Below are 559,703 nucleotides of genomic sequence, written 5' to 3'. Positions count from 1 at the left end.
CTAGGGTATGTGTGGCTCCTGCTGGGCTTTCTCAGTCACAGGCAATGTGGAGGGCCAGTGGTTCCTGAACCACGGGACCCTGCTGTCCCTCTCTGAGCAGGGTGAGTATCTCACTTGCTCCCCTTGTCCCCACCCCAGCCCCTCTGGAGGGCTTCTTGGGACTGGCCTTCTGTCTCCTAGAGCTCTTGGACTGTGACAAGATGGACAAAGCCTGCCTGGGTGGCTTACCCTCCAACGCCTACTCAGCCATAAAGAATTTGGGTATGCATCAGTGGGGTGAGGCAGGGCAACAGGAGCCCCCTCTCCCTCTGAAGGAGGTCAGTGTATGAGGAGGAGACATGAGCGTGGGAGTCACACAGAAATGGGTTCTAGTGTTAATTGCTCACCCTTATTGGCTGAAGACCTTGGACAAGTCAGCTCTTTCAGAGCCTCAGTTGTCTCATCTGTGACATGGGTCTCACCATGCCCACCTTGTAGGACTACTTTGAATATCAAGTGAGGAAGGCTCATAGCAGGGACTTGGTGAGCAGGGGGTCTTGGTATATTTGATGCTTGGGGGGGGGGGTCTGTATTTCCCTAATGCTGCTAAGTCAGGTAGCAACACACCTTACTCCCGAGTGGCGGTATTGACCTAAATTGGCGATTCAGTTCAGTGGTGGGCTGCAATGGTGGAAGGCTGAATGTCTGAGGGACTGAGGTGGTTATACAGAGACTGGTGCAGGAACCTGACATGGGTCTAGGTTAGACTAGGAGTGGACAGTCAGTGGAACAAGAAAAACAAGGTCAGGAGTGCCAGGAATGCTGGGAGGAGTCATTGGGAAGGAATCAGAAGTTGTGAGTTGAGTTCTGTCCCTGCCACTTTTCTTGCTGGTTATTGCTCTTTCCTCCTCACCTGTCCCATCCCTGGTTGTGTCATTTCTAGAATGGGGGTGCTTCCCAGAGGGGATGGACTGTGGCGTATGAGGAACATGAGACCTCATGTCTAAGAGGCTTAGCTTAGTCTTAGCTTAGACATCCTACCCACCCCCTGACCCACTCCCTCCATCCCCAGGAGGGCTGGAGACAGAAGAGGACTACAGCTACCAGGGCCAAATGCAAGCCTGCAACTTCTCAGCAGAGAAGGCCAAGGTCTACATCAATGATTCGGTGGAGCTGAGCCGTAATGAACAAAGTGAGTGAGGGGTGGAATAAGGCCAGGCCGGGTGGGGCTGGGGTACGGGTGCTCCCTGACACCGTCTCTCCCACCTCAGAACTGGCAGCCTGGCTGGCCAAGAAAGGCCCGATCTCCGTTGCCATCAATGCCTTTGGCATGCAGGTAGGGCCTTCACCTGCTGCCCCTGCTCCCTCTCTTGCTGATTCCCCTACTTCACCTTAGAGCTGGCCCCCCACTCCTTCCTTTCTCCCCAGTTCTACCGCCACGGGATATCACGCCCACTCCGGCCTCTCTGCACCCCTTGGCTCATCGACCACGCTGTACTGATAGTGGGCTATGGCAACCGTGAGTTCCACTGACTGCCTGTACAGCCACCCCAGCCACAGGGGGTCAAACCACAGCATCTCAGGACCTTTAGAGGGGGAAATCAGGGGAATGCCTGGCAGCCCTGTCCTTACTACTGCTGGCTGTGGGCAAGACAGGAGTTAGCTATCCCCTCCATGGAGGCTGAGGCTGTGGAAGGTTGGGTCAGTGACCTGCTAGGAGTAGTGCTCTCCCCTGCCCCTGAGCTGGGCCAGGTCTCCGTGAGGGGAGCAGGTGGGCCTTGTTTGTTTTTTGCTCTTTCCCCAGTACCTGTCATACAGTAGGTCCCCCGCAGATATCTGAAGGGTGCAATGTGCTTGAGACTCTGGAGAATTGGGGGCCCCTGACTCCTTGCACCCAACACTGCTCCCCAGGCTCTGACATTCCCTTCTGGGCCATCAAGAACAGTTGGGGCACCGACTGGGGCGAACAGGTGAGTCTTGCCTACTTGGCCGCATCTCTTAAGTGCCATCCTACCTTGGTGTCCTCACCAGCCCCCTCTCCCCACTCCCTCAGGGCTACTACTACTTGCACCGTGGGTCCGGGGCTTGTGGAGTGAACACTATGGCTAGCTCAGCGGTGGTGGAATGAGGAGCCTGCTGGCTCGGGACCTGGTGCCAACAGGAGCAGCCCCTCCCCCAGCCTGACCTGCATGTCCAGGCCCCTCCCCAAGAGGGCCAGCTGGCTGAGGGACTTGGGGTGAGCAAAGGGCACCCAGCTAGCACAGCCCCTACTCCCTGCCACCCACTCCCACCCCACAGCCCCCCACCTGCGCCTGTTGGTTTGTAGTAGCTAGGAGGTTCTGGGGCTAAGCATTTCTTGGTGGCTGACACTGGAGCATGAGCTTTGGACTCGGGTAACAGGCAAGAAGAAGATATTCTGATCTTAAACCCAGCTCTGTCCTCAGCAGACTCTGGTTTCCTGCCCCAGCTTTCCTCTGTTTCATGCTAGAAATTTTCTAGTCCCCCCCCCCCCCCCCGGGTTTGGGGACAGATTCCCTTTCCAGACCCAGGATACTTGTAACTGCTCCTTCTAACAGCAATAAAGAGGTGTTCTGGTCCCCAAAGTGGTGTGAGTGCTCAGTCCTTGAGGGCACAGAGGGTTGGTCAGAATCCCTGGTGGTCAAGGTGGCATGGCTGGTCCTGCCCAAGAGCCCCAGGGCCCAGCTTCTATTTAAGGAACTAAAGGAGATGGAGAGAGGCCCATGGATGGAGCTTTATTCAGAAAAACTTGGCTGGCTGAGCTCTGCGGCCCTTACTCTGAGGGATGGATGGGCTCAGCCCCAGGGAGTTCCCTCCCTCCATCTTTTGTGGAGAGTCTCAGTGGTGGAGGTCAGAGGTCACTCTCCCCATAGAGGGCATTGGAGAAGGCCACGTAGTCCAGGGCTCCAGGCGGGGCCCCAGATCCCTTGTAGGGCACCATACGGAGGATACAGTACTCAGCCTGCTCAGCCGGCAGCTCCCGCCGTAGTTCCTCAGGAGTGATGTAGCTCTGCAGAAGAGGAGGTGTTAAGGGCCTCCAAGCCTTGTTCCTTGCCCCTGCCCCCACCTGTCCGCTCCTCCACTGCCTGGGGCTCACCTTGTCTCCTGCCAGGATCTTGAAAGAGGCCACCACTTGCTCAGTCGTGTCGGTCTCTGCTGTCTCTCGGGTCATGAAGTCAATAAAGGCCTGGAAGGTCACGACCCCAGCTGCATTTGGGTCCACCATGGTCATGATGCGAGCAAACTCCACTTCCCCCTGCAGAATAGGAGCCAGGCGCTGTGCCTGTGAATGCTGACACTCGGGAGCCAGCCTCACCTGTACAACCCCTGTGACAGGGTGTCCCCTTCCAAAGACCTCAGCCCTTTATGCTAGGCTGAAGTCTGCTTCCTGCCCACCGCGGCACCTTGGGTTGCTGCTTAGTCCTGATATCCTTTCTGGAGCTACACATCTCTCTGTAGTGCTGTTATTTTGAGGTAAAAATGCTTCAAACTCAGACTTTGGGGGACACACAGAACTAGGTCCAAGTTAATTTACTTCTCTGAGCTCTTGCTAGTCCCTTAAAGTGTGGGTGTGAGGGAGTCAGTACATAGCAGGGGCACTGATGGGACTCCTGGGAGGTTGTCCAGACCACTTACCAGGTCGTAGCCCATGGAGATGAGGCAAGCACGGAAGTCATCGGGCTCCATCATCCCATTCCGCTTCTATAAGGGTGTGAGTGGACATTAGGCTTGGTCCCCAAACTCCCCAAACCCTCAAGTCTCTTACCCTACAGAGCTGGGCCACTGCTGACCCGGTCAAAATGGTTGAAGGATGCCCGGAACTCATTGAGCTGCTCCTGACTGAGGCCCTTGGCATCTCGGGTCAGTACCTGGTTTTCCACCTCATTGATGGTGCGGGCAATAGAGGTGAGCAGCTGCTCCCAGCCCACGCGGATGTGCTGGGGAGCAGGAGACAGTCACAGTTAGTGGGTGGTGAACACCTGGCCACTGACTCTAGCTCCACCCCCAATCCACTGAGGGACCCTGGGCAAGTACTCCCCCTCACTGGGCCCCATCTCCATCTGGGAGTTCTACTGAGTGACCCCCACCCCTTCTTCCTGCCTCAAAGTTTGATGATTTATTATGTATTAAATATTGATCAACTAGGTACAGCCAATCCTGGCCTTGCTTTACACTGCTTTGTGACTCTGGACAGGTCACTTTACATTGCTGGGTCTCAGCATCCCCAGGGGTACATTGGGGGGCCTAGCCAAACTGAACTGGGGACCCCCAGAGACACACACGGCATGTCCTGCTGTGATAGCCCCAGCTTCCCCCTGTGCTGCAAGCTGTGCCCCACCTCCATGCTGTAGACCGTGTGCTTGTTGTCAAACACCAGGTTCTCCTGCAGCAGCTGGTGGTCACCCTCCAGCCGGTCAATATTGCTCTTGTAGTTGATAATGTTCTGTTCCTGCTGCCGCAGCCCAGCCATCTGGTCCTCCAGAGAGCCAATCAGTCCTGCTGCCAGCCGCCCCACTTCCTGCAGGGATACCCAGATAGCATGAGGGTTCCCAGCTCCACGCAGCTCAGCCCTGGTCGCGCTTCCCCAGCCTTGGCCCCACTATCCAAGCTCTCACCTCCACCTTTGCCTGGATCCATGGTCCAATGGCATTGGCCTGGGCTGCAAACTGTTGCCGGAGCCTCTCATTCACCTGCTGCCGTGCCAACTCCTCCTGCAGTGTCTGGTCACGGCTGGGCACCAGCTTTCGGATCTGCAAGGAGAGTGGTTGTGGTAGGGCCAGCTCTGGGGGCTGGAAGGTGGCTCTGGGATTGAGATGGGCCCACAGGTCCTTTTCCTTGCCCCTCCAACCTCAGCCCTGTTGCTATGAGCCTTATTGGGCTTCTGGGCAAGCCCTTGGGCAAGACAGTGATCTCTGTAGGCTTCTTACCTCACCTGTAACATGGGAGCTGATGACAACATTTATAACTAACATTGGTTGTTTTGTCCAAACGTAAGACTCAATTCTACTTTACATCAGTCCTGACAGGAAAATGCTGCTGTTACAGCCATTATACAGACGAGGCTGAAATAGGCAAGGTGACTTATCCAGTGCCACGTGGAGCCCGTGGCAGACCCCCATTCCGTATCTTGGGACACCCAGGGTTTCAGGGTGGTCAGGGTGCACAGGGGTTGGCAGGAAAAGGCTACAAGTGGCACTGACCTTGTCCCACTTGGCGTTGATGTCCTGCGGGCTAAGGCTGATGTAGGGGTTGGAGGAGCCGGGCCGCAGCCCATACGTTTGGCAGATCTTCTGGATCTCACCCTGGATGCCCATGATGGCACCTCGCTCTCGGTCAGCCTCAGGCAGAGTAGCCTTGAACTGCTCGTGGGCTGTCACCAGGCTCTGGGGTAATAGGCAGGAGCCATCAGCCAGCGCTCCCTGCCCTAGGGGCAGCAACATGCTTCAGGACACCAGTGGTCCAACACCAGTGGAGACCAAGGAATCCTTGGGAACTGGAATTTTCCTCCTGCCTCCATTCCCCAGGAGCACAGGCAGTGACCAACAGGATATTGGGTCAGCTTCCCTGTCATCCCATTGCCATCAAGCCTCCCCCAACCCTGGAGCCCACCTGGGTCTCCTCCACCGAGTGCACGAGCCATACGTCCTGCAAGTCTTCCACAGCACCATCCAGCCAGTTGTTGAAGGGTGCGGCCCGCCGGGCAAACTCCAGCTGCAGCTGGTCAATGGTCTCCAGGAGCTTTTCCATCCGCTAGGGAGGGGATGGGAGCTCAGCCTGCCCAGCAGGGCTGCCTCACCCACCTCTGCCCCTCAGCTCCCTGTCCCCAGCCTCACCTCTAGCGCGTCCCGTCTCTTCTGGGTCAGCGTGCCCAGGTTGTCCCACTGGTCACAGATGGCCTGGCAGCGGCTGTTCACGGAGGTTGCCTCGTGGTAGTCCAGCTCGCTAGAAGCGAGGGAGTGTGGGGTGAGACGGCAGTCGCCTTCTGTCTGCCCTCCCTGGGCTGGAACCGGAGGATAAGGAAGCCAGGGCAGGTCGCGGGGGTAAAACAGGGCTTTCCTAGGGTCCCTACCAGAAGGGCGGCACCCATTTGGTGCTTGGATGGAGGGCGGGGCCTGGGGCCTGGGGGCGGGGTTATGCGAGAAAGGGCGGTCTTATTAGGAGGCGGCGGCAGCCCAAGGCTGAAGAAGAGGGTATGGGTAGCAGTCCAGCACCCGGGGTGAAGGGAGCGGCCAGGTTAGGCGGCAGGCCATGGAGTGGACAGGCTGGGAGCCGTGGGGAAAAGTGTGGGCAGTAGAGTGGGGTCAGGAAATAGGGGGGATCCAGGAGGGGCAGAGCTAGTGGTGATGGGAAAGGACACTGGTACCACGCTGGGGTCATCGGGCCAGGTCTAGGCTGGAGGGCAATGGGGAGGAGAGCAGCGGGAAAGAGTGCGGGACTTGCCACCAAAGGGCGGGGCCCTACTTGAGCTCCTGGGCTAGCGCGGCAATATGCTCCACGCGGTCCTGGTGTGCCGCCAGGTCGCTCTCAAAGGCCTCGTGGCGCCGCAGCAGCGCCCGCACCTCCTGCAGCGAGGCCGACTCATAGTCGCGCTGGCTCAGCATGTCCTCCTTGCCTGCTCGGAAAAAGGCCCGGCTGCAGTCACCCAGCAGCGGCCACGGCAGGAGCAGGTTCGGCCTGCTATGTGACCTTGGAGCATTCCCATCTGTGACTGGAGGTGATCACACCTGCCCACCCTGCCCTAGGGGTTTGCTCTGAGGCGCCAATGTCGTTTCTGTTCCCCGGTGTGACCCATAAATGATGTAAGCGTCTCCTAACCCAGCAAGGTCCAGGCTGGCCCTTGATACAGCTTTGGAATTATTTGAGCTCTCCATGACTTGGTGAGCCCCATGAACCCCAACTGTTTCCCCAGCACCTGGAACAGTGCCTGGCGCTTCGTAGACCCTTCATGAATATTTGTTGGATGAATAAATAATGATGATTATCATAATTACACAAATAAAACCCAAAATAATAATAATAACAGTAGCAACCATTTATTGAGTGCTTTTCATTTTGTAGAGGAAGCAACTGAGGGTTAGAGGTTCAGAGACCTCCCCAGGATCACATAACTAGCTGCAAATTAAAGGATTTAAGGAATTAAGCAAATTTAAGGTATTAAGCTGCAAATTCTTATTATACCAAAACACTGTTACTCATTATGTCCGCAATGTCCATAATTCTTTTTTTTTTTTTTGAGACAGAGTCTCACTTTGTCACCCTTGGTGGAGTGCCGTAGCATCATAGCTCACAGCAACCTCCAACTCTTGGGTTTAAGCAATTCTCTTGCCTCAGCCTCCGAGTAGCTGGGACTACTGGATAACCGGCTTTTTTTTTCTGTTGTTGTTGTTGTTTTCCCGGGCTGGGTTCAAAACCACCAGCCCCGGTTATGTGGCCAGTGCCTTAACAACTGAGCTATGGGCACTGAGCCCATAATTTATTATTAGTGGGTTTTTTGTTTTTGGTTTGTTTTTACTATTTTCAGGCAGGACTTATTATTGATTTGTATAATTAAAATCCTTGGCAGGTGACTGAGAGAATGTTTTTATACAGACTTATACTTGTATTTGACTCATGCAATATTTTAGCATCAATATACTTTGAGTACGACAGGTGATATTAGGGTTAATGATAGACTTACCTTTCAACACCAGCTATATGTACAAATAAAATGCTAAATGACAAATTAATCATAACAGATTTACAGAGCAAGGGTGCTAAGTTTACAGATAAAGAAACTGGTCCAGGGTGGTGCCTGTGGCTCAGGGAGTAGGGCACCAGTCCCATATACCAAGGGTGGCAGGTTTGAACCAGACCCTGGCCAAAACTGCAACAAAAAAAATTAATTAATTAAAATAAAGGAAACTGGTCCACAGAGGGATAATGGCCGAAAGAGAGTCCCAGCCTACATCACAGTAAGTCAGGGGAGTCTAGAAATCCAGTTTTCAGCTTCCCTGATGAGTACCTATTCTGTCCTGCCCATTTTACCAGGACCTCCCCCACACACACACAAGCCCTCAGCCCACCTGCCTCCACTCAGAAGCAAGTCCAGCCTCATGAGGAGCACCTACCCTGGGTCCAGGCTTTGTGCAGAGAGGCCTTCTGCCGGAATTTCTCAGCCAGGTGCTGGAGCCGCTGTAGGCGCCGGATCTCCGAGAGCAACCAGTCCTCATAGCCCTTTTCCACCTGCTCCAGACCCCTCCACGCATTGGCAATGTCCTGTGGGGCAGGCCAAGGTGCTCTGCATCATGGTTTGCCCATCGTACAGATGGGGACACAAAGCCCAAGGTCACCCAGGGGATGTGAGCGGAGCTGAGGCCACCTCCACGCCCTCCTGGCTCACCGAGACCAGCTTGCCCTCAGAGGGCATGAAGGCGGGCCGGTGGCTCAGCCGCAACTTAGTCTGCAGAGTGTTGAAGTTGATCTCCAGCTGGCACTTCTCCTGCACGCGGGGTGGCTTGTGCAGGCGCCGGTAGTCCCGAAAGTCCTCCAGCTTGCGCTGCATGGCACTCATGCTGGGCTCGCCCACGCGGTTCTCCAACCATGGGACAGTGCGGTGGATCCACTCCAGCAGCTGCCAGGGCCAGGCAGGGGTAAGGCCGAGAGCTGACCCGGCCACCTCACCCACCCTCCACCCACACCCCAGCTCTGGCCAGAAGGCCAGCCTCTGGTACATAGGGGGTGCCCTGCACAACGATGGAGGGCAGAATGGGGTCGTCCTCACAGGTCAGTAGAGGAGAGCAATGGGTAATTTCTGAGTCCAGGGGCTAATGTAGATTGGTGCAGAGCAAAGGGCCACATGATTGCCTAAATATGAATGGATGGATCAATGAATTAGTAATGAATGAGTGTTGAGTGAATCAGTGAATGACTGGGAAGTTGGATAGACAGAAGGGCTGGTGATGGGTGGGGACTGGCAGGAGGGGACTGGGAGGAGGCCCGAGCTCCTCAAAGCAGGAGGATCTGCAGTCCCAGACATGGGGTCAGCAGGCCTAGAAGGTTCAGGAGGGCCAGGCTGGGAGAGAGTGGGGGGGTGGGTCTCTCTGGGCCCTACCTCACTGGCGAGCTTCTCATACTCCTCCATCAGCTTTTCATTTTCCTGGTTCACAGCCAGCACCTTGCAGATCCTGTTGGCAGCTGTCTCTGCCTGTGGTAGGGGTGGGTGGAGGGTTGGAATTAAAACAGGTTGCCTCTGTAAAGCCCTCAAAACCCAGACCCCTGGCAAAGAGGGGAGGGGATAGGGTAGCACATCTCTTAGGTGGGGAGGCAGCTTCCAGGCCAGGGGCTTCTGTTCCTGAGGCCTCTGAGTGTGTAAAGCTGGGACAATGGCATTCCCACCCACATGGTCCCTGCCTCCAAATACTGGATTGCTACCACATTTGGGCCCCTGTGTGCAATAGTCCAGCCTAGGCAGTAGCAACAAGGCCCCCTCACCTGCTCAGCCCCAGCAAAGGCATGGTAGAAGCAGGAAACGTAGGTCATGACAGCCTTCTCATCTGGCTTTGGGGTGTTCACAATGTCTGGGGGAGAGTAGTGAAGTGTGTATCAGCCAAGGCCAGGGTGGAGAATGGGCTCAGGCACCACCCAAGCAGAGAACTCCCCCAGTGTGGGAAGGCATGGAGACATCTAGTTGTGGCCACTAGCTGCCAGCTACACCAAGCCCAGCACCTTCCTCTTCCCTGAAACCCTCTCTAATCACCCCGGGGCCCAATAACCTCCCCTGTGGCAGGCGAGTGGGTGAGTGGGCAGCCACTTTGGCCCTCATGGGGGACAAGTCCACCTTGTCTCGTGCCTCTAACCATCCTGTAACTCCATTTGTCCCTCTGTGTTTTCCCCAAGTCCACAAGCTCTTCAGAGCCAGAACTGGTCTCACATCAGTACCCGCACAGCCAGGATACCTTGCTGGCATGGTGCTCAGAGAGGACTTGCTGGTTCAGTCGCCTAAACACATTCCTCAGGACCCAGAGGAGCTGCCAGTCTTGGGGGGACCAACATTATCCCAGGCAACCCAGGTAACTAGGTTGTGAGGTGGTGGTGGGGGGGGGGGTGGGAGAAGCAGGAGAGGGCAGGGCAGGGGACAAGATAGAGGCCTCTTGGAGAAAGGGACCGCAGGAGGAGGGATGCTGACCAGGGAGCAGGGTGGGGGCAGAGTGCTCAGTAGGAGGGATGAAGAGAGCAAAGGTGTGGCAGGTGCACCATGCCCACTGGTGAGAAAGCAGTTGTCGCCGACGGCAGTCTCACTCTCTCACCTTCTGCATCCAACATCTTGGGGATATCCAGGTATTTCTCTGCCACCTCAAAGGCAGTGTTCAGGTTGCCAACTGGATCATCCTAGATGGGTGTGGGGGGGTGAAAGGTCAGCTGAGGGCAGAGGTCATGGAATTGGGGGTGGGAGTGAGGCACAAGGTGGCAGAGACCCACCTTACGCAGTTTGGCATAGTCGATGAGGTCAGGGCGGTGTCGGTGGATGAGAGCACAGAGGGCCAGGCCGTCCTTCCAGCTGGGCAAAGAGAAGGAGGGGTGAGGCCTGAGTTCTAGCTGAGGCCCTGTCCTCCCCTCAGCCCAGGACCCCCCGCAGGACAGCTTCATCTGTAATGGAGTGAAGCACATTAGCTTAGCTAGGCATGTGAGACCTTCATTACCAACTTGGACCATCTCCTGCAAGCTCGTCAGGGCTCCCTCACACACCTGTGCTTACAACAGCTAAATTTCTAAATGTTTTTGCCCTCTAGGCTGCCTCTGGCTGGAATGCCCTTCCAGGAATGTCTCTTTTTTTTTTTTTGAGACAGAGTCTCACTGTGTCACCTCGGAAGAGTGCTCACAGCAACCTCCAACTCTTGGAATGAAGCGATTCTCTTGCCTCAGCCTCCCAAATAGCTGGGACTACTGGCTCCTGCCACAATACCTGGCTATTTTTTATTGCAGTTGTCATTGTTGTTTAGCCAGCCTGGGCCTGGTTTGAACCCACCATCTTTGGTGTATGTGGCTGGCACCGTAACAACTGTGCTACAGGCACCAAGCCTCCAGGGATGTCTCAAACACTCCTTCTTCCAGAATCTCTGTAACCCTCTGGATTCAATTCTGTTCAGTTCCACAATTACTGACTCCCCTATTTTCAGACACTGTTCCAAGAACTTGACTGTAACCTTTCCCTCCCCACTTGTCTTGTGACAGGCACCATCTCTGTGCCCCTCATTGACCAGAGGGTTCCTTTCTGAGTCTAGCACCCAACAGAGGCCTGGCACATTTGGTGACCAGGGACGGACCTGGTGTGGAAGTTCTGTACGTTGACATTGCGGTATGGTGCTGTCTTCCGCTGGCACCACAAGAGCAAGCCTTCCTTGGCCGAGGTTTCTGGGTAGGGTGGGATGGGACCATTAGTTGGGAAGGGGTGGGGGCCACCTTCTCACTCCACCTCATTCCCCACTGCTCACCCTCCACTGAGATGTCCTGGATGGCAAAGCGAAGGATGATGGTCCAGATCATACCCAGGGTCATCTTCAGGTTCCCGTCAACAATCTCTGCAGGGCGGGGATGACAGGACAGATTCTGCCTGGCATTCAAGGCCAGTGCTCTCAGCCTCAGCTCACCTTCTCCCCTACTCAGCTCTCTGGCCCTTGTCCCAAGCCCAGCACTGGCACCCAGCATCTGTTGTTATGGTAAATGACACATTGACCACCTTGCAGGTGTGGTGGGTGCTGTGCTGGCACTTTGGGCACATTCACTCTTTGCAGTCTCTCCTGCCAGGCAGAGATGATTAGCTCCATCACTGAGATGAAGAAACAGAGGCTCACAGAGGTGACATGCTGATGTCAGGCGAGCCCCCCACTCCCTGCCTCAGGCCCCCTCTAGCCATCTCCTCACCTTCAGCACCAATGGATACCAGCTTAACCCCCTTGCTGGCAATGAAGTCCAGAGCTTTGTTGACGTTGGCAATTTTATGGAAGCGCATCTTGCCTTTGTCTGGCCTGGGCAGCCTCTCTCCTGTGTATAAGAGTAGAGGTCAAAGGTCATGAGAGGCAGCCAAAGACATTGTCCCCAATCTCTCTCCTTCCCCCCAAGTCACCTCCAGCTCTCTGCTGCCCTACTCCCCCAGCTCTCTAGATTCCCCTGAGTCTAGGGCCCATGAACACTGGATTGACCCTCACCTGAAATGACCTCCAGGAGAAGCATGAGCTTGAGGCCATTGCGGAAATCTTCCTCGATGTTCTCAATCTGGGTGCCTGCCTTGCGCAGGTGTGAGTTGCACCAGGCAGTAAAGGTCTGGGGGCAGAGGACAGCACTCAGACCCTGGGACTGCGTCTGGGAGATGTGGAGCACAGTCCTGGTTCCTTGGGCAGGGTAAGTCTTAGAGTAATAGTTCTCAACCTTCCTAATGCCGCAACCCTTTAATACAGTTCCTCATGTTGTGGTGAACCCCAACCATAAAATTATTTTCATTGCTACTTCATCACTGTAATTTTTGCTACTGTTATGAATCATGATGTAAATATCTGATATTAGGCAACCCCTGTGAAAGGGTCATTCGGGTCGTGACCCATAGGTTGAGAACTGCTATCTTAGAGCCTGAGGATATGGATTCAAGTCCCAGGCCAGCCACTGACTTGCTGTGCATCCTGGGCCAGTCCTTTTCCCTCTCTGAGATTTAGTTCTCCTGAGAAGGGAGAAATGGGCTCCAGAACCCATGCATGTCCCACTTTAGACTTGGGGCTCTCTGCCACCAGTACTCCAGCCTTGGTTGGTCTTGAGCACTGGAGGAGGACTTAGAAAATTTTAACATATTCCAAAATATGGGGCTCTCTGAGGTATAGGGGCTAGTGCCGGGTGATCTAAAAAATTCTGGATTAAAGTTCACCTGGCCCTAAGAGTTTTTTGCCTGAGGAACTGTGAACCTGCCTCATTATTCTCTCAGCCCCACTCCTCTTCCAGGGCTGCTGTAAATTGACCTCCAAATTCATAGACCCGGTGTGAATGCGCTTTCCAGGCTATAGAGGACCAGCCGGCCAGACCCTTAGAGTAAGCCTCAGCCTCGGCCTCCTTCTAAGAGGGGCAGGGTAGTAGAGAGCTGGGTCTGCTGGGGAAGGGGGTGACCGAAAACCTGGTGCACAAGTTTCTGCCAACCTACCAAGCCAACAGCCCTGAATTCGCCATTAGTTGTGGAATCCTTGGGAGAATCCATAGGTGGGCTTCAAGCCTAGCTGAACTGCCCACTCTCCACTTGGTCTCCTCATTTGCACAGTGAAGGGGTCACCATGCTGTTTCAGGTCCTTCTTCCTTGAACCTGGCAGGATTCTAGAATTCAGAGCATTCCCCCACCACAAATAGATACTAATGGGGAGGTGACCCTGAAAGCCATTTAGAATTCTTTCTCTCAACAGCTTTCCTTCTTTAGGCCAGCTTGCCAGATGTGCAGGATCTGGACATGAGAGATGATCCTTTAAATACTTGAGGGGCTGTCATTACTAAGGGGAGGGAGTGAGCTTCCTGCCACTGAGGCACGTAAGTGAGTACTTTTTTTTTTTTTTTTTTTTTTGTAGAGACATAGTCTCACTGTACCGCCCTCAGTAGAGTGCCATGGCGTCACACGTCTCACAGCAACCTCTAACTCTTGGGCTTACGCGATTCTCTTGCCTCAGCCTCCCGAGCAGCTGGGACTACAGGCGTCCGCCACAACGCCCGGCTATTTTTTGTTGTTGTTGTTGTTGCAGTTTGGCCGGGGCTGGGCTTGAACCTGCCACCCTCGGCATATGGGGCCAGCGCCCTACTCACTGAGCCACAGGTGCCGCCCAAGTGAGTACTTCTTGATGGGGATACAAGCAGTGGAGAGGGCAGTGGGATTTTCTGCAGTTCTTTCCAATCCTGGAGTCTGAGATGCTCTGGGTCTGCAAAGGGCAGGTCTGGATTGGGCCAAACATGACTCAGTGAGATGTGGTCTCTGCCCCAAAGTTAGCTCACAGTTAATCAGAGAGTCATGTTTGTCTGGGATGTGCTAGGAGCAACCTGCTGAGGGATCTGTGAGAGGGGTTCTCCAGATCGGGTGGGGCTAATATTTAATGGGAGCTATGAAAGAGGAGCAGGAGGCATTCAGGCAGGGAAGGGCAGACAAGGGCACTGCAGGCAGGAGCAGCCACTCAGGCAAGTGCCTGGCAGTGAGAACAGCTGCTACGTTTGTGGGACTTCAGCTCTCTGGGTACTGCTGGAATAAAGTTGGGAAGTGTTGGGGTGTAAGTGGTGAGAGGCGGGCCGGAGGGGCAGCAGGAGCCAGGTCATGCACGATGTTGGGTGCTAAGCCTGAGAGTTTGAACTTGATCCTTACTGCAACAGGGAGTCAGGGAAGCCTCAGGCAGGAGGGGGGTGGAAAGAACTATGTTTTAGACATTTTGATCTGGTTGCAGAGTGGAGATGAACGGCTAGGCAGAGCAGAAGGGAAAAGTGAGGAGGCGGTGACTGAACCAGGGCAAGAGAGGAAGGGTGCAGTGAGGGGAACTAGGGGGAGGAGACAGAAACAATCGTCCTTGCTGGAATGTAAGCTTCCAGAGGCAGGGGCTTTACTTTGTCTCCTTCTGAATCCCAGCACGGAAAACAGTGCTGAGATTCAGATCTCCTTTTTTTTTTTTTTTAATTTATGTTTTGTAGAGATGGGGTCTTACTGTGTTCCTCGGCTGGTCTTACACTATAAAAATAGTGTAAGACTGAGAGACCTCAGTCTTTCAAAGCGCAGGGATTACAGATGTGAGCCACTGCGCCTGGTCAGCGGGAACGCCTTAAGAAATATTTATTAGGCTCAGCACCTGTGGCCCACGCGGCTAAGGCGCCAGCCACATACCCCTGAGCTGGCCGGTTTGAATACAGCCCGGGCCCGCCAAACAACTATGACAACTACAACCAAAAAATAGCCGGGCGTTGTGGTGGGCGCCTGTAGTCCCAGCTACTTGGGAGGCAGAGGCAAGAGAATTGCTTGAGCCCATGAGTTTGAGGCTGCTGTGAGCTATGATGCCATAGCACTCTACCCAGGGTGACAGCTTGAGGCTCTGTCTCAAAAAAAAAAAAAAAAAGAAATATTTATTTAATGAATGCTTTGGTGTGAGGTTGAATGAAGAGGACTCAGGCATCTGGTAGTAGGAGACAAGAGTGCTCCAAGACTGAACGAAGAAAGCTCCTGGATGGAGGAGTCACTGGCAAGACAGAGAGCATCAAGAAGCAGGGAAGGGGTAGAGCTAAAGCTGAGGACAAGGATGTTTATTACCACCTTGTGGTAAACAACACCAGGTGAGAAAAAATGACCTAAATATCCAAATATCCAACTACGGGGTACGCTGATTGATTCATAGATTATCTATACTGTGCAGCCTTAGAATGAATGGATGTGCTGGATGCCATAAGTCGGAATGAAAGGATGTTTTCAATACTTAGTTAAGTGAAAAATGCCAGTCACAGACTGGCATGTGTCATAGGAGGGGCATGCAGACCTGGATCTGGGAGAGGTCTGGGTGGGTGGGTGGGGAATGGGAGTTATTGGAGAACAGGTGGCAGCTGCAGCCAGGGACAGAGATGACATCACCAGGAAATTGCCAAACCTGGGACTGCAGCAGAGACAGGTGCAGGGGGAGCCCGGGGGGAGGTGCGTCATCCAGGGCACCCCAGCAGACTCAGCTGAGCCTCCCAGTCCTTAGAGTCATCTCCTGTCATCTAATCTAGCAGAAGAGAAGTGCTCTGATTCTCAATTCTGGAATTCTCAGATCCTGCAGATTTCACCAAGTACCTAAGTACTGTCTTTTCCTGGCATCATACACTGTTGGTGAATGCTGAGGAGGGTCAAATGACCTCATGGTACCCTCCCTATCCCCTACCCCTGGCCTTCCACTCCCCAAACTGGCCTGGATTATTTTCTCTTTGGGAACCCAGGTGTCCTTCTCCCTCCACTTGGGAAAGTCTGGGAGTGAAAATAGCTCAGGGAAGGAGGTTGCCTGGATGCCCAACAGGCTGGGTCTGGGCAGCAGCTGCCCATGTGCCCCTCTCTAGCTCTCCCAAGGTGCAGCCTCAGCATGAAGTGTCCATCTGGCTGGAGAGTCAGGTTACTCTGTAAGGGGACCCAAGGCTCCCCTCCTCCCTGACCTGTGGCCTTTTCAGCAGACTCAGGGCCCCTGAGACAGGGAGATCTTGAGAAAGAATGGCGGTAGGGCCAGGGACAAAGATCAGGTTGGGGAGGTCCTGTTTTCTGACAGTATATGATTTGAGGTCTATGTCTGCTCCTTTCTGGACCTCAGTTTCCTCATCTGTTAAATGAGGGAGAGTGACTATGGACCCCACCCTGGAGAGACAGAGGGTGGGATGGTATCTGAGATGGTTTCCTGTTCCTCACACTCCCGAGTTCACTAATTGCCTGGCTGCAAGCCCTCAGAGTGGGTTCTGGGAATATTTAGCTAGAGAGTAAAGGGGAGAAAGATTCTGCTTCCTGAACCTCCCAAACTTGGATTTCCTGGGCTTTGCCCAACACGTTTTTCACCAGAAGTGGGACAGTGGGCCCCAGGGAATGAATCCTGGAGGGTTCATTCTAAACCCCTTGTCATTGTAAACCTCTCATGAGGGCTTCCAGCCCTCCCTTCCATTCCTGGGGGACAGCAGAGGACTGATGGGCAGAGCCTGGGCTGGGATTGGCAATCTAGGTCGAACACAGGGCTCTGCCCTTGTCCTGCTGAGCTGCCCAGGACAAATCGCCTGGCCTCTCAGGCCTCAGTTTTGCTGTCAAGAAATGGGTGAGCACTCACTTTCCGCTGCTGCTTCTCCCAGGCTGGATCCAGCAGCAGGTCGCGGTCCCAGTCTTCCTCCTGTTCCATGTACTCGCCGCCGCCGGCGAAGGACCTCTCCCCCACCCCCAGACCCTCGGGCTGCATAACCATCATCATCTTGCTCTGGCTCCCGGCTCCGCTCCACTCGGCGCGTTTCTGGACACCCAGGCCCCGTTAAGTAGGGCCTGGCCCAGCCCCGGATCGAATTCCCACTAAATATGGGGAAGGAGGGAGGAGCCGGATAGGGTGTGGGAGACTGGGTCCGGACCCAGCAAGAGGTTTCCATGGGGCCAGAGACTGCAGAAATGAGGGGTCCTGGAGGTAGATCTCGTGGCAGAGATCAAGGGTTGGCCTTCTGGCTCAGCCCCTTGGGCGCTGTGTGACCTTAGGAAAACCAACAGGCCCTCTCTGAGTCTGTTTCCTCCTCTGTACAATGGAGATGACGATAATGAGTGCAGGCCGCCCTAAAGGCTGTGCCTGGGTTCTCTCGACGCTCTCCCAGTGCCTTGCTGGTGGGAAACCGAGCCCCATCCCCATTTCGCAGTCAGAAACACGGAGGCGCCGAGCTGTTTTGAATGTTTCCTGGGGTGATGAAGAAAGACACCCGAGCATGGGGAGCGGCTCTGAGTCAGCCGGATGGGCCAAGAAGGGCTATAAATATCGGGGCGGCGGCGGGGAGCCGGGGAGAATGTGCTGAGCCGGGAAACCCCGACGCCGCTGCGGGTGCAACTCAATCCACGGAGCGCGCCAGCCAGCGACACGGGCCAGATGGGCTTCCGCGGGAGGGGCGGAGCCTACGAGGGAGAGCGAGGCGATAACTTAGCGGTGTCACCCGGCTCTGGCCTCAACGGGATTTCAAGCCCCGCCCAGCTCGGTCGCTGTCCAATCGCCTCTCCGCATCTGCCGGCCCCTCCCTCGGAGCCTGAGCGCAGGCCTCACCCTTTCAGAGCTTCTATTGGTCGTGGCAGACGTCCGTCGCCCTCTATCCCCGCCCTAACACGGAAGCGGTGGGGTCCTGGGATTCCGACAGCCGGTGGGTCCAGGCCATGGGGCAGCCCTGGGCGGCTTCGAGCGCAGAGGGGGCGCCCGCGCGGCTACCTCTCGTGCTCACGTTGCTGTGGGCTGTGGCCGTGGGCCTGGAGCTGGCTTACGTGCTGGTGCTGGGTCCTGGGCCGCCCCCGCTGGGACCCCTGGCCCGGGCTTTGCAGCTCGCGCTGGCCGCCTTCCAGCTGCTTAACCTGTTGGGCAACGTGGGGCTCTTTCTGCGCTCGGACCCCAGCATCCGGGGCGTGATGCTGGCCGGTCGCAGCCTGGGCCAGGGCTGGGCGTGAGTGGAGCGTGGGATCTGGCGGGGAGAAGCGGGTGCCTCGGACGGGGGGGGAGGGCCTCAAGACCTGAGATGTTAGAACCGGGTTATATTAGGATCCGGGTTATTAGAGCCAGAAACTCCTTTAGAACTTGGGATAGTGAATGACTATGATTTATTCACTCACAGGTACTTATCAAGTATCTACCGTGTGCAAGGTAATGTTCCAGGGACTGGGGGTACAATAATAAAACAGATTCCTGACCCTCTAGAGCTGATTTCAGTGGGAGAGGGGGCAGACAATAAACTGTAGGAATAATAAATTATATAGCATATTACAAAGGGATGTTGGTTTGGAAACAAAAGTAAAGCAGGACTCTTCGGGGGTGCAAGTTTCAGTGTTTTTTTTTTTGTTTGTTTGTTTGTTTTTGAGACAGTTTCACTTTGTCGCCCTTGGTAGAGTGCGTGGTGTCACAGCTCATAGCAACCTCCAACTCCTGGGCTTAGGCGATTCTCTTGCCTCAGTCTCCCGAGTCTGGGACTACAGGCGCCCACCACAAGGCCCTGCTATTTTTTGTTTCAGTTTGGCCGGGGCTGGGTTCGAACCCTCCACCGGTATATGAGGCCGGCACCCTACCCACTGAGCCACAGGCGTTGCCCCAAGTTTCAGTTTTCAATAGATGGTTAATTCTCATGAGTATTTTGAGACAATGGATATGTTAATTGGCTTGATTTAATTACAGCAGAACCTCTGTAAGTTGGTCACCCAAGAACTGTAACAAACTGGTCAACATATGGAACTAGGCCTACCGTACTGATACATGTATGTGCTGCATATCAGTCTATGAAAATTAGGTCAACTTGAGATGGTTGGTGTAGGGAGATGGTCAGCTATGGAGTTTCTACTGTATTTCAGATGGTATTAACAAGTCATAACATCATTTTGTACGCCGTAAGTGTGCACAACTATAATCGACAAATTTACAATTGATAGGTGTACACCTGTAGTTCCAGCTATTCTGTGGGCTATATCTGTGGAGTCCAGGAGTTGGTGGCTGCATTGTGCAATGATCATGCCTGTGAATAGCCACTGCATTTCAGCCTGGGCAACATATCGGCACTTTGTCTCTAAAAAAAGTTTTTTAGGCTCAGCACCTGTAGCTCAAGCGGCTAAGGTGCCAGCTACATACACCAGAGCTGGCGTGTTCGAATCCAGCCTGGGCCTGCCAAACAGCAATGACAACTGCAACCAAAAAATAGCCAGGCATTGCCTGTAATCCCAGCTACTTGGGAGGCTGAGGCAAGAAAATCACTTAAGCCCAGAAGTTGGAGGTTGCTGTGAGCTGTGATGCCATGGCACTCTACCCGGGGTGACAGCTTGAGACTTTGTCTCAAAAAAAACAAATGTTTTTTAAATAAATTAATTTTGAAAATAGTAAGTAGGTGGACCTCATTGAGAAAGAGTTATTTGAGCAAAAACTTGGAGAAGTTAGCCATGTGGGAATCCAAGGGAAGAGTATTCCAGACAGAGGGAACAGATGATGCAAAGGCCCTGAGACCCTTGGGTGCCTTGCAAGTTCCTGGAACAGCAGGAAGGCCAGGTTGGAGTGGAAAGAGAGAGGGGAAGAGATGTCAGCGGCCTAAGAATCCTGTAGGACAAAAAAAAAAGAATCCTGTAGGACATTGAAGGCTTTGCTTTTTACTAGAGATGAAATGGAGAGCCACTGGAGGGTTTTGAGCATAGGAGGGTCATGACTTATGTTTCAGAAGGATCCATCTGGCTGCTGGAGTGAGACTAGGCGGGGCAAAAGTGGAATCAGAGACCAATCCAGAGGGGAGTCCATGATGACCTTGACAAGGTGATAACTATGGAGGAAGGGAGAAGTTGCTGCTGGATGGTAGCGGCCAGAGAAAGGCTTTAGGACTGGGAAGGAAGAGATCTCAGCCTGCAGTGCTACAGCGGAGGGCCAGGGACATCTTATTCAGCTTGGATTTACCTGCAAAGAACCTGAGGCTGAGCCAGCCCGAGCAGTTGTTCCCGCTTCCCCAGGACAGGCCCAGGGGCTGACCCTGGGCATGATATGGGGCTCTCTGAGCTGTGGAAGGAACTGACCCTGTGGTTCCTTCTCATAGTTACTGCTACCAGTGCCAAAGCCAGGTGCCGCCACGCAGTGGGCACTGCTCTGCCTGCCGAGTCTGCATCCTTCGCCGGGACCACCACTGCCGCCTGCTGGGCTGCTGCGTGGGCTTCAGCAACTACCGGCCTTTCCTGTGTCTGCTGCTGCACGGCGCTGGCGTCCTGCTCCACATCTCTGTGCTGCTGGGCCCTGCCCTTTCAGCCCTGCTGAGAGCCCACTCACCCCTGCACGCCGCTGCCCTCCTCCTGCTTCCCTGGCTCATGCTGCTCACAGGTGGGGAGCCCGGGAGGCCTCTGCAGAGAGGCCCTTGTGCTGGGTGGGGGAAGTAAGACCCCTTCTGGTGATGAGATTTCTGACCCTGGGGACCCAATCCCAGTGTCATCTATGGGGTGAGGTCTGCCTGTAAGATACAGAGAATCAAGGAAAGATTCCTCTGGCAGAGGAGGAAAGACTCATGGGAGACCATGTGGGGGGCGGGGAGGATGGTGGCAAAACATGGGGAGAGGGCATTCCAAGAGAGGAAAGCAGCATGAACAAGGGATTGGAGGCTGGGCAGGGAGTAGCGAAGGCAATGCGGTGAGAATTGTGAAAATTAAGGCTAGGATGGCAGGTTAGGACTGGGTAATGGAGGGCCCCAAGTACTGGTGTGAGCAGAGGGCCCCTTTTGATTGGGCAGTGCGGAGCCAGTTAAAGTGACAGGCAGGCGTAGACTGAGTCCGGGGAAGTTGGAGGGAAAGACTTGGATCTGAAGGCTGATGGAAATGCTGTGTTCTGGACACACATATGCTCCTCTTTCCTGTGACACAACCCTAGATGCGATCCCACTGGCCCTTCATCCTCTGTGTTCTTTCCCCCCAGATGCTCTGGGCTGTCTCGCCCTGACTCCTTCCTCCTGACCCTTCTGTGGTCCCCGCTGTAACTTTGTTTTACTGTTATTAACCTCCCCAGCTACTCCATGGAGTCACTGTGCCTTCTCATCCTATCTAAGCCCAGCTTTGTACCAAGAACTCTCACTCTGCAGCCTAGGAAAGGCCTTGAAAGCCCTGCTAAGGTTGACAGAGCCCTCCTCTGTTCACCCTGGCTCCCTGACCAGCCCTCTGCACTCTCTTTGATGGCTTGTGGCTCCACTGAGTCCCAGCCACCAGCTGCACCTCCCTCTACCCCACCGCGCTTGGTCAGCAGGGCCTGCCACTCTCCCTCAACACTGAAGCCTCCGGCTTCAGCACCCAGGCTTCAGCACTCTCAGCCCTGGGTCCTGTTGGAATCATGGATGTCTGATGGTCTGTGCAAACGGCCCCATCAGTGTCTGAATAGATCAGCTCTTGACCTTCCCCCACTGTACTTAATTCCCCTAGTCCTGTGTCCATGCTCCAGCTTTTGTCAGAATCCCCAAACCATCTGTCTTTTGACCCTCTTTCTGTTCCCTACCTCTTCTCTGGTCTAACCCCTACTCCTGTGCTCCATGACACCTGCTCCTTCCTGGGCCTGCAGGCTTATGGCCCTGACCTTCACCTTCCCACCTTTGCCACCCCATGCCTGGCATTTCCACCCTCTCCTGCCAGCATCAAACTTCCTACTCATCTTCTATCTGCTGTGGCTTCCTGCCTTTGTGCCTGTCCCTGGCTGCTCAGAGCAGCCAGAGACACATGGCACTCCGAGGCAGGTTGGTTCCAGGCCACATCCATGGCTGCTGCCCTCACAGGCCCTCCGCTTTCCTGGCCACCCTGTTTTCTCATGAGCTTCCTTCCCTAATGACTGCAGTCAAGTCTTCCCTCCTGTCCTGCCCTCCAGGCGCCATCATGGAGAAAATAAGACATCAGATGGGACATCCAAAATTGTCCTGTCCTCAAATCTCCAAGCCTTGCTGACTGCCTGGCTTCTGGGCCCTGGCTTCTGGGCCCTCCTCCTGGCTTGGAGGCCTCAGCTGTGGCATCTGCTGTCCTTCTGGGCTCCTGCCCCCTCTATGGGGTTCCCCCACTTGTGCAAACCCTCCTTTCCCCTCACATCCTCCTCTAGCTCTTGCCTTCTCCTTCTAAGCCTCCCAAAGGCCTTGCTCTGGCCCTGGCCACTCGTCCCTCCCCCTGCTCCAGCCTGGCCTCTGCCTCACCTATCCTCCAAGACTGCCATGGCACCCCAGGGCCTCTGTCTTCACAAACTCTGAAGCAATTTATTTTCATTTATTTATTTTTGCAGTTTTTGGCTGGGGCTGTGTTTGAACCTACCACCTCCAGCATATGGGGCCAGCGCCCTACTCCTTTGAGCCACAGGTGCCGCCCCTGAAGGAATTTATTTTATTTTATTCCCCTCGGTAGAGTGCTGTGGCATCACAGCTCATAGCAACCTTTGCTCTTGGGCTTAGGCGATTCCCTTGCCTCAGCCTCCTGAATAGCTGGGACTACAGGCGCCCGCCACAATGCCTGGCCATTTTTTTGTTGCAATTTAGCTGGGGCTGGGTTTGAACCTGCTACCCTCGGTATATGGGGCCAGCACCCTACTCACTGAGCCACAGGCTCCACCCTGAAGGAAATTTTGAGTTCTTGCCTTGTGAGAACTTCTAGACTCAAAACTGCTGACCAGCAACCTCTATGAAGTGTCCTATTCCTGGCGTCAGTGACGGCTTAGACTTAGGCATGCCTGTCTTCCTTTCTGCTTTCTTTTTCTTTTTTATCTGATCCCTGATAAAAAACCAGGACCCCCCCAGAGTGTGTCACCTCATCGACACACTCTGGGGGGTCCATGGCAACCCAACTGTGGGGCTACCCTGTTAACCCCCTGCTCACAGACCTGCTGGTCCAGCCTGAGCTGCTCTCCTGAGCTTCTGGACCTTCATGCAGCCACTCATTTGTCCTGAAGGTACCTCTGTCCTGCCTCCGGACAGAACATCTTCTTATGCTCTTAAGTTTGTGTGGCATTTCCCCCCATGGGCTCTCTTTTTCATCAAGGCAAAATTCACATAATGTAGAATTCATCATTTTCACTAAAGTGTATGATTCTTAGTGGCTTAGGGGAAACTCACCCACAGGGGTCCTCAAACAAATTGTATTTGTTCCCTTTTTTTTTTTAATTCAAAATAAGATATGTGCAGTGCGCGTAGGAATTTGTTCATAGATTTTGTATTTTTTGTAGAGACAGTTTCACTTTATGGCCCTAGGTAGAGTGCCATGGCATCACATAGCTCACAGCAACCTTCATTTCTTGGGCTTAAGCGATTCTCTTGCCTCAGCCTCCCGAGTAGCTGGGACTACAGGCGCCCGCCACAACGCCCAGCTATTTTTTTGTCGCAGTTCGGCCGGGGCCGGGTTTGAACCCGCCACCCTCTGTATATGGGGCCGGCACCTTACTGACTGAGCCACAGGTGCCTCCCTTGTTCATAGTTTTTTTTTTTAAACTATAGTCCAGCCCTCCAACGGTCTGAGGGACAGTGAACTGGCCCCCTGTTTAAAAAGATTGAGGACCCCTGATAGTGCAACCATCATCCTAATTCCAAGACATTTTCACCCTAAAAAGAAACCCTATGGCCACTTGCAGCCACTCCGTTCTTCCCTAATCCCTGAGCCCCCTGGCAACCACTAATCTACTTTTTGTCTGCATGGATTTGCCTGCTCAGGACATGTCACATAATTGGGGTCATAAATATGTGACCTTTTGTGTTTGGCTTCTCTCACTTAATATATTCCAGGGCATCTTCTAGTTCATTAGTTCAGCAGGTCTATGTTGCCCATTGTGGGCCCAGATGGTTAAAGATGCTGTGCTTTTCAATGTGACACACATCACAGCTGTAACTGAGTAACTGAGAAGTGACCTTTTTAACTTGGTCTGTGAGCTTCCTGAGGGCAGAGGTGCTGTGTGTTGTGTGCACCCCGGCATCCACAGTCCCTGGCACTGCATCCCACGCTTACAAGGTGCTCAGCAAGTTTGGAGTGCATGAATGAAGTGGTGTGCCAGGCAGGGCTGTGTGTGCGCGGTCCACTGCTGTGCAGCTGCCACCCAGCATGGACTGGCCACCAAATATTGACTCATGATTTGCTGAGCGTTGGAATGATCCTTGCTTAGTGATGGGGGCACCGGGGGCAGCAGGGTGGGGGTTGGGCCTGACTTTTGCTGCCTGACTCTCTGCCGTCTTCTTGTAGGCGGTGTGTCTCTGGCTCAGTTTGCCCTGGCCTTCGTGATGGACACGTGCGTGGCAGGCGCCCTTTTGTGCGGGGCTGGGCTGCTCTTCCATGGGATGCTGCTGCTTCGGGGCCAGACCACATGGGAGTGGGCTCGGGGCCAGCACTCTTACGACCTGGGCCCCTGCCACAACCTGCAGGCAGCCTTGGGGCCCCGCTGGGCTCTCGTCTGGCTCTGGCCTTTCCTGGACTCCCCACTGCCTGGGGATGGGATCACCTTCCAGACCAAAGCTGATGTGGGACTCATGGCCTCCTGACTCCGAAAGAGCCAAAATTGTACAGAGAGGAGGGGGTGTGAGGGTCTGATCTCCCCAGACTCAAGAGGGAAATCAGGGTGGCCCTTATTTCTTGTCTGGGGGCAACTCCAGGCCACACGGGCATTAGCAGCCTCATTACCCCTCTACCTCCAGAATATCTTTCATTGTTTCCTTTTTATTAGTAAGGAGATACTAAATAAACACCCCCTACCCCATTTGAGGAAGTTACTCTTAACATTTCCTCTGGAGTTCCTTCTGTGCTCCCCTACACTGCCCTGTCTCAGTCATTCTCTTGTTTTTATTTATTTATTCCCTTGGCTTTGCTTCTGCCCAGCTTGGACTCCTGTGTGCCAGGGCTTGGGCCCTGCGACTGCTTCTTCTGACAGAGGAGCACAGAGGTATGGCAAGGGCTGCTTAGCCTGGTCTCTCTCAACTTTTCTCCTTTGCAAGAGGGTCCCACTTCCAACTCTCTTTGGAAGTGCTCTAAACTTTATTTTTCCTAAATAAACTCTCTCGGTAACCCTGAAAAAAAAGTGGGGGGCTTGCTTCGCCAGCCTAGTTGCCCCTTTGCTGACTTTGTTCTCACTCCATCTTTGTGGGATTTCTGATCCCTCACTTTGTTGCTGGGGCTGCTGTTTCTGGTTCTTCTGGTTGTCAGGCCTAGAAACCATGAATTCCCAAGGCTCAGAGGGGCCAAGGGTGAGGCGGGGATGTCCTTATGATCCAGGGCACGAGAATGCAAACATTCTTTCCCAGGCTCAGCATTTTATCATTGGAAGTATTATCTGCGACAGCAGTCTCACAGATCCCCTCTTAGGTCACCTGCCACCATGGGCAGCCATTATACACCTTATTTTGTGGGTAAAAACCTTAAAGCTTTTAGAGTTAAGATCACAGTGGAGTAAATGGAGGCGCCAGGCAGGGTTTGAATCCAGGTTTTTGTGCTTTTACCTTCACCCCTGCAGAGCTGAAGAAAGTGAGTGGGGAAAAAAAATCAAGGCAAATAAATGGGCTGAGGATGTGTAGACATCTGGGAAGGATAGCGAGGATGGTGCTGAGAGGCCTGAGCCTGCTCCCCTCTGTTGACTCTTTGGGAGCTGCTTTTTTAAAAACATTTTTGTATAAATATAGTAACTAGAGGGCCTGCTGGTTAAACATTGCAGGCTTAAACACATGAGTTTATCTCCGTTTCCTCTTAGGATTTTACTAAAATGATAGTAAAGAAGTAAAAAAGATAACGTACTTACAAGAGGAAAGAAAACAGGAGAGGAGACAGCTGTAAACCAAAGCACCTGACAACATTTTGGAAGAGGGATTGTAGATGGAGGCTTAGTTACTCTTAGCAGGGAATTAAAACTCGAAATGTGGGGCAGTGCCTGTGGCTCAGTGAGTAGGGCGCCGGCCCCATATGCCGAGGGTGGCGGGTTCAAACCCAGCCCCTGCCAAACTGCAACAACAACAAAAAAAACAGCCGGGCGTTATGGTGGGCGCCTGTAGTCCCAGCTGCTCGGGAGGCTGAGGCAAGAGAATCGCGTAAGCCCAAGAGTTAGAGGTTGCTGTGAGCCGTGTGACCCCACGGCATTCTACCCAAGGGCGGTACAGTCTGTCTCTACAAAAAAAAAAAAAAAAAAAAAACGAAATGTGTTCCCAAAGGGAGGGATTAGAGAAGCAAGCAGATTGCTTCCCACACACAGGAGAGGCCTAGGAATTTCAGTACCAGGGAAGGTGAGGTGCAGTGCACTGTGCCCCACTCCGGCACTGCCCCTGGGGCTGGGATTAGAGAAGCTCTGGATCTTGGGCACTGGGGAGGGCAGGGGTGAGGGACTGGACCAAAAGTGGGATTAAATGGGAGTCCACGGATACTGCTGGGGGGTCCTCCCAGGAATTGGGAGGCTCCCCCAACCCCAAAGGACCCCCAGAGGAACATACCCTCTGACAGGCTCTTCCCCCGCCAGGGATATTGGGACGGCTGCATTACTCTTTCTGACACTGGGAACCGGCTGTGCGCCGCCAGGCCACACAGGCATTAGCAGCCGCATTGCCCCTCTACCTCCAGAATATCTTTTGTTTCCTTTTTATTAGTAAGGAGATACTAAACACTCCCCACCTCATTTGAGGAAGTTACTCTTAACATTTCCTCTGAAGTTCCTTCTGTGCTCCCCTACGCTGCCCTCAGTCATTCCCTTGCTTTGATTTATAGTTTGACTGTGTCAGTTTTGCAAGTTTTTGAATTTTATATAGATGAAACCATAGCAAGTTTATTGTTGTGACTTGCTGTTTCACTTAATATTTATGTTTCTGAGATGTATCCAGATTACTGTACAAGTAAGGCGCCCCCTTCCCTGCTATGCAGGATGTGTTGTATAAGTCACATTAATTTTTCTATTTTGTTCCACTGGTCATTTTATTTACACCTTTCTCCTTTGGGAAGTAGCCACTAAGATCTATCCTTGGCCTTTGCTCTTGGATGTAAATTTTAGAATCAGCTTGTCAGGTTCCACCAATAAAAATTCCTTTGACATCATAAATGAACCTCAATTGAATCTATAGATCAGTTTTTTTTTTTTTTTTTTTGTAGAGACAGAGTCTCACTGTACGGCCCTCGGGTAGAGTGCCGTGGCGTCACACGGCTCACAGCAACCTCTAACTCTTGGGCTTACGCGATTCTCTTGCCTCAGCCTCCCGAGCAGCTGGGACTACAGGCGCCCGCCACAACGCCCGGCTATTTTTTTGTTGCAGTTTGGCCGGGGCTGGGTTTGAACCCGCCACCCTCGGCATATGGGGCCGGTGCCCTACTCACTGAGCCACAGGTGCCACTCCTATAGATCAGTTTGTATAAAATCAGCATCTACATGAAATTCAATTTTCCAGTTCATGAACATGGTCTATTTCTCCATTAATGTTTCTTTTCTTTTCTTTTTTTTTTTTTTTTTAGAGACAGTCTCACTCTGTGGCCCTCAGTAGAGTGCGGTAGCATCATAGCTCACAACCTCCAGCTCTTGGGGTTAGGCCATTCTCTTGCCTCAGCCTCCCGAGTAGCTAGGACTATAGGTGCCCGCCACAACGCCGGCTACTTTGTTGCAGTTTGGCAACAAACCCGCTGCCACCATTGGTATATGGGGCCAGCACCCTACTCACTGAGCCACAGGCGCCACCCACCCCCATTAATGTTTCTAATAAAATTACATACTTTTTCTCATAAAGATGTTTTTATTAAATTGGTTTTTTTTTTTTTTTTGAGACAGTATTTCACTCTGTTGCCTAGGTTATAGTGCCATGGCCTCAGCACTAGCTGTGAACCTAATTCACAGCAACCTCAAACTCCTGGGCTCAAGTGATCCTCCTGCCTCAGCCTTCTGAGTAGCTGGGACTGTAAGTGCCCACCACAACACCTGGCTAGTTTTTCTACTTTTATTTTATTTTATTTATTTTTGTAGAGACAGAGTCTCACTTTATGGCCCTCAGTAGAGTGCCATGGCCTCACACAGCTCACAGCAACCTCACACTCTTGGGCTCATGAGATCTTTTTGCCTCAGCCTCCTGGGTAGCTGGGACTACAGGTGCCTGCCACAATGCCGGGCTTTTTTAGAGGTGGGAGGGGGTCTTGCTCTGGTTTAGTCGTTTCAAATCCGTGAGCTCAAGCAATCCATCTGCTTCAGCTTCCCAGAGTGCTGGGATTATAGGCATGAGCCTCCGCGCCCAACATGATGTCTTATTTCTTTGCAGTCTGTTTTGATGGTGAGTTCCTATTTCTTGGAATTCTGTCAGTGGGAGTTTTTTGACGTTGAATTAATTCCTCCAGAAAGGAAATGTATTTATTTGTTTGTTGCCTGATGACAAACTGATCCTACACCACTTTAAAATTTCAGGAAGCAGTATTTAGGACTACGCAGGTGTAAGGATGGTTGGTCTTTATAGTGAAATGACAGGGAAATTACAGTTTTTCATTAATGACTAAAAATCAAGCCCTCTGATTTCTGCCTTCTTTTCCTAGCAGGCCCCCTATGGAGCTTGGTTTTCATAAACCATTGAAAAGAACAGACAGAAAGGAAATGTAAATCTTTTCTCTTTACATTTAGCACCTCCTTATCTTTTAGAATTTGTTTTATATCTTCAAGGTTCCTGAGCCTTTCTGGATCATGGCCAAAATGATATCTCAGGGCAGAATCAACAGGATCAGAAACACCTGAGGTATGTCTCCAGTGGAAAAGCAGCTGCTTATCAACCTGCTGCAGGAAAAGTGGGTACAGTATTCACAGCCCCCTGTGAATCTGGCTACAGTTACATTTTCTCTTTGTCCCCCCAGTTCAGCAGCTCTTGATCTCGCTGCAGGCATTCTTCCTTTCTTTGGGATGCCACACGTCTCCCTGTTCTTTTTCCTCTTTACTCATTCTATTTCACTCCTCCTTGCCTTCTTTTTTTTGGCAGTTTTTGGCCGGAGCTGGGTTTGAACCCGCCACCTCTGGCATATGGGGCCGGCGCCCTACTCCTTTGAGCCACGGCGCCGCCCTCCCTCTTTCCTTCTAAGAAGATAAAATAAAGCCTATACTTTCATACCCTAATCTTGGTCTAGAGAAAATCTCAACCTGCACGGAGCACCTAATGAGCACTCTGCCCTAACACCAGGTATTGCCAATTCAGATTGCAAACATTATTCAGGGATGGCTTATGGTTAAAAATTGTCAGGAGAGGTTTTTTTTTTTAAACCTTCTATCCAGCACTGAGCTTGGAGACAAGCAAGTCCCTCGCTGGTTCTAGTAAGACAGAAAGTGGAAGAATGGTTTCTTTCTTTCTTTCCTTTTTATTTTTTTTTTTGGAGACAGAGTCTCACTATGTTGCCCTCGGTGGAGTGCAGGGGCATCACAGCTCACAGCAACCTCAAACTCTTGGGCTTAAGCGATTCTCTTGCCTCAGCCTCCCAAGTAGCTGGGACTACAGGCACCTGCCACAACGTCCAGCTATTTTTGTTGCAGTTGTCCTTGTTTTTTTAGCTGGCCCGGGCCAGGTTTGAACCCACCAGCCTCAGTGTATATGGTTGGCACCGTAACCACTGTGCTACAGGTGCCGAGCCGGAATAGTTTATTCCTAGTTTGCCTTTACACTGAGCATGTAAGCTCAGTGTAAAGGCAAACTGAGAAAGTCACCCAAGAAACAGTAACAGTTAATTTCTTGGAACTGAAGACTGTCTGCCATCTCTACCCAGAGCACAAGTGATAAGGACACACAGGAAGGCACGTCATAACATTCAGAACCTCTGAGCTAGAAAGATCAGGCGTAAGAATGCCATGGAAGGCTCAAGCCTGTGGCTCAAGTGGCTAAGACCCCAGCCACATACACCTGAGCTGAGGGGTTGAATCCAGCTCGGGCCCACCAAACAACAATGATGGCTGCAACCAAAAAATAGCTGGGCGTTGTGACAGGCGCCTGTAGTCCCAGCTACTTGGGAGGCGGAGGCAGGAGAATCGCTTGAGCCCAGGAGTTGGAGGTTGCTGTGAGCTATGATGCCATAGCACTCTACCCAGGGTGACAGCTTGAGGCTCTGTCTCAAAAAAAAAAAAAAAAAAAAAAAAGAATACCATGGAATTTCTCAACAGCATTACTCAAAGTTAGAAGGGAGCACTGCCTGCAAGAAAACTTTTTGAGATAGTCTCACTCTGTCACCCTGGGTAGAGTGCTGTGATGTCATATTCAAGCAATCTTAAATTGAGCAATCCTCTTGCTTTAGCCTCCCAAGCAGCTGGGACTACAGATCCCCAGCCCACCATCATGCCCAGCTAATTTTTCCTTTTTTTTTTTTTTTAGTAGAGACAGGGATCTTGCTGTTGCTCAGGCTGGTCTCAAACTCCTGAGCTCAAGCAGTCCATCCACCTTGGCCTCCCAGAGTACTAGGATTACAGGCATGAACCATCAGACCTGGCCTGAGAAAACTATTTTCAACTTAGACTTTTATGACCCAACCAAACTATCATATATGATAAACTGAATAAGTAAATATTCAGACTGGTGTGGCAGCACCTGTAATCCCAGCACTCTAGGGGCTGATGTGGGAGGATCATTTGAGGCCAGGAGTTTGAGACCAGCCTGGGGAACATAACAAGACTGTCTATAAAAAAATATCTGGGAGTGATGGCGTGCTCCTGTAGTCCCAGCTATTCCGGAGGCTGAAGCAGGAGGATCACTTGAATCCAGGAGTTAGGAGGCTACAATGAGCTATGATGAAGCCACTGCACTCCAACCTGAGTGGCAGTGAGACCCTGTCTCAAAAAATTTTTTTTCAGATTAAGCTGTTCCTTGAATTGTTTACCCATAATGACTTTTTGTTGTTGTTGCCCTCAGTAGAGTGCCATGGCATCACAGCTCACAGCAACCTAAAATTCTTGGGCTCAAGTGATTCTCTTGCCTCAGCCTTCCAAGTAGCTGTGACTATAGGCGCCTGCCACAACACCTGGTTAGTTTTTAGAGATGAGGTCTCACTCTGGCTCAGGCTGGTCTTGAACCTATGAGCTCAGGCAATCCACCATGCCTGGGCCCTCTAATGACTTTTTAAAGAAGGTACTTGTGGATATGTTTCACAAAATAAGGGTGAACTTTCCTCTTAAGAAAGAGGAAGACATGGGGCCCAAGAATCAGGGATCTAGCCAAGGGGAGAGACAAAAGCAATTCTTTTAGAGAACAAAGGTTTTTGGTAAAGCAGGGGATTAAGGGAAATGTCTAGAAAAATGGAAGTGTCAGACAGGGTGGGAAAGAATCACCAGTTATTTATTAGAAAACTAAGCAAATGAAAAAATCAGAGCAAGAAAAAAGTGCAAAGAGGGTAGTTTAACTATAGATGGTTCTTGGCTCTGCAGTGGAGAGCTCTCACATAGTAATACAAACAGTAACCTAAACAGTGAATGTGGATTTACCTGAAAACTAGAGATGGGCAGGCTGCTGTCAAATCTAAGGCCTCGACTGTTCCAACAGGATTCAACAGAAAACGTCTCAATTAAGTGATTAATACAAGGTAATTTCAAAAATAAATTGCTAAAAGAACTGAAATGACTACTGCAGGGGAGCAGTCCCAGGGAAGGAGGAGAGGTTGTTTTGTTATAACTGCCTAATTCCACATTGCTAAGGAAGAGCATGTATTTTTATTTTTGTTTAGGTGCATATTTTTAAATAAGTATTATATAAATGCTCCCAACTGTCCTTATCCTCAGCATATACAACTTCCTAGCTCTCTGCTGTGTGACTGGTACTTGCTTCCTGTGGCTTTACGCACTGTCCACCCAGCGTTCCTGCATCTCTTCCTAACGGTTACACGGTGCTGCATTTTACTTCAGGTAGGTGATGGGCACAGAGCTCCCCTTTTGTCATTGTGTATAGCTATGAAGAGAACGGATCAGACCTTTTTGTTCTCAGCTCATGCAGTTCCTAGGTTGACTAGGGTGAAGGGACTATAAGGGCCCCCCTTGGACAGTGACGGGGATGAGACGCTCATCATCCTCCAGGACAGACCCTTCCATCTCTTCCACCCAAGTTCTAGCCAGTCCCGACCCTGCTTAGCTTCCAAAATCAGGCAGGCCAGGCATGCTCAGGGTGGTGCGACCCTAGACAGGCCCTTCCATCTCTAAGTTCTTTGGGTTAAGGTGAAATCTCTGATAATAATACTCCCTCTGCTCCATGTCTTTCCACTTTCGGGTTATAACTCCTTCCATTTGTGCCTCAGCGGGCTCCAGCTGAAAATGCTGTGCCATCCTCACCAACTGGTCTGTTTCTACAAGTGGCTGAGAGGGCAGGGAGCAGGGGACAGGCTTTCCCTTGATCCAGGGGCCCTTGCTTCTTTTAACTTAACCCCAGATGCATTTCTGGGGAGGGAAGGGAGTGGGTTGTGGGCAGCATCACCCTACCTAGACCTGGGTCTTGGGCACAGAGGCTGTGGCCTGGCAGTGGCAGCAGCTTGGGGTCCTCCCTACAGTTACTCCTGTCAAATGTCACCTTTCTGGAACAACTTCTTGTTTTCTCCAGAGAGGCAGCCAAGCTCACAGAGTGTTAGAGCTAAAATGGTCTTATTTTACACTGAGCTATGGTCACATCCCTGGTCTGACATCTGGTCTGACAGGGGCAGAGATGCAGGTCCTCAGGGACCCATGCTCATGGCTCATAAGTGGCCTGCAGGGTGGGCTAGGCAGACAGTAGAGCCTCAAGAGGCTGAAGTGCTAGGCCGATGGTCTTAGCCTTTGTGTCCCAACACACGCCTCCATCTAGCCTTCAGCTTCAGTCCACACGTCAGGTCTGCGCCTTTCTGGTTAATGTTACATGATGTGGTCACTGCACGGTGGACTTGCTGCCCACATGGCTGATATGAGGGAGAAGCCCAGAACTGCCAGAGTTATCTTCCCAGTGCCCCCGGCCCCACCTCTGCCCAGTGCAGCCTTCCTCTCCTGGGGTGCTCTTTCTGGGCATGAGCACCTGAGTCAGGGCAGCTGTCATGTAGTCTTCAGGAGCCACTCTCTCCCTACAGGGCACCTCCGTCCTGCATGCTACCTCCTCCCTTGGCAACCTTTGAGAATCATGACCTGAGACTGGGTGAGTCCAAGGTTTTGGAAAAGTCCCTTGGGCCTGCGGAATGGAAAGAGAAGCCCTTTGCTCTATAGTAAGGAGAGATCAGAGGATGTGCTGTGCTTGCAAGCTAAGGCTCTGGAGCTCCAGGGAGCAGCAGGGAGCTCAGTCTCACCCAAGAGAAGCCTCTGATGTCCCAGGCCAGGCCCTGGCCCAGTTTTGGTCTTGACCTGCAGCAGAAGATGAGTGATGTGCCCAAGGGAAGCAGCAAATTAAAAGGATTGGGCCTGTCCTCATGTCACTCTGACCCTTCAGCTCTGCCTTGATCCTGGGTGTGGTTTCTGGAAAAAGCTGGGGAGAGGGTAGGCAGCAGCCCGATGGGACAATGCCTGGGCTGATCCTGGCAGAGAGGAGCTGAGCCTTCTGGGGACTCACTGGCCTGCTGTTACAGGCCAAGCGTGGGAGCAGTGAGAAGGGGTGCTCAGGACAGGGGATAGAAGCTGTAGCATGGCACACTGCTGACAGTGGAGTGGGCCTGGGGCTGCAAACCTGCCCCATTCGGAGGAAGCAGCTGGATCTTTCTGGCTCTGACTCTGCCCTGGGTTTGACACTAGCCGGGGGCTCAGGCAGCTGCCAGCCCCTCACTTGCGGGCATGTTGATGTGGGCGCTCAGCAGGGGTGCGCTCTGGCCTTCTCGGAGTACCAGCACCTATGGGGGAGCATCCATGGCAGCAGGGGCATCACCTTTGACCCCTGCCTGGTCTGCACTGGCCCTAATGACAGGCCACTAGGGCTCTACTGTACAGATACCTGCCACCCAGCAGCATCCCCCGAAGGCCTTGTCCGTGCACACCTTATTATCCTCCCCAAGCCCCACTTGCCCTCCAAGTTGTACCTACCTTGATAATGTCTGAGATGCCCTTGTCACTGAGACTCTCTACAAAGGTCTCCAGGGGATAGTTGAGCCCTGGCACCAGAAGGGGGACCTACAGGGACAGAGAAGTTAAGAAGACAGCCCTCATACTATACAGTGTTGTACAGTCTCAGCTGGGTCTCAGAACCCCTGCGGGATGGCAGGATGACCACAGGGTCCAGGAAGGGTACAGGTATAGTGGGGAATGTACGTGCCCTAGCGCCACACAGCGTGTGATCAAACCTAGACCTCTGCATTCCCACCAAGTCCAGGGCTAATGACTTCACATTCCAGAGCCTTAGTTTTTTGCCCTACCAACTTGGAGGTCAAATCTGGGCCCTGGGGGAAACCAGGTCCTTCCCTCTGAGGACAATGCTCTTGGGGCAGCAAGGCCCCTGTTCCAGGAGTGGCTGAGAAAGAGGGTGGGCTCCGGGACCACCCCCAGTCCCTGACAGGCTTCTGATAGGCACAGGTGGGACCCAGGCTCTGGCTGGTTTTTAGCACCTTCTATATGTGGCTCTCTGAGACCTCTTGCAGGGTGGGTAGAGTAGTGGGGACAGGTCTTGGTGCCCTTTCAAAAGGTCCCTGCTGGGGCCTTAGCCTGGCTTGTGGTAGGAGAGCTGTCCTGCTGCCACCTGCCCCACTCCCTTGCCTTGACCTAGTGGGGGCTCTGTGGGCATCTGATGAGGCCCCAGACCCAGCCTTTTCCACTCCAGGTCTGAGGAGAGTCCAGTACCTTGAAGCAGGCCCGGGGCAGGGCATAGAGTGCATCATTGTAGAGGAAACAGATTAGCAGCCCCAGGGCAGGGCGAGCTGTCGAGGGGTTCTGCAGGTGCAGTGTGAGCTTAAAGGTGGGGCCCAGGCCCTGAACCTGTGGATAGCGGGATAGAGAACACCCTCAGGACTTGGTGGCCTTGAGCTCTGCCTGCCTCCTCCCCATACCCTCAGGTCCTTTCCTTCTACTGTCTGTCCCTCAAAATGTACAGAAGCCCAGAAGGTGCACAGGGACTAACAATCCAGGGAGGGCTAGGGGCTGGACAGAGAAGCCCAGCAAGCTGGAAGCAGAGCTGGCATGGGACTGCAGGTCCTGACTCCCACCACTGTCCTCACCACTGCCCCATCCCAGCTCCCAGTCCTGGTTCTACCATGCACTCTCATCCTATGGTGGCCTTGGGGATTCTGCCTTTCTCCCTCTTACCCTAAGTGCTTTGTAGCCTCTTTCCTCTCTAAACCTGTCCACACACTTTAGGAAAACAGAAGCTGGAAACCCAGTTGAACCAGATGACAAACCTCAGGGACCCATTTAGAGCTAAATGGAGCCCTGCAGACATCCGGGCCACTTGTGTCTGAGTGTGTGGGCTCCTCCCCAGTGCCTGTGCTCCTTTCAGGACCCTTTGGTTCAGGCTGGGATGCCCCCTCCCTGGGACGGCCACCCCAACGCCCTGTGGCCACAGAATAATGCCTTAGGACATTACTTCTTCCCCAAAGCCATTACTCCGTGTGCTAGGGAAGAAATAATGTCCTAAGGTGCCTACTCTGCACCCCTACCCAAGTCTGGGAGCTTGTCTGCGGCACAGCATAGGGCAAGGGAACTGGAGAGTGTGTCCCAGTCCACAACCAGCCCAGGGGAAGAAGCAGCATGGGAGGGCAGGCAGGTGAGAGCAGCTCTCACAGAGGACATGAGAAGGGAACCAGGTGGAGTTGGCTGGGAGTTGACTCTGGGGGGCTTGGCTGTGTGGCATAGGAGTTCCTACCCATTCCTGGCCTCTGGGCCTGACAACCTCCACACGTGTTACTCACTACAGCGTGCAGCTTGAGTGGCTCCCGGACTGTAGCAGACACAGGGCTCAGGCTGGACTCGAGGGCCTGCACATAGGCGCGGGCAGCCCGCAGGCGCAGCAGGTAGAGGTCTGTCTGGAAGGCCCGGTGCATGGCTGAGGAAGGGGACACAAAGGCTAAGAGTGGAGGAGGGAAGGGGTGCTCCTGCCCGGGTGAGAGGGAGGTGTAGCAGGCAAGCTCTGCAGAGACTGGGAGTATAGGGAGAGGGAGGACCAAGGGCCCAGCCTGCTGGTCACTCCCTACCTCCTCCCTAGTTCTCCTACCCCTTTGTTGCCTGCACAATCTGTCTCCTTCTCTGGCTTCTTTTGTTCTGAACTATAGGCTGGTGTTCCCAAGTGCCGTCCAGCCCTCTTCTCATTGCCACTTTCTTCCCCTGGACAACCTAAGTCCTGCCACAGCTCTGACCACCCCAAGAAGAACAGCTTCAAGCTCCTGAGGACAGGGTCCTTGGCCCTTCGGAGTCCTCAACTAGGCCCGTGTTCACACTTGACATTGGGCATGTATCTCCATCAGCTCAGCAGACACCCAGGCCTGCCTCCTGGTCACCTGTGTCTGGACATCCCATCAGCATTTCAAATTCAATACTGTGGAAACCAGCCTCTTATCCTGCCTTACTCATGCCTCCCTGTCCATCACGTAGGCTCTCCCTCATGTCTAACCACCTGCCAGGACCAGACGGACAACTCTTCTCAAAGTTGCCCCTAGAGCCCACCCCCAGTGGTCAGCCAGTCTGGCTTTGCTGTCATTTGGGCACCAGGTGCCTTACCATTCAGGAGTTTCACATCTGCCTATTACCTCTCCTTCCTTTTTCCTCTAGTATTTCTATGATTGATTAATTTTTATTTTTTGAGACAGTTCCCCTGGGTAGAGTGCTGTACCATCACAGCTCACAGCAACCTCAAACTCTTGGCCTTAAGCGATTCTCTTGCCTCATCCTCCCAAGTAGCTGGGACTACAGGTGCCTGCCACAATGCTGGGCTATTTTTCTTGTTGTTGCAGTTGCATTGTTGTTTAGCTGACTGGGGCCTAAGTAAACAACCTACCAGCCTCGGTATATGTGGCCAGCACCCTACCCACTGAGCTATGGGCGCCACCCACTATGATTTATTTTTAACATACCCAGAATTAATGTTTGTGATTGGCATTATGTAGAGTTCTAACTTTTTTTTCTAGAAGTGTTTTTTTGGACAGTTTTGCCTTTCCCCACTAATTTCAAATGACATCTTGATCACACTGTCTTTCCACCTACAAGGGGTATGTGGACTTCTAAGACGTGCCACTGATCTCCGTGTCTATTTCAGCATCAGCACCACAGCTCCTGCCTCCCACCACTGCAGTTTATTTTGGTGTCTGATAAATGAAGTCCCCTTTTCTTATTTTCCCCAAATTTAATTTACTCTTTCAATCAATGTAAGTGTGCTTGAATCCAGACAGGGCCTGTTCCCCTACCCAAGCCTCTGCCTATGCTGCCCTTCCCTGCCCTTCTCTGTCTGCCTGACTGGTAATCATCTTTTAGGGTGACATCCAAGGTCACCTCGCTCTGAAGTCATTCCCAAGTTTCTCAGGCAGAGTTCAGTACTTGTGTGCCCTAAGAGCTCTGCAGAATCCTTTTCTACTGTCACATAACACAAAGCTGGCCAGGTGGACCAAAGGCCTCAGGTAGGGTCCAACCTAATTCAAAGCCTTGGCACAAAGCCTGGTGTAATCACAGGCATTGAAAGAATGAACAAGTGAGCAGAAAAACTGAACAAGACAACACTTTGTCAAATTCTACTTTTCTCATGAGAATTCTTGTGTCTGGAAGTGACCACTCCTCTGAATTCTGAGGGCTCTTGCCCCCACTCATAGCACCTTCCAACTTGAGGAATGTTTACAGGCAGGGTGTACCTCCTAAGCTGCCCCTGGACTTAAAAGGCACATGACCTACCCAGCTGGCTGAGGTCTCTTCCCTCTGCCACATCATCTGGGCAGCATTCACTCAGCTTTGCCACAGGTCGGGGAGCAATGGCAGAGGAAATGGAAGAACCCCATCTGAGACTCACCAGTGCCAGCTTCCCGCTCCCGCAGGGTCTGATCCACGTAAAGCCGGGTCTTTCGGGGCACGTTCAGTTTCATGGCTTGGGCTGGTGGGGGGCCCACTTCACCTCCCCCCGCCACAAACACTGCTGTTCGCTTCAGGATCTTGATAATCAGTCCACCACCTAGGGAAGGGGACAGATGGAAACAGATTTGTCCTCCCCAGCTCTAGTCCACATTCCCATTCTTTCATCCCCAAACAACCTGCCTGATATAGAGATATTTCTGTATATGTCTGTCCTTCCTGATAAGACTCAGTTTCTGAAAGGAATGTGTCTTTTTTTTTTTTATTTTTAATTTCAGCTTCCTTGTTCATTCTTCGTTTGAAGTACTCTTTTTTGTTGTTCATTTTCTTCTTCCTTTGGCGATGTTTTTGATGTTAGTAGAGATGGGGTCTTACTCTGGCTCACTGCTGTTCGTACTGGTCTCGAACCTCTGAGCTCAGGCAATCCACCCACCTCGGCCTCCCACAGCGCTGGGACTACAGGCGTGAGCCACCACGCCCGGCCAGGAATGTGTCTTCATAGTTTGATTATTAATTTCTTTTGAGAGACATGGTCTCACTGTCACCCAGGCTGAAGTGCTGTGGCATAATCGCAGCTCACTGTAACCTCAAACACCTGGGCTCAAATGATCCTCTTACCTGTGCTTCTTGAGTAGTGGGGATTGTAGGCACATGCCACTGTGCCTGGCTAATTTTTTTTAGTTTTTATAGAGATGTAGTCTTGCCATGTTTTCCAGGTTGATCTTGAAACTCCTGGCCTCAAGTGATCCTTCGGCCTTGGCCTCCCAAAGCACTGTGACCACAGGTGTGAGCAAAGCTTCCAGCCTCTTGGCATTATTAATTCATTCAGTGGTTACTAATTGAGTATGGGATGCTCCTGGCATTGTGGCAGGCACTGGGGATTCTGCATGAACCAGAGATGCAGCCCTGCCCAGCAAACTGCTGATGAGCTGTCCTAGTGGAGGCCCAGCCAGCTGGGATTGGGTCTGTAGGCCTTGCTTCCACATCTAGGTCCACCCACACTTCATGCCCACCTCTTTCTTTTCTATCCTCTCACTCCCAACTCAATGCCCTTGCTGGGTCTGGCTCTCCTCACCTCGAGTAGTCATAATGAGGGTGTTGTCTTCCCGCCCATAGCGGCCAAAGCAAAGGCTGGTCACCGGGTCCTATGTGGAGACAACAGAGTTTAGTTGGGGAAATAGCTTGGAGAGGAAGGCCAGATGGGGACAAGGATGGGGGGAGACCTCAGCTACAAGATGTAGTAACAGATGTGAGGTGAGGCCTGGAGCAATGTTGCTTCTGCAGTAGTTCCTCTCCAACCTCACTGCCACAGCTGCACTTCTAGACTAAACACCACCGGTCTTCACTTTTGGGGTCGACCTCCTGACAGGTCTCCCAGCCTAGTCTTTCTGGTCTTTCTCTCCAACTGTCCTTCACAAAGCTGCCTCTCCTTCCTTCCTTTTAAAAATTACTTTCTAGGGATAAAGTCTTGCTATGTTGCCCAAGCTGATCTTGAATCCCTGGGGTCAAGTGATTCTTCTGCCTCAGCCTCTCTAGTAGCTGGACTAAGGTGAGCTCTGCTGCCTCTCAAAATACAAACAGGCTGGTTGCCACTAACAAACCTCCAGGGGGCTTTTCCCTACTTGTCCAGGCACTGAAGGCCTTCCACATCTCCTACCTAACTTTCCTGTCAGTTCTCTCTTCTCTTCCCTTCTCCCAACCTGCCCACCACCTGTCTTCCCAGCACCTACGGGCCGAGCCAGTTGTGTTCAAATTTTATAAAATGATGCAAGGCAATTTACACGCACATGATATACTCTGAATTTTTTATTCTATTATTTATTTTTTTTGAGACAGAACCTCAAGCTGTCACCCTGGATAGAGTGCTATGGCATCACAGCTCACAGCAACCTCCACCTCCTGGGCTCAAGCGATTCTTCTGCCTCAGCCTCCCAAGTAGCTGGGACTACAGGCACCCATCACAACACCCGGCTATTTTTTGGTTGCAGCCATCATTGTTGTTTGGTGGGCCCAGGCTGGATTCGAACCCCTCAGCTCAGGTGTATGTGGCTGTGCACCTTAGCCGCTTGAGCCACAGGCACTGAGCCTATTCCATTTTTTTTTTAAATGTTGCTGATGTGATCCACTAAATTGATTTAATGACTCACAACTTAAGAGTTTGAAAAACTCTAATCCAAACTCAAACTACCAGTCACTCGGCCTCTCTGCTTTCACATCATCTGTGCCTCTGTCTGCACTGGCTTTTAACCTGCTGTGCCTCTGGCTGTCACCTTAACCTTCCTGAAAACAAGGACTTAGTCATTACCCCCATTCCCCATCCCCAATACAGTGACTTGCACAAGATGCTTGACCAAAGTTTCTGACATGCCTTAATGTGGGTCCAGGAAAAGCAGCCAAGACTCCCCAAAGGTGGGACTAGGGCAAGGAGGAGTCAGCAGCAGATGCGGAGATGGGGCTCACCGGGGTGCGGATGACGTTGAGCAGAGCCTTGTCGCGGTAAATGCGGACCTCTCCATTGGCCAGCCCGGCCATGACAGCCTGCAGGCCCCGGGAACGCTGCTCCAGGAGATTCATGGTCAGGATGGCTGCAGGCATCTGCACTGTCCACAGCTTCTTCCCCTATCAGGGAACAGCCAGTATCTGTGGGGAGCTCAGGGCTTAGAGTGGAAAGAGGAGTTGCTGGGAAGAGGAAACCAGAAAGGCTCTCCCGCACCGGGAGACAGGAGTGGAGGGGCCAGTGCCTGCAGAGCCGCACCTTGTAAGTGAAGCCATGCAGGCTGTCTTGGGTGCTGCCCACCACCAGGACCTTGTGTATCCGTACAAGCCCCACAGGCTGGGCGCTCAGCTCGATGCAGTACTTGGGGTGCTTGGAGTCTCTGTGGAAAAAAGACACACTGGCGCCGGGCGCAGTGGCTCACGCCTGTGGTGGGTAGATCACTTGAGCTCACGAGTTCAAGACCAGTCTGAGCAAGTCTAAGACCCCTTCTCCAAAAAGTAGCCCAGTGTTGTGGTGGGGACCAGTAATCCCAGCTACTTGAGCTCACGAGTTCAAGACCAGTCTGAGCAAGTCTAAGACCCCTTCTCCAAAAAGTAGCCCAGTGTTGTGGTGGGGACCAGTAATCCCAGCTACTTGGGAAGCTGAGACAAGGGGACTGCTTGAGCCCAAGAGTTTGAGGTTACTGTAAGCTATAATGCCACAGCACTCTATGGGGGCAACAAAGTGAGACTCTGTCTCAAAAAAAAAAAAAAAGAAAGAAAAAAGACAGTCTGGTCCAGCCCCAGAGAAACTCTCTCTCTACTTCCCTAGCCAATGCTGCTTTTTCTTTCTTTTTTAAAAATTTATTAATTAATTTATTTTTTGAGACTGAGTCTTACTATGTTGCCCTCGGTAGAGTGCTGTGGTGTCACAACTTACAGCAACCTCAAACTCTTGGGCTCAAGTGATTCTCTTGCGTCAGCCTCCCAAGTAGCTGAGACTACAGGCGTCTGCCACATGCCTGGCTATTTTTTATTGCAGTTGCCATTATTGGTTACCAGGCCTGGGCCAGGTTTGAATCCACCAACTTCGGCGTATGTGGCTGGCACGGTAACCACTGTGCTACAGGTGCCGAGCCTGACCCTCCTTTTTCTAAGCCCCACAGACTAACCTGAGAGGAACTCCAACCCCAGAGCAGATGGTCCTGGGATTACTTCCACCTCTACCACTTAGCAGTGTGACTCTGGATAATGTCAAATGTATTTCCTACCCTCTCTCCTGCTTTCACTGTGGTGGTTTGTATGATAACCTGGCATTTAATATTTTCAGGGCCAGGCATAGTGGCTTACTCTTATAATCTTAGCACTTGGGGAGGCCAAGGCAGAAGGATCACTTAAGCCCAGGAGTTTGAGATCAGCTTGAGAAACATAGCAAGAGCCTGTCTCTACAAAAAATATAAACATTAGCCAGGTGTGGTAGCATGCATCTGTAGTCCCAGCTACTTGGTAAGCGGAGGCAGGAGGATAGCTTGAGCCCGGGAGTTGAATGCTGCAGTGAGCTATAATTATACCACTGCACTCCAGTGGTATAACTCCCAGACTCTGTCTGGGGGGAGGGAGTGACACACACACACACACACACACACACAAAACCCAAAACAGTTTTCAGCTAGTTTACCTTAGAGTAGCCTAGCCAGTGCAAGTGGGTTTAGGCAGTTCATGAATTGATTAGAAAAGGATGAGGAGTTTGCCCTGTATAAATGCACTGTTTTCAGTTCCCTGGCTTCTTAGTTTCCTTTTCCTGAAAGTGGGGATTCCTGCCTGCCAAACCCAGGCTGGAGGCTGCTCTTATCATCAGATGACTGTGAGAGTCTCCTGCAGTGGGTCTCTGGGCTCTTTCCAATCTCTCCTCCATCCAGCAGGGTAATCTTTGTAAAATGTAAATGGATTATGTCTTCTGATTAAAATTCCATGATTTTCCACCATACTTGAGGTAAAATTCAATCTTCACTGTGCCCTCCAGGTCTGACCTGAGCAGACCCTGGTCTTTTCTTTCTTTTTTTTTTTTTTCGAGACAGAATTTTACTTTGTCACCACAGTTCACAGCAACCTCAAACTCTTGGCTCAAGCGATCCTCTTGCCTGAGCCTGAAAACAAGGACTTAGTCATTACCCCATCCCCCATTCCCAATACAGTTGCTGGGACTACAGGTGCCTGCCACACTGGCCGGCTATTTCTTTCTTTCTTTTTTTTTTTTTTTTTTGTAAGAGACAAGGTTGCACTTTGGCTCAGGCTGGTCTCAAACCTGTGAGCTCAGGCAGTCCACCCGCCTTGGCTTCCCAAGGGCTGGGATGACATGGGTGAGCCACCGCACCTGGCCCAGACCCTGGTCTTGACCTCATTTCTTTCCACCGTCCTCCTTGCCCACCAAGCTGAGCAGCACAAAGTGGGAAAATGTCTTTCCCACTTTGAGGCTGTCTACAACACTTTCCTCCTGCTTTTTGAATAACTGGCTGTTTCGTTTTGAGACAGTCTCACTCTGTCACCCCAAGTAGAGTGCTGTGGCACCATCATAGCTCACAGCAACCTTAAACTCTTGGGCTGAAGTGATCCTCCTGCCTCAGCCTCCCAAGTATCTGGGACTACAGGTATGCACTATGATACCTGGCTAATTTTTCTATTTTTAGTAGAGATGGGGGTCTCAATCTTGTACAGGCTGGTCTTGAACACCTGACCTCAAGGGATCCTCCTGCCTTAGCCCAGGCTGGTCTTGAACACCTGACCTCAAGGGATCCTCCTGCCTTAGCCTCCCAGACTGCTGGGATCACAGGCATGAGCTACCAGGCCTGGCCCCAACTGGCTCTTTCTTAACCTTCACGCTACCTCCTGAGATAAGAATTCCGGGTCTCCCCTGCCCCATTATCTTTTCTCACTGAGCCTGCGTTCTTGTATAGCACTTACCCAAAATGCAATTATAACTTGGTCTGCTGACTTTATATCTATCTTCCCCAGGGCAGGGACTATGTTTATTTTGTTCATCAATATATCCCCAATACCTTGCAAAATGCTTAATGCATAGTATATGCTCAATAAATATTCCTTGAATTAAATAAATGAATGTTACACTAGCAGATAAGTATCATGTACATATAAAGTGATTATAACAAATATGACTGTTTTTCTGTCCTCCGATTTCTTTTTGTTGAGACAGAGTCTCACTGTGTGGCCCTCAGTAGAGTGCCGTGGCGTCACAGCTCATAGCAACCTCAAACTCTTGGGCTAAAACGATCCTCTTGCCTCAGCCTCCCAAGTAGCTGGGACTACAGGGGCCCACACAACGCCTTGATATTTTTAGAGCCGAGGTCTCGCTCTTGCTCAGGCTGGTCTCCAACCTGTGAGCTCAGGCAATCCATCCAGGTGTGAGCCACTGCGCCCAGCCCTGTTCTCCCATTTCTGACTGAGCTGCTCCCCTGTTATGGCCAGCCCCGTCTCCTACTTTGCCAGCCCCCATCTCACAACTCTCCGACTATCCCCCTATCCTCAAGGGCTCAGCCATCTTTATGAAGTCCTCATCTCTTCTCATTCCTAAATCCAGCCTCAAAGCCCCACGTGCATCTTGCAAGCCCCTGAAACCATTAGGTTTCCTCGGTGCACTACCTTCTCAGTATGTAAATGTTCCCGTTGCGGCAGGCAGCAGCAAGCCGGAACTCCACATCAAACTGGCCGGAAACCTCCAGGAAGACAGGGACACTGGGAAGGCTCATCTGCAAAGAGGAAGCTCAAATACCCTGATTTCTCTGGAGCCCCTGTCCCCCCCTCCCCTGAAGTAACATCTGAGTTAGTTTCTTGTCTGAAGCACCTCGCTCACAACCCTCTGGTCACAGCAGAACTGCAGTGTTTCTAGAAGGAACTTCGGCAACATTTGGCAAAAGCCTTTTAGGCTCTTTGATAGAACTGTGCTACTCCTAGGATTACAACCTGAGGAAGCTTTTAAACAAGGATGCAGAGATGTTCAAGCAAGGAATTCTATAGCGGTGGTATTAAAAGTAGTGAAAAATGGAAAACAACTTGAATAGGTGATTGGGTGAATAAATTATGGTGCCTCTATATAATGGATATTATATATCAGAACTTTAATAGGAGATATTTGGGGGTGTGAGATTTTGGGATATATATCTTTATGTTTATCTATAGCAGTGGTTCTCAACCTTCCTAATGCTGCCATGTATTTTCATTGTTACAATGGGATCGTGACCCACAAGTTGAGAACAGCTGATCAACAGTTTCTAATTACCAATGTGCATTACCATAAACTAACTGGGGAGCGGGAATGCAGCCTGGGCCGTGGGTGTGCCCAGGGCCAAACCCAACACTGACCTTGGCCAAAATGGTGAAGGCCTCAGGATCTAGCACCAGGAGCTCCTTGTCCTCAGTGCCCAGTACCAGGCAGGACATAGCATCCTCATCAGCTAGGTTCTTCTTCATGGTGGTCATGGCCGTGATGACTGTCTGCAGAAGGACTCTAGGGGTCAGTCTGGGAACCCCACACATCACGGCCCCAGACACCCCAAGATGGGAAGAAGGGAAGAGTGCAGGAGGAGGAAGAGGAAGTATCAGAGACATGACAGTAGATTTATGTACAAAGGTTTTTCTTGCACAAAGGTCTTGCATCAAAGAACATTGATGAGCTCTTTTTTTGGACACCCAGAACAGTTCCACAAAGATGGTATTCTTTGAGATTATTTAATACTCAAAATGTTAGATACGCAAGGGAAGCAGCATATAAAAGCACACTTATCAAGAACATGTACCAAAATGGTAAGAGTGGGTACCTTTGGGTAGTAAAATTATAGTCATTTATATTTCTCCTTTACCCTTCATTTTCTTTTTTCTTTTTTTTTTTGTGGTTTTTGGCTGGGGCTGGGTTTGAACCCACCACCTCCGGCATATGGGACCAGCGCCCTACTCCTTGAGCCACAGGCGCCACCCTATCCTTCATTTTCTACAACTTCTGTAATAAAAATATATTCTCTTCACCCCCAAGAAAATGAAAGTTACGTGCAAGTTACATAACGTTTTACATCTCAATATGAAAAGCTGTGACTGGAAGTACAGTTTGGCAACTACACAGTGAAGTGAAACAGCTTGGGTTTGGTTGTAGAATTTATCCTGATGTTAAGGGGTCTTTAACAGAAAGTATTTTTTATAAGGAAATAAAAAGAGAAGGGGAGCGGCACCTGTGGCTCAGTGGGAAGGGTGCTGGCCCCTTATACTGAGGGTGGTGGGTTCAAACGGGCCCTTACCAAACTGCAACAAAAAAATAGCCGGCTGTTGTGGCGCTGGTAGTCCCAGCTACTTGGGAGGCTGAGGCAAGGAGTTGGAGGTTGCTGTGAGCTGTGGGACACCACGCACTCTACCAAGGGCAACAAAGTGAGTCCCCATCTCTACAAAAAAAAGAGAAGGGGACATTACCTGCCGCTTGATGGACTTGGACTTGTGCTGATTCACAAACGCCTCCATCTCACTTAGCTCCAGCTGCAGAAACCTGGACATACGAGGCATCTGGTGGTCTGGTGGCCGTGCTCCCCAAGCCAATCTGCAGCCACCCCTCTGCTGGGGCCCAGCTCCCCCCACAGGCCTTACCTTAGAGACTGTACAGACAAAGGTACCTCCTCCTTCTCCCTGTGAGGAGAGGGGCCATAGAAGGTTTAGTTGAGGAATGAGGCCCTGGAGGGTGGACTGGAGGAAGGAGCGGGGTGTGGGGAAAGGTGGACCCTCACCGGATGCCCTCCAGCATCTCCTTCAAAGTTAAGGGGTCGATCCGGTCCTAGAACGCACAGGAACAAGGGAGATCCTGTTAGCTCCAGCAGGCAGGGAGCTCACTTTTGGGGGTCTTTCTTCCTTTCCACTTCCCTGCCAACTGCCTCTACACTGAGCCCCAAGCTGAAGCCTTTTATCTGAGTCCATCTGGGCCATGCACATCATCCCCTTTATCCATGGATCCCCAAAGCTCCCTCTCCCCCCAACCCCACCCGTTTCCTGCACTTCTCTGAAGGGCCCCTGCCTTCTTTGGTTTCACCTCTCCCAAAACAGAAATTTTCTGGGTTCTGCTCTTCAAAGGGCCTGGCTGAGTGCACCCTGTGGCTGCCAACTTTGCCTTGGTTTCCATCCCCTCCTTGTTTACCTCCTTGGCCTGGTGCCAAAGGTCTTGTTCCAGAGGGTTTGGAGGCAAAAGGGGTAGGCTGAACTTGAAGTAGGGTCTGAGATTCTTATACACGTAGACACAGGGCCCTGAAGCAAGTGCCAGAGCTGGAGCCTGGGGCTCATGTTGCTCCATGAGGAAGGTCACAGCAGCAGCAGGCAGGGCAGGTAGTGGGCTTTCGGTTAGCACAGCTGGTCCTTTGAGCACCTTCAGGCGGGGCTGCTGCCCACCCGGGCCGAGGTCCCCCACCACCAGCTGCAGAGAGAGGATGGCTCATTCCAGGCTCAGGTCTAAAAATCCTTCCCTGCCCATCTTCTTGGCTCAGTCTTTCTGTTGGTGCTACTCCTAGGACTACATCCTGAAGAAGTGTTTAAACAAGATGCAGAGATGTTCAGGCAAGGAATTCTATAGTGGTGGTGTTAATAGTAGTGAAAAATGGAAAACAACTTGAATAGGTGACTGGGTGAATAAATTATGGTACCTCTATATAATGGATATTATATATCAGAACTTTAATAGGAGGTTTCACACCAACAAAGGCTTTGTCCTCAAGCTTATAAGCTACATGACCTTGGGAAAGTAGATCAGACTTTGAGCCTCAGTTTTCCCACTTGCAAAACAGAAATACCTACTTCATAACATTACTTCCTGTAAATCAAATGAGATAATGAATTGTAGAACCTGGTGAGTGCTAGTGAGGAGCAGGTGACAGCTCATGTTTTTGTTATTCAACCAGCAAAGACTTCTTCCATGCTAGGCACTGTTCTAGACACCAGGACAGTGGCTAAGGGGAGGGAGACAGACATATCTGAGCTTCTAAGGCCTGGCCTCCAAATGCAGGGTAGGATGTGCTCTGCTGATGCAGAGAACCACATCCCTTCGTCTTCCACTCTCCAGCCCATCCTTCAAGCTGCTGTGGCTGCTATACAAGCCCATTTTCCTGAGGCCTGGAAGGCCCCTCTGATCTGGTTCCCAATTTGTTTCCTAATATCTTCCTATTGCTTTGCTCCAGCCAGAATGGTGGTGCCCAAGAGCAACTGGATAGTAAACATGTACTACGTGCCAGAACCACTCAGAAATTACATGCACGCTTTCATTTAAGCCTCAACCTTATGAGGCAGGTCCTATTATCATCCCTATTTTCCAAATAAGGAAGCGGTATCTTAGAGATGTTAAGTGGAGTAGCTATTAAGTGGTAGAGATGCGACTGGAACCTGGGTTTGCCCAAATCTAACATGAGTAGTCTTAACTACCATCTTATAGTGAGCTCAATTTTTTTTTTTTTTTTTGGAGACAGAGTCTCATTTTGTCACCTTCATTAAAATGCCATGGCATCATAGCTTACAGCAACCTCAAACTCTTGGGTTCAAGTGATCCTCTTGCCTTAGCTTCCCTAGTAGCTGGGACTACAGATATATGTCACAATGTCTGGCTAGTTTTTCTATTTTTAGTAGGTACTGAGTACTCTTGCTCAGGCTGGTCTTGAACTCCTGAGCTCAAGCAATCCACCCATCTCAGCCTCCCAGAGTGCTCAGATTAAAGGCATGAGCTACAGTGCTTGGCCTGGGCTCAAATTTTTAACTCCACATTTATTCTGTACAAATATGCTCTGAACTGCTAAGCTTATGTACTGTTTCTTCTACCTGAGATACCTTCCCCACCCTCTCTTCCTTGTTTTTGTAATATATTTTCATTTGTCCTTCAATGCCTGTTCACTTGTTACTGCCTCCTGGTGCCTCCAGATATTGAGAATTCATTGTTTTGTCACTGGTGCTCCCATAAAACTTTCTACATATTCTATCTTAGCATCCACTCATTCACTCCACCAGTATTTATTAAGCACCTACTCTGTGCCAGACACTGGGCTATGTGCTGGGAATCACTGGTGAATAAAACTGGCCATTATGGGCGGCTCCTGTGGCTCAGCGAGTAGGGCGCTGGCCCCATATGCCGAGTGTGGCGGGTTCAAACCCAGCCCCGGCCAAACTGCAACCAAAAAATAGCCGGGCGTTGTGGCGGGCGCCTGTAGTCCCAGCTGCCTGGGAGGCTGAGGCAAGAGAATCGCGTAAGCCCAGGAGTTAAGAGGTTGCTGTGAGCTGTGTGATGCCACGGCACTCTACCCGAGGGCGGTACAGTGAGACTCTGTCTCTACAAAAAAAAAAAAACAAAAAACTGGCCATTAGGGGCCGGGCATGGTGGCTCACACCTGTAATCTCAGCACTTGGGCAGCCAAGGCAGGTGGATTGCCTGAGCTTACAAGATCAAGACCAACCCAAAGAAACCCCATCTCTAAAAAAAAAAAAAAAAAAAAATAGCTGGGAGCTGTGGTGGGGGTCTGTGGTCCCAGCTACTTGGGAGGCTGAGGCAAGAGAATATAAAGAAAATTTAAGCCCAAGAGTTTGAGGTTGCTGTGAGCTAAGATGCCATGGCACTCTACCATGGGTGACCAAGTGAGACTCTGTCTCAAAAAACAGAACAAACAAACAAAAAAATCGAGGGTGGTGCCTGTGGCTCAGTGAGTAGAGCACCGGCCCCATATACCAAGGGAGGTGGGTTCAAACCCGGTCCTGGCCAAAATGCAACAACAAAAAAATAGCCGGGTGTTGTGGTGGGCGCCTGTAGTCCCAGCTACTCAGGAGGCTGAGGCAAGAGAATCGCCTAAGCCCAAGAGCTGGAGGTTGCCTGTGAGCTGTGACGCCCCAGCACGTGCTGGGGGTGACAAAGTGAGACTCTGTCTCTAAAAACACAAGCAAACAAACAAACCTGGCCATTAAATACACTATTATATGAAGACATTTAATATTTCATATTAGTTACTGCCTGTGGTTTCTCCATCCCTTACTGCTGTAAATCCAGCATCAAACTAGGTATTCAATCAATATGGTAGATGAATTAACAATTATCCCTTCCTGACTATGTGCTGATTTATCTCTGAGTCCCCACAATGCCTGACACACAGTAGGGACTCACTATATGTTTTTTACTATATGCCAAATTACTAAAGCATATGGACAGGAATATGGGGGCAAAACTCACTGAATCCTATTGCATTCTCCATGTGGGGTAAGATACCAGCACTATCTTTTAGCTGCCCACATGAACACCCATGGTGGGGTCATCCCCCATGGTGATGGTGGTGAAAAAAAAGCACACAGGATTGGAATCAGATCAGGTATGCCACTTACAAATTCAGTAAACTTTACTTCTCTGAAACTATTTTCCCACAAACAAAAATGGGAATAATATCTGTGAAGTACCTCATGGAAGGTCTAGTCCAGAAATACTAAATACACATTAACTTCCTTTCCTCGAGATATCTCAATGTTTCTCAACCTTTTAAAAATATGTGCCTTTCATGAGAGAAAACTCAATTAAATTCAAGTAAGGCAAGGTACGTGGGGGAGAGATTGGGTAAATTCCCACCCCATGGGTACACCGCATGGGTATATGGCATGCTTTCTGGGTGAAGGAAGGGTACAACTACAACCTGGACTTCAACCTTACAAAAACAAACTTTGTAACTAACTGTATGTATTATCATATTAATCTGAAATTAAAATAAGAATGTGTGCCTCAAGATTTACATTTTTATCTTTATATTTAAAATGAAATTTTAACTTTTTTTTTTTTTTTTTTTTTGCAGTTTTTGCCTGGGGCCGGCTTTGAATCTACCACCTCCGGTATATGGGGCGCCCTACTCCTTGAACCACAGGTGCTTCCCTTTAACTTCTATTTTGGAAAATTTTCAATTACATACAAAAGCAGAGACTTGCATAATAAACCCCTACATAAAAATTACCAGCTCATGGCCAATTTTAAAATCTATGCCCTCTCACTTCCCTCCCAGATTCTAATACCTGTCCCAACAGAGGGATTTGTCCTTCCAGCAGAGAATCATGCTATTTTAAGAGGCTTTATCTTAGCAGAATCCCCAGAAGCATTTTGATCTACTTTACTTTCTGCAATCTGTATTATGAAATCAGTAAGTTCTTTCCATTTTCCACATAAAAATAAAATTTAACACTAAATGTGCTCTTCCACAGTACACGCAAATTTCAGAGTATGCTGAGCCTCTTTGGAGTTGTTGGGAAGTCTCACTTCTGGGAGCACCCCCACACCCCCAACACTTTCTGACGAGGTGATACACTTACCTTGTATTCTCCATCCCCATGCAAATCTGCCAGCGCTGGAAAACACAAAAGGGCCCAAACCAAGGTCTCAGAGTCCCAGAGGCTTCACTACAGGACCATTATCTAACTACCCATCCTTCCAGTACCAGGGTTCATGCTTCCAGAGACTCACCTAGGCAGGAGGAAAAGGTGTGGATGTTGGCCACTGGGTCGTAGTGTGCGTCCAGCCATTTCGAATCGGCCTCATTGCTGGAAGTTGGGGGAAAGAGTTGGGAAGTGAGTCCCATGGAAGGGAAAGAAAACAGAGCTGGTGTCTGAAAGGAAGGTGTGCAAGGAGCTGTGAACTGGGAGTACAGAACTCAGGCTCCGTCCCTGAGGCAACGAGGGACTTCAAGACACACCCTCATGCAATTCTTGGGCCTCGGTTTCCCCATCTGACCCCCTAAGGGACCTTCTAGAACTTCCAGCGCTGCTCTGGAACTGCAGGAGCCTGCAGCTCAGGTGCCAAGGAACCCTCTTTACTTCTGTGGGAAAAGAGCCTTTCAGGGCCCCTAGCTTCACCTCTCGGCTCGGCCGCCGTCGGAATCCGAAGACGACGCTGCAGCCATCTTCGAGGGCGTCGTCTTGGCAACTGGCCCCGCCCCCAGCGCCGCGCAACGCCAGTTGGCTCCCCGGCGCGGGGCAGTGCCGGAACAAGGGTTCCGTGCGCGAGGCTTTTCCAGCCGGGCTGGAGAGACCGCGGGCCGGAGGCGTCGGTCTCCTTCCCAGGTTCCGCCTGCTGAGGCGCACTCTTCTCAGCTCTTATACCTTCACTCCTTCCCAGGCTTCTGGGCTTTACAATCTCTGGGTTAGCAACAGGGCGCTCTGGCTTCCAGTCCTGGAAAGGAGTGCCTTCTAGCGTTTGAGACCATGAACTCAGTGGTCCAGTCTGTACCTAACCTGCAGCAGGGTACGTGGTACAGATAGTCACAGGGGCTGTGGCTCTGACACTACCCATTGCTGGCAAGGCCAGATAACTCCGGGAGCAGAGCCAGCAGGGCCGCCCCGGTCTGTGTCTCGGGCAGGCGCAGCAGCTTCTCCGGCTCCTGCTTGGCCTGGGAGCCCGGTTTCTCTCGCAGGCCTGCTCAGCCACGGCCTGCACCTCCGCGGCCTTCCAGTTCTCTCAGAGGTTGCTGTTCTTCACTTTCTGCTGCTCCGCAGCCTCCCTGAGCTCGGTGGCTTCCAGACCGAACACTTGAGACTCCAGCTCCCTGAGGCAGGTCTGCTGCTGGTCAGCCTCTGCTTGTCTGGCCTGGGTGTCCCAGGCTCCACGTGCCTTTAGCAGGGCCTCAATGGATCGGCTTCTCCCGGTGAGCTAGGAGTTAGTCACCCTGCCTCCACGAGCTGCCCGTGGAGACCATTCAGCTCTTCACATTTACTCACCTCCACTTCTGAGCACTGTAATTTGCTGTGGAGCTCAGCTACCTGCTGCTGCTGCCCCTGGGCCCTCTCCACATCTGTCTGGAGGCTGGCATAGCCAGTCTGTACATGGCTGGGCTCCTGGCTGACCCTGTCCAGGTGCTCTGCAGGCCCTCCCCACTCTCACTGCAAGCCGCGTGCAGGACCTGCTTCTGGAAGGCGGCTGCCTTGGCTTCCAGAGCTGCTCCTCCTGCCTTACAGTCTCTGACACATCCATCAGTTCCTTGCTGACCTTACTGAGTTCCTGTCGGAGGTTGGCCAGCTTCATGTTCTGCCTGCTCTCCACTTGGCTCATGGTCTGGCTCAGGGCATCCTCAGGATGGAGCCCTCCTGCTGCAGACTGATCCCCTGAGCATTAGGGCTGTTCTCTAGTCCAGATCTTGCCCTGGTTTGCTGTTCTCTCTCCTTTTTTGCCTTGACTGGGGCCTCCTCTTTCTCTTCCAGCAGGAAATGTTATAGGCAAATGGCTTACACACCTTGCCTCTCAGCCTTCCCTGGTTCTGCTTCTCCCTTCCTACCGTCATCAGGGGTTGGAATGGCTGCTCTGAAGTGAGTTATCACCACAATTCTAACAGCAGGGTGTTAGACTTTCCATTAATCTTATCTCGGTCCACCCCAGCTACCCATTGATCTACCCACATCTGAGGGCACATGACCTTCACTGGCTTGCGACTTCCCCACCCCATGGTGCTTTCTCACTAGTGCCCAAACTCGCTTCTTTTGTCTATGGTCTTTGCCTCCCCAGGTCAGCTATGCTGCTAGTTACTTCATTTATTGGTCACCCTACATAGAGTCCCAATATTGCCACCAAGGACCCAAACAGGGCAGAGGGTATGCTTTGCAGCTCGATGTCCCTCATATCAGATGTAAAGCCTTCATCATCGGCCTCGGATATCCAAGTTAAACATAGCATTCCGCATATCCAGTTCCCAGAGAACCTGCTGCAGGTCTGAATAGGACTTCCAGTGACTAACAGGAGCTGGGAGGTCCCCAGCGTTAGTCTACATGGTACAGACCATAACCATGACCCAGTCCAACAAGGAGGAGGCACCTCAGCCATCTCATTGGTAATTCTGCAAGTGCTGGCTGGGCGTGGTGGCAGCACTGTGGGAGGTTAAGGTGGGTGGATTGCCTGAGTTCACAGGTTCCAGACCAGCTTGAGCCAGAGAAAGACCTCATCTCTAAAAATAGCTGGGCGTTGTGACAGGTACCTGTAGTCCCAACTACTTGGGAAGCTGAGGCAAGAGGATCACTTGAACCCAAGAGTTTGAGGTTGTTGTAAGTTAGGACACCACAGCATTCTACCTAGGGTGACAAAGTGAGACTCCATCTCAAAAAAAAAAAAAAAAAAAAATTCTGCAAGCACTGCCAATTGATGGGTGTATGGTGATAGAGGCTGATTTCTCAATCTCCAAGGCATCCGGACAACGCCCTCCACCTGTAGATCCCATAAACTCAACATTCCAGCAGCCAGGGACTCATTAGTTCTCCATCTAAACTATTTCCCCAGCTCCACCAACTTGATCTGGGTACACAGACGAAAGGTGGGGTGTCCAGTCACTTGTGTGGCTGCCCGCCCTCCTGGAGCCCTTAGTTTTGCGTTTTTACCTTTTCTATTATGGCTGGCTGTATCCTAAAGCTGGGTTCAACTTCCTCTTCTGAGGAGCAGTCTACTAGCACCACCCTGGGAGAGTCCAACTGACTCCAGGAGTCACAGGACCACCCCTCCTCCAGGAGCAGTTTGATTTCCCTCCAGTGCCCTGTCAGGAGTCACACTGCTGCTCCTCAAGGAGCTGCCCCCTCTCTTTCAGGACCCTGAGCCGCTATCGCTCGGCCTCCAGCTTGTCCTGGGATTCCCGAATGTGAGTTGTCCCCTGGAACGTTGCCTCCGTCTCTGCTCCCAGAGCTGTAAGAAACACCCAGTGCCCAGCCCCGCAGCCTTACACTTTCCTTCTCAAAGGCCTCTCCATGGTATAGGGGGGCCTTGTTGACCCACAGTGGTGTCCCATCCGTATTTGGTCACCTGGTGGAGTACCCAGGCAGACAATAGGTGACCCACTTAGTACACATCCTCTTGTGCCACGTTCAACTCTGAGACTTTCTGTGCATACTCATCTCGAGATAATGTCAAATCCTGCTGTGGATGGGAGGCTCAAAATGGCTCTCCTGCCCACTTCCCGGGCCTTGATCCCACTACCCTGCTGGAAGCAAGTAAGAAGAGATAGGGCGAGGAATCACACTGTCACAAAGGTTGTGGTTGTTGCTAATATTTAATTTTCTGGTTATAAAAGTAACACATGAAGAGCATTGGATTTGGTGAGAATGTTTGAGCCCTGGTTCTGTCACTACCTCTGGGGGATCCAGACAAGTCACTTGTCAAAACTGTCATTTCCTCATCTGGGACACAGGACAGGGAATCCTGTCTCGCCTGCTCCACAGACCACAGTGCAGAGTGAATGAGATAACAGAGGAAGCACTTGGTAAATAGGAAAGTGCTAACAAAGGGCAGGGGTCAGTGTCACCACCCTCAGCTGAGGTAGCACCAAGGTCTGAGCTCCTGCTCCCCACCTCCCCACACCTAAATACACACACAAATGGAGGGCCATGTGCAGCCTTGGTTTGATGGAACAGGGTAGGGGACCACACAAATCTTCCTCAAGCCTTGTCAGACAGGGCCTCCCTGGGGCCTCTCCAGAATCGGGCATCAGCTGCAGCCAGCTGGGTGAGGACCTCCTCCAACTCAGGCCCATCCTCTGGGAAGCGCTGGGAGAAGGATCGGATGAGGCCAGCTGCCGAGGCCTCATATTCCAAAAGCTGCACTTCGGAGCCTGGGGAGGGGGCAGAGAGAAAATAGCAGCAGGGAAGGTGCAGAATGGTAACAACAGTTATAACAATCATAATCCCAGGAGCAGCTGGTTCTTGGGCCAAACATCATGCTCAGCTTTAGACTGATTATCTAGTTTAATCCTTCCTATGATCCTGTGAGGAAGGAAATGCTATGGGGGTTATTAAATGAATTGCTGCTCTCACACCAGATGCCACGCCAGGTGAAATTTTGGAGTCTTTGGCCTCCTGGAGTTTGTGGCCCAGCCAAGTGCTTCATCTGAAAGGAAACGTGGTAATGACATACAGTATGTATTGAGTGGGTGCTCAACAAATGCTAGCTGCTGCTAGCACTCTGCAAGGCTGAAGTAGAAGGACCACTTGAGCTCAGGAGTTTAAGACCAGTCTGAGCAAGAATGAAACCCCGTCTCTACTAAAAATAGAACAATTAACTGGGTGTCCAAAATAAAAAATTTAGCGAGGTGTCCTGGCAGACACTCATAGTTCCAGCTACTTGGGAGGCTGAGGCAGGAGAATCACTTCAGCATAAGAGTTTGAGGTTGCTGTGAGCTATCACAGCACTCTCCAGGAGAACAGAATGAGACTTTGTCTCAAAAAACAAACAGGCTCGGCGCCTGTGGCTTAAGCAGCTAGGGTGCCAGCCACATACACCTGAGCTAGCGGGTTCGAATCCAGCCTGGGCCCGCCAAACAATGACAGCTGCAACCAAAATAATGGCTGGGCGTGTGGCAGGTGCCTATAGTCCCAGCTACTTGGGAGGCAGAGGCAGGAGAATCGGTTGAGCCCAGGAGTTTGAGGTTGCTGTGAGCTGTAATGCCATGGTACTCTACCCATGGCAACGGCTTGAGGCTCTGTCTCAAAAACAAACAAACAATAAAACAAATGCTGCCACCAGCATCACTATCCCTGAGCCTATTTACTCATCTGTTAAATGGGGCTGTTCCAATGGTTCCCTGAAGACCCTGAGCACTCCCCTCAAATACACTCAATTGCTCTAGCCTCTCACAGCACCTTGCCAGGTTCCATGGCACTGCCACATGTATAGTATCAAAGGGAACAGGTGTTCAGGTGGCTGAAGTTTAAGTCCTGGCTCTGCTGCCTACAGCTATCTGACCTCAGGCAAAGACACAGTCCCTCTGTGCCTTATTTTCTAGCTGAAGAATGGGGATAATAATCATTCTCCGGCTCAGCACCTGTAGCTCAGTGTTTAGGGTGCCAGCCACATACACCGAGGCTGGTGGGTTTGAACCTGGCCCAGGCCTGCTAAAAACAACAATTGCAACAAAAAAATAGCTGGGCATTGTGGTGGGTGCCTGTAGTCCTAGCCACTTGGGAGGCTGAGGCAAGAGAATCACCTAAGCCCAAGAGTTGGAGGTTACTGTGAGCTGTGATGACACAGCACTCTACTGAGGGCAACATAGTGAGATTCTGTCTAAAGATAATAATCATTCCCCATTGGGATGCTGGGGGTTAACCCATGAAGTTTTTTACTCAGTGCCTGGCACAGGAAAGTCCTTAAAAGTTATCCATCATCAGGCAGCGCCTGTGGCTCAGTCGGTAAGGTGCCGGCCCCATATACCGAGGGTGGCGGGTTCAAACCCAGCCCCGGCCAAACTGCAACCAAAAATAGCCAGGCGTTGTGGCGGGTGCCTGTAGTCCCAGCTACTCGGGAGGCTGAGGTAAGAGAATCGCTTAAGCCCAGGAGTTGGAGGTTGCTGTGAGCTGTGTGAGGCCACGGCACTCCACCGAGGGCCATAAAGTGAGACTCTGTCTCTACAAAAAAAAAAAAAAAAAGTTATCCATCATCATCATTTTTTTTGAAAATCCAACCTGTTCTTCCGGTCTAATTTAACCACCACTTCCTTCCCAGATTCTCCTGAAGGTAGATGTGATCTTCTCTCTTCTCAGCGTTCACAGAACTGTTTTTACCTTTTGAGCACTCAGTAATGCTGCTCTTGTATGATTATTTTTCTCCGTCTTACTGTTCCTAATGACCTTTGAACTATTTGAGAGCAGGGCCAGGTTCCCATTCACCTCTGGATCCCCAGGGGCTCCCAGGTGGCTCATGCAGAGATGGACATAACAAAGCAATTGATGATATTGCCCACATGGCTGGCATGATTCATTAATTCACTCATGTGACAGACATGAAGCAGCCCCCATGTGCCAGGGCCAGGAGACAGGCTGAAAAAGTAGGTTAAGTGTCATGGGTACAGAAAGAAAATGAGGCTGGGTGACAGAACAGGGAGAGGCTGGAGGGGGTCACTTTAGGATGAGAGGTTGGGAACAGCCTCTCAGAAGTTGCCATTTAACAGAGACCTGGGAGGTGGACGTGGTAGCTCATGCCTGTTATCCTAGCACTCTGGGAGGCAGAGGCAGGTGGATTGCTTGAGCTCACTGGTTCAAGACCAGTCTGAGCAAGAGCGAGACCCTCTCTCTAAAAAATAGCCGGGCGTTGTGGTAGGCAGCTGTAGTCCCAGCTACTCAGGAGACTGAGGCAAGAGAATCACTTGAGCCCAGGAGTTTGAGGTTGCTGTGAGCTACGATGGCATGGCACTCTACCGAGGGTGACAAAGTGAGACTGTCTCAACAAACAAACAACAACAAAAACCAGGGACTGAATGATGTAAAGAACCAGGTTCTTCTCTGGCAAAGAAGTAGGGCAAGATTATGCCGGGCAGAGGGTACCGCCTCACAAGGGCTCTGGGAGGGCTGGGTATGCCAGGTGCTGGCCAACAAGAGGCCAGCAGGGACCTGGGCCAAATCCCAGCAGCCTCTGCACGGCCTGGAAAAGAGCTGGGATGAGCCTCTCACACATGCCTTTTCCTCACCAGTGACTGCTCACGAGTCTGTTTGCACGTTACACATCATTACACACATTACCCACTCCACTCTCATGATTGCCCGTAACATGGACGTGAAGAGCAAACATTCTTTTTTTTTTTTTGTAGAGACAGAGTCTCACTATACCGCCCTCGGTAGAGTGCCGTGGCGTCACACGGCTCACAGCAACCTCTAACTCTTGGGCTTACGCGATTCTCTTGCCTCAGCCTCCTAAGCAGCTGGGACTACAGGCGCCCACCCCAACGCCCGGCTATTTTTTTGTTGCAGTTTGGCCGGGGCTGGGTTTGAACCTGCCACCCTCAGCATATGGGGCCAGCGCCCTACTCACTGAGCCACAGGCGCTGCCCAGAGCAAACATTCTTAATTTGACTCCTGGTTCCTTTAGTAAAAAGGCATAAGCCTCATGCATGTTACCTTGCCCACTTCCCTTGTATGTAAAATGGAGATAACAAAAGTTCCTTACTGGTGACTGTGAGGATTTGAAAGGTTAACACAGGGAAAGTGTGTAGAACTTTCAGGAGGTACTTCAGGCTCACTACAGTGCCAGCGAGCAGTGGACACTGGCTTTATGAATGAAGACACTGAAGCCCAGAAGGGTGAAGTGACTGAACCAAGGTCAGAGGACAGTTGTGAAGCTGGTGCTCCAACCACCCCATGGCACCACCTAGTCTTAGGTGCCTCAAGTAACAGGTGTCAGAGAGATGAGTCAAGGGGGGATAGGCAAGTGAATGTACTAAGGTGCTGGGACCCCAGGCAGTGTCGATATAAAAGCACCTTGCAGACAGGGCTAGGACTTTGGAAATGGGTCCGTCACTTGAGAAGGAAGAGGCCGGAAGCAGCTCCTGATACCTATCCTGGAAGTGGCAGAGCTGCTCCAGGAAGCCTGTTGGGTTCCAACTCCCCTGCCTGACCTGACTTTGAGCCCAGGTACCCACAGGTCTGATTCTCTGTGCCGTGCCCAGCCTCCCTTTAAGTCTGTCCCCTGCTCTGCTGGCCTTCCTCAGACCTCCTGTTGCTGCCTCACCACCTGCTAACCCTGTGAGTGGTATGTGTGGTGGTGCAGATGCCAAGGTTTTGGCCTGAGGTTCGGCATGGGAAGGACCTTGGCAGGGAGCAAGGAGGGAGGGGCCTCCCCAGGCAGCCTTCTCTGAGCCCCAGATGTGTCCTCTGTGCTCCTACAGGGCCCCAAATGGCCCACTGTCAAAGTCTGTTACCTTCCAGGCGAGTATTGGGCTGAACAATGAGTTTCCGAGATTCCTTGCGCAGCAGCACTGTCTCCCTGAGTGTGAGGAAGCACTCAGGGGGTGCGTCCGTGACCGTAGCATACCCCTCGTACAGGGCCCGCCCTCTGGCCACGTCCCCTGTGGACTTCAGCACCTGTGGGAAGGAGGGGGTAAGTGTTGAGGGTGGGTTCTCACCTTGCATCCACAGGGCTCTGCCACAGCTGCACCCAACTGTGCCCAGCCCTGGATGGTCTGTGCTATGGTTTGAATGTGTCACTTACAAAATCAGAAAAAATAGTGGGGTGTTGTGGCGGGCACCTGCAGTCCCAGCTACGTGAGAGGCTGAGGCAGGGGGAATCACTAGAACCCAGGAGTTTGAGGTTGCTGTGAGCTATGATGAACACCATGGCACTCAACCCCAGGGCGACAGAGTGAGAGTCTGTCTCAAAACAAATAAAATAAACTGCTTTAAAAAAAAAAGAGGCGTTTTGGCTATGAAGAAGGGCTTTTCCTTCTTGAGTGGGATTAAGGCCCTTTTAAAAAAGGCTTCACTCCATGTTCCCCTCTTGGCTTTTGGTTTTCTGTCATGGGAGGACACAGCGTTCCTCCCTGCCAGAGAGTATGGCCGACCTGAAGGACAGCAGCCCTTACTAAACTTAGACTTCCCAGCCTCCAGAACTGTGAGAAACAAATTTCTTTTTTTTTTTTTTTTTAATAATTTTTTTTTTTTTTGTAGAGACCGAGTCTCACTGTACCGCCCTCAGGTAGAGTGCCGTGGCGTCACACGGCTCACAGCAACCTCTAACTCTTGGGCTTACGCGATTCTCTTGCCTCAGCCTCCCGAGCAGCTGGGACTACAGGCGCCCGCCACAACGCCCGGCTAAGAAACAAATTTCTATTCTTTACAAATGACACAGTCTAAAACATTTTGTTATACTAGCCCAAAACAGACTAAGATAGGCTGTAAAATGCTCAGCTGTCACTTAGAGGCTGTGTGACCTTGGACAAGTCAGGAAGCCACCCTGAGCCGACCTCTCTAAACGGGAACAGTGCTGCTCTCAGTGTCTCTGCAATGAATGGGTGAAAAACGCAGATCACATGCTCAGCATTTAGTAAATGCCCACTAAATGGAAGCTGTTTCTCATTTGATTGTCTCCTTTGACGTGCAGACAGGGTAGGCATTACCATGACCCTCTTTTTATATTTATTTTTAGTTTTCACTTTTTTTAGAGCCAGAGTCTCACTCAGTCACCCAGGCTGGTGTGCAGTAGCACAATCATAGCTCACTGAAGTCTCAAACTCCTCTGCTCAAAAGATTCTCCTGCCTTGGCCTCTGAGTAGCTGGGACTACGGGTGCAAGCCACTACACCTAGCTAGTTTTTTAAATTCTTTATAGAGATGAGGCCTAGCTATGTTGCCCAGGCTGGTCTTGAACTCCTGCAATCAGCCTTCAGTCAAGCAATCCTCCTACCCTAGCCTTCCAAAGTGCTGGGATTACAGGTGTGAGCCACCACACCTGGCCTCACTCTTAAGTTTTTAAAAATGACTTTACTGGGTATCAACAAGTTTTTTTTTTTCTTTTTTAAAGACAGAATCTCACTCTGCTGTCCAGGTTGGAGTGCAGTGGCATGATATAGCTCATTGCAACCTTGAACTGCTGGGTTCAATAGATTCTCTTGCCTAAGCCTCCTGAGGTGACTACAGGCACCTGTCCCTATGCCCAGCTAATTTTTCCTTTTTTTTGAGACAGAGTCTCACTATATCACCCCAATAGAGTGCTGTGGCATCATAGTTCAGAGCAACCTCAAACTCTTAGGCTTAAGTGATTCTCTTGCCTCACCCTCCCAAGTAACTGGGACTACAGGTGCCCACCACAACACCCAGCTACTTTTTTTGTTGCAGTTGTCATTGTTGTTTAGCAGGCCTGGACTGGATTCAAACCCACCAGCCCAGGTGTATGTGGCTGATGCCCTAACCACTGAATATGGGCGCCGAGCCAATTTTTCCATTTTTAGTAGAGATGGGGTCTCACTCTCATTTAGGCTGGTCTGTGATCTCCTACCTTGGCCTCCCAGAGTGCTGGGATTATAGGTGTGAGCCACCGTCCCTGGCCTCACTCTTAGTCTTAAAAAATTCTTTAATTGGGTATTTACAAGTTACTTACTCTCTGCATGTTGCGATACATTGTTTCATGGTTGTGTGGCTTCCACTGTGGCTAAATCAGATCTCAGTTTAATTATCAGTCTAGTTAGGTAATATGCCTTTATTCCTTGGCTGCTTTAGGATTTTCTCTACATCTTTGGGGTTTTACACTACTCCATGTTTCTGGGTAGGGCTTTCCTTTTTTTTTTTTTGAAGCAGAGACTCAAGCTGGGTAGAGTGCCGTCACGTCACAGCTCATAGCAACTTCAAACTCTTAGGCTCAAGCGATCCTCTTGCTTCAGTTTTTCTATTATCAGTGCAGGCAGGCATCTTGCTTTTGCTCAGGTTGGTCTCGAACTCATGAGCTCAAGCAATCCACCTGCCTCGGCCTCCCACAGTGCTGGGATTACAGGCGTGAGCCACCGCACCCGGCCTCATGGGTAGGGGTTTGCTTTGTCCATCTTGGGATTTCTTGAGCCCCTTGGATTTATGAAGTGTGGACTTTAATCAATTCTAGAAAATTCTCAGCCCCTATCTCTTATATTCCCTCTCCCACCTTTGCTTTCTGTTTTTCTTTTGGAACTTCGGTTCCATGCACATTAGACCATCTCCTATTCTCCTCCATGTCTCTTAGCCGCTCTTTTAAATTTTCTTTGTCTCTTTGTGCTACATGCTTTATAATTTCTCTCATTTCAGCTGCATCTACTACCTGTTTAACCTGCCTTTTAAACTTTCAATGCTTACCTATTGTGACTTCTATTTGGTTCTTTTCCAAACATCTTTTTGTTGGTCTGATGTTTATTCATTCTCCCAGTTCTCAAGTGGCAAAGCAGGACTTGAACCTCAGGCTTTCTTAAGGAAAGCCTCTACCATCGTAGACCCAGGTTTGGAATGACTTTTCCTAGCCCTAGAGTAAATAAAACCAACTAGGAACTCCTAGGGAAGGCTAAAGAGAACGTTTCCCCTTCCTCTCTTCTCCTAACACTCACAGGGTGCTGAGTGCACAGTCATCAAGCTGACACATCAGATCCCAAAAGTTCAACTGGAGAGTTGGCAACAGATACCACTAGGAGCCAGGTGGGATCATAAATAAGCAATCGAGGCAGGTACAAGTAGCAGGGAGTGGAGGACCCAGGTAAACTGCAGTGTCCATGCCATACCCAGATGCAGTGGTGCTCCTTAGTTCCAGCCGATTGTTCACTTGGGAATTCAACTTATTGCCACCAGACTTTCCAAGAAGCCAGAAATACCAATGCCTAATCTTTGCCAATTTTAATAATGTGTGATGACCCATAGCTGAAGCTCTTCCCTGCCTGGTGTCCCATTGTTGTTCTCTTGGCTTTAACCTAGGGCTGATACAAAAACAGCCACACCAAGAATGATTTTTTTTTTTTTTTTAGAGACAGAGTCTCACTGTACCGCCCTCGGGTAGAGTGCCATGACATCACATGGCTCACAGCAACCTCTAACTCTTGGGCTTACGCAATTCTCTTGCCTCAGCCTCCCAAGCAGCTGGGACTACAGGTGCCTGCCACAACGCCCGGCTATTTTTTTGTTGTTGTTGCAGTTGGGCCGGGTCTGGGTTTGAACCCGCCACCCTCGGCATATGGGGCTGGTGCCCTACTCACTGAGCCACAGGCACCGCCCTTTTTTTTTTTGAGACAGAATCTCACTGTCACCCTGGGTAGAGTGCTGTGACATCATTGTAGCTCACAGCAACCTTAAAATCTTGGGTTCAGGGCGGCGCCTGTGGCTCAAGGAGTAGGGCACAGGTCCCATATGCCGAGGGTGGTGGGTTCAGACCCAGCCCCGGCCAAACTGCAACAGAAAAATAGCCGGGCGTTGTGGCGCATGCCCGTAGTCCCAGCTGCTGGGGAGGCTGAGGCAAGAGAATCGCATAAGCCCAAGAGTTAGAGATTGCTGTGAGCCGTGTGATGCCATGGCACTCTACCCGAGGGTGGTATAGTGAGACTCTGTCTCTACAAAAAAAAAAAAATCTTGGGTTCAAGAGTTCCTCTTGCCTCAGCCTCCCAAGTAGTTGGGACTTATAGGCACCTGCCATAATGCCTGGCTAATTTTTATTAGAGATAGGTCGCTTACTCTTCTTTTTTTTTTTTTTTGTAGAGACATAGTCTCACTTTAAGGCCCTTGGTAGAGTGCCGTGGCATCACACAGCTCACAGCAACCTCCAGCTCCTGGGGTTAAGCGATTCTCTTGCCTCAGCCTCCCGAGCAGCAGGGACTACAGGTGCCTGCCACAGCACCCGGCTATTTTTTTGTTGCAGTTTGGCCGGGGCTGGGTTTGAACCCGCCACCCTCGGCATATGGGGCCGGCGCCCTACTCACTGAGCCACAGGCGCCGCCCTCTTCTTTTTTTTTTTTTTTTTTTTTTTGAGACAGAGTCTCACTATGTTGCCCTGGGTAGAGTGCTGTGGCATCACAGCTCACAGCAACTCAAACTCTTGGGCTTACGTGATTCTCTTGCCTCAGCCTCCCAAGTAGCTGGGACTACAGGTGCCTGCCACAGCACCTGGCTAGTTTTTGTTGCAGTTGTCATTGTTGTTTAGCTGGCCAGGGGCTGATTTTGAACCTACCAGCCTTGGGGTACCTGGCTGGCGCCGTAACCACTGAGCTATGGGTGCCATGCCAGGGTCTCTCTCTCACTCTTGCTCAAGCTGGTCTTGAACTCCTGAGCTCAGGAGATCCACCCACCTTGGCCTCCCAGTGTGCTGGGATTACAAGCATGAGCCACTACACCTGGCCCATATTCCATATTTTCTGTAAAACTATTGCTGAAAGACATCCGTTCTGCTGCATGATTCCTCCTGTACGGAGACCTGCTTAGCTCATTCTCCAGAAAGGGCTGCAGGAAAGCTCTGTGCAGCTACAGTGGCCAGCAGTTCAGTGCTGGCCTAGGAGTTGGTAGGTTAGATTCCTCCATCTAAAGATATGTTATTACTATCAATAAACTTGATTTTGGAATAATTTTAGATTTACAGAAAAGTTGCAAGGATGATACAGAGAGTTGTCATCTGCCCCTTGGCCCAGTTTCTTAACTAAACCCTAAACTTTACTTGGACTTCCCTGGATTTCCTACTAATGCCCTTTTCCTATTCCAGGATGCAGTCCATTGTTTTGCAGTCTAATGATTTTTAACTTCTAAGTCCTTTTACTTTAATGGACAAATATCTTAAGAAAAAACACCTTAAATCCTTCTGGAAACAATTGGGAATAAAATCACAAAGAGATACTGTGATTTATAATTTGAGATTTAAGTTTGTGATTTTAGTTGGTCTACCTTCTTTAGGTAGAACAAGCCAACAGGACCCTGTTCTTTTTTTTTTTTTTTTTTTGTAGAGACAGAGTCTCACTTTATGGCCCTCGGTAGAGTGCCGTGGCCTCACACAGCTCACAGCAACCTCCAACTCCTGGGCTTAAGCGATTCTCTTGCCTCAGCCTCCCGAGTAGCTGGGACTACAGGCGCCCGCCACAACGCCCGGCTATTTTTTGGTTGCAGTTTGGCCGGGGCCGGGCTTGAACCCGCCACCCTCGGTATATGGGGCTGGCGCCCTACCGACTGAGCCACAGGCGCCACCCAGGACCCTGTTCTAAAGGAAGGTGCTGGACTCTAAGACGGGGTCTCAGCATCGCCCAGAGGGCCAGTAAACAGGCAGTTTCTTGAGCCCCAGCCCTTGGAAATTCCAATATTGGAGGGCTGGAATGAGGCCTGAGAATCTGCGCTTCTGACTTACTAAGAGGGGATGCCAATGTTGCTGGTCCATGGACCACAACCTTCTGTGGCTCTGGCTTGGATAACAAGACATTGAATTTGCTCAGTTTTCTATGTACAATGTTTCATTTAATCCTTGCAGGTGTAGTCCACTGACAGATGATAAGGAGGGGGCACAGAGAGGTGAGAGTGGTGTTGCCCCAATTACCCAGCTGCTTAATATTGGCACCAGAACCCTGAAGGCTTTTTTCTTTTTTTTTTTTTTTGAGACAGAGTCTCACTTTGTCACCCTTGGTAGAGTGCCGTGGCCTCATAGCTCACAGCAACCTCAAACTCTTGGGCTCAAATAATCCTCTTGCCTTAGCCTCCCAAGTAGCTGGGACTACAGGGGCCTGCCAAAATGTCTGGCTATTTTTTCTTTTTTTTTTTTTTTGTGGTTTTTGGCTGAGGCTGGGTTTGAACCCACCACCTCCAGCATATGGGACTGGCGCCCTATCCCTTTGAGCCACAGGCGCCGCCCAATGCCTGGCTATTTTTTAGAGATAAGGTCTCACTCTTACTCAGGCTGGTCTCAAATTCATGAGACCAACTCACGAGCTGAGGCAATCCCCCCACCTTGGCCTCCCAGAGCACTATGATTACAGGAGTGAGCTACCACGCCCGGTCCCCAAAAAGTCTCTTGACAGTCAGTATCCCTGTAAGGGAGGGAAGCCAGGGCTGTGCTAACCACCATGTTTTCCCTCCTTCCCTCCCTCTATTCACCAAGCTCATCTTGACCCTGAGATTGGCCTTTGCACTTGCTGTTTCTTCTGCTCTCAGATCTTCTCAACAGCTGGTTCTTTCTTGGCACTCAAATTCCAGCTCAACTGACACCTCCTCCAAGAAGACTTACCTTGTTATCCAGACTAAGAAGGCCCTTCCTTCCCTCTAATCACTCTCATCATCACATCACCCAGTTTTATTGCCTTTACAGCTCTTCTCACGGTCTGAAGTTATCTTGGGTACCGTCTGCTTATGTGTTTATTGCCCACCTTCCCTTACTCCCATGTGGGAAACTGCTCACAGCCTGCCTTCTGTGCCTGGCACATGGTTAAGTCTTGATGAATGAATGAATGAACTGGCCAGGAGGCTATGAGGAAGTGTCAGTAGGGCAGGGAGACAGGGCAGAGATGAGCAAGCACCCTCCAAGGTGAGATGCAGTTGCTTACCTGGAGTCTCCGTAGAAACCGCTCCAGGGCGGGCCTGCCCACAGACCGGATCTTGCTGCGGTCCAGGCGGACCCGGGCATCAGGTCGCCCATCGGAGCCTGTGGTGGGAGTAACGGTCACGAGTCCCTCGCCAGCCTCCAGCAAGACCCTCAGGATCACAAATCGGGCCTGCATGTGGGCCTGTAGGGCCGGGAGAAGGGGGTCGTCTGTGGCCTGAATCAGATGCTTGGCCCAAGACCTGATAGTGTGTGCTCAGTAACTGCCAATTACTATCACCACTATATTGTCCTCCCCACACTCTCCTCTCTGCCTATTTCTCTTTTCTCAACTGTTTCTTACTTCTTCTGTTCAGAGGGTGGGCAGGCCACCTTGGGGGACAGCAAGGCCATTTACAGGCAGGACCTGGTGCCCTGTGCTCCTCTTTGTCACCCTTACTGCTCCAGGCCCCTGAGGACAATAGCTACCCTCCAAGGCCCTCAATTCTATGCTTATCCTATTTCCAAAATATGTATCATATCTGAGCAGTCAAGCACTTTCTCCTCCACAGTCATGTTTGTGCTCAACAGTGGAACCGAGTGGGCATCATTATCCCCATGTACAGACAACAAAACAGAGGCCCAGAAAGCTGAAGCGACTTTTTCAGGATCACCTAGCTGATAAAACAAAGAGCCAGCACTCAGACCCAATATTTTGGACTCTAAAATATATTCTTTTTTTTTTTTTGTAGAGACAGAGTGTCACTGTACCGCCCTCGGGTAGAGTGCCGTGGCGTCACACGGCTCATAGCAACCTCTAACTCTTGGGCTTACGCGATTCTCTTGCCTCAGCCTCCCAAGCAGCTGGGACTACAGGCACCCGCCACAATGCCCGGCTATTTTTTTGTTGCAGTTTGGCTGGGGCTGGGTTTGAACCCGCCACCCTCGGCATATGGGGCCAGCGCCCTACTCACTGAGCCACAGGCACCGCCCTGAAACATATTCTTTTAATGCTATAATATTGCCTCTTCAAACCACACTTATCCGATTTTGTAAAAAATGTTCTATTGCTGGCCAGGCACAGTGGCTCATGCCCATAATTCCAGTGCTTTGGGAGGCCAAAGCAAGAGGATTGCTTGAGACCAGTGTAGGCAACACAGTGAGACCCCATCTCTATAAAAATAAAACAAATAAACCAGCTGGGCATGGTGGTGTGAGACTATAATCCCAACAATTCAAGAGGCTGAGGCAGGAGGATTGGTTGAGCACAGTAGTTGGAGGCTGCAGTGAGTTATGATTATGCCACTGCACTCCAGCCTGGGCAACAGAGTGAGACCCTGCCTCAGAAAAAAAAAAAAATTCTATTGGTTATCCTATTTCCAAAATATTTATCATATCTGAGCAGTCAAGCCTAATGGCCCTGGAGGCAGACTGCGCAGGTTTTAGTCCTGGCTCTGCCATTTAGCAGCAAGTTACTCAATCTGTTTGTGCCTCAATTTCCTCATCTCTAAATGAGGATAATGATAATTCCTGCCTCTCGGGGTTGATACTGGAAACAGAAGCTAATCTGTGTAAGGTGCTGAGATCTGTGTGGCACAGAGCCAGCCACAGTAGTAGTGGTGACATCATCTCATTTAATTAACCCTGAAAGGTGTCTGAGAAGAGATCTCTATTCCTGTTTCACAGGTGGGGACTCTGAGGCTCACTGGAGTGCCATGAGCCCAAACTGTGGAGCCTGGGATTAAACCCAGCTCACCTGCCTCACAGGAGAGGTTACATCGTCCCTGCATCCAGAGTCCTGATCTGGGTGCCCACTACTTGCCCCCTCCCATCTCCTGGGGGCTCCCCCACCCTACCTGTCTCCAGCTGGAGGCCTCAGGGGTATAGAACTCCAGGGCGAGCAGCCCGGCCCGAACCATGTTGAGCCAGTTCACATAGATCACGTCTTCTGCATCAGCCCCTTGGAAGCCAAAGATCCTGGGGGAAGGAGGAGCAAGTGACAGGATGGTCAGAGGGTGCCCTGCTCTCCGGGCTGGCACCCACCCCTCCAACCGTACCCCTCTGGCCTGCTGCTCATACTCCAGCACTTGGGGGTTCAGGCAGAGGTAGAGGCCCACGCTCTCGGCCCGGCACTCTTCGTAGCTGGAGGCGATGTTGCTGAACTTGCTGTCCCAGGTCTCCCCGCTCTGGTACCAGCTCTGAATCTGGGAGGGGAGCCCCAGGAACCAGGCTTAAGGGCGGCTGAGGCCCCACCAGTGCCCTTCCTCCCAGGACCGCAGGGCTCTGTGGAGGCTGCCCTCACCTGCTCCCCCGTCTCTGGGTTGATCACTGTCTCCTGGTCAAAGTTGAAAGCTCCCTTCTCGTCCTGCAGACACAGCATAAGTGAGGAAAAGGCCCAGTCCAGGCCATCAGCTCCAGATCCACGGGCCGAGAAGAGGCTCAGGAAGGAGGGCCAGGGCGCAGGCACAGGACCCCTTTACAGAACCCGAGATCTGTGACACTGGCTGCCTTGTCAGAGCCCACAGGAGGAGAAGGACCAGCTTACCCACAGCAGAGAGGGAAACAGAGCCTGGTGTGAGAAGACCCAGACCGGGTATCTCTGGACCCCAGCTGGACTCCAGTGGGTGGGCTGAAGGGGGTTAGGAACCTCATTTTATAGATGAGCCAGCTGAGGTTCAATGAGGGGAATGGATTTATCCAAGGTCACAGCATAGAGAACGTGTGGACAAGGTGCCGGGCCAGCTGCTGCCCCCATCAGCTGCTCTCCACATCCTCCTGACTCCCAGGCCCAGCCACAGAAAGCTCCCAGCCAGCACCCTGCTCTCTGATGGTTCCCGCCACGTCCCACCTCCTGTCATCTCCACATTGAGGGTCCACAATAAGTTTTTTTAGCCTTTCAGAAAGGCTATCTGCTTTTTCCATATTCCCTGAATATGTGGACCACCAGCTGGCAGGGAAGGGCTGCTCTGGGGAGAAGTGGCTCTTTATGACACCGGAAAGGTCCAGGCTCCAGAGAACAGCAGTGCGGACAGCACTGTAGCCTCAGGACAGGGACTGTCCAAAGACTGCCTCTCCCAGCCTCTGTTCCCAGGTAACTGCTGGTGTCACTCCCTCAGGGTGAGGCTTCTGGCCTGAGCCAAGCAGTCTCCCCTGGCACAGGGACAGCAGCTGGACTATCCTGCAGGCCCCTTGACACTCAGACACCTGAGCTCCAGGGACATTTTAGGGGAGGGCAAGGCAGGGCCTTCTTTGTGAGGGGCCATTTTCCCACCTGACCCAAAGCCCCTAAGGGAAGACTGGAGCCACCATACCCCTGGGCAGGGTAGGTCATCAGGGAGGGGAGCTGCAGGCCAGGCCATGATGACGGCTCCTGCAGGCACCAGCACTGGTGATGTTGTCCTACCTGCACAAAGAGTTTGCCGCTACCGTGGCCCAGTAGCTCGTGCAGCCCCACCTGCACGTCGAAGGAGGGCCCCTTCCACCGGATATACAGGTCCTACCAAGACAAGCAGGGACCCACGCTGTCCACGGAGCTGCAGCCCTTCGTGCCCCTCCCCCAGGCTGAGGGCCCATCACACGCACATGAAGACCACTGAGCTCCGGCCCTACGGAGCCCATGACATCCTTGCAGCAGCCTGGGGGGTGGGGAGGTGCTTCCACTGTATGACCAGTGAGGAAACTAGGGCTCCAAAGTGGCACTAGGTCACATGGCCTGGGAGCAGCAGAGCCAGGACCAAAACTGCTCTTTCCTCCCTGCTGCTCAGGGCTGTCTCCCTTCCCTGGTCCACTGAGGCAGGTGGGGCCCAGCTCTGACCCTTGGCTGCTGGCACCCACCTTGTCATCATCCTCCAGGAAAGTGAGCTTCTCCCGTGGCGTGGTGTAGGCCACAGCCAGCACATTCCCCAGCGACACATTCTTAAAGCCTTCTGTCTGCCTTAGGTCGTCATCTGGAGAAGGCAGGGAGGGGCCAGGGAGAAGGAGCAAAGGTCAAGATTCACAGGCAAGAGGTGAGTTGAGCAGAGTAGTCTGTGGCTGGTATGTGTGTAGAGAGGGGGGGTGTTTTAAATGGGGGCTCAGGGCCAGGTGCGGTAGCTCCCGCCTGTAATCCTGGCACTCTTAGGAGGCCAAGATTTGAGGATCGCTTGAGGGCAGGAGTTTGAGACCAGCTTAAGAGCGAGACCCCCATCTCTACTAAAAATAGAAAAACTATCCAGGTCTTCTGGCAGGAGCCTCTGATCCCAGCTACTTGGCTGAGGCAGGAGGCTTACTTGAGCCCAAGACTTCAAGGTTGCTGTGTATTAGGCTGACGCTGTGGCACTCTAGCCTGGGTGATAGAGTGAGACTCTGTCCCCCCAAAGCCCCACAAAAAACAAAAAACAGGGGCGGAGGGGCTGGGCCAGAGTATACTCACAGTTGGGGATGTTGATGCCAGCAGGAATGCCAGAGCCAGCAAAAGTCAGAACATCCAGGGAGGTGAAGTCCGGGGTGAGGAATTTGTCCTTCTCGAAGGCCGATGGCCAGGGCAGCTCCTTCAGCAGCTGCTCTGCACTTTCCACGAGCCGCTCAAACTTGGCGCTCATGGCCTTGTTCACCATGGCCACGAAGCCTGCAGGGGAGGAAGGGCCAGAACTTGGTGGAGGCCTGGGAGGCCCTCCCCTTCCACCCCACTCAGCCCCTCCAGCCATCACATGTGTATTGAGTGCCTGCTGTGAGACATGGCCCTGTGCTGGCTGCTGGGGACAACAGTGACCCGGCTGGGCCCTACCAGATCAGGACCCCTGGCCCCTCGTCCCAGGCCTGTGTCTATGGGGTCACACCCAGGCCTCGAGGGGGTACTGAGTTCCCCCCAAGGCTAAGGTCTATGGCTGCAGCAGGTGGATGCTCAGATCCCATGTCCAGAAAGTGGGAGGAGAAAGGTGGGCACAGACATGACTATGTCCCCAGGCCACATGCTCTGCCTTACTCAGGGGGTCCCATGGGGCGTGGGGATGGGGGGAAGGGCAAGGCAGCCTGGGTTGGGGAGGGAAGCTCCGCACTCCCTCAGGCCTGGGTGTGAACCCCTAGCGCAGGATAGCAGCATCTGGTTGGGTACATGTCACAGCGTCTACCAGCCCCTGGCACTGGGTGCACATCCTCACGCGTTCAGAAGCTGGGTAACAGGCTCAAAGTCACATAGCCGGTGAGTGACAAAGCCTGTGCCCTCACCGGACAACAGATGCAGCACAGCACAATGACTCAGAGCCAGGGTCCTGGGGTTGGCCACCCACCACCTGTGCCCCAGTTCCCATATCTGTTAAGTGAGGATAAAACTTCTCAAGGGATAATGATGATGTGTGAATGGCTATAGGCAAGGAACATCAGGAATCGTCACCATGCCTGTTCTTACCATCATTACGGCTGAGGGGAGACCCTTAGGGGACACAGGGAAAGGCTTACACCTAACCTTCCCCTCCCCCGGGAGTTACCTTCAAACTCTCCTCGGGAACCAAAGGGGTCGCGGTAGCTCTCGATGAACCCAATGTAGCTGGGGAGAAAGAGGCAGAGCTGGAGGAATGGGTGAGCGGGCAGGCAGGTGGGGCTGAGGCTGGCACCTCACCTTTCCACTATTGGCCCCTTGTCCTGGATCCAAAAGCGGGAGCCCCTCTTGTGGGCCTCAATGGAGCCCTGGGTGAAGCTTTCTACGTACTGGGCCAGCATCTGCTCCTGGCAGCTGCTGGCTGCATAGGCCTAGGGGTGAGCAGGGGCTGGTCAGCCTCGGCCACCCACCCATCCCCTCCCCACAGCCCCCTTTGCTGCCTGTACCCCTCAGCCCCAGCCAGCCCTACCTTGGCTTTCTCCAGCTGCTCCACCACCTTCTGGAGGATGGGAGCATAGTCTCCCCGGGTCACCCGGAAATGACTCCCCTGGAATTCATAGCTCTTCAGCTTGGAAGTCACTTCAGAGTCTGGGGCAGGCTCTGAGGAGAGAGGGATCACTCAGGGAAAAGGCCAGCATGACGTGCATGGCAGACTTTTCACCACAGCACTCTTTCACTCTAAGGTGGTGATTTCCAACTGGCAAATGGTTGTCATGAGAGGATCTTAGGTGTACTACAATAATTTTTAAAGATCATGAATTAAATTATTTTTGAAAAAGTTCAGAGCACAATAAGGATACTCCTTTTTTTTGATCAACATAATTTTTTTTTTTTTTTGGAGACAAGGTCTCAGAGTTTCAAGCTGTTGCCCTGGGTAGAGTGCTGTGGTATCATTGCTCACAGCAACCCCCAATTCCTGGGCTTAAGTGTTTCTCTTGCCTTAGCCTCCCAAGTAGCTGAGACTACAGGCACCCGCCAGAACGCCCGGCTATTTTTGTAGTTGTTATTGGTTGGCGGGCCCAGGGCTGAATTCGAACCCACCAGCTCTGGTGTATGTGGCTGGAGCCCTAGCCGCTTGAGCTACAAGCGCCGAGCCTGATCAACATAATTTGAGTGTGCCATAGAAGTTTAACTATAGGTTCAAGTGTGCTGTGGGATAAAAATGTTGAAAAACACTCCTCTCAAGTCTTCCATGGCTCCCTATTGCCAACAGAAATGAGCATCAACTCTCTCATCTTCCAATAATATATATATTAAGTAACATGCAGTTTTCTTTTCTTTTTTTTTTTTTTTTTTGAGACAGTCTCAAGCTATCACCTTGGGTAGAGTGCTGAGGTGTCACAGCTCATAGCAACCACCAACTCTTGGGTTCAAGTGACCCTCTTGCCTCAGTTTTTCTATTTTTAGTAGAGATGGGGTCTTGCTTTTTGCCCAGGCTGGTCTCAAACTTGTGAGCTCAAGCAATCCACCCACCTTGGCCTCCCAGAGATGCAGTTTTCTAAGTACTTTACACGTGACCACTCGGTTAAGCTTCATGCTAACCTAGGGGAGGGGAAATGATTCTCTCCATTTTACAGAGGGAAAAACTAAGACACCAAAAGGAGGCTCAGTGGACAGTGAGTGGCAGCTTGGAGTTTTAAAAGTTAGCCACATCCCTGATGCAACCACAAGCAGACAAGAGGAAGACTGGGGAGGAGAAGACGCGAGGACAGAAGAAAGCTGCTGGATGGAGTGAGGAAAGGCCCAGACCCAAGGAATGCAAGTCGACATTTAGAAGCTGGAAAAGGCGAGGAAACAGATTCACCACAACTCCACAAGGTACACAGCCCAGCTGACGCTTGATTGTGGACTCTGGACCTCCATAATGGCAACAGAATTAATCTGCGGTGATTTGTTAGAGCAGTGGGATACCAGCCCACTGTTGCATTTTGCCTGGTGTCTCTGATCAATAAAATATACTTACAGACTATGTAAAAACTTAAGTAAAAAAGATAGCCACGGCCAGGTGCACTAGTAATGCCAGCACTTTGGGAGGCCAAGGTGGGGGTATTGCTTGAGCCAGAAAGTTCGAGACCAGACCAAGAAAGAACAAGACCTCATCTCTACAAAAAATAGAAAAATTAGCTGGGTGTGGTGGTAGGCTCCTGTAGTCCCAGTACTCAGGAGGCTGACATAGACGAACCACTTGAGCCCATGAGTTTGAGGCTGCTGTGAGCTATAAGGACACTCCTGCACTCTAGCTCCAGCCCAGGAGATAAAGATCCTGTCTTAAAAAAAGACAGCCACAGGTTTAGTGCGCAAAGCACAGTGGTTATGGCACCAGCCACATGCAATGAGGCTGGCGGGTTCAAATCTGGCCCAGGCCAGCTAAACAACAATGACAACTGCAATAGAAAAATAGCTCAGCATTGTGGCAGGTGCCTGTAGTCCCAGCTACTTGGGAGGCTGAGGCAAGAGAATCACTTAAGCCCAAGAGTTTGAGGTTGCTGGGAGCTGTGACACCACGGCACTTTACCGAGGGCGACAAAGTGAGACTCTGTGTCAAAAAAGAAAAAAAAAAGACAGCCATGGTATTTCCTGTTGCACTTGCTTTCTTTTCTTTTCTTTTTTTTTTTTGAGACAAAGCCTCAAGCTGTCACTCTGGGTAGAGTGCCGTGGCATCACAGCTCACAGCAACCTCCAACTCCTGGGCTCAAGCTATTCTCCTGCCTCTGCCTCCCAAATAGCTTGGACTACAAGCGCCTGCCACAACGCCCGGCTATTTTTTGGTTGCAGCCGTCATTGTTGTTTGGCGGGTCCAGGTTGGATTTGAACCCTCCAGCTCAGGTGTATGTGGCTGGCACCTTAGCCGCTTGAGCCACAGGCGTCGAGCCTGCACTTGCTTTCTTTTTGTGACTTCTCCCACTAAGATACAGGATTGATGTATTGCTGTCCCCTCCTCGTGAGGCTGGGCAGGCTAGGACCACAGCAGAAGTGATGCCACGTAAGTGCTGAGAATAGGTCATAAGAGGCAAGCCGGCTTCTGCCGGGATCTCCTGGGATGCTTGCTCTTGGAGTCCAGCCACTGGGAGCAAAATGAAGATACCTCATGAGGTGAGGCATTTTGGTTGACAGCCCCAGGGGAAGCTGGCATAGCATGAGTGAGGGAGCCTGCAGAGTTCCCAGACATCATCACCAGGGCCAGCTGTTCCTATCATGCTCCCTCTATTTTCCTGACCCACAGGGTCACTAAATTTTGGGATATTTGTTTCACAGTGACAGATAACTGATCCATACAGCCAGCCTGGCTCAAACCACACTCTTAACCGCTTACTTCCTGTGGGGTCTATTCCTATTCCCCTGAACCACATCCTTCTTCCGAGACAGACCAAACAGCCTGCCGAACCCCAACTATCCCGCCACCCTGCTTTGGAGCATGCTGTCCCCTCCACCTGGTGCACAGTGCCCCACGCATCTTATTTATCTGAGTGTCCGCCAGTTCTGGGCACTTGGGAGACAGCAAGCTGTAGGAGGAGAGAAGGGCATAGACCCAGTTATGGGACAACAGGAGAGGTCCTAGAGAACTGGAGAAAGGAACATCCACGCACAGCCCAGAGGAGGAGGAGGAGTGGACCAGGGGACACAAAGGGCCTGCAGGGAGTTCCACGCAGGAAGGGTGATGAGGTCATGTGAAGGCCTGGAAGCTGCTCTCATAGCTGGAACAGAGTCTGTGTGGGAGGCCGCAGGGGATGTGAGGTGGGACAAGTAGTAAGGTTGTAGGCAGGGGAGAAAAGCACCAGGTAGCTACCAGGTAGTCGTCACAGGGGCCTACAAGTGCCTGTCCTTACTATGTCCATTTTCACCTTAGCTAGTTTCCCTTTGAGAATGCCCCCCAGGCCAGATGGCTCATTGCTGGCTCTTGGGTAAGTGTGACACCAGGTTGAGGCAACCAGAGACATCCCCTTGCCTGCCCACAGGAGGTGGTTTACATGAGACCAGAGCCACTCCCAGGCCTTGCGCAGAAAACTCCTGGGACGGGACCCTCTTTATCTGGAGTAGCAGGGCTGGTGGCCTGAGCCCCCAGGTCCAGAAATGCTAAGTGGGAATGGAGGGGTGTGAGGAGTGGCCTGCTGGGCCTGGCTCACCTGTGCCAAGCACGGATGCCAGCCGCACCTCATAGTGGGGCTTCCCTTCCTGGTCGACCTCTTTGAAGAGCCTCGTGTTGTAGGCACTGAGGTTCTGGAAAAGGTCAAGGCAGGAGTTAGAGCAGGAGTAGGCAGGCCAGGCCGACTTTCTTGCTCTGCTCAGCACATTGAGCACTAACCTTCCCTATGCACTGACTTGACTGTGCCAGGCCCTGCATGACCCCAGCCAACCCAAGGCCTTGCATGACCCTAGCCAACCCAAGGCCCTGCATGACCTCAGCTAACCCAAGGCTACATGAGGCAGGTGCTGTCTCCAAGACAGGGAACCTGGTCAAACAACTGGTACATGGCTGAGCCAGGGCTCCCACTGGACACATGGGCCCTAGAGCCTGAAGTGGAAGCTCAGCCTTGCCCTGACCTGCAGCTGCTGTCAGGCCCTATAATCCAGAGCAGGAGAGGGGCTCTATTCCTGGCACATATGGGATGGGACATTGCCCTTGTGCCCGGCTGACCTCTTAGACAGGCGCTCTCCAAGTCTTTTCCACGTCAAGGACCCAAGATGCCTACCTCTGGGCCTGAGCTGAGATCCAGGTGCAGTTACTGGTGATGAGGAAGCTGGGACGAGTGGGACCATTAAACCACCCCCCTGAGTTCCCCAGCTCCCTAACCTGTGAGTCCAGAAAGTCTTGAGCGAGTTTGGCATCTTCCATGGTACAGTCCTCAGAGAAATAGGTTGTGATTCCCTGTTGGAGATGGTGAATGGTGGGGAAAAGGAGTGGCTGAGGTTGGGGGGCCTCTCTGGCTTCTGGCACCTACTCTCAGCAGCCTTCACCCTGTCCCCTTCCATCTCTCTCCAGGGGAAAATGTAATAAAACAAACACAAAGATGGTCACCTCCAGCCTCCCCAGGCTGGCCCACTCCTGAGGCTTGCCACAGCCCTCAGACCAAGCAGCCGAAGTGGCCTCCCCAGGTAGAGGCTGGGACACCTTTCTCAGCCCCCTCCTTCTACACACAGCATTCTCTGTGCATATCGACTCTGGGAGGAATATTGGAATGATCCCACCCCACCTGCTTACCATCTTACAGATGACAAACCATGGCCCTCAGCAGGGAGCAGCTTCACATCCTCCTCAAGTGCCCTTCCCACTGCACAGGTGTCCTCCACTCCCTCCTCTCCCCATGCAGCTGGGGGTCTCACCTCCTTCCCCAGCCCAAGGTGTCGAAGCCTCGGCTTCAGAGAGAACATGAGCTCCCCGCAGGCTTGCCAGAGGCCCCTGACGCCCTCTGGGTCCTGCTGGGCGGCCTCACTCCCCAGGATCACACGTTCCAGCTTCTCCTGCAAAGAAGGGAGGCCACTGGCCCAGTCAGACCAGCCAAACCTGCCCTCCAGAGCCTCCCTTTCTGCTCCCAAACTCTTCTCCCATGGTCCAAGGCCCCCTCCCGTCCAAGGCCCCCTCCGGCTCAGGGACCAGCAGTGCTGGCCTGAGAAATGTTGCACCTCTGGCCCCCCACAGACCCCCTGACTCAGATGTGGCACTTCAATGAGACTGCCAGGCATCCCGAGTGCATGTTACAGTGTGAGAAACCCAGGTGTCAGGCTTCTTCATGGTCCCCTGTGACCACTAACAGGCTTCCTTTTTGCCAATGCCTAAAAGTTCATAGAATACTTCCATATTCCACTCTCGTTCAACACTCAGAACGGCAGTTGGGAACAGCTGTGCTTTTCCTTTATTCATGAAGCTGGGTGACACAGTCACGCAGTGTGGTAGTGACAGGGTCAAGGCTTTGCTCAGGGCCCCTGACTCTGATTGGAGATTCTCCACCTAACCCACTGGCCCCCTCCCTACTCTCCACTTTCCCCATCCACCCTCAGCTCACCTTGGGCAGGCTGGGAACAAACTTGGTGTCACCAAAGGATTTGTAGTTGCCCATGTTGGAGTAGACACCCGCAGCATAGACCAGGAATGCCTGAGGGGGAGGTAGGCATCAGAGACCCAGGAAGCACTGCCTCTCCAACCCCAGGCTCCTCCTGAGACGTGAACAGCCCAGCAGAATCAATATAGGTGAAGTTGGAAATGGGGGGCAGGACCCAGACCCTTGGAGCCCCAGTCTGGCCCCTACCTACTTTCAGAGACCAGTTTTCACAGCCCCGTTGTCCAGCCAGCTGGTCTTCTCAGCAGTTCCCCAAACGCACACAGACACTCACCCTTATTCCTTCCATCCCCACCACCCTTGCAGCTACCTGGGGCCCACAAGTCCTTTAAGGCCCAATTCCAACATTGCCTCCTCTTGGAAGAAGCAGGCAGCTGGCTTGGAAGCAGCAAACGTTAGAGCTGGATGGGCATCAACCATCCATCTATGCTATGGCTTCTGCCAGCTCAGATCCAACCTCCCTTCCTCTGGTACCAAGACCTCAGTCTTCCTTCTGACAGGGAACAGGATTTCCCTTCTCCTGCTGCAGGGGCTGGCGAGTAAGCTGGCATGGCCAGGCTGAGAAATCACCCTCCCTGACTACAGGGATGGGCATAAGGCTCAAGTTGTCCAATAAGAGCTGTACCCAGGGAAGGCCCCGTTGGCAAAGAGCCTCCGTCCTGCACAGGGCATGGGCAGGCCTGGGCCCCTGAAGTCCCCTGCGAAGTGAGGAAAGAAGGCAAAGATGAGAAAGTAAGACTAAAGACTGTACCCTAGGTTCAAACCCGGCTCCGGCCGAACTGCAACAAAAAAATAGCCGGGTGTTGTGGCGGGCACCTGTAGTCCCAGCTACTCGGGAGGCTGAGGCAAGAGAATCGCTTAAGCCCAGGAGTTGGAGGTTGCTGTGAGCTGTGTGATGCCATGGCACTCTACCGAGGGCCATAAAGTGAAACTCTGTCTCTACAAAAAAAAAAAAAGCTGGGCGCGGTGGCTCACGCCTGTAATCCCAGCACTGTGGGAGGCTGAGGCGGGAGGATTGCTTGAGCTCAGGAGTTCGAGGCTTGTCTGAGCAAGAGTGAGACCCCGACTCATGAAAAAAATGGAAAAACCCAGCTGGGCACCACGGCAAGTGTCTGTAATCCCAGCAGCTTCGGAGGCTGAGGCAGCAGGATGCCCACAGCCCGAGTATGAGGTTGCAGTGAGCTACGATGCCATTGCCCTCTGCTCAGGGCATAGGGTAGAACTGTGTCTCGACAAAAAAAAAAAAAAAAAGACTGTACCCTAGGCGGCGCCCATAGCTCAGTGGGTAGGGTGCCAGCCACATACACCGAGGCTGGCAAGTTTGAACCTGGCCCCAGCCATCTAAAACGACAACTGCAAAAACAAAAAACAATAGCCGAGTGTTGTGGCGGGTGCTTATAATCCCAAGTACTTGGAAGGCTGAGGCAAGAGAATTGTTTACGCCCAAGAGTTAGAGGTTGCTGTGAGCTGTGATGCAACAGCACTCAACCCAAGGTGACAGCTTGAGACTCTGTCTCAAAATAAATAAATAAATACATACTGCACCCCAAGGTAGCACTAAGCCCTGGACACTGGTCATGCCTGAAGCCTCCTCTAGCTCTGAACTTAATCATGGGAGCCAATAATTCTCTTTTTAATTTAAGCCAATTCGAGTTGGGTTTCTGCTACTTGCAAACATAAGATTCCCCCTAAAAATAGTAAGCCTTGGGTAGCACCTTTCCACTTAGAAGTGTTTACATGAGATTACCTCTTTTAATGAATAAACCAAGGACTCGAGATGGGAAGTGATTACCCAAAGCTCAAAAGAGGTGGAAGAAATAGCACCTCAGCTCAGAGACAAGCAATCCAATCCTTTTATTTCACACGTAGAAAAATGGGCTGAATTCTCGTTCGTTCTTGGTGGGAATATGACTTGGCAAAGCTCTTTTAGAAGATTTAACAGAATCAGTCAAGATATAGAACCTTTGACCCAAAGTATTTTCTATTTCTAGAAATAGATATTACGCACATGGGCAAGTATGCTCACCTTAGCACTGGTTATAAGAAAAAACAGGAATGATCTAAATGTCTAGCAATATAAAGTCTAGCATGTCTAGCAATAAAGAAAAGTTTAAATTGCTGTGGAATGCTTCACAACCAATAAAAAGAATGAGGTAGATTTCTGTGTACCCTATGGAAGTTCACCAAGATATGGCATGCAATGAAAAAAACAGGATACAGACGAACTTGACCTCATTCATGTAAAAGAGAAAATAAGCAACTGATGCTGAGCGTGTGTACACAGGGGAAGGAAAGTGCCGGACACCACACCAGCCTCAGCACTTAGTTCTGGGGAGGGCACTGAGAATGAGTAATCTGTGTTTTTAGTCTTTCTGCACTATTGCCATGCACTGACAATTCATGTATCACTTGGCCAGTAGATGGAGAGACAAACAAAAACCAGAGGACACATACAACTTTCTGCCCAGGGCCACACAATATAGCAGACAAGAACTGGTCCAGAACTCCTCCCTCTGCCTTCTCTGACTCTTCACTGCTGTTTCCTCTGTTATACTCATAGCAGCCACCATTTATCTTCCAGTCAGGCAGTGTTCTAAGTGGGTCATTGCAACATTGCGAGGTACACACAACCCACATGCATATTTTACAGACGAGAAGACTGAGGCTCCAGGAGGCAAAGTTCCTGACTTTGTAACCTGGTCTAATCCTCCACCTGCTCTCTGAAAGAGACAGAGACTTCTATACCCCTGCATCCTGGTCCTCACATCCAGAAGCAACTCAGGAAATGGGGGCCAGCCTGAGAGAACTGACCTGATACTCTTCCTCTGTAAGGCCCTCAGTCAAGGCATATTGGCGTAGTTGGTCCGGATCCTGGGCGCGGAAGAGGCGGCTGAGCAGGGCATAGATGTAGGGGGCCTCAGGGGATGTCTGAAGCAGCACAGCCAGGCCTCCGTACCAGGCGGCCCGTGACAGGTGGTGGGCATAAAGGCGTTCTGTGGGTGACAGCAGGCGGAAGGCCTCACGGCAGTCCAGGCTAGATACACCGATGTCATTGGGCAGGATGTACTGGGTGTCCGCCATGGGCTCTGCTGAGAACCATCACCATTGTCATTTACTACACGCCAGCTGCACAATGGCTCTGAACGCGTATGATCTCATAGAATCCTCCCAAAAGCCCACGCCGAAGGGAGTACTACTGTATCCATTCACCAGAAATGCTCACTGAGGCTCAGGGAAGGTTGGTTAGGTGACTCACTCAAGAAGATTCCAAAATACATTGGTGGGCCATACTTGGAATGTAGCCCCTCAACCTTAAAGACTGAATCCAACTACCTGGTTTACACATGGGGCAACTGAGGCTCAGAGAGGCTAGAGGCCTTGCCTAGTCACACAGTGGAGGAGTCAGTAGCAGACTCTCATCTCTAGACTCCTAGCCCAGGCCCCTCTCTGTGTCCTCTCCTTCTCTTCCCAACTCCCAGCCTCCTTGTTCAGACTTCTTCAACACGCCTCATTGTGTTCATAGGGACAAAGTGCCTGGCTGTCAGCTGGAAGACTCTGACTCCACCAGATTCTAATCCTGATCCCACCAGACTTCCCAAAGTCAAATCAATTGCTTCGCTTTTCTGCCATTTCCTCCTCTGTAAAAATGGGACGATAATGATCCCAACTTCAACAAATGTGCGCACTAATTAGATGAGGTCGCCCTGGACTGGACGTACCCACAGGAGTAAGTGATTTTCCTCACTCCTCTCCTCCCTCTAGCTGCCTTTCCCTCAGCTCTCCATTCTCCTGCCCTCTCCATGTGCTCGGCCAGGGAAACCACACCAGTTCACGCTGAAAGAAAACCCATTTTACAGATGGGGAAATTGAGAGTTGGCGAGGCCAAGCAACTTACCGAAGGTCTCACAGCCTCGTTGGGACCCCGGTACTCCTACCCCATGGCATTCTCCACACCCCCCTCCCGGCTGGGAAGGAGTTTCCAGCCTCCCCGCCGACTCCCAAGGCTCTGCCCTGATGGCACAGTTCCCGGGTTCTGCAAGGGCTGTTAACTCTTTGCTGCCCGGAGTGCTCTTTGAGGTCGAGGTTGGGATGAATTTGGAAGAGGTACCGGAGAGCGGGCAGAAAGGAAACGATTTTGAGTTCAGTACAGCCTCGCCTGAGTCCCTCGGGAATGACACGCTGTGACCCCCAAACCCGGGCGCCGCGCCTCACCTCTAGCAGCTGCTCTGTTCGCAAACTCACTTCCTGCTTCCGGCTCCCCCATTCATTGGGGCTCTGAGAACTCCTCCCCCACTGGCCAATTGTCGGGCCCCGGGGCCCCGATTGGCGCCGGCTCCAACCAATAGGTGCGCCGAGGACAGCCTCTCAGGCCCGCCCCAAGCGCAACAAGGTGGAGCCGAGATGGCCCTAGCGGCCTTGGCCTTTTGTCCGGAGGCCGCGCTCGCTCCTGGATGGGGAACCTGTCTGCCTCTCCTGGCCGCGGCCTTGTCCGGCAGACCGGGCTAACAGGGTCCCCGGGTCCGGTGGGGCTGGCGCGAGTCTCAGGAACAACACCAGGAACTTTCCCCCGACACACAGCGCCGACCCCGCTCCCCTTTGGAGCTTCACCCCAGAGTCCCCAGACCTCAGTTTTCCAGGGGAAATCTGCGCAGTAGGAGTAATGTGGCTTCCCCTCCTCCCTGGTCTTGGGGCCCCGGGGATGGAAACTCATCCGAGTCGGCGAAGCTCTTGGTGTAGGGAATCGGGGATAACGGCGAGCGGGCTCTGGCCGGGGCTGGGGTGACGCTACCCGGGAAGGGACGCCAAGAAACGCCCCGAGCGCTCCACTGCAACACCGCTGACTCGCCACGGGTCTGGGGGCAGTCGCTAAGCACTCCCGCCCCTCCGTTTCCTCAGCACCAACAGGCGAGAGTAGGGAGGAGTGGACAGGGTCTTGGTGCCCGCCAAGTGCACGAAAAAGCCTCCTGCCACCCAGAAAGCCAGGGGGGCAGAGATCCCCTCTGCGGCGGTCTAGGGATCCAGGGTCAAACTGGGGACGGAGCCAGGTGTGGCCTCGGGTTGGCTATTTTATCTGTCTTGGCTTTATCGCGGGGACACTAGGCTCATAACTGAACGCAATCCAAAGGATAGTGTAGGCTTATGTGACGATTTGCCTGGGAAGTACAGCCCCCGTGTGCGGGGCGTGCGGGTATTTGCAGACGGAAATTTGATACTCTTCGTGCCACAAAGGTGCCCAAGGCCTTGCTTGGCACAACAGTGCTACTGGCTGCCAGCTTTTATGGTAACTGTCATTATATGGGGGACTTCAGTAAGTTAGTCTTTGCCTTTAAGTCACCCCTCTTCTATCCTGTGCCTCAATTTTCAGTGTGTTTCTAGTGGGTATAAACTTCAACTCTAGAGAAGTTTAAATGTACACAGGTGGAGGAGGTTGTGCTGTCCCCTGCCACCAGGAGGCAGCTTTGGCAAACATGATGGCATTTTTATGATCACAGCTAACATGAGCACTTACTGAAGTCCCTTGCTAGCAGCTTGACATGGAGGATCTCATTTAATTCTTGTAAAAACCCTGAGACAGGATATCATCATTTTACCCATTGTACAGGTGGAAAACAGGCTAAGAGGTTCGTCAATTTCCCTACAGCATGTCCTCAGGTGTCCCTGATCTGGGGCCCAGCCTTACTCAGACTTTCCACCATGCTGTCCCCTTCTCCTGTTCTCAACACACACACACACACACTTAACATGAAGCAGACGCCTCACTGGAGTCAGAACTGTCCCCAGCCTTGGCTTTCCCCATGGGAGTGAACAAGGAGTAGTAAGGGAATAACAGTAAGTATGTCCTACATGACAGGTACTCTCCACGCATTTACAACCACCTGGTGAGGCAGGGACTGTGATTCCATTTAACAATGAGGAAACCGAAGCACCAAGAGCTGGCAAGGGTAGAGCCGGGGCAAGACCCAGGGCTGTCTGGCCCACTCCACCAACTCTGAGTTCTCCCCAGCACTCATGCTGGTGCCCTTTGCTCATCTCTCCTCCCAGAGTTAGAGGTTTCCACTGGCAAGGGGATCAGAATGTTCCCCTGCCAGGTTCCCAACAGGGTCAGAAAAGAGAACGCTTGGGAAGAGTTGGGTTTCTAGTGCAGTGTGTGTATGGAAGAAGTTGAAATGTCCCCATGCCAGCTCTGGCCTCTCTGTCCCCACTCCTGCTGCAGTAGGGCGATGCTCTGAAAGGATCTGGTCATATCCTTCCCTTGCCACAGCCACAAAGGGTGCCCTCTGTCCTCCCAGGTCTGCACCAACCCGCTGAGTGGCCCTGGGTCCCTCCCCTTTGAATCTGTGCTAAGACTCTGACATCTGTCTTCCATTGAGGACAATGCCCAGGTCAGGCCTGTACTCTTGAGTTCTCTCCTTTCCCAGGAATGGTCTGGAGGCAACCTTAGTAACACTCCCAATTTGGCCATCAGCTCACAGGGAAAGGTGACTTATAGCCCGAATGACTAGAGGTCCCGGTCAGATTTGGCCTCCATGGCACTCATCCCCACCCCCATTTTTTTCTGCTCCTGTCCACACTGTGCTCACCAGTTGTCAGGCATTTTCCTGCCATACCATGTTGTTTCCCTTGCCCGGGCTGCCTTCAAGCTTCTCCTGTCCTCTGGAGACACTGCCACTCACAATGTGGCTCAGGCTTCAGGTCCTATGCCTTTCTCCTCTGAATGCCTCCTGCTTGGCTGATGGCCCACTGCACCCGCCCATGCAGGTGTCAGCATGGGGTCAGCTTCCAGCACAAGTACATGCAAACCCCTCCTAAGACCAGAAGCTCCCAGATGGACGCAAGGTCTAGCTCACCATGGAGCCCCGCCTGGGTGGGCACTGAGCAGGTGGGTGTCCACCAAGCCTATCTCAAAAACCCTGCTCACTTCTCTCCCTCTGCAGGAGGAAAGCAGCAGTAGTGGCAGAGGGCAGGCTCTGGTGCCAGACAGGCAGCTGTGGATTCCAGTTCTGGCTTGGTCACTTCTAGCTGTATGCCTTAATATCCCTGTAAACACAAATGGCAACACCTCCCTTCCTGGGGTTACTGTGGATTAAACAACAAAACCCCTGAGAAGCAGAGCCCAGAGCCTGGTGAGTGCTCAATGAGTGTAGTTATTATTATCATTAGCACAGTGCAGGGCACAAAGTGGGCATTCAGGAATGATAGCCCTTGTGTCATAGCCAACGCTCTGGACCTGCATGTCCCCTCTCCTTCCTTTGTTGACTCCTGACCATCCCCAAATGAGGTTCAAAGTCTTCCATCCAGCATCTTCCCAGGTCCACACCCAGACCTCTTGCTCCAACCCCCTCTTTGCCCCCTGCAGCCCATGCTCCAGCCACCCTGAATCTGTCCCGTGGTTTCCTGTGTGCTGGCACCTGCACCTCTGCGGGCCCTCCCTCTGCCTTGAGTACCCTTCCCATAGACCTGAAAGATTCTGAGCAGCCACTGAGGCTGATCTTCTAAGCCACTTCCTCTGTGAAGTCCCCTCCCTGGCTGCCAGTGAGGACTGCCCCACAGGCCCTGACCATTCTCTGATCTTAGCACACAGGAAGCTGTGCTGCCATTTGGTAAACTTGTTGGTCCTCCACTAGACTGTGAACTCTGCCTGGGAGGGGAGAGGGACCATCCCATTGTCCTTGTGTCCAGAAAGCCTACATGGTATGGAGTCCAGCCCTTAGCAGCTGTCAGAAAATGCCAGTCCCAGCCTGCCATCAATTCAGCACTGGCTTAGGGGCTGGCAACACTACACGCATGCAGGACATGTGGGATTTGTGAGGGCGGCTGAGCATTGAGGTTTATAGAAGAACCCAGGAGGGCAGCAGGAAGGACGAATATCTGGAACCGGGTTGGCAGGCTCAGGGCGCAGACAGCCTAAGCTGGGGGTCAGGGGCCCTGGGCCCCTTCACCCCCCCAGGGGCACACAGTGTAGGCGGCATGACGTGGGACGGCCCAGGGTGGGCAGGGACATGAGACTGGACTTCCCTCTATTAGCCCAGGGCAGAGCTGGTGCTGAAGGTCCCATCAGTATGATGGCGGTATAGAGATCCTGGGGACCTCCAGACTTAGGCGGGAGGGGCACAGTCCATCCAACATGTCTATCTGGCATGGCCATGTGCCAGCAGGTAATATCCCACATGCAGCACTCCCTCTGGGCTTCAGGAGATGGGGGGCCTGGGTGGGCAGGTGGATGCAGCAGCTGGGGGCCCCAGGGAACCTAGTCTAGTGGCCCCTGGAAAATGAGGCGGACACAACCATGCTCACCAGTGAGCCAGGCCCCACAAAAGGGGCAGGCGGCATGGAAAGCATGGGTGCCGTGGGGCAGTGGTGTCTGGGCCCAGTAGCGGGCAGTCTTCTCAGAGCAGACATGGCCGCAGGGCGCAAAGGCATGGCTGGGGGGCCCAGGGTCCAGGCAGAGGCCAGCCTCCTGGCCAAGCCACAGGGGCACATAGGGCCCCACAAGGCGGCAGAGAGGACATTCACGCTCCTGGGGCCCCCGCTCCCTCCGGCAGCCCCAACCATGGTAGCCATGGACATGACCACAACGCACATAGACCCAGGGCTGCTGCTTGTCGGGAGCTGTGCGGCCACGGGCTGGACTGGGGAAAGCCAGGGTGCTCAGCCCCACAGGGCACTGAGGCCGTGCTGCATTTGCCTCCTGGCGCTGGGCCTCCAGCTGCTTCAGTGTGGGTGCCCGCAGCAGCCCCGCCGGAGTGCGCCACAGCAGTGTGGCCCCGCACAGGTCGATGAGGGAGCCGTCCTGCAGCACATTGGATTCATTTTCTACCTGCAGAATCAGTAGAAGGGCCTTATTGTCTCAGAGGCCCCACAGCCAAATCGCCCATCTATCCTGCTAAGCCTCCCTAGAGAGGCCACCCTGGGTTGCCCCAGACAGGGACTGGCCCTTGCTCCCAGTGGGGCACGGGCCTTGGTTTCATCTGTCAAATCAGGAGATCTGGACCAAAACAGGGTTTCTCTAAAAATGTTTTCCAAAGTTCTGCCCTAATGGCAGGGGCAGGGAACACCCCTAACTGGGAATGCTGGATACTCAGCCCAAAGCAACTGTCCCAGGCATTATGGTTAAAAGCAAAAACTTTGGTGCTAGATTGCTGGGTTTGAGTACTGGGCCTCACTGTTTACTAACTCTGTGTCACTGGTTGAGCAATTTAGCCCACACTGTTTCCTCACCCTCAAGATGGATGCCTCCTCCCGGGATCCGAAGTGTTTCTCACGAAGATTAGATGAATCAATCAGTGTGAACACTCGGGAAGCTGCTAGGCACACAGTGGGTGCTCACAAGTACATGCTTATGAAATGTTCATGTGCACAGTGTTAAAAAGTAACACTTTCCCAAGTCTCCCAGTAGAGTTGACACTCTAGTCTAGAAAGACAAGATGTGCTTTCCCTGAGGTTCTAAGGGATGTGCTTACACCCAGGAAGAGCTCTGCATGGCCCATTTGCGGAGCACGTCCACAGGACCTTGGGCAAGCCCCTGCCTCTCTAGAACTCACTCCTGGCGCAGTTCTCTGACCTGTACCCTGTGGCGTTTCCACTGCTACCTTCCCTGTGGGAGAGAATAAAGCTAAACCTGTCTAAACGTGACAGACACTCTGCAGACAACTGACACCCTAGGCTACAAACTGCTCACACGTGGGCCAAGTGTCACCCTCATTAGAGGGTGTGATTTTTTAAGCTGCTGGCAGTCTGCAAGCTGAGGTGTGTTTGTGTGCGCTCCACTTCAGAATGCCACAGAGACCTCTCTAGGGACACAGGCTACCCTTAGGGATGCAGGTCTTTCTCTGACTGTGGGGCAAGTGGCACATGCCAAGAACTCCCCAAGCCTGGGAATTCTCCCAGGTGGCATTTGCTGGGGTTCCTGTGGGCATAAGTGCTGGAGATCACTCTTGGCTCCGGATGGGGTATGGGCAGACTGGGAAGGATGGGGGTGGGAGCAGAGCAGGCCACCTACCAGCTTCCCCCGCTGCTGGGCAGAGCGGCTATCCCGTAGTGTATATACGTTCCCGCAGACCGAGATCTCTCGCCAGACACCCGGAGCTGAGTCCTCCGAGAAGCCACCTGCTGGGTGCATCACTAGGACTCCATTGGTGGTCAGGCCATCCATCAGGCCATCAGGGGTCCGCCATTTGGCTGCCCGCTCCTGGGACCACATTAGGGATCAGATCACACCCCAAGAGGCCCCTAAACAGGCTGCATGTCTGAGGTACTTCCCCTTTATCCTCAAGTTCAGAGGTGGCCCAGAGAGGACAGGCACTGGAGCCATAGGACTTGGGCATCCCCTGACCTCTCTGAGCCTCACTCTGCTCATCTGTTCAGTAGGATTGCTAAGCCCTGACCAGGTCATCGTTAGGGTTACTATGGACTGGTCCATCACCTTAGGATGCTGCACCTCCCCAGCCTGACCTTGGCTCATCTCAGATGAGGAGTTGGTCCCTGCCTGGGGGCTCACTCACTCCAAGGAAGATGTTGCTGGAGGCATCGAAGCCAGCAGCATAGATGCGGGCTGTATAGGGTGGCCGGCGGTCACAGAGGATGCGGCAGGCATAGCGGGAGATGGTGCTCTGGGCAGAAGGACCGTCAGTGGCCCCTCCTCCTGGGGATGTGTCTGTTACCACAAAGTCGATCATGTTCTCCGTGGAGCGGCCAATCTATGAGGAAATGGAGGCAGCCCTGGGATTATACAAGCATGACGATGTACCACCAGCCCTGAGCAGGGAGTGGCACTGACTCTAGGCCCTCTGGGCTCCTAGGTGGGGTCTCCAAGTCCAGCAGCCATTCTCCTGCTCTGTCACCCACTCAATAAAAAATAGTTGATTTGCTGTTAAAACAGTAGAAGATTACTCAAACATTAGCAGCAAATAGTAAACATTTAGTAAGTATTTATTACCTGCCAGGTACCACAGTAAGCACGATTCTCTTGCCTCAGCCTCCCAAATACCTGGGTCCACAGGTGCCTGCCACAATGCCCAGCTATTTTTTTTGTTGTTGAAGTTGTTGTTTTAGCTGGCCCAGGCAGGGTTCGAACCCACCAGCCTTGGTGTATGTGGCTGGCGCCCTAACCACTGAGCTACAGATACCACCCACTCTAAGCACTTTATGGGCAATGCCTCAGTTAATCTTCTCATGTCATAGGTACTGTTATGGGCCTCACTTTACAAATGAGGAAACCAAGGCTCAGAGAACTTAAATGGCTCTTAAATGCCAAAGTCACCTGGTGGTTACGTGACAGAGCAGAGATCTGAACCCAACCATTATGACTCTCACACCCATACTCTGAACTCCCAAGTATTGCCTCCCACAGTCTGGGGGTCTTGATACAGCCACAGACTGGCTGTGTGACTCTGCAGAATGAACTATTGACTACACCAAGTGCCCCCAAAGCTTCCTTGCCACAGCCTTTCATCCTGAAGCCCCAGCCCGGAGCACCCACACAGCCTGGATGCTCCCAAGGTCTGTGGGAGGGTCTGACATACCTGGAACATGTCTGTGTCACTGTCATGTGTGTACTCCACGATGACCGAGTGGCTCCGGGACAGCGTGTATGAGATGCTGTGCTGGCCTCGGTTACTCAGTGCCTGGTGGGGAGAAAGAAGTCACTTTCTGGGGCATGTGGCCATGAGAAGTGTGAGCCTCTGAGCTGAAGCTGGAGCTGGAGCTCAGAGCCCAGCAGGAAGCGGTGGATCTATCCTTTGCAGAGGGTGTACCATGCACTGATTTAACCCCTACAGTCACCCAAGAATGAGGTTGTCAGTCCCACTTACAGCTGAGGGAATTGCAGGTCAGAGGAGGACTGGCCTAAAGGTACAGAGCTGGAAATAGCAGAGGCTGAATCTAACCCAAATCCTCTCAAGCCAAAGGTTTTCCCTCTGCTATCGTGTGTGATGGTCACAGCCCCCTCTCTGAGCCTCAGCTGCCTCTAAGAGGATGCTGCTCATTTCCATCTGATGAATGGAGTCTGATGGTCAAGGAAACATACTGTAAAGCACTGTGAACATTGCAAAGGATTTCCCATCGCTGCCCTTTCTTGTGTAGCCCAGTAGGCAGGGAGGACTGGGAAGGCTGAAGACGTGGGCGTTGCGCAGGGAGGGCAGGTTTGGCACTCAGACCAACAGGTCAGGTGCTTGCCTTGGAGACGAGCGGCGTGGAGATGTGGTGCATGACGTCTGGCTTCACACCATTGGCATGTGGTCGGCGGCTCAGTGCGAGGCGGCTTCGCCGGCGGCCCTTGTCCCCACTTGCCAAACAGCCATTATAGCTGTGGATGTGGGGAGTTAAGAAGAAAGGGTTGCAGGAGGAGAGAGAAGAGGAAAGAAAGTGAGCCTCTGATGGGACATGATGCAAACTGCCAACTTCTGGGCAGATCCCAATGTAATAAACACACTCTAGAACCACCCGAAACCAGAAGGCCCAACAGTAGAAAATCAGTGTCCTGGGAAGCAGAGTGGGTGCCGAAGAGCTTCATAAGGACGTTCTGTCAATTGACTAAGTATTTCTCGCCTGAGCCGCGTCTGGGTGGGTGTTGAGGCTGTAGAGGTGATGCACGCTGGCAACTGAGTTATGTTCCTTCAGGGGAGGGGGCCCTTGGCTGCTTCTGCAAATAAGGTGCCACCTGCCACGACCCAGGCATAAGCCAATATGCCGTAGGCCCAGAGGAGGAGGGAATTCTGGCTCTAGGATCAGGTTTCCAAGAGAGTAAGCATCTATTGGGTCTTTTTTTTTTTTTTTTTAGAGACAGAGTCTCACTTTGTCACCCTCGGTAAAGTGCTATAGCATCACAGCTCACAGCAACCTCCAGTTCTTGGGCTTAGGCGATTCTCTTGCCTCAGCCTCCCAAGTAGCTGGGACTACAGGCGCCCGCCACAACGCCCGGCTATTTTGTTGTTGTCGTTGCAGTTTGGCCAGGGTTGGGTTTGAACCTGCCACCCTTTGTATATGGGGCTGGTGCCCTACTCACTGAGCCACAGGTGCCGCCCATCTATTGGGTCTTGAAGAACTAGAAAGGATTCACCTGTAGCACATTATTGTTTATTACATCACAACTAGAAACCAAAGGAGAAAATGGATCCACAATGCCACTACCTCCGTGTATTCATGCACTTCAAATCTCCACCTTCCTTTCCAGCTCTTGTCCAGAGGGAGTGATTGTGAGAGGCAAAGGGAGTGAGTCACAGCTTTGATAAGCTGCCAGGTACTAAACCTGTGGGTTCCCGGTCCTCCACATTATGAATCACCTAATGGAGTCTGTGCAACGTCCTGCCAGGCAAGTGTCTTTGTTCCCATGTTCCAAATGAGAGAAATTGAGGCTCAGGGAGGTAAAGTGACTTGCCTCAGGCTAGGAAGTTAAAATGTGCACATCTGAGCTTGAGTCTGTCTGACTCTGACCTGCAGAAGCCCTTCTAGAGGGAGGCTCACCCTGAGCAAAGGCCCCACGGATGGCCAAGTCTGGTGAGATCAGGGAATGGTGACTTGGGTGGTGAAGTACAATAGGGAAGATGAAGGTAGTAGAAGGCCCCAAACACCAAGCTGAGGACGTTATTCTGTAAGCAGTGAGGAGCTACGAAGGTTTCAAAATAGGGAGTGGCAGCTGCCAAATACAGACGAGGACCACTAGAATTGCAATCTTCTGGTGAGCTTGTTAAAATCCAGATTCCCTGGCCCCCCTGAGGTTCTGATTCCATCATGAGGTGTATTTTCAGTGTGCTCTGCAGGGGGCTGTGATGTGCAGCCAGCATGGGGCATCCCTGCTCTGCAGAGGGCTGTCAAGAGGGCCCACACCTTTCTGCTCTCAGTCTCTCCAATCAGTGGTCTTGCCCTCAGCTAGAAAGCAAGCCTTGCCTTTGGGATGAGAACCAGTGGCTTGTCCCATGCTAGCATTCCCAGGAGGGGCATCCATTTTGCCCTTGTGGGTTCTTTACAAGTATACTGGGTGGAGCCGTTCAGAACACAGGCTCAGGATACAGATGGGCCTGGCTTAAATCCAGCACTTCTATTTATCACGTGACCTCTATAAACCAGGGCTAATTTTTCAGGACCCACCCACAGGTTCATTTTGCTAACTAAATGAGATAAAACATTTTAAAATGCTTGGCACAGAGCTTGGTGTCTATAGCAAGCCCTTATAAGCATAGCTATCATTATTTTCTCTAAAAAGCACATGGCACACACATGTCAACAAACAGTAGCCATTATTATTTCTTAATAATCATTATAATGAAAATATAGCTTATCAAATAGTTTCTTCAGGACTAGCGGCAGAGAGAAAGGCCCAAAGGAAACCTGGATGGAGGAGGAGGGAGCAGGGTCCGTACTTGGGGGAAGTACTTGGGGGAGGAGCCGAGTGGCTGGTGTAGGGAGGATCCTGGTAAGACCAGGAGGGCTGAGGACTGCCTCACCTGGCCTCAGCTACACATCTATAGTGTGAGGGTCAGCTGTGGCTTCGTGAAAGTGCACTAGACCTAGAGTAAGAAAGCCCTGGGTCCAAATCCCAGCCCTGCCACTTACCAGCTGTGTGCCCTTGGGCCAGTCACTTCCCCTCTCTGAGCCTCGGTTTTCTCACCTCCTTCCTCACAGCATCTTTGTGAAGATTGAAATGAAATAATGTCCATGAAAGGGCTTGGCACAGGCCTGCCTCCCAGAACACTTGCTATGTGCTGGGTACTGTTCTATGTACTTTACAGAAAACATCTCACTCATTCCTTCTGGCAGCCCTCTGAGGTAGGGTTATTACCATCCCTATTTGCAAAACGGGAAAGTGGAGACACAGGGAAGTTCAGCAACTTACAGAGGCAGGATTTGAACCAAGCAGTTTTGCTGGAGAACCAAATTTCTTCACCTGACACCAAACACACTAGGGGCTTTATAAAAGGCAGCAGTTATCTTTTTTTCCTCATCTAGTCAGAAATGCGGGCAGTTAGAGTTGTCTCAGTAATTTGTGAAAAATGGGAAGATAAAATAATAATTATGAATTGAAGTGGGTTTGATCGGTTTTGTCTTTCAGCTGGGAAGGTGAGGAGGGACAAATGGCAGAAGGCCCTGTGGGGGGGTGCCTGGTACCCTATCCCTCCCAGGCCAGGGATGCTCACCCCAGAACGATGAGCTCGCCATACTTGATGGGCTCCTCGCCTGGCTGTGCATCTTCACCGGGAGAGGAGAGAACACAGGACCCCTTGTTCCCAGGGTGCTGGAGGTCTGAGGTTCGAGGGGCCCCCACTTCAGGGTTTCCTTCCAGCACCATTCTGGGCAGAGTGGGAGAGAAAAGAGCTTTGCAGCTTCCCATCCTAGCCCCTCCACATTCCCAACTCCAGCCTACTGCACAGCCTCCTAGGCTAAGGCGATAGTAACCTTTCACCACTGCTGTTGCTATGACAACTACTTCACCTCTGCCTGCCCTAAACTGACCAAGGATGCTGGAATACCAGGGAGTGGAGATGGGTGCAATGGCCCCAAAAGGGAGAGGTGGTACAATCAGAGGGTGAGGATATTTGGGTGTGCCAGAGGGATGGACTAACTTATGGTGGCCAGAGGATGCTTTTGGGCCAACACACCAGACCGGGATGTGCTTGGAAGAGGGGCATCCCATGAGTTGGGGGTCCATACTCCTCATCTCAGACTCAGTCCTTGGATTTAGCTCTTAGCCTCAGGACCGCTGAACTATCTCTTCTGTCAGGTCCTTTCGCTCTATCTATCCATCTTAATCTTTCTGCCCCTTTGCAATGTAGGCCTGTTTTCTCAATGACTTTCCGTCCTCCCAGCCGCTGTCCTTTTCGTTCTCTTCTTACCCTCTTCTCCATCTCTGCCTGTCTGCCCGCCTTCACCTCACCATCCATCTGCCTCAGTCTCCCCATCTTGACCTCAGCCTGCGGCCAGGCCAACGGACTCTCCCTGGGTGTGCGCCCCTCCCTCCCTCAGGTGTCTGCCTGCGGTCCCTGGGCCGCTCGGGTCTCAGGAGGCCTATGGGGGCAGCGCTCCCCCCTCCTGCTCAGGCTGCAGCAGAGCTTGTCTCCCGCAGGCAGCCTGTTTAGAAAACATCCCCGCGTCGGAGGGACTGCGCCGGGCAGGCCCTTGCCCCGCGCCTCAGCCCCAGGTGGGCATAACTACGGCCCAGCGCATACGCAGATACACACCCGCGGCCCCTCCACACCAACACGCGCGCGCACGCCCACAGCCCCGCACACTCGGAGCCCGGCGGGCACTGCCCGGACGGGCGCAGAGCCCACCTCGCACCCGCGACCGCAGGGACGCGCAGACGCGCAAACAGCCACAGGCGCCCGCCCTCAGACCTACTCCCGCCACCACCCCCAGACACGCAAACACGCCCCCCGCGCCCGCCCGGCGCAGCCCCCGCCCCCTCCGCCCCTGCAGCCTCACCTGGCCACGTTCCGAGCCCGGCTGGGCGCTGCTCCCTCCCCGCCTTGCCCCTGTTCGGCCCCAGGGCCGCTGTGGCTGGATGAGCCCGGCCCGCGGCGGCTCCGCGCTGCCTTGTCACGGGGACACCCGGGGCCGGGAAAGGCGGGGATGAGCCCGAACCGCCACGCTCCGCCCCCTGTCCAGATGCCCCGCCCAGTTGTCCCCGCCCCCCGAGAGAGTCCCTCCTCACCCAGACTCCGCCCCTTGCGGCGAAGCTTAGCCTTCGTCGGCGGAGCTCCTCCCTTTCTGAGGAGACCACGCCCTTCTCTTGAGCCCCGCCCATGAACCCAGAGAAGCCCCGCCCACCACCCTGTCCGTGGGGCTCCCTTGCCCTTCCTCCGTAGCTCAGGGACTTTCCAGTAATCTACGCGAGCCCCCAGCTTCAGGCTCCCCAGACTCCGCCCCCATTTCCGGGGACTTCGGGATTCTCCCAGAGACCCGGACGCCCCCTTCCCACCGTAGGCCAAAACCTTTGCTCTGGGCCTGACCCCACCTACTCCCACGCGGCGAAACCCTGTCATGCAGTTAGAGAAGTGGAGACTAAGAGGAGAGAAGAATACTAGAGCAGGCAGAGGGGATGCGTGTCGGCTGTAGAGGCCGAGGAAAACAGCTGCAGTTGACCAGAGTCGCAGATCTGTCTTCCAGCCCAGCTGGGTGGACCTCCTGCTGGCTCTGGGTCCCTGCTGTCCAGGGGCACCACCTTCTCCCCTCCGTCTCTCCAGCATGCACACATCGAGATGCCACAGAGGGGAAGGCGACCTTTGTGGCAGTGCAGACCTTCTGGGCCTGGACTTGCAATGGATCTATTCTATCAGCTGTTTGAGCTAATTAAACCCTTTAGTCCCTGGGAGACAGGCACAATAATTGCCCATTTTACAGATGGGGAGACAGGTTTACAAAAGTGACTAACTCATTGTAGTTTCTCAGAGGTGCAGGACAGGGGAAACCTGATAAGCATCAAATAAGGTCCCTACTGCTCAGTATCTCTGGATCTCGAATTATAACTAAGGCCTAGAGTGTAGTTCCAGACCCAGTCTTTGGTCTTGGTGGGGTCAGTTATGAGAAAATCAAGGGAGCCTGGACAGAGGATGTGGCTTTTGCCTTCCATCATGAAAGCTGTTTGGGAGTTTGCCCCCACCTTCCTGAGAGCCTCTGCCCCACCCCAACTTGTTGCATGGGAAGCTCCCAATGTACCAGACTCCCCCTGGGCTGGGCCCACAGTTCCACTAATTCCCTCACCTAAAAATAGTCAAACTGCTTTGCCAGTTGCTCAGGGCCCAGCAGCTAGATGGAACACAAAACTGCCAACAGCACATCCCCTAGAGAAAAAGACCCTCATCAATCAGAGGAAACTTCCCGAGAAGCCACCCACCGTGCAGGCCAGTCTGCTGGGCTGCAGCAGCAGATCAGACTGTGCCACAGGATAGCTTCCGTCACTGAATGCTTCCAGTATGTCCACCTCCGTGCTGGGTGTGCACAGCTACCATAAGGTATGGGGACATGGGAACAATCTCGCTCCCTTTGTACCCCCGGCTTTCAACACATTGCCTGCCAGAGCAGGTCCTCAGGGAACATGTACTGAATTGCTGTTGTAATCCCTAGTTTCCAGATGAGGAAACTGAGGCTTAGATGGGGGCAGAAACTTGTCCAGGTCACACAACCAGGCATGTGTGGATTAGTGTGTCCCCAGAGCCTTAGTGTGGCTACATGATACCAGGCTGGGAGATTTCTCCTCGGGTTGAGCACTGGGATCAGAGCTGCATAGTGGGCACCACTGTATGCTAAGGGGCCTCAGGGAGCTGGGGGTTGTCCAGGTAGGGGAAAGAAAGGAAGAGATGGGACACCACCAACAGACATAGATGCCCAAGTCCCAGCCATGGCTTGTGGGTGTAGATCCAGCACTCTGTCTCAAAAACGGCAGCTTCTGGATCTCTCTGAGCGCAGGTTCCATATTTGTAAAGTGGGGAGGATAACAGGACCTGCATATGGGGAATAAGATTTGCAGTATCGGCTCGGCACCTGTGGCACAGTGGTTACAGCATCAGCCACATACACTGAAGGTGGCGGGTTCAAACCGAGCTCGGGCCAGCTGAACAACAATGACAACTGCAACAAAAAAATACCCGGGCATTGTGGTGGGTGCCTGTAGCCCCAGCTACTTGGGACTACAAGAGAATTGCTTCAGCCCAAGAGTTTGAGGTTGCTGTGAGCTGTGATGCCATGGCACTCTACTAAGGGCAACATAGTGAGACTGTCTCAAAAATAAATAAATAAAATAATTTTAAAAAAAGATTTGCCACATCATTCTGAAATCTCTTTGTTTGGCACTCACTTCCCTCTGCAGTCTAGATTTTGTCCCTATTGCTTATATATAAAAGAAAAAAGGTATAAAGACAGGAATGAGATAAAACCTTTATTTCTTTAATTCCTGGGTTCAGGTGCTTGAAGGCAAGGGGCACATGAACAGCTTTTTTTGGAAAAGCAGTTGTATATCTAGATAAGAAAAGATGTTGAAACAACAAAACAAAAAGCAACAGCAATAAACTCTAGCCTGGGAGATTTGGAGAAGGGGAGAGCTACAGTGCTGAGCTCTGCCTCTGGGGCCTCAATAGTGTGTGACAATGGCTTTTGGGTAAAGGTAGACCACGTGGGTGTATTTGGGGACCAAGAGCAGAGGAGAACTTTGCTTCTCTTCTCAGGCTATAGCTTTGGAGAAAAGCCCTGGAAGCAGAATGACAATAGCAGTGTGTGGCGTTTGTCCATGAAGTCCTAGATGCCCACATGGCATGGGAAAGCCTTGAAATTCCTGTGCCCCAAAATTGCAAGGGCTGAGGAAGGCTGGAGCAACAGCTGACAGGAGGATGGCTCAGTGTATCTGGGTAGACAAACCAGAGGCCAGTAAGATGTAGGTGTCTCAGTTAAAGCTGGCGATGAAAACAGGCCCCAGGGACATTGGTCTGTAGGCCTTTTGTTCCTCCCAGTGCCGTGACACTAGAGCAGTCCCCTTGGATCTGAATGGCCCTTAAAAGTGGGAGAGAAGTTAGGACAGGAGCAGACTCAAAAGAACGGAGTTCAAATTGACAAGATTGAGAAAAGCTGGAACTTACTCAACTACCCTGTCTCCTAGGAACTGGACAGAGAGATGATGTTTAGTTCTAGAACAGGAGTGAGCAAGCTACAGCCCATGGGCCAGAGCTAGCCTGTTGACTACTTTTGTAAATAGCATTTATGGGACACAGCCAGGCCCGGTAGCTTGCATGCTGAAAGCTCTGAGCAGTGGTGAGAGGGTCCTCAGGTGCTCAAAGTCTAAAATATTTACTGTCCAGCTCCTTACAAAAAAAATTGGCTGGGGTGGCGCCTGTGGCTCAGTGAGTAGGGCGCCAGCCCCATATACCAAGGGTAGCGGGTTCAAACCCAGCCTCGGGCAAACTGCAACCAAAAAATAGCCGGGCGTTGTGGCGGGCACCTGTAGTCCCAGCTGCTCTGGAGGCTGAGGCAAGAGAATTACGTAAGCCCAAAAGCTGGAGGTTGCTGTGAGCCGTGTGATGTCATGGCACTCTACCAAGGGCAGTAAAGTGAGACTCTGTCTCTACACAAAAAAAAAAAAAAAAAAAAAAGTTGGCTGACTTTTAGTCTTGAAGATGATAGAAATTATAATCTATGTCCCCTTATATTTATTTCTTTTTCTTTTCTTTTTTTTTTGTTTTTTTGTTTTTTGAAAGAGTCTCTCTCTCATCCTGGGTAGGGTGCCATGGCACCATAGCTCACAGCAACCTCAAATTCTTGGGCTCGAGAGATCTTCCTGCCTTGGTCCCCCAAGTGGCTAGGACTACAGGCAACCATCACAATGCCTAGGCTAGTTTTTCTATTTTTAGTAGAGACGGGGTCTCATTTTTGCTCAGACTGGTCTTGAACTCCTGAGCTCAAGCAATCCACCTGACTCAGCCTCCCAGAGTGCTAGGATTACAGGTGTGAACACCCGGCCTATTTTTTTTTTTTTTTTGTAGAGACAGAGTCTCACTGTACCGCCCTCGGGTAGAGTGCCGTGGCGTCACACGGCTCACAGCAACCTCTAACTCTTGGGCTTACGCGATTCTCTTGCCTCAGCCTCCCGAGCAGCTGGGACTACAGGCGCCCGCCACAACGCCCGGCTATTTTTTTGTTGCAGTTTGGCCGGGGCTGGGTTTGAACCCGCCACCCTCGGCATATGGGGCCGGCGCCCTACTCACTGAGCCACAGGCGCCGCCCTACCCGGCCTATTTTTATTTTCTTAGAGATAAGGTCTCGCTCTGTCACCCAGGCTGGAGTGTAGTCATGTGATCACAGCTCACTGCAGCTTTCACCTCCTGGGCTCAAGTGATGCCCCTGCCTCAGCCTCCTGAGTAGCTGGGACTACAGGTGCTATCACACCCATTTCATATGCCCTCTGTGTATAGTAAAGGACTGATGGCTTGAATATATGATACTTTTTTTGAGACAGAGCCTCAAGCTGTCACCCCGGGTAGAGTGCTGTGGCATCACAGCCCACAGCAACCTCCAACTCCTGAGCTTAAGCTATTCTCTTGCCTCAGCCTCCCAAGCACCTGGGACTACAGGCACCTGCCACAACACCTGGCTATTTTTTGATTGTAGTTGTCACTGTTGTTTGGCAGGCCCAAGCTGGATTCAAACTTGCCAACTCTGGTGTATGTGGCTGGCGCCTTAGCCGATTGAGACAGACTCTCATTATGTCACCCTCAGTAGAATGCTGTGGTGTCACAGCTCACAGCAATCTCAAACTCTTGGGCTCAAGCAGTTCTCTTGCCTCAGCCTCCCAAGTAGCTGGGACTATAGGCACCCACCACTGCACCTGGCTATTTTTTGTTGCAGTTGTCATTGTTGTGTAGCTGGCCTGGGCCAGGTTCGAATGCATCACCCTCAGTGTATGTGGCTGGTGCCTTAACCACTGTGTTATGGGCACAGAGCTATTATTGTTCAGGATTCATTGAGGGTACAAAGAATCAGGTCACATTGATTGCATTTGTTAGGTAAAGTTCTTATAATTGTGTCCCACCCCCAAAAGATGTGACCACCCCTCCTTCCCTCTCACTGCTCTCCCCTTCCCCATCCCCCACCATCTACTAGGTCATTAATTGTCCTCATATCAGAATTGAGTACATGGGATTCTTGCCTCTCCATTCTTGTGATGCTTTACTAAGAATAATGTGTTCCATCCAGGTTAGTGCTATGATACTCTTGATACCCCACCTGGGCAGGGTTTGGGATTAAACCAAAAGGTGCTTGTAAACAGATCTTCTTGGTGCCCACCTATTACTGCATCACAGTTTTTCCCCAAACTTAGTGGCTTAGATAATAAACATTTCTTATCTTGCTCAGTTTCTGATGGTCAGAAATTTGGAGCAGTTTAGCTGGGTGGTTCTGGCTTGGATTCTCTCACGACAGAGTCCAAATGTCAGCTGGAGCTGGCGCATATGGAAGCTTAGCAGGGGCTGGGGAACCCCCTTTCCAGGAGGCTCCCTCAAGTCCTAGCAAGTGGCTGGGCGCAGTGGTTCATGCCTGTAATCCTAGCACTCTGGAAGGCCAAGACAGATGCTTGAGCTCAGGAGTTCAAGACCAGCCTGAGCAAGAGTGAGACCGTCTCTAAAAAATAGCCGTGTGTTATGGCGAGTGCCTATAGTCCCATCTACGTGGGAGGCTGAGGCAAGAGAACCGCTTGAGCCCAAGAGTTTGAGATTGCTGTGAGCCGTGACACTATGGCACTCGACCAAGGGCGACAAAGTGAGACTCTGCCTTAAAAAAAAAAAACAACAAAAAAACAAGCCAAGGAGAAAACAAAAACAAATCAAATACCTAGCAAATGAGGGCTGCTTGTTGGTGAGAGTCAACCATTCCTCTGCTTATATACTTCTGCCTGGGATGTTTAAATGTCCTCACGCTGTGATGGCTGCGTTCCTCAGACTGAGTGATCCAAGAGCAAAAGACTGAAGCTACAATGTCTGTTTTTTGGGGAGGGTTGGTAGAGAATGGGGTCTTGCTATGTTTCCCAGGCTCATCTCAAGCTTGTGGCCTCAAGAGATCCTTTTGCCTCAGCCTCCCAAACAAAGTGCTAGGAATACAGGTGTGAGCCACTGCGTCTGGCTTTTTCCTTTCTTTTTCTTTTCTTTCTTCTTCTTTTTTTTTTTTTTTTTTTGTAGAGACAGAGTCTCACTGTACCGCCCTCGGGTAGAGTGCCGTGGCGTCACACGGCTCACAGCAAACTTTAACTCTTGGGCTTCCGCGATTCTCTTGCCTCAGCCTCCCGAGCAGCTGGGACTACAGGCGCCCGCCACAACGCCCGGCTATTTTTTTGTTGCAGTTTGGCCGGGGCTGGGTTTGAACCCGCCACCCTCAGCATATGGGGCCGGCGCCCTACTCACTGAGCCACAGGCGCCGCCCTTCTTTTTTTTTAGACAGAGTCTCACTTTGTCACCCTTGGTAAAGTACTGTGGCATCACGGCTCACAGCAACCTCAAACTCTTGGGCTTAAACAATTCTCTTGCCTCAGCCTCCCAAGTAGCTGAGACTACAGGCACCCACCACAATGCCCAGCTTTTTTTTTTTTTTTTTTAGAGACAAGGTCTTGTTCTGGCTCTTGCTCAGGCTGGTCTCAAACTCCTGAGCTCAGGCAATCCACCTGGCACAGATGCCCAGAGTGCTCGCCCAACCTGGCTTTTTTTCTTTTTAGCTGACAGTCAAAAGCCACACACCATCATTTCTGTAATGTACTACTGGTTGCACAGATCAGCCCTACCCAGTCTGGGAAGAGACTATACAAGGGTGTGCACAACAGAATATCATTGAGGGTCACTGGAGTTTGGCTACCCCAGACTGCCCTCTGATTCCCCTGTCCATGTTAAAAATTTCCCTCCCTCCCTTTCATCCCTCCACTCCATTACAGAGCTATCTGGAAATCCAAATTCCCATCATCTTACTCAGGTCCAGGTGTGCATTCCCTGTCTACAGGTGTGGTTCCCTGGCTACAACCCCTCAAGAACAGTTCCTCTGTATCTGGGAAACTATGAACTAAAGAGATATGTTGGGCAGCGCCTGTGGCTCAAAGGGGTAGGGCGCCAGCCCCATATGCCAGAGGTGGAGGGTTCAAATCCAGCCCCAGCCAAAAACTGCAAGGAAAAAAAAAGAGAGAGAGAGAGAGAGATGTTATCTTTCCCTTGCACACCCAAGAGACTGCTATATATATTTTTGGGTTCAAAAAGTGGGAATATGGGAGGCATGCAGGAATCATTGGTGCTTAGCAATTGCAAAATCTAGTAAGACACAAATTGGTAGTTCTTTTATTAAGACTTCAAGTCTGTAAGCCTGTGGATCATCATTTTTGGCTCTTGGCTCCACCCTCTGAGCTCTTAGTTCTACCCTGAGTCATCTTTCCTTTCCCATGAAAGGTAGCTGGTGTGTGCAGCTGTAGAGTTTTATTTGCCTGCATCCTGTCAATAGAAGTTTGGATATCCAAGTGCCTCTTTTCCATTTTTGCAGTCTGTCATTTTCAGTCTGAGTTGGCAGTGTTTTAGCCAGTATAATTCTCTTAAAAACTTTGTGGATTTCTATGATCTTATTTGCTCCGTTAGATTACACTCACGAATCTCTTTGAGATAAGTCCCTCTCTACCTTGGAGTATGCTGATAGACAACTCCCTTAATGTTTCTAGAAACGTTACTGTTTGGAAGGAAGAGAAAAAGGGAGGAAGGAAGAAAGATAGGAAATCTGGTAAATATACGCAACGAAATACTATTCGGTCATAAAAAAGAATGAGATCCTGAATCAATATGGGTGGAACTAGAGGTCATTATCTTAAATGAAATGAATCAAAGAAAGACAAATATTGCATGTTCTTACTTGGAAGTAGGAGCTAAACCATGCATACACATGGATATAAAGAGTAAAACAATAGACAGTGGAGACTTGGGAGGGTGAGGGTGTGGGAGAGGGATGGGTAATGAGAAACTACTTAATGTACTCCATAGGTACAATGCATATTATTCAGGTGAGGAACACCCTTAAAGCCCTTATTTGACCACTGCAAAATCTATAGATGTAACAAAATTACACTGGTATCCCACAAATTTATACAAATAAATAGATAAATAATTTTAAAAGGGGTTTAATGTAGTGGCTCATGCCTGTAATCTTAGCACTCTGGAAGGCCAAGGCAGGTGGATTGTTTGAGCTCAGTTATACAAGATCAGCCTGAGCAAGAGAGAGACCCCATCTCTACCAAAAATAGAAAAAAATAGCCAGGCACTGTGGTGGGTGCCCGTAATCCCAGATACTTGGGAGGCTGAGGCAAGAGGATCTCTTGAGCCCAAGAGTTTGAGGTTGCTGTGAGCTGTGATGAGAGCACTGCACTTTCCCCGGGGCCACAGTGTGAGACTGTCTCAAAAAAAGTTATGTTTGGCAGTGCCCTTAGCTCAGTCGGTAGGGCACTGGCCCTATACGGCCCCAGGCCAGCTAAAACAACAATGACAACTGCAACAACATCAACAACAAAATAGCCAGGTGTTGTGGCAGGCACCTGTAGTCCCAACTACTTGGAAAGTGACACCACGGCGACACTTGAGACCTAGGGCGACAGCTTAAGACTCTAAAAAAAAAAGTTATGTTTTTGTTTTTTTTTAAAGGATCTGTTGCACTGTGGGGTATACAGAGATAAATCAGACCCAGCCTGGCTTGTTCTGAGCCAGGCTCTCCAAGTGCTTCACCTGAATTAACCAATTTCTTAGGAGGCAGGTACCATTACTATGTATCAGCTCCATTTTACTAGAAGGGAAACTGAAGTACAGTGAGGTTAATGATCTTGCCCAAGATTTTACAGCTTGGTTCCAGAGTCTTGATACGGGTAATGAGACCGAGTGTTACAAAGGCCTTGACACACTTCAGAGGCAGAGACAACCACATATAATTAGTGGGAGTCTAATATGCATTCATAATCTAAAAATTTATGTGTCTCACAGTTTACAGTGTGGTTTTTACATGGATTCTCTCATTTTACTAGATGAGGCAGTATGGAATCTTGGTTAAAATCATGGAGTGAGAGGAGACTGGGCACGGTGGCTCATGCCTGTAATCCCAGCACTTGGGAGGCCGAAGCAGGTGGATTGCCTAAACTCAGGAGACTAGCATGAGCTAAAGTCTCCAAAAATAGCCGGGCACTGTGGTGGGTGCCTGTAGTCCCAGCTACTGGGGAGGCTGAAGCAAGAGGATTGCTTGAGCCCAAGAGTTGGAGGTTGCTATGAGCTATGATATGACGGCACTCTACTGAGGGTGACAAAGTGAGACTGTCTCAAAAAAAAGCATGGAGTGGGGAACCTGTGCCTTGGGGCCACATGTGGCCTTCTGCATCCTTGAGTGCAGCCTTTTGACTGAATTCAAATTTTATAGAACAAATCTTTTAAACAAAGGATAATAACTGGTCCTCCTTTTGTGTCTCAAGTTTCTAAAAGGTGTACAATAAAAGTATTCACAGCATGCCCTTTTGGGGAGTAAATAAGATAATAATGCTCTTAAAGGGCTTACAGTGCCTAAACTATAGCAAGTGCTCAGAAAACAAGTTAAACGATACAATTAAGATGTTGGCTTCTTTGATTGCTCACAGATAATGTATCAAATGTTCTGGACCTGTTATGCCTCACAGCAGCTCTCAGGGTTTTGTCTTCATTGTACAGATAATAAAACCACATGCTTACCAGGGGCAGGCATTGTTCTAAAGCACTTCATTAACTCAATCCTCCCTACAATCCTGAGGTAGGTGCTACATATATTTTTTTTATTATTAAATCATAGCTGTGTACGTTAATGCGATCATGGGGCACCATACACTGGTTTTAGGTGCTACATATTATAATACCCATTGTACAGGGAAGGAAGCAGAGCATAAAGTTAAGTAATTTGATCAAGTTCACAGCCAGCAAAGAGGAGCACCCGGGCAGTTTGCTTCCAGGGTCTACTCTCTTTACCACGCTGCTTTTCCAGAACAAGAGAGGAAACAAGACTCAAGAGTAAGGACTCTGGTTCCCAGTGACCTGGGACAGCTGCCAGATTAATTTCAAACCCTAAGATTATCACTGTGTCCGGCAGATGGCGCCCTGGCGCATAGCAACTGGCCAGGCTTGCACTAGGTGTCAAAACTACCACACCCACAATGCCCTGCAGGCACCAAGCCCCGCCCACTTTTTTAGCTGTCCGACGCAGTGCCGGTGCATGCTCCTGGGAGAATGTGTGTACTGAGTCCATTCGAGTCTTTCCACTATCTGCAGAAAGCACGGCAAAGGTTTTTTTCTCTTTCTCTCGCCCTCCTCGTCTTACTAGGGGGAGAGCGTAGGACTGAAACAGGATGTTTTTGGCTGCGCCGGCCTAGCGTGAGGACCCTTGATCTCTGACTCAAGATGGTGGCGCCCAGAGTGTGGCTTTGGCGCCGGCCGTGAGGTGGATTAATCCCGAACCTCTGCACCATGTCGAAGCTAAGTCGGGCCACTCGGGGCCTCAAGAAGCCCGAGGCCGGCGGCGTGATCCGGACCATCGTGCGAGCAGGCCAGGCCATGTCTGGGCCCCCACTAGGTCCCATCCTGGGTCAGGTGCGGCCGTGGCTGGAACCTGCTGTGTGAGGCGTCGGAGGGTGGGGGGCCCCGGAGTCAGGGTGGCCTCGCTTCAGAGCACGGCTGGGCTCACACGCATTATGTCCTTGCTTGAGTTTAACATAGAGTCTCCAAGGCTCATACTTTTGTGACGATAAAGTGGGGTGATGCATACAAACGGTGGCAGTGGTAGTTGAATCTGGATAGAGGAAAGAGGATGGCAGCACAGAGAAGGGAAGACGAAGGAGGGAATTCAGCACTAAGTCCCTGTGCTTCTCTCACAGCGAGGTGTTTCCATCAACCAGTTCTGCAAGGAGTTCAATGAGAGGACGAAGGACATAAAAGAAGGCATTCCTCTGCCTACCAAGATTTTTGTGAAGGTGGACTCTTATTCCCGATTTCCCTCTCATCCCCTGCCCAACCCTCATTCTTCCTGGCGCTGGGGCTGGTCACTTGGGGTTGCTACCCTGCTCTTGACTAGGCACAAACAAACCTCTTTCCACTACTGGGTTCCACTTTCCCCATTTACACAGTGAAGACTAGACCAAACTTTTTCCAACTCCACCTGGTCCTGCCATATTACAATTCTCCCGTTTGCCCCTGCTTCTCACTAAAGGTTCTAGAGCAGAGTTGGGCCTGGAGTAGAAGTGACAAGGATGTTTGCTGCAAATTAGTATTTTCCTTGTGATTTTTGTGGCCTGTTAGAGGGACATCAAGGAAGATGAGTTTGAAGGAAAGGGGGACAGGATGCTAGAAGTTTCCTGGCTTAGGGCAGCAGGAAGAGATCTTTTCATTTTTCTTTCTTCTATTAAGCCTGACAGGACATTTGAAATCAAGATTGGACAACCCACTGTTTCCTATTTCCTAAAGGCAGCTGCTGGCATTGAGAAAGGGGCCCGGCAGACAGGTGAGAGCCAGAGGGCCCCTCAGAAGGCACCTGAGATTCTGGCAGCTCTGAAAGGGAACAATAACACCTGAAGAGCCACTTGTTCTTTCCTCCTAGGGAAAGAGGTGGCAGGCCTGGTGACCTTGAAGCATGTGTACGAGATTGCCTGTGTCAAAGCTCAGGATGAGGCCTTCAGTCTGCAGGATGTACCCCTGTCCTCTGTTGTCCGTTCCATCATTGGCTCTGCTCGTTCCCTGGGCATTCGGGTGGTGACAGAGTGAGTATCTGGGAGGTACAGTGTGAAGAAAGGGCCCATTACTGTGGGAAAATCAGCTTTTGAGACAAAGGACTTAGATTCTAGGAGGTGGAGTGGGGATGGGAGGCCTTGTTTGTTCATTCCTTGAGGATATACTTGTTAAACACTTATTACATACTAGACATTGATCTGGACATCGCATATAGCCAGAAACAAGGCTTGACCACACTCAGGAGTCACTCACTGTCCAGAGGTAGAGGCACACCCATCAGTGGAGCATTAGACTGTCAGATGGTCAATTTGGTAAAATAACTATGGGTGTCTTGAGAACAGAGAGGGGGGCTTCTGATTTTGCATAATGAGTATGTCGGTGAGGATTTATTGGGACGATGACATTAAAGACCCAGAAAAGGAGATGAAGAACTGAGGAGAAGTCTTGCAGAAGTGGAAAGATCCCTGTAAAAGACAGAAGGTGATAGAGTGAAATAAAGAAATTCAGTGTGATTTGGGCATGCAGACTTAGAGGCAGAGTGGGAAGAGTGGGGGTATAATATGAGGTAGGGACCTGCCAGGAAAGACCTTTGGAACTGTGCCAAGTTCAAATTTCTCCTGAGGTGAACAGTAGTCCCCCCTGTCCCTGCACCACCACCATAGGGCTTCTGATGACCTCAGGAATTGCTTCCTTGAAGTAAGATATTGGATGGGAAAGCATTATCCAGACAACAGCAGGGACAGGGATAGCACTCAGCTTTTCACTGGCATCTTGTTGCTTGTATCATACTTCATGCCAAGGCTGACAGTTTTTTCCCAAGAGGAATGGGGTTAAGCATAGAGCAGAGACAAACTTGACTTGCTTCAAATATTTACTTTTCCTGGGAGCACAGAGCTGAATAAATCTGATTCCTGTTCTGGGGGAGGCACACATGCACAGCTGTTACTTCATCATTGAGAAGGTATTTAAGAGCTCAGGGGATGGGCCAGTTAACCTGGACTGGGGTAGAGCTGAGGCCTCAAAGTGTGAATAGGGCTTTAATAACGGAATAAAAGGCAGAGCATGGTAGGGGTTATGGGGTGGCAGTCTTGACAGAGGAGATGTGAGTAAAACTATGAATGTTGAGAAGTCCAGGAAGGGAGATGAGCAAGGCAAACTGGGCTCTGAGACAGCGATACAGGCCTTGTGAGCTCCCACAAGTGACTGGCCACTCACCAACCATCTGTCTGTCTTCATCTGCAGCCTCAGTGCAGAAGAGCTGGCAGCTTTCCAGAGGGAGCGAGCTATATTCCTGGCTGCTCAGAAAGAGGCAGACTTGGCGGCCCAGGCAGAAGCTGACAAGAAGTGATCCTTCACACTCCCAAGATGTCAAAAGGAGCAGCTGGGAAGGGGCCAGTTGGGAAGGCTCTGGGAAAGGGGAGGAAGGGAGGTTAAGGTCATACCAACCTGATTATTATTTATCAAGGAATCAAGCCTGAATAAACATCCTTTGTCACCACTCTCAACTTCTGTCTTTGGACTCTAGGGAAGGAGGCCAGTACTGATGGTAGCCAACACTGACAGACATTAGGAAGTAATGGGTCTTCATGCCGCTTCTTTAATGCTGAAACCAAGGCTCAGCCAAGCAAAGTGACTTGCCCAGCTTCTAAATTGGTGCCAGAGTGTTGGGGTCCTTCCCTCTGGGCAGGATCCATTAAGACCTGTGGATCTGGTGGTGATCGACTGGGGAAAAGTAAAGTTAGAAACAATGAGAGACAAAGAGACAAGATACACAGAATAGAATTTTCAAACGTGGGAGCGCAGGGGACCACCACCTGTTTGTGGGGTTCTGAGGGTGGCCCTGAGTGTCAGTTATACTCGGCTTTCATTGAAGGCTATTTGCTCATTAGCCCAGAGGCTAAGCTGAGAAAGGGAACAAGACATCAGCAGTTTCTCTGAGCAAGCATATCAGCTTCTATTGTTTCTATAATCATTAAGGATGTGAGCAGTCTTGAGAAGTCCAGAACCTGAGCCTTGTGTGACGGCAGCCTCCTGTCTGAGGTCACACTCACATTCCTAGTGGGGTGTTAATATCTGCTAGTTCACCGTGGAGTAGACTAGAAATCCTGTGTCCTTCCTGTCCCAGGGGAGTGAGAATGGTCAGGGTGGATGGGGGCCATAGATGCTGGGGTATTGCTTGTTTCTTCCCTCAGAAATCTCTTATCTCTTGGGTCCCCACCATCTCAGCAGAAACAAATACTGTGTGGATTTCAGCTCAGTTCTAGCAGGTGACTACACAGAGCCCCTAGATCCCAGGGGCAATTCCAGGCCCTTTTACTAAGCTCCTGAACCCAGCTCTTGGTCAGACATTGCTGACCTTGCAGTGTTGTAGACTTCACAGCTAGAGACCGTCAGAAGTAGCAGAGCTTCAGTAGGTACCTGCTGAGGCAGGAGGAGTCCTCAGGAAGCCCTTGGCCTCTTATTTTCTCCATTATTCAGAACATCAAGAATTCTTGTCCTGGGCGGCACCTGTGGTTCAGTGAGCGGGGCGCTGGCCCCATATACCGAGGGTGGCGGGTTCAAACCCAGCCCCGGCCAAACTGCAACAACAACAACAAAAAAAATGGCTGGGCGTTGTGGCGGGCACCTGTGGTCCCAGCTGCTCGGGAGGCTGAGGCAGGAGAATCGCCTAAGCCCAGGAGTTGGAGGTTGTTGTGAGCTGTGTGACGCCATGGCACTCTACCGAGGGCAATAAAGTGAAACTCTGTCTCTACAATAAAAAAAAAAAAGAAGAATTCTTGTCCTTTCAGAGAAGGGAGGAGTCAGAAGAGAAAAGAGGTTTGCATTTACTGAGCATCTATTATGTGCTAGACACTTCATTTTATGCTGAAAAGTTTTGGAAGGAATAGAAAAACACCTATAGGAAAACTTCATGTAATCCCAGTTGCTGGGATTGCAGGTATGAGCCGCTGCCTTTAGCCAGTTTTTTTCATTTATATAACAGCAACTCTTCACTCACTAAAGTCAGAAACACAGGATTCCCCTCTTTTCTTCACCCCCACTTTAAATCCATCCGTGAATCCTGTCAGTTCTTTCTCTGAAGTATTCCAGATCCACTCACTCACCTCACTGTACCTGTTGCGGGCACTCTGGGGAAACTTCTCTTCCTGTCTTGCCTGGACCACTACCGAAGCCTAACTGGTCTCTACTTCCACTCCTTCCTTCAATTATTCTCCTCACAGCTGTCAGTGGGATGGCTTAAAATCGTGAATGCTATCGTGCCATTCTCTTGCCTGAATCTCCTCCACAGATCCTTGTTGCACATAGAATGAAATCTAAGTCTCTCAGCATGCTCCAAGAGCACTGGGTAATCCTCTCCCTCCACGCTTCCCCCTGCTTGCCTTGATCCAACCCCACTAACTTCTTTTCTATTCCATAAAATGGCCAAGTCTTTCCCCAGGTTGATACTCTTACTCTGGCTTCTTTCTCTTTCTCTTTTAGATCTTAGCTCAATGTTGCCTCCTTAGAAGAGCTTTCAGGGTGGCGCCTGTGGCTCAGTCGGTAGGGCGCCAGCCCCATATACCGAGGGTGGCAGGTTCAAACCCGGCCCCCAGCCAAACTGCAAACCAAAAAATAGCTGGGCATTGTGGCTGGCGCCTGTAGTCCCAGCTACTCGGGAGGCTGAGGCAAGAGAATCGCTTCAGCCCAGGAGTTGGAGGTTGCTGTGAGCTGTGTGAGGCCACAGTACTCTATCGAGGGCGATAAAGTGAGACTCTGTCTCTACAAAAAAAAAAAAAAGAAGAGCTTTCAGACACTCACTGTAAATCAGAACCGCTCCCCAGTTCCTCTCTGCCACCACACGCTGCTTCTTCCCTTTACTGCCCTGTGCTACTCACAACTACAGTGGGAATTCTGAGTCCGGGGACCTTCTTTTTCTTGTTCAGTTTCTCCCACCCCCAGAAAAGCTACTAGAACATGTAGGTCATAAATATTTATCACAAGGAAAAATGAGGTGGCAGAGCCAGGACTTGAGCTCAGTCTTTATGATGCTAAAACTTGAGCCTTTTTTCATACCATTCTTCCTCTCGGGACAGCAATCTAGCTGGGACAGCGTGATAACTGGCTGAGAACCGGATCTGGCTCTGCAGTCACTCCAGCCATGCTGTTGGGTGAGTCCTTTCCTGGGCCTTGGTTTACCCATTTGTTCTAGGACGCAGTATTGATGCACCCAGCCACGGGGACTGAGTAGAATAGCAGCAGGTACTTCTTTGTCCAGCAGGAGGCGCCATTGGCTTTTCCAATTTTTTCTCTGCAGGGGCCAAGGGGACAGATCTCTTGAGCTGAATGTCAGGGTATCTCCTCATCCCAACACACACACTCTACCGCCACCCCTCACCACCACTACCAGTAAAGCATTTTGTTCTTTTCTCACACATTTTTTACTTTTAAATTTGTACTTATTTTTCCTTTCTAAAGAAACTTTGTACTTTAAAGTAGATTTAGGCTTAAAGTTGTGAAGACAGTACAGAGTTTCCATACACTCCACACCATTTCCTGTTATTAACATCTTACTCTTATAGAGTACATCACTCTCAATTAATGAGCCAACTTTGATACAGATACATTATTATTATTATTGTTATTGTTATTATTATTATTTGAGACAGAGTCTCAAGCTGTTGCCCTGGGTAGAATGCTATGGCATCACAGCTCATAGCAACCTCAAAATCTTGGGCTTAAGCGATTCTCTTAAGTAGCTGGAACTACAGGCAACCACCACAACGCCCAGCTATTTTTGTTGTTGTTGTTGTTGTTGTTGCAGTTGTCATTGTTGTTTTAGCAGGCCCAGGCCAGGTTTGAACACTCCAGCCTCAGTGCATGTGGCCTACCCACTGAGCTACAAGTGCCTCCTGATACGTTATTATTAATTAAAGTCCATACTTTTTTTTTTTTTTTGAGACAGTCTCATTTGTCACCCTCAGCAGAGTGTCCTGGCATCACAACTGGCAACAGCCTCAGATTCTTGGGTTCAAGCGATTCCCTTGCCTCAGCCTCCTGAGTAGTTGTGACTATAGGCGCCTGCCACACTGCCCAACTATTTTTAGAGATGGGGCGGGGGTGTGTGTGTCTCACTTTTGCTCAGGCTGGTCTCAAACCTGTGAACTCAGGCAATCCACCCGCCTCAGCCTCCCAGAGTGTTAGGATTACAGGCATGAGCCACCATACCTGGCCTCTGTGTCCTAAATTTTATCCTCCCCACTGCCACCTGTGGCTCTTGACCCCTCAAGCTTAGAGGAAAACAACATCTTTGGAAACTTTTTTTTCCTGACCCACTAAGCCAGTGGTTCTCAACCTTCCTAATGCCTCCTAATGCTGTGACCCTTTAATACAGTTCCTCATGTGGTGACCCCCAACCATAAACTTATTTTCGTTGCTACTTCATAACTGTAATTTTGCTACTCTTATGAATCGTAATGTAAATATCTGATATGCAGGATATATTTTCATTATTACAAAGGGGTCGCAACCCACAGGTTGAGAACCACGGCACTAAGCTATATTCTACTCTCGCTCTTAGACCTGGAGAGGCCTAAAGGAAGGGGCTCGTCACCCCACACTTCAGGGAGAGGCCCCTGCTCCAGACCAACCTGCCCTTCTTGGGCAATCTGGGATGAGAGATGTGAGCTGTGGTTCATGGCATGAGGGGCAGAGAAAACAGTCTAGGGCTGGAATGCAGATTGATGTGGGTGTGTTGCCCCCCCCCCCGTGCCTCTCACTGTGGAGGCGAGTCCCTTTTTACCTGTGATTCTGGTCAGTGATAGGGGCTAATACTACTGCCCAGGGGCTTAGTTGCTGTGAATAAGGGATGGAAAAGTGTCAGCTGAAAGCCCTATGCAAGGATAGCAGCGGTGGTCATCATTCCAGTGGAAAGACCCATGTGCTCTTCCATCCTGCACCGTGAGCAGGAGGGAGACCCGGTACCCTCTCACACTGTGTGCGGCGCCATGAGGGCAAGACACAGCATCTTTTTCAGCTCCCAACTCTCGAGTTTCCAGCACAGCATGGGCCGTGCACTGTGTTTGTAGATGTTGAGTGAGTGAGTGAGTGAAGGAAGATTTGCTGGCGCTGGGAACACGTTCAACTTTTACCTCCAATCCCTGGGGCTCTTGTCTAAGCCGCCAACTTTCTTTCCTCCACCCTTCCCATTTCACAGCAATGCATGACACTGGGGGTACCAAAAAGGCAAACTGGACTTTATTATAAAGTTGGCTACAAAGTCACCGCAGCACCACGAGGTGGCCGTCTGGGCAGGTCCAGGCGGTCTGGTGGCCGGGTGAGTCCCGCACCAGGTACACGCACTCGTGCAAGCACATGTGTGACGGCAGGTCTGCCTTCCTCCATCGGAAAGGAACGTAGCGTCTCTTCGCGCCCCCCACCCCAGGCGCGGGGCGCAAAAGTCACAGGAAGGGCCGCCGGGGCGGCAGAGTCCATCGGAATTGAAATCCCGTTACTGGTGTGTAGAGAATTCTACGTGGATGTCAAGAGCCCCTCAGGGCACAGGCTGGCCCGCGTGGCCCAGAGGTGGCTTCGTCCCTACGAGGGGAGAACTGGCCCAGGCCAGTGGGGCAGTGCGGCAGGGAAGTGAGACTCCCCCATTCTCCGCTTGAAATCCCATTCAAGGAAACTCACTACGAGTGAATACAGATTGAAATGGAAACTGGGATCGCTCAAAGTCTCTTGATTTTAAAAAGAAGCTCCCCTCCCTTACCCTCCCACCTCCCCCCACCCCCAGTCTTCAGGGCCTGGGAATTAGATATATCCCCCTCTGGCCCCCAGAATCCCCCCAACAGTCCTGGGGGGGTGGAGAGCGGCTCCACGTCTTGATGACAATATGCCATACTTGACGACGTTAAGTCACAGACTTATTCAAAACGTTGGTTCCCCTCCACTTCCATCTGCAGAAAGAGAGAGAGAGAGGATGGTCAGTTTGGCCTAATAGGACAGGAGGTCCTTCGGCTGAGAATGTGATGTGTTGGTACATAGCATGAGCTTCAAATATGTTGGCCCTATAACTGAATGATCCCCAAAGGCTCAGCAGATAGGGGGACAATTTGGATGAATGGAGGGAAACTATGGCTGCAGTTTGGAGAGAACTGGGAGCTGCTGCAGCGGAGCCGGGGCTGAGCCCCATCCCCATTCCTTCCCCCATACACTCTTGCTCTGTATCCCCGATAGGGGGAAGGATACTGGGGTAGAGCTCTAATCCCCCTTCCATTGGTTTGTTGTGTGATCTGAGGAAAGTTTCTTTAATTCTGGGACCTTGATTGTCTTCATCTGCAAAATGGGGGGAAGAAGACTGACACAGGCCCCTCACACGCTTTTATTTAAAGACCCTCTCATACTCTGCCCCACATCCCCAACCCTACCAAATCCAAAAGTTTCACATCAAGTTTTTCATTTTTTCTTATCCTCACTGCTACCCTTGGCAGGAGGTAATGTCATCCCCTTAATAAAACTAAGGTACAGAGAGGGAACCGATTCACCTAATTCCACCCAGCATCAAATTGGCAGGACAGGGACTCGAGTTCTTAGACACTTTGGCTGGACTCACCTTCATGGAAGCTGTCTTGAACTTGGCTCTGGAGTTGATGCAACTCATCAGTAAACCCATCATAGGGGAATGCTGAGACACCTGTCTCAAAGGCGGTTTCATAAGTGGCCAGGTCCTCCAGGAAGCTGTGGTCTTCTGGAGACAGATTGTTGCAAGGCGATGGGGGCCCTCCCGGGCCCTCTGCCTCAGGATCCCCTGAGCCCCACTCCTCACTGGGGTCTGGGGTAGAGAGATCCATGAAGATGTCTTCTACGGGCGTCTCTTCCAGGAACATGTTGTCAGGGTCAGCCAGGAAGTCTAGTTCCTGGCATTTCCAGGGCTTCAGATCCAGGCTGAGCACAGGGGGGCCAGCCCCCGGCAGGGACAGGTTAGAGTCCAAGGGCTCCAGCCCTCCAAGTGGCTCCAGCCCGCCAGTGCCAGCCTCAGCTGAGAAGGGCCTGTCCATGCCCTGAGCCAACTGGCTAATCTGCCGGATGAGACGATCAATCTCATTCTGCTCCTTCTCTGAGTAGTGGAAGAAACTCTGCTTGACTGGAGAGGCCTCGGGTGTGAGCAGGCCTTCAGGCACCAGAGGGACATCCACAGAGAGGGGGCCCCGGAGCTGGGCTAGGGCCAAGAGTGTGCAGTCCCCATTACCAGGGCTGCTAGGACTTGGGGGCAACTTCTCATAGAGAAAACTGCATCCCTCCTGGGCAAAGTAAGTCTTGGTAGGATTGGGGCTTAGTTGCTCTGAGAAAGTTTGGCTGGGGCTATTCAGATGTGCTTGGAAAGCTGTGCTAGGAGGAGTCAACTGCTCACGAGAAGGGCTGCCCAGAGGCTCTGGGAAAGTGGCAGTGCTGGGAAGCAGTTGGTCTGGGAAGGTGGAGGTGCAGGGAGTCAACTGGTCTTCATAGCTTCTGGCTGAGGTTTCGGTCAAATGGCCTTGTAGTGGGCTAGTTAGTGGATCTGGGAAGGTTGCACTGCTGGGTGTCAACTGATCAGAGAAGGTCGCAGTGCTTGGAGTCAGCTGTTCTTGAAGAGAGGTGGATGGGGTGGGCAAGTGAGTCTGGAAGGGCTCGTGGAGGCTGAAGAGAAAGGCACAGCCTCCTGGCTGGTGGGGCGTATAGGGTGGGGTGCACACAAGATCCTTGCTCAGGTCTCCTTGGAGAGAAGGCTCAGGCCCAGAAGGGAATGTCAGGTAACTGAAGTCAATCTCTTTGGGGGGTCGAGGAATGTCTTCTGATGCTGAGACAACACTCAGTTCAGGAGCGCTGGGGAAAGTGGTGCTTCTGGGAGCCCCCAGAGCTGGAGTGAAGAGTGGGCTAGTGCTGGAGCACTGCTCCTGGGCGAGAATGTTCTCAGGGAATGGGGGCAGCATGGTCGGGGTGCCCAGGACATAAGCTGCCTGAGTATCTTCAGAGTTCAGCTGTTGGCGGAGGCTCCAGGCTTCCGTGTCACTGGAGAGAAGAGAGGACGCAGCTGGTAAGGGTTTGATATCCATTCCCAGACAAGTCCCCTGATTTATACCTTCTCCATGCCAACCTCAGCTACTGCCCCCACCCAGGACCCTGCCTCAGAGCTCACCTGATTGGGTAGTTATTGGCAGTAATGGGACCCTCTGGACCTTCTGAGTATAACAGGCAGTAAACCCATGCCCAGCCTCCGGGCTTGGCCTGCAGTCTCACCACCATCTCTGCCTGAATATCTCCACTCTCAGCCACTGGGGAGAAAAGAGATACAGAATTAGGATGCCCATCAGGCAACACCACCTAAAGCCCCCCTGCTCACCTCTCCACTGAATTGAAGTAGCCATGAAACTCTCTCCTCTAACTACCCTACTCTGCACCCCTCAGCTTCCTACCTCAGCCTCACAACTTGGAGTCCTCCAGTTCTGTTTCTATTCTCACCTTAACTGCTTGCCCTAATGGTCACCCTATAGCACCCTATAGGATCCAAATTTTGATCACAGCCCATTCTTGGTCTGGTCTCCCATTCCCTTTCCCAACTTCCTATCTGTCCCCAGCCTCTCTGGACACTCACACAGGCGGTAGTGTTGAGCAGAAGCGTGGGCCAGGTCCTCAGGGTGCAGCAGTCCATACCATGATTTACAGAGCAGTTCACTGCGCTCAAAGCCCAGGTAGATTAGGACACTGGGAAGGTGGAAAGGGTGAGGTCAACTTTCTGTTTTCTCTGCTTGATACCCATGCATCTCACTCCCTCCCAGATCATCTGCCCTGCTAAACCCCATCCTCCCTACCCCTGACTCCAGAGTCTAGGGTCCCCTCATCTCTGACCTGCCTCCCTCCTGGGGCCTGAACACTCAGGGCTTACCTCTCAGAGATGTCCAGCAGGACCAGGTCCTTAGCATGACGGCTCTGGAACATGGCCAGGAAGAGAGAGGCAGGGCCAGGCCCAGGGCCGGGCCCAGAGCCAGGGCGGGGTCTTGGCTCCAGTGGGGCACAGAAAGCCGTGAACACAGGGTTTCCTGCCCAGTAGGCCCCAGGTGGGTGAGCATGGAATCGGCCTCGAATAAGCACCAGTTTGTTGCCTGTGCTCTGACGCCGGAGGGACTTGGAAGTGTTGAAGCGACAGCGGAAGAGGCGATCTGTATGGATAAAGAGAAAAACTGGTAAGAGGATGATGGCTGAGCAAGACGGTGGGTGGGCAGGGGCAGGGCAGCAGGAGGGAGACTGGACTGAGGAAAGAAGGCTATCTTACCATTGTCCAGGGCAGAGGGCAGGCTGAGCTGCTGGCGCACAGTGAGGTGGTCTGCTGGGTCAATGATATCGTAGATACTGTCACCCTGGGCAACCAGGTCCACCTGGAGGAAGGAAAAAAGGAGACGACCATTAGTGAGAACAGTGCGAGCAGAGCATTGTCCCCAGCACGGTGCAGGGCATAACCCCTCCCTCTATAGAAGTCCTCGTTTTCTCCAGAGTGGAAAGCTCATTGCACCCCAACCGGAGCTGAGAGGACCCTCGGTACTCACCATGGAGTGGCCCAGGTGCTCGCTCACACTCTCAGACAGATACAGCAACTTGCCCTCAGCTGTGAACACAAGCAGAAAGCCAGGCAGAGCCGCTACGATGTCTTCAAGCTCTTCAGCTGAGAGAAGCCCGGAGGGGCCCTCCAGAGGAGTGCCTGTAGGGTAAGAAGACACAGTGAGGCAAAATAGAAATTACTGAGACACGGTTTGAGTTTCAGAGAACCGGAGGAATTGCTGAAGGAGCCGCCTCTGCAAACACCTGTTGACCCGCTACCCGCAGCTCATGGCCGGGGAACCTGTTGCTATATTTCCACAGCCAGCGAGCCCTTCGGCTTCTAAGCCGGGGCCGGGCCTCTGGAGCCCTGAATTTCAGAACTGCGGACAGAGCCCCCAAAGCGGAGAGTGAGTTCAGCACCGCGGACAGCGCTCCGCACAGCGAGGCTGCCGTCAGCACCGCGGACAGCGCCCCAGAGGCGGCAGAAAAGCGCGTTCAGCTTCTCGCTCAGGCTCGCCGCGAACTGCGGCGGCCCTTCCCCTGCAACTTCCCGGGCTTCCCTCCCCGGGCTCCCGGAGCGCCTCTGCTCTGGTGCGGACTGAGAGACCATTCTGCCCTGGCTCTTCTCCTCCCATAAATCTGGTACTAGGGACACCATCCAGGCTCTCAAACCCTCATCCAGAACTAAGTGAGTTCTGGACAGAGCTCAGGAGGAAAAGTAGGAAGTCCTGAATCCCCCGAGTCCCTTCCCTCCCCAGCTCGCCAACACGCTGCCCTAGACTTGCGGCAGGCTCCGCGGGTTCCCTCAGCTACGCCGTCCCCTGGTGTCCACCAGCTCGGACCTCCAGTAGCCCCAACTTGCTCACCTCCAGCGAAGAAGACGCCTTTGCGAGTGTAGATGCAGGCAAGGCTCATGATGTGCAGGTAGGACAGCCGGACCTTGTCCGCTTCGGCCAGCGGCAGCAGCTCCTTGAGGTTCCGGATCTCGGCGTTGATCTGGTCGCGGCGCGCCTTGGAGGCGCCCTTGGTGGAGCGGTACATGACTGCCGGCTGCAGAGCTCCAGCTCGGGCGCCCCGAACACCTGCGCTCCCGTCCCGACGCACCGGCGGCTTCCTCCTCCTTGCTTCCCCGCTTCTCGCTCAGGCTCGCTCTCTGTCCTCTCCTGGGCTCCGCTCGGCTGCGCTGCCCCCCTCGCCTGCCTCGTTCCGCCTTATATAGCTCCTGCCAGGCGTGGGGGGCTCATTTTAGAGACGGGGGGGCGGGAAAGCGGGAGGCTGGGCTAACCAAGCTGCAGCGGGAGCCTCTGGCTGGGGAGGGGGGCGCTCCTCCTCCCTCCCCGGCTTCCAACGTCATCTCGTGACGTAGAATGAGAGCGGGAGGGGGACGAGGGCGGGGGGGGCGAGAAGGGAGGCTGCGGAGGGGGCCAGGGTGGCGGGAGCCGAGCAGAGAGAACGGCGCTGCACCAGGAAAGCCTGAGACCGGGGTGTGGGGACCCAGGCTTCCGAGTGCGCTCAGTTGGGGGTAGTGACAGGGCAATCTGAAGCCCCTGGTATGAATCTGCAGAGGGCAGACTGGGGCTGGTAGTGACCTTGATTTTTCTGAGAAAATAAGAGAATAAGGAGGAGCAGGGTCGTCTGCAAATCCCCCTGGCTATTTATCAGGCAAAGGTCAGGTTCACGTGCAGGAACCGGCTTTCTCTGGCCTCTGTGGGAGAGGTCACAGCCGGGGTTCCTCTCTGGGAATTAGTCGATCTGGGATTCCCTTGGCCATTTTCAAAAAATAAATCCCTTCCCCCTTCCCAAACCCAGGCCTTTACCAGAGGGTTTTGGGGTGGGAGGTCTTAGTCCCTAGGATAGGGCATAAAGGGGGTCCGGTGGGAAAGAGACCAGCTTAATTTGGCCCCCAGACTAGAGTAGAAACAGCAACACCAGCGCGATAGTCCAGTGATTCTTCCTTTCCCTGCCAACTCATTACCCTTAGCCGCTGAGTGGGGAAACTGAGGCAGAGACCCAAGGCAAGTAAGGATCTGAGTCTGCACTTAAGCATCTCGTCCCCTCCCCCCGTTGCTGGCCCCCAAAGCGAGCGGCTCCCCCTCTCCCGGCGCTGCCAACCTCGTCTCCGGCGGGCCGGGGGCGGGGGCGGGGCCGGGGGAATCCCAGCTCCATATTAGGACAGGAATCCTCCGGCGGCTGCCGCGGCGGCGGCGGGCGGGGCCCGGCTGCCTCCGCACGGCTCAGAGAGCTCCCGCCCTGCCTGGACCGGGAAGACGGGGAAGCAGCAGAGGGGTGAGGGGCCGCGCTAGACGCTCCCTGACCCCGCACCTGCCAAGGACCTCTTAATCTCGCCAGACACTGCCTCACGCCTCCCTCCACCCCGTCCCCTCCGAAGGTGACAGGGCTCCTCGCTGTCCCTCCATCTTCAACTCCCCACCCTCTTCGATTCCCGTTTCTCTGTCTCGTTGCCGTGGTGGTCTCAGCTTTGCGTGCCCCCGACCACAAAGGCTCCCCTCCCCTCCCATTTGTCACCGTGTCTTGTCGCCTTTGCTCTATCCTATTCTGGTTGTTCCCTTCTCACCCCAAATGACTGCTCTCTACAGGGGCAAGGAGGAGCTGTTGTTACCCCAGGACCCCATGAAGGAAGGAGGGACGTGGGCTAGGGAACATGTTAATCTAAAATCTCATTTGGTGGAGTAGTGCATCTGTAAAATCACGGGAGGGGCTGGAAATGAGGCTAATTAAACATTGGGGGAGGTGTCCTGACTGTAGAATGTCACCCAGGAGGGCTGGAGATGAACTTTGACACCGAGAAGGAAAGGGAACTCCCCAGTTCTCATGGACTGGGGGGTAGTAAGAGAGATGGAATCGGGGGAGAAGGGTGTCTTAGGAGAGAGGCAGGCGGCTCTGGGGACCCTATCTCTATGGCTATGCCACTATGGCAGAGATTGAGGCCATCCACATACACCCTCCTGTGGTCAGTGTCACAAGTGAGGTGGAGGAGTGTCCCCCACCCTGTTGTCTTAGATGACAGAGAGAGACCCTCCAGGACGTAGGTCTCTGCTGCCCCTTCCCTATCTCACCTCTCATGTGCCCATCCAACCCTCCCTGAAACTTCCATTTTAACAAGCCCTTGACCTTTGGACCCCCTTCCATATGACTTCTCCATATGAGAAGTTCCTGTTTTCTTCATCCATTGATACTTTCCAGGGGTCCTCAAACTACGGCCCGTGGGCCACATGAGGCGGTGTGATTGCATTTGTTCTCATTTTGTTTTTTTTTACTTCAAAATAAGATATGTGTAGTGTGCATAGGAAATTGTTCCTAGTTGTTTTTTGTTTAAACTATAGTCTGGCCCTCCAACAGTCTGAGGGAAAGTGAACTGGCCCCCTGTTTAAAAAAGTTTGAGGACCCCTGCTAGGCTCTGGCTGGGAGACATTCTTTGCGTCTCTCCACAAAAAGAAGTGTCTATTTGGCTGGATCCAGCTGGTCTCCAGCAAGCTGAGCAGATCCACAGGAAGAAATGGGGCGCTAACCTCTGTCCATGGTTCTGAAAGAGTAGTCCTGGAAGTCGGATGGGCTATGGTTTGCCTGGGACATCAAAATAGGGCTGGGGTCCACACAGGCCTCAGGATGAGTCCCCCCTTTGGCTGTGCCATTCTTCTCTGAGGATAAATTTGGAGAGGGGTTAGAGGGCCAAAATTCCTGGGCTCCAGGAGTGAAGTAAGTGAGGGAGGAGAACTGGGCTCAAGGGACAAGCCCCCAGATTTTTCCAGGAGAATGGACTGGGAAGAAGGCACTTTGGAAGAAAGGAAGGGTCTAGAAACAGATAAGGGAGGGGTAAAGAAGGGCTCATCCCAGTTTTCCCACTGTGATTCAAGTCGAGAAGCTCTGTATGCCCCAATGTCGCCTCTCCCTAGGCCAGCTCCCACTCCCCTTGCCTTCCACCTCCATGAAGCTATTTTTAACTGTGCAAACCCAAAAATAGCTTGGCAGCAGCTTCAGGCCGTGGGAGAGGAGCTATTTATATCACCAGTGACGGTTCCGAAATAGCAAGCAGGAGGAGGGGGCGGCTGGCACGCTAGAGAGCTCCTGGCCGCTGCTAAAAATACTGGCAATGTGAGTCATCCTGGCCTGGCTGAGTCACCCCAGTCTCTCCCTCCTCCAAGTGGCAGGCAGCAGCAGCAGCAGAACAGGCTAAGAATCGAAATCCTGAGCTGGGGGAGGCATCAGAGCCTATTAGCTATGGGAAATTGGGAAGGGAATGAATCGAGAGAGGGGCTTTGGGACGAGTGTGTACAAAAATAGGGGAGCAGAAGCCTCCCCTGCTCTACTGGGTGGGCATGTGCATTCGCAGCTATGCACTACTGCTGGGGAATGTCTGGGCAATTGAAGGAAGGGAGCCAGACTCACGTATGTGTGTATGTAAGAGAGAGAGAATCTGTTCATCTGACTGTGACTGTGTTTGTATGTCCCTGTGTCTGCATCTAAGCCAGTCTGTCTGAACATGTTTGCGTGTATCTGTCCACATGTGACTTTGTAGCTGTGTGACCATACCCCCACTGTGTGTCTGTTTGCCTATGTCTTTGTCTATGCCTGCCCTTTTAAAAATAAGTCTCCAACTTCCTGCATTGTGTGTAGTGGTCTGTGCCTGTATGTATTTAGGCCTACAGCTTTCTGTGTGCCTCTGTTTGTGTCCACACCTCAGTCTGCTCCAGGCCCTTCTCTCTCAGCAGCTGACACTGTGCATGGATGTGCACCCTTCCTTAGACTCAGGATACCTTCTGCTGCCATTGCTGATGCCACTTTCTAGGCTCTTGCTCCATCTATCCTTTGCTCGCCTCTCTTCACGCAGCATCCGCTCTCCTTTCTAGCCCAGGGTCCCCAACCATTTGCAAAGGCCTCTCTGTTGCATGCAATATCTAGTAAAAACAAGAAGGAAAGGAGCCCCACATGACCTCTCCCTTTTCTTTTGAATCATCCTGAATTGTCCCTGGCTTGGAGGAGTAAGTGGTTTTCCATCACTCCATATTTGGGGAGCTGTGAGAAGGGCTTTCTTTAGTTCTTAAAAAAAAATCCTGGTGTGGGCACAGGCATGCGTAGCACGCACATGCACACACACACACAACTGAGAGAATGAGAGAGGAAAAAAATCAAGGTCCTTTCTTTACTGAGAGGAGCTCGCATCTGTTGCCATGGCAACCCACCCACTCCTTCCCCCAAAAAATCACCAAGAAGAGGTGATGGTATCGAGGAGGGATTGGCTGATTCCTTTATTATTTTTTCCGAAAAAGGTTTTTTATAGCAAGAACAGGCCGTGAGATCCTTTGCTCTTGCCTTCCATGGCTTTATCAGGGATGAAGGGGGGACATCACCCCTCAATCTCCTGTTAGAGAAAGGGGAGATGCATCTTTTCCAGAGATTTTGAGGAGGATGACATTCTGAAAAGGAACTGGAGGGTGGGCAAGGAATCTGCTTCTTCAGAATAGTGTGAGACTCCTGGCTACTCTTCTGGAGATTTGGAGCAAGGATCTTGACAAGGAGATGGCAAAGTGTGTCTTGTCTTGCTCTGGACAAATGTGTCTCTGAGAAAGAGTAAGAGAGAGGAGGAGAAAGGGAGGTAAAGGGGGAAGGGAGAGGGTGAGCGAGAGAGAAAGAAAGCATGAATGAATGAATGAATGAATGACTTAATGGGGCTTCAGAGAATATGACAAGATGCCAAAAGATGTGAGCTCTCAGTAGTGACCAGACAGGTCCACAAGATGGCCCAAGACAGATCCAGTTGGTACAACTGGTGATGGTGATGGTCATGACTTGCACCGTGGCTGTGGCTCCATGACTTCTGTGGCTGTGACTTCTGGCTCCATGACTTCTGGCTACAGGATGAATGTTCTACAGGAGCACTGAAGCCCACCTTTCTTAACTCTAGTCCCAGTCCAGTTCTCAAAGGCCTCCTCCAAAGCCTGGTCCCCAGCCACTGCAGCCACATCACTCTCTCAAGTGAACTGAAGCCTCCTTCCAAGTGGAAAGGAAGGGACTCGTCATCCCCTCTTGTGCTTGGCTTGCTTGGGGTCACTTGGGGTTGGGAGTTGGAAAGACAGACCAAGACTCTGACTATGGAGAGACACTTGGCCCTTCTGGCAGGCTGTTGTCACCCTTAGCAGGCAAGGGCAGCTCTAAGTGGGGTTGGGGTGGGTGGTGGGTATAGCTCCATGCAAAGGGATGAAGTAGAGGGAAAGGTGTGGAGACTTCACGTCAGATCTGCTCTGACCTGTGCTGGTAGTATTGTGCTCACTTGGTGATGGAGAAACTAAGGCTCAGAAATGGACAACAAATTAGTCAAAGTCACACAAGTCACTGGCAAATGCTGAGCCTTCAACCTAGCTCCTGCTTCCCTACCCAGACTTGTTCTCTTGTACTATGGTGAAGGGCAAGGATCTACAAGCTATGGCCTGCGTGCCAAATCTGGCCTGCTGCTTCTTTTTATAAATGAAGTTTTATTGGAACACAACCATACCCACTGGTTTACTTATTGTCTATGTCTGTTTTCATACTACAATGGCAGAGGTGAGTGGTTGCAACAGAGAAAGGTTAGGCTCACAAAGCCTAAACCTTTCACTGACCCTTAAAGTTTGCCATCCTTGGAGTAGCGAATGTGTTCACACTAGGAATATCTCCACTTGTTTCTGTCACCCAGGAAGCTCTCTTGGCCTAAGGTGTACCAACCTGTCATTTCATCTTTTACTCTTCCAAATGTAGCTGTCCTCCTGCACACCTTGAGGCAGAAGAGGTGGGAAGCCCTACAGGTGGCTGTGTAGATGTAGCCTCCCCACACAGGGGTGATGCTCCACCTCCTGTTTCCATAGCAACATGAGTTGGAACTAGCCATGATAAGGCAGGGTATCTCATTCCCTGCCTATTCTAACTCTAGTCCTCAGAACTGCATTTTGTTTTGTTTTGTTTTGTTTTGTTTTTCAGTTTCTGGCCGGGGCTTGGTTTGAACCCACCACCTCCAGCATATGGGACCAGCGCCCTACTCCTTTGAGCCACAGGCGCCGCCCAGAACTGCATTTTGGGAAGGGGAGGGTCCTATGGTTGGTGATTAAGGTATGGTCAGGAAGAAAAAAATTTCTTATGGGAGAAAACTGAGGAAATTGTGGTGTCTTGGGCCTCCTGAAGTCTCCAGTGTAACCAGTGGAAGAATCTCTACATGTCTTCTCAGAGAAGTAACTTGCCCAGGGTCACACAGCTAGAATGAGGTAAGTTCGGAAGTAGAGCCCAGGTTCCTGACTTCTACTTCTTTGTGCTTTTTTTTTTTTTTTTTACTAGATTGTTCTTTTGAATTGATGGGTTTGAAACCATGTAAAGGTTTCCTGACAGACTCCCAAGTACCTCACCAGTGTCTGTGGCTCACTGATCTGGGCAGTGCAACCGGGATCCCCATGCAGAGCTGGTTTGTGCAAAGGCCATGCTGTCTCAGCACAGCTTGGCAAGCTGTTTTCTTTCTCCTACGGCCTTTTCATTATGCTCTCACTTCGTCAATTCTACTCGCACACAGAAGCATTCAGAACATTTTATCTATTTATGGTTATGAAATCAACAAATCTCATGTAAAGAGAGTGCAGGCTGGCACCCACGCATTGAGACGGCCAGAGCTGGGTGAGGGAGCTGACCGGGGAGGTGAGGGACACCGAGCTACAGAGGGGGCAAGAGGGCGAGAGCAGAGCCCAGGTAGGAAAAGATGAAGCTTTTCTGGGCAGGGGCCTGAAGGCAAGGCTGAGATAAGGACACAGGACACAGTGAGCAGCGTGTCGGACATTCTGAGAAAAGAATCAACTAAAACCACTTTTGAAATGCAGAGTGGGAGCCCCTGAGTGCCATGGAGAGCCAGAAATGTAGGACATGGGCCTTGCCCTCGAGCACCTTCCATGCATTCACTTTTGGAGTCCTCTGCACCGTGCCCCCAGGGCCAGCTGGTGAATTCCTCCTGGCCCTCTGGTCATTCATTCAGTGGGGCCTGGCACAGCCTTCCCTCCAAGTGTCCCCAGCCTTCATGCTTCCTCAGCATGGCCCTTCTCACCCTGCACTGTCACTGTTTGTACTGGTCCATCTTCCCTGCCAGCACCTGCATCCAGTCTTCATATTCCCAGAGCCCAGCCCAGGCCATACCACAGAGCAGGGCTTGGGTGTTAGTCGCTCAAACAACAGATAGCTGAGGCTCCAGTCTTGGCCAGCCTCTGTGGAGACACAACAGTGACCTACTCAGGGTGGGCTTGGCCTCATGGAGAGAGTTGGGGAGAAACTCTCCAGGTTGGGAAGAAAGTGAGAACTCTGTCCAGCCACTTAGGTGGGACACTGTTGTGAGGGAGGTGTGCAGTATGTCTCAGGTCACAGAGGAGGGATGACCCAGCCTGGGGAGGTGCATTTGAGCTGAGGTGCTGCTGGTGGCAAGTAACTGGCTGACCAGGTGAGGCTGTGTTGGGTGATCAGGGTGGACAGAGAAATGAGGCCTTATAAACAAGACCCTTCATGGTGCCAGGTAGCCACAAAAGAAAGTGCTATGGCCGAGGTCATGGAGTGGAGGAGACAGGGTCCCAGAGGCTGTGTAAGGGGCCCAAGCCCAGCCTGGAGCAGACGGGCCAGTGGGGAGGAGCCCTGAGAAATGGCCCAGGAGTCCCCAGGTCTGCCACTGGGGACCCCTCCAGACTGCCCCCTGCACCCCTGCCCTCTCTTCCAGCCACTGCCTTCCACGGCTGCCCGCCATTCCCCTGACCCCCACAGTGCCTTCGCACATGCTATCCCCTCCTGTCTCTTGCTTTTGCCCACTTCATCTCGTTTTTCCCTGAAAGTTTAGCTCAAATGTTGCCTCCTCCAGAAAGTCTTCCTTGACCTTCCCAAGTAGGTCAAATCGCCAATTACAGGTTCCAGGCACCTGTGCCTCTGTTAGCATTTGACACAATAGCAATTTCAAACTTTATTTTGGTGTCTAATTGCTTATTGTCACTCCCTCGTGAGACTGCAGCCACCATGGCAGTGGCTGTGTCTGCTTTTCTCCCTCTGACTCTCAGCATGGTGTGGTAAGGTGCTCCAAAAATATTTGTAAGGCGTTTTTAACAAGACAGAAAGAGTGGAGGTATTCTACTCAGAGAAGAGAAGCCTTGAAAGGGGGTAGCTTGGCATCCTCAGGTACTTGCAGGGCCATCAGGAAGCAAGTGGGGACAGACAGTTTGCCCAGAAAGGTGGGAGGGGGCCCAAGGCAGGAGAGGGTCCGCCTCCCTCACAGACTAACTTTGTGACATTGGTCAGGTAACTGACATAACCTCTTGTGCCTCAGTTTACCCATCTGTTACACAGCAATGTGAGGAGAATAATAGCACCTCTTTCAAGGGGTTGATGTGAGAATTAAAGGGGTTAAGTAGTTAAAGCCCTTAGAAAATGCCCAATGAGTAAAAGGAGCACAATAAATGCTGAATATTTTAACTTTATGAAAAACAGAATGTTGAGCAGGCTATGCAGAGATGGCATGGGCTGGTTTGGGGGGCAGCACGTGTCCTGCACTGGGAGTGTGGAAGCAGCTTGTACATTCCCTGGCTTTGGCAACTATGGCCCAGGCTGGGTCTGACCAGGTGCCGGAGGCCAGGCTGGGGGCTGCAGCAGCTCCAACAAGAAGGAGAAAGATGACAGTGGGCCCTGGGAAGCTGAGGGGTGCTCACAAGTGGCCCCAAGGGCTCAGGGCTCCAGGGTGTTCTACCCAGAGCATCAGCTGGCTCCTACACGGCTCATCAAAACTAAGGTCAGGAAGCCCTGGCCAGACAGCCCAGCCCTCCCATCCCATGCTCAGCAATCGAGCTCCCTTGCCAGTTTTCTAGAAGCCACCTTGATCATGTTCTTTCCCAGCCTAAAACCCTCCTGGCTCCCTCACTTTCTATTACCCAAAACTCATCCTGGCTTGTGCCTCCTGTCTTCCTTTCTCCCCATAGGTGCCCAGGCCAGCACAGACTCCTTGTTTTCATCTCAGCACACCTAACAGGTTCACAAACTCATTAAAACCCTACAACATGGGCGGCGCCTGTGGCTCAGTCGGTAGGGCGCCGGCCCCATATACCGAGGGTGGCGGGTTCAAACCCAGCCCCGGCCAAACTGCAACCAAAAAATAGCCGGGCGTTGTGGGGGGCATCTGTAGTCCCAGCTACTCAGGAGGCTGAGGCAAGAGAATCGCTTAAGCCCAGGAGTTGGAGGTTGCTGTGAGCTGTGGGAGGCCACTGCACTCTACAGCGGGCCATAAAGTGAGACTCTGTCTCTACAAAAAAAAAAAAAAAAAACCCTACAACATGTGGGCCGTTATTATTCCCACCAGCCCTGGGCCAGCAAAGAAGTGCTCTGTAGGGAACAGCCCATGGGGTCCAAGGAGAGACTGGTGAGGGTTAAGGTTCAGGTGATCAGAGGCCTAGAACTGGGCCAGTGCAACAGAGAAGAAACCCCCAAGAGCAGGAAGAATGCTGCTCTCCACCTGGGAATGCCAGACTCACAGGGAGTTGGTTGAGCCACGGCAAGAAGGGGAGAGTGGCAGTTGTGGCCCTGCTGATGAAGCAGCTTCTGGAACTCAGAAGGGATGAGCACCCAGTGGGTGGGGGCAGGACACCAGGAAGCCCTAGGTTGAAGAGAAAGCTCCTGAGTCACTCAGCCCCTACAGGGGTGGCTGGAGGAGCCTCTGTCATGGAGTCAGGGTTCCAGAGAGAGGGGAGCTCAGTCTAGATGCCAGTGGATTATGATTGGTATATAGGATGGTCCTGGATGGGGGATCAGAAGGCATGGATTGTGGTCCTAACTCTGCCACTAGCCTCCCAGGATGTTTAAACCCTTTCCCCTCTGTGGGCCTCAGTTTCTCTATTTGCAAAGTGGCTTTGGATTGGACCACTTGGCCTTAAAAGGCCCTTCCTTCTCTGTCACACTGAGCATCTCTGGGCTCAGGTCCCACCTCTTGGGCCTTGGAAGTTGAACCCTTCAGGTCCCTAAGACCCAGTTTCAGGTGGGGATAAGCCCATGTCCCCAGTGCTAGGGTCCAAATGGTCCTGCAGTATCCCAGAGGACTAACTCCTCTGCCCTGGATTAACAGGGCCCCCCGACAGCTGGCTGTGAAGATATGGGGGAAGCAAGTACTGGTATCAATTTTAGTTTCCTTCTTCAAAGCCAACCCATCAGGGCTACTCTCAGTGCCAGTACAACAGAGGACTCACCGTTGGAGGGCTTCAATGGGTTCCAAGATGCAAAAACAGACCCCTGGTCATCTTCAGAGTGGGCCACCCAGCCTATGGCTGAAGCAACTACTGTCTCCAGCATTCCTGAGCTTCAGATTGGTGGGAGGCAGAAACCCTCTCAGCAGTGTCCTCAGCTGGCCACAAAGGGACGCCACAACCTGGCCAAAACACTAAGTTTTGGAAAATCCCAGACTTACACTTGGAGCCCCTTACAGACCATCTGTCTTGGGTGATTGAAGCCTAGTGCAGAGAATGGAGTGACCCGAGTGACACAGCCAACATGTGGTGGAGGTGGACCCCAACCAGGTCCTGGGCTCACGGTACAGTGACCTCCCAAAGGCTGGCCTCCGGGGTCAAGGTGTGGAAAAAGAGCCTGGGTCAGGAGTCAGGGTCTGTGTCCTAGGCTCAAGAGCATGCTGATTTGCTGTGTGACCTTGACAAATTATCTTTCCAAGGTCTGCCTCAGTTTCTCCCTCTCTGCATTAGTCCTGGCTCTGGAAATGGTTCCTCCTTGGAAGTGCCATTCAAGGCTACAGGGATGACTGCCCCAGACTACGAGCTTCTCTTCCCTGCTAGACTCAGAGCTCACAAGTGCTGGGCTGGATGGGATCCACCTCTGGGTCCCCAGCCCAGGTCCAGAGCAGGGACCCGGAGTTGTATGGAATCCGCAGAGCTCCTTAGCATCGCTCAGGCACTTTGCCGCTGTCCTCCAGCTCTGGTCAAACGCCTCCAGAGGGTGCTGCAGGGAGAGCGCAGGTGTCAACAGGACTGTGCAGGGACCACGCAGCTTGAAAAGCCCCGTCACAGCCCAGCAGGCCTCATTTCCATCCAGAAACCAAGTGGTACTCTTAGGCAGTCTGTGAAAGGGTTGTTCACGCCAGAAAGTTCCAGAGAGCTGGTGGGCTGCAGGAAGTGTTCAATGGAAGCAGACGTTGGCAAGCAGCAACCTGATTGGTTGGTCGTGGGGTCCATGGGATCCAGAGCCTGTCCAGAAAGCCCACCTGGGTCTGGACTGTGCTGCAGGGCTGTGACTGAGTTGTCCGGCTCCTCTGCTGGACGCAGGGACCTGACCGCCACCTTATGCGGCCATACTCAGTGTGCAGGAGTGAGGCCGGCCAGGAAGTCAGAATCCCCGGCTCTGGTCCTGCTCTTTCAGAAACATGCCATGTGACTCTGGTCAATCACAAACTCCTCTCTGGGCCTCAGTTTCCCTTTCGTTTTAAGGTGGGGGTTGGAGCAACTGGGAAGGGGCCTTTCCTGGATCTTAACTTGGCTCCAGGATGAGACCAAGGAGAAGAGTAAGGCAGAGGGCGAAGGGAGGTGTGAGTCCCAGGGCGGCCCCGAGGGCAGTGAAGTCCTCACCTGCATTTCACTCCGCGCCTTGTCCAGAGAGGATCTCCAGCCGCGCTCGGCCTGGCATCTTGTCCCCTTCCAAGGTTTGTGCAAGGGGGTCTCTCCTGTTGGAAGGAGCGAGAGACAGGGCGAAGGACAAGGGCAGGACCTACTTCTAACATGGTTGAAAGGTCCCCACGAGGAGTGGTGGGCGCTAAGGTGAAGGTGGGGGATGGGCTGTGGCGCCGGGGCTTCCCGGGCCAGGACCCGCGCGGAGCTCGCAGCTCGGGGGCGGGGGCAGCTCCCGGGCTCTGGCGGAGCCGCCACTCAGCCGGTTGCCTTAAGAAGGCGCCAGCGCGCGCGCATCAGCAGAAGGGATGCGGCTCTCTTCCAAAATAGGCAAGAATTGGAAGGCTGCGAGAGACCGGCATCGAAGAGAGCGGACGTCACCCAGGGCCTCCCCCCGCCCTCGCCTGCATCACGTCTCCACGACAACGGCGTGCCGCGCCGCGGATGAATGAGCCACGGCGCCGCGGGGAGGGGCGCGCCGGGGGACGAGCGCAGCACCGCGGCTGCCGGGGAAGCTGTGCAGCCCCGCGCACGGGCGCCCTCGTGTTCATAAAGACCCGGGTCCTGTCCTGCCCCCCTGATCCTCTTGTGTCTCGGAAACCCGGTCCAGGATCCCGGGTCCTCTCGTTCAGGGCTCTTCCATCAGCAGAGGTCCCCTTCACCCCACCTCCCCTCTCCTGTCTGCTCTCCTCCCCAGAGTCGGCAGAAAACCAGACACGATGGGACGCAGCACCACCTCCTGGTCGACTGTGGGCTGTGTTAGGCGGGCCTGTGTGGTCGTCACGCTGTCTCTGTCGCCCTCTGGCGTCCGCCAGCGGGACAACTTGAAAGAGCCGGCAGGTGGCGCCGGGCCGCTGGTCAGCAAAGCGTCCTGGTTTCTTTCTTACAGAAACTCTGACACACAGAAAGCCATCATGTGGCTTTTTTCTGTTTGTTTGTTTTTGTTTTTGTTTTTGAGACAGAGTCTCACTTTGTCATCCTCGGTAGAGTGCCGTGGCGTCATAGCTCACAGCAACCTCATATTCCCGGGCTCCAGCAATTCTCTTGCCTCAGCCTCCCAAGTAGCTGGGACTACAGGCGCCCGCCACAACGCTTTTGGAGACAGGGGTCTCGCTTTTGCTCAGGCTGGTCTTGAACTCGTGAGCTCAAGCGATCCGCCCGCCTCGGCCTCCCAGAGTGCTGGGATTACAGGCGTGAGCCACCGTGCCCGGCCAGTGACCGTTTGATAGGTGAGGAAAGCTGCAGCTCTGTTAAGATCCCAGGGCAGCAAGGGGCCTAACTGCTGCCTGAAGTCGGGACTGTGAGGAAAGTGCTCGTGAACCGTCACTTCCACAGTGGGTGACTGGTGCTCAGCCTTACAGGCTCAGTCAAATGATTCCCATTTTACAGATAAGGGGACTGAGACTCAGAGAAGTTTGCGTGCAGGCGGTTTCAGACCGCCACAGATGGAGGCCGGGTCTCAGGGTGCGGCAGCTAGATGAAGGGGTGTTCGCACCCTAAAACACCCTTGGGAGACTCTCCCCTTAGTACCAAAGACCAAGGAGCTGAACTGGGGCTCCTCCCCCCCACCTCCCAGGGCTCTCATAGGAGTTAAAACAACAATGGTAGTTAGAACAACAGCCTTGACACCCTGCTCCGTGTCTGCAGGTACAGACCTACATCTATAATGCTGTGTAGACCATGGCGTGTTTGAGTGTTGCCTTACAACTTCATCTTCCTGCTGCACCTTCTACCATAGGAGTGAGGGACATGCCTCCTCCTTTCTGCTTGCTGGTATTTTGTTTTGTTTCGAGATAGAGTCTCATTCTTGCCCAAGCTAGAATGGCATGGGATTGGTCTAACTGGTAGCAACCTCAGACTCCTGGGCTCAAACGATCCTCCTGCCTCAGCCTCCCAATAGCTGGGACTACAAGTGCCGGCCACTATGCCTGGCTAGTTTCATGTTTTTAGTAGACACAGTCCACCTGCAGTCAGGTCCAGCCAGTCATCCATCTTTTTCTTTCTATAACTCTGGTATCCTTCACAAATTCCTGCAGTCTGATCTCTGTAGCCAACACAGATCCGTTTAATTTTGAATAAACGGATACCGAATCATTTTGCATTGAAAGAGCAGTACGCACTTAGAAATGTAACTTTCTTTCTCCTACCATCTGGGAAGCCTTAGAGTAGTAAGACCAAAGAGTAACTTCCTCGAGAGGGAGCTTGCTCGCATCCATGGACAGGGTTTCCTCTTCGTCTTGGCTCTGACATGTTGACTCTACAGTCCAGCTAACTTTTACATCCATTGCTCTTAAAAGCCCATCTTGGCCTTTTTGCCTATTTACCCTGCTTTGTAAGCTTTCTTACTCTCTTTGTAAGCCTATTTTTCTCTTCCTCAATAAACTTTGTTTCATGCTTGCCTTAAAATTTTTTAATTTTTTTGTTACATTTACATTTATTAAATTACTAAATGTTTACTGAATATTTGTTATATATTACATACCAGGCAAAATAGACTATCATTTTGAAAAGAAAGAGATAAAACTTATATCTTACATGTAAGATGAAACTTACATTTATTGATTTAATTATTGAATATTTATTATTTACTATATGCCACACAAAAAGGACAGAAACAAATCATCTGTCCAGTGTTACTTTTAACTCTTTCAGGAATGCTCAAAAAAAAATTTTTTTAAAGGCTATCTAACTGAAATCCTGGCCTGAGCTTTGTCCACAGAGGGCCCATTGGAGTGGGAAGGTTTTCTCCTGCGGAGCCGAGCTGCTTTTCTGGGGCTCGTTCCTCAGGCAGGCAGTTTTCCACCCTGGGCTCCTGCAGGGCACTGCCTTCCAAGCATCAGGTCCTTGTAGAACAGCCTTTCCAGGGATCAGCCCCTGCGGAGGTCGCTTCTCCAGCTCCCATTTCCTGAGCACTCGGTGGCCAGCGGTGCCTGGTGGCTGGCTGCTCCCCCTCACAAAGCCTCTGCCCAGCTTTCCAGCATTGCTAGAAAGGTACCTGCACCATGGCCTTCCCCTCTCCGGGAGGTCTGGATCCCCAACCTGGGCAAAGGCTCTTCCTCAGGTGCTTGGCTTTCTCCCTGGGTAGTAGCTGCTCCCTTTATCTGCTGTTTCTTTGTTCTCTAGAGTTCTCTTTAATTCTCATAGGTATCGTTCCAACCCCCTGGTAATAATTCCTCATATTCAACTTTCTCTGTTCAAATTACTATGTGGATCCTGTCTCCTGATTGGACTGACATGAGACTGCTGTGGTACCCTTTGATATGCTGTAGACAAGTCCTGCTTCTCATCTGTCTTTAGTTATTCTCTGTCTTCCTGGAAAGCAAGGTGAAATTTTTTTAAGTTTTCTTTCTTTTTTTTTTTTTTGAGACAGTCTCAAGCTGTCGCCCTGGGTAGAGTGCTGTGGCGTCACAGCGCACAGCAACCTCCAACTCACTTAAGCGATTCTCATGCCTCAGCCTCCCAAGTAGCTGGGACAACAGGCACCCACCACAACACCCAGCTGTTTTTTGGTTCCAGTTGTCATTGTTGTATGGTGGGCCCCAGTTCAATTTGAACCCACCAGCTCTGGTGTATATGGCTGGCACCTTAGCCGCTTGAGATACAGGAGCCGAGCCTTTTTTTAAGTTTTCACATGTTATAAAATAACCCTTAATATTTCATTAGTATAACCCTAAAATAACACACCAAGTTGTTGAGAAGGGCATCGCTGTAATAACATCTTCCTATCCAGAAGTGTCTTAGCTACTAAGGTAGGCTGTGCTATCATTACTGGGTCTGCTCATTCTTGCTCATGGGAAGTTGTTCCTGCTTTAGACATAAGCATGTTGTTTTTTTTTTGCAGTTTATGGCCGGGGCTGGGTTTGAACCTGCCACCTCTGGCATATGGGGCGGGCGCCCTACTACTTTGAGCCACAGCACCGCCCAGTAAGAAGGACTGTGTCCCACCAAAGTGGTCTCACAGCTGCTCCTGCTGGGCACCAGGGTTAGTCTGCTCAACCTACTATAACAAATGCCACGGACTTATGTTTTAGGAAAATCCCAGGACAGTACAGAAAAACTGCCCTCCTAACTGGGAGGCCAAAGAACGGCTCAGACAAGTACAGCTTGGCAAGTTAGATGAGTTTATTAGAAGTTACTTGCACATGGCACTCACCCCTGGTCAAGCTGGGGTCCCTCCTGGTACTCACTCCTCGGAGGCAGCAGTTCTTTGGAGAGTCCACACTGCCTGCCTGTTTGTGGAACCTTAAATTCCTTTCTGGCAAGTGACACAGAGCTCTCTCTCTGTCACTGTGTTCATTTATGATTCAGGTTAAGCATGCACAATACTTCCCTTTAGGTGAGACTTTAATATTACAAATTAGCTAAAGGGTAGTATAAGATAATTAAAGCAGCTTAAAACTATTTATACCACTCTTAAGATTTATGAACATCTATACCAGCGGTTCTCAACCTGTGGGTCGCGACCCCTTGGGACTGTATTAAAGTCGCAGCATTAGGAAGGGAGAGAACCACTGATCTACACAAAGGGAACCACTTCAGAATACCTTCGTGCTTTGCGTTTCTTTCCACTTTCTTGCTTTGATCCATATCTTTAAGTTCAAAGAAATCTGCACTGAGTTCTGTTACACGTTAAAAGCCAGTGGTGGGGAACTTGTATTTTTCCTTCTACTGGGCACCTCATAAACAACAGAAATTTATTTCTCACTGTTCCAGAGGCTGGAAAGTCCAAGATCAAGGTACTGGCAGACTCAGTGTCTGAAGACAGCCACCACTGTCATTCACGGACGTACCTTCTCGCTCTGTCCTCACGTGGTGGAAAGGGCTTGGGAGCTCTCTTTTATAAAGGCATTAATCCCTTTCATGAGGGCTCTGCCTTCCTAATCAGCTCCCAAAGCCCCCAACCCCCATACTATCACATTGGTGATGTGGTTTTAACAAATGAGTTTGGGGAATTCAAACCATAGTAGCACCCAAGGCATAGAAACAGGCAAGGACTAACTTTTAAGACAATTTCTTAGTGTGAGTTTCCCACATAAAACGGGCTGATTCTAGCTCCTCACCTGCTTGGAGATTAAGAAATATTATTTTTGCCCCCTGCAAAGGCTATGGCTGTTGAGCTTCCTAATTGCCTCCCTGCATCAGTGGGAAGTTTGTTGGTCTTTCTGAGAAAGGCAAAGTGACTGCAGCCTTCCAGGTCTTAACTTTATGTAAGGATCTCTTCTTTATTTATTATTGTTATTGAGACAGTCGCCCTGAGTAAAGTGTCATGGCATCAGCCTAGTTCACAGCAACCTCAAACTCTCGGGGCTCAAGTAATCTTCCTGCCTCAGCCTCCCACAGTGCTAGGATTACAGCTGTGAGCCACCACACCAGCCTAAAGATCTCATTTTCAACTTGTCTGTCCCCTCTCAAAACCTGAGATTTCATCTTTCTCTTCTGAAGGCAGTGCCAACCTCGCAGCTTACAGGCTCCTCTTTGCTTCTGGTGCTTGGAGATTTCTCTTTCTTCTTTGCAAGTTCAGCCCAGCACTAAATTTGTGGAGTTAGATATTTTATTTCACATCTTCGGGGGTTGTAGTCCATTCAGATTAAAATGCCTCTCTGTGTCCCCAGCCTTTTTCCCATGTGCTGCTGGAAGCATCTGAAAAGAATTGAATAGTTTCATTATGTAAGCTAACAAAACAGACAGGTCCCAGAAATGATGGATTCTTTCTCATGTAACAGTTGAGGGCAGGAATTCCAGGTTGGTGGGGACCTCTGTGCACTGCTGTTATCCAAACCTACAGGACAACAACAGAGCCGCCATCTGCACAAAGCTCCCATAAGCCTCTGCTTGTGGCCGTTCCAGCCCTCAAGATGGGAAGAGGCCATGGGGATACGCATGGGAATTCCTCTGGAACCGCGCTGAAAGTGGCACATTAGAAAGAACTTAGCATAAAAAAAAAAAAAAAAAAAAGAAAGAACTTAGCAGATGGCCAAGGTCAATCCCAAGGGCAGCTGGGAAATGAAGTGTTAACAGGTGTCACATGCCCAGCTCCAAGCCCATTACTACCAAAGAAGAGAAGAAAGATTTGGGTGAAGACCAAGGAGGCTGTGACACAAAGGAAAAAATACCGGGTCCTGCAACAGGGAGACCTAATCCAGGCAGGAGGAGGTCATTAGAGAGGATCTTGCTCATGAAAGAGCACTTTGGGAGGAGTCAGAGCTGTTCACACAGATGAGACACTCATGTTGGCCTAGAGAACAGAAAACTTGGAATATTCCAGGAACTCAGAGGGGGCTTGGAAAGCTAGGGGTAGAGGAGCCCCTGGTGGGCGGAGGGAGGGCAGGGGCCCATCAGGCAGGATCCTGCAGGCTGTGCACAAAGTCAGCTCTAACTCTGGGCACAGTGGGAAGCTGCCCAAAAACATAAGTAGCAAAGTGATATAATTAATTGACATGCATGATTTTTAGTTTTTAAAAGGTCACTCTGGCTTCCCATGCCCAGATCTTGGTTTCTAAATACCATTCTCCAATAAAAGAAGGAAAGTATAAAAGAGTTTGGAAAGAAATGGGTTTCCCTGTAGGAAAACCTGGCTCCTGGTGGTGGTTGTGGTAGCTGATTCAGGATTAGGGCAGGCAAAGTACAAGATGAACCTGGAACTTTCTGTGGTACCAGAAAGCAAAGAAATACAAAAAATACAAAAAAAAAAAAAAAAAAAAAACGGGACAAAACAAAAGCTTGTCACAGGGCCACAGAGACAACTTGAAAGAACCCCCGAAGCCAGTGCTGAAATAGTTTGAGCAAACAAGTGTTGTAGCATAGTATTGTTGCAGGAAAATAGCGAACTAAAACTGACAGACACTTACACCAAAAAATGTAGAGGAAAGAATCCTTTAATTGCCAGCAAGAACTCAGATGCCTCAAGGCACAAAATGCTGAGTTCTGGGGAACAGTTCTTTCTGAACTCTTTTTTTACTTTCTTCTTCAGCTCAATATCAGCTGTATAGTTACGGTTACAACAAAGAGTACAAAGAGTTGGGTGGCTCCTGTGGCTCAGTGAGTAGGGTGCCGGCCCCATATACCGAGGGTGGCGGGTTCAAAGCCCCGGCTGAACTGCAACCAAAAAATAGCCAGGCGTTGTGGCGGGCGCCTGTAGTCCCACCTACTCGGGAGGCTGAGGCAGGAGAATTGCTGAAGCCTAAGAGCTAGAGGTTGCTGTGAGTCCTGTGACATCATGGCACTCTACTGAAGGCGGTAAAGTGAGACTCTGTCTCTACAAAAAAAAAAAAAAAAAAAAAAGAGTACAAAGAGTTAATGATTATATTTCTCAAACTTCAGTGCTGTTACTTGTTACATAGTTTTCTTTTCAAGATTATTTCAGCTCAGTGTAAGGCTTGTTCTTATCTTTGGAGGAGGAGTTCCTCTGCGGCCACCTGCTGCTTTCTCCGGATCACTGAGAAGTACAAGATTTATTTCTGCTTCCTCAGTGTTGGCTTATAACTCAACATATACAAATATATACACACGAGTTCATGCTGATATAAATAAATAATTTAATTAATAAACAGGGGAGAAAAGACAAAGCTTCCTTCCAGAAGAATCTCAGTACGATTTGCATCTGCTCCCCATGCTGGGAGGCAAAGGTCTCCTTTGAGCACAGGCGGACTGAGCACCTGCTTGTGAAGAATAATGTACAGACCGAGAACAGTTCCTTTTTACTGGATAAACTTGGCAAATGTGACTTTAACTGGGTGATTAAAGTTAACATCGAGAATACCTGCATAGAAAAACCACCATCTGCGGCGCCTGTGGCTCAGTGAGTAGGGCGCCGGCCCCATATGCCGAGGGTGGCGGGTTCAAACCCAGCCCCGGCCAAACTGCAACAAAAAAAATAGCCGGGCATTGTGGCGGGCTCCTGTGGTCCCGGCTGCTCGGGAGGCTGAGGCAGGAGAATTGTGTAGGCCCAAGAGTTAGAGGTTGCTGTGAGCCGTGTGACGCCACGGCACTCTACTCGAGGGTGGTACAGTGACACTCTGTCTCTACAAAAAAAAAAAAAAAAGAAAAGAAAAATCACCATCAGCGAAGTCTAATGACAAACTGGAAAAAAATTCACAACACATATGACAGGTAAAATTTAATTTCCTTAAGACATAAAGACCCCCTCCCATTTATTATTAAGAAGAAGAAGGAAAAAGGAACAACAACCCACTTTGACTAAAAATGGGTGAAGAACATTCACTGTCAGCTCAGCGCCTGTGGCTTAAGTGGCTAAGACACCAGCCACATACACCTGAGCTGGTGGGTTCAAATCCACCCCTGGCCCGCCAAACAACAATGATGGCTGCAACAAAAAATAGCTGGGTGTTGTGGTGGGCACCTGTAGTCCCAGCTACTGGGGATGCAGAGGCAGGAGACTCACCTGAGCCCAGGAGTTGGCTGTGATGCCATGGCACTCTACCCAGGGCGACAGCTTGAGGCTCTGTCTCAAAAAAAAAGAAAAAAGAACATACAATGTCCTCAGAAAAAGCAGCTTTTAAATATATTAGCTTCAGCCATATAAAATTGCCAATATTGACTGCTTTTGACTTATTTAAGTAATAACTTCGTATAACTTATTAAAAGTTGCTAAACCAACAACAAAAATAAATGTCAATTACAACTGTACTGAGATATTCTCCACCTACAGTTTGGTTAAGAACATCACATTTAATAACACCCTGTGGGCTGCAATAGAACAGGCCCCGGCAGGCACAGCTGGTGTAAACCGCTACAACCTCTGAGGGGGACGGTTTAGCAGCAGGTGTTAAAATTATAGATGTGCATATATTCTCAAAAGCATCTCTACTTCTAGTAATTTAACCTACAGATAAACACTCCAAGATTATTCACTGCAAGATTTATTTATTTATTTTTATTTATTTTTTTTTTAGATAGTCTAGTTTTGTTGCCCTTGGTAGAGTGCGGTGGCATCACAGCTCACAGCAACCTCAAACACTTGGGCACAAGCAATTCTCTTGCCTCAGCCTCCCAAGTAGTTGGACTACTGATGCCCACCACAACGCCAGGCTATTTTTAGAGATGAGGTCTCACTCTGGCTCAGGCTGATCTTGAACGCCTGAGTTCAGGTGATCCATCCACCTCGGCCTCCCAGTGAAAGATTATTTATAATAGCATAAGATTGGAAATAAGCTAGTCTGAATGCCCATCAATAGGGACATGATGGTTTAGCTATACAATGAACCACTATGCACATAATCTTTAAAAAGCTTATGGAGTCAGGCAATATGATTTAGAGAAACTATTCCTTGGTATACTACAAATAAAATGCTGAAGAAAATATAAAAACAACTTTTTTTAAAAGAGGGGATCTCCGTATGTCATCCAGGCTGGATAGCATGATCATAGCGACTGCAGCCTCAAACTCCTGGGCTCAAGTGAAGTGATCCTGCTGCCTCAGTTTCCTACAGAGCTGGGATATGTTGTGAGGTACCAAGCCCTGCCTCCAAGCAACTTCTTGATGAATGAATAGGTAAACTAATAGGAAAAGCAAGAGAAATCTTTACTTTTTACACTTTTTGTTATAAAAAGCTTCAAACCTACAGAAAGACAGAATAGCACAATAAACACTCATACCCACAAGTCAGGGACAACAAGTGCTGATATTTCGACACATTTTTTCCAATGTTCGGAGTGAAGAGTTGGTGTGATGGCCACCGTCAGTGGTGGCAAAGAAGATCAGTTTTTGGCTTGTTTTTGTTTGGTCTTCCTTTCTCTTCTCTCCCTGTATCTCTCCCTCTCCCCTCCCTCCCTCTCTCCTTTCTTTCTTCCTTTGGAGACAGTGTCTTGCTCTGTTGCTCAGGCTGAAATATAGTGACCTGATCATAGCTCACTGTATCCTCGAACTCCTAGCCTGAAGTGAGCCTCCCTTCCAAACTGCTGGGATTACAGGTGTGAGCCACTGTGCCCAGCCTATTTTTTTTTTTTTTTATTATCATCATGAATTCACAGGTTTTTATAGATTCAATGTATTTCACTCAATTTCAGTCATTTTTTTAAAGGGTTTCCATGAGAATTCCAACCACAGGTCTGCCTTCACATGACAGGGAGCCAAATGAGGTGGTGTGGCCTAACAAAAGGTTAGCAGCAGGGGTGGTGCCTGTGGCTCAAAGGAGTAGGGCGCTGGAGGTGGTGGGTTCAAACCCAGACCTGGCCAAAAACAGCAAAAAAAAAAAAAAAAAAAGGTTAGCAGCAGGTGACTCTGCGAGTCATTACAAGACTTGGCCACCAATAATCTTCAAAAATGACTCTATAGCAGGGCAAAGTGGCTCACACCTGTAATCCCAGCTCTGTGGGAGGCTGAGGAGGGAGAACTGCTTGAGCTCCGGAGTTTGAGACTTGCCTGAGCAAGAGACCCCAACTTATTAAAAACAAACAAAACATCCAGCCAACTAGCGCCTGTAATCCCAGTGGCTTTCAGAGGCTAAGGCAGCGGAATGCCCACAGCCCGAGCCTAAGGTTGCAGTGAGCTATGATGCCATTGCACTCTGCTAAGGGGATAGGGTGGGACTCTATCTCAAAACAAAAAAAATATTTTTTTCAATTTTTTTATTGTAAAAAAAAGTTTTTAAAGCAAAGAAATAAAAATATAAAAAATAAGCCAGGAAATTAAAAAAAAAAAAAAAGACTATACATCAAGGAATACTTTCCCACATTATTATTAGGCGGAACAATGGGAAATAGGCATTTCTGTGTTTATAAATATCAAATACCAGCATTTTCAAATAGTTCAACTTAGTAGTAAAATAAAGGGTGATCCATGGAATTATAGATTATTTCCTCAACTGCACAATGACAATAAGAAGGCTTTAAACACTTTATATTACCCTTGGATGTAAGATGCCTTTCCAAAAGAAATTCTTTAAAAATGTTTTCTCACTCTTTGGTATCATTGGTGATTTACTTCATTCAATGCTAAACATCACAACAGAGAAACTGCAAAATGATGTAACATATCTTTCAATATATTTTTAAAGCTAACATAAAAAACAATTAGCGTAATTCATTCCACCAACAGGTGAAAAAGAAAAAACACACGATCCTCGCGGGTACCCAGGCGGCACGTTTCACAGGATCATTGGCCGGATCATTGGCCAGAAGAGACTCCACTCCTTCTCCCCCGAGCCCCGCAGGGGAGCTACGTGCCTGAAGCCCTGAGCCCGCAGGCCTGGGGACCGGCGCGGGGGCCTTACCTGGTGATAGTGGGGATGCGGCGGTGAGTCGCGGAGGAAACCGGGGATGGAGGGAGCCGTGGAATGGAGGGAGCCAGGGAGGGAGAAGAGAGCCATGGTCCCGCCTGACTGAAGGGGTGCAGTAACGTCCCGCCGACTCGGTAACCCGGCACCCGGCGTCCCAAACAGCCTCCACAAGTTTAACACAGGCGCCGCGGTCCCCCCACCGACAGCCATGTTGAAGAGCCAGCCAATAGGGACGAGCCTCGTGACCCATCGCGCCAATCGGCGCGTTGCCGATCCGCCGACCAATCAGAGCATGGAGGGGGTGGGACCTCAAAACGGAGGGTCTTTTGCAGCGAATAGGTCGCGTGAGGACACTAGTGGCGTGTTGTGCGAAGGTGGGTCGCTTGCGGATGGGGTCTTGGTTCCAGCGAATCCCTCCGTTCCTTTCCGCGCCTGATTTTATTCCCATAATCCAGATATCCTGGCCCGGGGCTCTCAGTGTCCGGTTTTGCTCCGACCTGCTGCGCAAATGGGCATCTTCTGTGGTGGGAAGTTGGTTTTGAGCCGGAAGCTGCGGACGGCCGGTGACCCGCCTCTGTGGGGACCTCTTGCAGGCCATCCCGGCCAAGAAGGCCCAGGCCAGGCAGGACGAGCCCGGCACGGCGCCCTCCTTGCCGCTGAACCCGGAGCGGCTGGTCCACATCCAGAGGAACAAGGCCGCGGCCCTGCTCAGGCTCGCAGCCCGCGAGGTGCCCATGGGCTTTGGTGAGAGTTGGAAGAAGCACCTCAGCGGGGAGTTCGGGAAACCTTATTTTATAAAATTAATGGGATTTGTTGCAGAAGAAAGAAAACGTTACGCTGTTTATCCATCCCTACACCAAGTCTTCAACTGGACCCAAATGTGTGACATAAGAGATGTGAAGGTTGTTATCCTGGAGCAGGATCCATATCATGAACCCAGTAAGCTCATGGGATCTGCTTTAGTGTTCAAAGTCCTGTTCCAACTCCGCCCGGTTTGGAAAACATTTATAAAGAACTGTCTGTAAACATAGATGGTTTTGGTCATCCTGGCCATGGAGATTTATCTGGGTGGGCCAAGCAAGGTGTTCTCAATGCAGTCCTCACCGTGCGCGCCCATTAAGCCAGTTCTCATAAGGAGAGAGGCTGGGAGCAGTTTACCGGTGCAGTTGTGACCTGGCTAAATTAGAACTTGAATGGGCTTGTGTGCCTGCTCTGAGGCTCTTAAGCTCAGAAGAGGGACAGTGCCACTGATAGGAGGCAGTGTCATGTACTGCAGACTGCTCTCCTCCCCATTGTCAGGGTACAGAGGCTTCTTTGTGTGAGACACTTCTCTAAGACCAATGAGCTGCTGCAGAAGTCGGGCAAGAGCTATGATCCTCAACTGAGGCGTGGTCTGTCTCCATTGGCAGTTTCTGAGAAGCTGCTGGTGAAGAATTTGTCAGGTACAGAGTCAAACTGAAAATTTCCCTATTCATAAAAACTCTGCATAATGGGGCGAAACTTCCATAAAGCTGCCATGAACCAGGTTGCCCAGGAGTGGCAACCCAGACAACAGTAGAGACTACCCTTGGACTGACTGGCTTCCTCTACACTATGCCTTCAGTCTCAAGTGTGCACTGTGAGGTCAGATGCTCACTTGGCTGTCACCTCCCTTTAGGCTAAAGAGAGAAAGTGTGCATCTTTTTTTGTGCAGCAAATACTTTGATCCCTGCTGCTAGTTTTTTGCCTGGTAGGTTAGATGTTCAATTATTTTATTCCTGCTTACAAGACCCTCCCATACCTGGCCCAGCAGGCATTCTGGGCTCGCATGGTATACAGTCCCTTTGAGGAGTCTTCAGGCCCTTCCTTGAAGGAAGTGTGAGGATAATTTGCAGGTTTCTAGATATCTGGCCCAGAAAATTAAAGATCAATTACTTGATTGTAGTAGAGGTGAAGATTCCTAAGGAATAATTCTTGGTGATAGGGGCTAGGTGTGCTGGATTCAAGGAATAATGAGTGAAAGTTGAACAAAAGGAGAAAGGGGGACTTTGTGGGGCTTTTTTTTAATTGGACGGTTATACAATTTTCTTCTAGGGTTATCCTAATTGGGATTTGTAGGGCAGCACAGACTGCCAAATGCTGTTGTTTTATTTTTTTGGACTGAAATAAATTTGGGATTTTTTTCTATAACACTGGAAATTTTTACTTTAAAAAAACCTACACTTGGGCGGCGCCTGTGGCTCAGTCAGTAAGGCGCCGGCCCCATATACCGAGGGTGGCGGGTTCAAACCCAGCCCCGGCCAAACTGCAACCAAAAAATAGCCGGGCGTTGTGGCTGGCGCCTGTAGTCCCAGCTGCTCGGGAGGCTGAGGCAAGAGAATCGCTTAAGCCCAGGAGTTGGAGGTTGCTGTGAGCTGGGTGAGGCCATGGCACTCTACCGAGGGCCATGAAGTGAGACTCTGTCTCTACAAAAAAAAAAAAAAAAAACCTACACAGGGGCGGCGCCTGTGGCTCAGTGAGTGGGGCGCCGGCCCCATGTGCCGAGGGTAGCGGGTTCAAACCCGGCCCCGGCCAAACTGCAGCCAAAAAATGGCCGGGCGTTGTGGCAGGCGCCTGTAGTCCCTGCTGCTCCGGAGGCTGAGGCAGGAGAATCGCTTCAGCCCGGGAGTTGGAGGTTGCTGTGAGCTGTGTGAGGCCACGGCCCTCTGCCCGCGGGCGGTACAGTGAGACTCTGTCTCTACAAAAAAAAAAAAACCTACACAGGGCTCGGCGCCTGTATCTCAGCGACTAGGGTGCCAGCTACATACACCAGAGCTGGCGGGTTCAAATACAGCCTGGACCTGCCAAACAACAGTGACAACTACAACCAAAAATAGCCTGGCGTTGTGGCGGGTTCTGACGCAAGAGAATCACGTATGCTCAAGAGTTTGAAATTGCTGTGGGCTATGATGTCATAGCACTCTACCCAGGGTAACATAGTGAGACTCTGTCTCAAAAAAAAAAAAAAAATATCCACACAGGTGTATATTTTTTCATCCTCTTCTAAGAGACAATCTTTATTGGGTCTATTACCTCCATGCTTGATCTTGTCAGAGATGCTGTTAGGTGGGGTTAAAGATAACCCTTTAGCATAGCAAGTTTGGTAAATATTATTGACATTGAAAAAAAACCCCACATTGATTATACAATAGGTCCAGAAAAAGCACTTGACAAAATCAAATGCCCATTCATGATGGAAACTATGAACAGAAGAGAACTTCTTGAACTTGATAAACAGCGTCTACCAAAAAACCTACAGGTAACATAATTAGCAGCAACAAACTTGAAGCTTTCCCAGTAAAATAAGGAGGAAGGCAAGGATGTCCCCTTTTGCTATTGCTTTTCAACATTGTACTGGAAGTTCTAGCTGACACAACAAGGCAAGAAAAAGAAATAAAAGGCATATAGATTGAGAAAGAAGATATAAAACTGTTTAGTAGATGATCTAATTCATGCTCACATAAGAGGAAAACATCTCAATTCAAGTTGGGGGGAGGGGGAAAGGGGGTTTGAGGTGCTCCCACTTAATGGGCATGATGTAGAGGTGTATGGCTCACCTTTTGGGTGTGGGACACAACTACAAGAGGGACTCTACCTAACAAATTCAAATATTATGACCTGGTTGTTTGTACCCTGACATTAACCTGAAATAGTAATAAAAAAACTCTCTGCATCTCAATTTACAATTGCCAAAATGTGTAAATAGCCTCAATTCCCCCCAACCCAAGAATGGATATGTGTACCATGGAATACTATTCAGCCATTAAAAAGATGGAGACTTTACATCTTTTGTATTAACCTGGATGGAGTTGGAACACATTCTTCTTAGTAAAGTATCACAAGCATGGAGGAGCAAGAATCCAGTGTACTCAATTCTAATATGAAGCTAGTAGATGATCTAATTCACACCCACATAAGAGAAAAACTCAATTCAAGGTGGAGGGTGGGGAAATGAGGAAGCAGGGAGAGGGGAGGGGAGAGGGGGATGGGTCTTCTCCCACTTAATGAGCACAATGTTAAGGTGTATGGCACACCTCTTGGGGGCAGGACACAATTATAAGAGGGACTGTACTTAACAAATGTAAGCATGATAATCTCATTCTTTGTGCCCTCAATTAACCTGAAACAATTAAAAAAAAATTTTTTTTTTTTTTTGGAGAGACAGAGTCTCACTGTCCTGCCCTTGGTAGAGTGTCCTGGCGTTACACGGCTCACAGCAACCTCTAACTCTTGGGCTTACGCGATTCTCTTGCCTCAGCCTCCCGAGCAGCTGGGACTACAGGCGCCTGCCACAACGCCCGGCTATTTTTTTGTTGCAGTTTGGCTGGGGCTGGGTTTGAACCCGCCACCCTCGGCATATGGGGCCGGCGCCCAGATGACATAATCATATATATAGAAAACCCAAAGGAATCAGTAAAAAAAGCTCTTGGAACTAACTGATTATTATAGCATGGCTGGAGAATATAAGGTTGATATACAAAAACCTATCACTTTCCTATATACTAGTAATGAATAAACAAAATATGAAATTTAAAACACATAATTTAGGTTAGCACCTTCAAAAAGTGGAAATGCTTAGGTATAGTAAATCTGATAAAATATGTACAAGAGCTATATGAGAAAAACTACAAACCTCCAATGAAATACATTAAAGAAGAACTAAATAAACGGTGAGATGGATCCCATGTTCATAGATAGGAAGACTCAATATTCTCGAGAAGCCACTTCTTCCCAATTTGATCTATGAATTCCATGCAATTCAAATCAAAATCTCAGGAAATTATCATGTGGATATTGACAAACTGATTCTAAAGTTTAGATGGAACGGCAGAAGACCCAGGATAGTCTACACAATATTGAAGAAAAACAAAGTCAGAGAACCCAGCTTAAAGACTTACTATAATCAAGACAGTGCAGAATTAGTGAAAGAACAGGCAAGTGGATCAATAGAACAGTACTGAGAGACCAGAAATGGGCCACCGAAATGACCAGCAACAAGGGACAAAGGAAATACAGCAAAGACAGTCTTTTCAACAAATGGTGCTGGAGCCATTGGACGTTCGCATGAAAAAAATGAATCTAGACACAGACCTTAGATCCTTCACAAAAATTAACTCACAATGGATTGCATAAAATGCAAACTATATAAAATCCCTAGACAATAACAGAGGAGAAAACCTGGATGATCTTGGGTACAGCCATGACTTTTTAGGCACAGTTCCAAAGTCACAATCATGAGGAGGTGGTTAATAGGGAGACTTCATTAAAATTAAAAACTTCTGCAAAAGACATGGTTGAGAGAATGAAGAGGCAAATCACCGACCGGGAGAAAATATTTTTGTAACAGATAACTGATGAAACTTATTGTCCAAAATATATAAAAGACACTTAAAATGCAACCAAACAACTCAAATTAAATATAGGCCAAAAAAACTGGGTGTGGTGGCTCACACCTGTAATACTAGAGTTTTGAGAAGCTGATTGCTTGAGCTCAGGAGTTCAGAGAGCAGCCTAAGCAAGAGCAAGACCCTGTCTCCACTAAAAATAGAAAAATCAGCCAGCTGTTGTGGCAGGTGCCTGTAGTCCCAGCTACTTGGGAAGCTGAGGGAAAAGGATTTATTAAGCCCAAGAGTTTGTGGTTGCTGTGAGCTGTGATGTCACTTTACCCAGGGCAACTGAATGAGACTCTTGTCTAAAAAAAAAAGAAAGAAAGAAAGGACAAAAACCTGAACAGACATCACACCAAAGAAGATCTACAGACAGCAATTTAGCATATAAAGATGCTCATCGTAATATGTCATTAGAAATTTACAAATTAAAATAACAAGATAGGCTGGGCACATTGGCTCATGCTTGTAATCCTAGCACCCTGGGAAGCTGAGGTCGGAGAATCCCTTGAGCTCAGGAGTTCAAGACCAGTCTGAGAAAGAGTGAGACCCTGTCTAACCTAAAACTATAAAAAAAAATAGCTGGGCATTGTGGCAGGCGCCTGTAGTCCAAGCTACTTGAGAGTCTCAGGCAAGAGAATCTCTTAAGCCCAAGAGTTAGAGGTTGCTGTGAGCTGTGATGCCATGGCCCTCTACTGAGGGCGACATAGTGAGACTCTGCCTAAAAAAAAAAAAAAACTAGAAAAAAATAAGTGAGCATGGTGGTGTGCATTTAGTCCTAGCTACATGGGAGGCTGTCAAAAGGATCGCTTGAGCCCAGGAGTTTTAGGTTGCTGCACTCTAGCCTGACAACAGAGCAAGACTCTGTCTTAAAACAAAACAAAGCAATCCCAAAAATCCAAAGCATGGCTCGGCGCCTGTGGCTCAAGCGGCTAAGGCGGGTTCGAATCCAGCCTGGGCCTGCCAAACAACAATGACGGCTGCAACCAAAAAATAGCCGGGTGTTGTGGCGGGCGCAAAGTAGCTAGGACTACTGTAGCTACTTGGGAGGCGGAGGCAGGAGAATCACTTGAGCCCAAGAGTTGGAGATTGCTGTGAGCTGTGAAGCCATGGCACTCTACCCAGGGTGACAGCTTGAGGCTCTGTCTCAAAAAAAATTAAAAATTAAATAAATAAAATCCAAAACAAGCAAGATACCATTTCATACCTATTAAAGACTAAAATACTGGTGACACCAAATGCTCAGGAGAACGTACAGCAACTGTCTCATTGCTGGTGGAATGCATAATGATACAGCCGCTTTTGAAGGTAGTTTGGCAGTTTCTTACTAAACATTTTTACCATATGACATAGCAATGTTGTTCTCAAGTATTAGCTCAAATAAGTTGAAAACTTATGTCCACACAAAAAACTGCACACAAATGTACATAGCATCTTTTGTGTTCACCAGAAACTTCAAGCACCCAAGATGTCCTGAAATAGGTAAATGAATAAACAAACTGCTAATTCATGCAAGGGAACATTAACAATAAAAAGGAATGGCTATCAGGCCATTAAGAGACATGGAGGAACTTTAAATCCATATCCTAAGTGAAAGTTGGAAGTTTTCCAGTTGGAAAAGGCTACACACTGTTCTGTTCCATCCAACTATGTGACAAGGCAAACCTACAGAGACAATAAAAATATTGGTGGTTGCCAGGAGTTCAGGGGATGAAGGGAGGGAAGATGTCTAGGGAAAGCACAAGGGACTTTCAGGGAGGTGAAATTATTCTGTATGATACCGTAATGGCAGATACATGACATTATGCATTCATCAAAACCCATAGAATTGCCAGGCATGGTGGCTCACGCCTGTCATCCTAGCACTTTGACAGGCTTGGGCAAGTGAGTGGATCACTTGAGACCAGACTGGGCAAATAGTGAAATCCCAACTCTAAAAAAATTTTTATTTATTTATTTTTTTTTTTAGAGACAGAGTCTCACTTTATCACCCTTGGTAGAGTTCCATGGCGTCACACAGCTCACAGCAACCTCCAGCTTCTGGGCTTAGGCGATTCTCTTGCCTCAGCCTCCCAAGTAGCTGGGACTACAGGCGCCCGCCATAACACCCAGCTATTTTGTGTTGCAGTTTGGCCTGGGCTGGGTTTGAACCCACCACCCTCGGTATATGGGGCTGGCGCCCTACTCACTGAGCCACAGGCGCCGCCCTCTAAAAAAATTAAAAAAAAGAAAAAATAGCTGTCGGGCAGTGCCTGTGGCGCAAAGGGGTAAGTCGCTGGCCCCATATGCCGGAGGTGGCGGGTTCAAACCCAGCCCTGGCCAAAAACTGCAAAAAAAAAAAAAAAAAATTAGCTGTCAATATATAACTGTTGTCACAGCTACACGGGGAGGCTGAGGTGGGAGGATTGCTGTAGCCCAGGAGATCAAGGTTACAGTGAGCTATGATCATGCCACTACACTCCAGCCTGCAGTTTTGAGACAGTCTCAAAAAAAAAAAAAACTATACATATATATAGTTTTTAAAAACCCATAGAATATACAACACAAAGAGTGAACCTTAATATAGACCAAGAACTTTATAGTAGTTAATGATAATATATCAATATTGGTTCATTAGTTATAACAAATGTATACTAATGCATGATGTTAATAGGAGAAATTGTGGTGCTTTGGTGGTAGGTGGAATTCTGTGCTATTTGCTCAAGAGTTATGTAAATCTAAAACTCTACTAAAAATACAATCTATTATTTCTTTTTTAAAATACTAAGTGGATAATTTCCTGTACCACAGGTATTATTTGCAAGGTTTGAACATACAGGACACTTTTCTGTAACACATCTTTCTCCAATGAGGAGGGACAACTGCTCTTTGTTTGGTGTGTAACTTTGCCAAGACTCAGTCACATTTCAGAAACGCACATCCTAGCATAAAGAAAAGACAGATGTGGGCGGCGCCTGTGGCTCAGTGAGTAGGGCGCCGGCCCCATATGCCGAGGGTGGCGGGTTCGGACCCAGCCCCAGCCAAACTGCAACCAAAAAATAGCCGGGCGTTGTGGCGGGCGCCTGTAGTCCCAGCTGCTCGGGAGGCTGAGGCAAGAGAATCGCGTAAGCCCAAGAGTTAGAGGTTGCTGTGAGCCGTGTGACGCCACGGCACTCTACCAGAGGGCGGTACAGTGAGACTCTGTCTCTACAAAAAAAAAAAAAAAGAAAAGACAGATGTTTAAGGCAATGGATATCCTAATTACCCTAATTTGATCTGTACACAGTCTATGAATGTATTAAATTATCACATGGACCCTGAAAATATGAACATCTATTACATATCACTAGGATAAATAAAATTCTTTAAGAAGTAAGTGCGAAAAAATTAGTTTTAAATAAAAGAAAGAAAAATCGCAACACCACCACAAACTCATGGCACCTGAGTGGCAGTCTCACCACACACTTGCACTGTGTGCGTGTTTGCGGTGTAGCATTCGCTGTGATCTTATAAACCATGGCCACGAACCTGGCAGCTCCATGTGCCTGAGTGTTAACATTCAAATACATATTCTTTTTTTTTTTTGCAGTTTTACCCAGGGCCGGGCTTGAACCCGCCACCTCTGGTATATGGAGCTGGCAACCTACTCCTTGAGTCACATGGGCCGCCCTCAAATACATATTCTTTTATTACTACTTTCCTTTATATTGCCTCTGTAGTACCGTTAGGATATTATATTGACAATAGAATTTCTTCTAGATAGGTAGGTTCTGTTACATATTAATTTCACTGCAGAATTATAACAAAATATTTATTATCAGGATGACAGAGTCTCATCTAGCCTCTCCTCTGGAACGCAACCCGAGCTGTCACTCAGCCCTCAGCCTGTCCCGGGCTGCCGGCTGCGGTGGAGGCTCTGCCCCTCCTCCCACTGCGCCAGCCAAAGGCGTCTATTTGTATGTCCCAGAATGTGTCAGCCCCGTCCTGTCGCTGTTCTTGGGACAGGCTGTTCTTTCCCGGAAGCGCCCTGGCGCAACGCTTCCCAAACCTCCGTTCTTCACTTTTCTGGAAACGCGCGCCACGCTGTGCAGTGCCTGCAGCCCCACTTATTTAAACTATATTAAATCTATTTAAATCTTCATAAATAGATTTTTCAAAGAAAAGTCGGTATCGCTATCATAAATAGAAAACCAGTATGAGTAGCTGCAAAAATAAAATAAGCATAAAAAACAAATATAAGGAAAATGAAAGCAATAAACTTGAATTTAGGTAAAATTGTCAGCAGACGCCCTGAGGTTTGTGGGGCGGGCTGTGGGGTGTTGGACATTCAGAGGTGTTAGAAACGTATTGGCAATCCAGACTTTCCCCTTTGATGTATTACAGGGCTTGACAGACAATTGGAGAGAGAGCAACTTTCTAATACTGTCCCTGTTTGCCCTAAAATCGCTCACATGTCCCCGCAGTCCATCTATTGCTAAATGGCGCTGGACAGAGAGCTGGGCAGGCCACAGGTGTTTGCCCCCCGGGCTCACAGTCGGCTGCGGGGAAAATCGCCCGCAACCTGGAAGCGGCTGTAAGATTTCCTAGCTTAGGAAGCGCTTGTGGCGCTGCCTCTCACTTCAGAATCAGAATCCCCGCCGCGCGCGGCGCTGCGGAGGAGAAGCCACGCTCATTCGCCGACTACAAGAGCTAGCTGGAGCAAATGAATTTCCAAACATCAATGGTTTGCGATCTTTTTAGTGTTTTACAGAAAAAAAAAAAAAAGTAGGTGTGTGGCATGGGTCGCTGAAAACAATGCTGATTTTTCTCCAGCCCTTGGGGACGCAACCGGCTCAGCCCCAGGACAGCGGGCGCAGAGCTCAGGAGATCCTCTGCCAGGGGCGCGGCAGAGGCGCCCACACCGGGACAGAGCAAAGCCGGGGCAGCCCCCGCCCTGCTCCCCAGTCCAGCGGAGCCCCGAGACGCCGGCGGAGAGGGGCAGAAGCGGTGACGCGTTCCCGGTTAGGCCTCTCCAAACCGCACGCGTGGTGCAGGGATCTGCAGACCCTGGGGTAGGGCCAAGCCCTGCTCGGGAGTCCGGAGTCACCGCCGGGCGGCCGTGAGAAGGGGAGAAGGGGGTGCGACCCTCTGTCCCCGCCCCGGGGGCGGAGCTGAGTTCCGAGCCTGAGGAGCAGGCGGCCAGCAGGAATCCTCCCAGGCTCCCCGCGCAGCCCTCCATCCCCCACCCGCATTTGGACCGGACCCCCCACCTCGCTGGCCCTCGGGCCCGGGCGCAGGTGCAGGTGCGGCCTCCCCAGCCCTCTCCCACCCGGGCGCGGCCCATTGCAGCGGCTATGGCTCGAGGAGACGCCCCGCAGGACAGGTGAGATGGGGACAGAGTGGGGTGTGTGTGGGGACCCGAGTGGCCGTGGGCAACGCAGACCTGCTGCCTTTGGGCGTTCCTAGGTGCAAAGAAGACCGGTCGAACTACAGTTCCCATCAGCCGACTGCCTCGACTGCCTGAGCGGGGTGATGGGGCCTGTAGTCCGCTCTCCGGAGGGGCGGCCTGGGAGACCGAGGGCAGGCCGAGACGGGTGCGTCCTCGGGGTGACCTTCTGACTGATCCCTACAGCTACCACCTGGTCGGGATCAGCTTCTTTATCCTGGGGCTGGGCACCCTCCTTCCCTGGAACTTCTTCATCACTGCCATCCCGGTGAGACTCGCGGCTGGAGCGACAGCCCCATGGCCACGACCACCATCCGTGCCTGCAGCCGCCTTGGACCGAGGCTAGCTCTGCGCTTTCCCCGCCACACCGCCTGTGTTTCCTCATAATGCCAGTTTGTCCGCTGCAGCATGGAGCCTCAGACAGGGGAATGCTTCTCTCCAGCTAGGAAAGCCAAACTTTCAGAAATGCCCAGACAACAGAGGGGGAAGCCCACCAGCTCAGGGGGTGGGTGAAGCCAGCAAAGGAGCAGCCACCCACCTCCTCTGATTGCCTTATTTCTGAGCCAGTCACTGCAAAAGCGAGTTATCAAAGCTTTTAGTTCTCTCTGAAATAGCACGAATTAGAAACATTTATTCAACAGACTTTTAATGTGCACCTACTGTGGACCAGGAAACACAACAGAGGGCTTAGTCTGCATGAAGCGCTCCTTCCTTAAAGGGGAGGCCGACATGTGAGGCTCTCATCACTTCGGGAGCGAGGTATCATAGTCAACACACACAGTGTGTTCCAGGGTATCATAGTCAATGCAAGAAATTTCCAGATGCCTCTTGGGTGCCCAGCTCTGTGCTGGACCCAAAGGTAAATCACCCCCGGTCTTGAAAGCAAGCAGGGCCAAAGAGCTATTAATAATGTAACATGACCTGTGCCAGCCCAGGCTGGGGCAGGGCACTTCGGGGGCCCAGGGAAGGAGGAAAATGCCTTCTGTTTCATGGAAGAGATTTATTAAGTTGGGAGCAGGCGTGCATAGGGTGGAGGAGAAGTGGTCAGGAGGAGGGGGCATTCCAGATCAGGTGACAGCCACGCACAGCAGGGAGGTAGAGAGGACCACCCAGTTCAGAGAACTGCCCAGAGCCCAGGGTGCCTAGTGGTCAGCGGGGAAATGGAGCACAAAAGGGAGACCAGGATCTCTTCTAAAGGGCCCCAAATAATGCTCCAACAGGACTTTGCCTTGTGGGCAGTAGGGAGACAGGGGTGGGGGAGAGTTAAGCAGAAGAGTGACAGGATGTGTGTTCCAAAGAGAATGCAGTTGCTTGGTACCTGGGCTAGAGCCTGGCTTACAGTAGGTACTCAATAAGTAGCCATGGAATGAATGAATCTAGAAGCTGCTGCAAGACTGGAGTGGGGACCAGAACCAGAACACTAAAGAAGAGGGGTTGTTAAAGCTGAACCAAGCCTGGGAGGAGGGGCGCTCTGAGGGGTTGGGCTCTGTCCCATTCAGCTATCAATTCAGTGTGTCCAACCCAGTGTGTAGGAGACAGTTCAAGGACAAAGCAGGTGGTCCCTGAAGACATCGACGAACATCGCAGGCATAGGAAGGGAGGTGGGGGAGACTGGGGGTCTTGACCCTTCTTTGTCCCACTTGGCAGTATTTCCAGGGGCGGCTGGTGGGGCCCTTCAACAGCACAGCCAGGACTCTGCACACCAACTACACAGATCCTGAGGACTCCTTCAACTTCAACAACTGGGTGACGCTTCTGTCCCAGCTGCCCCTGCTGCTTTTCACCCTCCTCAACTCCTTTCTGTACCAGTGGTGAGAGGCATGCCTGAGGTCCCGTCCTCTGCCAAGGACCACCCCCATCACCCCTCTCCCACCCCCACTCCCTGCCCAGCCTGGGCTGAACCTTCCAACCTCCTCCCAAGCCCTTCTCCCCTGCCCTGCCCAGGCCCAGCTGATCCACTCCACCACCCCTCCCGAGCAGCATCCCTGAGGTGGTGCGGATTCTGGGCAGCCTGCTGGCCATCCTGCTGCTCTTTGCCCTGACGGCTGCCCTGGTCAAGGTGGACATGAGCCCCAGGCCCTTTTTCTGCATCACCCTGGCCTCCGTCTGCCTCATCAACTGTGAGCACCTCTGTTCCCTCTCCACCTCCCCAGACAGCCCACACGGGCTTCAGCCTAGCCTCTTCCTCATAATTGAAAGGGCCTGACATACTCAAGAAGGGAGGCAGGTCTTTATCACCCATACCCCTGATAAAGAAACTGAGGCCCAGAGAGAGAGAGGAAATCACTTGTCACAGGCCCCACTTGTCAAAGCAACCTCAGAGTAGTCCTGCAGACCAAGTGCTGCACCTCACAAGAGGATGGATGGGGGTTGGCCCTCCACAATGCCCAGAGTCCCTTGAAAAGCCCATCCCCCCCAACCTAGTGCAGAGTCCCATCTACCCTTCTGATCCCTCCCCTGAGGAGGGCACCCCTGAGGCCTGCCTAGCTGGGCAGCAGCTGGTCCCTGTCCCTTCACAGCCTTTGGTGCAGTCCTGCAGGGCAGCCTCTTCGGGCAGCTGGGCACCATGCCCTCTACCTACAGCACGCTCTTCCTCAGTGGCCAGGGCCTGGCTGGAATCTTCGCCGCCCTTGCCATGCTCATGTCCATGGCTAGTGAGTAAACTTGGATGGCTGGAGGCTAGGATGGCCTCTGAGTTTCGGGGGGGAGCAGAAAGGTAGATGTGGGGGTGAGGTGATGCAGTGGGGGCTAGCTCTGGGCCCTGCAGTGAGGTGATTATGGGGAGGAGCGGGTTAACCTGGGGCCAGGGGTGGGACTCCTAGGGCCACCTGGTGTGTGGCAGCAGGTTGAAGTTGAGGGAGAGGGAATAGGTTTGGGATTCAGGCAGACTTGAGTTTGAATCATTTTACTGCTCATTGGCTGCGAGCGCTGAACAGGGCACGTAACCTCTCCGCCGTTACCTGCCTGCATGACTCTTACTGTTCCCTGCTCAGATTGCTCTTGGCACATAGTGCTCAGCAAAAGTGACACATAGGGGAAAGGCTGGTCTGATGAGATCCTGGAGTTTGTCAGTGAAGGGAGGAGTGAGTGAGGCTAGGAGGGCATCTGGAAGATGCATAGCAAGAAGTGGGACAAGAGGGCGGCGCCTGTGGCTCAAAGGAGTAGGGCGCCAGCCCCATATGCCAGAGGTGGTGGGTTCAAACCCAGCCCTGGCCACAAACTGCAAAAAAATAATTTTTTTCTTAAAAAAAAAAAAATAATAAGTGGGACAGAAGTTGGAGGCCCTGTCAGGGGCCATGGCTCCAGCTGCCTCTCTGCAGCTGAAGTTTCTGCCACAGGCGGCATGGACGCCCAGACCTCTGCGCTGGGATACTTCATCACACCCTGCATGGGCATCCTCATGTCCATTGTGTGCTACCTGAGCCTGTCCCACCTGGTGAGCCTGCTAGTGAGCTCCGAGCCCACCTCAGAGTGTCTCAATACAGCCTTGAGTCTGGGGCCCTCAAAGAAGTCAGGGGAGGCAGAGGAGACCAGGGTTCAGCCCTCATCCCCAAAGGAGTCTGCCCCCAGGGGACCCCAGACTCTAAGCCAGTGGTGTGAGTCAGACACCTGAGCCAAGCCAGACTGGGCCGACACTTTCCTATGCTTCTACAGAAGTTTGCTCGCTACTACCTGGCCAAGAAACCATTGCAGGCCCAACCTCAAGAGCTGGAGACCAAAGCTGAACTCCTCCAGTCTGGTAAGCCAGAGACCCTGCTGGGGAGGTGAGAGACCCAGAAGAAGCTGGAGTCACCTCCCCTGGGAAGCATTGCCCTCTGTCCCTATGAGAGCCCTACCCGTAGCAGCCTTGTGTGAGCAGAGGCAGGAGACCAGGGAGAGAAGTCAGTAGGATTAACGTCAGACTCAGTTGTCCTCCTCTCTGAAATGGGGAAGCAGCGGAGCTTCATGCTCCAGGTCCAAAGGCATCTGAATCTGAATCTGGTTTCACAGCATCCAGCTGTGTGGCCCTGGGCAAGTCACTTAATCACTTAAACCCTCAGAGCCTCAGTTTCTCACATGTAGAGCAGCGGCAGCGACATGATCCATCTAAGGCACTTCCCTCACTGTCGGCATTTGTGCACGCACCAGGCTGGGGTAGGGACACTGCTTTGTTTTGCTTTGCTTTAGACAGAGTCTCATTCTGTCACTCTCGGTAGAGTGCCACGGCGTCATCATAGCTCACAGCAACCTCAAACTCTTGGGCACAAGTGATTCTCTTGCCTCAGCCTCCCAAGTAGCTGGGACTACAGGCCCACACCATGATGCCCAGCTAGTTTTTCTGTTTTGAGTAGGGACAGGGTTTTGCTCTTTCTCAGGCTCATCTCCAACTCCTGAGCTCAGGCGATCTGTCTCAGCCTGTCTCAGTCTCCTAGAGTGCTAAGATTACAGGCATGTGCCACCATGGCCAGCGGGAACACTCGTTTTCACTGCTTAAAACCTCCTTCTGATGTGCCTGCCTGTCCAGAAACCTGGGCCACAGGCATGATCTCACTCACCCTCCCCTCTTGCCCCAGATGAGAAGAATGGGATTCCCCACAGCCCTCAGAAGGTAGCCCTGACTCTGGATCTTGACTCTGAGAAGGAGCTGGAGCCAGAGCCAGAGCCAGAGCCAGATGAACCCCAGGTGCTGGGAAAACCTTCAGTCTTCATTGTCTTCCAGAAGGTCAGATACGGGTTATGGTCCCCCCCCACACCCCTGGGAGAGAAGGGGGCTTTAGTGCTCACAGTGTCTACACTAAGGGCACAGGGTCATAGCAAGTCAGGGATACAGCTGGGCCAGGCCCCAAGTGACCTGCTTCTGGACAAGAGGGCAAGGCCCCGGGACTGCTCCACCTGCTCATGGCCCTGCCTTCGGCCCCCAGATCTGGCTGACAGCGCTGTGCCTTGTGTCGGTCTTCACAGTCACCCTGTCTGTCTTCCCTGCCATCACAGCCATGGTGACCAGCTCCACCGGTCCTGGGAAGTGGAGTGAGTGTTGGGGTATAGAAGAGGGTGGGTTGGGGGCACATGAACAGAGGGAGAGGGAAGTTGGGGACCAGGTTGAGCTGCCAGCATCCCCTCTCCCAGGCCAGTTCTTCAACCCGGTCTGCTGCTTCCTTCTCTTCAACATTATGGACTGGCTGGGGCGGAGCCTGACCTCTTACTTCCTGTGGGTAAGCACACTGAGTCTGGGCGAGCTGATGCTTTAGGAAGCAGTTGGGATCAGAGGGCACAAAAGAGCACAGAGAGGTGATTTTCCAAGAGTCTGCCAAGTGGTCTGGCAGCAGGTCTGCTGGCCGAGTGGCAGTCAGCACCTGTGCTCCTTGAAAGCAGAAGCCATGTCCAGTTGACCTCTGTGTCCCCAGTGTCCATCCCAGTGTCCCTATCGGCGCCCAGCCCTCAGCATTCTGAATGTTCTGCAGAGATTCCTGCCTTTGGTGAGAGATTGGACAAGATTCCTAGTTTGGGGATGCTTTTAGCTACAGGGCTATTTCTTTAAATGAAATCTTCCAAGGAAATATAATAAATACATTAAGTCAAAGAGGAGGTGCTCAGTGCCACTCGGTAACCTGACCGCTTCGACCCCAGAGGGTTCTTCTGTTCAGAGGGGTGTTCTGAGGAGCCAAGTCTGAAAACCATAGGTGCTGTCTGAGGCCTCTCTCAGTTCTTCCCTGAGAACATGTTTGAGCTTGGGAGAGACAGAGGCAGCCCAGGCCAGGCCCTGGTCACTGGGTGTTCTCTAGAGCGCCGGGGCTTACAGGGTAGGGCAGGTCAGAAGAGGTCGGGAGTGACTGACGGTCTATGTATGGGTGTCTGGAGGTGTTGCTGGAGCAGACCTGGCTCCAGAGACCCTGCTCACCCCACCTCTCCCACAGCCAGACGAGGACAGCCGGCTGCTGCCCCTGCTGGTCTGCCTGCGCTTCCTGTTCGTACCACTCTTCATGCTGTGTCACATACCCCAGAGGACCCGTCTGCCCATCCTCTTCCCACAGGACACCTACTTCATCACCTTCATGCTGCTTTTTGCCATCTCCAATGGCTACCTGGTGTCTCTGACCATGTGTCTGGCACCCAAGTCAGTGAGGGGGGATGGTCTGCCAGGGAGGGAGGGGACTTCTACCCCTGGCCAGCCCCTCAGCTGTCCTCAGGCCTCACTGGTGTCCCCTGTCAGGCCCTAACTACCGGGAAAAGCAGAACTGGGCGCCTAGTAGAATAGTCCAGGCACTGGTTCTGGGGCCGTTCTATGGGCCTCAGCTTCCCCATCTATAAAACAAATGGGTTGGCCTGTCGTCCCTCAGGGTCCATCATGCTCCAAAGTTCTCAGTTGAAGGGGAGCTAAGGTTTCAATCAAAAGCAGTGTTCAGGGGCTGTTTCCTTGAGGAGGAAGGGAATTGAGGACCCAGAAGGGCAAGGGTGAGAGGGAGGACAAGTGGGAAAGGCAGTGGAATCTGGACTCCTACAATGCTAGACCCTTAGAGATACTCTTGTCATTTTACAGATGGGGAAACTGAGGCCGAGGAAGCAGGGCCTAATTACAGTGGCACAGGGCTTGGGTAAAAGCCCAGACCAGACGTGCAGAGGGCCTTGGGCTGGTTCTGGGTTTGGGCACAGCGTCTTTTAAGAGCTCCTATTTCTGCTGTTCTAGGCAGGTGCTGCAACATGAGAGGGAGGTAGCCGGCGCCCTCATGACCTTCTTCCTGGCCCTGGGACTCTCCTGTGGAGCGGCCCTCTCCTTTCTCTTCAAGGCATTGCTCTGAAGCGGCCCCCTTCATGGCACCTCCTCCTGGAGCCGGGATCCAGCCCAGGGGGAACAGGAGTGGGCACAGGCCACTCCTGGGCTAGGCCTCTGGGTCTGGGGGTCCCAGGAGAGGCAACAGTTGCTGTCCATCCTGGCTGGTGATCACCTGGGGTGCTGCAAGGACAAATTCACCACCAGTCACTCTAGCCCTCACCTGGAGCAGCTGGCTCACGTCAGACCTCACTGAAAGGGGATCATCAGGGACAAGGGGCACAAGGCCATGGCCCCCCACCACTAGGATAGCATTTGTCAGTTGTCACCAGAGGCTGCCAGGAGGCCTTCCCCAGGGTGTGCTGGATGTGGCCCCTGACTCAGGCCAGAGTGGGAGGTGGGTGTGCACAGAGGCCTGGGCTCTGAGCCTCAGTGTTTTCATGCCGAACTGACTGGCCCCCTCCCTGGCGCCTACCTGGGCCTGTGTCCCAGAACTGCAGTTAGCCTGCTTGTGTGCACCGCACTTCACAGTCTACAAGCTCTTCCACACTCACACTCTCACTGAAGCCTCAGTGAGGCTCTTGGAAGGAGCTAGGCAGGGATTGTGCTGGCCCCGTTATGCAGGTGAGGAAATCAAGGCCCGGAGAGAGGACTGGTCCATCCCTCTCCCTGTGGGTGCTATTGCTGCCTGCAGCCTGCTTCTCCATTTGTCATAGGGCTCAGGGCAGGAGCCCTAAGTACTTACTCCACCTTTTTGCTCAGTTTCTCTGTGACCCTGCCCCTGGGTCTAATAACAACTCCATTCATTCATATGATGTATGATGAGTTCGCTGAGTTGTTTCCAAAGTGCTATTTGTTGTGCTGGCCTCAATGAGCTGGCTGGGCTGGGTTGGATGATTGCAACCACTTGACAGATGGGGCAACTGCAGCCCTGAGAGGGGCAGGGATTGGTGGACAGCTCTGTGCTGGGTCCTCTGCACCATGTGATAACTGGGGATTTGCAAGGGGCCCATGCTCCTAGGCAGAGCACCAGGCTGAACAGACAACTGCTGCTCTCCATCTCCGGCAGCCCCTGGACTCTAACTGGCATCTCTGCCTCCCCAGGGCTGTTCCTTCTTGGATCAAGCCTCAGAGAGGCTGTTGGCCTGGGCAGGGCTTTGGCAACCCAGCCAATTCTACAGACAGAAGGACGAACTGCTGCCTCCCTTGTGCAGCCAGCCTGGAGAAAAGCCAGGGCTTCTTCTGCCCCCCTGCCTTCCTGCCTCCTGGAAATGCTCACTGAGCACCTGTTGTGTACTTAGAGATGAGTCAGGACAGGGCAGCTGCTCAGAAGCCAGAGACTCTTTTGATACCATAGAGGAAAGGAGGCAAAACACAGCCTTGGTAGCTAAAATAACCCACAGAGCAAACCCCCAAGTAAGGATTCATTCTTTTGACCGCTGTTCACAGACACCTGCCCTGTGCTAGGTCCTGACTAGTCTGGAGACTAGTCTTGAGACCCTGAAACAAAGAGGGTCCTTGGGAGACAGTCCTTGCTCCCAAGGCCATGGGATACAGAATGCAACTTGTGATAGACAGGCAGGCTTTCTGAAGTTCCCGTGGCTGGGCCTTGAGGGATAAACATAAATTTGCTGGGCTGAGAGAGGGAAGGGGCAGAAGCTGAGCAGCCACAGAGGGAACTATTCCTGAAGTCCAAGGGGAGGTGATGGGGCTAAACAGCATCCTGGAGAGACGAGGATGGATCCAGGAAACAGGAGGATGGCTGCCTTGAGAGACCAGTTAGCCTTGTGGTTGAATGGATATATGCTGACCCAAGTCCTGAGTTCAAGTTTATGCCTTTTTCCTTATAAGCAGTGGGCACCTGGGACTTGCCTAACCTCTAGTCCCGGAGAGAGGCAGAGTAGTTGGAGTCTGAGGGGTATCTTGCAAAGACCAGGAGGCTTAGCTGTACCCCTTGCCTGGAACTGGTGGGAGCAGCACCCCAACACTTGCTAGGTCCCCTTCTCATTTCTTTTATCACTGCCTTCTTTTGTGTTTAATGTGGATCACACTTGTAATCCTTATATTTCAAGAAGCTAAGATAGGAGGATCGCTTGAGGCCAGGAGTTTTAAACCAACCTGAGCAACAGAATGAGAAACTGTCTTTACAAAAAATAAGAATATTATCTGGGTATGGTGGTGCACACCTGTAGTACCAGCTATTTGGGAAGCTTAAGTAGGAAGATTGCTTGAGCCCAGGAGTTGGAGGCTGCAATGAGCTGTGATCATGCCACTGTTCTCATGCCAGGGCAACAGTGAGACCTTGTTTCAAAAAAACTGCTAAACCAAAAAATAGCTGGGCGTTGTGGCGGGCGCCTGTAGTCCCAGCTACTCGGGAGGCTGAGGCAAGAGAATCGCTTCAGCCCAGGAGTTGGAGGTTGCTGTGAGCTGTGTGATGCCATGGCACTCTACCGAGGGCGATAAAGTGAGACTCTGTCTCTACAAAAAAAAAAAAAACAACAACGAACAACTGTTGTTTAGTGTAACCACTTTCATCAATGATCTTAGCTAGATTTTCTGGATAACTTGCTGTAGCTTCTACATCAGCACTTGCTGCTTCACCTTGCTCTTTTATGTTATAGAGACGGCTTCTTTCCTTAAATCTCTTCTAGCTTCAAACTTTTTCTTTGCAGCCTCCTCATCAATCAACCTTCATAGATTGTAAACAGAGTCAGAGCTTTCCTCTGGATTAGGTTTTGGCTTAAGGAAATGTTTATCTTCTTTTTCTTTTTTGTAGTTGAGATTTTATTGGTTGTGTTGAGCATCAGTACAGACATTTCAATTTGTATACACAATTCTTAACATATGTACCTAAAATCTAAAAAGCCATTTATTGTAATCCTTTTTTTCCTTTAAAAGTATTTTATTTCTTGAAAAAGTCTTCTATGATACAAAACTCAAAATAGAAAAAAATACACTTTGAAAATGAGTACATACTGTAAATGTTACCAGTACAGTTTCTTGTTCTTGTGTTTTGTAATTTATTTTACATAAAATTTCTTTTACCATAATGTCAAAAAATAAATGCTAAAATTCCTTTATAATACAAAAAACAAGTACCTAAACATAAACAAAAAAAATTTTTTTGAGACAGAGTCTATGTTGCCATTGGTAGAGTGCGGTGGCATCACAGCTCACAGCAACCTCCAGCTCCTGGGCTTAAGCGATTCTCTTGCCTCGGCCTCCCAAGTAGCTGGGACTACAGGCATCCGCCACAATGCCCGGCTATTTTTTGTTGCTGTTGTCATAGTTGCTGTAGCTGGCCTGGGCTGGATTCGAACATGGCCAGCTCAGTGTATGTGGCCAGCACCATAACCACTGTGCTATGGGTGCGGAACCTGGCCAGCCTCCGTGTATGTGGCTGGCACCATAACCACTGTGCTATGAGCGTGGAGCCTAAAAATTTACATTAAAAATTAAAACAAAATATTTTCTCCCTGGAAGTTTGGGCCAAGAACATGGGCGCGTATTATACACAGGAGCACATGATACATGGCAATATACGGTACCTGAGTTGTGTTCCCCACCCACTCAGTTCTTTGCCCCTAGAACCTACATTTATTGTTATATTTTGTATCTTTCTAGAGCCTTGATATGCATACATATAATGCTTTGTTTTAAACATTTGTTTTAAAAATCTTACAAAATCTGCTCAACACAAATTTTAAATATTTCAGCAATCACATCTTTTTTTTTTATTTTAAGTTTCTACACACATCTTTTTTTAAATTTTAAATTCCTTTCTTTTTTTTTCTTTTTTTTTTTTTGGCCTTGGCTCTGCTTTATTGACTTCAGAGCTCCCTTTGAAGAAAAACAAACCACACATACACAATAAGAACTGGAACTAGATCCAGGCTTGTGGCACCTGACTCCAGAAGAATCCCTTAACCAAGATGCATTTATATAAAAGGCAGAGGAAAAAAATGAGGCAATGTGGTTCTGAGTCAAGGGTCAGCCTATTGCAGCAGTCAGCGAAGGCATGGACGGGTTGTGCTTCTTTCTCCTAAGTGCGAGTGCAAACTACACTACTGTGGGTGAGCGTCAGGATAAGTTTTCCATCACTTAGCTCCTGCACAAGTGTCGTCTCTTGCCTCTTCTGCAGGTGGACAAGTTTGCCTCCATCCAGTGTCCCAGTGGACTTGACCTTCCTGTCATCTGCTGTTGTCTCATCAACCTCTACCCCAAGCTTAAAGCTGATCTCTGTGTTCTTGAAGGTGCTGTGTCTGTAGGATGACAGTGTCCCCATTCTTTTGGATGACTGTGGCAGGCTTGGTCATGTTGGCCACCTGCCTCATAGCAAAACTTACCCCAATTGACTTCATGTACTCTTCGAAATTCTTGTTATCCACTAGCTTCCAGGTACCCAGGAAGGCATCCACCCTGGTGCTGTTGGGCTAGGTTGAGAAAGCAGCTACGAGAGGGCAGGCATGCAAGGACTCTAGACTAGCCTACATCTTAAATTTCTATAATCATATCTATTAATTTTCTTTCTCTAATAGCCCCTGGCTAATGTATTTTACTTAGGAAAGGCATCCATACTCCAAGACTAATATGATTTTCTTCTAATACTTTTATACTTTATATTTTACATGTACATCTTTAAACCACCTGGGTTTTTATAGTTGAATAGAGTATGAAATTTTATTTTCTTCAAAGTGGGTGGTCATTTAATTGCTTCAATGTTATTTAATCCATCCTTTTCAGCAGATGCAAATTACTTAATATTGGGGCCCCAAGCTCCCAGCCATCAGTAACAACTGCCAAGGATGGCTTCATCCCACAAGTCCCTCTCCTCCAGGCCTTCGTTGCCAGGCCCCTTCTTCTCTCTACTAGACCTTCTTGCCTCTTTGGCCACATCTTCATCGTGGTAGCTCTTCTTTCTGTGTTTGGCCCTCTCTGCACTGAATGGCTCCACCTCTGCCTTTCTCTTGCTGAGGCCCCTGTTCTCTTTGTGGGAATCTCCTTTGTCCTGGTGGTTCTTCTTGGGTTCTAAGTGCTCCACCCTGGCTGCTCCCCCTCCCCTGTCTTCCCTGTACCATGTCGTCTGGCCTCTGTCTTGCTGGCCCCCCTGATGGACACTAATACGGTATTCCCAGGAGAGGTGATGGGTTTCTTCCCTGCTTTGAGCCCTGAGGGGGCCTGCATTCACTCCTTGCACAGGTGGGCTTGGAAGCCACTGGCATGTGAAGAAATGGTCATGTATTTTCTGGCAGTGGTTTAGAGAGTCCACTCTTTGTCTGGTGTGATGAATTTCAGGCAAGGGAGGCACCTGGCTTTTCACTGTTTTCAGCCTTTTTGTAGGCAAATTTGGAGGTAAAATTTAGGGAGCCTTGTGAAGGAGAGTCCCTGGTCTAGCATTGGAAGTCTGGGGTCAGTGTGGCCCATTTCTGGGTATGCAAAGTCTTCTGTCACCTTTGTAAAACAAAGCTTTGGTTGTAATCCTCTGGCTTTCTGTTTTCTGATATAATCCTCAAGCTTATGTTGAAAAGAATCATAAGACTCAGAATTTTCCATTATATTCACCATGCATGAATCTCCACTGGAATCACCACAATACATTAGTGAGAGAAAATCCCATCAACAGATGGAACCCTCACCTCCTTAAGTCTGTAAGTCTTTGTGTAAGTAGAAGTCCTATGGGCCCCACAGTGCAGAGGTCCACTTGGCTACAATCTCAGAAGGAAGTAAGGAGCCCTAGCCCAGGGTGGAAGTTTTACTCTGAGCTTCAGGAGAAGCTATTGTAATTCTTTTTTAAACATTTATTCCAGTGACTTTTCAGATTAAAATTTGGAGGCAAATTTTCCTTAAGAGGATACCAAGTACCAGTATCTTCGAATGTTGATACGCTGTTAGGTAAGTCCCACCAATCCACACTTCATTACCATATGCTACATGCTCAGATTTTCAGTCCTTCACAGCACAGCAACAAAGTGATCAGGAAAACAGGAGCACCACAACCAAAGATATTACAGAGTGTACATAGTTCTGACACGGAGAGCCATGATCATGGGAGTGGTTTTCTTTAGGAAACAATTCTAGTACAAAACAACATGGGAATAGAAGTAATTTAAAACGTTCACACATCAAATGCAGGACTGGGACTCCACACTGCCATTAGTATGCTTCGTATTACAGGATATAAAAACTAACCTCCATCTATAGAATGTTAAGCTCACACCCAAGATAGTCACAGCCTCCCATTAATTCAACATCCCACACTATTTTCTGGTTGTACCAAAAAATAAACAACCAGCAAATGATTTCACCTCTTAAAAAAAAGCAATTTACACTTAAAAAATGGGATGAGGTGGGATTCCCTCCTTCTTAAAAATGTTTCTAGAGCTACTAAAAAACTTGCATTTACAAAATAGTTCATAAAAATATTCCTCTGGATTGTACAAGAAGGGAGACAGGGACCACTGATAAGACATGGTATATGATTTTAATCAGACCTGGCTTCTTCCTCTCCTGCTTCGTCAGCGGCTGGATCCTCCTCAGTTTTAGTTTCTCCGTTTTCTGCTGGTAAATCTTCTTTAGTTTCTTGGTTAGCCACTCCAGCCTGCTTTCCCTTTGCTCCTCTTTTCCCTTTCCGTTGCACTTTTTTGTCTGAAGATTTATCCCTTGCTGCTGCCTCTTTTGGCTTCGTTTCCGCTTTTCGCAGGAGCAGGTTTAGCTGACAACCGCGCCGACCTCCTCTTGGGCTCTTCCTTCCCCGCTGCCCTGGCAGAGCTGACCTTCCTCTTGGGCATCTCGGCGGCGGGCAGGGCGCGTGCCGGGTGCCTGGGGCCGCGGCGCCCAGCGCCTTCGCGAAGCTGCCGCTCCTCCCGCCGCCCGAGCTGCTGAGACTCGCGGCGGGGGCGCTGGGAGAACTGGGTGGAACTCAGGAAATGTTTATCTTCTATCCAGATGGCTCAGATTTTCTCCCCATCGGCTATAAGGCTGTTTTTCTACCTTATCTTTTGTGTATTTGTTAGAATAGCACTTTTAATTTCCTTCAGGAACTTTTCCTTTGCATTCACAAGCAACCTTTTGGCATACGCCTGTTTTGTGTTTTTTATTTGTTTGTTTTGCTTTGTTTTTGAGACAGAGTCTAACTCTGTCACCCAGGGTGGAGTGCTGTGGCCTCATAGTTCATAGCAACCTCAAACTCTTAGGCCCAAGCGATCCTCTTGTCTCAGCCTCCCAAGTAGCTGGGACTACAGGTGCCCACCACCCACCCAGCTAGTTTTCTATTTTTAAAAGAAATGGGATCTTGCTCTTGCTCAGACTAGTTTCTAACTCCTGAGCTCAGGCAACCCACCTGCCTCAGCCTACCAGAGTGCTGGGACTACTGGCATGAGCCACCGTGCCTGGCCAGCCTACCTTGGTTTTTAACATGCCTTCCTCCCTGAGCATAATCATTTCTAGTTTTTTCTTTAGAGATCTGTGACTCTTCCTTTCACTTGAACATTCAGAAGCTGTCGTAGGGTTACTATCTGACCTAATTTAAACATCGTTGGGTCTCAGGGAATGGGGAGACCTGAAAAGAGGGACCAAGATGGGAGAATGGTCAGTCAAGGGAGAGTCAGGACACACACAGCGTTTACTGCTTTTGTTTGTCATCTTATATGAACTTGGTTCATGGTGCCTCAAACAATTATAATCCTAACATCAAAGATTACTGATCACAGATCACAATAACAGATATAATAATGAAAAGTCTGAAGTATTGTGAGAATTATGAAAATGTGACACAGGGATGAAGTCAGCACCTGCTGTTGGAAACTCAGCAGACAGGCCTGCTCAGCACAGGGATGCCTTCAACCTTCAACTCGCATAAAATGCAGTGTCGGAAAAGCACAATAGCACAACATGCAAAAGTGTCCCTGTACACAGAAATAAAAAGGACTATAAGAGAACATTATGCCTTGGTGCCTGTAGCACAGTGGTTACAGCACCAGCCACATACACTGAGGCTGGCGTTCGAACCTGGCCTGCGCCAGCTAAACAACGACAACTGCAACAAAAAAACAGCTGGACGTAGTGGTGGGCGCCTGTAGTCCCAGCTACCTGGGAGGCTGAGGCAAAAGAATAGCTTATGCCCAAGAGTTTGAGGTTGCTGTGAGCTGTGATGCCACTGCACTCTACCAAGGGCGACATAGTGAGACTCTGTCTCAAAAATAAATAAGTAAATAAATAAGAATTATACACCATAACAAAGTGGGATTTACTCCAAAAAGGCAAGGTAGTTCAACGTAGGAAAATCAAAGTAAAACACTCTATTAATAGAATGAAAGGGACAAAATACGTGATCATCTAAACTAACAACACAAAAAGCATGTGACAAAGTCCAACATGCTTTCAAGATAAAATTAATGAACAAACAAGGAAACGTAGATGGGAAACTTCCTCACTCTGATAAAGAACATTTAATGAAAACTCCACAAGCGATATAATGCTCGATGATAAAAGACTGATAGCCTTCTCCCTAAAATTAGGAACAAGACAAGGATGCCCACTTTCACTATTTCATCTATTCAACATTTGCTGGAAGTTACAGCTAGTGCGATTTGGCAAGAAAAAGAAATAAAAGGCATCCACGTTGGAAAGGAAGAAGCAAAACTGTCTATATTCACAGAAGTATAATATATACAAATGTAAAAAAATCATAGGAATACACCTAGACACACACAAAACTATTAGTGTTAATAAATTAATTCAGGGGCAGCACTCATAGCTCAGTGGGTAGAGTGTCAGCCACATACACTGAGGCTGAAGGGTTTGAACCCACCTGGGCCAGCGAACAATAACAATTGCAACAAAAAATAGCCAGGCGTAGTGGTGGGTGCCTGTACTCCATGCTACTTGGGAGACTGAGGCAAGAAAATCACTTAAGCCGAAGAGTTTGAGGTTGCTGTGAGCTGTGATGCCACAGCACTCTACCCAGGGCAACACCTTGAGACTCTGTCTCAAAGAAAATAATAATAATAAAAATAAAAAATAAATAAATGAATTCAGCAAAGTTGCAGGATTCAAATTAGCATAAAATTTTTAATTGCATTTGTACACATGAGCAAAGTACAACTTGAAAAGGAAATTGAGAAAACAACTCTTTTTACAATAGAATACAAAAGAATAAAATACCTAGGAACAAACTAACCCAAGAAGTAAAAAAATTGTACACTGAAAATTACAAAACATTGCTGAAATAAATTAAGGAAGACATAAATAAATGAAAAGATATTTCAGGTGCATGGATCAGAAGATGTGCATTGTTAAAGTGGCAATACCACCCAAGGTGACACACAGATTTAATGCAATCCCTATAAAAATTCCATGGTCTCTTTTGCAGAAATAGAAAATCCTTTTCTCAAATTCGCATGAAATTGCAAGCAACCCTGAACAGCCAAAACAACACTGAAAAAGAACAAAGTCATCCAATGTACTCAATACTAATATGAAGAGAAAAACTCACTTCAATTCAAGTTGGAGGGAGTGGGAAGGAGGGAAGGAGGAGAGGTGAGGAGGGAGAGAATTGATGTGCTCCCGCTTAAAGGGCACAATGTAAGTATATACAGCACACCTTTGGGTGCAGGACACAACTACAAGAGGGACTTTACCTAACAAATGCAAACATTGTAACCTAGTTGTTCATACCCTCACACTAATCTGAAATAAATAAATAAATATAGGGAAAAAAAGAAAAAGAAAAAGAACAAAGTTAGAGGATTCATACTTACTAATGTCAAAACTTACCTCAAAGCTACAATAATCAAACCTGTGTGGTACAGGCATAAGAATGGACATATAGACCAATGGAGTAGAATTAAGGAACCAGAAATAAATCTACACATCTATGACTAATTGAGTTTTGACAAAATTTCCAAGACAATGGGAGAACCAGCTTCTTTAACAAATGTGGGCCCTTACCATAAGCAAAAACTAACACTAAATTAATCAATGACCTAAACATAGGAGCTAAAACTATAAAACTCTTAGAAAAAAGTAAGGGCAGGGCAGCAACCTGTGGCTCAGTGGGTAGGACGCCGGCCCTATATACCGAAGGTGGTGGGTTCAAACCCGGCCTTGGCCAAACTGCAACAAAAAAGTAGCCAGGCATTCTGGCAGGTGCCTGTAGTCCCAGCTACTCGGGAGACTGAGGCAGGAGAATCGCCTATGCCCAGGAGTTGGTGATGCCACAGCACTCTACTAAGGGTGATAAAGTGAGACTCTGTCTCTACAAAAAAAAAAAAAAAAGAAAGAAAGAAAGAAAGAAAGAAAAAGAAAAGGGCAAATCTTCATGACCTTGGATTTGGCAATGAATTCTTAGATGTGACATCAAAATTATGAGTAACATCAGAAAAAATAGATTAATTGGGGCCAGGTATAGTGGTTCATGCCTGTAATCCTAGCACTCTAGGCAGCCAAGGCAGGAAGACTACTGGAGGTCATGTGTTCAAGACCAGCCCAGATAACAAGATGCTAATCTTTTTTTTTTTTTTTTTGAGACAGAGTCTATGTAATCCTCAGTAGAGTGCCATGGCATCACAGCTCACAGCAACCTCAAACTCTTGGGCTTAAGTGATTCTCTTGCCTCAGCCTCCAAAGTAGCTGGGACTACAGGCACCTGCCCCACGCCCGCCTATTTTTTTGTTGTTGCAGTTGTCATTGTTGTTTAGCTGCCCCAGGCCAGGTTTGAACCCGCTAGCCTCAGTGTATGTGGCCAGCACCCTACCCACGAAGCTCCAGGCGCCACCCACAAGATGCTAATCGTTACCGAAAAATTAAAAATTAGCCAGGTGTGGTGGCATGCACCTACAGTCCTAGCTCTCCTTGGGAGGTTAAGGCAAGAAGATTGCTTGAGCCCAGGGGTTGAAGGTTGTAGTGAGCTATGATGATGGCACTGCATCTCGCCGGGGCAACAGAGTGAGACCCTATCTCAAAAAAAGAGGAGGGGGCTTAGTTCCAGAATCTATAAAGAACTCTTTCAATTCAGTAATAAAAAGACAACCCAATCAAAAATGGACAAAGGACTTGAATAGACATTTCTCCAAAGAAGATATACACATAACCAGTGTGAGAAAAAGACACTCAACATTATTAATCATCGGAGAAATGCAAATTCAAATTAAAAAAGATACCACTTCATGCCCAAGATTACAGTATTATTTCTTTAATGGCAAAAATCAAATGTTAGCGAAGAACTCTTATACATTGCTGGTGAGATTATAAAATGGTATAGCCACCATGGAAAACAATCTGACGGTTCCTCAAAAAACTAGGCATAGAACTACCATGTGACCCAGCGAGTCCTGTGCTAAGTGAAAGAAGCCAGACACCAAAGGCCACATGTTCTATGATTTTACATATTTGAAACATCTAGAAGAGACAAATCCACAGAGGCAGAAAGCCGGGGAGTGTAGAAAGTAACTGCTTAATGGGCATGGGATTTTCTTTGGGGTGATGGAAATGTTTTGGTACTTGATAAAGTAGTTGTATAACATCCTCAATGCCACTGAATTGTACACTTTAAAATGGGTAATTTTTTTGTTGTTGTTGCAATTTGGCTGGGTTCGATCCTGCCACCCTCAGTATATGGGGCTGGCGCCCCACCCACTGAGCCACAGGCGCTGCCCTAAAATGGTTAATTTTAAATTATGTGTATTTTACCTCAATTTTTAAACAAAAGTTATTTAGAATAAAAAAGTGGCCTATAATCCTAGCGCTTGGGAGGCTAAGGCAGGTGGATTGCCTGAGCCAGAGTGAGACCTCGTCTCTTAAAAAAAAACTAGCCAGGCATTGTGGCGGGTGCCTGTAGTCCCAGCTACTCAGGAAGCTGAGACAAGAGAAAAGCTTGAGCCCAAGAGTTTGAGGTTACTGTGAGCTGTGATGCCATGGCACTCTACCAAGAGTGACAAAGTGAGACTTTGTAAGATAAAAAATAAAATAAAATAATACCTTGCTCAGGACCACACAGTACTATCTGAATTCCAAGTTCAGAGCCTACACTCTGCCCTGTTTTCCAAGAATAGTACCTAAGAGACCCCTGGGTTCCATGTGGGACAGTGGGTGGACAGCCAAGCATGAACTTGTTGATTCAGACAATATTTTAGTCCTTTCAGCACATGAAGGCAGCCTTGGGGGCAGCTACCAAAGCCAGACCATGTAAGCCACATAGCACGTGGAGGCTGGCGAGGGTGACAGCACTCTGGGAGGAGGGAGACATGAGGGAAATGTACACAACTCTTTTGAACAGTGGTTGGGAGAATTCAGGGTAGGAAAAGTCTTTGATCTGGGCTGACATATGACAGGACCTCAGGAAACTGTAGCCATTGGTCTTCACCTTGGGATAAGTGAAGAGTTAATATATTGTCTTCTAGCCTCAATCAGACCTTTAAACGACTTGAGACCGCCCCTGGTTGAAATTGACTGGGCGCTGGAAGATACCACGTGTGAATGGCTCAGTCTGACATGGCACCAATTCAGACCTCTAAAGGGTGGGTGGCAGTGGGTCTAGGCAAGAGAGACCAACTGGAAAGGGAGGTGGAGTGGGATGTGTAAGGCCTGTGAGTCTGGCGTCTGGCTGAAACAGTGGAAGGGAAGAGAGAGGAGCCCAGGGGCCTGCATAAAAGAGCAGTAGAGTCTTATAGTTAATTTTATGTGTCAACTAGGCTAGGCCACAGGACTTAGATATTTGATCAAACACCATTCTAGATGTCGACAAAGGTATTTTTTAGATGAGATTGACATTTAAATCAGTAGACTTTGAATAAAACAGATTTCTTACTCTCACATTCAATATACCTGGCAGTGACCTGCATTTGGTCTGCACTGAGGACACCAGCAGACCCCTTCCTAGTGGTTACTAACACTGGGCTTTGAGTCTCCCACGTCCCAGCCAGTCCCTCCCTGCAACCAGGCACCTCTGCCCACAGCAGCAGGCTTTTGGCCACCTTCCGGGGCTTCCATGTGATTTCCCGTGATCTTGATACCTCAACAAGTATTGACACCTGCTATGTGCCTAACATTTTGTGTGTGTTTGGAGAGCTGTGGGCAGATAACCAGGCGAATCTTATTAGTTGAGGTGGCACATGGGTACTGTGTGAGCACTACAGATGAAACAAGAATGCTGAGAGTAGGGAGTAGCTAGGGAGAAGGTGGGGTTGGGACTCTGGCAAAGAGAAGACTATTTGCAAAGGGAGAGCCACTCTGATGTTCTAGCCAATTGTCACTTTGTGGGAATGCAGGCCTGGCATTGCCAGATCTTCCAGAATTGTTTTATTTTACTATTTTTTTTTTTTTTTGAGACAGGGTTTCACTTTGTCACCCTTGGTAGAGTGCTGTGGTATCACAGCTCACAGCAACCTCAAACTCTTGGGCTTAAGCGATTCTCTTGCCTCAGCCTCCCAAGTAGCTGGGACTACAGGAACCCGCCACAATGCCTGGCTATTTTTTATTGCAATTGTCATTGTTGCTTAGCTGGGCCAGGGCCAGGTTCGAACCTGCCACCTTTGGTGTATGTGGCTGGCGCCATAACCACTGTCCTAAGGGTGCCGAGCCCAATCTTCCAGAATTCAAATCAGAAACTGAAAATGAATACACATTCTTCTCATCAACCCATGGAACATCCTCCAAAATCGATCACATCTTAGGTCACAAGTCTAACCTCAGTAAATTTAAAAGAATAGAAATTATTCCTTGGATCTTCTTGGACTACCATGGAATAAAAGTTGAACTCAGTAACAGGAATCTGCATACTCATACAAAAACATGGAAGCTAAATAACCTTATGTTGAATGATAGCTGGGTCATAGACAAGATTAAGAGGGAAATTACCAAATTTTTGGAACAAAACGATAATGAAGACACGAATTATCAGAACCTCTGGGATAACGCAAAGGCACTCCTAAGAGGGAAATTTATAGCACTGCAAGCCTTCCTCAAGAGAAGGGAGAGAGAAGAAGTTAACAATTTAATGGGACATCTCAAGCAACTAGAAAAGGAAGAACATTCCAATCCCAAACCCGGAAGAAGAAATAACCAACATCAGAGCAGAATTAAATGAAATTGAAAACAAAAGGATTATACAACAGATCAATAAATCAAAAAGTTGATTTTTTGAAAAGGTCAATAAAATAGATAAACCTTTGGCTAACCTAACCAGGAAAAAGAGAGGGAAATCTCTAATTTCATCAATCAGAAATGGCAAAGATGAAATAACAACAGACTCCTCAGAAATTCAAAAAACTGAAGGAAACTGACCAATACTTGGAAGCATGCCACCTTCCAAGACTTAGCCAGAATTAAGTGGAAATGTTGAACAGGCCTGTATCAAATTATGAAATAACATCAACTATACAAAATCTCCCTAAAAAGAAAAGCCCGGGACCAGATGGCGTCACATCAGAATTCTACCAAACCTTTAAAGAGGAACTGGTACCTACATTACTCAACCTTTTCCAAAATATAGAAAAAGAAGGAATACTACCAAACACATTCTATAAAGCAAACATCACCTTGATCCCAAAACCAGGAAAAGACCCAACAAGAAAAGAAAATTATAGACTAATATCACTAATGAATATTGATGCAAAAATATTCAACAAGATCCTAACAAACAGAATCCAGCAACACATCAAAAAATTATATACCATGACCAAGTGGGTTTTACCCCAGGGTCTCAAGGCTGGTTCAATATACCTAAATCTATAAATATAATTCAGCACATAAACAAATTAAAAAACAAAGACCATACGATTCTCTCAATTGATGCAGAAAAAGCTTTTGATAATATCCAACATCCCTTCATGATCAGAATACTTAAGAAAATTGGTATAGAAGGGACATTTCTTTTTTTTTTTTGTGGTTTTTGGCCGGGGCTGGGTTTGAACCCGCCACCTCCAGCATATGGGACCAGCACCCTACTCCTTGAGCCACAGGTGCCACCCAGAAGGGATATTTCTTAAACTGATAGAGGCCATCTACAGCAAACCCACAGCCAATATCATATTGAACGGAGTTAAACTGAAATCATTTCCACTGAGATCAGAAACCAGGCAAGGTTGCCCATTGTCTCCACTGCTCTTTAACATTGTAATGGAAGTTTTAGCCATCACAATTAGGGAAGAAAAGGCCATCTAGGGTATCCATATAGGGTCAGAAGAGATCAAACTTTCACTCTTCACAGATAATATGACTGTATATCTCAAAAACACCAGGGATCCTACTACAAAACTCTTAGAAGTGATCAAGGAATACAGCAGTGTCTCAGGTTACAAAATCAACACTCATAAATCAGTAGCCTTTACATATACCAACAATAGTCAAGCTGAAAAAACAGTCAAGGACTCTATTGCGTTCACAGTAGTGCCAAAGATGATGAAATATTTGGGAGTTTATCTAACAAAGGACGTGAAAGAGAGAACTATGAAACTCTAAGAAAAGAAATAGCTGAAGATGTTAACAAATGGAAAAATATACCATGCTCATGGCTGGGAAGAATCAATATTGTTAAAATGTCCATACTACCCAAAGCAATACACAATTTTAATGCAATCCCTATTAAAGCTCCACTGTCATACTTTAAAGATCTCAAAAAAATACTTTGTTTTATATGGAATCAGAAAAAAACTTGAATAGCCAGAACATTACTAAGAAATAAAAACAAAGCAGGAGGAATCATGCTACCAGACCTCAGAATATACTATAAATCGATAGTGATCAAAACAGCATGGTACAAAAACAGGTTAAAAAAAAAAAGAAACAAAAACAAAAACAGAGATGTAGATGTATGGAATAGAATAGAGAACCAAGAGATGAACCCAGCTACTTACCATTATTTGATCTTTGACAAGCCAATTAAAAACATTCGGTGGGGAAAAGATTCCCTATTTAACAAATGGTGCTGGGTGAACTGGCAGAGGAACTGGCTGGCGACCTGTAGAACTCTGAAACTGGACCCACACCTTTCACTATTAACTAAGATAAGACTCTCCTTAGATTAAAGATTTAAACTTAAGACATGAAACTATAAAAATACTAGAAGAAAGTGCAGGGAAAACTCTTGAAGAAATCGGCCTGGGCAAATATTTTATGAGGAGGCAATTGAAGCAGCATCAAAAATACACTACTGGGACCTGATCAAACTAAAAAACTTCTGCATAGCCAAGAACACAGTAAGTAAAGCAGACAGCCCTCAGAATGGGAGAAGATATTTGCAGGTTATGTCGTCGACAATAGTTACAAACCAGAATCCACAGAAAATTCAAATGTATTAGCAAGAAAAGAACAAGTGATCCCATCTCAGGCTGGGCAAGGGACTTGAAGAGAAACTTCTCTGAAGAAGACAGGTGCACGGCCTACAGACATATGAAAAAATGCTCATTATCCTTAATCATCAGAGAAATGCAAATCAAAACTACTTTGAGATATCATCTAACTCCAGTAAGATTAGCCCATATCACAAAATTCCAAAACCAGAGATGTTGGCAAGGATGTGGAAAAAAGGGAACACTTCTACACTGCTGCTGGGAATGCAAAGTAATACATTCCTTTTGGAAAGATGTTTGGAGAACACCTAGAGATCTAAAAATAGACCTGCCATTCAATCCTACAATTCCTCTAACAAGGGTCCTCAAACTTTTTAAACAGGGGGTCAGTTCACTGTCCCTCAGACCGTTGGAGGGCCAGCCTATAGTTTAAAAAAAACAAAACTATGAACAAATACCTATGCACACTGCACATCTCTTATTTTGAAGTAAAAAAAAAAAAAACGAGAACAAATACAATTACACTGCCTCATGTGGCCTGCGGGCCATAGTTTGAGGACCCCTGCTAGGTATACATCCAGAAGACCAGAAAACACATTATAACAAAGATATTTGTACCAGAATGTTTATTGCAACCCAATTCATAATTGCTAAATCATGGAAGAAGCCCAAGTGCCCATTAAACCATGAATGGATTAATGAATTGTGGTATATGTACACCATGGAACAGTATGCAGCCTTAAAGAAAGATGGAGACTTTACCTCTTTCATGTTTACATGGATGGAGCTGGAACATATTCTTCTTAGCAAAGTATCACAAGAATGGAAGAAAAAAGTATCCAATGTATTCAGCCCTACTATGAAACTAATTTATAGCTTTCATATGAAAGCTATAACCCAATTATAGCCTAAGAATATGGGGAAAGAGGAAAGGGAGGGGATGGGAGGAGGGAGATTAGGTGGAGGGAGGATAATTGGTAGGACCACACCTAAGGTGCATCTCACAGGAGTACATGTTAAACTTACTAAATGTAGAATATAAATGTCTTAATATAACTACTAAGAAAATGCCATGAAGGCTATGTTAATCAGTGTGATGAAAATATTTCAAATTGTAAATAAAACCAGCGTGTGGTATCCCATGATTGCATTAATGTACACAGCTATGATTTTTAAAAAAACCCTGAAAATGTGGATTTTACATGAAATCTCTGAATTCACTAAAGTTAATTACTAATGTTTTTAAGTCCTTATTTTTAAACACGGAGCAGGTTAAAGAAAACACATCATGATGGTTAATCTGACTTCTGAGGCTCCAGTTTGGAAGGCCTGTGCTTAAGGGATCTGCACTTGCCTTTCTCCCCTCTTTGGCAAGGGTCGCCAGTGAAAACCTTCAAGGACGGTACCTGTGTGTTCTTCAATGCCCTATTCCTGGTGCCTAACATAGACTCTGGCAGTTGCTTAACAGGTGCTATTGCCCTGGGCTGCAAAATAAATGTTTTCTAGTCACTCTCCAACTCAACCACCAGGGCATCCTACTGCCAGTGGGATAACTGCGCAGACATCTTATCCTGGCATTTGAGGCCCTCTCCAGTCGGTCCCAATGTACCTTCCCAAGACTCAGAGCACTCTACCCTCTAGGGGCCGCCCTGACTGAACTGGAAAGGTTGAGTGTTGATTACATGGCCAATACCTGATTTAGCAGCAGCCTCTCTTTCTAAAGAGTCCATGGGTAAACAAATATTAAGCACCTTCTGTATTACGGTGGCTGGTGGTGGACTGTTGGAGGCTTATCTGCCTAGAAGGGTTTGTGTGTGTTGGGGTAGGGGCATGTGGACACGAGGTCTTCACCCTGAGAGAAGAAGTGGGGGTATATCAGTAGTCTGAGTACAGTAATAAATAATCAAACACCACCACCACTTCCCCTGCCAAGTTCCACTACTGCAGATGGGGAAGGGGATGGCTCCGGTGGGGGCTTCTCTAATTCCTGCAGAAAACATATTGGCCCCCAACTTAGCACTAGCCAGATTCCCAGTTCCAGTCTTTTCATGTATGGCTGACCCCCGGGGCCTCTTTCCAGGGAGAAAGAACACCAGGCCTTTGCCCCGCGCCATCTAAGTGTGAGCAGCAGGGACACAGAGAGTGGACAAACAGGAGAGAAAGCCCCGAGTTGGACCGAATTCCACTAGCACGCCCAATTCAGCTTTCTTCAGTTTGCTGCTCCAGATAGGCGGGATGTGGAAAATTAAGACGCCCATAAAACAGTACCGACGAGGATGGGATTCGAGCCCACGCGTGCAAAGCACAATGGATTAGCAGTCCATCGCCTTAACCACTCGGCCACCTCGTCCCGCATTCGACACCTCTCTCCACATTCTCTTATCACTCATCTCCTCACACCTTCCGGGTACCCGCCCCCCACCTCCCCAACACCTACGCGGAAGGACTCAGGGAGGAGAGAGACGGCGGGGAGGGAGGAGCGCTTCCATTTCCTTTCCGCCCGCTCCGGCCGGGAACCCGCGCCATCAGGCACAAGCTGCCGCCGAGCCCGGCAAAGGTTTCCCCTCCCCGAGTCGGGGTGCGCGCTGGAGCTTCGGGACGCGCTCGGTGTAGGGGTCGCGCGCCGACCGGGATGGAGCAGGAGGCGGCCCCGGCGGTTGCGGCAGCCGCGGACCAGCCGGAGTTTGCCGAGCTCGCGACCGCCGCGGCGGAAGCTCCTCCCCGCTCGCCGGGGCGAGCGGAGCGGAGAACGGGGGGCGGGACTGCGCGTGGGTTCGGCCGGCCTCGGCTCGCGTCGGCTTCGCTCGGCAGTCTGCGGTAAATCCGGGCTTGCAGCGGCTGGCGGAGGCTGTGGCCGGATGGTCCCTGCTGCGAGCCCCGAGCTCCGAGAACCATGCAGATGTCCTACGCTATCCGGTGCGCCTTCTACCAGCTGCTGCTGGCCGCGCTCATGCTAGTGGCGATGCTGCAGCTGCTCTACCTGTCGCTGCTTTCCGGACTTCATGGGCAGGAGGAGCAAGACCAGTATTTTGAGTTCTTCCCCCCGTCCCCGCGATCCGTGGATCAGGTCAAAGCGCAGCTCCGCACAGCGCTGGCCTCTGGAGGCGTCCTGGACGCCAGCGGCGATTACCGTGTCTACAGGGGCCTACTGAAGACCACCATGGACCCCAACGATGTGATCCTGGCCACTCACGCCAGCGTGGACAACCTGCTGCATCTGTCGGGCCTTCTAGAGCGCTGGGAGGGCCCTCTGTCCGTGTCGGTGTTCGCAGCCACCAAGGAGGAGGCGCAGCTGGCCACGGTGCTGGCCTACGCGCTGAGTAGCCACTGCCCCGACATGCGCGCCAGGGTCGCCATGCATCTCGTTTGCCCCTCGCGTTATGAGGCCGCCGTGCCTGATCCCCGGGAGCCAGGGGAGTTTGCCCTGCTGCGGTCCTGCCAGGAGGTTTTTGACAAGCTAGCCAGGGTGGCCCAGCCTGGGATCAATTATGCTCTGGGTACCAACGTCTCCTACCCCAATAACTTGCTGAGGAATTTGGCTCGTGAGGGGGCCAACTATGCGCTGGTAATCGATGTGGACATGGTGCCTAGCGAGGGGCTGTGGAGAGGCCTGCGGGAAATGCTGGATCAAAGCAACCAGTGGGGGGGCACGGCACTGGTGGTGCCTGCCTTTGAGATCCGACGAGCCCGCCGCATGCCCATGAGTAAGACGGAGCTGCTGCAGCTCTACCAGGTGGGCGAAGTGCGGCCCTTCTATTACGGGCTGTGCACGCCCTGCCAGGCACCCACCAACTATTCCCGCTGGGTCAATCTGCCGGAAGAGAGTTTGCTGAGGCCGGCCTACGTCGTGCCTTGGCAGGACCCCTGGGAGCCATTCTATGTGGCTGGAGGCAAGGTGCCCACCTTCGACGAGCGCTTTCGGCAGTACGGCTTCAATCGAATCAGCCAGGTGCCTATAAGGGTCAGGGCAGGGCCAATGCGGAGGGAGAGGTGGTGGGGACAGGGAGTTATGAAGAGCAGCTCAGGATGTAAAGGAACCAGTGAGGCAGGAGGGATCATAATTCAGGAGGTGGTTGGATGGTGTAGAAGACCTAGATGCCTCCAGAAGTGGGGAGGAAGCTGGAGTGTGGCTTTAGGGAAGTCAGTCTTTGCTCTGTGGATGTCATGAAACTTTGCTGACCTGTTTTTCCTCTTACAGGCCTGTGAGCTGCACGTGGCAGGGTTTGATTTTGAGGTGCTGAACGAAGGTTTCCTGGTTCATAAGGGCTTCAAAGAAGCCTTGAAGTTCCATCCCCAAAAGGAGGCTGAAAATCAGCACAATAAGATCCTTTACCGCCAGTTCAAACAGGAGTTGAAGGCCAAGTACCCCAACTCTCCCCGACGCTGCTGAGCCTTCCCTCCCCTAGTCTGAGAAGTCTCAGCCTTCTGGCTCCTCAGCCTGCCCCTCAGGCCTGACAGGGGTAAGAAATGCCACTCCACTTTACAGAGGTAGCTGTGGTGTTGAAACACTGGACTTGCTGGGATCGAGTCCTAGCTTTACCACTAACTTAGCTGTGTGGCCTTGAGCAAATCCCATTACCTCTCTGAGCCTCGGTTGCCCTGTCTGTAAAAAGGGAGGTGAGAATATCTACCTCACAGAACCGTTTGGAGGCTCAGATGAGATGCTGTATGTGAAAATATTTCTGTAAGCTTCGTACAAATGTGAAGTATTATTAATATTATTACAGTATTATTATTGTTATTGTTATTATTAACAATTTTGTGTGGGTGGGTAGGGACAGTAAGAGAAAAAAGCATGAATGGGATGGAGCTGAGACATCTTAGTACACAATAAAACGGGCTCTTCGGAAAGGAATCTGATAAAAGCAGAGACTTTAGCTCTTAGCTCTCGGGCAGAAGCCTAAACTGGTTCTCTCAGGCCTCCGTCCTCGGGGGCTGCGGAGGCGGGAAGGGTCTGCAGGCTCCGTGGGCTAGAGAACTGTACCTTAAAGCAAGCGGGGCTTGGTGTTTGCCTACGGATGATAACGTGTAAATAAACGAGTGTTCACACACGCAGCTGGCTCTGTTACTTGCTTGAGCTGTGGGGGCGGGTTCTGCCTTTGCACCCGGGGGGAAATTACCGCGCTAAGAAAGGCACGCCGGCCTTCCCTGTGCACAGACAGCCTGTGTGCCTGACGGCCTGTTGCTATGGAGACCGGCCCGCGGTATCCCAGCATGCCTCGGCCCCCAGCTGTACAATTGTGGGCTCCCTGACGGGTGCCTCCTGATGACGCACGCGGAAGCACCGGCAGGCCCCGCCCCCTGCGGAAGGTTAACCTGCGCTCCGCTTCCGGAAGGCTGGCGGCCGCTGCCGGTGCCGGGATCCTCGGGCACCTCTCAGGGAGTTTTGGTGGGGAGGCCGGAAGCCCCACCGCCCGGGGTACGTATCGCCTTGCCCAGCGTTTGGTTCGGCCTCTCCCGGCAGTCGGGCAAAGCTGGTACAGTCTCCTCCTGTGGGGCCGAAGCAGAGACTTAACCTGCCTGACGCGTGCGGGGCCGCGGGCTGGAGGCCGGCAGCGGAAGAGCCCGCGATTCTCTAGTTCGCGTTGGCGCTTTTAGGATTGGAGCGGAGCGGAAGGCTCCCAGAGCGGCTGGGTTGGCCTCTGGTGAAAGCGGGGAGGGGTCTGCCTTCCCTGGGGGTCTACCCAGAGGAGCATAGGCTGAAAAGATAAATTGCCTGTGTACAGTGCTTTACATTGTGCTTTTCCTTTCCTTACCCCTTGCAATACTCAGAGCAAGAATGATTATCCTCTTTTGCGCCCAGGGTAAGGAGAAGAGGTGTGACTTAATTTAACTCATTCAACAGCTGGAGGAGAGAAAGGCTTCTGCAAGAGATAGGACTTACAAGTAAATATACTTAGCAGAAAAGAGGAATTGCAGATGTTGGGAACTGGGGCCTCAGAATGGGAAAAATGAGGTTGGTTTGGAGAACTGAAGTTTTCAGGTCAGGTTCAGATCATTGATGAAATCGTTGAGCAATGTGTCTAACTAAACTCCTCTAGGCCATGCATTATACAGTTTGAATCCGTGTCCAAAAAGTTTGCAACTACTACAGGGACCTGGGACTACTGAGAAGTAAGAGCTAATCCCTGCCCTGCAAAAGTTGATTTTGTTAAATTTGTACTCGCAGCCAGGCGCAGTAGTTCACATCTGTATTCCTAGCACTCTGGGACGTCGGGTGTTTAAGACCAACCAGAGCAAGAGCAAGACGCTCATCTCTACTAAAAACAGAAAAATTAGCCAGGCATTGTGGTGGGCATCTGTGGGCAGCTACTCAGGAGGCTGAGGCAGGAGGATCACTTGAGCCCAGGAGTTTGAGGTTGCTGTGAGCTAAGCCAACACCATCGTACTCTAGCCTGGGCAACAGACACTGTCTCCAAAAAAAAAAAAAAAAAAAATCATATTCGGGCGGCGCCTGTGGCTCAGTCAGTAGGGCGCCGGCCCCATATACCGAGGGTGGCGGGTTCAAACCCAGCCCCGGCTGAACTGCAACCAAAAAAAAAAAAAAAAAAAAATAGCTGGGCGTTGCGGCGGGCGCCTGTAGTCCCAGCTACTCGGGAGGCTGAGGCAAGAGAATCGCTTAAGCCCAGGAGTTGGAGGTTGCTGTGAGCCGTGTGATGCCACGGCACTCTACCGAGGGCCATAAAGTAAGACTCTGTCTCTACAAAAAAAAAAAAAAAAAAAATCATATTCACAAAGCCTCTTGTCATTAAGTGAGCCAGTAGTTCTCTGGGTGAATAAGGTGGATATGCAGCCCCTGCCCTGATGAGGCCCACAGACTGATTGTGGGAAGGGGTGGGGACAGACATAAGAATGGGCAAGTAAGAGATGTGAACAAAGAAGGCTTCCTGGAGAGAAGGTCGTCTGCACTGTTGTAAATACATAAAGCATATATATATAAAGGACATTGTTATAAAGCAGTGACCAGCAAAGTTGGAAGAACATCACTGTGAAATAGAAGCCCCTAGTAGGCAGAAATTATCCCCTGAGAGGACGCTTTTTTGTTTTTGAGAAAGTCTCACTTTTTTGCCCCCAGTAGAGTACGTGGCATCACAGCTCACAGCAACATCGTACTCTTGGGCTCAAGTAATTCTCTTGCCTCAGCCTCCTGAGTAGCTGGGACTACAGGTACCCACCACAGCGCCCGGCTATCTATAGAGATGGGGTCTCAAACCTGTGACCTCAGGCAATCCATCTTTCTTGGCCTTCCAAGGAAGGTACTGGAGCCACTGAAGGACTGTTCAGTCTTCCTCTTAGGTGATCTCTTGGCAGCACTTGGGACTGTCATCACTGCTTCCTTCTGAAATTCTTTCTTCATGACTGGGTTTTTCCTCCTTTGCTGCAGTCTCTTCATCTGCCCCTTTGGTGTTCCATTATGGGCTTCTCACTGCACACATTCTGCCTTGCTGGTCATACACCCTCTCCCATGGCATGAAAAATTTGCCCTATGCTGATGATCAAATCTCTGCAGCACAGATTTCTCTCTGAGGCTTAGACCCATGTGCCCCCCACACTGTTCTCTTATTTCTGGGTTTTTGCACATGCTACTTACTTTACCTGGAATGTTGCCTCTGTCGGTCAGCTCAGCTCACGATCTGATACATTTTCCACTGCTGCAACAAGCTCCAGGTCCCAGGTAGATACCCCTCTATTATGCTGTGGGTCTACACTCTCCTCACACCAGAGTAATAGTCTGCTGCTTTGCTCCTTGAGGCAAATACTTTGTCACCGTGGTGCCCTAGAACCTACCCATAGTGTCTGACGGTACTTAACCTGTATCAGATGTTCAATAAATGTTAGAAGAGTGAATAAAAAAAGGAATGCTTACCAGTGTTCAATATTGCTGAGAAATCCATTAAGATAAGCACTGAAAAGTACAGGCATTAGCCACAGGCAATTGTTGGTTAACTCTACAGGATCATTTTCAACTGAAACTGATGGGTATAGAAATGGATTGTACAAAGGGGAGGTGAAAGTAGGACCAGCAAGTGTGCACAAGGCCTTGAAAAGTGTAACTCTGAAGTGGAAAACAGGAAGCAGTAAAGTGGAAAATAATGGTAGAAAATACCTGAGCACATAGAAAGTTTCATGGGAAGGAGCCTGCCAAGATGGAGAAGTTGAAGACAGAGAGAGGAGCATTGATGACTTGAGGTCCCAAAGGCGGCAGAAGGAGATGGGATTTAGCCCAGAGCACGGTGAAAGAGGATTGCAGGGTGTTATCAGGAAGAGAAGTGAAGGGCATTGTAAGCAGAAGGAACAGCAGGAGCAGAGGAAGGGAGGTGGACATGCAAGAACTGGATATTAGATGGTGGGGTGAGGGAACTAGACCAGTAGTTCACTTCTAATCTGTGAAGGACTTTAGGAGTCCCTGTCAGAAATGTAGGCCCAGTCCCATGGGCTGTGGGGGGTGCCCCCTGGGCCTTTCACATCTAGGGATCGAAGCCATGGCCAGTATTCTCAAGATTGAGACCACCAACAATGTCCAAGGGCAGGAGTTTTTGCACAGCTCTCAGGCCATTGTGTGTCCAGGGTGTATTGAAGCCAGTCACCTCCCTGGCTGTCCCCATTTGGGGTTGAGCTGGGTTTAATTCTTCACTTTGAGGCTGGGCACTGTAATCCTAGCACTCCAGGAGGCCAAGACAGATGGATTGCTTGAGCTCATGAGTTTGAGATCAGCCTGAGCAAAAGTGAGACTTTGTCTCTATTAAAATTAGAAAAATTTAGGCAAGAGGATCACTTGGCCCAAGAATTGTAGATTGCTGTGAGCTATGATGCCACGGCACTGTATCCAGAGTGATAGCTTGAGACTCTGTCGAAAAAAAAAAATTCTTCACTTTGCCTCTTTCCCACTAAGCTATGGGCAGTGATAAGTGATGGCTTCACTCCTTCTCCCAGAGCTGAGATGCCCATCCAGCCTCAAAGCAAAGACACGGAAGAGATGGAAGCAGAAGGCGATTCAGCCACAGAAATGAACGGGGGGGAGGAGGAGGAAAGTGAGGAAGAACGGAGCGGCAGCCAGACTGAGTCAGAGGAGGAGAGCTCAGGTGAGTCCCTCTGTGCACAAGTGTGTGCACAAGCATGTGTACACACACAAGCACTGCCACTCCTCTCCAGAGCCTGCCCTGACTGGCCTCTTGTCCCAGAGATGGACGATGAGGACTATGAGCGGCGCCGCAGCGAGTGTGTCAGTGAGATGCAGGATCTGGAGAAGCAGTTCTCGGAGCTGAAGGAGAAGTGAGCATGGGGACACCTCGGGCAAGGTCCCTGGGCAGCGGTCCTGACCCCAGCAAGTGAGCTGTGGAGTGACTACAGTCTGTTTGCCCAGGAGCAAGGGAGGAGCATGGGGTGAGCACATGGGTGCATGGCTGCCTCTTACCTCCTAGGTTGTTCAGGGAACGACTCAGTCAGCTACGGTTGCGGCTGGAGGAAGTGGGAGCTGAGAGAGCCCCTGAGTACACAGAACCTCTTGGAGGACTTCAGCGGAGCCTCAAGATTCGCATTCAAGTGGCAGGTCTGTGGGCTGGCCTGTATCGTATCCCCTTCCCTTCTCGGCCCTGCCCTGCCTCCCCTTTTCTCCCAGACCTTCATGGGCCCCAGGACCCTTAGCCAAACAGGACAGCTTCCTGCCTCCCTTTGCAGGGATCTACAAGGGCTTCTGTCTGGATGTGATCAGGAATAAGTATGAGTGTGAGCTGCAGGGAGCCAGGCAGCACCTGGAGGTGAGCTCTCCTGGGCACCTGGGGATGAAGCCTGAAGTGCCCCTCCCAACCCACCTGGCTGAGCCACCCACCCCACCTCTTCCAGAGTGAGAAGCTGCTGCTCTATGACACGCTGCAGGGGGAGCTGCAGGAGCGGATCCAGAGGCTGGAGGAGGACCGCCAAAGCCTTGACCTCAGCTCCGGTGAGCACAGGGGCCCGGTCCCGCCTACCCCCTTCCCTCTCTGGACCTCAGCTTCCCTTAATGCACAAAGGGACAGTCCATAGGGTCCCTATATGGGCTGAATGAGACCAGCCTGGAGAGGGGCTAGCCGCGGACCCAGCACACAGTGGGGCATAGGCAGAGTGGTCTTGTGTCCTCTTCCACCTCCTGCTCTTGTTCCGGACCAGGGCCTGCCAATGCAATGGCATAATTCCCTCCCTGTCAGCAGTGCCTATGTGGGGAGACAGGAATCGTCATTGTCCCACTGTCAATAAACAAACTAACTGAGGCTCACAGAAGTGCAGTAGCCTGTTTCCCCAGGTCACACAGCTATATAGTCAGGACCTGAGCAGCCCCAAGGCCAGGGCTCTGTCCACTACCTGTGTGATGGAGCAGGTAGAAGAGCTCAAGCTGGTGCACAGGGGGGCACAGGCTACAGGGGAGGGCCATCTGGTGGGCCATACCTCTCCTGACTTCAGTCTGGGGCACAGAGTGGTGGGATGACAAACTACACGCCAGAGGCAGCTCGAAGTCCTGGGACTCTCTGCCACCCAGCAAGAGGAAGAAGGCACCTCTTGTTTCTGGTATCCTTTCACCCAAGGCAGCCTGAAACTGGGCAGGACTCCAGGGTCCGCTCAAGACCCCAGGGAGGGGGTTGGAGGGACATGGAGAACAGTCAGACTAGACTCATGCTGGCTTGACGTCATGTGACCATATCTAGGCAAATCCAGCTGTCAGCAATTTCCTGGAAGGTCCTGGGTCTCCCCTGTGCTAAATGGACTCTAGAAAAACAGAAACGTCAGCTCAGTGACTCCCAGAATTTCCTGAGTAAGATTTGGCCTTTGAGGCCTTTCTGTCTCCTGGTGTCACCTGAATAGGTCCCAGGCTCTCCTACTCCAGTGCCTCTACTCACTTCCCCCTCTTAGAATTCCTGCCTGTCCCTGACTGGTCAGGCCCATCTCAAGTGTCACCTCCTCTGTGAAGCCCCTCCTGGTCTTGACCCAGTGCCTCTGGCTTCACCCTCTCGACACCTTGTGCCTTACCTTGGGGTTCCCCCATCCCAGTGGGGACTAGCTGCCTCTGCCCCACCCCGGGCAGGGCCCTTTAGTACAGGGTCCATGGTGCCTACATCCCCCTGGCTGGCACGCCCTGGGGGTGCTCCCACAGCAGCCAGTTTCAGTCATTACAGCTGCCTGATGCTGGCGGGCAGGCCCAGGCAGGGAGGGAGGAATCCAGAAGGCAGTCACTGGAGGAGCAAAAGGGAGATGAGGGCATGGAGACATGAGGTAGAGAGCCAGCTGAGAATAGGAGGGTTGTCTCAGGGTGGAAGAGATCGGAGTCTTTTAGTTGAAGGGGCCAGATGAGGGGACAGAATAGAATAGGAGATGGAGCAAGGTTCCTGAGGGGGCACAATGGGCCTCAGCAGCTGACCTGAAGGAGGGAGCTGAGAGTGAGCAAAGGAAATAGAGGTGGGGTGTGGGGCTCTCCATGGGCTGGTGAAATACCTGTGGGGGCCCCCTAGAATCAGGGGGCCAAGAGGTAGGAGATAGAGCCTAAGTCAAACCCCAGTCCACACAGTGTCCTCTGTACTACCTCTCCAGAGAATTGGTTAGGTATCACTGCCACCCTCAGACTCCCAGACCACATTCTTGTCACCTGCCCCCTCCACCTGCTTCCCTGCTTCCTTGACCCTGTCACAGGCCCTTACATCGTGTACATGCTGCAGGAGATCGACATCCTGGAAGACTGGACAGCTATCAAAAAGGTGGGTCCAGCCAGGCAGTGGGTCCTGCCTATAACCTGGCATTCTGAGGGACCGAGGTGGGAGGACTACTCAGGCCCAGGAATTTGAGGTTGCCATAAGCTATGATGGCACCAGTGTACTCTTACCAGGGTGACAAAGAGAGACTGTCTCAAAAAAAGAGCGGATCCCTGCATGCTTGGGTTTCAGGAGGACCTGGGGAGCTCTCTGCTCACCCCTCGTTCCCCATGGCTTCAGCCCAGACTCCCTAGATCACAGTCAGCTCAAAAGACCTCACTTTGCTTGAAGCTGGCAGGGGTGGGGAGCTTTTAATCTGTCAGCCTCTTCCTTGTCCAGGGCAGGTTTTGGTGGTACAGAGGGATAGGGGAGGTGGTAGAGCAGTAGGCTGGCTCTGCCCGGGGCTTGTGCTCCCAGCCCTCAGTGCAGTGCCGAGCCCAGTCTGGTGGAGGCTCTCAGGGGGCTTTTCTTCTCATCCTCCCAGGCTAGGGCAGCTGTGTCCCCTCAGAAGAGAAAATCAGATGGTAAGAATCATGGCAGTCAGGCTGCCTGCCTTCCCCATCCCAGCCTCCAAGAGAGGAGCCCAGAGAGGGGCAGTGGCCATGGCAGAATTGGTGGCTGAGAAAGTTAGGACAGTTTAGGTTTGAGTGGCTTGAGGTAATTGGGGGAGCAGGAACCAGCATGGGGATGCTGGAGAGGCTTTGGATTGGTGGAACCCCTGCACTGCAAGTGAGGGCTGTAGAGCTGCCCAGAACTTTCCCATGAGGCCACTCCCCTCCATCTCCCACAAGAAGTGGCTATTTCCTTCTTGATTCAGCTTCTAATCATGGGTGACAATTTTGTGCTTCTCACATACCCGCAGGACTGTGACCTTCCTGTTCACAGCCAGGGGGTCCCTCAGAGCAGCCTGCACCAAACCCGGATTCACATTTTCCTGCTGCAGAGTCAGGTGGCCATGCCCGGCTCTGCCCAGTGGGCCCTCCAGCTGTCACTAGGATGGATGTCACTGGGATGGACAACTCCTCCGTGTTCCTTGTGGGCTGCACAGCTATAGCCCTGGAGCCAACCTGGCCCAGCAAGACTGTTGTCTGTGTCCCTGAGCAGCACCACCCCTCCTGAACATCCCCAAGCTGCATCCCCCTGCTTACCTGGGCCCTGGCTCCTAGCCACTGGGATCCAGGCCCCACTGTGTGGGAATTCAGAGCCAGGAGTAGGAATATTGGGGGGGGCGGGGAGTGGGCCCTGAACATCTGCTGGAGCTGGGGGTGAGAGGTCAGGCTCCCCAGGCTTCCTCAGGGTGGTTTTTGGTACCTGCCTCCCAGACTCTGAGGACTGCAACTAAAACCTTCCTTGGGACTCTGGCGTGCCTGTGTGTCTGATTTACCTCACAAGGGAATAAGGACTTCTGTGGGGAGTGTCTGAGGCAGGCATACTCCCCCTTGCACTCCTACAGCTTGGCACCCCCTCTCCCTATCTTGTAGGAGCTGGACTCTGACCTGGCTCCTGGACTGGCCCTTGCCACTGAGCAGAGTCCCAAGCAATACATGGTGTGAAGGGAGGATGCCTGGTGGGGGCGTGCACAGTGCCTGGAGCCCAGTCATGTCTGCACCTGCCCTGGTTGTTTGGCAGATTGGGGCAGCAGCCCATTGCGGCCTGTGTGTGTGGGAGGCAGCTAGCAGCAGCACCATGTGCTGACGACCTCGAAGCCAGACTCCCCCTGCTTAGCACTGTCAGAACCACCCCCAGAACCTCAGTTAAGCAAAGGGGTTAGTTTCCATGGAGACATGGCATATTTTCTCCATGGCAACATGAAATCCCAAAACCCAGGTTAGGCTCAGGAATGAGTCATGTGTGACCAATAGGGGGTGCTGTCTCACAAGGCTGACCCCCAAGACAGTGGACAGATGAGCAACTGACCATAGACCTGAGGGCGAGGCTTGGGCCTGTGGGGATGGAGTCCGGCTCTGCTTAACCCCTTCCTGCCCACCCATGAGATTTGAGGAGGCTGGCCAGGCTGCAGGCGGCCCTGTATGGAGGAGGCCCCAAAGCCTGGATCGTCACAGTGGAGCTAGCAGGGAGAGGATTCCTGCCCCTTGAGGCTAGGCCCAGAACAGAGAAGGCGGGCTCTGGCCTGGTCCGGTGGACACACAAGAGTTAACTGGTGGGGTGTGACAGGCGGACCGCCCTCAGGAAGTGTTACTCACCGGGAATGTGTGAGCCTGTGCCTCAGGACTGGATTCTCTTCCTGAGTCCCAGCAGAAGCTGAAGGAGCTACCAGCCATGGAAACCCCTGGGGAGCCAGGAGCAGGCCCTCACAGAGCCCCCAGCCTAGTCAACTTCTCGCCTGAGCACCTGGAAAGAGAAAAGTTAATGAAGTTAGAAGTGCAGTGGCAGCAGTGGTGAGGGACTGCGAGCAGAGGGTCTATCTTCAGGCAAAGGAATGGGCAGCCTGGGCAGAGGAATGGGCAGCCCGGGAGTGCCAGGGATAGGGTGGGGGTGGGCAAGGGTCCAAGTCCCTAGCCCACTGCTCAGGTCTGGCTGTCCACCCCCAGGTCAGCCCAGGGTCCGCTGTACGACGTGCCCAATGCCAGCGGGAGGCAAGCAGGCGGGCCCCAGCAGGCAGGGCGTGTGGTGAGCCTGCGGGAGCGGCTGTTGCTCACCCGTCCCGTGTGGCTGCAGCTTCAGGCCAATGCTGCGGCTGCACTGCACGTGCTGAGGGCTGAGCCCCCGGGGGTGAGTCTTGTCCCACCTCTAGGGACTGGCCAGCCAAGGGCAGATGGGAGCGGGTTGGAGAGAGGGGTTGGACACGGAGGTCCTGAGGCTTGTGACCCCCATCTACTTGCAGACGTTTCTGGTGCGGAAATCTAACACGCGCCAGTGCCAGGCCCTGTGTGTGCGGCTGCCCGAGGCCAGCAGCCCCTCCTTCGTCTCCAGCCACTACATCCTGGAGAGCCCTGGTGGTGAGAGGGGCTGGCCTGGTGGGAAGGGGCTGGAAGCAGGGGGGAGTCCCCAGAGAACTGCCTCACTTCCCGCCTCTCAAAGGCATCTCCTTGGAGGGCTCGGAGCTCGTGTTCCCGGACCTCGTCCAGCTCATCTGCGCTTACTGCCACACCCGGTGAGTCTGCCCACAGGCCCCTGGTGTCCACGGGGGCCTTTCTGCCTAGAGAGCCGTCCTCTCCGCCCCTGCGGCCCAAGCCTCCCTCATCCTGATGTTGCTCCCCTCTCTGGCCCCAGGGACATCCTTCTTCTCCCACTCCAGCTCCCCTGCGCCATCCAGCAGGCGGCCACCCACAAGGAGCTGGAGGCCATCTCCCATCTGGGCATTGGTAAGGGCTGTCCTGCCACCCGTTGCTCAGATGGACTGGACAAGCTGAAGCCAAGAGGGGAAGGGATGGCACATGACACCCAGCCTTAGCCTGTGCCTGTTCTTGGTTGGGCTTCCTCCCCTAGCCAGTCCCCAAGGCCCAGTTGGTTTCTCTTCCCCAGAGTTCTGGAGCTCCTCCCTGAACACCAAGGCTCGGCAGGGCCCATTCAAAGGCCCAATGCTGCCCCAGCTGAAGGCCCGGTCCCCTCAAGAACTGGACCAGGGTAATGGAGCGGCCCTGTGTTTCTTCAATCCCCTGTTCCCAGGGGACCTGGGCCCTACCAAGCGGGAGAAATTCAAGAGGAGCTTCAAAGTGCGTATATCCACAGAGACCTCTAGCCCCCTGTCTCCGCCTGCCATGCCACCTCCTCCAGTCCCGGTGCTGCCAGGGGCAGGCCCCAGCCAGACGGAAAGGCTGCCCCCTCGCCAGCTTCTGCGAAGGGAGAGCTCAATGGGGTACCGCGTGCCAGGGGGAAGCGGCCCTGGCCTCCCACCCCTGCCTTCCCTCCAGGAGGTGGACTGCGGCTCCCCCAGCAGCTCTGAGGAGGAAGCACCAGAGTCCTGGGGGAGCCCAGCAACCTCACCCCGCCTGGGCCGCCGGCGGCCTCTGCTTCGGTCCATGAGTGCAGCCTTCTGCTCCCTACTGGCGCCCGAACATCAGGTGGGCCGGGCAGCCATGGCACTGATGCGGGACCGCCACACAGCCGTGGGCCAGTTAGTGCAGGACCTACTGACCCAGGTGAGGGCTGGACCTGAGTCTCGGGAGTTGCAGAGCATCCGCCAGGCGCTGAGCCGGGCCCGGGCCATGCTGAGTGCGGAGCTGGGCCCAGAGAAGCTGCTGCCACCGGAGAGACTGGGTGAGGCCCCAGCCGTCCTGTGCTGGCTCTGCCCCTGCCTCCATCACTCCAGCAGGTCACCACCCTACTCTCCTCTCCCCTCCAACATGCCGTCCTGTCTCTGATTCTATTTCCACCTTATCTCACCACTGTTGGAGTGAATTCCATGACCTTCTGTTTTCCACACTGCTGCGCCTCTCCTCCCAGCTCTGCACCTTCTCCCTTCTCCCCTGGGCTCTGCACCCCCATCCCGCCCTGTGCCCCTGACCCCTGCCTGCTCCCTCCTCCACAGAACATGTTCTAGAGAAGTCGCTGCATCGCTCTGTACTCAAGCCTCTTCGGCCCATCCTCGCAGCACGCATCCGGCGCCGGCTTTCTGCAGATGGCTCCCTGGGCCGCCTGGCTGAGGGCCTCAGACTGGCCCGGGCCCAGGGCCCTGGGGCCTTCGGATCCCACCTGAGCCTGCCCTCCTCAGCAGACACAGAGCAGGTGCGCCAGAAGCTGCTGCAGCTGCTCTGCACCTACTCACCCAGCGCCCAGGTCAAGCGGCTCCTGCAGGCCTGCAAGCTGCTCTACACCACTCTGAGGGCCCAGGAGGGTATGTCCCCTCCATGCCTCCACCTGCCTGCCCCTCTGAGTCAGAGGCAGGCCCTGGGCTCCCAGGGCCTGGAACAGCACAGCAGGAGAACATGAGCCCACCTTCCCACCTTGCAGAAGGCACCCTCTCCACAGCCACTCCACCAGCTTGCTGCACATATTGCTAGGGCCTGGCAGGCAGAGTGGAGGGGTCACCATCTAAGACAAGGATTATCCCCTGACCCTGGGCCTCCAGAGGAGCCTGCAGTTTCTCTCTCACCATGTCCCCACAGGGGAGGGCGCAGGTGCTGACGAGTTCCTACCACTGCTAAGCCTCGTCTTGGCCCAGTGTGACCTCCCTGAGCTGCTGCTGGAGGCCGAATATATGTCAGAGCTGCTGGAGCCCACCCTCCTCACCGGAGAGGGTGAGAGACCCCCCTGGGGGGTAGTGGCTGCTGCATTGGCCCTGAGAAGCCCAGAAGGGGAGAAAGAGCCAATCCCCCACACTCAGCCTGACCTGCCTTCTTCTCCCTGTGTCCTAGGCGGCTACTACGTGACCAGCCTCTCAGCCAGCCTGGCCCTGCTGAGCAACCTGGACCAGGCCCCCACCCTCCCGCTGAGCCCCTCTCAGGAACTACAGCGCTCCCTCAGCCTCTGGGAGCAACGCTGCCTGCCTGCCACCCACAGCTTCCAGGTAACAGGCCCTCCACTGCACCTACCCAAACCAGCCAAGCCCAGAGGGCCCTTGGAACCAGCACGGCCCCCTCCTTTTCCTAGTGAGGCCTGGCAAGGGGATAGGGCTACTCCTGAGTCACTCTGCAAGAGAAGAAGCACCTTATCCTAATGTCACAGCCAGCCCTTTTGTGCTGGGTGCTCTTGGAGAAGCATCCCTGAATCACCACAGAAACTCTGAAGGCGGGGCCATAACTATCGAGGAGGAAACACAACATGGAGAAGGGAAGGGGGCCTCCAGCCCCCAGCCAGGGCTCTGCCTCCCCTGGTTTCAGCCACACACCACTCACCCTCTCATCCCGCTCTGCCCAGTTATCCTCAGAGCCAGACACCATCGCTGCCCTGCACCTTTCTACGTAGTCTCAGCCTTAGCTAAGAGTCCATGCTCTGGGCGGCGCCTGTGGCTCAGTGAGTAGGGCGCCAGCCCCATATGCCGAGGGTGGCGGGTTCAAACCCAGCCCCGGCCAAACTGCAACAAAAAAATAGCCGGGCGTTGTGGCGGGCTCCTGTAGTCCCAGCTGCTCGGGAGGCTGAGGCAAGAGAATCGTGTAAGCCCAAGGGTTAAGAGGTTGCTGTGAGCCGTGTGACGCCACGGCACTCTACCCGAGGGTGGTACAGTGAGACTCTGTCTCTACAAAAAAAAAAAAAAAAAAGAGTCCATGCTCTGCAGCCAGCTCCTGGGTTCCAGTCCTGGCACCACCACTTGTTGGCTGCGGGAGCTTGGGCAAGTTACTCAAACTCTTTGTGCCTCTCTTCTCTCATTTGCAAGATGGGACATTAGTACCTACCTCCTAGGGCTGGTGCAAGGACTGTGTGAGCTAAGGCAGGCTGAGTGCTTAACCTGCAGTGCCCACAGGCCCACCCTTGGAGCTCACAAAGCTTTTGCCAGCTGAATCTGCCACTGGATTTACCCTACCCTTGTCCCTGCATGGTATGCCAGGCAAGGCTGAGTATTTGTTTTCGCTTCTTCTCCTGCATAGCACCTCCTCCGAGTAGCCTATCAGGACCCCAGCAGTGGCTGCACCTCCAAAACCCTGGCTGTGCCCCCAGGGGCCTCCATCACCACCCTGAACCAGCTCTGTGCCACCAAGTTCCGAGTGACCCAGCCCGACACTTTTGGCCTCTTCCTGTACAAGGAGCAGGGCTACCACCACCTGCCTCCTGGAGCCCTGGCTCACCGACTGCCCACTACCGGCTACCTCGTCTACCGCCGGGCAGAGTGGCCTGAGACCCAGGGGACTGCGCCAGAGGAAGGCAGTGGGCAGCCAGAAGCAGAGAAAGGGGGCCAGGGAGATGGGGGCATTGGGATGAAAGCCAGGCCCAGGAACAGGATGGGAGAGCCTAAGAAAACTGCTGAAGACAACGAGGGCCAGGCTGGAGGAAGCCCTGCTCAGCCTGGGGAGTCAGGGACTGAGGGAAGCCAGACAGCTGAGGAGTAGCTAGAAGTGGCCAGAGGGTCCTTTAGGGCAGAAGACTCTGAGCCTGCTGGAAAGGCCTTTCAGAGCCATCATCCTAGCCACTGCCTCCTTGGTTACCCCCACCCAGGCCCTCGCCTGTATCTGCCCTCCACAGTTCTCCAGTACTCCTCTGTACAAGCCTACCTGCTGGGAGCACAATGGCCATCTCGGAGGGGTTGGAGTAACTGATGAGGAGGGTCGACCCCTGGATTCTGTGCCTGAGACCCCTTGCCTCTTTCTTCTACTCCAGCTGGAGGCTAGCCAGCCACAATAGTGGGTGTGCCAACTAAGGACAAATCCAGCTGATGCCAGCCTCCGGTTGTCCCAGTTCATTTTGTACCTTCCCCCCTGGGCACAGCCCAGGTGGGGGCTTTCAGGCCTTGAAAGGCTCCAACCACTTCTGGGTGTCAGAAGGATCCAGGGAGGCAGCAGAATGGACCCTGCCTTGGGCCTTTGGGAGGACCCTCCTCTTCAACTCTCAGAATTGTCACCTGTCCAGTGGGGATAAAATAGCTGCCTTGCCCCTCTCCTAAGTGGTCCAGGAGTCAAAATGGATGATTTTGCTACAAAACAGAGTCCAGACTAGGGGGAAAGGGAGGGAAGGAGTTCTTTTCCAAGGGTCTGTTCCCTGCAGAGCAGGGCTGTCCCTTTCTGGGGCTATGCTGGTCTGTCCAGGGAAGGTTACTCCCCTGGAGATCAGGTCCCAGTGAGAAAGCACCCAAGTTCTAGTCTGTTCCCAAGATCAAAAGTCTTCCCAGGCACTCCAGCATCTCAGGGAAGTTGGGCAGGGGCAATAACGCTCACAAGCAGGCAGATTAAGCTTCCAACATGAAGAGTGGGGCTCAGAAGCCATTTTCTCTGCACTAAACTCTTGGCCCTGTGTGTGGGAACAGGGCAGGGCTTGTTAGCCCCACTGAGGTTCAAGGATTTGACTCCTGAGACATCACTCAAACCAGAGTGTTAGGTTCCAACTCCCCTCTCTAAACTAAACCCCAACAAATTAACCCTCAAAGCCAGGGCAGCCTCAAAGGAGTGCAGAGTAAGTAGCAGATGTGAGCAAAAAAAACTGGCACCCCTCAACCACAAGGGGGCATGTTCAGCCCAAGAAGCTGCTGGGAGGGTGACTGCTGAGGGGTGAGGACAGTTCAGAGACACAGCAGAGGTGATCACTGGCCTTACACTCCAACAGCCATTAGGTAACCTGGGGACAGCACTGGGGCAGAGCTTGCTGGCCATCAGGTCCCTTGTAATTAGGGGTTTGAGTGAGGCCAGCCTCTAGGGACCACTGCCCAGGAAGGAGTCATCCCTGATGGAGGACCCAGCCAGTTTTAGAAACTGTCCCATTGGGTGCTGATCATGAAGGGACAGCAACCCTCATGTCAGACACGACAGCTGGGGGGGGGAGTGGAAATTGTGGACACTGGTGCCCATGTGTGGCAGCTCTGCCTCCTCACTTCCACGTCCTTCCCCAAAGCCCCTCGCTGGCAGGAGGTTACTTTGCTTCTGTCTGTTATCCCTCCCTCCCTCCTTCTCCACCCCCATTGCTTTGTACGGTACAGTGCTGTGCACCCTGCACCCTATGGCACTCAATAAACTTCCACACCTACTGGAGCTTGGTAACTGGGGATGAGGGGCAATGAGGTGGGAGCCTGGGGAGGGAGGGAAGGGCTGGGGTCTGGGAACCAAACATGGAGTGGATCAAGTTCAGTCCCACAGGAAGGCAGGGGTTGCCAGAGGACCCCAAGGGCCTCACGTGGGGCTGGTCTCACAGGACCAGGCTCGGGGCCCTTCCCACCCTTGCCCTGCTCAGTCTTAACTCCTGAACTCTGAGAATTGAGCATGTCCCCACTGGTGTCTCACTGGAGCCCTGCCCAGGCCTGCCTCCTGCCTGGGTCATTTAGTTAATCTCAAGAGTCTGACTGGCCAGGGGGCAAGGCCAAACTGGCAGGAACCAGGTCATTACATAGGGCAGGGCAGTCTCACTAGCCCCACTTTACAGATGGGGAAACTTGCTCAGGGAAAGTGGCTTGTTACAGGGCAAAGGGCTTGGACATCCTCCCAAACAGGACTTGCTTGTGGGTCTCCTCAGCAGCAATCTGCGAGTGTCCTTTATGGACCAAGCACCCACAACCCCAATGGACGGAAGCAGCTGAGTGTCCGTCCTCTCCGAGATCTGGGCAACAGCAGACATCCCACTGGGGCTCTGGATTCTATGCCTCCCTCCCCCACCTGCCACGACCATTGTCCTCCTGGAAGAGGAAGCCAAGGCTCCAAGAGCTGCCGCCCTGACCCAGCACCTCCTGCTGCCGTCAGGACCAGACCCTGACCTGTTGAGCAACAGTCAAATCATTTCCTTGCTGGTGAAGGTCTCACTAAGAGGTCCTAAGACACTTTAGTTTTTCCTGAGTTTATTTATTGTCCGTCTCTCTCACCAGAATGCCAAAGCCAACTAGGCCTTGTTCCCAACTAAATCTCAAGGGCCTAGAACAATGCCTGGGCAGGAACTGGCACTTAGGGAATATTAATAGACCTGTAAGGATTGATTGCAAAGACGTGGCTCGTTCCCCACGTTCCCGGGGGCGGCGCAGCGTGCTCTCCATCGCTACCTCCAGGGGGCGAGCACGCCCCACTCTCAGGCGCGCACCGGCCTCTGAGGCTCAGGGCACCCCAGGAACTGCGGGCCTGGTGATAAGACAAGAGGAGCCTCGCAGCGGGGCCTTGAAACGTCCTGACAACAAGGATCCCGCGAATGGGGTGTGGGAGAGGCTGCTGAGCAGCGGGGTGGCCTGAGTGGGGTGGGTGGAAGGTGGTCATTGAGACACACACCACCATCCTGGCCACATTCCACACAGGGTTTAAGAGCCTGCCTTGGCCTTGAGACCCATGCTCATGCCCACAGCGCAACACGCAATAACACTCTGACCCACATTCCCACACACAGAATGTGACACCCAGCCACCAGCATGCACAACACCACCCGGGCACCCCCATGGAACCCTGGCATCTTTCTGTTCATGCTCTACTGGACAGGACACAAGGACACATAGGTGCCCCTCCTCCAATTCCCTGACATAGACCAAACACCCACTCAGACATCCCTAGATCTGCAAACCCAGAAATACTTCAACACCCTCACTCTCAGGTTCAGAGTGTGACTCCCTGACAAGCACATGGTGACAGGCGGATATGACACACCCGGGGACAAGCTGGCACAGAGACATGTGTCACAGAGACCCCATGACACACTTAGACCTCCCCATGCAGAACTGTCGCTCACACCCCCGAACCCTCCACTCAGACACAGCACACAGTGTCCTCTTCCTGCCTGGCAAGCACTACAGGTATGAAAACACACAAGTGTCCATTGCACACACCCAGAGGCACAGACATACCTTTTATACTTTGAGCAAAAAGAAGTGGTTTCAGCTCGGCTCCTGACTGATCCCATTCCCAGCCCTGGCCTGCTCCTACCACTGCGCACCCACCCCAGCCCATGGTGGCCCCTGGTGGGTATGAGTTGCTGAGAAGACCCCTGTGAGGGGCGTGGCAATCTGACTGGCCAGGCCAGAGGCAGAGGCGGGCAGGGCTGGGCGGGGCTGCCTGAGCTCATCAGATTCCAGCCTGAGTGATTCACGAGGAGCGCCTGGGGAGGACTTAGGAGGGAGCTCTGGCCCAGGAGCTGGAGCTTGGGGGCCTGGGTGGGTATTGGACCAGGATCCTGGGTCTGGGTCAAGAACAAGCTCCAATCTGGGGGTAGGGGGCTTCCTGAAGGGGTGGTGGTGGGGTGAGGCTCCCCGGAGGGGCCTAGGATGCAGAGCTGAGCCGCAAGATGAGACAATCAGCCCTTCCTGCCCACCCCACCCAGGGCCTCGGCCCCTGACCCCACTCTTTCCTGGTCCCAGCTGCTGGGTGTCTTTAGCAGGGGTTAGGCCAAGTGTGGGGGCAGGGGTGGGGTGACCCTCATGGCTCATCTTGGGCCCTCAAGCAGGGAGTCCAAGTGGGCTCCAAAGGCCTCAAATGGCTGGTCTTGCCTGCCCCATTGGAGCCGACAGGGTTACAGACCCGCACTGCCCTGCCAGGGGAGGCCTCTGCCAGAGCCCAGAACACACAGCTGTCCCAGCGCCAGGGATGTTTTCCTGCTGAGATCGAGGCCTCTGCTCCTGGCACCCCCAGACCCCTCTGCCTCCCAAGCCAGGCTGATGCTCAGAGGAGGTAGAGGCTGAAGACACCCGGACTCAGCTGCAGGGTAACAGGAAGAAAGGATGGGGGGGGGGGCAGGCAGGGGCACAGGAAGTGCTTTTCTTGGAACTCTGCACCAAAATAGCCCATTTGGTCCCTGCTCAGGTCTCAGTGTCCCACGGGGGAAGTGTATGTCACCAAGGAGACCCTCAGCAGAGAGGGGCCTGCACTAGGGGCCTGCACTGACCTTAGTCTAGCTTTTTCTCATCAACCCCTCCTACCCTCTCCACCCCCACCACAGCCTCTGCTCCACTTTGAAGTCCTAACATAAATATCATGTCTGCTTGGGTTCCCCTTCCCAGCCTGGTCATAGCCCCCGGACCTGGCTCCCGCCCCAGCCAGCCCTGGGGGACACAGTGCCAGGAGAGAGGAGGTTGGCCTGGACCACCCAGGGAAGGTGGCAAGCCAGACAGAAACAGGGTGACTCTGGAGATGGAGAGGAAGTGGGCAGAGAACAGAGAGACAGACCCCAGAAACCAGTAAGGGAACAATCCTGGCAGCAGGAGAGGAGACAGAGAGGGAAGAGAAAGGAAGAGGGAGAAAGAGAGCTGGCAGCAAGGGAGAGGGATGGAGTGACACAGAGAGGAGGTAGGAGGGGAGGCACGAGACAGGAAAAGGTGGCTCCAGAGGTGGGCTCAGGGAGGCTGAGATGCGGCAGCAAGGAATAGGATGTGACAAGTGTGATGCCTGCCTAGAAGGGGAGGGGGTCCCCAGGACATGGGACTTTCAGTGTAGACACCAAGGAAGTGGTCAGTAAACCGGGACAGGGACCACAGAGTCCCCTTGCACAGATGAGGAAACTGTCCCTGAGAAGGGCTATTTGTACACTGAATTGGGAACTTGGGCCCTTCTAATTCTGACATGCTCTAGGATTCCCTTTCTATTGGCCAGATGTGGCCAGATGTTCAGGTCATGTGTCTGCTAAGAAAGGGAACTGGGGCCAAACTGGCCATCAGATTGGGCTATTGGGGGCAGCCATATGCTTCTCTCTCACAGCTGTGGGCACAGGTGTGGACAGGGGACACACATCACCAGCTGTGCACACGCACCTGCACGTATATGCAAGCACATGGTTGTGCACCCACGAACACAGACAAAGTCTCTCTCTTCACAGCAAAGACACCACTCCATCTTCAGCCCCCTCCACTTGTCAAGATATCAGGGGCTCGGCCTGGTCTGCCTAACACCCCTTCTTCCTGGGACCCCTTCCCCAAGCCACTCTCTCCCACGTGTCTAGAACCCCAGAACTGCTGCCTCTTTTCCTGTAGTACTGACCCACCCAGAAGCACACAGGGTGGGGCACCAACACATGGGGAGGGGGAGGAGGCTGCCATCGCTCCCTCCCCTCCCCTACTACTGCTGGGGTGGGACCTCTCCCACCTCCCCTCCTCCGGCTCCCACCCAAGACCAGGGGCCTACCGCCTACCCATTAGCCCTTCCTCCTGACAGCCCAAAGCTGGGGTGGTTTGGGAAGAATTTAAACATAGAAGGAGGTGGGGGGATGGGGACAGAAGAAAAGGGAGGAAAGGAGGTGATTTGTACACAAAGCAATGTGCTGGCTCAGCAGCGGCCTGGCATGCCAAGGCTCTCCAGGATGCCTGCCCAGGGGGCGCCCCAATCACCCTAGACCCCCCTACCCTGGCTGCTCCACCAGTCCTTCTCTGGGCCAGCCCTCTGCAGACCACCCTCACCCCCCACAAGCCCACACACTACATCCAAAACCCTCATCTGCCTTCTGCTTGTCCTAGTAGCTGCAAGACAAGTCTCCTTAGGGGGAGATTCTGTTTCCATGACCCTCTTGAGGAGAGCTCTCCCCAAATGGGCCACAATCAGTTCAGGGAAGCTTCCCAGCTTCCTGACCCCCCCCCCCCATGTGAGCTTAGCCCCGGTCTTGGGAGGTACACTGTCCCCACCACCAGCCTGGGAGACACATTGGACTCAGGACCCAGCAGAGAACACAGGCCATGTGGTACCAGGGGAATCATCACACTAGACCTCTGCCAGTGGGGGCCTGAGTTGTCCTGGCCTCCTGGACTGAGCTCAAGCCATGGAGTTCCCTTCTCAGACATTCTTCATGGCAGTTGCTAGCTATGGCTCGGGGCCTCACATTGAATCCTGTGTGCTTGTGTCCAACACTGCATCTCAGCATCTTGTTATCCGTACAACCACCCACTTACTCTTCTATCCATTCATGTACTTACTCATTTTCATACCCTTCTTTCTTTCCACCTGTCTATCCATCCACTCATCCTCCTACCTAATCATCCTTCCACCTATCCTTGCATCCATGATCCATACACCATTTATCCATCCATCCACACATTCATCCAACCACACAGCCACCCACCTACACATCCATCCACCATCCACACATCTATCCACACATCCATATATCCACTCAACCATCCTCTAAGCATTTATCACATCAATTAGCATCTTCTCTGAGCTAGGCTCAGAGTAGCAGGAAGTGTAAGACCTCAACCAAGCCCCTCTCCAGCTCCTCACATCCAGATTCCTGATGCTGTGCCCAATGCATTCCCCATTCCAACTAGGTCAGAAAGTTCTTAGGCAGCCTCAACCCTATCTCACCTAACCTGGAGAGGGCTGATGAGTGCTGGTGCGTGTACCGTCCCAAGCTGGGCACCCAGGTGCATCTCCAAGTTACATTTTCTATCCACCAAACCCTTAGCCTTGCTGGAGCCAGGGATGCCCTCTTTCCCTCTCCACCCTTCGCCTCCAGGCCAGGCTTCCCTCCACTGGCAAGTAGGCCCAGCCAGCACATCTGGAATTTAGCCTCTGACCCTCCTCCTCCTGCTTCACTTGCCTGTCCCCTAACCCCTCACCCCCACTGAGGTTGAGGTCTTGACCTCTGATCTGACCAACTCACTTGCCAGACAGCCTGTAGGCGTCCCCTCAGACGCCCCCACACTGGCCATTGCCCGAATCATGACTGGGCTCACCACACCCTTGGAGCAGACTCAGGACCGCCCCTAAGGAGCCTCAAGAGGCTGCCTCCCCCAGCCCGGCCCGCCCTGCTGCCCCGTGCTCCAGCCAGCTCCCTCCCCTTTCCCAGCCTATTGCAACAGTCTCCTTACTAGTCCCAGACCTCCAGTCCCCTCCACCCACCACACACCAGCCACAGAGATTTCTCTTCTTGCCTTTCTTCCCCCACGGCCTCCACAATGGAGGCCCAGCCTTCTGGGGCTGCTTTGGCACCTGCCAAGCCAGACCTCTATTCCCCTTCTGACATGTTCTCTCCTTTCCTTCTCATTGTCCACCTCAATGTCCATCACTCCAGGCCCAGAGGAGTCCTTTGTATTCTCCAAATACATCTTGAGCTCTCCCCCCTCAGTAGTTTTGTCTAGGCCGTGCCTTCTTTCTGGTATGCTTTCCTCCAATCTTTGCCTTTTGATATCACACCTAAATACCAGCCTCTACTCCAACTATGCCTCAGGGTGCTATGGCAAGGGGCTGGACACGGTGGCTCATGCCTGTAATCCCAGCACTTTGGGAGGCTGAGGTGGGCAGATTGCCTGAGCTCATGAGTTCAAGACCAGCCTGAGCTAGAGTGAGACCCCATCTCTAAAAAAAATTAGCTGGGCATTCTGGCAGGTGCCTGTAATCTCAGCTACTCAGGAGGCTGAGACAAGAGAATTGCTTGAGCCCAAGACACCATGGCACTCTACTAAGGGCCTCAAAGTGAGACTCTGTCTCAAGAAAAAAAGAAAACAGAAAGCTTGGGGTTATCTTTTGAAAAAAAAAAAAAAAGAGACAAAACAAAAAAAGAATTGGGATAAGAATCAGGAGATCCCACTCTGCCACGGATACTCTGCCACTCCCCATGCCTCAGTGTCCCCATGTGTAAAAAGGCTTGCCTAGGGCAGCGCTTGTGGCTCAGTGAGTAAGGCGCCAGTCCCATATGCCGGAGGTGGCAGGTTCAAAAATCACAAAAAAAAAAAAAAAAAAAAGGCTTGCCTATTGCCAGGCATCTTCCAGTTCTGGGATGGCATCTGCCTGAGCAGATTCTTCACTTATCTGAGCCCCATTCATTCTACAAACCTTTATTGAGCAGCCTTTATGGGCTGGGAGCTCTCTAGGCTCTGGGGGTGCAGGTGTGTAGGAAACAATACCATAGACCTGCCCTCATGGAGCTCATAGTCTCCAAGAGCAGAAGTTCCTCTCTGGGGGCCAGCTTGCCCTTGGGGAACATGACATGCTAGTGGCCTCTAAGTAGGAGCCCAGGATGCTGCTAAACATCTCACAGGACACACGACACAGTCTCTACAACACAGTTATCCAGTGCTGCATATCAACAAAGGCAAGACTGAGAAAACAAGGCTGAGGAAGTCAGAGCATAAGCAAATCTACAAGTTAGTATGTAACACATCAGAAAGTGACACATGGAGCCAGATCTGGGGACAGAGGGGATAGCAGGCAGTCAGGGACTCTGATATTCCAGCTGAGACGTGAAGAAAGGAAAGAAGCAGAGCACGGTTAGTGCAGAAACAGCATTCCAGGCAGGGGAACCACTAAGGTGGAGGCCCTGAGACAGAGCAGCAGAGGCCCTAGGGATGGGACAGAGGGAGGGGAAGAGGGCAGGTGAGCAGTTTGGAGGAAGAGCAGATAAGACCTGGAGTCCTGGTGGCCAGTACTTTGGCCTCTCCTTCGAATGACACAGGGACCTCAGAGTGACGGATCTGATTTAGAAAAGGATCCCTCTGGCAGGTTGGAGAGGGCCAGGGAGGACACAGGGCAGAGGCTTTTGGAGAAATCTAGAAGGGAGAAGATAGTGGCCTGGGCAGGGGTGGGTAGCAAAGAGGGTGGTGGGAAGTGGTCAGATTCTGGATCTGTTTTGAAAATGAAGCCAGCAGGATTTGCTAGGAGATTGGATGTGGGGTGTGGGAGAAACAGTGGACTCAAGGATGATCTCAAGGTTTTGGGCTTGAGCCAATGGAAGGATGAACTGCCCCATATTGGCTTTTCTTTCCAGAGAAGGGAAATAATTCTGGGCTTCCCAGGCACAGACCTTGTAAGAAGGAACTTCTAGACATATAGCAAGTGCTTCGCAGACACTGGTTCTCAGTGGGACTGGCTGGGTCTGCAGGGCCAGACCAGGCACAGCCAGGTGCTTAGCAAAACCTGCCCTGGTCTCCACCCCCCACCCCAGATTTGCTCAGAAGACAAGGAACATGTGCTTTGATCTGGCAGCTGACAAAGCATATTTGTAAACATTGAGAGCTGATACAACAGCCCTGCTGTTGGGAAAAGGCCCCACTCATTACCCCATATTGTAGATAAGAAAAATGGAGCCTCTGTGAGGGTCAGTCATGTCCCTGCAGTCACAGAGTGGATCAGTGGCAGAGTGGGCAGCTGGAGCAGGGTAGTGCACTGAGGGGCAGAACCTCTCTGCCATCTTCCACCCCAGCCTCCAACTCCTGCTCAGAGTGCAGTGGGTGTGCACAGAGTAATTCACTCACAGCTCCCCAGGGGCTATCCTGGGTGCTGGGCTCAGTGCAAGGGCCTCCAGAGGCTTACACAGCAGGCTCTGGGGGCAGGGAGGGCTCAACACTCTTAAGACCTACGTCACATACGTATATGTGTCATTGTGTGCCTCACGCCCATACATAGCCTTGCACCCGTTCCCTCACAGTCAGCCCCACTCACCCTGAGCGCAGCCCAGCCCCCGCATGGCCCCTAACCCAGAACCCTGGCCTCCAGCAGCAGGGGCTGGGGAGGCATTTCCTGTTTGGGGGCTGCTTCCTCCCCTTCTAAGCCCAGGTTCCCAGGGCCCCAGGCTGAGCAGGGGTGAAGGGAGGGCAGCCCCCCAGCCCCATCACTCTCCACTTCCCCCCCATGCTGGCCCAGGTGCAGCCAGAAAGCTGGGGGGGGAGTTTGAAGCAGGAGCTTAGTAAGAAATGAGAAGGTGATCAAGGTGATTTCCATCAGGCCCTGCACACGAGCATGAGGGACATTACACCATTTTTGTATGTGCACCCAGGGAGTTTAGCATGTCAGAACATGTGCACACGTGGAGCTGATCTACAGTGAGGTGAAGGGACAGATAGGGCGCCCCAGAGTGTGTTCCTGCACAGAGCTGAGGACAGGTCTGTACACACATGTATGATGTGGAGGGAGTGGGCCGCAGTGTGTCTGCTCACGGATGGCAAGCAGTTGGGTGAGGCTGTTCGAGGGTGTGAGAGGTTGATGTGTCCAGATTTGGGAAGCGACCCCACCCCACACCCCCAGTCCCAGACTGCCGTAAGGGATAGCGTTTCCCTGTCCCGACTCCCAGCCCAGTGGGGCCTGGGGCTGCCATTAACTGTGCCTCCTCCCCTCCTCCGCCCCCAGCAGCCCCCACCCCACTACTTCCTGCTCGGTGGCCCCGGGGGAGCAGGAGCAGGGAGCTGGCAGCCGCCCCAGCCCACTCCTTAGAAGGCCGAAGCCCGCCCAAGACCCGCCCCCAGCACGCCCAGCAGGGGCCGCGGTCCCTCCCCCTGTCAAGAGGGGCTGCGGGCTCCGGCCAGGCCAGTCGGGGGCGCGTCGAGATGCTGCGGCTCCTGCTGCTGGCCTGGGCGGCCGCAGTGCCCACACTGGGCCAGGACCTCTGGGTCACCGAGCCCCGCGCCGCCTGTGGCCCAGGCAGCTGCTACGCACTTTTCCCTCACCGCCGCACTTTCCTGGAGGCCTGGCGGGCCTGCCGCGAGCTGGGGGGTGACCTGGCCACTCCACGGACCCCTGAGGAGGCCCATCGCGTAGAAAGCCTGGTGGGCGCCGGCCTGGCCACCCAGCTGCTGTGGATTGGGCTGCAGCGGCAGGCCCGGCAATGCCAGCCGCAGCGCCCACTGCGTGGCTTCACGTGGACCACGGGGGACCAGGACACTGCCTTCACCAACTGGGCCCAGCCCGCCACCGGGGCACCCTGCCCAGCCCAGCGCTGTGTGGCCCTTGAGGCGAGTGGCGAGCATCGCTGGCTTGAGGGCTCATGCACACTGGCCGTTGATGGCTACCTGTGCCAGTTTGGCTTCGAGGGTGCCTGCCCGGCCCTGCCGGATGAGGTGGGCCAAGCTGGCCCAGCTGTCTACACCACACCTTTCCACCTGGTCTCCACGGAGTTTGAGTGGCTGCCCTTCGGTTCAGTAGCTGCAGTGCAGTGCCAGGCTGGCAGTGGAGCATCTCTGCTCTGTGTGAAGCAGCCAGAGGGTGGTGTGGGGTGGTCACAGGCTGGGCCCTTGTGCCTGGGGACTGGCTGCGGCCCAGACAACGGGGGCTGTGAGCATGAATGTGTGGAGGAGGTGGATGGCCATGTGTCTTGCCGCTGCTCTGAGGGCTTCCGGCTGGCAGCGGATGGGCACAGCTGCGAGGACCCCTGTGCCCAGGCCCCGTGTGAGCAGCAGTGTGAGCCTGGTGGGCCACAAGGCTACAGCTGCCACTGTCGCCTGGGTTTCCGGCCAGCTGAGGACGAGCCCCACCGCTGTGTGGACACGGATGAGTGCCAGATTGCCGGGGTGTGCCAGCAGATGTGTGTCAACTATGTTGGTGGCTTCGAGTGCTATTGCAGCGAGGGTCACGAGCTGGAGGCTGATGGCATCAGCTGCAGCCCAGCAGGGGCCACGGGCTCCCAGGCTTCCCAGGACCTTGGAGATGAGTTGCTAGATGGTGGAGAGGAAGAAGAGGATGAAGATGAGGCCTGGGAGGCCTTTGATGGCGGCTGGACAGAGCTGCCTGGGTTCCTATGGATGGAATCTACACAGCCACCTGATTTTGGCCTGCCCTACAGACCCAGCTTCCCAGAGGGCAGAGAGCCACGGATACCCTACCCAGAGCCCACCTGGCCACCCCCACTCAGTGCCCCTAGGGTCCCCTACCACTCCTCAGTGCTCTCTGTCACCCGGCCTGCAGTGGTCTCTGCCATGCGCCCCACACTGCCCCCTGCCAAGCAACCTCCTATGATCCCTGCCACACACTCAGCTCTGCCCCCTGCCCACCAGATTCCCATGATTGCAGCCAACTATCCAGATCTGTCCTCTGCTCATAAACCCGGAATTACTTCTGTCACTCACCCAGCACAGCCCTCTGCCCACCAGCCCCCCAAGATCTCAACTGAAGACCCTGAATTGTCCCCTGCCCACCAGTCCCCTAGGTTCCCAGATACCCAGGTTGCTGGAGACCAGACCACCACACACTTGCTTCAAATTCCAGCCAACCATCCCCCCCCGGTCACCACCCCCAGTGCCCATAGATCACCTCTGGCCCCAGATGTCCCTGTTCTCAGAACACAGTCCACCCAGCTTCCCATTATCTCAGCCAACCAGCCCTCTCTGACCACCTCCAGGTCCCCTATGCTCCCGGCTCACCAAGTCCCTATGTCTACTGCTACTCAGCCCCCTCCCCTGCCCTCTCACAGCTCCACTAACCAGACCTCACTCATCAGCCCTATACATCCCCATTCCAACGCCCCCCAAATCCCAAGGGAAGGTGGCTCCAGTCCTAATTTGGCCCCCTGGCTGCCCTCAGTGGCCCCCACAGCAGCCTCAACAGCCCTGGGGGAGGCTACTCTGGCAGGCCGCAGCCAGAGGGATGACAGGTGGTTGCTGGTGGCACTCCTGGTGCCAACATGTGTCTTCTTGGTGGTCCTACTTGCATTGGGCATTGTGTACTGCACTCGCTGTGGCCCCCATGCGCCCAACAAGCGCGTCACTGACTGCTATCGCTGGGTCACCCACGCTGGGAGTAAGGGACCAACGGAACCCATGCCTCCCAGGGCCAGCCTCCCAGGGGTGCAGACCTGCAGAACCAGTGTGTGATGGGGTGCAGACCCCCCTGTGGAATAGGGAGTAGGGGTGTGTGCTGGACACATGGCCGAGGCTGCATGAGGGACCCATGGGGGCTGCCCAGCTGGACAGAGGGCTTCCTGCCCCCAGGGCCCAGCCAGGCTTCTCTCTCAGTCAACCATTAGACTTGGCTCTTGGAAACTCTCCTCCCTGGCCCAGCACTTCTGACAGAGGATACACCAAGGCCCCCAGGACCTCAGGGGGTGGGTGCTGGGGTCTTCTCCAATAAAGGAGGTGCCAACCTCACCCAAAGCTTCTGAACCCCACTGGTGCCTGAGGGGAGAGTCTGGGAGGACTCAGTAAAACTGAGGGGATCTTCCTTCAGTTTGTCTAGGCCCCAACGAGGTAAGGTAAGATCCTTTAAGGGACAGCATGCTTCAGAGATTCTCAGGGAAGCAGCAGGCAGAGAGGGCAGAGCCTTGCCCAAAGTCACACAGCAAGCCCAGGAGGGAGGTCTGGCATGGGGAGAATTCTGTATGTGTTCCTCTTTTTACCAAAACTCCAAGAAGGGGGGGCTGATCTGGGGGAGGGTTGTGGAATGAGGACTTTTGCTGAACTGGAGTCAAACTGGCTGTTAGGAGTCAAGGCTTTGGGGCAGGTGATTCAGGGAGTGAAGGGGGCATCTGGTGGGTTTACCTAACTTTATTCTCGTATTTCCCTCTGATCCTTCTAGGCTGTGCAGAAGTTGGAGGGCAGAGGGTCTGGGTCACTCAGGGGTGCTGCCACCCCTCTGAGTTGTATGTGCTCTTGGAGGTGATCTTCCCTCTTGCTCCGGGTGGGGGGAGGTGGGAATTAGAGCTTAGAAGGCTGGCATGGGGACAGCACGGAAACCCCAAGATCAACATCCCAACTCCCGGCAGTGCTGTTGTGGGACCACTCTCTGCCTCTCCCCATGAGGGCTATCCGTGTGAGGGCAGAAAGCGCTGTGTAGACCCTAGCTTGAGGGGGTGCTCAGCTGCTGGCGCTGAGGAGTCCCGGGAACTAGAGGAGGGGCTAGGCAAAGATCACAGACTGGTGGGGGCGACCTCCCTCATCCTATGCTCACTGTCTCAGAGGGATAGGTGGTGGGGGGAGGCGCCAGTTCCCACCGCCTCTGTAATTTTTCAGTTGCAGCCTCTCTGGGGCCTCTAATTAGGACAGGGCAGAGCCTCCACGACCACCCGGGCAGGCGGGGAGGAGTGGCCCATTGCCCCCTTCCCTGCCCGGAGCCCTGTGCCACTCGCTGGCGCAGGGCCTGGGCCTGGGCTGGGAGGCTGGGCTGGGCCCCAGGGGATCTGGAGAGGAGGAGCGGGAGCTGGGGGCGAACCAGGGGGTCACAGAGGGGGCGGAGGGAACGTTGTGCACCGCCCCCGTCTCTAGCTCTTACGTTCCCCTAACTCAAACCAGACGCCCCCGACAAAGTTGGCCCAAGTTTTAACTCAGAGACGGCTATCGCAGAGGTTTGCTGAATAGGAGTAAGGGTCGCGGGGCGGCCCAGACGCCTGAGTCTGAGAAGGAGGTGCGGGCGCAGCGTGGGAAAACACAAGGGCTGCAGGTACCAGAAAGTCTGAAGCCCCCTCCGAGACCCCGAGTCGGGGATCCAGAGCATTCCGAGGGCAGGAAGGAGTTAAATGCTCTTCAGTCGGAGGGGGGTATGAGGTGGGGAAGGGGGCCCAGAGCCGGCTCTTTGTCATCTGGTAATGAGCACCAGATGCGGAGCTGCGTGCGGGCCTGAACAGACGGCCTCCCAGCGCAGAGCCCCGCCCGCGAGGAGCCCAGGCTCCGCCCAGGCCGGGAGCCGCGTTCCGGCCCCCGCCCACTGAACCTCAGGCCCCGCCCCGTCGGGGGGGTGCCCGGGGCTTCTGACTCTGGCGCAGGCGGCCAGGGACATCAGGGCTCTGAACCACGCCCATCACTGCTGTCCCGAGACTTTGGGAGCTCTCTAAAGGCCTCGCCTCCAAAGCCGTAGCCTCTCCTGCCAGCTGGGAGACTCCCTCAGAGCTCTGGCCCGAGTCCCGCCCACCAAAGCAGTAAGCCCCGCCTCCTCCGCCCGGTTCCCGCTAAGACTGGCCGAGTTGTGAGTCCCGGCTTCCGGGATGTTTGAACTCCATCCCGAGTTTGCACGTTCTCCGCCCGAGCTACGTCCCAGACCCCAGTGCAACAAAGCTACAAGCCCCGCCCCCTCACGCACTCCAGCTCCGAAAACTCCTCCAGAGGATGTGGAAAGTTACCCTACCGCGCCTCTGCAGGCTCCGCCCCCAGCCGCAAGACCCACCCCTTTACCGAGCTCGCGAACTGGCATGGCCTCCCCCCAAACAAGGCTTCCACACCTCCCCTCCCAGTAAAGATGCTCATATGTTCTCCCCATGCACAAGTACCGCCCATTTAGGGAACAAAATTCAACCTCTCTCAGGCCCCGCCTTTCCGCATGCGTAATCCCGCCCACATTTAGGCTCCACCTCCCTGAGACGCAAGCCCGGCCCACTCTGAGCCTGCTGTCCCTTACCGTCTTCAGGTTATGCCAAACCCGCTAGTCCTCCGAGCTCCTCACCCCTAACCAGGGTGCCCTGGAACCGACCCTGAGGCCATCTCCTTCCCTACCTGCAGTTTCCGTGTGTCTGGCTCCGGGTAGTCTGGTCGGAGCCCCGGGGCTGGTCATCACGAGCCTTGCAGGTGGCGTCACTGGGCCTTTGGCGCCACCTGGCTTCGGCACCGCAGACACACCGCCACCAGGAGGCTTTAGCAGAGCACCTCTAGCAGAGCATACTAATTGCTTAGTAAATAGCTATTTAACTAATACATTAATTTTTTTTTTTTGGAGACAAGAGTTTCAAGTTGTCGCCCTGGGTAGAGTGCCGTGGCATCACAGCTCCTCACAGCAACCTCAAACTCTTGGGCTTAAGCGATTCTCTTGCCTCAGCCTCCCAAGTAGCTCGGACTACAGGCACCCACCATAACGCCCAGCTATTTTTTGTTGCTGCAGTTGTCGTTGTTTTAGCTGGCCCGAGCCGGGTCCGAACCCGCCAGCCTCGGTGCTGCCAACCTCGGTGTATGTGGCCGGCGCCCTACCCACTGAGCTACGGGCGCCGCCAGCTATTTAATTTATTAAATGTGTATGTTACTTAAATATCTGCCCACTTCCCCAGCAGGACCGCAGACCCCCTCACAAGTGCCCCTTATCATATTTAGAAGTCGTCCTCAAAGGTGCTTTACACTCTGAGGCCACCCTGTGAGCTGAGGTTGCCCTAACAGTGTTTAAGGTGGCTGGCCTGGCTGCTGAATTAACTTCCAAAATGATGCCCACACCAGTTATTCTGTTAAGAAGGTACTGATAGTTCTCAAGCCATCCCCCAACTTGTGAGTAACATCAGTGCCTGCCAGGTGAGTGCTAAGGCTGTAAGAACCACCCTAGGTCCCTGTGGCATGGACAAGCTTATTGTGGATGGCCGAGGCAAAGCAACAATGTCTTTTTTTTTTTTTGAGACAGAGCCTCAAGCTGTCGCCCTGGGTAGAGTACCGTGGCATCATAGCTCACAGCAACCTCCAACTCCTGGGCTCAAGTGAGTCTCCTGCCTCTGCCTCCCAAGTAGCTGGGACTACAGGCACCCGCCACAACGCCCAGCTATTTTTTGGTTGCAGCCATCATTGTTTGGCGGGCCCGGGTTGGATTCGAACCCGACAGCTCAGGTGTATGTGGCTGGTGCCTTAGCTGCTTGAGCCACAGGCGCTGAGCCTAAAGCAACAATTTCTTTTCTTTTCTTTTTTTTTTTTTTTTGTGGTTTTTTGGCCGGGGCTGGGTTTGAACCCGCCACGTCCGGCATATGGGACCGGTGCCCTACTCACTGAGCCACAGGCGCCGCCCTAAAGCAACAATTTCTAATGATGGGGCCACAATTCTGAAACTCCTTGATGTTGTCCGTCCTGCAGCAAAGATTTTAGTGGACATTGCCAAATCTCAAGATGCTGAGGTTGGTGATGGCACCACATCAGTGACCTTGCTTGCTGCAGAGTTTCTGAAGCAGGTGAAACCATATGTAGAGGAAGGTTTGCACCCCCAGATCATCATTCGAGCTTTTCACACAGCCACTCAGTTGGCAGTTAAGACGATCAAAGAGGTTGCTGTGACAGTGAAGAAGACAGATTAAAGTGGAGCAGAGGAAGTGCTGGAGAAGTGTGCCATGACTGCTCTGAGTTCCAAGCTGGATCTCCCAGCAGACAGCCTACTTTGCTAAGATGGTGGTTGATGCAGTGATGATGCTTGATGATTTGTTGCAGCTTAAAATGATTGAAATCCAGAAGGTACAGGGTGGAGCCCTAGAGGATTCTCAGCTGGTAGCTGGTGTTGCATTCAGGAAGACTTTCTCTTATGCTGGGTTTCAAATGCAACCCAAAAAGTACGATAATCCCATGATTGACCTTTTAAATGTTGAGCTCAAGTTGAAAGCTGAGAACCACAATGCTGAGATCAAAGTCCACACCGTTGAAGATTATCAGGCTATTGTTGATGCTGAGTGGAACATTCTTTATGACAAGTTAGAGAGGATCCATTGTTCTGGAGCTAAAGTTGTCTTGTCCGAACTCCCCTTTGGAGATGTGGCACCCGATACTTTGCTGACAGGGAGTTGTTCTGTGCTGGCCGAGTACCTGAGGATGATCTGAAAGGACAATGATGGCCTGTGGAGGCTCAATCAAGACCAGTTTGAATGGTCTGTCAGCAGATGTGCTGGGTCACTGCCAGGTGTTTGAAGAAACTCAGATTGGAGGTAAAAGGTACAATTTTTTCACTGGCTGCCCCAAGGCCAAGACACGCACCATCATCCTCCATGGTGGTGCCGAGCAGTTTATGGAGTAAACAGCAGTCCCTGCGTGATGCCATCATGATCGTCAGGAGGGCCATCAAGAATGATTCAGTGGTGGCTGGTGGCGGGGCCATTGAAATGGAGCTCTCCGAGTACCTATGGGATTACTCAAGGACTATTCCAGGAAAGCAGCAGCTTTTGATTGGGGCATATGCCACGGCCTTGGAGATTCTCCCACGCCAGCTGTGTGATAATGCTGGTTTTGATACTACAAACATCCTCAATAAGCTGCAGGCTCGGCATGCTCAGAGAGGCACATGGTATGGGGTGGACATCAACAATGAGGACATTGCTGACAACTTTGAGGCCTTGGTGTGGGAGCCAGCTATGGTGCGGATCAATGCCCTGACAGCAGCCTTGGAGGTGGCATGCCTTATTATCTCCATAGATGAAACCATCAAGAACCCCTGCTTAACTGTGGACACTCCCCCAGCAGCTGGTCGGGGCGAGGTCATGGCGGCCCCCTTTGATGGGCTGCACCCATCACATGACTGGGTGGTTGCAGGGTGCAGTTCTCCCTGGCTTGGTTAATTGGTGTTACAAGGAAACGCTAGTAATTGGCCCTCTCTGTTCTCACTGGAGGTTATTTAAATAAAACTTAAGACTTGGGAAAAAAAATAAATAAATAAAATATAAAGTGGCTGGCCCAACTCCTGCTGTCCCTCCCCAGAAATCCTGTTCTCAAGACTGAAAGCACAACCTCTCACTGGGGTGTCCAGAATTCCTAGGGCCATGTTCCTCCTCCCCCTGTTGCAGGAAGACAAGGCTCAACAGAGAGAAAGAGCACACAAACACCACGTTTATAAGAGGAAGGGCTTTTATTCACCAGCCAGGAGCTTACAGCATAGAAGAATTCCAAATGGCCGGCTCCCCGACTGCCTTGGTCTTTCCCTTTTTATTGACAGTCAAAAAGTTCCACCCCACAGGTACCCTTCTCATTGGCCAGTTTGAATCAAGTGGGAGATGCTATTCCCGCCCCTACAGAACTACAGGATTTCACGGAACTTGGAAATTTCCAAGTTTCAGGAACTTAAGTTTTCAAATTCCCAAGAGCTGAGTCACCTTGGAGAGGACCGGGCAGGTGTATCCTTGTGGTCTCCTTGAGAAGACCTGTTCTTCTAGACCTCACCCTTCTCGGCTATCCTCTCTCACCCCAACTAGCACCACACAGTATGGACACTCCCCTAGGGCCTGGGGAGTGTCTGTAGTGGGAGTGGGTTTGGGCTCAGAAGCCCTGGTGTGGGACTGGAAGGTCAGAGTTTCTAGAGACAGTCTCAGGGGATACTTCTCTGCCAGTGGTCATGACTCCCTCTGAAAATACTCACCTCTTCAGTCCCACTAGGGTCTAGGACTCTAGCAAAATGGTTTGGGAATATTACTGGGACAGACCTGGAAGCTGCCCTTGAGGAGGAAGGGAACTAACACCTACCAAGCTCCAGCTGGGCCCTTCAATATCCCATGCAGAGGAGCAAGCGCCAACCTCTGGGTGAATTCAGACCTGGGGAGTGGGATTCCTTCCAGCTTCCAGCTCTGGTGCCCTGGCTACTACAAGTGGGGGTAGGTTTTGCTGCCAAATATGACTGAGAATAAAAGTGAATGCTTGAAGCGCTTACTTGTCCTTAAAACCATGTAAGATTCATTACAATCCCCATGAAGTAAATGCCATTCTTGCCACAGTTTAAAGAAGAGGAAGCTGAAGGCACTTGCCTGAGCACATTAAGCATCCGTCTTAGTTGAACAATCGGCAAGTGGGGGTGGTTTGAGCCCAGGCAGACCATGTGTTCTTCACCCTACAGTCTGGTCCATACATGATAGCCTGTCTCTGATCCAACAATGCCCACATCCTGGGAAACTCATGTTTAAGGGTGAAGTTGCAAGACAAGGAAGGACTATAAGGGAGGCTAACGGCATTGGGATTGAGCAGGGAGGGATGAAGACTCCCCCAACCCCAGGAAGAGTTAGTCGTCTGTGGTTTTGAAGAGTAATGCTGATAAACAAGACATTTCCTGTGATCATGGGGTCTGGACCTCTGGCAGCTGTAGGCACCTGCCACCCGTACTTTAGTGTGGTTTCAGCGAGGCCAGTGATTTTCTTTTTTTTGTAGAGACAGAGTCTCACTGTACCGCCCTTGGGTAGAGGGCCGTGGCGTCACACGGCTCACAGCAACCTCTAACTCTTGGGCTTACGCATTCTCTTGCCTCAGCCTCCCGAGCAGCTGGGACTACAGGCGCCCGCCATAATGCCCGGCTATTTTTTTGTTGCAGTTTGGTCCGGGCTGGGTTTGAACCCGCCACCCTTGGCATATGGGGCCGGCGCCCTACTCACTGAGCCACAGGCGCCGCCCGAGGCCAGTGATTTTTTTCTGGAAGGCCAAGCAACACTGTGGGAAGAGCTGGCACTTCCCCTGACAGCCTTGTTTGGGTTCCACCTCCACTGCTCAGTGGTTGGGAAATCTCAGGCACTTTCCCTAATCACTCTGTGGTGTCTTCTCATTTGGAAAATGAGGATACTCTAGTGCCTTCAAACCAACAATAACCTGTCAGACAAGAGGAAGGACTCCATAGGAGGACAGTCAGTTTCCTGCTGGAAATCGTAGACCTGCAGGGTAGAATAGGGGAATGTGCCGCAAGGCACACTGTCTGCTTTAGCTGGCTGCAGGAGCCCTGAAGACAGAGTCCTGACACTGATTGTGTCAGAGAAGAGCTCATCTGGTAGAACTGACTCCCAACCTCACTTACCCCTGCAGCAGAGGTTCTGAACACAGTCCTTCACCTGTCCTGAACATGTCAGTAAATTTTTGTGATGCTTGTAGGCTAAAAAAAACTTACCTAACAGTTCTATTTAATAGTTAGTTCTGGCTCGGTGCCTGTAGCTCAGTGGCTAGGGCACCAGCCACATACCCTGGATCTGGCAGGTTCAAACCCAGCTCGGGTGTTGTGGTGGGCGCCTGTAGTCCCAGCTACTTGGGAGGCTGAGGTAAGAGAAACACTTAAGTCCAAGAGTTTAAGGTTGCTGTGAGCTGTGATGCCACAGCACTCTACTGAGGGCGATATAGCAAGACTCTGTCTCAAAAAAAAAAAAATATTAGGTCTGTCCAGGCACGGTGGCTTGTACCTGTAATCACAGCACTGGGGAAGGCCAAGGTGGGAAGATTACTTGAGACCAGGAGTCCAAGACCAACTTAGACAACATAATGAGATCCTGTCTTCAAAAAAAAAAAAATTTTTTTTTTTTTTTTTTTTGTAGAGACAGAGGCTCACTTTATGGCCCTCAGTAGAGTGCCATGGCCTCACACAGCTCACAGCAACCTCCAACTCCTGGGCTTAAGCGATTCTCTTGCCTCAGCCTCCTGAGTAGCTGGGACTACAGGCGCCCGCCACAACGCCGGCTATTTTTTGGTTGCAGTTTGGCCGGGGCCGGGTTTGAACCCGCCACCCTCGGTATATGGGGCCGGCGCCTTACCGACTGAGCCACAGGCGCCGCCCAAAAAAAAAAAAAAATTGTTTTAATTAACTGGGCATAGTGGTAGAGACCTGTAGTCCTGGCTGTTTGGGAGGCTAAGGGAGGAGGATCCCTTGAATTGGAGGCTGCAGTGAGCTATGATGGCACCAGTGCACTCCACCTTGGGCAGCAAAGTGAGACCCTGTCTCCAAAAATAAATAAATAAATAAGTAAATAAATAAATATTTAGGCCCATACAATGTAAGAAGTACTTGTGTTTTAATAGTCTTAATAAGGGGGCCAAGTGTGGTGGCTCGCACCTGTAATCCTAGCACTCTGTGAGGTCGAGGTGGGTGGATTGCTTGAGCTCACAAGTTCGAGACCAGCCTGAGCAAAAGCAAGACCTTATCTCTACTAAAAATAGAAAAAAACTGAGGCAAAAGAATGGCTTTACCCTAAGGTCGCTGTGAGCTATGACACCATGGCACTCTCCCCAGGGCAACAGTTTGAGAGTCTCAAAAAAAAAAAAAAGTCTCACGCCTGTAATCCTAGCATTCTGGGAGACCACGGTGGGTGGATTGCCTGAGCACAGGAGTTCGGGACTAGTCTGAGTAAGAACAAGACATCATCTCTAAAAATAGCTGAGTATTGTGGTGGGCACCTGTAGTCCCAGCTACTTGGGAGGCTGAGGCAAGAGGATCATTTCAGCCCAAGAGTTTGAAGTTGCTGTGAGCTATGATACCAAGGCACTCCACCGAGGGTGACAAACTGAGACTGTGTCTCAAAAAAAGAAAAAAAAACACATAGTCTTAATGCCAGCTGGGTATAGAGGAGCAGGCAACTTGTAAATGGGAATTTCTCTCACTAAAATGTCAATTTCATTTTCTGCCTTCCTAGGTGCTCTACTGCAGGACTTGCTCACAGAGCACCCACCTAGGGCTATTTCCTGGTTCCTAGATGTGTAACTTAGGACACTTTTGCACACACAGAGTTCCCATATTGGCTCCTGACCCAACGTCCATTACAAGTGGAGGCCACTGGATCCCTCTGCACACTAAAATAATAAACATTGATTTATTTACCCAATATTTATTGAGACCCTACTATGCATCAGAAACTCTGCTTAGGGATTAAGAGTTCAAAAGTAACTAGGTAGGAGAACATGGCAAGACTACTTAGGGAACTGTCCAGGCAAGAGGAGACGTAGACCTGAACTTAGGCAGAGACCAAGTTGAAATGGAGAAGAGAGAAAAATTGAGAAGTGGTTGGCAGGTGGATTTGCAAAGGACCCAGTGATAGGCTGAATGTAAGGAGAGGAAAAGGCCAATAATGGCCACAGGGTTTGGGCTCATCCACTGGGTGATGCCATTCAGAGGTGGAGACGTAGGAGAAGCAGCCTTTTCTAGAGGAAATAGATGATATTGTCAGTTTGGTGTATGTTAAGTTTGAGGTGTTCGGAAGTCATCCAAGTGGATTGTTCAAGAGGGCAACTTACTGCCCAAATCTAGAGCTCAAAACAGAGGTCAGATGTGAGATTCCACTATACCCCCACTGCTGAGAGAGTCCCAGAAACCACTCACCTTACACACGGGGAGTCCTAACACCCCTACTGGTGGTTTCCCAGTTTGGCTGGGGAAACAGACAAGCATTAGAGAAAGGGAATCCTCATCAATAACTATGCATATGTCCAAGCTGAGTTTCTAAATAATCATGTATTCATTTCAGAAGTTTTTCTTAAAGGTTCAAACTTAATGTTTACTAAAATATTCAGTCTTGGCAAAGTGAGGTGGCTTACGCCTGTAATCCTAACACTCTGGGAGGTCAAGGTGGGAGGATCCCCTTGAGCTTAGGAGTTCAAGACCACCCTGAGCAAATGTGAAACTCCATCTCTACTAAAAATAGAAAAACTAGCAAGGCATTGTGGCAGGCACCTGTGTCCTAGCTACTGGGGAGGCTGCGACAGGAAGATCACTTGAGCCCAAGAATTTGATGTTGCTCTGAGCTAGGCTGACTCCACGGCACTCTAGCCTGGGAAACAGAGGGAGACTCTATCTCCAAAATAAAGATATTCAGTTTTTATACTTTTGCAGTCTTTTATACAGATTGTTGTAGTCTTTTATAACATATTGTTCTTTTGAACTGAGTCTTTATTTATTTTTTTTTTTTTTGTAGAGACAGAGTCTCACTGTACCGCCCTCGGGTAGAGTGCCGTGGCATCACACGGCTCACAGCAACCTCTAACTCTTGGGTTTACGCGATTCTCTTGCCTCAGCCTCCCGAGCAGAACATATTGTTCTTTTTAACACATAAGTTGAAACTATTCTACTGATAAAAGTCAGTATTTTATTGTGGTCAGATTCATTTTGTAAGTTGTTGTTGTTGTTGTTTGGCGGGCCTGGGCCTGGTTTCAAACCCACCAATCCTCACCCTATTTCCAGTGCATAAGGCCAGTGCTCTAACCACTTAGCTATAGGCGTCCAGCTGTACAAGTTTTTTTTTTTTTTAAGCAGTCAAAGAGTATGGTATGACCATGGTTCCTAAGAACTAACTCATTTTAGTCTCAGCTGATATTCTGAACAGAAGCTCCCCCATGGAGCAGAGGTTAAGCTACATTTGATATGTTTTTTGGTTTCTGCTGAACCTGACTTCTTCTTGGCCCCTGCCGCTCCCAGCAACACACCCTTCCATCCTTACTCAGCCTGTGTCCAGCTCTGGGCTCAAGGCTAATCTTTGCCCTTTCCAAATGTATCTCAGGCCACTTCAACAGTCACTTCATACAGGGGCTCTAGAGAATTGGTATAACAGCAGCAGGTATAACACAAGACGGAAGATGAAACTCACAAAAAACTCAGAAGCCGGGCGGCGCCTGTGGCTCAGTGAGTAGGGCACCGGCCCTATATATCAAGGGTAGCAGGTTCCAACCCGGCCCCAGTCAAACTGCACCAAAAAAAATAGCTGGGTGTTGTGGCAGGCGCCTGTAGTCCCAGCCACTTGGGAGGCTGAGGAAAGAGAATCGCCTAAGTCCAAGAGCTGGAGGTTGCTGTGAGCTGTGACACCACAGCACTCTTCCGAGGGCATCAGAGTAAGAGTCTATCTCAAAAAACAAAAACAAAAACAAAAAACTCAGGGGCCTGTTACCTTGTGGAATTTCCAGGGGACCAGCAGCCTGAGCCCAGATCCAAGGAGGACATGCAAAACGTTATAGTTTCCTGGCTGGGGACGGGGGGAGCAAATTCTTCCCTGGGTTCCTCGAGTTCTCAGGCCCATTAACCAAGGAACAGAAAAGCTCTATGTCAAGTGTGGCTGAGCAATGGAAAACTTCTTTGGCTGGTCAGAGCCATGATGTAGGCAGTGCCACTACTCACGCCTAGGGACTCAGCTAACCCCGGAGGTGTCGGCAGGAGCTTGGGAATCGTTCCACTTAACACATGTTGATGGGATGTCTCATGTGTCCGGCACTGTGCTGTGTGTCCATATGAAGTGCCCACTTATAATTGGTGCAAATGATGCTGACCGTCACATGTACTGGGTGCTTCCTAGGTTCAAGACTCAGCATGGTTGCATAATACCTTGTTCAATCTTTATGGCAACCCTCTGAAGTCAGTAGGTTCTACTATTGTCTCCCATTTTGCAGATGAGAAGACTGTGGCAGAGAGCTGCTAACTGACTTTCCTAGACCACTCGGGTCATGGTGGCAGAGTCTGGATCCTATCTGACCCAAGAGTCTGCACCTGTGACCATATGTCTCCCATGACTTTAATTAATTAATTAATTTATTTATTTGTAGAGACAGAGTCTCACTTTACTGCCCTCGCTCTCGGTAGAGTGCCATGATGTCACAGGACTCACAGCAACCTCCAGTTCTTGGGCTTCCGCGATTCTCCTGCCTCAGCCTCCCGAGTAGCTGGGACTACAGGCGCCTGCCACAATGCCCAGATATTTTTTGGTTGCAGTTTGGCCAGGGCTGGGTTTGAACCCACCACCCTCGGTATATGGGGCCGGCGCCCCACTCACTGAGCCACAGGCGCCACCCAATTTAATTTTTTTTTTTTTTTAGACCAAATCTCACTCTGTCACTCAGGCCAGAGTGCCATGGCATCACCTTAGCTCACAGCAACCTCAAACTCCTGGGTTCAAGCAATCTCCTCTCTCAGGCTGCCAGAGTACTAGAATTGCAGGTATGAGCCATTGCATCTGGACTCCATGGCTTTTTGTTGTTGTTGTTGTTGCTGCTGCAGTTTGGCCGGGGCCAGATTCAAACCTGCCACCCTTGGTATATGGGGCTAGTGCCCTATTCACTGAGTCACAGGCACTGCCTTTTTTTTTTTTTTTTTTTTTTGGAGACAGAGTCTCAAGGTATAACCTTGGGTAGAGTGCCATGGCATCATAGCTTACAGCAAGTTCCAACTCTTGGGCTCAAGCAATCGTCTTGCCTCAGCTTTTCTACTTTTAGTAGATAGAGAGTCTTGCTCTTGCTCAGGCTGGTCTTGAATCTGTGAGCTTAAGCAATCCACCTGCCTTGGCTCCCAGAGGGCTAGGATTACATGCGTGAGCCACTGTGCCCAGCCAGGCCTCCTTAGCTTTAATTCTAGTTGAAGAAAGAGATAACAAGAAACTCATGCATACACAAATTAAAAAAATTGCAACTTCTAGCAAGTGGCAGAAATGCAAAGGGAGCACATTGGGAGGCCAAGGTGGGTGGATTGCTTGCGCTCACAAGTTCAAGACCAGCCTGAGCAAAAGTGAGACCCTGTCTCTGAAAAATTGCCAGATGTGGCGGGTGCCTGTAGTCCCAGCTATGTGGGAGGCTGAGGCAAGAGGATTTCTTGAGCCCAAGAGTTTGAGGTTGCTGTGAGTTATGATGCCATGGCACTCTACCCAGGGTGACAGCTTGAAACTGTCTCAAAAAAAAAAAAAAAAGAATAATCATGGGGTTGGCAGTACGTGCCAATGATGTTAGACAGAGACTAATAGGATTGGGGCCTGTCTGCTGGGCTGGCCTCACCCAGGTCCCTTCTGGACTACAGGCAACAGTGGCTTGACTATAGCTGGAGTGTCTCAGATGGCCTTAGTGCCGTGTCTGGAAGCTGATACTGGCTCTGGGCTGGTGGCCTCAGATCTGCTCCACTTGTTCTCCGATCTTAGCTAGATATCTGTATAGCTTAGTAGTCTCAGGGTTCTAAGAAGGCAAAGGTACAACCTGCAAGGTCTCTTGTCACCTGTCCTTAGAATTGAGGCAACATCCCTTCCACCATATTCTGTTGGTCACAAAAAGTCATAAGGTTAGCCCAGATTTAAAGAGAGGAAATGAATTCTATCCCTTGAGGAGTTGCAAACATTATATGGCTATATTTAATCTATCCCAGGCCTGAAGGCCCCAGTTAGTGACCTGAGCAGGTCATTCTGTCCCCAGTAGGCCCACATCTGACATGCCACTACTCTCCCACTTAAACCAGCATCATAAAGAGGTTGGTATTCATTTTGTAGACCACTCTATGGGTATTGATCGGTTGGATTAGGCATGGTGGTCGAGTGCGTTTTTGAAGATGGCCACTAATACATCTCTCATCCCACATGCTGTTCTTACATTTGAATGTGACTTGACAAGCCTCCATAGAGAGGTGAAATCCTGTGTTCTCTCCCCATCAAACTAGGTGGATCCTCCTAATAGCCTTTACCAATGCACTGAGCAGAAGAAATGCTGTGTGGCTAGATCGTAAACGGCAATATAGCATCCACCCTCTTGGTACACTTGTCCTTGGAACCTAGCCACCATCCTATGAGGCAGCCCAGGCCATGTGGAGTGTTCTAGCCGATAGCCCTAGTTAGGCCATCAGCCATCAGCCAGCATTAATTGCCAGACATGTGAGTGAATAAGCCTTCAGATGAGTCCAGTCCCCACTTTTGAGTCTTTGAGCAGAGGCCCTAGACAGGTCTATCACAGAGAAGAAATAGACCATTATCATTGTGTCCTGTCTCAAATCTTGACCCACGGAAGTCAGGAGAGAACATAAAGATCATTGCTGCTTTTTTTTTTTTTTTTGTAGAGGCAGGGTCTCACTTTATGGCCCTCGGTAGAGTGCCGTGGCCTCACACAGCTCACAGCAACCTCCAACTCCTGGGCTTAAGCGATTCTCTTGCCTCAGCCTCCCGAGTAGCTGGGACTACAGGCGCCCGCCACAACACCCAGCTATTTTTTGGTTGCAGTTCAGCCGGGGCCGGGTTTGAACCCGCCACCCTCGGTATATGGGGCTGGCGCCTTACCGACTGAGCCACAGGTGCCGCCCAATCATTGCTGTTTTAAGCCACCAAGGTCAGGATAAATTGTTATGCAGCAGTGGATAAATAATAAACTGGTAATAGAGAAGAAAAAAGTGGCTTAAACAAACTAAAAGTTTCTTTCTTTCCTCATTGGAGGCTGGAGTAGGCAACCCAGGGATGACAGAGAAGCTCATGTGGTGTCATCAGGAACCCAGGATCTTACCTTGTTCCTCTGCTATTTCTGAGCACATGGTCACAACTTTCAAGGTCACTTTCTGTTCCAAAGTAGCTGCCAGAGTTCCGGCTATCACATGTGCATTCCAGGCTGAATTCAGGATGAAATAGAGGACAACATTGGTTTTCACCAATATTGTTTCTATTTCATGGAGCATTGCTGGCAATCCCTTCCAAAACCTTCTGTTTATGTGTCATATCCCAGCATTAAGAAATGCAGTCACATAGCCGGGCGTTGTGGCGGGCACCTGTAGTCCCAGCTACTCGGGAGGCTGAGGTAAGAGAATCACTTAAGCCCAGGAGTTGGAGGTTGCTGTGAGCTGTGTGAGGCCACAGCACTCTACCGAGGGCCATAAAGTGAGACTCTGTCTCTACAAAAAAAAAAAAGAAATGCAGTCACACCATATATGCAGGGAGGCTGCAAATGTTGCTTTTTAGGTTGGGCTCATTGCCATCTGCTGTAAGACTAGGATTCTGTTACTGAGTAGGGAGAAAAATGGATGGTAGCCAAAGTGCAGTTGGCGGCTATGGGGTTAGGCCAGAAAGGTGGAAGAGGAAGGCTTCCTTGTGGGAAGAGCTGGGACCAGCACACTGGCCTTCCTGTGGCCCTCTTGAATGTCTGCACACTATAGGGTTTTCCACATAAGTTGCTTCTGAACAAATTAGTAACTTCACTCCCAAAGAAGTGAGGCGGTGGGAAGGTACACAGGGAGAGTTCTGATCTCTAACTCCATTTTCCCTATGTGGCCAGTGCACAGCTGGACATTGCTAAATGGCCTAAAATGCATCCTTGACCTTATCACTTCCCTGCTCAGCCACCTTCCATGGCTCTAGTGTGCCCAGTTTGCTCCAGTTTGAGGACACATTGTGGGGTTTGGTATGAATGGCCTTAGCCAGCTCTTTCATGGTTCTTTGCTTCTATCTGCTCCTCATGCCTTGCTTCACGCCCTGTAACTGGCTCTTTGTTTAGGCAGCACCTGCTGCCCAGAACACCCCCTGCCCTGTCTTTGCTTGGAGTAGTCCCACTTGTTCTCAGCAATCTTCTAGGGCCACCACTGGCCCTTACAGTGCCTTTGTGTGGATTAGGAAAGGGTGCCCTTTGTTCGCATGGGTGCCTCTCAGGGCTTGGGGAGTGGCCTGTATTCCACCCACACTTGCCTGTCGGCTTGGTGCCCTTGTACAGTGAATACCACATATAACCATGCGTGTTAAGATGCCACTTCTAGCAGCCTTCTGAGCTCCATTAGTGAGTGAGGCCCTTCCTTTGCCCCTGTTCTTCTTTCCTCAGATCCTATGGCAACCTGCCCTGATTTGGGGCTGGCTGTTCCGTTTTTGTGCCCTCCTACTTGGTCAGTGCCCAGTGCTACAGACTGATGTCAGTAGCCACCAGATGAAGAGAATTTGAGTCACAGGCCACAGTTCTTTCGCCCCACTTTGGGCACCAGCCACTACTCCCTTGGTCCTTCACATGCTCAGAAGCAGACTGAAATCCCCCACTGAGTTGGAAGGAAGGCCACCTTGGATGATGCCTTCGAAGTGATCCAGGCTGCTCAGAAGGACTCAATCCTGAGATTCAGAGGCCCCAGATGGGGCAGGGAGGTCCCCTCTGCTCATCTAACCTGTTCTCTTTTTTTTTTTTTTTTTTGAGACAGAGCCTCAAGCTGTTGTCCTGGGTAGAGTGCTGTGGCATCACAGCTCACAGCAACCTCCAACTCCTGGGCTCAAGCGATTCTCCTGCCTCCACCTCCCAAGTAGCTGGGACTACAGGCACCCGCCACAACACCTGGCTTTTTTTTGGTTGCATCCGTCATTGTTGTTTGGTGGGCCCGGGCTAGATTTGAACGTGCCAGCTTAGGTGTATATGGCTGGCACCTTAGCCACTTGAGCCACAGGCACCGAGCCAGCTAACCTGTTCTTGAGAATGCTGGAGCCCAATTCTGGGACCTCTCAGGACTCATCATTGTGCCTCTGAGCCAGAGTGGCCTGTTGGGCCTGTAGTGGTGGCCTGGGGACCCAGCACTCAGGAATGCACAGAGCAGGCCTTCCTTTCACACCTTTATTTAATCTGTATCTTCTCCCTGCCTCCTCCCTCCTCCCTCCCTACATAGGCCCCAGAGGGGTGGAAGCCCCAGTTGGAAGGGAGGTGCTATTCTCCCCTCCCTGGGGGAGCGACAATGTCGTCTGGGCAGGGGCCTCCTTGGTGGAGCAAGGGTATTGTCCCAGAGGCTGTGGTGAGGTCAAGCCCTTGGATGCCCTGCAGCCTGCAGCCTTTGCTCCCTGATGACCATCTGGAAGGTGAAGAGCAGAGAAGTCTGTGCAGTGATGAAGGGACAAACCCAGGGCATGTGCCTGGCTGACAGAGGCAGACATGGACTTCGGGAGGCAGGAGCAGAGACCAAGGAAAGTGGAGGCCATGATGGGGCCTTGAGAAGGAATCTCGGGTTGTAGGGGGAAGTGGACACAGGGGTGCAGTGAGCACCAGGGAGTTACTGGGGGGCAGGAGGTGGAACTAGGCTTCCAGTGCAGGGCCCATTGGCAATACCCAATCAGGTGCATCTGTCTGGGGAGGCAGATGGGAACTGAGGGTGGTAGTGGGGCCAAGACCACGGTGCTGCCATAGCCAGCTCTTAGCTTCAGAAAGGCCAGCCCAGCTGAGCAAGGCCCCAAACCACCAATTTGTGCTTCTGGGTTGCTCAAGGACTTCCCTTAGCCCTGGCAGGGAAGAGCCCATGAGCAGACCTCTGCTGTAGGCAACAGCTGTCTCCAGGACTCTTTCCACATCTTAGCCTTTCTGGAAGCTTCCTTCCCTGCCCTGTGTGAGAGGCTTCCAGGCCAGATCACCTGCCATCACAGGGTGGAGGATGGGGAGGTAGGGGAGTGGAATGTGATGGTGGGGCAGGGGAAGCCATGCTGGGGACAGTTCAGAGATTCAACTTAGGTGGTGTCCATTTACCCCCCAAATGACCACAGATCATTGCATTCTAGTCTGTTTAAGGCTCCCCATCCCCACCCCCACCCTGGTATGTGGCTGGTCTATTTTCTCTCCTGTTTTGGACAATTCCTCAGGCATCTGAGCCTGTGGTGGGATGAGGAGGAGGCTACCCTGGGGGCTGCAGGCTTCTCAGAGCACACCCTGCCCATCCCCCTGGCAGCCGCTGTCCCCGTGGACTATGAGCACCGGGAAGTAAAGGGCATCCTCGTAGCAGGGTGGGCTCTCCAGGGGCTCCGTGTCCTCCCCACGGCGCCCCAGCGGCCCCCCACTCAGGCTGCGGAAGACCCCTGGTGTGGCCCGGCCACCGGCTCCCAGCGAGAGGCGGCTGCGGCTAAAGGGCAGGCGGGGCCCAGTGGGCCGAGCAGGGGGCAGCGAGTTGCTGCTGATGGAGCGGCGGCAGCGCTGGCAGCCCCGTAGGTAGGCGCCGGAGCCGGCGCCCATGACCACAGCCTCCGAGTAGCTGGGCACCAGCTGCTGGTTGGAGCAGATGTGCCACTCGAGCTCAGTAAAGTCCACTGTGGCCACGCGGGAGAGAGGGGGCCCGCTGGGCACAGCCCCCGGAGGAGGCGAGCTGGCGCCGAAAAGCTTCTCCACCTGGTAGTGCACGTGGGCTGTGCCGTAGGCTGCCACAACACGCAAGGGCCAGGAAAGCGTGGCCGCTGACACAAGCCAGAAGACCCAGGCCCGGGCGTACCAGGGTGGACTGCGCGGATCAGCAAAGACCATGAGCGACTCCCGGAAGTCCACATCCTTCAGGTGCAGGCCCTCGCGGGCCTCCAAGTAGTCGTCCAGGCCCTCGTTGGCGCTGAAGAAGCGGGCCCTCTGGGTGAGGTACGAAGCCTCGGCCTCGGCGCTGCCAAAGCTGAAGCACTTGGTGAAGCGCAGCCGCGTGGCCGCGTGCTCGGCCAGGCCCACGAGCTCCTTGGAGACATCGCGGACGCCATGTGCCGAGTAGTCAAACTCACCACGAGCTGTGCGACTGTCAGCCCTCTCGTGGTAGACCTGCGTAGTGGTATAGGCATCACCGTTGCGGTAGCGGGTGATCTGGCGTGTGCGCCGCACGTAGTGATAGCTGGTGGCTTTCCACCAGACGCAGGGCGGGGCCTGCTGCAGCCGGCGGATCAGGGCGAGCACGGTGTTGGCATCAGCGCGTGGTGCCTGGCAGGACCGCACATGACAGTGCCAGCACTCAGCCAGGTAGAGGAGGTAGAGGAGGGAAACAAAGGCCAGTGGGATGTACAGGTAGCCATCGGAGCAGGGGCTGGCGGGGTAAGTGGGCGGCTGGCCCCCAGCCCCGCGGGCCAAGGCTGCCTCAGGCCCCAGGACCAGTCGAGGCACCGTGGCCAGGCGACACCAGGCCACCACAGCCCCGCAGGCGTGGATGAGCAGTGTAAGGAGCAGGCACTTCCAGTGCGACTCATGGCACAGGGAGCTTCCCAGGGACTGTTTCAAGGGCCGCTGCTGCAGGTGGGCAGAGAGAGGGGAGGCACGTGTCAGCATGGGGTCATCAGTTGTGCCTGCCACTAGGCTTAACCCCAGAGAAGAAGGTGATGCCATGAGCCCCACTTTGCAGAGAAAACTGAGGCTCCAAAGGATTGCACCACTTACCCAGGCCACATGTGTCTGGCTAAGACACAATAGCACTGCATGATTCAAACCCAGGCCTTTCTGCCTTGAGCAGGTCCTCCAATGTGTTCTGCCAGCTCTCAGCCAAGGACAGTAGGATACAATAGACTCACCTCTGCCAGGAGGGGAAAGGACCATCCCCATTCCTCACTGGCTTTTGTGAAAAGCGTTCTGGTCCCAGCTCTGCCCTGATTTGTTGTGTGAACTTGGACACATCCCTACCCTCCCTGAGCCTTGTTGATTCTGGGTCCTGGTGATTTGGGAGGCCAAGATGGCAGGGGTCTGAGAGGCGAACAGCGCAGGCTTTAGAGCCCAACTGCCCAGGAACTGGTGCTGGCTACATGTGACTTGGGAAGATCCTTCATCCTCTCTGGACCTCAGTTTCCTTATCTGCAAATTGGAGGTTTTGTGAGGACTCAACAAGATAACATGTGAAGATCTCAGCACAGGGTCTGGCTGTGGGTATAAATGTATTACTGTTACCCTGTAACTCCCTGTGGTCTCTTGTTCCAATAGGGAGGGAAGGAGACTTTCTGGAGAGCCTTTTAAGTAAGCGAGACAGAGGGAGGATTGGAACTGGGGCATTGTGAGTCCTGGGGTGGGGAGCAGATGGAGGGCCATCCTCCACACCTCATCTGTGCTGAGGGAGCTAGCGGGATACAACTGCTGGACAGCAGGGGCCACTCCCTGTCCCAGAGGGCTTGGCACACCCTCCCTGGCCAGGGCTGCCAGCCTGGGCTCCTCACCCCAAGGTTCCAGGAGCACATTCTCACCCTGACCTGCAGGCCAGTCAGATGCATAATCCCACTAGCCTGTACCCCACACATGTTCACCACCACCCACCATGGACATCCACACTGCCTGCTCACACAGGGAACAACAGTCCCTCACCTGTCCTCAGAGTACAAACCCAACAACCATAGCTCTGTAGACAGGGATAGACACACGCACACACACACTCCATCCACCAGGACACATATATGTGCATACACGTCACACACTCACTGAAGCCCAGAGACACAGCAGAGCTTCACCTGGCCACAGAACACAGCTCCTCACCCCATCCCTACTAGAATCCACGCCCAAGAGACCCACCAAGACAGGTCACACTCACGTGCACACACACCACTGGGTGAAGACCCAAGCCAGGGCACCCAGCACACCCTCACCTGACTACAGGGCACAAAGGTCCCACCCAGGTGTAGCGAACACCACCCACACACAAGCACCCCACCTTCACCCAAACTCTCTCAGGGCCCTCCAGGTCCAGGCCCTGTCACCCCACACACCACACGGGGAAACACAGCCCTGCAGATCTTCCTGGTTAGGGCTGAGGAGGGGTCCCAGCAGCAGCGTGGCCTCTCACCCCTCACCTGGGAGGAGAAGGGGTAGCAGAGGCCACCTCCCTTCCTTCAGCCCCTCCTCCCCCCAGTCCCTGCCGGAGCTGCTGCATTGCAGGCACCGCCCGACACCTCGTGAGCCGCTGGGGGCCCGACCCCTCGGCCCCAGGGGTGGGTGGGTCAGCCTCCCCGCAGCGCTGCGGAATGGGGAAGACGGGGGGGGGGGGAGGGCAGGCGCTGACGTCATAGGGCGTGGGAAGCTGGAAGAGGGGACGCCGGGGGCGGAAGTAGCCCCCCACGTTCCTGCCCCGCCGCCCCACCACCGCCCTCACGCGAGCCCCTCGGACCCGGGACCTTCGGCGGGACGCGGCCACCACGATGACGTCATTGCTCTCAGGGGCTCCCGGACGTCCCTCTTCGGCCCCTCTCCAGGGGTCGCTCCTCCCTCATCCCACTCACGCCGCCCACGCTTGGCTCCAGCCCCTGCCACTCCGCGCCGGTACCTCCTCCCGCAGCTCGCCGTCCGGGATGAGCGCGGGCACCTCTCCGCCGTCGCCACCGCCGCCCCCGGGCATGGTGTCCTGGCTGCTGGGGCGGCCCCGGCCCGGGCTCGGGGCATGATAGGGGGGAGCGCGCAGGGTTGCGGCGCGGCTCCGGGGGCGTCCGCTCGGCTCGGCGGCCGCGGAGGGAGTGCGCCGAGCTAGAGCCCGAGCGCGGCGGCGGCGGCGGCGTTGGTGGCGTTGCCGCCCGCGGTGCCCGGCGCCCCGCCCCCCGCTGACCCCGCCCCCGCGGTACCGGCGGAGCCGCTGGCCGCGCCTGGCACCGCGGGCGCCTCCTCGCCGCGAGAAGAGAAACCCCGACTGGGCGGCCGGACTCCCGGGTTCTCTGGCCGCGCTGCGACTTGGCGCCCGTTACCCGGGCTCGGAGGGTGAATCTGCAAGGTGGGTGGGCTCCCGCGGGGGTCCCACATGAAAGGAGCAGGCCCAGAACTAATCCCACCCAGACCTCACCCTTAAGGCCTCACTAGCTGGGGAAGTTACAGCCATGAAAGGCCTCATGAATCTCACTGGCTGGGCAGAGAGGTGCTGGGCTCCGCGTAAGGCAGGCAGGCAGGCAGGAGACCCTAGGCTGTGTGACCTTGGGCCATTGTGTTCCACTCCCAACCTATTTCCCATCTGAGAAATGAGATTCATTTCACAAGCATTCCTCATGCCCTAGGGAGTGAGATCTGTCCTGCATGGGATGACCTCTCCCAGGTACACAGTGCCCATTTGCTCGTGGGCCCTCAGGACCCTCAGATCTTCATACGTGGGCCTTGTCCTGGAGCTAGACTATCTGTGGATAGGACATAAGGAGCTGCACTGGAAGTGCTAATTTGGGGTGTGTGTGGGTAGGGCAAAGGGCAATCTAAGACCATTCAGTTGAAAACACCCATTTGAACAAGAACTAACTGAGTAGCCGGGCATTGTGGCGGGCACCTGTAGTCTCAGCTACTTGGGAGGCTGAGGTAAGAGAATCGCTTAAGCCCAAGGGTTTGAGGTTGCTGTGAGCTGTGATGTCAGGGCATTCTACAGAGGGCAACACTGTGAGACTCTGTCTAAAAAACAAAACAAAACAAAGAAGTAATCGAGATGTAGAGAAAGGAATGGACTGGTCCAAGGTTTCATCTGTTTATTATTTATTGGACATGGATGTTTATTGGGTGTCTTCCATAAGCAAATACTGTGCTTGACACTGGGAAGACAAGGGTAGAAGCAGAGAATGACACAGGCCCTCTCCTCATAGAACTTACATCTAGGGCAAACTGGGATAGAACCCAGCTTGTGGCCCCCACACCTGGCAAGGTCTGTTCCTTTTGTCTTTCTGAGAGGCAAAGCTAAACCAACTTTTTTTTATGTGTGACAGAGTCTCACTTTGTCACCCTGGGTAGAGTGCCGTGGCATCATAGCTCACAGCAACCTCAAACTCTCGGGCTCAAGCAATCCTCCCGCCTCAACCTCCTGAGCAGCTGGGACTTAAGATGCCCACCACAACACCCAGCTATTTTTTTTCTTTGAGACAGAGTCTCATTATGTCGCCCTTGGAGGAGTGCCGTAGCATCACAGCTCACAGCAACCTCAAACTCTTGGGCTTAAGCGATTCTCTTGCCTCAGCCTCCCAAGTAGCTGGGAATACAGCCGCCTGCCACAACGTCTGGCTATTTGTTGTTGTTGTTGTTGTTGTCATTTTTGTTTGGCAGGCCCAGCCTGTATTTGAACCGCCAGTCCCTGTATATGTGGCCGGTGTCCTAGCTGCTGAGCTACAGGCACCAATCCAACACCCAGCTATTTTTTAGAGATGGGGTTTTGCTCTTGCTCAGACTGCTCTTGAACTCCTGAGCTCAAGCAGTCCACCTGCCTTGGCCTCCCAGAGTGCTAGGAATACAGGTGTGAGCCACTGCACTCAGCCTAAACTGACTCTTAAAGGATAATTAGGCTTTGGAAAAGTGATCATATACTGACTCTTAAAGGATAATTAGGCTTTGGAAAAGTGATCATATCCTGGATTCCCAGGTGGAGAGGTCCTCTGGAGAAATGCACTGCGATTGGACCACATGGGCTGAGTCTGGGAAGCAGGAAGGTCACCTGGCGTAACTGGACATTAGGTAATTAGAGGCAGGTCGCAAAGGACCTGATCGTGCTCTCTAGAAAGCAAGGGGGGAAAGTCTGTGGGAGAGAGGCCCCTGAAAGACTGTCTCCAGGGAGGGTAGGAGTGGTCAGAATCTGTGTGCGACCTGCGAGTGAGGCTTGGGAGCCTAATTCGGGAAGACCAGAGGACCCGCAATGACTCAGGAGCTGCGGCTGCAGCTTCACAAAACGATTCAGTACATTCTGCCTTCAAAATCAGCTGGACCATGGGAGAGTAGCTGGGACCGGCCTTGCCCCACCTATACCACCCAATCTCTGGGACTTTGAACCTTCTGGGCCGTAGTGTTTCAATATGCACACTCATGTATGTGTGCGCGCGCTCGAGAGCATGCGGATACAGACCCCAGACCCTGGGCGGCGCCTGTGGCTCAAGGAGTAGGGCGCCGGCCCCCCATATACTGGAGGTGGCGGGCTCAAACCCGGTCCCGGCCAAAAACTGAAAAAAAAAAAAAAAGAGAGAGAGAGAGAGACACACAGACAGACAGACCCCAGACCCTTACAGAGGCAAACCCCCTAGAGGATTCCTGGATGGAAGTGGTGTCAGAGGCAGGAGCGCATTTTCAGCACCGGACGAAGGACAGCACCCGGGCGGAGCGGAGGAGTGGGAGTCGGGAGGAGGAGTCAACAACCTCTGGTTCGTTCCACCGCGCTGTCTCTGTCCGGCCCGGCCTCCCACCGAGAGCTCCTGGGCTGCTAGGTGAAGTGTGGAGAACGGGAGAGAAAGCGAGCATAGTGAAGGAGCGGTAGGAGCCGAAAGACAGGGGCCGACCGCCCCCTTTCCTGCTGGAACACATCTTACTAGTTAGTATAGCTTCCGTCCCCGACTCTGCCTACTCCTCTCTTGTCTCCGGGTGTAGTCGTGGCAGGACGCGTCAAGTGCCCCACTGCGCAGGCGTGGAAATAATTCTCACCACCCTCCTGCTTTACCCAATCTATTGGCTGCTCCCCATCGCGAAATAGCAGGAGTCTTATCCAATCCCAGAACCTCTCGGATCGCCCCGCCTATATGTCGCCCGGATGTTGACTGCTGCCGAATCCGCTTTGGTGAGAGAGCATCAGTAACCAATTAGGAGGGGGGGGGGCGAGCCTGCGCTGCCGAAGAGCCAATGACGGAGGGCGGAGGATGACGCTGTGGACATGGCCGCTGCAAGCTACCGGCAGGGGGACGTGTCGGGCTGCGGAGTAACTTCAGCTGGGGCCCAGAGAGCGAAGCAGCTGCTTTAATTAGTTTTTATACCCACCGGGCGGCGCCGCAGGCCCTAGGGGAGAGCGAGTCTCGCGGCCATGGCTTATCACTCAGGCTACGGAGCCCACGGTGCGTGCGCTGTGGGGCGGGAGGAACGCGGCTGGGCCCTCTGGGGGAGAGTCGACGGCGCGGCCCTCTCACCTTGAGGGAGAGTGGCGCTGAAGTAGTGACCGCTGCCAGGGGCGTGATGGCTCTCGGGTTCCTGCCCCGTGATATTTTGCAACGCGTCCCTAACTTCGCGCTCTCTGCCCAGTCTGAAGATCGGGTGGTGAGAGTACACACCCGAGTCGGGCACGTTCGGGGTCCGCCTCCAGACCTTCCTTTTTCTGCCGTCAGTCGGGTAGGGTCCCTGATCACTGTCCAGGGCCTCTAGGTAGCCAACTGTAGCCTTTCTCACCTTTGTTTATGCAAGGGTGCCCTCCCCATTATCTTCGCCTCTTTGCAAACTTGTCTTCACTCTCCACAGTTGAGTTCAAAGATCACTTCCCTTGGAAAGGCCTCAGAAACCCCAAATGGGCAAATGCTGCCTCAGCTTTTCCTTTGCCTACATTTAGCAAAGGATTTCTCCCAAAGATCCCTCCTCACGGTTCTTTCTAAATTAGCTACCCTTCAGCCAGCCAGAGATAACCTCACTGATGGTTTGGTGTCCCCAGGACCCATACAAGGCTGCCCTATTAGGGCAAGGGCAGTGGTTTGGGCTCATGCTTGGTATTCCTGTCACCTACTCTGGTAACCTCCAAACCTGCAGGCTCCAAGCACAGGGCTCCGGCAGCTCCAGACCCACCTCCCCTCTTCGATGACACAAGTGGTGGTTATTCCAGCCAGCCTGGGGTATACCCTGCTTCAGGAGGAGACCTTGCCTTCAATGTCAACCACTTGCTTGGGGACCCAATGGCCAATGTGGCTATGGCCTATGGCAGCTCCATCGCATCCCATGGGAAGGACATGGTGCACAAGGAGGTGTGGCTTGCCCCAAGGAAAGGGTGGCAGAATTCCTGGCTTGGGCTGGGGCATCATGGGATTTTGCCAATTCCTCAGGGAAGGAGCACACAGAGGAGCACCTTGAGGCTCTTGGTTCGGCTTGCCCACAGTCCCCTCTCTCCCCTCCCAGCTACACCGTTTTGTGTCTGTGAACAAACTCAAGTATTTTTTTGCTGTGGATACAGCCTACGTGGCCAAGAAGCTAGGGCTCCTGGTCTTTCCCTACACACACCAGGTGAGCTTCCTATCAAGTGAGCAAAGGGGCCCTCCCTCAGAGGCTCAAGTCTGCCTTTCAGACCTCAAACCCCTTCTCTCCTGTTTTTTCATCTTCTGACCTGGCTGCTGCTGCCACTGCCAGAACTGGGAAGTGCAGTACAGCCGTGATGTGCCTCTGCCTCCTCGGCAAGACCTCAACGCCCCTGACCTCTATATCCCCAGTGAGTCTCTGACTTGGGCTGGAGGATGTGGGGGGATTTGTGCCTGAGGGATGATGGGAAGAGAGAGACTCACTATTGATTCAGCATCTGCTTTTGGTGCTTTTTGTGTGTGGCAGTTGCTAGACACCAGGTAGATAGCATGAGGTGACTAGTGAAAATCTTCTTGAATGTGCCTTTGTTGTTTCCAGGACACCCTTTCGAGATTTTCCTGGCTCCTAACTTGGACCATTTCCCTCCTCACAACTCTGCAACTTCAAGCTGTGGGACTTTAGGCTGGTTATTCATGCTCTTTAGTAAAACATGAATAGTAACAGTCCCTACCTCAAAGAATTGTTGTAGAGATTTAGTGAGGTGATGTATGCTCAGCAAGGCACCTGGCACATGGGAAGCATGTAGTAAACATTCGCTGTTATTATTATTACTTGCTCCATCACCCCGTCCTTCAGGAAGCCTTTCCTGACAACCTAGGCTCCTGTCTAGGTTCCTACACTGCCTGTGCACATGGCATTTTTCAGGTCTCCCACCTGGGTGGTGGCTGGCCCATTCTGCGACTTACTCTTCTCTGTCCTGTTGGCTGTGCAGGGCTAGGCCCACAGTGAATACTTAAAGGTGGGGGTGAAGTCAGGGGCCAACCCTCTCTGAGGAGCTTCCAGTGTGGGCAGCTAGTCCAGCTCTCCTGGGCAAGACAAAGGTTCTTCCATCCTTCATCCCACATGCCCCTTTATAGCCACTGAGTATGGCTGATATCAGTATCCCCATTTTACCTGATGAAGCCAAGGCTCAGAGGGACTTGAGTATCTTTGAGGCCATACAGCTTACAGGTGCAGAGCTGGTTTCCTAACTTCAACACTGTGCCCTCTGGTGATCACATTGGTTCTAGTGCTTCATAGTGGGAAGAGGACAGGAATGATGAGTTATAACTGCTGGTAAAGCCATGCTTCCACTGGCCCTGGGCTCTTGTGAAAACAGCTCAAAGTTAGACTTAGAGTTCTCTGCATTGTTAAGGCAGCCAAAGCTGTAGCCAGTGCTAATGGCCAGACTTAACAATTGCTGGCCAAGGTGAGGTCATCTCCACGGCCTAGACATTAGGCACAGCTTGGGTTGTCCAGTGAACCCACATTCTGGTCCTGTAGTCTTACCAGAAGTCAGTTCAGTCCCTGAGTAGGATGAGCAATGGCCTTGGCCTGTGATGCAGTTTGTAAAACAGCAGAAAACATTGGTGAGCTCCTAGCACAGGGGTAGGGAAGGAGGTGGCTTGTAGTCCTGGGAGATGGTCAGGTGACATTTACACATGGGTGAGGACTGATCAGAGAATAGCATCCCAGGCAGGGCATTAGGAAGCTGAATGTAGAGGTCAGGCTGTGTTGAGATATGCAGGGAAGGAAGTATGGGGAGAAGGTGGGGGGTGTTAGTGGTCTTGGATGCCTAGAAGACTCTGGCTGAGGAAGCCAGGCTGATGGTGTCCCTCTGGCTCTTGGCAGCAATGGCCTTCATCACCTACGTGCTGCTGGCTGGGATGGCACTGGGCATTCAGAAAAGGTTGGTGGCAATCTCCTAACTTCCATCCTTCCCTCCCCCTCCCCTGACTCCTTCCCAGGCTCTTCTCCACACCTCTTTAGGGCATCTGTGCCAGCCCCCCACCCCCTGCTGCTCCCAGCTTCTCTCCTCATCCCTGCCACAGGCTGGCTGACTTGCCCTTGCCCAGAACAGGTTCTCCCCGGAGGTACTGGGCCTGTGCGCAAGCACAGCACTGGTGTGGGTGGTGATGGAGGTGCTGGCTCTGCTCCTGGGCCTCTACCTAGCCACCGTGCGCAGTGACCTGAGCACCTTCCACCTGCTGGCCTACAGCGGCTACAAATATGTGGGGTGAGCACCTGTGGGCTGGGAAAGGTGGCCTGGGGAGGGGCCTGCATAGCTATAGCCTTGTGCTGTGACCTCCCTGGAACCATGACCCTGGACATGTCTCAGCGCCCTGGGGCCCCTAGCCCTGGTCTCTTAGAGGAACTAGCAGTCTCCTCAGGCCCTGGGTACCTGTGGGAGGTGAAGGATGTGTTGACAGCCACCCTGGGAACATAGGGGCAAGATACGGACCTCAGATCCAGATCTAGGGGCTGAGCCCCAGGCCTTCCAGATTCTTTTGGGTCTGGGCCCCTGTGGGGACTGATTGGTAGTGGGGCCTAGCTGGGTTCTGGGCCTGGTAGGCAGGACTGCTCTCTGGCCTGGACCCTTAAGGGCTCACCAGCCTTCTTCCCTCCCCTTCCTGCAGAATGATCCTCAGTGTGCTTACGGGGCTGCTGCTTGGCAGCAGTGGCTACTATGTGGTGCTGGCCTGGACTTCTTCTGCACTCATGTACTTCATTGTGAGTCTGGGGCTGCCCCCCATCCCTCTGCCTGGGGTCAGAGCCTGGGACAGACCTCCCTCTCCAGGCCTGGCCTCAACTCTCCTTTCTTCCAGGTGCGCTCTTTGCGGACAGCAGTCTTGGGTCCTGACAGCATGGGGGGCTCGGTACCCCGGCAGCACCTCCAGCTGTACCTGACTCTGGGAGCTGCAGCCTTTCAGCCTCTCATTATATACTGGCTGACTTTCCACCTAGTTCGGTGACCCCCAGCCCCAGAAGGCACTGATTTTTCCATACATTGAAGATGTGATTTCCTTGACTTTGTTTGACCTTGTTCCTGGGGCCTGTGAGGCAGGCGTAGATAGATACCTCTGAGCCTTAGTATTGCTCAGGGGACCAGGCTTGGGGCTATCTAAGAGGATGTGGATACAGGGATGGAGTCCTGGGTTGGTGACCTTGACACTGCCTTGGAAGGTAGATGGAAGGGCTTCAGCAGGCACAGCCAGGAAAGTGGGGATGGGTAGCTGCCTCTGATCTGTCAGGGAAGGGCTGGCAGGGTGAAACTAGCTGTGCCCTATCCAGTCCCCTGCCCCCATCTCTTCCAAATTTTTTAGGAGCAGAACTGGGCCCACATGTTTGCAGTAGTTTATTCATATTTTGTCACAAATGGCCGGGGAAGGGGTGCTGGACTCCTCCAGGCAACATAGAAAATAGGTCCAAGAGACAGGTGGGCTGAGTTTGGGGGTGAGTGGAGACAGGGGCTGGAGAAAGAGCCTGGGGAAGGGAAGAGGGCAGACTAGGGGTGGGGCTGCCCCTTGCTGAGCCTGCTCATTCTGATGTGGGTGCCCCCCTGCCAGGGGGACCTCAGGGTGAGGGTGGACGGGGGAGGCCCAGAATTTCCAGGGTCAAGCTCTGGCCCGTGGCAGGGACAAAGTTTCCCCTGAAATGGACAAGGCTGGAGGTCCTACCCTTCCAGGACTGACTGCCATGCCCACAGGCTGGCAGGAGAGCCCCTGACCCTATTTAGAGCTCTTCTCAGCCCTAGTCCAAGAGGGGAGGGCTCTGAAGGCGGGGGGGTTCCCGCAGCAGCAGTTTGGGGGTTGGAGAGGCTGGGGGCACCAGTGCCCCCTCCCTCCCCAGGGCTGAGGCCTCTGGGGCCAAGGGGCAGGGCTGGGGTGCACAGGCGTCCGGTCCGTTCTGGGCTCACTCCCTGGCCGGCTTCCCCTTTAGAAACTCACCAACGTATAAACCATACTGTGGGAAGACCACACCATGAGGCAAGCCCTGAGCAAGTTCGGCCACCCAGCTGCCCACCCATTCACAGCCTGGGTTGTCCTCAGTCTTGGGGGAAGGGCAGGAAGCTGGGATTGGAAACATGACACCTATAATGTCCCTTCCCTGAGTTCTGACTGCAATGGGCAAGGCCTCACCTGTACAGGTAATAGAAGAAGGAGAGCAGGTAGAAGGCGAGTTTGCACCAGGACTCCTTCTGGCAGTAGTTGAGGATGTCAGCATTCATGATGGAGACCGCATCATACATGACCTCAGAGCCATCCGCAGGACGGTGGAAGTACCTGGGCAGGGAGGGGCCTGAGTGCCCACTGCCAGGGCTCCCACCTTGCCCACCCCTGCTCCTTGTCACAGGCTCCCAAGGAGCTGCTGCCCTCACCTCCAAAGATGGTAGAAGAGGAGGGGGATGTTGAGGCCCAGGGTCACCCACTCTGCTGCACACAGAAACATCAGACAGAAGAGGCCGTGGATGGAGTATTCTGGGACCACCAGCTGGGGGAGTAAGGGCGAGAGGTCAGCGGCCTGGTGCCAGGACAAACCCAAGCTTGAAGGGCACAGGGGTTTGGGAAGTGCCTGCCCACCATGACCTTGGGGGACTAAAAAGGCTGGAAGCTTCCCACTCTCCAAATGGCTGATCAAACAGGCCCAGAGAGGAGAAGGACCTAGCTCTGGGCCACAGGGAGTGGGGCAGCGTTTCTGCCCCCAGCTCTGACACTGACCTTCCGAAGGAGGCAGCAGATGCGTTCGATGTTTTTTAAACGCTCGCGCTGTGGGGAAGGAAAAGGCCGCGATGGGGAAGGCTCAGGAGCCGAAGCCGGGGCGGGCCCTATTCCGCCCTGCACTCGGCCGCCAGGGGACGCTAGAGGAGCCTCCACGGCAGGGAAGCAGCCGCGCCGTCCCCATGGCGACCGTCACCATGGAGGGGCCTTCACCCGCGTCTCCACGACAACGGCCCTGAGCCTGGCATCAGCCGCCCTGCCAGGAGAAACTGGGGCCCTGAGCCCGCGCCAGGTGTTTGCTGGAGGCGGGGACATAGAGGAAGGGCCACGGCCGCCGCCCCCCCACCCCCGCCCCGCCATCCCGTACCCCTGCCCCACCCTCCGCAGGTGTAAAGACAGACGGACGGACACACCTCGGCACAGCACATGTATCACTTACTGCCCGCGCTGGGTTCCCCTGATCGATGGGGTTCTTGAAGTCGGTCCGCAGCTCGTCAAAGGCTATGATCTGGGGGAAGGGCGTTTGTCCGTCAGGGTTGGGGCAGCAGCTATGGCCTCCCCGACCCGTCCTTCCGTGGGACAGGAATTTATATATCCCCGAGCCAGATGGAGCTTGTTGCGAAGGTGGAAAAACTGAGGCCCAAGAAGGGGCAGGGCCTGGTCACACAACAGACTGGAACAGAACCCTAGTGCCCTGATCCCAGTGCAGGCCCATATGCAGAACACTAGGGCTCTAGCCTGGGAGGAACCGGGCTTGTGGGAGGAGAGCTCTGAACTACATTCCAGGTGAGCAGGGCGGGGCGGGATAGGGAGTGATGGGGTCAGGCTCCGCAAAGGTTTGGAGAGTTGGAGAATTGACAGAACAAGGAACATTTGGGAAGCTGTGGTTTTCCTGGGGCTAGAGTGTGAGAACAGGAAGAAAGGAGGGGAAGGTGAGAGATGGTGGAGAAGTCAGCAAAGCCAGAGAACACTGCCCTGTGATGCCAGGCCATGAGTTTGATCTTTAACACAAAAATAACAGGGAACCACTGAGAGGCAGACGACAGCAGAGTAGGGCAGTCAGGTTGTCTTAGGACTGGCAGGGAAAGAGGTCGGGTGGCCAACAGCCATGGCCAAGACCAAGACTTCCACCGTGCTTCTGCTCTGCCTGCAGGCTTTGTTTATTAACTCGTTTAATGCTTGCAACAACCTAATAACATGGGTACTCGTACTATTTTCCTTTCTGTTTTGCGGATGAGGACGCTGAGACAAGTTAAGTGATATGTTCAAGGCTAGCCAGGATTCTCACCCAGTCTGACTCCAGAGTTAAAATTCCTATCCACTTTGTCCTAGACCAGCAAGGGACTGCTGGAGTATAAGGGGAGGGGCTAATGGCAGTCTAGTCTGAGAAAAAAGAATGGTAGCAGAGAGATGGGACTGGATCCTAGGCCCATACTCCAGAAAGGGAGTGAGCTGAAGGTAGAGGGGCCCAAGATACCTTCAGGTGTCCGGGAGTATGGCAGTGTCCTCACAGGGGAACTCTTGAGGGGAGCAAGTGTTCAAGGGGATGATGGGACAAACCTAGGGGAGCTGGCAGGTGGCTTGGGGGAGGTGGGTTGGCAGAGAGGCCTGCTGGAGTCCCCTCCCCTCAGTTCTAGCCCTAAAATGAGGCAGCAGGCCCACCTCCCCCAAGCATCCCAGACCCCAGACGGCTCAGAGGGAAAGAACATGGGCTTCCTGGAGGGAGCTGGGACCATCTGGAACCCCCACTCCCAAGTCCCCGTTGACTCTGGGCTGCCACCTGCCTGGCAGGCAGGGCCACGGGGTCCAGCAGGGAGTGGAAGGGTGCCGTCTGTCTGCCCGGAAGCTGGCACCACCAGAAATTGGCGGGTGTCATGCCTCCCACCCCTCAGGCTGCCTGGTGCTGACTCAGCGCCCCCCCCAACAAACAATCCCCCACGGTGACAGCTGACATGCGTCACTCACCACCAGGGTTGCCTAGCAACCACTGGGGCCTGGGCTTGAGGTCTGGAGTGGGATCTGGGGTCCTTGCCCTGGAAGATTCTAGTTCTTATAACCTTTGGATTGAGGGCCACACCTATCCTCTAGGAGGCCTCACTCCAGGCACTCTGATGTATATAGAAGTCCACTTTACCAATAAGGAGATGGACTGAGGACAAATGACTTAGATCACCCAACTAAATGGCTGCAAAAATATAGGGCTTCCAAATAGTAGGTGTTCAATAAATATTTGTTGAATGAACAGAGGTGTCACTAAAGCTTTGCCCTTTTCAGCCTGGGCACTCCACAGGGTCAAAGTCTGAGTCTTATCCATACTTGACTCTCTCAAAGACACCCAGAGCCTGGTTCTCAGGAAGCATCAATACAAGTGAGAATCCTCTGAGGACAAGGACCCCCCACAGGGCCTGTGGGAGGACCCTGGGGGGCAAAGGGCCTTCCTGACTTACAGGTGCTGGTTAGCTCTGTGCTTCCCAGCCTGAGGCCCCCAATTCCTTCTAGTCTTTAGGACCGCAGTCTCCTGCCCATACCCCATAGGATTGTCCAAGGCCCTGGGGATGGGACAGGAGGGTCCGATGGGCCCAGGGGGGATGGAGGAAGGGTAAAAGAAATAGAGCAAGGGTGGGGAAAGAAAAGAAAAGCAACTGAGAGTCAGAGAAAGAGAGAAGCAAGGCCAGAGCTATAGCTGGGTGTGTCTGGGGTGCTTGTGGGGGGGGGTCACTCCTTGAGTACGCATCCTGATATCAAAGAGACAGGTGCAGGGGATGAGGAAGGGTGCACATGGAGAACCAGGAGCAGGCAGCAGGTCCCAGGAAAAGAGAGGAGGGAGGAAATGGGGAGCCCAGGAAAGAAGCCTGCAAAGCGCTGGCAGGCATGGGGGATGGGGGGATAGTCTCTGCCCAGAGAAGGTAAGAGGACCCCCCAAAGGGGGAGTGTGAGCAGGAGACATGCAGCTGGGCAGGCTGCAGCAGAGACAGAGGCATGGGAGGGGGCAGCTGGGGCTGAGGAGAGGGTAGTAAAGGGGGGCCTAGGTCCCCAACAATGAGCTGGAGGCTGATAGCTCTATAGTGAGGGGAAGGGAGCTAGGCAGAGGACAAAGGAGAGGGAGCCTCTTTGGGGGAAGTGATCAGATCTGGATCTGATGAGGGACAGATATGGACACTGGAAAAAGCAGGTAATGAAGCTAGGCCAGGTTGAGGGCCAGACCAAGTGGGATGCCAAAGGGGAAAGTGCAGCCAGAATAGGAAGGAAGCTGGAAAGTGGAGAGGAGACATGGGGGGCTGGGAAGCCCTGTAAGAGGGATAAGGAGACACAAGGTGAGCCAGTGGGGGGAGTCTCTGGGGGCTGCTTGGACAGGGAGGGGGCTGGGAAGGGAAAGGGTTAATGGACTCTGAGATACGTAGGTCCTGTAAACAGATGCAGTTGCCATAGCAACCGGCTCCATCTCTCTGGCTGGAAAAACCCACAAAGGGGGGGGAGGCAGCAGACAGACAAACTGCCCCACGGACAAACGGGGGCGGTTGGATATGGGGGACAGAGAAGATAAAGAAACAAAAATTCCATAATTCCTACCCCCACCCCAGTTTGGATGGGGCAGAGGAGGGGGGTCAGGGCCGACTGACACACACACACAGGCGGGGGCGGTGGAGGAGGAAGGGGGGGCCCCGGGAAGGAAGACGACCATGGGGGCCGACCGTGGAGGACGACGGAGCGCAGGCTCCAAGTTTCCCTGGGACGCTGAGACCACCGTCCCGGCCCCTCCCGCTACGCGTGCCCCCTGCCCCCTACCCCGCCCCCAGCCCCAGCCCCAGCCCCAGCCCGGCCTTACGTGCCAGATGACAAAGAAGATGAGGGAGGCGCACAGCACCAGGGTGAGCATGTAGCAGAACGCGGCGAAGGTGAACGCCATGGCCCCGGCGCCGGTCGGCGGCCCGGGGGGCGCCAGCGCGTGGCCCGGGCACTAGGGGACGCCCCCCGGCCCGCGCTTAGGGCCGGCCGGGCATGGCCCGCGGGGCTCAGGGGATTCGGGCGGCGCGGCCTGGACCGGGGCCGCGAGGCCGTGGGGGACGCGGGGCGCGGGCCGGGGGGCTCGGGGGGCGCGTCCGCTGCCGGCTGCCCGGGCCCCGATCGCTCATCCTGCGATCCCTCGCCCGCGGCTCCCTCGCTCTCCAGCCCGCGAAGCCGGCGGGGCGGAGCCGGGGGCGGGGCCGCCGAGCTAGCGGCCTCGGGCGGGGCCGGGTCTCTGCGCGCCCCTCCGCCCCCTCCCCAGCCCTGGCGAGCCAGTGGCTGTGCAACCCCGAGACCACGCAGACACAGCCGTGCACCTCCGGTCCGACTCGGCACCGACAACCCACCGCAGCCACACTCGTCCACGCGGACCGGCACACGCCCCCACCCTCACACGCTGCGTCGCCTTCTCGCACTACCAGGTCTTAAATGCGAAGCACTTCTCACTGTCCCAGGGGGCAGAAACTCCTGGATGGAAGCCGGAGCGGAGTGGGGTGAGGGGGCTAAAGGGGGTGCGGGCCAGGTGCACCGGGCTCCCGCCCAACTTCACAACTTAGACGTGAGCCCGCGTGGGCGTTGACAGTGGCTCACCAGGTACTCGCTGTTGGCCGCCTGCATAGCTCCCTGACAGAACGGTGCTGGGCCCTTAGGGACAGACCACAGAAACACAAGCAGGCAGCTCTCCTAGCCCCAGGAAATGGGTCAAGGGCTCTCACCAGCAACCCCAGGACACAGAGCCCAAGCCAGGACCCAGGGCATTCCACCGAGCTCCTGGGCCCAGTTCCATCCTCCACCTCGGGGAGTGGGCTTGACTCTAGACCACACTCAGCCATCACAATTTCCTTGCAAAAACCCTCGGCTCACCCGAGGGCCAGTGGAAATTTATTTTTATTTTGTCCTTTTCCATCTTCCCCCAAGTGGCTTTTCCTTGCAAAATGCCTGACATAACACCAGAGGGGAATCTGGGAGCAGAGGACACCCCAAGGGGCAGCCCAGGGGCTTAAATACAAGCTGAAGGGCAGGGCACAGGTGGGCAGGCAAGAGACAGCACAAGGAACATGGCTTCTTAGGTAGAGACCAAAGATTTGTTTTTCTGCAGAAAGCAGTTGTGCCAGAGGGCAGGGGGCTAGGATCCTGGGTGGGAAGGGGGCAAGCATAAGTCCCCCAACCCACATTCCCCAGAGTAGTGGCAGGAGCTGAGGATATGCCCCACTAGGCTCCAAAGTATGGAAGGGAGAGTAAGCTGGGTGTGCTGCCTCAGGGAGGGAGGAGGTGCTGGCAGAGTGAGGTTTAAGGCTGGTGCCCAGGCCTCTCTTACGGTGGGCCTTCTGCCTCTGCCTGCCACGGGGACAAAGGGGCATGGTAGGCAGGCAGTGCATGGGCCTGGCTCTGGCAGGGCAGGGGGCAGCAGGAGCAGGCTCCCTCTGGGCTCAAGACACAGGCCCAGCAAGGCTGCCCGCCCACCTGCCCTCTTGCTCAGATCCCCTGCAGCTGGACGGCTGGAGCTGGGAGTGTGGGAGGGGTGCAAGGGAAGGCTGTGGGGAGAGGAAAGTGTAGGCTGCTTGAGCCCCTGTGGCCCCACACTTGTCCTGAGGTGGCCCAGGGCCTTGGATCCCAGGTCCTGGATCCCCTGGCCATATTCCTGGCCCTGGGCACTGACTGCGGCCAGGAACAACAGAGGCCAGGGAGGCCCTCAGCTTTGGGGAAGGAGGGAGAAAAGGAAGGGGAGAGAGAGAAACCCAGTGCAGCATACATGGAGGCAGGAGGGAGAGAGAGCCCTCATTCCAAAGGAAAGTATATGGTGGGACATCTTTTAAAATAACCTAGAGGCAGCAGCAGAGCAAGCCCCACCCTAGCCACAGGTCCTGGGTGTCCTCCCTGGGAGACCTGACAAAATCAGGGCTCAGGGCAGCAGGCAGATGGGCCGGAGGGAGATGGGGAGCTCAGGACACCCCAAAGCCACAGACTCAAATGCCCCAAGAGAGGGAGTGGGAGGCACCTCCAGTCCCCTCCAGGGGCATCATCTGGAGAAGGTGCCCCCTCCTATCCCACTCCACATGCCCCTTCTAGCAACAGCCACCACCAGCTGGCTTTACAGGGGTGCTGTCAATCTTGAGGTTGGGCCGTTCACCCCCTGAGGCTGCCCCAGGCCCCATCCGCTTTTTGATCTCGGCAGCCATCGTCATGAACGCCTGCTCGACATTGGTGGCGTTCTTGGCACTTGTCTCCAGGAAGGGGATGCCCAGGGAGTCTGCAAACTCCTGACAAGGGGAGAGGAGAGAAGGGTAAGAGGCAGCAGGCTCCAGGCTCCAGGCTCCAGGCTCCATGGGCAGCCCGGCTCAGGCCCCGCTCACCTTGGCTGTGGTATTGTCCACCACCTTCTTGGTGGTAAGGTCACTCTTGTTGCCCACTAGGAGCTTATTGACATTCTCACTGGCATAGCGGTCGATCTCTTGAAGCCACTGCTTCACATTGGCATAGGATTCCTAGAGGGAGCCAGGGTCAAAAGTTATTTTGCTCCTAACTTCCATTCCCACCCAAGCCCTGGAGAACAGGGTCTTCTCTGAGGGAAAGGGAGCTGCTTGGGGCCCAAGAAAGGCAGAAGAAGCCTTGGACTCAGGGATACAGAGGGAACCCTCTCCTGCAGGCTTAGCTTTCCTTCCTGACCTCCTCTTTCTGTAACCCAAAAACCCAGGTCCAGCACAGCCCTAGCTGTCCAGGTTTCAGGGCCAGCCAGCACTGCGCCCTTAGCTCTTTCTCTACATGGAGGGAGCACATGAAATCAGAAGGGCTGGGGGAGACAGGAACAGAGAGTAACAGGTCCTCAAGAATCTCAAAGTTCCCACTGTGGCCTTAAAATCCCTTTAAGGTTAGAAGCCTTAGAGCCCAGTGGGAGGTAGAGGGTCCTTGCAAAGCAAGCCTAGCCTACAAGGAAGACAGGCATCCCAGGCACAGAGCCTAACATTCACCTGCTTTTGGCACCAACAGCCTAATCACTCAACCTCACTCTCCCAGCAGCTTGCTGCCTTCCCTCCCCAGACCCCTCACAAGTGACAGAATTTATAGAAAAGTACTCAAACTAGAGCCACTTATCCTTCTCAGCAGCCTGGTGATACCATAATGGGCTCAAACTTATACCTCTTGCCCAGTCCCAAGCTGGGCCCTTCCTTTCCAAAAAAGGAAATCACACCTAAGTCATGCCCTAAAACATTCAGAGGACAGAGGAGGAACGAAGCAGGACACAAAAATGGCAAGACAGGACAGAAGGCGGAAGGGGGAGGGCAGGACCATCTCTGCTACAGCTGACCTAAGTATGCAGGTAGGAACTGGTCTAGGACAGGTGCCAACTGAGGAGGAGACAGTGTGTGCCAGGTCACAGCATGGGAGGGGCATGAAGAGGGAGGGCAACAGAGTGGGAAGAGGTAGAACTGTTGCTGGGCTGCAGACCCTAAGGGAAGGCGAGGGAGAGGGCAGGCCAGAGCATAAAAGGGTCTTAGCCTGGCTAAGTCTTGGACAAAAGAGAGCCAGTAAAGGTTTTCTTAGGTAGGAAGGAGCAGGATCACACTATGTTCTGGAAAGACTGACCTAGCAGGAGTGTGGAAACCAGATCAGACCAGCAAGATGGAGACCAAGACGGAGGTGATTAGAATAATCCAGGAAGTACCTGAGCTAGGGAAGCACATGGGATTTACAGTTAGACCACCCCGGGTTAAGCCCTGGCTCAGCCATTTATTGTGTGTGTGGCCTTAGGTATGTCACCTGGCCTCTCTGAGGCTCAGTTCCTCATTTCTTTAAGATAGTACATGCTGGCAGGACTGTCATGATCCTGAGGATGAATGGAGGCCTGTCTCCTAAGAAGTGCTCAATTAGCAAGAGCTGCTATTATCCTCATCACTGCTATTATCATGAGCGGACACAATTGAGAGATGATGGGGAGGGAATACAAGGGCCTTGAGACTGACAGGATGAGTGAGGAAGAGTTTTCTGTCCAGGCTGATAGGGATTCTGTTACAGAGGTGGGGGTGCAGTGTTGTTTTGGGGATAGATACTGCGGCTGGACATCTGAGTGCTGCAGATGGGCTGGAGCTCAGGAGAGGCTGCCTGAGGACAGGAAAGGCCATGGTCAAAAGTCAGGAACCCTGGGTGCCCTGCCCTGCCTGTGAGTCTGGCGGCACATCATTGAACATCTCTGCACATAAGCTTCCTCACCTGAACATGTGGACCGACCATATAGTTCCCCAGGTAAGACCGAGGATGAGAATGAACACAGACACCAAGTGTCAGCACAGACCTGGCATGAAGGAGAGTTGTCTAGTGACAACTGTTCAGATGTAGGAATCACAGAACAGAAGACACAGCTGAAACACGAAAGTGATCAGAACTGTGCAGAGTAAATAAAGACACTTGGGGCATTCAGGAAACATAAAATATAAGGTTGTGGGGGGTAGCACAGGGTGATAGTAAAAGGACACTGCAAAGACAGAACCGAATGCAGCAGGAGGTTGGGAGCTAAGGACAGTAAACTTTTCAAGGCAATAGAATGGAGTTAAAAGCCACAAGAGATCACTCAGGGCAAGAGCTGAAATGAGGTCACTGGATTTGGCAGCCAGGAGGGCCTTGGTGACCTCTTTCTGGATGGTGGACAGCTCTCACCCATGGCCTGTCCAGAACTGAGTCCCTGTGTGCTGGAGCCCAGCTGCCCCTCAGGTAGGGATTCCTCCCAGCCCAGGGTTGATGTGAAGTTCTCCACGTCCCCAGGGCCTGGCCCCTGTTGAGCCACAAGGTTTGGTAGGAAAAACAAAGCTGGTGGAATCAGCAGACAAGGCTTTCTGACTCTGCCACTGAACTGGGCCTCAGCAAGTCACCTCACCATCCCAAACTCAATTTCTCATCTATAAGATGGGAATGTGACGCAGGCCACTTAGGAGCATCAAAATGCACCTTGAAGGCTATGACAGGTTCTACAAACTATAAGGTTTGATGGGACCATTTCTGGATGTTGCTGTCACCACTGCTGCCAGTGACATGTGACTAAAGTTGCCCCAGGAGACACAGGGCTGCTAGACACCTGCTCACACTCAGCTCAGCACTCAGGGCTCCCTCCCTTCCTTGTCTGAGGCCCTCTAATTGTTTCCCCCAGTGTCTTCACACAGGAAGCCACAACCCAGCACAGGAGCCAACCCCAGATGACTAAACCCCCACAACAGTTGCCGGAAGGTTGACAGTAAGGTGGCAAGTTTGGTGGAGAGGGAAGATGTGAGGCCTGGTTCTGCCAAGACCCTGCAGCAGGACCTCAGAAGGATCCATTTCTGTGGCCGTTTCTCTCCTTGTGAGACGAGTCCAAATACAGTCTCCTTTCCAGGAAGCATCAGGAAAGAGAGGACAGAAAGAGATAAAAGCAGCAAGAGTCAAAGAACTAAGGCTGAGGAGGCAACGCTAAGGACAGTTAGTCCGCGAGTACCTGGTCAGTGACGTCATACACAACGATGATGCCATGAGCCCCCCGGTAGTAGCTGGAAGTGATGGTCCGGAACCGCTCCTGACCAGCTGTGTCCCACTAAAAGACAGCAGGCAGAGGGGCGGGTCAGTCCTGCACTCTATGTCTAGAGCCCCCTCCCTCCCAAGGCAGATGCCTTTGTCCCAAGGGTTTTGGGGAAAGCAACACTCACAATCTGAAGTTTGATAGTTTTGCCATCCAGCTCAATGGTTCGAATCTTGAAGTCCACCCCGATGGTGCTGATGTAGCTTTCTGTGTATGTGTCATCCTGGAAGGTCAGGGGCCAGTGAAATGGCCTGAGTGATCATGCCCAGGGCCCATCTGGATAGCCTCCCTCCAGCTTCTTGTCCCAACTGGGCTTCTAACTGCCAAGCCCAGCTCTCAGCACCCAACTTGCCAGCCCTGTGCCTCTGTTCAGTCAGATGTGTTGCTGTCCTGCACACTTGTCTTTGCTTCCCAGGTCTCACAACTACTGTGCTCTGGGTTTCCCCTTTCCCCCCAGCCGCCAGCCAGGGCCCTAGATGGATGGTATGAGAGGCTTCTTACTCACAGCAAACCGCAGGAGCAGGCATGACTTGCCCACGCCTGAGTCGCCAATCAAAAGCAGCTTAAACAGGTAGTCACTGGAGAGAGAGGATCAGAAGGCATGAAGGCAGGAAGCCCACTACCATCATCTTGAAATCACAGTCATAGCATCTCCCCCAGGCCATGAGGCAGGCTTTGTGTAGGGTGCAATGCTGCTCACCAGATCCTCCAACGATCTGGGTTGGGGAAGACTGACCGCACACCCTAACACAGCTAGCTCAGAGGGCTCACATTCTGTCATGTCTTTGTGTCTCAGTTTCTTTTTAAGGCACAGAGAAGTACATGACATGCCAAGGTGACAAAACTTGGGGTTCTCCCGATTCCTAATAGCCTCCACGGTTCTGTCCAGTATGGGCTATTAGACAACCCACCACACACCCTGTGCTGTGGAGTGGAAAGCAGGCCCAATCCTGGACCGATTAAGTGAAAAAGCTATATGAAGAGGACAAGAGGACACCAAGAAGATATGGTCAACAAGTGGGGACAAGAATCACATGTAGTATTTGTTGACTTCCAACTTGTAATGTAGTACCCTAAATGCACCTCATTTAATCCCCACAGCAGTCCAATGAAGGGAGTGTTGCTGTTCCTGACTAATAAGGCAGCCAGACATCAGAAAAGGGAAGTGACAGTGACCCGCGTTGAGATAACTTTCAGACTCAAACCAGGTCTGTTGGACTCTGGAGTCTCTTGAGAGACTGCAGGTCCCCTACCAGCTCAGACCTCCCCCTTCCACAAGGAAACCCAGTGTCTGGATCTGGAGGAAAAAAAGGAAGTGGCTGAAGAGAAAGACACTTTGGCAAACTACAAGTCAACCCCCCCTGCGCGAGGGGGAAGTGAGGAAAGTGTGAGGACCAAGGAATCCCACTGGAAGGGGGATAGCATATTCCAGTCACCTCAACTTCGTGACAGTGACGGGAAATGTGACAGTGGCACTGGGGGCCTCAGCAAAGGGGAGGGCAGGAAAAGACAGGCCGCTGGGAGTGACAAGACGGCGCGTCCCAGGCAAAGGGCAGGAAGCAGCCCCCAGGAGAGGACCAGTGGGTGCTGAGACCTAGGAGGCGCTTCAGCCTAACCCCAAAAACCGGGTTCCAAGAGAAAGAGAAGGGCAGAGAGACCACTGACCAATCTACAAGAACCAACTTTGAACGCTAGGCCAGAAATTATCGTGACGGGTTCCAAAACGCCGGGACCGCGATTAAGCAGCAGGTGGGGAAACTGAGGCCCGGAGTGACCAGAGCTGCAGGGTCACCTGACTGCTAAGGCTTGGTAGGACCAGTGCCTCGGGGTGTAAGTGCTACTTCTGTGGGTCGCCGTGTGAGCTCCGGGTACCAGGACACCGAGCGTCTAGCTGGGGTCCTCGGGTCCCCGAGGGTAGGGGCGGGACCCGGATGTGTGTGTGTGTGGGGGGGGGGGGTCAGAGGAAGAGGGACCCGGATGTGGGGGCGCCGCGCAGCCCTGACCCGGGCCAGACAACCCCAGTAAGCGTACAGTCCCGTACTCGGGATCGAGGCTGCGGCGCACGGTGCGGGCGGGGCTCACTCACTATTCGGGGTTCATGGCGGCGGTGGCGGCCCGCTCGGTCGCTCCCAGTCGGCTCTGCTCCGCCTCCCGTTCCAAGATGGTGGCCGCTCCGCCCCGCCCGCGGCGCGCAGGCGCAAACGACCCCGACTGGGGCCTCGCCGCGCTGCTTCTCGGGACTTGCAGTCTCCCATGTCATCCAATTTACGGCGCTGCGCAGGCGTAACCCGGTGAGCCTGCGCCTCCTTGCCCCCACGCCGCCGGCGCATTGCCTTCTGGGGCTTGTAGTTTGCACCCGACGAACCGGGCTCGAGGATCGCGTTTTGGGAGCTTGGCGGCGCTCTGGTCTGACTGAGGCGGTGGTCCTTCTCTCCCAGCTTGAGCATCAAGCCAGAGGTGGGTGCTAGCAACAGACTAGTAAAAAATAATTCATCAAGAGTTCTTCATGTACGGGACGCTCCTAACTCATCCTAGTATGATGTTATCCACATTTTATGGAAGAAAAAATCGAATCTCGGTAAACTCGCTCAAAGTCAAACCCCTTACTAAGGAACAGAGCTCATCAAAGTCTGCGCTTTCCAGAACCCTGGGAGTGAAGGTTTTGAAAGAAATCCTGAATCTGCGGAGCCCAAACTGCTCCGAGATAGAGGCAGTGTTTGGGCTGTGGCTGTGGGGCCAGGACGGGCGAGGCACGCGCGCGCACACACCCACCCGTGCTCCAATTTCACCCCGATTCGGACGCTTAGGGGCTCTCAGCCTCTGCCTGAAGGCAAGCCAGGCTCAGATTCAAACCGTCTTTATTTCTACAGCAACATTTTAAAATAGAGAGCGGCCGCCGAGGCCCCACATCTGGGGCGGCCCCTCCCGCAGCTGGCCGTCACGGCCGCTCGCGGAAGCTGCAGGCACGGAGGGGGCGTGGCGAGGCGGGAGGGGCAGTGCATAGGGCCGGGACGCGGGGCAGACTCGGCGGAGCACGCACTAGCGGGAAGATCCTCCGTCCTGCGGCCGTGGCGGGGCAGGGCGGGTATCCCGTAGGCCAGGAGGAGTGCGAGAGGCCCGGGAACGCTTTGGGGAAACGCCGCTCCTGGGTACGTGGAGCCTGGGAGATACCACCGCGCAGAATGGGGTGATTAAGGCCTGGGCGGTACCACGGAGAAGGGCGGGGCGAGGGAGGCCCGGGTAGTACCGTGGACTGAAGGCAGGGGCGCGGCCAATAACTTATTTCTCTATATACAGAAGCAACGGCCGGGAGGGAAGGATGGGATGGGGTGGGGAGGGCAAGGGCATTGAAAGGACTGCAGTGCTTAGTGTTCTTGGCTGTGGGGTCTGGGGAGGGTGGACACTCCTGCCAGCTCCTCCTGCCCACCCGGACCAGGGGAGGAGGGGCCCTGCTAGAAGGAATAAATAAAGGACAGAGCTAGAGTGGGCAGGCCCAGCCTCCGGGGTTCAGGCTGAGATGACAAGAGAGGAGGTTACCCTGAGATTGAACAGAAAAGACAGGGGCCTTGGGAGAGATAGGCGGGATAAGCAGCGGGCCCATGCGCAGGACTGGGGTTGGGACACGCAGGGCTGAGGCTCTGGGGACTGGCTGCCCCTTCAGGATTAGCCCACGAGGGAGCTTCGTCGGGAGAGGTCCATGGAGCTGGAGCTGAGAGTGCGGCTGTCAGACAGACCTGGGCCTCCGGGCTGCGGGCAGAGGGGGCAGGTGGCTCAGTCTCATGCCCATACCAGCTTGTGCGTCCCAGGCCCGAAGGGGCCTGCCCCAGCCTGTCCACCTCCACACTACTGTGTTGGCACTGGCCGCTTACATGCCCACCCAGGACAGGGGCTGGGGTCCTGTCAGCTGTCTCCCAGCTTTCCAGCCCAGTGCAACCTGGGAGGGAGACAGGAACTGTTGCTGGACGAACTAACATGCTTGGGAAGCTCAGTAGGCCTGACCTCAGCTGCTCAGTGCCTAGGTCCCCAGCCATGCCTACCTGGACTGGCTCCTCCACACTCTTGTTGAGGAAGTTGAGGGAACTGGCCCGCTTCATCCTGAGGGAAAAGTATGGCCAGAACTTGTCCAGTGTGGCACTGGGGAGGTGGGACATGGGAAGGGGTAGTGGGGCCTGAGAGGAATAGGAGGGCATTCTGGGTCTGGGGCAGGGGCTCATCTGAGGTTGCTGGGTGGTTCTTGAGAGGCTCACCCTGATGGGGGTCTCAAGACAGGGGATCACCTGGGGTTAGGGGGATCCTGGGGACCACCCCCCTGCAACTTCTTCACCAGCATCTCACTGCTGCGCCTCAGGGCATCCCGAAGCTTCCCAAAGGAGCCACTACGCCGCAAGGAGCCGCTGCCATCCTGGGGGGGAACAGGCTTGTCTCTAGGCCACATGGGCTCCAGGCCCATCCCAGCCCCCAGACTTACCCCACTCCACTCAGCTGCAGGCCCTGCCTCCTCCAGGTCAGAGTCAGAACGAGGCCCGGCACCTGCGGCCACATCTCGGCTGCCACGGCGGTCTCCCTGCCCACCACTGCCATCTTTCAACAGTTCTACCACCTTGGTCTGGCTGGCAGGGTCCAGGCCCTAAGGAAGGGGCAGGAGTATCAGGCCTTGATTGGAACATATACAGGGCCACACAAGTCCCCGCCACCCTTTTAGGCAGGGAGCCCTACCTGCTTGCGGCTGCGACTGGCACAGTCTTCCAGGGTATGCGCAGCCTCCAGTTTGCCCTGGCGCCGGTATAGGGCCCCCAAGCTGCGCAGGGTCGTGTTGACCGTGGGACTGTAAACAGGACATTCTCAAACTCCATGTTCCCCCAGGCCCAGGGCCCACCCTGGCACGAAGCCCACACTAGGCCCTGAAGAACCATCTGGCCAGCTAGAACCTAGCCTTTCCCATCTGGCCTCTACTGTCATGGGATAAATCACCTGGGGTCACCTGGACTAAAACTAGGAGACCCACAAGCGAGAGAGTTAGGCTGTTCCAGTGCAGGGAGCCTTCTTGGGGCAGGTGGCCTGTGACTTGGGCCTTGAAAGATGAACTAACAGAGAGGTGTGTCTACCCCCAGCCGAGCCCTGTTATCCTCACCTGTCTACTTTACAGGCCTTGTACCAGCTGCCATATTCCCCATAAGGGGCGCTATCCCGGCGCTTATCCTGGGGAAAAGAATGGTGGGGGAGGTGGGAGGCAACCCTCCCTCTACACACCACCCTAGAACCTACCCAGCCCTCCCTCACCGAGCTACCTTGCTCTCCTCTCGTTCCTCTGCATGCATCCAGATGGGCTTATTGTCCCCTGGTGGGAGAGGGGAGAAAGGGAATGGTCACCTCCCAGATAGGCCTCTACACAGGACTGGGGTCTGAGGAGGGGACACCAGGGCTGGGGTTTATTGGATGAACAAAAAACAGACCCAGGGTGATGCCTGTGGCTCAAAGGAGTAGGGTGCCAGCCCCATATGCCGGAGGTGGTGGGTTCAAACCCAGCCCTGGCCAAAAACTGCAAAAAAAAAAAAAAAAAGAAAGAAACAGACCCAAAACACAGGTGACCTGTGGAGGCACAGGCCTATAGTGAGGGACTTGAGACTGGAGTTGGGGAAGGGGCAGACCCTTATACACTCAGGTCCCATCACTAGTCTTGAGTGATGGACCAGGCTCTGAGGGACCCAGGAGTAGGAACTGGAGCTGGACCCTCCAGGCCAGCAGGAGTCACCCAGTGGAGAAGGGGGAAGCTAGGGCACTTGCAGGCCAAGGGGGCCGTGTGATCCCTGTGTGTTAACATGTGTACCCAAAGGCAAGGCGGGAGGTCAGCTGAGGAACCGCCCAGCTGAGATATTCGTCCTGGATGGCCTGGAGGCAGGTAGCAGTAGTGGACTCACCGTTTACAGAGCCAAACTCCTTCTCATGAGCTCGGGTGAGGATCTCCTTGTACAGGGTCTCTGCATCCTGGTATTTGCCCTGCTTCAGGTAGCAAGAAGCCTGGGGGGAGAGGAGGGGGGTTAGCAGGATGCAAGGAGCTGAGCCTTCTGTTCTCCTTCCTCCCCCAGCCCCTCCCACCCCCAGGCACCAGGTTGTTCTTGGTCTTGGCCACGTTGGGGTCATCGGGCCCAAGGCGTGCAGCATAGATATCTAGTGCCCGGCGGTAGTAGTGCTCCACCTCCTCTGCCTTGCCCTGGTTCTGGCACAGCAGGGCCAGGTTGCTCAGCTGCTTGGCAACGTCTGGGTGAAACTTGCCTAGGACCTAGGATGGGCCAGGGAACCAGCTCAGAGCTGCCCATCACCTGCCCATCCTTCCTACCCCCCCACCTGCCCAGTGCCCTCACCGCCAGCCCCCACCTTCTCCCGGATCTCCAGTGCCCGCTTGCACAGAGGCTCGGCCTCCTTGTACTTGCCCCGCTTGCCGTACAGGACTGCCAGGTTATTTAGCGTTGCAGCCACCTGAGGTGGGGAGAATGGAAGCTCTTGACCCAGGCCCCGCTGGGCAGGGAAGTCTGGCACCTGACAGCTGCATAGGGTGGGAGGCAGCCCCACCCACGCTCACTCACAGCTGGGTGGTCTTTCCCCAGTGTCTTCTCCCGAATGGCCAGGGCATCATTGAGCAGGTGGGCAGCCTCCTTGTACTTGTTCTGATCCCTGAAAGAAGGAGCTGTGAAGGTTGGTCAAGGTTGTTCCTCCAGCCTGAGCCCCTACCACAGTGGCCTCTGATCCCCATGGTCACTCCTGTATTCACTGAGTGGGTGTGATGCAGTGTGACCCAGAGGATGGGAAGACTTGGTCAGCCCCTGTTCCCCAGGAGTTCACAGTTGGCTAGGGCATAGAGTGCTGGGTCCTGCCCCCACCCCATTCACAGTGCTTCTGGCCCCACACAACTTTCCTGCCACGTGCCCTGCCCTTCAGTCCCCAGGCCTTTGGTCATACCAGCTATGTGCTACAGGACTCTTTCCCACCCTCTGTGTTCTGAGCAAACTCACTTTTCACCAAAGCACCCACTCAAGATTGGTGCCTGAAGGAACACCACCTCCTGGGACCTCTGGAGTGCACGTGTCAGCCCCTCTCTGCCTCCTTCCTGCACTAGACTCAGTTCCATGCAGGCCCTTCCCTCTCTGCCACTCAGCTGCCCAATGGAGCCTCCAAGGATGCAGGTGCCTCCAGGATGACTGCAGCCAGAGGAGCCCTCACCGATAGACTAGTGCCAGGATGTTGAGCATGGTGGCCACATCAGGGTGGTCATGGCCAGATGTCTTCTCTAGGTCCTCAAGTGCCTGCTTACAGAGTGGCACAGCCACCTCGTAGCGGCCCTGTGAGGCGTACTGAATCACCAAGTTGTGCAGGGTACGGAGTCGTGCTGGGATTTCATAGCCCCCATGCTGAGCAGCCACGTCTCCTCCACCAGGGCTGGGGGCTGCAGGGCCAAAAGTAGGAAGTCAGATGTACCATGTCCTGGCTGGGCTGGGCATGCCAGCCATGCCTTTGACCCACCTGGTAGGTGGTTCTGGGCAATCACTAACCACCCTGTTTCAGTTTCCTTATTTATAGGTGGGTACAGATACCCCATAAAAAGAGTGGGTAGAGTCCCGGAGCAATACTTCATTCAAGCTGTGTGTCTTCACTATGAGCTGGGGGCACAGCCCTGTCCTGTGTGCATACAGCTCCTGTCACCCCAGGGGAGGCTCAAAGAAGAAAAGAAACTTTGCCAGGGATTGCAGAGAAGCAGAACTTGAAGCTAGCCCTAGCAGCTCCAAAGCTCTTCCGTCTGCTTCTTATAGAGCTTCTGGGGACCTGAGAAGCGGCACATTCTACTTCTGTTCCTGGAAGCACTAACCCACAGAGATGTCGTGGTTAGAAATGGGTAGGAGGCGCCTATAGTCCCAGCTACTTGGGAAGCTGAGGCAAGAGAATTGCTTAAGCCCAAGAGTTTGAGGTTGCTGTGAGCTGTGACACCACGGCACACTACCAAGAGCAACATAGTGAGACTCTGTCTCAAAAAAAAAAAAAAAAAAATGGGTAGGAGGGAACACAGTAGCCACCTAGTCCCTGGGATCTCTGGGTCCCAAGGACCAAGAGTTGACACAACCCTTCTCCCATCTGCACCTGGGTTCTGCTCATCCTCATTGGGGAACAGGTCGTCCAGGGAATCTTTGGGAATGTCTCCCTTCTCCTCCTGGCAAGGAAGACAGCAAGAACATGAGGAAGGAGGCATGGGGTAGCTAGGGTATCGGTGGGTTGGGACGGATGCTCCTGCTGCCCACCTCCCTGCTCCCAGGGCACCTGGCCCATGAGGCAGCAGTGACCAGGCAGCAGCAGCCTGGCAGGGGCTCACATTGGGGGAGGTGTCTTCGTCCAGCTGGCGGATCTGGCTCATGAACAGCAGGTGCTGCTTCTCCTCCTCAAGCTGGGCCACGGCCTGCTCACTGCGCTGAAGCTTTTGTTGTGTCCCTGCCAGCTCCTCACGAAGCCACTGGTTCTCCTGTACCAGGCGCCTCACCTGTGCCCGGAGCTTCTGCTTCTCTGACTCTACAGCTCCCAGGTGGCTTGACAGTGCCAGGATTACCTGCAGCCAGTGGGGTAAGAGTCAAAGCCCAGTCCGCCAGCTAGCGTGCAACTCTAGTCTGGTTCCTTGGGGCTCTGGGACCCAGTGAAGAGCTAGGCTAGCCCTGCCTAGGAAGGGGTGCAGGCCTTGGGCCTTGGAGTTCCCTCCTCCTTAAGAGAGAACCCCCCAAGGTCGCAGATAGACTATAGTCCAAGGTCCAAACTGAGGAGGCTTGGAGGTCCCTATTGCTTCCTTCTGGGATCAGGAGGACCCCAGAAGAGGGCTAGCCAGGATGCTGTGCTTTCCCTGAGCTGGTAGTGCTTCCTTTTGTTCTCCCTGGGCTTGCAGTCAAGCTCCTATGATCACACCCATTGCTTCCTGCCCCTGAACTAGCACTTGCCCAAAGAACTCTGACAGGTGGCTGAAGGGCCACCAAAAGACCCCATCCTCACTTCTCCAGAGGATCCACAGCACCCCCTACTTTTCTATAGCTCCCAGATAGGGAAGAGGCATCTGTCACAAACCCCCCAATGGTCTGGGAGACTGGAAAGGCAGGAAAGGGGATCCTCAGCCTTCCCCTCCCCAACTTGGGGGACTCGCCTAGTTTACAGGCTCTTCCACCCTCAGGGCCTTGGCAGGAGCTCCATTCTCCTTTCTCCGTCCTTCATGGTCCAGAGTCATTTCTGCGGTGGTGCCTCCCCCTTGCCCAGCTCCACAGCCACACCTGATGGGTCCTCTGTACTCTATTCCTCTGATTAGAGTGGCTGTGCCCCACTGGGTGCAAGGGACCCTGTGTGGTCTTCTCTGCACCTGGCAGCCAATTGGCAGAGGGGTGTGTGCTGCTCTTCCAGACAGCCAGGGGACCCAATGCCTTCTAGCTGGTTAGCAAACACCTAAGTGACAGAAGTTTTTATAACCACTAGTTTTTAAAAAAAATTCCAAAAACAGTGTGGAAGTGTATATAGCGGATGGTATGATTCCTATTTCAAAGACAAGGAAACCAAGATGATACAACATGAGCTAGAAAGTGGCTCAGACAATATCTGAGGGAAACAGAACCTTTTCCCATAGAGGTTTAACTCCTTACACATCCCAGCATCTCCTGGTTTACCCAGGATCTCCCTTAACTTGCTTAAACCTCAAACCTAGGAGTAATGTGCCCTTCCCTTGCCCCCTTACTCCTTCCCCAGGTCCTGCTGAGTCTACCTCCACATCAGGAACTGGTCCCCTCCTTGTCACCCCTATAGTCCAAGTACCATCTCTCGTTGGGATCCCATCAGGGGCTTCCTAACCAAGTGTTTTCCTTGCTTCCGTCCTTGACCCACTAAGGTTTATTCTCCATGTCTCAACCACAGAGAGTTTAAAAAACCCAAGTCAGACTGTGTTCCCTGCCTGCTTAAAGCCCTTCAAAGGCTTTCTGATTTCCTGAGAATGAAATCCAAACTAACAAGGCCATAATCTGGCTTCTCCACAGGGCTCTGCTGTCCCTCCTTTCTTCCCCATGAAGCTTTATTCACAAAATTCTTCCCTGAATCCCCTCTCACCACACACCTTTCCTACCCCAGGACCTTAGCACTGGCAATGTCTTCCCCTTGTCACTTTTCTGGAGGCTGGTTCTTTTTCACTTCAAGTTTTAGTTTGTCATTTCCTCAGAGAAGTCTTGCCTGACCAACAGACAAGACTCCCTGCTACAAGCTATCACAGGATCTTGTTCTATTTTTGGAGAACTTATAACAATTTGTAATAATCAATTGTTTCTATATGTGTGTTTCTGGCTTTCTATGGACTAGGGTGGGTTCTCGTCTGTCTTGTTGGACACTGTGTCCCTCACGCCTAACACGCTGCCTTGATAACTTATCTGTTCCTTAATGAATGAATGAGGCACCATGTATTTAAGGGGCTGTTTCCTTAAGGCTTTCCTTTCTGTTCTCCTTTGCCACTCAGTCTCCGTTAGGTGGACGAGCCAGGAGCAGGGTTCTGTGGGAGTGGTGAAGGTGGTAAGCATCTCTTGGGACAGAGTGGGGTTCTTCAAAGTGCATTTCTCTCTTCCTAAGATATTTACTGGGGTCCCAGCATGGGGCTCCAGGGAACAGAAGGTTCCCTGTGCAGATTCTGTTCCTACTCGATGAGGATTCCTCTGGAAGGCTCAATCCATCCCTTAACCTCCCATCTCAGTGTCCCAGACCAGACCTACCTGGGCCTCCCCTAGGCCCAGCTCAATAGCCTCTAGGGAACGGCGCAGGAGGACACAGCGCTCCTGCGAGCCAGGCTCTGCCTCGCCAGCCTCATGCGCGACCAGAGGCGCCAGCAGGGCACGATGCTCCCCGCGCAGGGTCTCCAGTCCCTGGATGACAGCCTTGGTACCCAGCACGATCTCATCTTGGCTCAGCTTCTCCTCCCGCGGAAGCACCATCATGGCCATGATCGTGCCGCCTGCAAAGGGAGGGGGCGGGCAGCGGACGCCGGGCTGGGGCTACACCGCCGTCCGCCCAGATTAGGTAAACACCGGTCGTCTCCAGGGTGCCCAGGTCCCCTAGGCTGCGGCCCGCACCATGCCCGCAAACTCGGCCTACAGAGGGCGCGCCCGGCTCTTCTGGGCTAGGGAGACGCAATGCGGCGCGGCCGCAGAGGCCGGACCCTGATTCGGCCCCTGACCACCAGCTTAGGAGGTCCAGTCTCGAAACTTCCCCGGGGACTCCCCTGACGAAGACAAGTACGGGGATCGTGTGGCTCACTACCGTGCAGAAGGTCCTGGCCCCTGAAGGCGATCCGGCCCTAGCCCCTCCGACAGCCCCCTCCCCAAGTGGCAGACCGAGCCGCAGAGAACCCCCTAGAGGAGTTGAGATCACGGGTCTTGGGTCCCTCCAGGCCGTACCCACGGCGACCCCTCCCACAGGCCGGCGCAACGCCCTGCAGCCCTCTGCCCCCTCCCCAAAAGGCCGAGCTCCCGCCCCCGGCCACCCAGAACCGCGCCCCCTACCCGCGGACTGGGCCAGTCCTCCCGCAGGCCGCACCCAGGACGACCCCTCCCCTAGGCCCACCCGGAGCCTCATTCCCTTGAGAGCCCGACCTCCTTTCCCGGCCCGATTGGCCCGCGCCGACCTGCGCCTACGGCTCGGGCCCGGCTCCCGCTCCCGTTCCGGCTGCCACCAGCCTCACCGGGACCCGCAGCGGTGATCCGGTCCCGCCGCCTCCATCCCGCCGGCCTTCCCAACAGCCCCCGCGCCGCCTTAAAGGTGACGCCGCTACCTTGGCAGCGTCGGAGGAGGCTAAATGCTCTCCGCTTGACCCACGAGTTGCCTTAAAGGAGCTTTCCCTGTGTAGGCTCCAGGGGAGGGGCGCGGGGCGGGGCACCGCCTCCCACGCGCTTCCGGTTCGGATTTTCTCTCAGAGGCCTCCGGGTGTGCAGCAGCTCGAGAATTGTGAGCCTGAGTGCATCCTGTGTGGGGGTCCCCGAGACGGCGAGAGAAACTGAGGTGCATGGAGAAGCCCAGGGCCCCCAGAGCCCATAGCGAGACTATTGACACTGATGGAGGCAAATGCCACTTACTGAGCCTCTTTGGTGCCCTGAGTGCATTCATCCAAGGCTCACAAACACCTGCTGAAGTGGAGGCTGCTATTATCCGCATCTCAGATCTGACCCCGGGCTCATTTATCTTTAGAGGCATGTCCCCCACTCCTTTCTGAGCTGTACGTGTCCCTGTAGGGAGAAAGGGGTGGCAAGGGACAGGTGGGCATCCCAGAGACAAAGACTTTTTTTAAACATCTTTCTTTTTGTTTTCTAACATCTTTTTGTTTTGCTTTCTCTTCTCCTAGAGTGCAGGCCAGGACCTGTCTGTCTTGTTCTTCCAGAGTAGCTTCTGGTGGGGTACACAGGGGCACTCAGTAAATGTTAGTTCTTTTTTTTTTCACTGTGTTGCCCTAGCTGGAATGAAGTGGTGTCATCATCCCAGCTCACTGCAGCCTTGAACTTCTGGGCTCAAGCGATCCTCCTCCCTCACCCTTCTGAGTAGCTGGGCCTACAGGCGTGTGCCATTATGCCTGGCTAGCTTTTTATCTTTTGTAGAGATGGGGTTTCACTATGTTGCTGAGGCTGGTCTTGAATTCCTGGTCTCAAGCAGTCCTCCTGCATTGGTCTGCCAAAGTGCTGGGTTTGCAAGCATAAGCCGCTGTGTCTGGCCACTAAATGTTAGGGGTTTTTTGGGGGTTTTTTTGCAGTTTTTTTATAGTTTTTGGCCGGGGCTGGGTTTGAACCCGCCACCTCCAGCATTTGAGGCTGGTGCCCTACTCCTTTGAGCCACAGGTGCCAGCCTAAATGTTAGTTTTTTTGAAAGCAGAAGAGGCTTAGCTCGCCTTTAAGCCTAGAACTCTGGGAGGCCAAAGCAAGTGGATTGCCTGCACTCATGGGTTTGAGACCAGCCTAAGCAAGAGAGAGATCCTGTCTCTAAAAATAGCCAGGCGTTGTGGCGGGTGCCTGTTGCTTAGCTGGCCTGGGCTGGATTTGAACGGGTGCTGCCCGGCACCTTTGTTCTTTTTTTTTTAAGACAGAGTTTCACTTTATCACCCTAGGTAGAATGCCATGGCGTTATAGCTCACAGCAATCTCCAGCTCTTGGGCTTAGGCGATTCTCTTGCCTCAGGCTCCCTAGTAGCCAGGACTACAGGAGCCTGCCACAACGACCAGCTATTTTTTGTTGCAGTTTGGTCAGGGTTGGGTTTGAACCCACCACCCTTGGTATATGGGGCCAGCGCCCTACTCACTGAGCCACAGGCACCGCCCATGGCACCTTTGTTCTTAATGAGGCTAGTTTCGTACTCTCTTGGGACAGAACTTTGTCAGAAGGCTCTCCCTCTGGAGACAGATTTAGTGGTGCCAGGGTGTGTCCTGGACACGTCTTATGATTTTAAAACTTCAGTGGTGCCTGTGATGTGCACCCTGGGTGAAAGCTGCTGTTCCCATTTTTTGTTTTATAGATGAAACTGAGGCTCAGGTAGGGGTAGGCAGCAGCACTAGGTTGAAAGGGCAGCTTTTATCCTGCTGTTCTCAAGAGCTCTGGCTCCTGGTGACCACTATGTCCTTCTGGAATTTGGAGCCCAGGTCATTGTGTCACAGTGTATAACAGAGACTGACCACAGGAGTAAAGGTTGAGGGTGCCAAGGCCAAGTTGCTGGTTCACACCCATAAAGGAGCAGTGTGCACGCCTCTACATGTAGCCTGAGGCAGGATCATTCAGGGGCAGAGAACACGATGCCCTGACCGCCACCTCTGTGTGGGCACGTGTGTTTACAGCTCCAGCTACCACACAGGGGTGAGCTCACATCCACAGCTCTGTCTTCTCCCATGTACTTTTTCTCCATTTAGTAAACAAGTACCTTTCTTCTAGCGCCATTTCCCAGAGAAACAGGACATTTTCCAACTGCTCTTCCCCTCCCTTCCCTGCTTTTCTGCTTGCTTTGTGTGGGCTTCTCCCTGGGTGGTGCAGGGAAGCCTCTGGGCTGCTCTCCACACTCTTCTCTTGTTCTCTGGCTTAGCTATGCATGTGGTGGGCTTTTTATCTTGTCCCTGAGGATCCCAAGGCAAGGGACTGTTACTTCACCCTGTGCTGTCCCCCCACAGCTGCTGGCCTCATGCCCGGCTGCCCAGGGTGCCCAGTGGATGGAGAATGGAGGGAAGCATCCAAGCTCAGTGCTGATTCAGCACCTCGTGCCATCTTCTGCAGAGCTCACGAGCACACCAGCCCCAGTCCCACACCTGGGAAGTTGTTCCTGCTACTTTTAATATTATCGTTTTTGACCAGGGAATCACTCCCACTGCCTCTACCCATCCTTCAGGGTCCTCAGAAGCACTCCCCCCACTGAAATCTGGTTTCTTAGATCATTCCCTCCTGTGGCACCTTCCTCCCACCCCCGTTGGGTTGGAGTGGTTGAGGGGCACTTTCCCCCAGGATCTCATCCCACTTGGAAGAAACGTCAGCAAATTCACCCATACGTACATGCTCAAGATGTGCTCAAGATCAGAGGCTCCTTAAAGACCAAGTCTTCCCCACTTCCTGAACAGCCAGTTTGTTCCATCTTGGACACCTCTGGTTGTGGTTCTGCCAGTGAGCCAAGAATCGTATCTGCTCAAAGCTTTCCTGAGAGGCTTCTAGTTCCTGTCCCCCTTCACATGGCAAAGCTTTGTGGGTTTTGAGGCATGGTCTACTTTCTTTTTTTTTTTTTTTTAAGCTTTTTTTAATTTCATGCTTTTATTTATTATTATTATTATTTGCAGTTTTTTTTGGCCAGGGCTGGGCTTGAACCCGCCACCTCCGGCATATGGGGCCGGCGCCCTACTCCTTTGAGCCACACATACCTCCCTCTTTCTTTTTTTTTTTGTGGTTTTTGGCTGGGGCTGGGTTTGAACCCACCACCTCCAGCATATGGGACCGGCGCCCTACTCCTTGAGCCACAGGCGGCGCCCCCTCTTTTTTTTTTTATTTGAGACAGAGTCTCACTATGTCATCCTGGGTAGAGTGCCGTGGCGTTGCAGCTCACAGCAACCTCAAACTCTTGGGCTTAAGTGATTCTCTTGCCTCAGCCTCCCAAGTAGCTGGGACTACAGGTGCCCGCCACAATGCCCAGCTATTTTTTGGAGATAGAATCTTGCTCTTGCTCAGGTTGGTCTCAAACTCCTAAGCACAAGCAGTGTGCCTGCTTCTGCCTCCCAGAGTGCTGGGATCACAGGCCTGAGCCATCACACCCTGTCCATTTTCTCTGTTTCCTCCTCTGTAAAACAGGCTTCCTCATATCTACCTTGTTGGGTCAAGAGAACTGAATAAAATGGCATAGTCTTTATTTTTTTATTTATTTTTTTTTGTAGAGACAGAGTCTCACTTTATGGCCCTCGCTAGAGTGCCGTGGCCTCACACAGCTCACAGCAACCTCCAACTCCTGGGCTTAAGTGATTCTCTTGCCTCAGCCTCCCGAGTAGCTGGGACTACAGGCGCCCGCCACAACGCCCGGCTATTTTTTGGTTGCAGTTTGGCCGGGGCTGGGTTTGAACCCGCCACCCTTGGCATATGGGGCCGGCGCCCTACTGACTGAGCCACAGGCGCCGCCCCATAGTCTTTATTTTTTAATTTTGTATTCCTTGGCTTCTGCTTGGAAAGGCATAAAGCCTTAATGTTACGCTGTTTAGGCAACAGACACTATTCCTAGTTATTAGATATTACCACGCTCACCATTGAACTTAGTACTGACAGGCACTAATGAGTGGAAGGTGCCAGAAGGAATGTGACACAGGGCAACCTCTGCCTGAAGGTTGCTGGAGAGAAAATGCATTCAGAAGGAAAGTGAGCCACAAACCACGAGTAAACAGAAAGGTGTCTGAGCCAGGCATGCCTGTACTCTCAGCACTCTGGGAGGCTAAGGCAGGTGGTTTGCCTGAGCTCACAGGTTCCAGTCCAGCCTGAGAAAGAGCAAGACCCCATGTCTAAAAAAATAGCTGGGTGTTGTGGCAGGCACTTGTAGTCCCAGCTACTGGGGATGCTGAGGCAAGAGAATCACTTAAGCCCAAGAGTTTGAGGTTGCTGTGAACTATGGCACCACGGGCACTCTATTTAGGGTGACAAAAAGAGCGATTCTCTTGCCTCAGCCTCCTGAGTAGCTGGGACTACAGGTGCCAGTCACAATGCCTGGCTATTTTTCTTTTAGAGATGGGGTCTTGCTCTTGCTCAGGCTGGTCTTGAACCTGTGAGCTCAGGCAATCCACCAGCCTTGGCCTTCCAGAGTGCTGGGATTACAGGTGTGAGTCACCATGCTCAGCTAATTTTTTATTTTTTTTGAGACAGAGTCTGACTCTGTTGCCCAGTCTAGAGTGCTACATCAGCATAGCTCACAGCAACATCAAATTCCTGAGCTCATGGCGCCTGTGGCTCAAGTGGCTAAGGCACCAGCACATACACCTGAGCTGGTGGGTTCGAATCCAGCCCGGGCCCACCAAACAACAATGACGGCTGCAACCAAAAAATAGCCGGGTGTTGTGGTGGGCGCCTGTAGTCTCAGCTACTTGGGAGGTGGAGGCAGGAGAATCGCTTGAGCCCAGGAGTTGGAGGAGGTTGCTGTGAGCTGTGATGCAGTGGTACTCTACCCAGGGCGACAGCTTGAGCCCCATCTCAAAAAAACCCCAAAAAACAAAAAACTAATTCCTGAGTTCAAGTGATCCTCCTGCCTCAGCCTCTCGAGTAGCTGGGACTACAGGCACCCACCACCACACTCAGCTAATTTTTCTATTTGTAGTAGAGATGGGGTCTTGCTCTTGCTCAGGCTTGTCTCGAACTGCTGAGCACAAGGGATCCTCCTGCCTCGGCTTCCCAGAGTGCTGGGATTACAAGTGTAAGCCACCATGCCCACCCTCAATCCCATTTTCTAATCAGCCACCAAAATCTTGTTAATGAACCTCTTAAGCAAATCACTCTGTTTCTTTTTTTTTTTTTGCAGTTTTTGGCCAGGGCTGGGTTTGAACCCACCACCTCTGGCATATGGGGCCAGCACCCTACCCCTTTGAGCCACAGGCACCGCCCTTCTTTTTTTTTTTGTTGTTGCAGTTTTTGGCCAGGGCTGGGTTTGAACCCGCTACCTCTGGCATATGGGGCCGGCGCCCTACCCCTTTGAGCCACAGGCGCCATCCCGTTTCACTCCTTTGTCTCCAACCTGTCTACCTTTACCTTGGGCTATATCGTCATGGTGTCTTTCCTAGTGACAGCCTTCAAACTCATCTCCTGGTTTGCAGACCAGGTCTCATTTCCACCGGCATGTTGTAGCTAAATGATCTTTCTACATTTCGCCACCTCACTTCTCTGCCTGAAGCCCTTTATCAGCTCCTTTGTCCTCAGGATGATGTGCACAGTTCTTGCTCTGGTGAAGAGCAGCAGTAACAGCAGTAACATGAGGCTTCTCGGTGCTTTGGAATCTGCTTCCCCTCAGGCCTGGTCACTCCCTGTCCCTATTCCCTTTCAGTTGCCCTGGCTAAGGTGCCAGCCACCATACACCTGAGGGGGCAGGTTTGAATCCAGCCTAGGCCTGCCAAACAACAATGATGGCTGCAACAAAAAATAGCTGGGCTTTGTGGCGGTCTCCTGTAGTCCCAGCTTTGGAATAGGCCATACTCTCTGATCACTGGCTCTGACATGTGATGGTTCTCACACTTAGAACATCCATCCTGTCAGGTGTCTTGAAGAGGCTGCGCAGGTGTCACTTCCTTTGAGATGTCTTTTTGGACACCTCTTCTTCCAGGCTGGAGCAGATGCCCCTCCTGTGTGCTGCTGTGCAACCTGGCCTGCTGCATGGCAGGGGCCATATGAGTTGGGATCAGGTGGGTGTTTGTCCTGACATTAGCATACCTAGGACAGGGGCTGACCAACAGTAGGAGCTCAGCAAATGCCCATAGCATAGATGGCTGGGAAGATGGGATCTGAGTGGGCCCTTGAGAGATGCCTGGAGTCAGGAGACCTGTTGGGAAATCTGGCCTCTTCTCAGCCAATACGTGTGCACTGGCCAGTGACTTAAGACCACCCTCATTTGTTTATCCTTGACTGAGGCTTTGCCAAATGCCAGGGTGCTGGGTGCTGGGCTCTGGTGCTGCTGTCCCTGCCCTCTTGGAGTTCCCACAAGAATGCAGTGCAAAGACACAAATGTTTGTTACAGGTGACAGTGAACTCTGTGAGGAAGGGTTGAGATACAGACTGGATGACAACTGGATGTGGGGCAGGGGTGTTGAGAGGTGATGGGCAGGCTAAGTTCTAAGGAAAAGGAGCTGCACGGGGTTGGAGAGAGGGACCTGGTTACTGAAAGTGCTGGGGCAGCTCAAGGGCGGTGAGCACAAGGGAGCAACTGGGGCTGAGGGTGGAGACATAGGTGTAGCCAGTGTGGGTCTGCATTCCCACGACCTTGGGGGACACTGCCGGACTCTGCAGTGGGGAGGCTGGTTTACATTCAAGAATGGGGATTAGGAGGCAGAATGGGCAGGATCACTGATGGACTGGCAAGGGAGTGACACACCATGACTGACCGGCTTCTTGTTTGAGTAGCAGGATGGATGCAGGTGCTGTTTATCAAGACTAGGGAAAACCAAGGAGGGACGCCAGAGTCCTGTGAAGCCACATGCAACCATTCCAGTTGTCAAGTCTAGACGGTCTAGAGCTGGAGGGTCTCTCTGACCTCTAGCTGTCTTCTTTGTAAAAGGAAGCACCAGCAGAATCGATTTCAAAGGGCTAGTCTGAGCACTCAGTGGAATAAACCATGTTAGGACATAAAATGCTCAGCAACCTGGATGAAAGGAAATGCCCAGTTGACAGTGGGGCTGCTAATGCTCAGTCCTGGGACACAGCCATGGGTGATGGAAGACGTTTTTTTTTTTTTTTGTAGAGACAGAGTTTCACTTTATGGCCCTCGGTAGAGTGCCATGGCATCACACAGCTCACAGCAACCTCCAACTCCTGGGCTTAAGCGATTCTCCTGCCTCAGCCTCCCGAGTAGCTGGGACTACAGGCGCCCGCCACAACACCTGGCTATTTTTTTTGTTGCAGTTCGGCCGGGCCTGTGTTTGAACCCGCTACCCTCGGTATATGGGGCTGGCGCCCCACCGACTGAGCCACAGGTGCCGCCCTGGAAGACGTTTAAAATATTAGCCTGACATCCGTACAGAACTTCTGCTGATGCAAATAGGGATCGCTGCTCACTCCAAGTGTGGGCTGCACTGGTGGCTTGCGAAGAGGGTAGCGTGGAAGGCAATGACTTCATAGTGAGGCACCCTGGCCACTGCCTCAGCCAGGTGACCCAGTCAATACTGGCGGAATGCACTGAGAGTGGCACCTGGCTTAAGGTCTTCCTCCCCAAACTTGCCCAGCCCCAGTGTGGCCACAAGAACATGTGACAAACCCCAGTCAAGGGACATTCTACAAAATACCTGACCAGGCCTCCTCTAGTGCTGGGATTACAGGTGTGAGCCACTGCACCCGGCCTGATTGATGTTTTAAAAAGCTCTCTTTGGTTCGGCAAGATGGCTCATTCCTATAATCCTAACACTGTGGGAGGCTGAGGCAGGTAGATTGCTTGAGTGCAGGAGTTCAAGACCAGCCTGAGCAAGAGAGCTATCCTGTCTCTAAAAAAATAGCTGGGTGTTGTAATGGGAGCCTGTAGTCCCAGCTACTTAGGAGGCTGAGGCAAGAGGATTGCTTGAGCCCAAGAGTTTGAGGTTGCTGTTGAGTTTTGACACCATGGCACTCTATCCAGGGTGACAAAGTGGGACTCCTGTCTCCAAAATAAAAAGCTCTCTGATTGCTGTGTGGAGACCAGGTGGAGGCAGAGAGTTAAGTAGGGGCAACCCAAATACCTAGAGTGGGCCCTGCTGCTCTGCTTAAGCTTAGCACAGAGGACTTTCTGGTAGGGCTTCTGCTTCCTGGGAGGGAGGTCTCCACAAGGAAGTGTGCTATCTCACTGTGCAGGGGTAGGATGGTGGTAGTTTGTGTGTGGCCTGCCAGGGAGAGTCCTGGGGGCTGGGTCCTGAGCCCTATAGGGCTTCTAGGCTGGGAGGCTGTGGAGTGACCAGCTGTGTGCTAGGAGGACAGAGCTTTGTCCACAGGCAAGGTGGAGAGCTTCAAGGAGGGGTGATTATTTCCACCAAATGTTACTGTTAGATTCGGCAACGGGGTCAGTGGTGACCTTGGTAAGGGAACTTTTGGTGGGATGGGAGGAAGTGAAGGCCAGGACACAAACAGTGTAGCTCTTCTGCAGCTTAGCTCTCAGGAAGCAGAGACAGAGAGTGGCAGCTTGGGGGAAGGGGACCCAGCTCCAGGCCACCTCTCTCCTGCAGGACAGAGGTGAGGGAAGGAGCAGGGCTCGGTCTGCCCAGGAGGGAGGCTGAAGGTGTGAAGTCAGGGCTTGCTCACCCTCACCCCCCTTGTCCTCTCAGCTTCAGGAGCTGGGGGTCCCAGTCTCCTGTCCTCCCCTCCAGGGCTTGTTCTGGCTCCCAGCCACCTGCCCGACTGCCCAGCTCTGGGGAGGCCTCAGGGCCCGTCCACAACATTCCCTCCCCCTCTAGCTCCTGTTTTCTGTGCTCAGTGTTTGCAGGGCTACAGGCTGGGTCTCAGGGCCTCCACCCCTGCAAGCCTTCACTTCCAGGCACTGCTTCCAGGGCTCTGTGTGCAGGTCTGTTGGGGAAGCACCCAGGACACAATGGCTGTGACTGTTTTCCATCTCGAAGGTCAAGGGCAGGCAGGAAAAGTCAACTTAATAGATGGATCCTAGCCTCACAACCTCATCCTAAAGAGGGAAAGACCTCTTTGGTTCAGACCAACTTCTAGACACTCTTAACAGGACATAGGTGGAGCAGGAAAGAGAAGCCAAGGTCAAATTTTTTTTTTTTTTTTTTTTTTTGAGACAGTCTTATTCTGTCACCCTAGGCAGAGTGTAGTGGCATTACAGCTCACAACAGCCTCAAACTCCTGGGTGTAAGTGATCCTTATATCTCAGCCTCCTGAGTGGCTGGGACTACAGGTGCCCACCACCATGCCTGGCCAGCTTTTCTATTTTTAGTAGAGATAGGGTCTTGCTCTTAGGCTGTTCAAGTGATACACCTGCCTCAGCCTCCCAGAGTGCTGGGTTACAGGTGTGAGGCACTGTGCTCTGCCCCCAGGCCTGACTTTGTCAGTCTTACTGTCGCCTTCAGCAGAGTGCCATGGCCTCAGAGCTCACAGCAATCTCAAACTCAAGTGATCCTCTTGCCTCAGCCTCCAGCATAGCTGGGATTGCAGGCAGCTGCCATAATGCCCGGCTATTTTTTAGAGATGGGGTCTTGCTCTAGGCTGACCTCAACCTGTAAGCTGAAGCAATCCACCTGCCTTGGCCTCTGAGGTCTGACCTTTGCTCAGAAGAGAGGAAACTACCCTTAGCATGTCACTGCCTGGGAGCTGGGATTTGCGGCTGGTGGGTCCTGGGGAGATGGGATTTTGGTGTGGGAAAAGCACCACTCCTGGGTCTGACCTCTGCTTGCCTCACACTGGATGAGCCACACTGGGTCAGTTTTCATGACTGAGGGTGTGCGGACATGCCTCTTTTCCACCTGCACTCCTGGGAGGTTCTCACCAGGAGTAGGCTGCATTTGGGTGGATGGATGGGCTCCTGGGCACAGTGAGGGGCACAAAGCCCAAGGCAGTCGGTAAGAAATCACCAGTTTATTGAATGAAAAACCCAACATCACCTCAGTCCCTTCCACTCCTCTCCCCTCTCTAGCCCAGGACTCGCTCTAGAAACAGGGCTGAGCCGAGGGCAGGGCCACACCACAAGCGGGGCTGGAGGACAGTTTGGGAAGGGGTGGAGAATGAGAAAAACTTTCAAAATGAAGTTCTGTGCAAAAACACTAGGAAGGAGAGGACAAGAGATGCTGACGGGCTGGAAAGCCCCGTGTCCTCAGCCTCTCCTGAGCGTGTGGCGGGTGGTCTAGACCAGGAGGGGCTCCAACCCTGAGGGGGTGAGACAGGGAGTCCAGGAGCCTGCTGAGAGGAGGACTGGCTGGGAGGAGGGGAAGAACGAGCTGGGAGGGGCAGCCCCACACAACAGGATGTGATAGGAGAGAGGAAGATACGGTGGCTGGGGCCAACACTGTGCCAGAGGGTCTGCCTCCCGTTTTTGAGTCTAGGCAGAGGGGGGCTGGGTGAGGGACTGGGAGGCAGAGGGGTGAGTGCTAGCCACAAGGACAAAGAGAGGACGTGTCACACAGAACAACCAAGAGACAGGCCGTGCAGAGAAATAAAAGAACACTCGGTACACACATGACATCTACAGGGGACAGGGGAGGGGATGGTAAAGAAGTCGTGCATGGGAAGACTGGGAGGCCCCCCCATCCCGGAAACAACATGTATCTCCTCAGCAACATAGTCCTGGGTTGAGTGTGCCACCTCCCATCCCCGAGTGCTGTGGAGAGAGTCCCATGGGCTCAGGGAGCCTCTTTACCCCACAGTGGGAAGCCATGGGGCAGGTGGGGAACCCACAGGAGTGGGAAGTGGCCCTGGGCCCCACCTTAGGCGGACAGAGTGAGGGGCATCAGGCTGGCAGGGCTGCAGGGAGGACGGCTCTTCTGCCATGGACCAGGATTCCAGGAAGAGAATTGGAGCCACGAGGAAGAGGCTCCAGGAAATCGGGTGGAAGACTCAGTTCCAGGGATTATGGGCACCAGAAGGGAAAACTGACTTGCCCTCAGCCTGGAGCAGAGTGAGAGGAGGGGAGAGGCAGGAAGGGTGGCACAGGGTGGCCTGTGCAGTGGCAGTGTCCTTCAGGCCTGGGCAGGTGAGAGGCAGGACCCTGTGCCAAGGAAGGGGATGCTGGGCACAGGCCTATTGGCCTCCCCCTGCCCGCAGGCGGTGAGGCTGATGGCAGTGCCAGGAAGGAGGGTGGCCGGGGCACAGGGCCTCAGGTGGCCTTGCTGCCACTGAAGAGTCCCACTGGAAAGTGCTTGACGTGGGTGGGCCACTGGGCTGCCAGCTGGAAGAACTTGATGTCGCTCCACTCAACTCCATCGATGGACACTGGGTGACACGGAGAGGAGGGTAAGGAGGGCTGCCCTGGGCCCCGCCTCCGCCCTTGTGTCCCGCCCTGTACCTTTCAGCATGGTCTGCTGCTGCTTGGCGGAGCAGATGAGGCGGCTGATGCCCTCGATGACCTGGCTCTTAGAGTCCACCTCCTTCTCTCGGGGCTTTTTGCTCAGGAAGATGGTGGGAACTAGAAAGCAAGCAGGACCTCATGCACAGCCCCTGGAGAAGCAGCCACCCCTTCCTGTGTCCTGTGGTGGGGTAGTCACTGGCCAGAAGCCATCTCTCCCCTGCACTCCCTGGTTCTGGGCCATGGGTCACAATCTTCAGGTTCCTGACCTGGTCCCAGCACTGGGCTCAACTTTGGCTATGATCCGGCCTCTTTCCCCAGGCCTTCATCTGTGCAGCAGGGACCTAGGCCAGGTGGTCTCTGAGGTCCCTCCTAGCTGGAATGTCCCAGCATGACTGGGGCTGCTCTGGAGTGAAGTCAGTGCAGCACATTTTCCTGCTGACTCTGCTCCAGAAAGCTTGAGAAGGTGCTGCTCAGCTAATAGCCGCCCCCTGGCAAGTCCCTCCCTGGGCCCGGCATAGTCCACTGCTCATAGGGAAGCTCTGTAGAGACAGGCACAGCTGCTTTAGAGTGCCTGCACGATGCAGGGCCTGGGGTCACACTGGTGCTGCAGGTCTCCAGACAGCCGACAAGGGCAGGTGTGCTCAGCACTGACCCAGCTGTGGGATTCCTCCTTCATCCTACCAGAGCATATGACCCAACATCACCTTCCAGTCCCTCAGGCCACTGCTTTTACCCACAATGGACTGTATGTCCGATTCTTTTTTTTTTTTTTATCCTTTTTGAGACAGAACCTCAAGGTGTAGCCCTGGATGGAGTGCCGTGGCATCACAGCTCATGGCAACCTCCAACTCCTGGGCTCAAGTGTTTCTCCAGCCTCTGCCTCCCAAGTAGCTGGGGCTAGAGGGGCCTGCCACAACACCCAGCTATTTTTTGGTTGCAGCCATCATTGTTGTTTGGAGGGCCTGGGCTGGATTTGAACCCACCAGCTCAGGTGTATGTGGCTGGCACCTTAGCCGTTTGAGCCAAAGGCGCCAAGCCTGTATGCCCAATTCTTAAAAACAACTACATGATTTTGCTCATAAGGCCTCTCTGGAGTGGCCTCCAAGCCGGGCACAGATGCTCTGTTCCCTAGTGTCACGGGCATCATGGGGACCACAGGGTTGTGGTCTGGAGATGTTTCTTCCTGTCGCAAAGTTCACCTCGGAGGGCAGGGGCCAAAAAGGCTTTCACTTCCCAGCCCCTAAGGTGTGGTGCTGGGCAGATAGTGACTAGATGATTCACTGGGATTTTCTTTCTTTCTGTTTTTTTTTTGAGACACAGTCTCAAGCTGTCAACCTGGGTAGCGTGCCGTGGCATCACAGCTCACAGCAACCTACAACTCTTGGGCTCAAGCCATCTTCTTGCCTTGGATTTTCTATTTTTAGTAGAGATGAGGTCTTGCTCTTGCTCAGGCTGGTCTTGAACTTGTGAGCTCAAGCAATCCACCCATCTCAGCTTCCCAGGGTGCTAGAATGCTGGGATTACAGGCGTGAGCCACCATGCCTGGCCAGCTCACTGGGACTTTAGTTTCCTGCCTCACAGAAAGGAAGGCCTTATCCCACAGGGGAAGGCATGACTGCCCCTCCAGACCCCATGCTGGACCCCAGGGTGCATGCGCTGCCCCACCTTTATCTCATGTCTCCTAAAAGCAGAGTCTGTCCCAGACCTTGAGAGAGGAGACAGGAGGCCTAGAGGCTGAGGGTATCTGTGGCCTTGGGGAGCACTTGCCTTTTTTGTTCTTCTCTTTGGTGACCACAGTCATGGCCATGGTGCCAGAAAGCTGGGCCTCTCCACTATGGGGCAGGCGGGAGACCTGCACCGAGCGGAAGACACTCTTGAGGGTGTTCTTGGAGCTGGCATCCCTCTTGTCACCTTCCCTCCTTCGCTCTCCAGGGTGGCCCAGCCAATAGTCCACCTGGAGGCCAATCACATCCCCATATGGGCTACTGGGGCTCCTGGAGAAGGGGGCAAAGATGAGAGGTTGGCTCTGCCCCAAGTTACACAGCCAGACAGAGGCAGGGGCAGCAGCAGCCTCAGGAGGTGCCGGCTGAGGAGGAAGGCCAGCCTCGTGGCTACCCTCCTGCTGAACTGGTGCACGGAGGAGAGTTAGGCTGGCCTGAGAACAAAGCCAAGAGGATGAAGGCATGGGTCACAGAAAGGGAACCAAACAGAAACGTCACAGGAGTAGAGGCAGAGAACACACATGTGCACAAGGATGTCCAAGTGCATGCACGTGGGCAGCAAGAAGGGCCTGGGCCAGTAATATGAGGAGTTGGGTGAGAGCAAGAGGGGCGGAGCACCTGTGGCTCCCTTGTCTTTCTGGTACTTTTAGCTCAGCAACAGTTTTAGTTCCCAGGGGAAAGAGGGCTGGTGTTTCTTGAATGGAAGCGTCAGCCACAATAGGAACCCAGGCTACAGAAGTCATCTGACTTTTCTCTTTTTTGCTTCATTTCAGTGGTTCCATTAAAAAAACAAACAAAAAACCTCCTCTCCTCTCCCCACACTGTCCCTGCTGGGCCATCAGTGGGCACTGTGATGGAGAAGGCAAAGGAGGGCGGGCAGGGGGGCAAGGATTCAGGATGTGATGCTGCCCTTGGTGTTTCTATAAAATTTCCTGGCCAATGTTTCCCTCTCTGTTGTTACAGGACAAAAGTGGGAAGGAAAATGGGGGCGAGGAAGGAGGCTGTGTCTGCAGAAGGTTCTGGCTCTGTCAGCTCCCCTGTCCTCAGAGCTCTTTCAGAGTGGAGAACCTTCCCTAAAGAAAGGCTGCATCCTACACAGGCTTTGTCCGAGCTTCAGTGAAGAGTATCCTGAAGAAAGGCCCTGCGACACTGTGCATGGCAGTGGCCTTGAGCCCTGTGCCTTGTGTGGCAGGAGACAGCTCAGTGAGCCCAGCATGAATACTCATGGGCTTATTTAAGCCACACAGAAATTCTGGGAGGTGGTTCTTTCACCTCTACTTCACAGAAAACAAAACTGAAGTTGGAGCCAGGTGCTGTGGCTCCTGCTTATAATCCCACCATTCTGGGAGGCCGAGGAGGGTGGATCCCTTGAGCTCAGGAGTTTGAGATCAGCCTGAGAAAGAGCAAGACCCCGTCTTTACTAAAAACAGAAAAATTAGCCAGGCCTGGTGGCATGTGCCTGTACTCGGGATGCCAAGGCAGGAGGATCACTTGAGCCCAGGGGTTTGAGGTTGTGAACTCTAATGCCAAGGCACTCTACCTGGTGAGACTGTCTCAAAAACAAAACAAAAATTGAAGTTTGGTAACTTGTCTGGGCTGATACAGTGAACAGAAGACAGAGCCGCTCACCCAGGTGGGTCTAACCTCCCATGCCCACATCTTCTGACTGCCCTAGGAAGCCCTGTGACAAGACACCTGCACAGTGCTGTGGGGTTACAAAGAGCCTCTCTGTGAACACTGCCTCACCCAACCTCACAACTCTGCGAGATGGGAGGAGTATGTACCTAGGCCACTGGTGCCTCCCCAGTCGAGAGGCACGTGGTACAGGCAGGCATGGGGAGGGCCTTACCCCATGACGGCGAGGGCGCTGCTCATGGACGGGGAGGAGGGGGGAGTGGCTGTGGCATCTCGGCTCAGGCCCGAACTGGAGGGTGGTGACGTGGAGGGCACAGTAAGGCTGACCACAGGTGAATCATCCCCATCGCCTGTCAGGGGACAAACACAGTTGGCCAGTAGAAGCCATCCTCACTCGCTGTTTGTGTCTCCGCCACAGCCTGGCCTTCCTTCCTGGGCCTCGGGCTCCTCCCCACCTCCCCTGGCCACCATGGCAATGGGGAGTGAGGGCGTTCACATGCTTCCTGCTCCAACTCTGGCTTCCTTTAGGACATCTAGTGCCTTTAACTTTGGGCCCACTGGACTAGAGAGAAGATGGAAGACCACCCCCTACACCCAGAAGCCCCAGGCTCACCTGCGGTGGAGGGAGAGTCCTCAACCAGACCCACCTTCACCACCTGGATGGGGAGGAGATGCCTGTTAGATCCTGCCACCAAACCAGGCATGTTCTGCTCCAACCCGAAACACATGGTCGACAGACAGCCATTACTACATGTTATTTTATCATGGCTTTACAATCTCTGCAAATCCAGAGCAGCCCCATCTTCAAGAGATGCAGAAAAAACAAAGGAAGACAAAAACCCGGTTCTAAACAACAGGGTGAGGCCCAAGAGACTGAGAAGCTCTCCACTGGGGTAGAGGGTGGAAGGCAGGAGCTACTTCAGTGTCCAAATCTCGTTTCTTCTAAGATTGCCTGGGGAGGGGACCTGGGAAGATGGCTTTCCCTCTGTCCAGGCAGGGTCCTGCTCTGTGCTAAGGGGCTGACACCAGTCCTATCCTCTCTTGCCTTCCTGGAATCACCCTGTAGCATTGGGGTTGGGGGCAGTCCTCAGGAATTTTCAAGTCTCCACAGAGAATTCTAGAAAGGGCAGAGGGGCTCCTTCAATGGCCAGAAAAGGGCACAGCTAGAGACAGACTAGGTGACCCTCAGGCTGTTGAGGCAAAGGAGCAGCTGAGACCACTGCTCCTACTAAGGTCTCTGAGGCTGCTGGGAGCAGAGGCAGCCGCTCTTGGGTTCTGCCCCAATTCTCTATACATCCTATTCTGGTTCCCAGAGAACTCTGCGGCTTCCTGAATACAATCCCTCTCCCCTCTGTTTCCTTGACAGGATTTTGTGAGGCTGCTTGCTCCTTTGTTGTTGTTGTTATTCTTTTGAGTTAGAGCCTCCCTCTGTTGCTCTGGGCATAGTGCTGTAGTGTCATGGCTCACAGTAACCTCAAACCCTGGGGCTTGAGTGACCTTCTTGCCTCAGCTTCCCCAGTAGCTGGGACTTACAGGTACCTGCCACAACGCCTGGCTAATTTTTCTATTTTTTTTTTGGCCGGGGCTGGGTTTGAACCCAGCACCTCCGGCATATGGGACCGGTGCCCTACTCATTGAGCCATAGGCGCCACCCCGTAATTTTTCTATTTTTAGTAGTGATGGTCTCACTCTTACTCAGGCTGGTCTCAAACGCCTGAGCTTAGGTGATATTCCCACCTTGGCCTCTCAGAATGCTGGGATTACAGACGTGAACCACCATGCCTGGCTTCATTGCTTTGATTTTTTTTTTTTTTGTAGAGACAGAGTCTTACTTTATGGCCCTCGGTAAAGTGCCATGGCATCACACAGCTCACAGCAACCTCCAACTCCTGGGCTTAAGCGATTCTCTTGCCTCAGCCTTCCGATTGCTTTGATTTTAAAACAATTTAACCCGGGCAGTGCCTATTGCTCTAAGTAGTAGGGCGCCAGCTCCATATGCCAGAGGTGGCAAGTTCAAATCCAGCCCTGGCCAAAACTGCAAAAAAAAAAAAAAAAAAAAAAAACCCAACAAAAACAAACAAAAAACCCAATTTAACCCACAGGTCCACAATGATGGGCCAAACTCCCAGGGTCTTGGGCCGTAATGTGACCACATGGGCACTCCCAAGGCCTAACTGGACTGAACTTCCCCAGCTCAGGCTACTCCCACTCACTGAAGACACCCAGCATCCTGGATGTACAGAGACAGGGACAGCAAGCAGTCAGGCTGCTCACTTGCACACACCCTTTCCCCTCTAGCTCTGAGGGATCCTTAAAGATAGGATAGAAAAAAAGACACACACACACACAAAAAAAAAAAGAAAAAAGACACAAGTTGGTCTGAAGGGAAACGAGGTCTTACAAATGGATTCTGAGCTCCCAGTCCTGTTTCCCTGGTGTGCTCTGCCCCTGCAGGGCTATATAGCTTGTTCTGTCTGGACACCTCCCTCCCCCAGTCTGTGTTTGGGGCCCAGCTGTTGCCAAATACCAATAGGCCAGTAGTCCTGACATTCAAGAGGCCCTTCCTTTCTTTTTGTCTTTTTTTTTTAATGAGACGGAGCCTCAAGCTGTCACCCTGGGTAGAGTGCCATGGCATCACAGCTCACAGCAACCTCCAACTCCTGGGCTCAAGCGATTCTCCTGCCTCCGCCTCCCAAGTAGCTGGGACTATAGGTGCCCGCCACAACACCGGCTATTTTTTGTTGCAGCCATCATTAGTGTTTGGCGGGCCCAGGCTGGATTCAAACCCGCCAGCTCAGGTGTATGTGGCTGGCGCCTTAGCCTTTTTTTTTTAAATGACACAGGGTCTGTTGCCCAGGCTGGAGTATGTGGCATCATCACGAGCACACAGCAACCTCAAATTCCTGGGCTCAAGAGATCCTCCTGCCTCAGCCTCCTGAGTAGCTGGGAATACAGGTGTGCACCACCATGCCTGGCTCTGGTATATACCCTGGTGTCACAGCTCACGGCAACCTCAAACTCTTGGGCTCAAGCAATTCTCTTGTCTCAGTCTCCTGAGTAGCTGGGACTACAGGTGCATACCACAATGCCCAGCTATTTTTAGAGTTGGGGTCTTGCTCTGGCTCAGGCTGGTCTTAACCAGCCTAACAGCTCAGGCAATCCACCTGCCTTGGTCTCCCAGAGTACTAGGATTACAGGTGTGAGCCACCATGCCTGGCCTTAGATTTGTTTTTTTCAAAGCTTTCAGTTAGCAGGATCTCGTGCTCTTGCTTGGGCTGGTCTTGAACTCTTGGTCTCAAGTCTCCTGCCTCAGCCTCCCAAAGTGCTGGGATTATAGGTGTGACCCACTGTGCCTGGCATTTTCCTTTATTTTCAAAATTAAGTAGCATAGGGATTTTTTCCTTAACTAAATAAAAAAGGAAAGATGAGAAACTCTCAGTGGTCCATCTGACACTAAAGATAGAAGTATCTATTTCTCTGAATTCTCCTTGGAATATCATCTTTCATATTAATGTTTCTGAAGCAATTCCCTTTCCCCTGAAGCCTATAGAAGTTTCTTTGGACATCAATTCCAAGTTTAGGGCCTGGTGCAATAAAGCAGGATGAACATGGGGATAGTCTATGATTCTGAAAGGGAGGACCCAGGAGGGCAGCTTCCTCGACCTCAGAGCTGCTGTGACTGGGTAGGGCCACTCCGCTGCCGGACCATCCTGTGCCCTGGGGAATGCTCTACTGCAGCCTGGCCCCAACTGTGATAACCACAAAGGTCTTCAGACACTGCCAGGTCCCCCCTGGGGAAACCCCCAGCCACCGTTCTAAATGAATCTTTTATTTTCATGTGGCTATTGGGGGTGGACGGGAAGGCCAGGAGAGGTGCTGAGTAGAGGGCAGTTGGTACTCACGCCAATGAAGGGAATGAACTTCTGGTATGAGTCCTCATCGGGGCTGCGGGAGTCACAGGAAGGCTTTCAGTTAGCAGGTGAGACTGAGCGGGGCTCAGAAGCATCAAAGGAGCCCATAGTGTGACATTACATCCTCCTGTCATTCCTTGGGGGGCATGGGGACTATTATGGGCTGTACATGTGGAGCACACAAAATGGGGCAAAGATCTGATCATGCCAACTATACCCCCTGCTCCCCACTGCTGAGTCTCAGCCACTAGGACAGGGGAGAGGTGGCAGGCTCGGGGCGGTGAGGGCACCCACAGGATGCAGTGGGACCCTCTCAATCTCCTGGGTTCCTAGAAGGGACCTGGGGTGTGGGTAAGGAATGGATTCAAAATCCCTGTCACCCGCCCGACCTGTTCCTCAGAAACCTGAGGTCAAGCTTACAACTTGTGTCTGCAGGTGAGCATGGCCTCAGCCACAGGGAGCTGGTGCGTCGTGGCTGCCCCGTTGACGTACTGCATCACCCGGCCCACCACGTCCAGTTGCTCTGCAGAAAGGCCAAGCAATGACTGTCGGTGGATTTTAGCAGGCAAAACCCCAAACTTGGATTGCCCCTGAGACTTGGCAGAGCTAAGGAAAGCGCTGAGATCGCCCTTTGGTTTTGAACCCAAGGAAGTGTGAAGCAGAGGACGGGCCTCTTGCTCAGGGCTCTTCCCTGCAGTTCTCCAAGTCCTGCTCCTTCCTAGCCAACCATGCGCTTCCTTTCGCGCCCACAGCTCCTGGCTGGCTGTGTTGGCCATCTGTCTCCCAGAGGAGCCTCAGCCCACCTATCTTTGCCCATCACTTTTTCGGCCTCATTCTGATCCCTGCTTCCTCTACTTGGTTGGTGCAGTTATTCATGTGTTGAGAGACTGCTTGGTAACTACTCTCTGCTTCCTCAATGTCATCTCTACAATGGAGGGATCTCTCGCCTGCCCACACACACACACACACACACGATCCTCCTCCCTTCTGGCCTCCACTAAACACACACACTCTGGAAAAGTGAACATGCGGAGCACCTGGAAGCAGGAGCCAGAGTAGGAGGGGCAGCAGTGCCACGCACCCCAGCCTGGGCTGGCTCTCCAGACCTGGGCAAGCCCCCAGATGGAGCCATTACCTGACACCGGGGCCTCAGAGCGGCTGAACAGGTCTCTCCAGCTGGAATCAAGGAAGGAGCTGCTGTACCTGCTGTCCACGGAGCCCAGGTATTTGGCCACTGGGTGAGAACCTGGTTGATGGAGAACCAGGGAAGGCAATTTGGTCAGGAGGCGCAGGTGGGGAGCAGCCCAGCCCACCCCATCTAGCCCTGGGTTGAGTTGTGGGGCTTTACCAAGGGGGATGATGAGGAAGCGCATGTAGCCGAGCCAGTCAGAGGTCTTGCTGGCCAGGGACTTGACGAAGAACCGGAGGATGGAGCTCAGGTAGCTCTGGCCCCCAACAGCTGCAACCTTCACTGGCCGGGGCATTGAGGAGTTGCAGTTGCAGCTGGGGAGGGAGGGACAGTCACTGAGGACCCAGGGCTCTGCCAGGACCCTGCTCAGGGGACGGCCCCAAGTACCAGCTGTCTGCGATGTCAACAACCCTTATTTGGGGAGCAAACCAATAAGCAAAATGAAGTGGAAGGATGAAGAGAACAAGCCATGAGGCTCTGCAGCTAAAAGGAGACTCAGGGTCAAAGGGCGGGTGCTGCCTGGGGAGTTGAGGCTGATATTCGCCTGGCCATGCTGCCTGGGCCTCACCCTGTGCGTGCGCCCCAACTCTGGAACCCATAGTGGCCATGTTGTGCAGGGGCCTCTGGGCCCCTCTGAGAAGACTGCAGGTTCCCCCCACCCCCCCAACTCGCAATTGTCAGGCAGCATGTTACAGCTGGAGGAAGGAGTAAAGGGTCGTTTAAAACCCTGGGTTTTGTTTTTCCACCTTGGGTTAAGAAGAAGATGAAGCCAGTCAAGGTCTAGGTAGGGAGTCAGAGGGGCAGGAGCTGCTGCTCCCATGGCCTGATGCCCCAGGCTGCCAGGGCACCTCGTACTACAGGCTGTGCTAGGTCCTCTGCACCCCATGGGGTTTCTCAGTCTGGTGAGGCTCAGAGGTCCCATCATTGCTTAGAAGTCAGGGTGGTGGGTGATTCGGGGAAGCTCGAGGGCAGGAGGGGAAGTCAGGGGCCTTACTAGCGCTGGATTCGGGTGAGCAGGGCGGACAGGACGGCTTGAACCTCTACAGCAGAGCAGGTGCATACGACAGGCTTCCGTTGGTCCTGGAGCAGCTCAGCCACATACTGGGGTGGGGAGGAGGAGGCAGGCAGGTGAGGACATGTTAGTCCCTCACAAGGGCCAAGAGGCGAGGGGGGCACAGGAGAAGTGGCAGGGCCCTTGTCCTCTGTGGTTCAGACTAAAGAGGGCAAAGGTGGCCAGGTTTCCTGAGCCATACCGACTGTCATGGGCAGGCAGGCTTCAGGGTTGCTGACACTGATGCTCCTCTGCAGCCTGTGCCCCAGGCCTCCCTGTCCCAGTGGGTGGCGGGGTAAGGGGCAACAGGGCTGCTCTGGCCCTGCTCAGTCCCTGTTGCAGGAACCAGGCCAACCCATGGCTGGTGGCAGCACTTGGTGCTTCCCCACTTGGCTCCCTTCCATGGTGATGCTTTTTTTACACACTTGGAAGCTGAGGTAGGAAAGGTTAGTGACTTCAGACCCCACAGGATGGAAAATGACACAAGTGGGACTGGAATACAAGAGTTCTGGGCTTGGGTGAGAGGGGAGGTGCCTGAGGGGTGAGGCCGCTGTCCCCTCCTGTGTGCCTGGAGCTGGACTCCCGCAAAGCTGCAGCTTGAGAGCTCACCTGGCCCTGCCAGTCAGTGGTGCTCACCAGGATGACATTTTCAGGGAGAGCTGCATCTGACACTAGGATCTGATTCAGCTGGTCGTACACCACCTTTCTTGGAATCTGCTGGCACAAAAATGTCATTTATTAGACAGTCCTTGGGGAGCCTGGGGCTAAGGTGTTGGATGAGCATGTGGAGAGTCCCCGGAACTGCGTGCTGAGAGAAGGGACAACATGGAATCTGTGCAGGGGGCCAGTCTCCCGCTAGGCCAGGCTACAGTGGACAAGAGAGGAGAAAAAAAACAAACAAACAGAGGCCTCAGAGGACATTAGGGACAAAGCCACAGCAGGTGTCCTGCCAGGGCAGGCGGAGGATGACGGAAGGATGTGGAATGGCAGCAGGCAGCGGGACAGTGCCATGCAAGGCGGTGGCAGAGGGCAGCCAGCAGGTGCTGAGAACAGAATGAGGGCAACAGGGAGAGAAAGAACGAGAGGCAGCGTGTGCTGTGTGGGGACAGCTATCTGAGGGAACAAGAGGTATTTCAGGAACAGTGATTAACAAGAAGGACAATGCCTCACCCCAGGCTCATTTTCAGCTATGTAATAGCACCAAACTCAGGAAACCAGACGGACACACACTTTTCTCTTGACAGTACTTATCAGGGAAATGAACAGACTTGTTGCTCTCCAAGAACTGTGTAACAGCCAGAGAACTCCCTCCCCAAACCTCTGACACCACAGGCCTTAAGAAGAGAGCACAACTCCTGAGGTCCCATTTCTGCTAACTCCTTTCCCAGCATACTCAGGAATTTCAATAGAGAGATCTTAATAACGCTGATTTGTCAGCTTGAAATCACAGTAACTGACCCACAGATGCACAAAGGACACCTGGTGGCTGCTGTCCTCTGGGACAATGCCTCACTGCACAACTTCCACTCTAGCGTCTGGTGGAGGCTGAGAAGCAGAAGACAGTAGAGAGATGGCAGGCCAGGGCCCACCAGTACTCCTGCCCTCTGCTGCCCCTAGCCGATGCCCTGGCAGTGAATAACAAATACAGGAGACTACTCTAACTTTGGTCTTTCTTCAAGACTTTTTATCTGGAGCATTTCAAAGTATCTCTCCTTTCTTCTCCATCTAACTGAACAAGGAAGAGGTTAAAACAAGCCTGAAGTCCAGGGCATCGCAGGGGTCCCTGGTCCTGCCAGGGCCCAGGTGGTACCTGTGTGCTGTGGCCCAGGTCTGGGGAGCGCTCACTGTCAGAGCTGTTGGTCCTCTCGCTCAGGGGCTTAGAGAGCTGCCTCTCCCTCAGGGGCGTGCTCCTCTTCTGCCGTGGTGTGTGCACCCCTTCCACCTTGCTGCCAGGGATGTGGGAAGAGGGCAGTTAAATAGACCTTCAAACCCAGGCTTTGCCAGCCACACCTCCCTGGGCCCTAGAGCCCCAGCCGATGGTGGTCACAGTCTGCACCCCTGCTTCCTCCTGGTCTGGTGTACCTGGGTGAGGCGGAGCCCTGGGGATCTGTCCTGTTGGATTTCATGGGAGTTCTGACTTTCTCTGGCACAGCCAGACTTGTGCTCACATCTCCAAACACATCCTGGTCAGTGATTTCCTGTCACGGAGGAGGAGAAGCCATGAAGGTTGCTGTGCACTCAGTGGTGCCTGGGAGCCTCCTCAGAGGCCAGGCCCTCAGCATCACCAGGAGCCATCCATTTTCTTTCCCTCAAAGTGTATGGTTCTAGAGCCCCCTCCTCAAGTGACACAGAAATGGCTACTGTTTAGTTAAGTGAGCTTACCCTCTTTGTTGTCAGTACACAAGAAGGGACTGACCACTTACCCCCTCCAGCCCCTGACTGGCCTAAGAAGAGATGCTGGGCGTCATCAGGGTGTGGCCCTATGGTCTAGGAACTAGCTACATTCCTCATCTTGGCCACAGCCACTGGCATCTACCTGGGGTTCTCCCTTCCTGCCTCCTCCTCATGCCAACTCCTGGCTGCACCTCCCCTAGGCTCACTCGCCTCCATCCCTCTCATTCTACCTGCTGGGTTTGAGCCCTTGCCTTTCCTAGATCACTTTCAACAACCTTCCTGAGCTTCACTTCCTTCCCCCTTTGAGCTATTCAGCCTGCCAGTCGCAGAGCTGTCTTCCTAAGCACGAAGGTGACCACATCACTATTAGAACAACAGGAATACTCTGCACTGCTCAGAATGGAGTCTCAATTCCTCAGTGGGGCCTTTGAGGCCCTCCAGGACTTGGCCCAGGCCATCTTCCTACATTACTGTCCCACATGTCCTCCCAAGGACCACCCCTTCCCCAGTGTTCCCACCCTGTCAAGGACTCTGCCCCCCATAGAGGCCGTGCGCCTGCCTACCTCTCTACCTCTGCCTATTCTTTATGTTCTCGAAATGGTTACCTGAGACATAATATCCTTAAAATAAGTGCACCAATGTAAAACAGAATTGAATGTGTACCCAAGTATACCCCTAGGTGACAGCTAACCAGATTACCATAGCATATTCTAGCACTACTGAAGGGTCCTACATGCCCCTTCCCACTCCCACAGGCAACAGGTGTCCTCACTCCTGCTGGCACGGCTTCCCTTTGTCTGTCAATTTCACATAAATGTAGCCCTATGGCATGAATTTCTTTGGTGTTGGCTTCTTTTGCTCAACATCAAGTCTCTGAGATTTGGTTAATCACTGAGAAGTTTAGACAGAAAATGACACAAGTGGCATTCCATTTTGAGAATACAGCTGCCACACACAGTGTGGGCCGCAGTGGGGCTGAGTGGAAGCTGGATTATCCAGATGACTGGTGGACCATAAAACAGAAGAAGTGAGCACAGACCCTTCAGGTAGCAGTGTGCTGTACTATGGGAAACAAGCCTGAAATCATGCTACCTTCCATTCCACTCAACACCCAGAAGGCCTCCCTACAAGGCTCACGTACCCCAGGTGGAATTCTGCCAAGTTCTCTGCTCTTTCCCACCCTGGTCCAGCCTCTGGTCCCACAGGATGAACTTCAGTGTATCCTACAAGGCCAAGCTCAGATGTGCGCCTGCCCCCCAACTCCAGTCTGCATCCCCCAGGGTCTCACCCCAGGTGTGCACAGGGGCTTTCCTGGGAGGGGCCTTGGTGACAGACCATGGCATGATTGTATGTGCATCTTCAGTGCCCAGGGCATGTGTGATCACTGTGTAATTAAACTGTGCGTCCCAGCAGCACCCCCGAGTAGCTTCAACACCTTTTACAACAGCGGTTCTCAACCTGTGGGTCGCAACCCACAGGAACTATATTAAAGGGTCGTGGCATTAGGAAGGTTGAGAACCACTGTCTTAGAGGAAGGAGTTGACCAGCAACCCCTTAGAGACTTAAAGTGAGCTGCATGGCCACTGAAGGAGCAACATCCTAAGAGAAGGGTGACACTGATCATCTCTTGGGAGCAAGTGAGTGTGACAGATGGTGAGCAATTACCCAAACCAGTATCAGATCCCTGTAACTGAAGGAGTGGTTCTCAACTTTACTAATGCCGTGACCCTTTAATACAGTTCCTCATGCTGTGGTGACCCCCAACCATAAAATTATTTTCATTGCTACTTCACAACTGTAATTTTGCTACTGTTAAGAATCATAATGTAAATATCTGATATGCAGGATGTATTTAGGTGACCCCTGTGAAAAGGTTGTTCGACCCCCAAAGGGTCGCGACCCACAGGTTGAGAACCGCTGAACTAAAGGGTAGAATGGGGACACTTCTGGTTTGCTAATCTGGGGAATGACCTGGTGTCTAGGGTAGGTCACATAACAGGGAGGATTTCAGGAGAAAGAGAGTATGGGGCAGTCCTTCCTGAGGGTCTTTTTTTTTTTTTTTTTTGAGGCACAGAGTCTCATCTTGTCACCCTCGGTAGAGTGCCCTGGCATCACAGCTCACAGCAACCTCTAACTCTTGGGCTCAAGCGTCCCTCTTGCCTCAGCCTCCTGAGTAGCTGGCACTAAAGATGCTCACCATTAATACCTGGCTATTTTTTAGAGATGGGGTCTTGCTCTTGCTCAGGCTGGTCTCGAACTTCTGAGCTCAAGCAATCCACCTATCTCGGCCTACCAGAGTGTTGAGATTACAGGCGTGAGATACCGTGCCCAGCCAGCCCTTTCCTCTTATTTCTAAAGGGACAACTGCTATTGGAAATAGCTGAAATAGGAAACTGAATCATACATACCAGAGTGTCTGTTTCAGTCAAACTGTCATCTTGGTTTTTAATCCAAGTGGATTTGACTTTTTCTAGAGCAGCCAGTTCCATCTGCAAAAATGGTTAATAACTCGTTTACACGGATACAAATAAATACCACTGATTTTACCAGTTCCCCATGAAGCTTAACACACTTTCACTTAATCTTCAACCTCATAAAATCTTTAGGGCTCTTATCTTATGAGGGGGTGTATTTTTGTAGAAACAAAGCTTCGGAGGGGTCAGTTCTTTCTGTAATCAATCAGTCAACATGCTGAGATGTAGAATCCAAAATCCTGCAAGGTGTCCTTGGGAGAGGAGCTCAAAGGTCAGATAGCTTTGCTATTGGAGCCACAAAATCTTTGACCTGGGATGCAGTAAAGCAATTACCCAGGAGGGACAAACAGGGGCCTCCTTTGCTTGTCAGAGAAAGTAGGATGTTATAGTTTAGGTCTTTGATTTTGAGAGTAAAGACACCTTAGCCAAATGCTTTTTGTTTGGTGGAAACACCCAGAATCTCTAACAGAACATATTAAGCCAAAACAACAACAAAAAAAAACAGCAAAAAACCCACCCAATGTTAAGTCATTCAGGGGTCACTGGGCAAACTACTGGACAAAGCTCACAAAAGCAGCCGCCCTCTGTTACATTCTAACCAGTGTCTTTCCACTTGGCACTAGTGGTATTTTGGGCTGGATCATCCTGTGTTGCAGGGGTTGTCCTGTGTGCTGTGGGACGCTCAGCAGCATCCCTAATCTCTACTCACAAGGTGCCAGGAACAGCCCCCATTTAGACAACCAAGAATGTCTCCAGTCACCTCCTCTGGCAGTCATTGGACTAAGCCAGTTGCAAGACTAGCTCAGCATACTCCAGCCACATCTGTGGCCTCAGACCTGTTAACTAGGCTTGTGTGATGGCGTGGAGCCATGCAGAAAGAGCTGCCTCCACACTGCAGCATGTTACTTCATTCACACTCCATCTATGTGATTGATCAGTGATAACAGAGTCTAGAATCATGGAAAAACCCTGGTCAGACCCAAGGCTGAAGACAATTAAACTCAATTTTGGATCTCAGTATGAAAAAAAATTAAACATGTTTAAAAAAAGAATGAATTGGGGTGACAACACAGTTCTGCCAGGTGTTAAAGTCACATGCTTTGTTGTCAAGTCCTGTGACAGTGACAACATCATTCCCATGGCAAACTTGCAACATTTAATAACATCTTTATTCTCTCCAGCTTTATTAAGGAATAGCTGACAAAACTGTAGGTATTCATGGTGTGCAATGTGTTGATGCAAGCCTATATTATAAAGTGACTCAATCAAGGTATGGACATATCTCCTGGTAAGATCTTCACCTTGGAAGATCTGGGTTCAGAGGTGCCTTCTGCCTGTTCACTGGCCCTTTTCAGATGTCCTAGGCAACCCTCTTAGGGACAGTTTCCTGCTCTTATAAACACTGGTGGGCTTTTCTCACCCAGGACCCTGGATGCTAGCAGAGCTGCAGCTTGTCTCCTATTTGGCAATGGAGGCAGACAAGGCATCTCTTGAGGTCCCAGCAGTCTTCACCACGTATTGTCCTTCACTCAGGGACAATATCTGCTGCTGAAGCATGTGAGTGTGCCTGGGGAGGCGGTGGCAGGATGGGTGACATTTAGGCTACTGTCTTTATGGAGGACTGATCTCTGACACATTATTTACAATGCTGCAGAAACAGTGTTCTTTACCACCCCCAGGGCCTATTGTTAACAGCTTAGAGAACGAATTAGGTGGCTCCTATATGCTATGAGTCTTAGGAACACTCAACAACTGCAATAATTTGCATCAGCATAAATTCCTTCTGGTTCTACTGATAAACTGAATCCTCTAAAAAACTGAAGAATAAAAGGGAATATCAAGAAAAATAACTAATAATGCTAGGAAAGCAGGGAAGGACACCAAGTGGAAGCAGTGGGCACACGTCTGTCCACACATGCATGGCCTCGTGTGTCTTCCTGATCCATTCAGAAGTTCTCCATTTATGAGCAAGGCTCATTCTGTTGTTCTTAAAGCTCCTTTCATAGCAAAGGATTATGAAGTTTCACACCCACATCAAGACATATGGGGTTCTTCAAAAAAAGAAATAGCAGAGAATCACTAGTGAATCTGAAATGTGACTCTTTAAAAATAGAAATATCTGCCAGGTACAGTGGCTCATGCCTGTAATTACAGCACTCTGGGAGGCCAGGTGGGCAATCACCTGAACTCTTGGGTTTGAGACCAGCCTGAGCAATAGTGAGACCCCATCTCTAAAAATAGCTGGGCTTGGCTCAGTGCCTGTAGCTCAAGTGGCTAAGGTACCAGCCTCATACACTGGAGCTCGTGGGTTTGAATCCAGCCTGGGCCTCCCAAACAACAATGACAACTACAACCAAAAAATAGCTGGGCGTTGTGGCGGGTGCCTGTAGTCCTAGCTAATTGGGAGGCTGAGGCAAGAGAATCGCTTAAGCCCAAGAACTGGAGGTTGCTGTGAGCTGTGACACCATGGCACTCTACCCAGGGTGACAGCTTGAGACTGTCTCAGAAAAAAAAAAAAAAAAAAAAAAAGTGGGGCCTGGTGGCTGGTGCCTTTAGTCCGAGCTAATCAGGAGGCTGAGATAAGAGAATCGCTTGAGTTTAGAGTTTGAGGTTGCTGTGAGCTATGACATCATAGCACTCTACCTAGGGCAACAATGTGAGACTCTGTCTCAAAATAAAAAAAAAACAAAAAATGTATCAGCAGAGAAGCACTAGTGAGTCTGAAATCTGGCCAATGGAACCAGAATTTAAAGGACTCACTAAAAAGACATCTACATCCTAACAGTCTTTTTTTTTTTTTTTGAGACAGAGCCTCAAGCTGTCACACTGGGTAGAGTGCCGTGGCATCACAGCTCACAGCAATCTCCAACTCCTGGGCTCAAGCAATTCTCCTGCCTCCGCTCCCCCAAGTAGCTGGGCCTACAGGCGCCCGCCACAACGCCCAGCTAATGTACTTTCTTTTCTTACTCTTTATTTTTTGAAATTAGAGACAGGGTCTCATTCTCTTGCCCAGGCTGGAGAGGAGTGGCATGGTTGTAGCTCATTGCATCTGGAGCTCAAGTGACTCAATCCTAAGTAGCTGGGATTGCAGGTGTGTGCTACCGTGCCCACCTAATGTTTTATTTTTTAGTAGTGACAATGTCTTGCTATATTGCCTAGGCTGGTCTTAAACTCCTGGCCTCAAGTGATCCTCCCAAGTGCTGGGAATGTAGGCATGACCCACTGTGCCTGGCCAAGCATGTGCTTTTTACAAGTGCTTTGCAGATGAGGAAACCAAGGCTTGGTAACTTGCCCAAGATCATAGTCAGTAGAGTGACCGACTCAAGATTCAAACTCAGAAACTCCACCCTGTGCCAATGTGGCTTTTGTCTACATAGGGGCCCTCAGTTCACCACATCCTAAACACTGGTACTCAGCTGGCTTTGTAGTCAACTGGCCCCTATTCCAACACCACTCACTACCTCACAAACAAGGCACCTGAGGCTCAGGGCATCAACCATGTGACTGAGATTAAAGAAGAACATATAGCCAAATTCTGTGACCTCAGAAATACCTTCCTCTTCTTCTTTTTTTTTTTTGTTTTGAGACACGGTCTTGTTATGTTGCCCTCGGTAGAGTGCCGGGGCATCACAGCTCATAGCAATCTCAAACTCTTGGGCTTAAGCAATTCTCTTGCCTCAGCCTCTCAAGTAGCTGGGACTATAGGCACCTACCACAATGCCTGGCTATTTTTTTGTTGCGGTTGTCACTGTTGTTTTAGCAGGCCCGGACCAGGTTTGAACCCGCCACCCTCAGGGCATGTGGTTGGCACTGTAACCACTGTGCTACAGGTGCCAAGCCAGAAATACCTTCACTGGTACAAAACAGCTTCTCATGCTGAACTGAGAACAATGACCACCCACATTCATAGAACACTCAGAGTATGTTAGGTGTTATGCTTCATGCTTTCTGGGGGGTTTGTCTCAGTTAATGATTATTTGTTATAGCAGAACATGTGTCCTGCGTTCCAGAACACTGTCAAACAGCCCTTCCTCACCCAGGTCCAGGTTTCTTTCTAAAAGAGTTATCCTTATGTTTAAGAGGATACCTGGTTCTAGAGGCCAATGGCCTGTCCAGGTGGACATTGACGATCGGCAGCCCCGTGAGGAGACATAGCAGCAGGCATGCCTGAGCATTGGCACCAGAGTTGAGAGAGGCCCCCAGGCTGTAGGACTCTGTGAGGCAGAGCTGGCAAGACACTGAGGGTTCAGCATCTGCAGGTGGGGCCCGAGGCCTCTCCCAGGAGGACGCTGGGTGCAGGTAGGAGATGTCTACCCCATGTGCTCGCTGACAAGGAGAGAGAGCCCCACCTTGTGGCAGCAAAGAGAAAGGCATCCCCCAGGTGCCCAGGAGCAGCTGCTGGTTTCAGACTAGAATGGGTGCCAGCCCTGGAGGAAGCCTGGCATTCTTGCTAACAGAAAGCCACAGGAGGACTCACAGGGTTCAGTTTCTTTGACCTACAGAAGAAATGTGGGGATTTCAACAGCAAAACCTGAGCTCTGCACTAAAGTCATTCACCATATCCACTTGCCTTGAATTGTCAACAAAGAGAAAGCCTGAGCCAAGTTTGGCATTATTCTGGCTCCTGCCTGGGAGAGGGCCTTCCCAAGAAGGGCCAAAGCACCTATGGCATGCAACAGTGGACAGCTCCTTTCTTCTCTTGCTCATCAGGGAAAATGGAAAGTCTGTGACTAAATTCCAAATTCTTTCAGGACACCACTCCTTGGATTGTCCACCCAGTGAAGCCGACTGTCTCCTGAACAGGTGGGCTTCTCTGTGCCTTCAGAATCATGCACCTACCCCATGTCCGTACTCCTGGCTACCACATGACAGACATGGACGGAGAAGTTTGGAGGCGCTGTGTGTTAGACAGGGAAGGCTCTGTGCCATGAGGGAGCAGATCTGAAAGAACACCCTACCAGACACCATGACACCCTTAGAGAAGTGAGCTCCCAGCCAGGACTGAGATGAGGAAAACTGAGGTTGAAACAAGAAGAGACCGGTTTCCTCACAGAACGAGCTGTGGTCAGAAGGGCAGAAGGCCCAGAGGTGTGAAGCCCCTTGCACCATGTTCCCTTCCCCACCGTCACGGCCAGCGGCCTTGCTCACAGGGCTGGTGGTGTCCTTTCCAAGGCTGCCCTTGCTGTTGAGGCTGCCAATCTCCGTCTGAGAGCTGGACTGCGACATCCCCTCAAAGAATGGCCTGTGGTGAAGAAGCACGGCCACGGTCAGTGCCACCATCAGGCAGAGCTGGTGCTCAGGACAGATCAATAGCCCAGGCTTCTGGATGCCAAAGGGAAGGACACAGCGGAGGGTGGAAGAGTGGGTTCTGGGCAGGGGGACTCCCAACAGAGGCAAAACCAGTGGTCTCTACCCAGAGAGCTGGAAGTGTGGAAAGGACGAAGACCCAAGATTCCCTGGGAGCAGCAGGGAGAGTGAGGGAGGGGCTTCGGAGGGGCAAGGGGAGGTACAGGGGCCTCACTTGAGTTTGGGCTTTGGAGTGCTGAGGATGCTTTCTGTCTCCTCCATTTCAGGTCCACTGTCACTGGGATTGTACATCTCCAGACTGTCATATAGTTCATCCAAGTCCTCTTCCACCTCTCGGATCTGCTCCCGGGATACATGCTCCAGGCCAAAGCCCACCTGTAATGAGAAGAAATCTCTGAATTTGGGGTTGTCCTCATTAACAATTTTAGTAGATGAGCAATTCCTTTCTCCTGGGCTTGATGTCAACCTGCCTCCTTTATAGCACCATAACCCATGGAGCAGCCGAAGGAAAGGTGTGGTGACAATGTCATCCCTCTTGGGCAGCTGCCCCAGGGGAGCTGACGTGCTTACCTTCCCCTCCTGGGAGCGGCCTGAGTAAGCTGTTCTACCTTCCTCTACAGCCCACACAAAGACAGAGAACTCTCTCTCAACAATTTTCATCTTTGACCCTTTCTCAGTCCACTGAGAAGCCTGTGAAAACAGGTCCTGGGACACTTCCAGTGCCCAGAGAAAAGAGTGCTTTTCTGTCACTGGCCAGTTCCTGCTTACTCAAGGGCTGACCACCGAGAACATTACACTCCACAGGCCGTTGCTCACTGACATTCCTCTTGGGACATGAGGGAAAATTAAACAACTGGATTTGTGACACCCCATGCCAGAGGCTTAGGCACTGTCCCCAAATGCTGTGTGACTCTGAGCACTCCATGCACAGCCCCTTCCTGCCCTTACCTAGGAATTTCTAGCCTTCTCTAGCTCCTGTCTCCACTGAGGCCCTCTACTAGGGGTGAAAGAGAGAGCAGGCCTCACCATCCCAGAACCCTGACTCCCATAGCAACCAGATGCACCCGGGGACAGCGGGTGAAACCCAGAGTTCTACTCACCATTAACCTTGGGAGAAAGGGGTCGTACCTCATCTGAAACTTTAAACCGCTTTAGGAGGGCCACAAACTTCTGTTTGATGTTAGGTTGCTGTGGGGGCAAATTGCACAATAGTTTTCAGACACCCATATGAGGTCAATACAAGCCAGGAAACATCGCCTAAGAGCCTGCTGCTGTGAACCATGGGAGGGCACAGAGTTTGGAGGATGTGGTGTCTGTGTGGCACAGCCAGCCCACCTGGGAAGACAAGAGGTGCTCCTGGGAGAAGGAGGGCCTGTTGGCCCCCAGGCCCAACCTCCCAGAAGAGCTCCTCCCGTCCAAATGTTTCTCTCGTCCCTCAGACCCATGACACCAACTGGGCATCATTACCCGTGTGTGCACAGCACAGGCATCTCAAATGCCATGCTTCTAAGTGGCACTTGTCATCTTGCATCCCCAGTCCTCGTTAAGGACATCCTCAAAGCACATCTGGAGCCTCTCTCCCTCCCTCTTCCCCCAAAGTCCCTGCTGGTCAACTCCTTCCCTTACAGCTCTGGTGTATGTGGCTGGCGCCTTAGCCACTTGAGCTACAGGTGCCGAGCCTTATAGTGACTCACACTGATCCTGCCCAGTTCTCACCAGTAACACCTGCTTCCCTCTAGGCCTTTCTCCTACATCTCCCTGGAGTCATGACAATGGCCCTCAACTCACACCCCACCCCTGCTGTTTCCCTCAGAGCCCAACAGTGACTGTTCAGAATGAAATCCGATTGCCTAGCTATCTGCTACCTCCCACTCTGAAGGCTTCCAGACCACTGCCTGGAGAACAAGCTCACAGGCCAGGCCTGTCAGTGTCCAAGGGCCAGTCTGTCTTTCTCCAGCTTCATCTTACTCTTGACTCCTCACCCCACACTTAGCCAGAAACTTAATGCCTAAAGCTCCCAGGAAAAAACCTTGTGCTACTGTATGGGGCTGTTTTATTTGGTTTCTTGCGCCTTGAATGAAAACATTTTCCTAGATCCTCTTGGCAATGTTCTGCCTTTAAAAAACAACCTTCTGGCATCTCATCTATGAAGCTGTCCTGGCCCTCTCAGTGAGAGGTGGCTACCTTCTTCTCATGTCATTGCTGTCCTTTATGCACACAGCTCCATCTATGGCATCTATCCCACCGGACTGCTGCCCTGCTGAGTCCAGTGTGGGTGCCACTGGAGACTGCTCTTTGATGGCAGGGACTGGGCCTTGCTTATCTCTGCCTCCAACTCCAGGTATAAAGCTGAGCTTGGCCATAGAAGAATGTGTGTCCTGTCTGAATGACAAAGCCATCATTTGGGGATGGAAACGACTAACTTGCATGTGAAACTGAGGCCTTCCAGAAGTGGAGGAGAACCTGATCTCACAGTGACAGAGAAGAACCAGCAGACCCAGGCATCGGTGGAGAGGAGAGGTGACTGCAATGCACAGAGGCAGACAAGGACTGAGAGCGGTTCTCAGTCCCTGGAAGCTGAGCCTGGAGAGGGCATGCAGCTTACAGCAACCTCTGGGAGAGCACATGTTAACAGGGGCGCAGAGTCCTGGTTGTACCCCAGGATGACACCATGGAGGAGTCACTGTGCAGGAAAAGGTAACTTATAAAGCTTCAGAGAGCCACTTTCTGGTTACAGAAAAGAAAAACTTAGCAGAAGGACCTGGAGCAGAAGGAGATCCTAGGAGGCTCTGTAGTGTGGACTACAGTGGAGGTGAAGTGTGTGGGGCTCCAGTGACATGCCATATCCCAGACATTCTGGAGGGTTAGAAACCCAAGAACAAAGAAACAGTCCTCCAGCCCTGTGCTCACTGATTCGATGGGGATGAAGTATCCCCTGATTCGAAGTATGCCTTGTCTGAAGAATGTAGTGAAACATGCCTTGGGGTGACTGGAGGGGTGCCTGTGAAACCCACATCCAGCCCTGAAAGGGTGGGACTCTGCTCTTGGTGGCCCCCAGACCAGCTCTGCACTGCAGAGAGTCACAATGCCCCTGGAGATGGAGCATTGGAGATGGAGAATTCACAATGGAGATGTGAATTCTTCTTCTGAAAAGCTTCCGGCACTTTTGACCTTCCTACACTTTGGCACAGAAGCTCCAGAACTAGTCAAAGTTCACCTAGGAATTCAAGTTTTTAGCTGTATAGGACTTTAATTTCACCAAACATAGTGACTCACATTTTTGTTTTTTTGAGACAGAGCCTCAAGCTGTCGTCCTGGATAGAGTGCCGTGGTATCATAGCTCACAGCAACCTCCAACTCCTGGGCTTAAGCGATTCTCTTGCTTTGGCCTCCCAAATAGCTGAGACAACAGGTGCCTGCCACGACGCCCGGATATTTTTTGGTTGTAGTTGTCATTGTTGTTTGGCAGGCCCGGACTGGATTGGAACCCACCAGCCCTGGTGTATGTGGCTGGCACCTTAGCCATTTGAGCTACAGGTGCCGAGCCTTTATAGTGACTCACACTGATCCTGCCCAGGACACAAAGATGGGTTGGACTGTTTCTTGAAGAAACCTCACAGAGGCATATCCAAAGCCATTTAGTCTCCATGTTTACAGGTCCACTGAGGCAGCAAAACTACAGGTAATAGGACTGAACTGTATGGAGTCCAGAGTCTCAGAAGCACTCAGCTACTAGCTGGTTCTTTTTGGGTAAGTTCAATGAATGATCGAGAAGGAATACTGACCCTTCAGAGGGACCTGGCTTGATCTCTGTAGTGGGTAGCCATACCTGGAGAGGGCTGGCAGGGTGTCTGAGGTGTCTCCTCCCTAAGGGACTATTATCTGTTCCAAAACCCCATCCTGTGACAACCTGAAGAACTAGCATACTTGTGTCAGTAACACGGTTCCCTAGGACAGTGACTCCTCTTTGGGGGTGGAGAGACAGGGGGGATAGGGATGCAGAGGGGCACGTCAGAACCCTGAAGCAGAGTGGCTGTGTATGGATGGATTTTCAAAGCTCCCATCAAGCCTGAATATCTGGTCTCGCTCTACTACCAGATGAACTTTCAGAGATGACCCACCCCCAGCCCTTCAAGGCTTACCCTTGTGATGGCAGAGGTTGATGTCAGTTTCCTCCGGGTCTTCTTTACTTTCCGCAGATCTTCATCTTCATAGAATAGGTCCTAAGTGGGTTGGGGTGCGAGGAGGGGAATGAGGTCAGGAGACCTGGGAAGAGGCTCTCCGACAGTCTGTGTGAGGGGCTGCGGGAAGGTACCTGCCCATGCAGTGGGTCGTCACTGCCTTCCTGCTCTGAGGAGAAGCTCTCCTCTTCTTCCTCAGAATAATTGTCAATATCAGGAGAACGATCTGAAACAGACACCTCAGTGAGATGACCTTGCCCTGGGGAGATCCAGCCTAAGAGACTCTGATAGGTAGGGTAGGTGGATGAGGGCCAGGCCTGCTCTGTCTGCTGGGACACTTCAGGCACTGTCCTGCTCAGCTTTCCCAGGATAGGGCTTGGGGACAGGCTCCTTCCTCATCTACATGGTCCCCAGACATTGCACATGTCTTACCAGAGAGCTTGGATTTGATTCCTTCGTGGTCAATGGGCTGGCTGGACAGGGAGTAGATCTTTATCTCTGCCACAGGTACAGACACATCCTTCACGTTACTATGCAGGCCGAGTACCAGAGCGCCTTCACTGGGGTGCTGCATTACCTGGGAGCCCAGAAAGGCAGCAGGAATGTCTTAATAAGGAGAAGCCCACAAAGAAGCCTCCATTTTCTTTTCTTATCTTTCTTTTTTTAAAGAAAAGGGTTTTTGCTCTATTGCCCAGGCTGAAGTGCAGTGGCATCATCACAGCTCATTGCAGCCTCCAATTCCTGGGCCCAAGTGATACTGCCTCAGCCTTCCAAGAAGCTGGGACTACAGGTACCCCTACCACATGTAGTTATGTTGAGAAAAAAAAAAAAAATTTTTTTTTTTGTAGAGATGGGTTCTCACTTTGTTGCCCAGGGTAGTCTCAAATTCCTGGGCTCAAGAGATCCTCCTGTCTCAGCCTCCCAAAGTGCTGGGATTACAGGCATGAGCCACTGTGCCCAGCCAGAGCTATCGTTTTTATAAATTTACTTTTTTTTTTGGCTGGGGCTGGGTTTGAACCCACCACCTCTGGCATATGGAGCCGCCAGTACCCTACTCCTCTGAGCCACAGCGCTGCCCACTTTTTATTTATTTATTTATTTTTTTGAGATGGAGTCTCACTCTGTCCCCCTGAATAGAGTGCTATGGTGTCACAGCTCACAGCAACCTCACATTCTTGGGCTCAAGTGATCCTCCTGCCTCAGCCTCCTGAGTAGCTGGGACTCTGGATACCCCCCACAATGCCTGGCTCATTTTCATAAATTTAAATGAATAGGCAAGACAGTGGCATTCTGCCCAGACATTTTCTTTTTTTTTTTTTTCCTTTTTTGAGTCAGAGTCTCACTTGGTTGCCCTTGGTAGAGTGCCGTAGTATCATAGTTCACAGCAACCTCAAACTCCCAGGCTCAAGCAATTATCTTGCCTCAGCTTTCCAAGTAGCTGGGACTACAGGCGCCCACCACAACGTCCGGCTATTATTTATTTATTTTTTTTAAGAGATGGGGTCTCTCTCTGACTCAGGCTGATCTTGAACCTGTGAGCTCAGGCAGTCCACTCACCTTGGCCTCCCAAATGCTGGGATTACGGGCATGAGCCATTGCACCTGGTCTGGGATGAGGGTCTTTTAATGGTCTTAACTCACTCCCCCTTGTCCCTTACACTGATGCTGACCTGGACATAAAGATGGGTCGGGGCTATCTTTTATCACAGTTACAACATTTTTCCTATTTAATTTTCTAAAGTACAGAAATAGTTTTTTCAAACTAATTTATATCCCCTTTCTTCTTCCCCTTTGGGCAGAGGCTTTGCCTATCACATAAGAGAAGTGCACAAATGCGCAAATATATGAGAATAGTGGAGCCTTGTTTCTTATTGTTCATGAAGGAAATCAGAAACATGGGAAGAGTAAAGCTAGAAGAACCTTTTGGTATTGGGTTGGAACTATAGCTGTTGATGTGTGCACAAGGGCATGTGAACACCCAGACATGTTGCTCAGCCAGCCTGTAGAGGGTGCTGAGTACTCCTTGTACCCAGATCTTGGTTTCTAACTACCATTCTCTACTAACTACCTTCTCCACTATACAGGACCAGGGTGCTCTGGAGAACCTGCTGGCTCGGGGAAGGGTCAGGGGAAGTACAGGATGAGCTTCGGTGTTTTATACTAGAAAGTGAGGAAGCAGTGTAAGCAGTGATGAGACACACCAGCAAGGACACAGAAGCCAGTGTGGAGGGCTCCTGCTGGCCAAATCTGAGCTGGGTGTTGTGGTGGGCACCTATAGTCCCAGCTATGCGGGAGGTTGAGGCAAGAGGATCTCTTGAGCCCAAGAGTTGGAGGTTGCTGTGAGCTATGAAGCCACCGCACTTCACCAGCAGTGACAAAGTGAGACTCTGTCTCAAAACGAACAAACAAACAAAAAAAAACCTGGCATCCACAGGTTCATCACTGATATAAATAAACACATAAGCCACTAAATGGAGGACAGAAAGCACTACCTTTCAAAAAACCAACTAATAAATACAGAATAAATGGTTCAATAGCTAGCCTCGTACATAAAAAAAAAAGAAAAGAGGGTGGTGCCTGTGGCTCAAAGGGGTAGGGTGCCAGCCCCATATGCCGGAGGTGGTGGGTTCAAGCCCAGCCCTGGCCAAAAATTGCAAAAAAAAAAAAAAAAAAGAAAAGAAAGAAAAGAAAAGAAAAGCAAAGTTTGGCAAACATCAAGGTACAGTAGTAACTAGTTCAGGCAAGAAATCATTGATAGATACTAAAACTAGTGGATGAAAACAGAAGAAGGAAAAGGATAGTTATATAGTCTCAAAATATCTCCCCATAAAATATTTTTTCATTATTCAGTATAAAATGCTTATGAATTAACTCTGTAGTGAAATACCCTGCAGACCCATCCTAACAAAGGAGGAAAAAATCACATCACCAGTGAAGGGATAAATCGCCATCAGCCTTCCCACCCATTGCATGGTATTTTAAGTATACCTGGTTAGAAGTGCTAGAATTATTAGTATTGTGTAGAAAATCACTAACTACTTTTGTAACAACAACCCTCGTGATTATGTTTAGGTGATCTTCATGCCATCCGTATATGATACAGAAATGTTAACAGAGCAAATTTGACTCTATTTTACTGTTTACTCCTTTTCTGTTATATTCCATTACCTTTGAAACTGTTCCTCTTATTTGCCCTTCCATTGTATAACTGTGAATGCATTCAACTTAAATTGTTAGTGATGTAAGTTACTGACTGCACTCGTGATTATATCCTTGGTGATTATTGCTTTTTGTGATCATGCTGTTACGACCCCCTCCTGTTGAGTCCCCCTCCCTACACTACCTTAGGACATTGTAGATTGTATTTGTTTTGTAAAAAGAATTACTAAGTGCTCTCATAATCATAGCATTGTAAACTGACTAAGCTGCCTCATTCTTGCCATTTCCCCTAACTGCTGTTTTCTACTTCTGTAATTATGCATGCTTGCCCCTGGAAAAGTTTTGCCTTATAAAAGTCAGAGCCTCAGTCAACTTGGGGCTACTCAGAAACCCCATGTTGGGATGCTGGCACAGTCACTGGCCGGCTCTTCAAGAAAAGGACTCTTCTTTAATTTGACTTGTCTGGTGGTATGGTCTTTGGGGGATCTCCTGGGCATAACAACAGCAACCTCAAACTCTTGGGCTTAAGTGATTCTCTTGCCTCAGCCTCCCAAGTAGCTGGGACTACAGGCGACTGCTACAATACCCTACTATTTTTTTGTTGCAGCTATCTAGCTGGCCCAGGCTGGGTTCGAACCTGCCACCCTTGGTGTATGTGGCTGGCAGCGTAACCATTGTGTGCTACTGGTGCCAAGTCTTAAACAATTTTTTAAATTGGAGACAAAGTCTTGTTTTGTTACAAAGGCTGGAGGTCAGGGTGGTGCTTGTGGCTCAGTGAGTAGGGTACCGGCTCCATATACCAAGGGTGGTGGGTTCAAACCCGGCCCTGGCCAAACTGCAACAAAAATACAGCCATGTGTTGTGGCGGGCACCTGTAGTCCCAGCTACTTGGGAGGCTGAGCCAAGAGAATCACCTAAGCCCAAGAGCTGGAGGTTGCTGTGAGCTATGACGCCATGGCACTCTACCGAGGGTGATAAAGTGAGACTCTGACTCTTAAAAAAAAAACAACAAAAAACCCACAAAGGCTGGAGGTCAGTGGTACAATCACAGCTCACTGCAGCTTTGAACTCTTGGACTCAAGCAATCTTCTGGTCTCAGCCTACTGCCAAGCAGTTGGGACTATAGGAAAGTGCCACCCCCACCAGCCAAGAGTCTTCTCATTTTAAGGAAATTAACATGGTGCAGCATTAATGTGTGATGGGGCATCATGCTTGCAAGCTGTTCTCAAATGATTCAGCAACAGCATGCATGCACATATGTACATAAGGAAAGAACGAGGCAAACATGCTAATATGTTAACAACTGAAGAATGTGGGTGACTCTGGTATGTGAGATTTCTTTTCTTTTTCTCTAGACAGTCTCACTTTGTCACCCTTGGTAGAGTGCTGTGGCATCACAGCTCACAGCAACCTCCAGCTCTTGGGCTTAGGTGATTCTCCTGCCTCAGCTTCCCAAGTAGCTAGGATTATAGGTGCCCACCACAACGCCTGGCTATTTTTTTATTGCAGTTTGGCTGGGGCTAGGTTCGAACCCACCACCCTTGGTATATGGGGCCAGCGCCCTACTCACTGAGCCACAGGCGCTACCCTATGTGGGATTTCTTTAGTCTTTTTTTTTTTCAGTTTTTGGCTGGGGCTGGGTTTGAACTCGCCATCTCTGGCATATGGGGCCGGCGCCCTACTCCTTTGAGCTACAGGCACCACCCTTCTTTAGTCTTTTTTTTTTTTTTTTTGAGACAGAGTCTCACTTTGTCACCCTGGATAGAGTGCTATGCTGTCACAGCTCACAGAAACCTCATATCCTTGGGCTCAAGTGATTTTCTTCTCTCAGCCTCCCAATAGCTGGGACTACAGGTCCCCACTACAACATCTGGCTATTTTTTTAGAGATGGGGTCTTGCTCTTGCTTAGGCTGGTCTTGAAGTCGTGAGCTCAGGCAATCCACCCACCTTGGCCTCCCAGAGTGCTAGGATTACAGGCATGAGCCACTATGCTCAGCCCAATTCTTGCTTTTTAACTTCCAAAAGTTTGACCTTTTTTTTTTTAAAGTTAAAAGAAAATTTTTCATGAAAAGAGGTATATCCTGGTAGCACCTGTAGCTCAGTGGGTAGGGTGCTAGCCACATACACTGAGGCTGGCAGATTCAAACCTGGCCTGGGTCAGCTAAAACGACAACTGCAACAACAACAACAACAAAAATAGCCAGGCGTTGTGGTGGGAGCCTGTAGCCACAGCTACTTGGGAGGCTGAGGCAAGAGAATCGCTTAAGCCCAAGTGTTTGAGATCGCTGGGATGCCATGGCACTGTACCCAGGGTGACAGCTTGAGACTGTCTCAAAAAAAAAAAAAAATAAATAAATAAAAAGAGGTATACCCTACATTTCCAATAAAATAATTAACTTGCAAAGTAAATTTAAGCATCTTGCCAGCAGGGTGGGAAGACTGCTGGCCTCAAATGGCTGGACTGAGTATCTCCTGTGCACTCCAACTTAAAGGCCGGCAGTTTGGGGACTGTCCCTCTCACCTCTGCCATGTTGATGAGTCCCACAGCCAAGGTCTTATAGCCCAAGATGGTCCGGTTCTTGTAACGCTTTCTCCTTTGCAACATGATCTGCAGCTTATTGGCATCTCGCTTAAGGAAATGAGGGTACTATCGAATATAAAATAAAGTCTGGTTAATAAGCAAGTGTCGGGTCTTGATGGGTTCTGGTCCTCCTAGAGGACACATGGTCTTTCTGTGCTTCAATTCTTCCTGTATGTAAAAGTGGGTAGTCCGGGTGTGAGGCTGGAGAAGCGGATGCTGTGTGCTGTCTGGCTTCCCATATAAGTTCTGGTGTCCACCCATATTCAGAAGATTGCCTCTTTTCTTGCTATCTGACTAAGCATTTTCTCTGTGTGTTTCAAGTGGGCTACCTGGATTGCAATGACAGAGTGATATAACAGAAGAGCTAAGGAAGGGTGGAGATCACAATGTGGGGTGAAATGAGAGTGTGGATTACTAAGGACAGGTTAGGGCCCAAAAGATGACTAAGAGCTGGGCAAGCAAAAGGCTGGCTGGCTAAGGGACTGCTCTGGCCCTATGGCCTAGCCATAAACCTCTAAGTGACTTTTATTTATTCCCACTCATTTCCATTTTTGGGCAATGGCTGCTCTCGGACAAAATGGGCTCTGGGTTAGAGAACTGTTTGGGGCCAGACTGGATGAGGCATATTAGGGCCCTAAGATTCAGCAAAGTCTCACCTGAAGGGAGAAGGTTAGCTGGAGTTCTGTTTCCACCAGTCCACTAGCTGGAAGGATGATCTCGTTGGAACGAAGAATCCTTTTTGAACCCTGAAACCAAGAAACACTAAGTTTTTTTTTTTTTTTTGTAGAGACAGAGTTTCACTTTATTGCCCTCGGTAGAGTGCTGAGGTGTCACACAGCTCACAGCAACATCCAACTCTTGGGCTTAGGCGATTCTCTTGCCTCAGCCTCCCGAGTAGCTGGGACTACAGGCGCCCGCCATAACGCCCGGCTATTTTTTTGTTGCAGTTTGGCCAGGGCCGGGTTTGAACCCGCCACCCTCAGTATATGGGGCCGGCGCCCTGCTCACTGAGCCACAGGCGCCACCCAGAAACACTAAGTTTTTCATTTTTACTAGAGACAGGGTCTTGATATTGCTCAGGCTAGTCCTGAACTTGTGGACTCAAGCAATCCACCCGCTTCAGCCTCCCAAGTGCGAGGATTATAGGCATGCGCCACTGTGCCTGGCTCCTACAAACATTCTTACCGATCCAAATATTTCATCATCTCTGCTATACTTACTGAACTAAGCTTCCACATGAGGTGTGATTTTATGTATATTATGTAAGGCTTATAAAAGGTTTTCACAGAATGACCCCGTGTGTGTGACCCTGCCCACTTTGGTCTCTGCCCCTCCCTGATCTAGTTGTAGTATCTCTGTGTCAGCTCTTCTGAATCTAAGGCTCCATGGCTTCATGCTATAGATCCCCTTGTGTGCAAGTCGGCTGTTACTGAAAGAGCAGTGTGTAAGAGCTGCACAATCAATATTATCACAATAAGTTGTAAGTTGAAATTAAAAATATGTGAGGCTGGGGTGGTGCCTGTGGCTCAGTGAGTGGGGCGCCGGCCCCATGTACCGAGGGTGGCGGGTTCAGACCCAGCCCCGGCCGAAATGCAACAAAAAAATAGCCGGGCGTTGTGGCGGGCGCCTGTAGTACCAGCTGCTCGGGAGGCAAGAGCTGGAGGTTGGTGTGAGTCCTGTGACGTCATGGCACTCTACCAAGGGTGGCAAAGTGAGACCGTCTCTACAAAAAAAAAAAAAAAAATATGTGAGGCTGGGTATGAGGGCTAATGCCTGTAATCCTAGCACTCTGGGAGGCTGAGGTGGGTGCATTGCTTGAGCCAGGAGTTCAAGACCAGCCTAAGTAACAGCCAGACACCCTTGTAGGAGGATGACTTGAGCCAAAGATTTTGAGGTTACTATGAGCTATGATGCCACAGCACTCTATCCAGGGTGACAAAGTGAGACTCTTTCTCAAAAAAAAAAAAAAAATGCGGAAGGCCACTGGTTGAACAGGACATATATGTACAGGCACTTCAGAAGGCACAGTCATACTTGTGTGTGGACATCTATGCAGAATGACACAAAGACAGTGTATACTGCCAGCTGTTTGGGTGGGAGTTGGTCAAACGGGAGTAAACCTAGGGTTAGACTGAGGGGGGCAAGCATGAATGGTAGCTCCTAGTCACAGGCTGCATTATTAAACTCAGAAAATTTCTGCAGAAGTAATCACAATATAATGAAAACAAATCAATCCAGCCCTAAAAAAATAAAGGTGGGTTAAACTATTTTTTTTTTTTTTTGTAGAGACAGAGTCTCACTGTACCGCCCTTGGGTAGAGTGCCATGGCGTCACACGGCTCACAGCAACCTCTAACTCTTGGGCTTCCGCGATTCTCTCGCCTCAGCCTCCCGAGTAGCTGGGACTACAGGCGCCCGCCACAACGCCCAGCTATTTTTTTGTTGCAGTTTGGCCGGGGCTGGGTTTGAACCCGCCACCCTCGGCATATGGGGCCAGCGCCCTACTCACTGAGCCACAGGCGCCGCCCGGGTTAAACTATTTTTAAGCTGCAAATAAGAATAGCAGGAGGGCCTGAGGAATGTCAGTAAATATGTGTTAAGTACTTTTTTTTTTTTTTTTGTAGAGACAGAGTCTCACTTTATGGCCCTCAGTAGAGTGCCGTGACATCACACAGCTCACAGCAACCTCCAACTCCTGGGCTTAAGCGATTCTCTTGCCTCAGCCTCCTGAGTAGCTGGGACTACAGGCGCCCGCCACAACGCCCAGCTATTTTTTGGTTGCAGTTCAGCCGGGGCCGAGTTTGAACCCGCCACCCTCGGTATATGGGGCCGGCGCCTTACCGACTGAAGCCACAGGCGCCGCCCATATTAAGTACTTTATAAAAAAAAATTGAGGTTTAATTTAAATGCAGTGCAGCAGCCAGGCACAGTGGCTCACACCTGTAATCCTAGTACTCTGAGAGGGTGAGGTGGGTGGATTGCTTGAGCTCAGGAGTTCAAGACCATCCCGAACAAGAGTGAGATCCTGTCTCTACTAAAAAGAGCTGGGCATTGTGGTAAGTGCCTGTAGTCCCAGCTGCACTCTACTGAGGGCAACAAAGTGAGACTCTTGTTTCACAAAAAAAAAAAAGACGTAGAGCACTGTGTGCCCTGGGACGCACCCTGGTGGTCCTTCCATGTAAGCACTGTCCTCATTTCTGTCCCTGCAGATTAGAGCTGCCTGCTCTGAAGTCCCACATACTCGGCCTCACACAGCAGGTGCCGTTCTGTCAGCTTCTTTCGCCCAACTTAACTGTCTAAGGCTCACAGAGGTTACTGTGTTTATCAACAGTTAGCTCCCTTTTACTGCAGACTTGGCCTCAATTTAAGGAATATGCAAGATGAGCACTCCTAATCTGGAAATCGGAAATGTTCCAAATTCGAAACCGATCGTTGCCATGAAGCTGAAAGTGGAAAATTTCGCACCTGACCTGGTCTGGCAGGTTGCAGTCAAAGTTTTGTTCCAAAATTATTAAACATACTGGACAAAATTACCTCTAGGCCATATATAAAAGTTATATATAAAACATAAATGAATTTCATGTTTAGACTTGGGTCATACCTCCCAAATATCTCATTATTTATATGCAAATACTCTATCTCAAAAAAATCTGAACTCTAAAACACTATTGGTCTTAAGGATTTCAAATAAGGAACCCTCAATCTGTACCACACTCACTTTTTTTTGGGCGGGGGAGACAGAGTCTTGTTCTGTCACCCAGGCTATAGTGCAGTAGCATCATCATAGCTCCCGGGTCCAAGTGATCCTCCTGCATGGGCCTTCTGAGTAGCTGGGACTATGGGTGTGCATCATCATGCCTGGAATACTATTCTATTTTTTATAGAAATGGGGTCTCACTATGTTGCTCAGGCTGGTCTTGAACTCCTGACCTCAAGTGATCCTCCTACTTCAGCCTCAAAGTGCTGGGATTAAAAGCATGAGCCACTGCTCCTCACCTGTATCATGTTTTTTTGTTTTTGAGACAGTCTCACTCTGCCACCCTAGCAAGGCTGCCATGGCATTACTATAGCTCACAGTAACCTCAAACTCCTGGGCTCAAGTGATCCTCCTACCTCAGCCTCCCAAGTAGGCGCCCACTACAATGCCTAGCTAACTTTTCTATTTTTAGTAGAGATGGGGGTCTCACTCTTGCTCAGGCTGGTCTTGAACTCCTGAACTCAATTGATCCTCCTGCCTTAGCCTCTAATGCTGAGATTGCAGGAGTGAGTCACTGCACCTGGTCTGTACCACAATAAAAAAACCCATCCTCCTGTTGCTGAGTGTTTACATTTGGGTCATTTCCAGTTTTGGATTATTATGGCTAAGGCTACTATTCTTGTGCAAGTCTATGCGGACACATGTTTTGCTTTATTCTACCTAGGAGTAAAACTGCTGGGTCGTTGGGCAGATGTGTGTTTAACTCTGTGAGAGTTTTAGCTACCGTCTGCCTATGCCTCTATGCCTCACTGATTTTCAAAGCCCTGGTCCCAGTTTATAGCCCAGCAGCAGTGTGAGGTCTAGCTGCTGCACATACACACACATTTGGGGAGGTGAGTCCTTGATTCACAGATTCTAATGAATACACGTAGAATATTACCTCAATTACAATGTGCATTTCCTTTTTTTTTCCAAGACAAGGTCTTGCTTTATTGCCCAATCATCATAGCTCACAGCAACCTCAACTCCTGGGCTCAAGTATGATCTTCCTGACTAAGCCTCCCAAGTAGCTGGGAGTATAGGCATACTACACCATGTCTGGCTGATTTTTCTGTTTTTCTTGATAGTGACGAGGTCACACTCTTGCTCAGACTGGTTTCAAATTCCTAAGCTCAAATGATCCTCCTGCCTTGGCCCCCCAGAGTGCTAGGTTACAGGCATGAGCCACCATGCCTGGCTTCGTTTCTTGATTTTAGCTACTGCCTGCCTCATTGTTCCTCTCCCTAGCACTACTCTGAGCATAAATCTTTGTGATTTTAACATCTGCCCTTTCTAACATCTTGACCTCCAGGTCCCCTAATTCCTTTCTTCCTCACATTCATCTCAGCCGCTCACCCACATCATCCGGAACTTACCACTGCCAATCATTACCAGCAATGCCTACTCTCAATTTCATGCACCCTCTCCCTGGTGACCACCTCCTCTCCTTCCAGTTCATCAACAGTGATGATCTTTCAAGCGCCCAGGGCCTGCAGTCTCTGGCTGCCCTCTTCCCTCACACTGGGTTCAGTACCCTGCTTGTGCTCTTCATTTCACTCATAAATTACAACCTAACTCTAGCTGCACCCGCTGGTCGTGCCTGGAGAGAAATGTCATTAGGCTAGCCGGTCTGATTTTAAATTCATGCCCCATCTCAAGCAGGCCCCTCTTGCTGCCTGGTAATCACACTAGATTCTCCCAAGTGTCCTCACCTTCCCACCCTACTAGCAGATGACAATTTCATACCTTCCCCTCAGACCTCCAACACCTAATGCTCCTTTTCCTCATACTCACAGCCTTGGTCCTGCTCCATGAGAAAGCTGAAGCAACTCCCTGTGGACCCGTGCTAGTGCCTCGTCACCCCTGTCCTTCCTGCTGGCTGTGCACCCGGGCGTCCCTGCTCGCAGCCAGTCAGTGCTCTATTGGGCACTGTTCTCATGTCTTCTCACCTACTCAAGACACAGCTGCAACCATTCTTTCCTCCCACACAATCAACACAAGCACATAAAATATCCCTTAATGAGTATTAATGTATTAAAAATTAGGTTACTGGGGCTGGGCACTGTGGCTCATGCCTATAATCCCAGCACTCTGGAAGGCCACCGTGGATGGACTGCCTGAGCTCAGGAGTATGAGACCAGCCTGAGTAAGAGTGATACCCGATCTCTAAAAATAGCCATGGCTCGGTGCCTGTGGCTCAAGCAGCTAAGGCGCCAGCCATATACACCTGAGCTGATGGGTTTGAATCCAGCTCGGGCCCGCCAAACAACGATGGCTGCAACCAAAAAATAGCTGGGCGTTGTGGCGGGTACCTGTAGTCCCAGCTACTTGGGAGGCGGAGGCAGGAGAATCGCTTGAGCCCAGGAGTTGGAGGTTGCTGTGAGCTGTGATGCTACAACACTCTACCCAGGGCAACAGCTTGAGGGTCTGTCTCAAAATAAAATAAATAAAAATAGCTAGGTGTTTTGGTAGACCCCTGGAGTCTCAAGCTACTATGGAGGCTGAGGTAAGATAATCACTTGAGCCCAAGAGTTTGAGGTTGCTGTGAGCTATGATCCCATAGCACTCTACTGAGGGTAACAAAGTAAGACTCTGTCTTGAAATAAAAAAGAAAGAGAAAAAAATTAGGTTACTGGATTTTAAATGCTTCTTAGTTAAATTAAAAATTCTAGGTATAAAGAAAAAAATTCTGGGCAGTGCCTTGGCTCAAAGGAGTAGGGCGCTGGCCCCGAATGCTGAAGGTGGTGGGTTCAAATCCAGCCCTGGCCAAAAACTGCAAAAAAAAAAAAAAAAAGAAAAAAAATTTCTTGGTGTACTGTCACATGAATACTTAAGATTATTGTGGTGATATCTGAGGAAATTGATTGAGGTTCCATTTGATGTCTAAAAACACACTGTTATTTTTCCCATTTAGTTAATGGAACATAGGCTTCTTGTACCCAACATATTCTCAGAAATGGATTAGATTTCAAGAAATGACTGTATATAACTTTCTTATTTATTTTGTTTATTGTCTCTTTCCTTCTACAATAATTCTCCAGTTTTTGGTCTTAGAACCTTTTTATACTCTTAAAAATTATTAAAGATCCCCAAAGATTTTTATTATGTATGTATATTTATCAATATTTATATTAATAATTAAAACAGATACTTTAATATATTAATTCACTTAAAATTAATAATAAATCTATTATACATTTATATGAAACACTTATAAAAAACACATTTCCAAAACAAAAATAATTAAAAAAAGATGATACTGGTTTCAGGTTTTTTTTTTGAAACAGAGTCTTACTTTGTCACCCTGGGTAGAGTACCCTGGGATTAAGCCTCATTAAGACCCATCGGTTATGGGAGGTCTGGTAATGGAGTTTAATGAACACACACATTACTTACTCTTGGGTTTCTGGTCCCAGTTCTACCAGTTGGCAATTAGCTGGCAACAGGTAAATTCCCGAACACTTTCAGTTTAGTTTCTCCCTCCTTTCCCCGAGTTCAAGAATACTTAGAACACAAATGCTTGTGGAATATTTAGGGTCTCTTAAAAATACTAAGTTAGAAAATAGGGCGGCACCTGTGGCTCAAGGAGTAGGGCGCCGGTCCCATATGCCGGAGGTGGCGGGTTCAAACCCAGCCCCGGCCCAAAACCACACACACAGACAAAAAAATATGGGCGGCGCCTGTGGCTCAGTCGGTAAGGCGCCGACCCCATATGCCGAGAGTGGCGGGTTCAAACTCGGCCCCGGCTGAACTGCAACCAAAAAATAGCTGGGCGTTGTGGCGGGCGCCTGTAGTCCCAGCTACTCGGGAGGCTGAGGCAAGAGAATCGCTTAAGCCCAGGAGTTGGAGGTTGCTGTGAGCTATGTGATGCCATGACACTCCACCCGAGGGCCATAAAGTGACACTCTGTCTCTACAAAAAAAAAAAAAAAAAAAAAAAGAAAACAAACACACACACACTGAGTTAGGAGTTACGTTTGGGGTTTACCTAAAAGATAAAACATCCCAGTAAATCTTAAATTGCTGACTCTAAGATAATAATCTGTGAGTTTCTTACACCTGATAGAAAACCTCCAGAGGGCTTCCCAATCCAGGCATCCATATGGACCCAGAAGTCCTGGGAATGAGACTGAAATCAACACTAGATGCTCCAGTAATTCCTAAACAGTTTAAAAAACACGTCAGTGGCTCAGTGCCAGTAGCTTAGTGAATAGGGCGCCGGCCACATGCACTGGGGCTGGTGGGTTTGAGCCAGCCCAGGCCTGCTAAACAATGACAACTGCAATCAAAAAAAAAAATAGCCGGGTATTGTGGCAGGCACCTGTAGTCCTAGCCACATGGGAGGCTAAGGCAAGAGAATCGCTTAAGCCCAAGAGTTTGAGGTTGCTTCAAGTTGTGACGCCCTGGCACTTTACGAAGGGCGAGACATAGTGAGACTCTGTCTCAAAAAAAAAAAAAAAAACAAACAAAAACAAGGGCGGCGCCTGTGGCTCAGTGAGTAGGGCGCCGGCCCCACATACCGAGGGTAGCGGGTTCGGACCCGGCCTCGGCCAAACTGCAACCAAAAAATAGCCGGGCGTCGTGGTGGGCGCCTGTAGTCCCAGCTGCTCTGGAGGCTGAGGCAAGAGAATTACGTAAGCCCAAAAGCTAGAGGTTGCTGTGAGCCGTGTGATGTCATGGCACTCTACGGGCGGCAAAGTGAGACTCTGTCTCTAAAAAAAAAAAACAACAAAGAAACACTTCAGTGTCTACTACGTCACTTGACTCTGATCCTGTTAGGCCAAGCAGGAAGGGCCATTTCTGTTCTGCACACAAAGAAAGTGAGGGTTAAAAACTGAGGGTCTGGGCGGCGCCTGTGGCTCAGTCGGTAAGGCACCGGCCTCATATACCGAGGGTGGTGGGTTCAAACCCGGCCCTGGCCAAAATGCAACCAAAAAAAAAATAGCCGGGCGTTGTGGCGGGCACCTGTAGTCCCAGCTGCTCAGGAGGCTGAGGCAAGAGAATCGCTTAAGCCCAGGAGTTGGAGGTTGCTGTGAGCTGTGTGAGGCCACGGCACTCTACCGAGGGCCATAAAGTGAGACTCTGTCTCTACAAAAAACAAAAAAAACAAAACAAAAAAAACTGAGGGTCTAAGAGGGAGAACTGGGACCCCACAGATCCCATGAGCTCAGCCATCATTCCACAGTTGCAACTGGCTCTGCGGAGCGAAGGAAAGGAGAGGTGGCCAGTAGCAGGCAAGTCACCCTGCTCCTCTCACCTGCAGCTTCACAGCGATGACCACCGAGTTGAGATCTTTGTCCATTTCTTTCAGCATGACGAGTTTCTTCAGGGTCAAGCTGAATAGCCTAGAATATGGAGAAGGCAGATTATATCAAATGTAAGGGACTTAAGAGAAAAGTGATGAACAATCTGTTGGGGAAACGCTGCTTTGCCTCGGAAGAGGCCCTTGAGGATACTGCTCTCAGCCCCGGGAGTCCCAGTAAGAGAGCTCTTCCCTCACACTACTTCTGTACTTGGTAAGTATCAAAAAGGTACATTATTCCATGAACTTCTACGGAACTTAAGCTAAAGCAATCGTGCTTTTCACCCTTGATGTACTGGAGCAATTTCTGAGGGGGAGGAGGGGACCAAGGGGGGAATAGCTTACTCACTTGACCACACATGAGGCTTCAGCAGAACTTTAGCAGCTGGAGGTGGGGGTGTGTGTAATTCATATAGGGAAACAAAGACCATTTGGCAGGAAATTGTTTAAATGGTCACAAATTTTATTTCAGCTCAAGTTTGCTCCACATGAATGCAGGAAATCTTTAGTGGCACATATTAGGAAATTCCCCTTAACTGAAAGTGACGAGACTGTCCCCTCATTTTGGAGTCTCAGCAACTCTAATCTGACTTGAGTTTGGCCCTGCCATGGTTAAGACCACATGTCAGGACCACCCTGGCCTCCTAGTAGGCACCTTTCTGTAGTTGGCTTGAAAGGTCAAAGTCTGTTTTGTTTTATTTTTGAAGACAGGGTCTCACTCTGTTGCTCAGGCTAGAGAGCAGCGGCATCATCATGGCTCACTGCGGCCTCCAACTCCTCAAGCAATCCTCCCGTCTCAGCCTCCTGAGCAGCTGAGACTACAGATGTGTGCTGCCATGCCCAGATAATTTTTCTATTTATTGTAGAGATAGGGGCCTTGCTCTTGCTCAGGCTAGTCTTGAATTTCTGACTATAAGCAATCCTCCCACCTCAGCCTCCCAGAATGCTACATTGTAGGTGTAAGCCACTGGCCCTGGGCCAATTCCTATTTTCTACTTGAGTTTTATTTATTCATCCATCCATTCCTTCATTCATTTATTATTTTTTTTAAGACAGAGTTGTTTTTTTTTTTTCTTTTTTGCAGTTTTTGGCCAGGGCCTGGGTTTGAACCCACCACCTCTGGCATATGGGGCTGGCACCCTACTCCTTGAGCCACAGGTGCCGCCCAAGACAGAGTCTTGCTCTGTCACCCTGGTTAGAATGCAGTGACGTGATCATTGCTTGCTCTGTCCTCAAACTCCTGGGCTGAAGCAATCCTCCTGCCTTGGCATCCCAAGTTGTTAGCTACCACACCCAGCTAGTCAAAGTTTTTAAAACGTTCTTCCAGAGAACCAGAGACACATGAGAGATGTTGCTGACCAGAGTCAGGACAAGGCCTGAGAATCCAACTTGGTTTTATGCCTCTTTCCTCCTAGTGCTGCAGCCCTTTGGGTCTCTGGTCAAACCCTCCTTGCACTTTAAGTTCCAACTACACTATTTTAGGGCCCTCTGGTGCCACACGCTCTCACTCCTGGCCTTCAGAGTGTCATTTTCTTCCCTAGCAACAATCCCATCATCATGTCACTGGCCTTTGGTCCAGGGTTATGTGTTTTTGCCAGGAGGGTTTCCCCTAGCATCTTGCCAAGTCTGCAATTCCTCCCAGTGTTCTGTCTGCCTTCTGCAGTGTAACTTCCCGAGGACAGGGCCACGCCCAATCCATCCACTTTGGTCTCCCCAGTTTCCCAGTACTGGGCACAGTAGAGTTGCTCAGCAAATATTTATTACATGAAATTTAACAATTTCTTAAAATGACCTCTAGCTAAGACCAGATAAACAAAAATGCATGAAGAAAGTAATGTAATTCATTAATAAATAAAGGAAGATGAACCCAAATAGCTGAATTCTGGTTTTGAATTTACCTTCATCCTAGAATTTTCTAAGATCTGCTAATACCAAGGAAAACAAACCAATTTCTCTTTGCTTTGCCTTCTCTAAGTCAGAACCAAAATCCACTTAAGTATACGAAAGCCCATCAGGTCTTTCCATACACATTATTACTTCACCCAGACCTTGAAAACAGAGCTGCATGTATGCTGGGGTCAGTGTTCTTCCCACACAACAGAAAACAGATTCCAAGTAGAGATGGGCCCACCTAAGCCCACACAGCTGGGAAGTGACAGAGTTGGATTCTAACTCTAACCTCCTTGCAATAGAATAAATATACCTCCCCCCAGCACCAAAGGAGGCCCATGTCCTGCAGATGGGATTATGTTAAGGGCCCTGAGTGGGGGATTACCCTGCATCATCTGGGTGGGCCCAATATAATCACGAGAGTCTCTGCAAGGGGCGGGAGGAAGACCAGTCTGAGAAGAAGTGGTGGCTGCAGAGAACAGGGGGTGGAATGATGAGATCTAAAGACGGAGGGAAGGCCAGAGCCAAGGAACACAGGCAGCCTCTAGAGCTGGATGGCGAGGAAGCAGAAGGCAGGCAGCCCTACTGGCTTCTGAGGTTGGCCCTGTGGAGCTGCAAGAAGACAGCTGTGTGTTATCTGAAGTCCCTCAAGTTTGTGGCCACTTGGGACAGCAGTAGTCTTCACACTGGGGTCAGGGACTGGGCTACCTCACCTGTGCCCTATGAAAACGCTCTCCTCATACCTGTACCCTGCGTTATCTGTGCTGACACAGTGCTCTCTCCAAAACCTCCCTGCAGTGACTGCCACAGTGCCATCTTTTTCCCCCTTCCCTTCAGAGCAGAACTTGGTTCTGCTCATCCCAGAGGGATGTCACAGGTCACATAGTTGGCTGTTAAGAAAGACAGTTAACTAGGAACATTGTAGATTTTTGAGGCCTAAGCTCAGAGGGAAAAGAAACCGTACTGGGCTGGGCAAATGACAAATGACTGCACAGGCCCATGCTCTTTCTCACCCAAGGGTGCTGGTTATGAATGCCTTGGACGGGGGAGGTCTTTCTAGGTCTCTTTTTCCAAAGCTAATGTGTACCACCTTCAGACTGACCTCCAGGTGCCAGGTAAATGCACTGCAGTATAAAAGCCTCCCAGGTGTCAGAGACACACGAGTTCTTCTTTGGTTAAGACTCACTCTCGCTGATGGCCCACGAGAGAACATCTGCTCTGGGCCTGGCACATGTCATGGGGTCTGGAAGGCGTGGTTCTTGGCTCACACGGACCAGTGGGAGAGCAGATGATGATATTGTGCTCCTTGCCCTCACTCTTTTTTTTTTTTTGGATTTTTAAGGTTTAATTAGATAAGATTTGATCCATTAATGGTATCATTTAGTATTCAGTTATCCAATAGATGATATATTTCTTTTTTTTTTAATAGATGATATATTTCTATTTATACTTTTATAAATATATTTATATATACTTGAGGTCAATTTCTGTTTCTGTGGTAACTGTCCTATAGGTAAGCTTAGCAGCTTTTAATGACAAAGGAATGAAATGCTTTTGGGGGAACTTATTAAATAGAAATTCACACTTTCACTTAAGTATATGTATCCTTTTTCAGGATTATGTCATAGTGCAATAAAAATCTTAGTTATGGTATTTAGAATGTCAGAATGTCACATTTTGTGCTGACTTGCATACTTCAATAGTCTGGAGCAGTTGAAGCAGCTAAACTAGTTAGATCTGAGAAGGTTGGAATTCCCATAAGCATTATGGTGAACTATGTGTATAAATACAGAGGTGTTGCTAATAACAAAGGGCCAAAAAAGGAGGAAAAACTTCTTCACACGATTATGGATCAGTACTTTTAGCCAATTTATGATTTTAAATTCTGCGTGATGGAGTTCAATTTCCCTCTAGTCGAGGCATTCTTGTTCTTCACCACTGGCCCTTCTGCCATCCATTCTCTTTTCTTTATGGCTGTTGCAAATTTTCCTCATCTCTTCTTCATACTTGAAAAAGTTCTCCCCGAACCTTGTCCAGGCTTTGAACGGAACAGTAATAGTATTACGGTAAGGTGGTCTCACCTCACCTTCAGGAATATTCCATATTTATTAGAGCCCACATCAAGTAGAACCTTTTATTGTCCACTCTGAATGAAGTCCCCTCGGGGAGCTCAGGCGGGTCATCATCTCCACCTCTACATTCTTCAATGTCCCCTTCACCATAGTCTTCAATCAGCTGAACCAAGGCATCACGAAACTCAATCATTCCTTGTGCTGGGAGGACAACAGTCTGTTCTTGGCCCAAACTGTGGCCAAAATAGCCTATCATGCCAGTCCCCTGCATCATGGTTTGTCTAATCCTTAGGAAGAGACCCCGCTGATTTTCCTTTAGGTCTAGGTAATATTTCCTGTTTTCCCTCTCTATATAGTCTGTCTTGAGCACACTGTGAGGATGCTCTTTGGACCCCAATGAGACTGGAGGGGAGGGTGCGGAGTGCTTCTGTCTCCTTCTGGAGCTTTGCTCTTTGCTGTGGCTGTGCTCTTGCCGGTGGCCTTTCAGGCCCAGGTGGGAGTAGTGCTCGATGAAGTCCCCTAGACAGTCCTTCAGCTCAGCTGCCACAGACAGGGTAAGGTCAATTTACTCTTTCTGACGTTGTCCTGCTGGCCTCTCCCTATCCAGACTTCAGCTATCTTCAGGAACCGGCCCCCCTGGAGCTTTGCTTCACGTCTAGGTAAAAACTCTTTTTCTCCACTCGTTTGGAGGCCAGCTCCTGGATTTCGGCTGCGCCCCTGGACTGATTAGAGGTGGCTGAAGCCGTGTAGTGGGGGTAGTGGGAGTGCTGGGCCTGGGGAAAGAGTCTACTCTTGCTTAGGCCAGAGCCCCCCACATTCTTGCCTCTGTGCCGCCTCCTCCCCTTCGCCTGGCTCTTTCCATCTTCAGATCATCTCTGCCATCACGGCTGCCGCCGACGCCCTTCACGACCACCACCACCACCGCCAGCCGGACACTCGCGGGGAGGGGAAAGGAAGAGAGGGGGGCGGGAGGTGGGGCTTGCTCTCACTCTTACACGCCTCGCTTGGCTCGGACCACTGTCTCTCTTTCATAAGAAATATCGCAGGACACTGTGGCAGTATTATCTTCAAAAGGAAAAACACATCACAGACCTATTATATCGTGGACTAGACAGACCTGTGTGTTCCATCTCATGCAGGGAAAGTGTAAGATCCAAGCTCTGCAGGGAAGGGCCCTCTCCCAAACACATTCCTCTTTTTATCAGTTTTTCTATAGCAGAAAATAATTTTTCAGTGAAATCAGAAAGGCTGATGACTTCAAGTGCTGGTGAAGATGTGGAATGACCAGAACTCACACACATGTCTGGCAAGAGTGAAGAATGGTTAAATGACTTGAGAATAAATTTAATGGTTTATTGGTAGATGTCATACATACATTTACTCTTATTCTCAGCTTCCAAGAGAAGAAATGAAGGCACAGACCACAGATGGGTACCAGTAAGTTCAAAGCAGCTCCACTCATAATGTCCACCAACACTAGAGGGGACGAAATGTGGCATACAGGAAAGATCACACTACTGATACATGTGACAGCGTGGGTGAACTCCACAGACACCATGGTGAGCCTGCGAGCCAGACACAACAGACTTCTCTCACTGCGCCATTCGCAGAGGCCAAGAACAAGCAGGACCACTGCAGGTGACAGGAGCCTGGACAGAAACTGAGCAGGTGGAGGCACTGACTGGGAAGGGACAGAGGGAACCCTGTGGGGTAGCTGATAACACCACAGTGGCCACATGGGTATACACATATGCAGAACCCCACTGAGCTTTATATCCAAAACCCATGCACTCCGCTATACACAAACTATAGGTCAATTTAAGAAAAGCCAACCAGGATGAAGGCTTCAGCACCAGAGACACTCCAGTTAGAATCACAGCTCTGCCATGTTACTCTGTCACTTGTCTGTCAGTCAGGCAATGAACAAGGTGCTGTTCTGGTCGCTTGTGATGTGACATTAAATAAAGCAGACAAAAATGCTAGTTGTGCGGATGGCACCTGTGGCTCAAAGTAACAGGGCACTGGCCCCATATGCTGGAGGTGGTGGGTTCAAACCCAGCCCCAGCCAAAAACTGCAAAAAAAAAAAAAAAAAAAAAAAATTGCTAGTTGTGGAGTTCACATCCTAGTGAAAGGACACAGGGACACAGTCAAAAACTGTATTTGTCAGCTCGGTACCTGTAGCTCAGCTGCTAGGGTGCCAGCCATGTACACTGGAGCTGGCAGGTTCAAATCCAGCCTGGGCCTGCCAAACAACAATGACAACTACAACCAAAAAAATAGCTAGGTGCTGTGGCGGGAGCCTGTAGTCCCAGCTACCGAGGCAAGAGAATCACTTAAGCCCAAGAGTTTGAAGTTGCTGTGAGCTGTGACACCACGGCACTACCCAGGGTGACATAGGGAGACTCTGTCTCAAACAAACAAACAAAAAAACAGTATTTCTACTAACTCAGTAAATAATGTAGTAGTCAGGATGTGTGAGAGTGAAGCTGAGTATCAAGAGTCTGTGAGGCTGAGGAGGGAGGGCTGTGACTTCACGTGAGAAGCTGCAGACTGAAGGGAGGACACCCAGGCCTGACTGTGGCAGTATACCTGGTCTGTTGGAGGAAGAGCGAGGCTAGGGGAGCCACGTGGGCGCCCATGTGCCCTATGTGAACCAGACTAAGGATCTGGGTTTTACTCTGCCCAAAATGGGAGCACACATGGTGTGTTTTGCCTTTTAACAGGATTTGTTTGTTCTCTAGTCCATACTATCTGAACAGAATGACGGGGAGCAGCGTGGCAAGCGCAGGCCTAGAGGCATCAGACTGCAGGGGTTTGGAGGGTAGCAGCAGTGAAGGCAGAAAAATGGTTGAGTCCTGGATTTAATGTGAAGATAGAATTTAATCCTGGAGTATTGGCCTAAGCATCTGGAAAGAGGAGGTTATCATTAACTGAGATGCAGAAAACTCTACATTTGGAGAGTTTAAGAGCAAGAGTTCAGTACTGGGCATTTCAAATTTGAGATGTCCACTAGACTTCTGAGTAGAGATGTTGCCTGGGGAGTTAGAGACACAAGAGGGCTGAAGGTGACGGTGTAGGTGTGGCAGAAAGAGGACTTTAAAACCACGAATCAGGGGCGGTGGCTGTGGCTCAGTGAGTAGGGCGCCAGCCCCATATCCTGAGGGTGGTGGGTTCAAACCCAGCCCCAGGCAAACTGCAACAAAAAAATAGCTGGGCGTGGTGGTGGGTGTCTATAGTCCCAGCTACTCGTGAGGCTGAGGCAAGCGAATTGCTTAAGCCCAGAAGTTGAATGTTGCTGTGAGCTGTGATGCCACAGCACTCTACTGAGGGTGACATAGACTCTGTCTCAAAACCAAACCAAACCATGAAGCAGGACAAAGTCACTTAGAGGATGAGGGTACATAGGGAAGACAACCGAGAACTGAGCCTAGGAGCGTTACAGACACAGAGGGGACAAGGTGCTCCATCAAAGGAGGTCAAGAAGGACCAACCTGTGAGGAGGGAAGCACAGATGAATGCAATATTGTAGAAACCAAGGAAAAAACAGCCAGCTGTGTCAGATGCTGCTGAAGGCTCCGCTCAGGACTAAGAACTGATCACTGCCTTGAGCAACATGACAGTTGTTGAGGACTCTCCCAAGAGCAGCTTTCCTGAAATAGTAAGAACAAAGCCTGAATGGAATGAAGAGAGCATGGACGAAAGGAGCTGAGACAGCAAATACAAAGACACAACCTATTCCACCGATTTACTCTCATATCATAAGGGTAAAGTTTCTGTCCTAAAGCAGCAGCATAAGCCACATGCGTGATTTAAATTTCTCCAGGTAGCAAAAACAAACAACAAAAAAAATAAATTTCTCCAGGTAGCATATTGGGAAAAAGGAAAAAAAGTGAAAATAATTTTAATAATATATTTTATTTAATCCTGTATGGTTATTATAAATGATATATTAAAAATACAAGTAAAAAGAATAATACACCTTGACCAACTAGGTTTTCTTTTTCTTGGGACAGAGTCTCACTATGTCGCCTTGGGTGGAGTGCATGGCATCACAGCTCACAGCTCACAGCTCACAGCAACCTCAAACTCTTGGGCTTAACCGATTCTCTTGCCTCAGCCTCTCAAGTAGCTAGGACTACAGGCGCCCACCATAATGCCCGGCTATTTTTTTGTTGCAGTTGTCATTGTCATTTAGCAGACCCAGGGCAGGTTCGAACCTACCAGCATCAGTGTATGTGGCCGGCGCTCTACCCACTGAGCTACGGGTGCTGCTAAGTAGGTTTTTTTCCCCCTGAGATAGGGTCTCCCTCTGTCTTTCATGCCAGAGTGCTACAGCATCATCACAGCTCACAGCAGCCTCAAACTCCTGGGCTCAACCAATCCGGTCTTAGCCTCCTGAGTAGCTGGGACTACAGGTGCCTGCCACTGTGCCCAGCTACATTTTTCTGGTTTTAGTAGAGATGGAGTCTCACTCTTGTTCAAGCTGGTCTTGAACTCCTGAGCTCAAGAGATCCTCCAGTCTTGACCTGGCAGAATGCTGGCATTACAGGCATGAACTCCAAGTAGGTTTTAACCCAGGAGTGCAAGGTTGTTATAACATTAGAAAAATCAATTATTTTTCTATTAATTTCTATTAATACACTAAAATGAAAAAAAAATGCTCATTGCAATGGGTACAGAAAAATTGCTTGATAAACCCCAAATCCTTTCCTGATCAAAACTCTCAGCATAGGGCGGCGCCTGTGGCTCAAAGGAGTAGGGCGCCGGCTCCATATACCGGAGGTGGTGGGTTTAAACCCAGCCCTGGCCAAAAACAAAAACAAAAAAACCATCTCAGCATACTAGGATAGGGAGAACTTCCTCAACCTGATAAAGGGACCTATGGAAACCTATAGATTCCACCATTCTTCTTCTTCTTTTTTTTTTTTTTTTTGAGACAGAGCCTCAAGCTGTCGCCCTGGCTAGAGTGCCGTGGCATCACCATTCACATCAACCTCCAACTCCTGGGCTTAAGCGATTCTCTTGCCTCAGCCTCCCAAATAGCTGGGACCACAGCTACCACAACACTGGCTATTTTTTGGTTGCAGCTGTCATTGTTATTTGGCAGGCCCGGACTGGATTCAAACCTGCCAGCTCAGGTGTATGTGGCTGGCGCCTTAGCCATTTGAGCCACAGGCACTGAGCCAATTCCACCATTCTTTTTTTTTTTTTGTAGAGACAGAGTCTCACTTTATGGCCCTCGGTAGAGTGCCGTGGCCTCACACAGCTCACAGCAACCTCCAACTCCTGGGCTTAAGCGATTCTCTTGCCTCAGCCTCCCGAGTAGCTGGGACTACAGGCGCCCGCCACAATGCCTGGCTACTTTTTGGTTGCGTTTGGCCGGGGCTGGGTCTGAACCCGCCACCCTCGGTATATGGGGCCCGTGCCTTACCGACTGAGCCACAGGCGCCGCCCAATTCCACCATTCTTAATGGTGAAACACTGCATTTGCTCTAAGATGAGCAATAAGGCAGGGATGTCCACTCTTATCACTTTTATTTACTATTGTAATGAAGGTATTATTGGTTCAAGAAAGCAAGAAAAATAAATGGCATCTAGATTGCCTTTATTTTCAGATATTATCTAGGTAGAAAATGAGTGAATCTTCAAAACATACTAGAATAAATGAGCTTAGAAAAGTTACAAGACACAAGGTCAATATACAAAAATTAATGGTAGTTCTATATACTAGTAAAAATAATTGGAAACTGTTAAACCTTATAAAGGACTTGTACGCAAAATATCTTCAGGGTGGACATAAAGTTTGTGTGCAATTTACTATGTTAAACTATTTAAAATTGCACATGATTTTTGTCTACCCTGTATATAATTCTCAAAATTTGGTGGTAGAAAGACAAATATCCCAATGAAAATAAAAGGGGAAATGGTTTGAGCAGACACTTAACTGAAGAAAGCATACAGATGGCAAACACATGAAAAAATGCTCAACATGGTTAGTCATTAGGAAAACAGAAATGAAAAACATGAGGTACTAATACACACCTATTTGAATGTCTAAAATTTAAAAGGCTTATCATATTCAGTGTTGGTAAGAAGGTGCTGCAGCTGAGACTCACACTGTGTCTGGGAGTGTAAATGGTACAGCCATTTTGGAAATCATCTGGCAGTTTCTTAAAAAGTTAAACACACGCTTAACGTCTGAATCAGTTATGCTACTCCTAGGCACTTAACCCAGACAAAAGGACATATATATGCACAAGTATAGAAACCAGGCACAGGCTCAGTGCCTGTAGCTCAGTGGGTAGGGCGCTGGCCACATTCACCGGGGCTGGTGGGTTTGAACCTGGCCTGGAGCTGCTAAACAACAATGACGACAACAACAACAACAATAAAAATAGCCGGGTGTTGTGGTAGGTGCCTGTAGTCCCAGCTACTTGGGAGGCTGAGGCAAGAGAATAGCCTAAGCCCAAGAGTGAGGTTGCTGTGAGCTGTGACGCCATGGCACTCTACCGAGGGTGACATAGTGAGACTCTAAAGAAAAAGAAAAAGAAAAAAAAACCAGGCACAAACATGCACTGCAGCTTTATTTATAATAACTCATCTGGAAACAACCCATGTCCATCGATAGAAGAATGGACAAACCAATTTACTCAACATTAAAAAGTAATGAACTGTGGTACAACAACATGGATGAGCCTCAAAATAATTCAGGGGGAAAGAAAGAACTCAAGCAAAATGGGGTGCAAGCCACATTCTAGAAAATGCAAACTGATAAAGTGACATAAAGCAGATAGGTGGTTTCTAAGGATGAGGATGGAAGTGATGGTGTGCAGAAGAGAGGGGGGCACAGCAGGCCCGACGCTGCCGTCCTTATAAAGTTCTACTTGTAAGATAAGATAGGCCCTTGGCCTGATATCTGGGTAACTGGATTTTGGGTAGGTTTTGCCATGCCCAGAACCGGTTAGAGTGGCTCACTTGGCCTAAACTGTTTTTATTATACAAAAATGTTTTATACCAAACACTGCTTTCTTTCTGGGAGTCTGGAATTTTGGTAGATGGCAGTCAGAGAGCATGTAACTGAGCAGTGCCCAGTAAAAATCTGGGTATGAGGTTTCCTATGAGTCTCTCTGGTAAACAACATTTCATGTATGTTGTCACGATTCCCTGCTGGAGGGACTGAGTGTGTGCAGAGGAGGCTCTTGGGAGCTTGAGCCTCATCTCCTCTAGACTCTGCCCCACACGCCTTTCCCCTTATTTTCCCTTTGCTGACTTTGTAGCCTTTTGTTGAAATAACTCACAGCTGTACGATGACAATTTTGAGAGCCCTGTAGTCCTTCTAGTGAGTCACTCAACCTGGGGGTGGTTTCAGGGACCCTTGGCATGGATGGGGGTGGGAAAGGGCACTTTTGTGGTGAGTGATATGTTCATTATCTTAATTGTGGTGATGTACATATGTCACAACTTGTCAAATTGTACACTTTAAATATGTGCAGTCTATTGCATGTCAATTACACTTCAGTATTTTTTTTTTTTTTAGAGTTATGTAAGAGTCATTTTGTCACCCTTGGTAGAGTGCCATGGTGTCACAGCTCACAGCAACCTCCAACTCCTGGGCTTAGGCGATTCTCTTGCCTCAGCCTCCCAAGTAGCCGGGACTACAGGTGCCCGCCACAATGCCCAGCTATTTTTTGTTGCAATTTGGCCAGGGCTGGGTTCAAACCCACCACCCTTGGTTTATGGGGCCAGTGCCCTATCCACTGAGCCACAGGCTCCGCCCAGCATAATTTTTTTTTAAAAGGAAGGTACTATCCAGTTTGCCAGAGTCTGTTCTGCTAATTGTGTACCCAAAATTTGTGTTCCCTTTCCTGCTTAATAACAAGAGCAACAGTTTTCAAAATTCCTGAAATAAAGACCAAGCTTTCCAGCAACTAGGTAAGAATATATACCTCAAATCTGACAACTGACATGTTATCAGGTAGGACTTTGGGGAAGGTTTTTTATAACACAAGCCCTCACCTGGCAGAGTCCTCATGCCTAATCTACTGGTCAGCAGCTAACTTGGGCTGTGGGGAAGTCACTGTAATTCAAGCCTTGTGCCAGGCATATGACACAGAAAAGGTGTCAGGATCCCTGATACCACAGGAGCTGCTGGGTTAGCCCTGCACTCCTGACCTCTTTGGTCATTCTTATGTGAGAAAGAAACTGTTATCGTATGTAAACCTATTACTTTGGGATTTTTTTTTTAGGAGTAGGTGAACCCATCCTTAAGTAATATACCAGGAACAGATTCCCCAGGTGCCGAGAGATTTGTCACAAGCTCCTACATGTTTTTAAGAGAACAGGTTGGCTGAATGTCTCCCAAAGTCCATTTTAAAGAGCCACCTGGCTCTCATTCTTTTTTTTTTTTTTTGTAGAGACAGAGTCTCACTGTACCGCCCTTGGGTAGAGTGCCGTGGCGTCACACGGCTCACAGCAACCTCTAACTCTTGGGCTTACACGATTCTCTTGCCTCAGCCTCCCGAGCAGCTGGGACTACAGGCACCCGCCACAACGCCCGGCTATTTTTCTTTTTTGTTGCAGTTTGGCCGGGGCTGGGTTTGAACCCGCCACCCTCGGCATATGGGGCCGGCGCCCTACTCACTGAGCCACAGGCGCCGCCCATGGCTCTCATTCTTATGGAATGACAGAAAGACATCTCCAAAGCTCAAGGAAAACAATGGTCTCTCCAGAATACTTAGCAGCACCCATCCAACCTTTACTTTCCTGCAAGTCAGCCTTGGGATATGGGAGCTCCTCTGTAATGACCCTCCTGCCTTTCTCCCCACCTGTGGAAGAGCCAGGATAACAATTCTAGCTGCGAGTCCTTACTCACAGGGCGTTCTAACAAAACGTAGTCCACCTTGGAAGGTCAGTGAAGAGGTGGGAAAGATAAGCGAGCCTCAATGTACTGGCACTGTCTGCCTTCAGAGTAAAACTGAATATTACATAGATATCTGGAGTCCATGGGACTTACAAAAGGAGGATCCCAGGTTGCTCAGCTCAAAAATAGCCTTCCTCTCCACAAAGGCTTTTTGAAAATATATTAATATCAGGTCGTTTATTTTCATTTTGAAAACTCCATTTTGAAATCTTAGACAAGCCCATCATAATAAAACAACAACAAAACACCTAATAATGGTCCTCTGGTCTAATCTTATCCCTTCCTCCCCTTGCTGGGTATTCTTCAGCAACTCTGTCTCAGCTTTTTCATAAAGATAACAGCTGCTACTTAATAATGTTGAGATGCGGATTAACTGAGAGGAGGTACTATGGCACAGGGTGAGATGCAGTAAATGGTGCCCTCGGAATTATCATCACCTTCATTTGTTTGCTGTCTTGGCTTGCCCCTGGCTTTCTTTTCTCTGGGATCAACTTCCTCAACATGAAAGCAGTGAGGCAATGGCTATTCTAAATAGGCAGGGAGCTCCTTGCTTGCACCGTCCTTCCCTATACCCTGTGCCATTTTCCTCCACTTGATAGGCACCCAAGCCCCTGCAGAGAACAGCCTGGTGGCCACTGACAGGAACGACAAAGAGTAACACAGACAGACGGCATGTTCCCAGCAAGATTCCCATCAGCCTTTCACTGGACACCATTTTTGAACTCAGCTTTATGCCAGGAACTGTGAGATACAGAGAAAATAAGGCATAATCTTTGCTTTTAAGCAATTCATTACCTAGTTAAAAGGACAAGATTTAAGTATATCAAACAATTAGCCAACAAATGCAATAGCGCACGTAATTAAGTTCTAAATTAATGCAGGAGATCACCGAGTGACTGGGCTGTGGCTTCAGTGAAGACATGCTATTTGAACATAATCAAGTTCTCTCAAGAAATTATTTTATTTAGATCTCTTATGACAAGTCTGAAAGAGTCAGGCTGTCTACTTGATGACTGGGTAGCAAATACAACAAAAATATAATGATAAAAATATTTTGAAACCTTCTCAATTATTCTAATTTGTACTTGACTATAAGAAAAGGAGGGGCAGCACCTGTGGCTCAAAGAAGGGCACTGGACCCATATGCTGGACGTGGCAGGTTCAAACCCAGCCCCGGCCAAAAACTGCAAAAAAAAAAAAAAGAAAAGGAGAAACAGCCTTAGTGATATCTACAAATGATCTTCAACCTAGATTTGGCAGTCATTTCAAATTTATTCCTATGCAAATGGCAAGTGGAGGGGCTCACCAAGAGAGATGGTCAGAGGCCAGGCACAGTGGCTCATGCCTGCAATCCCAGCACTCTGGGAGACTGAGGCAGGTGGATTGTTTGAGTTCATGAGTTTGAAAACAGCCTGAGCAAGAGCAAGACCTTGTCTCTACTAAAAATAGAAAAAACCTCCAAAAGTCAACTAAGTGGGTGTTGTGGTGGGTGCCGTAGTTCTAGCTACTCAGGAGGCTGAGGCAGGAGGATCCCTTGAGCCCAGGAGTTTAGTGTTGCTGTGAGCTGTGATGACGCCCTGGCACTCTAGCCTGGGTGAGAGAGCAAGACTCTGTCTCTAAAAAAAAAAAAAAAAAAAAGGACAAATGGTCAGGTCTTACTTCTCCCCCATCTCCTTTCTAATAGGATATGAAGGAACAGTGAAGTGGCTACAATTTAGACAGCGAAAAGAAAGGGGAAGAAAGGAGAAACAAAGCTTTGGATGAAATAAAAAACTGAACCGTCAGACCCTGAATTAAACTGATGGTCCCTTTGTGACCTGCGCAGACAAATAGAGGAAAAGAAACAAGTGACCTGGATTATTTCTTTGTCCTACCAAGAAATGGCTGTGTCACATGAGCAAGTCTCTTCTCTGCACGTTCTTTAACCCTAAAATGGGAAGAATGAGCTCTGCCTGCTCCCTCAACAGCATTGATGGTCACGAAGCGCAAACCAATAAAAAAGTACACGAAAGGTTTTCTTTTGTGAGAATAACCCTCCATTTCTAAAATTGTTCCTGTGTTATTAGGTACCTGTCGAAATTCAGTAACAATGATAAAAAAGGTAAATTTCTGAGTAGCATACTTTTACCTCAATATATATCTAGATGTTAAACTTACTCATGAAATGACTAATTTTGACTGTGAGACAATGAACTAAAGCATGATTTTAAAATCAGTAACCCTGAAACTGTTCAAATGGGGAACACCAAGAGCATGGGAAAAACCTTAGACCCAAACAAAAAACAGAACTAAGGACCATGCTCAGGGATATTTTATCCTGGGCCATGGGATGTGACTTTCTACAAAGCAGAAGGACATAAGGTCATGAGCTCAGTACATGCTCATCTTTAAATATGAATGCCGATTACCTGCACAGATCAGGAAAATTCATAACATTTTCTTTCCCTTCCTGCAATCTCCTTGACAATAATCTTCTGGAGGGGGAACATGTGGGGGGCCCTTGTCTATTAAAACCAAACACAAAGCCTTCAGTTCCAAAGTAGCTCCTGTAGTACTGTAGGAGAGACGTGATATGAGGTTCCTCACATGAAACACAGAACTGCTGTGACAACTAACTAGTGTGCCAAGTCCCCACCATGCAGCCTGGCATACCACAAATGCTCAAAAAGGAGGTGCTTTCCTTAAACTTTGCTGGACAGAACCCCTACATGTCATTAGCATTTGACAAATCCTGGTCACTTAAATTACCGTCTTCCGTTCACGAGAACTATGAACGGAAACAGAAGGTATTTATGTGGGAAGAACACAAGCAAATAAGCAAATAATAACCCTCTGTGATCTGCCAAAAAATAAGATGGGCAAGAACCAGTGAACAAGAATCAATAATCCAAAAATATATTATAGCCAAGGGAGACTGCCAAGGTGAGAATGGTTGAACACCAGGAACTTATTAATATAAGATTTTTTCTTTTCAAAAGAAAAAAAGAAATGTTATTTATCTTGTTAGATGCTACAAGGGGCATTTGACAAAATTCAACATACTAATTTTATTTATTTGTTTATTTAGACAGAGTCTCACCTTGTCACCCTCGGTAGAGTGCTGTGGTGTCACTGCAACCTCCAGCTCTTGGGCTTAGGTGATTCTCTTGCCTCAGCCTTCCGATTAGCTGGGACTACAGGCGCCTGCCACAACACCCAGCTATTTTTGTTGTTGTTGTTGTTGCAGTTTGGCTAGGGCCAGGTTTGAACCCACCACCTTTGGTATATGGGGCTGGCATCCTACTCACTGAGCCATAGGCGCTGCCCTATTTATTTTATTTTTGAGTTGGGAAATCACAATACTGCCCAGGTTGGTCTCGAATCCAAGGCTGCAGTGATCTTCCCACCTCAGTCTCCCAAGTGGCTGAAATTATAGACATAAACCACCACATCTGGCATACTACTAATTTGAAAACACTCTTAAGAAAGAGCAATAGAAAAATAATTCCTCAACATAAATTTTAAAAAGACATACTTTTCATGAATAGCCAGCATCAGGATTCATGTGGAGAGACCAGAACATTGCTTCTGAAGACAGAAACCATATTAGGGCCTATCTCTGTTACTCACACAAATTTTTTCTGGAAAGCTGGCTGAAGTAATTAGAAATAAATTACTTTTCTGATATTGCTTACTTTTAAAAAATATATTTTTCTTACCCATTTAATTTTAGGAGAAACATTTTTTAACATGTTGATAATCACTGAACTGGTGACAGGCCCATGGGTGTCACTGTATGTACTTTCTTCTCTACTGTTTTGAAAATGCGTAAGTTAAAATAAACAACAGGAATGAAAGGAAAGTGAATCAGAATTCAGAGGGCCATGATTAATCATTAGAGGACACTTAAGAAAAATTGTCTATGATTCAAATTAATTCCAAGCCCGTTTATACAACTAAAGAGAAGGGTAAAGGGTAAAGAAATCTAGAAAAAGCCTAAATAATATTTTAAATCTGAAACATTTCTCCACATGTTAAAATTACTACTAAGCCAAGCATGGTGCCATGCTGCGCAGTACCAACATATCTGGGGGGTTGAAGTAGGAGGATCACTTAAGACCAAGGGTTTGAATCCAGCTTGGGCAGCATAGTGAGACTCCATGTCTTAAATTATTTGTCTAATCAAAATTATATAATGAGAATGATTTGGCCCTATAATGAGCACTTTAACAAAAACCATTTTATATTACCTCACAAGGCAGAACAAAACTTGAGTTATGACAGAAAAATATTGGACAGGAGATCAAATGGCCAATAAACATATAAGAAGATGCTTAAACCTATCAGTACAAAGAAATGCAAATGAAAACCAGACTGGCAATAATCATAAATCTGAATAATAGTGATCAGAATAACTAAACACTGCTGGGGGGAGGGAAACTCAGTACATCTATTTTGGAGGGGTCTGGCCTTGGTCAAGAGCCTCACGGCTCTGTCCATGAGCCCCCAAGGGCAGTAGTTCTCTACCATCTGGGACCCTTGGCGCTCTACGGACCCTTATAGGAGGGTGCGTACTATTTTCAGAATAATTTCACCTTTGATTTTCTATTTCAATCTCATTCTCTCTCAAGTATACAGTGGGGCTTCCCTCTATTGTTGAATTATAACAGATTGAATGCAGAAATAGATGCTAGAATTCAGCTGTTTCTATTAAGCTAGGACAGTAAAACTTTTCTGTTTTCTATTTTGTTTTGGAAAACAGTTTTCCCCCATGAAAATGTTAATTTTTAATTATTTTATTGTTATTTTAATTAGAAATTAATTAAAGGAATTAATTAAATTGGGAATTAATAAGTAAACATTTAAAACACCTATCTTAATTTTAATATAGCAAATATTGATTGATATAATCTACCAGAAAACATGCACAGGAATTTTCAGCACTACTGTTTGTAGAAAGCAAAACAACAAAAAGAAAGCAAAAAACCAAAACAACAAAACAGTTAACATGCAAATGTCTGCCAACACACAGAGCAATATAAGGAGGGCAATACCACACATCAGTGAAAAGGGCTGAATCACAGCCATATGCAACAAGAAGAAAACACGTCCAGCGTGGCTCCAGGTACTTAACCCTACAGATGCCCTGACCCATAGGAATCGAGTATCTATTTCAACAATACTCAATACCAGCAACGAAGATGTAAATGAACTGGTTTACTGGGCTCTCAGGATTAAGGCACCATTAATGAAACTGGATTTCCAGTTTCTTAGGCTATAGGAAAAGATGGTTAAATTCATTTTCTGGGTTCTTGGAAGCTCTCAAAACGTGCAACATAACAATATGTTGTTTAAGAAGACAGATGCACAAGAGAACGATAAAAACAGAATTAAGGGTAACAATTACCTCTAAGGAGAAGGAAAGGAACGGAGGGAAAAAAGATCACACAAAGACTCCTAATAATGAAAGTCTTTTTCTTTCTTTCTTTCTTTTTTTTTTTTTTTTGTGGTTTTTGGCCGAGGCTGGGTTTGACCCCGCCACCTCCGGCATATGGGACCGGCGCCCCACTCCTTGAGCTACAGGCGCCGCCCCATAAAGTCTTTTTCTTAAATGGGGCAGTAGGTTCTTGAGTGTTTGCTGCAAAGTAACATGATTCTTTATATCATATAAATACTAAATATTTCTATGTATTATCCAATTTAATAAAATACCTGATATTTAATAATAAAAACTAGAGATTTTATTGGTTCAATTCTCTGGAAAACACAAAACAGATCTAAGTATTAAAAATGGGGCCTAGGTTTCTGAACACATTAATAATCCAATAATTTTTTCTTAACTATGGATGACTGTGCTCATTGTTGAGGGGACACAAAATACATAAAATTCCCACTCTTAAAAAGCATCCTGGAGGCTCGGCACCTGTGGCTCAAGCGGCTAAGGCGCCAGCCATATACACCTGAGCTGGTGGGTTTGAATCCAGCCCGGGCCCACCAAACAACAATGATGGCTGCAACCAAAAAACAGCCAGGCGTTGTGGCAGATGCCTGTAGTCCCAGCTACTTGGGAGGCGGAGGCAGGAGACTCGCTTGAGCCCAGGAGGTTGAGGTTGCTGTGAGAGGTGATACCACAGCACTCTACCCAGGGCAACAGCTTGAGCACCTAAAAATAACAACAATTAAAGTGTTAAACAACAAGAGAAAAAAGCAGATGAAAAGACAGAAAATTTCAGGCGGTGCCTGTGGCTCAAAGGGGTAGGGCATGGCCCCATATGCCAGAGGTGGCATCCTGGTAGTTGGGTGCCCGTAGCTCAGTGGTTAGGGCACCAACCACATGCTCTGGGGCTGATGGATTCGAACCCGGCCTGGGCCTGCTAAACAAAAAAAGAAAATAGCCATGTTGTGGCAGTCCCAACTACTAGGGAGGCTGAGGCAGAAGAATCGCTTGAGCCTAAGAGTTTGAGGTTGCTGTGAGCTGTGACACCATGGTACTCTACCAAGGGCCACAAAGTGAGACTCTGTCTCAATTAAAAAGAAAAAAAAGCATCCTGGAAGAAAAGGGGGGCTTCCACTTAGTAGAAGGACAGTGTAGCTGAGGCAGATCAGCTCTCCTGCCAAGAACAATAGAAAATGTCAGCTAAAACATAGAAATCGTCTAATTTAAGGTCATAGAGAGCTTTCAGGCCACGAGAACTGGAGGAGCCAAGAGGAGAGGATCTTGAAGAGGAAGCTGACTTTTGTAGTCAATTACTGATTCCAAGCACAGCCAGGAGGCTGGGAATCAGGGCTGTGTGTCCCCGGAGGGCCATTGCTAAGGAACACACACCAGTCAAGTGGGAGGTGGTAAGCACACGTCCAGTCTCCTCTGAGGACACGAGGTGAACACAGAGGGCACAGGGGACAGCAGATGAAAACTAAGCAGAAACCTTCTCAAAGGAAGTCCTGCAGAGACTTTGGGACCCTTAGGGGAGGGAGGGCCAAGAACAAAGATCTCACTTGAAAACCTTGGAGGATGGGAGGGACCCAGAGTCTAGCAGACTGAACCCCACCTTTAGTACAGATTCTGCTGGATCAAGGTGATCAGTCTAGCAGAGGGAGAGTGAGTCCTGTTTGGAAGAAGACGCCATCTGGAGTTAATAATTTTTTTTTTTTGTAGACAACATTTGACATTACTAGACATGGCACAGGACCATATAACTTCATATAAAGAGGAAGAAAAAAACTGATAGATAATAACAACAATAATCCAGAGTTAGTTGGCAAGCACCTAAAAATAACAACAATTAAAGTGTTAAACAACAAGAGAAAAAAGCAGATGAAAAGATAGAAAATTTCGGGCAGTGCCTGTGGCTCAAAGGGGTAGGGTGCGGTCCCATATGCCAGAGGTGGCAGGTTCAAACCCAGCCCCGGCCAAAAAATGCAAAAAAAAAAAGAAAAAAGAAAAAAGAAAATTTCACCAGAGAATTAGAGTATTACAATAGACAACTTATAAATTATGTTTCCTCTGAGTGTTAGATGTGCATAATAAACTGCTCACCTGGCAGTTGTACTCTGACATATCAGTGCTATCTCAAGTTCAACATATCCCAAACCAAACAACATTGTTTCTTAGTAAACTTAGTCCCATTGCACTTTTTACAGGCTAACAAGAAACTCAGAAGTAACCCGTACAGGCTCGGTACCCGTAGTTCAGTGGTTAGGGCACCAGCCACATACACTAGGGCTGGAGGGTTTGAACTTGGCCAGGCGCTGCTAAACAACAACGACAAATACAACAACAACAACAACAACAAAAGCCCGGCACTGTGGCGGGCACCTGTAGTCCCAACTACTCCTGAGGCTGAAGCAAGAGAATAACTTAAGCCTAAGAGTTTGAGGTTGCTATGAACTATGACATCACAGCACTCTACTGAGGGCAACATAGTAAAACTCTGTTTCAAGAAAAAAAAAAAAAAATAGGGCGGTGTCTGTGGCTCAAGGAGTAGGGTGCCAGTCCCATATACTGAAGGTGGTAGGTTCAAACCTGACCCCGCTAAAAACTGCAAAAAAAAAAAAAAAAAAAGTAACCCATACAGTTCTCTTTCCCTTATGCTCACATCTAAACTATTATCGAGTGTTGCCAAAAAGTTTTTTTTAGTCTCACTCTGTTGCCCTAGGGTAGAGTGTTGTGGCATTATGGTGTTATGGTAGCTCACAGCAACTTCAAACTCCTGGGCTCAAGCAATCCTCTTGCCTCAGCTTCCCGAGTAGCTGGGATTACAACTGTGCGCCACAAAGCTCGGCTAGTTTTTCTACCATTTATTTATTTTTACAAGAGATGGGGTCTTGCTCTTGTTTAGGCTGGTCTTGAACTTCTCAGCTCAAGCAATCTACCTGCCTCAGCCTCAAGTGTTACCAATTTTACCTCCTAAGACTTCTCAAACCCGATTCTTTCCACCATCACTGATACCACCCCTGTCCAAGGCACCATCACCCAAGGCCTAGACTGCGCAGCCACCTCCTGAGCAATCTACATGCTCACTCTTGCTCCTGGCCAGTCTGTTTGTTCTTCATGCCTCAGCTACGGAGATCTTCCCGAGGCACAGTCTGATCATCAGTACGGCCTTCAGCCTCAGTTAATATCCGTCTCCCAACCACACTCAATGAGGACAGAGGCAATGTCTTGTTTTGCTCTTCTGGAATAGTGTTCAACTTGGGCACTCAGTTAATATGCTGTTGAACACAAGTGGGAACATACTTTCTATATTTTACCCTAGAAAACCTCAGTGGGCACTTTTTTATTTATTTTTTATTGAGACAGAGTCTTACCATGTCGCCCTTGGTAGAGTGCCGTGGTGTCACAGCTCACAGTAGTCTCCAATTCTTGGGCTTAAGTGATTCTCTTGCCTCAGCCTCCCGAGTAGCTGGGACTATAGGCTCCCACCACAATGCCCGGCTTTTTTTTGGTTGCAGTTGTCATTGTTGTTTAGCTGGCCCTGGCCAGGTTGGAACCCACCACCCTCAGTGTGTGTGGCTGGCGTTGTGACCACTGTACTACAGGTGCCAAGCCCTGAGTGGGCACTTCTTTATAGGCTACCTGATCATTCACAGTCCTGTCTCAGCAAGCTATGTCAATTCTGGGAAAATAGGATAAGCCCCTTCATGGTGGAGTACAAAGCAAAGAACAAATTAACTGACTGTAGACTAAAGGTGCCACAATCAGATGCAAGTATCAAGTCCTTTCATTCTATTAGAGTTGGCACCAGTGAGAAAAGGAGTTGAAAATACTCTTTAAAAAACTGTACAGCAGGGCGGCGCCTGTGGCTCAGTTGGTAAGGCGCCGGCCCCATATACCCAGGGTGGCGGGTTCAAACCCAGCCCCGGCTGAACTGCAACCAAAAAATAGCTGGGCGTTGTGGTAGGCGCCTGTAGTCCCAGCTACTTGGGAGGCTGAGGCAAGAGAATCGCTTAAGCCCAGGAGTTGGAGGTTGCTGTGAGCTGTGTGATGCCATGGCACTCTACCGAGGGCCATAAAGTGAGACTCTGTCTCTACAAAAAACAAACAAGCAAAAAAAAAAACTGTACAGCGGACATCCACTATAACTTTAGGACAACTAGGCAATTAAAAGAGCTGACATCTGCGTCTATTTAGTGATACTCTCACAAAAATTAACATGAATTTCTCCTCTCAGAAAATTTCCAAATGAATTTTTAAATGTGGAGACGATTATCTCTTTACTAAGAAATCTTTTTCTATCCTTACAATGGCTAAAATAGACTCAAAAAGGAACTATTAGTAGCTCTGGGATGGAGAATCACTGTTGAAAACCAATAAAGGCACAATGATACAGCTACATAAATAAAAAATAATCCCTGCTTTCAGAAGATCCTCAGCCTAGTGGGAAAGGGATGCAAACAACAGTACAACTTACAATGACTATACTCGAGGTAAATGACAGAGAGAGAACACCTGGTTTTTATGGATGCCACTGACATGGAGACTAAAGGATTAAAGGGTTTTGAGCAGAAGAGTAACATACTAAGATCTGAGGAGTAACAAATTAACACCTGCATTTTTAAAAGTCCACCTTGGTCAAGGTGTCTAGTGTAGACGGCTGCTGCAGGATATAAAGACAGAAGGTGACTGTAAATGTCCAGGTGAGAAATGATGAATTCCTGAACTAGAAATGTGGCTGTTGAGATAAAAAAGAAAAAAGTTCAATTTGAGAAACACTGAGAAAGGAGAATCAACCTCGTGATATTTCAGCCTATAGGATGCCAAGAGTAGGGAGGGAAAAATCAAAGATGACGTGTGGGTTTTGGCTTTCATGATTGGTGGAGGTGACTGCCAGCCACTCCCTCTTCCTGAGTGGCTTATGGGGATCCACTTGATTCTGGAGAACAAAACTCCACCCTGGCTTCAGAAGAAATGGAAGTGACCTGGGGGAAGCCACAAGCATACCTGTGTCTAAGAGCTTGTAAAGTGGAAGAGAGAGCTGAAGAAATTATACAAATTGTGGTAGAGTGACATAGACATAGTGAACATTAAAGAAAAGTTTTCTCTGGAAAACAGAAGTTAGATCTGAAATAAAATGAACTTCTTTTTGGGAGAAAGAGAAAGAATGGGGAGGGGGAGCATTATTCAAAGAGTTAATAGCAGTTTTTCAGAATTTACCAAAAGCCATTCACCCTAAGATTCAGAAAGCCTAACAAATTCAATGGAGGGTCAATAAAAATGAATCCACACTCAAACACATCACTGTCAACCTTACAAAAGACTCAAAAGCTTCCTGAGAAAAAAGATTAGAAGCAATTAGATTGAAAACTGATTAAAACAAAGTTGGGGGGTTAATTTACATATTATATAATTCACCTATTGTAAGTATATAATTCAATGATCTCTAGTAAATCCACCTGATGGTGCAGCCGTAGCCACAAGACAAAATGTTTCCCTCCCCAAACCTTGAGCACCTGTGCCCTTGAGTCCCCTGTTCTCACTCCCAGGAACGCGGTTCCTCTTCACCTCTTCATCTCCATAGGTTTGTTTTTTCTGGACAGTTCACATAAACGGGGCCACACAGGAGCCGTCTGGCTTTTTTCACTTAGCATGTTTTTGAGGCTCACCCATTTGTAGCATACTTTAGTATTTTAATCATCCTAGTGTGAATAATATTCTATTACATGGATATACTATGTTTTGTTCATCCATTCACCAGTCAGTGGACACAAGTTATTTCTACTTTTTAGTTTTTATGAATACATGTTAAGAACATTCACATACAAATCTTTGTATGGACCCAGCTTTCATTTTTCTTGGATGATTTTTATGGGCAAATTCCACCAAACATTCAAACAAGAGATCCTTTTAACCTTATATGCATTCTTCCAGAGGATCAAAGGCAGGAAACACTTTCCAAGTCATTTCATAAAATTAACATAACTTCAATCAAGAAAGAAACATTATAAGCAGGGCCTGGTGTGATGGCTCAGGCTGGTAATCCCAGCACTTTGGGAGGACAAGGCAGGCGGATTGCCTAAGCTCAGGAGTTCGAGACCAGCCTGAGCATGAGTGAGACTCGGTCTAAAAAATAGCTGGGCATTGTGGCGGGAGTCTGTAGTCCAAGCTACCTGGGAGGCTGAGGTAAGAGGACTGCTTGAGCCCAAAGAGTTTGAGGTTGCTGTAAGCTACGATACCATGGCACTCTACCTCAGGCGACTGAGTGAGACTCTGTCTCCAAAAAGAAAAAAACAAACAACATTATAAGCCAATTTAATTTATGACCATAAATGCAAAATTTTGAAACAAAATATTAGTAAACTGAATCTAGTAATGTATTTAAAAAAGGTATCATGACCCAGTCAGGTTAATCCTAGAAATGTAAGGACATCTTAGAGAACCTATGCCTGTAATTCTCTGCATTAACATATTAAAGGACAAACTACATGATCATTTCAATAGATGAATATTATGCATTTGGTAAAAGTAAATGTCCATTCATGATAAATGCTCTTAGTAAACTTGACAAAGAAAAACATTCCATCACATAAAGGATATATAGCAAAAATCTACAAAAAACACTTTAATGGTGAAATGTTAGAACATTTCCTTTAAAACTAGGAATAAGAAAAGGCAGCAAAATACCACTTTTATTCAGGGTTATACTGTTGTCCAGACTCTAGCCAGCCTAGTAAGAGAACAAAAATGACAAAAATATAAAGATTGAAATGTGAGAAACAAAAGCCATGATTTGCAGGTTGATGCATGATAGCTCATTTGGGAACTCTAAAAGAATTGTCATTGTTGGGATTAAAGACAGTTTAACCAGCTTGCCAGATTTCTGAAAACCAAATGCATTTCTAAACACCAGCACCAAAGATTTAGAAAACGTGATAACTTAAAAAAAAGATACTATTTATAAAGCAACAAAAACTAAGACACCTCGGAATAAAACAAGCCTTTGCTCTCAGCCCCTGCTCTAACTATGGACCTGTGAGATGAGCTGCACACATACAAACATCACTGTCAGACGTGAAACGAGGTCGCGTTCTGCCATGTTCATGCAAAGAGAAACTCGACCATTAAGATCTCAGTCCTCGGCTCGGCGCCTGTAGCTCAAAAGCAGCTAAGGCACCAGCCACATACTCCAGAGCTGGCGGGTTCGAATCCAGCCTGGGCCTGCCAAACAACAATGACAACTGCAACCAAAAAATAGCCAGGTGTTGTGGTGGGTGCCTTGTAGTCCCAGCTACTCGAGAGGCTGAGACAAGAGAATCACTTAAGCCCAGGAGTTGGACGTTGCTGTGAGCTGTGATGCTACAGCACTCTTCTGAGGGTGACAGCTTGAGGCTCTGTCTCAAAAAAAAAAAAAAAGATCTCAGTCCTCCTCCACATGACACAAAATTAATATTTAACACTGATCAAAATTCCAATAAGATTTTCATAGATAATAATTCCAAAACTTACAAAGTAGAGCAAAGGGCTGAGAAAAACGAAAATGCTGTTAGAGAAACAAGGTGGGAAAATGAGCCTATCAGATACTGAGATTTATCACGAAGCAACAGGAGTTGAGGTCATCTGGGATCCGTGAAGGAACAAAATAAACGAAAAAGATTAGTGAAACAGAAAACGAAGTCTGACAGGCCGGGAGAACTTGCCACCAAGCACCTATGTCGGCAGCACGGCACAACCAACTGGGTAAGGTTTCATAACCTTGGTGTATGCATCAGCGCCACAGCTGTGCTCATGTCGGCATGTGGTGATGTCCTGCTGAGCGGTGTTCATTATTGTTATTGCATACTTTTGTGTGTTGTCCTGAGAATACTGGAGCTTGAATCAGCAACAGACAAACATTGAATTTCTTCTTAAACTTGGCAACAAATGGAAGTGAAATCAGGAACATGTTAGTCCTTCAGGGATAAGGCCATGAAGAAGACGGCAGTGTACAAATATGAATTAAATGTTTTTCAGAGGGGAAAGTGTCATTAATGAAGAGAGGTCAGGGAAGCCAGTAACAAGCAGAACTGAGGAAAATACTACAAAAATTTATCAAATTGTGTGTCAAAATCATTGGCTGACTATAAGAAGTATAGCAGACCAAGTAAACATTGATAGAAAAATAGGAACATCTTAAGTGAAAATGTTGGCCAATTATTCCTGGTTCTTGCCAGGAATGCACTCAGCTGTCTTGGAGGGAGTTTTTAGCCAGTAAGCAAATAAATGTATTGGACATGCACCCTACTCACGATCTGGCCCCCAGTGACTTTAAAGAAAATATTGAGAAGAAGACATTTTGATGATATTCAGGACATCAGGGGTAATATAATGACAGCTCTGGTGGCCATCCAAAAAAAGAGTTCCAAAATTGCTTTGAAGGGTGGTGAGTTGCTGGTGTTGGCGCATAGAGCCCCAAAGGGAGTACTTCAGAAAGAACTGTACTAATATATAGCAAACGGGTATGTGGCACTTTTTCTAGGATGAGTTTGAAAACTTAATTGTCAAAGTTCGTAGAGTGCCCAGAAACAATTCCACAATTATACAGAAACTTGATATAAGAAAAAAGAAATTTGGATCCATACCATACATAAAAATAATCTTCAGGTAGGTTAAATACGTCTATGTGAAAGGCAACATTTTATGAGGCAGTATTTTTATAATTCTGAATTCAAGATGAATTTTAAAAAACGAAACACCAAAACAATGAGAAATTCAACTCTATTAAAATAAGGAATTTCTGTTCTTCAAGAGACACCATAAAGAGAGTCAAAAGACAAATCATGAACTTAGGGAAGATATTTTAAACTGACAAAGGACCTAGAATCGCAAGAACTACATTCAGTAAGAAAAGGTTGACAGAAGTGGGCAAAAGACATGAACAGACGTTCCATGTTTCCAGAAGAGAAAACACTAATGGCTAATAAATATACAGAAATATGCTCAACTTTATTAGGAATCAGGGAAATGCAAACTGAAATCAAAATGCCATTTTACACCCACAAAACTGGCACAACTCAGTGTGAGTGAAGATGCAGTGTGAGGGGAACCCACATGCTACCGTGGGGTGTCAGCGGGCATGGGCACTTCAGGGGACTATTAGGCATCACCATGACGTGGAGCATATGTGGCAGCCACGGTCCAGCAAGCTCACTCACTAGCCAGGTGACGCTGGGTGAACTACTCCATCTGCCCAGGCCTCTGCTTCCTCACCTGCAAAACGAGCCTCGGAATAATGCCAATGCATCGGGTTGCTATGAGGACTCATATGTGTTACATAAAAGCCTGAGAACACTGCCTGGCCCCTAACAAGCCCCTTATGTACCAGACATTATTTGCACTATGCTCATCAGAGTGGGACGTACACCGTCAGAAGAGTAGGCCAATCGTCGGTGGTATAGTCATTCAATCAAATGCTATCTAGCTGTGAAAATGAACTAAGCTGATACTACATTATGAGTTAATCTCAACATGTAATATTGGGTGAAAAAACCTAAGCTCAGGGTGGTGCCTGTGGCTCAAGGAGTAGGGCGCCAGTCCCATATGCCAGAGGTGGCGGGTTCAAACCCAGCCCCGGCCAAAAAAAAAAAAAAAAAAAAAAAAACTAAGCTCAAAATTATGTCAAATTCACACAGGCCAAAAGAAACCATTGACTTCGTGGGGACATACACGAAGCAAAGCTATAAAGAGAAGCCCACAAAGCACAGGAGGCAGAGATGTCTACAGGGAACAGAAGGACAGTAGTGGCCCTGTGAATGAGGGAGGGGCCAGTGTGAGGCTGGGGGCACAAATGGGGTGAGACTTTGCTTATGATGAAAAACCACTTAAGAATTATAAACAAGGATGTTATAAAATGATCTGTGCAGGATCATTCTGCTGCTAGGTGAATGAAGGACCACTGGCGGGTGGACACAGGAAGCCCCTCGGCAGGAAGGTTTGTTCTGGAGTGGAGGACTAGGTGGAGCGTGCAGGATCAGGTATACGGGGCATGGCTTATAGGTCTTGCCATGCAGGCTCTGAGCCCAGAGTGTGGGGACATCAAGACATGCAAAGATGATTCTGGGCTTTGGGCTTGAACAACGGGGTGGATGGACGGTGTACTATTAACGAGATGAAGGAGACTGTGGGGAAGTTTTGGGGTGGACAGAGCAGAAAAGCTAGGAGTTAATTTAAAGTCTGAGATGTGTTCAATATCTAAGTAAAGAATGAGAGTAGGCAGCCGGCTCTGTAAGTCTGAGCTCGAGGGGGAGATCCAGCTAGGGACACAGGTCTAGGCACAAAGATGTTTAAAGCAACAGGACTGGCTGAGATCTTACAGAGCAGAGTTCAAATCAAAATGAAAAAAGGCCAAAGAGAGAACTGGCCATCCCATGTTTGGAAGTCTGGCAGGGGACAGAGGTACAGCAGAGGAGACCAAGGAGCTACCAGCGAGATAGAAAACCTGAAAGGAGAATGTGCATAAGGAGATATGTTGAATGAGGCTGGGGAGTGAATAAGCCAGGGACAAATCCTCAGGATGACAGGCACATCTATGGCTGTGATGGGTGTAACCAAAAACGTTTGTACCCCATCAATATTTTGAAATTTAAAAAAGGAATGAATAGACTTTAAAATAAATAAGTAAATAAATAATAATAATGAAAAAAGAAAACTTGACTGAAGGATCTTTCCTCCTTAGAAATATAAACAGCTGTGGGTGAAGGTGAGGACATAGAACAACATTTCAAGCTCAAAAAAGAAAAAGCAATGTAGTACAGGAGAAGGAACTTGAATTTGCATTTTTGTCTCCATGCTGATGAGCAAGGAGTGTTAACAATTCACATTTTCTAGCATTCAGCTGCTTGTGAAGATGCTGGGACCAAATGGTTTCGTCCAGGGTCCGTTGTGGTTCTCAGGGTTCTCCTGTTAAGATAGAAGTGAAGTTTTATCTGAGAATGTGGGAAGAGAAGTGACTGGGGACCTGAGTCTACTAAAGCAAAGAACTATAAATTTAAAAATAACTCTAGTGTCACTCTAGAACCACATTTAAGAAAAGTGAAACAGCACACAAATACTAAGAAAGGTTCCACTGTGTCCTCCCATGCCACTACCGTAGGCTCTCTGTGCTCTTTCAAAGCCATGCCATGCAGGTGAGGAGCCGATCCACATCTCCTCTGTAATAAGACCGGGGTGAGAGACTGAAAAACACACATGGGAGAAATCTTTAGCTCTGTGAAGTTCAAAAGAAGTGAAGTAACACCAGAGGGGAAAATATGAAAATCTCTGCTCTTTCTCCCAAATATGGAGCCATCACTGCCATCTGGATACTGCCACTTCCCGTGAACTGAAGAGCCAAGAAAGGAAACACGAGCTGTCATTTCAGCTCCTTCCTCCTTACTCAGAGTTGCACCTTCCTCTGCCTCCTTCCCCCAAACGAACATTCAGCTTCAGACAAACACCACAAAAAATCTGCCCAATTTGGGCAGACCAACTTGCTGTTTCACCTGTGAACACCGTATGGTATTGTGTAAGCAGCTGCTTTCGTTTTACTGGGATATAACCCCGTGCTTTCATGTTCCTGCCATCCCACCCTATGGCAAGACCCATATTTTGCTCCAGAAGCAAATAGCTGCACTCAGGAGGAAGAAAAAAAAAAATCCTGAAACACTGCTAATAAAGGACTTCACAAGGCGAAATACCATTTGGAAACCACAGTACTTCAACTCAAATAAGAATTTGATTCATATCCTTTGATATGAATTCCCTTGGTTGATAGTCAAAGATTTCCCACTTCGAAAATACTGGGGATCCAAACACACAGTACAAATTAAATTTCAGACCTAAGATCTGAATAATCATCTATCTTTGCAATATGAAAATAAACTCGGCATGGTCTGCAAGGAATTATAAATGCAATGTGTCACTGAGAATCTGGGGTAAGGTCAGGCTCTAGCAAGAATTATTTTTAAGGAGGAACTACGATCAACTTTTTTGGTATTGATATGAAATAAAACTTACTCGTATCATTTTAGTTATTTAGTTTCTAGTGGCAAACTTAATGGATCTGCTTATAAATTTGCTTGATATACACACATGTGCACACTCTCAAGAGTCTTTGACTTTCCTGAGGGATCCAAATAAAAAGGGTCATTGTATTATACCTGTCAGGACTGTTTATATCTAAAATGTTATCTTTAACTCTTATTACCCCAAATTTACTGCTTATAAAATTTTAAGACTCCTTACTAGGTTTTCTATAATAGATGTGTAAGTCTTAGCAAATATATTTTTGGGTATGTACATAAAATAATTTTCCCAATTAACTTCAAATATGCTTTATTTTTGCCTCCTATGGTTACCACAACAAATTAGCACAAACTTGGTGATTTAAAGAAACAGAAATTTATTCTCTCATAGTTTTGGAGTCCAGAAGACCATAACCAAGGTGTTGGCAAGGCTGGGCTGCCCTCTGAGGGCAGGTCCTCCCTGCCCCTTATAGCTCCCGTCTGCAAGCAAGCCTTGGCCTGTTCGGCTCAGGTTACTCCCATCTCTGTCTCCACACAGCCTTCTCCTCTGCTTCTTACTTTTTTTTTTTTTGTCTCGCTCTTGGGCTTGTTGCCCAAGCTTGAGTGCCACAGGGTCAGCCTAGCTCACAGCAACATCAAATTCCAGGGTTTAAGCAATCCTCCTGTCTCAAGACACTGAAGTAGCTGTGACTACAGGTGCCTGGCACAACACCTGGCTAGTTTTTTTGGGATTTTTGGTAGAGACAGGTCTCTGTCTTGCTCAGGCTGGTCTGGAACTCCTGAGCTCAAGCAATCCACCCACCTTGGCTTTTCAGAGTGCTGGGATTATAGGTGTGAGCCACTGTGCCTGGTCCTTCTCCTCTGCTTCTATGCATCTCGAAATTATCTCTTTCTCTTACAAAGACAGCAATCACTGGATATAGGGTACAGCCTAAATACAGGATGATCTCATCTAAAAGGCCCTACCTCCTAAGAAGGTGGCATTCCTAAGAACCAGGTGTCAGGACCAGAACTTATCTCCTTGGGGGCCACTATTCAACCCAGAGGGCCAATTACTGTCTGTCTGGGCTTCTAAAGTGTCTACCTCTCATGGCACTCACCACATTCTTACTAGAATCTAGTGTAACATGGCAAAAACTATTATTTATAGGGAGTCAATAATGAATCCCTGATGCTATGAATGCTCAATCCCTTATCTATTTTGCAAATCGGAATATGAATTTCTCCATAGGAAAAGAATGTAGACAATTGAACTTCTTTCTTATCTGAGATTTCAAGTGGGAATTTATTCATTGTCCCAATGGAATTAGACTAACAAAATCATTTTATTGGGCGGTGCCTGTGGCTCAGTGGGTAGGGTGCCGACCCCATATATCAAGGGTGGCAGGTTCAAACCCGGCCCCAGCCAAACTGCAACAAAAAAAATAGCTGGGCATTGTAGTGGGTGCCTGTAGTCCCAGCTACTCAGGAGGCTGAGGTAAGAGAATCGCCTAAGCCCAGGAGTTGGAGGTTGCTGTGAGCTGTGTGATGCTACAGCACTCTACTGAGGGTGATAAAGTGAGACTGTCTCTACAAAAAAAAAAAAAAATAAATAAATAAATCATTTTATCATTACTATTCTAGAATATCCTTCCTTTCCTTCCCTCCCTTCTCTTTTATTTATTTTAGAGACAGAGTCTCATTTTGTTGCCCTTGGTGGAGTACCGTGGTGTCATAGCTCACAGCAACCTTCAACTCCTGGGCTTAGGTGATTCTCTTGCCTCAGCTTCCCAAGTAGCTGGGACTACATGCGCCCACCACAACGCCTGACTATTTTTTTGTTGCAGTTTGGCCGGGGCTGGGTTTGAACCCACCACCCTAGGTTTATGAGTCTGGCACCCTACTCACTGACCATAGGCATCATCCTCCCATCCTCTTCTATTTTTTTGAGACAGGTTTCACTTTGCTGTCTGAACTGAACTGCTGTTGCCATCATCATAGCTCACTGCAGCCTCAAGTTTCCAGGCTCAATCTATCTTCAGCCTCAACCTCCTGAGTAGCTTGGGAGTACAGGTGTGTGCTGTCACATCTGGCTAATTTTTCTGTTTTATTGTAGAGATAGGGGTCTCACTCTTGCTCAGGCCAATCTCAAATTTCTGGCCTCAAGCAATTCTCCCACCACAGCCTGTGTCACTGTACTTGGCCCAATTCCTATTTCCTAGTTTTTGTGTTTTTTTTTTGAGACAGAGTCTATGTCACTCTTGTAGAGTGACATGGTGCCATAGCTCATGGCAACCTCAAATTCTTGGGCTCAAGCGATTCTCTTGCCTCAGCCACCCAAGTAGCTACAACTACAGGCGCCCGCCACAATGCCCAGCTATTTTTTTGTTGCGGGTGGTGTCACTGTTGTTTAGCAGGCCCGGGCCAGGTTTGAACTCACCAGCCCCGGTGTATGTGGCCAGCTCCCTAACCACTGAGCAACAGGTGCCCAGCCTCTTTAAAAACTCTTTAGCTTTTAAAATTAATTAACTAATTAAATATAAATAGTCTTGTTATGTCACCTGGGCTAGCGTGCAGTGGCATGGTAATAACTCACTGCAACCTCCAACTCCTGAGCTCAAGTGTTCTTCCTGCTTTAGCCTCCAGAGTAGCTGAGAGTACAGGCACCAACACTGTACTGCTAACTTTTCTTTTATTTTTATTTTTTTTTTGTAGAGACAGAGTCTCACTGTACCACCCTGGGGTAGAGTGCCGTGGCGTCACACGGCTCACAGCAACCTCCAACTCCTGGGCTTAGGCGATTCTCCTGCCTCAGCCTCCTGAGTAGCTGGGACTACAGGCGCCCACCGCAACGCCCGGCTATTTTTTTGTTGCAGTTTGGCCGGGGCTGGGTTTGAACACAACGCCCGGCTATTTCTTTGTTGCAGTTTGGCCGGGGCTGGGCTTGAACCCGCCACCCTCGGCATATGGGGCCGGCACCCTACTCACTGAGCCACAGGCGCCGCCCTGTACTGCTAACTTTTCTATTTTTTTTTTTTTTTTGAGACAGATTCTTAGTCACCTGTGGTGGAGTGCTATGGCCATCACAGCTCACAGCAACCTCAAATTCTTGGGCTCAAGCATTTCTCTTGACTCAGTCTCCCGAGTAGCTGGGACTACAGGTGCCCACCACAATGCCCGGCTATTTTTAGAGTCAAGGTCTTGCTCTGGCTCAGGCTGGTCTCAAACCTGTGAGCTCAGGCAATCCACCCGTCTTGGCCTTCCAGAGTGCTAGGATTATAGGCGTGAGCCACCAGGCCTGGCCCTAACTTTTCTATTTTTAATAGAGATGGGGTCTTACTCTTGCTCAGGTTGCCCTCAAACTCCCAAGCTCAAGTGATCCTCTGACACTGGCCTCCCAGAGTGCTAGGATTATAGAGATGAGCCACCTCACCCAGTCTCTACTTGATTTTTAAACCATGGGTTTACTCCCTTTTCCCCCACTGCCCAGGAAGAAATTATTTTCCAGTTAGTTAGGGAGAACTAAGATCCCATCTAATCAAGTTATAACTATTTTAGTTCCCTTTCCCCCTCTAGTGCCTTTCCTGAGGCCTCTTTTGCGCCAGGTCACACAAATCACACGTGCATGTGTATGTCTGTTACTCCCTGGACTACTTTTCTGCCTGCACTACTCTTCATCTATAGGCAGTCTCTATTTTAGAGGCTGGTGGAATTTCTTTTCTTCCTTTTTGTAGAGACAGGGTCTTGCTCTGTTGTGCAGAGCTGGAGTGTAGTGGTGCAATCATAGCTCACTGAAGCTTTCAACTCCTAGGCTCAAGTGATCCTCCTGCTTCAGCCTCCCACGTCGTCAGGACTACAGGCGTATGCCACCAGGCCCAACTACCGCATTTTGCAATGTATGATGTGCTCCTATATACAATGAGCACCCTTGTTTTGGGCCTAAACTTTCAGGGAAAAAAAACTTTCACTTTAATTTTCTAATTCAAACTTTTATTTCTTTATATTTAGGTACTTGCTTTTGCATTACAAAGGAATTTTAACATTTATATTTAACATATTACGGTATGAGGAAATTTCATGCAACCAATAATTATACACAAGAACAAAAAATTTTATGTACTGGTAACAATTTATAATATTTATCCATCATAGAAAGTCAAGAGCTCAAAAGCATTGTCCTCTGGGCTAGATGCAGTGGCTCACGTCTGTAATCCTAGCACTCTGAGAGGCCAAGGCGGGTAGATCATCTGAGCTCAGGAGTTAGAGACCAGTCTGAACAAGACTGGTCTCTACAAGAGACCAGAACAAGAGTGAGACCTCACCTCTAAAAATAGCTGGGTATTGTGGGCGGGTACCTGTAGTCCCAGCTACTTGGGAGGGTAAGACAAGAGAATTGCTTGAGCCAAAGAGTTTGAGGTTGCTGTGAGCTATGACGCTACAGCACTCTACTGAGGGTGACAGAGTAAGACTCTGTCTTGGGGGGGGGGGTAAAAAAAAAAAAGAAGGAAAGTATTGTCTTCTTCAATTTCAGTATTACTGGTGTCTTCTGAAGAGTCACTTTCCTTATCTCATAAATTTTATCATCCTCAGTTCCATGCATTGCATTTTTTATTTTATTTTTATAGCAAATAAAATTTATTTCTTTAAGGACATTAGCATAGCTTTCTCACATTTTTATTTATAAGAACTAAGACTTAAAAATAATAACAGAGGCAACATACTGCTCTTGCCTTCAATACAGTATACTTTATTATTTTTAAAATGTATTCAAATTAATATGAGGGTACAATTTTTAGGTTACATTGTTCTCACTTCCATGGTAAAGTTCCATTTGTAGAAGAGCCTCTCACCAGGGGGCGTGTTATACACCTTTACAGTCTGCACATCAGGTGAGATCCCACCTCCCTCCTTCTGCCAAACATCCTGCCCCCTCCCTTTTTCTGCTTTCCTCCACCCACGAACTGAACTATAATAGTGTTTTACTGTTCTTAGGAACATGTAATTGTTTATATATTGATTTCATATTAGTATGGAGTACATGGATATTTATTTTTCCATTCTTGTGGTACTTTACTAAGACAAATGTATTTCAACTATATCCAGGTAACTGTAAAAGATGTTAAGTCTCCATCTGTTTTTTTTTTTTGTTTTTTTTTTTGCAGTTTTTGGCCGGGGCTGGGTTTGAACCCACCACCTGCGGCATATGGAGCTGGCACCCTACTCCTTTGAGCCACAGGCGCTGTCCTAAGTCTCCATCTTTTTAATGGCTGAATAATATTCCATAGCATACATATACCACAGTTTGTTGATCCACTCATGGGTTGATGGGCACTTAGGTTGCTTCCACAACTTGGCAATTATGAATTGAGCTGCAATAAACATTCTAGTGCAAATGTCTTTGTGGTAAAATGATTTTTGTTCTTCTGGACAGATAACTAGTAATGGGACTGCAGGGTCAAATAGAAGGTATTTATTTATTTATTTATTTATTTGAGATAGTCTCACTATGTCACCCTCAGTAGAGTGCTGTGGTGTCACAGCTCACAGCAACCTCAAATTCTTGGCCTTAAGCAATTCTCTTGCCTCAGCCTCCCAAGTAGCTGGATTATAGGTGCCCACCACAATGTTGTCGTCGTCATTGTTGTTTAGCAGGCCCAGGCCAGGTTCGAACCGGCCAGCCCTGGTGCATGTGGCTGGCACCCTAACCACTGAGGTATGGGTGCCAAGCCTGGAAGGTCTACATTTAGATCCTTGAGGATTCTCCATACTTCTCTCCAAACGGGCTGTATTAGTTTGCAATCCCACCGGCAGTGTATAAGTGTTCCCTTCTCTCCACATCCAGGCCAGCATCTGGTGTTTTCAGACTTGTGATGTAGGCTAATCTTGCTATCCATTTCATTTTTTAAAATGATTTCACAACCACTTACTTCTTGATAACTGTTCCACGATCTTAGGATCTAACCACTAACCTGGGTGATGGATGCTTTCATATTTCTGCTTGTAGGTGTTAAACTGTTACCAACTGACTACATCCAAGGCGTCCACTCCTTCTTCATTAGGGCCTTGAAAGGTTGCTCACTGACACATCAAGAGACTATAGCTGGCTGGTTAGCCTACCAGGTTCATAGCAAGTTGGGCTTTCAAGTTGGCTATGATTGCTTTTGCACTTTGTGTGTGTAACATGGGCTTTGAGGGGATCAAGGACAAGCAAAGCTGGCTTCTGTGTACCCTCCAGGCCTCTGTGACCAGGCTTGGCTAACGAGATGTCTGTGCCTTCTTCCTTCATACGCACGGACAATAACCCACTTGGAATCTTTTCTTACAGAAATGTTTTTCTTCAAAGGTAATCACGGGTGGTACCTTTGTCTCATCTGCGTAATAGGCTCGATCAGTGAAGTGTTTTCTCATGTCCACTACTTTTAACAGTCACCGTCTTTGCTCCTTTGGCGTCCACAGTTCTCTTGGAGATGGCACATAAAATGTGAGTGGGACCTCATCCATACTGACGATTTGGGGAAGCTCAAAGTTGTCTTTTAAAGATTGATAAGGTAGAAATGATATCCCAAAACCTGACTCTCACAGGCTGCTGGGAGTTTTTGGGTAAGTTTTGTTCCTGTCCTTATTCTCAAACCTCCTCTCTTCATGAAGTGAAACTACCATTTCAGTGTCCCTGAGAAATCATCTATTTTTTTTCTCATGCAATACTTTTACTCTCTTCTTGAATCATGTTGGTCAAAACAGAGATCCCAGTTTGATGCTGCTCCAAACCCAGGTCTTCACTTCCTGCTTCACCTCCAGCCACTCTAGAGGTTCTCCTCACGTTGCCTTCCTCTGTCTCGGCTCCTGTTGCCTCCGCAACCTGATAGCACTCTCTGTGGGAGGAGGTCCAAAGTATCTCTCGCTAGCTCTGTTGCCATGCTTTTCAGCATATGTAATAACTGTGAGCCTAAAGCTTACAGAATATGAAACATTCTGACATTTTCTAAGGGATTTTCTAATAATTTTTGTGAAAATCAGCTAGATTGATAGCTCTGCCTCAAGTGTACAAGAGAAATATATTGCCTTTTATTGGTCAAAAATGTTTTAGTAGCTAGTTCATTGTAAGTTCAATAAAACAGATTATTGTATTCCGGGGAATTATGCTGTGTACAGATATATTATTTTTTTCTAGATTAATGCATAAGAATAAAAAAATTAAAACATTGATATAAAAAAAACATTGATATAGATGTGGAATTAACACTACCTATGTATAATGTGCATCCTTACTTTTCCCTCAAAAATTCGGGCAAAAAGTTATACATTGTACATGGCAAAAATACAGTTTTTGTTTTCATTTCTTTCTTTCTTTTTTTGTAGAGACGTGGTCTTGCTATGTTGCCTAGGCTGGTCTTAAATTTCTGGCCTCAAGTGATACTCCCACCTCAGCCTCGCAAAGTATTGGGATTGCAGGCCTGAGTCACCACACGTGGCCACAGTTTCTTTAAATCTTGACCGTATACAGAGAGAATAACACATGTAACATCTAGCTCTGCCTTGCACTATTCCAGTTACCTTACGTATATTAAGTTATTTTATCCCCACTCTGTGAGGGGTACTATTATCTGCATCTTAAAGATGAACAAACTGAGAGATCAGGAGACATTAGTACACGGGGCGACCCGATTATGAACTAGGTAGGCCGTCCATGTTCTCAACCACTGTGTAAACAAGACTGCCTCGGAGATAAGATGTCAAAATGCTAATACTGTTTTAGTAGTGGTGAGTTTTAAAAAGGCTTTTCTAAATTGGGTGCAGCTGCACCCTCCTACAATCCCAGCTACTTGAGAGGCTGAGGTGGGAGAATCACTTGAGGCCAGGAGTTCAAGACTACCCTGGGTAATACATAGGGAGACCCCATTCTCCCTAAAAAAAGAAACTGTTAAGGGGTGGCGCCTATGGCTCAAAGGAGTAAGGGCGCTGGCCCCATACGCCAGAGGTTTCGCGTTCAAACCCAAACCTGGCCAAAAAGTGCACACACACACACACACACACACACACAAACACAAACACAAAAAAACTGTTAAAAATGTGTTTGTATAAATATTCCATGTTTCCTACAATGATCATGCATTAATTTTTAAACCAGAAAAATATTCTTTTAAAAAGACAAAAACTTGTGGTGGTAAAGCAATAATGGCAAGCATGGAACACGAGTGAGACAGACATGCTATTTGTCATCTAAACACACAGTTTAACCCTTGAACAATCACGATCTTTATTTTACCAATGAAGAGACTGACCCATGGATCGTTCAGGAGCTTGCCTGGTGGGTGTCAGGCAGGGGCTAGCACCTGTGTGTGTTCTTAGCTGGGTCAGGCTGCCTAAATCAGATGTAAAACCTCAGGGTCAAACTCCAGTGTGACCCTCTGCCAGGGTGTACTAATGCCAAGAAAATACATGGTTATGTTTCACATGCTACAGCCCAAACCAGGTAAAAAGACTTTCCCTAGCCCCTAACTCTCTGTGCCAATGTAACACATTATTCCAGGTCACCTCAAGCCCCATGTCCTCCCTCAATCCCTAAGCACAGGCTAAGTTGCCTCCCTATTCTGAGGCCCTCCTTATCCTGCTCGCCCCCCTTACCCAAAAACTCACCCCCATACTGAGTGCTGACAGACAGGGACTGTGTCTCACTCTTAACTTGAATCCCTCCAACTCCTGGCATAGTGTTCGAAAGAAAACAGAAAATGTGTAGTTTATTTAATTAAACTGTAACCTTTGCCATTCAATGTAAATATACTAAAGGAAGAAAAAAAATCTGCTTCCCTGCACCAAGTATAAAAAAAACTAAGTGTTTTCATCCTAATAGACTTCTTAATTGGACAATACTAGCCCAGATTAGAGGGCATTTAAATTACCCCTTTCTAAACAGTGTCACAAATGCAGAATATTTTCTCCCTTTGCCTATGGATGAGCTGGGCATGTTGCCAAATCTTTTTCTAATTAGGTCCTGTGATTATTTTTTTAATCTGTTAGCATTTCCTTGCAGCTTGCTAAATGTAAAGAGAGTTGGACTTTTCCCATTATTTCATGAAAGTGGGGTAATCTTCCACATCATTCTCATTGGGTTAGACTCACCAACATTAAACCATCCTTCACTGTCAGATCAGCAAATACTACCTGCTAAAGGGGTGGGTTGTATTCCCTAAAACTGAAAAACCTGTAATACTCTCTTGACAAGGCTGTAGGGAAGCAGGTACTGTAGATCGCTGGTGGGAATGTAAGCTGGTATACTTGGCTACATGGGGCAATCTGTAATGTCTATCTCCCTTGCAGTGTATATACTCTGTGACTCAGTGATTATACCCTAGGAATCTGTTTTACAGATACACATTGTCTGTAATAGCCTTAGATTGGAAAACCTAAAATATTCATCAATGGTGGACAATTATGCAGCTGAAAAAACAAATAAGAAAGCTCTCTTTGTAGGGACGTGAAAACGTAAGTGAACAGAGCACAGAACAAGTGTAAAGCATGTTGCCATTTATGAAAAGCAGGAAGAAAATGGAATATATATTTACATATGCTAGGATAGCATAAAATAACTCTGGAAGGTAACAAACAAAGTGGTCACCAGAACAAGGTGGGGGTGACAGCTGGGAAATGCACAGAGCAGTGTGCAAGTCCCACAAGGGCAGCTGAGAGCAGGCTCACATGCCAAGTGGTCAGATTAGGAGGAAGGTGGACTCTAAGAAAGAAATTTCTGGAAAGGAAATTCCATGCAATAAGAAGTCTAAATGAGAAGGTAAAAAGCACCTGAGGCTATCATAAAGGCATAAAAGAAATGATATTTTCTTTTTTGGCTTTATTTTTATTTCGTTGCTTATTTTTTATTTCTTTTTTTTTTTTTTTGGTTATTGGCCGGGGCTGGGTTTGAACCTGCCACCTCTGGCATATGGGACCGGCGCCCTACTCCTTGAGCCACAGGCGCCGCCCAGAAATGATATTTTCTTTTGAATAAATGATCTTTTCTTTTGAAATGATTGTGGCATCTTAACATCATTTCTCAAGAAAGGAAAATGATTCTAAGTCTGAGCTAGGAAGTGTACAAGAATAACCTAAAAAATCTTTCAACCAGAAAGCAAGGATGACATCCACAAGTACTGGAGTCATATCAAAACAATATGGGCACCAACCTCTCACTTAAATGCTCTGAAGGGACCTCAATGGCCAAAGATGTGACCATTTGAATATCTGAAAGGATATCAAAGGCACTAGAATGAAAAACATCAAATATGTGAGTTCATAACATACTCGGGTTAACTTTAAAGGTGCTATGGAACTAACGCATCATTCTGAAAACAGGTAGATAAAGGGCAAGCCCAGAACTTTGTCACTCCACTCATGGTCACACAGCAACAGCCACAATCCAGTCATCACATCCACAGCAACCATTATATACCAACATTCAGAGGCAGAAAATGAGGACTTTCTTCCTTAGGTCTCTCTTTTTTTTTTTTTCTTTTTGTGACAAAGTCTCATTCTGTTGCCTTGGGTAGAGTGCAGTGGCGTCAGCCTAGCTCATAGCAACCGTAAGCTCCTGGGCTCAAGTGATCCTTCTGCCTCAGCCTCCCAAGTAGCTGGGACTACAAGTGCCCGCCACAACTCCCAACTAGCTTTTGTATTTTTACTAGAGACTAGGTCTCTAACTCTTGAGTTCAAGTAATTCTCTTGCCTCAGCCAGTCTCCTAGAGTGCTGGGATTACAGGCATGAGTCACCACACTTGGCCCAGTCCCTCTTTTTTATTTTTGCAGTTTTTGGCCAGGGCTGAGTTTGAACCCGCCACCTCTGGTATATGGGGCCAGCGCCCCACTCCTTTGAGCCATAGGCACTGCCCTTTTTAAAGAAATACTTCAAATTCATTCTACTTCATATAGATATACGTGATTTTAAAATTGGAAAAAATATATTATAAAGGGAAAATTACAAACATATCTCACTTATAAATGAGAATGCAATATCCTAAACATCATATTAACAGGTTGAATTAAAAATTATTGTTCAAATAATATACCTTGGTCAAAATTAAATCCAACTTATGTGAGAATTAGTTGCTTTTTCTTTCTTCTTTTTTTTTTTTTGGTTTTTCTTTTATATATGTTTTTGAGACAGAGTCTCATTTTGTCGCCCTCGGTAGAGTGCTGGGATATCACAACTCACAGCAACCTCCAGCTCTTGGGCTTAGGCGATTCTCTTGCCTCAGTCTTGCGAGTAGCTGGGGCTATAGGCGCCTGCCACAACACCCGGCTCTTTTTTGTTGCAGTTTGGCTGGGGAGCGTGTTTGAACCCACCACCCTCGGTATATGGGCTGGAGCTCTACTCACTGAGCCACAAGCACTGCCCTTTGTTTTTCTTTTCCTTTCCCCCACCCCCACCGTGTCATTAATTGTCCTCCTATCAAAGTTGAATACATAGGATTCACGCTTCTGCATTCCTGTGATGCTTCACTAAGAATAATGTGTTTCACCTCCATCCAAGTTAATACAAATGCTGCAAAATCTCCATTTTTTTTAATGGCTGAATAGTATCCCATGGTGTACATATACCACAGCTTGTCAATCCATTCCTGGGTTTAGGGGCATTCAGGCTCTTTCCACATTTTGGTGATTGTAAATTGAGCTGTGATGAATAGTCTAGTACAAGTGTCTTTATAATAAACAGGTTTTTTTCCTTCTGTAGATGTCTAGTAATGGGATTGCAGGATCAAATGGGAGGTTGAGGTTGAGTTCTTTGAGGTTTCTCCATACTTCCCTCCAAAAAGGTTGTATTAGTTTGCAGTCCACCAGCAGTGTAAAAAGTGCTCCTTTCTGTCCACATCCGCGCCAGCATCTGCAGTTTTGAGATTTTGTGATATAGGCCCTTCTCGCTGGGGTTAGATGATATGTCAGGGTGGTTTTGTGTTTCTCTAGTAATTAGGGATGATGAGCATTTTTTTTCTTGTGGTTTTTTTGGCCGGGGATGGGTTTGAACCTGCCACCTCCGGCACATGGGACCGGCGCCCTACTCCTTGAGCCACAGGCGCCGCCCAATGATGAGCATTTTTTCATATGTTTGCTAGCGATTCTTCTGTTCATCTCTCTTTCCCATTGATGTATGGGGTTGCTGGCTCTTTTTATGTGGATTAATTTAAGTTCTCTCTAGATCCTAGTTATCAAGCTTTTGTCTGATTCAAAACATGCAAATATCCTTTCCCATTGGATAGGTTGTCCATTTGTCCACATGTAAAAGACTGAAACTGGACCCACATCTATCTCCACTCACAAAAACTGATAAATGCCTGAGTTGACAGATAATACCCCAATTGCCCTAATTTGATTAATATATATTGTATGTCTGTATGAAAATATCACATGTACCCTATAAATAACTATTATGTAGTCATAATTAAAAATAAAAAATTTTTAAAAATTAGTACAAAAAATTGCCTTTCCTTGATTAATATGAAGTATTTTTTCATGTAGCTCCCAGCTGTTGTTAATCCTATCTTGTGATGGACATGTCCTTTCAAATCTTTTGCCCATTTTTATTTATTCATGTATTTATTTATTTATTTATTTAGAGACAGAGTCCCTCTGTCGCCCTGGGTAGACTGCTGTGGCTCACAGCAACCTCAAACTCTTGTCTTTTGCCCATTTTAAAACATGGTATTGTCTTATTATTGTTGAATTGTTAAGAGTTCTTCACAGTCCATTGTTGGACGAACACATCCCAAATGTTTTCTCCTGTACTGTGCTTTCCTTTTCAAAGAACAAACATCTTTAATTTTAATGAGGTCCAGTTAGCAATAATTTAATTTATGGTATATGCCTTTTCTGTCCTAGTTAGAAAGTCTTTTTAAATCCAGGACACATTTTCTCCTATGTTTTCTTCTAAAAGCTTTATAGTTAATTTAACTCTTTTAGGCCTTTGATCCATTTTGAGTTTTTTTATGCAGGATATGAGTTAATGTTCATTTTCTTCCATACAGATAACCAGTTGTTCCTGCACCATTTGTTAAAAAGACTTTCCTTTCCCCACTGAATTGCCTTGGAATTTTTGAGGAAATTGAATTGTATATGCATGTGTGGGTCTATCTCTAGACACTAGTCTCTCTCATTTATATGTATATATGTCTACTCTTTTACCACCCTAAATTGGTTAGTCCTCCCACTTTTTTTTTTAGTGAAAAGAAACTTTATAGGGTGGCGCCGTGGCTCAGTGGGTAGGGCACTGGCCCCATATACTGAGGGTGGTGAGTTTGAACCCGACCCCGGCAAGCTAAAATAGCAATGACAATTGCAACAAAAAAATAGCTGGGCGTTGTGGCGGGCGCCTGTAGTCCCAGCTACTTGGAAGGCTGAGGCAGGAGAATCGCCTAAGCCCACGAGCTGGAGATCACTTTGATGCCACGGCGACAAAGTGAGACTGTCTCAAAAAAAAGAGAAACATTATAAATAATAAAATAATTGCAAAAATGGAAAGGCATGGGGGCAAGACATGATTGCAAGAGGGACTTTACCTAACAATTGCAATCAGTGTAACCTGGCTTATTGTACCCTCAATGAATCCCCCCCCCAAAAATGGAAAGGCAATGGAAATTATTTCTACATGTTTTAACTCAACAAAAATGAAATGAATGATAAGACTATGTTAGCATGGCTAGGCTCCCATAGCTCAGTGGTTAGGGCGCTGGCCACATCCACTGGGGCTGGGGGGTTCAAACCCTGCCAGGGCCTGCTAAACCAAAAATGACAATAACTAAAAAAAGCTGGGCGCCTGTAGTCCCAGCTACTTGGGAGGCTGAGGCAAGAGAATCGCTTAAGCCTAGGAGTTTGAAGTTGCTATAAGCTGTGATGCCACAGCACTCTACGGAGGGCGACATAGAGGGCGACATAATGAGACTGTCTCAAAAAAAAAAAAAGAGACTATGTTAGCAATTTTTGTTAGTGGTGAAAGGTGAGGGTTGAGTTTCAGTTTTACAGGTCACTAGGCAGTTTTTCCAGCACTATTTGTTAAATACGGACTCTTTTCCCCAATGCGTGGTTTTTTTTTTTTTTAGACAGAGCCTCAGGCTGTCACCCTGGGTAGAGTGCTGTGACATCATAGCTCACAGCAACTTCCAGCTCCTGGGCCGGAGTGATTCTCTTGCCTCCACCTCCCAAGTAGCTGGGACTACAGGCGCCCGTCACAACACTCAAGCTATTTTTTGGTTGTAGTTGTCATTGTTGTTTGGCAGGCCTGGGCTAGATTCAAACCCGCCAGCTCTGGTGTATGTGGCTGGTGCTCCAGTTGCTGAGCTATAGGCACCAAGCCTTTTTTTTTGGGGGGGGGGCAGGGGCAGAGTTTTACTTTGTTGCCCTCGGTAGAGTGCTGTGCTGCCACAGCTCACAGCAACCTCAAACTCTTGGGCTCAAGTGATTCTCTTGTCTCAGCCTCACAAGTAGCTGGGACCATAGGCACCTGCCACAATGCCCAGTTATTTTGAAAGACAGGCTCTTGCTCTTGTTCAGGCTGGTCTGTAACCCGTGAGCTTAGGCAATCCACCTGCCTTGGCCCCCCACAGTGCTGGGATTATAGGCGTTAGCCACTGTGCCCAGCCCCCTCCAATGCATGTTTTTGTTAGGTTTATCAAAGATCAAATGATCTTGGCAAGATGTTAATAAATGGAAAAACATACCATGCGCGGCTGGGAAGAATCAACATTTTTTTTTTCTTTAAGAATCAACATTGTTAAAATGTCCATTCTACCCAAAGCAACTCCTATCAGAGCACCAATGTCATACGTTAAAGAACTTGCAGAAATAGCACTTCATTTCACATGGAACCAGAAAAACCCCAAATAGCCAAGACATTATGCAGAAACAAAAAACCAATCTGAAGGCATCGTGAAATCAGACTTCAGCATATTATAAATCTGTAGTGATCAAAATAGCATGGTACTGGCACAAAAATAGAGACGTAGATACGTGAAATAGAATAGAGAATCCAGAGATGGACCCAGCCACATATTGCCATTTTGTTCTTTTAATAACTGTTTTTGCCAACTCTATGTATTTTGCATTTCTATATACATTTTAGAACCAGCTTGTCAATTTCTAAAACAATAAATAAACATACAGCAGAAAATTTAATTAAGATTGTATTGGATCTATAAATTAATTTGTAGAAAACTGCTATCTTTATGATCCAAGATTTTTAACCCATGGGCCTATTTAGGTCTTTTTCATTTCTCTCAAATATTTTGTAGTTTTCAGTATATAGGTTTTACACACATTTTGTTAAATCTATCCCTAAGTATTTTGCATTTCTGGATGAAATGGTAACTCTTTCCAGTTATCTCTTGGTAGTATATGACAATTTTTTTTTCCTGTATACTGACCTTGTATCCTACAATCTTCCTAAACTCATTAATCAGTCCTTTTCTTAAATTATCTACTTATTTTTACATGCATGATCATTTGATCTACAAATACTTTTATCTCTTAAAAAGTTCTATTTTTCTTCTCTTTCTTGCCTTACTGTACTGACTAAACACCCAGCACAATGATAAATACGTGTATTGCTTTGCTCCCAATCCTAGGACTAAAACAATCAGATGATCATCTGGCTTTTTTCCTTTACTGTTAACACAATGAATGTCATTGATTTTCAGGTGTCCAACCTTGCATTAATGGGATACACCCTACTTGGTAACACTGTATTATATTCTTGTATGTACAGTATTTTTTTTTTTTTGAGACAGAGAGTCTATGTCGCCCTTGGTAGAGAGCTGTGGTGTCACGGCTCACAGCAACCTCAAACTCTTGGGCTTAAGTGATTCTCTTGCCTCAGCCTCCCAAGTAGCTGGGACTACAGGCGCCCGCCACAATGCCTGGCCATATTTTTTGTTGTTGTTGTCGTTGTTTAGCAGGCCTGGGCCGGGTTTGAACCTGCCAGCCCCGGGGTATGTGGCTGGCAACCGAATGTACAGTATTTTAGATTTCCATTTTGTTATGTATTTTTGCTGCTTTGTTCATGAACAACATTGATCTGTGGTCTTCTTTATTGTACTGTCTTTGCTTGGCTTTGGTATCAGAGTAATACCAGCCTTTTAAACTGAGTTGTAAAACACTCCCTTCTCCCTTTTCTAAAGGAGCTTATGTAGAATTAGTATGACAGTCAACAGAATAAGACGGAGAATGCATATAGGACTGGAGGTTTTTTGTGAAAGGTTTTTAATTACAATTTCAATTTATTTAGTAGGTATAGGGCTATTCACATTCCTATTTCTTCCTGTGTCAGCTTTATTTATTTGTGGTTTTCAGGAAGTTTTTCCATTTTAATTGACATTTATTGGCACAAAATTATTAGGTTTTGTCTCTGTTGCCCAGGATAGAGTACAGAGACATGATCATAGATCATTGCAGACTCAAACTACTGAGGTCAAACGATCTTCCCATCGCAGCCTCCCAAGTAGCTGGGACTACAGGCAAGTAGTCCTGCCTGGCTAATTTTCATTTTTTAACTTTTTATAGTGATGGGGCTTGCTGGGTTGGAATCCTCCCCCAAGTGCTGGGATTCTAGGGCATGAGCCATGTCCAATTTATTCATTATAGTCCCTTATTACTCTAATATCTGGAAGATCTGTAGTGGTACCCCCTCTTCCTAACACTCAATTTATGTTTTCTCTTTTTCTTGATCATCCTAACTAAAGTTTTATCAATCTTATTTATCTTTTCAAATAATCAACTTTCGGGTTCAATGATTTTTCTGTATGTTTGTATTCTCTTTCATGACTTCTGTTTGAATCTTTTTTATCTTCCCTTCTCATTTTAGGTTTAATTTGTTCTTCTTTGTCTAGTTTTCTAAGGTTGAAGTTTACATAATTATTATTTTAAGTCTTTTATTTTTCTTCTGAGACAAAGTCTCACTCTCTCCCCTCCCCCGCCATGGGTAGAGTGCTGTGACGTCATAGCTCGCAGCAACCTCAATTCTTAGGCTCAAGTAATCCTCTTGCCTCAGTTTTTCTATTTTTTAGTAGAGATGAGGTCTCACTTTTGCTCACGTTGGTCTTGAACTCTTTTTTTTTTTTTTTTTGAGACAGAGTCTCATCATGTCACCCTCGGTAGAGCGCTGTGGCATCACAGCTCACAGCAACCTCAAACTACTGGGCTCAAGTGATTCTCTTACCTCAGCCTCCCAAGCAGCCAGACCACAGGTGCCTGCCACAACATCTGGCCATTTCTTGTTGCAGCTGTCACTGTTGGTTAGCTGGCCCAGCCGGGTTAGAACCTGCCAACCTTGGTATATGTGGCTGGCACTGTAACCGCTGTGCTATGGGTGCTGAGCCAGGCTCAGAGTCTTGAGCTCAAGCAATCCACCCAGTTCAGCCTCCCAGAGTGCTAGGATTACATGCTTGAGCCACCGCGCCTGGCCTTATTTTAGGTCTTTCTTCTTTTCTATGATAGGCCCAGGGATCCTCGAACTTTTTAAAAAGGGGGCCAATTCACTGTCCCTCAGACCGTTGGAGGGCCAGACTATAGTTTAAAAAAAAAAACTATGTGGGCGGCGCCTGTGGCTCAGTCGGTAAGGCGCTGGCCCCATATACCGAGGGTGGCGGGTTCAAACCCAGCCCCGGCTGAACTGCAATCAAAAAAATAGCTGGGCGTTGTGGCGGGCGCCTGTAGTCCCAGCTACTCGGGAGGCTGAGGCAAGAGAATTCCTTAAGCCCAGGAGTTGGAGGTTGCTGTGAGCCGTGTGACGCCATGGCACTCTACTGAGGGCCATAAAGTGAGACTCTGTCTCTACAAAAAAAAACAACAAAACTATGAACAAATTCCTACGCACACTGCACATATTTTATTTTGAAGTAAACACAAAACAGGAACAAATACAATCACACCACCTCATGTGGTCTGCGGGCTGTAGTTTGAGGACCCCTGGTACGGATTTGCCTTTAAGCAGTGCGAGTGTACACATCCCACAAATTTTATTATGTTATGGTGTCACTGTTTTTCAACCCCAAATATTTTCTTTCTTTCTTTTTTTTTTTTTTTTTGTAGAGACAGAGTCTCACTTTATCATCCTTGGTAGAGCGCTCTGGCATCGCAGCTCACAGTAACCTCCAACTCCTGGGCTTAGGCGATTCTCTTGCATCAGCCTCCTGAGTAGCTGGGACTACAGGCGCCCACCACAAGGCCCGGCTGTTTTTTTTTTTTTTTTGTTGTTGTTGTTGCAGTTCAGCAGGAGCCAGGTTTGAACCTGCTACCCTCGGTATATGGGGCTGGCGCCCTACCCACTGAGCCACAGGCGCCATCCCCAAAATATTTTCTAAATTTCCTTGTGACTTTTTTCATCTGTAGGTTATTTAAAAGTGAGCTAATTTCCAAATATTTTGGAATTTTTCTAGATATCTTATTTCTGATTTAATTCTTTTGGGGGAATCATAGAATATATGCTGGAAGATATCACTTTTATTTATTTATTTTTTGAGACAGTCTCACTATGTTGCCCTCAGTAGAGTGCCGTGGTGTTGCAGCTCACAGGAACCTCAAACGTTTGGGCTCAAGCAATTCTCCTGCCTCAAGTTCACGAGTAGCTGGGACTACAGTCACCTGCCACAATGCCCGGCTATTTTTTTATTGTTGTTGTAGTTGTCATTGTTGTTTAGCAGGCCCAGGCAGGGTTGAACCCAACAGCCCCAGTGTATGGGGCCAGCGCCCTAACCACTGAGCTATGGGCGCCCAGCCAATAACACTCCTTTAAATCTACTGAGACTGGTTGCAGTAGTCATGCCTGTAATCCCAGAGCTCTGGGAGGCCAAAATGGGTGGATTGCCTGAGTTCATGAGTTCAAGACCAGCCTGAGCAAGAGTGAGAACCCACCTGTACTAAAGGGATAGGAGGGGGAGAAAAAGGAGAGAAAAAAAAAAGAGTTAAACAAAACAAAACAAACAAACAAAAAAACCCCACAAACCAGAAATGAAAAACAGTTCTACTGAGATTCGTTATATGACCCAGCATATGGTTAATATCTTAGTTAACATTTCTTACACCTATAACAATGAAATGTATTCTGAATAATGCTCTATAAATAACAATTAGATTGGCCAGGTGTGGTGGCTTGCTTGAGCTCACAAGTTCGAGACCAGCTTGAATATGAGCGAGACCCCATCTCTAAAAATAGAAAAACTGAGGCAAGAACATCGTTTGAGCCCAAAAGTTTGAGGTTGCTATGACACCACAGCACTACACCCAGGGTGATAGCTTGAGACTCTGTCTCAAAAAAAAAGAAAAAGAAAAATGACAATTAGATTAAGTTATAGGGTCATTCAGATCTTTTATGTCCTTAGTGACAATCAATTACTGAGAAATAACTGTTAAAAATCTCGAATTACAATTGATCTATTTACTTTTCCCTTTACATCTGTTTTTGCTTCAGTATTCTGAAGCTCTATTTTATTTGCTTATTTTATGAAATAAGAGTCTCACTCTGTTGCTCCAGCTAGAGTACTGTAGCATCATCAGAGCTCACAGTAATCTCAACTTTGTGGGCTCAAGCAATCCTCCTGCCTCAGCCTCCCAAGTATCTGGGACTACAAGCGTCTGTCATAGCACCCAGCTAATTTTTCTGTTTTTAGTAGAGATGGGATCTTGATCCTGCTCAGGCTGGTCTTGAACTCCTAGGCTCAAGGGATCCTCCCTCCTAGGCCTCCCAACATGCTAGGGCTACAGGTGTGGACCACCAAGCCTGGCCTGAAGCTTTTGTATTAGGGGCATACACATTGAAGATTTTTGTATCTCCTTGAGGTACTAACCCTCAAGTACCTGATGATTATAAAATGTCCTTCTTTATCTCCAGTAATATTCCTTGTCTTGAACTTTCTTTCTTTGATGTTTACATAGCCACTTCAGCTGTCATGTTTACTGCTTGCAGGGTGTATCTTTTTTTACCCTTTACTTTCAACCTATGTCTTTGTATTTAAAGTGTGTCTCTTTTCACACATCTGTTCAAGTTAAAAGGAAAAAACAAAGTGTCTCTTCTAAACAGAAGCATATGAATGGTACAACAGTAAATTTCTATTTGCCTTCCCCCATCTTAGTGCTACTGTTGTCACACATCACATCTACATAATACATTATAAACCTAGAGCAATACTATTATAATGTTTGCTTTCAAATATGTTTTTACCCAGGCCCAGTGGCATATGCCCACAGTCCCAGCTACTCAGGAGGCTAAGGTAAGAGGATTGCTTGAGCCCAAGAGGTGGAGGCTACAGTGTGTCATGATCTTGCCTTTTAATAGCCACTGTACTCCAGCCTGGGCAATACAAACAAAACAAACCCCATATGGGCCTGGCATGGTGGCTTGTGTTTATAATCTCAGAATTCTGAAAGCCTAAGGAAGGAGGATTGCTTGAGGCCAGGAGTTTGAGACCAGCCTGTGCAACAGAGCAAGACCCCACCTTTACAGACAGACACAGATACACACACAAAACTAGCCAGGTGTCGTGGTGGTGCCTGTAGTCCCAGCTACTCAGGAGGCTCAAGTAGGATGTTTGTTTGAGTGCAGGAGTTCAAGGTTGGAATAAGCTGATATGATGCTGTAGCATTACAGCCTGGGTGAGAGGGCGAGACCCTTTCTCAAACAAACAAAACCACATGTCTTTTAAAGAAATCAGAGAAGGAAAAAACAGCCTTTTACATTTACTTACATATTTACCACTTCTAGTGCTTTTCATTTTTTCTTGTAGATAAGAGTTGCCATCTTACTACCTTTATGTAAGTCTGTAGCAGCCTGTATAGCCTATGACCAGGAGTGAGAGTTCTATGAAACACCTGTAGCTCCATAATGGAACACCTTGGTGAAAAGGGCATGGGGAGGGATCTGGCTCTCCTATCACGAGAGCTTGCGAGGCAAGAGCATCTGTGATTGGCAGTCTCTACATCTGTGGCGCAAGTAGCCATGAGATCACCTCTATAAGTAGCAGCAGGAGTAGGCAGTCAGGGAAGCATGCTGTTCTATCACGGACCCACTTACTCTGACTTTGTCGCTTCTCCTGCCTTCAGAACGCCAGCATGGCGTCTCTCTGCTGAAGCTTACTAAGTTCCAGGAAAGGCTGTCAAGATCTATTCTAGGACTGCTTTACACCCTCAAAGACACTCTCTCTTGTTCCTGAGCGAGGTAAAAGCATAGCAGTCTGAGTCGTAACACAGCTAGATAGGCCAGGACCAGGATGGGAGACCTGGCCAGGCCTGGGCCCTGATAAGTGGCGTCCACAAATGGACCCTGACATAAGTCTGTTGGTGATGAGCTCTGTCAGCTTTTGTTTTTCTCTCAAAACAGCTTTATTTAATACACTCTATTTTATCTCTAAGCCGTGGAGGGAATAGCCCTCATTTTTGAAAAAACAGTTTCTCTGGATATTGAATTCTTGATTGGAAGCTTTATCTTTTGTAGCTGACCACTGTTCTAGTGTCTTGTAGCCTCCATTGTTTCTGATGAAAAATCAGTCATATTTGTAACACTGATTTTTCAAAAGGTAATATGCCATTTTTCATATCTGCTTTCAAGATTTTCTTTTTATCTTTAGTTTCAGCAGTTTGACTATGGCGTGTCTAGGAGTGCTTTGTTTGGACTCCACTGAACATATAAATAAACGTGTTATACCAAATTTGAGAAGTTGGAAGCTATAATTATGCTAAGAATTGTTTTTGCCCGTTATTGTCCTCTTTCTTTCTAGGACTCCATTTACAGCTATGCTGGACTGATATTGGTTTATAGGTCTCTGAGGTGTCAATCCCTTTTCTTCCATCTTTTTTCCTTAAATGGGTTAATTTCTATCAATCTATCTTCAAGTACACAAGACTTTTTTTCTCTGTCATTTCAAAATTGCTATTGAGCACATCCAATGAATTTTTATTCAGTTTCTATTTTACTCCAACTCTACATCTCCCTTTTCTTGAGATTGTGTATTTTTGTTATGATCGCCTCATCTGTTCACTTTTTCTTTTAACTCTTTGATTATATCCTCCTATACTACTTTGATATACATAAGTAGCCGCTTTGAAGTCTGCCAGCAAAACCCACTACTGTACCTACATAGACACTCAGAGTCAGTGCTATTAATTGCTCATATTTCTGAGTATGAGATGTATTCCTTTTTACCTGTCTAGTAATCTACAAGAAAAACTAGACATTGTAGATAAGACGGTATAACAACTCTGGATTCCACTGTGTTCTTCTGAGGATTTTTTACTTAATCTTATTTTAGTAGGCAGTTAACTTGCCTCTATCAAAACTGCAAATTGTCTCCCCTCTTGTATGCAGCCGCTGATCTCTCTGCTCAGTTCTTATAGTTTCTAGCCACTGTGTTTTCAGCCTGGCTCCCTGGGGTCTCCCCATACATGTATAATTTTGCAAAAAAGCCAAGGACTTGGACAGCATATACTCAGACTTAGGGGCTTGCACTCTCTCTGATTTTTGTATTTTTAGGATTCTCCCTAATTTTCCAGCTGCTCTGCCAGTCTCAGAGTCTGCCCTGACACCTCAAACCAGTAAGGCTTCAGCTTTCTACCAGCTGAGCTGGGATAGTTTAGGAATATACTCAGTTTTATAAAGCATCAAGGAGGGCAGCACCTGTGGCTCAGGAGTAGGGCGCTGGCCCCATATACCAGAGGTGGTGGGTTCAAACCTGGTCCCAGCCAAAAACTGCCAAAAAAAAAAAAAAAAAAAAAAAAGCAGGGCAGTGCCTGTGGCTTAGTGAGTAGGGTGCCAGCCCCATATACTGAGGGTGGTAGGTTTGAACCCGGTCCCGGCCAAACTGCAACAAAAAAATAGCCGGGCGTTGCGACAGGTGCCTGTAGTCCTAGCTACTCGGGAGGCTGAGGCAAAAGAATCGCCTAAGCCCAAGAGCTGGAGATTGCTGTGAGCTGTGATGCCACAGCACTGTACCGAGGGCGGCAAAGTGAGACTGTGTCTCTGAAAAAATAAAAAAAAATTAAAAAAAAAAAAAAAAAAAAAAAGGGCGGCGCCTGTGGCTCAGTGAGTAGGGCGCCAGCCCCATATGCCGAGGGTGGCGGGTTCAAACCCAGCCCCGGCCAAACTGCAACCAAAAAATAGCCGAGCGTTGTGGCAGGCGCCTGTAGTCCCAGCTACTCGGGAGGCTGAGGCAAGAGAATCGCGTAAGCCCAAGAGTTAGAGGTTGCTGTGAGCCGTGTGACGCCACGGCACTCTACCCGAGGGCGGTACAGTGAGACTCTGTCTCTACAAAAAAAAAAAAAAAAATGAAAAGCATCAAAATCACAGATCTCATCTAGTATTGATCTGTCTTTTAAGGGTAGATTCCTTTCCAGCCTCTCCGGGGTTTTGTTTGTTTCTTTGTTTGGTTGACTGGTTTCTGTTTTTCTTTTGCTGGGCTCCTTGGGGTCTCCCCTGCATCTGGAGTGAATTTAACAATCACCTAGGGATCTGGGCAGAGCTTTTATGCAGATGTTGGGCCTCATCTTTCCTGCAGTCCTCTCTTGCCTCCAGAATTTCCCAGTGAAATTTTCAGTTCTTCCATCCCTGACCTCTTTTACCCTGGCACCAGTCACTTGTAAAGCTGCAGTGTTGCACTGTCATTTCATTCTACTGTAGCTACCATGGGGACTGCAGTACACCTTCTGGCAAAAAAAGTCACAAACTTGCAATTCTTGCTCCTTCCATTTAGTTTTTCAGCAGTCAGCTCCCTCCAGGTCCAGTGGAGCTGTTCCTTGCATCTCATCCTGAGTTTCTCACATGGTTACTTGTGAAGGGGTTTGAGCAACCACTTCACTCTCCTTCCCTTATTGGAAATGTCCTCATCTAACTAAAAGTAATTTACAAGTAAATTTATTATTTGAATTTTAAAAAATAACAGTTTATTTTTAAAAAGCACAGTGCTACATACAGAATATTTAAAAAGGCAATAAAAATTTTAAAATAATGAATGATGGCTCAGTACCTATAGCACAGTGGTTATGGCGCCAGCGTGTTCAAACCCAGACTGAGCCAGCTAAGTAACAATGACAACTGCAACAGAATAATAGCTGGGCACTGCGGTGGGTGCCTGTAGTCCCAGCTACTTGAGAGACTGAGGCCAGAGAATCACTTAAGACCAAGAGTTTGAGGTTGCTGTGAGCTGTGACACCACAGTACTCTACCAAGGGTGACATGGTGAAACTCTGTCTCAAATAAAAAAATAAATAGGGCAGTGCCTATGGCTCAAAGGGGTAGGGCGCTGGCCTCATATGCCAGAGGTGGTGGGTTCAAACCCAGCCCAGGCCAGAAACTGCAAAAAATAAATAAATAAATAAATAAAATAATGAACAATGACACCTCAATCGTAATTATTTTGGAAATTTATTAGGTCAAACATACAAAATGTTGTATGCAGGACAGCGCCTGTGGCTCAAAGGAGTAGGGCGCCGGCCCCATATGCAAGAGGTGTCAGGTTCAAGCCCAGCCATGGCCAAAAACTACAAAGAAAAAAAAAAAAAAAGTTCTATGCAAAAAAGACATGTAGGTAGAAAGATTTGGGTTTTTTTTTTTCTATTTCAATGAAAAGGAAACCACATAAAACAAGGGGAAAAGAGTGGCTCAATTAGAAACAGGAATTCTCTTCCTAGAAGCTGAATCCTTTTTCTGCTTAGAAGTCAGCAGAATTCGGGCGGCGCCTGTGGCTCAGTCGGTAAGGCGCCGGCCCCATATACTGAGGGTGGCAGGTTCAAACCCAGCCCCGGCTGAACTGCAATCAAAAAAATAGCTGGGCGTTGTGGCAGGTACCTGTAGTCCCAGCTACTCAGGAGGCTGAGGCAAGAGAATTGCTTAAGCCCAGAAGTTGGAGGTTGCTGTGAGCCGTGTGAGGCCACGGCACTCTACCGAGGGCCATAAAGTGAGACTCTATCTCTACAAAAAAACAAACAAACAAAAAAAAGAGCATTTGTGAGAGGCAGGGTACAATGGGTGGCTCAAGCCTGTAATCCTAGCACTCTGGGAGGCTGAGGAGAGTGGATTGCCTGAGTTTACAGGTTCAAGACCAGCCTGAGCAAGAGCGAGACTTTCTCTCTAAAAATAGCCTGGCAAGCCAGGGACGGTGCCTCACGTCCGTAATCCTAGCAGAGTCTCAAGCTGTTGCCCTGGGTAGAGTGCCGCAGTGTCACAGTTCATAGCAACCTCAAACTCTTGGACTTAAGCAATCTTACAGGTGCCCAACACAACATCCAGCTATTTTTTTTTTGTTGTTGAGACAGGGTCCCACCCTATGCCCTTGAGCAGAGTGCAGTGGGCGTGGTAGCTCACCACAACTTCAGACTCGGGCTGCGGGCACCCCGCTGCCTCAGCCTCCGGAAGCCCGCGTGGCGCCCGGCTGGGTTTTCCATGAGTCAGGGTCTCACTGTCGCTCAGGCGAGTCACAAACTCCTGAGCTCAAGCGATTCTCCCTCCTCAGCCTCCCACAGTGCTGTGATTACAGGCGTGAGCCACCGCGCCCGGCAACACCCAGGTCATTTTTTGGTTGTAGTTTTTGTTGTTTGGCAGGCCCGGGCTAGATTTGAACCCACCAGCTCCGGTGTATGTGGCTGGCACCTTAGCTGCTTGAGCTACAGGCACCAAGCCCAAATTACTATTTTTTATGTCCTAGTAAAGTATAAATATTTATAAATGGTCTGCTATATGCAAGAATAATAGAAGCAGAGAGTTGAGATGTGTGAATTAAAATAAAATCTTAAAGCTCCCTCCCAACGGCTGATTGACCCCCTGTTGGCCAAAGGGGCACCCCTAAAACTGGCTATGAGAAAGGAGATGAACATGTCCTCTTCCCTTCTTGGAGATGTCCTTTGAGACTCATTACCAGGCCTGAGGCTATTCAAAACATACCTGTAGGTCCTCAATACACGTAACAATCCTGAAGATTGTCTCTAATTGAGACCTTTATCTTAACTCAAGTATTCCTTTTCACTGAGTCCCATGTCTTTTAGAAAGAATCTAACTCTTAGCCAACTGTCAACTAAAGAATCTTCAATCCCACTTATAACCTGTGGGCCCCTGCTTTGAGATATCTCCCCTTTTTTTGGCCAAACCAATGTAGTGGTCCATATATTGATTTAAGACAGTACCTGTAATTCCTGTCTCCCCGAAGTGTAAAAAAACCAAACTGTAACCCAACCCGCAGTGAGTTCACTTGCTCAAGCTTCTTCTTTTTTTTTTTTTTTTGTAGAGACAGAGTCTCACTGTACCGCCCTTGGGTAGAGTGCCCTGGCGTCACATGGCTCACAGCAACCTCTAACTCTTGGGCTTACACGATTCTCTTGCCTCAGCCTCCCGAGCAGCTGGGATTACAGGTGCCCGCCACAACGCCCGGCTATTTTTCTGTTGCAGTTTGACCGGGGCTGGGTTTGAACCCACCACCCTCGGCACATGGGGCCGGCGCCCTACTCACTGAGCCACAGGCGCCGCCCTTGCTCAAGCTTCTTGAGTGGTGTGGTCATGGTCCTCAAACTTGGCTCAGAGTAAACCTTTAAATTATTTTACCGAGTATGGCTTCTTTTCCATTGACAGATGTAGGAGAGCAACTGAACAAATACTAACAAGAGCAGATTTGCCCCCAAAGATTTTATAATGTACTAAACAGACCTGTAAACACACAATACACACAATGTAAAAGGTGGAAAGGAGACAGAGTTAAGGCTAGTTATAGGCTGAGTACCTGATTTATTCAACCCCACAATTCCAAATCACAAAGTTAAATGTTATGCTATTAATTACTTTTCCAAACTAAGAAGAATTAGAAAAAATTTCTAATTTATTTTGGAAATACATAATAAAGTGGAACAATCTTATAAACTGCCAGGGAAAATTATTGTTAAAAGACTGAAGGAAAAAGTACACGTGTGTGTATATAATTTCACTAGGATATGCCTAGGCATAGACCCATAGCATTTGTCCCATTTGAGGTTCTCTTCTTAGATCTGTAGTGATTTCCAAACAACTTAGGAAGTTTTTGACCATTATTTCTTCATGTGCTTTTTTTCTGTCTTTTCTTCTCTTTGAAGATTCCCACTACATCTCTGTTGGTAAGCCTGAGACTGTCCCACACATCTCTGAGGCTCTGTGCTTCATTTTTTCTGTCTCTTCTTCAGACTGGATTTCTACTGATCTATTTTTAAGTTCACCAATTTTTCATCTCAAATCTGCTACTGAATTCCTACAGTGAATTTTTCATTTTAGTTACTGTATTTTTCATCTGTAGAATTTGCATTTGGTTCTGTTTTACAGTTTCTCTTTTTTATTATTTATTGAGTTACTGTCATCATACTTTAAATATTTAAGCACAGTTTCACTTATTCTTTGAACATACTTGTAATAGCTGTGTTGAAATCTTTATTTGCTAAATCCAACATCTAGGCTCAATCAGAGATAGTTTCTATTTACTATTTCCTGGAAATATGATTCACTCTTTCCTATTTCTTTTTCTCATTAAAACAAACAAACAAACAAACAAAAAAAAACGGGTGGTGCCTGTGGCTCAAAGGAGTAGGGCGCTGGTCCCATATGCCGGAGGTGGTGGGTTCAAACCCAGCTCCGCCAAAAACTGCAATAAAATAAATAAATAAAAAATAAAAAAAAAGAAATCTTTGGGTGGCGCCTGTGGCTCAGTGAGTAGGGTGCTGGCCCCATATGCCGAGGGTGGCGGGTTCAAACCCAGCTCCGGCCAAATTGCAACAACAACAAAAGAAAATAGCCGGGCGTTGTGGCGGGCGCCTGTAGTCCCAGCTGCTCGGGAGGCTGAGGCAAGAGAATCGCGTAAGCCCAAGAGTTAGAGGTTGCTGTGAGCCGTGTGACGCCACGGCACTCTACCCGAGGGCAGTACAGTGACACTCTGTCTCTACAAAAAAAACTAGATGTCTGTAGGCTTGGCACCCATAGCACAGTGGTTACGGCGTCAGCCACATACATCGAGGCTGGAGGGTTTGAACTCAGCCTGGGCCAGCTAAGCAATAATGACAACTGCAACAGAAAAATAGCCAGGTGTTATGGCAGGCGCCTGTAGTCCCAGCTACTTAGGAGGCTGAGGCAAGAGAATGGCTTAAGCCAGCAGTTCTCAGCCTGTGGGTCATGACCCACAGGAACTGTATTAAAGACTCACAGCATTAGGAAGGTTGAGAACCACTAGCTTAAGCTCAAGAGTCTGAGGTTGCTGTGAACTGTGACGCCACAGCACTCTGGCACTCTACCAAGGGCGACAAAGTGAGACTGTCTCAAAAAACAAACAAACAAACAAACAAAACTAGATGTCTCAGAGAATATATTGTAGCAACTCTGGATTATAATTTTCCATGAGGGCTATGGTTGTGGTTTTTGTTTATTTCCTTAGTAATCTGCTCTGATTAAATCTACAAAATCTGTCCCCCACAGTGTGTGCCTACTTGTCTCTACTGTTTCTTTTCTTTCCTTTCCCTTTTCCAATTTCTTTTCTTTTTGAGTTCTTTTTATTTTTAAGTCTGACTTGTGAGGGACTTTCCCTATGTCTAAACAGCTTAGTGGTCAGCCAATGGCTGTTTAAAGGCTGTGTCACTCATCTTGAGCCCAGGAGGCTTCCAACCCCTGCCCATGGATGTGTTGGGGGTTACGGAGCACAAAGTTCATTGCAGTTTTCAGGGCCGTATGATGAGCCTTCTTATATCTCCTCTATATATTCACGTAGCTTCCTAGCCAACCAGGGATACATGGTAGGTTGAGATCTCTAATCTCAGAAACGAGAGCTAAGCTTAAGTCAGCCAGCAATGTGTAGACAGCTCTTTAAACCCATCTATGGCTGTCTCAGGACTGCTGTTATTTGCTTGACCCATCTCTCTCGGGCCACAAGAACTGCTGGCCTTCCTTATTCACTTGCCACTGAGGTCTCCACTTTTATTGTCAATGGCACTGGACAAGAGCTTCTCACCTTTTGTTCCAAATCAAGGCGCTCCCTCTGGCAGCCAAGTGCTAGTCTTAGTGGCCTGTGCCACCCTGATGGAATTACACTCCAGTGGAGGAGATGGGAGAGGATGGTAGTGACCCTAGACAAGAATGTCAAAGACTCCCATTGCTCCTACCTGCAGTTCAACAGTTCCTCTCAGATAAATGCTTGTCCAATTGTTGCTTACGTTTGTTCTACTTCTAGAGCCCTGAAACAGTTGTTTTTGACAATTTTGTCCAGTATTACTGTTGTTTCAGGAGGAAAGATTTGCTGACTTCCTCACTCTAACTACTAAAGTCTCAATTCTGTCCTTAGCTACTTTCACAGCCTGTCTTTAATGTTCATCACCCTGTCACATGACACGAAACCACCCTGTGAGTCATGTGTGCAATCACAAAGAAAACTGTCTGTTCTTCACGCCTAGTTGTCTTCCTAAGTCATTCACCATGGACTTCTAGGCTTTGAGGGAGCAAAACAGAGCTTTTTATAGATGCTGTACAACTTTACCTGGTCTAAAAATAAACCAAATACCACGGTTTCCTTCAAGTTTTATCTAAGTATCAGGAACAGGTTTCACCTTGGTTCTTATGACAGAAAACTGCTTGGTTATTTTTTGTTTTCCTTTCCTAAACTCGTATGTTCTCCCTGTTGGCTGGCTGGCACCTTAAGTCACTTATGACCAACTTTCAATAGCTTTGTGAGATGCCTAGTCCCACAAAGACAGAGAGTCCTAATTGCCTTCTATGTTTATCTGTACAAATAACAAACCCTAGATTTATTTTCCTGTGCTCTAAAAAACCTTGTTCACTCACTTGACATAACATAGTTTCCTTCTGTTATAGAAATGGCTCATACTGCTGTACCATACACATTAAAATACAAAATATTACCTGACTAGCTCCTGTCATTCACCAAATAGGTATTTTTGTTACTATTAGTCTTTTCATTCTTTGATAAGGCCCCAACCCAAGAAAAACCTAAATGGAGCCAGTTATCAGTAAGAGGCGAACAGGAATCAAAATTCAAGGATGTCTGACTCTTAGGTCTGTGAATATGCGTCTAACAAAACCAAAAGTATTTTTCAATATAGTTGCTATGGTGATATACTTTGTGACAAAGCATTTATTCTACACAACCAACCTGAAATTAACTGCAATATCACTTATGAAACTTTTCATAATGCTTTTTGCCCTCACCAAAGCCCACGATAGCAAATGGCTTCCCAAACAAAGTATTATACAATAAATCAGGGCAAACATCATTCCCACTGATTTTTTCCCTTGGGTCAGTAGTGTAGCATGGCAGGCATACGTAAAATAGAAGAGCAGTGACTACACTAACAGGACGCGGAAGCAGCCAGTTCAGTGTAGCCAAGAACCCGCTGCTCTGTGTGCTCGGTGCTTGCTCCAGAGCTAACACTACCACAGCCTCCAGCATGCTGGAATGAGGAATGCCCCACCTGAGGAAGGTGCAATACCCAAGTCTTCAGAACAGGAAGTTTTAAATAACCCAGACTTAGTATCCTATAGCCAGCGGTCCATTACAAGTGGAGTTACCTGATAAGGTGGGATTGATTACAAGAAGTAATTCAATTTCAAGATTCCTGGTAACACTATCAGCTAATACTATGTGGGAGGGAAATCACTCTTTTTGTTTGACATTTTCATCAGCATCACCTGACTGTAGTTTAAAAAGCAGCATCAGGAAAAACAGCCTCTTTCACTGTCCTTCCTGACAGGTTGATCAGACTTATCTGAAAGTAATGGAATGTCTAACCAAGCCACATGGCTAGAATCAAGAGATGCTAAATACGAGTTTGTGATGCACTCTGCTTTCCCAGACACAACATCGCTGGTGGGTGTGAGGTTTCTCTGTGAAGGTGGCTAACACGCAAGGGGCCAAAATGTAAAAGCCCTGGACAGCATTCAGAACCACCCAAAGACTCACAGGACTGCTCTCCTGGATGAAGTGGTCTCAGAGGCAGCCTACTGGAACCCTCCTCCCCTGTTCTGAAAAGCCCCCTCCCTTCTGGCTCAAATGATCAGGTTTACAACCGACAGCAATTATCTCCTTCCTGTTTCTTATAAGATGCTGATTCTTAAGAGATGAATACATTTTATCCGGGTTATAGAAAAAATATGTATTTTTAATCTGTTTTGTGTTCGTAACGTTAAGAATAAGAAAACTTTCCAAATTCACCAAGGGAGAACTTAAGGATATAGAAATCATAATAATATTTTATTAAACATATAAAATGTTCAAGATAAATAATATTTTAACACTTTAGAAAACGAAAGAATGTTGCTAAATTAAAGAAAACAAAATAAGCAACGTACATAACATATATAATGTGAATTTATTCTTTGCACCATTTTTTATTATTATTTTTAGAGACCGAGTCTTACTATGTTGCCCTCATTAGAGTGCTGGGGCGTCACAGCTCACAGCAACCTCCAGCTCTTGGGCTTAGGTGATTCTCTTGCCTCAGCCTCCCAAGTAGCTGGAACTACAGGCGCCCACCACAATGCCTACTTTTTTTTTTTTTTGTTTTTTTTTTTTTGGCCGGGGCTGGGTTTGAACCCGCCACCTCTGGCATATGGGACTGGTGCCCTACTCCTTGAGCCACAGGCGCCGCCCACACAATGCCTATTTTTTGTTACAGTTTGGCCGGGGCTGGGTTTGAACCTGCCATCCTTGGTATATGGGGCCAGCGCCCTACTCACTGAGCCACAGGCACCGCCCCTTTGCACCAATTTAATAGCAAGAGATTGGAAACAGCCTAAAGCCCATCAGCAAATAAGTGGAAAGACCTTCAAAATTAATCCATGAATGGAAAAAAATCATCAAGTTGCAGAGCAATGTCCACAGTATGTTAACATTAATCTTCTTAAAAAAGGTGATAAGAGACTAATACACAAACATACATATATTCATATTTGCTTATATATGCATTAAAATATTTGGAAAGATACACAATTAGCTAGAAAAGTGCTTTGCTGATTTGGTGGATGAGGGGTAAGAGGGAAGCTGGGAACTAAGGTGAGGACACTAGTCACCAAGTATCTTTGTATCTTTCCAGTTTTCTACCATGCAAATATATTGCTTATTCACAAGTTTCTTAAAACAAAATAAAAGGCATCCTACCTGGCCAGCATTCATCTCTTGGCCACGGGGAGTCTGTGGTTCGGAACCTAAGTTGGGACAGGCAAATTCCAGGCATCTTTCCCCAGGTGCTCAAGTAAAATCTACCACCAATTTCTCCAAATATTCCTCAACAAAATGCTCTCATACTTAGGAAAAAGTTCTTAACTGGATCTCAATCAAAAATCTGCCCATGCTAGTGGTCTGTAGCTGAAGACCAAAGCCTCAGCATTGCTAAGGGCCTGTCGCTGCAGAACCTCGGGTCTGCCCTGGACCTGTGGAACCAGAAGCTGCATTTTAACAAGATACCTAGGAGATTCTCACATATGACTTAGGAGTAAGAAGAACTGGCCCAGGGTACATGTTCAATTAAGCTTTTGACTGCACAAAAGAGCTGGATTTTAAACAAAACTGTATTATCAGAATTAGTATGGCAGGAAGGCTGGTTCTGTCCAACTGGAGCAGGCTGTTCATGTGTGGTCTGGCAATATTTGGGGCTTAGCCACTACTATCTCATGAGACTCATCAAAAATAAAGGTAATAGTCCCATGGTGTTTTCAGGTTGTAAGCATTGGTTTCACAATAGGCTTTATTTAAGAAATTAATCCTAAAAGTCACAACTTAATCTTTTTCATCACTTCTCAACTTTGGTGGCTTAGAATCACCTGGGTACTTATTTAAAATGCAGATAGCAAGACTTGACACCTCTCAAGAGTCTTTAAGAGTAGGTTCACCAGTACTGATTCTAACAATCCTAAGAAAGATGATGATAGGGCCGGGATAGGATGAACAAGCAGGTATACCCAGGGCACAGGACTTCAGCAAGTGCCCACTCTCAGGCGTGTCAGGTGCCCTGCATGCACCGCCTCCTTAAATACAGCATCCAGGGCACCCCACTGACTAATACTGGCCTCGGGCCTGCCAGGTGTAGGGTGGTCCACAGAACGGCAGGGGGGCAGGGGACTTACTAGAAATGCCGAACCTTGGGTCCAGCCCCAGATCTACCAAGTCAGGTTATTCCTACTCACATTAAAGCTGGAGAAATAGTAGTCCCAGCTATTTGGGAGGCTGAGGCAAGAGAATCGCTTGAGCCCAAGAGTTTGAAGTTGCTGTGAGCTGTGATGCACTCTATCAAGGGTGACATAGTGAGACTCTGTCTCAAGAAAAAAAAAAAAGCTGGAGAAATAGTGAATAGAAGGGATGCCCAAATTTAGTGTTGCAACTGACATTAAAGTCCTAAGTGCTTTCTCACACTCCAAGATGCATTTCTAACACAGGAAAGAGTGAGTGGAGGCTCTCCACCAGAGTGAAAGGACAGTGCTACACTGGCCAGCATTTTTTGTTGTTGTTGAGACAAGAGTCTCACTTTGTCACCGTTGGTAGAGTGCTGTGGCGTCATAGCTCACAGCAACCTCAAACTCTTGGGCCCAACCGAGTCTCTTGCCTCAGCCTCCTGAGTAGCTGGGACTACAGGTGCCCGTCACAATGCCCGGCTATTTTTAGAGATGTGGTCTTGCTCTCGCTCAGGCAATCCACCCATCTCAGCCTCCCAAGGGCTAGGATTATAGGTGTGAGCCACCATGCCCAGCCAACATTATTTTCACTCCTTTTAGTCAGGGGCCTGGATAGTGACATACAAGACACTTATTAACCTGCAGGTGGCACAAAGGAGGGGCTGCTAATGCAAGAAATAGCAGGGACATCCTGAAAGGCTAGATAACAGGCTGAGCATCCAGCAAAGTATCTACAGACGTGTGAAAAGTTTTACATTTAGGCTAAAAATTTCAACAGTTAATGTATTAGATGTGTGGCACTTTGCTTGACAGCTAAACACAAGAAAAATGCTAGGAAAAGATTCAAAAGCATGTGATGAATTTAATACAATGGTATTTCAAATTAGTAGGAGAAAATGAATAATTCAATAAATGGTGTTGGAGTAACTGGGTAGTTATCTGAAAAAAAAAACATAAATTTGAACCCCTACCTCACATCCTATACCAAAATAAATTCCAGATGAATCAGATTTAAACGTGTGCATACACACACACACACACAAATCCATGTAAGTACTAGAAGAAAACACAAGGAAAATATTTTTTAAACAGCCTCAGTAGCAAGGCCTAAGTATGAATAAAATCTGAAAGCCCAGAGGCCATTAAAAAGACAGATAAATTTTATTAAAGAAAAAATTACTCATGGCAAATACCATTTATAAACAAAGCTTGAAGACAAATGACAGGGGAAATCTGCAAGTCATATCCTACACATGGAGTTATTCTCAAAACTCCCCAAATCGGGTGACGCCTGTGGCTCAGTCAGTAGGAAGCTGGCCCCATATACGGAGGGTGGTGGGTTCAAAGCCGGCCCCAGCCAAACTGCAACAAAAAAATAGCTGGGCGTTGTGGCGGGCGCCTGTTGTCCCAGCTACTCGGGAGGCTGAGGCAAAAGAATTGCCTAAGCCCAAGAGCTGGAGGTTGCCGTGAGCTGTGACACCACCACACTCTACCTGAGGGTGATAGAGTGAGACTCTATCTCAAAAAACAAAAAACAAAAAAAACCCCTCCCAAATTCAAGAAGAAAAAATCCCAACAGGCAGAGCAAAGCAACTGGCAGAGCTCAGCCTGCAGAGAGAAGGCTGAGAGGTGAGAGTGGGAAAACGGAGTTGGATATTGCTACAAATGGTTGAATCAGGATTGATGGTGGAAATTTCCATGCATTAAATTTCAGCAGAACATACAAAACTTTCTAAGAATTAGGGTATTCCATAAATGGAATGGGCTTCCTTAAAAAGTATCAAGTTCTTGCATCTTAGAAGAGTACAGATGAAAGTTACTAAATGTAGAATACAAATGTCTAAACACAATAACTAAGAAAATGCCATGAAGGCTATATTAACCAGTTCAATGAAAATATTTCAAATTGTATATAAAACCAGCACATTGTACCCCATGATTGCATTAATGTAGACAGGTATGATTAAATTAAAAAAAAAAAAAACAGTATCGAGTTCTTGGCCAGGTGAGGTGGCTCACACTTATAATCCTAGTACTCTGGGAGGGCAAGGAGGGTGGACCCAGCCTGAGCCAGAGTGAGACCTTATATCTAAAAATAGCCGGGCACTGTGGCGGGTGCCTGTAGTCCCAGCTACTTGGGAGGCTGAGGCAACAGAATTGCTTAAGAGCAGGAGTTTGAGGTTGCTGTGAGCTGTGATGCCACAGCACTCTACCCAGGGCGACATAGTGAGACTCTGTCTCAAAAATAAAAAAAGTACCAAATTCTTGCTCCTTGAAAGCATCCAGGGCAAGGCTAGATGATGGCCAACTTCCAGAGTTTTTGGAAAGGATAACTGAATAGGAAACTACATGGCGTGACTGTTGAGGACTGTTGAGGTTGCTTAAAACTCTAAAGTCATGCATTCTATCCCAAAGACTATGCCAGCTCTAAAAAAGTTAGGAGAATTAAATTAATGACAGGTTCTCACAATTCCAAAAAAAGTAAAAACCACAGTGCTTATTGCTTCTTATTATAGCAATTTTTCCCGCTTTCTGGAGGGGGAAAAAGATGACACTAAGGACTTGTTGAATTATGAGTCCTATAACTCAGGAGTATTTCACGGGTTTTCATGGTAGTGGGGCTGGGCAGTCCTGTTCACTCACACTCCTCTTCTGGGCTCTGCAGACATGAAAAGCGACAGCACAATTTTGAGAGAGTGCACTGGGGTTGGAGGTTGAGGTGAGTTCTCAGCAGCATGGCTTGTTCAATGCAAGGGGTGATCCATGGATATATCTTCCTATCAAGGGCACTTCCACTGCTGACCAGTTATGAGTTAAAAAGCACAGAGAAATAATCACCCCAGGAATTCGATTTACAAGCAGACTGTATTCCAGAAGCTAGTCTGCAAGTCTGTTAGACGGAATTTGAAGTTGGATGAAAGTGGAGGGAGGGGGTGCTGAGTAGCAGCACGTTTCCAAGGAGAAATTCCCTTAATCCTAGAAATGTTAAGCAGGTTAAACTACTTTATTTACCTTGAATTCTAAAGCTTAACACAAAGCAAATATAGTTGGAGAAGGGGAAGAGGTTAAGACTCTGAAGGGAATGCCTTACACATCTCAAAAGCTCTTTCAGTTAGTGAGGGTGAGCCTTCACTTCCTCTTCAAAATCCAGTACTCCCTTTCTCCTTAATACAGACACGCCAGTGAGCACTTTTTGGCCATGAGTGGGAAAAGCTTTTAGTTTAAAAGTGGAATGAAAATAAATGAGTGGGGAGAAGAAAGAAGATATTTTTGAGGTTTTGAGAAAGCAGTAAATAAGAGAGGAAATAAGAAACCCAAAGAAGAAAAGATTATCTCAAGCACAATTACCTAAAAAATATAAGTGAGCAAAGGTTAGGGAGGGAAGTAAATCCTTCGTGAAGATGGGGAGCCGAGGAAGATGACAGTGTGACCAAGTCTCCACACAGGCCATCAGGGGGCACCATTGGTCAGGACAACCGGAAGAAGTGCCAACTGGACTTCAGGTTCATAGGTGTGAACCCCAAGTTGGGGACACTAAACTATCAACCACTGGAAATGCTTTTACAGTAATGTTAACAGAGGAAAACAAAATACACTAAATACACACAGAGTTATTGGCTGCTTAGCCCTGTCTTTGTGTATCCAAATCAGAAATCAATAAACAGTGTGTCATTTGGTATTGAGACAGAAGGAAGGGCAGGAAAGGCAGAGGACTGTCACCATGGCGTTCCTGCTGGAAACTCCAGGCTGCAGGAAGGTCACCGGTGAATGTACATGGTAGAGCTGTGGACCTTGACGCCAGGGGTGGTAGGAGGGAATTAAGCGAATAGGGGTTTCAGGCTAGGAGCAATGACAATTTGATATAGGCATGTTAAAGCTAGTTTTTCATATCGCTGAGAAATTAGAATAAACATGGGGGTACATATCACCAGTATCTGGAAAAGAAAAAAGTTAAATGACTTGTTTACTGTCACACTTAATAAGGGCCAAGTATCCATGTGCCTTGATGGTCAGGTTTTTTCCATTAGACATTTTTCTAAATATTAATAATACGATTTGCAATGAAAAAAAAAAAGAAGAAAGCATTGTTTTAAGGTACATTTATTTATTTATTTGAAACAGGGTCTTGCTGTGTCACCCAAGCTGGGCTCAAGTAATCCTCTTGCCTCAGCCTCCTGAGTAGCTGGGACTGCAGGCTACTGAGGTTTTGTGCTACCACGACCAGCTAACTTTTCCGTAGAGGCAGGGCCTTGTTTGTTGCACAGGCTTGGTCTCAAATTCCTGGCTCAAGCAATCCTCCTGCCTCGGCCTCCCAAAGTGCTGGACTAAGATTACAGGCCTGAGCCATCATGCTTGGCCTTGAGGTACATTTAACAAAAAGACCTGCCAAATCTCTCCTGAGCCAGACAGACAATACATACAAATGTGTTCTTTCAGAAGCTACCTTGTGTGGCCTTCGGTCTCAGATCTGCTGGCAGGGAAAAATCAACTCCTGACCTATATTCCATTACAAACCATGAGCATCATCAGCTGTTCAACGACCCACACTGGGGCTAGCAAGAGCCTTGGCCCTAAGTGTAAGTCCACGTGATGCCTCCTGCAACCACTAGTGAAACTGAGGAACAAGATGTAGGGAGGAAGGAAGGAAGAACAGAAAAAGAGAGAGCATGCAAAGGCAATAACTGGTTGGGAAGAGTTAGGACTCACAGAGTGTTCAAGTGAACAGTAAGTCATGTCCCTGGCTAGCTACCTTTAACTGCTCCACCAGCAGAATGAGTGTAGCATTTACCTGCACAATTTAAACAATACTGGCTCAACATTTACATGATCTGGCCAGACTAATAAGCATGGCCAACGCTAGGACAACCGACTGTACTTCAGACACTGGCTGCTTAGGCGCTGCCCACAGCAGGTAAGATTTCAGAGCCAAGGAAGGCAGCTTCATCTGAGCCAGAGGGGGGGTGTGCTTGCATGCTGCCAGAGTCTGTATGCTTCAGGGGAGTGTTCATCAGTTATCTCATCTATTTCTCGCAAAATACCAAAACAGGGCTGTTATCTCCACTCCATAGAGAAGACAGGTCTCACAACCAATAAGTGGCAGAGCCAGATTCAAATCTAAAACCCTCTGAAATGACAGTTGCCTTTCTCTCATTGAGGAACAAAAAGCAACTCCTCCCCCTGGCAGCATATGGGCATACAGGACTCTCCTCCCTGCGGGGACACTGTTGAGGCCCACTCACTAAGGCCACTATGCACACCAACATGCCCCAGGAGCCAGACCCCATGCCCAAGGTGCAGCTGGAAAGCTTAGGTGAGACCGGATGCAGTGAGTATAATAAACCATCGGAGAGTAACTGTGACTAAGTGTAAATGGGCCTACAGGAAAGTGGAGGACATCCTGGGGATAACCAATGCAGAGAGCTGAGACAGGTACCAGCCATGCAAAGAGCCAGCCAGGGGTAGAACATTCCAGGTCAGAGGAACAAAAAGGCTTGGTGTGACACAGGGAACAGACCCATCTGGCTGGAGCAGAGTAAGGGAGAGACCGAGAGAGGAGACTGGAAGGAACACGGAGCCAGGCCATGCTAAGGCACAGGTAAAGAGTTTGCATTTCATTCAAATGGGGGCTGGGAATGCTCAGAAGTTTCTTTGTAAGCTGGAAAGTGATGTACTGTGACTTATTGTTAGTAAAAGGTTACTCTGGATACTCACAAATTGGAGGAAGCCTGAAGGGAGCACAGGGAGGCTGGCAGGAAGCCATTGGCAGAGTACAGAGGACAGATGACAGATGACAACAACTTAGGTTAGGGCAGTAGTGGTGGAAGCAAAGGCCAAAGACAAATTTGAGGTACGTTCTGGAGTTAGAACGTATAGAATTTGCTGATGGATCAGTCACAGAAAACTTGAAAAGGAAAGAAGCAACGATGACTCCTAAGTTTTTGGGTTGAATTAACAAGGTAGATAGTGGTGCCGTTTATAGTCAACTCTGTTTCTGTGGGTTCCACATCTGTGGATTCAACCAACGGCAATAGAAAATAGTAAAGGAAAATATGTATGGGCGTTTTTCTTATTATTATTCAATACAATACAGTGTAACAACTATTTACATAGCATTGATACTGGATTAGATATCATAAATCATCTGGACATGATTTAACCATATGGGATTAGGCACAAAGGTTACTTGCAAATACAACACCATTTTATTTCAGGGACTTGAGCATCTGTGGATTTTGGTTTGGGGGCGTACGGACACTGAGGGATGAATTACTTAGATGAATAAAGACCCAGAGAGGAATAGGTTTGGGGCTTTTTTTTTTTTTTTTAATGGGGAAGCGATAAAACAAAGAGCTCTTTTAGTCATGCCAAGTGTGAGTCCTCTATTAGATATTCAGGTGGTGCTATCAGGCAGGCAGTGGGTATGCAAATCTAGAGATCAGTGAAAAGATCAAGCTGGAGACATAAACTTAAGGGACACATATAAACCTAATTAGAAGAAAAGATAATTTTTAGTGTCATGAGGATGGGAAAAGATTTCTTAAATAAGACACCAAAAAGTGCAAATCTTCATAAATGAAAAAAACCAAAGGAAAAGTCAATGTCAAAATGAAGGATTTCTGCTGACTGAAGGATACTGGACGAAGTTAACGGGTGGTGAGAGGCAGGAGACATCTGCCACATCTCTAACAGGAACAACAGCCAGGACATACCTGGGACTCTACTAAAAAACGGGAAAATGATGTAAGTAGATGATTCATAAAAGGAAAAACCAAAGATTAACTAGTATTTACAGAAATCTTCATCCTGACTAGAAATACAAGTCAGAGAAATTCGAGTCACAAGACAAGCTATATTGCCAACTGGCCAAAGGCTGAAAGTCAAATACCAAGTGCGGGGCAAACAAGGCAGTGAGCCATGCTAGGCGAAATGACTCCCTGACCCGACAGGTACAGTTGTTGGGGCTTAGCCAGAAACACGCTCGTACACATCCCTGAGAAGCTACATGTCAGGACTTTCATCAGAGCACTGGTGTGCCACAGGAAGGGAGAGAACAAACTTGGGGTCCCCCGTACATGAATGAATAGAATGTGGGAGATCAAGTGATACAATACAATGCAGGAGCTAAAAGCCACATGTAAACACAACATGAACAGAACTCAAAGACACAGTTCTAAATAAAAAAAGGATCAGAATGAGGATTATGATAGAGATACCATACCAGGACACATACAGATCCAAGGATTAATACTGAACACATCAGAGAGGAGGCCAATAGGGGGACGAGATGGAAAATGGCAACAGAGGGGCCTTGCAAAGTCAATAGAATGTTCTACAAACTGAATAGTATGAAAAACTTAACTCCACACTTGAGATCTAAAGGAAAATATGATAAACTGACAGGGCCAAAAGGAAGGTTCCTTCTGGTCCAACTGTCCTTCCCGAGCTGCCAGACATTTGATTCATTCGTCTTAACTGGCAAAGAAGGGAGCTGGGGGTAAGATGGGAGGAGGCCGCCTGTAAACATGGCCACTACCTCTAGCACCCACCTTTATTACCATGGCATGTACTACACTGCTGAAATTATGCCCACAGAGCTCTCTGCCCACCCTGAGGGTTATATACTGAAGGGTGGGACTGTATCATATTCATCCTTACAAAGCTGAGCTCAACAAAACTGATGGTATAAAGAATACATTTAATAAATGCTGATTGTCTAACTGGTTGGTGAATTAGACAAAAAAATAAATTTAGAAATCAAAATAGAATCCTACTGAATTATTTTCAGCTTAGGTGAATCCTTAGTTTTAGACTACAATGTAGCCAACTTCATATTCAAAAAATGTCATTTTAAATGGGTAGATGTCCCATTTACATCATCTCTTTTAGCTTCAAAATGTACCCCCCCAGCAAAGATATGGGCTTAACCTAAATGCCCATCAACCAATGAATCGATAAGGAAAATATGTGTGTGTATACACACAGACACCATAGAATACTATGCAGCCAGAAAAAAGAATGAAGTAGTATCATTTGTAGAAACTTGGATGAATGGGAGACCATTATGCTAAGAAAAGTAATTCAGGAATGGAAAACCAAGCACTACATGTTCTAACTTGTAAGTGGGAGCTAAGCACTGGGCAGGCAGGGTCATACCCAGCAGTATAATAGACTCTGGAGACTCTAAGCAGGGGTGAGGAATGAAAAATTACCTGTTGGGTGTAACGTGTTAGGTATAATTTGGGTGAGTTCATCACTATACAATTCATCCATGTAATCAAAAACTACACATCTACTGAAATCAAAAATAAAATATGATGTCTTCTGGATGATATACACGTGAACAAATGTATCACAAACTTCAAACTGGCTCTATGGCTGCTAAGAAATATGGGAGATGCTACAGCAAAATTTATAGTTACAAACAGCAACAGTTAATTTCAAGTGTGGGGAAGATAGAGATGTAGCCCACATCAGATAATCCCTGCTGCCCAGCAGTGCTAGGTACCACCAGATCTCTGAGATCACTGATGCAATACTGCACATACAATCCATAAACACCCTACTTTACTAATTTTAATCAATTTTTAAATCAATCTTATTAAAGTATAAGATCCCTCATTTCTCCCTGCAGCCAGGCTATCCCTAAATCTTCTGTCCAGACATCTCACGATTGCCTGTACACCTCCAGACCCATCTAGCCTTAAGCATTTGATTGGCTGTGAGCCCTTTTGGCTAGTCAAACCTCTTGGCCACAAGGGTCCACAAGGGCCTAGAAGGTCCCAGGGCGGTAACCACACCACCCTGCCAATGCATGGGACAAAATAAGAGTTTGGCCATTGGGCGGCGCCTGTGGCTCACGGAATAGGGCGCCGGTCCCATATGCCGGAGGTGGCGGGTTCAAACCCAGCCCCAGCCAAAAAAAAAAAGAAAAAAGAGTTTGGCCACTGATGCTGCCTCTGGCAGATCTTGATCAAAAAGGGGGAATCGTAAAATAAAATAAAATTTTAAGGCTTACCCCAGAGGCTGACTACTGAACCCCCTTCTTGGCTAAGGGGAGCCTCTAAAACTGAGTTGCTGGACAAGAGAAAGGAAATCAGACAAGCTTCATCATGCCCCCTCCCTTCTTAGAGATGTCCTTTGTGAACCATTAACAAGCCTAAGGAGGTCTGGGCATAAGTCTAGTAGTTTGTCTCTCACTTACAGACCTTTATCTTAGCATTCCTTTTCACTGATTCCTGGTCTATTAAAGCCTAACTCTTTCAGCCAATTGTCCCCCACCTAAAGAATCCTTAAACCCACCTATAACCTGTAAGTCCCACCCCCAGCTTTGATATGTCTCACTATTTGGGGGCCAAACCAATGTTTGCCTTCCATATATTGATTCATGACTTTACATGTAATTCCTGTCTCCTAAAATATAAAAAGTCAAACTGTAACCCCAGCACCGCACGTCCACTTGCTCAAGGCTTCTGGGATGTGGCTCCAAGTGAAAGTCCTCAAATTTGGCTCAGAATAAACCTCTTTAAATTATTTTATAAAAGAGAGAGAGAGAGAGAAAAAACATCTCATTCACTTTATCGCCCTCGGTAGAATGCCATGGCGTCACACAGCTCACAGCAACCTCTAGCTCTTGGGCTTAAGAGAGTCTCTTGCCTCAGTCTTCTGAGTAGCTGGGACCACAGGCGCCCACCACAACGTCCGGCTATTATTTTTGTTGGTGCAGTTTGGCCGGGGTCGGGTTTGAACCTGTCACCCTTGGTATATGGGGCTGGTGCCCTACCCCTTGCCCTTGAACCACAGGCGCCTCCCCCTCATTCACTTTTTAAGGAAAGAAAAATTAACTATATTTGGAAATTTTCAAACATATACATGCAAATCCCAGACACCAGTTCTCTGCATATAAATATTTCAACATCTCCTCTCTAAAGGATTTATTTATTTTTTACATGTATGAGAGTCATGATTGTGTCTTTTGGAAAAAAGGTTTTATTTTACGACATATCCACAATACCATTTTCCCTCTTAAAATAATTAACAATAAATTTCTCTTTTTCTTTGCATTTTTTGGCCGGGGCCAGGCTTGAACCCGCCATCTCCAGCATATGGGGCCAGGCCCCTACTCCTTTGAGCCACAGGTACCGCCCAATAATAAATTTCTTAATATTGTCAAATACTATCCACATTTCCCAGATTGCCACATTCTTTCCTCATTTTGTTTGAATTAGATCAATATATGACTATTGGTTCATTCATCTCTTTTATTTTATTTCCTTATTTTTGAGATAGTCTCTCTCTATCACCCAGGCTGGAGTGCCATGGCATCAGCCTAGCTCACAGCAACCTCCAATTCCTAGGCTCAAGCCATCCTGCTGCCTCAGCCTCCCAAGCAGCTGGGACTACAGGCACCTACCACAATGCCCAGCTAGTTTCATTCATCTCTTTAGTCTCTTTTTTATCTGTAGGGATTTCTTCCTTCTTTCCCCTTAGGATTTTCTCTGTTTATCTTATAAAGCACCTGCAGTTGGGAATGTGCTGTTTCCATCCCCAAATTCCCCACATTTCTCTGTCCTTTGTAGTTCCCATAACATGTAGTAAGATCGAACACAGAACCTATTATGGTTGGAAAGGCTACTTTATAGGTGGTGCTGTGTACATCTGTCAGGAGACACATAATGTACTGTATTTTTTGTCTCTCTTTTTGAAAACTACTGTTTCCTCAACAGCTGGGTGTGGTGGCTCACATTTGTAATCCTAGCACTCTGGGAGTCTGAGGCAGGTGGATTGCTTGAGCTCACAGGTTCAAGACCAGCCTGAGCAAGAGTGAGACCCTGTCTCTATTAAAAAATAGAAAAACTGAGGCAAGAGGATCCCTTGAGCCCAAGGGTTGGAGGTTGCTGTGAGCTATGACACCACAGCACTCTACCCAGGGCGACAAAGTGAGACTCTGTCTCAAAAAAAGAAAAAAAAAATACTGTTTCCTCAACTAACTGAAATGGAAGCATTTATTACAGTGCCATAAAGTTGTTTAATCTAGAAAAGTGAAACAAGACATCTGTCCCTATCTAATAGACTGATTCTGGACCATGGTATCCCTATAAAAGGACAGCACTGTCTGAAATACCTCAGTGGTTCTATCTGTCAGTGTGCATCCTTTTGTGCATGTCATAGCTTCTCAATTATATTTTTGACTCACTGAGAGAAAAAATTCAGTGTTACGCCTATTCTCGACCTCTCCCATCAACGCCCTGCGCACAGACAACACTCAGGGAAACAGGATGCTGCCATGCCTTGCCAGGGAGACGCCCTTCTCTGTTCTGACTGCAGTAGGCCCATTCATCACCTTCCTCCAGAATTGGGAACATCCTCCTTTCACCAAGTGGAAAACGAGCCACATGGAAGAAACACAAGTGCTGAATCAGAGAAAGATTGCACAGGGAACTCAAGAACCACAGGTGGTTCAGAAAACCTGCTGAGGTAAGTGCTTCTATTTTATACCGCCTCCTTTGCTTCTGGGAGATCCATGAGTGTAAGTGCGTGAGTCTTTGTGAGAAAGGGCTACAGACTTGCTCAGACAGGGAACCAGAGTGACCTTCCTGTTCTCTTTGGCAGGACAAGTCCCTGCTTGACAAAAGCCAAATAATTACTAAAAGAACAAGAATCAGTTAAAAAGAAACTCATGACATTTAGTATGGGGAAGGAAATAAAACTAGTTCACATCCTAACCTTACCACCAACGTGGAAAGAGGAGAGGCAAACCACAAGAGGGACACAGAGGTCAGAGCCAGCAGCAGAGCAGGGCTCACCTGGAGCACAGCATTACATACTACTGGCCAGAGGCCCAGTCACCTCCCACTCATCCCTGTGCCTGGTTGACTCCTTATTGACTCCAGAAATAAGTCAGAATATGATACTTACGAGGTCAATAATCTCTCAGTGATACATAAACACAAGTTCTGGAGCACAGGCCTCTGCTTACAAACAACACAATTGTCAATGCAAAAGGACATAGTTTCTCCCTCATCCCTGCTCCCACTCAGGACAAGCACATATTAAATTAAGAATTCTCAAAATTCCCATTGGTATCAAAAGCATTTAAAGTTGCTGGGTCAAAGATTCATTTTGCAGCAGACAACCACAAAGGATTTCAATGTTATATACAGTGGAAATGATTGCAAGAAATTCTAAATATGGACAGACCAGTAATTTAAATTCCTTTTCTAATGGCTAACTCTTTCTTTTTAGTTCAATATCTGGTTCTAAGTCAGGTTCCAATTAAGGAAAGCAAGACCCAGTTTTCTGGTTCCACTGGGATTTACTCATTGAGAGTTACCTGTCTGCTAGTGTGACCTTGTAAGGACCAACACAAATGAGTCTCAGAGCAAGGCGACACCCGGACTACTAGAGTCAAGGAGCTTTCCTCCGGGTTTGGTGTGTTCCTCAGCTGGCCACTGCTTCTGTCACCAAACATGAAACCACTGTTGACAGAAACCAGAAAATGGAGCAGGAGAAACAAAATCCCACCAGTGAATGTAAACACCAACACATAAAGTGGACAACTGAGCTACTACCTGACAAATAAGTATTAATGTTACCTGGGTATTTTCAGCAGGAGTAATTTTCTTCAATTACTTGGATACCAAAACTATCCCAGTTTTCCACTTCATTTTGCTCACCCAGGCGTAGTTAGATATTGGATAGGGTAAGACCAGAGGCAAAAGACACACATGGTATCTCTGAATTTGTGACCAATGTATACTTTCATTCACTTTGAATTTAATGTGACTTAGCTCTATGACCCTGGAAAATCATTGAGTCTAGAGTATCTTCAAAGAGAGGATGCTATGAAATTATTTCTAAGATCTCTTTAAATTATTTGGCTTTTATTTCCTTTACCACAGGGTCAAATTCCATTAAACATTAAGCCAGAGGCTCAAAATATTTCAAATGCTAGAATTTTATTACAGCAGTGATGCTAAAAATATAAATTTAACTAAGCAAGACTTGGGTCTATGTTTTAATGAAATGATGCTCTTTCTATATATATATATATGTATATGTGTGTATGTGTGTGTGTATATATATATATATATTTTTTTTTTTTTTTTTTTTTGAGACAGAGCCTCAAGCTGTCGCCCTGGGTAGAGTGCTGTAGCATCATAGCTCACAGCAACCTCCAACTCCTGGCTTCTGCCTCCGCCTCCAAAGTAGCTGGGACTATAGGCATCCGCCACAATGCCCAGCTATTTTTTGGTTGTACTTGTCATTGTTGTTTGGCAGGCCTGGGCTGGATTTGAACCCGCCAGCTCAGGTGTATGTGGCTGGCTCCTTAGCGCTTGACCCATAGGCACCGAGCCATGATGCTATATTTTTTAAAAGAATTTATTCTGGCTTGGTGTCTGTAGCTCAATGGTTAGGGCGCCAGCCCTGTACACCAGGGCTGGTGGGTTCAAACCCAGCCTGGGCCTGCTAAATAAACAACAACAACAACAACAAAATAGCCGGGTGTTGTGGCAGGCACCTGTAGTCCCAGCTTCTCGGGAGGCTGAGGCAAGATAATCACTTGAGCCCAAGAGTTTGAGGTTGCTGTGAGCTATGATACCACAACACTCTATAAAGAGTGACAAAGTGAGACTCTGTCTCAAAAAAAAAAAAAAAAAGAATTTATCCTACGCCAATATTTATAAGCAGCATTATTCACAACAGATAAATGTTCATTAATAAAGAGAAAGTCGTGGAAAGAAACTGTTTCTCCCTCAGCTGGACATTCTAGTGTCTACCTGTGGTACCTAGAATTGCACAGACCAGTCAAAAGCACAGGAGCCAGCCTGGGAAAAGCCCGTGAAAAGATGGCCAAACAGGAAGAGGAAATGAACTTGGGTCTTTGATGTCACTGCCCAGCTGCTCAATTAACCAGCATTAAGAGTCACCCTACCCTGCAATAGTAAGTGTCTGTTTAAGTTATTGGGTTGACTTTTCTGTTTCCTGAAGCAGTAAGCCTTCTCACCAATAATACTTACTGACCTACAAAGTTTGACACACCATGAAAATCAAGCAGCAATGAAAAACAAATTCTCAGGCAGTGCCTGTGGCTCAGTGAGTAGGGCGCCGGCCCCATTTACTGAGGGTGGCGGGCTCAAACCTGGTCCTGGCCAAACTGCAACAACAACAACAACAACAACAACAAATAGCTGGGCATTGTGGCAGGCGCCTGTAATCCCAGCACTAGGGAGGCTGAGGCAAGAGAATCACCTAAGCCCAAGAGCTGGAGGTTGCTGTGAGCTGTGATGCCACGTACTCTACTGAGGGCAACAAAGTGAGACTCTGTCTCTAGAAAAAAAAAAAAGAAAAGAAAAGAAAAACGAAGTCTGATCTTAGTAATTAAACTAAAAGGCAAAACAAAATACGCTACTCTTGTCATTAAAACACATGAAATGCTTTAGGGCAGATAAAAAACAAGGGTAAAAGGAAAGTGCTAAGTAGATGCATACACTTAGCAATTCAATAAATAAACCTGGCCCCAGAAGCTATCCTGAAATGAACCAATTATGCTTCAATTCAGAAATAATAATTAGGAGAGGATGCAGTCTTTATGCTCGAGACCACAGGGAATCACAGAACCCTATGGTCATATCATTCCCATGTGACCAAGGAAGAACCTGAAGCACAGAGCTGACCCACTTGCTCAAAGCCACCCTGTGTGCTCGCCCCTCTTCACTTGGCTAACTCCTACACATACATCCCTCAGCTTGCACCTTAAATGAGTGTTGATGGCGTCCTTAGAGAAAGGCTGCTCTTGATGTGTGCAGACAAGGCACAGAGCTCTTGCCACACTCCACCGCACTCCTGCTCTATGCAGCACTTTGCACACTTGTGATAATTTCACATTTGTCTTCTCACAAGAAGGCACATGACCAGTCCTGTCTGCCACTAGATGGCATTTTCAAAGCTGAGCAGACGGACAGCAGGTACGCAACACCTTACAACACAGGCAGTCGCAGTCCTCAGGTGCTGTGGTCTTGTCCTGGACCACCACGGCACAGCAAATAGCACAATAATGGGAGTCACAGGAATGTTTCAGTTCCCAGTGAACACAGGAGTTATGTTTACACTATATGTGGTCCACTAGGTATAGAGTAGCTTAGGTCTAAAGAACAATATGCATACTTTAATTTTAAAGTACTTTACTGCTAAAAATGCTAACACTCATTTGAGCCACCCACAAGTCCTTATCTTTTTGCTGGTGGGGAGTCCTGCTACTGACTAGTCACGGATCACAGAACACCAGAACAGACAGAATAATACTGAAAACATCTGAAATATTGCAAGAATTACCGAAATGTGAGTCAGCGACATTCGGTGAGTGAGCACAGGTCCTTGGCGAAATGGTGCCGGCAGACTTGCTCCATGCAGGGTTGCCACAAACCTTCCATTTGTAAAAAAGGCAGTATCTGAAAAGCCCGCTAAAGCACAAGAACACGAGAAGGTGTATCCGTACAAGGCTGGAAGCCAAGCAGAGTCTGCATAGGGCTGCAGAAAGGGAGGACTGTGAGGCTGTGTCTCTCCAAGTGGTCTCCAAAGGATAATCAGGAGAAAGAAGAGGTAAGGTGCCCAGAAGATGGAGCATGAGTATGTATACAGAGAGAAACTGTAGGGGAGACTAGAGTTGGATGTTGAATCACCCAAAAATGAAGCTTGAGAGGATGATTAGGTTCTGTACCCACAGAAATCAACACAGGCTTTACACAGGCTTCTAAAATAACATACCAACAATGGACATGACTGAAGAACTTATCGTATGTCACTAAGCACTTCCCATGGATAATTTCATTTCATCTTCACAACAACTCTAAGTATTGTCAATCCCACGAGGAACTAGAAGGCCAAGATCATAGACAGCTAGTAAGTAAATGGCATAGCCAGGCTTTGGCTCCAAAGCCTATGCTCTTAATCATAATCTAATTTATGTCTGGTTTACATGATATGATCTTAGATAGCTACATATAACTCAAATAATTATGCTGATTCTATTAGAAAAGCTGGACATTTAAAGGAACCTTGTATCTTTTCATTAAGCAAATCATGAACATAGATATTTCATAAACTGGGTTTACTTAAAATGAAGTATATAATTACTACTCAGTAGACTTTTATACATGAATACAAAAGGAATATTATTCCAAGACAAAAAAATGCAGTGTCCTGACTGATCATAGTAAGCCAGACATAGATTAGACTGTGGTTATTTATTTGAGATGTTATCTTACTGGACTGAAATAATGCCCCCCACTTCAAGTGGCTGCTCTGTCACCCAGGCAGTGGTCAGATCATAGCTCACTGCAGCCTAAAACTCCTGGGCTCAGGCGGCCCACCTGCCTCAGTCTCTGGAGTCACTGGACTACAGGTGCCCAGCACCATTCCTGGAGAGTGCCAGCAGTTTTAAGAACATGATCTCACTTCTTTCTTGCTCAAGTAATCCTCCTGAGTAGCTGGGACTACAAGTATGTGGCATCACACCTGGCTAGTTTTAAAAAAGTTTTTAGTAGAGACAGGGGTCTCATTGTTGCCCAGGCTGGTCTTGAACTTCTGGGCTCAAGGGATCCTCCCACCTTAGACTCCCAAAGTGTTGGGGTTTACAGTACGAGCCACCCTGCCAGGCCTTGTTTCATTTTCACAGCCAAATTTTCACATGTGCTAACAAAGGCACAAAGCGTTTAGATAAGCTGCTCAAGGTCATCTGGGTAGAAAGTTGACAGAGCCAGGATTCACACTCAGCCAGGTCATTTCTGCCGCCGGGTAGCAATGTCTACTGAGCCGAGAGGTGCCTAGAGATGATCTAGAGTGCCTACCAGTCAATCTCACAATTCAGGGAGACTTGCAGGCAGGTGAAGGATGGTTTGGATGTCCCTAGGTAGGTGACAGCTCACCAGGGCACAGACCCCACACTTGCTACTCTCTAGGCAACAGCATCCTGTGATCACTTTGACTCATACTAGAGACTCTCTTTTTGAGAAATATTGAATTTCCTCCATAACTAAATTCAAAACAGACAAAACAAGAACAAGGTAAATGCCTGCCTCTATGCACTGAGGTGTTCAGGCATTATACACTGGTGGGAGGTAGGAAAAGAGAAGTCTGGTACACTTCCTGTCATTGGTGCCAGAGCTAACACAAGATAATAGGATTTTGGGCGCTCCTTTTGATTGCCATTGTTTTATAGCCTCCTCTCCTGCATTTCAGTAGGGTAAAGGATGACAACAGGAGTCAGCAAACTTTTTCTATAAAATGCCTAATATTTTAGCCTTGCAGGCCATGAGGTCTCTGACACAATTATTCAATGCTGTACACAGAAAGTAGCACTCACGGCACACGGGTGGCTGAGTGTGGCTGTGTTCCAATACAGTTTACAGACACAGAAATCTGACTTTCATATAATTTCTACATTATTATTCTTTTTGTCTTTTTCAACTACAGTACTCAGCAAGGTCTGTTTTACAAGTTACACAAAAACAGATAGTAGGCTAGACAGCCTGGCAATCCTACATTTTTTTTTCTTTCTCTTTTTTTATTTTTGGAGCCAGAGTCTCACTCTGTTGCCCGGGGTAGAGTGCCATGGAATCATAACTCACAGCAACCTCAAACACCTGGGCTCAAGTGATCCTCCTGTCTCAGCCTCCTGAGTAGCGGGGACTCTAGGGGCCCGCCACCACACCTGACCAGGTTTTCTTTTTTTAGTAGAGACAAGGTCTTGCTCTTGCTCAGGTTGGTCTCTAATTCCTGAGTTCAGGCAATCTACCTGCCTCAGCTGCCCAGAGCTAGGATAATAGGTGTGAACTACCATGCCTGGCCTTGGCAACCCTACATTAAGTCAAAGAAGTACTATGGGTCAGAAGAAAGAAAAGGGAAGGTAGTGAGCATGTGGCCCTTTTCTTGACCCATTCTAGTGCCATAGGTTCAGGAAGCCTTTTTTGACCATCTCACTCAGCTTAGGTGTCCCATTTTTGTATTCATACTGACAATTGGTCCTATCTCTATCTTAGCATTTACTATAATATATTGTGATGGGTAACATATACAACTACAATAGAATCTCTGTAAGTTGACTCCCCAGGTGCTGTATAAAAGACTGGTCAACAGGGCGGCACCTATGGCTCAGTGAGTAGGAAGCCGGCGCCGTATGCCGAGGGTGGCGGGTTCAAACCCAGCCCTGGCCAAACTGCAACAAAAAAATAGCCAGGCGTTGTGGCGGACGCCTATAGTCCCAGCTGCTCGGGAGGCTGAGGCAAGAGAATCGCATAAGCCCAAGAGTTAGAGGTTGCTGTGAGCTGTGACACCACGGCACTCTACCCGAGGGCGGTACAGTGAGATTCTGTCTCTACAAAAAAAAAAAAAAAAAAAGACTGGTCAACACACAGAGGAGGTCACCATAAGGAGCTAGGCCTACTGTACTGATTATGTACATGTGGTGCGTGTCTGCTCTATAAAAATAAGGTCAATTTAAGGAAATGGTCATTGTACCAGGGTGAGAAATTATGGACAGTCTACTATATTACATACCCATAGTAATTAAAATTTTAAAAAATACTGTGCTGGATTACTGAATCATTTATCTCTCCCCAGTCACAAGGGCAAGCAATACTTTTGTTTATTTTTTTTATCTCTACATCTCTAGCTGCCATGGATACTCAAAAACAAACAAACAAAACCCAAAAAAACAATGGGATAGGGATGCTGAGGCAAGAGGCTCTGTTGAGCCCAAGAGTTTAAGGTTGCTGTGAGCTATGATGCCAAGGCACTCTGAGCCAGGCGACAGAGTGAGACTGTCTCAAAACAAACTAAAAAACAAACAAAACGAAACTTGAGAAAGGAGGGAAGGAAAAGAAGAGAGGAATAAGCTCAGAAATCCATATCTTTATACAAATACTAGGTGTCAGCTCAAGGTCTTAACAGTGGTTCAATAACAGACCTAAGAAGTAAAACCAGCAGTTCACTCGCTTCTTACATTGGTGAGCAACCAGACCCTGTTTATAACCTCTACACACAGCACCAGTCATCCATCTATTCTCTGTCCTTGTGCCTCCCTTTAGGCCAGGCATGTGACCACCCTGTTTAGACTAACATGGATAAGAGTCATCCAGACATAAATTTAAAATGACTATAATGTCTCCAGAAAGGTTTCAGGGTACTCTAGGGTCCTGCAGAACACAAATGGAAAAACTTTCCTACAACATGGACCTCAAAAGTAAATGATAGTAAGACTTAAGAATTTTGGGCGGCGCCTGTGGCTCAGTGAGTAGGGCGCCGGCCCCATATGCCGAGGGTGGCGGGTTCAAACTCAGCCCTGGCCAAACTGCAACAAGAAGATAGCCGGGCATTGTGGCGGGCGCCTATAGTCCCAGCTGCTCGGGAGGCTGAGGCAGGAGAATCGCGTAAGCCCAAGAGTTAGAGGTTGCTGTGAGCCGTGTGACGCCACGGCACTCTACCCGAGGGTGGTACAGTGAGACTCTGTCCCTACAAAAAAAAAAAAGAATTTTCTCAGATGGCACCTGTGCCTCAAAGGAGTAGGGCGCCAGTCCCCTATGCCAGAGATAATGGGTTCAAACCCAGTCCCAGCTGAAAACTGGAAAAAAAAAAAAAGAATTTTCTCTTGGCTCGGGGCCTATAGCTCAGCGGCTAGGGTATCAGCCACATGCACCAGAGCTGGCGGGTTCGAATCTGGCCCAGGCCTGCCAGACAACAACAGCTACAACCAAAAAATAGCTGGGCGTTGTGGCGGGCGCCTGTAGTCCCAGCTACTTGGGAGGCTGAGGCAAGAGAATCACTTAAGCCCAAGAGTTTGAGGTTTCTGGGAGCTGTGACGCCACGGCACTCTACCAAGGGTGACACAGTGAGACTGTCTAAAAAAAAAAAAAGAATTTTCTCTTAAAAAAAAAAAAAAAAGTTAGCTTCAAATCATTTAAAGCCACAACTACCAGACATAATAAGGAAATCTAGATGGAAAGTTTACCACATAAAAAGAAGAAATAAAAGAAGCAATCAGGCATAAAAGAAGAAATTAGTATCTGTCAATCCCACGTGGAGGGCTCAGAGATGACCCTCTAATGCAGAGCTGTTAACCTTTCCTGTGCCATCTGCAGAAAGCCAAAGCCCCCTTCACAGAATGTTTTTGAATGCAATAAAGTTACATGCCTAGTTTTAAAAAGGAAACCAGTTGCAGTAATGACTAAGCCACATTATTACCCCCAACACTTCCTGTCTTCTTCCCCTGCTTATTTTCCTGCCTAGCATTTGTCACTATCTAACCCACCACGCACTGTCTTTTCTACATGTTATCTCATGCACCATATGCCTCCTCGTCCAGAATCTAAGTTTCACGAGGGCAGAGATGTTTATCTGTTTTATTCACAATTTATAAAACTTTAAAAATGCTTGTTATATCAAAGATGCTTGATAAGTATTTGTTGGATTATTAAATGTACCTTCTGTCTCCAGAGAGCTATTCTCTAAGATTAATCAAAGGCAGTTCTGCCATTGTCTTAAGAAAGACAATGTGCAATACTTCATAGTCACTAACACCTTCTTGGTGCACACTGGAAACCTGTAAATAATCTAATTCATCCACACTAAATTTAATATCTAGTAACTGAGAACAAAGAAATGGCATGATATAGAATAGTTCAATGCCCGATGTTAGTCAGCCAACAAACTCAACCACCCAGGCCCCTGGTTAACTTTGGCTGAAGCTTTTGCCTTAAAGCACAGTCTCTCTCTCTCTTTCTCTCTCTGATACTGACAGTCAGCCAGACTTCCACTGGACCTGAGTAGACTCATTGACAACAATTAGCTACACATTTTTTTGCAACAAGTTTCTAGGATTTCCAGCTTCTTGTCAGGGTAATTCCTAAATAGAGGAAATGATTTCCTTAAATCTTAATCACAATAAACTAAAAGATTAACAAGAATTTAAGCCCTAAGACTTGACGGGTTGCCCATATTGTTTGTCTAACAGGAAGGAAGCTTAAAGCCAAGACACCTAAAACCACCGGAGAACATAATGTCTGCCATCTGCATGCCCTTACATTTTAAGTATACTAACAAATTGAGAAGGGAAACCAGCAACCAAAAAGAGAAAGGAGAGGAGGAGAGGAGAGGTTAATACTAAGGTCAGTTAATATGAAAGAAAACAAGAGTCTCAGACTGTTTCACAACTAAGCACACAGCCAAACCCTAACAGGTGGCTAAGACAAATGTCAGCTCTCCAATCTCACTATCTGCCAAAAAGCGAGGTGAAGAAATGCACCTTTTTGAGACAGTCAAACTCATCTTCCTGAAATATACCTTTTTTTTTTTGTAGAGACAGAGTCTCACTTTATGGCCCTCGGTAGAGTGCCGTGGCCTCACACAGCTCACAGCAACCTCCAGCTCCTGGGCTGAGGCGATTCTCTTGCCTCAGCCTCTCGAGTAGCTGGGACTACAGGCGCCCGCCACAATGCCCAGCTATTTTTTGGTTGCAATTCAGCCGTGGCCGGGTTTGAACTCGCCACCCTCAGTATAAGGGGCCGGCGCCTTACCGACTGAGCCACAGGCGCCGCCCGAAATATAACTTTTTAAAACTGGTTAGACATCAGACTTTTCCATATTTGTGCATCTGTATATATATGGGGCAAGGAGATGTGAATAAAGAGGTTTCTTGTTGTTAATATTTTGAGTGCTAATAAAGCAGCAGCAGCTGGTAGCCACAGTGACTGGAAGAAAGTTCCACACCAATGAATATATTAACAGGATTTCAAGCTGAAAAGGGAGAGAAAAGCATTTTCTCCTATGCTTGGCTCCAGCTCCATGGGAAAGTTGCATCAATAACCAACTGCAGATTTCACTTGTTACAGCCAGAGGTCACAGTCCTAATCCTCAGAGAGGTGCGGTTCTTTTGAACTAAGAAGGTAAAAACTGTTAAGAATTATGGTTATTACTTACAGTGCTGCTGGTTTATAACTGCACCTAAAAAGAAAGCCCACAATCACAGAGAACTTACATTCTACTCTCTCTTCCAAAACAAAGGTTTTCAAATGGTGTTATTTCAACATTATAGTTATCAGTGAGGTTCTTCCCACCCCAGTAAGCTTTCTGAAAAAGGTAGTATGGGCCGGGCATAGTGGCTCTCACCTATAGTCTCCGAACTCTGGGAGGCCGAGGTGGGAGGATTGCTTGAGATCAGACCAGCCTGAGCAAGAGCAAGACCCGTCCTTACTAAAAATAGAAAAATTTGGTTCAGCACCTGTAGCACAGCAGCTAGGGTGCCAGCCACATACACTGGAGCTGGTGGGGTCAAATCCAGCCTGGGCCTGCCAAACAACAATGACAACTACAACCCCAAAACAGCCGGGCATTGTGGCGGGCGCCTGTAGTCCCAGCTACTTGGGAGGCTGAGGCAAGAGAATCACTTAAGCCCAAGAGTTGGAGGTTGTTGTGAGCTGTGACGCCACAGCACTTTACCCATGGCGACAGGGTGACAGGTTGAGACTATGTCTCCACTGTCCCCGTCCCCCCAAAAAATTAGCCAGGTATTGTGGCGGGTGCCTGTAGTCCAAGCTACTTGGGAAGCTGAGGCAAGAGAACCACTTGAGCCCAAGAGTTTGAGGTTGCTGTGAGTTAGGCTAAGACTTACATAAGTGTTATCTGTGTGTCTGCACAGAAGGAAATGCTTAGGAAAAGATCAGGAAGAATATCCACCAAACTCTTTAACAGTGTTTTCGCCTGGGGAGAGGGAGAGAAGCTTCAGGGGACTGAGCGCGTCACACCCTATGTATGGCTGGAGTATTTTACTAATAAAAGAAAAAAGGATTGGGTGATTCTGTGAACTAAAGTGAGAAAAAAACAAAAGACAAAAACTGGGCCTGATACTAAATAAAGAATGTTAATGACAGAGCAGGAATTTGACCATGAGATAACCTACTATCTACCACATCTCAATGTAGTTTTGAGTTGAGCTACGATATTAATGTGAACAGGAAAAATAATTACAACAAAAGATAAGGTTTCTAGAGTGGTCTAAGTATGATCAAAGTACACAAGTCCCATTATCTAAGAGGACTGACAGTTTATTTTTTTTTAGAAGTAGAGTCTCACTTTATCGCCCTCAGTAGAGTACCACAGAGTCACAGCTGACAGTAACCTCCAACTCCTGGGCCTAGGCGATTGTCTTGCCTCAGCCTCCCAAGTAGCTGGGACTACAGGCGCTCGCCACAATGCCTGGCTATTTTTTTGTCGTTGTTGTTGCAGTTTGGCTGGGGCTGGGTTCGAACCCGCCACCCTTGGTATATGGGGCTGGCACCCTACCCACTGAGCCACAGGCGCCGCCCAGGACTGTTGAGTTTAAAATGTACACTTCTGGCTCAGCGCCCATAGCACAGTGGTTACAGCGCCAGCCACATACACTGAGGCTGGTGGTTTGAACCCTGCTGGGGCCAGCTAAACAATGACAACTATAACAAAAAAATAGCCAGGCGTTGTGGCGGGCACCTGTAGTCCCAGCTACTTGGGAGGCTAAAGCAAGAGACTCACTTAAGCCCAAGAGTTTGAGGTTGCTGTGAACTATGATGAAACAGCACTCTACTGAGGGTGACATAGTGAGACTCTGAGTCAAAAAAATAATAATAAAAAAAATAAAATGTACACTTCTAGCTGGTGGCTGATACCTGTAATCTGAGCACTCTGGGAGGCTAAGGCAGGTGGATTACTTGAGCTGAAGAGTTTGAGACCAGCCTAACAAGAGTGAGACCCTGTCTCTACTAAAAATAGAAAAATTAGTCAGGTATTGTGGCAGGTGCCTATAGTCCCAGCTACTTGGCTGAGGCAGGAGGATCACTTGAGCCCAAGAGTTTGCTGTGAGCTATAGCGGCAAGGCACTCTAGCCTGGGGCAACAGAGTAAGACTCTTGTCTCAAAACAAAAACAATGTACACTTCTGTGTCTTCCTCTCCAGTGAAATGTGCTGCAAACATTTTTTGTTCTTCCTCTACTGTAAAATGGCCACACTTCTGTTGGAAGTATTTAACTCTAATTTTGAAACCCAACCACCTTTGACAGCAAGTTCAACAGCATTGTCTGAAGCCAACTAATTATGCTGCAATTAGAAAGACGTTTTATCAACCAGAGACAGAGGACAAGAGACCCAAAGGATGCTGGTTGCTCACTGATCCAGAAAAAGGAATGCAAGTACGGCTAGGGTGAGTCAGCAAGTAGCTAGGAGATTTTGAAATTAAAAGAAAAGTCACATGCTGAAGAAATGGGTAAACAATCCAAAAGAAATCCAAAGAGCATTTAAATGTCAGGCATTAGAGGACTTTTTTTTCCACTCTGAGATATGAGTTATATACAATAAAATGGGCCAATTTTAACTACATCTTGGTAAGCTCTGACAGATTTATCCCTGTGAAATTACTACCGTATTCAAAATATAAAACACTTCCATAACTCTGAAAGTTTTCTTGTGTTCCATCCCAATGAATCCTCTCCCATCCTGGCTCCAGTTAACCATTTTTCTGTTAATACAGATTTTATTTGACTTTTCTAGGATTTCACAGGAACAGAATCATAAATATGAGCTCTTGAGTGTGAGGCGTCCCTTCATTTGGCATTATGTTTTCAAGTTTCATCCCCGCTGCCCCAGGTATCAGAATAGTCCATAGTATGGACCACATTGTATATTCATTCATGTGCTGATGGACAATGGGTTGTTTTGGTTATTTTGAACAAATCTGCTGTTACTGTGAACATGCCAGGCACCAGAGGCCTTGACAATTTCAATTTCCTCATTCAGCAATGCTCATATGCCCTCAGTACACCACAGCTCTGACCCTTACACTGGCCCATGCACAGCGGGAAAAGCAATTATTTATCCAAGATATACATATGACGGACCCACAGGATGCCCACTGCTCAGGCACTGATGACATCACAATGAACAAGACAGGTAGGATCCCTCTCCTGGTAAAACTCACAGTCTGAGGGGAAGGAACATCATTTCAGACAGGATATGTAACCGGAAAAGAGGTAAAAGTTAAATAATACAAAAGTGACTAGAGGTCTAATTTGGTGGTCAGAGAAAGCCTATCTGAGCAGAATGAAATGACACAAAAGGGCATCTCAGGCAAAGAAGTACAAATAGAAAAGCCCCAGGGAGAGACTGGACCTCCCCTATTCCAGCGAGCATCAGAAAGGAGGCCAGGTGATAAGCGAAGCAGCAGGCAGAGGCCAAGTGCAACAGACCTCAGAGGCCACGCTAAGGAGTCTGGCTTTTACTAGAGGGAATTAAACAGGAGAGTAAAACAATCAGATCTGCATTTCAAAAAGGTCTCTCAGCCTGCTGTGCAGAGAAGTGTGTGGGCAGTGTGGAAGTTAGTCAGGCAGTTAGTTAGGTGGCCTCTGCATGATGAGGTGAGAGCTGGAGATGCCTGGGCTACAGGGTGGGCAAAGGAAACATGAACAGGTGGGGACAGTTTACATTCAATACTTCTTACAAATGGACTAGATGTGACAGGAGACAAAAAGAGAAAAGGAGAATCTAGGATAATTTCCTAGGTTTTGGGCTTAGGCAACTAGGTGAATAATAGTTACCAATTAGCGAGATAAGAAAAATTGAAGGTAAAATAGATTTGGAGGTGTGGGGAGAATCTAGAGTTCGGTTCTAGTCACATTAAATCTGGGATGCTGACTAAATGTCCAAATGTAGATGTCAAATACACACCTGAAATAAAGATATATATGTGTGTGTATATATATATGTACATATATATAAATTAAAAAGTATAAATAGGCATTTGAATATATGAGTTTGGACTTAAAAATCAGTGCCAGACATATAATTATTATCTGAAGCTAAGAAGGGCACGTTTGCTTTTTTTTTTTAGAGACAGAGTCTCACTTTGTCACCCTCTGTAGAGTACCATGGTGTCAAAGCTCACAGCAACCTCCAGCTCCTGGGCTTAGGCAATTCTCTTGCCTCAGCCTCCTGAGTAGCTGGAACTACAGGCACCTGCCACATGCCTGGCAATTTTTTGTTACAGTTTGGCTGGGACAGGGTTCAAACTTGCCACCCTTGGTATACGGGGTTGGCGCCCTACTTACTGAGCTATAGACGCCACCCAGCACATTTGCTTCTAAAAGTAGTACAGCCATGTCCCATACACAGACATGTTGATTAGTGACACATACACGTGGAGCTGCCCCACACAGGTGTGACATACTTTCATCTCTCATCGTATATTTTTATTGTACCTTCCCTAAGTTTAGGTATGTTTAGATACACACATACTCAGCCTGGTGTTACAGCATGTACAGGCCAGAGACAGAGAGCAGCAGGCCACATCACAGAGCCCAGCTGTGCAGCAGGCCATACCACCTAGGTCTGGGTAAGGACACTCAGTGACATTCACGTGACAAATTGCCTAACAATGCACTTCTCAGAATACGTTCCTGTCATTAAGTGATGGATGGCTACACACACACACACACACACACTCCTGACACTATACCCGATTATGACAGATAAATAGGTCCTGTGACTCCAAAACCAATTCTACATAGAATTGGGAAGGAGGTTGGTAGGAAGGGATAAAATGTATAATGAACACATATATAAAAAGAGCAGGGCGGCGCCTGTGGCTCAGTGAGTAGGGCGCCGGCCCCATATGCCAAGGGTGGCGGGTTCAAACCCAGCCCCGGCCAAACTGCAACAAAAAAATAGCCGGGTGCTGTGGCGGGCACCTGTAGTCCCAGCTACTCGGGAGGCTGAGGCAAGAGAATCGCTTAAGCCCAGGAGCTGGAGGTTGCTGTGAGCTGTGTGAGGCCACGGCACTCTACCGAGGGCCATAAAGTGAGACTCTGTCTCTACAAAAAAAAAAAAAAAGAGCAAAATGCTAAACTCAACTATTTTTCAAGATTAAATAAGATTTCAAAGAAATTTTGTGTTTGTATTATGTAGTCTTTGGACTATAAAACCCCAGGGATACATTTTTATCTGTCTCTGGGAGAATTTCAGGAAAAAAGCTGGCGAGGCATCAGAATATACGACAATGAATCAGCAAATAGGTATAGTTTACACGCAGATCAGACCATATGCCAACAGCTATGGTGATTACAAAGAGACCGAGTAGCACAATGGTTAAAGACACGGACTCAAATACAGATTTCAGACAGACCTAGGTTCAAATCCTACCTCTGCTACTTACCAGCTGTGGAGGTAGAGACTCTTTCAGGTACTGTGGAGACTGAAGTGCACATAGACACTTATGCACAGTCCCTGAATAATAACATTTTGACTCTCAACATTGCTGTCTGGAGACATATAAATTTATAAAAAGATGACATAAGTTGCATATAAAAAAATACTGAACATGGGCTTGGCGCCCATAGCTCAGTGGTTAGGGCCCTGGCTACTTGTACTGGGGCTGGTGGGTTCGAACCCAGCCTGTGCCTCTAAACAACAATGACAACAGCAACAACAAAAATAGCCAGGCATTGTGTTGGGTGCCTGTAATCCCAGCTACTGGGAGGTTGAGGCAAGAGAATTGTTTAAGCCCAAGAGTTTGAGGTGGCTGTGAGCTGTGACGCCATAGCACTCTATTGACATAGTAAGACTCTTGTCTCAAAAAAAAAAAAGCTGAACATGGTTGGTAGGTTGGCAGGATTGTTCAGGGAAGCCCTGAAATTTGGACTAAAGAAGACTGATATGTAGAAACAGGAAGACTTTTAGTTTTCCTTTATTTTTATTTTTATTTGAGGGGAAATACTTAAAGAAAGGAAAGAAGATAAATCAATGTAGAGACAAAGAGACCTAATATTTACTGAAAACTTACTGAGGATTCTTGTCTGTCAGTTCCTTTTTTTTTTTTGAGACAAGAGTCTCACTTTGTCACCCTCCATAGAGTGGCATGGTGTTACAGCTCACAGCAACCTCCAGCTCTTGGGCATCACAGTAGCTGGGACTACTGGCACCTGCCACAATGCCCAGCTACTTTTTTGTTGCAGTTTGGCCAGGGCTGGGTTTGAACCCGTCACCCTCAGTGTATGGGGCAGCGCCCTACTCACTGAGCCACAGGCGCTGCCCTGTCAGTTCTTTTTTAAAACAGCTTCATTTAAATATAATTTACATGCCCTACAACTCATCCAGTTAAAGTATATGATTCAATCATACACTTTTAGTACATTCCAAAGTTGTGTGGCACCCATCACCATAATCCACTTTAGAAACATTATACCCATTAGCAGTCATTCCGCACTTCCCCTGAACCTCGCCTGCCCCTGGCAACCCATAATCTGCTTTCTGTCTGTGGATTTGCTTGTTCTGGATGTTTCACACAAAGGGAATCACACACTATGTGCCCGGCTTCTTCCACTCAGTGAGATGCTGCTGCTACGTAGCACTGTTGGTCCCGCACTCACTCACTGTGTAGACAGATCACACTTCACTATCTGATGGACAGTGGACATTTGGGGTTTTTCCACTTTTCGGTTATCATGAATAACGTTATGAACACTTACATGCAAATTTTCATTTTGGTATACGTAAGTATACCTAGGAGTGGAACTACTGGGCCTCGCAGCTAAACTCTGTTAAATCTTTTGAGGAATGCCAGACATCTTCCAAAACAGCTGCTTCATCTTCCACTGTCATCACACACTTGTTTCTTTCTGTCTGATATTTTAACTGCAGCCAGCCTAGTGGGTGTGTAGTGGTATCTCACTGGGGTCTTGATTTGCATTTCCCTAATGGCTAATGACGCTGAGCATCTGTCCGTGTGCTTACTGGCCATTTGTATGTGCTCTTTGGGGAAATGTCTATTTGGACCAGTTTCACAGAAGTGTAACATAGGCACTTGCTTCATGGTGCTCATCACCTTTCTGGATCTCCATATATTATCTCATTTGCTCTGCAGCATGGCACAGTGAAATATGATTACTGTCCCCATTTTACAGATAAGGAAACAGAGAAGTTGCACACCTTGATCAAGATGGACAGTGTCTGCCCGATCTGGGCATCTCCAAAGCCCACAGTCCTTGCTCTGGGCCCTGCTGAGCCTGAGCAGAGGTATTGGCAGGTCTGTGTAGGAACAGCAGGAGACAGAGCAGATAGCTGGGGAGGGGTGCTTTAAACTGAATCTCTTTTTTTGCCTTCACAAAATTAAAGAGGCTTAAAATTTAATAACAATAACAATGTTTAAGATAAGGACTATATACTATTATACTATACTATATAGTATAGTATATTAGACTATATGCTAATATACTATATTATATAATTATACCTTCTTGAAACTGGGCAGTATTCTGCCATACAGCTGTATCATAATTTATGTTTGGATATCTTGATAAAAAAGTCTGCAATAAATGGTCTTGCATATAAAAAAAAAACAAACCAAAAACTGAATCACAAAGGCAGCTGTGGGTCATGGGAATTGTTCTGACCCATGTTGGATAAACAAATACCCTGAACATATTCAACAGTTAGTTATTAACTAATTGACCAGTGAAAGTATCCAGAGATCACCTAAAGAACACCTTATCAGTTAAATTAGTGGGACTAACAAAGATCCTCAGCCCTGTGCAAACTCTGCCAGAAACCTTAACAACAGAAGCAAAAGGCTGCAGATTATAATCTCTATTTGCTTTAGGTGAGGATTTTTTTTTTAATGAATGAAGAAAACAATAATCACCATTAATCTACTTCCTAGCATGGCCGTTAAAATTTTGGTGAACTTCCTTTTTTTTTTTTTTTTTTGAGACAAGGTCTTGCTCGGTTGCCCAGGCTAGAGCACAACTGATGTTACCATAGCTCATTGCAACCCCAAATTCCTGACTTCAAGCAATCCTCCAGAATAGGCCTCCCAAAGATTAGGGGAGTAAGCCACCATTCTCGGCCCCTTAAGATCTTCTAATTGTGGGATTACACCTGCGGTGCATCTTACAGGGGTATATGTGAAACTTAGTAGATGTGGAATGTAAATGTCTTGGCACAATAACTAGGCAAGTGCCAGGAAGGCTATGTTAACCATTGTGATGAAAATATGTCAAAAGGTCTATGAAGCTAGTGTATGATGCCCCATGATCATATCTATGTACACAGCTATGATTTAATAAAAAAAAAAAAAGATCTTCTAATTGTGTTTATGTGTGTATCTAACATGCAATGCATATCTTCTGTTTTGTTTTATCACTCATTAAATATTGCATCATGGGCTAGGTGAGGATCTTAATGCTGGAACTAATCCAGTTAATTCTAACATCTCTGGGCAAGTTATCATCCCTTTTCATACTTTCAAATTGCTTAATGATTTTTAAATCTAGAATAAGAGTCTGGAGGACGGGCGGTGCCTGTGGCTCAAAGGAGTAGGGCGCCAGCCCATATGCCTGAGGTGGTGGGTTCAAACCCAGCCCCAGCCAAAAAAAAAAAAAAAAAAGTCTGGAGGAAAAGGTAAGCAGAGGATAGAGAGCAGATTAAAAGGCCAGCAAAAGACCTGTAATCCAAGCACTGTGGGAGGCCAAGGCAGGAGAATCCCTTGAACTCAGAAACTGGAGACTAGCTTACAAAGCTATAATTATAGTATTCATGTCAAAAGAGAAAAAGCAGCGCTTAATAGCAATTAAGAGCACACAGATGCTGAGGACGAGTGTACATGTGTGGGAAAGTGTTTTTCGACAATTCCTCCACCCTGAGTAACTCTGGAAAGGAGTCTCTTCTGTATCTTGTACCTTAGTCCTCTCACTGTCCCATGTGAAAGAAACTATTCCGTTTCCTGACTTGTCAGCCAAATAAGTTTGATTCATGTTTCAAAAGAGCCTCATCACCAGAAAGAAAATGTGCATTTTAATGAACATTACAATTGCCTGGGGCAGGATTATCTTTTTTTTTTTGAGACAGAATCTTGCTTTGTTGCCCTGGGTAGAGTGCCATTAATGTCACAGCTCACAGCAACCTCCAACTCTCGGGCTTAGGTGATTCTCTTGCCTCAGCCTCCCGAGTAGCTGGGACTACAATCACCCACCACAACGCCCGGCTTTTTTTGTAGTTGCAATTGTCACTGCTGTTTTAGCTGGCCGGGGCCAGGTTTGAACCCACCACCCTTGGTGTATGGAGCCAGAGCCTTACCCATTGAGCTACAGGCGCCGCCCATGGGGCAGGATTATCTTGCAACCAGATTGTCCATCCAGAGTTCCATCGTCCAATAGGGTAGCTATCAGCTATATGTGATCACTGAGCACTAAAGATTGAGGCTGGTGCAACCAAGGAACTATATTTGTAACTTTTTATTTAATCTTAATGAATTTCAATTAAAAAACTGAAATGCTGGAAAATTCTTTTATGTTAATTACAGTTTGAAATAACAGTATTTTAGATATACTGAGTTAAAATAATTATTAAAATTAATTTCAGCTGTTTCTTTTTCCCTTTTTAAAATGTGGCTATTAAAAAATTTCAAAGTACACATCTCCATGAATATACTGAAAGCCATGGACTGTATGCTTTAAATGGGTAAACTGCATGGTATTCAAATTACATCTCAATAAAGCTATTTGTTCAGAGTACACTGTATCTCCAATGTGTTTTTATTTCTCCATTTCTAAAGTTATAATGAGTTAGTTACAGTAATAAAGAGAAACGAGGAAAAAAGGAAAAATCACATTTGCTTCCTGTCTGTATCATGGCCTTTGTGACAGACCTATTTATAAAACAAAGCAGGTAAAAATTTGAAACTAATAAAAGAGAATCAGGTCAGACACTGTGGCTCACACCTGTAATCTTAGCATTCTGGGAGACCCATGAGGGTGGATTGCTTGAGCTCAGGAGTTGGAGATCAGCTTAAGCAAGAGCGAGACCCTGTCTCTACTAAAAATAGAAAAATTAGCCAGGTGGTGTAGGGGGCGCCTGTAGTCCCAGCTACTCGGGAGGCTGAGGCAAGAGAACCGCTTGAGCCCAAGAGCGATGTAGACTCTGTCTCAAAAAAAAGAAAGGAATAGGCTCGGCGCCTGTAGCTCAGAGGCTAGGGCGCCAGCCACATACACCTGAGCCGGCAGATTTGAATCCAGCCTGGGCCTGCCAAACAACAACGACAACTAAAATCAAAAAACAGCGGGGCACTGTGGGGGGTGCCTGTAGTCCCAGCTACTTGGGAGGCTAAGACAAGAGAATCACTTAAGCTCAAGAGTTCAAGAGTCGGAGGTTGCTGTGAGCTGTGACACCACGGCATTCTATTGTGGGCAACATAGTGAGACTCTGTCTCAAAAAAAAAAAAAAAAAAAAAAAAGATGAGAAGAGAATCATCTTTTTTTTTTTTTGAGACAGAGTCTCAAGCTGTCGCCCTGGGTAGAGTACCATGGCAACATAGCTCACAGCAACCTCAAACTTGGGTCAAGTGATTCTCTTGCCTCAGTTTTTCTATTTTTAGTAGAGACGAGGTCTCACTTTTGCTCAGGCTGGTCTCGAACTCATGAGCTCAAGCATTCTACCCATCTTTGAAAGGTTCTGGACCCAAGGATAAAATCATTCTGAGAAGTGAGATGAAAGGAAAACAGAGATCCAATTTACACAGTTAAAGTGACCTTCATTCCAAGAGTGCAAGTGGGGTAAGATTCCAGACCAGGGAGAAATCCCACGTGGGCTATGGCAGACAGGGATTTAAAGGGTTAGGGCAGTCAGGATTGGTGGCATTCCTATTTCCTGGGAGGGACATGAGTCTGACCTTCTCTGGGCGGGCCATGAACTTGACCCTTCTTGGGCAGGCCAACTTTCTTTAGGCAGGTATACCTGCTATATCAGTCTTGGCCTCCCAGAGTGCTAGGATTACAGGAGTGAGCCACCGTGCCCAGCTGAAGAGAATTTCTTATAGGAATTAACTTCACTAGTTGTAATACATTTCAGAGTATTGGAAAATATTCCAGGTGAGGATGAGGGGAAAAATCAAATGAGGAAACAAAAAAATCTGTTAGCACCAGGGCTACAGTGAAGAGGAGTAGGAAAGTTAGGCAACAAGTTAACACCTGAGTATAAATAAATGCTGAGTAAATACGGAATAGGATGTTAGAAGAACAGATAGATGAATGAAAAAGCAACCCTGGAACAGAAAAGGAAGGACAACTGGACAGAAAAAAGAGATTTTAAAACATTTTATAAAGTCTCACAATTGTAAAAGATATTTATATATGTTCAACCCACATAACATCAGGTTACCTATCTGGGAAGTTTACAACCCAAGGACAAGAAACATCACAGACAAATGCTTGGGAAAAGAACCTACAGAAGAGAGGGATCGCAGAGAATATGAGACTGGAGTTTTTATTAGCCCAGGAGCTGGAGGTTGCTGTGGAGCACGTTAAGAAGTTGAGATGTGGGCTTGCTCCTGTAGTTCAAGCAGCTAAGGTGCCAGCCACATACACTAGAGCTGGTGAGTTTGAATCCAGCCCAGGCCTGCCAACAACAATGACAACTACAACCAAAAAAATAGCCAGGCGTTGTGGCAGGCACCTATAGTCCCAGCTACTTGGGAGGCTGCGGCAAGAGAATAGCTAAAGCCCAGAAGTTGAGGTTGCTGTGAGCTGTGATGCCACAGCACTCTACCCAGGGCGTCACAGTGAGACTGTCTCAAAAAAAAAAAAAAAATGTTGAGATGTGCTGTTAATATCAGGAGGCACATGGTAAGAGGGATGGAGCTCATCCAAGGGTCATGTAAGGCCTATAATTGCCTTTTGATTATTTGAAGACCACGAATCATCAATGAGACTGAGGTAGGAATGTGCTGCTCCCGAACCACGCTTGGAGAGAAAGCAATTATATTCTCATAACTGTAACTGGGCACCCACAGGAAAACCAGATCAGTTCAAAGTGAATGGCAACCAAGACAAACTTAATTTAATGCTACGCATATCCCCCAGAGAAGGAAAAAGAAATGCTGCAAGGAATTCTATGGAGCCATAACTTATCGAATCACTTGTGCTATTTACATAGTAAGGACTTCACAAAATGCTATATCAGTAATGGCAATTTCATAAACGGAGTAGTCTGCTGCCTGACAACCTCCCTCATCATCTATTAATGGTAAATAGTAGGCTCCAACTGCAGCAGCCTTCACCACCAGCAGGAACTGCCTTTGCAGAAAACAAGGAGGTATAAGAGAATTAAAGGTTCAACTAAACCTATTAAGGAAAAGAAATTAGAAAATACAACCAATTTTCGGGCAGTGCCTGTGGCTCAGTGAGTAGGGCGCCGGCCCCATATACTGAGGGTGGCAAGTTCAAACCCGGGCCCGGCCAAACTGCAACAACAAATAATAGCCGGGCATTGTGGCAGGTGCCTGTAGCCCCAGTTTCTCAGGAGGCTGAGGCAAGAGAATCGCCTAAGCCCAGGAGCTGGAGGTTGCTGTGAGTTGTGATGCCACAGCACTCTACTGAGGGCGACAAAGTGAGACTCTGTCTCTAAACAAACAAACAAAAAAAAAAAACCCAACCAATTTTCTCTTCATAATCAATAAGAGTATGAAGAGAGCAATCACTGGCTATTGAAATATCACAGTAGAACATCTGGAAGGTACAGTCTGGAGAGAGAGGCAGGAGCAACCACACAAGAACTGAAGCTAGGTGAAGGCGGAGAGGGTTCATGTGAGAGTGTGACAGGGAGTTCTGCCACATACTGTACATGTGGATGATGATGACCATGACATGACTCACACACTACTATGTGGTAAACTATTGGAATATTTACTGACTGACCTGCACAAACATACTTGACTTTCTCAATAAAGCTTTCCCTGACATACCTACACCCCCCACAGTGCTCACCACCCTGCTCTGGAACTGGTCAGATCTGTCTCTACTGCTGGAGAGCACAAGATACCCTCTGCATCTGGCATGAGGCTTGGCACATAGCTGGCTTTCAATAATTGCTAGTTAAAATAGTGGATGAGACTATGTCTGGTGGCTCATGCCTGTAATCTCAGCACTTTGGGAAGCCAAAGCAGGAGGATGGTTTGAGGCTGGGAGTTTGAGACCAGCCTGTGCAACAAAGCAAGATCCCATCTCTTAAAAAACATTTTTTTTTTTTTTTTTTGTAGAGACAGAGTCTCACTGTACCTTCCTCAGGTAGAGTGCCGTGGCAACACGACTCACAGCAACCTCTAACTCTTGGGCTTACACGATTCTCTTGCCTCAGCCTCCCAAGCAGCTGGGACTACAGGCGCCTGCCACAACACCCGGCTATTTTTTTGTTGCAGTTTGGCCGGGACTGGGTTTGAACCCGCCACCCTTGGCATATGGGGCGGGCGCCCTACTCACTTAGCCACAGGCGCCGCCATTAAAAAAACATTTTTTTTTTAAATTAGCTGTGCATTGGGGGAGGCACCTGCAGTCTCTTAGAAGGCTAAGGCAGGAAGATCACTTGAACCCAGGAGTTTGACGTTGCAGTGAGCTGTGATGATGTCACTACTCCAGTGTAAGTAACAGAATAAGACCCTATCTCTAAAAACAAACAAAAAAAAGTGAATGAAGGTCTTCCACCTGTGCGAGCTATCTCACCTGAAGCATGAGGTTCTTTGTTCTAGTGAAAGAAGTAACACTTGAACTGAATTGTGATGCACATCAAATTGCTGTGTTGAAGGCCTAATGTCACCTAGTTTGGAGACAGTGCCTTAGGAGGTGATTAAAGTTAAATGAGATCATAGGGTGGGGCCCTTATCTGACAGGACTGGTGCCTTTCTTTCTTTTTTTTTTTGCAGTTTTTGGCCGGAGCTGGGTTTGAACCCACCACCTCTGGCTAAATATGGGGCTGGTGCCCTATTGCTTTGAGCCACAGGTACCGCCCGGTGACTTTCTTTTTTAATTCTTTTTTTTTTTTATAGACAGAGGTAAAAAAACTTTGTTGTCCTTAGTAGAGTGCCATGGAGTCACAGTCACAGCTTTTTTTTTTTTTTTTTAGAGATAGAGTCTCACCTCCAGCTCTTGGGCTTAGGCAATTTTCTTGCCTCAGCCTCCCGAGTAGCTGGGACTACAGATGCCCACCACAACACCCAGCTATTTTTTTCTTGCAGTTTGGCCAGGGCGGTATATGGGGCCAGCGCCCTACCCACCAAGCCACAGGCGCCACCCAGGACTGGTGCCTTTCTAAGAGGAAGAGACAGTAGAGCACATGCTGTCTCTGAGGACACAGTAAGAAGGTAGCCCTCTGCAATCCAAAAAGAGAGGCCTCACCAGAAACTAAGCCTGTTGGCACTTTGATATTGGACCTTAGTCTCCAGAACTGTTTGAAAATAAATGTCTGTAGGCCACCTAGCCTGTGGTATTTTGTTATGGCAGCCCAAACAGACCAACACAATATTCAAACTTGAAAATGGGTGCTCTTTTTGCCTTGTTGACAGTTGTTAAGATGTACAGGCAGGGCCAGGCAAGGCTCTCACCTGTGATCCTAGCACTCAGGGAGGCCAAGGCAGGTAGAAGGCCTGTACACTGGGGTTCAAGACCAGCCTGAGTAAGAGTGAGACCCCCGTCTCCACTTAAAATGGAAAAACCAGCCAGGCACTGTGGCAGGCGCCTGAAGTCCCAGCTACTAGGCAGGCTGAGGCAAGAGGATCTCTTGAGCCCAAGAGTTTGAGGTTGTTGTGAGCTATGACTCCATGGCACTCTACTCAGGGTTACAGAGTGAGACACTGTCTCAAAAAAAAAGAAAAAGAAAAAAAGACGTGCAGGCAGGAGCTCTTTAGTACCCAATGATAAGATGGTGCTACCTGCAGGACATCAAGGCAAAGTCAGTACTAATCCTTTGAAGGTAGAATAGATTTCTCAGTGTAAGTGGATAGATTAGGGTAGGGCCTACAAAATACAAGCTCGAGCTAGTTATGACAGATCCAAGAGTCACATGCTATGAGATTGTGGTAAAATTGCTGCATTATTGGTGCTAATTTTTCTGTTGTTCTTAGTACCCAAAACATTTCCTTTCACTCTGCAGGCTATCTCAGTCATGCCAGGGAAGAATCAGGAGTTGTTTTTGTCCTTGCTCATTAAAGGGGAGACAGAGTGCTCTCACATCAACATGGTATAGTGATCACAATCACATAAGAAAATTCTGAGTGGACACCTTCTGGGGGCAAGAGATGACTGCAAGAGGGACTTTACCTAACAAATGCAATCAGCGTAACCTGGCTTATTGTACCCTCAATAAATCTCCAACAATAAAAAAAAAAAGAAAATTCTGAGTGAAAGGTGAAACTCAGTGTCCCGGCAACTTCATTCATTCAACAGATAGCTACCAAGCACCTACTGTGAGTTTGACCCTATTCTAACCACTGGGGATACAACTGTGAACAAACCAGCAAAAGTCCTGGCCCTCAGGGAGTGTTCATTCTAGCTAGGGCAGGGGAGAGTCTAACAATCAACATAATGGATGAGGAAATTCCACAGTAAGGCTCAGCGCCCGTAGCTCAGTGGTTAGGGCGCCAGCCACATACACCAAGGCTGCGGGTTTGAACCCAACCCGGGCCTGCTAAACAATGACAACTACAACAAAAAAATAGCTGGGCATTGTGGTGGCCGCCTGTAGGCCCAGCTACTTGGGAAACTGAGGCAAGAGAATCGCTTAAGCCCAAGAGTTTGAGGTTGCTGTGAGCTGTGAGACCAGAGCACTCTACTGAGGGTGACATAGTAAGACTGTCTCAAAAAAAAAAAAGAAAAAAGAAATTCCACAGTAAGTTAGAAGCTGAGAAGCAGGAATGATATGGGGAGGGGACCTTATGATATGGGGAGGCTTCCCTGGGAAGGCGACTCTTGCACAAACAATATGAGGAAGAGTGAAAACGAGCCATGCCTCTGCACGGCAGAGGTAGCACAGAGACCCAACAGATCATACCTGACATTTTCAAGGGAGAGCAAAGAGGCCCATGTAATCGCAACAGGGTGACTTAGTAGCAGCAGCAGGTAGTCCAATTGGGGTGCTGGGCTAATGGGTAAGGAGTCATTTCGCAAGACTCCAATGGGCTAAACCTGGAAGGTAATACTCCCTTAAGGAGAAGCCGTTTTAAATTGTGAAATCTTTTTGTATTTTGTTTTGGGCTGCAGAATTCTAGCACCTGGCAAAAAGGATCACGTGAAGCCTAGTCAAAGCTTGGTCATCAACTGTTAATACTCACATATCCAGAAAATGTAGTTTGTTAGAAGAAACAAAAGGCCTATTTAACTAAAAGAGCTGCAAATTCACCACGGCTTTGGGAGATCTATAAAGATCCACCATTTTGCACATGGAGAAACTGAGATACAAAGACAAGACTATCTACATTTTTTTTTTTTTTGGTAGAGACTGAACCCGTCACCCTTGGTATATGGGGCTGGCGCCTTACCGACATCGAGCCACAGGCGAAGGAAGGGAGGAATGTTGCTCTGAGAAAACCCAAACAAGAGATCTTCTCACCCAGACCCCTTTCTACTATGCCTGTTCATGGTCCATCTAAATTGGACAGGCTTCTGTCAGGTGCCAACCAAGGGTGCTTACAGGCACACCTCCTCCCGGGAAGGGTATCGTAGCAGTGTATCTCAGGGTCCAACCAAACATCTACCATGATGCTCACCCACCTCTCCAGTGCTGACACTCAACAGTAATCTCTAACTTCTGAGTACTGTGTTACTTGTGATCCACCTAGAAGGTTACATTCTGGATGTACTGCAGAGGTAGAGAGGCAAGGAAAATGTATATACATTTAAAATCACTACTGAAAAGATGACTAGGCGATAGTATTAAAGACAACTTTGGAGGGAAAAAATTACCAGAACCCCAAATGTCTCAAAATAATGATTTCATTTTCACATTATCTTCCAGTCTCTGTTTATATGCCCATGTTTTAGAGGCAGTATGCATAACATTTTGACCCATCGTAAACATTTCCCCACATTTCGACAGCTCTCCTAATTACTAGTTTTTATTGTTGCTTAATACTCCATTGTATTAATAATTTTCTAAACTTTGTTACAGGAAAATTATAACATTTATGTAACAGCATCAATGCCACCTACAAATATATCATCCTCATTTCCCAAGAAGCTCCAAATGTGTATAACACAGAAAAGAAGCAAAAGGACCAACTCAATATTTGCTTATTTATTCAACATTTACTTACTGGATGTCTACAAAGTGTCATTAATCATTAGGGAACTGCACATTAAAGCCTTAAGAAATGATAATTTTGTGACTAAAGTTGAAAAGGCTGACAAAACTAAATGTTGGTGGAGACAGACAGCAACAGGACTTTTGTATATTGCTAATATTATTGTGGTTGCATAATAATATTAGCATTAATGTACTCATAGCTTAAATCAATACATGTTTATTATCTCACAGTTTCTGTGGGTCAGAAGTGCAAGCACAGCTTAGCTGGATTCTCTGTAAGTACCATCAAGGCATCTGGTGGGACCACTGAGATCCATGGGGACAGGATCTATTTCTCAGCTCCCGTGCATATCGGCAACATTCAGTTCCTTGTGGGCTGCTGGACTGAGGGCCACAGTTCCTTACTGGCTGTGGATGTGAAGCTGTCCTTTCCATAGGCAGCTCCCAATGTGGTAGCCTGCTTCTCCAAAGCCAGCAAGGGATAGTCTACTCACAAGACAGGCGTTGCAATCTCATATAACAAAATCACGTGCACACCACCATGCACATCCTGTCACCTATACCCTATTCCATTAGTCTGAAGCAAGTCACAGGTCCTACCTACACCCAAAGGGATGGGATTATCCTAGGGTATAAATACAGCAGCCAGGAATTCACAGGGGCCACTCAGAATCTGTCTGTCACAGTGGGCATGTCAGCTGATAAAACCACTCAAAAAAAAAAAATGGCAAGAAAAAAAGCAAAACAAACAAAAAACCCCCCAGCAGTTTCTTACAAAGATGAACATATACCTAAGACTACATATGCATGTTTACCTGTAGTCGGCAGGTTAACTGTACACATATGTACCTAGGAAAGTATATATACATGTATCTGAATATACCTACATATACTCTAAGACCCATGGTTCTATACCACTGCACTCCTACATATTTACTCCCCAAAGAAATGAAGATAGATGACCATAAAAAGGTGAGCATAATAAGCTGGATATGGTGGCTTATGCCTGTAGTCCCAGCTACTCAAGAGACTGAGGCAGAAAGATAGTTTGAGGCCAGGAGTTTGAGACTAGCCTGGGCAACATGGCAAGATCTCATGTCTAAAAACATAAAAGAGTTAGAGCTCTTTTAGAATTTGTCTAGTAGGTTTTCTGGTAAAAATTAGTTAGCTGGGTGTGGTGTCAGACACCTATAGTCCCAGCTACTTGGGAGGCTGAAGTATGAGGATCCCTTTAGCCCAAGAGTTTGAGGCTGCAGTAAGCTAAGATTGTGCCATTACACTTGAGTCTGGGGCACAGTGAGACCCTGTCTGGAAAAAAAAAAAAACTTGTACAAGAATCTTCATAGGAAACTCTATTCATAAAAGCTACACACATGTCCATCAATAGGAAAATGGATGAATAAACTGTGGTATTTGTTTCAATGAAATACTACTAGCAATAAAAAAGAATGAACTATTAACACACACAGCAACATGGATGAATCCAGCAAAAACAGGAGAATACATACTATGTGATTCCATTCACATGAAGTTCAAGAGCAGATGGAACACTAACCCGTGGGGACAGAAACCAGAACAGTGACGGGCTGTGAGGAGAGGAGACTGAAAGCGACAGATTCTGTATCTCGATTGGGGTACCGATGACATCAATGTATGTCTGTCAAAATCCACCAAACTATAAACCTAAGATCTGTGATTTTCACGGCCTTTAAATTTTTCTTGGATAAAAAAGTGTTTAAGTACATATTAATAGAAAACTAAGAGAGTCTGGCATAGCAGTTAAGAGCAGCAGTTACAGGCCAGCCCACCAGAACGAGCTCTACTGTTGCTTTCTTGGGCAAGTGACTGAACCTCTTTGTGCCTCTGCAGCTACCTGATAATTAAGGGAGTTAACATATAGACAGCAACTGAAGCAGCACCTGGAACCTATTACATACTCAATTAACATTAGCTATTATTAAACAGAACTAAAAAGACAACTATTAATGCCGGAAAATAAAATGTTGGCTACGAAAAGAAACATCATGGTTTGCTGCATGGCTCAACAGTGACTTGGCTTTCTATGAATCTACAATAAAAGCTCTGAATAATTATCTAACCAAAATTATAATTATTGGGAAAATGGGAGCAGTAACAAAAAAGCCAGATGATATCCAAAGATGGTTTTCTAAACAAGCCTTGTAGAATGACTTGACTCTAAAATATACATATAACTTTGATTAAAAATAAAAAATGAGAAAAAAACTATTACATGGAGTGGACTATCAAAAAATAAAACCGGGGAGGCACCTGTGGCTCAAAGGAGTAGGGCGCTGGCTCCATATACCGGAGGTGGCAGGTTCAAACCCCGCCCTGGCCAAAAAAAAAAAAAAAAAAAAAAAACTGCAAAAAAACAAAAATACAGTAAGGAAAATAATCAAGTGGTAAAACTTCAAATGAAACCAAAATGCAATTAAAAAGAGCATTTGTGGGAGGCACCTGTGGCTCAGTCGGTAAGGCGCCGGCCCCATATACCGAGGGTGGCAGGTTCAAACCCGGCCCCGGCTGAACTGCAACCAAAAAATAGCTGGGCGTTGTGGTGGGCGCCTGTAGTCCCAGCTACTCGGGAGGCTGAGGCAAGAGAATCGCTTAAGCCCAGGAGTTGGAGGTTGCTGTGAGCTGTGTGATGCCACAGCACTCTATCGAGGGCCATAAAGTGAGACTCTGTCTCTACAAAAAAAAAAAGGAGCATTTGTGAGAGGCAGGGTACAATGGGTGGCTCAAGCCTGTAATCCTAGCACTCTGGGAGGCTGAGGAGAGTGGATTGCCTGAGTTTACAGGTTCAAGACCAGCCTGAGCAAGAGCAAGACCTTCTCTCTAAAAATAGCCTGGCAAGCCAGGCACGGTGCCTCACGTCCGTAATCCTAGCACTGTGGGAGGCTGAGGAGGGGAGAATTGGTTGAGCTCAGGAGTTCGAGACTTGCCTAAGCGAAAGTGAGACCCCTGATTCCTAAAAAAAAATGAAAAACCCAGCCAGGCACCAGGGCAAATGCCTGTAATCCCAGCAGCTTTTGGAGGCTGAGGCAGCTGGATGACCATATCCTGAATCTGAAGTTGCAGTGAGCTATGATGCCACTGCACTCTGCTCAGGACATAGGGTGGGACTCTGTCTCAACAACAACAATAACAAAAAACAGCCCAGCAACTGTTAATCCTTTTGACTCAGCCTCCCAAGTAGCTGGGACTACAGGTGCCTGTCACAATGCCCAGCTATTTTTAGTATTTTAGTGGCTGGTCTCGAACTCCTGAGCTTAGGCAATCAACCACCTCGGCCTCCCAGAGTGTTAGGATTACAGGCTTGAGTCACTGCACCTGGCTGAAATTTAGTATCTTATTAAGTATATTACATATCAAAATTGCAAAAACAGTGCCTCTTCCCTCTCATAACTTATATTCCAAGGTCTTCTTGGAAAGAACTTTTTATCCACAACCAGGGTAAAAATTTCCCAATCCACTGGCTGGAAGGCCAGGGTGACAATGAATTAATATGGAAAGAGAATTTAATTATAATAATGTGTCACCTATATTCATATGGTACACTTCACTGAGGAACATAAAACTCCTTAGTGATTTTATCTTAATCCTCAAAGCATTTCTAAGTAGTGAGATAATAAAGGAAATTGGAAAGTGAGTAGTTTGCCAACTTTCATTTACAAAACCAGAATTAAGAGATTGGAATTCCAATAGACCAACGTCTGCTGCCTTCCTGCACACACAGACACATACTTTCAGAAAACAGATGCCACTTTCCCTAAGTCATGGGTAGAGGGACCATGCTCAAAGAGCCCCAAAACTGGGCAGACACAAACTATTGAGGAGGTTTCATCTTGATTAATTATGCCTAATGTCCCAGCAAACAGGAAGAGTTAGAAAATAACATGAATTTACACCAATACCATTTCTTTTTATTTCTCTTCCCTCTTTTCCCTTCCTTTCTTTCTCTTTTTGAAGCATTGTCTTCCTTTGGCTCTGTCACCAAGGCTGGAGTGCAGTCACGTGATCACAGCTTACTGCAGCCTCAAACTCCTAGGCTTCAGTATCTTTTATCTCAGCCTCCTGAGTAGCTGACACTACAGGCACCCTTCCCATGTCCACTTGTTTTCTTTGTATTTATTTATTTATTTTTTGCAGTTTATGGCCAGGGCGGGGTTTGAACCCACCACCTCTGGCATATGGGGCCAGAGCCCTACTCCTTTGAGCCACAGGCACCGCCCTTTCTTTTTATTTTTTATAGAGACAAAGTCTTGGGCTCTATTGCTGCTCAGGCTGGTCTTGAACCTCTGGTCTGAAGCAATCCTTGCCCTCCCAAAGTGCCAAGATTAACGGTGTGAGCCACTGTGCCCAGCCACCAATGGCATTTCTACAGTACTGTAAAACTTACAAGCATCTATAAGTTGTTTCATCTGTTCTTCCCAACAGCTCTAGTCAGCTAGTTATTTTTCTTTCTTTCCATTCTGATGAGAAGATCAAAACTCAAAAGGCAACTGAGGCCAAGTACAGTGGCTCATGCCTGTAATCCCAGCATTTTGGGAGACTGAGGTGGGAAGATGCTTAAGGACAGGAGTTGGACACCAGCCTGAGAAACAATAGAAAAAATAAAAACATTAGCTGAGGGTAATGGCGGACACCTTTAGTCCCAGCTACTAGGGAGGTCAAAGCAGGAGGATCCCTTGAGTCTAGGGGTTCTAGGCTACAATGAGCCGTGATTACAACATTGCATTCCACCCTAAGCAACAGAGAAAGACCCTGTCTCTAAAAAGAAAAAAAAAAGTAACCGACTCCACATCACAGAGTTTTTTTTTTTTTTTTTGAGACAGAACCTCAAGCTGTTGCCCTGGGTAGAGTGCCATGGCATCACAGCTCACAGCTCACAGCTCAAGCAACCTCCAAATCCTGGGCTCAAGCGATTCTCCTGCCTCAGCCTCCCAAGTAGCTGGGACTACAGGCGCCTGCCACAACGCCCAGCTATTTTTTGGTTGCAGCTGGCATTGTTGTTTGGCGGGACCAGGCTGGATTTGAACCCGCCAGCTCAGGTGTATGTGGCTGGCGCCTTTGCTGCTTGAGCCACAGGGGCCGAGCCCATCACAGAGTTTTTCATTGTTAAAGAAAGGATTTAGGGCAGCACCTGTGGATCAGTGAGTAGCGTGCCAGCCCCAGATACCGAGGGTGGCGGGTTTGAACCCGGCCTGGCCAAATTGCAACAAAAAAATAGCCAGGTGTTGCGGTGGTACCTGTAGTCCCAGCTACTCGGGAGGCTGAGGCAAGAGAATTGCCTAAGCCCAAGAGTTGGAGGTTGCTGTGAGCTGTGACTCTACCGAGGACGACAAAGTGAGACTCTATCTCTAAGAAAAAAAAAAAAGAAAGAAAGGATTTAAATTTTCAGGTTCCAAGTCCATTGTTCTATGCACTCTGTGGGAAAGTCTGTGAAGATTAACCATTTAACTTTTAAAATCTAGATTACTGATGGCAACTTTGGAAACTCTTGGCCTATTTCAGGTCTCTTCCTAAAACAAGCAAGCAGAAAGTCATACATACTTGACTCAAGCACTTAAGCACAATTACATTCATGGACTGCAACGACTGTAATGAGGACAAAATGTCTTTAATCAGTGAGTCTCCAGAGTGATGGTGGTGGCAATGCCTCTAGGGTGCTTTCTGAATTGTCATAAAGAATGAGAACTGCACTCACATTCAGTGGCAGCAAAAAACAAGAATGCAAAACATCCTACAACCCCTAGTTGTGGGAACCTTCAGGTCCTGCACAATTAGGAAATGACTAGCATCCCACATGTAGATGAAACTGAAAACATTCTGCCCAGGGACAGACCAGATTTGTAGGGCCTACAGCTTATCAAAGAAGAGTCTTCTCTTCTATAAGAAAAAGCATACAAAATTACCATTACAAAATTAGCTCTAGGATTTAAAAATATCAAATACACAGGAATATATCTAAAGAAAGATGTAGAACACTTCTATGCTAAAAGGTATAAAACCAATTAAAGACCTAAACAAATGGTCATATGTCCATGAACCCAAGGACTCAATATTGTAAAGATTTCAATTCTCTCTAAATTTATAGATTTAATGCAATCCTAAATAAAAATCTCTGCCCAAAAAAGGTTTCTAAGGAAACTGAAAAGTTGATTCTAAAATTCCTAAGGATATGCAAAGAAAAAAAGATTACTTAAGGCAATTATTATGCAATTACAAAGAACCATGAAGCTAGAAGATTCACACCATAAGGTAATAGGCTTATTATAAAGATATAGCAACTGAGACAGGGGAATATTAGTGCAAGGATGTACAAACTGACCAATGCTCCACAAGTAGAATCACATACAAAACACGCCAGGATTTATGATGGAGGAGACAGCGTAGTAGAAAAAGATGACTTTTAAAATAAATGGTGCAGGGGTTTCCTCCATACAAAATGCATCTTAACTCACAGCTCACACCCACATGTGAGAAAAGCAAATAATAAAGCTTTTAGAATACTAGAGGACAACTTGTGATCTTAAACAGGACGCAGAAGGCACTGAACATAAAGGTAGACCTTGATAAACAGAACCATATTGAGAATTTAAGAATTTCTGTTCATCAACATACCATTAAACAGAATAAAAAGACAACCCACAGAGTATGAGAAGATAGCTGAGAGGAAAAGAAAAGTAAATGAGAAACGGAGAAACAACAGAAAAATGGTAACTTATCTGAACAGGATTCATAAAAGAGGATATCCAAGTGACCAATAAACACATGAAAAGGCACTCCACATCATCAGGGAAATACAAATTAAAACCACAGGAGGAACCGTTTTACCCCACCTTGTTCTTTACAAAGGCAAACAATACCAAGTGCTGGTGGAAGCACCAGGAGCTCCGGACACTGCCAGCTGAGTATGCTGCACATACCCCCACGGCTACACACTCTAGACTCCAGACTCGTGGGTATAACTCGAGGCAAAGGAGTGCTGGAGTCTACCAACTTCACAGTGGCATCGGTCACAAGAGCCCCACAGGAGAAATCTCCCACGTGGCCATCATCATGGAGTGGTCACAGAAACTCTAATATATTTGCCTACCAGAATACTATACAGCAACAAGAATATATGAAATGCAATTACATGTAAGGATATGCATGAATCCCATACATATGTTGAAAAAGAAATTAGAAATGAAATGTACATAGTGCAAAACTAATTTATGCTGTGAGAATATTAGTCTTTGGAGGAGAGAGGGAAGGTAATTAGAAGGGGCATGGTAATGCTCTGGGGTATCATTCATGCTCTTTTCTCATGTGGGTGCTGGTTATGTAAGCTCAGTTTGTAAAAATTCGCTGAACTGTACTTGTTACATGTGTACTTTTCTGAGTGTAGAAGACCATTTCAATAAAAAGGTTATAAGGGCTAGGTACAGTGGCTCATGCCTGTAATCTGAGCACTCTGGGGTGAGGCGGGTGAATTGCTTGAGCTCACAAGTTTGAGACCAGCCTAAGCAAGAGCCAGACTCCGTCTCTAAAAAGAAATAGCCAGGCATTGTGGCAGGCATCTGTAGTCCCAGCTACTTAGGAGGCTGAGTCAGATTTCTTGAGCCCAAGAGTATAAGGTTGCTGTGAGCTATGATGTCACGGTATTCTACTCAGGATGAAAAAGTGAGACTCTGTCTCAAAAAGTAAAAGTATTAAAAAATAATAAAATAAGGGCGGCGCCTGTGGCTCAGTCGGTAGGGCGCCGGCCCCATATACCGAGGGTGGCGGGTTCAAACCCGGCCCCGGCCAAACTGCAACCAAAAAATAGCCGGGCGTTGTGGCGGGTGCCTGTAGTCCCAGCTACTCGGGAGGCTGAGGCAGGAGAATCGCTTAAGCCCAGGAGTTGGAGGTTGCTGTGAGCTGTGTGAGGCCACGGCACTCTACCGAGGGCCATAAAGTGAGACTCTGTCTCTATAAAAAAAAAAAAAATAAATAAAATAAAATAAAATAAAATAAGAAGGCTATTTTTAAAAATGGGTATAGAGCCATGGAAACCCATGGCACATTAAGAGCCCTGAAATGTAAGTTTCATCGGTTTTATAACAAAATCAGCCTTTGGCCCCGCCAGACATATATGTAAGTAAGAACCAGTTTATAATTATCTCAGCCTAGATCTAAAGAGATTTTACAGAGAAATGTTAAGTATTTTTTCACCATTTAGCATACACTGTATTTTTTTCCGGAATGTTATTACTATGTAAATAGAAAAAAGACTGTACTTTGTTTCGTGTAGAATTTTATGAAGATTTATTTACCGTATTATTTCTTTTTGTTGCTCAGGATGGAGTGTAGTGACACAATCACATAGTTCAATGCCTCAGTCTCATAAGTAGCTGAGACTATAGGCATGTGCCACTGTACTTGGCTCATTTTTTTTTCTTAAATTTTTGTAGAGATAGGGTCTTGCTCTATTGCCCAGGCTGGTCTTGAACTTTTGGCCTCAAGCAATTCTTCCACCTTGACCTCTCAAAGTGCTAGGATTACAGGTGTAAGCCACTGCACCCTGCCTCATTCATCATTTTAGAAAATCATATCACTGATGGTATCGCATCTCATCTGAGTCATCAACACAATGCACCTGTACCATTCCCTATTTATAGGTGTCATATTCACAAAGATAAAGCTATGTTTACCTGCAAGCACCTGATAGCTATGGTTTCTTTCTTTTTTTTTTTTTTTCTGAGTCTCACTCTGACACCCTGTGGCATCATAGTTCACAGCAACCTCAAACTCTTGGGCTCAAGTGATCCTCTTGCTCAGGCTGGCCTTGAACTCCTGAGCTCATGTGATCCACATGACTATGGTTTCTAATGTGCTGAGAGCATTTACATTTGTCTTCTGAGAATTTACACACAGAAATGTATGTAAACGCATTCCTTTTATTTTTCCTTTATATTACTGTTAAGACACTGTAGACATATCAGATAGAAATGGGGCTAATGGGGTCTGATCAGGTTGACAACTAGTTATAAACTATCAGTCTACTGTAAGAAAATTTTAATTCCTGAATTTGGTAACTGTTCTTTTTATGTTACCCAGTTCATCCAAATCACAAGTAATACACTTACCTAAAATGTTAAAAAAAAGAAAAAAAGAAAAATGCAGCTGCCATTTTGAGAGCAATCACCTAAGTACAGCCGTCACAAATTTGATCTGGATATGGTGAACAGAACAAGAAGGAAACAGGAGCTCAAACTATAAGATCTGAGTCCTTTTCTTTTTAAATCAGTAAGATCCAGTTTGGCATTCTCGAGCAAAGGGCTCCATTATTTTTCTGTTCCCTTTTAAAAATAGCTCCACCTTCAAGATTACACAAATTAGATCGCTGTGCACAGGGCTCCTCCCTGCAGAGCAGCTCCCAGGGAGCCCAGACAGGCTGTCTGCCACAGCCAACCAATCGTTGAAAAACAGAAAAACCTAGATGTTCTTGACTTTTCGGTTTCACTGGGTTAGTAACAAAGCATATGGGCTATAGCTGTTAATGGCCTCTGCAAAAGATCTCCCTCTTCAAAAACCATCTAATAAATGAGAATCACAGAGGAGATACCGGAAGACTAAATAATCAGGTGTGGAGACTCAGCTGCTCCCACAGCTTCCTCATAGCCTGAAGCACAAGTGCTTCTCTAGATTTTTACCACAATCAGGTGCCAACCTATGGATTATTCAATTACCAAGTAAATTCCCAGGAAATGACAAAAGTGGAAACAAACTCTTTCAAGAGCTCTGCTACACAGATGTCTTCTCACAGAGAGTCACTAAGATAAAAAGATGATAATAACAAAGATTTTTTTTTTTTTTTTTTTTGTAGAGACAGAGTTTCACTTTATGGCCCTTAGTAGAGTGCCATGGCATCATACAGCTCACAGCAACCTTCAACACCTGGGCCCAAGCGATTCTCCTGCCTCAGCCTCCCGAGTAGCTGGGACTACAGGCGCCCGCCACAACACCCGGCTATTGATAATAACAAAGATTTTAAAAGAAAAACAGAAAACTCACACAAAGTTAAATGAAACATTGGGAGTCATCCTTGCATTCCTTCTGTTTTGTCCAACCTCACATCCAATCCACAAGCAAATCCTTTAGCCTTGTAAATATATCCAGAATCTGCTTTCTCATCTCTACCACCCCACACTGGTCCAAGTCAACATCAACCCCCACCTTCATCACCATGGCAGCCTCCAGACTGGACTCCCCTGCTTCCTCCCGCCTCAGGTAGCACACAGTGGTCAAAGGTTCTTTCAAGGTGGAGGGCGTCATTGTGCCTTTTCTTTGGCTTGAACCCCCAATGGCTCCCATCTCACTCAAGATCAAGGCCAGAGTACTGTCATGGCCTGAAAGGTCTGCACACTTTACTTTTATGCTTTTATCTCCTATCTCCCTCATTCACTTGGCTCCAGACCCCCTGCTATTCCTGGAACCCATCAGTACATCCTGTTCCCTCTACCAGAAAGGCTCTCTCCATAAAATTCACTCAGCTTTGCCTCAATGTGTGTTCCCTGCAGCTTGCTCACCTTCTGAGGTCTTTCTAGACCACCCTGTTTAAAACTGAGGCATTGTCCTGGCTCTGACCCAGTTATCCCCTTCTGGCCAACACTGTCACTTGCTCACTCATCTGTTTCCTACCTGTTGCCCCCCTGTCCCCAGAAGGTAAGCTCCACCAGGGCTAGACTTTCCATCTGCTTTGTTCCCTTCCCTCTACCCAGTACCCACTGGCCCAGAATGTTTGGACTAAATGAGGAAAGCAAGTAGGTAGGCTAACCTGAACTCACAGGGTAAAGCCAAGTAAGGCATCAAATCTTAATGTCAAAGCATTTTTGGCATATGTTTTTAAGGAGCAATTACTGACTTTTTTCCTCCAGATACATTATAATATAGAAAGAAATACCTAAATGACAAACAAAAAAAGTCCATAATCCTAAACAGTTATTCTTCTATAAATGTTCTCTGAAATGTATTTAAATGAACCGCACAGAGACATGGCATTCATTTATCAGTGAAGCCACCTTAGAACTCCTTATGTTCCCTTCTGGAACGTAAGTAAATATATGATTTGGCCCAAGTCCAAAGCACACCAATCTAACCTTGTGTCAAATCTTGGATCTAGGCAGCCACAGCCCATGTCCAGCCCTACTCTGCTTCCCCAGCAAGACGATACTTTCCCTTTTATCCACAAAGGAAAAGGCAACCAAAGGGATAATAGTCAATGTTTAATGATTACAGCCATTTCTTTTTTAAAAGGAAAGATAGAGAGGACTATCGACAATAAAAACAAAGTGATAATGATATTATGTGCATTTAATGAACAATTCTCTCCATTAAAGGGAAGGGCATAAACAATTTATTGCACATTTTGGTGGCAGAAAGGAAATACAATTAAATCCATTAATAGCCACAAGAGTTTTTTTAGGCTCCCAGAGGACCCTGGTTTCCAGAGTTGCTTGTTCATTTTCAGCCACAGCAAAACAAGACATGTCCTCTCTGCATGGAGAGATAACAGAATGCTGCAGATGATTCTCCACATATTTTAATTTTGAGGAGATAATTCCGTTAAACAATAGACTTAAGAGCTGAAAATACCAAACAAAACCCTAGTTGTGAAGACACCGTAAATGATGACTAATATGAATTAGGTCTACCACAGTGCAAATACTACATCTTTGTATAGTTTCACTGATATGACCAAGATGTGACATCCGTGAATATAATACATACATTTTGTTTTTATTCATAACAAATCAATGAGATTTAAAAAAAAAAAAAGAGTATCCTGGGCGGCACCTGTGGCTCAAGGGAGTAGGGCGCCGGTCCCATATGCAGGAGGTGGTGGGTTCAAACACAGCCCCTGCCAAAAAAAAAAAAAAAAAGAGTATCCTCACTTTACAATATCAGGAAACAAAGTGACTTGTCCAGAGATAATCAAAACAAATTTAACCCAGGGTGCTTTGTTTGCTAACCTTAACACTCCAATCTAAATGGAATCCCAGCACTCTCAGAGGCTGAAACAGGTGGATTTTCTGAGCTCACAAGTTCGAAACCAGCCTGAACCAGAGCGAGACATAGTCTCTAAAAATAGCCAGGCATTGTGGCGGGCACTAGTAGTCCCAGCTAGTTGGGAGGCTAAGGCAAGAGGATTGGGGGAGTCCAAGAGTTTGAGGTTGCTGTGAGCTGTGATGCCACTGCACTCTACTGAGGGCGACAAAATGAGACTGTCTCAAAAAGTACAACATACATACATACATACACACACACAAGCAAAAGTTGCCTTGTATCCCTAAATATACCTTCATGGCTCGGTGCCTATTACTCAGAGGCCAGGGCGCCAGCCACATACACTTGTGCTGGCGGTTTCGAATCCAGCCCGGGCCTGCCAAGACAACACTGATAGCTATAACCAAAAAAATGGCCAGGCATTGTAGCGGGCGCCTGTAGTCCTAGCTACTTGGGAAGCTGAGGCTAAAGAATCGATTAAGCCCAGAGTTTGAGGTTGTTGTGAGCTGTGACAGCACGGCATTCTGCCCAGGGCGACAGCCTGAGACTCTATCTGAAAAAAAATAAATAAATAAATAAATATACCTTCATAAGGGTTTTGGACTCCCAAAGATTTTAGAAGATTAACTATCTCCCCTAAAATTACCAGTATCCCTTTTCTCTGGAGCATGAACTAGACAAGGAGGTAAACAAAAATGTTTCCTCCTCACCACTAGAACACCCCAGCTACTTACTACTAGCCTGGTATCCACAGCTCATTCTTTCTTAACATTTTCAATTATCTAGTGCTTCTGCCTATCATATATTAGAAGCAACAAAAGAGAAAGAGGGCATACTGACATCACTAAGAAAAAACAAAAACTAAAAGCAAACATACAAATTTTAAAAAAGCTGTGCACAATCACACACCTTGCACCATGCCAGTCTGCGTTCTTCATTAAGCCCCAATGTACAACGTCACAATACAGACGCAAGGATCTGTACGCTATACATCCATTAAGGATGAGCCATAAATAAGTAAATTACAATTTCCAACCAAAACGGAAAAATAAAATCTTGGTGCTCATTAAAGGTGAAAATTAACATACAAAGATCCAAAAGTTTCAGAAGAGGCCATAATGTATCACAGTTTTCTCTGTAAAAGTAGAACAAAATTTTTCTATAGTTTCAGATGTAAAAAGGAAAACTTAAGGAGACAGAGAAAAATATCAACTACATTTAAATCTTCATTTCTAGGTGGCGCCTGTGGCTCAATGGAGTAGGGCGCCGGCCCCATATGCTGGAGGTGGTGGGTTCAAACCCAGCCCCAGCCAAAAATTGCAAAAAAAAAAAAAAAAACCTTCATTTCCCTTAGAGTTGTTCAGTTTTTATTGGTGACAAATGGCCAGCTGTGAACCAGCTTAGTTGCTCTTCTGGCTGCCAAACAAGAGCTAAAGAAGTCAGCAGGTAGAAAAGGGAAGTTGTCAAGTCAAGCGGCTCAAAACAAAGTTGTGGTTTGCAGGCGGGGCCTGCACATCCCTTCCGCTCCTGTAAGCTGGCAGGATGTAGAAACAGGATCCTGACCCACCTACTGGTTAAGAACCAGAATATTCCACTTTGACTTTCTAATCTGGTAAGCTTGGGGTCTGGCAGGATCTGTGCCTGAGGTGAGTCTACGACCCTGATGGTCTCAGTGGGAAAAGAGGAATATTATCCTAATTCCAGAAAGAAAGCATATTTGTTTTGAGAAGGGGAAGGGAAGACAGAGAAAGCGGATTGGCAAGACAGAGAGCAACAGTAATAGCTAATATTTATTGTATTTTTTCTGAGTACCACATAATGTGATTAACTTATATTAATTTCATTTTCTTTTTTTTTTTTTGAGACAGAGTCTCACTTTCTTGCCTCTGGTAGAATGCCGTGGCATCACAGCTCACAACAACCTCAAACTCTTGGGCTCAAGTGATTCTCTTGCCTCAGCCTCCGAAGAAGCTGGGACTACAGGCATCCATCACAACACCTGGCTATTTTTTAGAGATGGGGTCTCACTCTTGCTCAGACTGGTCTTGAACTCATGAGCTCCAGCAATCCATGGCCTCATCCTCCCAGAGTGCTGGGATTACAGGCGTGAGCCACTATCCCTGGCCATCTCATTTAATTTTCATGATAACCCTGTGAAGGGATCATTATTATGCCTACTTTACAACTGATGAGAAGCAATATAGAGGTTAAATAACTTGCCCAAGGGAATTCAAATAGTAAACTTAGGATTCAAATCCTTAGGTAGACTTAGGATTCAAATCTAAGAAAACTGGCTCCAGAACCCACACTCTCAGCCACTGTGCTATGCAGCCTCTCACTGTCTATGCTGGAAATTAGAGCCACACTCCATAATTCCCACCAACAAAGGATACGACAGTATCATTTGTCAACAATGAGAACCAGACAGGGTTTACGGGAGCAAGTTTAAACAGAGAAATAGCTCTGTGTCAGTCATGAATCATGAGATAAATCCCAGCTCCACCCACTTTCAAACTGTGTAGTCTCACAAAACTGCCCTTCCCTCACTGGCCCCAATTTCCTCTTCTGGGGAAAGGTATCTCAGATCTCAGCACCATGCTCGATGGGCACACAGCAACTGCTCAGTTCCCCCTATCACACAGCATCAACTTGTCACCTCGCCAGAGTCCTTCCTTGACCAAGACGGCCCTGCCCCAACACTAATTATTCCTGACACTACTACTGTCTGATCACTTGTTACAGATGTAATTATTCATTCACTTGTTTGTTATCTGTCGCCTCCCACCAGAATGTACATTCTAGGAAAGGATGGACTTTGTCAGTCTCTTTGCTGCTGTTTCCCCAGCACTGATGTCAGTGCTTGGCACGATGAAATACGCAGTAAATATTTGATAAGTGGATGAGTTGTGTATAATAGATATTCATTCAATAAATATCAACAAACAGACACTATAGGAAAATCAGTGTGATTAACTTGACAAATGTGTTTATTGAGCACCTACAAATAAATAAACAAACGAACAAGATTATTTCAGATAATGATGATAGTTAAGAAGCAGTTTTTAAGACTCCCAGAATGGACTGGGCAGGTGCAGACAGACTTCCAAGATGACAAGACTGAGACATGAATGACAGCCAGGAGCCAGTCACCATGATTCAGTGATGTGAAAAGAGCGTCCCAGGTAGAGGGAATGCAAGTGCAAAGCCCTAAGGCAGGGCTGAGCCCAGCTGGCCCAGGCCAAGTGAGCAAGGTGGAGATGGCAGAAGGTGAGGTCAAAGATACAGGAAGGGGCCAAATCATAAAATGTCTTCTAACTCTTGCAAAGGGGTAGGGTTTATTTTAATTATAATGGAAAGCTATTTGCTAATGTCTCTTATTGTTGGCCACTAACATGTACACTTCATGATATCAAGGACTTTTTGTGGCACATATAAGCTGGTCTATAAGCATTTGCTGAATGAATAAACTGGAAGTTGATGGAGAACACAGTGACATGATCTGATTTCCATTTTTAAAATATCGGCTTGGCGTCCATAGCACAGTGGTTATTATGGCACCAGCCACATACACCGAAGGTGGCGGGTTCGAACCTGACCTGGGCCAGCTACCCAACAGTGACAACTGCAACAAAAAATAGCCAGGCATTGTGGTGGGCGCCTATAGTCCCAGCCACTTGGGAGGCTGAGGCAAAGGAATCGCTTAAACCCAAAAGTTTGAGGTTGCTGTGAGCAGTGATGCCATAGCACTCTACCCAGGGCGACAGCTTGAGACTCTGTCTCAAAAAAAAAAAAAAAAAATCACTCCAGACTGCTTACTAGTGGTTACCTTCTAGGAGAGATGGGGGTGACAGAGAATGGGCAGAGCTACAAGCAGTTTATGTGCAATGCGTTTTGGAGGTACCATAAAACAAACAGAAGGGAAAAGCTGCTCCCTAAATCCCAAAGCCATTTGGTGTTTTCAATGAGAGACAGCAAAAGGTTAGTGAGGAGGGATCAAATAAATGAGGACTGATGTCCTAAGCCTTTTGGGTGTTCAAAACCATTAAAAATAAACAAACGACACTGCCACAAAGAATGTCTCACCTGTGAAAAGAGGAACAAAAAGAGACTCAAAGACAGGCATACACTAGTGCCTGTTCACAGTGTTTCGTAGAACAAATGAAAAGAAAAAATACTTTCCCATGTCTATGCCTCAGAGACAACTAATTTGCCAGTTATATTCAAAATTTCACGGGGTGGGGGGACTCCTCCTCACAATAAGGTTTTGAGAAGCAGAGTGTCATCGGGAGGAGTTACACAGTCCACAAAAAGAGGAAACCAGTTGGAAACAAGTTTTAAAATGTCACTCATATCTACCTGTATCCATATTAGGTCACTAAAAAGTACAGAGTAAATTATCCGCAGTGCAATTTCTAAGATGCCCATAGTTCCAAAAAATGTTTTTGCCAGAAGAACCTGTGAGTACCCCATAGTGTGGTTCTATTTACTGAACTAAAAGCACTGAAGTGCTGAGAGGATGAATGAAACACACATTTATTTGGGAGCTGACAAAGATCATAACCAACAAAGAGAAATGAGGAAGAGCAATATTCAGGGTTCAGAAACACTGGCAAAGCTAGAAAGAACTAAACTCAACTATCCCAACTTTTAGTGTATCTTTACAGTCTTACAGTCTGAAAGAATCTGCACAAACATTAAATAAATAAATCTATCATCATCAACACCATCTTATTGTCTGTCATCTATGCCTCACCACCTTCCCCAGCAGAAGGGAACAGTCTAGAACAGCAGTTCTCAACCTGTGGATTGCGACCCCTTTGTAACAATGAAAATACATCCTGCATATCAAATATTTACATTATGATTCATAACAGTAGCAAAATTACAGTATGAAGTAGCAACGAAAATAATTTTATGGTTAGGGGTCACCAAAATATGAGGAACTGTATTAAAGGGTCGGGCATTAGGAGACATTAGGAAGGTTGAGAACCACTGGTCTAGAATGTAATGGTCCATTCACTTTGCTACTAATAAAAATAAACAAGCAACTCTAGAACCAACAAAGGTAGGTAATGAGTGGAGTGAAAATTAAGTGCCCCATTTCTTCATCCATTCATATATACTTTTTTTTACAACTTTATTGACAAATACAAAATTCATAAAGTTCACTCCTCTGAAGTTTACAACTCAGTAGTGTTTAGTATCTTTACGGAATCAATATATATTTTTAATACAACATTTACTAGTTTCTTCAGTAATACATGTTTATTGTAGAAATTCTGGAAATCACCGAAAGAACAGTTAAAATTGCACACAATTCTATCATTTAATACCTATTTTAGAGTCAATACCCCTAGTTAGTTTTCTCAATAGATGCTAAGACCTAAAACTACAGCCAACAAATGGCTGGGAGGCCCCAGGAAGCAAACAGGGACAGGAAGAAGCACAGCAAACCAGATGGTAACATTTAAAGCGAAAATAACAAAAGAAAACTAATGGGCCCTTGAAAGAGCATAGAAAAGGAGCATTTTAAAATAATTTGGAATACAAAAGCATTCCACTTAATTAAGGAGAAACCATAAATATTAATACTAGAAACACCATACATAGACAATGTTCCCTAAAACAGTGTTATCAAATAGAACTTTCTTTGGTCCTGGATATGTTCTACATCTTCCCTGTCCAATATGGAAACCATGAGTCACACATGATCAGTGTGACATGAGTTGGGCTGGTACAACTAAGAAAGTGAATTTAAAATTCTACTTAAATTTAAGTAGCCACATGATTAGTGGCCACTATATTGGACAGCTTGTGGTAAGGCAGGGCGGGGGTGGGGGGGTCCCTCATGATCTTAAGATAACTGAATGTCAAACAAAATGTTGGAGACGCTATTTTCTCTAAGTTATATAAGTTAAGTAACAATGCATTATCATTTAATTCCCTTTTCTGACTGTACTTCCCAAGGTCAAAAAAGCAAGCACAGATCTGCCCTGGAGGTGCTCACTGAGCTGTGACTAATGCCATTTCTCTGGTTTGTAATGAGGAAGAAGGGAGTACAGGTCCAATAAGTTTTGTGACCAGACAATCGCCCCGTGAAAGTTCATAAGAGGTTAACACCCTAGAGCTGGTACTGAGGCCAACTGGAAAGCCTTTGGAGGCTGTGCTGGGTATTCTTCCGCGTAGACTGACACAAGGCAGGAGCCCGTCAGCGCCTGCCAGTCCAGAACCTAACCACTGCACTCTGTCACCCTCTGAAAGAAGTTTTAAGGCCAACCTCTAACTCTTAACTTTTCTCAAGATCCCTCAATACCACTTCAAACTCCACACTGGAAAAGATCATCATTCCCATGGCGACCCTCAATTTCCAAAGTACTTCCAGCATGAGATAACACTAGTGTAAGCCAGACCAACTCCAAATTCTGGAGGACCCATCAAGCGGGCCTGAGTCTCCATCAGCACCATCAAGTCCAGGCCAAAATTGGACAAGCCTCCTGAATGAGGTATTGAAAAGACATCGCCCTCGGGCGGCGCCTGTGGCTCAGCGGGTAGGGCACCGGTCCCATATGCCGGAGGTGGCGAGTTCAAACCCAGCCCCGGCCAAATTAAAAAAAAAAAAAAAAAGAAAAGACATCGCCCTCACACAAACACTGACAAAAATAGTGGCAACTTACTGGCTTGGCTAAGAAATTAGAAAACTAGTTTTAAAAGAAATCACATAACCACTAATGTGTCTAAGAGATCAGTAAATCAATACAGGTAAAATGGACTCTGTGAAAGTCATTCTTTTTCTAATGTAAGGAATCTGAGCTTCCACAGGGATGACAGATAACACTGCCCTGATAGAGAGGATATTCTGTTACAACACTCACAATGTGAAATTCAAATCTCCTAAGGTACAAACATGCTTTTAAGACTTTTAATGGTAAGGAAATAATAGATTTCACTAGGTCTTTCTTAGTTGAAAAATTACATTTACTCACTCTGGGAGGCTGAGGTGGGTGGGCTGCTTGAACTCAGGAGTTCGAGACCAGCCTGAGCAAGAGTGAGCCCCAGTTTTTACTAAAAATAGAAAAAAATAGCTGAGCATGGTGAGGCATGCCTGTACTTCCAGCTACTCAGGAGGCTGAGGCAAGAGGATCACTGAAGCCCAAGTGTTTGAGGTTGCTGTAAGTTATGAGCCATGGCATTGTCTCCAAAAAAAAAAAAAAAATCACATTTACTTCACACCTATCATTTAAGAAGTACTTTCTCCTGTGGCTCTGTAAGCCCTAATTTACATTTATTTCATCTACATCTAAGAATGGATAGTAACCAAAAGTATTTCAACGAATTGGTGAAAATATTAATCAGGGAAATTGTGTTCCAGAATACAATAAGGACACACGGTGATATGTCCTGACCTGCCTAGTGCCTTTTGTAGTTACAGGGCAACTGCCCCTAAGCACTGCCACACAAGCAACTCCACAGGCTAGTTATGCCAGCTCAGCTATGACCACCTCCTTTGGCTCCAACACTTTTGTCCAATAATGTTTAATCTCAGTACTTACTTTTCAAAAAAAAAAGACTGAAGGAGAAATGTGACTGATAACTGCTGAGCTCCTTCCCTAAGTACACATATAGAGACATACAAATGTGCTCTGGAGTGAAATACAATTTGATATGGTTTGTGAGTGATACAGCACAGCATATTTTGACTATGATAATCACTTTTACGCCACTGAGTAAATTTCGTAGGCTTTTAAAATTTAATAATTTTTCCACTTTTCCAACCTATGTCAATACAAAAAGAGAAAGGAATACCTCATTATACAAAGACTGAAAGGATCAATAGTGAAACTCTAAAACCCTTTCTTTAATATCAAGCAACATGCCACCTGTACCTCACAACCCCACACCACTGTCCACCCAGGCTGGACCATAGCACAGGAAGGGCTGCTTAGCGTGATTATAAAACACTGCCAACTTCTAACCTTGAATTTCATAAAAGAACCATAGTAGAAATGCCTTTTTGTAAGAGGATGCTAAAAGCCAGCCGTATGGCACAGTGATTACTTCTGGGGAGTAAGAACATGGATGGGATTTGGGGCCTTTCCCCTTTACACTTTTTGCCTTTCTGTACTGCTCAAATTTCTAATCATGGTCTTTGTATTTTGCTTTTAAAAATAGCAATCAATAAAAACAATTTAGTTATTTCATTTTATTTATTTTTCTTTTTTAGAGATGGGGTCTTACTCTTTCACTGCGTGGCAGTGCAGTTACACTGTCACAACTCACTGCAACCTCAAACTCCTGGGCTTAAACAATCCTCCTGCCTCAGTCTCCCAAGTAGGTGGGACTACAAGCACCCTCCACCATGCCTGCCTAATTAAAAAAAATGTTTTCAGAGAGATGGGGTCTTGCTATGTAGACCAGGCTGATCTCAAACTCCTAGCCTCAAGCAATTCTCCTGCCTCAGCTTCACAAGTAGCTTGGATTACCAGCTCAATTTAGTCATTTAAAAACCAACTGTAGGTATGCTATTTAACAAAAAGTTAAAAAGAAATTTATGGGCTCGGCGCCTATAACTCAAGTAGCTAGGGTGCCAGCCACATACACCAGAGCTGCAGGGTTCAAATCCAGCCAAGGCCCAACAAACAACAATGACAACTACAACCAAAAAATAGTCAGGCGTTGTGGCAGGTGCCTGTAGTCCCAGCTACCTGGGGGCTGAGGCAAAAGAATTGCTTAACCCCAGGAGTTGAAGTTGCTGTGAGCGATAATGTCACAGCACTCTTCCCAGGGCCAATAGCTTGAGGCTCTGTCTCAAAAAAAAAAAAAAATTTATGAATTCTGAGGGAGTTTAGATGTTAAATTAGAGCACACACATACCTGAGAAACCACAATGCTCATCTTTATCTAAATATCTAATAAAGGAAATAGTGCTTTTTTAAGAGCAAATTATCCCTATAGGCATCAAAAAAGACGTGTGATGTTCCTAACACTCTACTATTCAATCCCTTCTTCCTTGCACTAGGGAAAGCCAGAATCCTATGTGATAACCCATCTGCATACCCACTGCAGAGCCACAATCACATTTATGTTTCTTAAGCGCATTTAGCTCATATGTCTGTTTCATTTCATTATAAGAAACAAGACTGTTACTCCCAGACTCCACACAGAATGCTGCACATTGTCAATATATGTGAGACATGGACAAGTACCCCCAAGAGATCTCAAATTAACCAGATGACTCTCTAATAACTGAAGGGCCAAGAGCAGGCTATTTTTTCTCCACAGAGTATTATTTTCCATCTTACAGCATGGAAAGAGCACAAGTGTTCCACAAGTTGCTGGGGGGTACAGAGTGATGGCCAGAAAACAAAGTCAGGGGTGGCGCCTGTGGCTCAGTGAGTAGGGCGCCGGCCTTGGCCCCCCAAGGGTAGTGGGTTCAAACCCGGCCTTGGCCAAACTGCAACCAAAAAATAGCCGGGCATTGTGGCGGGCGCCTGTAGTCCCAGCTGCTTAGGAGGCTGAGGCAAGAGAATCGCGTAAGTCCAAGAGCTAGAGGTTGCTGTGAGCCGTGTGACGTCATGGCACTCTACCGAGAGCGGTAAAGTGAGACTCTGTCTCTACAAAAAAAAAAGTTAAAAAAAAAGAAGAAAAAAAAGAAAACATAGTCAGGGCAGGATAGCAGTCAAGCTCCAGGATGGGTCAGTAAACGTGACCTTAACTGCATGCTCCCTGCATGTGACCACAAGCCAGCCTAAGCTTCTCACGCTGAGTTACCTTAACAATTATTCATTTGATCAGGATGCCTGGCTGTTTCTTGGGCTAATAATTTATAATGTGGACTTTTCAGAGACCAAGAGATCTAGGGGCAGATCAAAAATTAACAGCAATCAGTGATTTTTTTTTAACCCACTCTGTTGTAGCTTCTTTCCAGTCAGCTCGTGCTCTTTCGATGTAACTAGCTAGAAAAGACAGCCGTCCAAATGTCACCAAACACAGTGATGGATATATTCCTAACGCTGGTCCCACACAGGAAGGGACACAATGCTTTAGGTTTGAGAAAGGAGGATCAGAATACTTCAGCGATGGATGGGCCTATATACAAAGAGAACGAGTGGCGGGCTTAGGAAAGAGAGGAAGAGTGTCACACACTGCCTCTCTCAACTTGAGTCTGGTGTTGTGCTAGGGCTCTGGCCAAAGCAAACTAAACTAATGCGGCTCCTGATTTCCCTAAAGGAAGGATAGAGAAAAAAGAGGTGTAAACTGGAGAAGTGAATGCTGAGACACAAAGGGCACGAAGAACAGAAGAGGCATATGAAAAACAAGCTAGCATGATTTACGCTCTGCTAACAGCAATCCCAGACCTACGTGTAAATACACTCTAAAGAAACTTTAGCACAAGAGCGCTAGGAGCCCTGGGAAAACATAGTTAAGCATTACTGCTGATGTCAACAAACAGGAAACAACCCAAATGTGCTTCAAGAGAATTATGATATATTCACTCATACAACAGAATACTATCTGTTAGTGAAAATAGTTAAGCTAGAGCTACCATATCACATTGACGGTTCTCAGAAACTAATGTTGAGTTAAAAAAACAAAACAAAAACTAAGACACAGACCATACACAGTATGATGGCATTTATGCAAACTTCAAGAGAACTCCAAAGAACATTATTTTGAGATACACACATACAGTAAAACTACAATGCTTTTCAAAAGACAAGGGAAATGATATGATAAATACAATTTAGGAGAGTGTTCACCTTTGCAGGAGGTTGGGAAGGCACCCTGAGGGCTTCAGCAGAATTGGCAATGCTGTTTCTTAAGCTGAGTGAAATATAAAGAAGTTCTTCTCATCATTTCTCATATCCTATCTAGGAGATACATGTATGAAATCATAGTAAGGGGGAACAGGAAACAGAGTTGAGGGTGGAAGCCAACAACGCTCCCTAACTCTGACTTACACATCTATTTGCCCATGGCTGGGGCACCAGGGTAAGGAGAGCCCACTAACTTCAAGACAACACAATAAAGTCTTTCTCCAGGTGACAAAAAGAACACCTCCAGGTGTCTATTCAAGGGGTAAACTGTAGGATTCTGCACACTGTCTCCACACAGTTAAAGACAGATTTCCTTCCCAATACAGAAAAAGAAAATATTCCCAAACTCAGGCCTACTTTGCCAATGGAAGGAAAGTCCCCAGATGGTTCCAACAGACATTAGAATGGGTTGAACTTGGGAACCAGGCAGTAATCTTGGAGAGCCCTGCAGGTTCCAGGCCAAGGAGCGGACAAAAAATAGGACTCAGAAACTAAGAACACAGAGCACAGACGGAGGGAAATGGGAAGCAGAGGACCGTGTGTACCAAGCCCTAACTAGAGCCCTAGGGTTACTACTCGGGCTTTACCTGGAGAGGTGGCAACCGAGTGTGGCACGTGCTGAGTATGTTGGGAAATAATATAAAAAACGATCTGTACCACATCTGTGTGACACATGTACAGCCCACGGGCACCGGCGCGACAGGAGAGTGACTTACTCGGGAAACCAGCCCGTCAGGAAAGCAGAGAGCCCCAGGCTGAGCCCAGATGGACCCCTCCGCCCGGGGAGGGGCAGACGGCGGGCGGGCCTGGGGAGGGCGGGTCCCGCAGCGGGTCCGGCAGGAGCCAGGCCCGGCGGCCGGACCGCAGGGTGAATCTGGGGGTAGGTGCCCCCGGGTGTGGGGCCGAGAAGGCGGAGGAGGCGCTCACCTGGGCACGCAGCTGGACGAGCTCCGGTCCACCTCCCAGGTGGCGTACAGGTTCATTTGCACCGGGGCGGGGGTGCGGCCTGGCCCCGGACCGCCGGCGGGCGCAGAGCCCGAGGCCACCGCCACGGCCATGGAGGTGGAGGTGGACGAGGACGAGGAGGAGGCGGCGGCCGCCGAGGTGGACGAGGACGAAGAAGTGGCCTGGGCCAGCTTGGGGGGCGTCGGCTGCTGCGGCGGCTGCGGCGGCGGCTGCTGCTGAGGGGACTGGGCGACTCCGGAGCCCCGCTGGCTGCTGCCGCACCCGGCGCCTCCGGGACCACCGCCTGCCACTCCGCGTTCCGCCATGGCCGGGCCAGGGGTGGGTACGGGGTTACGGGTACCCGCCGAGCGGCGCCCAGACTTCCCCGCGGCGGCGGGGCCCGACTGCTCTCCTCAGCCCCCCGCGCGCCGGAGCCTGCACGCACGCGCGTCCTCGCGCTCGCCGCCGCCTGTTGCGGCCCCGCCGCCGAGACTGGGTGGGCGTGCCCGGGGCGGGGCGGACGGCCCCACCCGGCGCCGAGGGGCGGGCCGCGCGCGCGCTCGAACCTCGGGGGTCTGTGGCGCGCGCCTCCCGCTCCCGAGACGTTGAGGAGGGGCTGTGGCCGGCGCGCGCCCGCGGGCCCCGCCCTCAAATGAGCGGCTCTAGCCCCTGCGGGCCCGACCCACGCCTGGCGGCCGCGGAAGCCCAGCTTTTCCGGGGCTCGCGGGCACGGAGGGGCCTGCTGCGGGAACGCGGCACGAACTGGGCCCGGCCCGCTGCCAAAGCCTGCGGCGGTCCCCTGAACCCGGCCCGGGGGCCCCGGGGCTACTTCGAGCAGATCAGCGAGAGAACAGTCGGTGGAGACACGGCTACCGCGGGCGCCTCTGATCCTGGAACTTCCCGCCCCGAGGGTGGGCAAGGGCTCAAGGACCTGGAGGCCAAAGGCCTTCCCAGGCATCTGGAGCCAGCCTTTCACCTTCTTTTCCTACAGTTCCCCTCCCCTCAAAAGCCTTCACTGCAGAGTCCCAAAGAGCTCCCGTGCTGACCGCATTTCTGGAACCCTGTTCCTTCCAGGGCCTAGCCTCGTCCCTGGGATCTCCCACAGAAACCCCTGTTAAGCCTCCAGTAAAGGGAGCCAGTGACGTCTCCCCCCCCAATGGTCAGCAAATGCCCGTGGGGCGCAGCAGCCCCTCCCTACCCAGCCTATCAGGAAGACCTGGCACCAGGGGACTAGAACCTCATAAAGGACATCCTCCTCGGCCTCCCAACCCCAGGGACTGGTGTTGCTGAACTCAGAACTTAGCCTTTGAGCTGTGTTCTCTCACAGGGTAAGGAATCGGACTTCGCGCCACACGGTCAATTAGGAAGGCCTGACCTGGTTGGCCTACTTCCCAAGCCCACTGTCACTTCCCCAGCCAGGACGCTAAGCTGGCTATTTTTACTCCCCAAGGACAAAGTAGTAAGGTCAAACCAGACCTAGAGCCACTTTCCCCAGAGCTGTCCTACAAAGGGGGTGGAGGGTGGCAAAACACACACTTTCTGCACAGCTGTGGCTCCAACACCGCTCCTCAGGCAGCATCTGGTTCAGGTGCATGCCCTGGTCACCAGCAGTCCAGCACTGTAGGAAGAGGCTATTTTTGTCCATGCGCAGAAAGGGATAAAAGGAGGTGACAAGGATCAGAAGTGTTACATTTTCATCTCCTTTCTTGGCAAACAGCTTTATTTACAAAACTGGTCTAAAATAACATGAAATAACAAGCTCTTGGGAACTGCAGAAAAGTGGCTCTTAGGGACCCATCTGTGAAGCTACATCCAAAGGGCCTACAGGAGGGCCAAGGTGTGTGTTGGGACCTAAAATTTGAACTCCTTGTATTTCTTGCTGCCCCCACGGCTGTCCTGGGGCTGGGCTTTCCGTTTCTTTTGCTACGGAGGAGAAAGAGAAACAGGTTACAACAGGCTATAATCCCTTGGCGCCCAAAACAGGAGTGGACAGCCTGACATAGCCATGGAAATCTGTGGAGAAGGTGCTGAATCTGGGTTCTTTTCCACCTCCCTCACAGACTTGGAGGAACTCCTTCCTCTCCCTGTGCCTGGGTCCCATGGCCCCTGAAGAGGGGCAGCCCACTGACTGGTTCCCAAGGCCTTGGGGCTAGGACACCAGGGCAACAGTGCAGTGGGCACCGGCTGCCTGGCTCTCACCACTAGAGGGCACCCCTCCCGCAGCCCAGCTCCTGTGAAAGCACAGACCTTCTGCTTGGCAGCGTGCTCTGCCACCATGTCGCTGAAGTCTTCCTTCTCCACTTGTGCCTGCTGCTCCCGTACATGCTCCTCATACTTCTGGGTCATGGCCATAGGGTCCAACTCCAACTCCTCAGGAGCCAAGGCCACTTCTACACCTTGCAGCTCAGGGGCCGGGCCCTTCCGGCTCATAACCTAGAAAGGAAAGCAGGGCCTTGTCATCTTCAAAGAGAGTCCCAGAAGCCCTAGCTTCTGCCACCTTTCCCATCCCCCCAAATCAGTTTCCTCTGAGTGCTCACTGTGGACATGTCATAAATGTGGGTTGATCCCATCATAGCTCCTCCAACAGTGGCTGTTCTCTTCTCTGGCAACACAGTGAAGAGCTGAGGTGTCTCACTTCTGTAAAGGACAATGGAGTCAGGCCCCAAAAAGGAAAAGACAAAAGGGTATCCAAGAGGGGAAACAAAAAAAAAAAAAAAGAAAGGTGACACCTCCACCCCGCTTGGAGAGATTCTGAAATACCCAAGGGCATACTTTCTGCAGTTCATGGAGGAACATGAGAGAAAATAATTGGGTCAGGAGTGGGGGTGGAAGGGAGGCACAGAGCCTGGAAGAGACAGAGACAGAACCAAGAGGCCCTTGATCCAAGCTCAAGGATGAGAGACCATGACTCCTAGGAGTCTGCAACGAAAGGCTAAAGGTCAGAGAGGCTGAAAGTTTCCAAGAGAACTCTGGTACAGAGAAGCTGGCAAGAGAGAAAGGACTACTACAGTTCCAGCCCACAGTTGTGCCTGCAGTTCTGTGCACAATCCACACTGCCAGCCCTTCCTATGGTGCAAGAGTCACCATAGCCAGTTGCACCAATTCCAGGGATTCCACTGGTAAACAAGCAAATCTGCCTCTATCCTCCACATGTCCTCATCTCTACCTCTCACTGGAAGAAGTGACAATCTATATTCTGTATATAGGAGCCACAATGCATGCCTTACAACAGCATTCCACTGAGTCCTTGGCTCAATCCTCCGAGGCATCTGATCATTAATTGAATAAAATCCAAACTCTTTACCATGCACGACCTAAAGAGTTCATAGTCTGGGCCTTTACCCCAGTCCCTCTTCACTATATTCATAGTACACTTTTTCTTCCTTAAATATGCAAAGCGTTAAGACTTCTGCTTTCTAACAAGAAGGAATAACAGAAACCAGATTTATCTTCTTTCCTGAAACAACCAAAAATGAGCAAAATATATCAAACAGTGGTTTTCAAGACATTAGACACAGAGCAGCAACAAAGGACAGTGATTTCTGCAAGATAAGAAAAATGGGGTGAGCCTTTCAATTGTCCCCAGACTGTACTGAGAGTTTCTAAACCACAGAATGAATAAGAGACCCATGCAGAGCCCAAAGAATGCCATGAATTGAGAAGATGAAGCTGAAAGTCCAAGAAGATCATGGTGGCAAAAATTTGCAGGATAGTACTGGAGAAGAGAAAACAATACAACAGAACTCAAAAGACTCACAGAGTGTCCTCAAGTACTCAAGTGAGTACTGGGCAGGAAACTACCAAGGCTGGGAAAATATTGCCCCAAAAAGGATTAGCAGTAATAGTACCTGCGGCTCACTGATTAGCAACAGTGCTGACTCCCAGAATGAAAAACCTGATTGACAAAGCATTGGGCAGAGCTTACTAGAAAGCTTTGTGCTTCATAATAGGGAGGACTGAGCACTGCTTCATCTCACCTGATGAACCCACAAAACAAGCCCTGAAAGGAACAAACTGTTTCCTAATGCTTCTATCTCTGAACAAAGCTAAAGATGTATAGGAACACAAAAATATTCTAGACCCAAGAAGGTAAATTTCACAAAGCCTAGCATTCAATCAGAAATTAGCAGGCATACTAAGAAACAGGAAAATATGGGCGGCGCCTGTGGCTCAGTGAGCAGGGCGCCGGCCCCATATACCGAGGGTGGCAGGTTCAAACCCAGCCCTGGCCAAACTGCAACTGCAACAACAACAAAAAAAAGCCGGGCGTTGTGGCGGGCGCCTGTAGTCCCAGCTACTCGGGAGGCTGAGGCAGGAGAATCACCTAAGCCCAGGAGTTGGAGGTTGCTGTGAGCTATGTGACGCCACGGCACTCTACCGAGGGCAATAAAGTGAAACTCTGTCTCCACAAAAGAAAAAAAAAGAAACAGGAAAATAAAATCCACAATCAGGAGAATAACCAATTGAAATCAATGCAGAAGAGGGAAACTCAGCATGGAAAATACACTAAAATGTTATCATAAGCCAGGTGCTGTGGTATATGCATGCCTGTAGTTCCAGATACTTGAGAAGCTGATGTGGGAGGATTACTTGAGCCCATGAGTTCAAGTCCAGCCTGGGCAACATGAGACCCTATCTTTTTTTTTTTTAAAAAATGTATTATAACTGCATTCCATATGTTCAAAACTTAAATAAGAGACAAAGAATGTATAAAAAGAAGACCCGAATCAAATTTCTAGAGATGAAAACTACATTGTATGGGATTAATGTAAGATCAAAAATTATAGAAGGACAGGTGTGCTTATAATCCTAGCGCTCTTTGGGAGGCCAAAGTAGAAAGACTGCTTGAGCCCAGGAGTTCAAGACCAGCCTAAGCAACACAGTGAGAACCTGTATCTACAAAAATTAAAAATAAACTGGGCATGGTGGTGGACACGTATAGTCTTAGCTCCAGGAGGCTGAGGTAGAAGGATCGCTTGAGCCCAGTTTGAGGTTACAATGAGCTATGATGATGCCAGTGCCCTCCAGCCTAGCAACAGAGTGAGATCCTGCCTCAGAAAGGAAGGAAAAAAAAAAAAAAAAGAAGAGCTTCAGTGAGCAATGTGACACCATCAACAGACCTAATAGATGTATAACCAGAATTCCCAAAGGCGAGGAGAGAAAAAAGGGAATAGAAAAAATTACTGGGAGAAATAAGGGCCAGAATTTTTCCAAAGTGAATAAAAACCACAAACTCATAGATCCAAGATGCTCAATAAACCCCATAAAAAACATCCAGGAAACTATACCAAGGTAAATCATAGTCAAATTGTTCAGAACCAGTTATAAGAAAATCTTGAAATGGCCAGATAAAAACCCTACATTATATACAAATGAATAATGGTAAGAATAAACAACACTTTCTCATCAGAAACAATGCAAGACCAACACCATAGCGGGAGCGTCCAATCTTTTTTTTTTCCTGCCTCAGGTTAGAAGAATAAGAATTGTCTTGGACCACACATTAAATACACAAATAGTAATGAATCCTGATGAACAAAAAAAGGCCTATCGGGGAGGTACCTGTGGCTCAACGAGTAGGGTGCTGGCCCCATATACTGGGGGTGGCGGGTTCAAGCCCGGCCCCAGCCAAAACTGCAAAAAAAAAGAGAAATAAAAAGAAAAAAAAGGCCTATGCAGTCATATCTGATGACACCACAGATGAGCAAAACAGGCCTCAAATAATCTGCTGTAGCTTGTGGGCCACAGGCTTGGACACCCCTGCACTAGAGTACTATCTTAAACGTCCTTAAAGAGAAAAATAAATTGTCAACCTAGAATACTGTACTCAACAAAAATCTTTCAAAAATGGTCAAATAAAGAAACTTTTTAAAACTATCAAAGCTGAAAGAATTCAAGACCATTGGCCCCATATACCAAGCCATGTTAAAGGAAGCCCTTCAGACAGAAAGAAAATGATACTAGATAGAAATGTAGAAATACGTAAGAAATTAAATAACTAAAAATAATAACTACATGGGCTCATACATAATTCTTATTTAAATCTCTCAAAAGATTGATCATTTAAACAAAAATAATAACCATATAGTATAGGATTTATAACATATGTGAAAGTAAAATATGACAATAATGGTGCAAAGGCTGGGAGGAAAGAAATGAAAAGTATATTGTTGTAAGACTCTTTTTTTTTTTTTTTTTTTTTTTTTTTTTTTTTTTGTGGTTTTGGCCGGGGCTGGGTTTGAACCAGCTGCCTCCAGCATATGGGACCAGCGCCCTACTCCTTGAGCCACAGGCACTGCCCCGTAAGACTCTTAATACTATCCAGAAATGGCTTACTATCACATGAAGTTATATCATTTTAAAAATGTGCATATAGGCTCAGTGCCTGTGGCTCAAGCAGCTAAGGCATCAGCCACATACATCTGAGCTGGCGGGTTCGCCTAGGCCTGCCAAACAACAATGATGGCTGCAACCAAAAAAAAAAAAATTAGCTGGGGGTTGTGGTGGGTGCCTGTAGTCCCAGATACTTGGGAGGCGGAGGCAGGAAAATCACTTGAGCCCAGGAGTTGGAGGTTGCTGTGAGCTGTGATGCCACAGCACTCTACCGAGGGCGACAACTTGAGGCTCTGTCTTAAAAAAAAAAAGTACATACAAGTCCTAAAGCAGTTAATAAGCTGACAATTGAGATAGAATCATAAAGAAATGTTTAATTAACTAAAAAGGTAAAAATAAAAGATAGGAAAAAGGGAAGAAAGAACAGAATGAATGAAAAGGTCATTTCATGGTAACAGGATTCATTCATGAAGAAGACATTCTGTGTGTTGATATACCTAATATTATAAGACTGTGCGAACCCTGGGTCTCAGAGCCTTTGCAATTGCTTACACTTACTGTTACTTTTGCCCCAAATCATCCTGTGGCTGGCTCTTTCCTAACACTCAGGTCTCAGTTCAAATACCACCTCCTCAATGAGGCCTTCCTGGAAGCTTCCCCATCCCCACGTCCCTCTATATCCTAGTATTCAGTTTCCTCTGCCGCACCATCTTTACCTACATCTGAAATTACCTTCTTCTCTGATTATCTGTTTACCTCAACTGTCTTCTTCACCGCTGACTCCCCCTTGCCTAGAGTAGTGTTTGGTACAAAGCTGGTGTTTAATAATTGTTAAGAAAAAAGTAAGGCAGGGCTTACCTAGAAGCCGAAGGGAAATAAAAGTCCTCCCCTCTCAGCCCTGCCTGGTTTTCTCACCCATCCATGGCCTCCTCAATCTTCTTCTTCCTCAGCTCAATGAGTTCAGGGGTCTCCATTCCAGCTGGGACTGAAGAGAAACCTCCAGGAGTGATGAGGCCACTGTAAAAAGGATCAAACTCTGGAGTAAAGAGAAAGCACCCAAACACAGGCCACTTCAGAGAGGCAGACTATGTTTCCCCCACCTGTCTGCAGGGGTAATAAAGCCTGTCTCATCTGGTTTGTCTTCATCGCTTTCCTCTTCTTCTTCTTCTTCTGAAGACTCCTCATCAGACGGCTCCAGTTCCCCCCAAGGGGTCCGATCAATCTCTTCTTCTTCAGTTTTGGTCTGAAAGAGATCACTCATTCATTTGACGAATGTTTACTAAGTACCCAATCTGTGCCTACCTGTCGTAAGTTGAAGGGATGTAAAAGTAAACAAGACAATAGTTCTTACTTACCTAGAGTGCGTATTCCACTGGGGAACTTGCATTATCATCTCAGGAAAATATATGCCTTTCTTTAGACTTTGAAATTGAAATTTCAGGACACCTAGCACTTTTGATAATGAAGCTATAAACCAACCATCCCTCTAACCTTCATGACATTAAATAAAAGCAAGCCCTCCAGTGCATACTCCATACCTGAAATTCAGCAGCATTGGTTCCAAACACGTCCCCATAGAGCGGTTTCCCAGTCTCATCGACTGGGGGTTTGCCCCAGCCACCAGCATGATACCCAAAGGAACAACTCTGCAAGAGATGGTGCACACACTGGTTCCACTCCTAGGCTCCAAAACAAACACTGAAGTCCTACAGCAAAGTCATGCTTCAAAGCACAGAACTAACACTTGGGAACTCTGTAAGTTTGATTGTAGGACAGAATTAGAAGGCAAAATTTGTAATTGCTAAAAACCTGAAAGCAACAGGATAGTGGTGCAGAGCAGGAAATTATGCTAATAACCTCATCTTTCATGGTAAAGTCTATTCTGCCTAAAACCAAAACATGTACTTTAAAAATGTGACTCCAATTTCTTACTGATTTTTCCTGACTTTGGAAAGCTGGCTTATTTAGAAACTACATCTCTTAAAGGAAAGAAATTTTTTTCACTTCAATGTATTTATTTTATTATTATTATTATTTTATTTTTTTGAGACAGAGCCTCAAGCTGTTGCCCTGGGTAGAGTACTGTAGCATCACAGCTCACAGCAGCCTCAAACTCCTGGGCTCAAGTAATTCTTATGCCTCCGCCTCCCAAGTAGCTGGGACTACAAGTGCCTGCCACAACGCCTGGCTATTTTTTTTGTTGTTGTTGTTACAGTTTGGCCAGGGCCAGGTTTGAACCCACCACCCTCGGTATATGGGGCCGGCACCCTACTCACTGAGCCACAGGCGCCGCCCTATTATTTTTTTTTAATTTAATGTTTTATTTAAAAATAAGAGGCAGCACCTATGGCTCAGTGGGTAGGGCGCCAGCCCCATATACTTAGGGTGGTGGGTGTGAGGCAGGCCTGGCCAGCTAAAACAGCAATGAGAATTGCAACAAAAAATAGCCGGGCCTTGTGGTAGGCACCTGTAGACCCTGCTACTTGGGAGGCTGAGGCAAGAGAATCGCTTAAGCCCAGGAGTTGGAGGTTGCTGTGAGCTGTGATGCCATGGCACTCTACCCAGGGCAACATAGTGAGACTCTGTCTCTAAAATAAATAAATTTGATGCCACTAAGAGAAAATTATTTTTGTCAATCCACGTATCTATCAGAGACACCTAAAAATATATTGATCAAATGTTAAACTTTGTTACTTCTGATTGGTGAAATTGTGGATGATTTGTTTTCATCTTTGTACCTGTCAATTCTGACTGAATATTTTATGATAGGCATGTCCCTTTTTCAAAAAACAAAACCCATTACTGGTCTTTTTAAAGAGACACGATATACTGGGTGGCGCCTGTGGCTCAAGGAGTAGGGCGCCAGCCCCACATACCGGAGGTGGCGGGTTCAAACCTGGCCCTGGACTAAAACTGCAACAACAACAAAAATAGAGACACAATATTATGTCAATAAAGTTTGAGAACGAAATAAAGGAACACATGGTGGAATTAAGAGAAGGAAAACAAAAATCATCTTGTAGTTTAAAAGCAGAGGCAGGCAAGAATGAAAGGAAAAACAATGCTCACCTCAGGGATGGGTGAGTTTAGGCCAGGGATTTTCAGATTGGGGTAGGAGGGGGGTGGTCCATATCGCTGCATGGCAATCAGCCACGGGGGAGGGACCTTGTGTGCATTCTGCAGGAAAAAGAGAATAGGACACCATCTGCCCAACCCTATCCCCTTCTCTCCCCTCCGCTCCCACTGCTGCCCTCTTTTCTGCTCCCCCAGCCAGGTAACTGACACTTACTGGTCCTACTGGCATCCCCAAGGAAATTCTTAGCTCATCAGACAGATCTCCGGGCTTCTTCTCCTTCAGTCGTGTCTCAAACTCCTTGCCCTGAGGAAAAGGCAGAGCATGCTGTGTTGTGAACACCAGACACACGGGGATCTCAATGTCAGAAGGACATAAAAACAAGGATGGGAAGTCCTAATTCACATTGGACAAAGAACCCCACTGTCTGCCTTGCTCTCACTGCTTCTCATCGCTCTCCCTGGCTAAGGGAGGGGAGGGGATAAAGGTCAGTGCTAAGGAGAAAGGCCAGATACCCAGTGCTATCATTAACCCACAGTGAGAATATGGCCTGTTATGACCTGCTTTCTCTATAAACTGAGGACATTCGATAGGATGATCTCAAGGATCATTGCACCTAAAATATTCCATGATATCATGGTGACTAATATTTCAAGGATCAGAAAAAAATAAAAACTTTTCTTCCACCCCAAATATTAAGTGTTTCCTAAGAGCATCTGCACTTGGCTCCTCTATCCCTAACCACTCACCACAAAGTACTATCATTTCAATGATACTGTCTATATCTCTCCCCCCCCAAAAGGACTTCACTGTAAAACTTCAAATTCTCTCTCATCCAAGGGTAGTTATGCACAATTCTATTCTAAGGCTGAGAAGCTGCTGCACCAGCTTTCAAAAGCACTTTTGACCCAGGGTTAGAGACATCACACCCACAAGGCCCAGCAGGCCTCTCTCAGGCCCCTCCCAAACCTCGTAATATAGGTCCCCATGGATAGTCAGCTTCGGCTTGGTCTGCCACTTGAAGAAGGCATCATGCAGTTTCTGGTAGTCAATGTCAATCTTGCCCATCTTGGGCCGAACCTTTTCTCGCATTTTTGACTTCATGGTCTTCTGTTCTTCCTATGCAAAGAAAGGCAGGAGACATACCTTAACAGGTACTCACAAAGTTCAACTCATTAGAGAATCTGGCTTCTAACTTCCAAAGGAGATCAAGAGAAACCTTGATTATCTCAGTCTGGAAGTCACCAAAATCCTTCCTGCTCAAACCCCTCAGAATTGCATAATCCGTCTTGGCACCTGTAGCTCAAGTGGCTAAGGCGCCAGCCACATACACGGGAGCTAGCAGGTTCGAATCCAGCCTGGGCCTGACAAACAACGACAACTACAATCAAAAAATAGCCAGGCGTTGTGGCAGGCGCCTGTCGTCCCATCTACTTGGGAGGCTGAGGCAGGAGAACTGCTTAAGCCCAAGGGTTTGAGGTTGCTGTGAGCTGTGACGCCACAGCACTTTACCCAGGGTGACAGTTTGAGAATCTGTCTCAAAAAAGAAAAAAGAATTGCATAATCTATGCTGAACAGAATAGATTGCATAAAACTAGCCTCAGGTTAAGTATGCCAATAATTATTTTCTAAACCATTTCATCAAGAGTTGGATCTCATTAGTTATCTCTAGAAAGGCCTGGATGACAGAGGTTTAACTGGAAGGCAGTGTTCTTTTGTACCTCCTAAACTTGTATAAGCATTACTCGTTCAAAGTATCTAACTAATGCTAAATTTTTGCATTCACTTGGATGGAATTGAAGAACATGCTCCTTATTAAAATATCTCAAGAATGGAAAAGCAAGCATCTCATGTACTCAATGCTAATTTGAAACTAGTAGATTAACAACTACAGGTCCACACAAGAGAAAAATGCAATTAAATTCAAGAAGGGGGAGGGGGTTTGGCAAGCTCCCACCTAACAGGTACAATGTTGGGGTACACAATTCAGTGCACCTTCTAGGTGAAGGATTCAACTACAACTCAGACTTTACCTTACAAATGCAAACAATATAACCTAATTGCATATACCCTTGTATTAATCAATGGATTCAACTACAACTCAGACTTTACCTTATAAATGCAAACAATATAACCTAATTGCATATACCCTTGTATTAATCAGAAAGAAAAAAATTAGATTTTTTATCTTGGAAAAAAGAAAAGAAAAGAAATCTTTAAATTTAAGAAGTTACACAACCACTATGAATTTCTAGCCACGAAGTACATCAGGGAGAGGCGTCATCAAGTGAGCTGGCAAAGGGAAGGTGGAGGGAAGAGGGAAACAAAAGAATCAGGAGACAAGTGCAGCAGGTGGTTACCCAGATTCCTAGTTCGAAGCAGGCCCCTATGAACAATTGGGACGTGAGGGCAGGTCTGAGCCTCAGCCAGGCCCTACCTTTTCCTGCAGGGCCTCTCGCATCTCCTGGATGCCTGTGCGTTTGATGAAGTCTGGCAGCTCAAAGGGAGGTTTCTCGATGCCCCGTTTACCCTGCAGGTACTTGCGCTTAAAACACCAGTGGCGTGGCACCGGCACGGAGTTCCGAGTGGCCTTGAGGTGAACCAACAGCTTAGGGTCCTGTGCTGTCACATCATGCATCTCCACAACATCAGGTCGAGCTACCAGCTGGAAAACACACACCATGTCTCTAGAAAGCCTTAAGCTTTCCTCCTTTTTATTTCTTAAAAAAACTATACCCAGGCTGGGCGTGGTGGCTTACACCTGTAACCCCAGCACTCTAGGAAGCCAAGACTTGGGCATCACTTGAGCTCAGAAGTTTAAGACCAGCCTGAGCAAGAGTGAGACCCCCATTCTCTACTAAAAATAGAAAAATTAGCCAGGTGTTGTGGTGGGTGCCTGTAGTCCCAGCTACTCAGGAGGCTGAGGCAGGAGGATCATTTGAGTACAGGAGTCAGAGTTATGAGCTAGGCTGACACCACCACACCCTAGTCTCAAGGAAAAAACAAAACAAAACAACCTCTGCAACACCTCCCAAAATAAAACCGCTAGGGGTTCCAACAGCGCCTCATGCGGACTCCTGGCTACACTCCATCCAGGGCCTGCTGGGTCATCTTGGGCCTCACCTGCTTGAGTTCAGCCACCGTGAATCGATTCATCCGGCGCAGCTTCTTCTTGGACAGCTTAGGTGCTTCTGGCTTCTTTTCCTAGAACAAAATAATCACCTCTTTTGAGGACTCTTATGTGTGTATCAAACTGCTCTGACCACTCCAAAACTTAAGCCATTCAAAGCCCCAGAGGAGATTGCAATGGTCCCTCTCCAGATGTATCTCCACGTCTCCTACCAGGGCTGGGCCTGACCTGTTCATCATCACTACTGTCATCATCACTGTCCTTGTGCTCCTCCTCGAAGCCCTTCTTCTTGGGGGCAGCAGAGTTCTCCAATTTGTCAAGTTTCTCTGGCTCCTTCTCTTTCTCCTTCTTCACGTCATCAGTCAGCTGAGGAGACAGACCCCATGGAGCCCAACCCTAAAGATGTCTCCTCTCTCAGCCTGTCTTTTCCCCTCCAGTGTGCTGCTTCTCCTACCTTGAAAGCCTCAAAGATTCTCTTGAAGAAGATGAAGTTGGGCTCATAGATTTCAGGTTCTTCAGTCACATACTCGATCTCAACATCAGCAGCTGGGGAGTCAGAGCCCCGAGACCGAGCTGAGTCTTTCTCTCGGTCCCCAGAGCTCTCAGATGACACCCCCCGCACCCGCTGGGGCTTTTTCTTCTTCTTTCGGTTCCGACGTTTCCGGTTTTTCTATGGAGACAAGGCAAAGCAGCCGAGCTGCAGTCTAAGCGCCATGCCGGTGTCCCGACCCTAAGCTTCTCACTCGGCATCCCCAACAGTTCAATGCTCAGTCTCTTCCTAAGCAGCCACCCTCAGGGAGCGGCCATGAAGTTCTGCCTCTCAAGCTGTGTGCCTTTGGGTAAGTTACTACACCTCTTAAAACCTCTTTTCAGCTGTCCATATAAGCATGCCTGCTACCAAGAATCCAAAGAGATTTACGACAATTAAATGAAATACATCTTAAGATACTTAGGATCTTAAGCTGCCACAAAATAGCAGCTGCTACTTACTGAACACTTACAACTGCTGTTTAGCACCCAAGCCCCATCTCCTACATTCCTTCCACACCTGGCTCCAGCACATACCTCTTTTTTGGATATGGACACTGTGTCCTCCTCAGTCTCTGATGCTGACTGGCCTAGGGATGAGCGAGTGTCTGTTTCCATTTCCTCTTCCTCTATAAGGAAGGAAGGTGGTGGTCAGTCTCTTCCGGGTGCCACTGACCTGATAAATGGTCACACTGACCTAAATTTATCAAGAGCCACCTTCCCTCTAAGCCCTCTTTGGGGTAGGGGCAGAGGAATGAGGCCTCAGCCTCTCAAGACAAGCCACTGCTCACCCTGTTGTGAGTTCATCTCCTCCTGGCGGCTCTCCTTCAGTTGCAGGATCTTTTCCAAAGCCTGGGGGATCTTCGGGCCCACGGAGGGGTCATCCATCTACCAGAGATCATCCAATCAGAAGTGAATCACAGCACCCTTTTTCCTCTGACGTCCCCCTGGACAACACCAACTGGACTCAATGAGGTTCAGTATCCCTCAGAGGGAACCCCAGAACTCTGCCCCAGAGATGTCTCCCCAATCCCTCTGCCCTACCCTAAATATATTTTAATTAAGTAGGGCTTCCCACTCCCCGAAGAACTTAAGTCCCCCATCTTCACATAGAATCCTTCTCTAAAAATCCAGAAATAGCCACCTTCTAAGCCACTGCTCTCCTGTCCTTAGGAGGCAATCACTGGTCTTACCTCTCTGTTCTCATCTCCAGGGGGTGGTGGGGGACCACGAGGCCGAGGAACAGGTGCTCCCATGGGCAAAACAGTGGGAGTGGGGCCCACTGGACCCACTGGAGCAGCTACTGAAACGTGAGAGAAAGAAATCCAATGTCAGTAAAAACAAAACATGTTTCTAAAAAATTACCTCCCTTGCTAAAAACATTAGGGTGATGGCTACCTCAAAAGAAAGGGCAACTAGAAGTGAGCCTGGGAAGTTTTTCAGTCCTGGTAGTTTTGAGACTTGGTCCAAATGCTGGTTGCATGTTGTGTTCAGTTTGTGAAAATTCACTGAACTGTACATTTACTATATATACTTTTAAAATGTGACAGACACTTAAAAAGTTTCTAGGCTAGATGTAGTAGTTCATGCTTGTAATCCCAGAACTTTGGGAGGCCAAAGTGGGAAGATTACTTCAAGCCAGGAGTTAAGAGACCAGCCTGGGTAACATACAAATTTTTTTTTTAAAACTTAGCCAGGCATGGTAGCACCTGTCTGTACTCCCAGCTACTCAGGAGGTAGAGGCAGGATGATCACTTAAGCCCAGAAGTTTCTGCAGTGAGCTATAATGCCAACAGCACTCCAGCCTAGGCAACACATTTTTACTTTTAATCACCTCCCTTGCCCCTTCCTTACATTCCAGAGTCTCACCTCGAGGACCCAGAGGAGTACGTACACCAATTTGGCTCATGTCTTGTGGGGGCCGAGGGACAGGGGTGCCCATCTTGGCTATTTCCTGCTGCCGTTCCTGCTCCAGTAACACAGCTGCCTAGAGGCGAGAAGTGGGAGTGCAGACAGATTGAGCATGCGTTTGGCAGGGAGCCCTTGGCAAATGTATCCTCTCAGCTGGGTGACAGGCCCAAGGAGAATAATCAGGAACCACATGGTTCTGACATCCCCTCCACCCCCACATTCTCAAGCTGCAGATTCAAATGGACCAGACTTCTCATCAATGGAAAAGCCTTGGAACACCAAGGAAACTCCTGGCTTCTAGCAGAGAACTTGATAATTAGTCAAGTTCTACCTTCTATTTTTCTTTCCTTTTTTTTTCTTTTTTTTTTGAGACAGAGCCTCAAGCTGTGGCCCTGGGTAGAGTGCTGTGGCATTATAGCTCACAGCAACCTCCAACTCCTGGGCTCAAGTGATTTTCTTGCCTCAGCCACCCAAGTAGCTAGAATTACATGTGCCCACCACAACGCCTGGCTATTTTTTTTCCTTTGGTTGTAGTTATCATTGTTGTTTGGCAGGCCCAGGCTGGATTCGAACCCACCAGCTCTGGTGTATGTGGCTGACGTATTAGCTGCTTGAGCTACAGGCACTGAGCCTACCTTCTATTTTTCAATGAGAGCTTTCTTCCCCCAAAGACTAAATTATACAGAAAGAACTTCTGAATTCTTTTGTTTATAAAGAATATCCACACATTCTAGGTACAGACAGTATTCCATACATATCTCCGTATTTCTTACTCCTGAGTAACCCACTGGGTAACACCTGATAACAACATGGCCCTGGAGCCAAACATTTTTTTTTTTTTTGAGACAAGAGCCTCAAACTATCGTCCTGGGCAGAGTGCTATGACATCACAGCTCACAGCAACCTCCAACTCCTGGGCTTAAGCGATTCTCTTGCCTCAGCCTCTCAAGTAGCTGGGACTATAGGCGCCCGGCACAATGCCTGGTTATTTTTTGGTTGCAGTTGTCATTGTTGTTTGGCAGCCCGGGGCCAGACTTGAACCCTCCAAGCTCTGGTGTATGTGGTTGGCACCTTAGCCGCCTAAGCCACAGGCACCACCTGGAGCCAAACATCTTATAGAACATTCTCAAATTTATACTCATATTTTGTCTAACATCAATACAAATGACTACACTGGCCCAGAGTCCTCTTCATGGTACCTAGAATAACACCATGTAGGACTACTAAGAGTCAATAAATTTTTTGTGTATGGGCCAGGCAGTAAATATTTTATACTTTATGGGTTATTGTACAGATTCTGTCACATATTCTTGGCTTCACTTTTTTTTGTCTTACATCCCTTTAAAAATGTAAAGACAGGGCAGTGCCTGTGGCTCAGTGAGTAGGGCGCAGGCTCCATATACTAAGGGTGGCAGGTTCAAACCTGGCCTGGGCCAAACTGCAACAAAAAAATAGTCAGGCGTTGTGGCAGGCGCCTGTAGTCCCAGCTACTCGGGAGGCTGAGGCAAGAGAATTGTCTAAGCCCAAGAGCTGGAGATTGCCCTGAGCTTTGATACCATGACACATTAATGAGGGTTACAAAGTGAGACTCTGTCTCTAAAAAAAAATTTAAAAAAAAGTAAAGACCATTTTTTTGTTTTTGTTGTTGAGACAGAGTCTTACTTTGTAGCCCTCAGTAGAGTGCCATGGTGTCACAGCTCACAGCAACCTCAAACCCTTGGGCTCAAGCAATTCTCTTGCCTTAGCCTCCCAAGTAGCTGGGACTACAGGCGCCCACCACAACACCCAGCTATTTTTTGAGATGAGGTCTCACTGTGGCTCAGGCTGGTCTCGAACCTGTGAGCTCAGGCAATCCACCCACCTCGGCCTCCCATGTTAGCATTACAGGTGTAGCCATCGTACCCGGCTGTAAAGACCATTTTTACCTTATAGGCCGTACAAATACAGGCCTCAGTAGTCTGCAAACTACTACACTAAGAGAAAAACAGAATTCTTTGGGAAACATTAGAACTTAGTTAGGGATGAGTTACCCTCCAAGGAAAACTTGAATAGCATACATCATTTTCGACACCAAGCATAATAAGTGACAGCCAACAGATTTGACCATGAGGTCAACGGTTAGGGAGAGGGGCATTACCCGCTTCTGCTGCTCCAAAAGCTCATGTTCCTTCAGCGAGTGATCTCCCTGCTAAACAACAAAATGAAAACTGAAAAAACAAGCTCATACCAAAATGAATACCCCATAGGCCAACCTGCTGCAACTCTTGCTTCTTGAGATCCTCTTCTAGCCAAGGGCCTATGTTGTAGTCTTTAGTCCAGATCTCTGAGCTTCCTCTCCCCCTCTGAGTATCTAACGAGACCCAGACCCAGGTTTCTACCTGCTTGGCACGCTCCTCTTGCTGCATCAGCAATGCTGCCTGTTGCTGTGCCAGCTTCAGCCGCTCTTCCTCTGACAGTGCCATAGGCTCACCCACACGGAGAGGAGGTGGGGGCCCCAGATTTGGTGGGTGGGCCATAGGAAAGCCAAGACCAAGGCCTGGTGGTGGTGGTGGGGGTGGTGGAGGAGGTTGCAGAGGGGGGAGTCCCATAGGTGGTGGTGGCATGGGAATCCCAGAGAGCTGTGAAGAAAAGATCATAAACTAGGAAGCATTTATGTACTCATTCTGCAAATATTTCCTGGGGATCTACTATGAACCAGATGCTGGGATTCAACTTTAAATGATACACAGTTTTTGCTCCATAAGAGAGAATATTCCATGTCATTAGAAGAAAATGTTAATTTTGGCACCAACTTAAGAAAGCTGTTGACTCTCTCCACAGAAAATATTACAAACACAGATTTTGTATACAATTCCAGGGGACTCAGGGACACCTCTAAAGGTAATCCAGGAACTTCCCAACCCACACACAGATCATGTGACATGGAGAACATGTCAGAGCCACTGTTTTAGAGAAAAGAATAAAATCCTAGCTCAGAAGAAATACGGACGTTAAGAAAACTTAAATAAACAGAAACCACTGTGCTAGAGCAATGCAAACCCCAATGAATTATTAAATGGGTGGGAGTAGGAAATCAAACTGGAGGGTACCATCTCACTGAATAACATAGGAACTGTGCCCTGGGAGGGCAAAGAGACTGATTACTTCCAGCTGAAGGAGGATCAAATCAGGCTTCCAGATTTCAAGGTGAATCTTAAATAACAGGTAGAATTTAGAGAGCACACACCGAGAAGGCAACAAGTATCAGCACTAAAGAGCTCCTAATTCCGTCATTTCCCTGTCCCATCTCAAGGACATTGCATGTGAGAGGAGGGGCTCAGACATGATCTTATAAGCTGGAACAACCTCCCTACCTGTGCTGACATGGGAGGGGGAGCAGCTTTGTCCCCATCCTCCCCTCTCAAAACCGGCCGATTCAGCACGATGCCAGTCTGCAAAGAAGAAAAGAGGACTCTAAGTCAGTCCAAAAGGACCTCTTCCCATATATCACGTTTTCACTCATTCAACAAAATTTACCCAGTGCCCATGTGGGCTGAGCACTAGAGACAACCAAGATGGATAGGAATGATTACAACAAAGCCGGCAAAGGCAAGAACAAAGAAAAACAGCAAGTGCTTGTTGTGCCGAGAGAAGAATGAAGACACAGACGGGAGGGGTCTTGAAGGCCTCCTGCAGCACTACCTGGCGTGTGTAGGTCTGCAGCCGCTCCACCAGCTCCTCTCGACTCCCTGCGGGGTAAAGCTCAGGATCAATGGGGCAGGCCGGGCTGGCCAGATTAGGTCTCAGCGACCCGCCTCCGCTCCCCACCCTCGGGTCTCCCGGGTAACCGGGCTCCGCTTCTTCGCAGGCCTACGCAGTCCCCTTTTGACCTCGGTGCTCCTCACCCTGGATCGGAGCTCCGATCTCTGCCAACTTGGCCTGAAGCTCCTGGGCAGCCCAGGCGCCATAATGCCCAGGAGGTGGAGGTGGAGGCAGCTGCAACTCGGTTTTCGGCGGCTCGGGAAGCTCGGTCGCCATCTTAGCCGCAGGAAGGCGCGCGCCCAACCCGGAAGCTCGAGCCAGCCTCCGGGCCCGCTGGCCGGAACTTCCGGCGGCGCCGCGCGCCCAGTCGTCTCGATGGTGGGAAGGCGGCGCGCACCCAGGCCCAGCCCTTGTCGTCGGCGGGGAAACGGGGTTCACCGCCGAAACGCTGTTTCTCTAATGGCTCCTTAGCGGCGTGGTCGCGAAGCCTTGCGGGAGTCTGTGCGGGTCTGCCGCGCAGCTGCAGCATTTGGACGCTGGCGCCCAGGCTCCGGGAGAGCCGGTCCCGCCCGCAGGGAGCGCGATGAGCCGGAGCGCAGGCTCAGCCTTCCGGCCCAACTCCTCAGCCAGGCGTGACAGGCCGGACACTGACGTTCCCAGGGAGTCCGGATAGGCTCATGCCCTCTGCGGTCGCCAAGCGGGAGGTTGAGGCCCATGCCTATAATAAAACAGTGTCGGATTGTCTTCTGGCGCTCTCCCGGCCCACGCATGTATGAATGGCCTGAAAGGGGATCGGAGCCGGGAGAGTGGCGGCCCGCCCGGGCTGAGCTCCAGCTGCGGACCTGGGGGAAGGGCGACACTAAAGCCCCTTTTCCACTGCCCATGCTGGCTAAAATGTTGCCTTCTCCGCTAAGCCTTCTGCCACGTTTCTTTCCTTTCTTGGCGCTCCCATTATATATTCAAATCCCCACCATTCGTTGTCTTTATTGCCCTTTCCCCTGCCTCCACCCTCAAAATGTGAGTAGGGACTTGAGCTCTTCCTGTTTGGCAGTACCTGCCATTCACGAGGCGCCCTATAAATGATTACTGAAAAGAAAGAAATCACCTTTCTGGCGATAGGATTTGTGTGTGTGTGTGTCGTTGGTCTCCAAAATACACTCAGGGCCTTTTCTTTGCTCAGTCTCTCTTGCCCACTGACAAGGCCCACTCTGCTTCCCACTCCCTAACTCCACTCCTGTGGCCTTTGGGACCAGAGGTAGGTTCTACGGTTGACCCTTGCCTCCCCACCTCTACCAAGCTCTGTCCTCACACTGACAGCAAGGCTCACTTCACTGTTAGTGTATGTGTGTGCTGAGTAAGGGAGGGGGAGACTCAAGTGACAATGTCTCATTTCCCCCACACTCACTCCCTTCTGATCTTTTCTCTAGCTAGTTCTTTTTCACCAACTGCCCCCAATGGAGAAGTAACTGGGAGCGCCGAAAAAACATTGGGGTACCAGGCCAGGCATGCTGGGTTATACCTGTATTCTCAGCACTTTGGGAGTGCAAGGAAGGAGGATCACATGAGGCCAGGAGTTTGGAGACTAGCCTGGGCAACATAGTAAGATCCCATCACTATAAAAAAAATAGTAAAATTAGCCAGGCATGGTGGCATGTACCTATAGTCCCAATTACTCAGGAGTCTGAGGCAGGAGGATCTCTTGAGCCCCAACATTTGAAGTTTCAGTGAGCTATGATGATGCTACTGCACTCTAGCCCAGGGAACACAATGACACCTTATCTCAAAAGAAAGGGGAGGAGGAAGGAGAGGAGTAAAACTAATTGGTACAATGAACACCAATTTGGGTGATGGGCACACCTATAGCCATGATTCAAGCATGAAAGCATTCCATGTGACGAAAAACATTCCCCATTAATATTTTGGGGAAAAAATGAGGCACCAGATTCAGGGAAGGTGAGGTTTGCCAGCAAAAAGGATTGGCTGGGCCAGTGAAGGGTGGCTCACATCCTAGCTCTGACCGGGACATTCTCTTCCTCCTACCCAAGCCATGACCCTCCCCACTTCCATAAACATCACAATCTCAAGCTCAGGAAAGAAAGAACAGTGGTGCCCTTCCCTACAGCTTGTCAGTCCACTCAGGCAGAACCTGAGGAAGGCTCTTCTGCTTCCTGTAACTGGAGAGTTCTGCAGAGTGGAGGGCAGGTCGTATGAGGCTGGCAGCCACATGGCACAAGTAAGTGCTGGGGTAGGGGAGGGATCTCTGGGGCAGAATACACCTGGTAAGGGTGGGGCCTCTTTTTATCCAAGAGCCCTGGGAGGCAGGCAGGGTACCCTCTCCCCATCACAGGCAGAGGGAAAGACTGAGGGGCAGAGAGATGACATGTCCTAGGGGCCACAAGCAGTTCCTTTTCCTGAGAGTCCCCATTACCTTCTCTGCCTTAACAAGGGCCTGCACAAAATATCTACCTTGGCCAAGCAAGGTGGCTTGCACCTGTAATCCTTGCACTCTGAGAGGCTGAGGCAAGTGGATTGCTAGAGCTCACAAGTTCGAGACCAGCCTGAGCAAAAGCAAGACCCTGTCTCATAAAGTAGAAAAACTGAGGCAAAAGGATCGCTTGAGCCCAAGTTGGAGGTTTCTGTGAGCTATAATGTCTCAACACTCTACCCAGGTCGATAGCTTGAGACTCTGTCTCAGAAAAAAAAAAATCTACATAATGTCTCTGTGGGGCTAAAAGGGGGTGTCCAGCCCTTCCAGTCTCAGCTTTGGGTGGGTGCCCCAGCTTCTAGATCCTCAACGTACCAAGCCCAGAGTGAAGGAGAAAGCAGGGGGCCCACAGTGAGGCTCTTGGTGTCTGGCACCGCTTTGGGAGGTGCTCCCCAGTCTCAGGGAACCTTTGTGTGTCTTCCCTCTGCTATTTTGGAACAGCTTCAAGGACAGCCTCCCATTTTAGAGCTGGAAACAACAAGGCTCAAAGAGTTGCCTCTTGGCTCTGAGTCTTCATGCAGAACCAGCATTGGACTTGGGTTCTCTTGATTTCTGGTGCAAGGTGCCTGAGCAAGGGTCCCAGTGAAGAGAAATGGGTGAGCAGCAGGGGGCAACCTTGGAGGGTGCAGGGGGACAGGCTGGAAGGAAAGCCCATGTAGGGCAAAGAGAAGCAGACAAGACTGGAGCTGCACATCTCTAATGAGATGGAGACCACCGGAGAGGAGGCAGGGAAGATGTGGGTGCTTGTAAATGTACTCAGGAAAAAAGCTCCACGAGCCCAGGAAAACCCAGCAGTGCCAGAGTATCCAGTCACTTTCTGGGCCTCAGTTTCCCCTTCTGTTGAGAGAAGGGAGCTGGCTACATCTATGTTGGACTCTGCAAGGCTGAAAGGCTGCAAGGCTGCAGGGGGAAGATGCTAGCATCCAAAGCCACCACCGTAGAGTGTTTAAGGGCAGTCGCCAAGCCAGAGGATCCCCCTCCCATTCCCACTTCCCTGCCCCTCCTTCTCCTCCTGCTCTGGGCCTGGCCCCGCCCCTGCCCTGCCTCCGGTGTGCAATGGGGGGCAGGGGGCGGGCAGAGCCGGGAGGAGCGAGCCTAGTGGACGCTGCCACCTGATCCTATCCAGGCTCAGCGAGACGAGCCACCGGCACTTGGCGCGCAGGGCCTCCAGCGCCCTCGGACCAGGAGCGAAAGGCAGCAGTGACCACCCCCACCGACTTGGAGGCCGAGCCCACGCGCTCAGAGTGAGTACTGCAGTGACCCGCCTGGGGCTGGTGGGGTGGGCCAGACCAGGATGGGGCTGAAAGGGAAAGGGTCATGGGGGCCTAGAGCTAGAGAGCATGGGGCAGCGGGGGTGGGGGTGGGGGTGGGGCGCACTACCCCTGCAGAGCAGGAGAGGACGAGGTGGAGGGCGAATCTGGCCTATCCCCAAGGATGACCAGATCCTAGTGGCTGGATCCCTGGGTGAGGTTGGGGTGAAATTGAGGGAATGGGAGGTGGGGTGGGGGTAGGTAGTGATGAAGAGAAGAGAATGAAAGGAATTCAGAAGCAGGGATGATGCGGGGGTGGATGACTGAGAAGGGCTGGGGGGCTGGGGGGAGACAGGAGGAAAAAGAGGTAGGTGGAAAGACATCTGCTCTACTCGGCCCTTAATTTGCAGTCCCCCTCAGACCTTCACCCCTTCCTCTTAAGTGCTCTGGGTCAGTTTCCCTCACCCAGCTGTGCCATCCCTCAAGTCAGGACTCAGCCTCTAGGTCATCGTTCAGGTGTAAGGTGTCCAGGCCAGTGCTCTCCTCCCCTAAGCACACCAGCCATCAGCCAAGAGCTCAGAGGGGACAGAGGAGAATGGGCTCATTTCGGAGTGGGTGGGCACCCAGGCCGGTTTCCAAAGCTCCAGCCAACTCCACATCTTCTTTGGTTCCCTGGAGAGAGGAAAGCAATTTGCAAAACCGGGCAGTAGCCTGAGGTAGATTGTTCCAACTAAAATTAGCACTGACACTCTGATGAGGCTAGGCATCCTGACCTGCCTGTGGACCTGCGGGGACCTCTCTCTCTGAGAAGACATCAGGGAGAATGGGGAGTAGTTTGAAGCATCTGGGGCAGGAACCAGGGCCAGTGCTCTAAAGCCTGGCCCCAGGAGCTAGGCCATCCACCCTTAACCAGCCTGAAGATCAGAAAGAAACCCAGCCCCCAGTAGCCCCTCCCTGGGTGCCACTGTCTTGACTGGTCTCCAGAACCGGCATCCATGGAGTGAACTTGCCAGGGGAAGACGCATATTCCAGTGTCCAAGCGACACCCTCTCTGAGGACCTGAAATGTTTGGCCTGGCTGAGTGACCACCCAGAGGAGACAGGGTTACTGCTTCCAAATACCTGAAGGTCTGTCATGGAGAAAAATGTGCGTGCTCTCAGAGGGCAGAAAGAGCACCAGTAGAGAGGGTAGGCTGAGGAGGGCACCAAGTGGCAGGGTACTCCTAGCTGTCCCAGACAGAACTTGCATGCCTCAGGCGGGGTCTGACCATCTCCCCAGAGCTAAGCCATGGAAAGGACATGGGAAAGGTCTGGAGTGGGGTACAGGAACACCAGGTACCACTGTCATTTTGGCTGGAGGAAGTTCCTCCCCAGGGAGAGGTTAGCTCTCACCCATAGGTTTGGTCTCCTTGGCTGACCCTGACTCCTCTGAGAAATAAGGTGGTTTCAGCAAGTTTAGCAAAGGTAACTGACTCATCCCCTACTTTGCTCCCTTGGGAAACTTCCCTCTAGTCACCAAGTCCTCTAGGCTGGAGGGGTGACAGAAAGGAAGGTGTGTATCCTTAGAGAGACAAGGGCTCTCACTCCCTCCCACAAGCTGCTCCAACCAGGCCAAGCCAGCCCTTCTGTCTCAGCAATCCTTGAAAAGACAAGGAGGCCCTTAGGCTTCCTCTGCTATGCCCCTGGCTGCCCTCTGTGGTTGGACCCTTTACCCCTCGGCTCCAGGCAGATTACGTCTGTCTGCAGGCCAGTGGAGGAAGCCAGTCTACAGCCTAGAGAGAAGGGCAGGCACAACCAGGACATCTTTTCACCCAAACAGGTTTAAGTGTAATCCAGGATTAATGGGGGGGGGGGGGAGGGGTGCCAAGAAGATTGAAAGCCAAGGCCAGGGGCCCAGGGGAAGGTGATGGTCACAGGGTGTTCACTTACCTCACTCCTCCTGGGACCCAGGTGTCCTAGTTCCATGTTCTTGGACATGCCCGTAAGTTTCCCCGCCCCCTGCACCCCACCCTTTGGAGAGGAGTATGTGTGAGGGATGACACTAAACTTGAACTTGGAAACTGAGGCTCTTGGGACAGAGACCCCACCCTAATCAAGTGACAAGCATCTCTGCTTAAGCTGACTACCCATGGGCTGGGCTGCCCTCAAGCCATGGCTGGAAACCAGGCCCTTCTCTACCACACTGGTTCCTACAACTCATCTGAGGTGGAGGCTCACTTTCTCCTGGAGATTCTCAGCAGGGCGACAGGCAAGAGTCACTTCTTTACCCCACCTTACTACTCTCCCTACTCCTGTTCCAGGCTGCCATCCCATTGCTTTGGCTAGGCACCTCTTGCGGTATGGTCAGCTGACCAGCTGCCTGAGTTTCAGGTGTCTGGGGATGGAATCCAGACAGGGTTCCAGGATTTCCAGTCCCAGCTTCACTCATGGATTTCTCACGCTTTGGCCCTCAGGCAGGAGCCCAGCTTGAAGGGCTGGAGGCTCATAAGCATGCAGGACTGCCAGAGTCTAGGGCAGGGATGGGGAAGTCAGTTCTCTATGGAAATAGCACACATGGCATCTAAAGGCATGGACCATGGAGCCAGAAAGAACAGGTATGAGCCCTGGTTCTACTGCTACCAGCTGTGTGACCATGAAAAATGGCATCATTTCCTACACTTTCAGTTTCCTCATCTGTAAAATGGGAGTGTGTTAGGGTTATGGTGATGACTAACTGGGATTAAGTCTGTAACGGTGCAGTATATGGAACAAGCCTGCAGTACCATTCTGAGACTCCAAGAGGTGAAGGCCTGGTCAGTGTTTCTGAGAAGTTGAGTCTCCCTGGGGAGTCAGGACCAACTCTTGGCTGAAGCCATCAGGCAGGGAGTCCTGAAGAAGGGGAAGCTTTGAGCTGAATCAAGCCCTGGTATTGAGGTCAATCTGCTGTGGAGACAGATACAAATAACCATGGGACAACGGAGAGTTAAGGGAAGGGGAGAGACAGAGACCTGACACAAGGGAGGGAGTGTCTATAAGCTGGAAGGTCTGGCCACACCCCAGACCCTGTAATTCCACCCAAGTCTATCTGGAGCAGTGAGGAGATAGGTTCTTGGTAATGGGAGGCAGGAATCTGATCTGCCCTGGCCTCTCTGCTCGCCCCACCCGCTGGAACTCTCCTTTGAGCAGTGCTGCTGGGGCACGGAGCCCATCTCCTCTGTCCACTGCAAACCTGTCTGCCTCCTTCTCCTGCCAGGCTTCTCAGGAACACTGGCCCTGCTACCAGAACCTCAGGAGCCCCCATGAGCGCCTGCAAAGGGAGTCCTGGATAGCGAGTTCCTGGCTTGTCCAGGGTGGACGCTCCACCATGCCACCCATCGTCCAGCACCTACAGCAGGCCACCAAAATGATGAGCCGCAGGAAAATCCTGCTACTGGTGCTAGGCTTCAGCGTCGTAAGCCTCCTCATCCACCAGGGGGCACAGCTCAGCTGGTAAGGGGCGGGGCCTCGGTGGGTAGGGCCTCAGTGGGGCAGAGCCTCCAGCGGCCACCTGCCTGGGTTAACAGAACCAGGGGCTCCCCTTTCCATTCTTCTGCCTGCCAGAGCCTTCTACTGGGCTCCTTCCCCCTGTTCTGATGGTGCTTTCCTTACATTCCCTCTAGAGCCACCCAGGGCAGGGGCTGGTCTTCACTGAAAGGGCTGTGTTGCTTATTCAAAGCCGTAGAGTTAGAGTTAGCTGGGATTCAAATCCAGCCTGGGTTCCGCAGCACACAGCTGAGTGCCTACCCAGTGGACTTCAGACAATTCCTCACCACTTCTCCTGTGCTGGGTAAGGGGCAAGGCCCTCCACTTTTCTGAGCCTGTTTTCACATCTATAAAAAGGGACTGGTGACGTGTGACCCAGCTAGTCATGCTGACACTGTGTGAATCCTACATCTCTCAAGGCCTCAAATCCCCCATTTTCTACACTGTCTGCCCCTGAGAATGGTGTGAATTGGCCCAGCGTCCCTTGTCATATTATTTGGTTTGAAATCCCAAATATCCTTGTTTCAAGAACAAGGAACACAAACAAAAGTTTTGAGAGGGACAAGACTTTTATCAGTTTTCATGTACTACGTATTTCTCAACCCTAGAACAGTGCCTACCATGTAGTGGACAATTAAAATATATTGGTTAAATGAACGAATGAGGCTCCAGAGTTCTTAATAGAAACATAACAAGTGGGTTGCCACCCATCTACAAAGTGACAAGCCAGTTAAAAAGAATAAAAGTGAGGGGTGGCGCCTGTGGCTCAGTGAGTGGGGCGCCAGCCCCATATACCGAGGGTGGCGGGTTCAAACCCAGCCCAGGCCGAACTGCAACAACAAAAAAAATAGCCGGGCGTTGTGGCGGGCGCCTGTAGTCCCAGCTGCTTGGGAGGCTGAGGCAGGAGAATCGCGGAAGCCCAAGAGCTGGAGGTTGCTGTGAGTCCTGTGATGTCATGGCACTCTACCAAGGGCGGTAAAGTGAGACTCAGTCTCTACAAAATAAATAAATAAACAAATAAAAGTGAGAAAGACAAGAGAGCAAGAGGCTTTGGTTTGAGTTGTCTCCAAACTTTACGTAAGTGATTTTTATCCCCTGGTCCTCAGTTTCTAAATTTGTAAAATGGGATTCCTCAGGATCTCAAGGGATCTTTGTCCTTTATATTAACTACTTCTGCATAAAGAAATTTAGCGGCTGAAAACAACAAACGTTAACTCACAATGTCTGTGGCTCAGGAATCCAGGTGTGGTTCACAGGGTCCCTCTGGGTTAAGGCCTTTCATGGTGTCGCAACCACGGTGTCTGCTGCAAAGCCCAAGATGGGAGGCTCCTGGGAAGGGGCAGGGATCGCGCGGCACCCACCTCACATCCTCCTCCCCGCACACTCCCTGGGTCCGGCAGGTACCCCAAGCTGTTCCCGCTGAGCTGCCCGCCCCTGCGGGACTCGCCGCTGCGCCCCAAGCACACGACTGTGGCTTTCCTGAAGACACACAAGACGGCGGGCACCACAGTGCAGAACATCCTGTTCCGCTTTGCCGAGCGCCACAATCTGACGGTGGCCCTGCCGCACCCGAGCTGCGAGCACCAGTTCTGTTACCCGCGCAACTTCTCTGCGCATTTCGTGCACCCCGCCACGCGGCCGCCACACGTGCTGGCCAGCCACCTGCGCTTCGACCGCGCGGAGCTCGCACGCCTCATGCCGCCCGGCACCGTGTACGTCACCATCCTGCGCGAGCCGGCCGCCATGTTCGAGTCGCTCTTTAGCTACTACAACCAGTACTGCCCGGCTTTCCGGCGCGTACCCAACGCATCGCTCACCGCCTTCCTAAGCGCGCCCGAGACCTACTACCGCGCGGGCGAGCACTTCGCCATGTTCGCGCACAACACGCTGGCTTACGACCTGGGCGGTGACAATGAGCGTAGTCCGCGCGACGACGACGCCTACCTGGCGCGCCTCATCCGCCAGGTAGAGGAAGTCTTCTCGCTCGTCATGATTGCAGAGTACTTTGACGAGTCGCTCGTGCTGCTGCGGCGCCTTCTGGCCTGGGATCTCGACGACGTGCTGTACGCCAAGCTCAACGCGCGCGCCGCCAGCTCGCGCCTCGCCACTATCCCCTCGGCGCTGGTGCGGGCGGCGCGTGCCTGGAACGCGCTGGACGCTGGGCTGTACGACCACTTCAATGCCACCTTCTGGCGCCGCGTGGCACGCGCCGGCCGCACCTGCGTGGAGCGCGAGGCCCGTGAGCTGCGCGAGGCCCGGCAGCGTCTACTGCGCCGCTGCTTCGGCGACGAGCCCGCGCTGCGGCCGGCTGCGCAGATCCGCACCAAGCAGCTGCAGCCCTGGCAGCCCAGCCGCAAGGTCGACATCATGGGCTACGACCTGCCCAGCGGCGGCGCCGGCCCGGCCACCGAGGCCTGCCTCAAGCTGGCCATGCCCGAGGTGCAGTACTCCAACTACCTGTTGCGCAAGCAGAAGCGCCGTGGCGGCGCACGGTCCCGGCCCGAGCCGGTCCTGGATAACCCCCCGCCTCGGCCCATCCGAGCTCTGCCTCGCGGCCCCCAGGGCCCATGAACTCCTGGCCCCCAGCCCCTGGAACTCTGGCCCGGTTTTGGCCTCCATGCCTGCCCAATCCAGGGTCTGGCCTTTCCCAGAGCGTGAGCTGCACGCAGAACTTCGGAATGCGTCTCCCTATCCTGGGCTGAATCCAGTCTTTGGGGATGGCACCGATAGAGTGGATGGAGCTGGGGGCCACCCTCTCCTCCTTCCCAAGTGGTTGGTGACTGCGACAAAAGGCTGAGGCTGTCCACAACTGCCCACCTTGCCTTTTTCTGGGGGCCGAGCCCTGAAAAGGCTTCTCTTCTGTCAGCTGTGCCAGGCACCTCTCCTCCTGAGACTTCAGGCCCGTTCTGTGTCTTCCAGGTTCTACCCTCCCACAGGCCTAAGCTGCTCCCAGACTTCCAGAACCAAGAGTTCTTGGATTGGGATTTTTGTTTGTTTGGTTTTTCTTTTTCTTTTTTTTTTTTTTAATAAAACATCTTTAAAATGTGCATGTTGTACATCAGTCGTTGAAAGCCAGATTCCCTGTGTTGGCAGATGAAGCTGATGCCCAGGAGGAACTGTGGCTGCAGCCATGAGGATGGGGCTTCCCCGCTGTCCCCCAGGCCTCCAACCTTCCTCATCCCCACTCATTTTCCAAATCATTCCTTTTCATTCTTAAGTAACATTTACTGAACTTCTTGCTTATAACCTGAGGATACAAGGGAACATGGCGGATGGGGCCTTTATCCTCAAGGATCTCCTGGGGCAGATCTTGGGAGAGATGTTGAAATGGGAGCAAAACAGTAAAGGAAGGGTTGGAGGGGTTAGAACAAAACAGCACCTTGGACAGAGCAAGGCTAGCTGGCTGATCATTTCAGGTAAGGAGGTGCTTAACTCAGAATTTTGCTCCCACTGTGGGTGGTGACCTGGCCACTGTCCTCCCTCACAAGGAGAAGGCAGCCCTGACTAAGTGAGTACCAGTCCCTCTCCCCAATTTCCTTAAGCACAGCTAGATGACTACCACCTTCAAATGAAATCTCCCTTAAGACCAGCGGAGGATTGGGACTTTACCTGCCACTGTCTTTGGAGCTACATTGACATAACTGGACAAGTAATAAAAGTAATAGCTATCATGTCACCTGTGTGCCAGCCCCTGTTTAAGGCCTTTATATACTTACATTAACTTAGGAGATAGGCACTATTTTCTGGCTAAGGGAACTGAAGCTTGAAGAGGTTTGGCCACGAGGTTTGGCAAAAAAGTGACTACTAGGCTTCAGACCCAGGCAGTGTGGCTCCTGAGCCTGTGACTGTAAGTGCTACACACAGTGCTATTCAAATTAGAAAGGTCACATGGTGGACTCCAGAACCTTCCCCTAAAAGAATGTAAAGAAGCACACAATGCCATCATCCCTCTTTGTCTTATTTCTCACAGAGATGACGCAGGTTTGGGCAGTGGAGATTGCAGTGGTTGGTTGGTGGGTCATATGACACACTCTGGGCTTGAAAGGGGGCCCTTTGCATAGCTTCCCACTTTTAACCATCACAGCTCTGGAAAAGGCAATAATTAGAATCATGCAAAGGTATAATTAGGCTTCTGGAGTTAAATCAGCGGTAGACAATTGTCCTAACCTCAGAGTCATCTATCCAAAGCTGGGTGTCCTCTGGTTCCCAGGCTAAAAAGGTATCTGCTACTCCCCCTACTCCCAGCCCCAGCGTCTGGCCCTACCTTCATCAGGAACATCCTTCACCTTACCCCAGGGCTTCCTTTATTATCTACCTTGATGGGTGTCTTACTCTGTATTGTGCTGCTATAGAGGAATACCAGAGGCTGAGTAATTGAAAAGGCTTATTTGACTTAACACTCTGATGACTGGAAAGTTCAAGACTGGGCTTCTGCATCTGGGGAGGGCCTCAGGCTGCTTCCACTTAGGGTGGAAGGTGAAGGGGAGCTACATGGGCAGAGATTACATAGCAAGAAAAGGAAGCCAGAGCGGAGAGGGGAGTGCCTGGCTCTTTTTAACAACCAGCTCTCGGGAACTAACAGAGTGAGGTTCATTCATCCCAAGGGAGGACATTAATCTATTCATGAGACACCCATTCCATGACCCAGACACCTCCCATCAGGCTCCACTTCCAACACTGGGGATCAAATTTCAATATGAAGTTTGGAGGGGACAAACATCCAAGCCACAGCAAGAAGCCTCTGCTGGACTCCTAACTCTCTGGCAAGTGGTCCCTCCTTTATAAACCTTGCCCCACTTCAGCAGACAGCACAACTGTGAACTTCGAAAAACCTGGATTCAGGGACTAGGATGGGGCTTTTCTGTGTGACTCAGGATGAGGGCAACTCCTTGGGTCTAAGCAGGAGCTTTTTGTCCAAACATCTCCAGCTTTAGCCATGATCCAGGGAAACAAGGCCCTGCCCCGGGAGCCCCAAAGTCATGCAAAGAGGCTCCTCCCATTAGCACATGCTTGGTGCTGCCCAATCTGTGCCCACCCTGCATGGTCCCAGAACTTCAGCAATGGGTGAAACGTAGTCCCTGCCTCAAGGTCTGGGAAGCAGCTTGGGCCACAACTCTGTGGAGACAACTCTGCCTAGTGATTAACCACAGTGCTCTAGACTTCAACTCCGATTCTGCTCCATACTGAGCACATACTTTAAACTTAGCCTGCAAGCCTCACTTTCCTCACCTGTGAAATGTATTTTCCACAAGGGCTTGGTGAGTACTATTGAGATAAGGTACCTAGTATGGTGCCCAGGCTGTGGCAATGCTCCCCAAGTGGCATCTCTGGTTTTATGAGGGCTCCTCCTTCATATTTTAGATGTTACACATTGGCACGCCAGTTGCAGGAGTTTCCCAGCAGGTGGGAACGGGCATTTTGATGCAGGAGGGCCTGTTCCCACTTTGCCCAAAGGCCCGGTGTGGGTTAGCAGAACTTGCTTTTTCTGTGAATGTGGAAGGATGCTTGGGGTGAGGGGTGTGTGAGAGGGACAGGAGTGTCTGCCTAGGTCAGGAGAAGCTCCCTGGAGGAGGAACATCCCAGCTGAGAATGGGGATGGTGCTCCAGACTGGGGAACAGTTCTTGCACAGGAACTGGGTGTGGGAAAGCCTGGATACTGTGAGACAGGGATGCCGGGCCCTCTGGGGAGAAACATGCCTGTGTCAGGTTGTGAAAGGCCTTGATTGTCACCCTTAGGAGCTCAGATTGGCAAGTTTTTAAGGATAATATCCTGATCTGTAGACAATGGCCTCCATGGGATGGAGCCTGAAGGTGTCATTAAGAGCAATTGGAATGAGATTGTTGACAGCATTGGTGACATGAACCTCTTTTTTTTTGTTTGAGACAGAGTCCCACTATGTGGCCCTAGGTAGAGTGCCATGGTGTCACAGCTCACAGAAACCTCAAATTCTTGGGCTTAAGCGATTCTCTTGCCTCAGCCTCCCAAGTAGCTGGGACTACAGGCGCCCGCCACAATGTCCGGCTGTTGTTTGGTTGCAGTTGTTATTGTTGTTTGGCAGGCCCGGGCTGTATTTGAACCTGCCAGCTCCGATGTATGTGGCTGGCATCCTAGCCGCTGAGCTACAGGTGCCAAGGCTTTTTTTTGAGAGAGAGAGAGAGAATCTCATTATGTCACTCTCAGTACAGTGCTGTGGCATCACAGCTCACAGCAACCTCAAACTCTTGAGCTTAAACTATTCTCTTGCCTCAGCCTCCAAAGTAGCTGGAACTACAGGCGGCCACCACCACAATGCCCAGCTTTTTGTTGTTGTTGTAGTTGTCATTGTTATTTAGCAGGTCCAGGCTGGGTTCGAACCTGCCAGCCTAGGTGTATGTGGCTGGCACCCTAACTGCTGAGCTACAGGTGCTGAGCCAACATGAACCTCTTATAGTCCCCCATCTATGGCAGCTAGGCATGTGGCTGTGAGAAGCCCTCTGCCATCCAGCTATAAGTGCTTCTTCCTCGTATGAGTGTTAGGATGTGATCACTTAAGCACAGTCTGGGGCTGGGAAGCAGCCACATTTGTCATATCCATCCTGCATCAGGTTGAATTGGACTGTAAGGCCACCCAGGCCCTGGTTATGGCACCCACTCAAGAACTGGATCCGTAGACACAAAAGTGACCATCCCATTAGGAGAGTCCATGTGTCTCTTGTCATGCCTTCAGTGAGGGCACCAACGTGCATACCGAGGTGAGGAAGCTGCAGGTGAAAGCTCCACACACCCTCGTGGGCATCCCAGCCACATCTTTGCTACATTCAGCCAGGGTATCTGTCTCCCAGATACATCAAGAAGTTTGCATCAGATGAAGCCAATGAAATATTAAGTTGTGGGTTCACGGGCCAGATCATAGCATGTTCCATGAGCTCAATGACAATGTTCAGATGGCTTTCCTGGCAGCTACAATGCCTTCTGATGTGCTGAGGTGACCAAGATGGTCATGATAGACAGTATTTGGTTTTTTTTTTTTTGAGACAGGGTCTTGCTCTGTTGACCGGCCTGGAGTGCCATGGCATCATAGGTCTAACTCCTGGCCTCAAGTGATCCTCCTGCCTCAGCCTCCTGAGTAGCTGGGACTACAGGCACCTGCCACCATGCTTAACCAGATTCTTGTCAAGAAGGAAGAGCTGACACTGGGCTGTATCTGCTAGTTACACATCAATGTGGATGAGAGGAGTGGAGCTGGACACGTCCTGTGAGTTGCAGTCACCGGCATCAGGACCTACAGGAAGGTTGGCTGGCTCACTGAGAAGGTGCATCTTGAGACCTGTCTCTGCCATGCATGGAAAATGCACCAAAAGCAGTGAGATGAGCTCCTGCAGGAGTCCTGTTCTGGCTCTAGGAGAGACTGATTACCACCAGCCTGATTGCCAGAGGCACCAGTATGCATCAGGCCTCTTCAGTCATCAACTATGACCTTCCCACCAACAGGGAAAACCGTATCTACAGAATTGCTTGTGGTTGACATTCTGGTCTTAAGAGTATGTGTTAACATAGTGGCAGAGGAAGAGGACTCTTCAAGACACCGAGACCTTCTTAAACACCCACACTGAGGAGAGAGGCCCCCGGGAGATGTTGACCTCATCTGGGAGGACGTCCTGCTCCCTGCCCAGCAAGGTTCAATTCTGGGAGGGTGAGAAGCAGCAGGAGGGGAAAGGGATGGATATCTTGTCATTGTTTCTCTTTTAAAATTCGAATAAATGACATTTTTGAAGCAAAGGTAGGAGCTATGACCATTTGAGACACACTTTTCTTTAGGGTAGGTGCTTGTCCTAGGAGCCATCTCTTCTCTCAAAACACACATTTTCCCAACCAAGTCACCTCCAGACCCCTGACGCCCTCCCCATGCCAGCCGAATTCCTCTGAAGAGGATTCAGGGGCTATAATATGTCACCCAACCTTGTTTGCTAGACCAGATCTGCAGGGAGATTTGTAAAAAAAAAATTTTTTTTAAGTTCAGGTAGTTTTGCATGGGACACTGGAGTAAGTGGAATGTGCGGAGATGACCAGTAGAGGAGGCCAGGCTATCCCCAGAATTGAGGGGTCACTGTCTCAGCCCATCTATAGCCTGTCCTTGGCATGTGCCTCAGCGCCCCAGGTGGGGACCTCTGTTTTAGGGGATGAGAGGCAGCAGGGGAAAGGCCTTTAATAAAAAACCACAAACATCTCTGGGAGAAGGCACGTTATTAATGAGGACAATGAGTGCGCCTGTGGTCCCAGCTACTCGGAGGGTGAGGCAGAAGGATTGCTTGAGCCTAGGAGTTGGAGGCTGCAGTGACCTAGAGGACGCCACTGAACTCTAGCTGGGGTGACAGCGCGGGACTCTGCCTCTAAAAATATTAAAATAAAAAATAAGAACAACAATGCAAAGTAATGTAGGCCAGGTGTTCTTTCCTGTGCTTTAGGTATTTTAACTTACTCGATTCTCACAGCAACCCTGACAGATAGCTGTCACTCGTATCTCCCCTTACACAAGGAGAAATTAAAGTACAAAAAGGATGATGTACCCAGGCTTACCCAGCTGGGAGAAGCTGAGCCAGGACAGAAACCGCAGTGCTCAGGCTCCAGAGCCCAGTTCCTGCCATCGGAATATGTTGCCTGGCACCTCAAACACCCACCCAGCAGTCCCTGCAGCCTCCTCACTAAAGAGCCTCCTGAGAGTGGGCTTGAATGGGAGGGAGGGCACAGAGCCTGAGCGTTGTGGGGACTCAAGACAAGGCAGAGCACAGAGAGAGGAGCTAGTCCCAGGCCAACACTACTGGGCAGCTTCCCAGAATGGCCCAGCAGAGTGGAAGGGAGCAAGGCAGAGGTGCCTGAGGAAGGAGGGAGACCCTGGGCGCCAGCCAGAGGAGGGTATGGGAGGGGGAAAGGAGTGTGGCAGCCACTTTCTCAAACTCACAGACCCTGGATTAGATCCTCTGACCCAACAGGGCTATAGGAATCTAAGAGTCCAGTTGGCCATCCCTCTCCTCCCCAGGAGCTCCACTGGCATCCTCCAGTAGGTGAAGGACAGGACAGGAATGCTTCCCAACCCATATCCTCCACCCCATCTCAATCTCACTGCTGCCCCAAGCAGCAGTGAGCAAAGAAATAAGACTCTAATACCTGCTTACAGGTGGGAAGACTAGACTGAGAGAGGGGCTATCACTGCTGCCAGAAGTGGCACAGAGCCAGGGCAGGGTCCTAGAAATGAGGACACCCCTGTGAGGTGGGCCCACAGGGACTGATGCTGGGTCCTCCAATCTGACTTAGTCTCCAGCCCAGAGCTCCTGTCTTGGGCATCCCCAGGCTCGCCAGACCCAGAACGTTCACACCCACAGATCTGATCTACACACCAGCTCCGTCTCCAGTGACTGGTGACCCCATATGTGCAGACTGAACTGCAAGTCTTGGTGTCTCCTAACGCTGGCCTCATCTTTCCATTGGCACCACCCATCACCATGTCTGTCGATTCTGACTCCTGAATAGTTCTGGCATCTGCACACCTCTCTCTCCCTACAACATCTGCCTCCTCCCAACAGGTGCTCTGATGGTTACATCAGGAGCTGCCTCTGGGAACCCCCCCCCCCAAGAAGATACAATTTCCACTCTGTTCAGAAGGGTCCTTATTTAAGCAATCTGATCACATCACTGCCCTGTTTGAAACCACCTGTCCCCAAGCCAACATTTTCACCAGGTCCACAAGGGCCAGCCTAATCTGGTCCCCCCAAATCTTTCAGCCATTTTCTCCCCTTACCCCCTATTTATCATATTCCAGCCCCCTAGATCATAGAGCATTTCTTGAATGCAGTGGCCTGCCAAATCTGGCTTTTACTGGCTTTTGAAAGCTTAACCAGTATTAAAAATTAAACTATATAAAATTATAATTCAGTAGATTATATTGAGGATAAAGGTAATAAGTACCCCCAAATCATCACAATCTAATTAGTTCACTGCATTTCACTACTATTTATGCTCTGAAGGTTATTTGTGTCTGTTTTGTATGTCTGGTGGAAATCCAATACTGGTGTGCTATTTACCACACATCTTTTCCCACATGGCGTTTGTGTTCAGTGATGTTGCCTTGGTAGCCTGAAATCAGCCCTGGTGGAGATATTTACACATCATAAAACCAGCAAGCATTATAAATTACAGGTTGGTTTGTCGTTTTGTTGATTGACTAGACCAGGGATCAGCAAACTATAAGCTAAGTATGTCTTACTACCTGTTTTGTCAATAAAGTTTTATTGGAACATAGCTACATTCACCTATTATTTATTGTTTACGGCTATACATTACAAGAGTAGAGTTGAGTAACTGCTCCCAAAGCCTACAACATTTACCACATCATGGAAGAAGTTTGCTAACCCCTGACCTGGACTTTAAGAAAACTCTAGAGTGGGTGGCACCTGTGGCTCAAAGGAGTAGGGCGCTGGCCCCATGTGCCTGAGGTGGTGGGTTCAAACCCAGCCCTGGCCAAAAACCGCAAAAAAAAAAAAAAGCTAGAAAAAAGAAAACTCTAGAGAAAATGTTAAAAATGCAGATTAAACATAAAAGCAAGTCATGTCTGTAGTTATTACTTTGTGAAAAGCACAAAAAAGTAGAGGAAGTGTTCTTCCAGCCTGGGAAACAAGCCCCATCTCAAAAAATTATCCTATAGAACTATTATCCTATAAACAAAGAAGTCCTTCACATGAATGATAAATGTGTGAAGTTCTGACAGATGTCAGCTTTGTTACATTTCACCTTACTTGTTAAAAAAGACAAAAGTATAGGGTGGCGCCTGTGGCTCAGCGGGTAGGGCGCCGGTCCCATATGCCGGAGGTGGTGGGTTCAAACCCAGCCCCGGCCAAATTAAAAAAAAAAAAAAAAGACAGAAGTATCAGCCAACATTCAGTCTAGCACTACAGAGAAAGGGTGCCCAACATCCACAAGCACGCCACTGCCTGAAGTGTGGGGCCTACTTGGACTCTCTTTTCTTTTTTTTGTTTTCAGAGACAGAGTCTCACTCTGTTACCCCAGGTAGAGTGCCCTTGTGTCACAGCTCACAGCAACCTCCAGCTCCTGGGCTTAGGTGAGCCTCCCGAGTAGCTGGGAGTACAGGTGCCTGCCACAACGCCTGGTTATTTTTTGTTGCAGTTTGGCTGGGTCGGGTTCGAACTCACCATCCTCAGTATATGGGACCAGTGCCCTACTCACTGAGCCATAGGTGCCACCCTGCACTTTCACTTTTTGTACATGATCTTCCCTATGCCCACAATTACTTAGCAAACTCCAATTCAAATGTCACTTTTTAGGCTGGGAGCAGTGACTCAAGCCTATAATCCCAGCACTTTGGGAGGCTGAGGCAGGAGGATTGCTGGAGTCTAGGAGTTCCAAATCAGCCTAGACCATTTGTCTCTATTAAATAAATAAATGTCCCTTTTTCCATGCTGCCTGTATAAGTTAGCTATGTCCTGTGTAACAAGCCATCCAGAATGTAATGGCATTTTTTTTTTTTTGAGACAGATTCTCACTTTATCACCCTCTGTAGAGTGTTGTGGTGTCACAGCTCATAGCAACCTCCAACTCCTGGGCTTAGGTGATTCTCTTGCCTCAGCCTCCCGAGTAGCTGGAACTACAGGTGCCCACCAGAACACCTGGCTATTTTTTTTGAGTTTGGCCTGGGCCAGGTTCAAACCTGCCACCCTCGGTATATGGGGCAGACACCCTATCCACTGAGCCACAGATGCCACCCTAGAATGTAATGGCTTTTACAAAAAATGTTTTTGAGATAGGGGCTTGTTTCCCAGGCTGGAGTGCAGACTCAGTGGCACAATCATAGCTCACTGCAGCCTCAAATTCCTGAGCTAAGTGACCTTCCTGCCTCTGCCTCCCAAATACCTGAGACCACAGGCTTTTACCATTTTATTATTTCTCGTTAGATTGTGGGTCATCCAGGTGGTCCTGCTTATGTTGACCGGGCTTGCTCAGTCTTGGACACGCTCACTGGGTGCATGACCCACTGGCAGTCCTGCAGTTGGGCTGGGTGTGGGGTGGAGGGGGCTGGCTAATCTGGGTAGCTCTGCTGAGATGATTCAGCTATGCTCTCTTATTATTATTATTATTATTTTGCAGTTTTTGACCGAGGCTGAATTTGAACCTGTCACCTCCAGCATATGGGGCCAGTGCCCTACTCCTTTGAGCCACAGGTGCAGACCCTATGCGCTCTTATCTTTGGCAGACCGTGTAAGAGTGGGTCCCCAAGACAGCTAGTTCTCTCAAAACGGGCAAGCTCTCTTGAGACTTAGACTTGGCAGTCCATCACTTCTGCCACGTTTTAATGAGCAAAGAAATGTATAAGGCCAGCTCAGATTCAAAGGGTGGGGAAATGGTGGCTGCAAAGTCACAGGGCAAGAGGTAGGAGAGGTGGGAGGCGAGGAGAGCTGGGGCTGTTTTTACAATCAGTTTCTCTGTTACCTTCCCCCATTTCCAAGCAGAGGAGCATCTCCTGATTCTGTGTTCTGTTCATACAGCAGTGCTAAAAGCCAATACCAAGCTGTCGTAAACACTTTGAGAAGATAAAGAATCTACCAAAGATATTGCTTTATCCCTCTGTGCACAAGGGGATAAGAGACATGAATGGAGCACTAAGGTTCTTCTAGCAAAGTAAGATGACAGTTTACATATCTTCTACAGTTACTGTATCAGCCAGGATTTGAGAGCAGAAGCAAAATTACTGGGAGTGATTATAAATGATAAAAGATAATTATAGGAATAATACATCATTGTGAGAATTGGTTATTTAAAACTGCTATTGTAGGCTGGATGTAATGGTTCATGCCTGTAGTCCCAGCACTTCGGGAGGCAAAGGCAGGAGGGTCACTTGGGGCCAGAAGTTTGAGGTTCTAAAATAAAAATAAAAATAAAAATAAAATAAGATAATAAAAATACCTGTGTCTTTTTATCTGGTGCTGGAGCCTAGAGACAGCAGGCAGGCAGCTGGATGAACGTGAGTTAAGACAAGCAAGAGCGAACCAGAACCTGGGAGGTGGGAGGACAGGCTAGACTCCACTAGATGGACCCGACCCCACGTCAGCGTCTCCACCCAGCGTAGCCTCCAACTCTGACGACGCAGATGATGGGCAAGAGGAGCTGGCACCCTGACGAGGAGCTAAATGCATGCCTGGAGTGGGAGTCACAGATGTTGAGGGGGATCTGGCACACGCTGGCTGGGCAGTGGGCCGAGCTGCTGTTCCATATGCCAGCACAGCGAGCTGGCCACGGGGGCTAGTGCGTGTGAGCTGCGGCCTCCACCCCTACTGGAAAAAGGAGATAACACCTGTTTCACTTCCACATGAGACCTTTTGCCATGCTATCCTATGCCAGTGATTATTCTGCAAGAAAAGCAACTTCCTGCTTGCTACCTCTGCAGGTGCTTGGCATGGATGCAAGGTGGTCCAAGGTGCAGATTCTGGCCAGCCACAGAGATTTAGAAAGAACACAACTAGGAATATGATGGCAAGACGATCTGGAAGAGAGGTGTGGATAGCTTCTCCAGATGCTGACAGAATGCAAAGATTCCATGCCCTTAACACCAAAGGCTATCAGTGCAGCAACCAGTGCTTAAACAACATGACCCCTGCTGCAGACTCTGTCAGCCTCTTTCCCAGACATAACACTGCTTTCTCAATGGACTCACACACAAAATGCTCAGCCCCCAGGCTTCTGTGTGTGCTAGGAAGTGTCTGTGCTCCTTGTTCATGTTTTTATGCATCCCCCTTTTAAAAGGTTTTGAAATTAAAAAGAAATGTATTGCTAGGCATGGTGGCTCACGCCTGTAATCCTAGCACTCTGGAAGGCCAAGGTGGGTTGACTGCCTGAGCTCACCGTTCTGAGACCAGCCTGAGCAAGAGTGAGACCTGGTCTCTAAAAATAGCCAAGCGTTGTGGCAGGCACCTGTAGTCCCAGCTACTTGGGAGGCTGAGGCAAGAGAATTGCTTGAGCCCAAGAGTTTGAGGTTGCTGTGAGCTGTGATGCCACAGCACTCTACCGAGGGCAACATAGTGAGACTCTCTCTCAAAAAAAAGAAAGAAAAAGAAATGTATTGAGGTAAAATACACATAACACAACACTTCCCTATATGACAGTAGCTCTGTGTTCTCCTCTCCTCCCAGCTCTTGGCGAACACGTTCCAGGTGCTTCAGTTATATGGAATCACATGAAGTTCGCTCTTTGTGTCCGCCTTACTCAACATAATGTGTTGAGTTCATTGAGACAACGTGTGTCAGAATTTTCTTTCTTTATAAGGCTGAATAAATACTCCATTGTACATATACGCCACGTTTTGTTTATCTGTTTATCCAGAGATGGATGTTGAGTTGTTTCAACCTTTTGGCTTTTGTGGATAATGTGACTGTGAACATGGGTATGCAAATGTCTGTTCAGGTCTCAATTTTCAATTATTTTTCAGTATATATCCAGAAGTGAAATTACTGGGTCATATTGTACATTTTTTTCATATTATACAGTTTTGGGTTTTTTTTTGAGACAGAGTTTAACTATGTCACCCTTGGTAGAGTGCTGTGGTGTCGCAGCTCACAGCAACCTCAAACATGGGCTTAAGCAATTCCCTTGCCTCAGCCTCCCAAGTAGTTGTCACTACAGGTACCTGCCACAACGCCTGGCTATTTTTTTATTGCAGTTGTCATTGTTGCTTAGCTGCCCTGAGCTGGGTTCGAACCTGCCAGCCTTGGTGTATGTGGCCGGCACCATAACCACTGTGCTACAGGTGCTGAGCCATATTACACAGTTTTTTTTTTTTGTTTGTTTGTTTTGTGGTTTTTGGCCGGGGCTGGGTTTGAACCCACCACCTCCGGCACATGGGACCGGTGCCCTATTCCTTGAGCCACAGGCGCCACCCTATATTACATGTTTTTTTCTTTTTTTAGAGACAGAGTCTCACTTTATGGCCCTCGGTAGAGTACCATGGCATCACACAGCTGGAATTGGTTATTTTATTTTATTTATTTATTTATTTTTTTTTTTGGCCGGGGCTAGGTTTGAACCCTCCACCTCCAGCATATGGGACCGGCGCCCTACTCCTTGAGCCACAGGCACCGCCCTATTTTATTTTTTTTTGAGACAGAGTCTTACTTACATCACAGCACACAGCAAAGCAACCTCTAACTCTTGGGCTTAAGCGAGTCTCTTGCCTCAGCCTCCTGAGTAGTTGGGACTGTAGGTGCCCGCCACAATGCCTGGCTATTTTTTGGTTGCAGTTGTCATTGTTGTTTAGCAGGCTGGGGCCAGGTTCGAACCTGCCTGCTTTGGTGTATGTGGCCAGCCCCCTACCCATTGAGATACAGGCACTGCCCAGGTATTGGTTATTTTAAAAATAACTTTAGCCTTCCCTACTTCCCTCCTTCCTTCTCTTCTCTCTTTCTCTCTTTTCTTTCCGTCCCTCCCTTTCTCTCTTCCTTCCTTAAACTCCTGGATTAAAGCGATCCTCTCACCTCAGTCTCCCGAGTATCTGGGACTATAGCCTCCTGACACCATGCCAAGTTATAACATCTGTCATTAAACTATCACAACTACTCTATGAGGACATCAGAAGATCCAGTGCCTGAGAAGACAAAACGTGTATAGTGTTTCTTAGACATGCTGGTGTTAAGCATCCAGAGGCAGCAGTGGAGATAGGTGACTGGATAAACAAATTGTTAGTTCATCCATACAATAAAATACTACTCAACAGTAAAAAAGAAAGAAGATACACAAAACAGCACGGATAAATGTCACAAACATCAGGAGACAGGGTCTCATTCTCACCCAGGCTGGAGTGGAAAGGCATGATCGCAGCTCACTGTAACCTAGAACTCCTGGGCTAAAGCGATCCTCCTGTCTCAGCTCCACAACCAGCTGGGACTAAAGGCTAATGATCCCGACTCATCGTGTCCCTAGATGAACATGAAAATCCAAGCCTTGCATACATCCACCAGAAGATACATACAGAATGTTCATAGCAGCTTTATTCATAATAAAACTGGGAACAACCCAAACGCTCATCAATAATGGAACTGACAAACAGTGGTACAGATTTTATAATGGAATACTACACAGCAATGAAAAATGAACAAATTGCTGATAAATACAATAACATGAGTGAATGTAACTGATACAGTATTGAATAATAAAACCCAGACAAAAAATGAAAAAAAATTTTTTAAATTATATTGACTTTATTTCTATTCAGATGTTTCTTAATTTTTTTTTAGCAACGTGTGCACAGCTGCCTAATTGTATTGCCTAGCTTTCTGGGATGCAGCTGTGCCACCCCCAGCTTTTCTAACTCAGTGCTGCTGGGACACTGCGTGCCCTGGGCTGGGAGCCGCCTCTGGTTCCTGGAACGCATCCTCCTTGCCCATGACTGGTCACTCCTCCCATACCCGCTGCTTCCGACCTGTCGGATTATATTTGGAATTTTACACAGGGTTTCCAGCTGCTCCCTTTCCACCCTGTCTTTACTAGGATTTGGTATCAAGGCTGCATGCTTTATAGATGACTTGGGAGCTTCCAGCTTCCCCCGTCAGTAAATCATGGGTGAGGAGTCCCCATCCTGAGAAGGTCATGGGGACCTCAGCCCTCCCATGCGGGTGGTCTCTAGGGTGTCCTGCGGGGAACGCCTGTCTTTGTCTTCCACATGGGCCAGTTTTGCCTGGAAATGATCCATTTTCTCAGTTTCCAAATGTTAGTGCAGAGATGCCGGGCAGGGTGTGGAAGACATTGCTGATGTCAGGGAAGGACAGCCGGGGCTCCAGGAGCCCAGGGTGTGTGACACTGATGTCAGGCTGGAGAAACTGGGCTCACCGCAGGGTGTGGCCTGTCTGTCCTGCTTCTGGCCAAGTGTAGAGGGGCTGCACCTCCTATTTGCCTGGGTTGTTGGCCTTCACCTTGTCATCCCCCAAGAGGAGAAACCACACCTCTCCTCAAACCTGCGAGGGGTGTGGTGGGGTGGGGGACTGGGGTTGTCTGTTTGTATACTGGTAGTGACATCTAAGGATCAAAGAACGTTCCAGGGCGGCACCTGTGGCTCAAAGGGGTAGGGCACCAGCCCCATATGCCGGAGGTGGTGGGTTCAAACCCATCCCCGGCCCAAAACTGCAAAAATAAATAAATAAATAAGAACGTTCCAGTGACTCAGCTGGTTGTAGTGGACACAGGGCACAGGAGAGGTTCAAACTCATCACTTCAGTTCCTGGCAGACCTCATTTCAAGGACTCTGATAAGCAGCCTCGCAGAGAAAAGAAAAAATATATAAAACAGCAGAAACAGAAATTTCACACTGTTTTTGCTATCAGTTGTCAGCAATCACTTTTTTTTTTCTCTTTGTCCCCATAAAAACCCCAAACCTCTATCCTCTGGGCCAACACTTCTCCTTTTGTCCTTCCTTCCCTCCTTCCTTCCTTCCACCTTTAGGAGGTAGAATAAACGTTCTTTTCTTTAAAACTATTCTAATCTGGGCAGCACCTGTGGCTCAAAGGAGTAGGGCACCAGCCCCATTTACCAGAGGTAGTGGGTTCAAAACTGGTCCCGGCCAAAAACTGCAAAAAAACAAACAAAAAAAAACAACTATTCTAATTTTTTTTTTTTTTTATACAGTCTCACTCTGTCACCCAGGTTAGAATGCTGTGGCATCACTGTCAAACTCCTGGGCTCAGGCAATCCTCCTGCCTCAGCTTCACAAGTAGCACTCACCACAATGCCCAGCTAAATTTTCTATTTTTTTTTTTTAAAGTAGAGATCTTATTCAGGCTGGTCTCAAACTCCTGAACTCAAGTAATCCACCTGCCTCGGCCTCTCAGAGTGCTGGGATTACAGGCGTGAGCCACTGTGCCTGGCCAAAACTATTGTAATCTTTGCAGCGAATTCTTTCTCAATCCACTACATAAGTCCCCACTCCAACATTTTGGTGGCCCATATGGGAAGTTCAGGTCACCTCTCTGCCTCTGTCTGAGAAGCTTGCTCCTCTGCCTCTTCTTGAGAAGGCAGCTTTCAGAAAGTGGTTATATGTTTGATGTTGGGAGTGGCAGCTTTTATTCAGGTCTGGTCCAAAAGAGAAACCTGGTTCTGGGTCTATACCTTGGGAGGGGCCTGTGGAAGATACTCCTCACCTCCCTTTCCTGCAGGTGTGTGCTTTTGAGAGCCCTGTGCCTTCTAACCACCACCCCCCCCAATTGGTCTTTCCTTAGAGTTGGGGACGCCTGGTTTGGGGGAAGATCTCTCGCTCTTGGTCTGGGTCATAACTCGGGGATGCCCATTTCCTGGCCAGATCTCTAGGACTCATTCTGACTTAGAGGCAGGGATCCCCTACTAGGCATCAGGGATCCGGGTCGTCTGAGTTGGGGACACCCCTCGGGCCTTTTTCTCTATTCACATATGACATTCCTAAAAAGTTCTTTACTTCCTCTTCGTTGCCATCATGGGCAAAATCGGCTGGAACATTGGCACTCCTTGACCTCCATCCCAAACGTTTAGTATAAATTAAGCAACCTGGAGATTTGGCCCGAGAGTGGATTTTTGATCATACTGCCATTCTGCTGCTCCACCTTTGCTGCTGCCAGCTTGGCAAGTGGTCTGAAGTTTTCTAGGCTCAGGCTTTCTTTGAACTTGCCAGACTTCCTAATAGTCACTCTGTCTTCTCACCCCTGCTTCTCTCCCACTCTCTTCACCTCCCACTCTCTTCTTTTTTTTTTTTTTGTAGAGACAGAGTCTCACTTTATGGCCTTGGGTAGAGTGCCGTGGCCTCACACAGCTCACAGCAACCTCCAACTCCTGGGCTTACGCGATTCTCCTGCCTCAGCCTCCCGAGTAGCTGGGACTACAGGCGCCCGCCACAATGCCCGACTATTTTTTGTTGCAGTTTGGCCGGGGCTGGGTTTGAACCTGCCACCCTCGGCATATGGGGCCGGCGCCCTACTCACTGAGCCACAGGCACCGCCCTCCCACTCTCTTCTTTTTTAGCTCCCCCTGCTCCCTCTTTTCTCCCTTTTCTTATGTCTGCACCTCTCTCACCTGGCTGTACTCACTCCAGCCGGCTATTCCAAGCTTCCTCCCCACGTGTATACCAGCTCCCTCTCTGGAGGCTGCTGGGTCAGAAGATATCATAAATTACTCAGAGCCAAGATACAAATCCAGCTGATTTTCTTTCATGACTGTCTGGAGCCTTGCACCTCTTTACTAATTTAGATCCTGACACCAAGGAGGGACAATTCCTCTCAACAATGTACTTCTCCCCCAGTTGGCCCTCAATATGCAGCATAAACTAAAAAAATAAATAAATAAATAAACATTAAAGGGCCTCTAACTCCACAAGTAAAAATTTAAACCTGGCCTTCTAGGTCTTTAAGAACCAAGATGAGAAAAGGAGAGAGGAAAAGAAAAACCGGGACTGATGGTGCATTCTGAAAACAGAAGGAAGTGGGTGGCGCCTGTGGCTCAAGGAGTAGGGCGCTGGTCCCATATGCCGGAAGTGGCGGGTTCAAACCCAGCCCCGGCCAATAAATAAATAAATAAATAAATCTGAACCATAAAAACAAACAAACAAAAAAAAAAAACAGAAGGAAGTTTCCAAATGGTGGCTATCACTAAAGGAGGAACCTTTCAGAGACAAGAGTTATGCTGGGCTCAGGCAGAAGGCACCGGGACCATGCCCTTCTCCAGGAACTAAGCCCTGTGTTCACTGTGACCAGCTGGGTCAATGGAGTAAGATGTGCCCCAGGAGGCCTCTGCCAGGACTCAGCCCTCTCTACAAAAGGGGAAGTGGTAATCAGAGTAAAAGATAAAATACAAAAGCCACTCTCTGATGATGGAGATAGAGCAGGAAATAGAGGTTCTGAAAATTCGGGAAGAGCAGAGCGAGTGGCTCTAGCGTTAAATAGAAAATCAGCCTGCTTACCTGTGCCACAGAGAGTTACCTAAGGCTCAAGCCTCCCAGTGTGACAAAGTTGAGCCTGTTCTGAAGTCAGGGGCTGTCTGTCAGACTGCAGCAATCCCAGAGGGTCTGCGCATATGGAGAGTTGCCAGTTCAGGGAGGCCTACCAGTTCCAGAAGGCAAGGGTGGGTATTGTTTTAAGGAGAGAGCACTCCCACTTCCCCAAGATCAAGTCTTTATTTTATTTTATTTTTTTATTTTGCAGGATTTTTTTTTTTTTGGCCAGGGCTGGATTTGAACCCACCATCTCTCGCATATGGGGCCAGCGCCCTATTCCTTTGAGCCACAGGCGCCCCCCCAATTTTATTTTAATTTTTGACATAGAATCTTACTCAGTCTCCCTGGGTAGAGGGCCGTGGCATCATAGCTCACAGTAACCTCAAACTCTTGGGCTTGAGCAATCCTCTTGCCTCAGCATCCTGAGCAGCTGGGGCTAGAGGTGCCCTCCATCACACCTGGCTAGTTTTTCTGTTTTTAGTAGAGACAGGATCTTTCTCTTGCTCAGGCTGCTCTTGAACTTCTGAGCTCAAGCAATCTACCCACCTTGGCCTTCCAGAGTGCTAGGATTGCAGGCATGAGTGGCTGCACCTGTCCTGTTCATTTCTTTTAGTATTTCCATTTTTTTTTTTCTTTTTTGAGATAGAGTCTCACTATATCACCCTAGGTAGAGTGCTGTGGCTCACAGCAACCTCAGATTCTTGGGCTTATGCAATTCTCTTGCCTCAGCCTCCCAAGTAGCTGGGACTACAGGCACCCGCCATAACGCCCAGCTATTTTTTGGTTGTAGTTGTCATTGTTGTTTGGCAGGCCAGGGTTGGATTCGAACCTGCCAGCTCCAGTGTACCTGGCTGGTGCCCTAGCCACTGGGCTACAGGTGCCAAGCCTCTTTTAGTACTTCCTAATCACGCTTCCCCTTACTAGGAAAAGATCTTATGGTTAAGTTAAAGACCAGCCTTCCTTTCTCAGGCTCCTGGGAAAAACTTAACCGGGACTTATAGGCAACCGTTTTCCTTCCCTTGGCATAAACAAATGGTGGTACAATACCTAGATCTAAAGTCCTAATTCTGTTACTCTGAAAATTTAAACTTTCTGCCTTGTCTCACCTAAAAAAGTCTATTTCTGTCTATATGTCTATATGTTTGTGTGCATGTATGTCATGCGTATATGATGTCTTATTCCCAAAATATGTAACAGAGCTCTAATTATTGACTTAAAGAAAAAGTAAGTGCTTAAATCAAATATTCTATCAGCAACATAAAAAAGAACTCAAATGCCTTTTAGTCACGGGACTTTGGTAAAAAAATGAAACTCATTTTAAAATGTTATTAAAGTTTAGATGTCTTAAATGGAACTTTACCCTGGAAGTGAGAACTTTAACCTAAATGTTGTACCCTAATATTAATTTGAATAAAGTTTAAAAATAAATAAATACGAAAAAAAACAAAAAAAAAAGCTTAGATGTTTTAAGATCATAATTGACACATCATTGGAAGCAGCTACGACCGAGATGGCCACTGAAAAGCGGGATGTGCTATTGTCACAGCTGCTCACATATATACCTGAGGTTGCTCCTTTACCATCTGGCACCTCTGCTTAAAAGATGGCGCTAATCTGGGTGGTGCCTGTGGCTCAAGGAGTAGGGCGCCAGCCCCACATGCTGGTGGTGGTGGGTTCCAACCCAGCTTCAGCCAAAAACTGAGGAAAAAAAAAAAAAAGATGGCGCTAATCGCCCTTACCAGAGCCTTACCATTAGGTAAAGATCGCAGACTTAACATTTACACTGGCTCTAAGGATGTCTGCTATGTCTTACACTCCCAAGCTGCTGTTTGGAAAGAGCAGGGACCTCATTGTACAGCTCATACAGACAGCCTCTCTCCACTTGGGAGTTACAGAGGAATTCCCAGTTGGGTTGGAAGGCTCAATCCTTTGGGAGAGTAGGACTTCTGATTATTTACATTTGGCAGACCTGAGGCTTATATGTTGGAACTATAGTCATAGTGGGAATCCTCTGTCTCTGCCATTGGGTCTTTTATGCCATTTGGACCTAGGACAGGTCATTTGCACTACTGATTGGTTTGAGATAAAATTCTTGAAAATGTCTTTAACGTAATATCCCCAAACCTATGTTTACAACCTCTTAAATTCTGTTCTTGTACACATGTCCAAAACGATGGAAAAATTACATCAAAAACTTCAGAACTCGGCTCAGCACCTGTGGCTCAGTGGCTAGGGGGCTGGCCACATACACTGGGGCTGGGGCTGGCGGTTTCAAACCCAGCCCCGGCCTGCTAAACAACAATAACAACTACTAAAAAAAAAAAGCAGGGCATTGTGGCGGGCGCCTGTACTCCCAGCCACTCAGGAGGCTGAGGCAAGAGAATCACTTAAGCCCAGGAGTTTGAGGTTGCTGTGAGCAGTGACAGTCAAAGCACTCTACCAAGGGTAACACAGTGAGACTTTCTCCAAAAAAAAAAGCCCCTTCAGAACTCAGAGGGTCATTTCGCCACTGTTAAGTTAAAATACAGAGTTTCTTAAGCTCTGTCTCTTTCTATTTTCTTTTCTGTTTATTTTCAAAGTATAGTTGCTAAGTTACTGGTATTGAGATAAACCCCGTGTCTATGATATTACTAATTGAAGGTTACTTGGAGCAGCTAGTTCCAGCAACAGTATGGACACCAAAAATTCATTTAAAACTAAAAGGAAAAAAAGGTAAAAGATCGTGCTAGCTGTTTGTCTCTAACAAAACCCCCATTCTGCATCTATTCTTGGTTTTAAGAAGGTTCATTTTCAACCCCTCCCTCTTCAAGACCCTCAATGGGACTCTCCATAGGGACGTCTCTACCTCTCTAAGTCAGCAGAAAGAAGCTATAAAAGAAGGAAACTTCACCCAGCTCCCAGTTTCCTAGTTCATTTAATGAGAAGCTTAGTTTTAACCAAAAAAAAAAAAAAAGAGGAGAGATGAAAGGACTGACCTGCTAATAAACTAGTTAACAGAGAAAACTAACAGAAAGAAGGAGGAATACACTCACAGCACACAATTGCCCCTTTGAAGAGAAAACTTACAACGTAACTACCCCTTTTTTTGATCAGTTGCCTAACTTACTGTTGCTAAGACTTTGTTTTCAGGGTCTTGAAGAGCTCTAAGTGGACTCTAGGGGTGTAAACTCACCACTTCAGTTCCTGCCAGACCACATTTCTTTTCTTTTCTTTTTTTTTTTTTTTTGAGACAGAATGTCACTATGTCTCCCTCAGTAGAGTGCCATGGTGACACAGCTCACAGCAACCTCAAACTCTTGGGCTTAAGTGATTCTCTTGCCTCAGTCTCCCAAGTAGCTGGGTCTACAGGTGCCTGCCACAACTCCCGGCTATTTTTTTTTGGTTGTAGTTGCCATTGTTGTTTAGCAGCCCCAGTGCATGTGGCTGGTGCCCTAATCACTGAGCATGGGTGCCGAGCCATGCCAGAGCACATTTCAAGAACTCAGATAAGCAGCCTCACAGAGAAAAGAAAAAATAAATAAATTAGCAGATGCAGTGGCTTCACAGCCATTTTTGCTATGGGTTGGCAGCAGGGACTTTTTCTTTCTCTTTGTCCCCAGAAATACCCCAAACCTCCCATCCTCCAAGCCAACATTTCTCTCCTCTTTCTTTCATGTTATACCCTTCCCACCTTTGGGAGGTAAAATAAACTTTTTCTTTAAAACTACAGTCCCTGGGTTATGAATGAAATCGGTTCTGTAAGTTTGTTCTTAAGTCAAATTTGTATATAAGTTGGAACAGGTAAATTTACCTATTACCTGTAATAACCTCCATTCATAAGTGTGAGTTGTACATAAGTTGGATGCTTGTAACTTGGGGACTGCCTGGATTCTAAACCCTAGGGAGGGCTCTTTCCCAACCTGCCATGTGAGTCCCCACCCTGACAACTCTCCAACAGCATCACTGATTTGCTTTTGTATCTGTGCCTTCCCATTCGGAAGAAAACACTTCGTGTGACTCTGGGCTCAGAGCAAAGCAGAAGAAAGCATCTTTCAAATTTAAAACTAAATTTAGACAGCAAAGTTCACCAGTTAGAGTCATAAGTAGCATATAAGGATTGGGGACTAGTGGGTGAATGTCTTCTATAGTTTGATTAATGGCTCTCAGGTCCTGAACAAATCTATATTCTTCTGGATCAGCAGGCTGGGTGTGTTATACAGGGATTGACAAGTCCAAATTGGAGGAAACCAGATGACCGAGGCTGGATTCCACTGTGCCTATTTCCTAAAGGGGTATTTCTTTAAATGTGGGGGTGCCGTTCCTGCCTCCACCTTGATACTTGCTCCAGGCTGGCTGTCCTAGCCCTTCCTGGTCTCTCCCCACCCCCACCCCCATACACACCTCCACACTCCACACTTCTTCATGAAAGGCAGCAGGTTCAGAAGCTTCTGGTTGCCACAGCAAAGCCTGCAGGGCACAGGCCTGTTCTGGAGGCACTGATATTCAGTCATTCTGGGCTGGAGGTAACTTTGACATTCAGTTTGGTTAAAAGACCATGTCCCAGCAAAGGAACAGGGCACTCAGGCATATACAGGAAACTATGTTTTAACAGGGTTTGGCCTAATTGGCACTCCAAAGGTTGGCTTTGTTAGGGTTTCTCTGAGACTCCAGTCACTTTTATCATCTTTGCAGGCAGTTTAGACAGCCAGGTGTTTATCACTGAGTAAGTGGTGCTACTGTCGATCAGAAAGCCCAAAAGTTGATTTTCCATTGTCATCATGACCTAGGGTTCCATGTGGGAAATAGGGAGAGCACCGTCTAGGTTGGGAGTAACCTGTGGGCCCTGTCATTCCTGGTACCCATCCTCAACAATTCTAGCTTCCAGCCTCCCAGCTAGCTCAGACATCTGGTGACTGAGGAGGGGATCCTTCCCAGCACTAGTACAGGCAATATCCCCATTTGCAGTAGGCACACTGATTGAAACCCACAGTAGGATGTCCCTTTTTCTTGGGGTTCTGAGGCCAGGAAGGTCCTAGCTTGAACAGAGCACCTGAGGGCAGGCCATGCCTTGGTACTAGAATTCCTTGACTCAAGTAGCACCCAGAAGGCCGGTCTTCTGTTCCATTTTCCATTGTTCTCTCTTCTCTATAACCTCATTACAATCAGCGAGCACCTTAAAAGCAATTTCTACTAATTGAGATATAGGCATGGCCAAAGTCCCATCCATGCTTTTGTAATTTTCTCCAGATGTCAGGAGCACATTGGCTGGCAAAGTCATATTTACCATTTTAGAATTTGCTGGCATTTCCAGATCAATGTGTGTTTTTTCTCTATGTCTCTAAAATCCTCTATATGAATTCCAAGGGGCCCTTATTAGGCCTCTCTCTAATTTCTTGTACTTTATTAAGACTTTGCTGTTTGGCACTTTCTTGTGAAGGCCAGCCAAGATGCAGTCTCTGTAATGTTCAAGCTTAGGCCTGTCTCCATTGTTTTTTTTTTTTGTTGTTGTTGTTGTTTGTTTGCTTTTTATCTTTGAGACAGAGTCTCACTATGTTGCCCTCAGTAGAGTGCAATGGCATCACAATTCACAACAACCTCAAACTCTTGGGCTTAAGCGATTCTCTTGCCTCAGACTCCCAAGTAGCTGGGACCGTAGGCACCCACTACAATGCCTGGCTATTTTTTCATTGTAGTTGCCATTGTTGTTTAGCAGGCCAGGGCCGGATTTGAACCCACCAGCTCTGATGTATGTGGCCAGTGCCCTAACACCTGAGCTACAGGTGCCGAGCCTTGTTGTTTTGTTTTTGAGGCAGAGTCTCACTTTGTCACCCTTGGTAGAGTGCTGTGGCATCACAGCTCACAGCAACCTCAAACTCTTGGGCTCAAGTGATCCTTTTGCCTCAGCCTCCCAAGTAGCTGGGACTCCAAACTCCCACCACAACGCCTGGCTAGTTTTTGAGATGGGGTCTCACTCTTGCTCAAGCTCCTGAACTCAGGCAATCCACCCACCTTGGCATCACACAGTGCTAGGATTACAGTAGTGAGCCACCGCACCCAGCATCCTATCTCCATTGTTAATATTCTATCCTGGGTGTGAAGTGGCCACTGCATTTGAGCAGGTACCCTTACAGGGTTGCCAGGAGAGTTGATGTGCATGCAAGTTGCTTTCTGCCTGGCCTTATCTAGAACCATTCTTCATTCCTCTGAGACCAGTAAGGTAATAAGCAGATTCTGAACATCTGCCCAAGTAGGGTTGTCGGTTGCAAATACTGAGGAAAACAAGCTTTTCGTTTTTCTTAGGTCATCTTAGGGAAGTCAGAAAAGAAGACTATAGGATAGAGTCTGAGAAGTTAAGCTGAAGCAAAATAGCAAGTGTGGTCTGCTGAGATCACATTCTTCTTTACACACCCTTTCCCCACAATATTTTCTCTGATAATTCTCTTAGCTATTTTAAGTAAAATCACCTTTCTGTTATTTAAACATTTTACATTGTTAAAATGGAGACTACATTGATGTTACTTCCTCTCAGATGCTAAGTTAAAGCTTTCTAGGTTAGCTTCCTTGCATTTCATTATAGAAGTTACTAAAATTGCAACTGAGGTAAAACAGAATTGAGAGGCTATTCTTGCTGTTCTCCAGAATGGCAGGGCTGCTGACGAATAAAGCTTGTTTCGACCTATCCCCGTCTCTACATACTGGCTGACATTGACTGGCAGCCAGACTCTCTTACAATAGTAACACCAGTAGCTAGCTATGTTGTTTTTCCAATTAAATCAATCAGAGGTGAGAACAGAGAATGCACCCAGATAAGCCCCAAGTGCTGAACTGTGGCACAAGGACACCTCAGAGGAAATCGCCCTCCTGCCGCTACAGTGGCACCTTGACCAAATCGAATCCTGTTGGGTGTGGGACGGGAGGTGGGGACCCTGGCTCAGGGTGAACAGCTTCAGCTCCCTGTAATCAGAAAGAGGGAGAGTTAAACGGTGCCTCATGTGCCCGGGCAATCAAGAGTATCATCTTGTCATGATTTTTGAAAAAAAAAAAATCACAGATCTTTTTTTCTCATCACTTGTCTTTTGGGTCATAATCTTATATCCCTTTTGTTTGGTTTATTTCACCGAAGTAGCGTAAAACACTGCACATCGGGATCTCATTTTTCTTCCCTTGCACAGACTAAATCTAACTGCAGGACTGTTATAGTTAAGGGATCCATTTGGGTCAAACAGTGTCACAAAGGAAAATGGTTCCAGCAGGGGGCAGGCAAAAAATTCCCAATTCTGACGCCGCGGCCGGCGGGCTTCCCGCGGTGTGGCGATGCCCAGGCCCCCTCGTTGTAACCAGGGCTGTTACAAACTCGGCCCCAGTACCGAGGAGGCTCAATCTCAAGAACGGACCCAAATCAAGCCTTTAATCCTCTCTGCCTGGTAAGAACCCCAAAGGGCCAGAGGGCGTAAACAAGCCAGGAAGGGGCTGTGCCTCGCCGGGGAACCGAAAGCGTCTGGGCCCTGCGGCGCCCGGGGGAAGGATTTCAAAGACAGCGACGCCCCGCCCGGCTCTTTCCCTGCGCGCGGACGGAGGGGGCGCCGGACCGCCAGAGGGCGCCACAGTCCAGCGAATGCTCCGCGCCTTCGTACGTAGGCAGACGAGGACTGGTATAAAGCCCGGCTCCGACCCCAAATTCTCTAGCGTACCTTCCAGATGGGCCCCCTGGTCTCTGTCCAAATGGGAGACAAGGCTTCAATCTCTTCTCGAAGAGGAAAGATAGCCAAGACCCCCAGAGGGCCCCACACCGGGAGGAGGGTGGGAGACAGGTGTACACGCACGGGGTGCCGAGTCCCGGGACCGCTTCTCCGCTGCAAGCCGAGTCTCTAAGAGCCCCGGGTCGAAATCATCCTGTCGACCGACGTGGTCTCAGAGCTGACCCGCTGTTCAGAGAGGACAAGGGGACACCCCCAGGTCCACCCTGCCGATGAGAGGCTGCCAAACCACGTGACCCCCAAATGGTGAGCCCCGTTTACCTGGCTGGCCCTTTGGCCACTGTCCAGAAAAGGCCAATATATCGAGTCAGCAGGTGTGGCAGGGAAGAGAGGTTTATTTCCCAAGGCTCCAGGCGAGGAGATGAGAGTAATTTCTCAAATCTTCCTCTGGAGAATTTGGGGGCTAGGTTTTTCAAAGCAGTTTGGAGAAAAAAAGGCAAGGAAATCAGGTCTGCTGATTAGCTGGGGATGAACTCATGGAGTTGGGAAACAGAAATCATTTTCTTAGTTGGGAGATTTCCTGGGTAGGGGGTCTCAAAAGGTTTTTGGAGCCATTCCCACACCTATCCACAGGTCCGGTTGATGTCGGTACCGCCCACCACCAAATGCAGAGTCTGAAAAATATCTCAAAAGACTAGTCTTAGGCTTTATAATAGTGATGTTGCCTATAGAAGCAGTTGGGGAAGTCACAAATTTTGCACCTATCAAGGAGGAAAGTGTGATTAAACAGCAGTTACAGCAGTAAACAAGTTAAAGGACAATGGCTGGTTAACTTCAGGCTCTATGCTTTTATAAAAATCAGATTTGATTACTATATATACCTTATGTCTTTACATTATTTTAATATGGGCAGTTTCAGCACCAGTGTCCAGAGTTACTAAATCTAGTTTTCTACTAAGAAATATGAGACTTGCAAAGAAACGGGTAAGGATGATGCATACACCAGAAAAAAAAAGCAGGTGAGTGAGACAATGAAAGTTCACTCCAGGTTATTTCCCTCAAATTTTCTCAACTTCCTTCATACCTTCTAAGGAGGAATGAAGGGGTGAAGGGCATGAGAGAGCTTAGGGGCTGAGAATAGGCCTGAGTTTCGGTCCTAACATGAATTGAGGAGCCCAAAGAATTTTGTTGATGGGTGTTAAATCTCTCCTTATTTACTGTGTTAATTGTAATTCAGACATTGTATTAGAAATGTAACTACTTTGGGCAAGGGGTGGGGTGGCGTGGGTCACACCTGTAATCCCAGCTGCTGCTGGGATTTACTGCTGTAACTGCTGTTTAATCACACTTTCCTCCTTGATAGGTGCAAAATTTGTGACTTCCCCAACTGCTTCTATAGGCAACATCACTATTATGTAATCCCAGCAGTCTGGGAGGCCAAGGCAGGAGGATCTCTTGAGGTCAAGAGTTTGAGAACAGCTTGAGTAAAGTGAGACTCCTAAAAATAGAAAAATTAGCCAGGCATGGTGTTGGGTGCCTGTAGTCTCAGCTACTTGGGAGGCTGAGGCAGAAGGATCACTTAAGTCCAGGAGTTAGAGGTTTCAGTGAGCTATGATGACACCACTGCACTCCAGCCAGGGACATAGAGCATGGCCCTGGTTAAAAAAAAAGAAAAAAGAAACATAACTGCTTTCAAAGGACAATAATACACTTAGTCTATATTATCAGAGTAAATGTGCTTTGTGACAAATACCACTCTATTTTCTTTACAAAGGGATTTTAATGAGAAGAGCACGATGATTTCACATTTTTGCAAACCTCTTTAATGCCTGGCTTTGTAGGAGTGAACTGGAAACTCAAGAGCTTGTGCTCCATCCAGTGTCAAGAAGTCTCTGGAAATCTCCATTCTTCCCTCATGAGCTGGGGAGTGTGAGAAACACAGGTGATGTCCCAGTATTCTCTGAATAATTTTGGCTTCTCCTCTAAAAGGGGTATCTGGGACCACATATCAAGAATCACTGCCTTGGGACAGTCCCTACCTGAAAATAAGGACTGAGGTGGGGGTGGCCCCACACGCTCCCACGGGCTCCCTCAGCATGTGCCCTGCAGGGGGCAGGGCTGTTGCTGCACATCCTGGGAAGGGACCAGCAGGTGGTCAGGACTGAGCTACTCCTGCTTGGGGAAGCTGTTCCCCAGAACTACCCACTGCACTGTGGGGAGCATTCTGCCCCTTACGGGCCTGCAGGGGCAGGAAGTTCCTGTTAATGGTAACAGGACAATAAGGAGAGCAGGTGTTTATCTGTGATTTCCTGCATCTCAATGCTGCTGTGGATATGAAGCCAGGTGATTTTAATGACTCTGTCAATAGGTCACATCATGACCCTATTCTGCCCAAGCCAGAGGCCCTTTGGACCACTTACCTGGTGGCTATTCAAGACAGAATGGCAGAGGGTTGGAGTGGGGAGTTTCTTGCCCAAAGCTACAAAATGGAGGCAAGGAGAAACCATCGGAGGACTCTGACCCACCTTGGGGCAGGCAGGGTTGCATTTGCTCAGTCTGTAGGGCCCCATCCTGGGATTGCTCCATCCTTGTCTGGCAGCCCCTGGGCAAGAAGAGAACATACTCTGCCCCTTCTCCTGCTGGCATTGTCACCAACAGCAAGTTCGCAGCTGAACTGGATGGAGTGACATCTGGAGAGGGCAGGGACAGTAGCTGCTTCCAGGGCAAAGGTCATCCACTGACTATCCTTAGGCCCACACCCTTTCCAGGACCTTCCATGGTCTCCACTCAGGGCTGTTTCTACAATAACCAGAAGCTCAGCCCTCTACCAGTTGGAAGAAATCCTCATGGTGACCCATGTGCAGCTACATCACCTCCTTCAGAGACAGCATCAGGACCAAGGAACTCACTGTGAGCGCGGGTGGGAGTTAGGACAAGCCCCTGGGATGGTGGAGAAACACTTCCTCTGAGACCCTTTCTGTCTGTCCTGTGAGGGTTTGCAGCAGTCTCAAAGTCTCTGTGCTCAATGCAGCGGAGATGGCATAAGGAGAGGAAGACAGATTACCATCCCCCTATGCATGCAGCAAGGAAAGGCTTGTGAGGACGCAGTGAGAAGGCACCATCTGCAAGCTAGGAAGGGACCCTCACTAGAACCCCACCCTGCTGGCCCCATGATCTTAGACTTCCAAAGCTCCAGAAAGATGGCCTTATTAGTAACCTGACAGAGGGAAATGAGTATCTGTCAGAAAGGAAGAAACAAACTCATAGCACAGCCGCCCTATCTTTATTAAACACCTGTGGCCTAACTTGTCTTAAGATCCAAGAGCCCCAAGCGGACAGCAGGGGTGCAAGCTCCCCACTCCCCACTCTCCACTCCTCCTCCTCGTTAATGGACCATGCATTTCCTGGTGGGAGGCTGGTGGGGAGATCTGCCTGTCTGACTCAGTTTTGGCCAAAAACCAGATACCAGGACCTCTGACACCCAGGCCTCACAGAGTAAGGAAGAAACTGGAGAACCAAACACAGGCCTGCAGGTGCTTCTGTTGTCAGTCTGAAACAGAGAAAAAAAGCCACTTTACCCTTTAAAAACTTCAAGCAGCCTGTCCTCAGCTGCCCAGCACTGCCCTGCACCTTCTCAGTGCTGTGTCTCTGTTTCTCTCTCTCAAGTTAATACACTGTTCATTACCTTTTATCCTAATCTTTGTGTGAAAATCTTTCTCTGCCATGTAAAAATTTCATACCCTTTCATAAACCACCCCATCCCCATCTGGGTGTTTTGTGGGGCAGCCCAAACTAAGACACCTGCCCAATTTTCACAGATGCCTTTAGCAATGAGAGGCTGTCTGCACAGAATTCACTTTATCTGCTGGACCCATGCTCCACCCTGCTCATGCTGCTCTGTGCCCCAGGAGGCGCTCACAGGCTCCCTTGTCCTCTGGCTTCTGGATGGGAGGACCTGGCAGGAGAGTAGAGGGTGAAGGAGGAGCAAGGTCAGGGCCTCTTTTCCCCAGCACCCTCCCTGCCTGGCCACAAGCGGGCAATGGCTGTGTCTCCTGCTGAAGTCCAGGTGCAGTCCTGGCAGCCCTCTTGTTCTCTAGGTCTCCACAGTGTCTGGCTCCCTAGGCCCTTGAGACACAGGAGCAGCTGTGGCCTCCCTGTGGGTGGCCTTGGATGTGGCCATCTCTATTTGCTTGGGTTCACCCATAGTCTTAGAAATCGCCTCTTCATGAACCTCCTGTGTTAATGGACCGTGCATTTCCTAGTGGGAGGCTGGCAGGGAGATCTGCCTTGCCCTTTGCCATTCTGGCCCATTAGTTCCAGTGGTTCCAGAAATGAGCTTGTCACTGTTTACCTCATTCCTGCCAGCCTTCTCCACATCCATTTAGATAATGGGAGTTAAAGGATTTAAAAATAGCGAGGCCCAATTATGTAGCTGTCCTAGCCCCATCACTCCCTGCTGGTGGTGCCAAAGCCTGGCTGTGATCACAGTCGCCCAAAGAAAGCGTTTTTGATGGAGAGCCCTCACAGACCACTGGCTAGGTATTTGGTGATAGTGAAGAATTTTTGATAATGTTTAGTTGTGATAGCAGTCTTTTCCTAAGAGTCCTTACTGTTTCAAGATGCATGCTGAAGTTATGTTGTACCTGGGAGTTGCTCTGAAGAAACACTGAAGCGAAGGGAATGGTTAGAGGTATAGATGAAGCAAAACTGGCCACAACTTGATCACTCTTGGAACTGGTTGTTGAATATATGGCTCATTATGCTTCTCTAGCTAGACTTGTACATTTAAAATTATTTTCACAATAAAAAGCTTTAACAAAAGATGATTTTATTCAGTTAAGCTTAGCTTTTATGAGGAAAAAATATTATGTATACTTGAAGGAAGATGAAAAGATTCACTGGGTCCACACCAGATCTAACAAATCAAAATGTGTAGAAGCGAGTTTTGGAAAGCTGATTTATTTTATTTTATTTTATTTTTTGAGACAGAGTGTCACTATGTCGCTCTGGGTAGAGTGCTGTGGCAGCACAGCTTGCAGCAACCTCCAGCTCTTGGGCTTAAGCGATTCTCTTGCCTCAGCCTCCCAAGTAGCTGGGCTACAGGTGCCCGCCACAACGCCCGGCTATTTTTTTGTTGCAGTTGTCGCTGTTTAGATGGCCTGGGCCAGGTTTGACCTGCCACCCTGGGTGTATGTGGCTGGTGCCCTACCCACTAAGCTATGGGCGCCGCCCCAAAGCTGATTTTAAAAAAATTCATAAATCATTTATTTTTAAAAATAGGTACTGATACTTCCTCTTTTGGTTTTGATGAAACAGCTTATATTCAAGCAATTGAATCACTGATAAAGATAGTAAAACTCACACAAATCAGCACTGGAAGCACCAGAAAGAAGGCAAGGTAGCTGGGACAGGAGGTGCTCAGACCGAGGGGGACGGGAAACAGCAGGAGCCAACACACTGCACTATTTCCCCTGGGGCGTGTGCCCATTTGTTAGGGGCAGAGGGAGCAAGAGGACAAACAGAAAGCAGCTGCTCACTTGCTTGGGTCTGGAGAGACAAAAATTAGACTTCAGGGTCAGCAAAGCAGCAAGAGCTGGCCAGCAAAGCAGGCAAAGATTCCAGAGGAGAGAGGACAGCTTAGAGCAAGGGAACAAGCAGATGACAAAAACTATCAACTAAGAGCCCAAAAGGCAAGACGGAGGATAGGGCAGGGCTGCCACATTGGAGATAAACACTTAACTCTGGGAGTATGGAGGCGGAGGGGCTTGGTGAAGACTCAAGACTCTACTGAGATCCCTCAAGGGCTAAGTCCTAGGAGAAAGTGGGAGGCAGTAAACGAGACCCCTTTGGGGAGTAAAGCACTGCCTCTGTGATCTTCCTGCCTCGCTGGACCATTGAGCTACCCCTACTCCAGCTGTTTGACAGAAAAATAATAAATCGTCTCTGAAGGAAAATAACATCACTTGAAACCTTCCTTAATTTTTATACTGTACATCTGACAGTCCATCGAAAATTACTAAGGAATCTATAAAAATACATTTAAATGTAATTATATAATTTATAATACATAATATATATATATATATTTTTTGTAGAGACAGAGTCTCACTTTATGGCCCTCAGTAGAGTGCCGTGGCATCACACAGCTCACAGCAACCTCCAGCTCTTGGGCTTAGGCGATTCTCTTGCCTCAGCCTCCCGAGTAGCTGGGACTACAGGCGCCCGCCACAACGCCCGGCTATTTTTTGTTGCAGTTTGGCCAAGGCCGGGTTCAAACCCACCACCCTTGGTAGGTATACGGGGCCAGTGCCCTACCCACTGAGCCACAGGCGCCACCCGCAAAATCTTTAAAATATCAAACTTCACGCAGGCAGAAGAAAGGAAATAATCAAGATAAGAGCAGAAATCTATAAAATTTTAAAAAGTAGAGAAAATAAATGAGACAAAAAGCTGATTCTTTGAAAAGATCAATAAAATCAGCAAACCTCTACCTTGACTGATGAAGAAAAAAGAGACTACAGTCTACCAATTTCAGGAATGAACACCAAGTTCAGGGGCATCACAACAGACCCAAAGACGTTAGAAGGATGGTGAGGGGGTGTTATAAACAACTCTATACACATAAATTCAGCACAGTTTATGAAATAGATCAATCTTTCAAAAAATATAAACTAATAATAATTACTGAAGACAAAATCGATTAGATAGCTCTAAAATTATTTTTCTTTTTAAATTTAAAATGACATTTGTTTCTGAAGAAACGAATCAAACTTTTTTTTTTTAAGGCAGAGTCTTTCTGTCACCCTGTGTAGAGTGTCGTGGTGTCATAACTCACAGCAGCCTCAAACTCTTGGGCTCAAGTGATCTTCTTACCTTCCGAGTAGCTGGAATTACAGGCAGCCACCTTGCCTGGCTAGTTTTTTCTCTTTTAAGTAGATACGGGGTCTCACTTTTGCTCAGGCTGGTCTTCAACTCCTGAGCTCAAGCTGTTGTGCCCAGAAGTTCCACAAAGACCACACTGCCAAACAAGTTAAATTTAAAGAGGAGTCCTTTTATTGAAGAGCCAGCTGGCGACTGCCTCATTGTCCCAACATGGGGTTTCTGAGAACAGCCCCGAGTGCTTAAGGGGTTGGGTTTTTAAGGCTTGGTCTGCATCCTTGTTGGCACGCAGGCTGTCCAGGGGTATCTGGGTAGGGTAGCAAGCAAGCATTGTACAGAAGCAGAATTTTGCAGTTAGTTATTCATACTTTTTTTTTTTTTATTGTTGGGGATTCATTGAGGGTACAATAAGCCAGGTTACACTGATTGCATTTGTTAGGTAAAGTCTCTCTTGCAACATACATTTTTGTTTTAATGTTTTCCCCTATACATCTTAGTTTCAGTACTTTCCCCACCTGGTATCATTTAAAAGTCAGTCCAGAAACAGTTGGTACCTCCCAGTCTGTTTCCCAGGGAGTTAGCCAAGCAAGAAACTTGGAGTGAACTAGAAACAAGAAATCAATTAGTACTTTCCCATCTATCTTGAGAGTGAACTAGATTTATTCCTTTTTTGAGGGGGTGAGGTGGGGGGAAAGCTTGCAGTCCAGAAATTTGCCAGGAGTTAACTGGTATTTTTTCATTGTAGCCTAGGCCTGACACCTTTCTGTCTTAGCTGAGGCCCACTAGGCCTAACAAAGCAATACATTTGTCTCAGCCTCCCGAAGTGCTAGGATTATAGGGGTGAGCCACCATGCCTAACAGCGCTATAATTATTGAAGAAATTGAACGTGTTATTTTAAAACTCCAGGAAAAAAAATCTGGAATTTTAAATCTCCAGATATAGAGAATTTTATCAAATGTTTAAAGAAAAATTAACACCAACTCTACACAATCTCCCCCAGAAGATGGAGAAGAAGGGAACATTTTCAAATTGCTTCTGTGAGGCCAGCATTACCATGACAGCAAAACCCAGGACAGCACAAAAAACAGAACCTACCACCCAAGGTCCCTCATGAATATAGATATACATCCTTAACAAAAGACAGCGGACAGATCCAGCGGAGTGTCAGAGAACTGTACACCACGGCAAGGGGAAGTTTGTTCTAACAGTGTAAACTAGCTTCACCTTCGAAAGCCTATCAGCGAAATCTGCCGCATGTAACAGGCTACAGAAGCAAAATCACACAGTCACATCAACTGGCACCAGAAAGGCCTTTGTAAGATTATACCACCATTCATGATGCAGACTCTCAGCAAACTAGGATTAGAGGGAAGCTTCCTCATCTACAAGAAAAACTACAGTGAATATTATGCTTGATGGCTGCAGTTGCGTGTTTCCCCCCAGTATCAGGAGCAAAGTCCACCACACCAGCATTCTCTGTCACGTCCCTGAGTCCGGAACCTGGAGACCCCAAAATATTCACTGAACTCTGAGAGATGTTCGCAGGAGTGAGTCCTTGCAGCCGGGCCCAGAAAGCTGCATTCGGGGGAAGGCATCTTCACATGAGCTCCTGAGATACGGACCCAGGTGGCGGTGATCCGGGAAGCAGAAACGAGGAGCTAGAAGAGTGGGGCGAGGTGGCGCACACACGAAATGGAGCTGGGTCCCATCAGAACCTTAGGAGGGGCATACAGAAAGCTGCCCAGAACTGTCAGGCAGACAACCCCCAGGAGGAAATATTTACCCATAGCTCCAGCCACTCTGAGGATTGCCCAGGGTATACTGACCCTTCCATGACACCAGGCTGCCCATATATGCTCTGCTGGCTCCTCTGGCCCCCCACTCTCAGTGTCAGGGAGCCATGGGGCAGAAGGCACAGATGCTGGGGCCAAGAGTGAGTTGGAGCCTGTCTGTACCCAGAACCTGAGGGGAAGCCAGGAGGATGCATGGTGGGGCGGGGGGTGGGTGCCAGACACAGCCCACCCACACACGCTCAGACCCACTAGTGCTGGTCGAACCCTGGACACCCATGGCAGGGGCCCGCTCTGATCTCCACAGGGGACCAGCTGCCCCACGGCTGTCCTCGGCCTCATGCACCGCTCATCCTACATGCCTCTTGTCCACCACCGGCATTCCCCATATTGTGTGCTCAGTGAGTCTGAGCCCTTTGGGGGACAGATCACCATCCCTCAATCTTGCTCCTTCCCAGATCCTGGCACCCTGCTGCCACTGTCTTAAGTCTGGGTGCAGGCACACACATGCTATTGCGCTTGGCTTTACTGCACTTCCCAGATGCTGCATATTTGACAAACTAAAGGTTTGTGGCAACTCTGTGTCGAGCAAGGCTGTCAGGGTGAAATGCCTTGGGTGGGCAGAGAGGCCACACTCTGCTCTGGGCCCTGCAAATTAACCTTTCCCAAGGCAAGGAGGAAGAGCATGCCAGAGCCAAATAGTGCTGCCCTGACCGCTCTTCCTTGGTCATACCCCAGCCCTCTCCCAAGGGGCCCTCAGAGGCCCCCTCCCTCCCAGGGAGCACTGTCAGGATCTGGAGACATGGGGGACAGACAGGAAAAGCTTCCTCTTCTCTCTTGCAAATCTGTCCTCTTGTCCAGACCCTTGCAGCCCCCCCACCACCCTGCACATCTTCCCCCGCTGAGTGTTGCTGATGTGGTCCTTCCCTGCTGCGGGCCTGAGCAAGGCCACTTTCTGGTTCCTGGGGGCACTGAACAGTCAGGACCCCTGAACCCCTGATGGCCTCCAGGGGTCCATCTCCAGGGGTGGACCTCAAGTGTCTCTGGGAGGATGGGGCCTGCTCCCTCACTGGAGTTGAGCTCAGATCTCACAGCACCCCTGCCCTGGGGCACTGACTACTAGGTCTTGGCAAAGGTTGGCACTGGTCTTGAATTCCAGAGGACCAGGGGGCTGGGAAAGCCATTTTCCAAGTGGGCATGGGGATTCCTCCCAAGCTCCAGCCAGGAGGGTACAGCCTGGACTTCCCACCCGCTCCCACCCTGCCTGCACAGCCACAGGCCCCACCCCTGTTCCTCCAGACAGTCTCGGCCCCAGACCTTACCCTGCAGGATCCCAAGGCCCAGTACTGAGAGCCAGACCTCAGTCCCCACCAGTGTGCAGCCCTCCTCAGGCCCCACTAAGCCTGCTCTGGCCAGGACAAAGTTCTCAGGAGCACTGCTTCTGGGGCAGCCTGTTACCAGCTCCCTTCTGCAGGCTCTGGGGAGTGGGGTCTGTGCTCCACCACTTGTATTTTTGAGGAGCAGAGAGGGGGCCTGGACCAGTGCTAGGAAGAGGCCCACCCCACCCTGACATGGCTACATCATGGGACTCCATACTCACACCATAGTTACTTCATTATCTCGGAAGCTGGAAAAATACAAGCAGATATCAGACCTGAAACATGAAGTCTACTTTAGTTTCATGCTGCTTTTTCTTGGGAAATTGCGTAATTCTCCCACAGCCTCTGATCCCTCATCTCTGAAACACCCCCTCCCACACCCCACCCACCCTGGAAGTGCCAACCTGGGGGCCCAGCTCAAAAGACACTGATCCTTGCTGCTGTGCGGGGGGCTGAGGGGTTTCCAGCTCCCATCTGCTTCCCCCCAGCCCCCTGTGTGGTCATTAAGGATGTCGGGCTTAGTAATTTAATGAAGAAGAAGTTTTAGAGAAAATCCTAATTCTGTAAAACTCTTTTTACTACTATCTACTATAAACTTTGGGTAGAAGTCTTTAGACATAAATTTTTACTTGGTTAAATTCTGAGAAGTGCGTTCTGGGTTGAATAGTAAGTGTCGATTTAATTTGATAAGAAACTGTCAGACTGATTTCCCAAAAGTCGTGCCATTTTACACTGCCAGTAGAGTATGAGAGAGACTCTTCCTTGCCAACTTGTGATATGACCGGTCTCTTTAATCTAACCACGTTAATGGGTGTGCAGTAGTATCTCAATTTGCATTTTCATGATGACGCATGACATTGAGTGTCTTTGCATATGCTTGTTGGTGATTCTTTTATCTCTTTTTGGAAGAACCTGTTCGCTATCATGCTCATTTCTCATTAAGCTGTGTATCTCCTTGTTACTGAGTTGTAAGAATTCTTTATATATTCTGGATACAAGTCCTTTATCGGATACACATATTATGAATATGCAGTATCTGGTAAGGGCCCACTTTCTGGTTCACAGGTGGCCCCTTCTTGCTGTGTCCTCACATGGTGGACGGAGCAAAGGTTCTTTCTGGATGCTCTTCTATAACAGCACTAATCCCATCCACATGGGCTCCAGCCTCATGATCTAATCACCCTCCAAAGCTCCTACCCCCCAACACCCTCACCTTAGGTGCAGGAATTTCAATATATATATTTGGGGGGGCACAATCATTCATATCATAGCATCCTCTAACTTTGTTATTCTTTTTCAATTTTCATTTGGCTATTTTAGTTTTTTTTCCTTGCCACATACATTGTAGAATCAGTTTGAAAAATTTAACCAAAAATCCTGATGCAATTTTGATTATCTATAGGATAATTTTAGGAGAAATGATATCTTAACAATATTGGAAGACTGGAAAAGGAGGCAGCTCTTAAACTAGGAATTTTCTAAAGCACTCTACCTTGCCACCCTTACCAAAAAAATGTAGTGACATAGTCTTCATCTATGCAAAACTTCTAGAATAAAAAGCAGAAGGTCTGGACAATTCAAATGATAGAAATTCCCTCACATCAAAAAAAAATAGTCATACCTAAATCCTTTATTATTTCTAAGACAAACTCAAATGGCTCATTATTCTTCCTAATATTATATTAAGTCCTTTGAGCCTAAGAGTTCATGAGAGTATTGGTTTGCAGGTTTCTGTTCTTAGAAAGCCTTTGTCCAGCTTAGCTATCATAATAATATGAACCTCCTAAAATGAAATGGGAAGTATGCTTTCCTCTTTCTTCTTATAAGAGATTTTGCAAGGGTGGACTTATTTATTTCTTAGCTGTTGTCTAGACTTATCAGCAAAACCATTGGGAAAGGAGATTTAGTTGAAAGCATTCAAATATGACCTCAGCTTTTAAAATTGAGAAAACTATGTTTTCGTTTGTATCTTTCAAGGAATTTGACCATTTCATCAAAATTGTCAAAGTTATTGGTACATGGCTTATTTTCACATTCCACTATCCCCTTTTAGCATCTGGGAAACAGCGGCGATGTCTTCTCTCTCGTCACCAATTTGGGGACTGGCATTTTTTGTTTTCTTAATCAGTCCAGCTGCAGTTTTTCAATTTGTTCTTTAAATAAAACAGCTTTGGTTTCATTGATTTTTCTCTACAGTCTGTCCATTGTCTGGCTTTTTGCTGCCAATCTTTATTGTTCTCCATCTTCTCTTTATTTGGAATTTAATTTGCTGACCCCCTCTAGTCCCTCTACCCTGTGCTTCAGTCTGAATGTGACCTCCAGGCAGAAAGCCACAGTGAGTGCAAGGCTTGCCCCACTGGTTTCTGTCCTCTCAGCGCTCACGGTCCCCCACTGTCTGTAGCCCACATCCACAAACCATGTTTTAGTTTTCCAGTTTTTAAAAATGGAAAGGTATTCCAGTTCCTACTGCTCCCTTATAGGTGGGAGTGGGAGGCACCATTTTCTTTCTATAAACTCCAGTTTGCTCAGAAGGAGCCAGCCCATAGTCACGTGGTCCTCCTCTCTGCCATAACAACCAAGTCCACAGCCAAGTGGTCCTCCTAAGGCATTTGCTTCAGTCATAATCCGTGACTCTTCTCATTAAGGATGGTGTGGCAGCATGGCACGGATGGCTAGACCACAGCCAAGGCCCAGGACACAATGGATCCAAGCCCAAATTACCAGCTTTTCCCTGGGATCAGTTTCAGAACCAGCAGAGACACAGGAGGTAAAAGCTACGAGTAATTTTGGACAGGATGAATTTAAAGAACAGTTTACTAGAGATGGAAAAACCAGGAAGGTAGAAAGGGAATACTAAGATGTTACAGAAATAACAATTGCAACAGGTTATCATCACCACCCAACTGCCAGGCCCACAGTTTCCGGGGTGCAGGGAACAAAGGGGAGACGTAGAATCATTAAAAAATTCAGAGCCTGTGGGAAGCCCCAGAGTTGCCAGTCAGGCCTCTGCGGACAGGGCTCCAGCCAGCTGTCCAAAAGTGGACCTGTTTTATCAAGTACTGGAAAAACTGCAAAGTGGGATCAGCTGGTGCCCTCGGGTGATGAAAGGAAGTGAAAGGAGAAGGGGAACAAGGGAAAGGGTGGGACCTCCCCAGCCTGGCAGCCTCCTCCAGTGGCCGCGCGGCAGAGCCCCCTAAGGCAGAGGTCGGTCCCCAACCTTTTCAGCACCAGGGACCTACCAGTTTTATAGAAGACATTTTTGCCATGGACCAGGGCGTGGGGGTGTGAAGTGATTGGGGGATGATTCAGGCACATTTCAGCTCCACCTCAGATCGTCAGGCGTTAGATTCGCACATGGAGTGCACAGCCTAGACCCACCATAAGCACCTTACAGCAGGGTCCCGCTCCTGGGACAGTCTGATGCCTGCCTGACAGGACGGAGCTCAGGCAGTGGTGCAGGCGGTGGGGAGGAGCTGTGAACATGGGCGGAGCTTCCCTGGCTCCCACCGCTCGCCTCCTGCTGTGCTGGTTCCTAACAGACTGTACCAGTCCACCTCAGGGGTGGAGACTGCAGTCTCAAGGGACAAAGGGTTTGGAGCTGAGACACAAAATCCTAACAATGACACAAGTGTATGTGTATCAGATACCAGCCTTGCGCATCTGTCAAGCGTCCTGAGCACGCCACTGCATTTTGGTTCCGAGGGAAGATGCCCACGCCCTCGGGGCCACCTGCTGAGGTTGGTAAGTGTAAAATGCCAAGCATCAGAAACTCGCTCTCATGTAGCAAAAGACAGAGAGCATCTTATGGGAAATGTCAGTGTTTAGCAAAGCCCATGCTCCTGGCAACTCTTCTGTACATTGGAGATTTTTCAAAATACAAAGATGAGGAAAGAATTGCTAGGACCTGGACTCTTGGAGGGTAAGAGCCAAATCGACCTTGTTTTCTTTCTCTTTGTGAGTCAGTGGTGATCTCCCTTGAGGCAGGGTGCTGGAGGGTAATGTACAGTCAGAAAGGAGACTTTTTTTCTCTTTTGAGACAAGCAGACACAATTGAATTCACAAGATGTCTGAGTCTGATGCTCTGTGTGAATTTGATTCTCCTCTGCCAGAGATTGGGGGGCAGTTGTTGACACCAGCCATCCACATGAACCTGGGGACCAGGCCCTGGTGAGAGGGGCTGTCCCACGCACATCCTCCCCTCCTCTCAACCTGCCCTGACTTCTACCACCTTGGCTCTCTGCAGAGACAGACACGTTTTCACTGTAAGGACAAGCCCCACTGGAAGCCTGTGCTTGGCTGGTCTCTCTGAGTCGGTGATGGGGAGAAGTGGTCCCCAAAGGTTCCCCCAGAGGTTGGTATCTCTGAGCCAGGAAAACCAGTGAGGTCATAGTCTGGCCTGGAGCCACCTGGAGATTTGTGGTTTCTGCCACCTGTGGGCTCGCCTGTGATGGCTGCAGGGAGGGTCTGGGTTTTTCTCTATGCCCGCAGCAGGGCAGGAGCTGAGTGGGGGAGAAGGGTCCCCAGAGAGACTCCTTCCCATCTGGCCCCATCCAGTCCCATACCATGTGACTCTGAGTTGCTGGTTGACGTGAGCCGGAGCCGCCCATAGGCTCTGGGACCGCAGCCAGGACAGCACCAAGGCCCAGGGACAGAGGCAGGACCCAGCTGGCTTCTCTGTCCAGACGGTGAGCAGCACAGGAGGCTTGGGTCAGCGTGGGTCTCTGGGTCCAGCCAGGCGCTCGGCACTTTCTAGGCCCTGAGCTCTTCTGCTGGCCTGCGGGCTGGGGCAGGGGGCGGGTCAGGAGCTAGTCTGAGGTCTCAGGCGTGGCACTCCCAGAGCTCTGTCCTCCACCTTCTGACTTGAGCCGGGCCACCCAAATCAGCTCTGGGCTGAGTCCAGAAGGGAACACTCAGTGGGTACTGATCCCACACTGTGGCTCTGTCTCATGTCTACCCCATGTCCCTCATTTTCGAGCATGTTCCATGCTGATGGGGAGGGAAAACCTGGCCCAACTCTCAGACGGTCACAGAGACAGCACAGGAGTGAGCCCTCTCCTCCCACCAGCTGCACTGGCACTGACCCTAGACAGCCTGTGGCTCCTCAGTTCTCACTGACCACAGTTGGGAGCAGAGGCAGGCCTGGGGGCTCCCACAGCCCATCCGCAGGGAGGGCCACCGGTCCTCCACCTGCCCTCTGGGGCCTGAATGGTGCTGATAGAATGAGTGCTGTGCCTCCTGCCTGCACCTTTCACAGGCGTGGACCCCTCTCCTCCCTCTGCCTTCTCATTGTCAAGGAGGTAGCCAGGTTCCTCTACTCTCCTCAGGATTCTGGAGCCCAACCACGGGGACCCCAGCCATTGGACCTCCAGCCTCACCCCGGTCCTCCTCCTTCCACTTCTCCCCTGTTCCTTCCTTGCCCTCCTGTCCGCCCAATCTCTCCACGGACTCTGTCCCCCACTTCCCTGGCGGGCTCTCTCCCTGGGGCCCTTTCCCTGTTTCTAGCCCAGGTGGCCATGGGAGGCCCTCACAGTGCCAGTGCAGGAGGTGAGTGAGGAAGGGTTAGGGAGTTGACCTCAAGTGGCAGGACAGGATAGGTAACCACAGGGGCAGGGTGAGATGGGTAACCTCAGGTGGGTCTCTGGCTCTGAGTGCCTGGAAGTCCTGTAGGGTCTGTTTCATGGCTGTGTCACTAACAAAACTATGATGAATCAGTCTCCACCTGATGGCCCGGTGGGGTGTGCACGGGCTCCTAGGCCTGAGCTCCCCCTCCAGCACACAGGACCTGCCTTATCCACCTGAGAGGGGAACGGAGGGAGGGGACAGACAGGCCCACAGAGGCCCAGGGCCCCACTCAACCTCGTCATGAACAAGTCCCTCTTCTCCATGCAGGAAAAGGATGGGTGACAGGGGTGGTGGATGGAGCCTCCTCTCCCCGAGAGGTCTGGAGGATGCTATGGGACAGCAGGGACATGGCAGGGCAGGGGGGAGGTCATGACATGGCCTTATGGTGTGGCCGAGCTAGAGGGCTCAGGCCCAAGCCTACTACCAACGGCCCCTTGTCGGATGTCAAAGAAAGGCCTCAACAAATGGAATTGCTTTAAGGTGACAGCACCTAACCTGAGGGCTGTCCTTGTGCCATCACTCCACATGTTAGATGTGGGTGTTGTGTTTGATGCCACCTTTGATTTCAAAACTGTTTCGAGGATCAAAGACGCCACAAGCAACAGGGAACCAGGGGCCTCTGCCCCCTTCCCAAGTTTCTTCCCAGTCCCTGCCCCACCCTGGATCACAGGGACCTGCCCGGCTGGAAGCCCCTGAGCTCTCTAGCCACCACTGGCCGTGGCCTTTCTGCCGAGAGTCTTAGACAGACCAGGGCAGCTTGGGTCAGGTGACAGGGGCCAAAATGGAAGAGGAGCCTTCTTCTGTGAGGGCCCCCATGCCTCTATCGCCCACCCAACCTTGGCTACCCCATCTCCCCCAAGTGAGGTGGGGGTTAGGGAGCAGGGGAAGAGACTCCCAAGCCCCAAACTCAGCTGTGGTTATGGTTGCAGGGGTGTCGGGAGAGAGCAAGCAGAACAAGCTTCCTCAGGCTCCCGGGCCCCAGGGGGTCTGTACTTTGCTGACCATGGAGTCTGGAGCAGCAGGACAGCATCTGGTGTCCCCAGACAATATCCCAGAGGATGTGACTTTCAACCTCATCATCCTGTGGCTCACAGAGGTCCTCAGCCTGGGCGGCCTGCTGGGGAACGGGGTGGTCCTGTGGCTGCTGAGCTCCCATGTCTACAGGAATCCCTTCGCCATCTACCTTCTGGATGTGGCCTGTGCCGACCTCATCTTCCTCGGCTGCCACATGGTGGCCATCATCCCTGACCTGCTGCCTGGCCAGCTGGACTTCCCGGGCTTGCTGCAGACCATCCTGGCCACCCTGAGGTTCTTCTGCTACCTGGTGGGCCTGAGCCTCCTGGCAGCTGTCAGTGTGGAGCAGTGTCTGGCTGTCCTCTTCCCGGCCTGGTACCCGTGCCGCCGCCCGGGCCACCTTGCCACCTGCGTGTGCGCCCTGGCCTGGGCCCTGGGCCTGGTGCTGCATCTGCTGCTTAGTGGCGCCTGCACCCAGCTCTTCTGGGAGCCCAGACGCCACGTGTGCAGGGCGCTGTGGCTGGCAGCGGCCGCCCTGCTGGCCACCCTGTGCTGCACCATGTGCGTGGCCAGCCTGCTCCTGCTGCTGCGGGTGGAGCGCGGCCCGCAGTGGCCCCAGCTGCGCGGCTTCTCCGCCCTGGTCCTGCTGGCCGTCCTCCTTTTCCTCTTCTGCGGCCTGCCCTTTGGCATCTACTGGCTGTGCTGGAACCTGCACTGGCACACCCCGCGCTCCTTCTACCACTTCAGCTTCCTCACGGCGGGGCTGCACACTGCTGCCAAACCTGCCGTCTACTTCTGCCTGGGCAGTGCCCGCGGCCACCGGCTGCACGAGCCCCTCCGTCTGGTCCTGCAGCGAGCACTGGGGGACGAGGCTGAGCTGGGGGCTGGCAGGGAGACCTCCCGCCGGGGCCTTGTGGACATAACAGCCTGAGCCCTGGGTCCCAGCTCCAGCCCATGTGAAGGAGGGGCAGGACCAGAAGCAGGGCCAGCAGGAGCCCCGGACACCTTCACTGATGACCTGGTGGTGGGACAGCCGCTGCTTTAGTAGGCTGTAGCCCATGACCACTCCTGGCTCAGTTGCAGTGAGGGGACAGGGGAAGGGGCGAGGGCACACTTCGCAACCCACTCCCGCTTGCTCCCCTTCCCTCTCCACCTGCAGCCTCCTCACCACTGTGGGACACCCTCCCCATCCTGAGGGCTGAGCACAGAATGCTCCCCCTGTGGGGCTACAGTGGCCCCCAAATTGAAGCTTGTCTAAAGCTTGAACCTCTCTCACAACCCACCTCTATCTCCATCCAAAGTGGCCACAGCCTTCTTGTTAATTGGCCAGTTTTGTTGTCATCAAGTTTAAGCAAGAAAATGCAGGGATCTCAGAAAACCATTCATTGTATCTCAGAACAAGGATGTACATCAAATAAAATCCCTGCACCCAAATAGCAACACAGATGCTGACATCTATTTATGTTTGTGTTTTAATTTTAATTTAATTTATGTAGTATTTATTTACTTTTGAGACAGGGTCTCACTCTGTCACCCAGGCTAGAGTGCTGGGGCATCAGCCCAGCTCACAGAAACCTCAAACTCCTGGGCTCAAGTGATCCTCTTGCCTCAGTCTCCTGAGTAGCTGAGACTACAGGCGCCTGCCAAGAGATCTGGGTAGTTTTTCTATTTTTAATAGAGATGGGTCTCTCTTTTGTTCAGGCTTGTCTTGCACTCCTGAGCTCAAGGGATCCTCCTGCCTCGGCCTCCCAGAGTGTTAGTATTACATGTGTGAGCCACCAGTCTGGTCTTGTTCATGTTTAATGTTTGCTTCTAGAAGAAGAAATGTGGGAGCTCAGAGATGGGCTTCTAGAAATCTGTGGGGCTGTTGATAGTTGGCCCATCTCTCAAGACTGTGACCCTGGGGCCTGGACAGTGCAAACCTCACTTGGAACTTCTGAAAAGCTGAGTGACACTGGTGTCCCCAGATGTCAGGACCCTGGCAGGGCGGAGAGTCGAGCCCTGCCCACACCTAGAGCAGCACCCCCACCTGCATTGCCCCATCTCTCAGCAGCACCCTGACCTTCCTCTCCTGGACAGTTCCTGCCTGCCTCACACAGGACAGTTGGACCTGTGCTTTCCTGGGCAGGTCCTACACCAGAATCTTTTGAAGGAGAAGGAAGCACCGCAGGGTTCAGCCCATGGCAAGTTGCTGAGCTTTCCCTGAGTGCTAGGCCTGGGCTCAGAGAAGACGCCCACCTGGGGCACTGCCCACAGGGTTTAGGAGCAGGGGCTCTGGAGCCCCCTAGCCACTCTGAGCCTCTCAAAGCCTCTGCTTCCTCTTCTCTAAAAGGTGAGAACGGATGAGTGAATGCACATGAAGGCTTTGAGTCCTGTCCAACATTTTACAACCCAATCAGATTGTTCACTAACTTCACTATCACCAGCACAGCACGGCAGAGGGCACAGAACCCACACACCAAGATTTCCGGGAAGCATTTCTCTTGGCTTCCGTGAGTGAGTGCAATTCTGACTTTGGGCCTCTGTGCCTGGAGGTGGAGGGATGGTCAGTCTGGGCCGGCCATGGCCACAGGCAAGCCTGTTGCTCCTGAGTCTGGGTGAGGGTCACAGACTCCTCCCACCTTCATCACCCCACTTAGGCTCCCATGCATCCTGCAGGTCCACCCTCCAAAAGCACCTCAAGGACATACCTCCTTCCACTGCTGCTAAGCCAGGTGCGGCCCTCTGTCTGCATCCCTAGGATGTGATTATCACCTCCAATTACTCCATTTGGGCAAAGAACAGAAAGACAAGTGGGGGGTGGCACCTGTGGCTCAAGGGAGTAGGGCGCCGGCCCCATATACCGGAGGTGGCAGGTTCAAACCTGGTCCCGGCCAGAAACTACAGAAAGACAGGTGGTCTGTCCCCAAATTCTACATTTAGCCCTTGGACATACACTTTACCCAGACCAAGGAAAAACTTGGAGAAAAAAGCATAAATTAATATCTTAGGCATTTCCTCCACGGATATTATTAGCATAGGAATCCTTTTAATAATGTGGAGAAATACTCCCATTTTGCAGATGAGGATGTTGATACCTGAAGCGGTTAAGTACTGCTCAAATCTACCAACAAAATGGCAGAGCCAGAAAGTGACCCTCTAGAACACTCTCCCATGCTTAGGGTCTCCTCCTTGCTGGATGAGGCTGGCTTAGGTACCCTCAGTCTCACACTGGTATCCCTGGGCCTCAGCCCAGACCCCTTTGCCAAATGGGGGACACTCTTGATCCTTGCCTCCTCCCAGAGAGCCCGCCCTTGGCAGCCAGGGGATTGGGGGTAGCTCTAAATTTGTTCTTATCAGGCTGGCGGGGCAGAGGCACCTTGCCCAGGAGACACAGAGCACAGTCTCTTGGGGTCTCCATGGAAACAGCCTGACCCAGTCCCCACCTGGTCCAGGTGTGGTAGCAGGTGTGTGGCTGGATGGCCAAGGTGGAGGGTGAGGTGTGCTGGAGGCCCAGTGCTCAGAACTGGACCTCAGCCCCAGCAACAGATTGGCTCAGGGGAACAGAAGCATATGGCCCAAAGGCAGAGCCAGAGCCCAGCTCATCTGCCCTTCTCAGGCCCCCCAGGACCCACTGGGGCTACTCTGACCAGGACAGAATTCCTGGGTAGAGGCAGGTCCTTGCTCCCTGGCAGCCTGACCCTGAGGAGTGAGTTCTGGGCTCTGCTGCCTGTTTGTGAGGAGCAGAGAGGGGGCCTGGGCCAGTGCTGGGAAGATGCCCACCCCACCCCACCCAACTTGGCTTCATCATGGGACTCCACTCTCCTCAGCTATTTCATTATCTCAGAATCTGGAAAAATACAACCAAATGTCAGACCTGAAACATGAAGTCTGCTTGAGTTTCATGCTGTTCTTTCCTGGGAAATTGCATCATTCTCCTATAGCCTCTGATCCCTCATCTCTGACACAGCCCCTCCCACACCCCACCCACTTCATCCTCTCCTCTGTATATGGGTACATGTCCAGTTTAAGGCCCCAGCTGTTGGACTTGGTTCTGTGAACTAAAATGAAATCTTAGGGCCCCACTGGCTGAATAGACCCCTTGTTGGCCAAGGGGACCCCAGAAATACCCTAAAGCTGAGTTGCTGGCCATGAGAAGGGAAGTCAGACGGCCTCATCAGGCCCCCTCCCTTCTTGGAGACCTCCTTTGCAGCTCATTAACCAGCCTAAGGCTATGCAAGATGAAACTTAAACCACCTGCAGGTCCTCGATTTACTTAGCAGGTCAACTTGAGTCTGGGTATGTCCTGGGGGATTGTCTCTGATTAACAGATTTCCTTATCTTAACCTAAAACATTCCAGGCCTTTAGACAAAGCTTCATTTCTTTAACCAATTACAAGTAGAAGAATCTTCAAACTTACCTATAACCTATAATTCCCCACTTAGAGATGTATCACCTGTTCTGGCCAATGTGTGTCTTCCATGTATTGATTTGTGACTTTATATATAATTCCTGTCTCAGCGAAAAATATAAAAACAAACTGTACCCAACCACAGTGACATCACATGTTCAAGGCTTCTTGGGTGTGGCTCCAGGCCATGTTTCATAATAAACATCTTTAAATTATTTCGCAGAGTTTGGGTTATTTTCTATTGACAAAAATATTGGATCCCACTAGCAGCAGGAGCCAAGACACCCCCAGTCTTCTCTCTGCGTTGGCCTCTGGAGTGTATATAACATGTATCACGTCACAAACTTCCCGACTGACCTCTGGGAAACAGGCTTTGAGAGATAGAGTTGGCAGAGCAGGAGCAGGGCCCTGAGGCAGCAGAGCCCAAGGCTTACCTCCTAGGGAGTCTGGTTTCTCCCAACCTAGCACTCTCCATGGCAGGAGGAAGCAAGCAGCCCCTTGGGAGCCTCATGCAAGACCCCAACCTAGGAAGGAAGAAAGAGGGAGGCAGAGGGGGCCCCCTGGGGCCAGCTCGGGGGGGGGGGTACTCCCTGTGTTAGCCAGGTCTAGGACCCCCCAGGGCCAACTGGGAGTGCTCTCTGTTGGGTCTAGGGGGCACCCTGTGCCAGCTTGGGGTGCTCCCTATGTTAACTGAGGGATGCAGAGGGTGCACTGGGGCCAGCTTGGAGTGCTCCCTGTGTTAGCTGGGTCTAGGGGGCACCCTGGGGCCAGCTCAGGGTGCTCCCTGTGTTAACTTGGCCTTGTTCTCTGTGTTCTGAAGCTCTGGCATCTGGGGCCTTTTAGACCTGCAGGGACAGTCCTCCCAAGCCAGCCAGTCCAGGGGCAGTGAACTCAGGAGCTGCCTTTCAAATGCACCCTGGTGGGGTGCAAAGCTCTCTCCTCACCTCCTCTGTGGGCTCCCATGCTCAGGGCCACTATTCCATGCCCTGATCACCCCAGGACCAGGCACTGGACTTCCACAGATAGCCCCTATTCCCAAGCTCTGAAATTATTCAAAGTAGCCCTTCCTAAACCCACTTAGGCTACCTGACGGACCCTTCCCTCTGAAAGGAGGAGACCCTGCCCACAGCCCTGGCTCCCTCCACCTCTTGGCCAAGCTGTTGCTCCCCTTTGTAGCCTGGCTATGGCTCCAAGGTGTGGCCTGCCTCCTCCTCTTGGAGCTGAGCAGTTAATCACTACCTTGTCTCTCACCCTGTCACCCTGGGTAGAGTGCTGTGGCATCACAGCTCACAGTAACCTCATACTCCTGGGCTCAAGAGAGCCTCTTGCCTCAGCAAGTAGCTGGGACTACAGGTACCTACCACGATGCCTGGTTAGTTTTTCTGTTTTTAGTAGAGATGGGGTCTTGCTTTTGCTTAGGCTGGTCTCCAATTCCTGACCTCAAGAGATCCTCCCACCTTGGCCTTCCAGAGTGCTAGGATTACAGGCATGAGCCACCACACTGGCCATTACCTTCTAGAATGGCCTAGTAGGTGGGCAAGTTTGAGGGAGGAGAAACCACACTGGTTATTGCCTGAGCCCACCTAAGGCTGACAAGGTAGGAAAGTCGTCTTCTGAGCGTCACACCACCCTGCCTCCAAACCAGACCTGTTTAAAGTGCCCCATAGGAGGCCAGGCATGGTGGCTCAAACTTGTAATTCTAACAGGAGTTCGAGACCAGCCTGAGCAAGAGCAAGACTGTCTCTTAAAAAACAGCTGGGTATTGTGGCAGGTGCCTGTAGTCTCAGCTATTTGGGAGGCTGAGGCAAGAGGGCCCTCTATTGAGGGCAACAAAGTGAGAGTCTGTCTCAAAATAAAATACCTGATAGTAAGTAACTCAGGAAATTAGGTCACCTCACCCCAAATGCCCCAAGCAGGGGAAGCCCTCTACACATGTTGCTGTCTCATACCTGACCTGAGATGGAAGACCACCACCTGACCATGCCCCTTCCGCCCAGCTTTAGGGCCTGTCCTTGAAGCTGGGCCTACCCTCTGACCCTGGTGGGCCAGGCCATCCAGAAGGTCCCTGCTGATGCTCTCAGCCCAGGGGGCTACGTTAACAGAAACTGGAGGAGAGGCCTGGTGGGAAGGAGGGGGTGAGCATACAGGGTCCAGGAGGCCACCAAGGTCCAGTGTCTTAGTAGAGCTGTAGACAGGGGCATGCAAATCAGATTCCCTGGGCCCTTGTGGGCCACACAAACTTTGCATCTTTCTTTTTTTTTTTCTTTTTGAGACAAAGTCTCACTTTGTTGCCCTGGGTAGAGTGCCATGGCATCATAGCTCACAGCAATCTCAATCTTCCAGGTTCAAGCAATCCTCTTGCCTCAGCCTCCTGAGTAGGCGCTATAGGTGCCTGCCAAATGCCCCACTATTTTTTAGAGACAGGGTCTTGCTCTTGCTCCGACTAGTCTCGAACTCCTGACCTCAAGCAATCTACTCGCTTTGGCCTCCCAGAGTGCTAGGATTACAGATGTGAGCCACTGAAAGCAAAGTGCCAGAGCAGCTAGGGGATGGAGAAGGGCAGGCCCTGGCCTGGAACCTCACAGGCAGGATGGAAGAAGTGCTTACCCAGGGTCCGTGATTTTGTGCAAAGTCTGACTCATTCTGAAACAGGGCCACAGACAGCACCTTCCAACCACTGCTGGCCTGTTGGACTGCAGTGCTCTGTGCATCCAGAACTAGAGAACTCAGTCCACAAAAAAGAAAATTTCTCATTAGGGACATCTCAGGGTGCAACACTTGAAAAAACGTCTTAACCCCAAAGAATCTGCTGATGGCTCAGAGCCCAGGGTCCAAGGCAGGTGGAGGGATGGCAAGGGGGCCCCTCTGGGGTGGGCAGGTAACCTCTGCAGACCACCTATAGGAGCGCGGATCTGGCCACTCCTCGTGGGAGCCGGCCCATGCCTGGGCACCTGCTGCACAAAGCTGTCTGTAAATTGTCAGTCCAGTGAGGGGGAAGCTGAGGCACAGAGAGGCTACCAGGTCATCCTCTCAGGCCAGGAGCTTCAGCCAGGCCTGTGCCCACAGCCCCTGCTCTCCCTCCCGTGCCTGCAGCAAACCAAAGGTCACCAGGAGCTGCCCAGCTGGGGGCTGGGAGGTGTGGTCCAGTCCATCTGATGCAGCAGACAGGGTGGGGGACGTGTGCGTGCCTTCAGTTTCCCCTGAGAGAAGGAAGGGGAGGGCTGACCACACTAACAACATCCCCGTTTTAGCTCATCTCTACAATTCCTGTGAAAGGGAAGCACACCCGCCCACTTCTAGGGAACTGGCCTGGGATGCCTTAGTCCGGCCAGCTGAGCCTCAGAGGACACGAGAGGATTTAGGGCCAGGGAGGAACCCTGGGCCATGAGCTCAGCTCTGAGCAGAGAAGGGCAGGGAGAGCAAGACAGTCCGGTCAGCAGGTGAGAAGGCATCCCTGCCCTCTGCCCTCTGCAGAGCCCCTGGTCCTAGCCTGGCACCCAGAGGGCATAGATGTTAGGATTTCCTTTGGGGGGGACTTGATGGGGAAAGGAAGGTATGTGGGATGGGCTGGGAAGCAGAGGCTGAGAGGGAAAGTGTTCAGGTCTGGAGCCTGAGGTCGCTGGAGTGGCCTGGGCAGGTGTGTCCCTTCTGACAAGGATGGTGCCACACAGGGCATGCCCACCCCTCTCTACAGCTCACCCTGCCCCACCACCAGGGGCTGGAGAGCCCAGTTAGCTCCCTCTGTAAGCCTCGGGGAGGGGCCCACAGAGTGGTTGGGTCTTGTACCCAGGCCACCACCAAAACATCAGAGCCCAGCTGAGGTCTCCATTGCCCTGGGCCCAAGGCCCCACATCTGAGCCTGTGGGCTGGGCTCATGTGCCCTGCAGGGGTGGCCTGCACTCCACTACTTGGGACGAGGACAATCGCAAAGAAGGGTGCCAGGCGAGCATCCTGGGGAGTGAGGCAGGAAAGCTCGGAGTGGACTGAGGGAGCCGCAGAAGGCTCCACGTGAGGAGCAAAGTGTTAGGAAGGGCGAGGCCAGGGTCAGGGCGGAGGTGGGGAGTTGTGGGGGTGGGGAGGGGACGAGAGGGGAAGGCAAGGTGTGTGCTGTCCCCCACCCGTCTCTTTCTACCCTGTCTGTGTCTGTCTGCGCCTCTGTCTCTCTGTATCCCCTCCTCTGTGTCTCTCTCTCTCTGGTCTCTCTGTGTTTGTGTCTGTTAGTCTTTCCTCGTATCTCTCCATCTCTCTCCCTCTGCTTCTCTCTGTCTCTCCCTACCTCTCTTTATATCTCTGTCTCTGTCTCTCATCTGTTCCTGTAGCTCTCCAACTCTCTCTCTCTCTCTCCCTCTCCCTGCCTCCCTCTGTGTCTCTCTCCCATTGTCTTCTGTCTGGCAGCCCACACACCTGGGGCCCTGATGCCCCTCCGCTGTGTGTCAGAGCTGAGCATAGAGATGGCCAGGGGTGGGGGCGCATACCAGGACAGGCCCAGCCAGTCCCTCTGGCTCTGAGAATGTCTCCCAGGACTCATGGCCTCTCACTGCTTGAGGCCAGGAGCAAACTCTGTGTCCACGTCTTCTCTGTGTTGGTGGCTCTGTAACCCATCACCAAAGTCCCCTGCCCTGATTCAAGTCTTCAGAGCAGCATCCATATACACTGCCTGCCTGCAGTGTGAGCCCTGGAGTCCCCTGCCAGGCTGGGGGTGGACTGGGAGCCTGGTGTCCCCTTAGCCTTCCCATGCCCCCACCCGACATTGTCTCCCCTCCTGAGGCCACCTGAAACTTCTGCCCATTATACGACAGTGTCCTTGGGGTGCAACACTAGATACCTTTAGAGACCTCCTAGGGTGGGAAACCCTCAGGTGGGGAGAGAGCTGCACACCGGTTCGGGGTAGGGACCATGCTCTGCTAGAAGAGGAGGGGACAGCCCCTGTGTGCAGGGTCCCCGCAGGTGTCACTCTACCTGCAGAGGCATGCCTAGCACAGGGTGGACTCTGCAGTGTTGCCCCTCCCCACAGGGGGGCCAGGGGTCTTCTTTGCTGCCTCATGGTCTACTTGCCAGGAGAGCCTGATGCCCCCCCGGGGGCTTGATATCTCAGGCACATACCTGGAGCTCTGAGGGCTGGGTGCTGGTGAGGTCACACTCTGGAAGGGCGGCCCTGGAGCTGCACCCCTGTGGCCAACATATGTACCCACTTCGCAGGGTCTTTTGGGAGCACCCACCGAGCCCACCAGGATGTTCAGACTGTTCAGCCTCTGGAAAACCTTCACCAGCGCCGTGTTCTACCTGACCCTGGCCGTCAGCCTTGGGGGGCTGGTGGGCAATGGGCTGGTGCTCTGGCACCTTGGCCTACGCATCAAGAAGGGCCCCTTCTCCATCTACCTGCTGCACCTGGCCACCGCGGACTTCCTGTTCCTGGCCTGCCACGTGGTCTTCTCCGTGGTCCAGGCTGCCCTGGACTCCCAGGACACGCTGTACTTCGTGCTCACCTTCCTGGGCTTTGCCGCGGGGCTCTGGCTGCTGGCGGCCTTCAGCGCCGAGCGCTGCCTCTCCGACCTCTTTCCAGGCTGCTACCAGGGTTGCCGGCCCCGACACACCTCAGCGGTCCTCTGCGCCCTGGGCTGGGCCCTGACCCTGCTGGTCATTTTGGTGCCCGCTGACACCTGTGGCCTGCTGCGCAGAGGCAAACGCCTGCTGGCCTGTCTGCGGTACCACATGGCCAGTGTGGCTTGGCTCCTGGCGCTGGCCTGTGTGGCCTGCACGGCTGGCCTGGTCCTCTTCATCTGGGTGGCCTGCTGCTTGGGGCACCAGCGTCCCCACTTCTACGGCATAGTGCTGGGTGCCACACTGCTGTTCTTCTTCTGCGGCCTGCCCTTCGTCATCTACTGGAGCCTTCGCACCCTGCTTGACATCCTGCCCGTGCTCCCCTTGCTGGCCACCCTCCTGGCCTGCATCAACAGCAGCTGGAAACCGCTCTTCTACTTCATTGCCGGCCGGAAGCCCGGGAAACGGGAGCCACTGCAGGCCGTTCTGCAGAGGGCCCTGGGGGAAGAGGCCATGCAGGGGCTGTCCCTACCCCTGGGCCGTGTGTAGGTGGCTGCCAGTCTCCAATCCCACAGGGCCTGCCAGGGGACACCCACCTCACCCACCTTCTAGCTCTTGCTCTGGGGACCGGAGGGCCGGACACAGAGGTGGAGCAACATGGTCCTGACCACCCTCCCTGTTGAGCCTTTAGGAAGCACAAAGGAAGCCCAGAAACAAGGCTGAGAGACAGTGGGCAAGGTCGGGGAGAGGAGAATACCCCTCGAACGAGGGTGAGGACGTGCACCCCACCCACATCCCCACTCCTGCTCCTCCCCACTGGACACACCCATGTGCCCCACGTGAGAGAACCAGAGAGGGGCTGGATGCATTGGAACTGAGGGTCCAGGCTCCTGGGCCTCCAGGATGCCTCGTGCCCTCCAGGGTCATGCCTTCACCGTTTCACTGAAGAGGGATGGTTGAACCCTTCACTCCTCCCTCTATCACCCACTCACACCTCCCCCAAAATGCCTGTCATCCTGTTACCCTGTGGTGACCACCTCCATGGACCCCTCTCCAATCTTTCAGGAACAGCTAGAGGCCTGATGTCACCAGCAGTGGCCACCAGATGGTGCTGCTTCTGCACAGAATCAACCCCAGCTCCACCAGAGCTGCACAGGTGCGGACCTTGGCCTGTGCACCCCACACCCACTCAGGCCCTTTGGGTGCTCTTGACTGCACCCCGGGCCACAGCCCCCTTCCCACCTGGCTCTCCACTCACCTGAGGCCCTCCCAGGCCCTCCCAGGCACCCTATCCAGCCTGGCCCTCAGGGTCACTGCAGAAAGAGAGAGAAGGGACAGGGGATGGGAAGTGATCGCAAACTTCAAAGTACAAATCGTCTTCCAAGGTACAAGTCATGTTTAATTATGTTTAAAAAACATACTTCATTGTGTTAAAACATTCAAACCCTACCTAAAACATTAAAAAGATAAACTATCAAAACTTTTTCTACCCAGATGGAGACACATTTGGTGGAAAGTGCTCCAGTCATGTATTTTTTCCATAAAGACCTACAGAAATTTCCTTTTTTTTTTTTTTTACCAAAATAAAGAAATTTTATAGTTGCTATGCGAAACCTGGCACCTTTTACAATTTCCTGTGAATTGCTGAGTGAAGTTGATCCTCTCACACTAGGAAAGTAACATGTTGCTCATTATGGGAATTTTAAAGAACATTAAAAAGTGGGAAGTAAAGGCTGAGCACAGTGGCTCACTCCTGTAATCCCAGCACTCTGGGAGGCCCAGGCTGGTGGACTGCCTGAGCTCAGGAGTTAGAGCAAGACCCCGTCTCTAAAAATAGCTGGGTGTTGTGGTGGATGCCTATAATTCCAGCTACTTGGGAGGCTGAGGCGAGAGGATCACTTAAGCCCAAGGGTTTGAGGTTGCTGTGAGCTGTGATGCCATGGCACTCTACCCAGGGGACAGAAAAAAAAAAAAAAAAAAGGGAAGAAGAACTTCCTGGAGCCACTAACCCAAGACTCCTTCCTTTGCTGGTTTTTCCCAGGATGAACCTGATTCTGGCCAAGTCCCCTCTTTCCACACCACCCCTCAGGACAGAGAACACTCCAGTGGAGAGTGGGGAACACTGTTAGTCTAAGTGCATGGGCTCAGGGGGTTGGGGTGGGGAGGGTTGTCTGTTCCGTGACATTTCACACAAGACCTTGGGAGACCTGGAAATGGAATAAGGGTGGGGCAGTTTTTGAGTGGGGAGCTACGTAGCAGCCCATCCTTCCAGCCACAGTAAATAGCTGTGGGTCCCCCATGGGCCATTCATCTGTGAGCTGGCCAAGGACAGGTGGGCAGCCAGACTGACAGCATCTGGTCATGTGGCAAATAGCCCAGTCTAGACAGATGGGGAGTGTGGGGGCCTCTGCCCCAGTACCCACTGCTGCGCTCTGGGAACACCAGCCTGAGTCCTGAGATGAGCAAGTCTGACCCTGGTCCTGGAGAAACTCAGCCAAGAAAAGGGGCAAGGCTGTGCCAGGGCTGGTCTGAGTCCAGGTAGACACAAGAAGAACCTGGAGTCCAGCCCAGGAGGGGCAGGGACCCACCCTGCTGGCTCTTCTCTGGCTGGGTGACCTGCAGAGATTCAGCTGACTGCTCAGAGCCTGGGTCTGAAAAAGGAGTCAGAGCAAGGTCTCCTTGCCAGGATTGTCAGAGCCAGGCTGCAGCAGAAGACAAGCCTGTCCTGGCCTTCAAGGTCAGATGCACCCCCCGCCTGCTTCAGCAGGGGTGTCCTCCTGCCCTGACCTTGGCACACCTACCATGCTGCCTTCTGGCATCCTTGCCCTTGGCACCATCCTGCTCAGTCACTGGGGCCTGTCCTTGTGACTGTCTATCCTGTTCTGTGACACTGAAGCCTCCTTGGCAGGGGTGCCCATTCTCCACTCCTCTGGCATGCACCTGCCCTGTCTGAGCACCTATACTGGCCCCTTGCCTGGAGCATCCTCCCACCCCGCCCAGCTCAGGCTAACCCAGTCCCTCGTTACTCACTCATGTGTTTGCCTGTTTACCATCACGTCTCTCACTGGAAGGTGGTCTCCATGAGCACGCAGGGCCAGCAGCCTGTTCTCTGCCATCTCCTGGGATTGGCTGGACAAAGGGGATGGGCAAGTCTTTGTCAAATGAATAGACAGGTGGATAGATGTATAGGTGGGTGATTGAATGAATGATATGGTCAAATTAATAAATTATATGGCTAAGATACAATGCAAATAAATGGAGTCAGATCAGGCTGGTCTTGGGTTCTGGAAGCTTCCTGGCCTCCTGCATCCTGCTGCTGACCTGATGCCTGAGTAGATGGTGAGACGAGGGGCCCGGCCTACCACAGCAGAGTCCAGCCACAGCTTTCTGCCTCCTATGGCCACACCCTCCTGTTGAGTCCAGAAACATCACTAAGCCAGCTTCATGCTGGGCACTGGGCCTGGGGTTCGAAATGTGGACCCACCAAGGTATGGCCTTTGTCCCCAGGAAGCTTGATGTCTACAGAAGGGACAGACACAACAAAATTCAAGGACAGTGTTCTGAGGGTGCATAAAGGCCTTAGACCCTTGACACTCCCAGTTCATCTCTGTTGCCAGGGTATGCTCAGTGTCCCCTTTGCTGGAAGGGGTCCCAGATGATGGCAAATCATCCAGTGCCCTAATGTTCATGAAGTACAGAGAAGAGTCCCATATTCCCACTTGGAAAGCAGGGGAGGTTTCCTGGAGGAGGTGGGACGGGGTGGGGAGGAAGGGGTTACTGTCTCCAGCGCAGTGAGGTTGGTCTGAGAAGAGGCTGGAAGGAGTGGTAGTGCTGGTTCTTCTGGGGAAACAGAGAGCAGGGCAGCTAAGGCACAGAAGCGAGCCAGCAGTGTCATGATGTGTAAGGAACCCCGACTCTGGAGACGGCGAGGAGACGGAAACAGGACAGACACGAACTGTATTGTTCCTCACCACTGATACAACTCCCATCTGTTCCTAGCTGTCCGAGTCACACATAGGTATTAAACTGTATCAACTGTCTTCTATCTTCAGAAGATGATGATTAAGATGATTATACGTTTTTTTCTTCAGTCTCTTGATGGGAAAATTAGCTTAATTTGTGTTCCTAATCAGCATTTGGTCACGGGGTATTATCCTTTTTAATATGCCGATAGGTTTGATTTGCTGATACTTCGATAAGGGTATTGTGAATACGTTTATGAGAGATGTTGGTCTCTTGTTTCTTTTGTTGCAACGTCCTTATCCAGGTTTGGATTGTCCGAGTTTCTCCCCCTTGTTTCATTCCCTGGAAAAGTTTGGGTAAGACCAGAACTATTTCACCAGTGGCCAACTGGGTTTTTATGAAAGGGCTTTAAAATGCAATTTTCATTTCTTTAACACATATAGGGTTATTCAGCTTCTCTCTTTCTTCTTGTGTCAGTTTCAGAAAGTTTTGTTTTTCGAGTAGTCTGTCAATTTCATCTGAGTTTGAACTTGTCAGTGTAAAGGCATGTGGGCTGTTCCCTATGGCCCCGCACTGTCATCAGACCCACCTGGCGTCTCCTTCAGGCTCTGCTAGTGCACTTTACGTTCTCTTGATCATTCTTATTGGAGCTTTACCAATTTTGGTGACCTTTTCAGAGAATCAACTTTTTTGTGGGGTTTTCTATAGTATTCCTGTTTCCTATTTCACTAATTTCTGCCTGTCTTTATTGTCTTTCCTTCTACTTCAAGAAGGTTCTAATCTCTAGGTTCTTTAGCAGCTTAGAAAATTTCTTTTAGGGCGGCGCCTGTGGCTCAGTGAGTAGGGCGCTGGACCCATATGCTGAGGGTGGCGGGTTCAAACCCAGCCCCGGCCAAACTGCAACAAAAAAAAAAAAAGAAAATTTCTTTTAAATCTTCTCTTGTAGGCTAAATACTCCCCCTACAAAGATGTCCGCACCCTTTGTAATATGTTAACACTCCATAGGAAAACATAGATCACTAGAGTGGATTTTTTTTAATGATACAACTACATGCTGCCTGTAAGAGATACCCTTTATTATTATTTTTTATTAAATCATAGCTGTGTACATTAATGCAATCATGGGGTACAACGTGCTGGTTTTATATACAATTTGAAATATTTTCATTAAACTGGTTAACATAGCCTTCATGGCATTTTCTTAGTTATTAAGACATTTATATTCTACACTTAGTAAATTTCACATGTACCCTTGTAAGATGCACCATAGGTGTGGGCCCATCAATTACCCTCCCTATACCCTCCCCTCCCTTTCCCCTTCTTCTTGGGCTATAATTGAGTTATAGCTTTCATATGAAAGCTATAAATTGGTTTCATAGTATGGCTGAGTACATTGGATACTTTTTCTTCCATTCTTGAGATACTTTGCTAAGAAGAATATGTTTTAGCTCCGTCCATGTAAACATGAAAGAGGTAAAGTCTCCATCTTTCTTTAAGGCTGCATAATATTCCATAGTGTACATATACCACACTTTATTAATCCATTCATGGGGCGATGGGAAGAGATACCCTTTAGATTCAAAGGCACAAACAGGCTAAATGCAAAAAGGTGTAAAATGATATACCATGTAAACAATAACCAAAATAGAGCTGGAGTGGCTATACTGATATCAGACCAAATAATTTTTTTTTGACAGAATCTCACTTTGTTGCCCTTGGTAGAGTGCTGTGGCATCATAGCTCACAGTGAACTCAAACTCTTGGCTCAAGAGATTCTCTTGCCTCAGTTTTTCATTTCCAGTAGAGACAGGGTCTCACTCTTGCTCAGCTGGTTTCAAATTTGTGAGCTCAAGCAATTCACCTGCCTTAGCCTACCAGAGTGCCAGGATTACAGACATGAGTCACCGTGCCCAAATAGATTTTTTAAGTAAAAAAATTTTTCCTAGAGAGAAAGACATTCTCTGATAAAAGGGTCACTCCATTAAGAAGATACCACAGCTATAAACATAATGCTGTGGTAGGCTAAAACAAGCTCCTCAAAATATACCATGCCCTAATCGATGTGACCTGTGAATGTCACCACACATGGCAAAGAGACTTTGCAGGTGTGATTAAATTAAGGACCTTGACATGGAGATATCATCCTGGATTGTGTGGTGGGCCCAAGGCAATTCAAGGGTCCTGGTAAGTGGGAGGCAGGAGATTGGGGGAGTGGAAGGAGACATGGTGAAGGAGGAAAGAAGTGGTGTGATGAGAGGAAGAGACCTTGAACCAAGGAGAGCAGGTGGACTCTAGAAGCTGCCAGAGGGAGGGAGTGTGGCCCTTTTAACACCCTGACTTAGCCCAGTGAGACTCATTTCAGACTTCTGATCTCTAGAACTGTTAGGTAATACATTTGTGTTGTGTTAGGGCATTGAGTTTGTAGTCATTTGTACAGCAACCAAAGGCAACTAATACAGATTGAATCTCCTCCAGTTTCTACCTGTATTTACTCTCCTGTGTCTTTGAACAGTTGCTTTTTATTTTTTCTAAGAGTCTTCAGATATTCAATAGCAGGAGTTTGGTTTGATACCAGCTACTGTGCTATTACTAGACCCAAGGCTCATCTTACCCTTTCTAAAGTGAAAAGAATTATAACAATTCTGAGTTTCAAAATAAGTGTGTCCCCCAGGGTTTGCAAGGTTCATAGATATATCACAGAATGAGGATTAAATGAGATAGTTCTCTGCACAGAGAGAGCATTATACAAAGTTGGCATAAACCAGGCCTTTGGTGATGTTGGTCATGGTCAGAAAAAATGAAAGGGTGGTATGGGTCTATGACGTGTAGGTGAAGTGGTGGGAACCAGCGACAGACTAGGCTGATGCCTAGCACATGGGTCTCTGAACGCCTTCCTGGGTTCTCCTCCTTGTCAAATGGTGCCTTTTCTGGCCAGTGAATTCATTTCTCCCTTCTGTGAGCACCTATACGGTGAGCAGGGGCTGAGGTCTACAGAAAAATGGATGCTGGATCTGCTCTTGGCCCTGGGCAGGGGACCCTGAGCGACTTCCCTTCCTGCCCTTGAGCTGCACCCTGGAATCCACTGTCTGAACTTGAGCAGCCAGTGCTTCCCAGAGCCCCACTTGTCCACGTCTGCTCATCATCATCAGCCACAGGGAGGGCGGGGGCTTGAGAAGAGGCCCATCTCCTCTAACTCTCCACACAGAGGACCTTCATACTTCAGGACCACCTGGGATCTCTGGCAGGTGCAGAGACCATGTTTGGATGGAAAGATCACCAGATGCATCACCATCAAGGGCAGGCCCTGGAGGGTCACCCTCAGGACCAGAGGTCACAACTGCTGACTCACAGGCAGAACCAACAGGGCACAACAGATGTGCTTCTTGGCTGGCATTCACAGTGATCAAAAGCTTTTTGAATTAATTGCCAGCACTGAAAAGTTAGAATATTTCATATAAACACCCAGATTTCTAGCTTCTAGGCTGGAGGACCTGACTGGTGTTGCCAACTGGCAATAAAAGAGGGGCTGGAGAGAGGCTGGTACTTTGAGCAAGCATGCCTCCTCCCACAGCCCCTCCTCTGCCATCACCCTGAGTCCCATGCCACCCATCACTACACTACATTGTTGATTTCTAGTTTGAAGATGAAAGTGAATGAAGTTTTGGCCTCCATTTTTTGTAAGAATGGGTCAAACAGACCCAGGAGCCTCATGTTTCTAGAAAGATGGGAGAACCCGTTTCTTTGTGAAAGTGATGAATAGTTCTTCATGTTGGTTGAATGCCTGGCCCAGAGGAGGAGAATTCGGCCCCCATCCCCAGTCTGGACCCCATTATTGTGCAGATGGAGAAACTGAGGTCCAGGCAGGTGGAGCCTACCTAAGTCTGTCAGCTGGACAGCAGCAGAGCCATACCCAGCAGGGGCTGGGAGCTAGGATGTCACTCTTAGGCCTGCTCTGACAGAGGTGACAGCAATTCTGTGATGCTTGGGCCACATGCCCCTCGGATTATGACTAGGACCTGCGTGTCTAAGCCTCACAGGCCCTAAGGAACCAGGTGGGCTCAGTCTACCAGAGATGGACTCCTCAGTCCTGGCCCAGATAAATGTGTGACAGGCTCCTGGCAAGGGGGTGGCAGGTGGGCTGTGGCCAGGCTAATGTCCTGGAAGAGGCTTCCCTGCAGGAGGAAGGCAGGTACCTGCAGAGAGGCAGAGAGAAGACACCTGGCAGCCACACGGTGGGGAGCCTGGAGCACACAGATGGAGCAAGGCCATCCCGGCAAGGCCTCCTCCTCATAGCATCTCCTTAGAGGCTGCCTAGTGTGTACACAGGGACAGGGGCCAACTTACCCACAGGGCTGCCTTGCAGGAGTAGATGTGGGGATGAGTCTACTCCCCACCCCAAAATATCACCTCCAATGCTCCTCTCAGCATCTGAAATTCCACCATTAGTGAGATACACTTTGGAGGTATGCCAGAATAAACTGACCCACCAAATTAGAGAGGGAAATGTCAGATCCTACATGTGGGCTGTGGCCAGAGCTGACCAGGAACCATGAAGTGTGACGAGAAGGCTTTAGAGGTTAAATACCATTCCAGCTTCCATGCCCACAGGGAGCAGGGGACCAACTAGGCCTCTAGCAGAGCCCAGGGTTGGCAATGCCACCTCACATCAGGTGCCTGACACAGCATTCATTTCTGTTGTTATTATCATCATGATCATCATCGTCACCATTCTCCTCACACCATCACCATTGTCACCGTCACCACCATCATCACCATCAACACCATTGTCACTCTTCCTCCTCCTCCACAATCCACACCTCGCTCACAGTCTGCCCCATGCCACCTTCCCCAGGTGCCCTTCCCGGCCCCCTGTACACAACAGTCTCCTCCATTTGGCAGGTTTCTAAACCCCCCAGATTTGACCTTGACATTCTCTATATCCTCCCTGACACCAGTCCCCTCAGAAGTGGACTTGCTCGTTTTCACGCTCAGGTGGGCACAGGGGTCTGGCACCGTGTTCCTAACTCAGTATTCCCAGGATTAGGTATAGGCCTGCTGGGCATGCAGTGGCCAATAGAAGGAGGGGAGGAAAGAGGAGGGAGGGGTGAGGAAGGTGGGGAAGAGAGAAGAGAGAAAGGGCTGAGGGAAGAGGGAGGAAGGGCACCTGAAGAACAGTTAGAATTTTTGCCCTTGGCTCAGACTCATAAATTCCCTGATGAATGAAAATTTCCCCAGCCACATGCAGCCTGATTAAGGGCCACTGCCAGACCCTGTGGTTCTCTGAAGCAGGTTTTCTTCCCTCCCCCAGAAAGTATAAAATGTGCCCACTTCAGTAGAAGGAAACCAAAATAACAATGACTCTCCTACGTTCCTCTGTTCTTCAGACTGGCTGGTTTTCTCTGTTCCCCCAGAAACTCAAGGTGCCTCAGTCCCCACCGGGCCAGTGAGGGCTTCTCACCAGGCCAGGAGAAGCCACATCAGGACAGTTCTCCATCCCAAGACCTGATAGTTGTCATGAGTCAGAGAAGATAGAACCTAGGGGCTGCTCTGTGCATGCTTTGAGCCCTCTGCCCTCAGACCTGCCTGAACCACAACCCCAGCTTGTCGCTAGCGGGTGATTTTTCTCTAACAGTCTTGTCCCCCTTCCCTGTGGATGGGACGCCAGGGGTGACAACACTCCTCTTTGCAGCATTGGTAGCATCTAGGAGGTTCTGACTGGCCCCTCGGGCCCTGTTCAATGGACAGGGCTTTTATCATATTGGCATTCTCTGTGCCAGACCAGGGAGAGGACGAGCAGGGATCTACCAGGCTTTCTCAGCAGCAAGTGTCAGGAGTCCCTGCCCCTGCCTGGTGCGTGTGGAATGTCCTAGAATGCCAGATGAAAGTGAATAGGACAGATGACACTGGGACAGGCTTGTCACCCAGCCCCCACAGAGTGGCCTCCTTCTGCCGTTCCTCACTTCCCCCAGACTCGCCGTCCTCTGAGCCACTCTCCTGCAGTGACCCAGGACCAGTCTATGGGCCTCAGGGGCCACATCTATAGGTGGGGACCCTGATGCTTGCCAGGGAGCATTCTTGTGAGGGTCCAGTGAGAGAAAAAACCATCACCGTGCCTGTTGAGCACTGGCCCCATGGGCTACATCTCTTTACAGACCTGCCTCCCTGATCTCCATGAGGTCAGGGAAACCGAGGCACAGAAAAGCCAGGTCACCTGTCCAGCCAGTGGCAAAGTGTGTCAATCCAGCCCAGGGCATGACCTCTTTGATGTGACAGGTCCAAGCAAAGGAGTGGTCCGAGCATAATGTTTATGTGGCTATGCGCCGGGGTGGGCAGGGCAAGGTGCCCAGGCTGCCTTGCGGAGCCCTTGAAGCCCCCAACTCTGCGGCTGTGGCGACTCCCGGCAACACTCTGAGGCTTACTGCCTGGAATCTGGGCCAGCAGCAGAGCTAAGTGTGTTAAGGAGAGGCTGGCCCTGTCCTGGGCTGTCAGGTAGGAGGCAGAGCTGCCCCCAGTGGAGGCCAGGATGAGAGAGGGGCACTTCACCCCCCACACACCCAATCTCTGAGAGCCCCTGAGTGTTGGATGCCTGGGCTCTCTTGCCCATCTTCAGGGGTCCTTCTTCCCCAAAGCTACAGGGGTTCCCTTGGGCAGGTCTGAGTGTGGAGGGAGCTGGAGCCTGGGTGATGGGGGAGGAACACACAGCAAAATGGGCCTCAGTCCTGATGCCCCTCACGTGCTGTGTGACCCCAGGCTGCGCTCTGTCTCTGTGCCTCAGGCTCTGCCCCCTCTCTTTGAGGTGAGGGGCCGTGGAAGGTCACAGGGGCTCTGTGGTGTTTTGTGGCTGTGTGCTCCCCTCTGCAGTCCCTGAACAACCTGCCCGGATCGGCAGCGACTCGGAGGAGTTAGGTAACACCCGGCTGCACAGCAACCGACCGAGGCTGCCGCTGCAACCAGGTCTGCCCGGCACCGAGGCGGCTGCAGTGCCGGTCCTGTGGAAAGGGACGGCCTCCCTCCAGGCAAGCGCAGGGCAGGGGTGGGTGTAGCTGGGATAAGCATCTCCTCAGCACTCTCTGAGGGCCACTGTCTCCTGCAGTGACCCTTTAGTCCCTGGCCTGGAGCCATTAGTCCCCAAAACACCTGCCAGTGGCTGGGACGTCTTGGATACTCTGGAGACGTCAGGACTCGCTGTCAGCCTGGGAGGGCAGGGACGGACAGGGTCTGAGCCCTTGGTTGAGCAGAGCTCAGTGCACAGCCCACAGGAACTGCAGAGCCCAGCAGCTCCGGTGCTGCGAGGACCATCCTGGAGCAGGGACCCCAGCCTCGCTGCCATGCCTTGCTGCACGGTGAGTCCCACTGGCCGGCCCGCCTGGAGAGTGTGAGGCGGCGGAGGCTGCTCTGGGGTCTGGGACTGAGGAGGAGAGGGCTGGGGAGCAGCCCCTTCCCCGGAGTGTAGAGTCTTCCCTGGGCGGTGCCCAGCACCCGACTCGCCCACCCGCCCCAGCAGTGCACAGCCTGGGAGCTCCATGGGGAGTCAGGGCAGCGGTGCCCACAGGGCTGGGATGCTGCATTGCACCCCTGTCCCGGTGCCCTGCTCCCTCCTCCGGTGCAGCTCCCACAACCCGACTGCTGCCACCAGGTGGTGAGGGGACACGCGCAGGGACACCCTGCAGGCAGAGACTTAGCACCTGTAAACAGATCTTCTTCCCTTGTGAGGTCACTTCTGAAGCATCTTTTCATCCTCTTCTGTGCCTTTGACTTTTGGCTTCTCTTGCTCAATATTATTTTCTTTAAGAAACTGACTCAAAAGGGAATATTTCTAAATTTCCTACCTGAAGTTGCCTGGCAGAGTGGAGGAGGAAGCTGAGACTCCCAGTCTCTAGAGCTGGCTGAGGAGCCTTTGGGTGCTCATGGGATCATGAAGGGGGGTCTTGGGTGCAGGACATGGGCCCAGAAGGGCCTTGGAGAGAGCAGAGCTCTCCGGACACACCTTTAGGGAAGGCCAGCCTCTGGCCAAAACCGTGGCCTGCTACTGTCCCTCAGACAGCCCAGGGTCTCTGTTGGTGTGGGGGGAAGGAGGGACGTCAGCTCTTTGGACTGAGGCTCCTGAGAAAGGAGGGCCAGCTCCCCACAGGCCTCCTGGGGACACATAAGGGGCAGAGAGGCTGGACCAGACTCCTGCCAGTCCCCCTCGGTGCAGTCGCTGGGGGATGAAATGGGTGCGAGTGGGAATCCCAGCTCCCTCCTTCCAGCTCTGCCTGGTTTTCAGAGATCCTGCTTCTCCAAGTGTCAAATGGGAATATGAGCCCTCCAGAGACTTGTGACAGTTATTCAGACTTCAACCGCGGGGCTCACACTCACAGATGCTGGGGAAGGTCAGCCTTTGCCCCACAGCAGCTGGAGGCCAGGAGGGAGGCCTACGGCCGCCACTCTCCCTGCTGGCATTCATATGATCCGTGGTTTGGTCCACAGATGAATGGCCCACCTGCCCGGAAGAGACAGTCCCCTTTCCTGCATCAGGTAGCATCAGCTCGTGCTGTGAAGTCCTGAATGTGGTTGGGGGTCCCAGGCCTGAGGAAGCCTGCTGTGCTCTGGGTACTAACAGCAGCGTGGCCAGCAGGCACAGCTCCCTAGGAAGGCCATGGAGAGTCCAGAGTTGAGACCACAGGTCCCATTTTCTCCTACCATCCTCTGCTCTGAGGGTATCTGGTGATGTAGGGAGACACCAGGGCCTTCTCAGGTCACCATAGGGCACTCCTTCAAGCCACAGGCTATTGTCTGACTTGGGCTCTTCCCTCCTGCCTCATCCCAAACACAACCACACTGCCTCAGAACTCTTTAGAAGCCCTTGCAGCGGCAGCAGAGATATTCCGAGGTTGTGAAAGTGGCATTGAGGGGATGGAAGGAGAGGCTGGGGACTCGTGGGAGGACTTAACCACCCTGAGGTGGAGGTCCTGCCGCTAATGGGGATGAGGCTGAAGGGATTGGCATCGGGCAGACCATGGAGGGCATTGCACCCCGGCTTGGGCGTTCAGGGTGGACCCTAAGATAGCAGGAGCAGGAGGGTTCCAAGCCAAGGAATGATGTGAATGATGTGGGTTCTAGAAAGTCCTCAGGGGTGGTGCCTGTGTCTCAGTGAGTAGGGCGCTGGCCTCATATACCAAGGGTGGCGGGTTCGAATCCGGCCCCAGCCAAACTGCAACAAAAAAATAGCTGAGAGTTGTGGCAGATGCCTGTAGTCCCAGCTACTCGGGAGGCTGAGGCAAGAGAATTGTCTAAGCCCAGGAGCTGGAGGTTGCTGTAAGCTGTGATGCCATGGCACTCCACCGAGAGTGACAAAGTAAGACCTTGTCTCTAAAAAAAAAAAAAAAAAATTGAAAGTCCTCAGGTTGTCCACTAGTGGGGGAGGGGAAGGTGGTGGGGGCCAAGGAAGACATAAGCTCAGTGAGGCCTTGGCCTGCCACCCCCTGTTGGCCCCTCCAGGCAGTCCCTGTCCTCTGCTGCTCTGGCCCCCAGGCAGGGGTGATCTGCTTCCAGGGTCTTGTCCCTGGGCTGGCCCTGTTGCATTCCCCGCCCTGATGGCAGAGAGCCCAACCCCGTGGCCTCTGCTCCCCCAACTCTCAGAGACAAACAAGGAGTTGGAACAGAGGCCCTGGGGCTGGCCGATGGGCAGCTGAAGCCACGGAAGCCTTCCTGGCCTCAACCTGGGCCTGGATTTTGCCCCTTCATAGGACCCAGGCTATGGGGCCAGTCAGGGGTCCTGGACACCAGTGATTTCAAGATGTCTGCTGACCAATTAAACCAGGGCAGCCCTGAGCACAGGACCTTTGATGAGGCCGCTGGGAGAGGCCCTGGGCTGTAGCCCTCTGTGCCCGGATGTGGGCCCACCCTGGCTCTGGGAGACCTTGGGCTAGGAGGGAGGTATGGGACAGCACACGGGGCGTGGAGCCTGAGACCGTCAAGGAAGCAACATCCTGGGCAGGGCCATCTACATGAAGCCTGTCACCAGCCCTGGACGTGACCCTTGACGGAAAAATTCGTCCACAGCGTGAGAAGGGGCCGAGTGAGACTAGGTTAGTTCACTAGGCAACAGGGCCCTGTGGTGAAGGTGGTGCCCAGGGGACCTGGGTTCATGGCCAGCCCAGATGTGTCCCTGCTGCGTGCCCCTGGACAAAGCCTGCAGTGTCTGTCTATGACATGTGAGATGACATCAGCAGTCATGCCTGGCTCACTGTCTTTGTGAGAATTAAATGAGCCACTGTGGGCACAGCTTTGCGCAGGTAGCTGGTGGTTGCTGGATGTGTAAACGGCCATTGTTAACTCCAGTAACAATGTTAATCTCCACATCCACACCAGTATCTGCAGTTTTGAGATTTTGTGATGTGGGCTATTTTTGCTGGGGTTAGATGATATCTCAGGGTGGTTTTGATTTGCATTTCTCCAATAGGGATGATGAGCATTTTTTCCCTATGTTTGTTAGCTTTTTTCTTTTCTTGCTTTTTTTTTTTGAGATAGAGCTCTGGTGTCACAGCTCACAGAAACCTCCAACTCCTGGGGTTAAGCGATTCTCTTGCCTTGGCCTCCCAAGTAGCTGGGACTACAGGCACCTGCCACAACACCAGCTATTTTTTGGTTGTAGTTGTCATTGTTGTTTGGCAGGCCCTGGCTGGATTCGAAACCGCCAGCTCTGGTGTATGTGGTTGGCGCCTTAGCCACTTGAGCTACAGGGGCTGAGCCAATGCTGCATTTTCTACCCCAATTTCCAACTTTTTTTTTTTATTATTGTTGGGGATTCCTTGAGGGTACAAGAAACCAGGTTACACTGATTGCATTTGTTAGGTAAAGTCCCTCTTACAATTGTGTCTTGCCCCCAAAAGGTGTGGCACACACCAAGGTCTCACCCCCCTCCCTCCTTCCCTCTCTCTCTGCTCTTCCCTTCCCCCACCCCCACCGTGTCCTTAATTGTGCTCATATCAAAACTGAGTACATAGGATTCATGCTTCTCCATTCTTGCGATGCTTTACTAAGAATATTGTGTTCCACTTCCATCCAGGTTAATACAAAGGATGTAAAGTCTCCATTTTTTTTTTTTCAGGTTCCAAATGGGTTTTTTATTTTGCTATTTTTGATGACTATAAATAAGTGTTTCCACTAAAAATATGGAACGCTTCACGAATTTGCATGTCATCCTTGCGCAGGGGCCATGCTAATCTTCTCTGTATCGTTCCAATTTTAGTATATGTGCTGCCGAAGCGAGCACAAGTCTCCATTTTTTATAATGGCTGAATAGTATTCCATGATGTACATATACCACAGCTTGTTAATCCATTCCTGGGTTGGTGGGCATTTAGGCTGTTTCCACATTTTGGCGATTGTAAATGGAGCTGCAATAAACAGTCTAGTGCAGGTGTCCTTATGATAAAAGGATTTTTTTCCTTCTGGGTAGATGCCCAGTAATGGGATTGCAGGATCAAATGGGAGGTCTAGCTTGAGTTCTTTGAGGTCTCTCCATACTTCCTTTCAAAAACGTATTAGTTTGCAGTCCCACCAGCAGTGTAAAAGTGTTCCCTTCTCTCCACATCCACACCAGTATCTGCAGTTTTGAGATTTTGTGATGTGGGCTATTTTTGCTGGGGTTAGATGATATCTCAGGGTGGTTTTGATTTGTATTTCTCCAATAGTTAGGGATGATGAGCATTTTTTTCCTATGTTTGTTAGCCATTTGTCTGTCTTCTTTAGAGAAGGTTCTATTCATGTCTCTTGCCCATTGATATGGGGGATTGTTGGCTTTTTTCATGTAGATTAATTTGAGTTCTCTATAGATTCTAGTTATCAAGCTTTTGTCTGATTCAAAATATGCAAATATCCTTTCCCATTGTGTAGGTTGTCTATTTGCTTTGGTTATTGTCTCCTTAGCTGTACAGAAGCTTTTCAGTTTAATGAAGTCCCATTTGTTTATTTTTGTTGTTGTTGCAATTGCCTTGGCAGTCATCTTCATGAAGTCTTTCCCCAGGCCAATATCTTCCAGTGATTTTCCTATGCTTTCTTTGAGGATTTTTATTGTTTCATGCCTTAAATTTAAGTCCTTTATCCATCTTGAATCAATTTTTGTGAGTGGAGAAAGGTGTGGGTCCAGTTTCAGTCTTTTACGTGTGGATATCCAGTTCTCCCAGCACCATTTATTGAATAGGGAGTCTTTCCCCCAAGGTATGATCTTGTTTGGTTTATGGAAGATTAGGTGGTTGTAAGATGTTAGTTTCATTTCTTGGCTTTCTATTCGATTCCAAATGTCTATGTCTCTATTTTTTGTGCCAAGTACCATGCTGTCTTTACCACTATGGTTTTGTAGTACAGACTAAAATCTAGTATGGTGATGCCCCAGCTTTATTTTTGTTACTAAGAACTGCCTTAGCTACACGGGTTTTTTTCTGGTTCCATACAAAATGCAGAATCATTTTTTCCAAATCTTGAAAGTACGATGTTGGCATTTTAATAAGAATGGCATTGAATAGGTAGATTGCTTTGGGAAGTATAGACATTTTAACAATGTTGATTCTTCCCAGCTATGAGCATGGTATGTTCTTCCATTTGTTAATATCCTCTGCTATTCCTTTCTTAGGATTTCATAATTTTCTTTGTTCTTCACCTCCTGGTTGAAAGGAGGTCCTTCACCTCCTTTGTTAGGTATATTCCTAGTTATTTCATTTTCTTTGAAGCTATGGTGAAGGGAGTTATGTCCTTAATTAGCCTCTCATCTTGACTGTTATTGGTGTACACAAACTGATTTGTGGACGTTGATTTTATATACTGAGACATTACTGTATTTTTTGATGACTTCCAGGAGTCTTTGGGGTTCTCTAAGTATAAGATCATATCGTCAGCAAAGAGGGAGAGTTTGACCTCCTCTGCTCCTATTTGGATCCCCTTTATTTCCTTGTCTTGCCTAATGGTATTGGCTAGAACTTCCAGCACTACGTTGAATAGTAAAGGTGACAGAGGACATCCTTGTCTGGTTCTAGTTCTAAGAGGAAAAGCTTTCAGTTTTACTCCATTCAATAAAATATTAGCTGTGGGGTTGTCATAGATAGCTTTAATCAGCTTCAGAAATGTGCCACCTATGCCTATACTCTTCAGTGTTTTAATTAGAAAAGGACACTGGATTTTATTGAATGCTTTTTCTGCATCTATTGAGAGGATCATATGGTCTTTGTTTTTGCTTCTATTAATATGGTGGATAACATTTATGGACTTGCATATGTTAAACCAGCCTTGCATCCCTGGGATGAAACCTACTTGATCATGATGAATGACTTTTTTCATGATAAGCTGTAATCTATTGGCTAGGATTTTGTTGAGAATTTTTGCATCTATAGTCATTAATGAAATTGGTCTGAAATTCTCCTTTTTAGTTGGGTCTTTTCCTGGTTTTGGTATCAGAGTGATGTTTGCTTCGTAGAACGTGTTGGGGAAGATTCCTTCCTCCTCAATTTTTAGGAATAATTTCTGCAGTACAGGAATCAGCTCTTCCTTGAAGGTTTGATAGAATTCTGATGTGAAGCCATCTGGACCAGGGCATTTTTTTGTTGGAAGCTTTTTTATTGTTTCTTTAATCTCAGTGCATGAAATTGATCTGTTCAGAAGCTCTATTTCTTCCTGGCTAAGTCTAGGGAGAGGGTGTGATTCCAAGTATTGACGCATTTCCTTCACATTGTCAAATTTCTGGGCATAGAGTTTCTGGTAGTATTCAGAGATGATCTCTTGTATCTCTGTGAGATCAGTTGTTATTGCCCCTTTATCATTTCTGATTGAGGTTGCTAGAGATTTTACTTTTCTATTTCTACTTAGTCTGGCCAAAGGTTTATCTATTTTATTTATTTTTTCAAAAAACCAACTCCTGTTTCATTAATTTTCTGAATGATTCTTTTGTTTTCAATTTCATTGATCTCTGATTTAATTTTGGATGTTTCTTTTCTTCTGCTGGGTTTTGGCTTAGATTATTCTTCTTTTTCCAATTCCACAAGATGGCTTGTGAGTTTGTTGATGCACTCTCTTTCTGTTTTTCTAATGTAGGCATCTAAAGCGATACATTTTCCTCTCAAACTGCTTTTGCAGTATCCCACAGGTTTTGGTAGCTTGTGTCTTCATTGTTGTTATGTTCAAGGAAGTTAGTGATTTCCTGTTTTATTTCTTCCTGCACCCAACTGTCATTCAACAGAAGATTGTTTAATTTCCATGCCTTTGTTTAGGGTTGAATGCTTTTGTTGGAGTTGATTTCCACCTTTAGTGCCTTGTGGTCTGACAATATACAAGGTAAAATTTCAATTCTTTTGGTTCTGTTGAGATTTGTTTTATGTCCTAGGATGTGCTCAATTTTGGAGAATGTTCCATGGGGCGATGAGAAGAAAGTATATTCTTTATCTTTGGGATGGAGCGTTCTATATACGTCTATCAAGCACAGTTGTTCTGGGGTCTCATTTAAGTCCCTTATATCTTTGTTTAATTTCTGTTTAGAGGATCTGTGCAACTCTGTAAGAGGAGTGTTAAAGTCCCCTGTTTAGGATATCATATCGCTCAGACTGAGAAAGGTCTGTTTCAAAAATCTGGGAGTATTTAAATTGAGTGCATAAATATTTAGAATTGAAACATCTTCTTGTTGTATTTTTCCCTGGACCAATATAAAGTGACCGTCTTTGTCTTTTTTGACTTTAGTTGCTTTAAATCCACATGTATCTGAAAATAATATTGCAACTCCTCTTTTCTTCTGAATTCCATTTGCCTGAAAAATTGTCTTCCAACCCTTAACTCGGAGTTTTAATTTGTCTTTTGAAGCTAGGTGTGTTTCCTGCAGACAGCAAATGGATGGTTTGTGTTTTTTAATCCAGTCAGCCAATCTATGCCTCTTCAGTAGGGAATTCAAGCCATTAACATTTATTGAGATAATTGGTAAGTATAGTAGTATTCTATTCATCTTATTTTGTGAGAGTCCATTGCTTAGTTTTATCTTTTGCATCAGTGTGGAAGCCAGGTTCTGTCCTTTAATTGCTGAGTTCTTACTTTGCTGTTGATCCATTGTGATGGTCAGTGTGTAGAACAGGTTGAAGTATTTCCTGTAGAGCTGGTATGCTTGTGGCAAATTTCCTCAATATTTGTGTATCCGTAAATGATTTGATTTCTCCATCAATTTTTTTTTTTTTTTTTGTAGAGACAGAGTCTCACTTTACCGCCCTCGGGTAGAGTGCCGTGGCATCACACGGCTCACAGCAACCTCTAATTCTTGGGCTTAAGCGATTCTCTTGCCTCAGCCTCCCGAGCCGTGACTACAGGCGCGCGCCACAACGCCCGGCTATTTTTTTGTTGCAGTCTGCCCGGGGCCGGGCTTGAACCCGCCACCCTCGGCATATGGGGCCGGCGCCCTACCGACTGAGCCACAGGCGCCACCCTCTCCATCAATTTTAAAGCTTAACTTAGCAGGATATAGAATTCTGGGCTGGAAATTGTTCTGTTTAAGTAGACTAAAGGCATATGATCATTGTCTTCTTGCTTGGAAAGTTTCATTAGAGAAGTCTGCAGTCACCTTGATGGATTTGCCCCTGTAGGTCAACTGGCACTTACTCCTGGCAGCTTGAAGAATCTTTTCTTTTGTCTTGACTTTGGACAGGTTCATCACAATGTGCCTTTGAGAAGCTCAGTTAGAGTTGAGGTGACCTGGGGTCCAATATCCCTCTGAAAGGTGTGTGTCAGAATCTTTGGTGATATTTGGGAAATTTTCATTTATAATATTCTCTAGTATGGCTTCCATTTCCCTGGAACATTCTTCTTCCCCTTCTGGGATACCTATAACTCGTGTGTTTGAATGCTTCATAAAGTCCCATAAAATGTTCTGCTTTCTCTCTCTTCTTTTTTGCCTCTTTAACTATCTGAGTTATCTCAAGAGCTTTGTCCTCTTCCCCTGAGATTCTTTCTTCTGCACGTTCTAATCTGTTGCTGATACTTTTCATTGCATCTTTAAGTTTCCTAATTGACTGCTTCAGTTCCTTCAGCTCTGCTATATCCTTTCTATATTCTTCATATCATTCATCTCTTATTTGATTCTGTTTTTGGATTTCCTTTTAGTTATTTTCCACTTTATCAGCAGTTTCCTTCATTGTTTCTATCATTTCCTTCATTGTTTTCATCATCTGTATTCTAAATTCCCTTTCTGTCATTTCTAACATTTCTTTTTTTTTTTGGCCGGAGCTGAGTTTGAACCCACCACCTCCGGCATATGGGACCGGCGCCCTACTCCTTGAGCCACAGGCGCCGCCCTCTAACATTTCTTTATAGGTGGAATCTTCTGCACCTCACGGTCCCTTGGGAGGGTTGCTCTGGACTGGTTTTTCATGTTGTCAGGATTTTTCTGCTGATTCTTTCTCGTGAGTGATTTCTTTTATCTGTTTCCTTGCCCTAATTTTCCTTTCACTTCCTCTTGCTCTTTAAGTTGCTGTGCCTCTGGACTAGGATTTCAATGAGTCAGCTGCCAGTGGGATTAGACTGAATGAACAAACGCAACTACTTGCCAGTTTTCTACTGCTTTTGTCCTCCTCCTGGGTTCCAGCAGTCTCTCACTGACTCCCTGTGTCCTCAAAGGGATGTTTATGGACAGATCCCACCATCTGGAGATGCCTGGAGTCTTGTTTCCCCAGACTCACCATGCCCAGTTGCAAGGAAGCTGTTACTCGGCCGCCATCTCCCTCCCCCTCCCTTTTTTTCCCCCAACATTTTTTTAAAGACTATGACATTGGGGTAGTTCTTGAAATACTCATGGGTCCCAGGCACAAAAGGCTAGGTTGTGAAAAGTCCCATGGTCCACAATAAGACACCCATAAATGCAGAGCTGTGGGGGCTCCCTGTGTCCAAACCCCAGCAGGTAGGAGTTAAGAGATCTAGCTGCGGGTGGCAGGATACTCAGAGGTCAGCAAAGTAGGCACCCAGACCCCCACCAAAGGTTCCCAGCCTGCACAGGGAGGGACAGCCACTGTGCTCTAACTTCCAGAAGACCCCTCCTAGGAGAGCTGCTGGCTGCCCAGGGGAGGCTGAGCCCTCCACAGTGTCCCCGAGGAACCTTGGCTCTCAGTCTCTTAAAACCCTTTCTGCCCCATGGGAGGGGGAAGAGAGGAATATCCCTGGCCCAGCAGACAACAGACACCTGAGCACCTTGCCCACAGCCAAGGAAGGGTAGGGCCAGCAACCCAAGGGAGCTGGGCCTGAGGAAGGAGCTGGAAGGCAGGTGCAGAGTGGGGATTAGTGTGTGTGTGGGGCATCAAGATGGGCTCCTGCTTGCCCTCACTAAGGGGCCTCCATAGACTCCACAGGTGTGCCTGACTCTGGACAAGTCAACAGGATTCTCCAAATCATGTTGCCTTCCCATAGCACTGGGGTTCTCTCCCCCAAGATGCCACAAGACCTCCTTCCAGACCCTCGCTGCCTAGGGGTGACCAACAATATGCCATAAATCAGACACTGAGCACAACCCTACCCTGCCACCCCCTCACACTCCCCAAGGTGTGTCTGGGCATGGACAAGGACATCCCAGGTTCTGCCAGCCAGACAAATGCCTGCACCCAGTGCCAGGGTGACCCTGGGGCTCAGGACACATCCAGCTGGCAAATTTCACATCTTGGCTGGCAGGCTGAGTCAGGAGCCAGCACTGTCAGGATGACAGTCCTTGGCTGGCCCATAATGCCATCCTTGTCACAGAGGCATCTGTCTTTCCAGGCCCCTGCCCCCCTCATGCCTCCCTGGCTCCGGCACTTTCTCAGCACCATCTTCAGCCTGTTCAGTCCCTGCCCTGGGATCTGAGGGCTGGCTCAGGCTGGAGCTTCCCCGTGTCACACAAGGTGGTGAGCAAAACCACCGCCAATACCTCGGCTCTGGGAGGTTGGGAGCAAGCAGGGAGGGCTGCTACCTGGGGGCTCCAGGTTGTCATGACCTTGAACCTGTGCTGTGATGGCTGTGTGTCTGTTGTCTCTCCACCCAAATGGCAGTCCTGGGAGGTGGGAATGTCTCCGTCTGGCTCACCACCCACAGGGTTCCCAAGGTACGTGCGGCAACTCATAGTACCCTGCAGGCACTGACCGGACTCAAGGCTGCTGTCCCACCCAGAGAGCAGACCAGGCTCCCAGGGCCTCTCAGAGGCACAGGAGAGCAGGCTGACAGGGCCAGGCCTGGGCAGGTCAGCCATATCCTGGGATGGTGGAGGCCACAGCTCTGCAAAGCCTAAAGCCCTATCCCCCAGCCAGCCTGGAGACCTGCCCCCATTGCTGGCACTCTTTAGCCAACTCACCCATGTCAGGTGGGTGAAGGAGGAGCCAGGTCAGGCAGGCCTCCCGGGAGAGCCAACTTAGGCCACAGTTCTCCCGACCTGGCAGCTGACGGGGCAGCTGTGCCTTCTCCTGCGCAGGGAGGGGCTGCCTTGCAGAGGGGGGCGGAGTCAGACAGTTCCCCTTTCTCTTGCATAGTCTTTGGTAGGGCCAATCTTGAGCCATGTAGTCAACAGCCAGAGTCACTCTAGTGGCCCCTGTCAGTGTCCTTCTGACACCTGGTCTCTTTGTGCCTGCTACCTGAGACCCTTGTCATGGCCTCGGGTGCCTCACTATGCAATCGGTCAATACCAGTGGGCTGTGTGTTGGAGCTGCTCTGACCAAGCAGCACACTTGGGAGACTGTAACACCAAGAGCAGGGCTGGTTGCTTCTGAGGATGTGAGGGAGACTCCGGTCCAGGCCTTGGGACAATCCCTGGAGCCACACCCACAAAGATAACAGGCAGGGTGAGCTACCCAGGCTGACCCTTCACTTGTGCTGGGGAGACCGTGGTGTGTTGGGGTGAGCCAGCAGGCATCCCTTTGGGCTTCCTCTGCCAGACCCAGCTCCACACCGATGGAGGACTTCTTGCCGCAGACCCGAAGGCCATAGAGCCGGGATCCGGCCTGACCTGCCCTGCTCCAGGCGATGTGCTGAATCTCTCCCACTTCCCCCCTTCCCCAGAGCATCTCCCTTTCTTCCTGGCAGGGGTCAGTGTGGGGAGAGGGCTTGAAAAGGCTGTGATTGCTGTTGGATGTCCACTCTTTGTGCCGAGTGGTGAGGCAGGGACTGGGGGGTGGGGGGCTGAGGTACGAGCTACATGTGCATGGCCGGAGCTAGAAGCCACCCCCATGCACAGTGGGTGACCCCCATGGGCAGGGGGCTGAGCATGACCTCATGAGGCCAGGCTGGTACTTATTCTGACCACTGAGATTAATGGAGCATTAATGGAGCGCCAACTGTGTACTCAGCACAGGGCTCTAACATTCACAGGCATTCTCTCATCTATTCCACAAAACCTTGCCAAGAAGCAGTTATTAGAATCTCCATTTTATAGATTAGAAAGGCTGAGGCCCAGAAAGGTTAAAAAACCTAATGAGTTGCCTGTTAAACTGAGGCCTGACAGCGACCCTCCGATTGGTCTTGGGGACCCTCCTCCCTACCCCCGAGCCCTGCCCTGCCCACTTCACGTCCATAGCCATAGCTGAGCTGCACAGGAGCAGATGAGCTCCTTTTCGGTGTGAGTTGCCTGTTATTTCATAGTCACCACCTACGCCCCAAATTGCATTTTTGCTGCAATTCTCACCCATATGCGGTGCTACCATTTACTTTTAAATCAGCCAGGTCACATAAACTTCGTAAATCTGAAGGCTTTGAAATCCATTTGAAGGCAAGTCTTTTCATTAACTAAAATCTGCAGGGGAGATTCTCCCTGCTATGGTCTGAATGTGTCCCCTGAAATTCACATGCTGGAGACTTCATCCCCAGTGCAGCAGTGATGGGAGGGAAGGTCTTTTGGGAGAAGGTTAGGTCACAAGGATTCTGACCTCAGAAATACATTAATGTGGCTACAAAGGGCTTGACAGAGGAGTTTGGTCCCCTTTCGCCCCTCTGTCCCTGCAGAGGTCACAGCATCAAGACACTCTCTCAGAAGCAGAAACAGGGGCCCTCACTGAACCCCAAATCTGCCAACACCTTGATCTTAGACTTCTGAGCTTCTAGAACAGCAAGAAATAAATTTCTATTGTTTATAAATCACTCAGTCTCAAGTATTCTGTTACAGCCCCCATGAAATGGACTAAATTGTATGTACTGTCCTCATTGAGTCTTGGAGCTGGGAGGACACTTTAGGCCCAGTTTTGCTCCAAGGGTCCCTCAAATAGGGCAGCACTTTCTTTCTTTTTTTTTTTTTTTTTTGTAGAGACAGAGTCTCTACCCTCGGTAGAGTGCCGTGGCCTCACACAGCTCACAGCAACCTCCAACCCTGGGCTTAAGTGATTCTCTTGCCTCAGCCTCCCGAGTAGCTGGGACTACAGGCACCTGCCACAACACCCGGCTATTTTTTGGTTGCAGTTTGGCTGGGGCTGGGTTTGAACCCGCCACCCTCGGTATATGGGGCCGGCGCCTTACCGACTGAGCCACAGGCGCCGCCCCCATATACCGGGCAGCACTTTCAAATACCTCATTTCCTTTATATTCTCCCCAAGACCTGATTGCCAGTCAATGCTATGCTTGGTTTACCCCTATTTATCTGTGTCTGTCTTTGTTCCCTGGTGATCTCAGAGCTCAGGTGTGATTTAATCAGGTTACATCATCACCTCCTCTGATACGCACACTGTATCTCTGTTAATGTGACCTAAGAGTGAAATCATATATGTGTGTGCACACACATACAAGCCCCAATAACGATTTTACGAGACACCCCTTCTGATATTCTTTACATTTATAAAGAGCCCTGGGCAGGTCCTGGCCTGAAGGTCAGTGTCTGGACTTGGGAGCTCACTGTCACCAGTGCCCAGACTTCTTAGTCTTCTTAACTGCCTCCTTCAGGAAGTTCACATTCACCTGTGCGAACACAGTGCCCAGGGACAACACCCCTCAGACACATCTGCAGTTGAGCCCCTCCTCTGCTGTTTGGGACTACAGAGCCTCATCCATAAAGTAGCGGAGGCACGAGGTGGTGCTGCAGACCAGGTGACAGTCCCCAGCCGGGTGGGCACACAGGATGCTCTTGTGTAGTGGCCTGTCCTGCCTGCCTTCCAGGCCAGCTCACTCATGTAAACCTGACCACTCGTGACCTGTCAGTGGCAGTGGGGTCCCAGGGACAGGCCAGCAGTAGGAAGACCTCTGTCACCCCACCACGGGTGGAAATGGGGACAGCTTGAGTGATGGATCCCAGAGCCGTGAGCAGATACTTCCTAGAGCTGAGTCCATCAGGAATCCTCATGCCCTGTGGTCACTTTCATCTGGGCTGGAGTTAATTAGCATTTAAATTGAATTTCAAAGCCCACCCTGCTTCCACCAAGATGAACAGCCCTGCCTGGCCAGTGCCCAGTGACAGTAACAGCAAATCACTTACCCCTGGCAATAAAAAGATAAAAGCTATTGATGAGATGCAGAGATAACAAAGGAGCCATAGCCACTTCCCAGGACACTGTGACTGGCCTCTCTACTCTGTCACATGCACGGCTGCCCCGGGGAAGCCCTACAAGGACGTTGCCAAGGACCACTGCACCATACTGCCCCATCCAGGCCTGAGTCCACCTCCCAGGAGCCTTTCTTCACCCTCCTCAGGGACACCTGACTCGCTCACACCCTGGCTATGTTGTGAGCTTTTGTGAAAGATTTTTTCTTCCCCAGCCTAAAGAGCACCTTGAGGCCCAGCTGGGCCTTAGCCCTGTGTAAAGAGAACAAACGAATGAATGAAAACACAAGACTGTGAAGATGTGGCAGCAGTGGTTCAACGCATCCACAACCCCCTCAGACGCTCCCTGGGGAGCCTGTGAGCAGCCAGGGCGCAGACCAAAGGCACCGCGTCCTTGAGAATAGCCATCTGGATGGGCAGGTGGTGTCTTGGGGGGCGGGATCTCATTCGCATTTTCCTCATAGTTAGTGAGTTTCATATTTCCTGTCCATTTGTGTCCATTTCTTTGAAGAAATATCTATTCAAATCCTTTGCCCACTTCTGAATCGGTTGTTTGGTTTTTGATGAATTGTAAGAGCTTTTTATATATTCTGCATATTAATCCCTTATCAGATATGTCATTTGCAAATGTTTTCTCCATTCCACGAGTTACCTTTTCATTCTGTTGACAGTGACCTCTGTTGCACCACAGCTTTAAATCTCGATGTGGTCCGATTTACCTAATTTTCTTTTGTTGGCCGTGTCTTTGGTTTCATATCCAGGAAATCATTGCCACATTCAATGTCATAAAGCTTTCCCCATAGGTTTTCTTTTAAGAATTTTGTAGTTTCAGCTCTGTTGTTCAGGACTTTGATGCATTTTGAGTTAATGGTTGTATGTGGTGTGTGCTAAGGGTCCAAATTCCTTGTCTTCCATGTGGATATCCAGTTTTTCAGTACCATTTGTTGAAAAGACTGTCCTTTCCTTACGGAATTTGGCGACCTCTTCTAAGATCATTTGACCATACACTTGAGGGTTTATTTCTGGGCTCTCAGTTCTGGTCCATCAGGCTCCGTGTCTGTCTTTATACCAATACTATCCTGTTTTTTTTTTTTCTTTTCATTTTTTTTGTAGAGACAGAGTCTCACTTTACCGCCCTCGGTAGAGTGCCATGACGTCACAGGACTCACAGCAACCTCCAAGCTCTCTTGCCTCAGCCTCCCGAGCAGCTGGGACTACAGGCGCCCGCCGCAACGCCCGGCTATTTTTTGGTTGCAGTTTGGCCGAGGCCGGGTTTGAACCCGCTACCCTCGGTATATGGGGTCGGTGCCCTACTCATTGAGCCACAGGCGCCACCCACTATCCTGGTTTTATTACTATAGCTCTGCAGTAGGTTTTGAAATCAGGAAGTCTGAGTTCGCCAATTTTGTTCTTTTTCAAGATTGTTTTGGTTATTTGGAAACTCTTGAGATTTCATATGAATCTTGGAGTGGCTGTTTATTTTTTTTTTTTTTGTAGAGACAGAGTCTCACTTTATGGCCCTCGGTAGAGTGCCGTGGCCTCACACAACTCACAGCAACCTCCAACTCCTGGGGCTTAAGCGATTCTCTTGCCTCAGCCTCCCGAGTAGCTGGGACTACAGGCGCCCGCCACAACGCCCGGCTATTTTTTGTTGCAGTTTGGCCGGGGCCGGGCTTGAACCCGCCACCCTTGGTATATGGGGCCAGCGCCTTACCGACTGAGCCACAGGCGCCGCCCCGTGGCTGTTTATTTTTAATTTCAGAATATTATAGAGGTACAAATGTTTCGGTTGCATAAATTACTTTTGTACAGTTTGAGTCAAAGTGGTAAGTGTGGCCATCATGCAGACGTACCCATTAGGTGTGTATTCACCCCTCCCCTCCGCCCGCCTCCTACCTGCTCGATTTCCAGTGAGCGTAATTTCCATATGTGCATGTAAGTGTTGATCAATTAGCTCAGTTTAATAGTGAGCACATGTGGTTGTTCTTCCATTCTTGTGATGTTTCACTTAGAAAAATGGTCTCCAGTTCCATCCATGGTTACATAAGAGGTAATAGTTCATTTTTTTATAGCTGAAGTCATAAACTATGGTGTACACATACTGCATTTTATTAATCTGCTGATGTATTGATGGGCACTTGGGTTGTTTCCACACATTTGCAACTGTGAATTTTGCTGCTGTGAACATTCCAGTGCAGTTATCTTTTTAAATAAATTGTCTTTTTTTCCTTTGGGCAAATACCCAGTAGTGAGATTGCTGGATCAAATGGTAGGTCTCCTTTCAGTTCTTTGAGGAATCTTGTCACTGCCAGGGACACGACAAGAAAGAACCAGGCAGGACACTGATTGAAGTGCTGGCTTTCAAGAGGTGGGCTAACCAGAGGTGCAGGAGAACTCTGAGCCCCCCTGCAACAGGCATGTGTTAAGGTCATACACAGCAGGTCTGGAGAGTTAAAGTAATGACACACGAGGGCTGCGTGCGTAAGGACTGCCACATGCTCTCTCCTCACGTGTTCTTTCCCCACAACCCCCATGAAGGAGCACCAAGCATCAATGTTTAACACCTGCTTATGAAAGAGCCACCGATCTTATCTCATTCCAGAACACTGAGTTACTTGGGGAATTGCCCCCAAGTCACAAAACATCTCTAGGCTTGCCAGGAGATTGTCCTGTGCTCAGCGTTTCCTTTTAATGTGATAAGAATCAGTCACTGTCCTTGCAAGCATGGTGTCCATTCCTCTACAGAATCTCCATACTACTTTCCACGGAGGTTGCAGTTTGCAGGCCCACCAGCAGCGTATAAGTGTTCCCATCTCTCTAAATCTACATCGGTGTCTGTTGTTTGGGGACTTTTTTCTTTTTGACAGAGTCTCACTATATCACCCTTGGTAGAGTGCTGTGCCATCATAGCTCACAGCAACCTCAAACTCTTGGGTTCAAGCGATTCTCTTTCCTCAGCCTCCCAAGTAGCTGGGACTATAGGCACCCACCACAATGACCAGCTATTTTTTTGTTGAAGTTGTCATTGTTGTTTTTAGCTGGCCTGGACTGGTGTATGTAGCCAGTGCCCTGCCCACTGAGCCACGGGTGCCGCCCTGTTTGGGGACTTTTTGATAAAAGCCATCCTCACTGGATTAGGTGATATCTCATTCTGGTTTTGATTGGTATTTCCCTGGTGATTAGAGACATGGAGCATTTTTTCATGTTTGTTTGCCATTAGTTTATCCTCTCTTGAAAAGTTTCTGTTCCTGTCTTTGCCCACTTTTTAATGGGGTTGTTTGATTTTTTTTTTTCTTGCTGATTTGCTTGAGTTCTTTGTAGATTCTGGTGATCAGCCCTTTGCTGGGTATATAGCATGCAAATATTTTCTCCCATTCTCTAAGCTGTCTAATTGCTCTATTGATTATTTCCTTGGCTGTACAGAAGCTTTTTAATTTGGTCATGTCCCATTTATTTATTTTGGTTGTTGCTGTGATTGCTTTGGGGGTCTTCTTCATAAATTCTTGGGCTAGGACAATGTCTATGAGTTTTTCAAATATTTTTTCTAGGATTCTTAGAGTTTCCTGTCTTAGGCTTTTCCGTTCTCCATTGTGAGTTAATTTTTGTGAGTGGTGAGCAGTGCAGGTCCTGTTTCCTCTTTTACGTGTGGCATCCAGTTTCTCCAGCACCATTTACTGAACAGGGATTCTTTCCCCAGTGTATGTATGTGTCTGCTTTGCAGAAGTTCAGATGGTAATATGGGGATGGTTTCATCTCTGGGTTCTGGGTTCCAATCCATAGATCTGTATCCCTGTTTTTGTGCCAGGACCCCACTGTTATGGTTACTACAGCCTTGTAATGTGACTTGAAATCTGGTAAAGTGAGGCCTCAAGATTTGCTCTTTTTGCTCAAGGTTGTTTTGGCTATAGAGGGTCTTTTTTAGGATGGGTCATTTTATTTCTGAAAAAAAATCATTGGGACTTTGATAGAGATCACACTGAATCTGCATACTGGTTTGGGCAGTACTAGCATCTTGATGGGCAATCCCTTTTACCCTGGATCCTTCCTACCTACTGACCACACATCCATGTTTAAGGGAGAGAGGTCACAGCAGAAAAGCAAATCAACCACTTTCAAGAATCTAGGCTTGCACAGTCCATACTGCACCCACCAACCACACTAAAATTCATTAAAACCCACTCAGCGCCTGTATCTCAGTGGTTAGGGCCCTGACCACATACACCAAGGCAGGCAGGTTCAAATCTGACTGGGGGCCTGCTAAACAACAATGACAACTGCAACAAAAAAAATAGCCAGGCGTTTTGGTAGGCACCTTTAGTCCCAGCTACTTGGGAGGCTGAGGCAAGAGAATTGCTCAAGCCCAAGAGTTTGAAGTTGCTATGAGCTGTGATGCCACAGCACTTTACCCAGGGTGACAAAGTGAGACTCTGTCTGGAAAAAAAAAAAAAATTCATTAAAACCCAGCTCCTTAGGTATGCCAGTCCCACTCCAGGTGCTCAGTAGCTATATGTGGCTGGTCCTTCCCACACTGAGCCTCATCACTTATAGGATATTTCTATAATTTTGGAAAGTTCTATTGGATGGTGCCATTATAGACCATTTAGGTTGCAAGAGGCCAGAGTTTGAATGTAAAAATCTCAAATCCTTACAGGTTCTGAATGGGCTGGGATTATTTCCACAAAATAGGGCCTCAAATATAATAGAAATGAAAGAAATTATGGTCAGTTGTTGGAGGCCTACAGAGGGTGTGGACTTTGAGGATTGGAAACCCCAGCGAATGAGGGGGCTGGACACTGATGGGGCCTGGGAAGGGCCTTCTCTGGAGTCTGCCTCCCACTGCCATGTAGGCATATCAAGGCAAGGATGGGGAGCTTCAAGCCAGCCCGGCCTGGTGCACCCAAGTTCGGACACCAGGCTTCCAGGTTAGGACATGGTCACCCCATCCTTCTTCTCCCTCTTCCTCATAAAAGCTGTTCTTGACAACTCTCTCTCCTGTGTGAGAGATTGGCCTGTAGCAGGAGAGATTGGCCCCAGGAGAAAATCAGGGAGGGTGCTATGGTTTGGGTGTAGTCTGCCCCCAGCCAAAACCCACACGTGGCAGTGGTAGGAGGGGAGCCTGCTAGGTGGTATTTGGGCCTAGGGACGGATCCTTCATAAATAGATTATCAGGGTTCGGAGCCTGTAGCTGAGTGGGTAGGGCGCCGGCCATATACATCTAGGCTGGTGGGTTTGAGCCCAGCCTGGGCCTGCTAAACAACAATGACAACTGCAACAAAAAAATAGCCAGGTCTTGTGATAGGCACCTGTAGTCCCAGCTACTTGGGAGGCTGAGGCAAGAGAATTGCTTAAGCCTAAGAGCTTGAGGTTGCTGTGAGCTGTGACATCACGGCACTGTACTGAGGGTGACATAGTGAGACTCTGTCTCAAAAAAAGAAAAAAATAGATTAACAGCCACTGGTGGGGGTAGGTGAGTTCTCACAGGACTAAATTCCTTCTGGAAAGTGAGCTGTTAAAAGTGTCAGCTCCCTGGGCCTCTCCTTCTTCCTCCCTCTCCTGCCACATGTCCCTTGCCCTCTGCCCTCACCCACCCCCTCTCCACTTTCTCCCACAAGTGGGGCAGCCTAAAGTCCTCACCAGATGTAACTGCCCAACCTTGGACCTTCCAGCCACCAGAACCGTGAGCCCAAAACTCCCTCTTCTTTGCAAATCACCCAGCCTCAGGCAGCCTGTCATGGCAACATGGAGGGACTAAGACGGAGGTGACTGCATCCTGCCCCCTCCACAGCTGTGCCCTGCAGGCCCATCCCAGGCCCACCAAGTGTCATCTCCTCTCTGGCCAGCATACAAGGCGTGAGCAGCTGAATGCTGCTGCTGGTTGGCCACAGGCATACCCAGTACCCAGTGGCTCAGGAGAACCACCACTGAGCAGGGCCTGGCTGCCCGGCCTCTATCTGTGTCCACCTATGCCTGAGAAGGGCCAGATCTGAGCCAGGAACTGCCGCAGTCTGGGAGGACCACCTTGTGCTCATGGCCTACCCTTGACCAGCTCAGGACAAGGCGATGATCTTTTCCTCACTGGACTCACTCAGGGTCATTTCCAGAGACCCTGAAGTGGCTGTGCCCACCCAGCATCTGCATGTGCTGCTGGCATCAGCGCCCCCTGGTTCTGAGCTGGCCTGATGTGGCTGTCCTGCCAGCCCTGGCTGATGACCTCTGTGTCCTGACCCCACAACCCAGGGCAGCCCTGGCAACCAGACCCCAGGCGAACCAGGGCCGGAAATGTCTCCGGAAAGGGCCGGGTCTCACCTGCCACACGCATGGCCTCCTCCAGAGCCTTTTCTGGGCCTGTCACTGTTCTCTGACCCCTGACCCAAGCTTGTCCCACACGAGCTTGTCACAGGTCTATATTTTCTTCAATGCTCCCCATGTGCTTCTTCTGAGGTGTAATTATATTCAGTGTCCATGATAATCCTGAAGGACACCATCCTGAACACCATAATCCCCAGAGCTGAAATCCTAAAAGGTCAAAATCCCTAAAGTCTAAAATCTTTAATGTCTAAAATCCCTCACATTTAAAATCCCAAAAATCACAGTCCCAAAAGATTAAAATCCCACATGTTGAAATCCTGAAAGCTAAATCCCGGGGGAGGGTCAGCACATTTTCTGTTGCATGCCATGTGTGGAGGCACCATCACCGGGCCGTGTTTTGGTCATTATTTGGAAGCCTGGCAGAGCGTCAGGTGGGTGTGTCTGTGAGGGGTCTCCGGGGAGTGAGTCTGATGGACGAGGCGGGAAGACTCACCCTCCCTGCGATGGACACCACCCAACAAGCCGGGGCCGGAGAGAGCAAATGCTGACAGTGCTTCATCTCTCCTGAGAGCTGGGACGGACTTTTCTTCTGCCCCTGAATGCTGCTGCTGGCTGGCCACAGGCATACCCAGCGCCCAGTGGCTCAGGAGAACCACCACTGAGCAGGGCCTGGCTGCCCGGAGTCCAGGCTACCATGCCTTGGAAGGCTAGGACCTACCCAGCAGCCCCCAGGTCCTGTGACTTTTGTAGACTGAGTGTCAGACATCAGCCTCTCCCTGATTCTGAGGCCTTTGGATTCAGACTACTACTACTACTGGCCTTCTGGGGTCTCCAGCTGGTAGGTGGCCTGTCGCAGACTTCTCAGCCTCCACAATGGTATGAGCCAGTTCCCCTGATAAGTGCCCTCGTGTGTATCTGTGTATAGACCCTGTCAGTTCTCTCTCTCTGGAGAACCCAGACTAAAGTCCATTTGGTATCAGGGAAGCTGCTCCTTACAAAGCCACAGAAGTGATTGTTCCCTCACAAAAAGGCTGTGACAAGCTAAGTGCATGAGGCTACAGGATGGTGTAAGACCGCGGTTCTCAACCTGTATTAAAGGGTTGCGGCATTAGGAAGGTTGAGAACCACTGGTGTGGTTCTTTAAAAACTAATCATTGGTGCTGTGAATTGCAACAGCTGAGCAATAAGCAGACTTTCCAATGGACAGCGTGTGCTATGACACGCAGACAACACTGTCCAAACCCGAGAGCAGCAAGTGCTTGGAAGATCCTAGAAGGGACAGCACAGCCAAAAAATGCATGAAATCTCTGCCAAAGTGTTCAATTGTGACCTCTGCCCCTTCGTGACTCTGGAGCTATAAGTTGCATAAAGACTTTCAGATAGTTCTGATTTACTTTACACATTTTTTGCAAATTTGGCCTCACAAAAAATCCACTATCAGAAAAGTGACTTTGTGTGTGTTACACATGTGCATAAAAATGCTGAAATGCCTCATTAAATGGAGAGATGTCCTTTTTCACATCTGCATTTGTAAAAGATAAAATTTCTCAAGATCTCAGCTCTTTGGGAGACTGCATATGTGGTAGAGATTTTGTGAAAAGACTCAGGTATTTCAGGCTTGGAGCCTGTAGCTCAGTGATGTCGGTGCTGGCCATATACACCTGAGCTGGCAGGTTTGAATCCAGCCCGTGCCTGCCAAACAACAATGACAACTACAACCAAAAAATAACCGGGCGTTGTGGCGGGCTCCTGTAGTCCCAGCCACTTGGGAGGCTGAGGCAAGAGAATCACTTAAAACCAAGAGTTTGAGATTGCTGTGAGTTGTGACATCACAGCACTCCACTGAGGGTGTCATAGTGAGACGCTGTCTCAAAAAAAAAAAAAAGAAGAAAGAAAGAGGGCGGCCCCATGTACCGAGGGTGGCGGGTTCAAACCTGACCCCAGCCAAAATGCAACCAAAAAAAAAAAATAGCCGGGCGTTGTGGCGGGCGCCTGTGGTCCCAGCTGCTCAGGAGGCTGAGGCAGGAGAGTCGCTTGAGCCTAGGAGTTGGAGGTTGCTGTGAGCTGTGTGATGCCATGGCACTCTACCGAGGGCCATAAAGTGAGACTCTGTCTCTACAAAAAAAAAAAAAAAAAGAAGAAGAAGAAAGAAAGACTCAGGTATTCCAGATGGCTGCAGTGACACAGATGGTACACAGTTACCAACCAAGCTCGTTGAGTGGCTCCTCTGCTATGCGTCTATGCCACGTGGGTGTACCGGGTATTATTATTCTGCACGTTATTCTTGCCCCTTTTATTGTGTAAAGTGGCCTATGAAGTGTTCTGTCAAGTTTCTATGCTTCTCAAGTAAGTCACTTTTAAAAAATGTAAATAAGTGTCTTTTAAAGATTTTTAGATTATATTTTCCAGAATCATACTTTTGGGATTTTGATATTTCTAACATTCAGGATTACAGGGTTTGATATTGTGTCTTTTGACAATTATATTCTGTAAAATTTGCCCTTTTTAGTGCACATAGCTCATGATGAAAGTTTTGAGACAGACTGTGTTATCATCTGTTATTTTAATTCCAAAAACCATAGCTGCCAGCCTCCTTTCTGAGTCCCCTGTGACAGTTCCACCTTGCTCAGCTTATCAGTGTTGGGACGTCTTCATTCCATCCATGCAGATTTTACATTTCTTGATTTTTGTGCATGGGTTTTAACAAATGTGAGATGCAGGCCAGTTCCAACACTCCAAACACATCCTGAGATCTCTCTGTGGTCCTGGACAAAAGAGATGTGTTTTCTATCCCTACATTTTCGCCTTTTCCAAAATGTCACTTGAATCATACGGTGCATAGACTTCTGTGTCTGGCTTCCGTCACTTGGCAGGATGCATCTGACATTCACTCACGCAGTTGCACCTATCAACAGTTTGCTCCCTGATTGTTGAGTAGTTGCTCTCTGAATGGATGTACCACATTTTGTTTATTCACACTGAAGGATGTTTGGCTTGTTACAGTCTTTTACAGTCTTGGGCAATTATGAATGAATTTGTATGGAATATGTTTTCATTTAACATGGGTAAACACCCAGGAGGGGAATGGCTAAGTTCCAAGGTCAACATATATTCTCCTTCACTAGTGTCTTACAAAGTGGCTGCACCGTTTTTGCTACGCACACACACAGTGCCCCCTCCCCAGCAACCGTGAGGGCTCAGTTGTTCTACATCCTCCCTAATGCCGGGTCTTGTTGTCTGTGGTAGTGGTGGTGTTCTTACCAGGCATTCTAATAGGTGTGTGGTGTCGTCTCATCGTGGTTTCCATCTGTAGCTCTGAGTTTTGAGGATCTTTCACATATTCTGGTTATCAGATACATTTTTTTTTTTTGCAGTTTTTGGCCAGGGCTGGGTTTGAACCTGCCGCCTCCAGCACGTGGGGCCAGCATCCTACCCCTTTGAGCCACAAGTGCTGCCCCGGATACATGTTTTGCAAAGATTTTTCTCCCAGTGTGCGGCTGTCATTTCATTCTCTTAACAATGTCTTTCAAGGAGAAATTTTTAATTTTTATGAAGTTCAATTTATCATTTGATTCTGATATAGATTATGATGTCGTACAACTTTTGGTGTATATCTAAGAGATCATTGCCTGGCTCAAGGTCACATTTTCACCTATGTATTTTTCCATACGTTTTGTAGTTTTGGGTTTTACATTTAGATCCATGGTTCATTTCGATGACTTTTTGAAGGCGTAAGGTTGGGGGGGGGTCACAGTTTATTGTTTTCTTGTTAGTTTCTTTGCCTGGGGCAATCAACTGTTACAACAGCATTTGAAAAGACTATCCTTTCTCTGTTGAATTGCCTTTTTTATCTTTGCATCTTTGTAAAACATTAGATTGACCATTCATTTCTGGGCTCTCTGTTCTGTTCCATTAATCTATGTGTCTGTTCTTTTGCCAGTACCAGTACTGTGCTGTCTTGATTATGGTAACTTTATAGTAAGTTTCGAAATCAGGTGGTATGAGTCTTCCAACGTTTTCCTTTCCAAGATTATTTTGTCTGTTCTAGTTATTTTGTCTATGCATATTAATTTTAGCATTAGTTTGTCAATTTGTACCCCAAATTTCCTGCTGAGATTTTGATTGGGATTGCATCAAATTTACTAATCAGTTTGGAGCAAATTAAAATCTTAACCTTACTGACTATACCAAGTCATGAGCCTGACATACCTCTGTAACTCATTGCTGATCCATAGAAATACAGTTGATAGTGTATTAATGCATTGACCTTGCATCCTGAGCCCTTTTTAAACTCACTTACTAGCTCTAGCAGCTTTTTAATTTGTTCTTTGGGGTGTTTTACCTAGATAATTATGTTATTTGCACACAAAGGCCATTTTATGTCTTCCTTCCCAATCTGTATACTACCACCACCATCACCTCCACCACCACCTTTTTAGTCCTTTTCTCGTCCTATTGAGTTATTTAAGACTACCAGTATGCTATTGCACAGAAAATGGTAAGAGTGGACATCTTTGCTTTGTTCCCAGTTTGAAGGGGGAAAGTATTCTGTCTTTCATGACTAAGTAGCTCTAGGTTTTTTGTAGATGCCTCTAGTTGTTAGTCAATACTAATTTTCTGAGAGTTATCACAAATGGATCTTGAATTTCGTCAGATACTTTTCCTGCAACCATAGAAATTATTGTATAATTTTTCTTCTTTGGTCTGTTTCTATGGTTAAAACACACTGATTGATTTCCAAATGTTGAACTGGCCTTGCTTTCCTGTGTTCAATCCCATTTGGTCGTGACATATTATTCTTTCTATATATTGCTGGATTTTGTTTGCAAATAGCTTTTTGAGGATTTTTGCATCTGTGCTCAGGAGGGTTCGTGGTCTGTAGTTTCATATTCACCTATGAAGAAACTGCCTTGAACAAGGTACAGGGGAGACCCACGGGGGAGAATGAAGCTTCTGATCTCAAGGAGCTTGTGTCCAACCACACTGCAGCAAACAGTGCATTTCAAATCGGGAAGTGTATTTCTCATCTGTTACCTGACTGGAGTTCCAGGGCTTCCTTGAGAGTTGATAGGTATTATTATCTAGTGACAAGGGGAAAACTGAGGCCCATCTCACAAGCACAGCCAGCTAGAACCCTAACTCCTGTTCCAGGCCTGCTGCCTTCACTGCCTTTGATTGGAAGCCTTCCCTCCCCACCCTATGGCCCTAGGCTTGGGTGGTTACTTCAAAATATGCCTGAAAAATTGCCTCTCCGTTTTTTGGCTAAGATCGAGTGCAAAATATGCCTGAATATGCCCACTTCTCCTGACTTCCCATGTAAGCATCCTAAAACAAGCCTCAATGATACCAAATCCTTCTACAAGATCCCCTGCCCGCATTCTTGTTTTTCTGCAACAAAAATAAAGACCACTCTATTCTCTTCTCAGGATCCCCTACATGATTTCCATCACAATCAAAATAAAATCAAACTTCCCTGAGACCTCCCTCCTGCCCCTGACATGCTGGCTCCTGGTTGTTACACGAATACACTGTGCCCTGTGCCGGCTGCTGCCTCCTCCCTGCAAGCCTAGCCCCAAGGTGCCCCAGCTTACTTGTTCCTTCACTTCATGAGGCTCCTGCTGAAATGTCCGCTTCTGGGAAAGCCCTTCCCAGCCACCCTCTCCCACGCCCCAAGCCTCTTCCCTAACCTTTGCTCATGCCACCACTAGGGGGCACGCCCTTCCCAGCCACCCTCTCCCACGCCCCAAGCCTCTTCCCTACCCTTTGCTCATGCCACCACTAGGGGGCCCAGTCCTCACTTGTTTTTTGTCTTTACCATAAAAGTTTGTGGGCACCTTGCAGGTGGTCACTGTTCACAGCCATGTCCCCTGTGCCTGTGTTGTCACCTAGCACCTAATAAATGCCTCATAAATATTAAATATGTGATTAGGGAGAGGAAGCATGGATGGACCTAGCCCAAGGAACAGAACAGAGCCGAGAGGGGGAGGCCACAGCCTCACAAACCTGCACTCCCCCACCCTGCCATCCCTGCTGCAGCTGCCTCGACCATGGCCCTGGCCAGCCGTCCCACAGGAGCCTCACAGTTTGGGAAATTTTAGCCCTACACTCTGGGCAGCTGGGACGATGGGGTGAGCATTTGCCCAGTGCCAGACTGTGCCAGGACCTGGGATGGACGCTTTCACATGGGATTATCCCACCCCAAGATGGCTGTTACTTTACATGACTGAGAGGATTAAGATAATGTGCACATGCACATCGCTCAGTGCTTGGGACTTAGTAGGTATTCAGTAACAGTAACTATAATCATTAGTACTGTTCCTAACTAGCAACTGACAAATGGGGACAAAGCCATCTTGAGTAACTTCCCCAGGTCAGAGAGAAAAGAGCATGGAGCCAAGTGACTAGTGTTCAGGGCCTGCTCTGCCAAGTACTTTTATTTAACGTTTATAAGCCCCAGTTTCCTTACCTGTAAAACACAGACGTTACTACCTACCTGATAGATTTCCATGAGGATTAGAGATAATGATTGTAAAGCCCCTTAATACAGTGACTGGCACATAGTATATGCTCAACCAAGAGTAGACGGCAATCATGAGAATAGTAATGATGGCAGGAATGGTGACCATGGATGGTGGCATTGTGGTGATGGTGAAGATGGTGGTGATGGTGATGGTGATGGTGGTGATAATGATGGTGGTGGTGGTGGTGGTGATGGTAGTAGTGACGGTGGTGGTGGTGATGGTGGTGATGGTGATGGTGATGGTGGTGGTAGTGGTGGTGGTGATGGTGGTGATGGTGGTGATGGTGGTGGTGGTGGTGTTGATGGAGGTGATGGTGGTAGTGGTGATGGTGGTGATGGAGGTGATGGTGGTGGTGATGGTAGTAGTGGTGACGGTGGTGGTGATGGAGGTGATGGTGGTGGTGGTGGTGGTGGTAGTAGTGGTGATGATGGAGGCGATGTGGTGGTAGTGGTGATAATGATGGTGGTGGTGGTGGTGGTGGTAGTGGTGATAATGATGGTGATGGTGGTGGTGGTGGTAGTGGTGATGGTGGTGGCAGTGGTGGTGGTGGTGGTAGTGGTGGTGGTGGTGGTGGTGGTGGTGGTAGTGGTGGTGGTGGTGGTGGTGATGGAGGTGATGGAGGTGATGGTGGTGATGGTGGTGGTGGTGGTGGTGGTGATACAGGAAGAGGTGAGGATGCCAAAACCTGGATTCACACCCTGTTCAGGCTCCAAAGCCAAAGCCCTTTCCAGAACACCATGCAGGAATCTTTTTACTCTGCCTCCCAGCATCTTCTACATCTGTGTTTTTCAAACCTTTTGTAGTACTTTATATTCTTGAAGAATCACCTGAGGATAAGGGTGGCTCATGCCTGTAATCTTAGCACTTTGGGAGGTTGAGGAAGGAAGATTGTTTGAGGTCAGCAGTTTGAGATCAGCCTGGGCCATATAGTGAAATCCTGTCTCTCCAAAAAATAGGAAAATCTGCCAGGCATGGTGGTCTAAACCTGCAGCATCAACTACTTAGGAAGCTGAGGCAGGAGGATCACTTGAGCCCAGGAGTTTGAGGCTGCAGTGAGCTATGATGATGCCACTGCCCTCAAGACAGGGCAACAGAGCCAGGAAAAAAAATTACTGGCCAGGCGGGGTGGCTCATGCCTGTAATCCCAACACTTTGGGAGACTGAGCCAGGTGTATCACCTTAGCTCATAACTCTGAGACCAGCCTAAGCCAGAGTGAGACTCTGTCTCTAAAAATAGCCGGGTGTTGTGGCGGGTGCCTGCAGTCCCAGCTACTTGGGAGGCTGAGAGAAGAGAATCGCTTAAGCCCAAGAGTTTGAGTTTACTGTGAGCTATGATGTCACAGCAGTCTACTGAGGGCAACAAAGTGAAACTGTCTCAAAAAAAAAAAATGACTGAGGACCACAAGGAATTTATTTCTGTAGGTTATATCTATATTTACTCTAAGTTTTCAAAAATACGTATTTAATTATCCATTTAAAAAGTAGCAACAAGAAACCTATTAGGTTTTTAACACAAATAACACATGATTTATGAAAGCTAGCTGTATTTTCCAAAACAAACATCCTTAGTGAAAGAGTGCATGGCTTTACATTTTTGGTGAGTCTCTGCAGTGCCTGCCTTCAAAGAAGCCAGCTGGAGCCTAGCGTCTGCTTCCGTATCTAGTCTACTGTAGCATCACATATGTAGCCTACAGACAACATCACTGTCGTCACAAGAGAACGGAGGCCAAAGAAGAAAAGCATCACAGCATCAAAGCATCGGACCTATGGGAGGGATTTCAGGTCCCCTAGAGGCTGAGTCTTCCCACTGGGGCCATTCCAGCCTCACACCTCTCCAGATTCCCTGCAGCAGGTGCAGACATTCTCCACTGCAGGGTATCCTGCCTGGTGTTCCTGCAGGGGCAAGAGAGAAACCCCGGAGTCCCCAGTGCTGACCAGTCGTATACATGGGTGACTGTCCCTCCAGAGGTCTTAGTCACTTTTGCTGGTTTGGGTTATCTATGACGACCTCTGCATCTGCCTGGCAACCAAAGCCCAGCCCCGCAAGAGAGTGACTAGTCAGCAGTGGCTCTGTGAGTGCCAGGGGGTCTGAGACCACGGGCAGACAATGATCTGCAGGTCAGAGTCCCTGCCATGGGTTTCCCCCAAGCTTCTCTCAGGCCCATCGCCTGGTGGCCACTCTACACATGGATTCCCTCAGGCAGGTCCCACCTTGGGACTTTTGCTTTCTTTCCCCACTGGTGTTACCAGGCAGCACCCCCAGGCCCTCCTCAGACATGGTCCTAATGGCAGGCTGAAGATCCCTGATGGAGAGCCAGCCTTCTTGCCAAATCCTGCCTCACAGGGTGTCCAGTTATCCTGGCTGGCCACTGAAGCTGGACCAGCAGCCCCCAGCAACAGCTAAGTCCTCTGCTGCTCTGGGGAGTGTGCCCTGGACACTCATTCGACCCTCTCTACAAGTAAGGGTAGGACAGCCTCTAGCAGAAGTGTAGAGCCAGGTGGCCTCTTCAAGGCTGTCAGGTCCCCGGGGCTGTGAATTCAAGGGAAGACTCAGAACAGAAGCATTCAACTTTTGTTTAATTTGCACAGAAGGACCAGCCCGCCCAAGCCAACCCAAAGATACTCACAGGAAAAACAACTGCAATCCCCACAAGTCTACCTGCTGTGGTCGGAGGAACTGTGTCCCACAAAAGATATGCCCACATCCAAATCCCGAGGACCTGAGAATGTGACCTTTTTTGGAAATAGGGTCTTTGCAGATGTAATTAAGTGAAGGATTTTCAGATGAGATCATCCTGGATTATCCCTGTGGGCCCTAAATCCCATGACTGGTGTCCTCATCAGAGCAGGGAGATGGAGATCTTGAGATATACACACAGAGGGGAGAATGCCATGGCCAAGGCCAGAGGCAGACATTGGAGAGACATGTCTACAAGCCTCAGAGCAGCAAGGACTGCAACCACCAGTCTGCCCCACCCCTCCGAAGTTGAGAACAAATGCCCGTGGTGTCAACCCTGTGCATGGTGGGGGTTTTTTGTCATGGCAGCTCTGGGAAACTAACACACCCAGTTTAAAACAGTCTCTTAATAGAAAAATGCTGTGTCCTCAGCTGCTCTTCAGGTCCCCAGAGGTCACTGTGTGTCTCCAGACATCCACGTTCCAGAGTCAGGGCTGGACCTGCCCCCATGTCGAATCAGCAACTCATCAGGAAGGCTCTGGGGCTCCTTTATTTTGGAGCCAGAGCCAGACAAGGTGACCTTGTACATTCCTGGTTTGCAACAGGGTGGACTGTGTTGTTCCCTCTATCCAATGGTGACTATGACAGGCACATGCACTATGACAAAGGGACAAATCTCAGTCTTGCTTCCATGGCCCTCTCCCCATCCTCTAGTCTTCTGTGTCCCATCTGAGGGATCAGCGCCTATGACCCACCAGCTGAGTAAGTAGTCACCTCGAGGCCACCCCTCCATCTGGGGGCCCTGTGGCCTCCCAAGTGAACAGACTGGGCTCTTGGTGAGGATACACACCTGGGACGTGCCTGTTCCAGGTTTCCCCAGCCTGCGCTTTCAGGCATCAGCAGGGAGGAACCCTCCTCCTTCCCCTGGGGCCTAGCAGGGCTCTCTCCAAGCCTGGCATCCCTGTCTCTCCTCACAGGAGCATCATCGCTTCTCCCTCTGACCACCCCCCCCAAGCTTCACCCCCCACTGGCCTCCCCCCACCTTGCCCTGCCCATACCTCCAGTCCTGCTGTTGGGATCAAAGGACCCCACAACTGTGGCAGACACAGCCCCACAAGCCAAGGTGACAGGTGAGGAGTCATTTCAGCTCCTGAAACCAGCTTTGGAGTTGAATGTGGCTCTTTTTTGGAGAAAAGGCTATTATAGGGCCACCGGTGGGACACAGTGGCCATACCTGCAGGCCCAGCACTCTGGTGGCCAAGGCAGGATATCTCTGAGGCCAGGAGTTCAAGGTTACCACGGACTATGATTGAGCCACTGCACCCAGCCAAGGCGACAGAACCAGACTCCATCTCAAAAACAAAAATAGCCCCTTGTCAGCAGCCGCTGCTCCTGCTCAGAGGGGGGTGGGGTGGGCACTGGCCAGCACTTGGCAACTCTGGGCATTTCTTTCTTTGCCTTGTGAGGTTTCTCAGGCACATTACTAACCTCACCTCAGTGCCCCCTCACCCTCCAAACCCAAGAGCCACAGGCAGGGCTGGGACGAGCTTCTGCACTAGTGGGGACATTCACACTCTGGCCTCCCACGGAACCCAGCCCCGCCCTCCCACCCCCCCAAAAAAAGCCCTGCAAAAGAACTACTGCAGAGCTCTCTGCCCTGGAAATGGCATCTTCTCATCCTTTCAGGCAGGAGCATAAACAATGTCATGAGAAAGGTAGGGAAATCCTATGTTTTTGTGACAATCAGGTGTTTGCCTGATTGTCAGAGGTCTGGATGTGTCTTTTTGGAAGACAGGTGTGTAGGCAGGTACGTGTGACAGAGAGACACAGAGACAAGAGACATGCAGGCAGAGACAGCTGGAGCTGCCACTGCACAGCAGCATGGCCTGCCCGGGAGCCCTGGCATCGCAGGCAGCACAGCTCGGCACTGGGCAGGGAGGTTTCCCCGGAGGGAAGGAAAACAGCCCTCCCTGCCCCCCACACCTGGCTACCTTCACGACTCAACCCAAGAAGATGTCATCTCAGTCTCCCCTGGGAGAGGGGGAGGAACACATTTGGGGACGTGGCGCCTCCAGCTCCTCCCCAGTCCCCGCCCCCTGCACCACTGTGAGCTCCAGGAGGGACTGGGTGGTGCTTTGAGGCATAGGAGGCCCTGAGGCGGGGCGTGGCAAGGGACAGCCTGCCTCCTGCAGCCTGAGCACCAGCTTGGCTTCCAATCCTGCTCAGCTCCGGAGCTGGATGCTCTGCTGTCCCCAGCACATCAGTGCCTGTCCATTGGGGATACTGGTGGCCTCTGGGAGGATGTAGTGGTCAGACACGCAAAGGTGGAGACACAGCGCCAGGCACACTGTGAGCTGTTGATACATGTCGTTGTGTCTTCAGGGTTAGCTGTTGCACCACGGAGAATACCCACGGGCTTTAAGTTTCACCAGCCCCACCGCCTGGGGGGGGTCATCTCATCCCAGTGCGTAGGACAGGAGCCTAGGCTCTGGCTGCAGGTACACTGGTGGGGGCAGTTACTCTCAGGGCAGCTGGACTCACCTACTGCCGTTAAGAGCAACAGGCCGGGTACCCCACAAGGAGTCAGGGACCCTACCTATGTTCTGCTGCCCCCCTTACTAGTCAGGCCTCAGTTTCCTCATCTGCAAAATGGGGAGAAATCATTATTGCTGTTGCAGCTGGCTTGGCAAGGCCTAAATGAGGGGGTAGGTGTGAATGCACCTCGCCCCACACCTGGCCCAGGGACTCTCTCCCTAGTGACCACACACAGCCACACTGGCCCCTGAAGGCATCCCTGGAGGCACCTTTGCTGAAAGGGACCCAGGCGTGTTCTAATACATCCTGGCCTCCCCAGCTCTTCCCGGTGAGGCAGCCAGGCATAGTGGGAGGGGCAGAGGCTTCCAGGGGTCTCCTCGGGGTCTGTGAGTCCTCAGAGCACAGCTCTGGAACCCAGGCACTGGGGAGCTAAGCCTTACTCTCCTGCTGTGCCTTGGTTTCCCCACCTCTAAAATGGAGCTGATTATGACAAAACCGGCCTCATAGGGTTGATGGGTAGATTAAATGAATCAGGCATCTAAAGCCCTCAGAAAGGGCGGTATGAGAAGGCACCAACAGCTGTTACTAACCCCACAGTGTCAGGAGGAGCTGAGATGCTAGAACCTGGGACAGGAGGGGGCTCCAGCAACAGGACTTGGGGGCCTTGGGTGACCTGCACAGACCAGTCACCCAGCACTAAGGTGCAGCTCCAACAATTTCAAGTGTGTTCACTGCTAGGGCTGCTCAGCCTCTGTGCTGCCTGTGTCTGTAGCCACTCATTCTTTGTCATGGGGGCTGTGTGTTGCAGGTTGTGTAGCCACATCCTGGGTCTCTACTCACCAAATGCCATCAGCACCCCCCAACTATAATAGCTGAAACTGCCCAGTTGTTGACCAGTGTCACCTAGATACAGAAGGCAAAATCATCCACCCTGAGAACAGCTGTCCCAGAGAGCTGGACTGAGACAATCCTGACGTCAGATTGTACACTGCCTGCTCAAGAGTAAGGGTCTCCGTATTTGTGAAGATGCTGTTGTTATTATTTTTTTTTTGTTTTTGAGACAGGTCTCACTATGTCACCCTTGGTAGAGTGCCGTAGCGTCACAGCTCATAGCAACCTCAACTCTTGGGCTCAAGTAATTCTCTTGCCTCAGCCTCCCAAGTAGCTGGGACTATAGTTGCCTGCCACAATGCCCGGCTATTATTTTTTTTGTTGTTGTTGCAGTTGTTTAGCTGGCCCGGGCTGAATTCAAACCTGCCACCCTTGGTGTATGTGGCCAACGCCATAACCACTGTGCTACGGGGACCGATCCTTGTGAAGATGTCTTAAAAAATCTTTTGTAGGCTTGGCGCCTGTAGCACAGTGGTTATGGGCCAGCCACATGCACTGAGGGTGGTGGGTTTCAAACCAGCAAGGGCCTGCTAAACAACAATGACAACTGCAACAAGAAGAACAAAAAAAAAATAACTGGACATTATGGTAGGTGCCTGTAGTCTCAGCTACTTGGGAGGCTGAGGCAAGAGAATCGCTTGAGCCTAAGAGTTTGAGGTTACTGTGAGCTGTGACACCATAGCACTCTACCAAGGGTGACGTTGTAAGATTCTGTCTCAAATATATATATATATCTTTTGTATCCAAGCCTGAGCAAAGTGAGACTCTTTGCTCTACTAAAAATTGAACTAAAAATTGAAAAACTACTAAAAATTAAAAAACTAGCTAGGCATTGTGATAGGCACCTGTAATCCCATCTACTCAGGAGGCTAAGGCAAAGAAGATTGCCTGAGCCTAGGGCT

At 49.5% G+C, this 559,703-nt stretch overlaps 23 protein-coding genes, 3 non-coding genes and 4 pseudogenes across 55 annotated transcripts in view; 15 read left to right on the top strand and 15 right to left on the bottom strand.

Moving 5' to 3' along the window:
* CTSF (cathepsin F) overlaps positions 1–2,598 on the top strand; it is a 4,873-nt gene extending 2,275 nt beyond the window's left edge. Inside the window, 7 exon segments of the mRNA XM_053561846.1 lie at positions 5–101; positions 181–261; positions 1,052–1,171; positions 1,251–1,315; positions 1,408–1,498; positions 1,891–1,949; positions 2,033–2,598. Of these exon segments, the coding sequence (XP_053417821.1) occupies positions 5–101; positions 181–261; positions 1,052–1,171; positions 1,251–1,315; positions 1,408–1,498; positions 1,891–1,949; positions 2,033–2,107 (588 nt within the window). The 3' untranslated portion in view covers positions 2,108–2,598.
* Positions 2,599–2,712: 114 nt separating this feature from the next.
* Positions 2,713–17,038, bottom strand: ACTN3 (actinin alpha 3). Of its 2 annotated transcripts, XM_053561845.1 has the most exons (21): positions 16,803–17,038; positions 12,183–12,297; positions 11,899–12,018; positions 11,469–11,555; positions 11,301–11,388; positions 10,456–10,534; positions 10,284–10,365; positions 9,469–9,554; positions 9,089–9,181; positions 8,378–8,608; positions 8,106–8,253; positions 6,460–6,610; positions 5,832–5,940; positions 5,608–5,748; positions 5,199–5,381; positions 4,614–4,748; positions 4,337–4,516; positions 3,789–3,935; positions 3,634–3,699; positions 3,095–3,253; positions 2,713–3,007 (listed from the first exon to the last, which is right to left on the bottom strand). In XM_053561845.1, the coding sequence occupies exons 1-21, from the start codon at positions 16,938–16,940 to the stop codon at positions 2,849–2,851; spliced, it is 2,697 nt and encodes an 898-aa protein (XP_053417820.1). In that variant the 5' UTR covers positions 16,941–17,038; the 3' UTR covers positions 2,713–2,848. The 2 variants fall into 2 exon arrangements, with proteins under 2 accessions (XP_053417820.1, XP_053417819.1); XM_053561844.1 differs by having other exon boundaries at positions 2,713–3,253; positions 16,803–17,032.
* A 602-nt stretch (positions 17,039–17,640) lies between these two features.
* ZDHHC24 (zinc finger DHHC-type containing 24) lies at positions 17,641–33,582 on the top strand. 5 transcript variants are annotated; one of them, XR_008374131.1, is made up of 7 exons: positions 17,823–18,148; positions 18,319–18,347; positions 20,263–20,540; positions 24,398–25,091; positions 28,812–28,884; positions 31,893–32,015; positions 33,197–33,582. XR_008374131.1 is itself a non-coding variant. In XM_053560044.1 (4 exons), the coding sequence occupies exons 1-4, from the start codon at positions 17,870–17,872 to the stop codon at positions 24,691–24,693; spliced, it is 882 nt and encodes a 293-aa protein (XP_053416019.1). In that variant the 5' UTR covers positions 17,823–17,869; the 3' UTR covers positions 24,694–27,245. The 5 variants fall into 5 exon arrangements, 1 of the variants encoding a protein (XP_053416019.1); XR_008374130.1 differs by having other exon boundaries at positions 31,893–33,582; XR_008374132.1 differs by lacking the exons at positions 31,893–32,015; positions 33,197–33,582 and adding an exon at positions 29,122–29,770.
* Positions 33,583–33,722: 140 nt separating this feature from the next.
* On the bottom strand, positions 33,723–51,550 carry BBS1 (Bardet-Biedl syndrome 1). Of its 2 annotated transcripts, XM_053560040.1 has the most exons (17): positions 51,456–51,550; positions 51,067–51,143; positions 50,916–50,950; positions 46,747–47,019; positions 46,343–46,389; positions 46,206–46,244; positions 46,035–46,107; positions 44,940–45,071; positions 44,220–44,326; positions 40,843–40,963; positions 40,548–40,706; positions 39,163–39,232; positions 38,029–38,187; positions 35,948–36,081; positions 34,884–35,018; positions 34,134–34,220; positions 33,723–33,943 (listed from the first exon to the last, which is right to left on the bottom strand). In XM_053560040.1, exons 1-17 carry the CDS (start codon positions 51,500–51,502, stop codon positions 33,857–33,859), a joined length of 1,782 nt encoding a protein of 593 aa, XP_053416015.1. In that variant the 5' UTR covers positions 51,503–51,550; the 3' UTR covers positions 33,723–33,856. The 2 variants fall into 2 exon arrangements, with proteins under 2 accessions (XP_053416015.1, XP_053416016.1); XM_053560041.1 differs by lacking the exons at positions 50,916–50,950; positions 51,456–51,550 and having other exon boundaries at positions 51,067–51,145.
* A 3,055-nt stretch (positions 51,551–54,605) lies between these two features.
* DPP3 (dipeptidyl peptidase 3) lies at positions 54,606–82,530 on the bottom strand. 6 transcript variants are annotated; one of them, XM_053560034.1, is made up of 18 exons: positions 81,942–82,530; positions 80,541–80,818; positions 77,676–77,765; positions 76,996–77,133; positions 76,466–76,540; positions 75,798–75,891; positions 72,143–72,273; positions 71,914–72,044; positions 71,783–71,841; positions 70,729–70,923; positions 70,152–70,264; positions 69,721–69,813; positions 68,620–68,682; positions 68,397–68,521; positions 68,174–68,294; positions 66,343–66,522; positions 59,255–59,417; positions 54,606–55,180 (listed from the first exon to the last, which is right to left on the bottom strand). In XM_053560034.1, exons 1-18 carry the CDS (start codon positions 81,991–81,993, stop codon positions 55,008–55,010), a joined length of 2,274 nt encoding a protein of 757 aa, XP_053416009.1. In that variant the 5' UTR covers positions 81,994–82,530; the 3' UTR covers positions 54,606–55,007. The 6 variants fall into 6 exon arrangements, with proteins under 6 accessions (XP_053416009.1, XP_053416010.1, XP_053416011.1 ...); XM_053560035.1 differs by having other exon boundaries at positions 80,541–80,815; XM_053560036.1 differs by lacking the exon at positions 81,942–82,530 and adding an exon at positions 81,625–81,928.
* A 3,004-nt stretch (positions 82,531–85,534) lies between these two features.
* On the bottom strand, positions 85,535–94,305 carry PELI3 (pellino E3 ubiquitin protein ligase family member 3). Of its 2 annotated transcripts, XM_053562428.1 has the most exons (8): positions 94,146–94,302; positions 92,861–93,013; positions 92,280–92,351; positions 89,904–90,033; positions 89,252–89,353; positions 88,232–88,426; positions 87,730–87,918; positions 85,535–86,547 (listed from the first exon to the last, which is right to left on the bottom strand). In XM_053562428.1, the coding sequence occupies exons 2-8, from the start codon at positions 93,010–93,012 to the stop codon at positions 85,978–85,980; spliced, it is 1,410 nt and encodes a 469-aa protein (XP_053418403.1). In that variant the 5' UTR covers position 93,013; positions 94,146–94,302; the 3' UTR covers positions 85,535–85,977. The 2 variants fall into 2 exon arrangements, with proteins under 2 accessions (XP_053418403.1, XP_053418404.1); XM_053562429.1 differs by lacking the exon at positions 92,280–92,351 and having other exon boundaries at positions 94,146–94,305.
* Positions 94,306–104,517: 10,212 nt separating this feature from the next.
* On the top strand, positions 104,518–107,441 carry MRPL11 (mitochondrial ribosomal protein L11). Its single transcript, XM_053562337.1, has 5 exons — positions 104,518–104,809; positions 105,094–105,189; positions 105,623–105,716; positions 105,813–105,972; positions 107,186–107,441. Exons 1-5 carry the CDS (start codon positions 104,687–104,689, stop codon positions 107,289–107,291), a joined length of 579 nt encoding a protein of 192 aa, XP_053418312.1. The 5' UTR covers positions 104,518–104,686; the 3' UTR covers positions 107,292–107,441.
* Positions 107,442–112,155: 4,714 nt separating this feature from the next.
* Positions 112,156–120,114, bottom strand: NPAS4 (neuronal PAS domain protein 4). Of its 2 annotated transcripts, XM_053561415.1 has the most exons (9): positions 120,025–120,114; positions 117,361–117,716; positions 116,503–116,654; positions 116,232–116,334; positions 115,845–116,118; positions 115,554–115,663; positions 115,098–115,233; positions 113,535–114,970; positions 112,156–112,878 (listed from the first exon to the last, which is right to left on the bottom strand). In XM_053561415.1, exons 2-9 carry the CDS (start codon positions 117,533–117,535, stop codon positions 112,850–112,852), a joined length of 2,415 nt encoding a protein of 804 aa, XP_053417390.1. In that variant the 5' UTR covers positions 117,536–117,716; positions 120,025–120,114; the 3' UTR covers positions 112,156–112,849. The 2 variants fall into 2 exon arrangements, with proteins under 2 accessions (XP_053417390.1, XP_053417391.1); XM_053561416.1 differs by lacking the exons at positions 115,554–115,663; positions 116,232–116,334; positions 116,503–116,654; positions 117,361–117,716; positions 120,025–120,114 and having other exon boundaries at positions 112,750–112,878; positions 115,845–116,028.
* Positions 120,115–140,729: 20,615 nt separating this feature from the next.
* Positions 140,730–142,552, top strand: LOC128565981 (uracil-DNA glycosylase-like; annotated as a pseudogene).
* An 8,375-nt stretch (positions 142,553–150,927) lies between these two features.
* SLC29A2 (solute carrier family 29 member 2) lies at positions 150,928–158,766 on the top strand. 4 transcript variants are annotated; one of them, XM_053562194.1, is made up of 12 exons: positions 150,933–151,130; positions 151,380–151,461; positions 152,841–153,004; positions 153,174–153,313; positions 153,713–153,847; positions 154,532–154,629; positions 154,848–154,932; positions 155,747–155,895; positions 156,095–156,200; positions 156,300–156,385; positions 157,088–157,287; positions 157,858–158,766. In XM_053562194.1, exons 1-12 carry the CDS (start codon positions 151,102–151,104, stop codon positions 157,967–157,969), a joined length of 1,386 nt encoding a protein of 461 aa, XP_053418169.1. In that variant the 5' UTR covers positions 150,933–151,101; the 3' UTR covers positions 157,970–158,766. The 4 variants fall into 4 exon arrangements, with proteins under 4 accessions (XP_053418171.1, XP_053418170.1, XP_053418169.1 ...); XM_053562198.1 differs by having other exon boundaries at positions 150,939–151,130; positions 151,214–151,461; XM_053562196.1 differs by lacking the exon at positions 156,300–156,385 and having other exon boundaries at positions 150,928–151,130.
* LOC128565302 (fatty acid-binding protein, heart-like) lies at positions 158,051–176,583 on the bottom strand (annotated as a pseudogene).
* On the bottom strand, positions 176,496–176,577 carry TRNAS-GCU (transfer RNA serine (anticodon GCU)). The gene has a single exon. It is a non-coding gene; the product is annotated as a tRNA-Ser (tRNA).
* Positions 176,584–177,061: 478 nt separating the features above from the next.
* On the top strand, positions 177,062–179,279 carry B4GAT1 (beta-1,4-glucuronyltransferase 1). Its single transcript, XM_053561136.1, has 2 exons — positions 177,062–178,176; positions 178,426–179,279. The coding sequence occupies exons 1-2, from the start codon at positions 177,121–177,123 to the stop codon at positions 178,615–178,617; spliced, it is 1,248 nt and encodes a 415-aa protein (XP_053417111.1). The 5' UTR covers positions 177,062–177,120; the 3' UTR covers positions 178,618–179,279.
* A 248-nt stretch (positions 179,280–179,527) lies between these two features.
* BRMS1 (BRMS1 transcriptional repressor and anoikis regulator) lies at positions 179,528–187,272 on the top strand. Of its 7 annotated transcripts, XM_053561608.1 has the most exons (10): positions 179,537–179,646; positions 183,162–183,310; positions 183,410–183,500; positions 183,650–183,777; positions 183,906–183,985; positions 184,071–184,167; positions 184,677–184,769; positions 185,886–185,950; positions 186,429–186,468; positions 186,807–186,949. In XM_053561608.1, the coding sequence occupies exons 2-10, from the start codon at positions 183,169–183,171 to the stop codon at positions 186,812–186,814; spliced, it is 744 nt and encodes a 247-aa protein (XP_053417583.1). In that variant the 5' UTR covers positions 179,537–179,646; positions 183,162–183,168; the 3' UTR covers positions 186,815–186,949. The 7 variants fall into 7 exon arrangements, with proteins under 7 accessions (XP_053417580.1, XP_053417583.1, XP_053417584.1 ...); XM_053561605.1 differs by lacking the exon at positions 186,429–186,468 and having other exon boundaries at positions 179,528–179,646; positions 183,121–183,310; positions 186,807–187,272; XM_053561609.1 differs by lacking the exon at positions 184,677–184,769.
* A 942-nt stretch (positions 187,273–188,214) lies between these two features.
* Positions 188,215–194,499, top strand: RIN1 (Ras and Rab interactor 1). Of its 2 annotated transcripts, XM_053561603.1 has the most exons (11): positions 188,215–188,343; positions 188,497–188,677; positions 188,790–188,904; positions 188,987–189,059; positions 189,179–189,270; positions 189,431–189,621; positions 189,820–190,165; positions 190,437–190,742; positions 191,014–191,145; positions 191,263–191,414; positions 192,433–194,499. In XM_053561603.1, exons 1-11 carry the CDS (start codon positions 188,225–188,227, stop codon positions 192,889–192,891), a joined length of 2,166 nt encoding a protein of 721 aa, XP_053417578.1. In that variant the 5' UTR covers positions 188,215–188,224; the 3' UTR covers positions 192,892–194,499. The 2 variants fall into 2 exon arrangements, with proteins under 2 accessions (XP_053417578.1, XP_053417577.1); XM_053561602.1 differs by having other exon boundaries at positions 189,431–190,165.
* Positions 194,500–203,664: 9,165 nt separating this feature from the next.
* CD248 (CD248 molecule) lies at positions 203,665–206,223 on the top strand. Its single transcript, XM_053562500.1, has one exon. It carries the CDS (start codon positions 203,694–203,696, stop codon positions 205,950–205,952), a length of 2,259 nt encoding a protein of 752 aa, XP_053418475.1. The 5' UTR covers positions 203,665–203,693; the 3' UTR covers positions 205,953–206,223.
* Positions 206,224–209,251: 3,028 nt separating this feature from the next.
* Positions 209,252–211,348, top strand: LOC128565301 (T-complex protein 1 subunit eta-like; annotated as a pseudogene).
* An 11,427-nt stretch (positions 211,349–222,775) lies between these two features.
* Positions 222,776–227,585, bottom strand: TMEM151A (transmembrane protein 151A). Its single transcript, XM_053561315.1, has 2 exons — positions 227,215–227,585; positions 222,776–225,206 (listed from the first exon to the last, which is right to left on the bottom strand). The coding sequence occupies exons 1-2, from the start codon at positions 227,284–227,286 to the stop codon at positions 223,875–223,877; spliced, it is 1,404 nt and encodes a 467-aa protein (XP_053417290.1). The 5' UTR covers positions 227,287–227,585; the 3' UTR covers positions 222,776–223,874.
* Positions 227,586–230,500: 2,915 nt separating this feature from the next.
* On the top strand, positions 230,501–234,720 carry YIF1A (Yip1 interacting factor homolog A, membrane trafficking protein). 2 transcript variants are annotated; one of them, XM_053561317.1, is made up of 8 exons: positions 230,501–230,713; positions 231,393–231,604; positions 231,756–231,860; positions 231,984–232,062; positions 233,544–233,601; positions 233,773–233,928; positions 234,329–234,422; positions 234,518–234,720. In XM_053561317.1, exons 1-8 carry the CDS (start codon positions 230,683–230,685, stop codon positions 234,662–234,664), a joined length of 882 nt encoding a protein of 293 aa, XP_053417292.1. In that variant the 5' UTR covers positions 230,501–230,682; the 3' UTR covers positions 234,665–234,720. The 2 variants fall into 2 exon arrangements, with proteins under 2 accessions (XP_053417292.1, XP_053417291.1); XM_053561316.1 differs by having other exon boundaries at positions 234,329–234,720.
* A 309-nt stretch (positions 234,721–235,029) lies between these two features.
* On the bottom strand, positions 235,030–240,600 carry CNIH2 (cornichon family AMPA receptor auxiliary protein 2). The gene is made up of 6 exons (XM_053561319.1): positions 240,237–240,600; positions 236,850–236,918; positions 236,411–236,458; positions 236,071–236,183; positions 235,832–235,975; positions 235,030–235,655 (listed from the first exon to the last, which is right to left on the bottom strand). The coding sequence occupies exons 1-6, from the start codon at positions 240,315–240,317 to the stop codon at positions 235,628–235,630; spliced, it is 483 nt and encodes a 160-aa protein (XP_053417294.1). The 5' UTR covers positions 240,318–240,600; the 3' UTR covers positions 235,030–235,627.
* A 653-nt stretch (positions 240,601–241,253) lies between these two features.
* On the bottom strand, positions 241,254–248,189 carry RAB1B (RAB1B, member RAS oncogene family). Its single transcript, XM_053561318.1, has 6 exons — positions 248,044–248,189; positions 246,463–246,535; positions 246,085–246,180; positions 245,877–245,972; positions 242,770–242,901; positions 241,254–242,676 (listed from the first exon to the last, which is right to left on the bottom strand). Exons 1-6 carry the CDS (start codon positions 248,055–248,057, stop codon positions 242,482–242,484), a joined length of 606 nt encoding a protein of 201 aa, XP_053417293.1. The 5' UTR covers positions 248,058–248,189; the 3' UTR covers positions 241,254–242,481.
* A 609-nt stretch (positions 248,190–248,798) lies between these two features.
* KLC2 (kinesin light chain 2) lies at positions 248,799–257,817 on the bottom strand. Of its 3 annotated transcripts, none has more exons than XM_053561314.1 (16): positions 257,597–257,817; positions 256,721–256,959; positions 254,317–254,547; positions 254,088–254,157; positions 253,176–253,398; positions 252,542–252,629; positions 252,333–252,434; positions 252,064–252,237; positions 251,876–251,975; positions 251,246–251,295; positions 251,089–251,156; positions 250,674–250,782; positions 250,426–250,584; positions 250,235–250,359; positions 249,995–250,052; positions 248,799–249,704 (listed from the first exon to the last, which is right to left on the bottom strand). In XM_053561314.1, the coding sequence occupies exons 2-16, from the start codon at positions 256,946–256,948 to the stop codon at positions 249,621–249,623; spliced, it is 1,869 nt and encodes a 622-aa protein (XP_053417289.1). In that variant the 5' UTR covers positions 256,949–256,959; positions 257,597–257,817; the 3' UTR covers positions 248,799–249,620. The 3 variants fall into 3 exon arrangements, with proteins under 3 accessions (XP_053417289.1, XP_053417288.1, XP_053417286.1); XM_053561313.1 differs by having other exon boundaries at positions 256,721–256,999; positions 257,629–257,817; XM_053561311.1 differs by having other exon boundaries at positions 256,721–256,999; positions 257,597–257,816.
* A 9,909-nt stretch (positions 257,818–267,726) lies between these two features.
* PACS1 (phosphofurin acidic cluster sorting protein 1) lies at positions 267,727–434,701 on the bottom strand. Of its 3 annotated transcripts, none has more exons than XM_053561308.1 (24): positions 434,178–434,697; positions 307,757–307,844; positions 299,422–299,511; positions 298,706–298,831; positions 293,458–293,602; positions 293,160–293,251; positions 292,987–293,067; positions 289,973–290,032; positions 289,059–289,219; positions 288,686–288,779; positions 283,472–283,552; positions 280,752–280,867; positions 280,480–280,615; positions 279,279–279,386; positions 278,613–278,719; positions 277,778–277,932; positions 277,565–277,675; positions 276,850–276,952; positions 276,421–276,463; positions 273,132–273,174; positions 272,733–272,868; positions 270,930–271,156; positions 269,160–269,279; positions 267,727–269,086 (listed from the first exon to the last, which is right to left on the bottom strand). In XM_053561308.1, the coding sequence occupies exons 1-24, from the start codon at positions 434,519–434,521 to the stop codon at positions 268,971–268,973; spliced, it is 2,883 nt and encodes a 960-aa protein (XP_053417283.1). In that variant the 5' UTR covers positions 434,522–434,697; the 3' UTR covers positions 267,727–268,970. The 3 variants fall into 3 exon arrangements, with proteins under 3 accessions (XP_053417283.1, XP_053417284.1, XP_053417285.1); XM_053561309.1 differs by having other exon boundaries at positions 279,279–279,383; positions 434,178–434,696; XM_053561310.1 differs by lacking the exon at positions 267,727–269,086 and having other exon boundaries at positions 269,160–269,281; positions 270,931–271,156; positions 434,178–434,701.
* On the bottom strand, positions 311,602–312,625 carry LOC128565075 (purine-rich element-binding protein gamma-like; annotated as a pseudogene).
* Positions 411,494–411,555, top strand: LOC128566176 (U7 small nuclear RNA). Its single transcript, XR_008374466.1, has one exon. It is a non-coding gene; the product is annotated as a U7 small nuclear RNA (small nuclear RNA).
* Positions 434,702–435,900: 1,199 nt separating the features above from the next.
* Positions 435,901–453,241, bottom strand: SF3B2 (splicing factor 3b subunit 2). Of its 2 annotated transcripts, none has more exons than XM_053561306.1 (22): positions 453,055–453,241; positions 452,852–452,898; positions 452,524–452,601; positions 451,549–451,788; positions 451,308–451,358; positions 449,129–449,246; positions 448,453–448,562; positions 448,051–448,147; positions 447,797–447,888; positions 447,186–447,401; positions 446,960–447,097; positions 446,725–446,805; positions 446,039–446,266; positions 444,571–444,720; positions 443,818–443,907; positions 443,598–443,705; positions 442,067–442,174; positions 441,629–441,771; positions 441,444–441,545; positions 436,733–436,832; positions 436,443–436,628; positions 435,901–436,118 (listed from the first exon to the last, which is right to left on the bottom strand). In XM_053561306.1, the coding sequence occupies exons 1-22, from the start codon at positions 453,185–453,187 to the stop codon at positions 436,047–436,049; spliced, it is 2,688 nt and encodes an 895-aa protein (XP_053417281.1). In that variant the 5' UTR covers positions 453,188–453,241; the 3' UTR covers positions 435,901–436,046. The 2 variants fall into 2 exon arrangements, with proteins under 2 accessions (XP_053417281.1, XP_053417282.1); XM_053561307.1 differs by having other exon boundaries at positions 448,453–448,559.
* Positions 453,242–456,580: 3,339 nt separating this feature from the next.
* On the top strand, positions 456,581–463,089 carry GAL3ST3 (galactose-3-O-sulfotransferase 3). The gene is made up of 3 exons (XM_053561446.1): positions 456,581–456,640; positions 459,878–460,113; positions 461,547–463,089. The coding sequence occupies exons 2-3, from the start codon at positions 459,989–459,991 to the stop codon at positions 462,715–462,717; spliced, it is 1,296 nt and encodes a 431-aa protein (XP_053417421.1). The 5' UTR covers positions 456,581–456,640; positions 459,878–459,988; the 3' UTR covers positions 462,718–463,089.
* Positions 463,090–501,087: 37,998 nt separating this feature from the next.
* Positions 501,088–505,541, top strand: MRGPRE (MAS related GPR family member E). The gene is made up of 2 exons (XM_053561570.1): positions 501,088–501,775; positions 504,408–505,541. Exons 1-2 carry the CDS (start codon positions 501,739–501,741, stop codon positions 505,421–505,423), a joined length of 1,053 nt encoding a protein of 350 aa, XP_053417545.1. The 5' UTR covers positions 501,088–501,738; the 3' UTR covers positions 505,424–505,541.
* An 8,574-nt stretch (positions 505,542–514,115) lies between these two features.
* Positions 514,116–514,973, top strand: MRGPRG (MAS related GPR family member G). The gene has a single exon (XM_053560050.1). The coding sequence runs from the start codon at positions 514,116–514,118 to the stop codon at positions 514,971–514,973; it is 858 nt and encodes a 285-aa protein (XP_053416025.1).
* A 14,564-nt stretch (positions 514,974–529,537) lies between these two features.
* Positions 529,538–529,644, bottom strand: LOC128566083 (U6 spliceosomal RNA). The gene has a single exon (XR_008374379.1). It is a non-coding gene; the product is annotated as a U6 spliceosomal RNA (small nuclear RNA).
* Between the last annotated feature and the right edge of the window lie 30,059 nt (positions 529,645–559,703).

The sequence above is a fragment of the Nycticebus coucang genome, chromosome 14 (assembly GCF_027406575.1).
Source record: "Nycticebus coucang isolate mNycCou1 chromosome 14, mNycCou1.pri, whole genome shotgun sequence".
Lineage (NCBI taxonomy): Eukaryota > Metazoa > Chordata > Mammalia > Primates > Lorisidae > Nycticebus > Nycticebus coucang.
The sequence above is the reverse complement of the archived record's forward strand: the minus strand, read 5'-3'. Positions and strand labels throughout refer to the sequence as shown.

What these genes read in the sequence shown, in the direction of transcription:
- CNIH2 (XM_053561319.1), bottom strand. Translation starts at nt 240,317, where the DNA reads ATGGCGTTCACCTTCGCCGCGTTCTGCTACATGCTCACCCTGGTGCTG. An exon ending in AGGGGAACCCAGCGCGGGCA is followed by an intron (nt 236,459 to 236,849) that starts GTAAGTGATACA and finishes CCTTCCCCACAG; the next exon opens with CGCGAGCGTTTAAAAAACAT. An exon ending in TCTGCTGCCTCCTTCGGAAG is followed by an intron (nt 236,184 to 236,410) that starts GTCAGTGTCAGA and finishes TTACTCCCCCAG; the next exon opens with CTGGTGGTCCCAGAATACTC.
- RAB1B (XM_053561318.1), bottom strand. An exon ending in TGTATGACGTCACTGACCAG is followed by an intron (nt 242,902 to 245,876) that starts GTACTCGCGGAC and finishes GGCTCCCTCTAG; the next exon opens with GAATCCTATGCCAATGTGAA. An exon ending in TGGACAATACCACAGCCAAG is followed by an intron (nt 242,677 to 242,769) that starts GTGAGCGGGGCC and finishes TCCCCTTGTCAG; the next exon opens with GAGTTTGCAGACTCCCTGGG.
- SF3B2 (XM_053561306.1), bottom strand. Translation starts at nt 453,187, where the DNA reads ATGGCGACCGAGCTTCCCGAGCCGCCGAAAACCGAGTTGCAGCTGCCT. An exon ending in AAGAGGAGCGTGCCAAGCAG is followed by an intron (nt 451,359 to 451,548) that starts GTAGAAACCTGG and finishes TTTGTTGTTTAG; the next exon opens with CAGGGAGATCACTCGCTGAA. An exon ending in CCAATGCTGCTGAATTTCAG is followed by an intron (nt 441,772 to 442,066) that starts GTATGGAGTATG and finishes GATCTCTTTCAG; the next exon opens with ACCAAAACTGAAGAAGAAGA.
- GAL3ST3 (XM_053561446.1), top strand. Translation starts at nt 459,989, where the DNA reads ATGCCACCCATCGTCCAGCACCTACAGCAGGCCACCAAAATGATGAGC. An exon ending in CAGGGGGCACAGCTCAGCTG is followed by an intron (nt 460,114 to 461,546) that starts GTAAGGGGCGGG and finishes TGGGTCCGGCAG; the next exon opens with GTACCCCAAGCTGTTCCCGC.
- NPAS4 (XM_053561415.1), bottom strand. Translation starts at nt 117,535, where the DNA reads ATGTACCGCTCCACCAAGGGCGCCTCCAAGGCGCGCCGCGACCAGATC. An exon ending in AGCACCTGGGCCACTCCATG is followed by an intron (nt 116,335 to 116,502) that starts GTGAGTACCGAG and finishes TCCTTCCTCCAG; the next exon opens with GTGGACCTGGTTGCCCAGGG. An exon ending in CTGCTGGACATCTCTGAGAG is followed by an intron (nt 115,664 to 115,844) that starts GTAAGCCCTGAG and finishes CCACCTTCCCAG; the next exon opens with TGTCCTAATCTACCTGGGCT.
- ZDHHC24 (XM_053560044.1), top strand. Translation starts at nt 17,870, where the DNA reads ATGGGGCAGCCCTGGGCGGCTTCGAGCGCAGAGGGGGCGCCCGCGCGG. An exon ending in GCAGCCTGGGCCAGGGCTGG is followed by an intron (nt 18,149 to 18,318) that starts GCGTGAGTGGAG and finishes ATTCACTCACAG; the next exon opens with GTACTTATCAAGTATCTACC. An exon ending in CTGGCTCATGCTGCTCACAG is followed by an intron (nt 20,541 to 24,397) that starts GTGGGGAGCCCG and finishes GTCTTCTTGTAG; the next exon opens with GCGGTGTGTCTCTGGCTCAG.
- BRMS1 (XM_053561605.1), top strand. Translation starts at nt 183,169, where the DNA reads ATGCCCATCCAGCCTCAAAGCAAAGACACGGAAGAGATGGAAGCAGAA. An exon ending in GAAGGCACCTCTTGTTTCTG is followed by an intron (nt 184,770 to 185,885) that starts GTATCCTTTCAC and finishes ACCCTGTCACAG; the next exon opens with GCCCTTACATCGTGTACATG. An exon ending in ACTGGACAGCTATCAAAAAG is followed by an intron (nt 185,951 to 186,806) that starts GTGGGTCCAGCC and finishes ACATACCCGCAG; the next exon opens with GACTGTGACCTTCCTGTTCA.
- MRPL11 (XM_053562337.1), top strand. Translation starts at nt 104,687, where the DNA reads ATGTCGAAGCTAAGTCGGGCCACTCGGGGCCTCAAGAAGCCCGAGGCC. An exon ending in CTACCAAGATTTTTGTGAAG is followed by an intron (nt 105,190 to 105,622) that starts GTGGACTCTTAT and finishes TCTTCTATTAAG; the next exon opens with CCTGACAGGACATTTGAAAT. An exon ending in GAAAGGGGCCCGGCAGACAG is followed by an intron (nt 105,717 to 105,812) that starts GTGAGAGCCAGA and finishes CTTTCCTCCTAG; the next exon opens with GGAAAGAGGTGGCAGGCCTG.
- RIN1 (XM_053561602.1), top strand. Translation starts at nt 188,225, where the DNA reads ATGGAAACCCCTGGGGAGCCAGGAGCAGGCCCTCACAGAGCCCCCAGC. An exon ending in TGAGGGCTGAGCCCCCGGGG is followed by an intron (nt 188,678 to 188,789) that starts GTGAGTCTTGTC and finishes ATCTACTTGCAG; the next exon opens with ACGTTTCTGGTGCGGAAATC. An exon ending in CACTCTGAGGGCCCAGGAGG is followed by an intron (nt 190,743 to 191,013) that starts GTATGTCCCCTC and finishes ATGTCCCCACAG; the next exon opens with GGGAGGGCGCAGGTGCTGAC.
- KLC2 (XM_053561314.1), bottom strand. Translation starts at nt 256,948, where the DNA reads ATGGCCATGATGGTGCTTCCGCGGGAGGAGAAGCTGAGCCAAGATGAG. An exon ending in CACTGGAGATCCGGGAGAAG is followed by an intron (nt 252,238 to 252,332) that starts GTGGGGGCTGGC and finishes GGCCCATCCTAG; the next exon opens with GTCCTAGGCAAGTTTCACCC. An exon ending in CCAAGACCAAGAACAACCTG is followed by an intron (nt 251,976 to 252,063) that starts GTGCCTGGGGGT and finishes CTCTCCCCCCAG; the next exon opens with GCTTCTTGCTACCTGAAGCA.
- DPP3 (XM_053560034.1), bottom strand. Translation starts at nt 81,993, where the DNA reads ATGGGGGAGCCGGAAGCAGGAAGTGAGTTTGCGAACAGAGCAGCTGCT. An exon ending in GAACAGAGCAGCTGCTAGAG is followed by an intron (nt 80,819 to 81,941) that starts GTGAGGCGCGGC and finishes GATGGTTCTCAG; the next exon opens with CAGAGCCCATGGCGGACACC. An exon ending in GGTTTCTACGGAGACTCCAG is followed by an intron (nt 59,418 to 66,342) that starts GTAAGCAACTGC and finishes TCCTTCCCACAG; the next exon opens with GTGCTGAAGTCCACAGGGGA.
- YIF1A (XM_053561316.1), top strand. Translation starts at nt 230,683, where the DNA reads ATGGCTTATCACTCAGGCTACGGAGCCCACG. An exon ending in CTCAGGCTACGGAGCCCACG is followed by an intron (nt 230,714 to 231,392) that starts GTGCGTGCGCTG and finishes CCAAACCTGCAG; the next exon opens with GCTCCAAGCACAGGGCTCCG. An exon ending in CCCTGACCTCTATATCCCCA is followed by an intron (nt 232,063 to 233,543) that starts GTGAGTCTCTGA and finishes GGCTCTTGGCAG; the next exon opens with CAATGGCCTTCATCACCTAC.
- MRGPRG (XM_053560050.1), top strand. Translation starts at nt 514,116, where the DNA reads ATGTTCAGACTGTTCAGCCTCTGGAAAACCTTCACCAGCGCCGTGTTC.
- SLC29A2 (XM_053562194.1), top strand. Translation starts at nt 151,102, where the DNA reads ATGGCTCGAGGAGACGCCCCGCAGGACAG. An exon ending in AACTCCTTTCTGTACCAGTG is followed by an intron (nt 153,005 to 153,173) that starts GTGAGAGGCATG and finishes CCTCCCGAGCAG; the next exon opens with CATCCCTGAGGTGGTGCGGA. An exon ending in CTCCGTCTGCCTCATCAACT is followed by an intron (nt 153,314 to 153,712) that starts GTGAGCACCTCT and finishes GTCCCTTCACAG; the next exon opens with CCTTTGGTGCAGTCCTGCAG.
- CD248 (XM_053562500.1), top strand. Translation starts at nt 203,694, where the DNA reads ATGCTGCGGCTCCTGCTGCTGGCCTGGGCGGCCGCAGTGCCCACACTG.
- MRGPRE (XM_053561570.1), top strand. Translation starts at nt 501,739, where the DNA reads ATGAGGAAAGAATTGCTAGGACCTGGACTCTTGGAGG. An exon ending in AGGACCTGGACTCTTGGAGG is followed by an intron (nt 501,776 to 504,407) that starts GTAAGAGCCAAA and finishes TTATGGTTGCAG; the next exon opens with GGGTGTCGGGAGAGAGCAAG.
- ACTN3 (XM_053561844.1), bottom strand. Translation starts at nt 16,940, where the DNA reads ATGATGATGGTTATGCAGCCCGAGGGTCTGGGGGTGGGGGAGAGGTCC. An exon ending in TCAACGCCAAGTGGGACAAG is followed by an intron (nt 4,749 to 5,198) that starts GTCAGTGCCACT and finishes CTCTCCTTGCAG; the next exon opens with ATCCGAAAGCTGGTGCCCAG. An exon ending in CCTTCAACCATTTTGACCGG is followed by an intron (nt 3,700 to 3,788) that starts GTCAGCAGTGGC and finishes ACACCCTTATAG; the next exon opens with AAGCGGAATGGGATGATGGA.
- TMEM151A (XM_053561315.1), bottom strand. Translation starts at nt 227,286, where the DNA reads ATGCCCGGGGGCGGCGGTGGCGACGGCGGAGAGGTGCCCGCGCTCATC. An exon ending in ACGGCGAGCTGCGGGAGGAG is followed by an intron (nt 225,207 to 227,214) that starts GTACCGGCGCGG and finishes GCCCACCTGCAG; the next exon opens with CAGCGGCCCTTGAAACAGTC.
- B4GAT1 (XM_053561136.1), top strand. Translation starts at nt 177,121, where the DNA reads ATGCAGATGTCCTACGCTATCCGGTGCGCCTTCTACCAGCTGCTGCTG. An exon ending in GCTTCAATCGAATCAGCCAG is followed by an intron (nt 178,177 to 178,425) that starts GTGCCTATAAGG and finishes TTCCTCTTACAG; the next exon opens with GCCTGTGAGCTGCACGTGGC.
- PELI3 (XM_053562428.1), bottom strand. Translation starts at nt 93,012, where the DNA reads ATGGTGCTGGAAGGAAACCCTGAAGTGGGGGCCCCTCGAACCTCAGAC. An exon ending in GGCGAGCTCATCGTTCTGGG is followed by an intron (nt 92,352 to 92,860) that starts GTGAGCATCCCT and finishes ATCTTCACAAAG; the next exon opens with ATGCTGTGAGGAAGGAGGTG. An exon ending in CCACGCCGCTCGTCTCCAAG is followed by an intron (nt 89,354 to 89,903) that starts GCAAGCACCTGA and finishes TCTCCCCACCAG; the next exon opens with GCACTGAGTAACCGAGGCCA.
- BBS1 (XM_053560040.1), bottom strand. Translation starts at nt 51,502, where the DNA reads ATGGCTGCAGCGTCGTCTTCGGATTCCGACGGCGGCCGAGCCGAGAG. An exon ending in ATGGGGATGGAGAATACAAG is followed by an intron (nt 47,020 to 50,915) that starts GTAAGTGTATCA and finishes CTCTCTCTGCAG; the next exon opens with CTGGTGGTGGGGGACCTCGG. An exon ending in CCAAGTCCATCAAGCGGCAG is followed by an intron (nt 45,072 to 46,034) that starts GTAATGTCCCCT and finishes GTCCTTCTGCAG; the next exon opens with ACAGTCATCACGGCCATGAC.
- PACS1 (XM_053561308.1), bottom strand. Translation starts at nt 434,521, where the DNA reads ATGGCGGAACGCGGAGTGGCAGGCGGTGGTCCCGGAGGCGCCGGGTGC. An exon ending in GACTCATCAACATGGCAGAG is followed by an intron (nt 293,603 to 298,705) that starts GTGAGAGGGACA and finishes CTGGGCTCCCAG; the next exon opens with GTAATGCAGCACCCCAGTGA. An exon ending in GCAGCAGACCATGCTGAAAG is followed by an intron (nt 269,087 to 269,159) that starts GTACAGGGCGGG and finishes CGTGTCACCCAG; the next exon opens with TGTCCATCGATGGAGTTGAG.